General features: G+C 41.7%; 3 protein-coding genes across 14 annotated transcripts; 2 read left to right on the top strand and 1 right to left on the bottom strand.

Moving 5' to 3' along the window:
* The first annotated feature begins 7,781 nt into the window (after positions 1-7,781).
* Positions 7,782-53,430, top strand: LOC125457466 (transferrin receptor protein 1-like). 4 transcript variants are annotated; one of them, XM_048541664.2, is made up of 19 exons: positions 7,782-8,012; positions 12,995-13,054; positions 15,855-16,068; positions 17,138-17,345; positions 18,206-18,349; positions 24,272-24,383; positions 25,221-25,343; positions 27,349-27,444; positions 30,345-30,484; positions 31,503-31,669; positions 32,179-32,295; positions 33,107-33,192; positions 35,809-35,872; positions 37,631-37,698; positions 41,056-41,132; positions 43,251-43,335; positions 45,275-45,496; positions 46,625-46,765; positions 48,203-53,430. In XM_048541664.2, the coding sequence occupies exons 2-19, from the start codon at positions 13,022-13,024 to the stop codon at positions 48,443-48,445; spliced, it is 2,340 nt and encodes a 779-aa protein (XP_048397621.1). In that variant the 5' UTR covers positions 7,782-8,012; positions 12,995-13,021; the 3' UTR covers positions 48,446-53,430. The 4 variants fall into 4 exon arrangements, with proteins under 4 accessions (XP_048397621.1, XP_048397623.1, XP_048397622.1 ...); XM_048541666.2 differs by lacking the exon at positions 7,782-8,012 and adding an exon at positions 8,968-8,991; XM_048541665.2 differs by lacking the exon at positions 7,782-8,012 and adding an exon at positions 9,012-9,246.
* Positions 53,431-162,244: 108,814 nt separating this feature from the next.
* Positions 162,245-341,076, top strand: tnk2b (tyrosine kinase, non-receptor, 2b). 4 transcript variants are annotated; one of them, XM_048542024.2, is made up of 16 exons: positions 162,245-162,559; positions 230,237-230,414; positions 239,441-239,511; positions 254,589-254,798; positions 258,647-258,799; positions 259,769-260,046; positions 266,992-267,118; positions 270,516-270,662; positions 277,658-277,752; positions 300,386-300,580; positions 304,215-304,306; positions 305,972-306,016; positions 313,712-315,165; positions 331,457-331,552; positions 334,088-334,215; positions 336,978-341,076. In XM_048542024.2, exons 1-16 carry the CDS (start codon positions 162,497-162,499, stop codon positions 336,982-336,984), a joined length of 3,339 nt encoding a protein of 1,112 aa, XP_048397981.2. In that variant the 5' UTR covers positions 162,245-162,496; the 3' UTR covers positions 336,985-341,076. The 4 variants fall into 4 exon arrangements, with proteins under 4 accessions (XP_048397981.2, XP_048397982.2, XP_048397984.2 ...); XM_048542025.2 differs by lacking the exon at positions 305,972-306,016; XM_048542027.2 differs by lacking the exon at positions 331,457-331,552.
* Positions 341,077-343,328: 2,252 nt separating this feature from the next.
* LOC125457487 (mucin-4-like) lies at positions 343,329-509,310 on the bottom strand. 6 transcript variants are annotated; one of them, XM_059651135.1, is made up of 47 exons: positions 509,202-509,310; positions 497,856-497,957; positions 494,483-494,584; positions 489,413-489,517; positions 480,573-480,677; positions 471,733-471,837; positions 462,893-462,997; positions 454,053-454,157; positions 445,215-445,319; positions 434,402-434,506; positions 430,944-431,048; positions 425,224-425,328; positions 419,722-419,880; positions 416,517-416,771; positions 414,086-414,223; positions 412,018-412,140; positions 410,137-410,250; positions 409,793-409,906; positions 406,963-407,088; positions 402,450-402,583; positions 401,169-401,342; positions 398,596-398,781; positions 397,594-397,730; positions 397,226-397,347; positions 394,982-395,200; positions 393,229-393,459; positions 390,411-390,530; positions 388,338-388,549; positions 384,379-384,448; positions 383,626-383,793; positions 382,195-382,311; positions 381,596-381,859; positions 379,855-380,001; positions 378,590-378,774; positions 378,016-378,196; positions 376,366-376,491; positions 375,328-375,450; positions 373,979-374,095; positions 369,772-369,861; positions 367,998-368,192; positions 365,636-365,751; positions 359,670-359,728; positions 357,255-357,460; positions 355,359-355,527; positions 352,651-352,833; positions 348,733-348,788; positions 343,329-343,598 (listed from the first exon to the last, which is right to left on the bottom strand). In XM_059651135.1, the coding sequence occupies exons 1-46, from the start codon at positions 509,257-509,259 to the stop codon at positions 348,734-348,736; spliced, it is 6,342 nt and encodes a 2,113-aa protein (XP_059507118.1). In that variant the 5' UTR covers positions 509,260-509,310; the 3' UTR covers positions 343,329-343,598; position 348,733. The 6 variants fall into 6 exon arrangements, with proteins under 6 accessions (XP_059507118.1, XP_059507117.1, XP_059507122.1 ...); XM_059651134.1 differs by lacking the exon at positions 343,329-343,598 and adding an exon at positions 344,083-346,257; XM_059651139.1 differs by lacking the exons at positions 343,329-343,598; positions 509,202-509,310 and adding exons at positions 344,083-346,257; positions 509,078-509,136.
* Between the last annotated feature and the right edge of the window lie 22,990 nt (positions 509,311-532,300).

Here is a 532,300-nt window from a genome sequence, read left to right as displayed (position 1 = left end):
TAGCATACATACAAAGAACACACATACAGACCAAGTACTCAATTACACTAGCAATCACCCCAGCGCCTGCAGACAGAGCTGCATCACGACACTATTTAAATGATCCACAAAACACTGCAGCAACCCAGAACTATGCAAAGCAGAACAGGAGCACCTATACAGAGTCTTTAAAAGGAAAGGATACCCGAAAAGCACAATTTGCCATTACTTCCAAGACAGACCACAACTGGAGGGCACAACACAACCAGAATGACTTACCACCCTACCATGTCTGCTAGATCTACTGTTAGGATTACTCATAGATTACCCGATAATGAAAACAATCCAACTTTATAGCATTTCTGAGTTGCTACAGTAATACAGCAGTCCAAACAGTACCAGAGGAGCAGGAAAGTTGCTGTTTCAGCTTGGGACCCATCCTCATTTGCACCATTTCAAATGGTTATAAAAATCAAGATATGCTGCATCAAGAACTTTTACTTGGAGAAGTACAAAACAGGAACTGAAGCATTGAGCAAACACAAAATGATGAAATGCATAATAATAATGATGTGAAAACTGGCTCAATTTTGATGTCGATTGCATGATTATGAATTAATGCTTAGGGTATATTTACCCTCCCATAAATGCGGAAATTCACAGAAAACTGGGGTGGGGGAGGGGTGTGAGGAAGGGGGAGGGAATGCAGCGGGGTGAGGAGGGTGAAGATCGGGGGGCAGAAAAGGAGGGGAGAGGGAGGGAGGGCAGGGGGGGAGGGAGCGGGGGGAAAGGAGGGAGACACGGGGTGGGCGGGGGAAGACGAAGTGGGGGAGGAGATGGGGGGAGGACGGGGAGACGGAGTGGGTGGGGGGGCTGAGGGGGGGGTGAGTGGGGGGGAGAAGTGGGGGGAAGAGGGGGCGGGGGGAAGAGGGGGCGGGGGGGAAGAAGGTAGAGGAGAGCGAGGAGCGTGGTGGCAGTAAAGGAGGAGGATGAAGGGGGCGGGGGGGGAGGGGCGGGGGGGGGAGGGGAGGGGCGGGGGGGGAGGGGAGGGGCGGGGGGGGAGGGGCGCGGGGGGGAGGGGCGCGGGGGGGAGGGGCGCGGGGGGGAGGGGCGCGGGGGGGGAGGGGCGCGGGGGGGAGGGGCGGAGGGGGGCGGGAGGGGGGCGGGGCGGAGGGGGGAGTGACGGGGGGGAGTGACGGGGGGGGGAGTGACGGGGGGAGTAGTGACGGGGGGGGAGTGACGGGGGGGGGGAGTGACGGGGGGGAGTGACGGGGGGGGAGTGACGGGGGGGGGAGAAGAGCGGGGTGGGGGGGGAGAAGCGCGGGGTGGGGGGGGAGAAGCGCGGGGGGGGGGGAGAAGCGCGGGGTGGGGGGGGGAGAAGCGCGGGGTGGCGGGGGAGAAGCGCGGGGTGGCGGGGGGAGAAGCGCGGGGTGGCGGGGGAGAAGCGCGGGGGTGGCGGGGGAGGGGAGGGGAGGGGTGGAGGGGAGGGGAGGGGTGGAGGGGAGGGGTGGAGGGGAGGGGTGGGGGGGGAGGGGAGGGGGGGGGAGGGGAGGGGAGGGGAGGGGAGGGGGGGGAGGGGAGGGGGGGGAGGGGGGGGGAGGAGCGGGGTTGGGGGGCGGGGCAAGCGGGGTTGGGGGGGCGGGGCAGCCGGGGTTGGGGGTGGGAGAGAGCCGGGGTGGGGGGGTGGGAGAGAGCCGGGGTGGGGCGGGGGGGGAAGAGAGCCGGGGTGGGGGGGGGGGGAAGAGAGCCGGGGTGGGGGGGGGGGGAAGAGAGCCGGGGTGGGGGGGGGGGGGAGGGAGAGAGCCGGGGTGGGGGGGGGGGGGAGGGAGAGAGCGGGGTTGGGGGGGGGGGAGGGGAAGAGAGAGCCGGGGTTGGGGGAGGGGGGGGGAGAGAGAGAGCCGGGGTTGGGGGGGGGGGGAGAGAGAGAGCCGGGGTTGGGGGGGGGGAGAGAGAGAGCGGGGTTGCGGGGGGTGGGGAGAGAGAGAGAGAGCCGGGGTTGGGGGGGGGGGGAGAGAGAGAGCCGGGGTTGGGGGGGGGGGGGGAGAGAGAGAGAGAGAGAGCCGGGGTTGGGGGGGAGAGAGAGAGAGAGCCGGGGTTGGGGGGGGGGGAGAGAGAGAGCCGGGGTTGGGGGGGGGGGGAGAGAGAGAGCCGGGGTTGGGGGGGGGGGGGGGAGAGAGCCGGGGTTGGGGGGGGGAGAGAGAGAGCCGGGGTTGGGGGGGGGGGGGGGAGAGAGCCGGGGTTGGGGGGGGGGGGGGAGAGAGAGCCGGGGTTGGGGGGGGGAGAGAGAGAGCCGGGGTTGGGGGGGGGGGGGAGAGAGAGAGAGAGCCGGGGGTTGGGGGGGGAGAGAGAGAGCCGGGGTTGGGGGGGAGAGAGAGCCGGGGTTGGGGGGGGGGGGGGGGGGGGGGGGGGAGAGAGAGAGAGCCGGGGTTGGGGGGGGGAGAGAGAGAGCCGGGGTTGGGGGGGGGGGGGGGAGAGAGAGCCGGGGTTGGGGGGGGGGGGGGGAGAGAGAGCCGGGGTTGGGGGGGGGGGGGGGAGAGAGAGCCGGGGTTGGGGGGGGGGGGGGGAGAGAGAGCCGGGGTTGGGGGGGGGGGGGGGAGAGAGAGAGAGAGAGAGCCGGGGTTGGGGGGGGGGGAAGAGAGAGAGAGAGCCGGGGTTGGGGGGGGGAGAGAGAGAGCCGGGGTTGGGGGGGGGGGGGGGGGAAGAGAGAGCCGGGGTTGGGGGGGGGGGGGAAGAGAGAGCCGGGGTTGGGGGGGGGTGGAAGAGAGAGCCGGGGTTGGGGGGGGGGGGGGAGAGAGCCGGGGTTGGGGGGGGGGGGGGAGAGAGAGAGAGAGCCGGGGTTGGGGGGGGGAGAGAGAGAGCCGGGGTTGGGGGGGGGGGGGAGAGAGAGCCGGGGTTGGGGGGGGGGGGGGAGAGAGAGCCGGGGTTGGGGGGGGGGGAGAGAGAGAGCCGGGGTTGGGGGGGGGGGGGGGGAGAGAGAGAGAGAGAGAGCCGGGGTTGGGGGGGGGGAGAGAGAGAGCCGGGGTTGGGGGGGGGGGGGGGGGAGAGCCGGGGTTGGGGGGGGGGGAGAGAGAGCCGGGGTTGGGGGGGGGAGAGAGAGAGCCGGGGTTGGGGGGGGGGGGGGAGAGAGAGAGAGAGCCGGGGTTGGGGGGGGGAGAGAGAGAGCCGGGGTTGGGGGGGAGAGAGAGCCGGGGTTGGGGAGGGGGGGGGGGGAGAGAGAGAGCCGGGGTTGGGGGGGGGGGGGGGAAGAGAGAGCCGGGGTTGGGGGGGGGGGAAGAGAGAGCCGGGGTTGGGGGGGGGGGGGGGTGGGGGGGGGGGGGGGGGGGGGGGGGGGGGGGGGGGGGAAGAGAGAGCTGGGGTTGGGGGGGGGGGGAGAGAGCCGGGGTTGGGGGGGGGGGGGGGAGAGAGCCGGGGTTGGGGGGGGGGGGGGAGAGAGAGAGAGCCGGGGTTGGGGGGGGGGAGAGAGAGAGCCGGGGTGGGGGGGGGGGGGGGGGGAGAGAGGCCGGGGTTGGGGGGGGGGGGAGAGAGAGCCGGGGTTGGGGGGGGGGGGGGAGAGAGAGAGAGCCGGGGTTGGGGGGGGGAGAGAGAGCCGGGGTTGGGGGGGGAGAGAGAGAGCCGGGGTTGGGGGGGGGGGGGAGAGAGAGCGGGGTTGGGGGGGGGGGGGGGGGGGGGGGAGAGAGAGCCGGGGTTGGGGGGGGGGGGGGGGAGAGAGAGCCGGGGTTGGGGGGGGGGGGGGGGAGAGAGAGCCGGGGTTGGGGGGGGGGGGGGAGAGAGCCGGGGGGGGGGGGGAGAGAGCCGGGGTTGGGGGGGGGGGGGGGGGGGAGAGAGAGCCGGGGTTGGGGGGGGGAGAGAGAGCCGGGGTTGGGGGGGGGGAGAGAGAGAGCCGGGGGTTGGGGGGGGGGGGGAGAGAGAGCCGGGGTTGGGGGGGGGGGGGGGGGAGAGAGAGCGGGGTTGGGGGGGGGGGGGAGAGAGAGAGAGAGCCGGGGTTGGGGGGGGGGAGAGAGAGAGCCGGGGTTGGGGGGGGGGAGAGAGAGAGCCGGGTTGGGGGGGGAGAGAGAGCCGGGGTTGGGGGGGGGGGGGGGGAGAGAGAGAGAGAGCCGGGGTTGGGGGGGGGGGGAGAGAGAGAGCCGGGGTTGGGGGGGGGGGAGAGAGAGAGCCGGGGGTTGGGGGGGGGAGAGAGAGAGCCGGGGTTGGGGGGGGGGGGGGGAAGAGAGAGAGAGAGCCGGGGTTGGGGGGGGGGAGAGAGAGAGCCGGGGTTGGGGGGGGGGGGGGGAAGAGAGAGCCGGGGTTGGGGGGGGGGGGGGAGAGAGCGGGGTTGGGGGGGGGGGGGGGAGAGCCGTGGTTGGGGGGGGGGGGGAGCCGTGGTTGGGGGGGGGGGGAGAGAGAGCCGGGGTTGGGGGGGGGGGGGGGGAGAGAGAGAGCCGGGGTTGGGGGGGGGAGAGAGAGCCGCGGTTGGGGGGGGGGGAAAGAGAGAGCCGGGGTTGGGGGGGGGGGGGAAAGAGAGAGCCGGGGTTGGGGGGGGGGGGGGGGAAGAGAGAGCCGGGGTTGGGGGGGGGGGGAAGAGAGAGCCGGGGTTGGGGGGGGGGGGGGGGAGAGAGCCGGGGTTGGGGGGGGGGGGAGAGAGAGAGAGAGCCGGGGTTGGGGGGGGGGAGAGAGAGAGCCGGGGTTGGGGGGGGGGGGGGAGAGAGAGCCGGGGTTGGGGGGGGGGGAGAGAGAGCCGGGGTTGGGGGGGGGGGGGGAGAGAGAGCCGGGGTTGGGGGGGGGGAGAGAGAGCCGGGGTTGGGGGGGGGGGGGGGGAAGAGAGCCGGGGTTGGGGGGGGGGGGAGAGAGAGCCGGGGTTGGGGGGGGGGGGGGAGAGAGAGCCGGGGTTGGGGGGGGGGGGGGAAGAGAGAGCCGGGGTTGGGGGGGGGGGGAGAGAGAGAGCCGGGGTTGGGGGGGGGGCGGGGAGAGAGAGCCGGGGTTGGGGGGGGGGGGGAGAGAGAGAGAGAGCCGGGGTTGGGGGGGGGAGAGAGAGAGCCGGGGTTGGGGGGGGGGGGGGGAGAGAGAGCCGGGGTTGGGGGGGGGGCGGGGGAAGAGAGAGCCGGGGTTGGGGGGGGGGAGAGAGAGAGCCGGGGTTGGGGGGGGGGGGGGGAGAGAGAGCCGGGGGTTGGGGGGGGGAGAGAGAGCCGGGGTTGGGGGGGGGGGGAGAGAGCCGGGGTTGGGGGGGGGGGGGGAGAGAGAGAGAGCCGGGGGTTGGGGGGGGGAGAGAGAGAGAGCCGGGGTTGGGGGGGGGGGGGGGGAAGAGAGAGCCGGGGTTGGGGGGGGAGAGAGAGAGAGAGCCGGGGTTGGGGGGGGAGAGAGAGAGAGAGCCGGGGTTGGGGGGGGGGAGAGAGAGCCGGGGTTGGGGGGGGGGAGAGAGAGAGAGAGCCGGGGTTGGGGGGGGGAGAGAGCCGGGGTTGGGGGGGGGAGAGAGAGCCGGGGTTGGGGGGGGGGGGGGGGAGAGAGCCGGGGTTGGGGGGGGGGGGGGGGAGAGAGCCGGGGTTGGGGGGGGGGGGAGAGAGAGCCGGGGTTGGGGGGGGGGGGGAGAGAGAGCCGGGGGTGGGGGGGGGGGGGAGAGAGAGCCGGGGTTGGGGGGGGGGGGGGAGAGAGAGAGCCGGGGTTGGGGGGGGGGGGGGAGAGAGAGCCGGGGTTGGGGGGGGGGGGGGGGGAGAGAGCCGGGGTTGGGGGGGGGGGGGAAGAGAGAGCCGGGGTTGGGGGGGGGGGGGAGAGAGAGAGAGAGCCGGGGTTGGGGGGGGGGGGAGAGAGAGAGCGGGGTTGGGGGGGGGGGGGGGAGAGAGAGAGCCGGGGTTGGGGGGGGGAGAGAGAGCCGGGGTTGGGGGGGGAGAGAGAGAGCCGGGGTTGGGGGGGGGGGGGGGAGAGAGAGAGCCGGGGTTGGGGGGGGGAGAGAGAGCCGGGGTTGGGGGGGGGAGAGAGAGAGCCGGGGTTGGGGGGGGGGGGGGGGGGAAGAGAGAGCCGGGGTTGGGGGGGGGGGTGGAGAGAGCCGGGGTTGGGGGGGGGGGGGGAGAGAGAGCCGGGGTTGGGGGGGGGGGGCGGGAGAGAGAGAGAGCCGGGGTTGGGGGGGGGAGAGAGAGAGCCGGGGTTGGGGGGGGGGGGGGGGGAGAGAGAGCCGGGGTTGGGGGGGGGGGGGGGGGGGGAGAGAGAGCCGGGGTTGGGGGGGGGAGAGAGAGCCGGGGTTGGGGGGGGAGAGAGAGAGCCGGGGTTGGGGGGGGGAAGAGAGAGCCGGGGTTGGGGGGGGGGGGGGGAGAGAGAGAGCCGGGGTTGGGGGGGGGGAGAGAGAGCCGGGGTTGGGGGGGGGAGAGAGAGAGCCGGGGTTGGGGGGGGGGGGGGGGGGAAGAGAGAGCCGGGGTTGGGGGGGGGGGGTGGAGAGAGCCGGGGTTGGGGGGGGGGGGGGGAGAGAGAGCCGGGGTTGGGGGGGGGGGGCGGGAGAGAGAGAGAGCCGGGGTTGGGGGGGGGAGAGAGAGAGCCGGGGTTGGGGGGGGGGGGGGGGGAGAGAGAGCCGGGGTTGGGGGGGGGGGGGGGGGGGGAGAGAGAGCCGGGGTTGGGGGGGGGAGAGAGAGCCGGGGTTGGGGGGGGAGAGAGAGAGCCGGGGTTGGGGGGGGGAAGAGAGAGCCGGGTTGGGGGGGGGGGGTGGAGAGAGGCCGGGGTTGGGGGGGGGGGGGGGGGAAGAGAGAGCCGGGGTTGGGGGGGGGGGCGGGAGAGAGAGAGAGCCGGGGTTGGGGGGGGGGAGAGAGAGAGCCGGGGTTGGGGGGGGGGGGGGAGAGAGAGCCGGGGTTGGGGGGGGGGGGGGGAAGAGAGAGAGAGAGCCGGGGTTGGGGGGGGGGAGAGAGAGAGCGGGTTGGGGGGGAGGCGGGGGGGGAGAGAGAGAGCCGGGGTTGGGGGGGGGGGAGAGAGAGCCGGGGTTGGGGGGGGGGGGGAAGAGAGCCGGGGTTGGGGGGGGGGGGAAAGAGAGAGCCGGGGTTGGGGGGGGGGGGGGGAGAGAGAGAGAGCCGGGGTTGGGGGGGGGGGGGAAGAGAGAGCCGGGGTTGGGGGGGGGGGGGGAGAGAGAGAGCCGGGGTGGGGAGCGGGTGGGGGGGGGAGAGAGAGCCGGGGTTGGGGGGGGGGAAGAGAGAGAGAGAGAGAGAGCCGGGGTTGGGGGGGGGGGGGGAGAGAGAGCCGGGGTTGGGGGGGGGGGGAGAGAGCCGGGGTTGGGGGGGGGGGGGAGAGAGAGAGCCGGGGTTGGGGGGGGGGGGGGAAGAGCCGGGGTTGGGGGGGGGGGTGAGCCGGGTTTCGGGGGGGGGGGGGGGAGAGCCGGGGTGGGGTGGGGGGGGAGCCGGGGGTGGGGGGGAGAGCCGGGGGTGGGGGGGGGGAGAGCCGGGGGTGGGGGGGGGGGAGCCGGGGGTGGGGGGGGGGGGGAGCCGGGGGTGGGGGAAGTTGGGGCGGGGGAAGTTGGGGAAGTGGGGGCGGTGGTGAAGAAGCGGAAGGGAGGCGATGAACTTGGAACCCAGTCCTCATACCCGTGAGCGAGAACCTAAAGAAGTTGCCCTCCTCCCTCCCGAACAACCTCAGGGAATCTCTCTCCCACCTACACCCTCCCCACCTATCTTCTTTACTCTCCATCTTCGGTCCGCCTCCCCCTCTCTCCCTATTTATTCCAGTTCCCTCTCCCCATCCCCCTTTTCTGATGAAGGTTCTAGGCCCGAAACGTCAGCTTTTGTGCTCCTGAGATGCTGCTGGGCCTGCTGTGTTCATCCAGCTTCACACTTTGTATCTAGCAAGAACTGGTGCTGATAGTTTCCGAGATAACACGGTGTAGAGCTGGATAAACACAGCAGACCGAGCAGGAAGACTGACGTTTCGGGTCTGGACCCTTCTTCAGAAATTCTTCACACCTACAGCTCGTTACCTCAGTTCCGACTGTCCGACGAGTTTTCCGGTTTTCCCCGGAAGTGGTGTAGTGGGCCCGCTGCCGCTGCCGTGCTTGTTCATCCCCATTCGGAAAGATCGGCGGAGCGGGCAAGGTAAGGAGGTGGGGGCCGGTACGGATTGAGGGCAGGGAATGGTAGCTCAGCCCGGGTTTTGGGCGGGTGGGTTTTACCCCGTCAACAGTTTGAAACCGTCAGGCAGAGGGTCCCATCACATTTCTGGGTTCGCCCTGTCCCCTGAAGCACATGGGGTTTCGCTGTAGCGGGAAGGTCAACAGGACTAACGGTCACATTGGAGACGGTAATGCAGCCACTTAGAGTCCATTCCCTAACTCTGATGCCTAGACTCCCTAATTTTTACAGCCCCTTGAATCGGATAAGTTAACGTGAAGATATGATTCTGGGGTTTTGCTTTCTTGAACAAACGTGGGCAACTTTTTATTACACGCCATGTTGGGTTACAACTGTGTGTGGGTGGTAGGAAATTCGGTTAAACCAGTTCTTCAGAAATTGGGACGGATTTAACTATTAACTGGAACGTACTTTCTTTTTGAATTGCAAACTTTCTGGTATATTTACGCCCAGTTGCGGGGGTGGGAAGTAAATTTCAGGAGTACATGGTTATTGTTTTACTCGAAGGGACATGTGCATCAAACTTGCACAAAGAATTCTGCCTTTATTGTCCACCGTCTTCCATCATTTTACTAAGGCAATGTTTGCGATCCTGGATTTTCTGTCCTCGTTTGAATTTTATAATTAGGTTTTTTGTGTTGAAATATTCAACGCACTTTTGATGCAGCTTTAATAATGCAAAGATGACTGAATACAAAAATACTGACCCGCGCATCAGGTCAGGCAGCATTCATGGGTGGAGAGCGAGCTAAACCTATCGAGTCTACCTGGCTCTTCCTTCATTTGGATAAATGCAGGAATAGGAAAAGTTTGGGAGTAGATTATTGGTCAGGTGCAGGTAGGTGGGAGTAGTTTAGCCTGGCATTATGTTCGGAATGGATTGGCTGTTTCCGTGCTGTCTGACTCTAGAAGAACATTTGAGTAATATGCAAAGAAGGCATAGGTGAATTTCAGAACGACGTGATGTCTTGAGCACATTTTAGAAGTGTAGCAGCTAATATGCAGGCGGTGAACTTCCGCAATCAACTGTGCCATAGCTAATTAAATAACGTGGTTTGTGGTGTGTCTGAGAAGTATACAGGGGCCAGTGTTTCTTACTCTTCAAGTAGTTTTTTGAAAAAACAAATTTCACGAGCAGGGTTTGAACCTGCGGGTTTTTCTTTCTCGGGAGCGCAGCCATTACGTCGTGATCAAAGAAGTAAATGAGATGTTTTCATTAGAGCATTTTTATTTGAGAATCTTTTTTAATAGTTCGTATGTTAAAATGTCGATCGTTCATAAATTGCTCTGGATCTTTCCGATCAAGACGAAAGTCTGAGTCTTCCGGTGCCAAGCACGTTGGAAATGGGATCAAAATAAGAAAATGCTGAAAACACTCAGCCATTATTGAACAACTGGGTGTGGGGGGGGGGAAGAACTGCCGCAATTTACAGTTCATAAGTGTATCGAGAGCAAAATCGCGGAGGGAAGGAGTTGTGATTCTGATACAAACACTGTTTAGGAGTTCATTTTAAAGCAGTCCGCTGGCTCTTATGGTGAGGCCTAGGTTTGGTTATTCAGTAAGCAGAAAACCTAGGCAAGTATTCCCCCCCCCCCGCCTTCTCTTTACCTTTCACCGTGTTGAATGTCAGCAACATTCTTTAGGTCAGTAAAATTGACCATATTTCCTGGGGTGAATCATTGTTCAAATTAATTCTGTAGATGTAATGAATTTCCTTTGTATACCGTCTGTCGCTTTGCCATTCTTCCTCTGTAAGTTCAGACGTTAGCAACAGCCTATTTGCAGTCTAGTCAGTGTTACGTACAGATGTATCAATGGCTTTGCAATTGACAGTCTGTATTTGTTTATGCAACTCATGATTTTTATTTGTCGTTTATGAACTTGTCTTCTGCTTTAAGGTTTACTAAGTTCATTGCTCTTCTCGTCTTTTAACGATTCACTATCTACTATTCAGTCTGTTTTCCGCGTCACGTGAATTATTTACCCACATTTCTGATCTTAGTCTATGCGCGGTGGGTCGGGGGCGGTGGGAGCAGCGATTCACTGTCCCAAAATTGAATTTATAACGGGTGGTGTCCGGTAAATGCGAATATTATCAATAGAATTCTCGGCATTTTATCGACTTGTATGGAATTACTAAAATGGAGGACTTTATGAACCACGTGAGCTTGTGCATTTATGAAAACGTGGGTTTTCGTAAATTTTCCTTTTAAAGCTAAAAGCTATAATCATAAAGCTTAATATGCTTAAAGCGTCTTAGTCTGGAAAACGGAGTGTAGGCGTGGGCTTCCAGAGCTGGTCTCAGTTCTTCGAGAGTCTCGACACTCTTTTCAGACCTTGTCTTCTAATTTACATCAGCGCCAGATCGTGCGGCGGGCGGGTTAAAGTCAGGGCTGCTCCGTGAGGAGAGCTTACTGTCGGCACTAAAATTAAACAGTTTATCATTATTGTCAATTAATCAAATATTTGAGAAATATTTCAATTTCCTTCCGAATAGAAAGATGGAATTTGTTACCCATTTATCAATGGATTGATTGTTAAATGCTTCCAGAAAGGAGTTCTCCCTCTGCTGTAAAATCTCAATTGGAAAACCTCTGATTATGAAGAACATTGTTAGTGCCGACTGGACATCAGGTTGATTGGTTATTTCTAATGTTAATAATTGTGTTCTAACTGCCAAATGATATCGTCAAATCAGACTTTTTCTCTTTAGGTTTGGGGCTTTCTATAGGCTCATGTCAATCAATGTCTAGATATTAGCCCCGTATTCATTAACATTTTCCTGTTGTGTAGATTTTGACTTAGATCTTTTCTGAAATACTTGATTTGTTGTCCAGCTGCTGAACTTAATTTTGAACACTTACTATTCTTTATATGAACTTCCTATTATAAAGGACAATTTGAACTAATGCAGTTTTCTTACAGACTCAATACTCCTACCTCAATGTGTACCTTCTTGTATATGTCTAATGTGCTCAGACATTACAAACAGGATGCTTGTTGCAAACTTTGAGAATTTGTACTGGGGTTGAGTTTATCCAAACATGCAGTTCTGTTATTGTTTTCCCTCTTAAAAATGGGTGGCATGGTGGCTCGGTGGCTAGCACTGCTGCCTCACAGTGCCAGAGACCCTAGTTTGATTTCACCTTTGTGGAGTTTGCACAGTTACTCAATCTCTGGGTTTGGTTTCTTCCCACAATCCAAGATGTGCAGGGAACGGCGATTGGCCAAGCTAAATTGCCTGTAGTTTCCACGGATGTGTAGCCTAGGGAAATGCATGGCTGGTGGAGGGGGTGCTGTTCAAAGGGTTGGTGCAGACCCGATAGGTCGAACGGCCTGCCTCCACACTAGTGATTCTATGTTCAATGTCAAACGTTTGTCTAATTGTCTTTTAAGTACACTGGATTCTTTCACCACTGCCAAGTAATTTTGTCCTAGTATGCATATTAACATTCTGCTAATCTCTTAGGAGGGATGTGATTGCATTGCAGAAGGTGAAGTGTTGTCTGGACTGGAGAATCCTGGTTATGAAGAAAGATTAGACTGGGGTTGTTTTCCTTAGAGCAGAGGAGACTTGTGGAAACGCGATTGAGATGTATATTTTACTTAAGTGTCATATAGTAGACTGGAAGGAACTTTTCTCTTTGAAAAATTCAGTGACTTGGATCTAAGGTAAGGGGTAAAAGGTTTATGGCCTTTTTCAGTGCTGTTGACCTCAGCGATTTTCATTGTGTTCCTTTTTGAGATCTTAAGTTCATTGCCTTTTAATGTGTGGTATAATTTTGTTGCCACATTATTGGAATACCAGTGATGAAAATATTCTAGCAGCTTTGTTAACGCAAGATCAGCTGTTTCATTTTACTTGGCTTGAATCCAAGGGCAGTCAGAACACTAAGGAAATACAATATCGATGTTGTGAACAAGATTATTTGATAGCTAAGTAGAAGTTCTCATAATGGGGATGAAACCATTCCAAAATTTGCATACCATGCAACAACAAAAGATGAAAACTTAATTTTAGTATTGACTAACGTTTAGTTCTTATTGCTGTCTTCTAAACTTCTGTACAATTTCTGACACTATCTGCTCTGAGCTCTGTTTTAATAATTCTGCTCAATGATACTGGCTTTTTCTATGCCAGTTGAAGGTCAAGTAACTTATCAGAGAAAATGACGTTAATAAATGATATAACAATTGCTAACCGGTTTATACGCTTATTTCCTTATTGTGTTTTCAACCTTTTGCCAATTGAAGCATTGTGGAATTAGTAATTTAGTCACAATGAGCCTTCAACTTTACAGCTTTTTTTTGTACACTACACTACACTACATTATGTAGAAGAAAAGCATGGTGAGAATATGAAATGATCCCAAGTGACTTGCTGTGACATTCATGAGTCAGCAGTGTAATAGATCACACGTGAAGGTTTGCTCTGAGCAGAAGGCCTCTTGCTTGACAATTATATTTCTACAGTGGAATATTTGTAGCAGAATTAGTGGGAAGAAATTTTAAATTCTTGACTTGAGCATAATTTCAAAATGTTAATTTGACAACTAATTCAAAGACCTTTGATTAGCAATTAGATCTTGTTTATCTCGAAGAGAAGTCTTAATGAACTGGGCTTGGCTCCGAAAACAGCATCTACTTGTTATGTTCATCTGGGCTTCAACAAAATTATTTGAACACCTCTAGCAATACCTGAAGCCTGAGTTGTTCCTGATTATTGCAGTGCCATCAGATCATTTAAGACTTCTTGGATTTATGAACTGGAGGTCAACTATGCAGCATTTTGAGAATAAAACCTTTTTAAACAAATCACTTATCGAAATCATTTAAATGAATTGAAATGATAAAATGAGTGGCGAATATTGAACTTCATGATTGTAGAATGGTGCATATTTACGAAGCTGTTACTAACATCGCTGATCTTGTTTCTTTCTTTCAGCTATCCACATTTTATTACAATTTCAAAATGGATCATGCGAGAACAGCTATTTCTAGTTTGGTAAGAATGTGCTTTCTTAATGCCCTATTTTGCATATTCTTTCAGTTGGAATTGTATTTCAGTGACCTAGTAACGCAATTTCAATGATTCAGATCAGACACTTGAGGTTTTGTTTGAATTTGGAACTTTACGGTTGCAATTTGTAATATATGTAAACCTTAAGCCTTGCGTGATTTGCTTTGATCCCTTTACAGTGGTGAAAGTGGGGTCATAAATAATGAACTGGTCGAAGATTTTAATGTAATGTGTCCCAAGGCACAACACAAGAATGCAAAGCAAAATATCGCACTTAGAGAAAAGAGTTGTAAAATCAGATGATCAAAAGTTTGGTTAAATAAGTATCTGCAAAGTACAAATGAGGCCATAAGGCAGAGATATAAAGAGGGAATTCTGGGCCTTGGGGTCTAAGTAACAAGTTAATGAGCATGCATGGTGGAGCAGTGAAATTGAGCTTGTTTGAAATTGAATGTTTGTAGGTATGAGAGTTGAGTAGCTAAAGGAGATTAGAGTCAGAAAGTTAGGCTGCGGAATAAATCTGAAAATGTGTGAGAATTTTAAAATCCAAACATGGGTTCCAGACAAGCAATGTTGAGCAACAATCAGTGACAATAGACATGAGCAGCAGAGTTTTAAATAGTTGCACATTTGCAGAGGGTAGTATATGAGAATGATCCTGGGGTGAATTGGAACAGTTGAACCCAGAGCTAAAAAAGGAACAGATGAAGTTTTTTTTTGCAGAAAATGAGTTAAACCAGGAATATTTTTCCATTGCATTTCACTGTTCCCGTGACAATCTTAATGGTGCCACAAGTATGGTCGTAAGCTTATCTCTGGGTCAGATGTGACATCAGGGTTGCAAATTGACTGGACTGGTGTTTGATTATAGTCATGAGAATGCAGTGCAGTGGTTAGTGATGGAACACCTTGGAGTGTGAACTGAAAACTTTACTCAAGTCTTCCTAATAATTTGAAGAAACTGTTGATCCAGTGCTGGATGCAGTCGGCAGTCTGTCTGAGAATTTAGTAACAGTGGAAGGGTTGAGAAGTGATGAGCAAATGAACCTGGTTACCTTTTTTAAAAACCAAGGCACTGCTTTTGGACGACATCACTGAGGGGTAGAATGAACATAAGGCTAGATCATTGACTACTGCAGGAATGATGTGTGACTGAATCCGAAAATGATGGTAATTGTAACATGGACACAAGTATTTCAGCCCATTCTCCTCATACTGACTGAAAAGAGAAGTCATTGCAAGTGATTCCATAGCATTGAGTAAGAACGGAATGACATAAGTAGCTGTACTCAGCCAGAGGGCAGTGGACAACTGTTGGAGGAGGATGGTACGATCCATCATGTCAGAGGCATTAGACTGGGTGAGAAGGGAATGTCTACCTTATCTCAATCACACAGGGTGGGAACCTGTTTGGAAGAATTCAAATGTTGAGGCAGATTAAGTATATGACAACTTGTTTAAGTCCTTTGGAAAGGAAAGGGTTGTTAAAAAAAACGGTTTATTGATTGCAAGGATGATGAGGTCAAGGCCGATGTGAGGTGTGGTGATGCTGAACTTAAAGGGGAGAGAAAAGAGGAGGAACTTGTGGACAAGTTGAACTTGGAGAGGATATGGGGAGGAACTAGGGAACATACAAGTTCAAGGTTAGGTAAGAAAGTCTGGATTTGTGATCTAATGAAAAAGAGATACATGATGTCAGCAGGTGATTGGATGGTCTGAGTTTTGGTGACGTAGAAGTTTGTGTGCATGCTGCACATTGCTGAAGGTGACAATGAAGGAAAAGAGGAAGAGTAGATGTTAAGAAGATGGTCTCCAGTTGAGGATGTAAACACTTTGCATTCCAGGATGATCCTTGAATTATGTATGGTTTTAGCAGTAAGGAACAAAACCTAATAGTGTTTGGATGGCAGAATATCTTGTCTACAGAGACCTTGCAGTCTGCATCACTTGGACTTGAGGGATTGGAAATGAGGGCCATACTAAGGGGAATCACCAGGAAGACTGAGACTAAGGGCTTTGGTGGTGGTGGGGGGGGCGCGCTAAGGAATGAAAGGTGGAGATGAGTGGGGCTGAGCAAATCAGCTACAGATAGGTGGTGAATAGAAGATGGAAGGCCAGATACTTGGGATTTTGAAAATGCAGTTAAGTGAATTAAGGTAGTTTCTAACCAGTATGAATATAGAAGGAAGCATGGAAGGATGGCTTGGATGGAGAGTAGTACAAATGAATGGACCTTATTGTTTTAATATGATGGGGCTAGTACAACCACATGAGATGACACACTAAAGAAATCATTATGGTCTTGAAGATTTACAGTGTGTGTGTGTGCGCATGCGTGTCAGTACGTTTGTAATTAATTTTACGTGGACAGTAACGATGGGTGCTTTTGAATGAAACGTGAGCAAGGTGAGATCCTTCGGAAGGAAGCCAGGGCACTTGGGGATCAGGTTATGTGATCTGGTGATTGCCCTACTGTCATGGTGAAGTAAGTGGAATATATAGCCAGGCAGGGAAGATGTCATTATCCTCTAAGCAGGTTTCTATCAAACTCGTTGATACGGTCATCCAAAATGACTCCTAGCCAGCGCTCTTGTTCACAAGTTAATTGAGGTTCTGGTGAAGTTGAAGCACCTTGCACTTACATGCTGTTCTTGTTATGCTTTTTAGCCTTAATTGACCAAAACTTTAAGTTGTGCATGCAAGTATATTTTAAAATCACCTTTATTGTTGCAAGTAACGGTTATTTACAAACTAATAATTGTGTAAAAAAAATTTCTGGCTTTAGCTTGGATTTGAGCCAAAGTCATATACACGTTTCAGTCTAACGCGGCGAACTGATGGGGATGGCAGCAGAGTCGAAATGAAATTAGCAGAAAATGAGAATGATGAGGAGATGGGAGATGTGATGGCAGATGGTATGGAGAGTCATGTCGAGAAACCTCACAATAACTGTAAGCCCTTGTGCTGTTTGATGACTGCTGTGTTGCTTGTTCTAATAGGTAAGAAAGATCCTCTCTTGTCTGACTTTAATATCAAGGGTTCCTTCTTTATTATTGATCAAAAAAAGACTAGATGTAGGGAAACCAATTGTGCTTTGGTATTGTAATGGTAAATGGAGTTTTATGCCTATGTTGAGGTTTGTAATTTTTGGTATTGTCTTAGCAAGTTAAATTGATGGCAACTCTTATAGTTAAGGTTTTTGAATTTGCCTACACTTTCTTGGTTTTTAGTACAGTCGGTTCGGTTATAATGCGATAGTTACATTCCTGTGCGACTTTGCATTCAAGAAAATTGTGCTTATAGAAATAACGGGACCTATGGGAAAAGTAGGTTTGGGGCAAACCATCCAAAAGAAATACTCTATCTGATTACAAAGTTAATTTAACACTTTACCTTAACTGTCAAGATGACTCAATGTGGGAGGAGGGTGTACTGTACCCCCCCCCTCAAAAACTAGTTTGCGGCACTGGTAGCATTATAGCCAATTCGCGTTGTCAGAACAGATGTAATAGCAGAACTGACAGTAGCCCAGTTATATTGCATTGACATGACTGTGGTCGGAAAGATTCTGACTTCAACAGCAGAAGCAATTCTGGGCTGTGTTAGATCTTTGATAAGCAAGAGATTTTAGTGTTATGGAAGGTAGACAGGTAAAGGGAATTGAACACTCTTCCTATTTTGAGCTTGTCATGTAGCTGGTTTGGTGATTCATGAATTATTGATACACAAGGCTTTATTCACCTTTTTTATCCCATTTGTGACATTAGTGAGCTTGGCACAGTTTTTGGATAATGCTTGTGGTCAATATGCCTTTTGAATCCCTTTATCACTAGCCATTGAACATCAGATTTAATAGTACAGTTCAGTCCTACACATGTCTCTCAACTATTCATTTGGTCCACACCAGCAAGAGAAGGCCTTAAAATTAAAATGCGGTTGTCTTTGTGGAGGGAAAATAGGGAAGCGAAAGGGCAAATTTTAAACTCGTGGGATAAGAATCCAAGTTTATGTTGTTGTATTGTATTGCTGTAGCATTGACTGCCTAATTATAATTCCTTTTGCTTTTAGGATTTCTAGTTGGTTATCTGGCATTTCGTGGTCAAACACCAGGGAAGTCTGCTTCTTTGCCAGAACAAACCACAGAAGCAAGTTACACAGAGGAGGATGAGGACGATTTTGATGCTGCAAGTGAGGCAAAAACATCACTCACTTTCTCTGATATCAAGAAAATGCTGAAGGAAAACTTGGACTCTTCACAGTTTCTGCCTGATGTTAAGTAAGCAAATTATGATTGTATCCCGTCCTTACAGGAGTGTTAAACTCGTTACTGAAGTCTAATATAAAAACATTGCTGCCAAAATGTAGCAGGTCTGGCAGCATCTGTAGAGAGAAGTAGTTAACGTTTTGAATCCATGGTAACTGTTCTGAATGTCTGGTTAGTGTCTGGCATTCCACAAATTAAATAATATAAACAAATGCTACATAGTCACTGCAAATGAGTATATGGTTCCAGATATTCTGGCGATAATTGACCTCAAGTGTTAACGTTTTTGTCTGTACAAATGCTCCCTGATCTTGAGTATTCCAGTATTTTCTGGTCTTTTGACCTCCATCAGCAATGTACTTTTGAATCCATTTATTATCTAGGAGTTCTGATGAGTAGCTTACCTTTTTGCTTCTAGAGTTTCCATGTCATACATGTTAGAAGCAGGCGTGTGCCATTTGTCCCTTGACCATAGCCTGGATATTCAGTAAGATCATGGCTGATCGGATTGAAACTTCAGTGACCCTTTCTTGCCTTTCATCTTGACAATCAGGATTCTGTCTGAATCTGAGTTCTGCAATCCCTTGCCATTCAGTTACCTCTTAGTAATTTTTGGCATTGTGGCATCAGATGATGTGACTAGTTGTATTTAAGAAAGCTCAATTTTCTTTTCTTTTGCTTCTTCAGTATTGCATTTGTACACATCACTCTACACACTCCCACTTCAGGATAACTCGCTGCTTGTTTGTTACTGCCAACCTTGGCTTTGTTTCCAACTTTGGACTTTACTTTTACATAAGCATTGTTAACATGAAAGACATTTGTGTAAAATGGGGGCTGCCGCGCACCAATCTGTCTCTTGTTTTTGTCAGCAAAGTTTCTGAGATGAACAGCCGTGAAACTGGATCTGTTGGGGATCTGACTGTCACTCGGTACATCCGTCAAGAGTTTCTGAAGAACTTGGACAAGCGCGATGTCTGGTCCGACACTCATTACGTAACGCTGCAGGTTAACGGGTAATGAAAATGCTAAATGACAAACACATTATCACAGTGGCAGATGATGCTTCATAATTATGAGCTTGTGTAAGTTTAGGATTGTGCTGTACTTTCAGCAAGGATTGTACAATCATTCTCAACAATCTTTACCATTCTGATTCCACCTGCATTGAAATATAAATATTTGATGACATTTGAACTTGAAATGAAGTTTGAATTATGAGAAAGCCTCCTTTGAAGAAGTGTCAATCTGGGTTTGGGATGTTAGCAGTTCCTTTCTCCACATACCCATTGAGTTACTCCTGTATTGTTCCTTTCAGATTTTCAGCATCTGCAGTATTTTGTTGCCTTTTTCATCTATGGTTAGCATGGGAAAATATCTTTTGAAATGCAGAACCATGTTTCAAATCATTTGCAGTGATAGGAGTGTGTAGGCGTTATATCTGATCGAAATGTTGCTGGTCTGGCGCAAGTTAGTTAGTAGAATATTGGTAATACCAATTGACTATTAATCCAGTCTTGGTGAGGGGAGTTCAGACCTCCTCACAGATTACTCAGGGAGGCAGTAGTCTTGCGATACTGTTGCTTGACATTTTTTGTACTTTTTCACCAGACATGGCTGTTGCTGGCCAGGCCATTATTTATTGGCCATTCCTAATTGCCCTTTGACAGCTAAGATTCAACCACATTGTGGACCTGGAGTCATATGTTGGCCCAACCAAGTAAGGATGGCAGATTTCTTTCCCTAAAGGACATTAATGAACCAAATAGGTTTTTCTGAAAATTGACTGGTTTTATTGTTATCATTAGACTCTTAACCCCATATTTTTATTAAATTTCAATTCCATCAGGATTTGAACCTTGGTTCCTGGATTGATAGTCTAATGATAATACCACAAGGCCATCACCTCCCCTCTAGAGAGTCAGGTAATATTCTGGGGACCTGAATTTTGAATTTCACCATGACAGGTTGTTGGAGTCTTCACAACCCCAGACATCTTTACAGGAATTCCATGGGGTAATGTTCTGGTCCCAACCATCTCCAGCTGCTTCATCAATGACCTTGCCTCCACTATATGGTCAGCAGTAGGTATGTTTGCTGACTGCTCAATGTTCAGTACCATTCACAACTCCTCAGGTACTGAAGCAGCCCTGGATAAAATGCAACGAGACCTGGACAATATTCAGACTTGGGCTTGACAAATGACAAGTCACACTTGTGCCACACTTGCCATACAGATGACCACTTCCAATCAGAGACAATTTAACCCTTGACGTTCAGTCATGTCATTACTGACTGCCTTACTATCAACCTCCTTTGGGTTACCATTGACCAGAAACAACTGGACTCACCACAAACACAGGCCCAGAAAAAACTGGACTCGTCACATAAACACAGGCTACAAGAACAGGTCAGAGGCTAAGAATACTGTGGCGAGTAATTTGTCCATAGACTCCCCAAAGCATGTTCACCATCTACAAGGCACAAGTCAGAAGTGTAATGGAATACTCTCCGCTGGCCTGGATGAGTACCGTACAAGAGCACCTGAGAAACTTGAAATCATCCAGAACAAAGTAGCAGTTCGGCACTACATCCACAAGTATCTACTCCCTCATCTGCCAACGCGCAGCAGGAGTGTGAACTGTCTACAGGGTGCACTGCAGAGATTCACCAAAAATTCTCGGATAGCACCCTCCAGACCCACAGCCACTTTCATCGAGAAGTACAAGGGCAGCAGGTAAATGGGGGCATTGCCACCTGCAAATTCCCTCCAACCACTCAACATCTTGACTTGGAAATACGTCGCCATTCCTTCACTGCTGGGTCAAGATCTTGGAATTCCCTCACTAAGGACATTGTGGGTCTACTTATAGCACACGATATGCAACGTTTCAAGAAGGTAGCTCACTACTACTTTCTTGTGGGCATCTAGGGTTTGACAATAAATGCAGGCCAGCTGGAGACCCCTAAGTCCCATAAGTGATTTTAAAAGCAGAGGCGAAATTTAAAATAAATAAAAAGTCTTGACCATGAAACTACTGCCAACTGTTCTAACAATCCATCTAATTCACTAATGACCTTTTAATGAAGGAAACTGTTGTCCTTACTTTATCTGGCCAAAGTGAGATTCCAGACCCCCCCACAAACGTGGTTAATTCTTAGCTGCCCTCCAAAGTGGCCTAGAAAGCACTGTTGACTAAACTGCTACAAAGTCTACAGAAAGCTATGAATAAGATGGACCACCTAACATCAATTAAGGCACCAGAAACCCTATAAATCTTGCAGAGTTCTTGTTCCTGCACTTTTTCTGGGGGGTGGCGGGGGGAAGCCATTAACACTGAGTGGGAGACTTCAATGTGCATCGCAATAAGTGACTCTCAGCACCACTGCTGACTGAGTTGGTCGAATCAAAAAGGTATTGCTGTCAATTGCCTGTGATAGGTTATGAGGGAATCAAGAGAGGAAAACAGATGCCCTTATACTCACCAGTCTGCCTGCTGCAGATGCATTCTTTGTTGTTGATAAATATATCAAATGCACGGGCCTTAGAGGTGAAGTCATGTCCTCATAATGAGAACATGGTGGCTTGTGGTGCTTTCACTGTGCTAAATAGGATTGACTGAACAGATTTAGGAACTCTGAGATGGCAGGATCTGCCAGTGCTAGAGTCTGAGATGACGAGGTGTGGAGCTGGATGAACATTGCAGGCCAGGCAGCATCAGGGCAGGAGGAAAACTGATGTTTTGGGTCTGGACCCTTCTAGGAACTCAATTTTCTATATCCATGACATGCTGAGAGCTGCCATCAACAGCAGAATTGTACTAATGATAATCTACAACTTTGTGATCTGATGTATCCTCAAATTTACCTTTTTATCAGGTCAAAGAATTAACTCCATTTAAATGACAAATGCAGGAAGCTATGCCAGACACAACAGTAGACATATCTAAAAATGAGATGTCAACTTTTTGAAGATTCAAAATGAGAGTACATGCCAACCAGTATGAGCCAAAATGATGGACAGAGCTAAGTGATTTTGCAATTAGGAGATCAGACCTGCCACATCCAGTTGTGAATTGTGGACAATTAGACTTCTAACTGCATCTCAGATACCAGTCTTCAGTTAACTTGACTCACTACCCAAAAAAATCAGCAGTTGGAGGCATTGAATATTGCAATGGCAGTGGGCCCTGGCAACATAGTACTGAAGATTTGTGTACCAGAACTTGCAGTGCCTCGGCCAAGCTGTTCCAGTATAGCCCTTTCTTGATGATCCATAAAATGCTGAAAGGTGTCATCAATCGTGCTACCAAGCAGGACTTGTTCAGTAACAACCTGCTCGCTCATAGTCTAAGTTTGGGTTTTGCCAGGGCCGCTCAGTTCCTGACCTCATCACAGCCTTAATTCAAAGCTGGACTAAAGAACCAATTTCCAAAAATGAAGTATGAAAAATCTTCTATACGTACAAGCTGCATTTGACCATTTTGTGAATTTGATTCTTAACAAAACGGGAGTCACTGGGAATTGTGGAACTGAGTCGGACCCAGCCCAAATCTGGTCGTGGTTGTTAGAGGTCAGTTACCTAAGATTTATGTAATCTCTGTAGGAGTTCCTTAGGTAAGTGTCATAGGGCAAACAATGTTCAGCTGCTCCAACAATGACCTTATCTATACCATAAGGTCAGAAGTGGCGAATGAGCAAGGAATCCTGGTCCGGACAGTGTCAGCATCCCGTGGGTGAATGCAGATCAGAGACATATCCCTATGTTAGTTAGGGTTAGTCGACATTTCAATTTGCTTTGAATAGGTTAATGCTTTGAAATCTAGCAAAGTTGCATATTTATATTTGTTTGCACTTAAGCTTTTAAGTTTTGAGAGAAAAGAAAGAATTGCACTAGAGTTGTTATCCAGCAACAGCAGATTTATTGTATACAATAGTTCAGTTCTCTTAACCATTCACACATTACACTGTGAAGAGATTTGAGTTTGTTTCTCTATTTCATAAAATATGCATGAAGTTGGAACAGTTTTGGAAAGGAAAAAGGAGTTTAGTGTTTTGAGATGATGGTTCAGAAGAGAGAAATTGGATGGAACGATTATTTGTTGCGCAAAAGCTGAAGGAATGTCGGACAAACACAACATTGTGTTTTAGTTCGAAGTTGATTTTTGAATAGGGCCTGATTTTAATACCCATGATACTTGGTAAATAACGTGTGTATAGTGTTGGTGTTGTCTGATTTGAGATTCACCAATGACTTTTGCTCGATACCTGTAACTGAAGTTTGGGAAGACTAAACTCTAGGTATGCATCCATTGACCTACAGTACTAATTTCCAAAGTGTTTTCTAGTATAACTGCAGTTCTCTACTCATTAAAATTGAATGACTTCAGATGTCCTCAAAAATAAGAGCAACAAGATGGCATCAGAAGAACGTCCACTTCTGCCATGCTGTATTAATTCATCCTTATTACAATTGAATAATTCTTCCTTGAGCTATTGCCTGCTTGCTGGCAGTATTGCTAAGCCACTTGGGGAAAACTAGAAATCTTGCATCCCGCTGAGGAGTCTTCAAGCCAATGCCCATGCAACAATCTGCTCTGTGGATGTGAGTTTGCTCGCTGGGCTGGAAGGTTAGTTTTCAGACGTTTCGTCACCATTCCAGGTAACATCATCAGTGAGCCTCCGAAGCGCTGGTGTTATGTCCCGCTTTCTATTTATCTGGTTAGGTTTCCTTGGGTTGGTGATGTCATTTCCTGTTCTTTTTCTCAGGGGATGGTAGATTGGCTCCAAATCAATGTGTTTGTTGATGGAGTTCCAGTTGGAATGCCATGCTTCTAGGAATTCTCGTGCGTGTCTCTGTTTGGCTTGTCCTAGGATGGATGTGTTGTCCCAATCAAAGTGGTGTCCTTCCTCATCTGTATGTAAGAATACGAGTGATAGTGGGTCATGTCGTTTTGTGGCTAGTTGATGTTCATGTATCCTGGCGTAACACTGATTGATGTTACCTAGAATGGTGACGAAACGTCTGAAAACTAACCTTCCAGCAGCGAGCAAACTCACATCCAGAACCTCAACCTGAGCTGCTAATCTGCTCTGTAGTGAATCACTTGCTAAAGCTGTATTTGCATCTGCAATCCTCCATATTTTCCCGTTGATCTATCCTCAGCCCCTTCCTTTATTTATTTCATAACCTGCTCCCTCAGCAACACATGGTAACTGCAATGTATCATCTCACAATCGCTTACCATCACTGCTCTTGACTTACCTACAAATTTCTTAAAAAGCTTGTGCGAACAGCTGTTAGCTCCAATTTAAATATTGGGAGGACAGGATCCATTTTCTTCACAGACACTGTTGAATCCACCCTCCCTCTTGGCCATGGTGAGGCTGAACTGGTATGTTCTCAATCTTGGCATATAAATCCCTTTATAGTGTTCCTTTAAATCTAATTTTTGCCAAAGTATTTAGTCATGACCTCTCATATTTTGGAGCATAGTGCACCAACAAACACAATTCAACAGTGCAACACTTGCAAATATTTTACTCTGCTAAAGTACTGTCTCAATGGGTTGCTGAATCAGTAATGAATTATTTCAGGCTTTGCGGGCAATTGTTTTACCCGACAGAACAGCTAAAGCTTTAATAGCCTCTACAATCCTCCATGTTCTCCCAATGATCTATCCTATGCCCCTTCCTATATTTATTCCATAAGATGCCCCCTCAACAACACATGGTAACTGTGTATATAATATCTGAATGCTTTTTAGTGCCTTTTAACAAAATCTTTCATTTTGAGTTTGGTTTTCCAAGAAACTCTGATGAAACTTAGAACATATCACCTCACCTGTTAATCAAATGTAATCACTCTGCAACACTCTTGTTCTGCTCTGAAACATGTTAAAATTAACTATAGACTTTTAAATTGTGTTTTCGTCCAGTAAATCTCCAAATAGAGTCTGGATCGTTGGTAGTGGAAATGCTGAAGAGGTACAGTTAGGACAGCGAAACTCAAAGGTCTTCTGCCCATACAGTGCAACTGGTAACTTCACGGTAAGGATCACTGGTATAAGTTAATCTGTGTACTCCAGTCAATTTGAAGCTCATTCAGAAGTTTTATTGACTTGCTAAATAGGTTAACTGGCTTGTAGTGACAACTCCAATTCTATGCACAGAATTTCAACCCAGGACATTAATACTGGTTAATATGGTGCATACTCGCACTGAACCTGAAACGCACCTAGTGCTCTGTATGTAGTTTAAAATATAGTGAATTATATCATACATAAGATCTCTAGGTACATAACACACAAGTGCCCCATTCTCTTGCTGTTGTGCCTCTGCCCCTGCCCTCCTTCGCTGTCTCTCTTCAGTGTATTAAATTGTAATCTAAAAGTCAGTTGGAATATTTTTGTCCCTAAGATGGGATTTCAGGAGTTGAACTTTAACATATTTAGACTTAATTACATTTTTGTGTAGATTCTACATTGTATTGGAAACTTAGGCAGTTGTTTGCTCAAAATTACATTGTCCAAAATTATTGCATCTATTGAAATGCTCCCCAGCCAGGTGCTGATTTCTAAATTGGCCAGGAGATGATCATTTACATTCCCCTCAAGATTATTTTTGAATATCTGCAGAAAACATGCCTATGTTTTGCATAGGTTTAAACTTTGAGAGAGTTGTGTTGTAAAATTCAGTGCTTTGAGCCATTTTTTGAATAAATCATTTTTGATATGGCTTTTGTTGATTCTTTGCTACTAATTCTGACATGAAGAAGCCTGATGCTTTCTTCCTGCTATTTCCCCTTGCCAACAGTAAAGGTTTTTTGCCAGTAAGGATGAGTGCAAGTTGTAGTTCTCACCCAAAGCATTTTGTGCTCTCTTTCAGGGAAAACTAGTTTACGCCAACTATGGAACTGAAGATGATTTTAACCTTTTGACCAGCATGAGTGTGACCGTCAATGGTAGTGTTGTTATTGTTCGTGCAGGAAAGATCAATTTTGCTGAGAAGGTATGATGAATGATCATTAAATGTGGTACACTTAACCTTTTATGCTCTTTTTATTGGACTGTATGTGCTGTATTTAGTAACCATTTGAATGGTGCGCCAAGTCGTTCGATATTGATATTTCCTAATCAACCTGCTCGGATGTTATGAGACCCCTCTGGAGCAGCTGGGCCTTGAATACGGGTCTTTTGCCTTTGAGGTAGGGACACTATCACTGCCACAGGAGGCCCTAATAAGTGTCATATCTATGTTGCTGATAAAACACAGGTGGCTTCACTAGCAGCATATTGACCAGAGCAATTTGATTTCAATGTGGTCATTTCACTTTTGACCTTGAAAGGTAAGTGCTTTTAATGATGGAGAAACCAGAAGCTGTAAAGGTCCAAGACAATTTAGAATTTCGGATTCAAGAGTTAGTAAAATTTTATGAACGGGTACAGCAAATAATTAAAACCCCCTACTCAAAAGCTGACCATTGTATTCATCTGAACAACAAGCAGAGTATCTGTAATGCTTCAGCTGTGCAAAGTGTTGCTTGTAGCACACCATGAATCATGTGAATAGTTGTGAAAAATAGTTGGATTTGGAAAAAGCGGTAGCATCAGTATACCACAATGTTCTTATAGTTTATTTATGAGAGAATTCAGTATTTGTACAAGATCATTAGAAAGTTGAAAGTGAGAACTTAATGTCAAAATGAATGGGAAGATTATAAAGTCCATCTTATTTGTGTTTTTCATGCATTTGGTTACATCCCATAAGATTCACGAACATGACTGTAAAGATCTCATCTCCTAGGTGTAATTTTCCTTTCACTATCCTATACATCGGCCATGTTTATACATGAGAAAATTACAACAGCAATTGGTGTTGGATCAATTAGTCTTTTGTTTTTTGGATTTATATTATCCAACGATAGGCTTGTTGTCACACATACCTGTATATGAGTAGAGTTAAGTCAAGTCATGCTGGAATAGGCTTCAGGTAAATGGCCCTTTTTTTTCGTATACACGATTTATTTTCAATAATCACACTGAGCTGATTCTAGCCTTGATGGCTTTTCAATTGCCAGGAATATTTTTAAAGAACTTGAAAGATTTTTGCTGTGACATTGCCTCAGTCAATTAACCTGTGATGCTTTCTATTCTTTTCCGAGTTGAATTCTATATCAGGTCAAAATGTGATCTGGAATGTCCAATTTTATTCACTGACCATACTCTCTCGATTAATAATTGAAACAATTCAGTTGAAGCCTTCCCACATATCTTGCCAGCTGCATTATTTTGAATGAGATTTCTGTGAAGTCTTAAGTGGCTTTGTGTTTCTATTCTAAATGCTTCACATTGTTTTTAGACACAATTTAAGTTTGATTTCCCATGAGATATAAATGCTGTGCTTGTAAGGAATAGTGTTGCTTAAAAGAAAAGAGTAGTTTTGTGGCCAGCCTTCATATGATTGGGAGAGGAAGAAACAACTATGGCTATGCAATATGGGATCTTAATATCATCCTCCCTGTTGATGATTCATGAGAGAGTTTTTATCCAAATAACTTTAAATAGCAAATGGACTAATGGACTTTGCGTAAAACATTCTACAGCACTTACCTTTTAATTTCTAACTTCCTTTTGATCGTGTTTTATGGGTTAACTTTAGATACAACTCAAACTTAAAAAGTGGAAGAACTTGAAATGCAATCTCCTTAAAAGAAAATAGACAAGAACTTGCTCAGAACCTAAACAGTTGTTTGAAATGTGATATTCTTTTGGCAAATAAGTTGGATGATGCAGAGCACCGTTAGCTCTGGTCATCAGGTGCAAAAATAATGCGACTTCACGTGCAGTTCCCATTACAATTGGTTGCAGGAGTTGAAACAGAAAAGGCTGATGTGTTAAGATGACTACAGATTTTATATTTATAATATGGATATGAATGTTAACTGCAGTTGGCAAAATGATGATTGAAGTTTGAAAATTGCATGGGGTGATTAAGCTTTCTTTTCTCTCTTTAGGTTGTTAATGCTGAGAACATGAAAGCTGGAGGTGTTCTAATCTATCCTGATCCTGAAGATTATAAACTGGATCCTGATGTAGCTATGTTTGGACATGTATGTATTCGGAAAGTTGCGTGGTGATGTTACTGGAGTAGTAATCTTGAAATAATGCTGCAGAGAATTCAACTAAATAAAAATGTCAGGAATATAAGCCTGGTATCAGTAAATTTGACCATGAAACTTCTGAATAGTCATGTTAAAAATAATGTTAGTTTTGTTATACTTTTTAAGAGAAGAAAATCTGAACTGCTTGTCACTCCAGACCGTAGCAATTTTGAAATGCCAGGAAAGTCACTCGGTTGTACCAACTCACTGCAGAAAACGTAAAATAAAGTGTAAACCAAAATGACGACTGACGGTACATGGACACAGTGTACTCTGGATGGGGACTTCGTTTGGTGGTATGACTACTGATCAAACTGGCTATTTCTTGAAGACTTGTCTAAAAGAGTAGCATGCAGCAAGTGGTGGAAGAAACTAAGAAGAACTAAAAAGAAAGGGGGCAAAGCATACTTTGTTAATCTTCTATCAGGTGTAGACAGCAGAGATTGAGTAAATCCCTAGAGTATAAAGGCAGTAGGTGTATGCTTAAGGGGAAATCAGGAGGGCAAAAGGTGGACATAAGATAGCTTCGGCAAACAGGGTTAGGGAGAGTCCAAAGGGATTCTATAAATACATAAAGGACAAAAGTAACTTGGGAGAGAAGAGGGTCCTTAAAGATCAGCAAGGCTGCCTAAGTGTGGAGCTGCAGGCAATACTCTGAGTATTTTTACATCAGTGTTTACTGTGGAGAAGGATATGGAAGATGTAAAGTAAATAGCTACATCTTCAAAAAAGTACATATTACAGAGGAGGTGGTGTTGGATGCCTGAAAATGCATAAAAGTGGATAAAGCCCCAGGACCTGATCAAGTGTACCCTAGAACTCTGTTGGAAACTCGGGAAGAGTTTGTTGGGCCCCTTGCTGAGGTATTTGTATTATCGATGATCACAACTGAAGCGTCTGAAGACTGAAGGCAGGCTAACGTGGTGCAACCATTTTAAGAAAGGTGGTGAGGAAACTATAGACCAGCGAGCCTGACATCAGTGATGGTCAAGTTGTTGGATGGAATTTTGACGGATGGGATTTACTTGTATTTGGAAAGGCAAGGACTGATTAGGGACAGTCAACATGGCTTTTTTGCTTGAATTTTTTGAAGAATTGATGAAGAGGATTGAGATGTCATGGATGTGATCTATATGGATTTCAATAAGGCATTCGACAAAGTTCCTCAGAGTTAACCAGTTAGCAAGGCAACATGGACTACAGCAAGGACTAGCCATTTCGATATCGACCTGGCTCGAAAATAGAAGACTGAGTGGTGGTGGAGGGCTGCTTTCAGACTGGAGGGCTGTGACCAGTAGTGTGCCACAAGGATTGGTGCTGGGTCCACGGCATTTCATCACTTGTATGAATGTTTCCATCCAAAACATAGGAAATATGGTTGATAAGTTTGCAGACAACACCAAAATTGGAGGTGTAGTTGGCAGCGAAGGTGGTTATCTTGGAGCACAATGGACCATTGATCACGTGGGCTGAGCAGTGACATTTGGATAAATGAGTCACTGCATTTTGGAAAGGCAAATCAGGGCAGGACTTATACATTTGAAAGTAAGGTCTTGGGGAAGTATCGCTGAGCAGAGAGACCTTTGAGTTCAAGTCATTGTTCCTTGTAAGTAGAGTCGCAGGTAGATAGGATAGTGAATAAGACATTTGGTGTACTTGCCATATTAGTCAGTTCATTGAGTGCAGGAGTTGGAGGTCATGTTGTAGCTGAACAGAACATTGGTTCAGTCACCTTTGGAATACTGCATGCAATTCTGGTCTTGCTGCTATAGGAAGAATGTTGTGAAACTTCTAAATCTTTTCTGAACCCTTTAGTAGATGTTGCCATGGTTGGAGGGTTTGAGCCTTAGGGAGAGGCTGAATAGGCTATGGCTATTTTCCCTCTAGCATCAGAGGCTTGGAACACCTCAAAATCATGAGGACCATGGATAGGACGAATATTGAAGGCCTTTTCATGGGGTGGTTGAGTCCAAAACTAGAGGGCATAGGGCTAAGGTGAGAGGGGAAAGATTTTAGAGACTTAAGGGGCAACTCTTTTATGCAGAGTGTATGGAATGAATTGTCAGTGGAAGTGGTGGAGCCTGGTAGTTACAACATTTAAAAGGCATCTAGATGGGTATACGAACAGGAAGAGTTTGGAGAGATATGGGCCAAATGCTGGCAAATGAGACTAGATTAATTTAGGATATCTGGTCAGCATAACACCAAAATTGGAGGAGTAGTGGGCAGCGAAGAAGAATTGGAGCACAGTGGGCCACTGATCAGATGGGCTGAGCAGTGGCACATAAATTTTCATTTAGGATATCTGGTCGTACAAGTTGGACCAAATGGTCTGTTTCCATCTGTACAATTCTGTGATGCTGACGTTACCTGTCGCTAGTGTCTCTGCCCATGGTTTATATATAAGTGATCACTGCACAGTCATTGTAGGGAGCAAATCCTGTTACGTAATGTGGCATCATCACTTTGCTTAAATGGGATAAATTCTGAATACCTCCAATAGAATAGCACTCGGCACTGAGCATCCAAAAGGGCTCGTGGACCACCAATGTCAACTAAATTCAACCACAATCTCTAACCTCATGGCTTGCCATTTCCCTCACTGTGGCATAGGTCAACTCATTAAATGAGGCCGGAACAGAGTATGCTGGCAGCAGTACTAGGCATATCTGCAAATAGGGTGTTTTAAAGTAATTTGAAATGAAGGAAATTAAAACGATCCTAGGTTCATGTTGTCCTCAGTGCACCGTCTAACATACATTCCTCAATGTTTATTCTTACTGTATTGCCTACTCTCTTTGCTTACTGCATAAAGTTAACAGTTGCATTTTTTTTTTCATTTTCAAAAGGTTCATATGGGCTTGGGTGATCCACGGTCTCCTGGATTTCCATCCTTCAATCACACACAGTTCCCCCCAACTAAATCATCAGGACTTCCTGGAATCTTAGTTCACTCAATTAGTGGAAATGCAGCTGCTTCTCTTCTCCGGTAAATATACATTCCAGAAGCATGGTGAACCAGTTAGTTCAAGAACTTGAAATAACAAGGTGTAGAACTGGGTGAACACAGCAGGCTGAGTGGGAAGGCTGACGTTTTTGGCCTAGGTCCTCCGTCAGAAAAAAGTCCAGCAACTAGGTTGCTTTCAGAAACATTGGAAATTGTAGTTCCGATGACGTGTGTCATGTGTTTTGTTTTCCGGTAGTGCTCTGATCTCCAATAGCATCCTCAATGAAGTGTTGGAATTCTCTACCCCACTCGCTTGATTTTCTTTTGTTTTTGCAACTCTGACTGGGGCCTTTACTCTTGTCTTGACTGTGATCAGGTAACTTGGCGTAGAACGTGGTTCAAAGTTTCTGGTCTGCGTGGTTCAGCCCCTGAGCAGTCGGACCATTCTTACACTCATTCACAGCTTCAACTCCATTTACTCCTCTTTCTTTAACTCCTTCACAGGTTGAGGGCATCGCTGGCTAGGCAGCATTTATTGCGCACCCCTAATTGCCCAGAGAGCAGCTCACAGTCAACCACATTGCTGTGGGTCTGGAGTCACACGTAGGCCAGACCAGATAAGGATGGCAGTTTCCTTCCCTGAAGGACACTGGTGAACCAGATGGGTTTTTCCAACAATCAACAATAGATTCATTGTCACCACTAGACTTTTTAATTCCAGATATTTATTGAATTCAAATTCCACCGTTTGCCATAGCAGGATTCAAAACCAGGTCCCTAGAATGTAATCTGGGTCTCTGGATTAACAATACAGCGATCATATTATTCAGCCATTGCCTCCCTCGTTTCATTGCAGTTCAGCAGTTTATTAACCTGTTTGTATTGTTTCCTACTTAGGAAATATAAACATAGCATAATATACTTATCACTAAGTTAACATTGTACTTCAAAAATGGTAGTTCTGTAGGTATCTGCACCTAATCAGCCCACTTAGAATGATAGAATGCAAAATCATTATAATTTGAAGTCTATTTTTAATAATCTATGATTTTCCTTTTAGTAAATTGGGTGGTGTACCAGTTCCAACCAGTTGGAAGAGCAAGGCAACCAAAGTTGGGCCTGGATTTGCCAATGATAAAGAACAAGTAATGATGGAAGTGAATAATGTTGAAGAAGTGAGAGAAATGCATAATGTCTTTGGTGTTGTTAAGGGTTTCGAAGAATCAGGTGAGGTATATCAATTTAAATTCATTCGCTGCTGATAACTAGCAACAATATAATTGTCAACTGGTGATGCAGATGCAGTCGTGAGCAGGAAAGCAAAGATCTTTGTCTCAAACCTCCTTTCCCTGAGTTCAGAACTGCAGAAGTGTAACAAAATTGTGCTGAATGTTTGTTTGAAATTTTACTGACCTTGGACAGCATTATATTGGTAGAATGCAGGTAGGAATGAAGATCTAAATGCTGTGGAAAATGTAGATCTGACCTGTTCTACTCAAAATAATTTGAGTCACGTACAAAGCGGCCTCTGTAGAGCTAACCTTTGAGGGTAAGAAAGTGAAGGTTGGAAAGATGATGATACAATACCTTCAAAGTGCATCAGACCTTGTATCTATCTTTGCAATTTTCCAATGTGCAGCTATAGATATGACTGATCTGATGCCAGCTTTACTTCTAGAATAGGTAGATTGTCCAATGTAATTCACCTCACTTTTTAATTTTTTTCCCTACATTAGATCATTATGTTGTAATTGGCGCTCAGCGTGATGCCTATGGCCCTGGTGCAGCAGAGTCTGGAGTGGGAACTGCTTTGCTATTGGAGCTGTCTAGAATCTTTCCGAGGATGGTTGAAGGTGAAAATATAAGTCATATTGGATGTGTGAAAAAAGTTGATAGGTGCTTATTAAAATTTTACAGGTCCAAGAATGAAATATCCTGCCTGCATAAAACTGTTTATATAGTAACAAAAAAAGTGTTCTATTGCTAAGTACCAAATGGTGAAAATATGCTCTGGAGAAACAATTGTTTTTTTTGTTTGGAAATATTTGGCATCCTGTTTGAAAATGTTGCTACCTTAAGCCCAGATTTTTGGAATAGATTATTTTGAGTGGATAGGAGAAAGAACATCCAACTTCCCTTGGATCAGAAATGATTTTCCCTTTTGGAAAATAAGTTAAACCTAACAACTTGTTTCTTTCGGCAGAGTATACTTCACTCCACGGGTACTGCTAGATCTGCTGGATTTCTCCAGCATTTTGTTTTGTTTCACGTGACTGTGTTTTGGTGGGGAGAAGTCTACAAGTCTCGATTACTTGATTCTATGTGCATGCCCTGTCCATTATAAGACTTGGTACAGTATCTGGCATTGTAGCCTGATTTTGGTGTCCAAACGGATCTTTCTGTAACAATCACCTGAATTGATTTGGGTGTGGAAACAAATTTCACTGTTCCCACTTTAAATGATCTATTTGCCTGTCTCACCTGCAAATTTGATTAGAATCTGTTTGTTCTGCTCATATGGAAGCTAGTGTTGTGTGTTAAAGTATCATGCACTGGGAATTTGTTCACTATACTGAGAGCTAAGTTATGAGTTCATGATTAGATATTTCAAACTTTTTTAATATTAACAGAGAATTTTTAAATTCTACCTGTCTTGCTGCATAGATGGTTTCAGACCCAGAAGAAGTATTATCTTTGCAAGCTGGAGTGGTGGCAGTTTTGGAGCAATTGGAGCAACAGAATGGCTGGAGGTGAGACTTCAACACCTGAATTTTAAAGATCTGCTTAACTATGCAGAGTGTTTTTAATTTTTGTGAATAGGATACTTAAAATTCACTTTCTCTTGATGGGCATTGACTCACTCAAAGAACTTTGTTTAATGTAAAAGATGTATTTTGAAATATGCTTAGTCCATAAAGAATTTTAAGAGGGCATCATTTCAAGTCAGTCACGCTCCATTGAAACAATTGCTTTAAGACAGTTGATGACCACTTTTTCAGGACCAAGACTCTATGAATAAAAGTGGATCTATTAATGAACCATTTTAAAATAAATAAAAACTAAATTTTCATTTAGAAAATGTTACCTTATTAAAAACATTACAGAATGACATTAAAGATTTTCTTTCTCCAGCCCAATTTCCTCCATGTTAAGAGACATACTAAGGGGAGAAAGTTCATGGTGTTAGGGCAATGTACTAGCATGGATAGAGGATTGGCCGACTGGCAGAGGCAGAGAATGGGGATTAAGGTGTCTTTTTCAGAATGGCATTTGATGACAACTGGAGTCCCACAGGGGTCTTAGGGCCACAGCTATTCGTGTTATTTGTTAATTATCTGGACTAAGGAACTGACAGCATTGTCAAACTTATAGATGACGCAAAGATAGATGAAGGGGCAAGTTATGGTGAGGAACCAGAAGGACTTGGACTGCGCTAGGAGAGTGGGCAAAGAAGTGGCAAATGGAATACAATGTGGGAAATTGTGAAAAATAGAAATTGCTATAAAAGCTCAGCAGGTCTGGCAGCATCTGTGGGGACAAATCAGTTAAAGTTTCAGGTTGAATGATTTTCAGCACTTGACCTGAAACCTTAACTGTGATTTCTGCCCACAGATACGGCCAGACCTGCTGAACTTTTCCAGCAACTTCTGTTTTTATCTCTGATTTACAGCATCTATAATTTCAGATTTTATTGGAAAAGTATGAAGTTAAGCACTTTGGAAGAATAGAGGCATAGAATATTTTCTAAATAGGGAAAGGTTTTAGAAATCTGAAGTTCAAAGACACTTGGGTGTCCTAGTTCAGGATTCGCTTCATATTAATATTTAGCTTTGGTTGGTAGTTAGGAAGACAAATGCAAGGTTACATTCATTTTTGAGAGTGCAAGAATATGAGAGCAGCATATACTGCTGAGTCTGTATAAGGTTCTGGTCAGACTGTATTTGGAATATTGTGAACATTTTTCTGCCCTCTATCTAAGGAATGATCTGTCTTGGGAGAGGGTCCAGAGGAGGTTCACAAGAATTGTCACAGGGCTGAAGGGCTTGTCATGTGAGAAGCAGTTGAGTACTCTGAGTTTAGAATGATAATAGAGTGCGGGGGTCTCTTTGAAATTCACAGAATACTGAAAAGCCTGGATTGAGTGAACGTGGAAAAGATGTTTCTGCTAGTAGGAGAGACTAGGATCCGAGGGCGCAGCCTGAGGGTGAAGTGATGACCGTTTTAGAACTGAGAAGGAATTTCTTCAGTCTTGTTATTTAAATCAAAGGATCTTGATTAGGAAGGGGATTAAAGATTGCAGGAAGAAGGCAAGAGAATGCAATTAAGAAACATTAGCTACGATTTGGTGGCACAGCAGACTCGATGGATAGAATGGCCTAATTCTTCTGCTATATCTCTTGGTCTTATGGTTAAACACCTCCATGTGTACTTGTCTGTTTACCTGATAAACACCAAATATTATAATATAAATAACAAACACCTATTTGTGCAGTACTTTTGTGAAATAGGAATAAAAAATTACTGTAGCAATACCAGAAATTTTACAGACACGTTAACCCACCACTACCCAGGTATGTGCTGTTTCTTTTGTTGAGACAGTTGGTTTCGAGTCTTTATTGCTTTTGGGAATTGTAATGTAACACAGCCTAATATTTATTACAATCTTTTGTGCTGACTTCATCAGGCATAAACGTATCTAACTAAAATAAAACAAATCTGGAGATCTGAAACAAAAACAAATTGCTGGTAGCACATCTGTGGAAAGAAAACAGTTAACGTTTTGAGTCCAGTGACTCCTGTTCATAACTAATGTGCCCTGTAATCAGTACAATCCAGAATCTTGTTATTTCATTCTAGTTCCACTTTTTTCCAAGACTCCAAATGGGAGGCTGATTTTTAAACCATCACTAGTCACTGGAAAGTACGAGTTGCTGGAGGTGACTGACTTTTTAATTAGCAGGATAGTTGGTCACACAAAGACAAATCCCAAACATCACTTGTGTTCTAAAGTAATTTAACCTTTGGACCTCAACTAGCATTACTGAAATGAAGCCACTGTTCTACAAGCTGATGATTGCTTGCTACATGTACTAATAGGTAGGGATTGGGGAACACACAGCATCTAGAAGAATGAAGAGGTTAGTTATGCTTGCAAGATTTCTTGCTGTCCTAAATGTTAGCTGAGATCTATGTCCTTTGTCAAATTTGAGTTTAATTTTGGATAGGGATGCAAGAATAGGCCTTACTCAGATCATATAAAATTAGCGAAAAGCCATTATCCATGCATTTCTAACTTAGCATATTGCAGTATAATTTAGTGTTAGTATTTTCATAAATTGGATTAGTCACGTCTGTTTCTTTTCCAGGGATACATGTCTGTGTTGCATTTGAAAGTGTGTGCCTACTTTAGTCTTGACAGAGCTATATTGGGTAAGTGAACAATGATTTCTTTTTTTGAGTAAATAGGTAAGCTTTTTTCTTTTTAAAAGGCTGCATTTGCTGACATGATCACGTGTACTATGCTGCTTTTGAAACACATGCCCAGGCTTCAAGGGGTATGTAGCCCAGTAATGGAGGAAAATTGGGAGGACCTGGGCAGATGGAATGGGTGAGGAAATTTGGACCCAGGAGAGCACCAGGGGAGGGAATGGAGGAAATTGGGAGTGGGTGAGAGAGCCAAGGGTACCATGGACAAAGTTGGAGGGGAGGGTTAGATTTTCTTCACTTATCCCTCCAGGGAGCCCTCCTGTCTACTGTCCTCACCACCAAGTTTCAAGTTCAAAATTACATATGCTTCCTTGCGCGTATAAAGTACTACATTTTCACATGACATCACATGTAAGATCTACGTAATAATTTTGTTTGAAACTGTGCATGTGCATGTTCCTGAATGAGTTGCCCACTGTTACTGGAGCAAAATGGGTTTTCTAGCACTTCAATCTGCCCTGAATGATAAGCTAGATTTTGAATGGAATAAGGAGAAAAAAGGCTGAAGTAACTTGCATTATTTTGCTCATTTACTATTGCTATTTCCACAGTACAGGGGCAGATATCCAGGGGACACAGTTTTCAAGCAAGGAGCATGATTTGGTAGAAGTTTATAAAGTAATGAGAGATACAAATAGAGTTAATGGTAGTTGTCTTTTTCCCTAGGATGTGGGATTTCAAGACTAGGGGGCATATTTTTAAGGTGAGAGGCAAGGGATTTTTAAAAGGAGATATGAGAATTTTTTTTACACAGATGGTGGTTTGCATGTAGCGTGAACTTAGTGAGAAAGTGGAGGATGTGTGTACAGTTACAACATTTAAAAGACATTTGGATAAGTCCATGAATAGGAAAGGTTTTGCTGGATATTGGCCAGGAGCAGACAGGTGGGACTAGTTGCGTTTGGAGTTATGCTCAATATGAACTAGTTGGACCAAAGGATCTGTTTCCATGCTGTATGACTCTATGATGTATTTTTTTCTAATGTTCAGCGCAGTTATCATCTTTGATTTTACTCCTAGTATGGCAACTGTTTAAAAATGAAACTGTTTGCATTGAATTTGAATATTGAAATGTTAATTAATCACCCTGTAAACACCAACCAATATTACTACTCCATGATATGACAAGTTGACAATCATCCTTTATTATTTGGCTAATTTCATATCTATGTATGGCATATGCTGTTTGTATCTATGTGCACCCAAATATTGACTAAGTCTTACATTTTTGAACTTTCATTATCTTTCACAGCCCTGCAAGCTTTGTGGGATTTTTATTTTTTTGATTTTAATGTTTAAGGGAATAAAATCTCCTGAATGTTTGAATTCAGTATGCAAGATGTAGAATTCTATCAGGTGTTATTTGTCATACTGCTTCCTTGAGATATGAGATTCGCAATGTCTGAGGTCCTCATAGTAGATCTGAGCCTTTCTGTGATCAAAGTGCAAAGTTCTATTGTTCTAAAGTTTGTTGACTAGGATAGTTCCTCAGTTGATTCAGGCAAATACTGCAAGGGTAAAGGGATTTTTTTTATTTTGGAACAATAGCTAGGAATTTTTAACAGCAAGAAACTGCATTTAGGAAGATTCCTGTTTGAATATCTTGCCAGTGGCTCTGAACTGATTTTAAAATCTTATAATAGATTTCAACATGAACTGAGTGTTTTCTGAAATAAGTCAATTGTCTTTGTTCTGTTCCAGGAGGTGCAAGTTTTAAAATGTTTGGCAGTTCCATGTTGCATAATCTAATTCGAGAAACAGTTTCACTGGTAAGATTTTAATTTGCTGCTGATTTAATGTGTACTTATCTTCACTGCATCAATAAACTTACAAGGAGCCTGAACTGAGATAATGTGAACTGCAGATGCTGGAGAATCCAAGATAACAAAGTGTGAAGCTGGATGAACACAGCAGGTCAAGCAGCATCTCGGGAGCACAAAAGCTGACGTTTCGGGCCTAGACCCTTCTTCAGAGAGGGGGATGGGGAGAGCGTTCTGAAATAAATAGGTGGTGGGGGGGGGGGTGGGGGGGGAGAGTGGACAGAAGATTGATAGAGGAGAAGATGGGTGGAGAGGAGAGTATAGGTGGGGACGGGGTAGGTCAGTCGGGGAGGATGGACAGGTCAAGGAGACGGGATGAGGTTGGTAGGTGGGAAATGGAGGTGCGGCTTGAGGTGGGAGGAGGGGATAGGTGAGAGGAGGAACAAGTTAGGGAGGCGGGGATGAGCTGGGCTGGTTTCGTGATGCAGTTGCGGGGGGGGAGATTTTGAAGCTTGTGAAGTCCACATTGATACCATTGGGCTGCAGGGTTCCCAAGCGGAATATGAGTTGCTGTTCCTGCAACCTTCGGGTGGCATCACTGTGGCACTGTAGGAGGCCCATGATGGAAATGTCATCTAAGGAATGGGAGGGGGAGTTAAAGTGGTTTGCGACTGGGAGGTGCAGTTGTTTATTGTGAACCGAACGGAGGTGTTCCGCAAAGTGGTCCCTGAGCCTCCGCTTGGTTTCCCCAATGTAGAGGAAGCCACACCGGGTATCTGCTCCCAGGATGAGGCATTCCACTCCCACACATCCCAGATGGCTGTGTTCTTGAAGGACCGCAACTCTTTTTTTTTCTCTGCCCCCACAGCAGTGGGGGGAATCTCCCCACTGCATCACAAAACCAGCCCAGCTTGTCCCTGCCTCCCTAACCTGTTCCTCCTCTCACCTATCCTGTTCTCCCACCTCAAGCCGCACTTCCATTTCCCACCTACCAACCTCATCCCACCTCCGTGACCTGTTCATCCTCCCCTGACTGACCTATCCCCTCCCCACCTATACTCTCCTCTCCACCTATCTTCTCCTCTATCCATCTTCGGTCCGCCTCCCCCTCTCTCCCTATTTATTCCAGAACCCTCACCCCATCCCCCTCTCTGAAGAAGGGTCTAGGCCCGAAACATCAGCTTTTGTGCTCCTGAGATGCTGCTTGGCCTGCTGTGTTCATCCAGCCTCACACTTTGTTATCAAGGAGCCTGAACTGTCAACTAAACACTTCGTGAAAGATCTGTCTGTTACTGGCTGAATAATTTTTTGAAACCTTGGTTTTTGAGTTTATTGTTTTTCTTTTAATAAATGCTAATATTGATGGTCACAGTGGGAACTGCAGATGCTGGAGAATCCAAGATAATGAAATGTGAGGCTGGATGAACATAGCAGGCCCAGCAGCATAAAAACTGACGTTTCGGGCCTAGACTCTGATGAAGGGTCTAGGCCCGAAACGTCAGCTTTTGTGCTCCTGAGATGCTGCTGGGCCTGCTGTGTTCATCCAGCCTCACATTTCATTATCTTGGTTAAAGATGACCCTGTTTAAGTCGGCTTTGCTGGTCTGACACCTTTTTAAGTGTACTACTCGTAGAGCACTACAAACAGTAGAGAGATGTTATTACCACTTAACATTTCAGTGTCATTGTTAAATAAAGCTACCCACTTCATTTCCTAAACGTGTTTTTGAGTTTTGTTAAATCATACAAAATAGCATCAGGAGTAAGCCACTTGGCCCATCTTGTCTGATGAGCTCATGCCTGATCTGACCGAGGCCTTAATTCTACTTCCCTGTTGTCTGTATGCGCTTAACTCTTGTACTGATCAAAAATCTTCGTGGGACTGTATCAAGTACATCTTCAGAGTCCAAATTCAGAACATCTTATGGTATCCATTATCTGCAGTTTGTTGGATAACAAACAAATCGGGAGTTTTTCCTTTCCAAAAGGTGTTTGTTTATTTTGTCTAATTTTATTAATTTTTTTTCTGAATGTCCTGCTACTGTTCTGCCAATAATAGACTGCCCTCTATTTTCCAGCTTTCGTTTTTCCTTTTTCTTCAATAGTACGCTGTATTTTAAAAGCTTTTGCATCTACTGAGTCTTTTCCAGAATCTGGAATTCTGCAGAAGCATTGATATTAACCTTTTCAATCTTTATAGCTACTTTCTTCAGACCTGAAAATACAGGCCATCAGATCCTAACAACTTGTCTACCTGGAGTGCTGTTAGCTTGCCTGGTACTTTTTCTCTGTCGACAGCTTTGCCTCTCCCCTTTGGCTTTGAGTTTCCCACTTGTAATGCTTTGTCTGTCCCTTTATCATGCTTTTAGGTAGAAAACACCTGTTCAAAATCTTCCCCAAAAGTTGTTGTCTAAGGGGCCAGCATTTACTTTATTCCTGTCTCTCTGACTTTTTAGTTGAAGGTCAGCCATCTTAGTCCGAGGATGTCAGGGCAGTGTTATTGGTCCGGTTATTTTCAGCTGTATCACCAGCAGCCTTCATTAAAAGTCATTAACGTTTGCACTTTTGCAAATCCTGAAAGTCTGTGCAACAAGACTTGAGCACGTTTAGGCTTTGGCTGAAAGTGGTAAATAAGTTTCGTGCCACCCAAGTGGCAATCTCTATTTCAATCACGAGAGAAAAGCTATTACTGCTTAGTATTTGATGGCCTTACAATTGCATTTAAGTGTAAGATGGGGCTTTCAGGTCTAAGTTTCTTGCCTTCAAAAAAAGCAAGGAATTCTTTATGATTGTTCTTACCTAAAGAACAATTCACAATGAAGTCATTCAGTAATCCTGTTTCATTGTATGTCACAGTGTGTAAAATAGCCTGTCCCTGTGTTGGTTCCAGAAATTGTACCAAGTAGCTTTTGAATGCAAAGTTGAACCCAAACTTCCGTCCACGCTACTTTGGTAATTTGATTTGTTCAGTGTATATGAAGATTAAAATCTTCCATGATGGCATTCTTATAAGATTCCCTTTTTTTTTCATTGACCCTATCCTACAGGGTCACTATTGTGTGGGGCCTATTATCAGTTCACCACTAAACTTTTTCTCCCCCTCGTTCCTTATCTCCAATTTGATTCTCTGAACTCGATCATTGTACACTGTTAAATGGGAGTCTAACAATGTTTTATGGTCTGTGTTTTAATGATACAATTCTTTTTAAAAGAAAATTGGCAAGGGTGAGTCTGAATTGGTTGTGGTGTTTCATTAGTCTTGAGGCTATTTTTATAAAATCAGATGCTGATATTTTTGAAATTGAGTTGATGTTTTTTGTTAAATTATCCTCTGCCACTATGTTTTTATGTAAATCTTTCCTAACAGGTAAAAAGTCCTTTATCGCCAGATAAATCTATCTACAAAGTGGCTGAAGCAGGTGCTGGTGACTGGCTGAAGGCAGTGTAAGTTTTTAGATACCATATTGTTTGCTTGTGTTTTCTCCCCAACCCACTCCTTGACTGATCTTGACTTTTCAGATCTTTAGCCATCTATCCAACACTGTTCAAAAACATGTGTACAACAGCACATTAGGCAAATCTTAAAAATTGCTTTGAGGTTTCCAGTTTAGGGCATTGATTGAATAATGTTCAGGGTTGCTGTTAAGGTTACATAACTTTTTCATGTAACAACAGCTCCACACCGTCAGAATTTCCTTTGAGTCCTAAGTATCTTTACATCTTGACATCCCTGAATGTTCTCTTCAAACAAGAGATATTGAGAGAGCAATTTCCAGAAGATGTCCTAGGTTGCCGCAGGAAATTTATCCTAGGTTGCTCTGGGAAGCGAGAAAGGAGGTTGCTGAGCCGCTGGCGAAGATCTTTGCTTCCTCACTCTCCATGGGAGTCGTACCAGAAGATTGGAGGGAGGCAAATGTTGTTCCTCTTTTCAAGAAGGGGAATAGGGAAATCCCTGGAAATTACAGACCAGTCAGTCTTACGTCTGTGGTCAGCAAGGTTTTGGAAAGAATTCTGACGGATCGGATTTATGACTATTTGGAAAAGCATAGTGTGATTAAAGAGAGTCAGCATGGCTTTGTGAGGGGCAGGTCATGACTCACCAATCTTACTGAGTTCTTTGAGGAGGTCACGAGACAGGTTGACGAGGGTCGAGCAGTGGATGTGGTGTACGTGGACTTCAGCAAGGCATTTGATAAGGTTCCCCATGGCAGGCTCATTCATAAAGTCAGGAGGTGTGGGATACAGGATGATTTGGCTGACTGGACTCAGAATTGGTTGGCTGACAGGAGGCAGAGAGTGCTTGTAGATGGTAAGTATTCTGCCTGGAGGTCAGTGCTGAGTGGTGTCCCGCAGGCCTCTGTTCTTGGGCCTCTGCTCTTTGTAGTTTTTATAAATGACTTGGATGAGGATGTTGAGGGGTGGGTTAGTATTTTTGATGACCCAAAGCTTGGAGGTGCCGTTGATAGTATTGAGGGCTATTGCAGGCTTCAGCGAGACATTGACAGTATGCAGAGCTGGTCTGAGAAATGGCAGATGGAGTTCAACCTGGATAAATGCGAAGTGATGCACTTTGGAAGGTCGAACTTAAATGCTGAATATAGGATTAAAGGCAGGATTCTCGGCAGTGTGGAGGAACAGCGGGATCTTGGTGTTCAAGTGCATAGCTCCCTCAAAGTTGCCACCCAAGTGGATAAGGTTGTTAAGAAAGCATGTGGTGTTTTGGCTTTCATTAACAGGGGGATCGAATTTAAGAGCCGCGAGGTTATGCTGCAGCTCGACAAAACCCTGGTGAGACCACACTTGGAATATTATGTCCAGTTCTGGTTGCCCTATTATAGGAAAGAGGTGTGGAGGCTTTGGAGAGGGTGCAAAGGAGGTTTACCAGGATGCTGCCTGGACTGGAGGGCTTGTCTTACGAGGAGAGGTTGACTGAGCTTGGACTTTTCTCTCTGGAGAGAAGGAGGAAGAGAGGTGACCTGATCGAGGTGTACAAGGTAATGAGAGGCATGGATAGGATTGATAGCCAGAGACTTTTCCCCAGGGCAGGATTGACTGCCACGAGGGGTCATAGTTTTAAGGTGTTAGGAGGAAGGTATAGAGGAGACATCAGAGGGAGGTTCTTCACCCAGAGAGTTGTGAGCGCATGGAATAGTTTACCAGTGGTAGTCGTGGAAGCGGAGTCATTAGTGACATTTAAGTGACTGCTGGACATGCACATGGACAGCAGTGAATTGAGGGGAACGTAGGTTGGGTTATTTTATTTTTGGATTAGGATTATTCCACGGCACAACATCGTGGGCTGAAGGGCCTGTACTGTACTGTACTTTTCTATGTTCTCTGTTCTATGAAATCAGGGCTAGAGGAAAAAAACTGCAGAAGGTTTGAACTTGCTGTGAGCTTGGAGATTCATTAATAAACAAAATTGTTCAAAAACTATTTGAGTTTCAGATGTCATATGCAAAATGGGTAAAATTTGATCAGAAATTCAACTCTACCGTGAAAGTAACTAAATTATCAATTCCAATAACAAACCTGTACAAATTAATTATTGCCCCCTTCTAGTTTGCAACCAATTCCGATGGATACCAGTGTTTATGCGTTCTTGGCAATTGGTGGGATTCCGGCTATTGGACTCAGTTTTACCAAGGTAAGTGGATCATGAAATTGCTGGCAAGCCTTGGAGTTAGACCTGGAATGAGCACAACTTTCACTTCTCTTTTGTAACTTACTGCACTGGAGTTAGCTTAAGTATTTTGGGTGGATCCTTACTAGCATCAGTCTTAGAGATGGGAGTAAATTGTGCTGCAGCATTTTGCTGCAGTCGTAAGACAGATTTGGGAGGCAGTAAAATTATCAAGTAGGACTTCTGTCAATATTAGCAGTAATGTCTAATTCTGCAAAAAGTAGCATAGCCAAAGCTGCTGAGTTTTTAAATGTGTAATTCAACCTGACCCACAGTTTTAGCAAGGTCAATAAGGTACAGGTCCATCTGGTATCCACTACGTAGTGCATTGCAACTGTATTGTATATGATGGATCTCCCCCTAGTTGTTGTTATATAGTAGCTGATTATTTGAGAATGGGATATGTTGTGCATCCACCCCTGCAAGTGGTTGACTTAAGCTGAACCCTACAAATATGAGACTGTGCTCCAAGTTTTGACTCCCTTTTGCCTGGGTGTTAATCACTGTTTAATATGTGTATTTCAGATCTGGAACGCGTTGTGAGAATGTGGATCTGGAATCATTCAATTTTCAGAAAGTAATTGGATAGTAGCTCCTTAATTTTATGTGTCAAAATTTTGTTATTTTGTGCTTGGGAATTCGAGCACACCAGGGCCTGTCAGGGTTCAAAAAGGTGTTTCACCTCTAGCTTCTCAAGGGCAAATTAAGAATGTTAGCGTAACCAGTAATGCCCAAACCAAAGGATGAATGGGGGGAGAAAAGTCATCTAAAGAGAACATTTGCAGGGCTGCAGTGAAAAGACAAGGAATGGCACTGACTGAGTTGCTCCATAGAGCTTGCATGGATGTGATGAACTCCCTGCTCACTACTTATACTTTACCCAGTTGATGATTTTAGGTTTGTGAACCTATTGCACTGTTCACTGTTTCATAAAGTTACAAAGTACATGGACTATGACCTAAATAATGGCTTTAAGCGTTCGATCAGTTGCCTGCTAAATGGTTTCAGTGGGAAAGTTAAGACTATAAGGCAGGAACAGAGTAGGACATTCAGCCCGTCAAATCTGTCTGCCACTCTGACGTTGTGGCTGATCTGAAATTTCCCAATTCTACTTTCCTGCCTTTTCCCTATAAATCTTGATTCCCTTACTGATTAAAGATCTGTTTTAGCCTTGACTATACTTAATGACCCACCCTCAACTGCCCTCTTTGTTACGGAAGTCTACAGATTCACAATCCTCTTGAGAGGAAATTGTTCCTCACCATGTCTTAAATGCTAGTTCTCTTGTTCTGAGATTATGCTTTCTAGTCCTGGACACTCCCTCAAGGGAAAACACATTTTCTGCACCTCCCCTGTCAAGGCTTGTCAATCTCTCATCTCCAAATTCTATTCTGCTGACCAAGTTTTTGCCCCGTCAGTTGACGTGTCTATAGCCCTCTGCAGACTATGTTCCATTCTCACCATTTGCCTTCCCACTAATTTTGTCCTCCACAAACTTTTGTCTATTGCATGTTCACTTTATTCGTCCACATCTTCAGTGCACATCATAAATAATTGTAGCCCCTTCCTGATCCCTGTGGCACACTACTGGTTACAAGTTGCTGTCCTGAAAATGCCTCCTATATCCCACCTCTCTTCTATTAGTTAACCAATCTTCACTTGATGCTCATATACAACCACAAGTCTGGTACCATATAAAACACCTTCTGAAAATTGCGGTAATTTGGATATACCTGATCGGATATCATTTTGAGACCACATGACCAGCTGTGAAATCAGATGTCGAGTATTTTCAGAAATTGTATAGGATGTGTAATTCTAATTTCCATTAACTGTAACTAGAGCCACAACATTAGGAGTCTGGTGTGTGTTCAGAATTCCTCACTGGTCTTTTCATTTGCAGGATGAAAATTACCCATACAACACAGAAGAGGACACCATGAATACTCTCTCCAAGTTTACTGATGATAAGTCAGAGCCTGTAGCCCGTGCCATGGCAGAAGTCATTGGGATTGCTGTGATTAAGATAGTCTATCACCACCAACTTCCTCTCGATTACCAGAAGTATGCTAGTGATTTGTCTGAGTATATTATTAACATTCAAAGCTATGCATCAGAATTGCAGGTAAACAAAAATTATGTAAAATCTTTGTCTGTTAGGATCTGACTGGTAGAAGTATGAACTATGGAGCTATACCATTGCCACAATTGAAGCAAAGATTGAGGTGTTAGATAACTATATCGTTAATGTTAATTGCACACCTATCAAGGATTTCTACAGCAAAGAAGACTATCTTTTTAAAAAAAAAGCTACTGTTGGGCTCATGTGACACAGTAGTAGTGACCTTGCTTCTGAGCCAGGATACCTGGGTTTAAGACCCACCTGCACTAAAGGAGTGTAGTGGCATCTCTAAAAAGGTTGATTAGAAAATCAGGGTACAGACCCTATTATGAATGAATGTGTAATTTATGCTGGAACTTTAGCCCAGGAGCTTAGGGTGCTACATCTTCAGGAATGCAGCCCCCCTGTGGCACTAATCAAAATGTGCACGGGGATCTTGTATTTTTATTAATTAAGGCTTTTTAGTTCTGTTGGTTATCTGGTAATTCATTGATACGTTTGAAAGCCATAAGACACTTATTATTTCTTGTAACTGTCATGTTTGCCTGTGGTTAAGTGTAATTAACTGGAAATCATTTGGGCCTGAAGCTGGCATATAAATTCAAATAGTTAATTTCCTCTTCCTATACATTGTGGTAATGGGAGCATTTAGTTGCAATCAATTTGAATCCTATTCTCAGCACTGCCTTGTTAGATGTCACCCACCAAATTCAATTATTTTGAAACCTTGTCTCACCTTCACTTTCTTGTCACTTTTTAAATTTTGTATAGTTTGTACATCTGATGTCAAGCCACATGATAGACTAATAAACACTGATATCTTCTTGATTCCATAAAAGACCAAATATGGTGCTTTCTGGGAACATGGCTGACGAATCATTAAACATGTGTAACAAATGATTACGTCAATGGTCAACAAACTCTGACCCGCATGTTGCATTTTTGTTTTTGGCTTGTCTGTGCCACCTGATCATGCGCACGCCATTTTTACATGAAAAACAGATATTGCTATATATGCCGCCTATCCATCAAAATCATGCTGCACCTAAAATTATTTGAAAATTGGCTTCACTATTCGGGTGATGCAACATAAATTAGCCTTGAAGCTAAAGTAAAAATTTCTTTCTGCAGGAGCGTGGACTGACTATGAAATGGCTGTTTTCAGCTCGTGGTGACTTCTACAGAGCTGCCAATACTCTACGTTCTCAGATTGAAAGTTCTGATATGAATGATGTGTTGCTCTGTCGGACCTACAACAATCGAATTATGAGGGTAAATTTCCATGCTTTGCTGTCTTGCTTTGTGTGAACTGCAAAAGTAAATGTAATTTTGATGTGTTCCACCTTTGATTTGCTAAGCATTGAGTTGATAAACAATGAGCACGCTTTTGCTCAGCAAGTTGTTGATCAGATCCCTACAAACATTCTCACATTTGAGTTTCCAAATAACAATAGTGAGAAATCTGCATTAGTAGAGATCTGTACCCCTATGAATGTAGATATATTGTTTGTTGGACGTAGAGCACCATTAGATAACCACTTACCTGTTTTCCTCCTCGTCGTTGTGATTTTCATTGGGAAGCATACTTGTCCATAATATCAAAACCAAACACCAAAATGGCAGATTGCGTGAACTTCGCTGGTAAAGCCAGCAGAAATAATAACTAATAAAAAGGTGTTGAATGTTACTGAAAGAAATAGATTCTGAGAGCTTGATTGGTTAGATTCTGGAAGGATATTTCTCCTGGTTGAGCCTAGAACTGTTGATAATTGCTTCAGAATAAGCATTTGTCATTCAGGTGAGGAAAATTACTTCACGGTAAGTATGGATTTTTGGAATTCTCTGCCCCTCATGCTTGGTCATCAACCTAACGGCTAGCACTGCTGCCTGTCAGCGCCAGGGACCCAGGTTCGATTCCAGCCTCGGGTGACTGTCTGGAGTTTGCACATTCTCCCTGTGTCTGCGTGGGTTTCCTCTCACAGTCCAAAGATGTGCAGGTTAGGTGGATTGGCTATGCCAAATTTCCCATAGTGCCTAGGGATTTTTGGGTGAGGTGGGTTAGACATGGGGAAATCAGGGGTAAGGGAAATGGGTCTGGGTGGGATGCTCTTCGGAGAGGCGATGTGGACTTATTGAGCCAAATGGCCTGTTTCCACTCTGAAGGGATTCTGTGATCTATGATCAAATCAGACTGGCGATAGGTTTTTGGATTCTGTGTGCGTTGAGCAATATGGTGTACAACAGGGAAATGGAGTTGAGGTAGAAGTTCAGTCATTGTTATGTTGTGCTAGAGCATGCTTTTTGGATAGAATAACTGTCAGTTTCTATTGTATTATGTTGCTTTAAAAAACCCATGCATTTGGCATTTATTGGCATTCGATGCCTAGCCACCATTTAAGTTGGAAGTTTGGAGACAGGTATGGCCTCAACATAAATGTGAGCCAGTGAGGAAGACGTTGCCACGCCTGTGTCTATGGGCAACATAAGCTGCTGTTCACTTCAGACTGATGTTACAGCTTTCAACAAAAGGAATGGAATTGATCTCGGCATACTTTGCTGTGTAAACCTCCTTTTACATTAGTTTGCACATGCAGACAAAATGATTGGTTTGCCAGATTAGACAATCTTGCAGTATTGAGTTGTACTTGTCAAATAGCTTGTTCTGTTCTTAATTGCAGAATAAATTAAAATCTTTATTTATTCTAACAGGTGGAGTACAATTTCCTTTCACCATATGTGTCTATAAATAATTGTCCATATAGACACCTGCTGTACGGCCAAGGAAACCACACCCTTGCTGGTATTGTCGAGCAGCTGAAACTTTTGAGGGTGAATCCTGAACTCGTTGATTTCAATACGACTCGTAATGACTTGGCTTATGCGACTTGGACCATCCAGGGAGCAGCCAATGCACTAAGTGGAGAAGTGTGGACCAGCAGCAATAACTTCTGATCGTGTCTGTTATGCAACCCTTCACCTGGTTTGTCGACAAGCATCACTTTTAGTTTCAAAATGCTGAGATATATTAACCTTCACACTTGTCACTTAGGTTCTGCTATTCAGATATGGGATTAATTTATATTGCCTCTAAATCATGTACGGCATCTGTTTTGTAAAGTGCAAACCTTTTTCTGTTGTACAAAATCGGAAACACAAAATTGCTTACCAGCATGAACTTGCAGATGTGTATTCAGATGCCTTAAAAGAACAGACACTCTACTCCAATAGTGCAAGTGTGGAGGAAGTGGTGATATCTCAGCAGTATTTGTTATCTATAATCTTTTGCATTCTGTGATGCTGCCACTTAAGCTGTTTATACATTAGCCTTAGTGTACTTGGTTTGCTTGTTCGCAGTGAACAGAACTTGTGCGTCTGGCGGCAGTCCCCTTGTCAACAAAAACTACAGTCCAGGTTTGTGCTTTGTTTTAAAACAGCAATGGGGGAGGACTGGTTTTCACCAGGTCTTCCTGGCAGCTAGTCTCAGCAAATTAACTAATTTGTTTGGATTTAGCACTTGTTGAAGTTAACTGCACATTGTAAATCTATTTCAAGTACCACATTAGACCAATGTAGAAGCAGCTGTGAAACATGCTTTTATAGATGACTGATCTGTTGTTCTTGCATTGTTTCATGGTGAGCAAAGGAGTATTTTAAAACTCTGGAACATTTTAAATTGAACTGAATGTGTGTGGGGAAGCAGGTGATGTTAAGTAAGTAGTCACCGTAGTCCCAGAGCACCCATACGACTGCTGTCTGATTAAAGAAACAGCTTGTGGTGAGTTTAACCTGAGAGTCAACAGGGCTGAGTTTGAAAATTTAGGACCTTCATGGTGACACAGCCAGTATGAGAATTGAACCCATGCTGTTAGTGTCATTCTGCATCACAAACCAGCTGTCTAGCCACTAATTGATCATAGCGTTTATTTTTGATTTCACATCATTTAACATAAAATATGTGCATCTTGGATATGAAAAGTACTGTAATGAGACAAACTGAGTTGAGAGATTATGGCTTTTTGAACGCTATATTGCAATTTAATAAGCCTGTTTATCTTTCCCTTCCCCCAATGCCTCTCAACATCCCCCCCAAAAAAAAAGTAATTGCACCTAAAGTCATTAAGTGCAAGATGCTGATGAAGCTGTTGAGGTTCCACTAAGCTTTTCCTCCTAAGACATTTTGTGATGGTTTAAGCTCCTCGGGCATTCTGTGGGGAGCAAGGACCTTTATATCTTCAAACCTCTCTGCATTTTGAAATATAACAATAACACTCCTTGGAGTAGCAGAGCATAGAAGCTGCTGGAAATATATAAGGAAACAAACAGTGTGGTAGATTCAGCCTAGTAAAAAGAAAAGGCAAAGTTTCTGTATTTATGCTGGTTTCTAAATGGAGAGTTTTTCAAAATTAAATTTAATTAAGCCAAATCATTTGAAATGATCTGGGAAGTAGAGTGAGCAATGGGCTGATTTAAACTTTTTGCTATTGCAAATTATTCAGTGGCATCAGTGACAATCTTAATATAAAGTAAACCTTGTTAACTTGTAGCAACAGTCCTTCCATCACACTAAATACTAGTGATTACACTTGAGAAAATTAACAGGCATAAAGCAAAGTTAGTGTAGCTGAAAGGATGTAACTTTAAGTTTGGTAGACAAATTAGTCTTTGTGCCTTGAGACAGCAAAATTTTGTTTTGAAACAAAATGCATACAATTAATCTCCAATTTACTCACTGGGCTTGAAGAGGTCTTTAACTTGGTTTAATGAACTATAGTGTCAGTGCTAGTCTGAAGTGAAGGAAGATAGATAATTTTAAAGAATTCATTGCATTTCTTTCTGAATCACGGCATTACTATGTCGCCTCTCTACAAACTGGAAACAAAAATGAAGGCAATGATCAATTGTTCAATTGCCTTCTCTTACTTTGAACTTCTATTCCTTGAAGAGACAGGAGTTTTACAAAATCTATGTAATAGTAGATTCTTGTTTTCTGAATCCATTGTATTTTTAAAGTAGGGTGTCTGTATTTTTGCCATTTCTCACTCCACATTAGGTTGTTTGAGTCGGATAATTATGTTGTGTCAAAACATGTCCCACAGACCCAAGTATTTTAACTCTGTCTTTAAACTATGATCAAAAATAGATGGTACAGGAATTGTATAGCTTGCGTTTGTTTTGGAAACTTTCTTTTTTCACACTTCAGTTTTATTCAGTTGTTTGGAAATTGTTTGATGTACTTAGCAGCAATGCACTAGCAGCCCTTCTAAGTAAGTCATTACGATTATCTAAACTTCAGTTTATAAGAGAATCCTTTGCTCATCATCTTTTTGTGTTAACTGAATTTAAAACATGCTTGTGCTCTGAAAGATGGCTTGTTGAATGGCATGTCCCTTGATAAAATGGAGACTGTTTTGTTATTCTCAAAATAATTTGGGTCACTTATTGTGCAAAGAACAAAACTCTACTTTTGAGTAGGGGATAATTTGTCAAATCACAAGCTGCCTTAAAGAGCTTAAAATTTAATCAAAACAGTTTATCACTTGATAATCTTTTGAACTTTACTGTGTAGGGGCTCGCGAATACATTCACAGCCCATAACTAGTGCACAAACAGAAACGTCATACTTGGCTTAGTCGTCTTAAACCATTTAACACCCAGGTCAAGTACTTTACTGCTGCCTGCCTATTAATCTAGAATATTGGCTAAAGTGACAGGGCTAGGTGCTTACAATTGATCATTTTGCTTTAAAAATGAAGCATCTAAATTATCTGGTAAGAAACTTCTGGGCATGGTGAAATTGCAATTGAATTTGCTATATTTAACCACCAATGGTTTCGTTTTACACTTACTATATATGCTTGTCACTTAAGATAAGCGTCTGTCAAGCCCAGTTATCACGTCACTACTGTTTTCACCAATCAACACTGAAATATTTATTTTTTTTTATTTATCAGTGACAGAGTTCACTATAAATAGTTTTATCTTTTTAAAATAAGATAATTATCGGAAGCAGTGCCTTCCATAATTATGACGGTTATACTGTCGACAATCAGAAAGCAGCATCTGCTACTAAGAAATGAAAGCCTATGACATTTCTACAAGAATACAACCTCATTATCGGGAGCAGTGTCTTCCATAATGCCATGAAATAAGGTAGTTTTTGCCTACCAAGGTGTATATCGGAAGCAGTGCCTTCCATATGTTTCACCCAAGGTGTATAAAAATTATCGGGAACAGGGATTCCCATAATTTAACTGTTATATCTGCTTATCGGTGGGGCTAATTGTGTGCTTATGATCAACTGCTATCATGTTTTATTTGCTTATGTGTATTGTAGCTTAATTAGTTTGTGATTTTTTTTTTGTAAGGACCTTGTGTGCCTTGTGTTGATATGTATTCACAGATGCTTTAAAACTTTGTGTTCCTTTTTAATTGTTACTTGGGTATATGGAGCAGGAAGGTGAAATCCGGGGGGCAGTAGTAGTCAAAGCAGATAGTAAGTTGCATGTCCTTTTCATCCAGTGTGGAATTGTATTTTTTAATAGAAATTGCTGTTGAGACTTGCTGATCCTTTTCTGAAGCTTTTCACTTTTAATTGGTAGATATTGGCCAATGATGTGTACTGTTCCTACCAAAGCTTCTCATTGTAAGGAGCTCCTGGTGCCTACGTGGAGTAATGGCTCAGTTCCATGCTTTTCTAGTTAACACATTAACGTTTTTGGAGTGAAGTAACTGGAGTTTCTTATTCACTTAGTTCCAAACTTTCAATGGAAGTTTTGGACTGAACCTCCATGCTCTAGAAGGCTTTTGAAACCAGATGACCTGAAATTCAGTTAACAGACCTAATTCAGCTTGCAGTTGGAACTTTGAAGTGCATCTGTCTCTGGGATTCTTCTGACTGCTCCTACTTAGCCCATGATCAGGGCCCCAATAGGTCAATCCTAAAAGTTTTTACATTGAATCTGTGTGCTGGTAGACAACAGCATGACTTTAGAGGCTTAAAATTCATTATCATCATCCCTTATATGTGGATTCTGTAGTGTTTGGCTTTGATAATCCGCTCCTAAGCACTTTGGCTTTAGTAAGTAGGTTTTGTTCCTATGTGTGGCATCGTAATCTGATAGTGTGTGCACTCCATCATTGAGTGGCAGCACTATTGCACTTTCCTCAGGGCAAAGAGAGCAAAAAAGCCTAGAGCCAGTGTGTCTCAAATTCTCATGGAAGAACAGCAGTCTGTTCACTGAAAAGAATAAAGTTCTTCATGTTAATATGTCTTTAATCAATATTCATTGCTTTCCCAGTTAGTGCTACAATTACTCAAATTTTGTTCTGAATATATTCTGAGCATGAACTGGGCTATTGTAAAATACTGTTCTGGGTTACCAGGATGAGAATGACAGCATTCAGTTTGTACAGATCTATTTAAGCCCAGGTTCAATGGAAAAGATGTGATGCTTCAGTTCTTAAAATTTACTGTAATTGTTTTTTGAAAGAAAAATTGATCAAGCTGACCAGAATATGGTGTGAACAATTCCAGGAAATGTACTGTAATTTCATCGATTATAGAGAAAATCTTTATCTGTAATATCTGTGGCAGTTCTCTGGTTTTCATTTATCTTTGTGTTCTCACTGCTCCCCCAAAAATTCAGATCATCCCGGGTTATTTCAGGGATTATTTCCCAGGCACTCGGTGCTTTTGGTTATTCTGTTTGGGCTGCTTTTCCACTGAATCACTTGTTGCCATTTGTACAGGGCTTTAATTATTTTGCTCTTTTTGCTGCTGCAAAATATTCTGCAAACTGTCAGTTGTCTTGTTCTTTTGTTAAGTATGGCACTTGTCTATAGTTTCAGGCAGTAATAATTGTATTATTTCGTAAATTGTTCTAAAACTTTAGTTACAAAAAATTGATTTGTTTGGCTGTCTTGCATATGTGCTTCAAATAAATGTTTTACAATATTATTTTTGATTGCTTGATGTTTGCAGCATAGAACTATGCTGTTTGACTCCATACAAAGCACTCATTAATTTTTTAAGAGAAGTATGATCTCACATCTACATGTAATTGACAACTGAATTCAAAATATGACCATTCTCTAAGTATATTAATGTTTCCCTATATTTTGTAACAGATTTAAAGTGAACTGCAAACTTTGGTCAGTATTTGTGACAAATTTTGGGTCCTGCAGAATTGTCCTTTTTTAAATTAGCCTTTTAAATACTCAAATTGTAGTGAGTTATTAATTGCTAGCCCTTTTTTTCAGTCATGATTTCTAGAAGAGATATGAAAGGGGTTGGAATGTCTTCACTGCTGACCAGTGAGAAGTGTTTGAAGACAAGAAAATGGGCAGAAATGAAACATTATTTGGAATCACTAAGGACTAACCTAGAGATAATTGATTATGTGCAGAAATAAACCAAAAGAACTGTGGATGCTGTAAATCGGGAACAAAAATAGAAGTTTCTGGAAAAGCTCAGCAGGTCTGGCAGCATCTGTAAAGGGAAAAAAAGAGTTAATGTTTCGGGTCCAGTTCTGAGGAAGGGTCACCGGACCAGAAATAATCACTGACTTTTTTTCTTCACAGATTCTGCCAGACATCATAATGTTATACATGCTAAAATATGGGAAGTGGAGAAGTAGATCATTTGGCTCTTCAAGCTGTTTTGTAATTCAGCAAAATTGGGGCTCGTTGTTGTCCTCAAACAACATTGCCATCTAATCTCTGATATCCCTTGATTGCCTTCATCCAAAATTCCATTGACCTCAGTCTTAACTGTACTGTCAACAGATTTTTTATAAACCTACAATAATTCCAAACAAATACACTCAACTGTTTTTGAGTGAACAAATTTTTTTAAACCCTCAACTGTGAAGATCACACCTTTGTTCTGCGACTACTATCTCTAAATGTAAATACATGAGCAGCTTGTCAATCATGTGGAAAAGTTATGGCTGTTTGAAATAGCATACAATATGCTGATTGTCCTCTTGCATTAAAAAAATTCTTAACTTTTATGAATTCAAGTTGAAGGTGGATGACAAAATTTCTGTCAATGACATTGACAAAATAGATGTCCTGTACGTACACTTAGGATTTGACTCAAATCTCCCATCAGAATGAACAGACTTGCAATGCTGTGAAGGTCTTGTCCCACATTAGAACTCCAGATTTGAGATAAAATTTCCTACTGTAAGCATTCAACTGCCACTCTATTCTGCATGCAGAATTGATATCTGAAAATTTGCCTTTTTTGTGTTGTCTTGGCTAAACATTACCAAAACCTGACTTGACCATTAAATCCACAACCAGATCTTTCAACGTGTCTTCTCGAGTTGTTCCAGACAGTCTGATTTCCCTGTGTAGTTTATACTTATCATTTTTTCCTTATTTAGTGCAGTTCCTGGTAAAAGTACTTCCATCCCATCTGATTGACAGCATTTAGCTTTCAATGGAGTGACTGTGTATTTGCTCTTAGTGTAATACTTGAATCCACGAGCCAGAGAATCATTACAGCAAAGGACAAAAAGCCATTTGGCACATTGAGCCAATGCCTTTCCTCTTTTGTGGAGTAATCCAGTTTGTTCTTCTCCCTCCACATTCCTGTAACCTTGGAAGTTTACTTTCTTCAAGTGCCAATCCAACTTCCAAGCAATTCCTATCGCTGCTCCTACTCATCATGTAGGGACAATGTTCCAGGGTTGTTACCACTTATATACAAAAGGTCTTCTTCTTGCCTGTTCTCCGAAGCCATAAAACTATGTTTCTCAGATGTTATGCCAGCTAATGGAAAAAAGGTTTATTTTGTGTACCATTACCTTTACTAAATGTGCACTTCTATCCAATTTCCCTGTAATATTCAAGGAGAACAATCCCTGTTGCTTCAATTTTAAATTTATAATTAACATTTAATCCTTGGAATTCTTGTAGTAAACCGCTCATGAACCCCTGCATCCACATAAGAAATGATGATTGATCTGAAGAGAATACTCCAGTTGTGGCAAATCAGACCTTTAAACAAGTTTAGAATAACATCGGTTTTGTTACTATTGGTGAAACTCAAGTTCTCAAATGATCTCAATTTTGTCAGCCAAGTTCAAAGGCACATGACCCCCAATATCTCTTAGTCCCTGTCATGTTCTCTGGAACTGTGCCATTTTGACTCAGTTGCTGCTTGTCTTTCCAAAATGCATCACCCCTTGTTTTTCACTTAAATTCCATCTGCTACTTATCTGCATTGGTAACCTATCTGTAACCTGTAAATTTGTATCATCCTAACTTTTGTGCCAAGCTTGGGTACGTGATCTCATCACTGAACCATGGGGAATATTGCTTATCATTCTCTAGTCTGAAAAATAACCATTTACTACAACCCAACTGTTTTCTGTCTTTAGGGCAGTTTTTGTTTTTAGCCGCTGACCCTCCTGTTCTGGTAGCCTCTTCTTAATCAGGTCTTGTATGTGGTGATTTGTTAAATGTTTTATTAAAATCCTTTGGACCATGTTCAATACTTAGCCTACATTTAAAAATTACAATTAAAGTTCAGATTGCCTTTTATAAGTTTATGCTGGCCATCCATAATTAACTCCTACAAGGTACATGTCAGGAGTGAGATCGATTGCTTATGCAAGCAAGTGAAGAATCTCGTTCCAACAATATTTGAGAAGCTTGGCAGCAAGACAAAGCAGCTGCTGTAGCAGTACCCCATTCTTATCTTAAACATTCACTCCCTCCTCGACGATACGCAGCGGCACCCATACATACCATATATGGGATGTAATTTAAATAACATCAATGTTTCTTAAAGTCTGTTATTGGTAAAATGTTAGTCCTTTCATAAAGAATGTAATAGCAGACCTTTTTAGAAATATCTAATCTAGCAGAGTCTGCCTGTCTTCATGAATGGGTAAGTCATGCCCAGCAAATTTATTAGAACTAGTTGAGGAAGTAACAAACAGGACCGAGAAAGGGGAAGGAAAGAATGTAATATTTTGATAAGGCTCAACACATTAAGGTACTTAATATATTAAGATGATGCCCAGTCTGAGTTTCACCAGGGCCATTCAACTCCTGATCTTATTACAGCTTTATCTCGCCTCATGATTGGCTAGTAAATGTGCAATGCCACTTTCACGTTTTTCCCTATAACCCTTGATTCCTAATTCACAACTCTCTTGTCTTCTTTTTTCAGACCCCTATAAAATACTTGTCTGTCTTATCTTTGAATAATCTTAACAACCCAGCCTTAACAGCCTACTGTAATAAAGAATGCCACAGATTCACAAATATCTGAGAATAAGTTCCTGCTCCTGTCTTATGTACAAAGAAAATTACAGCACTATGTAAACCTGTCACCTATTTTCGAAGAATCTGTATCCCTCTGCTCCCTGCCCATTCATATTTTCTGTCTAGATACATCTTAAATGACACTCTCGTGCCCTCTACCACCTCCGCTGGTAATGCATTCCAGGCACCCACCACCCTCTGCGTAAAGAACTTTCCACGCATATCTCCCTTAAACTTTCCCCCCTCACCTTGAAATCGTGACTCCTAGTAATTGAGTCCCCCACTCTTGGGGGGGGGGGGGGGGGGGGGGACTTATTGCTATCCACCCTGTCTATACCTCTCATGGTTTTGTAGACCTCAATCAGGTTCCCCCTCAACCTCCATCTTTCTAATGTAAATAATCTTAACCTAGTCAACCTTTCTTCATAGCTAGCACCCTCCATACCAGGCAACATCCTGGTGAACTTCCTCTGCACCTTCTCCAAAGCATCCACATCCTTTTGATAATGTGGCGACCAGAACTATACGCGGTTTTCCAAATGTGGTCAAACCAAAGTCCTATACAACTGCAACATGACCTGCCAACTCTTGTTCTCAATACGCCGTCCAATGAATGAAAGCATAGCGTATGCCTTCTTAACCACTCTATCCACCCGCATTGCCACCTTCAGGGTACAATACACCTGAACACCCAGATCTCTGTGCATCAATTTTGCCCAGGGCTTTTCCATTTACTGTAGAGTTCACTCTTGAATTGGATCTTCCAAAATACATCACCCAATATTTGCCTGGGCTGAATGCCATCTGCCATTTCTCCGCCCAACTCTCTAAACTATCTATATTCTGCTGCATTCTCAGACAGTCCCCTTATTCTGAGATTCTGCCCCACTGTCCTAGACACACTCAGAAGGAGAAACAACATTCCTAAATCTAACGTCAAGTTCCCCCAAGATTTTACTATGTTTTAATAAGGCCCCCTCTCTGTTTTCAAGACTGCATTGAGTACAGGGTCAACTAACTCAACCTCTCCTTTTAAGATAATCCCTCCATACTCTGAATCGGCCTAGTGAGCCTTTGCTGGACTGCCTCCAAGAAGAGCCAATCGATGTTATCTACCTGGACTTCAAGAAGGCCTTTGACAAGGCACTGCACAGGAGGCTGAGTAAGATGAGGGCCCATGATGTTAGAGGCAAGGTGTTAGCATGGGTAGAACATTGGCTAGTTGGCAGACAGTAGGGATAAAAGGGTCTTTCTCAGGATGGCAGCTGGTGACAAGTGGTGTTCTGTAAGGGTCAGTGTTGGGACCACAACTTTTCACATTATACATGAATGATCTAGCTGAAGGAACTGTGGGCATTCTGGCTAAGTTTGCAGATGACACAAAGATAGGTGGAGGGACAGGTAGTATTAAGGAGGTGGCGAGGCTGCAGAAGGATTTGGACAGGTTAGGAGAGTGGGCAAAAGAAGTGGCAGATGGAGTATAATGTGGGAAAGTGTGAGGCCATGCACTTTAGTAAGAAGAACAAAAGCATAGGCTATTTTCTAAATGGGGAGAAAATTTAGAAATCTGAATCCCAAAGACACTTGGGAGTTCTAGTCTAGGATTCTCTCAGGTTAAGCTTGCAGATTGAATCAGTAGACAGGAAGGCAAATGCAGTGTTGGTGTTTATTTTGAGAGGAATATAAAAGCAGGGATGTACTACCTAGGATCTATAAGGCTCTGGTCAGGCCACATTTGGAGTATAGTGTACAGTTTTGGGCCCCATATCTTGGGAATGATGTACTGGCCCTGGAGCAGGTTTAGAGGATGTTCATGAGAATGGTCCTAGGAATGAAAAACTTAACATATATGAGGAATGTTTGAGAACTCTAGGATTATACTCATCGGAGTTTAGAAGGATGGGGGAAGATCTAGTTGAAACTTAGACTACTATATAGCCTGGACAAAGTGGATGTTGGGAAGATACTTCCATTGGTAGAAGAGACTAGGACCCGAGGGCACGGCCTTTGAGTAAAGTGAAGACCTTTTATAATGGAGATAAGGAGAAACTACTTCAGCCAGAGAGTGGTGAATTGATGGAATTCACTGCCGCGGAAGGCTGTGCAGGCCAGGTCATTGAGTACGTTTAAGGCTGAGTTTGATAGGTGCTTGATTATCAAGGGGATCCAGGGTTATGGGGAGAAAGCGGGAGAATGGATTTGAGGAACTTATCAGCCTAATTTATGCTCCTACGTCTTATGATCTTTTAGTGTTTGAAAGTACTGTCCAAGGATCTTCAGTGGGGGTGTCCAGACTGGAGGGGCTGGGAAACAGAAACATTTGTGAAGATGAGAATAAGATTTGGAACAGCTTGGGCTATTCAGTCCCTCAGGCCTTTTCCATCATCCAATTGGATCATGGTTGACCTGACACCCCCTCACATCCTATTTCTTGTTCTTTTCCCATAGCCCTTGACATCCCTGCTGATCAAGAATCTATCTATTTCAGCCTTAAATATGTAAGGGAAATCATGGGGGTTGGTGGAATCTCAATGTGTACGGGATATAGGCAGAACAGCTTTGGAGGGCATGGTATGTGCAGGAGGACCATAGAGGAGCTGGAAGGTCATCATTAAGGTGTAATGCTGGTGTTCTGGGGACAGGAAGGACAGTTGGAGATGAACTTCAATGCGATGAGACTCCACATTTGGGGAAAATGGTTGGAAAAAGGGCATGCAAAGTAAAAGTAGATATTGGGGTGGTCGGGGGGGGGGGGGGGGGTACCTGGTGACCAGGATGGTGCTGACAGTGCACACTGTAAACTGTGTTCCCTCCCATTACTTGCTGTTCTCTAGTTGCAAAATGCAACTGGAAAATGTTTCGGAAAACGTGCAAAATTAGAACTATTTGACGAGCAAAAACACAGGATTCATGTCTGCTGGATGTCAGGCATTCAAGGTGCAAATACAGGTAGCATGGGGTAACAGACACCAGTTACATTGCACTTGCCTTTATTGTTGAGGAATTAAGTACAAGAGTTAGGAAATCATGTTGCAGTTTTATAAACCCTTGGTTAAGCCACACCGAGTATTGTGTTCACTTCCGGTCACCAATTTACGGGAAGGATATCGAGGATTTGGAGACGATGCAGAAGAGGGTTTACCAGGTTGCTGCCTGGATTAGAGAGTAAGAGCTATAAGGAGAGGCTAGAAAAACATACATTGTTTTTGCTGTATCAACGGAGGCTGAGGAGAGACACAAAGTCTATAAAATTAAGATGCATTGATAGGGTTGATAGTCAGAACCTTTTTCCCAGGGTTGAAATGTCTAAAACTAGGGGCATGCTCTTAAGGTGAGAGGGGGAAAGTTCAAGAGGATCTGTGAAGGGTGGGCAGCAAGGATTAGTTAAATTTGACATCATGTTCGGCACAACATCTTGGGCCAAAGGGCCCATTCCTATTCTGTATTGTTCTATGCTCTACGTTCTATCTGCTAACATTTCTTCACCTACTTACAAATTTCATGCAAAGTGAATGAACAAAGGTATCAAATGTGAGTCAAAGTTGGATTGTGTCATGCCACTGGTATTAACAAAACTAACGCCCATTATCTTGGTGATGCAAGAGCTAATGGCAATAACTTTAAACAAGGCAAATGCTGGGCATGAGTCCCCCCATTGTTTGTGGAATTTCTAAAGATGCTGTGGGATAAGGGGAGCACCACTGTGTCATATGTCTTGTCAGAATGATGAACACAATGGCAAATGGAATGTTTGTGGTGTGTCTTGGATGGCAAGGGGGGTCGAAACAGCAGGGACTGTCTTTTGGATGCTTTACGTTGGTCAGTCAGCTGATGTGGCACCTTCACCAAGTCGATGCATGTCCTGTTGCCAGGGCAGTCTGAGCTTAGAGTGACCTGAGGGGGCTCTCCAGTATAGTCCAGAGTGTGCTGCACCACCTTGGTGTGCTGTGTTCTGCAAAATAGGAGTAGCCAACATGGTGATGTAATTAGGTGCTGAGGAACCAGAGGAATGGGAACGTTATCCAAAGGGAAGAATGGGATCAGTGAGTTGCATGAAGCTGTCTATGTGGATGACAGATCTTAGCTGCATTGGACCCTACAAGACAAACAGGACCCGAGTGACACAGTTCCAGCAGATGTGAGCTGAGTGCAAAAGATCATTGTGGTCTGTAAAAGTCAAGATGCCAGTATTTGGTTGGCATTGTGGGGACAATCTACAGCCTGCATTCAGTTCCGTTGTATTCCCTTTTGCAGGCTGTCAAAGTTTTGTGGTTGGTCTTGTCCACATGCTTATCGGTCAGTGATATTTGCTAACTAGACAATGGCAGGATGTGGGTGACCACTGACGATTGGGGAAAGCATACTGTGGAATCAAAAAGGTCCTCAGATGAGAAGTAGCTAAGGACAGGTAAAGTGTGTGGCCTGGTGATTAACTGGCAGGTAGGGCAGGAAAATATGGTGGTTTGTATATACAAGGGAATACTAGCCATTGCTCATTACATACCCTGAGCACCATGGTTTTGTGCATGCTGTACCACAATGTGTGCGCTGGTGAGGAGCAATGCTAGATTTTAACAGTTATCCAGGTGGCTCTTAGAGACCCTAATCTTTCACCGGCTATCTGCCGAGTAGCAAATTGTTCTGGAAAAGATACAAGTCCAGAATTGGATATAATCAATGCAATGGATGCCTTGTTATCAGAGTAGTTAGTTAAAGAGGTGTGTTTGATAAGATGCAACAAAAAACTCATTGGGCCTTGCAGCAAGAGTCCTTCAAAAATGCCTCTGTAGGTCCCCTGGCCTCAGAATATGGTCTTTCCAACTGCTGGTCTTTTCTGTCAATGCACGCTCACGATCCTAACCCCCCCACGATGCTGCGGGTTTCTTCATCGCTTGTGTCTCTTCTCCAGTTGACCCACTCCCACTTTTCCCAGAAACCACCTTGTGTCTTTTGGTTGTATATCCTGCTTTTCTCAACCTTTATTTTTTGGTCCAAACTACATTTTTTTTCCTATTTTCTCATTTATTTTTTCTCTCTTCCTTTTACCTACATCTCATTGAGGAGCTTGGCCACAGTGACATCATCGGTGACGATGGCATGTGGAAGGTGAGCCCGGCGTGGACTTGTGGCGGAGGCGTCAGAGGTGAGTTTGGGTTCCTGGTGGCTTCTGCGTCAGCAAGGTGGGCCCAGCGCCGACTCGCGGCTGCAGCAGAGACAAGTTTGGGTTGTCCGTGGCATTTGGGCCTGGTTCAGACTCGTGGCATGGGTGAGTTTGGGCCCAATACAAGACCAGTATCTGCGAGGTGGGCCCAGAGCGGGCTCTTGGTAGTCACAGTAGCAGTCAAGTTTGGACTGGTAAGGGCCCAGCAGCTTGGCGAGGTCCAAGTGAGGACTCATGGTGGCACCAGCATTGCTGAGGGTGAGATGGCGCCAGAGAGTGGTGACACTTATTCCAAAGATACAGCGAAGGGACTCATGGCTGACTGCTCCAGGCCCATGGCCAAGCACTTAACAAAGGCTGTAAAGTTGAACTTTATTTCTTCATTCTTCTGCCTTCATATTCTGCGTTTCAATTTATTTTTCTTTGTTTTAAGGTAGCACTAGAGAGCAGCGACTCCATACAACACTTTTCCTTGTATGTTGTAACAAATAAATCAAAAGCCTCAGCACAATACACTTAGCTAATCAAAGTACAATGCAGGCTTTTGTGTTTACATGTGTGCACTCTAAGCCTTGTAGTCCTCAATAGTCTCTTCCAACGTATTGTCTAACCTATCCAACACGTCATTCTTTTATTAATTTTTTTCCTCTTTCATTCACTCCAACAAGCTGGTCCCCATCATCTGACAAATTGAGTTCAAACTCTTCCCAAGCGCAGTACTGAAATTCTCCGCAAGTAGTCCAGTTATTGAGTCAGAGTTACACAACACGGAAACAGACCCCTCAGTCCAACCAGTCCATGCCGACCATGTTTCCACAATAAACTAGTCTCACTTGCCCATGTTTCACCCATATCCCTCCAAAGCTTTCCTGCTCATGTTCTTATCAAAACGTCTTTTAAAAAAGTTGTGACTGTATCTGCATCCACCACTTCCTCATGCCACACACAACCACTCCCCTTAAAAACAGTCGCCCCTCATGTCCTTTGTAAAACATCCTCCTATCACCTTTAAAAATATGCCCCCTAGTCTTGAATGCCCCACCTAAGGAAAAGACCCTTGCTATTCAGCTTATCTGCCCCTCATGATTTTATAATGGTCTATAAGCTCACTCCTCAACATCTTATGCTCCAGTTTAAAAAAAACTCCCAGACAATCCAGCCTATTGTAATATCTCAAATGTTCCATTCCTGGCAACATGCTGGTAAATCTTCTCTGAATCCGCTTCAATTTAATAATAACCTTCCTTTTGCAGACGATTAGAACCGTACATAATATTCCAGAATATGCCTCATCAACACCCTATACAATCTCAACATGATGTCCCAATTCCTGCACTCAAAGGGTCTGAGCAATAAAGGCAATCGAGCTAAATGCCATCTTAGCCACCATGTCTATCTGTGACACAAATTTCAAAGAAGTGTGAAATTTTATATACCTGAACCTCAAGTGTCTCTGTTCTACAACACAACCTGTGCAACAGTGGTCTTCCAGTCCCAAGAATCTGAAGCTCAGCATTTTCATGCCATGCCTGAAACCATGTATTGACACTTTCTTTTGGATTGTTTACACTTGGTAGCATATGGTCTTGTGAGTAAATCAGAGGTTAGAGTTTTCAAGGTCGAGTTTTAGACACCCCCAACCCAGTCCACCCCCACAGCCACCACACCACCTGCAAGTCGAATTGTAGGAACTCAACAAGTGTTCTATGCTCATAGGTGTTGTAATTACCATTCTCCTCGCTTCATTTTCCCTGCAGGATTTCCTGAACTCTGTGCCTGATGTTTTCCAAACTGGCACCAGAGAGTTAATACATCATCATCGTGAATTCCATGTAAGTGCTGAAAAGCCTGTTCCCGTAACACTGGAATCTTCTGTAAAGTCCGTGTTTCTGTCATTTGTTTTGTAATTTCTGTGCAATTCCTTGTCCCTCAGTGTCAAAGTCTGGACTGCATTTTTTTTCAATATATCATGCTTGCAGCTGTGACACAGACCCTGCAGACTCCTGCAGCTCCTACTCGTTCAGATGGCTAAGCATATATTATCTTGAACTCCCACTGTCTATGGAGTGACCTCCTCATGAACAATCCAAAAAAAACTCACTCTTCCTGATGCTCTGTAGTGAATCCCAATGGCCCCTCAAGTTTGGAAATCCTGACCTTGAACTCAAGCATCTGGCAACACTTGCTAGATACGTGTTCCCCTTATTAAAGTTCATGTGTGGGACAGGAATTGCAAACAATTGGTCTGAGTTACCCATTCCTGATCCAAGAAAAAAATCTCCTATCGCCTCTTCCAGAATCTAGTTAGTACCCTTTGTTAACCATTTGTCTTAATTCGTTTTGCTTATCTTTATAGTTACCCTCATTGATTTAGGAAATTATAGGAACAGAAGTAGGCCATTCAGCCCCTTGAGCCTGAGCTTTAACTAGCTAAGATGTAAGGTCATACAATACTTTATTGTTTCCTGGATTAAACTCATGCCCTAAAAATACCTTTACAAATCACCAGCTACCTGCTACCCTTTGAGTTAATATCTCTGCATTTTGTTTAAAGAATGCCTTGGAAGATCCATGTAACTATTACAGGACATGTGTAAAGGGCACCTAACAAAAAGGAGGAGGAGTGTGGATGTGGTAAAAGCATCAATGCCAAGATTCTTGAATCCTAGATATTTCCTATCAAAATTATTTATTTGCAGCACAGAAAGTACAAATATTCTATTACAACTTTGGAATCTCTGCTGCTTCTCATTATATTATCGCGTCATTATCATTATATTATTATGACATTTTATCCATTGTCATAGTTATATATTCTGTTGATTTCTCATACTCAACAAAGAAAAAGGCATACATCCTTAGGCAGCACCTTTGAAACCAATGACTGCTATCATCTAAAAAGACAAAGACTGCAGATACGTGAGAAAACCACCACTTGCATGTTCCGCTCCAAGACACTCGCCCTCCTGACTTGGAAAGGTGTCACAGTTCCTTCGATGTCACTGGGTCAAAATCCTGAACTCCCTTTCCTAACATCATTGTGAAAGAAGCGAAGGTGAGTGGGAGAAGAGGTGAGGGTGGCTGTCGGTGAGTCAGGTGGTAAGATGGCAGGTGAGTGGATAAAGGAGTAAGGCAGAATATCAGGTTGTGAGATGGTAAGGTGCCAGGTGTCATGGATGTAGAGTGGCATGATGTTAAGAGGTGAGGCATGAGGTGGACGATGATGTGGAGATACTGGTGTTGGACTGGGGTGGACAAAGTCAGAAGTCACACAACACCAGGTCATAGTCCAACAGACTTGACCTGATGTAAGAGCAAAGCTCCGAAAGCTTGTTATTTCAAATAAACCTGTTGGCCTTAACCTGGTGTTGTATGACTTCTGACTAAGGATGAGATGGCAGAGGATCAGATGGGTGGGTGAGAGGTCAAAGTGGAGAGTAATTAAGGGGATATGATAGTGGGTGTGAAGGGATACAGTGGCAGGTAGTTGAGAAATAGGGTGCCAGACTGGTGGAGGAGGGACACAGGTTGGATGGATGGTGGATGAGGCCGTACAGATGATAAGCAAGTGGGTGAATGGGTAGTGTGTGTCAGGTGTAGGCACGGATCAGGCATTCGGTGACAGGTCAAAATGTGGAGGTTTGAGAGAATGATGAATGCATCAGTTTTGCAGTTAGCCAGGAGTTTTAGCAGGTTTCACTCCTTTTTCATTTCCTGGTTAACTAGTCAGGTTAGGAAGTGGAAACCTTCCAAAGACTCTGAGAGTTTGGGACTTTATTACAGGATTCCAGTCACGACGCTCAGTCTCCAACTTTCCAGAGATTGGAAGATTTGAGCCAATGAATTTGCTTTGTTTGCCTGAGTGTATAATTATGTTTGACCACAAGGTGGGGGTAGAAGCTACAAACTTTTGGCTGTGAGTGTCCCTGTTGTACTGCATTAAAACGGTTTTTTTTGCTCTCAACACTGGTTTTTAAACACGGTTTAGATTACACAGTATATCTGAAGTAACTCCACCCATCCGGGTGACCTCTGAAACATCAGTCCCACCCTATATTTGAATAATAAGATGTTGGAAGTGTGTTAAAAGATATGGTTACTTTATATTATTTTCTGAGTGAGCTTCCTCACATCAAAGATAGTTACACCCTTTGGCTTTATTAAACCTTGAGATAAATATGCTTTCTTTTAGCAGTAAAATATTGAGAGGCTTTCTTATGCTTGAAATAGTAAGTGAGCTTGAGCCAAAAATCATATGATCTAAAATTAACTCTTTGAAACCCTGAGATTTATCATTTAATTACGTGTTGTGTTGGCAAAGGATTCCAGAAATATTTTTGCTTCATTCTCTCAATTAATTCCTTCCCATAATTTAAAAAGGTTCTGGTTAGATTTTCTTTCACCCCTTAGTAAGTTAGGAATCTCATTTACCAATTGCATGTATGAAATAAATTAATTTATCCGTGAGTAGAGATACAGATGGTCATCCAAATGTAAATGAACAGAAGATACAAAATGGAAACAGGCTATTCCTCACAACTATTTCAGTTTGAGTCCAGTTTATTTTTCTTCAAACAAAACATTATTCCAATCATATTCACATAATCCATCAAATCTATGGTGTTTTCAAAAAATAAGTTTATATCCATGTGGCTTTAATTTAATGCATTGATTCCAACTTCATGAGTCTTGTTACACTTCCAAATGCATGTAAACAAATAAAAACATAAAAGGGTCTAGGCCTGAAACATCACCTTTCCTGCTCCTCTGATGCTACTCGGCCCGCTGTGTTCTTTCAGCTCTACACCTTGTTTTCTAAAAACATAAAAGACCCATGGGCGTGCGTTTGCTCGCTGAGCTGGAAGGTTAGTTTTTCAGATGTTTCGTCACCATTCTAGGTAACATTAGCAGTGAGCCTCTATCACTCGTATCCTTACATACAGATGAGGAAGGACACCACTTTGATTGGGACAACACATCCATCCTAGGACAAGCCAAACAGAGACACGCACGAGAATTCCTAGAAGCATGGCATTCCAGCCGGAACTCCATCAACAAACACATTGATTTGGAGCCAATCTACCATCCCTGAGAAAAAGAACAGGAAATGACATCACCAACCCAAGGAAACCTAAACAGATAAATAGAAAGCGGGACATAACACCAGCTCTTCATCGGAGGCTCACTGATGATGTTACCTAGAATGGTGACGAAACGTCTGAAAATTAACCTTCCAGCTCAGCGAGCAAACTCACACCCAGAAACTCAACCTGAGCTACACATCTTCCCAAAACTCGATAAAAGACCCATTCTGAATGAGGTTAATCCAATCACAAGAGAGCTTAGCCTGCCCATTAAACAGGGCTAATTTTTCTTTGTTTCTCCAGGGGTGGACCAAAACATTCTGTAATTCACACAATTACAACATTTTATTATTTTTAAAAATTTTCTTGAAAAAAATAGAGAGCAACCTCTATTTCAAACTCTGCCTTTAAAAAAAAATTACCATCTTTCACTTTACGGATTAACTGTAGAACAGAATCTTTTCCTCCTTTCTTTTATCTATCCTTTTTCTCCTTGAAATATCTGTCAGGTTCTGAGTTCAAATTGGATTTCTATCAACATTTCAAAGACTTTTGGTTTGTCTTTACATTTTAGGAAATAAACTGTAGGTTTTGCAAATTCATTAATTTTCCTTGGCACAGATATTCTACAGAATTTTAATTTCATGTCGGTCCTTCAAAAGAAAAAGCTTTCTTTTCAAGCTGTTTTTTCTCAAATTTTCTTCATTTTAACATTGTGTGCCCAGTGTCAGACATATATTGTTCGTTTTCACATTCCAATTAGCAATATTCAAATTTAACAAAATCATTTTCCCATTTGACAACTGTATCAGGGAACACAGTCCTTAAACCGGTCAACATTGCAAAGTTTCTAACCCAAAATTAATCCAATTCAGGATCAATAATAATCATGCCAAATACCCCAATTTACAATATCAAATATTTAAAAGAAAACATTGTACAAATGTGTGAATTTTATATCCAGAATTAAAATCCCAATGTTTTACAAAATATTCTGGCATCATAATTCTATGCAGTAACCAGATTGAGGCTTGCAGAATTTGTTCCTTGCAAACGTTATTTACTTGCCTTCCAACAAGTTGCATTCCTTGTCTTCAGTTCTTAACCTTGCTGTATTTCAAAAGTTTAAATTCTCAAAAAGAAACTTGATGTCCTTAGCCCAAACCCGTAAACTTTCACACAAAGGCTTAAACTGAGCCAGGCATGCCTAATCACACCCATTTGTCACTATTGGAACGGAGTGCCAGTGTTCTTGTTGATAGACATCTCATTTTCTGTACCTCTTGAGTGTTTCGCACCCCAGACGGATCACTTTATTCCCATTCCAGAGGGATCCTCCTGGATTCTATTTGCACCAAACAAAACAATTGCTTTCAAATAACTGAAACATGAATTTTATCCCAAATTATTCTTGGCTCAATTTTACTACTATTTTGTACAGTTACTTTTTGAAATAATTCGCTATGTTTAAAACATACTGATCCAGACTATAAAAGGTCAATGAATCGCATTTTTGGCTTCAATAGGGCAAGTCTATAAAATACACAGACGAAGACATAGAGATGAGGCTAACAACAAATATTCCTTTTTTTCCAACAGCATTCTAGGTTTCCTGCAGTTTTTCCGACCTAATGAACTCTACTTTCTGAGTTTAATTTCTCTACAATCCTTACTGGGATTAAATTACAAGCAGACCATCCTGTCAATTGCTTCCCCTCAACTACTGGATTATCCACTTCTGAGATAACTCCTCCAATAACTGGAACCCATCACTCCTTAAGAAGTAGATAATAAAATGTGAGGCTGGATGAACACAGCAGGCCAAGCAGCATCTCAGGAGCACAAAAGCTGACGTTTCGGGCCTAGACCCTTCATCAGAGGCATGTGCTCCTGAGATGCTGCTTGGCCTGCTGTGTTCATCCAGCCTCACATTTTATTATCTTGGAATCTCCAGCATCTGCAGTCCCCATTATCTCTGATACTCCTTAAGAAGTAGTTTGCCTGCAATGTCTTTCAATGATTAGCCCATCCACAAAATATTCTGCCATTTCTTTATCATCAAGGACATTAGCTAAACTCATCATACTGTAAAATTAACTATATACAATCTTGTAAGACCCTCTCATTTGAGTCTAAATGTTCTGGCCCAGAGATCACTTGCATCCAGCAATTTGGATACCATTCCATTAGACTGATACACCTTTATTAACCCGCTAATGAATAGTACTTACTCACAATTACACTGGTTACTTAGATATCCTGTGAGATTGGCCCCCTGAGATGGGCCCGATCTGTTGAAAAATTTCCAAGCTTATCTTTGAAGCAGCTGACCAGACTGCTGTAGCCATGCAGCTTCCTTGCTATCCCTTTCTTTCCCTTGATGTGCTCCTTTATAAGCCCTTACTAATTTTTAACTTACCTATCTCTGGTTAGCCAAGAGGGCAGACGTTAAGAGTCAATCTCATTTCTGGTGGTCTGGAGTCACATGTGGACTGGATCAAATAAAAAGAGACAGATTTCCTTTCCATTAGTGAACCAGATGGTTTTTACATGGTAGCCATTAAAGCAACACTTTTTAAAAAAATTCCAGATTTACTTAATCGAACAGAAATTTCACCATCAATGTGGTGTGTCTCCTAAATATTAGACTGCAGTTCTGGATGGGTGATGTTACCCTTATGCCACTGCTTGCCCAATTTGATTGGGTTTTAATTACAATCATGCAATTTGGGGACGGTCTCCAGCTCAACAGCAACTGTATTGCTATTTTTCAGATTTAAAAGCTTTTAAAGCGAGGAAAATAAATAATCACATTAGGAAGACGTGACAGTCAAAATAATAATGTCAGGAATATTTCAGTTCAGAGATAGACTAAATAGAACATAGAATTTACATCTGAGAAAAATAGTTTTTGAGAAGTAAACATGTTTCCCAACAAATGCCAAATTAGAAAATGAGCGAGTAAATACAGGATAATAAAATGTGAGGCTGGATGAACACAGCAGGCCAAGCAGCATCTCAGGAGCACAAAAGCTGACGTTTCGGGCCTAGACCCTTCATCAGAGAGGGGGATGGGGTGAGGGTTCTGGAATAAATAGGGAGAGAGGGGGAGGCGGACCGAAAATACAGGTTCATCTTTGGGACTGCAGCTGATAATGTTGTAGCTTGCCAAGAGGTAAACGTGCAACAGATACTTTTGATCAAATTCTGCCTTTGACAAATACTTATCTCAGAACAAATAAAACTCTTGCAAAAGCAAGATATAATAGGACAGTTCGGCATCAAGTTGAATCCATTGATAATTTCATTAATGACCTCTTCGGACTATTTGACAAATGTGACTTTGAAGATTAAAAGTCAGAATTCCAAAGAAACAGAATTATTTTTGGAATTGCTGAAAAGTCTATGTCAGATCTGGGGAGGTGGTGGCATAGTGTTAATTTCTAATCTCTAGACTCTAATCTATAGCCCCAGGCTGTTGTTCTGACGTACCCACCGTAGCAGATGGTGCAATTTGGATTGAATAAATATCTGGAATTAAAAGCTATCATAATGATGACCACATAGCCTCTATCAATTGTTGTAAAAACCTTTTAGTTTATAATGCCTTTTTGGGAAGGCAATCTCCCGTCCTTACCTAGTCTTGCCTGCAAATGGTTCCACAGCCACAACAATTTGGCTGATGTTACAATTAGGAATGGGAATAAGTACTGGCCCAGGTAGAGACAGCTGCATTCCCATGAAAGAATAAACTATATTATTACAGTTTAAAGAAGATTTGACCTAATAGAGAGTCAACCAGATGGTGCAAGAAGCAGAAGTCTGGAAATAACACAGATCTATCTCAGAGGAGAGTACAATACAGAGAGTTGGAGAGACATAAAATACTCATTCATTGTCAGTGCTGTGGATCAAAGAAATCCCACAGGCAGAATTAATAAAAAAAATGCTTTATGAGTAAAACAATTTTCAGAAAACGTACCAAAGTAGAACACACTTGCAGGGCAACAACAAATCAAACACAAAAAATGTAATCGGGTAAAGAAGACTAAAGGAGAAGAAAAGCCTGACGTGCTCCTGTGAGAAATAGATAAACCAGATCTCGTTTTTGGCAAGAAGGTATTAATGTCAATGGTCATCTCACCATTTTTAAGCTTGATGCAGAGGTGACACTCTTATCACATGGTCACTGACTTATTTTTCCCAATGGATTAAGGTTAGGATGCTACATACTAACACTATGGATCATCATTAACAATCACTCGAAACATTATGGATCCAGTTATCTGAGCTTTATATTAAATATTCGCAGTACAGAGTATCCTTGATATGGTCATATTGGACAACAAGCCAAAGTTTGTTAATGCGTGCTTCAGCTAGTTTGCAGCCAGTTCAAGATTTGAACATCTCCCAAGTTCACCAAGATATCTACAATTGATTAGGGAAGCTGAGTGTGTTGTCAGAACAGTTAAACCCCTGTTGGAAAGAATACAGCTCTACTTGTCACCATTAAATTATATATCTACTCCGCCCAATGTGATCTAGCAAAGAGATATTGAAAGATAGGAAACTAAACACTCAGTTCCTCAATCTACCAAAGTGGTTGACCCAAGATTTATACCTACCTGACTTTCAAAAGAAATATATCAGTGACTAACTCCATGATGCACAGCAGGGCACACAATACAATAGATGCTACCGTACAAGATAGTTGCCACACTAAGGACAGGAGCAACAGATGTAGGTTAAAGATCTAAACAGAAAAGAGTCACCCAAGAGCTAGCAGACAAGCAGAGTCATAAGTTGTCTGTACTTCTGAAAGATTTATATAAAGGAGTTACAGGAAATGTATCTAAATCTGGGTTAAGCATCCACCACTCTGCATTTGGAATGAACTCACTGAGGAACTTGATAATACAAGAGATCGACAGGTATCAACTTGTCAAGAAGACAATCAAATTTAGTCAGCTACCATTCCTCCAGGTCTGAAGCAAACATATTCCAGGAAACTAATGAAGCCTCCAGATCATCTGAATTTGTAAAACCAGTGAGATGTGGGGCAATGTGTGGGGTATTGGTAAATGTAATTCCACACACAACGGTAGTACATTAATAGTGGGAGAAAGGTTGAGGGGAGATGTATGATGTGAATCTGAAACAGTCCGCACACATTCATACTGAAGAGTGCCATCAGTACCACCCAATCATGTTGACATATAGGCTTGTGGACAGAACAACTTAGGATCTCGAAGGAGTGGTTAGGTTAAAACTGTTTTTTTTCAAAGTCTCGACTATATCAATGTGACCTGTAACTAGTAGCTAAAATACAATAAACTTTTTTTTTATTAACAATAAAAGACTTTTCTAGTTAGATGAGGAAATAGTTTTCTTTGATCATATTAATACTGTAGCATCCTACAATTAAAGAGAATGGTGGCAGTAACTCTCATCATGAGCAGCAGCTGATAAAGTGCAGAGAGCTGGCCATACCCAAATAACAGGTACAAGTTGTATGGTGTGTGGCTTGGAAGAAAACCTGCAGGTGAATGTCTTCCTATGTAGCTGCTGCCCTTGGTCTTCTAGTTGCAGGTTTTTAAGTCCTGGTAAGGAAGCTTGAAAGTAGCTTCAGTCTCTGAGGAGTTGTGAATGGGTACTGAACGTTGTGCAACCATCAATGAAATCCCTGCCTCTGACCATATGATGAAAGAAAAGTCACTGGCATGGTAGTTGAAGATAGTTTGGCCAAGGACACTACCATGAGGAACTCCTCCAGAGATGCCCTTGAGCTGAGATGACTGAGCTCCAACGATCATAGCCATCTTCCTATGTGCTAGGTATGAATCTAACCAGTGGAGTTTTCCCCTTATTCCTATACATTCCAGTTTGGCTAGGGCTCTTTGATTCCACAAGGTCAAATGCAGCCTTGATATTAAAGATAGTCACTCTTACCTCACCTCTTCAATTCAGCTCTTTTGTCCATATTTGAACCAATGCTGTAATGAGATTAGGAGTTGGGTGGTCCATGTGGAACACAAATTGAGTGTCTGTGAGCAGCTTATTGCTAAACAAGAGCTGCTTGATGGCACTGTTGATAACATCTTCCATCACCTTACTGATGATTGAGGTTTAATTGATGGGTGGTAATTGGCCAAGTTGAATTTGTTCTGCTTTTTGAGTACACATTTCCAAATTTCCTTATTATCAGGTGGATGACAGTGGTGTAGCTGTACTGGAACAGTTTGGTTTGGGGTGTGGCAAATTCTGGAGCACCCATCTTTAGTACCTTTGCCGAAGAGTTATCAGGGCCCATAGCCTCTGCAGTATCCAGTGCTTCCAGCCACTTCTTGACATCATATTCAAAGAATTGGGTTGGCTCAACATTGGCATCTGTCAGCAGAATCACCCATTATTTCATAATTACCCTCGATGTCAAGGTCTACACTGAGGCACTGGGTGGGCAATACATTTGGAGGCTCATCTCAGCAAGGGCATTCGACACCACTGCCAATGTGCTCGCACAGTCTTTGGCCATCGGAAAAACAGGGTGTTTGGTGCCAAAGACATCAAACACATTACCAGGCTCATGTTACTACAGGAGTAGTGTAACCAGCCCCAACAAATGCTTTGGAGACAATGTATAGCAGACACTTTAAATTTCTTGAGGAAGATCAGAAGTCACACAACAGCAGGTTACAGTCCAACTGGTTTATTTGATGAAAGAGCAGCCCTCTGAAAGCTTGTGATTTCAAATAAACTTGTTGGGCTATATGTCAGTGTATTGTGACTTCTGACTTTGTCCACCCCAGTCTAACACCAGCACCTCCACATCTTGCGAGAGATCACCAGCAAAGCATCTGTAAAATCCAGTGGCAGGATAGGCACTTCAATATCAGTGTCCTCTCTTAGACCAACATCCCCAGTACTGACACATTGGTTATGATTAATCAGTTGCACTGGGTGGGCAATAGCCGAACACAAGACTACCACAGCATGCTCTATGCTCTGGGATTTGTCACAAGTGGTTATCAGGAGGGCAGGCGAAATACTTCAAGGATAGCTTTAATTTTCTATGAAAATATGCATTGGAATTTCTAGCCCACGACTGCCCAATTTGGAAAAAAAGCATCCATGATGAAGCCAACCAAATTGAGCGCTTTTGGCAGGCCCAGATGAAGAGAAACTCAAACAGCAGAAAGAACATGTGAAAAACGAGCGTACCACCCATCTGCTTCAGCAAACACTTTCTGCCCAACCTGGGGCTGCATTTGTGGATACAGCATTGGATCTCAGGACTCCTAACACTTCAGTAGAAGAAAGTCAATCTTGATCCTACAGTACTAATAAGAAGTAAAGCTGAATTATTACATCCTTGACATTTGTTCAATTCCTTTCATAATAAAGCATAGCACTCCACTCGTGTTCTTAATTACTTATTGTATCTGCATTGTAACATTTTGCACCCCAAGCACCTGAACACCTAGATCCCACTGCAGTTCAGAATTTTGCAGTTGTTTTGTATTTAAATAACACTCTACATTTTATTCTTCCTGCCAAAGTGAACAACTTCACATTTTCCTACATCACTCCCCATCTGCCAGATTTTTCCTTACTCATTCAGCCTATATCTGTCTGCAAATTCCTTACTCCTTCCCAAAATGCTTTCTTACTTATCTTTGTTTCATGTACAAATTTACCTCCATGGCTTTATTCCATCCTCTAAGTAATTGATAATATATTGAAAAAGACTGAGGCCCCAGTCTGTGAAGCTCCACTCATCACATCCTGGCTAAAGAGGTAAAAAAGATCTATTTATGCATATTCTCTGCATTTTGTCAGTCAGCCAATCTTCCACCCATTCTAATATGTCACCCTTGGCCCGTGAGCTTCTACATTTCACAATAATCTTTTATACGGCACCTCATGAAATGCCTTATGGAAATTCAAGAATGGTATATCCGTAGCACTCCTACAAAGAATTCCAATAAATTGGTCAAACATGATTTTCCTTTTCACAAGGTGGTATGGCCTCTTCCTGACTTCCTTGAGCTTTTCTAAGTACCCAGCTATAACCTTCCAAATGAACATGTTTGAGGTGGCCAATAGTTTTCTGCCTCTCAGCCTTCTTGAATAGAATATTTTACAATGTGATGGAATCTTTTTCCAATCTAGTGAATTGCAAAAAGTTAAAATTATTTCACCATCTACCTCATTATCCACTTCTTACTACCTTGGGAATGATGCCTACGTGGACCTGGAGACTTGTCAGTATGTGGCTCCATCAGTTTGATCAGTATATTTTTTTGAGTGATTGTAAGAGCAAATTTAACTTGGTTTGCTCCTGTTTACTGCACATACCAAGTGATTCACAATCAGCTATCTCAAGTACCAAATATGAGACAAAGATGATAATTAATTGCTGCTTTTAATTTTTGCCAAATTTAGTTGCTAAAATCCTCAAATAAACTTACGTCTTTCTACTATTTAAAAAGAACCTGTAAAAAACTCTTTTTGAGACAGTCTTTTACATGTTTTCCTCATACTCATCCACTTTTGTAATTAGCACTCTCTTGACCTAGAAATGTGCACATTAGTCGGTCCATTTGTCTTACTTCTGCTCATTGTGTGAAAAGAACCAAAGAAATGCAAGTTGTTAGCAAAGTGTGAAGCTGGATGAACACAGCAGGCCAAGCAGCATCTCAGGAGCACAAAAGCTGACGTTTTGGAACTAGACCCTTCATCAGAGAGGGGGATGGGGAGAGGATTCTGGAGTAAATAGGGAGAGAGGGGGAGGCAGACCGAAGATGGAGAGAAAAGAAGATAGGTGGAGAGGAGAGATAGGTGGGGAGATAGGGAGGGGGTAGGTCAGTCCAGAGAAGACGGACAGGTCAAGGAGGTGGGATGAGGTTAGTAGGTACGAAATGGAGGGGCAGCTTGATGTGGGAGGAAGAGATGGGTGAGAGGAAGAACAGGTTAGGGAGGCGGAGACAGGTTGGGCTGGTTTTGGGATGCAGTGGGGGGAGGGGATGAACTGGGCTGGTTTTGGGATGCGGTGGGGGAAGGGGAGATTTTGAAGCTGGTGAAGTCCACACTGATACCATTGGGCTGCAGGGTTCCCAAGTGGAATATGAGTTGCTGTTTCTGCAACCTTCGGGTGGCATCATTGTGGCACTGTAGGAGGCCCATGATGGACATGTCGTCTAAAGAATGGGAGGGGGAGTTAAAATGGTTTGCGACTGGGAGGTGCAGTTGTTTATTATGAACCGAGCGGAAGTGTTCTGCAAAGCGGTCCCCAAGCCTCTGCTTGGTTTCCCCAATGTAGAGGAAGCCACACTGGGTACAATGGATACAGGAGCCCACATTGGCAGATGTTCAGGTGAACGGGGATAAGAGATAATGGGAACTGCAGATGCTGGAGATTCCAAGATAATAAAATGTGAGGCTGGATGAACACAGCAGGCCAAGCAGCATCTCAGGAGCATAAAAGCTGTCGTTTCGGGCCTAGACCCTTCATCAGAGAGGGGGATGGGGGGAGGGAACTGGAATAAATAGGGAGAGAGGGGGAGGCGGACTGAAGATGGAGAGTAAAGAAGATAGGTGTAGAGAGTGTAGGTGGGGAGGTAGGGAGGGGATAGGTCAGTCCAGGGAAGACGGACAGGTCAAGGAGGTGGGATGAGGTTAGTAGGTAGCTGGGGGTGCGGCTTGGGGTGGGAGGAAGGGATGGGTGAGAGGAAGGACCGGTTAGGGAGGCAGAGACAGGTTGGACTGGTTTTGGGATGCAGTGGGCGGGGGGGAAGAGCTGGGCTGGTTGTGTGGTGCAGTGGGGGGAGGGGATGAACTGGGCTGGTGAACCTCTGCTTAATATGGAAAGTCATCTTGGGTCCTGGGGTGGGGGTGAGGGAGGAGTTTGGGGGCAAGTGTAGCACTTTCTGCGGTTGCAGGGGAAGATGCCGGGTGTTGTGGGAGTGTGGAGCCAAGAAGGGAGTCACGGAGAGAGTGGTCTCTCTGGAAGGCAGACAAGGGTGGGGATAGAAAAATGTCTTGGGTGGTGGGGTCGGATTGTAGATGGCGGAAGTCTAGAGAGGAGCACTAGACCTCACATTGATTCTAATTGCTATAGAGAAACACTAGAGCTCACACTGAGTCTAATTGCTATCGAGGAACACTAGTGCTCATACTGAGTCTAATTGCTATTGAGGAACACTAGTGCTCACACTGAGTCTAATTGCTATCGAGGAACACTAGTGCTCACACTGAGTCTAATTGCTACAGAGGAACACTATCTGTCGGAGGATGATGCGTTTTATCCGGAGGTTGGTGGGGTGGTGTGTGAGAATGAGGGGGATCTTCTTGGGGCGGTTGTGGCGGGGGCGGAGTGTGAGGGGTGTGTTGTGGGAAATGCGGGAGACGCGGTCAAGGGCGTTCTCGACCACTGCGGGGGGAAAGTTGCGGTCCTTGAAGAACTTGGACATCTGGGATGTGCGGGAGTGGAATGCCTCATCCTGGGAGCAGATGCAGCGGAGGTGGAGGAATTTGGAACGGGGATGGAATTTTTGCAGGAGGGTGGGTGGGAGGAGCCTGTCTCCGCCTCCCTAACCTGTTCTTCCTCTCACCCATCCCTTCCTCCCACCTCAAGCTGCACCTCCATTTCCTACCTACTAACCTCATCCCACCTCCTTGACCTGTCCGTCTTCCCTGGACTGATCTATCCCCTCCCTACCTCCCCACCTATCTCTCCTCTCCACCTATCTTCTTTTCTCTCCATCTTCGGTCTGCCTCCCCCTCTCTCCCTATTTATTCCAGAACCCTCACCCCATCCCCCTCTCTGATGAAGAGTCTAGGCCTGAAACGTCAGCTTTTGTGCTCCTGAGATGCTGCTTGGCCTGTTCTGTTTATCCAGCTTCACACTTTGTTATCTTGGATTCTCCAGCATCTGCAGTTCCCATTATCTCAAACGCAAGTTGTTAGTAGTCTTTTTCAGCCGTAGCGGCAGAAAATTCATTATACGTCATAGATATGGTTAGTTTAATATATGGCAGGTTTAGTGGCATTTATGTGACGATCAAGTGCTCATTGCGAAGGGTCACTGGCCTCAAAACATTAACCCTTTTTTTTACCACAAATGCTGTCAGACCTGTTGAGTTTCTCCAACGATTTCCGTTTTATGATCATTACATTGTGTTCCCTGGAAATGTAAAACTGTTTGTGGAAGGTTCATGCTTCTGATGGAAACTTTCAGCAGCACAATTTCAACAACTGAAAACTGGAAAAATTAACTTATTTTCCACCTTCGAAGTCTGGTGGCCTTGGTGGCAAATAAGGACCACAGATACTGGAAGCCAGAGTCGAGAGGTGTGAGGCTGGAAAAGCAGATAAGGTCAGACAGCATCCGACGAAAAGGAAAGACAACGTGAGATGACAAAGTGTGGAGCTGGATGAACACAGCAGTCCAAGCAACAGTCGGGCTGAAACTCTTTATCAGAATAGCCTTCTAGCGACGAGACCACTGCGCCAAGGAGACAGTGTACATGCGCAGTACGCAGAACCCGGCGCCAGGTAGCCGGCAGTCCGCATGCGTACCACATGCTAGTGAGCCGGAGCCCCTACCGGAAATCTGGTTGTGCGTGATGTCACGCTGCCAAAAAAACTGGATGGGGAGTCGGTAGGTCGCATGCGCACCAACGCCCCCGCTCTCCGGCACCTGTGCGCGGGGACTGGACGTCCGCATGCGCATTGCCGCCATCGCCGGAGCTGGTGAGCGGCTGTCCGCATGCGCGTTCTGGCTCCGGTACCGGAGAGTCAGACCAGCCAGCAGTGAGTGTTCGGTGTGGGAGTTTAGCTGCAGTAGGAGCAACAATAAATTGCTGGGGTTTGACTCCCGCTGGAGAGAATGAACCTGAGGACCAGGTGAGTATGGTGATTTTCCTTTTTTACGGTGCAGGCACACCTTGACCGGGGTCTATCATCTGTCACCGTAGGTCCCTGGGTCGGGCATCGAAGGATTTTTAAAGTTGGCAGCACCAACCTCAGGGCCTGCCCAAGGGGGTAACTTCTCCTGGCAGTGGAGTTCTTTGTTGGCCAGATACCTGGAAAGTTCTAATACTTCTACACTTCAATAAGAATGGAAATGATCGTTTTGATGCTTTATAGATTTTCAATTCATTGAAAGATTCTCCAGATTCGTAAGAGGACAAACCCAGTTTAATGAATGTTTTTGGTCAAGGGTTGATGTGATTTCTGAGCTGAGGCTAGTGATTGTTTTACACAAGTGGTACTGTTATTCTACGGCCGTGTAGCAGTTCTAGATTCTAAACATGTTATCTAATCATTTATAGAGCATTTTGTTTAATTGTATATGCTAGTCCTGATTTTGGTTTCACTGATAAGTGGTAAATTGGAAGAGATGGTACCTTTGCTCAGTCTACCTTTTGTGAATCTAGCATCTTCCTTAGGAACAAACCAAGGTCTTCCGAAATTCTCCTTTTAATTGCAGGTCCACTGATAGAGTACCAGGTTTGAATCAAAATTTACGTTTAATGGGTGATGACATATTTGTGTCCCTGAAGTGACTATTTCGCGATGTTTTAACTCTGTAATTATACACCAGCAATAAGCAATCTAAGATGCAATCAAAAGGGTGGAGTGTGATTTTTGTTATGAACGGAGTTGTTTGTATCTGGAACGCACTGACCGTAGAATAGTCAAAGTAGGTTAAATACTGTATGATACCGATGCAATTTTGGAGTAATACGGTTTTAAAGCAATAACAAATAAAAGTGAGAGAAGCGAAAACTCGGGTCAAACAGCACCTGTGGAGAGAAGCAATTCATGTTTCAGTTTGTGATCTTTACTTTTTAACAAATAAAAGTATCTATCTTTTATGAGAATTCTGTCATTTTATTAAGAGCAGACAATGGTTGGATATGGATAAACCTGAGTTGTTTCTGAAACTGTTTTGTTTAGTGCACTGCGGTATATTTGATGATTTGAATGTCTTGGCATTAGTCAAAAGCTCTGCGAGTCTCTAGAATCAATATTTTTTTCTTTCTCGTTCAGCATTGATGGTAAGAGCTGACCAGTTAACATTTTGAATGCATATTCACTAAAACCGATCTTTCAGCATATGCTGTCTGACCTATTAAACGTTTCCAACTTTTGTTTTGTTTTAAGCTTGCAAACATGTTTTCATTTCCATACAATGTTTTATGTGGTAGTAGGTAGAATATTTGAGGCATATTCCATCGTGTATAAGGCTGTCTCTAACATCCCATACTGTGTCGGCACACCTGATAAATTATTCCGCATTCGTTCCTCTTAGTCGGACGGATAAGGTCAAATCTCCCTGTACACATGTCAGGGCAAATTTCAAGCTGTTTTACATAATGCCTAAGCATGAACGCATAACTTGTAAAATCATTATGCGCCTGCTGTAATCTCAAAATCATTCTAATGTGACAGAATGTTTCAGTTTGGCTGTAATTTGGTAAAGTGAACTGCTAATACCCATTGACAATGTGATTTTAAAAAAAGAAACCTTGACCATCCAGTACAAGGAGTTTTTTTTAATCTTCAGTCCAGAATATTATTTGGGGTGGGATGGCGCCTCTTGATTACAGTGGGACAAATTTGACTTGATTTTCACTGTTGATTATCATCGACTGTTTCTGTTGGCTCTGCGTTGGGCTGTTGGATCTAATTGCCTGCCATCTGCAGAAGAACAGGTGAGATTCCCAATAGTTACTTATGAGATCTTGCTAGTAAGGACTGCTCAGGTCCATTTTGATATTATGATGAGCTTAAGATATGTATGACGGTCTGAATCGCTGCCTTCAGAAGAAGAGAGAGGATGGTAAAATGGTGGTAAATGTGTACTTAAAACTGACATGTATTCAAGGATTCTGCCAATCAAGCATCCGAAGCGAAACTCCTGTAAACTGGAACAAAAACAAAGTTGCTGGAAAAGCTGAGCAGGTCCAGCAGCATCTGTGAAGAAAAAAACAGAGTTAACGTTTCGGGTCCAGTGATGCTTCCTCAGAACTCAATGTTACATCTCACTGGACCTGAAACATTAACTCTGTTCTTTCCTTCACAGATGCTGCCGGACCTGCTGAGCTTTTCCAGCAACTTTGTTTTTGATCCTGATTTACAGCATCTGCCATTCTTTCGATTTTTTATCCTGTACACTGCTTCCTGGACTGAGGTTTTTTTTGTCGTCTAAGACTTGTTTTGAATTTGTTTCTAAGCATTCTGTAAGTTTGCTACACTAATAATTGCAGTTATATCTATTAGCTTGTTTGATACAGGACATTACTGTGTGATCGTGAGAAGCGTGGAGAGTTTACAACTATTCCCTGCTTGCCATCTGACAAAAAAGAGGATTTCACAAAATGTAACAATTTATTTGCTGCTCCTGAATTCTGTACTTAAATGGAAGTGAATTGACTACAACGTCAAGGCTGTTGATACCTAATGGAACACATTCACAGTTTTCTCATTTTTTCTGATTCATTTTTCTTGGGTATTTCATAACAAACAAAACTGGCAGCCTTATGACTGGATGGGAACAGTACAGAGACTCCAATACATGTTGTAATTTGCCTGCCACTATTTTTATGTTCAGCTTAGACTTTGTGTATGAGTGTTAGATAAAATCCTTCATTTGGTGAGTGCAGATACACATGCAAAGAGACTGAACCTGAAAGATTAGTTAATGGTGGTGTTCTCAGTCATTGACTTAGCCAAACAATTTGTGGTCATTTTTGTTTTGTGTTGATGCTATGATGATGTATTCTTATATTTTGAAGAAATGACATTAATTCTAACTGGCAAGAAGTGTAGAGTAGTTATCCTTAACCTTTGCAACCAACTGAAGATTGCAGTTCACTCATTGTGGCATTAGAACAGCAGGCACACAGGAAGACCACTCCCTTTAATGTTCCCTTCCAAGCCACATCATCTTGACGTGGAAATATATTGTTGCTCCTTTACTGTTGCTGTATGATATCCTGTAATGCCTTACTTAACAAAACTGTGTTTACTTACACCACAGTTGTTGTGCCTGTTCACAAAGGTGACTTTACAACACTTGAAGAGCAATTATGAATGAGCAATCAATGCTGGTCATGCCACTGATGCACACATAGAGTCATAGAGCCATACATCATTGAAACAGATGCTTCGGTCCAGCGAGTCCATTGCCAAACAAACTTCCAAACTAAACTAGTCTCACCTGCCTGAGCTTGGCCCATATCACTCAAAACATTTCTTATTCATGTAGCTTTAAAGGTTGCAACTGTACCCACATCCACCATATTGGGTGTAAAATAAAATTGCCCCCATGGCTTTTTTTCAATCTTTTCTCACCTTAAAAATTTGCCTCCTGGTCTTAGAAATCCCTACCCTAGGGAAAAGATCCCTTCATTCGCCTTAACCTCTATCAGGTCACCTCTGAACCTTCTACACCCCAGTGAGAAAAGTCACAAACTACCCAGCCTCTCCTTTATACCCCAAACCTTCCATTCCCGACAATATTCTGGTAAATCACTTCTGAACTTGCTCCAGCTTAACGTTCTTTCTATAACAGGGAGACCAGAACTGGACACAGGATTCCAGAAGAGGCCTCACCAATATCCTGCACAACCTCAACATAACATCTCAACATCTATAGTCTAGTATCTGGGCAATGAAGGCAAGCATGCTAAACACTTTCTTAAACACCCTATCAATATGTGATGCAAACTTCAAAGAATTGTGTACCTGAACCTCTGGGTCTCGCTGTTGTACAAAATTACCCAAGTTTTAATTGTTTAAGTCTTGTCTTTGTTTTACTAAAATGCAATACCTTGTGTTTGTCTAATTTAAACTCCATCTGCCAATCTTCAGCCGATTGACACTGCTGATCGAGGACTCTTTGTAATCTTACATAATTTTCTTCTTTGTCCACTATATTACCAATCTTGGTGTCATCAATTAACCATGCTTTCTATATTTCTCATCTAAAGCACTTATAAAAAATGACAAACAAAAATGGACCCTGCACCAATCCCTAATGAACACTATTGGTCACAGGTCTCCAGTCCAAAAAACAACCTTCACCATCATGCTCTTTCTCCTGCACTTAAGCCAATTTTGTATCCAGTTGGCAAGCTCACTTTGAATCCCATGTGATTTGATATTACTAATTAGTCTACCATTTAAAACCTTGTCAAAGACTTTAGTAAAGTCCATGTAAGCAACATTCACAAGCTTCAAAATCTCCCCTCCCCCTACTGCATCCCAAAACCAGCCCAGCTCCTCCCCGTCTCCCGAACCTGTTCTTCCTCTCACCTGTCCCCACCTCCCACCTCAAGCCGCACCTCCATTTCCTACCTACTAACCTCATCCCGCCCTCTTGACCTGTCTCTTCCCTATCTCCCCACCTACACACACCTTTACAGGCTACATCCCCGCCCCTTTGACTTGTCGGTCTCCTCTAAACCTATCTTCTCTTCTATCCATCTTCGATCTGCCTCCCCCTCTCTCCCTATTTATTTCAGAACCGTCTCCCCATCCCCCTTTTCTAGGCCCGAAACACCAGCTTTTGTGCTCCTAAGATGCTGCTTGGCCTGCTGTGTTCATCCAGTTCTACACTTTGTTATCTCGGATTCTCCAGCATCTGCAGTTCCTATTATCTCTGATACTGTTCTGCCTGCCGTCATCAATTTTCTTGGTTACTTCCTCAAAAAACTCAATTGTGAGTACATAATTTTTCTTGCACAAAACTGTGCTGACTATCCCTCTTTATTCTTTGCTTCTCCAAATGCATGTAACTCCGTTTTTTCGGAATCACTTCTAACAACTTACCCACAATGAAAGTCAGATTCACAGGTCCATGGTTCCCAGGCTTCTCCTTACGTCTCTTCTTAAACAAGGCATAATGTTAGCCACTCTCCAGTCATTCGACACCACACCCATATTTATAGATGGTACACATATTTCTGCAAGAGGGCCTGCAATTTCCTCTCTAACTTCCCACAAAGTCCTGAGAGACACTAGATCAGGTCCCAGAGATTTAACCACTTCTAAATTTTCTAAGACCTCCAGCACTTCCTGTTCTGTAATGTAAACTGTTTTCAAAACATCAGTATTTATTTTCCTGAGTTCTCATGCATCCGTTATTTTCTTCACAATAACAACCAATGAAAAATATTCATTTAATATCACTTCTGTCTCTTGAGGTTCAATACAAAGGCGACCTTGAATTTGAAGGGGCCCACACTGTCTAGTTGTTGTCTTGCTCTTAATATACTAGTAGATTTTCTTTGGATAATCCTTCAACTTTTATTTGCCAAGACGACCTCATCCTTTCTTTGCCTTTCTGAGCTGCCTCTTACAAATGCCCTTACACCGTTTATACTGTTCAAGAGATTTATTTGAACACAGCTGTTTAAATCTAACGCGAATCTTTTTTATCCTGGAATCAAACCTCAATATCTTTATTCATGCATTGTTATCTAATCCTGCCAGCCTTACCTTTCACTCTAACAGGAACATAATGACTCTCAACTCTCGTTATCACACTTCTTGAAAGCCTCCCAGTTATCGGATGTTCATTAACCTGCGAACAGTCAGCTCTAAGTTTTTTCTTTAAGTTCTTGACTCATACCATTAAAATTTGTCCTACTCCAATTAAACACTTCAGTTTTTATGGAAGGCTTATTCTTTTCCACAACTATTTTAAAATAAATAACATTATGATACTAGACCCAAAATGTTCCTCTACTGTCATGTCAGTCACTTGCCCTGTGTTGTTATTACAAGAGAAGGTCAAGTTTTATTCCTTCTGTAGTAGGAACATTAACATACTGATAAAGAAAATTTTCTTGAATACATCTAACACGTTCTTCACTATCCAAACATGTAACACTATGTAGACCCAGCCAATGTTTGGAAAATTAAAATCACCCACTATTACAACTTTATTATTCTTACATGTATCTGGGGTCTCTCTGTATCTTTGTTCCTCAATTTCCCTCTGACTATCGGGAGAATGAAAGAATTAACAAGGAGAAATTGTGATGGTTGTAGAGTTGCAAATAAATAACAGAGATGATCAAAAGTCACTTGCACTTGTATAGAATCTTTTCCATAATAAGAATGACCAAAATTGCTTCATCTGTAGACACTATTCAACCACTTCATCTTCATTACTAGAAGGCCCCTTGATTAAATGATTTTGTTTGCAGGCTGTCCATACTCTATGCTTGTGAATCTATATTAATTGGATTATGATAGATCTTGGGTTTTCAATATCTCTAATTCATAGAGTTTTATTCCATTGTACATCGGCTGTGCAGTTAACAGTTTGTACTTTGTCTTGCATGTGCAAGACAGTCAGGCCATGAGGGGCTCTAAAACACTAGTTGGTGCCTAGATTTTCATGCAGGACCAGTGCTGAGGAAACTGAGAGAAACTCCAGTTCGCTGCACAGTTCTTGCCTGTTTTGTTTTTAAATTCATTCATGGGATGTGGGTGTCACTGGTTAAGATGTACTTATCCCTGTTTTCCCAGATGGAAGTAAGGATAGTTAGAAACTAGAGAGTGTGGAATCACGTGTATGCCAGACCAGGAAAGTGGTAGCCTCTCCTTCCCAAGGTGAATTACTGGGGTTTTTTTAACAATGTAGAGAGCCTATTGCTGAAGGATCTTGGGCATTTTTATTATTGTAAAGATCCTGCACAAATGCAGGGGCTGCTGCTCATCTTCTTGAATTTGCACATTTTTAAATATCATGAACCCTTTTTTTTAATCACTTCCATTTCATCATTTGCCATGATGGGATTCAAGCTAATGTTCCTTCAATATTAGCCTGGGGTCCTAGATTACTAGTCTGGTGACATTACCAGTACACCACTGCCTCCCCAATTCCTTTGAGTCACTCCAGAGAAAATGGAAAACGTTGTAAATTGTCTCAGGAACTTTGGCTCAAATTCAGCACCTTGCCAGAATCAAGAACAACAATAATGTAAATTGTTCATTCTAAATATATATCTCGTTCGGCAGTTTTGTTTTTCAGAGCTGCTGTTTCTGCCCGAGCAATATGTCATTTTTTAAAATTCTACTTAATGGAAATCAAGCACTGGGAGCAGTTGCTGATTGATAATTGCTTTAAAGTATAATTACTATCAGTGTTCACGTTTCAGTTCAGTGTAGGTTTTCTGATTAATACAATAAAGAACTGGGAACAGATTGAGTTTTTTATTTTATTATTAGTCATTAGGGTAGGTACTAATTTTGTAATGAGCATTCTTATCATATAAATGGTACTTTGGAGCTATTGCAGGCAGAATTTTGATCAATAAAGTTAGAGGATGCCATAAAATGTTGGAATAAGTGATTTTAAACTTACTTGTGAACCATAGTGACTGAACTGATCTTTACTTTCAGTTTTCAGATTACAGTTACAAATTCTGTTTGTCTGTTATTGCTTCTGATTAACTCCTTCATGTAAGGGTAAAAACGTAACAAAAACAGAAATTACTAGAAAATCTTAGCATGTGTGGCAGCATCTGTGGTGAGAAACCAGAGTTAATGTTTTGGGTCCGGTGATGCTTCTTCAGAACAGAAGGGTAACAATATGTTTATTTGTGACCACAGTGCTGCACACCCTTCTTATGTTGGATTCGTACTTTAGAGAAATTAGATTACTCCACATATAAATGGTAATATCTCAGATATTTGCAGTTGATAAAATTTGTATTCAGCATAGTTACAAGTGGTCAGAACTGAGATATTTCCCTGTCTTAAATCTCAGTATAGTTGAATAGTTGTGGAAATCTTTCAGTGATCACTATCCATCTTCTGTCATGATAAATTCCTGTTTGTTTGTTTGCGTTTTGCGTTTGTTTGTGATAAATTGCTAAGTACTCGAATAAAATATGTTGGGATTGAACTAGAAAGCATGTTTAGCTTTGTAAGATTCCCTAGCCCCCACTCAACTTGTCAATGCATTACTGTCATGTAGTTTGATACTCCAAGCTCTGTAATCGAAAAGACTTTTCCAGAAGTAATTGTAAAGTTTTTTTTTAAAAAAATAATTGTTTGCACTACTTTGCAAAATTCAAGCATCAAATTAGAGCTGCTGTTGCAAATTAAAGATAGAGGAGAAACATGAAAATATACCTGATTAAAGAGTTGTAGAATAATGTGTATTTTTGTAGTTATTATTATCTTTGCATCATAATTAAACCAACCACACAATTATTTGATATCTATGAATATCAGAAGAAAGGATTAGTCAAGGTTAAAACTTGTGCTCGTCTTAATTTCCCGCTTTATTGAAGTAAACAAATAAAAACAGTATGATGGGAATTTTCAGGATTCAAAGGTTATGTTGAAACAGCACTGATTTGATGTTGGGAATCCTATAAAGGAATGGGAAAATTAGCTAAAGTCCTTGTTCCTTCTTACTGCCATGTTCTAAGAACTGTGTTTGTGTTGGATCAGAGAATGAGATACATTTGGGCCTGACCATAATTTCATTAAAGATGAATATCTTATGCACTTCTCAGAACACCTGTGAGGAACATCTTGGTTGTACATTTGTATTCATTTTGCTGGAAGAAAGCTTGAGCTAATCGCTCAATATTGATCAGAAACACGGGTGATCATGTGGCACATTGCTATTTGTAAACTGGTCTTGGCCATTGTCAGTTTAAGAGGAAAAAGATACTTAAAATTAAATGAAAATTTGAGTGTAAATATTCATGTGACTAATCGGCTCCTCCCCAACTGATCTGAGATTAGGGAGTTGGGAGAGTTTGTGGCTGGGAGGCGGGAGCAGAGGAAGTGCCAGCTGGCTCTCTCAGGACACGATATTTAAGTGACGCTCAATGAGATTACAGGCGCTGATGACTTAAACCAAGATGAAGACAAAACAACATTAAATGGGGCAACTTTAAGCAAGGACTTGGGATACTTATTTACATACATACATTCTGATGCTTGCTGCATCTTTTCTTGTACAGCTATCTTCTGAAATGAACACACAAATCAACACTTAAAATAAAAAGAAAAACTACATATTGCATATAATATCTAATTGTAAAATAGGAACCCTAATGGTAAATGGCCATTTGCTGAAAATTTGTAAGCCATAATGGCTTGCCAGAATTTGTTGTGAAACTTCTGGGCCGTATTGCACTTCTCATGAGTTTGCAGGATTGCTCTGAAACTTTGGATTTCCATACACACGCTTGCTGAAAGGTCAGGTGAGGTTGGAAGCAGAGGAACTTTGGTGGTAGTCTCCAGTAGTTTTCAGAAATGTGCTACCAGTGGTTTGAGATACTTTGGCAATGACTCTTGAAGTGAGCATGGTTGGGGGTGAGATTCAAGGGAAAGATGTGAATCTCGGCTGGCTTCTGTGTTTCACTCAATATTGTCTTGTCCAAAGTGTGTTCTCATCTTTTGATGGTAGTTCACATTCGATGATGTGGTTCCATGTGTGCAACCAGCCTTTTGGCAACTTGCCCAAGATTATATTTTTCTTGTATTGATTACAAATTGAAGGTGACTGGCTAGTTGACATATAACATTCTTCACACCTGGCTGGATTTTATCAATCAATTACATTTATGTTCTCCGTTTCAAGGAGATATTATTGGATAGTGAGCAGGAGCAGGAATCCTGTGTTTTGTTTTAATCCTTCTCTCTTGATAACCCAAGGATGTTGCTTGGCCCATGTGACATAACGGCTCAAGTTTGGGAACTTCCTAATTTGCATTTGTCAGCACTTCACCATGTAAGGAATTTATAGTAATGTCAATTTGAATTCATATGGGGCCTTTTAATGTAACAAAGGTATTGGACAGTTCGGAGATGTCAGCTAAATAAAAGCCTAATCAAATGAATACGTAAATTTCAAGTTATTATGGGAGTTAGGTAATGAGTGAAAAGTTTGGTTGAAAAAATTAGGGCTCAGGTTTTTAAACATGAGGAAATAAGATTTGTGGAGGAAGCACCAGAAAATAGTACACAAATTTTATCAAAATGAGTGTTGTTTCAGTAAAGGTAGAGGCTATGACATATTGGGAGTGGGATAGGAGGACTTCACGTGTGGCTCTGTATTGCCATACAGCAGTAAGTCATTAACAGATTATTCAACAATATAGGACACGGTGGCCTTCGATCCTGCTCTTCCATCTGTTCTTTTCTGAAAAGAATTTTAACAGGTTAAACATTTCCTGGTGAGGCGTTTAACAGAAAGAAAAACCAAACAATTAACAGAAATTTGTTCCCCTGTCTATTGACTCTAATAAGGCAGTCCAAGGGGTCTTGATTAATAACAAGAGTCACAGGCAGGCATAGAGGCAGGTCAAAAGGTAGGGAAAGGTGGTTCACCTCCCTGCAGTTGGCTCTGGAATGAGTTGGGGTCTAAGTTCCTGGAGTGCCAGGACAGGAACTTGAGGATGGAAGTGGTCTGGGAGAGGTGTAGTTGGTAAGTATGGGGTTTGTTTTATAGTTATTCAGGAGTTAGACTATATATTTAATACTGTAAATTTTCCCAGCTAATTATCCTGGAGTTTCTTTGCATTCTTTGATTTAAAATGGACACTTTTGGAGTTCCAGGTATAGGGGGAATTGCTCACTGGAATCTTCAGTTTCCAATTCGTTGAGCATTTGCATTTTTGGGAATTCTGCAGAGCTTCCATCCACAAATGCCATTGACAACGGAATAATGACTGTCTGGCTGTCAGAAAATCCAGGCCAATATTTCTTGTATATGGCAACATTTTGTTTTAATTTGAAAGATTGTTTCTGTATTCAGAAGGTTGTCAGCATTGACAGTGCTATTTCTGTACAGGTGATTATTTGGGATTTTTGAGAGGGAGAGTATTGATTGTACAATACATTGCTATATTTGATTTATGACAAATGTAAGTGGGGACAATTAACTTGTTTTGACTTTAGTGAACATCTTATTCAGACAATTCTGTCCTCTTGCTTCCTGTAATTTGGATTCAGATGTAGTACAGATTAAAAGGATTAAACTTTTGGTCTCCACTGATAGCTTTTCATATAGCAATCTTCACCTTAGCAAACTGTTAGAAGGGAGAATGTAAGTCCGGGCATTCTGAGTGACTCCTTTCCACCATGTGCATTTGAAGGGAAATGACTAGCTAGTAATCTAGACGCAAAAACAGAAACTGCTGGGGGGGAAAATAAATTTAGCAAGTCTGGCAGCATCTCTGGAGAGAAATCAGAGTTAATATTTCGGGTTCAGTGACCCTACTTCAGAATAGAAGTTCGTGTAGCCATTCTGATTGTCGTAAAAACCTACCCGATTTTAGACGAGGAAATCTGTCATCCTTATTTGGCCTGACCTGGCCTATAAGTGACTTCACATCCGCTACAATGTGCTTGACTCTGAACTGCCCAGCAAGCCACTCTGTTTTAAGTTTCTAGTGGGATGATGCAACTAAGGAATGAAACCTGATGGGCCACCAGGTATTGATCTAGACATTGGAAATAACAATGGTAAACTTAGCTAAATTGTCCCCACAAAGTCCTATTTACCAGTATCTGGGGGCTTGTGCCAAAATTAGGAGACCTGTCCCACAGACTAATCAAGCAATATCCTGACAGAGTTACACACACAGTCATACCTTACAATGACCCAGATGCTGTCCCTAGGTATGTTTTGACTCACTGGCAGGATAGATGCTGAGTGGTACACAGTCAGGGAAGAGTTGCCTTGGGAATCCTTAAAATTGTCTCTTTACCCCTGAAGTCTCATGGTGTCAAGGTAAATGTGACTAAGGAACCTATTGCTGAAGTTCCCAACTGCTTCAAAAAGACCACCATCATCCCCGTACCTAAGAAAGCACATACAATATGTATGTTAACAATACTTGAAAGATGCACAGAGATTAGCTAGGACACAAATTTTACTCGGGATGTGTGCCTTCAGTGTCCATCACCAAGAATCTCTCAGTAGCACCACTGCTGATTGAGTAGACCAAGTCCTGCAGGATGTAGCTGCAAGTCTGTGGCAGTTAGTGAGGGAATCAATGAGGGAAAGCTATATCTGACATTATGCTCACCAATCTATCTGGTCACAGTACTAGTAAGAGTGACTATTTCATAGATGGACTTGTGGACTTTGCTAAATTGGATAGACTTTATACAGTTCTAGCAACTCAAACTGTGTATCCATGAGGCACTGTGAGCAGTCAACAGCAGACCTGCACTCAACTACTAATATGCGACCTCATGGGTTCATGTGCCCCTCACTATGCCATAACCATCAAGCTAGGAAATGCTAGCAAATACATAAGGCATAACTAAAAATAAGCTGTCAGACCAATAAAGTGGCAACATAGGTATGCCAGACATTTGAAGCAGTATGAACTAGGCAGGCTGAGTGATTCCCACAATGAGTGGTTGTGTGAATGATGGAGGAGCTCAGCACATCAATACAAAAGATAAAACTTAAGCATTTACATTTATCTTCAACCAGTAATACCAAGTTAACCATAAGATGTAGGAGCAGAATTAGGCCATTTCTCCCATCAAGTCTGCTCTGTCGTTCAGTCATGGATGAATGTTTCTCAACTGTATTCTCTTGCCTTTTTCCAGTAATCCTTGATCCCCTTACTAATCAAAGACCTTTCTATCTTTGTCTTAATGGCAGTCAATGATTTTGGTTTCCACAGTCCTCTGCGACATTGAATTCCACAGATTAACCTCGCTTGAGCTGAAGAAACTCCTCCCCATCTCTGTTCTAAAGAGTCATCCGTTTTCTCTGAGACTGCGCCCTCTGATCCTAGTCTCTCCTATCTGTGGAAACTACGCCTACATCCACTGTAATCAGGCCTCTCAGTATTCTGTAAAGTTTCAATTAAATACCTCCTCATCTGTCTAAACTTCATTGACTACAGATCTAGAGTCCTGAACTGTTCCTCATATGACAAGCCCTTCATCCCTAGCATAATTCCTGTAAATCACCTTTGGACCCCCTCCAATGCCAGCACATTGTCTTTAGAAATGGGACCCAAAACTGCTAACGGTATTCTAAATGCAGTTTGACCAGGGCCTTTTATAGCTTCAGCAGTACATCTTTGCTCTTGTATTCCAGCCATCTTGAAATTAATGCTCACATTGTATTTGCCTTTGTAACTCCCAACTGAACTTCTTGTTAACTTTAAGAGAATCCTATACCCGAACACTCAGACCACTTCAGATTTCTGAAGTCTTGCCCCATTCAGAAAATAATCCAGGCCAAAGTGCATAACCTCACACTTTCCCATCTTCCACCTCTTTGCTCACACTCTCCTAGCCTATCCAAGTCCTTCTACAGCCTTCCCGCTTCCTCAACACTACCTGTCCCTCCACCTATCTTTGTGTCATCTATAAACTTTGCAACAATGCCTTCAGTTCCATCATCCAAATCGCTAATGTATTATGTGAACAGTTGTGGTCCCAAAATGGAATCCTGTAGAACTCCACTAGTCACAGGCTGCCATTCTGAAAAAGATCCCTTTATATCTCCTTTCTGGCTTCTGCCAGTCAGCCATCATTTATCCATGCCAGTACCTTGCCCCATGGGCTCTTGTCTTATTTAGCAACCTCCTTTATGTCAAAGGCCTTCTGGATCATGCCAACTGGTTATCTTTTGTCTGTTACCGCCTTAAAGAATTCTAACAGATTTGTCAGGCATGACCTCTCCTTGACAAAGCCATCCTGACTGTGCCCTATTTTACCATGCACTTCCAACTAATGCAGTTTCATCCTTAATAATGGACTCTAAAATCTTACCAACGGCTAAGTTCAAGCTTAACTGGCCTATAGTTTCCTGTCTTCTGCCTCCCTCCCTTCTTAAACAGGGGTGTTACATTAGCCATTTTTCAGCCCTTTGGGACATTCCCTAACTGGAGGGATTCGTGACAGATCACCACCAATGCTTTTCAATTTCCATATCTATGTCCTACATAACTCTGGGATGTAGTTCATCTGGTCTGGGTGACTTATCCACCATCAAACTTTTTAATTTACCCAGCACCACCTTAGTGATGGCCACTACATTCACCTCTGCCCCAACTCTCTTGAAGTTATGGTTTGTTGCTGGCGTATTCCACTTTGAAATCAGATGCCTCTGCCATTTCTTTGTTCCCCATTACTACGACTCCAGCCTCATCTTCCAATGTCCACATTGACTCTCTCTTAGCTTACACTTATCTTAAAAATCAATTTTCCTTTATATTACAAGCTAGCTTACTCTTTATATCTTGTTTTCGTGCGCACTTCTCCTCCACCCCCACCCCTCATTGCTATTTTAGTTATTTTTTGGTTTTTAAAGGCGTCTCAATTCTTTGGCTTCCTACTAATCTTCCCCCATTGTATGTTTCCTCTTTTGCTTTAATGCATCCCTTGTCAGCCTTGATTTGGCTCATCCTCCCCTTAGTATGTTTCTTCTTTCTTGGAATGAATAACTCCCAGAAACTCCTGCCAGCGTTGCTCCAATGTTTTCCCTGCTGGGCTCACCTTCCAACCAACTCTGACCAGCTCCCACATCATTTCTTTCTTGTCACCTTTACTCAATTGTAATACCTTAAGTTTGTTGTCCAGCTTCTCCCCCTTAAACTGCAGGATGAATGCCATCATATTATGGTCACTGCCCATACAGATTCCTTCACCTTAAGCTCCCTAATGAAATCTGCCTCATTACATATCACCAAATCCAGATTTTATTTTATTCTGTAGTGGGCTTTTTGGACCAGAAACTGGTCCAAAAAAAGCATCTTGTTGATATTCCACAATTGAGATTTGTGACCAACCTAATTTTCCCAGTCCACTTACATATTGAAGTCCCCCATGATTACTATAATAGTGTCTTTCTTACATGCCTTTCTATCTCTTAACTTATTTAATTTCCCATGTCCTGACTGCTGCTAGTAGCTTGTACACAATTCCCAACAGGGTCTTTTTTTCTTTCGCAGTTCTTCAATTCTACCCACACAGATTCTGTGCCTGCCGACTCTATATCACTTCTTGCTATGGATTTAATTTCAGTTCTTACTAATAACTCAACCCTGTCCCTCCTGCCATCTGTCTGCCCTTTCAATGGGACGAGTGTCCTTGAATATTTAGTTCCCAGCCCTGATCCCTTTGCAGCCATGTCTGTGATACTCTGAAGAGCATACCTGCTCATTTCAGTCTGTGCTACAAGCTCATTGCTTTGTTTTGTATGCTGCATGCATTTAAATACAACTTGCTCAGTCTTGCATTGACTGCCTCCCTTTTCATTAGTTGCCTCCTAATCTTAGAATTCATCTTAGACTCTTCCTGAGGTCTCCAGCAACTCAATTCTAGTTGAGCAATCCCTTTGTTATCAAGAAATAACAGGAGACACTGGGCATTGTGAAAGTTATAGGCCCTGACAACATTCTGACAATAGTATTGAATACTTATGCACCAGAACTGACCAAGCTTTTCTACTTCAGCTACAACACTTGTATCTACATGACAATGCAGAAAACTGTCCAGTTACGTCCTGTACACATAGTGGGACACATCCATCCCAGCCAATAACTGATCTATTAGTCTACTGTCGACCATTATAAAAGTGATGGAAGGGTTCTTTGATTTATGTGGCTCTTGCATATGATAAATCTGGTGGCTAACACTCACTTTGGTTTGTGCAGGATTACTCATTTGCTGTGTGAATTATAGCATTGGTCCAACCATAGACAAAAGACCTGAACTCCATAGGTGAGGTGAGAGTGACGGCCCTTGAGATGGAAGGAGAATTTAACCGACTATGGTATCAGGGATTCTGAGCAAAACTGAAGTTTCAGTTGATCAAAGCCACACAAAGATGGATGGTTGTAGTTGTTAGAGGTTAATCATCTCAGCTTCGGGACATCATTGCAGGAGTTCCTTAGGGTGGTGTCCTTGGCCTAACCATGTTCAGCTGCTTCATTAATGACCTTCTCACCATCATAAGGTTGGAAGTCGAAGAGACGTTTGATGATTACATAATGTTCAGCACTGTTAACAACTCCTCAGATACTACAGCAGTCTGTGTGCAAATGCAGTACACATGGAGAACATTCAAATTTGGGCTGAAAAGTGGCAAGTAACATTTATGCCACACAAGTATGGGCAATGACCAATACCAGCATGAGAGAATCTAAACAATGCCTCTTGATGTGCAGTAGGATTACCAGTCCAGAATCTCCTATCTGAACATTCTGGGGTTTACAATAGAACAGAAACTAGCTGGACTAGCTATATGAATATTGTGGCTGTGAGAGGAGTTAAAGGGTAGGAATTAATGGGCAAGTAACTTACCTGATTTTTTTTCCTAAAACTGTCCACCGTCTACCAGTGAGGAATGTGATGAAATACTCTCCATTTGCCTGGATGAGTGCAACTCCAGCAATATTCATGAAGTTTGACATCATCCAGGACAAAGCAACCTGATTGACTGACTGGTACCTCATCCACTATCTTCACGGTTTATTTCTTTCATCAGTTTTGTACAGGGGGCAGCAGTGTGTACCATCTGCAAGCTGAACTGCAGGAATTTATCTAGCTCCATCGACATCGCCTTCCAACCCAGAGAGCTCTAGCTTTTAATAGAATAAGGGCAGCTGGTACATGGGAATACGGCATGTCCCCTCTAAGTTGTACATCAGCCTGACTTGGTACGATATTGATACTTCTTTGTCACTGGGTTAATATTCTGGAATTTCCTTCTTAACAGCACTTGGTGTCCTTGCAACCACTCAAGAAGTTAAACCACCACCACCTTCTCCAGGGCAATTAGCAGTGTGTAATAAATGCTAACCTAGCCATTGAGTCTGACATTGTAGATAAATGATACAAACCTTTGGAGACTGAAAATTCTGCATTTGTACTTCTATCCATTTATCTCAAATTCAGAGTATCATACATTGTTTGATGAGACTGGGGAGCAGTTTCTTCAACTACAAGAACTGGAAGGAGAACGTAATTCCTCCTTGCCTGTTGTTTTGCTGTTGATTGCAAAACAAACATAGGAAAAGTAAATCAAAGCCAATAAACAGTCTTTTCATATTTTAAGAGCTGGAGCAATACCAAGACCTCTTGAAACAGGATGCCAACTGGTTTGGTTTATTTAAGTGCATACTGCACATACTGATGTACTGTGTAACTGAAGAACTGTAGACAATAGACAATACGTGCTGGAGTAGGCCATTCAGCCCTTCGAGCCAGCACCACTTATGTCTGATATTGATTTTTTTTAAAATGGGTGATGGAACCATGGCAAAAGATCTTAATTTTAATATTTATGCTCCAAATTAATGCATAATATTACACTGATTTAATTCTATCTTGTATGAGGTGGCCTACGACAGCAAAATTGTGCGTAGCAACTCTGTTAGGGATGGTGTCTGAGTAAGAGACATCATTCAACTTTCTTATGTTTGCCTCATTTCCAGCATTGGCATCTCCATTTAAAATTATTAGAATAGACAATCTACTTCTTGCAACACACTTTACGCAGACAGCAGAGCGTGTGATGTCAGCAATTTTAACTTGTATTTGTATAGTGTCCTTATCAATAAAGAAAACTGCTTGGAGCTTGAGTGATGAGGAAGAAATGATGGCATTAAGCCAAAGGAGGACACCTTGGTAGCAAGTTAACAGAGATTTAATCGAAGAGTCTTGTTTTACAGAAGATCTTGTAAGAAGAAAGGAAGCTGACGAGGAGGAGGAGGAGGGGTTATTGGATTAGTTCCAGGATGTGGAGACTCCAGTTAATGGGGCAGTCTTCACTCTTGATTTTGGGCTACTTCCTTTTTCTAGGCTATATCCTACTCAATTTTGTTGGTTTTCCCTTGTTAGATTTCAATTCTGCCTGAATTCCATGATGTTCATCCAATTATACTCCCATTCTCTCCCACGTATCTTTAAGTACTTTTGCAGTGCATCTTTCCATTGTATCGGTGTGACTCAGTTGGTATCTCACGGAGCCAGAACACTCTGGGATCAAGTTCCACATTACACATTTGGGCACAGAAATCTAGGCCGACAGTTCAGTGCAGTACCAAAGGGGCTTGATGGCATATGTTTTGTACCATTGCTTGAATGTTAATGGACAATGAAAAACTAAAAGGGCTTAAAAATATAAAGAAATAGCACAGATCCTGTAGAATGGGAATGAAAATGCAAAGACCAGCAAAGAGCCATAAAGCTGCTTATAAAGGCTACTAAAAGGGATTATGAAAGGAAACTTGCAAGGGACATCATTTAGAATAAATTTCATAGTTATGTAAGGAGAAAGTGGTGGCCAGAAGGAGTATTGGCTCACTAAAGACTGAAAATTATTGTCAATAATTATGGGGAAATGGCAGATGTTGAATAATTATTTCCTTCAGTATTTACAGTAGAAAAAGGAGGATAGCTTGCTGGAAGTCCTGAGGAAATTAATAGTAGATTAGGGACAGCGACTGAATAAATCTGACTATAAATAATGAGGAAATTAATGGGACTAACGAGTGACAAAACCCCAGGATCTGTCAGTTTCCATCTAAAGGAAGTAGAGGATTATTTAGTAGACACCCTAACTGTAATCTTTCAGAGGTTCTAGATACAGGAGTTGTGCAATTTTTCAATCCACAGGGACATGTCCCTCTGCTTTTTAAGAAGGGTGAAAGAGGTAAACCGGGAAATTATAGACCAGTTAGTCTAACATCTGTGCTGAGAAAATTGTTGGGGCATATAATCAAGGATGGGGTAACGGAACACTGAAAATTTCAGTTAACCAGGAAGACAACAAAGTCCCACATAAGAGATTATTAATTAAGATAAAAGCCAACAGAATTGAGGGCAAATTACTGGCATGACTTGTTTGATTAGTTGAATGGTTGAAATTGACATTCGATGAAAAGTAAGAATAATGGGTGGGTATTCAGGATGTGACCAGTAGTGTCTCACAAAGATCTGTGTTTGGGGCTCATTTATTCACTTTGATTATTAATGACCTGAATAATGCCGTAGAAAGTCAGATCCCAATTTGCTGATGATGTAAATTTAGTTGGCGCTGTAGGACAGTTTAGATAAACTGTACATACCTGTTTGTAATTTAATGCTAAGTGAATGGGCTAAACTGTGGCAGCTGGAGTTCAGTGTAAGCAAATATGAGATTTCCATTTTGGACCCACTTTCTAGCTAGTATGAAGTTAAATATGTTGGATGTCCAAAGGGCCTTGGGTGTTCAGATGCATAGATCTTTAAAATGCCTCAAACAGGTGCAGAAAATAATCAAGGTGACTAAAGGATTGTTGGCCTTTCTGTCTAGAGTACTGGAGTTTAAGACTGCAGAAGTTACGCTGCAGCTATACGAAATCCTGGTTAGACACCACCTGGAGTATACTGAGCAGACCTTGGAGGGAATACAACATAGGTTTATAAGAATAAGTCCGTAAGACATAGGAGCAGAAATTAGGCTATTTGGCCCATCGAGTCTGCTCCACCATTCAATCATGGCTGATAAATTCCTCAACACCATTCTCCTGGTTTCTCCCCATAACCCTTGATCCCCTTGATAGTCAAGAACCTATCTAACTCCGTCTTTAATGTACTAAATGACATGGCCTCCACAGCCTTCTGTGGCAGTGAATTCCATAGATTCACCGCTCTCTGGCTGAAGCACTTCCCCCTTATCTCCATTCTAAAACATCTTCTCTTTGCTCTAAGGCTGTGCCCTCGGGTCCTAGTCTCTCCTACCAATGGAAGCATCTTCCCAACATGCACTTTGTCCAGGCCATTCACTGTTCTGAAAGTTTCAATTAGATCCTCCCTCATCTACCAAAACATCCCATGAGTATAGGCCCAGAGTCCTCAAAAGTTCCTCATATGTTAAGCTTTCCATTCCTGGGACCATTCTCGTGAAGCTCAGAATGGTCCCTGACTTCAGGAGTTAAGTTATGATGAGAGATTAGACAAATCTTGCCTGTTTCTGTAGCATTTAGGTTAAGTGGTGATCTGATTTGAAGCTTTCAAAATACTAATAGGAAAAGAGAAGGTAAGTAATGACAACTCTGATGAAGAGTCATCTAGACTCGAAATGTTAGCTTGCTTTCTCTCCATGGATGCTGCCTGACCTGCAGTGATTTCCAGCATTTTTTGTTTTCACTATTCAAGAGATATGTTAGGAAGTACTTCTACACATAAAGGGTGGTAGAAATTTAGAACTTTCTTCCACAATTATCAGTTGATGCTACATCTGTTGTCAGTTTTAAACTTGAGATAAATTTTTATTAAGGGGGAAAGGCCAAAGGGAAGTATTACAAGTTAGGCCACATATCAGCCATGATTTCTTGAGGGCTGAATGACCTGCTCCTGTTTCTATTTTAAGTTGAATGCAGGTCCTTCCTGCTCCTTTTAGATGTTTTTGTTTTGTATTCATTCATGCATTGTGGACATTACTGGCTGACCCAATATTTATTGTCCGTCCCAGTTGCCCTTGAGAAGGTGGTGTCAGCTACTTTCATGAACTGCTATATGCCATTTGTCATAGACATGCCTTTCAGAGAGAGAATTTCAGGATTTTGACGCAGTGACACTGAAATAATGGAATTATATTTCCAAGCCTGGAAAGTGAGTGGCTTGGAGGGGAATTTACAGTTGGTGGTATTCCTATGTATCTGCTGTCCTTGTTATTCTTTATGGCAGTGGTTGAGTTTAGAAGGTGCTATCTCAGCAGCCCTGGTGAATTTCTGCATTACATCTTAAGAATGGTGAATACTGTGCCAGTATTGAAAGAAATGGATGTTTATGGGTGTGCTAGTCAAGTGAGTAGCTTCATCCTAGGTGATCAAGCTTTGTGTTGGAGCTGCATTTAACAAGGCAATTGGAGAGGACCTCCTGACTTGTGCTCATAGATGGTGACCAAACATTAGGGAGAAATGAGGTGAGTTGGTCGTTGACGTGCTCTTGTAGCCACAGCAGTTGCATTGGTGTTTCGGTTCAGTTTCTAGTGTGTGATAGTTCTAGGCAATATAGCCAGTTTGAGGTTCGGCACACGCCGATGGGCATACTGACGCATTGAGTTTTGCTTTCGGAAGTCGATGTAATGCACACTTTGAGGACTGCACGCTGTAAAGAACTTGGAGGGTGTACTGGTCCCAGGATGTTGATGGTTACAGCATTCAGCAATGATAATGTTGAATATCAAGGTGAGGTGGTTCCATTGTTCCGTGTTTGGCAGTGATCATTGCTGTTAGCTATGTTTTTCTGCCGAAGGGTGCAACCTGACCCGCTGAATGTTTTTCAGCATTTTTTAAAATTTCACACAACTGCCTCCTTACTTAGAGACCTTACTTGTATGACAGTGGGCTCTAAACAGTTAATTATCAGCTGAAATGAAATGGCACCAACCCGTACCCTGAAGTAATTCCAGTTAAAACCGATTTGCTATGAATTAAATTTGTTCCCCACTGAATTTCCAGACGACGCCCACGGTTGTATATTTTTGTGGTGGGTGGGGTGGGCGCGTTACAGAAATGCGTGTGAGAACAGGTAGTGTAGGAAAGGAATTGGAGACTGAATGTTTACAGTGCGCTTGGGCTATGCCGGATGAGAATCATTATCAACTCTGACACTCGCGTGGTTATGTAATCGACGTGGGTGGATTGTGGATGCAATTTAATTTCAATGCTTTGGTGATTCATTTTATTAACAAGGGGCATCTGTTCCAGTCAGGGAGGCGGAGCTAGGAATGCTGATAAAGCTGCTCCTGTTTAATCACGCACCTCGAGAACAGTCATGGAACGGAACGTAAAGAGGTGCCAGAAGTTGATTCATTCACTAAAGCAAAAAAAACAGCTTTTGTGACTTGAATATTTGTTTTGCGTATAGATGGTTTCTTATAAAATAGAGCTTGAAAGTATTTGTGAAAGAAAAATGTTAATTTTTATGTAATTCGTGTTTTAAGAAATTGCTCAAATTAATATCGCTTTATTCCTTTACTCTTTTCTCTTACTCTGCCCATCCTCCTCTTCCTCCATATATTTGTGACTTTGCTAACTTGGGATTAATACGTTGTCCTGTGGTCAAAAAATTTGATTACTGCTGAAAACCAATCAGAAAATAACCAGTTGTCTAAGCGAAATGTTGGGTCTTGTTTGCAAGTTGGGCTGTAATTAATATTTAAACCATACTTGCGTAATTGCTTCATTTTGTTAAGTTTAGAACTTGAACTAGCAGCAACAAACACTGAATATGCAGCAAAGACTGCGAATGAACGTGTATTTTGCAAAAGTTTACCGGGCATATCTAATTAAAATGATTCATCAAAAAGGAATGAAGGCTGTGGGTGTTGATTGAATTGTTCACAAGTCAGATGATTCCCTGGAAGTGAAATTTGTTATATTTTTCTCTCTGCTAAACACAGACACAATGCAGGTTGACTGTACCTAGATTATTTCTCCCTTTCCCCCACCCATTTACCCATTTTCTTGAAACTGTTTAGTAGATTGTCAAGCTTTCTCCTAATGAATTGTTAAAATGGACAGACTGTGTTTCTGGTTTAGATGAGCCTTGAGTGCATGAAACTAAGCGAAAGTGAGAGCTTTCGCATGGTGTTGGAATCAGGCAGTACATCTATAATGGATGGCACTTTCGCACCTTGGTTTTGAAGTTGTACCACCCAAGGAGTTGGTGCTTCATGGCTGGGAGATTTGAAAACTAATGTATTTCAGAGTGATGAGTGTGTGAATTAATGTTGGCACCAGCACCCACCACTCACCAGTGCCACAATTCCTTTTTTTTCAGGATCTCATAATTTGACTTTGTTAACATTGCTACTAGTCCTATTCAGAATTGTAGTGTTCTGCTCAATAGTAGAGCATTCATTTCAACTTTGTACAACCTTGATGCAGAGGTAGTCATTTTATGTGCCAGCTAGGAAGTGACTGTCAGTCATAGAATATAGAACTGTAGAATCTGTACAACAGAAAGAGGCCATTCAGCCCATCATTAACTATGACCTGAAATAAGCAGTTTTAAATCCTGCTGCCTAATGACTGTAGTCAGTTTTACTTGACTGAAACTATAGACAATAGGAACTATTGCAAAGGATGACAAGCCATCATCTGTCTTGGCAACTATTCTACCAGTAGTAGCATTCAACAACAAAGGAGAAATTTCGGATGATGCTGGTGTCTGTTTAGTGACTGGTGTGATCCTACCAGTGGGATACATTGTCTAAGAGAACAGCAGCTTTTTTTTTTAGTGCATCATGACACATGAGCATATGTCAACAGCGCAAATCATTCTCCATTTTACCTGGGTGAAATTAAGTACATAGTTTTAAACTTGATAAATGAAAATGCCCCATAATTTTTCTTTTTTATTTTGAATGTACAGTACGCTCATAATGTTTGTGCTGCAAAATTATTTATGCTGCAAAATGTCATCTTATACTGGTAATGACTGTAAACGTCACTGCCATAGTAGAAAATGACTAGTTTCTTCCAAAATTTAAACTGGAGATAAATGTCGGCTGTGGGTTTACTCCTGTGACCTATGGGAATTGAATGGTTCATTCCAGGCAGGCACCTTATTGATGTTATTATCTTTTTGGATTGGACATTAAACTTGGCCTATGTCTGTTCATTGTAGGAGATCATATGGGACTATGTGACGGCAAGCAGGAGTGCGTTACACTATCGTACTGCTGTAACCACCAAGACTGATTAGCAGTCGTTTATCTCACCGCAGTTTGACATTGAATGAAAATTGTCTGTAATAAATAATTAAGTGAATGCATTTCAAAAATAATGAATTAGCTAAAAAACATTTCGGGGGAATCAAGACTGAAGGAAGCCATGAAAACTGTAAGGAAAGCAGTAACTGCTTAAAATACTCTGAAGTCTGGGACCATCTATTGAGAGATACCCGATTAGTGTTTCGAGTTAACGATTACTTATAGGAAAATATAGCGATGGAAAGATTTGTGAAGAATAAGAGGGAATGTCTGTGATAGTGCAGGAGACGTCGAATGATAGTGTATGATAAGTCTCAAAATAGTTTTTAAGATGACAATATCATTCACAAGAGCTGGTGTAACTTTCTGGTTATGTGCGTACCCTCACTATCTGTTCACCCTTGCCCTCTCCCTCTCGTGCTGCCCCTGCCCCTGCCGCCACCGCCATGTACACTAATTATTTCTGAGGAGAGGTTATTCTAGTCTCATGATATTTCATATGAAGCTGTTCAGATAAGCTTGTATGTAACATTAAAGTGGTGTAAGCTGGTTGGTGTCTTGTTTACCATATGATAAAATATCAAATCAACTTTGCAGTAAGTGCCTTGTTGATAATGTAAGCAAACTTAGCTGTCTTTATTGTTATTTGTAAATTCTACATTTCAACAACAATGTTCTACTTAAAGTTCTCTTTGACTTTAGAGAATTACAGTTCTAATTTGCATTATAGAATGCGTATTAATGTAGTTAATTATCCTAAGGCATTTCATGGAGTGTAAGGAAACAAAACTTGATATGTAGTGACAAAAATCCAAGTCAAAGATTGAGATTTCAAGGAGTGCTTTAAAGAAGGATGAAGAGCAGAAAAGGTTTGGCAGGGGTGTATCAGAGTTTAGGGCCTTGGCAGCTGAAGGCAGTGTCAGCAATAATGAAAATCAAAGATTTGCAAGAATTTTGGGAAGTATTGGGTATTTCTGAATCATTAGTTTATGAGCTAAGACACAAGCTTCAGGAAGGATTTTTTAAAAATGAGAATTTTAAAATTACAGCAATCTGTAAAGTAAACTCTTTATCCATATGGACATTGCCATATATTTCCAATATTTTAATGACTAAAGAAAGTAAGTGTTAATATTTAAGGTTGATGGCCTTTTTAACATAACTGGGGAAAGTACAAGGTGGAGTAAGTTCTGAGCGAGGCACTGGGTAGGTTGAATGAGGAAAACATGGAGTTTATTGTTGAATTCAGACAGTAGTGTTAGGTCTAATCAAATGATATAATGTTGCTCCTCAAACTTAAGTTCAGCTTCATAGAGCAGTGCAGAAGCTGAAATCTGAAACAGTATGAAAGTAAGATGCAGAATTAAAAGTTCAGGCCACGAGAAGCTTTGGGACATACTTGTGGACTGACTGGAGATGTTCTGCAAAGCAACTACCTGATCTGCATTTACTTTTTCTCTAGTGTAGAGGAGATTAGCATTTTGATCAGCAAATACAGTAGACGAAATTGAAAGAAGCACATGGTAGTCACTGTGGTCTATAAAGTGTTTGCTGTTTTACTCTATAATTTGCTGACTAGGACAAGTAAACGGATGAAGTAGAATTAAAATAAGATTTGTCTAGTTTGGTGTTTGTTATTTGGAATAAACATGCCAGCTCGGAAGGGCCAAAGTATAACTGTGTGGTGCTTTGCTGCAGACCATTATACATTGGTGCAGCAGAACTTGGGTGCCATGGAGTTTCCAGGCTTCATTCCAATGTACTGAAATGATGGTATATTTCGCATAATTGCAACTCAAACCTGTGGTGAGATAAGAATATAATACCCGAATGAAAATAAAGAGCAGTTCCTGAGAGAACAATGTAGTCTTGCACTCACAAATGCATTGTGCTCATAGTTACTAAGTCATCCATTTGCTGTTGACTCAAGTACGTGCGCAGCACACATGTTAGTGCAGGTGCTTAAATCCTTTATTTCTGTGAAGCACACTGGTGACTGTCTACCGGAAGCAAAGTGAAAGTGCGTTTTGCAATCAATCTTATTGAAGCTAACCACAGATCTCAACCACATTAAGTTTGGAATATGACTAAAGTAAGTTCAATATTTCAAGAACTTTATTGTCCTGAAAATTCCTGTATTTTAGTGGAAGCTGTAACATTTGTATTTTTAAATGATGCCTTTATTTTGTTAACTTTTGTTAATTTTCCAGAGACATTTTTTTAACAAATCTGATCCTGCAAAGTCACTGACCATGGGAAGCGCTTAATCCCACCGGTAATTGGTTAAAAATTTAAGCAGGAGTAGGGAAGTGAGGTTAGCATTGTGTGAAATATATTTTCTGTTGAATAAACTATTGGACAGGTGGAAGAGGCAATTCAGTATATTCCTCTAAGGCCATAAGATAAAGCAGAATTAGGCCATTTGGCCCATTGAGTCTGCTCAACTGGTCAATTATGACCTATCTGGTTCTTAGGCTCATTATCCTGCCTTCTCCCCATAGCCATTGATTCCCTTACTAATCAAGAACCTCTATTTCTGTCGTAAATACATTCAATAACTTGGCCTCCACAGCCCTCTATGGCAATGAGTTCCACAGATTACAACTCTCTGGCTAAAGAAATTCCTCCTCATGTCTGTCGTAAAGGCTGGGCTCCCCTTCCAATCTGCTCTGGCCAGCTCCTCCCTCATGTCTTTGCAGTAGCCTTTTATGCAACTGTAATACTGTTACATCTGATACAAGCTTTACTCTTCCTCAAACTGCAGGGTAACTGCTTTTGTATTATGGCCACTGTCCCCTGGTGTTCCTTCACCACAAGCTCCCTAATCAAGTAGGCCTCATTACACATCACCAAACCTAGAATTGCTGTTCTGTAGTAGGCTCTACCTTGAGTTGCTCCAAATAAACTCTCTTATAGACTTCTCATGAGTTCCTTTTTCTTGATCTGATTTGATTTTCCCTGTCCACCTGTGTATTGAAGTCCCCCACGATTACTGTATTTGTGCCTTTTTCTTACTTGCGTTTTCTACGGTTTATTTAATTCTCTACATCCTGACTACTGCTAGGAGGCCTGTACATAACTCACTGCAGGATTTGTTTACCTTTTGCAGTTTTTCAGTCCTAAGTGAATTCTATGCCTGCCAACTCTCACTTCTTGCTATAGATTTAATTTCATTTGTTAGTAACGAGGCAGTCCTGCACCCTCTGCCCATCTACTTGTCCTTTCAATAGGACACACGTTCTTCGATGTTTGTTTAGTTCCCAGTTGTGATGCCGGCAGCACCCTTCTGTGATGCCCACAATACCACTCCTGCCAGTTTGAATCTGCACTTCAAGCTCATTACTTTGTTTCTTATACTGAATGACAATGTCCTCAGTCCTGCATTGACTGTTCCCCACCACCACACACCCTCCCTCATAGTTGTCCCTTTCTAGCACTGAATCCTTGCTGTCACTGGTATTGCTGAGATCTCTGTCATTCTGCATTGGGAATGATCAGTGAATTTGCACCCAATGTTTTTGATACAAATCTTTTGGAGAGGCAGCACACTGGTTCAGTATCTTCTCAAGTTTATTTGTAGTCACTGCAGAATTCTATTTGATACAAGCTATCACCTAGAAAAGCAAGGACTTTAATGTCAACTGTCTATAATTTTAACTGTCTGCGAGAGTGGAAAATTATACCTGAAAACTTTGGGAGTGCATTTGAGATCCATGAATTGTTCACATTAATTTTGCCTTTAGTCAGAGTTATATGAGACTATGCTGCCGGAGTTAATTCTGTCATCTCAAAGGCTCAAATAACTGTACACTAATCAAATTAAACGCAGAAAGTAAATGAAAATGTCCTTAATGGCTTGTCATCAATGCAAGCTTTGTGTGCATTGCCTACTTGAAATTGCTGACTGCGGTGTTGTGCCTGTGAATTCAGGATTTGAGATATTATTTGCATTCCTCCTGGTTGTAGCTTTTCTTGAGTTTATGGTGCCAGTATGGCTGGATGTATTCATCTGATTTTAAAAAGGAAAGTCTATTTATTCGAACCGCGCAGACAGTCTTTAAGGTGTTGCAGTATCTCCATGGACTTGCATCATTTTGAATTCACACGTTTTAACAATCCTGAGGTAAGGCATTTTTCTCAGTGCATTGACTGAGTGCTGATTAAATGTGACTCAAAACTAAAATAGAATCATTCAAGTGACAAATGGTCTTTGGTTTGGACCATCCAGTGACCATCTGTCAAGGCAGTCAGCCTGTTGTCTGATTTCTACTGACCATTCTGCTTTCAGAATCCAGCTTTGAATGTTGGTGTTATGGTGAAAGAAAGTCTGCAAAGAAATACATTTTTGCTTTTTCCCATCAGAGCCTGCCATTTTACAGAGGAGGCTGTACTCAGTCTACACATAAATCCAATCACAAGTGCTGTCTTTGCCATTTAGGATCTGGTGCACAATCTGGAAAATGCTGATACGTTGCAATTCTTTTCAGTCCATTTTATATAAATTCTTCATTTAAACACCTTGCTGATACTGTTAGTTGAAATTAATTCAGAACTATTCTGTGTGAATGCTGTATCCTGGAGGCTACTAGAAAATTGTCAGTGAACGAGAATGAGAAAATAACAAGGTGACTGGGAATGAGAAAATGCAGATGTTTATGAAGAATTACTTGATATCACAGAAGTTATCGTGATTAACAAAATATTTTATGCTGATCGATATTTTGTTATTGTGGTTGAAGAGTTTGTAATCTACCGTAGTACCTGTTCACATGCTATCAGATAGTCATCTGAAAAGGAAGACCTGCATCTAAATAGCGCCTTTCATGATGTGTGGTAGTCTTGAAGTGTTTTACAATTAATGAATTGTTTTGAAGTGTACACTGTTGTAATATTGTAAACATGGCAGCTGCATTACAAACAAAGTGATCCTACAATGAGATAATCAACATCATTTTAAAATAAAAACTACTGCGAGAGAAATATCAACCAGGGCAAAGAGTGCCAGGGGATCTTGCGCACTCTCACCTGACAGGTGACAGTGCAGCCCTTCTTCATGCGGTGGAGTATCAGGTTGGATTAAGTGCTATAAACTCTGGAGCAGCATTTGAATCACAACTTTCTGACTTGAAGGGCAGAATACTACAAGCCGAGCTTTGTTGTACTACCTAAGGACACTACTACCTACTTTCCCAGCATTTACAGTTGTAGAGTCATAAGGCACAGAAACAGACCCTTTAGTCATTGTTCAGGTTCGCTGTGCATTTGAATACAAAATTATTAAATAGTCCTTACAACATATTTATCCTCCTGAAATACATATTTTAAAAAATGCAAGAAAATTTGAGTGGCTAATAGGAAATGTTGCAATTCAGATGGTCACGATGAATGTGAGGTTTTTGACATAAGCAAGAGATTTCTTCCCATGCTAACAAAGTGTGGAGCTGGATGAACACAGCAGGCCAAACAGCATCTCAGGAGCACAAAAGCTGACGTTTCGGGCCTAGACCCTTCATCAGAGAGACCTCTCTCTGATGAAGGGTCTAGGCCCGAAACATCAGCTTTTGTGCTCCTGAGATGCTGCTTGGCCTGCTGTGTTCATCCAGCTCCACACTTTGTTATCTTGGATTCTCCAGCATCTGCAGTTCCCATTATCACTGATACAATTTCTTCCCATGCTGTTCTGTAACATCAGCGTTACCATGTCTTTATTTTAAATAAAAACATTGCTGCAAGTTTTTAAAGTTGGAACAATTATATCTAAGTAAAAATGATTGGATATGAACTTACCAGATGGTTACAAGGGTTTAACATCTTTGTACACTTGTTCATACAAAGGAGTGTTCAAAAAAAATTTTTTTCTTTAGGTTATTCATTTTCAATCTATTATTTTGAGTAATCCAGAATAATCTAGAGTAGACATTCTGTAACTGTGCAGCAAGCATAAGGTAATAGTCAACAACTATGCTATCGCTGAGTGCAATGCAGTACAGTACAAACCACAGTTTTATAACAGATTGTTCTGTCAGTACTGCCCCTTTCTTTCCTGAAGATATAAATTTGTGTTGAGGAATGGTCCCATGGACACAGGCTGCTGCCCCAAGACTCAAGTGGCTTTAATAATATATCAAAGATAATGGGAACTGCAGATGCTGGAGAATCTGAGATAACAAAGTGTGGAGCTGGATGAACACAGCAGTCCAAGCAGCATGTTAGGAGCACAAAAGCTGTCGTTTGGTGCCTTGACCCTATGTTGCTTGCTACACAACGGAAGGCATCAGATCAAAGCAGGATATTGTTTTACGTGGGCATCCGCACTTTCCATTTGCAGCTAATAAATAAGGAAGCAGGAGCCCCGGCTGATTTTTCTCTGCCTTCTTCATTCCATTAACCCATTTATGTTGAGCACTACATTGTGCGCGGCAATACATATGAAGTGAAATTAAGATATCGTGCTAGTTTGTCTTAGTGTTAGAACCTTCGCCTCTGATTCAGAAGTTCTGAGCCTATCCAAAAGAATTGAACAATGATCTAAGTTGACACTGGAGTCTAGTGCTAAGTGGGCGCTACATTGTAAGTGGAGATGTCGCTGCCAGGTTTTTGGATACCCACACTGGGCAAATTACTGATGTTTGGGAAATTGGTTGAATGGCAGGTGACAAAGTAAGGATAACAGGTAGTCAGGATGTGACCTGAGGTGTCCCACAAGGATTTCCATTAGGCCCTCAATTATCCAGAGATAATGGGAACTGCAGATGCTGGAGATTCCAAGATAATAAAATGTGAGGCTGGATGAACACAGCAGGCCAAGCAGCATCTCAGGAGCACAAAAGCTGACGTTTCGGGCCTAGACCCTTCATCAGAGAGGGGGATGGGGGGAGGGAACTGGAATAAATAGGGAGAGAGGGGGAGGCGGACCGAAGATGGAGAGTAAAGAAGATAGGTGGAGAGGGTGTAGGTGGGGAGGTAGGGAGGGGATAGGTCAGTCCAGGGAAGACGGACAGGTCAAGGAGGTGGGATGAGGTTAGTAGGTAGCTGGGGGTGCGGCTTGGGGTGGGAGGAAGGGATGGGTGAGAGGAAGAACCGGTTAGGGAGGCAGAGACAGGTTGGACTGGTTTTGGGATGCAGTGGGTGGGGGGGAAGAGCTGGGCTGGTTGTGTGGTGCAGTGGGGGGAGGGGATGAACTGGGCTGGTTTAGGGATGCAGTGGGGGAAGGGGAGATTTTGAAACTGGTGAAGTCCACATTGATACCATATGGCTGCAGGGTTCCCAGGCGGAATATGAGTTGCTGTTCCTGCAACCTTCGGGTGGCATCATTGTGGCAGTGCAGGAGGCCCATGATGGACATGTCATCAAGAGAATGGGAGGGGGAGTGGAAATGGTTTGCGACTGGGAGGTGCAGTTGTTTGTTGCGAACTGAGCGGAGGTGTTCTGCAAAGCTTTGCCACAATGATGCCACCCGAAGGTTGCAGGAACAGCAACTCATATTCCGCCTGGGAACCCTGCAGCCATATGGTATCAATGTGGACTTCACCAGTTTCAAAATCTCCCCTTCCCCCACTGCATCCCTAAACCAGCCCAGTTCATCCCCTCCCCCCACTGCACCACACAACCAGCCCAGCTCTTCCCCCCCACCCACTGCATCCCAAAACCAGTCCAACCTGTCTCTGCCTCCCTAACCGGTTCTTCCTCTCACCCATCCCTTCCTCCCACCCCAAGCCGCACCCCCAGCTACCTACTAACCTCATCCCACCTCCTTGACCTGTCCGTCTTCCCTGGACTGACCTATCCCCTCCCTACCTCCCCACCTACACCCTCTCCACCTATCTTCTTTACTCTCCATCTTCGGTCCGCCTCCCCCTCTCTCCCTATTTATTCCAGTTCCCTCCCCCCATCCCCCTCTCTGATGAAGGGTCTAGGCCCGAAACGTCAGCTTTTGTGCTCCTGAGATGCTGCTTGGCCTGCTGTGTTCATCCAGCCTCACATTTTATTACCTCAATTATCCACGTTATTTATCAATTATTTGGATAATTGATTCAAAGTTGGATGGTTGTAGATTGTTTTATAGTGTAAAATTACAAAGGAATATTTAATGGTGATAGACTTTAAATTATTATTATTATTATTATTATTATTATTATTAACTTAGTGAATGGGCAGAACTGTGAGAGATGAAGTTCAATATGAACAGGTGTAAGGTTATCCATTTTGGCCCGAGAAAGGATAGATCAGGATACTTTTAGATTGTATGAAGTTAAAAACGGCGGATGTCCAAAGGGACTTGTGGGTTCAGATGCATAGATCTTTAAAATGGCACATTTAGTTGCAGAAAATAACCAAGGTGGCTAATGGAAACTGGCCTTTCTATCTCAAAGACTGGAGTATAAAGACACAGACATGCTGCAGCTATACCAAATCCTCGTTTGATCCAGGCATCACACATTAGGAAGGATATATTGGCCTTTGAGGGAGTGCAATCTCAGTTTGCAAGAATGATAACCTAACCCCTGTTGTCCAGGTATGAGGAAAGATTAGACAAATTTGGCCTGTTTTTCCTTGAATTTAGAATGTTAAAGCATGATTTCATCAAGGTCTTCAAAATAATAAGGAGGAAAGATTGGGTAGGTAAAGATAAATTATTTTTCATCTGGTCAGTGATTCCAGAATGAGGGGATGTCATCTGAGAATTAGGGCTAGATCATTCAAGAGAGCTGTTAGGAAACACTTTATACATTTTGGATATTTGGAACTCTGCACATATGTCAGTGTATGCTGGATTAGTTAATTTTAAATTTGATTATAGACAAATTTTTGGTAAGCAAAGGTATTGAAAAATGTGGGTCAAGACGACATGTATGGAGTTAGGTCACAGATCAGCCATGATGCTGTTGAATGGTGGAATGGACCTGGTGGGATGAATGGCCTGTTCCTATGTTTGCTTGTAACCCCCACACAAACACTAACGGACAGATATAGTTAAAGGATAATTTAGAAAAAAAAGTCTTCATGGACAATGATTTGTTCCCAGTAATATAAAGTCACTGATTAGTGCAACCAATTTCAGTAGACTGTTAGGTAAATATTTCATACAGATGGAGATTCTTTTCTCAGAACATTCAATAATTCAATAACTGGAGAGAAAACTAGAGAGCAAAGCGGAATAGCTAGCCTGGAAGCTTCTCAAAATTATTCTGCCTCCATCAAAAAACACAGTTGGAACCAGTTCTCTCCCTTTTTGTTTTAACCAATATTCCCTGTGGTTGGCTGGTTAGCACTGGCTCTCCTTTGACCAATCAGCTGCCAACCCTGAGCAGAGCAACCACTTAATGCTGATGCATCTACATTGTTCTTGGGTTGGTAATAAAGTTGCATTATGTTCCAGGCCAGTTCCCAACAGATAACATCTGTCTTTGTTCTTTCTTTTTAAACAAGCAGCTGTTCAACATTTAACTCTCTTAATCTCAGCTCACAGTTCCCAATCCAAAATAAAGAGGAGTAAAAGAAAATTAGTGATGTGCTCAACAGGAAGTGCATTCTTCCACAAAAGTATATTTCTAAGGAAGTTGATGAAGGTATCAAATTTCATGATACCTTTGGTTTTGTAATGCAAAACCTGGTGTTTCCATTAATCCGTTATTACTCTACTGCACCCTGATCTTCAAGTTTGAACCAAAAGGCCTGCTGTAATTCAGGAACAAAAACAGAAGTCGCTGGAAACGTTCAGCAGGACTAGCAGCATTTTTGAAGAGAAATCAGTGTTAACGTTTCAGGTTTGGTAACCTTTCCTCAGAACTGAACTGAGTCCTGAGGAAACCGGAAACATTAACTCTAATTTTTCTCCACAGATGCTGCCAGACCTGCTGAGCTGATCTTCACTGTATGTTTTAAAATGATCCTAAATGAGCCTCAATCTCTCATCATGACCTAATGTGGCAAAGTACATTGATTCTTGAGCACCATTACTCCTGGGTCATCACAAAAGTTCAAGATTTAATTAAATTAAACACATTCCCCCATATAAGATAACAAAGTGTGGAGCTGGATGAACACAGCAGGCCAAGCAGCATCTTAGGAGCACGCAAGCTGACATTTTGGGCCTCGACCCTTTATCAGAAAAAGGGGATGGGGAGAGGGTTCCGAAATAAATAGGGAGAGAGGGGGAGGCAGATTGAAGATGGCTAGAGGGGAAGATAGGTGCCGAGGAAAGATCCCCTGAGGTTTGCCTGGAGGGAGGAGAGTAACTACTTCAGGTTAGGCATCCCTGGAAGAGGTTTCGGAATGTGGTTAAAATTGTATCAGAGATAATGGGAATTACAGTTGCTGGAGAATCCGAGATAACAAAGTGTGGAGCTGTGTTCATCCAGCTCCACACTTTGTTATCTCGGATTCTCCAGCATCTGCAGTTCCCATTATTGGGGAATGTATCAGAAATATACCTGTTCAGTGGAATCAGATTAATGGGAAACACTGACCAAATTTCTGTACTTGAAATGAACTGTTATTACAAAAAGATTAATTCTAACCATGGACTTAAATAAATATAGGTTGGCAACATATACGTCTACGAGCTGAGTCTCTAACCTTCCTACACTCATGCAGATAAACCAACAACTAACTTGAAAGTAATTGTGTGGAGGATGAAGTATTGGGGAAATACAGATCCATAGTACCAGTTCACTGGATTTGATGAAGTATTTTTGCTGTTTCTATGTCCTTCTGATATCCAGTTTCCTTATTTGCAGATTCTTTTAATTCTTCTATACAGGATGGTTGACACATTAATTGTTCAGACTTTATATCACTGTTTAAAGTTACAGTTTATAGCAAATTGTTAAAGAGATAGCTATTTTTCAGTTCTTGATTACTCCTCTTTAGGGAGACAAAATGAGAAATGGTATCTCTTGCAGTCTGGAGATCTGCCTCTGTATCGGTCATATGTACGCACCAGGAGCCATTCAGAGAGTTGTTGCCAGGCTAATGACTCCTGATGCACACCCTGTCCCTAAGTAAAAATCCAAACAACAGTCTGTCACCAGGCAAAGCTTGCCCTGAACACTTATCTAGGATGCCTTTGGGTCTCAAATATCTATCTCTTTCCCCCTTCTCCTCTGCACCCCCCCCCCCACCCCACCCAATTGCTTGAACAAATCAACAATGTCAACACAACTCAAACTTGTTTTAAAAGTGCAGCTACTCCTTCCACAGTCCTCTGTTTACAGCACTTCTTTTTCCATTTTAGTCTACAATCCAAAATAAAATGATGTGGTCTTTACAGTGGACATAAATGGACCATATTTGTATTGGCAACATGTAATGAATGGAGTGTTTGGGGATCTGGTGTGGAATGTTAATTTATTTTCAACATGTATTAATGACTTTGCTGAAAGGAATGAATGTATGTACAGTTATTTTTTAAACAAAGATTGATAAAGTAAGTTGTGAGGAGGATGTAAGGAATCTACAACAGTATATTGTAGGAAAGTGTGGACTTGTTCACATGAATTGAAGATCCTGCAGTTGATACAGTGTCGCTCAGATTAGCTTTGCCTGTTATCTGTGCTAGAAATTTGGCTGACCCTCTCAGTTGTACTAGACCTTCCATGCCACGTGCTGCACAATGCAATACTGTTGGCGATAGATATTGTGTTGCCAAAAAAGGAGAGTCCAGATTCAGTGTGAGCCGCAAATATAAAACAATGTTCAAAGGCTAGACAGGACAGATGTAGAAAGAATGTCTCCTGAATTGGAGTTCCAGAATAGTTCAGATCAAACATTTTCCCACCGTGACTCCCACTTCAAGTTTGGATGATTACCTTTTATGGTGAAAGCTGAGAGCAGGGTTTCAGGAGGTGGTGAGGCAGAAGATCTGAGAGAGTCGGAAGGGAGAAATGGAGCTTCCCAGCGACTATTTCTTCCTGTGTGCATGTGACCACATAATTTCAGTTCACTTCATTTCCCATCCCTACTTTTGCCAGCCCTGATGTGGAGCAAGGTGTACAGTCTCAGAATAAAGAAACTGAAGTGAGAAAGTAGTTCTTTAGTCAGTGGGTAGTGACTCTTTGTATTTCCCACCCTGGAAAGGTCTGTCTTTGAGTATGTTCAAAACAGAGATTTCTAGATCCTAATGGAATCAAAATAGCATGAACAATGGTTCTAAGGTAGATGATCAGTCATGATCTAGAATGGCAGACCAGGCTCAAGTGGCTAAATGTCCTACACCTTCTATGTCTAACATATGCATTTGGATGGGTAGGATGGTAGGTTTGGATTTATTGGCTTAGACCTTCAAAGTATCAAATTTTTTTTATGTTTACCAGTAGATGTATGTGTCACACTCCAGGACAATAAATGCTGAAAATTTTCAGTATATCTAGAGCAATAGGCGTTGGATAATTTGCTTTTTTAATTCTGAAAGCCATGAAATATTCTGAGTTCATTCTTATTTATGGTGGTGAGACTATATTTGTTGAAAAATATTTGTATTTTCATTTTCGTTTTGTCCTGCTGGGTGCCTAATAGCCTTTTTGCATAATTTGCAACAATTTATTTTAGGAGAGTAAATTGAATTCCGTAGTTTTAATAGGAACAATGGAATATAGGTTCTGGAGCACGTCATTTGTCATGTTAAATGTGTTCTTCTCAACCCTAAAGATTACAGGCCCAGTTTCCTCAATTTCTCCTCAAGATTATCCTGCCATTCACAAATTAGTCTGGTGAGCCTCTGCTGCACATCAGCTTCCCTGTATGTAGAGGGATCAAAACTCCATATATTGTACCTAGGTGTAATGATGTTTTTAAAAGGCAAGAAACACATCCCCGATTATCTCCTATTAAACGACCTATATTTATTAAAAGGTGACATTCTGCTTGTATGCGTGTGTAAATGGGTAATAGAACATGGCCAAATCCTGGCCTTGTTCTATTTTGGGCGGCGCGGTGGCTCTCTGGTTAGCACTGCAGCCTCACAGCGCCAGGGACCCTGGTTCGATTCCAGCCTGTGCAGAGTTTGCACATTCTCCCCGTGTCTGCGTGGGTTTCCTCCGGGTGCTCCAGTTTCCTCCCACAGTCCAAAGATGTGTAGGCTAGGTGGCTTGGCCATGCTAAATTGTCTGTAGTGTTCAGGGGTGTGTGGGTTATAGGGGGATGGGTCTGAGTAGAATGCTCCAAGGAGCGTTGTGGACTTGTTGGGCTGAAGGGCCTGTTTCCACACTGTAGGGAATCTAATCTAATCTAAATAACCAGTTCCCTGTGGTTTTTATGTATATCTTAATGCTAAACTGTTCAACATCAAAAGCATTAATTTTTCCAATGCTTGATTAATGCAAATTTGTTTTTTCTTAATATATTCTATGTCTTACCCCTGTTCCTGAGAACAATAACTTCAATTGTAACCAGATAGTAAGAGCCACTGTTTTTGTTCTGATCAAAAGGAGCGGGTGCATTACAGTTTAGTTCAATGTGCGTGTGTACAGAGTTTTTAGTAGCAATTTCGTAAACCATATTTCAGGAATACAGCTTTTAATTTGGGAATTGGCAGTGAGTTTGCATCCAACAAGCTGTTAACAGGTAAACTGTACTTGTTCAATGATATCAGACTTGGGATTCAAAACTTTAGACAATAGATGATCCATCTTGGAGCTAGTAGGAACTGCCAGTACTAGAGATTCTGAGATAAGAGGTGTAGAGCTGGATGAACACAGCAGGCCAGGCATCATCAGAGGAGCAGGAAAGCTGACGTTTCAGGCCTGGACCCTTCAGAAATTATTTCTTTTCTTCATTTCAGGTTTGGACCCTTCTACAGAAATGTCAGCTTTCCTGCTCCTCTGCTGCCCAGCCTGCTGTGTTCATCCAGCGCTACACCTTGTTATCTCAGATGATCCATTTTTGTGTTTTTGGAAGAGTTGAGATGTCCACACTGAGGAAAAGATTTTATCAAATCATGTTGACCCCAGATGAACAGCCTGTAACTAAGGGGAATGATGGAACAAAAGTCTTGAAAGAGGAAATTATATCCATTAGAGAGAGAAATTCTTCATTTGGATCACAGGACTGAAGGATAATTTTGAAGATAAAAGTTATTTAGTTTACACTTCTGTTTGGAGTATCCCCCGGTACGTAAGATTTCCATCAAGATGGATCAGATTAGGATGGTTTCTTTTTTAAGTTATTTATATTAATTTATCTCAATGTCGTCAATCAGTCGCTGTTCCAAACATCTCTCAGGAGCTATGTGAGTCAGTTAAGCAAAAAACAGTGTATTCAGTTCCAAAGAGAACAAAGAGAGCATGGAGACCATTAGGGGCCAAGGGTGTTCCTGTTTTTGTTTTAAATTACTAAGCAGGAATGTGGTTAAACCCCAAGCATGAGCTGGGGAGTCTACGGCCATGACATTTCAAAGGAAAAGCGGAGGTTGTTTAGCCAATATCCACATTAAATCTTTTACTGCTGGCGATAGCTGGAATTCTGAGGAAAAATCAAAGTGAATCCTAGAGAGCTGTGGCTTTCCTACTTTATGGTTTGGCCTGAGAAGGAGAAATGAATTGAAATGAGGAGTGAATTCAAGATCTTGTGAAGGAGAGGGAAATCAAGAGGGGCAAAATGTAAGCAGAGCTTGAACATATCCTTATGTAAGTACTAACTATTGTGCTAAGTTATTGGCAATTGTTTAATTTCTTTTCTTATAAAGGAAAGACTATTTTAAAATATGGAATCTGGAGGTTTGGTTAACTGCTCCTATTTGACTTTCATTTTAAATATTAACAACAGGAGTCATAACACCAAGACCCTTTGGTGATAAGTGAGTAGGGTTGTGAACTCTGGCTGAGTAACTTCCTTTTTGCCCTTGGCTCAGATCAGCTAACTTGCAGCCTCTGGTTCAGTGCCACACTATGATATAATTACCTAGCTCATTTGTGGAAAGCATGATAATGTCTTGTTTGATACTGGCAGATTCTGTATGAATGAGTGAAATTGATTTTGCCGTAAAGTTTGCCATGTTTATTTAGATCTATTTTTATAAGAAGTTTAGGCTGCTTTCAGTGTCCGTGGCCTTGTGACTGAAAATTTTTAGTTGATTACTCTGTATTTGTTATTACTGATTCAGCTGTGCAGAATTCCCTGCACTGGGTGACAAAGAATGCAGTGTTAATTTTAAGTATCAAGTTTGGTATTCTTTTAAAGAAAACTATGTTTGGCATTTTAAAGTAACAACCTTTACATAAATGTCTCCACTTGTGATTTATGTTGATGCTTGTGATCTTACCACTTTAAAATTCATTGATTATTAGTCACTTCTTACAGATCCAGCTGTACATTTATAAGAAAAGTGCGTTTAAATATAGTTTCTTTTAAGATATCTGAAGATGCTTTACAACCAATAAAGTATTTTTTAAAATGTACTCACCACTGTCATGTAGGAAATGTGAGAGTCAGTTTGTACATTTAAGCTTTCACAAATAACACTGATTATGATCAGAACACTGATTATGGTCATGTTGATTGAGCCTAAATATTGGTGAAGGCACAGAACTCCCATGCCCTTTTAAATAATGCCATGGGATTTTATACTTCAAACTATCAGGGAGCGTAACGTTTACACCTGAAATCCTGTGTGCTGAAACATCAGCTTGATTTTTAATTTCAAGTCTCTGCAGTGTAACTTGAGCATTAAACTTCTAATTCAGAGGTGAGAGTGCTTCCAACTGAGTCACAGGTGACTGTGTGTAGCAAATTTCCACGTAAGCAGAAGGTAAGTCTCATCCTTCAACAGTAAAGCATTGTGTTTGTCTTTGTACGGAAAATATATATGCAGCTCCTCGGCAAAATGCTAATGCCTTTGTCTTTCTTATATAATTATCAGCTCTAAAAATTCCTGGCGTTTAGTTGCTTTTCAGTTAGTATTATAAGATTGAAATGATTTGTTTGACTTACCATTGGGGATTATTCTAAAACAACAATGTTTGGAGAGTAATTGCATGGTAGCAGAAAGACAAGGTATGAATGTTTAAACTCCAGGTTAAAGTGAGGAACTTGGAGAAAAGTATAGGACACAGCCTTCAATTTGGCTGTGTAGATGGTTTTAGAGACAACAAAATTCTTTCGCATTTTGCAGTTGTGTAGTGAGGATGGAGTAAAAGGTTTGTAGGAGTCATTTATGACAGCGAAAAGCTGTTCTAGGTTGCCCTTTCTTTCTAAGATACAGGAGATGGGATCAAATTTGAGAGCAATATAATAGTAATTGATATGTTGAGGCAAATATTTGTCAGCTGTGTTTGTGGTTCTGTGACTTGAGCGATGTTGATAGTTGTGCCGATGGGGAACATAGCCTTTGCAAGTTAAAGCTAAGGTGATTGTTATGCTGGTCCCCAACAGCATTGATAGCTTGCTGAACCAAAGTAGAAGGACTTGTGATGGGAAATGATTGAGTTTGGTAAGATTCTGAGGATGGTGGATTTGCAAGGAGTGTATAAGGTAGGTGATAAGGGAGACAAAATCAGTACGCAGTAACCATATCGGTGACAAAATCAGTACACAACCTTGTTGGTAACAAAATTTTAGGGAAGAGAAATCAAAGTTGTAGAGAAGTACAGCATGGAAACAGACCGTCAGTCCAACTCGTTCATCCTGACCAGATATCATAAATTAACTTAGGCCCTTTTGCCGACATTTGGTCCACTTCCCTTGAAACCCCTCCTATTCATAAACCCATCTGAATGCACTTTAATTGTTGTAATTGTACCAATCTCCACATCTTCCTTTGGCAGTTCATTCCATGTGCACATCACCTCTGTGTGAAAAAGTTGCCCTTTCAGACTCTCTCAAATCTTTCCCCTCTTGCCTCAAAACAACTGACATAGTCAAGTTAATTGGGGTGCCTTTGGGTATGAGATGGAATTTACACTAAAGGACTGACATGAAACAGATCTTATAGAAAAGGGATTTATTAGTATGCTTGATGTGAAAAATTTAAACCAAATTTTAAACTTAAACTGTATTTCTCTCTCTACTGATGCCACCAGAACTGCTGAGTTTATCAAGTATTCTGTTTTTCAGATTTCCAGCATCTGTAACATTTTGCCTTTTGTCAATCATACTTGACTGGCCTTGGTAACAAAAATGTAACCTGTGAATCCACTTAACGAGTGGTCAGTAATTCAAATCACTCATTTTCACTTCTGATAATGGATAGCTGTCCAGATGCTGCTTTTTTAAAAAAAGTTAAACCAAATATCTTGATAATAAACAAGAACTATAAGATTTGAAATGGATTCCTAAAATTTTAGGAGCTAGGTTTAACAAAGTGGAGCATCAAACTTTTGAATTTAGAGAGCTGCGGTGTTTTGAAATATGTATGACTAGAGAATAAAAAAATGTTAAAAATAACACTAGATTGTTATACTCCTGTATGCCATGTAACTTCAGTGTGTTTTTGTTTCTGTAGTGACTCTTTTTAGACATTTACTGTACTTAGAATGCACAAATGGTGTGGTAATCAGGCAAGTAGTTTGATTTTTAAAAGACATTTTGCAAATGTCTGATGGAAATAGAAATGACTAAAGATTTGTTTCCACTTTTTAAGGCTTTCTTTGGATTTTACTTTTACTTCAGTTCCTGTATTAACAGTGAACAAACATGTCCTTCATGTCATATCTTGACTTTGAAGTGAAACATTTTGTTATTTATCACCATCTTCACTTGCTGTATTTGAGGAATATTGACACAATATTTCAATCTGAAATCAATATATATCCACAATTAACGATTAAATGCACTTTACAGTGGTTAATTTACAAATTTAGTACTTACAAAATCAAGGTTTGCCTTAACTTTTATATATTTTAGTGCTGCTGACATTGGAAATGAATCCAGACGTTGTGAAAAGTTATTTCCTGCACTTTTTTGTAACAGGTTTTTACAGGCCATCTTCGATTTGAAGTGTGTCTTTTAGCATGTTTTTACGTTAATGGAGTAACAATAAAATTTCCTGATGCAATGTACCTGTATTGTAAGATATACATCATACTGAGGGGCAAGGTTGAGCGTTTAATAGCTTCTCAAGTAGCTATAAAAGAAAGTCACTTTGCTTTAGTGAAAAACCATGATGAATCTGACATTGATAGCGAGTTAAATACCAAAGAAAAACTGAAAGAACTGTGGATGCTGGAAATCGGAAACAGAAACAGAAATTGCTGGAAAAGCTTGGTAGGTCTGGCAGCATCTGTGGAGCGAAATCAGAGTTAATGCTTCAGGTCCAGTGACCCTTCCTCAGAACTGATTAGTGAAGGTTGTGCCATGGGGAATATTCTTTAAATTATTGTATATTTTTGAGGAAGGTTTTTAAACATGCACAACATGGACTTGGTTCATTCTAAAATCTCCCATGCTCAGTTATTTGCAAGCCCATTGATATCTCATAAATAATTAGAATATGTTATTGTATAGTTGTAGAAAGAGTACTCCTGTATTTTTAGAAGTTGCTTTTAATGTTCATTTGAGCATATTTTGTAACAGCTATAGAGTCATACAGCATGGAAACGAACCATTTGGCCCAATTCATCCACGCCAACCAGATATCTTAAACTGACCTACTCTCATTTGCCAGCATTTGGCCCTGATCCTTTTTAAACACTTCCCAGGTATATACCCATCCAGATGGCTTCTAAATATTGTAATTGTACTCTGGCCCTCTGACAGCTTGTGGCATATATGCATTACCCTTTGCATGAAAATATGCCCCCTCGGGTTCCTTTTTAAATCTTTTCCCCTCTTCCCTTTTTAAACCTTTTGAGCATCCTCACTTTAGATGTCTACTCCAAGTGTCAGTTGATTATTTCAGGGGGAAATTATTAGTGCATTGTGTAATCCTTGTCGACTAAGTATGATTCCTAAAAATATTTTGAGTAGAAGTCCATAACTTGAATAGCCAGAATAGCTACTTTGAGATGGTAAGAACTGCAGATGCTGGAGTTAGAGGCAACACAGTGTGGAGCTGGTGGAACACAGCAAGCCAGGCAGCATCAGAGGAGCAGGGAAGTTGACGTTTCAGGTCAGGACCCTTCTTCAGAACTGGGGAGGGGAAATAAAGCTCAGAAATAAACTGTGGGGGGATGGGGCTGGGGCTGAGGAGTTACAAGGGACGTGATATGTGAGTGCAGGTAGGGGATGGTGGGAATTAGTGAGATGGGAGGGGTGGATAGGTTGGAGAGAAGAAAGACAGGTTATGTCAGGCCCAGGAAGCGGGGATGAGGGGGGAGTTGGACATGGGATGTGGCTAGGGTAGGGAGATTTTGAAACTGGTAAAATCCACATTTGGGTGGTCGATTCCTGAGGCGGAATATGAGGTGCTGCTCCACCAGTTTGAGGGTGGCATCATTGTGACACTGATGGAGGCCCAGAATGGACATGTCACCCAAGGAGTGGGAGGGGAGTTAAAATGGTTCACGACCAGAAGGTGGTGGTGTTTATAGTGTTCAGAGCACAGGTGCTCTACAGAATGGCCTCCGAGCTTGCACTTGGCCTCCTGTACATTGGAACCACATCGGGAACAGTGGATACAGTAGACCAAGTTAATGGATATGCAGGAGATCCCCTGTCTAATGTGGACGGTTTGTTTTATGCCTTGGTTGGAGGTGAGGGGGGAGGCGTGCTGCACTTGCCAGTACTACTTGCGGTTGCAGGGAAAGGTGTCGGGGGTTGTGGGGTTAGTGTGGAGCGGATAAGGGATTCACGGAGTGAGCAGTCCCTACGAAAAGTAGATAGGGATGGGGAGGGAAATATATCTTTGGTTGTGGGGTCATGTTGTATGTAGTGGATGCGGAAGAGAATGATGGATACAGAGTTTGGTGGGGTGATATGTGAGGGAAAGGGCAATTCTGTCTTTATTTTTAGGGGGAGGGAATGTGAGGGCAGAGGTGTGGGAAACACGAGAGATGTGGTTGAGCGCATTTTCAATCAACGAAGGGCGGATGTTGCAGTCTTTGAAATAGGAGGACATCTGGGTCTTCTGCTTAAATCTAAGTTATTTCAAATTCGGAGTCCACCTTTTCTTTGAAGTAAACTATACAGACAGGCTGCTTTTCTATTTTAAAAAAAAATTTCCAAAGACTACTTGTAGCATAAATACAAGGTATTCCTGAATGAAAATACAAGTTTAAAACATAAAAGGCAGTTGTATACACGAACAAAGGTTACGTACGATCAGAGATCAGTTGATTCCATGACACTCTTGCTGCTATGCATTCTGAAAGCTATATACCTCAGCAAGTGGCAGCTTGTGGTATAACTTGAGAGACTGTCTCTCAGTATTTAGTGCACCACCAGTCCATGCATTGGCAGAATTTCAGTGCAGTGCCAATATGCAAGCTTCCCGAAATCTTCAGTCTGGTTGGTATTAGTGTTCCAGCAGTAGCAGGACTACTGGTGTATTCTCATTTCGGTGTGTTCGCAGTTCATAAGATTGAAACCACGCCCACTAGTGGAATAGAGCGGGCATGATGCAAACCAATTAGTCACTGATTTCTTTTACTACCCAGATTGCTGCAAGAAAAGTAGCAATTTTAAATGTGGTGCAATATTGCACCTTTGGGATGATGTTGGCCCATTTTATTAATTCTCCAAGGAAATGCAGTATGCACACTTTGGAGATACTTTGAGTGGAACTGCTCAAGATGGAGCAAAATGGTATCATTTGAAAGATCCTTCACAGCACAGATTGATGTAGCTCCTCTACATGTGTCTTGAAGAAGGATGCCATCATAAGAATATGTCTGGATCCAAGACACTTCAATTTTTCTTTTAAAAGGTATCCACATAAAATACTGCCTCTAAAAAGGTAAATTCTAAATTTTACAAAACTAAATACAAACAAGGCAGAGGATCTGAGGAGCTTGTGGAAGTTAGGACACTGGATGGATGATACTGTTTTTGATACCATTTGAGCTGTCAGTCACCTAAGAACTGTTCCCATGAATAGGATTGTAGTGAAATGCATCTTGCACAGATGTGGGATTGCTGAAAATGTACATTATGTTTACCTTGCTGGCAATATCATGGCCGTAGATTTGCATTTAATAACACTAAGTGCCAGGTCAGACTGAGCCAAATAAATTTGTGGGCTCATTTACTCCACCTGTAGAGAATGCCCCAGTCCAGGCAAGATAAAGGCTGTTAACTAAATACCAATTGACAAGATAAGGAGGATCTATAATGTTGCCTTGAATTTTCAACTTCCCCAACTATATGTTCCCAACTTTACAGAAAAGATATCACACTAAGAAATTATTTGGGAAAGATGTCCCATAATGTGGCAAGATGACCACCATTACACTTAAGATTCTCAAGTACATTCTGCCAACAAAATCTCTCTATTGCCAAACCTATGACTTTAGGAAAGGTGAGTGCATCCCAAAAAGGCCAGGTGCATATCTTTTGCAAAGCAAGCTATAGCTTTTCCATTGAAAGCCCTGTCTTCTGTGCAAAGCAGCCATCCATATTGCATGTGAGACTGTTTCATAGTATGAGTTTACAACTCATGTACTTGGCAAGAAATTCACTGCTGAAAACAGACGATAAGCCATAAGAAATGGTTTTCTGCAGTATGCTGCTAACAAGTTTGCTGTTAGCCAAATTTAGATACAAAATTATTATTTGGAAGTTTGATAAAGCCAGATACAAATACGCACATACATAACATAGGAGCAGATGTAGGTCGTTTGCCCAGAGTAATAAGAGCCTGGCTAAACTGTATTCATTGTTCCCATCTATCCCTGACAGCTTTTGATTCTCTTGCCTGATGAAAATCTATCAACCTTTGTCTTAAAAATGTTCAATTATCTCACTTCTCCTTTCTGAGGGAGAGAGCACCGAAGTTGCAGTCTTCAGAAAAGAATGTGCCTCATTTCTGTGCTAGAAAAATGATCCCTAATTAGAAAACTCTGTCCTCTGTTTCTGGACTCACTCACAAGAGGAACCCTCCTTTTTTTTTTCGTTTTTACCTTGTCAAGACCATTCAGGATCTTATATACTTCAATCACTCCTCTTCTACGTTTCAGGTGAAATAGGCTGGGCTTATCCTCCTTGGATAACTCACTTTATCCAGATAACAGTCTAGTAAATTGTTCCCTAATAGCTTCAACACATTTACATCCATCCTTTATTCATGGAGACCAAAACTGCTCACAGCATTTGAGATGTGGTTTTGCCAATGTCCATGTTTCTGAAATTTAACATCCTTACTTGTATGTTTAATTCCTTGTATAATAAAGGATAGCATCATATTAACCTTGTGTGTGTGCTGGACCTGCGTACTAACTTTGATTCATGTACTAGAATACCTAAATGCTTATACTTTGATTTCTGCAGTTATTCTCCTTTTTTAAGTAATATTCCACTTTTCAATTCTATCACTGTTAGTGACTTTATACTCTTTTCACTTTATGCTCCACCTACTAAATACCCATGGTCCATTCACTCAACCTATTGATATTTATTCTTAACCTCCTAATGTTTTCTTCACAACTTGTTTTTTGACTATCTTGATGTCTGCATATTTAGTTACAATGCCTTCATTCTTCTCATTTAATTCATTGATATAAGTTGTTAAAGTTGAGGTTGTAGCGCAAATCCCTGTGGCAATCCATTCATCACATCCTTACCAAGGGCCCATTTAATTGAGGCTCTGAAAGCGTGTTTTTTTTTTTTCAAATAAACCTGTTGGATTATAACCTGGTGTTGTGATTTCTGACTTTCAGGACCCATTTATGCAGGGATAATGGGAACTGCAGATGCTGGAGAATCTAAGATAACAAAGTGTGGAGCTGGATGAACACAACAGGCTAAGCAGCATCTTAGGAGCACAAAAGCTGAGGTTCAAGTGTCTAGGCGCCAAAATGTCAGCTTTTGCGCTCCTAAGATGCTGTTTGGCCTGCTGTGTTCATCCAGCTCCACACTTTGTTAACTCGGACCCATTTATGCATACTGTTTTCTATCAGTCAACCAGCACTTATCCCTGCTGACATGTTACTCTTGCATCATGAGCTTTTATTTCCCACAATTACCTTTGCAGCATCTTTTATCAAAAATATCTTGGAAGTTTAAGTGGAGTACATCAACTGGCTTTCTCTTAATCGCAGCTGGTGGTATTCCCTCAAAGAATCCCAATAAATTGGTTTAGTAGGATTTCCTCACGAAACCATGCTGACTCTTTTTGATGACCTTGTTTTCCTAAACAGTTGAGTAAAACATTTTATAACCTCTGATCAACTATAACACCTTACTCATTACAGACAGGTTTACAGTTTTTTGTTTTCTATCTCCCATCTTGAATAGAGGATTTACATTTGCTACTTTTCAGTCTGATAGAACCTTTCTGAATCTCAAATTTTGGAAAATTAACACCAACACATAGATCATATTAGCAAATCCTTTTGAAAATGAAGTCGGTCTGGGTCTGATGACTTGCATGCAGCGCCTCTATTTAACCTCCCTGATGATTGCAATTTCACGAAGTGCCTCACTCCCTTCCACTTTCTGATGTACAGCTATCTGCGAAATGATATAATTTGCCTCTGTGATGAAGTTAGAAGCAAAATAGTTGTCCCGTTCATGCCCTTTTTAAAAAATTACCTAATATTAACCACATTTTCGGTCTTGAGGACTAGTGCACTCTACATTTTTTTAGGTACTTATGGAAACCTTTGCTATCCGTTTTTACCTTTTGTAGCTAGCTTCTTTGGTTACTTTAATTGTTTTCAATCTGATTAATTTTTAAACATTCTTAGTTTTGACCAATCATCTGACCTGCCACTCACCTTTACAAACTGTATGCTTTTTCCTTAAGTTTATTGCATTCCCGAATCATGATGGTAGGCCCACTCTCTCATTTTTCTTGTAATAGTGAGAGTATGTTTATTATAAGTTTTCTGAAATAGCCCTTTAAATATTTCCCACTGTATCTCTGATTTATCTTGTAGCCTAGTAGAGCCAGATGAGGTGAACTGACTTCCTTTCATGTCCACACAATTGCCTGTATTTGGGTTTAAGACTAACATTTAAAACTTAATGTTTTCTTCTTTAGACTGGATGGGTACCAGAATGCTCATGTGTTACATACTGGATATATTACCCAATAAAGACCAAATTATTCCCCCTGATGTAGACTTAATTGCTGTGGACTGCAAAGTCAAGGATTGTCTCAAAGTTAGCGGGAGCCAGCGTGAACCGTTGCAATCAGTAACTGACAGGGTGAAAGAAGTTCCTAAGCATGTTTATTCATTTTGACCATACAGAGATGAACTTGATACATTATGCCTGCTAATTTTCAAGAGCAAGTGCATCCTAACAGTAAAATATGCCAGGGTATCATGACCATGTTACACTGGGTGCGCGGGCTATTAAATGTACACAGCGTAATCTTAACATTGTTGCATTTTTGTGCAACACCATTGGAGAAGGGATTGTCACCTTCAGCACAACTTAAGTTTGAAAGGCAAGAATGAATGATCTTGCCCAGCAACCAGTTGACTAACCATTCTTACACACACATATTGTTTTTTGAAGACAGCACAGTCAAAGGGATACATAAGCAGCAAGCAAATAGTTAGCTACTGCAACTCTGTACTGAGCAAAGAATGAGCGTTAAAAATCCAAATGCTGAGATACCATCAAAGATTTGTGGAATATGCAATCAGTTCAGATCCTATGAAATCATTAAGTGAGCTGGCTTCTGTTTCTTGGCAATCCATTTTCCTTATTAATAATGTGCAACATGCCAATCATGCACACAGTGAGGAAGAAAGCTCTGATGACAATTGTGCATGATGTTGATTGATGACAGTGAGTCAGTCTAGTTGTCATCAAGAGCAATTATGGACGACACTTCTACAGGCACCAGTGACCATCAGAGTTGCTAATACAGTGTGAAATCCTTTTGTCCAAAAACCAGTTGGTCCTGGGGATATTTTTCAGTTTTTGGGCTCCCTGTAGCCCGTTTTGGTCTGTTTAAGCTCTTTGGAAAAAACTTTGTTAACCCTAAAATGACCAAAAAGTGAAAATTTTCTCAGGGCCTGAACAAACCTGTGTATACGCTGAGGAAGGGCCACCGGACCCGAAACGTTAACTCTGTTTTCTCCTTTACAGATGCTGCCAGATCTACTGAGCTTTTCCACAACTTTGTTTTTGTTCCTGTCGATATGCTGAGTTTGGCCCCTTAAGGGGAAAGGAGTTTTTTATTCATCTGGGCCAAGCAAAAGTTTATTTTTCTTTCCCTAAAGGGCCCTAACTCAGCAAGCCTACACGTCTGCTCAGGCCTGTTTCCAAAAAGACTTTCAGTCTTTAGGTCTCTTTGTTTTTCTGGATGTGCAGATATGGATGCCCAATTGTAATATGAGCTCTGTTTTACCTTTTTTGTACAATTATTCATTTAACAACATATGCTTATGTCCAGCCATGTGTGTAAATTTGGGGTAATTTATCTTTGGAAAAATCTTTGTTGTGTTATGTCTCATAGTTGGAATGTAAGTGTACTTTTTTTGATAAATGTGCTTGGGATATCATTATGATATCATAGTATGTACCTAAAGTGTACAAAGGTCTCTGATTCCATCTTAACTGGGGCCCCCTGAAGCATGACATTTTGGTGAAAGTGTGCTATTCTTTGTAACTGAATAGCTTTATATCATCCCAAATGTTGAAGTGTCTGTGTCTGTCTGTTGAATTTTTCAATTCCACTTTTATCTGTGTTGAGTCCTTTCTTAAGAGTTTGATGAATCCCAGCAATTTAACACTTTGCAAACATCTGAATGAGATTCTGCTTTGAAACTTTGTGGAATAGTGTAGTGTAAAAAGCGCATAAATAAAAATATTGGAGCTGCTGAATTAGTGTGCGCTTTGAAACCCCATTTGCAACGGAAAAGCACTGTTTCCATTTCTGCCTCCTGGATCTGAGTTAACAGTTAATAAGATAATCTGAGCATTCAGTGCTTATTTGTTTTTTGTTTATTTGCAATGGTAAGTTTTATTCTAGTATTTATCACAATAATTGTAAGATGTTCATATGTATTCGAGAGATCATTGATAAAAAAACTTAACTCATAAAGATAATCATTTCAGTATTAAGAGGATTTTTAAAATGCCAATAAACTTATTAAAAATACTAAATTTCACTAGGCACCTCTCCATTTATAATATAGTTTTCCACTATTGGAAATGTCAAGGGTGAAAGTTTCATTGCAATTCACGTAACAAGAGACAAGGCTTCATTTGAACTCGATTGGGACTGTTGTGGTAAAGTTCTTCTGTACTGTTTGATCAGAAAATATCTTCAGAGATGTTATTAGACCCCTCCTGGAGCAGGTGTGACTTGAACCCATGCTTCCTGGCTCTCAGGTAGGGACTCCACCACTGTGCCATAACAGTCCTAAAACATCTCTGGACAGGTTGATTAGAAAATATCTCCCGTGCCTGTTGTATTGAGCAGAGAAGGAACTTTGTTTTGTGCAGCACTCTCGATCAGACTCTTCAAACCTTGCTGTGTAGTGACAGGGATAGACTAATTATTTCCATCAAACATGTGAAGTTTCTAGGAAAAAGATGTTGACTTTTGTTCAAATTACTTATCCATGAGAATTTTGATTTCTTATGGTGCTATGGAGGTTTGTCGTTTCAGGGAGAAGGATATTACATTAAAATGCTCTCACAGAAAGTCTGTGCAAGACTTTGTTTGGATCAAGATTCTTCAAATCTTTGTTGAACTTGTTGATTTTGTTCATGTGATTTCACTTGGTTGCCAATGTCATGTATTGTTAATCTTTGCACTGAATTCTCTTTTGTAGCTTTTTAGTGTTCCCAGTTACATGCATGTAAATTGGATAAAAATACTTGCATTTTTCATGTGATGTATTTTTAGGAATGAATATCTTGTAAAAATTTCATTAAATTATTATTTGGGGGGAGTTTCAACATTTAGTGCACATTTTCAGAAAGCTCAAATATTTTTAAGCATTGTAACAAACTTTAACTTTCCTTTTGACTTTTTTGATAACTTCAGGTATATTTTTAATTTCTTAGTGAATGCTAACCTTGCATGGTTACATAGTCTGATCAAGGGAGAGAACTGAATGAACATTACAACTTGATGGACCTTGTTAACAACTATATATCTTTGTGTCAGCTACACGTACACAAGTAGTGTCTGCCCAGCAACTGATTTTCTCAATATTTTATGAAAGCCCACTGCATCAATCAATGTGATGCTATGCTGTCGAACGTTCAAAAAGGGATTTTTGCCTTATTCCTGTGTGAAAAGTATCCCTTCAGATAATAAAACCTCCAATGCATAGCTCAAAGCATCTTTTTGCAGCATTAAATCCTCTGGATATCTCATGTGTTCCATTGGTTGGATGGGCAAGAGTAACTGTGACCTATGCTGTTCAAAAGCAGTTTTAAAATGTGCTAATTTTCTATCTGCTGAATGGAAATAATGATAAAAATAACAAAGACAGCAGGGCTATTGAATGAAATCACTGAATGCAGACTTCTTACTTAGTAAATCAATGTCATTGAAACTGATAGGAAATTAATTCTGAAAGCAGAAGGTTCTTACTTTGAACAGGATTTCTTTTCTCTAGAAAGCATTATTGTTAGGATTAAAGAAAAAACATATATCAGCCAATTTTAAATTAATCGTAACTGCGTGTTAAGACTGGCTTATCAAATGTTTCAAAAATATTTTCCAGATTATGCTTTACCGAGCTGACAAATGTTGGAATTTCATCTATATTTGATGTGACCAGTGTATTCATTTACTTTATTTAATTTCACTTACATTGATGTTTGTCCATGTTTTGTATGTAATAATCTTACCATTTTATCAGTATCTTGCTAATGTTGATGTAAATATGCGGAGACCAAGAATTATTCCAAGTGTTAATAGGTGTTTATAACATTCGATCGTCTGAGCTGCAGCGATGCATTTGAAACTGAAAGCAATAACTATATTTACTTCCATTATCTTGCTCAATAATCTCCCATACAAGATAAAATCACCACGCTCCTACCAGACCATGGGGCCACTCTCTCTCATTTGAGAGTGACAACTGGTGGTGGATTTAACGTGAGGGTCACCACATCTCACTTAGCTGGTGTGGGAATTGAATCCACACTATTGACATCACTCTCCATCGTAAACTGGCTGTGTAGCCAACTGAGCTAACCAACCCCCTGTATACTCTACTCCACTTGCCTGTCCTAGTGAGCTTAGCAGTTGACCCATTTATACCCAGGAAAACAAGTATTGTTGCATTGCTGACAACAGCTGCTTTTCTCTGCTGGATCTGTTGCCACTGACAACATTAACAAAAGCACCTTGTGTTGGTACTTCACTTTGGAATTAGTAATGCTAATTACCTTAGAACACTGAAAGCAGGACCATTGATAAGTGCACATTGTGTGCCTTTGAAAACCTGCATTCGATTACATGATAATCACATGACCTGACATTACTTGGTAGATATGATTCTAACCCTATAATCTTTCTTACATATTGTAGCTGTGTTATTACTATGGCATTGATTCATCCTTTAAGTTTATCTCTGAAATATAGTATGCATCAGGCAACCATGATACTGACATGCCAGCATAGATTTTGTCAGCATAGACTGATGTTATTCTTTAATCAGGATTGCAAGCTGCAAATAAATTTGTTTTCTGATATGGGACTTTATATAAAGGTTGCATTGCAGAAGTACATTGCATGCTCATTGGTCTGCACTAAGTAAGTCACATCTACTTCACAAAAATCTCACCGTTGTGTCTTGAGATAGTGAAAAAGCAGCTGGAGCGGAGAAGCAGTCTGGGTATGATATTCTCCCATTTATTCTTCTAATTCCTTTGTAAGTACACTGAATGTTTACTGTGTTTTTGAACAAGCGGGTGGGAACACAGGAGCTCAGTTGTTCTGTGCAGAATTACAAATCTAAGATAATGTCCTTCATCTTTTACGACACACTATAAGTTTGTGCAACACCCTGACACTCTTAGACATTTCTAAAATTGTCATTCTCTTGGGTATGCTTAAATTTGATAGTGCCAGTTGTTGAATCTGAATTCTATGTGTGGACACCAAACATTAATTTTGCCAAACCTGACTTCTTCATCCAGACAGAAAAGTTGTCAGTCAACATTTCTTTAAATCAACAATTCTGCTTTTGGGAATATAAATAAATGAAACAGTTATATGGACAATGAACCTTTGGGACTCTGGAATCACCTTACGTAAAAGTGCTGATTAACTCTTGTACGTCTTTTTTTTGAGCTCTTCTTAAGAGCCTATTTTCTCTCAAAACCTTCAACATTTTAAATTAAAATGGACGAATATTTTTGAAAAATATTGTTGTATGACTGTAGGCTATCCCAAATGCCTTTATAGCTGCTCAAGTAGTTTTAAAATGTAGCCACTGTTCTAATATAAGAAACTCCACAGCCAACTTTCACACAATGAAGTCTCTCAGACGACAGTGTGGTAATTGCCAGGTAATGTAACCTTTTGAAAAAGTTATTTGGAGGTAAATATAGGCCAGGTCACTGGCGATGACTTGTCTTCTCTTGTAAGGAGTTCTGTCTGAACTTTGCATCCACCTGAAGGACTAATGGGGTTTAATGTCTCATTCAAAAGGCAGTATCTCTGACTGTGCAACACTCACTCGGTTCTCCAGTATCATGTTAGCCTATATTTTTATAGCTTCTAATCAACCTGTTCAGAGATGTTAATACATACCTAGGAGCAGGTGGGATTTGAAACTGGTTTGGAGGTAGGGACACTACCATTGCACCACAAGAACCTGTTACTTAGATTTCTGGATAACAAAGTGTGAAGCTGGATGAATACAGCAGGCCAAGCAGCATCTTGGGAACACAAAAGCTGACGTTTTGGGCCTGGACCCTTCTTCAGAGAGGGGGATGGGGAGAGGGAACTGGAATAAATAGGGAGAGAGTGGGAGGCGGACCGAAGATGGATAGAGGAGAAGATAGGTGGAGAGGAGAGTATAGGTGGGGAGGGGATAGGTCAGCCCAGGGAGGACGGACAGGTCAAGGAGGCGGGATGAGGTTGGCAGGTGGGAAATGGAGGTGGGAGGAGGGGATAGGTGAGAGGAAGAACAGGTTAGGGAGGCGGGGACGAGCTGGGCTGGTTTTGGGATGCAGTGGGGGGAGGGGACGAGCGGGGCTAGTTTTGGGATGCAGTGGGGGAGGGGGAGATTTTGAAGCTTGTGAAGTCCACTTAGATTTCTGGAATGGGATTTGAATCCGTGCCCCAAGTTCAAGTGATAGTGCCTCGAACTGAGCCACAGCTAGCTTATTGATTTTTTTTTTTTGTTTTTTTTTCTATTTCCTTTCATCTGTGTGGTCTCTGGTATAATTGACATTGGCCCCTCTTTTATAAGTTTCTCAGTTTAAAAGAAAATTTGCAGTCCTCTAGTATTGAAATTTCATGACTAAAGTGGAATCTTTGTGGCTTACAAAGGTTTCACTTGGAATTTCAAGCTCTGCAAAGTAATTTGCTTGGGCCATCCTTCAAAAGAACGATGTCAGAGGTCACAAAGGGAGTAAATGTCAGTGGGCAAATGGCACTAGGCCATTGATGGAAACATTCAAAGTCAGGCCACTTGCCCTAGATGGAGAATGGTTTGTACTTGGGAAGTGCAGAAACGGTCAATGAAACCGAGCATGAGGGCAGTTGTTAAAAGAAATTGTTAAAATAATGTCTGTCTGTCCAATATCTGTAGTGTTTTGTTACTTTTGAGCTAGCAACAACAACAATTTTATATTGTGCCTTTACTAGAGTAAAAAGTCTCAAGGTCATTCACAAATGTGATTACTAAATAAAATTTGATACAGTCATAGGGGAAAAAAAAGGCAGAAACTTGGTCAAAATAATAAGTTTAAAGAGTAGCATATGGGAGAAAAACCATGGCCTGGATGTGCAAACATTGAGGGAGGGAATTTCAGTGCTATGGCCAATGCAGTTAAAGGCAAGGCTACCAGTAGTAGAATGAAAAGAATAAGGAATGCATTAGAGGCCAGGAGTGGAGGAATGAAGAGATATCTGAGGAATGTAGGATGAAGATCAACTGAAATATGGAGAGGTGAGTCGAAGAGAAATTTGAAAACAAGGATGAGGGTTTAAAGTCTATACCTCATAATACTGGGAGTTAAGGTAGACTAGTGAGCACAGGTGTGATGACTATAAAGTATAGGTTCACCATATTCCCTACAGTGGTAGCTACAATAAATTGTGTTAAAAATGAAATAAAATCTAACGGACTTGATGTTGCAGGGCAACTAATTGTGTCTGCCGTTGGACTTACTACACTCATTTAATTTGTAAGTTTTTTTTGTGTGGAAAGTTTAGTATTTGGGTGATAACAAAGGTTTGATGGTTCAGGGACCAGAGCGATACTGTTTATCTTGACTGGTGCGATTGAAATATTGTGAAATTGATTGAAAGCGAAGTGTGGAATTGGTGGAAAAAATGCCCAAATAAGCCTGGAAGCACAGGATTATGGAGAGGAAAGAAAATAAATTGAAAAATTTCTCTTAAAAAAAGTTTTAAACTGTATATCCTTAAGATCTCTAACAAAGTTTAATACCCAAAGCATTGACACTTTGCCCTTGTAATCATTCATTTCCAGCACCAGAGAACTTGAGTAGCAGCAGTTAGCATAACACTTTTTAACATCAACAGAAAGGTGAATTTGATAAATAGATAACTTTGTGATAAGTTTTCTTCATACCTTGTGCCCAAAGACTTTCCATGATTTGGCGCATTTCAGTGGGAAGCTATATGAGGAGATGTATATTTTGAGAAACTAAGCAGGGAAACTGTGCACATCAGCTGGTATCTTTTGATATTTGAGATTAACCGTTCATATGACCCTTGTCTGAATTTGCTGTAATATTTACACATAAATAAAGGCAAAGACCTTTGGCCTCACTGTTAATTTGACAGGAAAATCGAGCCACCAAAACACTACTGAAGCTGGAGATCTGAAGTGAAAAACAGGAAGAAACTCAACACGTTTAACGGCATTTGTGGAGAGAGCAGCACCGTTAGTATTTGACTAAATACAACTTCTGCAGAACAAAAACTAGGAAAATGATGGATTTAATGCTATGGAAAAAGATGTGGAACAAGTTGTTCAACAGGAAGGGCCTGGCAAGGACATAATGGAACAAAAGACAACAGGAATGGTATAAATAGTTGTAGAAAAATGACATGGATTGAGAGTGGGTGTGAATACTAAGTTTTTTTTTAATAGCAGAATTTGGGTCAGTTTTGCTGGAAGTAAAACTGTACAAAAAAGGCATTAGAAATGAAGATGTAACAAAATAGAGGACACATTTCTTGATATGAAATTACTTATTTCAGTTTTGAGTCTAGAGATATAGTACTGGTCCTCTGGGAGCAAATTACTGCAAATGGTGGAAATTACCGCAGGTCAAGCAGCATGCATGGAGAAGGGGCAAACTAACATTTTGAGTCTAGGTAACTCTTCTTCAGAGGTGATGTGAAATGTAGAGGGGTCAGCATTTATGTAATAGTAGACGGGTGGAGTGCTGAGGGAGAGAAGCTGCTTACGGTGCAGATTGAATGATTGAAATGTGAAAATAGCAGAACAGTCAGTCATACAGCTTCAGTGGAGCAGAAAAGTCGAGATTTCGGGTGTGGACCCTTCTTCAAGACTGGGGAGGGGTAAGGAAGCTCAGAAGTACGTAGAGGGAGGGATGTGGGGCTGGGGTAAGGTAGGTGGGATGGTGATAAGTGGATACAGATAGGGGGTTCCAGAGATTGGTCAGTGGGAAGGGTGGAGCGGATAGGTGAGAAGGAAGATGGACAGGATGTATCAGATCAAGGATACGGATATCAGGAGGAGGGCTGGATATGGGATCAGTCTGGGTGGGGGGTAGATTTTGAAGCTGGTGAACTTTTTATATTGAGGCTTTTTGGTTGTAAACTTCCAAAGCGGAATATAAAGTGTTGTACCTCCAGTTTACGTGTGGTCTCATTTTGACAGTGGAGGAGGCCAAGGATGGTCATGTCACCAAGGGAGTGGGAATGGCAGGGGGAATTGAAATGCAACCGGAAGATGGTGTTGATTAGAGCATACAGAGTGCAGATGCTCTGTGAATTGGTCACTGAATCTGTGCTTAGGCTGGCTGATTATAGCGGAGACCACATTGGAAGCAATGGATGGAATAGACCAGGTTAGAAGACGTACAGGTGAATCTCTGCTGGATTTGGAATGATTGTTGCGGCATTGGCTGGAGGTGAGGGGGGCCATGTAGGGAAGGTGTGGCACTTCTTGCAGTTGCAGGGAAACGTGCTGGGGATGTCGGAAAGGCTGGTGAGGAGTGTAGAGCTGACCGTGGACTCGTGGAGTAGTGATGGAAATATCTTTTTGATGGTGGGACCTGTTGGCAGGTGGCAAAAATAGCAGAAGAGTATGCATTGCATTTGGAGATTGGTGGAGTGGTATGTGAGCACCAGAGGGACTGTCTCCTTGGGGTTTGAGGGCAGAAGTGTGGGAAATGTGGTTGAGGGCATTATGAACAACAGGAGAGGTGGAGGAATTGGGACTATGTGTTCACAATTTTGCAGGAGGGTGGGTAAGTGCAAGTGTAGCTGAGGAAGAGAGATCTGATTCATATATCCTATGAAGAAGCAGGCATATCTCAGGACGTGAACCAGTGATAGTCTGCAGTTTTCTATTGTTATGATGACTTTTACTAGGGGCCCCATATTTGTTTTGGACCTTTGGACATCATTCTCTCTGGCCCTTACACTAAGCTGTAAATACGAATGTGCATATGTTGTGACAACAAATGCATAACTGAAGCCAATTTCTCCTTCTGTTTGACTTGCCCATACTTAAAGTATAGCTAGATGAAGTTAATGTAAAACACCAAGGTAGCATGAACTATCAGACATCTTTTTGCTTTTGGTGAAAATAGAAAGAAAATAAAAGGTTAATATAATGCATTTCATGATGACGAGATGCCCCAAATTATTTTACCACCAATTACAGTTTTATTGAAGTATAGTTACTGCTGTCATGTAGGCCACGTGGCAGCCAATTTGTACTTAGCATATTCTCAGGTGTGGCAAAGTCACAGCGACCAGATCATCTGTTGTTTCTGAGAATTTTATTGCACCTGTCAACACACGCTAGTGGGGCTTTAGTTTTACTATCTCATCTGAAAAGCAGTACCTTTGTCAATGCAGTGCTCTCTCACTACTGCACAGGAGTGATCAGCTGATTTTCATGCCCAAGCCTTGGAGTGATACTTGAACCCAAATCTTGTGATCTGATTACAGCGCATTACGAACTGAATGATGACTAGAAATAAGAGAGTAGTGGGGAAGATGAAAGTCAGTGCATCTGCTTATTTTGCAAATATTCCATTTGGGTACAAGAAATGTGACCAAATGCACAAACTGATAACTACACCATCCTCTTGGGAGTTCAAGAATTATGCACAATTGTTCGCCTTTTACCAGGACATATGTGAAGAGTGCACACTTCCTTTGCTCACAATTCCAGCTTGAAATGCTGTTCTGTTTCTGCAACAGCAGCAGTTATACATGTAGTCCCAGTTTCCTAATCCTTCCCATGATTAATACTTTTTATTCCATGGGGAAGTTGGTGTTGCTCATTGCAAATACTGTTTCAGTCAACTCAATAGTAAATGTTCAGTAGATTTGACCTTATTATCCTTGGTGGCATAGAAAGATCTGAGAGCTAAAAATGCTTTATACTATGGTAACCTTTACTACAGGAAGATCTAGCCCTGTGCTTTTTGCTGTCCAAGTCCATTTGTAATGTCAGAGGTTTTGTACTGTTGCTTGAGAAATACAAGTAGCAAGGGCAGGTCTTTATTGTAACATCTAGGTATGTGTGGAATGATATACAAATGCACAGCTCTGTGATATTGATGGTTGCATACAATTCCAACTTTTTTGATGCACTTGTATTTGCTGGTCCTTTTATAAACCTAACTTCATGGTGTAAACCTCATGAAGCTATGGGAGCCCCATAGAAATCCTTGTCTTCATCCCTTTATGTGGCTGTACTTAAGTAACGACGCAGAAAGCAATGGTCAAAAATAATAGATTTATCCAGCAAAGTGAGATAACACATGAAGCAAAAAATGCAGTTATAAGTTTTAGGGGAAATACTTTTCATGACAATTATAAAATGTTAATCTTGCTTTAAGAAGTTTACTTCAGCACACCAGGTCTCAGGATTATCAGGGCTCCTATTTTATAGTTTGAATTCAGAGGTTTCTTAAATCATGTCATATCCACTTGATTCCTCATTTGATTAATTTTTAAATTTCTAGAAAGGCAGGTAATTTATTTTCTGTTTTCAGTGTTCAGTGCTTCCACCTGTTTCCCCATTTTTCTCTATTTGGCCCATGCATCCTGACTAGCATATTGCATTGTGGAGATGCTTCCTGCCTTATCCCATTCACAGCTGCTGATAATTAAAATGATCACAAGACCATAAACTTCAGTTTAATATAATATTTAAATCAACTGTCAATATGGGCAATGGATCCATGTTGATGTATCTTAAATTGAGACTCAGAAGATGGGTTGTGTTTGGAATTAAAATGGTAATCACCAAAAAATGGTTGTCTTTGCCAAAATAAATGGAGTATCAAACCACATAATTGTCTCAAGATCTTACCTCTGTTAGTTGTAGTTTTGAAAAATAACACATCTGTTCAAACTCCACTGTACCTTGAACTAGACCACTAAATACTTACGAGATGAAGTTAAAAACAGAGACCAGAAAAGTGAAACGAATGAGAACATTTAAAATTCAAAAGTTGTGCCTTTACAGTAGAACAGGCTAGATGGGTCGAATGGTCAACTTCTTCTATTTCTCATGTTCTCTTGATAAACTAAAGGCTAAAGATTTTAGGCCCATAAAATGGAATGATTTTATTAGCTTTTTGTATGTTTTAAACTAAAGAACAAAGCATTGGAATATTTTTATTTCTGGAAATTTGGAGACAGCGTGCTAAATACCAATTGTCTTCCAGAAATTACTGTTTCTATCAGTTTCTATATTTTGACAAATTGGCTTTCCTTCCATCAAAACAAAAAGAAATAAAGTACTTTGTGACAGGTATAAGTAGTTCTAAGATGGCCCTTTAGTGGCGTAGTGAGATCTGACCGAAGCCATGTTTTTGAAATTCCCTTCTATTTACTGTACAACTAATAGACAATGATTTTAATTGTCTCTGTTGAACTGAGTCAGTTCCTTTTTATAATTCTATTCTCGATTAGCAAATGATAAGAGGCGGTGGAATTTGCAGGCAGGAAGTTGGCAGAATGTATGATCTGTATTTGGATGTTCTGTTTAGACTACAGAGGCAGATAGTATAACATTTCTTGCCCAGTTCATTTTTGCAGGGTATTGGATTTTTCATTTAGTTTCAGTTCCTGGGATTTTGAACCTGTATTGGCTGTTGGTGAAAGTTTAGATTGTTAGAAATATTGGATAGACTGAACATGAATTTCTAAAATGTGATTTTTCTATTTTTTAATTTATTTTTGTTCAACCTATAAACATGTTTATTGATATGACAGAACAGCAGTTCATAAAATGGATTGAAAATCAGAAACTAAGCTAAATACAAACTTAGACAATAGCGTTTTCAGGTAATTAGTATAAAAATAAATGAGCAAATGTCATTAATAAGCTCCTTGTTTATAATAGGATGCTGTCCTTGGACTTAATATACACTTCATATTGAGTACTGTGTCAAAATAATAGTGAGTGGTATCTACCATACACACACACTGAAAATATTGTAGAGCCATTATTATAACTGATGCAGTTGGTTCAGGATTCCTCTGGACAGTATTTGTGGCTCAGCAATCCTCAGTTGCTTCATCAATGACTATCTCTGTGGGAGTGTTCACTGTGCATAGTTCTGTTAGCAGTTCTTCCAGTTATGAGGCATTCCCGGTTGGGACACCTAGATTGTGACTACTATGTAGTAACTAATGTTTGCACCACAAATGCCATAAAATAACAACCCAACAAGAAAATGGCCAGATATCAACTCCTTACTAATTCTTTTTTCCATTGTCAACATCTTTCACGTTACTAATGCTCAAAAACTTAGCTGTTCTAGCTATATGAGCACAGTGACCCCAACCAGAACAATACCAGTATGGTGAAAACACAAGGCCATTTGATACATCATGCCTGTGCCATGCAAAAGCAATTCAGTAAAATCCTCTAATTTTGCCAATATTTCAGTGTACCTTGTTAGCTGTGAAATGAGCACTTTGAGATGTGGGGTAATTAAAGAGCTACATAAGTGCTATACTTTCACTCCCACATCTTTGCGCATCCTTGTGGCTCTTTATTTTTGGTTAATTGTCCAATTTTATTTGGAAAGCCTCAATTAGATCTGCTTCCATTGTACTTAGCGGCAGTGCACACCCGATCCTAAGCACTTTTTTTTAAAAAAAATTTCTCGTGTTGCTTTTACTGCTTTTGCAAAAGCTCAGGCCAATGTTCTGGGGTTATAAGGATCCAATGATGACCATGAATCCATTGTCAATTGTCTGAAAAACCCATCTGATTCACTAATGTCCTTTTAGGGAAGGAAACTGCTGTCCTTGCCTCTTTTGGCCGATGTGTGATTCCAGACCCACAGCCTGGTGGTTGACTCTGAACTGCCCTCTGGGTAATTAGGGATGGGCAATAAATGCTGCCTAGCCGGCGACGCCCTCATCCCGTGCATGAATAAAATAATTAACAGGCAGTCTTCTGAGTTATACATGATTCAGTCAATATTACACTTAGTGAACATTGATCATCTTCATGTGCAGGATTAATAATCCAGTCTGTTACAAACCTTCCAGTGGGAAAGTATTAGGTATTTATTGATATGAACTCCATTAATCAATTTAGGCATAAACTATAAGTCTTTATTTGACCATGGTTGCTTAACCCACTTGATTTGTGATCTGTAGTTGATGTGAGTCATTGAGACATTTGGCATCATATTGAGTCTGGTGCCATTTTAAATTACTGACTGGGGAACACACTGATTCTTGCTGGCAACCAGTCAATCTGATTCATATGATTCGGACCCATCTTTCATAGGCCACCAATTAACCTGGAATTTTTCTGAGATACTAGTCTTCCATTGATTAATCAAAAACATACTCCCCTTGTAGGTCAGTTTATCCAGGGCCACATCTGGCTCATCATCTACTGTTTGTCTTGTCACATGCTTTGCTTCCAGACACACTTCTACCTCCCTATGTTGAGACTGCTGAACTTCCAGTTACGTTGTAATTTTACCTACATATGTGAAAGACTGGTGCTTACCATAAAAGCAAATCCAAAGTTTTCCATAAGTGTATAAGTAGTACAGGGATATTAAGAGGTGACAAAACAAAGTTGCTGGAAAAGCTCAGCAGATCTGGCAGCATCTGTGGGGGAGAAAACAGAGTTAACGTTTTGGGTCCGGTGACCCTTCCTTGGAACTGATTGTGGCTTGGAAATCGTCAGTTTATATGCAGAAAATAGTGAGGTGGTGGGGTAGGGAGTAAACGATAGGATAGAGTCCAAAGAGAGGAAGATAGTTGGACAGACAAAGGAGTTGCTAACTATCCAGCTGGGAGGGTGAGTAGTTGTTAATGGGGACTGTTAGTGACTAACAACAGGGGGTGTGTAATGGCATGCTGTGTGGTGTCAAGGCCTGGTGTATGGGGTAGGGGGTTGGGACATGGGAGAGTTTAGGCCATAAAATCACTGAACTCGATATTGAGTCCAGTGGGTACTAGGGTCTCCAAGCAGAAAATGAGGTGTTGTTCCTCCAGCTTGTGTTGGGCTTCGCTGGAACACTGTAGCAAACCGGAGACAGATGTTGGCCAGGGAGCAAAGTGGTACATTGAATTGGCAGGCAACAGGTAGTTCAGAGTCTTCTTTGCAAGCAGAATGTAGATGTCCTACAAAGCGGTCACCAAGTCTACGCTTCGTTTCCCCAAGGTAGAGGAGACCACATTGTGAGCAGTGAATGCAGTAGACTAGATTCTTGAAAGTGCAGGTGAAGTGTTGTCACCTGGAAGGTATGTTTGGGCCCTTGAATACTGGGGAGGGAGGAGGTAAATGGGCAGGTGTTGCACCTTTGGTTACAGGGGAAGGTGCTGTAGGGCTGTGGGGAGGTGTTGGCGGAGAAGGCAGTATGGACTAGGGTGTCCTGAAGGGAATGGTCCCTGGGGAAGGTGGACAAGGGAGGGGAGGGGAATGTGACTGGAGGTGGTGGAAATGGTGTCTGATGATCAGATGTATTAAGAGGTGTGTTTGCCAATACAGGACCAAAAATGATCTATACGTGGAATTTTAGGGCATCTCAGGAACGTTCATCTCTCCTTACCAATGAATGATACACTTCCAGCATCATGGTGAAAGAAGAGGTATGGAGATGCTGGATGATTTAAAAATTGGTAGAGGAGGTGTTGAAAGAAAGGCTTTTGCTATATTTAAAGTTGATAAGTCACTAGGTCTGGATGGAATGCTGAGGGAAGTAACAATTAAAATTGTAGAGGCCATTATATCCGAGAGGATTGGAAGACAAAGATAATTATATTCTAACTCAATGGCATTTTCCCAAACTATCTCCATACCTTTTGACACCTTTAGTATCAAAGAATTATTTGATCTCTGCCTTGAACATGCTCAGCAACAGATTCCACTACCCTTTTGGGTGAGACTTCCAAAGGTTTACCACCCTGAGTAGTCCAACCAGTCCATGCTTAACGTAATCCCAAACTAAACTAGTCCCATTTACCTTTCCTTAGAAATCAAATCTTTCATACCTGACAACATCCTGGTAAATCTCTGAATCATCTCCAGCATGATAATATCCTTCCTGTAACTGGGTGACCAGAATAGCAACTGTTCAAAAAACAGTGTCTTGAATTGTTTTTATGACTGGAGTAAGGATGTTCACTATGCTTTTGTCAGGATGACTGCCCTACTTGATTTCTTTTTTTAACTTATTCATGGGATGTGACCAACCCATGAAAGTGCAAAAGTTGTCCATCTCTAATTACTCTTAAGAAGACGTTGAGTTATTGACTTAAATACCTGCAGCTATTGATACACCTAGTGTCCAAATATGTTAATCATCCAGATTTGGTGTACCAGGCACAATTTCAAAATTTGCAGGTGAAACAGGACTTGAAAGTATTGTGAACTGTGAGGAGAATAGTGATACAAATCAAGCAGATGTATTTAAACTGCTGGAATAGGTGGACAAGTGGTGGATTAATGTGCAGAAGTGTATAAATGTATGTTTTGGTAACAAATGCAAGGTGAGGCAATGTAAAATGAAGGGTATAATTCTAAGAGTACAGTTACGTGTTTATGTATAGACATCGTGAAGATAGCAGGATACGTTGTGAAAGTGGTTAGAGTGCAAATGTAAGGTAATTATTAGAAACCTGAATTAAACATTGGTTTGGCCTCAACTGTGATCAGATATGGGCACTGCACTTTAGGAAGAATATGAAGGCTTTAAAGAGGATGCAGAAAAATGTTATGCAAGTAGTTCAGTTAGGTGGATGATTTGGAGAAATTGGTTTATGTGCTATTGAGAAGAGGTTTCATAGAAATATTAAAAATCACCGAGTGTTCAATGGAGGGAAACTTTCTTTGAAGGAAAGATCAGGAGTCAGAGGACATGGATTTAAGCCATTGGCAAAAGAATCAAGAGTGATGTGACAAACTTTTGTACAGAAGCAGTGATTTGGATCTAAAATACACACTGCCTGAGACTGATGGAGGTCGATTCAGTTAAAACTTTCTAAAAGGAATTTGATCATCTGGAGAGAAATTTTGCAGTGCTGAGGAAAAAGGAGGGGTGTGGGTTTAGATTTATTATTTTTGTGGTTAGTTGACATGAATATGATGGGCCCAATAGTCTCGTTTTATGATTCTCTCCAATCAGTCAGACATCTATTGAGGTTTGGTGCTGAGCTATGCAACTCCCACTTGGAGTCACTACTGCTGTGTTGCTTTTATTGCAATACCTTGGGTGTACTCCAGATTGCTGTGCATTTATGCATCTAGCCACCATACAAAGAACATTGATTCCTTCTAAAAATTAGTGAACCATTTTTTTCTGGTATTCATTTGTTGAGGACTGTTTTGTTGTGTTGAAAGATTTTAACAAAATATTGATTTTTCTCTTGAATGTTTCATTGCCACAGATTTTCTTTACATGAAATAGAATTAACTGCTGTGACCCTGATTTTTTTTTTATTGGAATGGTTCAGTATAAACTTCGAGACCCTGATTTTTTTTTTATTGGAATGGTTCAGTATAAACCAGAGATCCAGTATGTAAATCGCACTGTTTGGGAGTGAGTTACAATTATTAAAATGGCAAAATATGCACTCAGGATGCAAAGGAAATTTACAAAATACTGGCAATAGTAACGTGGTGAAATTCCTTACTCAATGGACGGGTATAAGGTTTTAATTGAAAACCCTTTCCAGAAAATGTATGGTATGGAATAAAGATGAATCTGGTCTGTGCAACTGAAATATGTAACATGAGACACTGAAAAAATATCTGTTGAAAGATCAGTATTCCACACCAGAGTTGTATATAAAACTGAGGAAAGATTCACTTCATTGAAAAGTTTATGTTCTGTCCATGGTTTGAAGGATATTTCAGACAATTTCCACCTCTTGCATTCTAAATTTTATGTTTTGGCAACATCCTGGCACATGGTTGTACAAGGTCAAAATGAAGAAAATGACCTAACAGCTAAGTCGGTATTGTGCAGTGAAGGAGAAAAATGTTGGAGTCACATTTATGCATGTTCATTGAAATCTTCAGAAATGTGTTGCAGGGTGGGGCCTGTATAGATATTTGACATTGAGTAAATTCTAGAGGTCAAAATAGAAGTGTGTTTCTCTGGGATTGGCGTTTCTGACAGTAAATTGGCTAAGTTGTTTAAAAACAAAGATTTCTCATTTAATTGATCCTTTCTGAGAGTGGGACACTCAACATGTAATGATCAAGCTAGGTTGGCCACATGGGTATTTTCCTGGTGGTGGAAAAATATACATAATAAAATCCTTTTGTGAAAACAATGATAAAGCTAGGTGGAGAGAGATAATGGGAACTGCAGATGCTGGAGAATTTCAAGATAATAAAATGTGAGGCTGGATGAACACAGCAGGCCAAGCAGCATCTCAGGAGCACAAAAGCTGACGTTTCGGGCCTGGACCCTTCATCAGAGAGGGGGATGGGGAGTGGGAACTGGAATAAATAGGGAGAGAGGGGGAGGCGGACCGAAGATGGAGAGTAAAGAAGATAGGTGGAGAGAGTATAGGTGGGGAGGTAGGGAGGGGATAGGTCAGTCCAGGGAAGACGGACAGGTCAAGGAGGTGGGATGAGGTTAGTAGGTAGCTGGGGGTGCGGCTTGGGGTGGGAGGAAGCTAGGTGCTTGTGGTTCAGTGGTGGTGCCCCTGCCTCTGAGCTAGGAGGTGTGGGTTTAAGTCCTACTCTTGTCGAGTTGTGTCATAATATCTCTGACTGGGTTGATTTTAGGAAAATATCTATGATAGTTAAGCCTGCAGGTTTTCAGAAAACCAGAAGTAGCAGCTGAAGATTGATAATTTTGCTCATACAGAAACAGTTGGATTGAACAGAAAAATGTTAGATATAATTTAATGTAGATCATGATATCACATGGAGGAAGAATAGCCAAAATGTACTCCTTGAGTCCTTTTAAAATAGGTGAAGATGAAGCTAAAACTTACGAGCTGGTGTCGAGCAGAAATATAAACTCTGACTGTAGTGCCAATATAGACCTTTGGGGAATGCCACTTTTTCTACTTTCCTTCAATCTTGGGTATATTTTACCTGTTCTTCCTGCTTTCCTTGTTTTTTATTTTAGACAATTTGCTGTCCATTCAGTTACTTCACTTAGTCAAATTCGAAGTAGCAATCAAATAAGTGAATAGATGCAGTTGTACAATATAAACTAGATTACGTCCTGACCGAAGTATAAATTGGTCCAACTACATCTCGAGCCTTGTGTTCAGTTCTGGTCCCCAGGAGTTCAGATAATGTGGGCCAATAAGGAAATACTGGATAAATAAATGTGCATTTGATCTTTTGATAGAGATTGATAAAGTAGTTAAGGAAATTGAAAGATCAGGTCACGTTTCACTCCACATTAATTTTCAATAGTAGGGCAAAGAAGAATGTATTCAATCTAATAAAACAGAAATTTAGGACTGATGTCGGGACAATCCTTGCACAGGAAAGGTCAATCTAATGAATATGGTGCTTGATATAATACAGTCTGATACATACACTCCAGTGCAACACATTTTGCAAATACTGCCTGCAGGCGCGCACAGTTACCTTTCTACGATTTTCTCCTTTGTCTTTTGTTAGTCTTTCCCCTTGTAGCATGCCTCAAATCATTAATGTGCTCAGTGAAATTTTGGATGCAGCATTATTTTATTTCTTCCAATTCCATGGTTTTGGTTGAAATGCAAACATGTACAAATGTCCTGAGATAGTGGGAACTGCAGATGCTGGAGAATCCAAGATGATACAATGTGAGGCTGGATGAACACAGCAGGCCAAGCAGCATCTCGGGAGCACAAAAGCTGACATCTCTGATGAAGGGCCTAGGCCCGAAACGTCAGCTTTTGTGCTCCTGAGATGCTGCTTGGCCTGCTGTGTTCATCCAGCCTCACATTGTATCATCATGTACAAATGTCCTTCTTGGTCTGCAATAGTCATGTGACCTGCACCATGGGAAAAACACACACAAAGTTATAGACCATAAGACATAGGGGTGGAAGTAAGGCCATTCGGCCCATCAAGTCCACTCCACCATTTAAATCATGGGCACATTATGTAGGCACTTTCCAGACACTGGTTAGCCCGGAACATGACATCAGGTTGTGTTAAAGAACTGTATGAAAAGCACAGCTATCACTAAAGACCCAGAATGGTCAGATCTGTGAATGCTGCTACAAGCAACTGACTGAAACTGGGGGAAACAATAATGAAAAGGCCACAGTTGAAACAGGTGAGGAAGAGACCACTTTTCATCTTTCAGCGCCATTGAAATTAAAGGTGATATAAAGCAAAGCTGGCTGCTTTGTGCAATGGCAAAATTATGAAATGCCAACAGATCCGTTTAACAAACTTAAGCATGATAAGACTTGGAGCAACCCTAATGCAGCAAAGACCAGCTGATTGCATTTGCACCCCAGGTGTTAGCACAAATGGAATAATGTTACGCACAGATTAAGAGTGAGTGCCTGGTCATTGTCTTTGTCTTTGCTTGTGAGTGTTTCCATCAGTACCTACTTTTAAGAGACCAAGTGACTGTTGAATCTGATCACAAGCCACTCTAAAGCATTTTCCTCAAGCCTCTACTGTCTGTTCCAAAATTTCTTCTTTAATCTGGTTATATAGATAACACCCAGATATGATGTGCAAGCAAAGGACATACATGTTGTCAAGAGCAGCATTGCCAATGAAGAAAGAGGATGTAATGATGACTGTCATCTAGGTTCAGCATGAAGCAACAGCTTGCCATACTCTGGAAGTCATCAAAACATTGGGTATAACAGATAAACACTTTGCACAAATCCGGTGAACTACCACTGGGTCACAAGAGATGGTTGTGAAATCGTGGTCCATAAGTTCACCTGGCTCAAACGTAAGCAATAAAATCAAAGACCACGTGGACCAGTATAGTTCTTGTAAGGAATACCAGGCTTAACAAGCTAGAGAGCCACTGATGAGATGCATCCAAGCATCCCAGACAGATCACAAATGAAATTGGGAGTGGACCTCTTCATTTTTGCTGGAACTGATTTATCTTTTCACTGGACACTACAATTCTGACTACTGGTAGGCAGACCAGATGAGTAAATCAATGACTACAGCTGTGATTCTAGAATGCCTAAAAATACACTGGCAGTTACAGCATTTCCAATGTTGTGATCCATGGTAGTGGCCTTCAGTTCATGTGTGAGACGTTCAGTCACTTCAAACGATGAAAGTATTTAACACTGTGCATCATACCCCCTCAATCCCCAATTAAGTGGAGATGGCAACGAAAATCACTAAAGGAGTCAATAAGTTTAACAAATCCAATAGCGATGCATGTAAGGAGATCCTTAAGTGAATAAACACAGCTATTGGACATGCTCAGCAATCCACTACAAAGACCAATGTTACACTGTACCCAAACCATACTTTCAGTTGAGGGTGGGGGAGTCTATTAAAGCCACATGTAATTAGAGAAATAAATTATAAAATCAAGGTAAAACAGTACAAAGCCAAATTCCACTTTGACAATTCTGGCAAGCTATGCAATCTTAAGCATTAGACTATAAAACCATAAGATGTAGGAGCAGAATTAGGCCATTCGACCCTGCGTTGAATCTGCTCTACCATTCAATCACGGCTGAACTCTTTCTCAACCCTATTCTCCTGCCGTCTTCCTGTAACCCTTGATCCGTTTACCAATCAAGCACATTGCTATCTCTGTCTTAAATATGCCCAATGACTTGGCCTTCTGCAGCAATGAGTACCACAGATTAATCACCACCTGGCTGAAGAAATTCCTCCTCATCTCAGTTCTAAAGAATCATTCCTTTAGTCTGAGGCTGTGCCCTCATGTCCTAGTCTCCTACTAATAAAAACATTTTATTTGGTGAGCTAGAGAGAGAACAAAACTTCAAAGCTGTCAACGTGAAAAGAGAACAACAGGTATAATAACATGCATGACTATCATTAAGAGGTCAGCACAATTTTTACAGACTGGGTGTGCAATTTTTATGCAGACAATCAATACAATACTGATGGCTACTTTCTGTAACAAATGGTGTATGCAAATTTGTTTTCTTTTTGTTTTTATGAAAAGCGAGTGGGAAGCTTAGATTGAAATGTGATTAAGTACTAATGCTCTTCCTGATTTGCTGTAGTCATATGACCTCTACCATGAGGCACACAGCAGTTGGAGCAATTTTACTGGCACTCGTAAAAGACGTTCCTACCCCCTGGGGTAGGAGGCCCTGGTTCAAGTCCCACCTACTCCAGAAGTGTGTAGCAACATCTCTGAATAGATTGATTGGAAAAAAGTACTGACAAGGGCGTCTGGTGAGCACGCAGTGCCTGCCACTTGCAGTCACTGTACACATGTTGCAGCTTAAAAATTGAAATTCTCTCAAGTCTTGTAATTTCTGATTCAATGGTGCAGAGCTTCAGTGATCTCCTAATATTCTGAGGCTTTGCTTTCTAACTGAAATGAAAACGCAGTGCAAGTTGCAAGTCTCAGTTACTTCGCGACATGCTGAATGTTATCTTTTTATGAAAAATGTCACCCCCCACTCCTGTACAGCTAATTATAAATAATTAGATCAACTGTAGTTTGTCATTTCAGTAAATTTATCAATTATGGAGGTGTTTTTGTCATTCTCACTTTTTCCTGAGGCTTTTTTAATTCATTCACAGGATGAGGGCATTGCTGGTCAGGCTAGCATTTATTGCCCGTCCCTAATTGCCCAGAGGGCAGTTACGAGTCAGCCACATTGCTGTGGCTCTGGGACACATGTAGGCCAGACCAGGTAAGGATGGCAGGTTCCTTCTCTAAAGGACATTAGTGAACCAGGTGTGTTTTTCATGACAGTCACAACGGATTTATGGTCATCATTAGATTCTAACTTTCAGATATTCATTGAATTCAAATTCCACCATCTGTCATGGTGGGATTCGAACCCAGGGCCCCAGAACATTTTCTAGGCCGCTGGATTAACAGTCCAGCCATTAATACCACTAGGCTATCGCCTCACTAGATGTTGATTCTGGTGACAGTAACATGAAAATATTAAATCTAACGTGTTGTAAGATTTCATTGAATATTTAGTGCTTGCCACTGAAGTTCCAGCAGGAACAGATGTTGCTTATTTCAGTGTAGTTTCTGTTTTTATCTGATTTTTATCCATCATGGAGTGATTATCAATTGCTTGTTAGGTTTGGGAATAATGGGGAGCCTTAGGAGACTTAATAGGTTAACTATCAACCTATTGAACAATTTCATAAATGCTCCTTCCATTTTCAGCAGATTCTGGAAAGTTGCTTGAACTCCATCAGTTTCTAGTGCAGTGGCAGAGATGTGAACTGTTGAGTTATAAGACCTCACCGGTTCAAAATTGGGAATCGTCAAATGGTAATGAAATAATGTAAAGCAAAAAAAGTTAAGGCTATAGTTTAGTCTTCTAATCCCTCATGAGAATGTGGATGTTGTTGACCATGTCAATTTTTTTCTACTCATATTTTAACTTTTTTGAGAGTGTAGCGATGCATCACCTTTTCCAACTTCTGCAGTCTTTGTGGCATAGACACACTTAGAGCTATAGAGTCATACTGTTTGGAAACAGACCCTTTGGTCCTACTCATCTGTGCCTAACTTGCAGTGTTGTGAGGTATTCCCAGGATTTTGACCCAGCAACATTGAAGGAAATGTCATCTATTACAAGTTGCAATAATGTTTGATTTGGAGAGGAACTTGCAGGCAGAGGTGGGTGGCCTAGTAGACAGTAAAGAAGGTTTTCTAAGGTGACAATGGAATCTTGATCAGATGCGTCAATGGGCTGAAAAATGGCAGATGGAGTAAAATTTGAAGCAACGCATTTTGGTATAACAAATATGGGTAGGGTTTATACAATTAATGGTATGGCCTTGGATAGTGTTGTAGAGCAGAAGGACTTAAGATGCAGGTTTGTGACTCCATGAAATTTGTATCACACATTGACAGAATTGTTAAAAAGGCATTTGGCACGCTTTCCGTCATTGCTCAGCCCTTTGAATGTAGGAGTTGAGAAGTCATGTTGAGGTTGTACAGGACATTGGTGAGACCTCTTCTGAAATACGATGTCCATTTCTGGTTGCCCAGTCATAAAAAGGATATTAAGCTGGAGAGGGTTCAGAAGAGATTCACCAGGTATAAAAGTTTGAGTTGTAAAGAGAGGCTGGATAGATGGGGACATTATTCACTGGAGGGTAGGAGATTGAGAGGCAACCTTCTAGAAGTTGAAAAGAAATAAGAGGTACAGATGGAATTAATGGGAGTTATCTTTCCCTAGGATGGGGAGATATCAAAACTCAGGGGCACATTTTTAAAGTGAGAGGAAAGAGATTTAAAAAAGACAAGGGGCAATTTTGTACAATGCTGTATGACATTAAGCCTTTTCCCATTCTTTCATAGAGACAATGTAAAATAGGTAATCTGATACTAGAGGGATTACAGGAGCAGAGTGATATGATGTTAGATATACCAATCATTTGAGGGTGAGGATGGCAGGGCAAGTTGATAAAATGCTAAATAAAGTGTGCAGGATGCTGAACTTGATATATTATTTGAAGACAAAAATTAGTTTCAATCCTGACTGCATCGTGTCCAGTTCTGGACCCCACACTTTAATACCTATTCATCGTTCCTAGAGAAGGTGTAGAAAAGATTTACAAGATTTCTGGGATAACATTTCTATGAGATAGATTGGCTGCTCTCTTTAGAGAGTAGAATTTCAGAAAAGTTGATACAAGTTTTCAAAATGGTGAGAGCTGAAGACAGTGTAAATGGAAGAAACATTAAGTTGGTAGAAAGAGGGCACAAATTTTAAAATGAATGGGGAGCAAAGCAAAGGTCTTGTGACTTACAATATGAATTGAAGAATTTTCTGGAGGAAGGTTTTGTACAGTGGGGGAAACAGGCAGGCAGGAGCAGTGGGACTAATGGAGTTGCTCTTGCAAAGAATTGGCTGGACTCAACAGGCCTAGTAGTCGCCTCCTGTAGTGGAACCAGTATACTGGGCTTGTCTGTACACCCCAAGTCACGTAGGGCGTATATAAAGGATATATATATATATAGGGCTCAGTAAAGGAGGTCATGAAACTTTTAACAATAGACCTTTGCTTCTAATCTGCACCATTTCCCTGCCCACTGCTTCCACTGTCTTTTGTGAAAAAGACTGGTTGGAGACTTCTGTGTCCTGACCATTTCTCCACTGGACAGTTTGTGTCTGGTTCAGTGATAAAACTGTCAGCTCTGAGCTAGAAGATTGAGGGTTCAATTCCTATTGCATGACTTGGCATGTGATCTAAACTAATACTTAACTACACTTTTTGAAGGTGTTTATTATTTGACTGAGACATTAAATCAAGGCAACTGTCTGCATTTTCAGATGAATATAAAAGAATTCTTGGCTCAAGTTGTGGAAGACTGGGGTCAGAATTTACGTCCAGTGATGTCCAAAAGCTGAATTTTAGACATTCTTGCCTTCGATGCAAACCTTTGCAGTTGTTTTTTTTTGATTTCACATGCAAGATTGTTAAACCTGAAGCAGATTACCTGGTCTTTTATCTCATTACTGTTGTGGAAATTTGATCTGCACAATTTCGTCTGCTGTACCTAGTGTGAAATGTTTTGCAAACCAGGATGTGAAAGGTGCAGCATAAATTCAACTTTTTCTACTGAACATGGTCTCTTTACAAATCATTCTGGCAGATACTATAAAACGGTACCAGCATAGACTAACAATGCCAGAGTGAAGCAGGTGTAGTTGTACCCTGCTCTCTGTGCTAGGGCATACAGCCCCACTCTCTCATGCTGTAGCAGGTAAAACTGCCAAAATTGAATAAATGGTAAAGAACTACTTTGAATGTGAATATGGATAGGGACTCAAGGATGCAACTTTCTGGATTTGGAGTTTTACTGATCAACATCAAAAAACATTGCTCAGCATGATTTGTGAGTTACTGTATTGAGGAACATTCTCTCAATTGCATTTTGTCTCCGATCTTATTTGGAGTTGAAACAAAATTGGAGTAATTTTGCTGTTGTGTAGGCTATATTTGATAGTGCTAGTAGTATGTAGGTTTCCCTGCAATATTCTGGATTCCATGGGAATTTTGGCAAAGACTATTTTCTTTCTTTGGTATGTTGTCTGTCAAGATGATATAAGGGGTGGAATGAGATGAGCTGCTGTGCTATTTCCTTAGAGCAAAGCCAGAGGATCACTGATTTTGGATTAAATAGCAAATGCTTAAAGTTTTTCTAACAATAAAAGGCACTATGCTTCTGTTATTCTGATTACTCTGCCTTGGCATATTTCACTAGCATTAGTAGCGTTCCATTTGGCACCAATCACTGTGAATCTGTGTTTTTTAAATGCAGATAACTACCTGTAAGTAATTTTAAAGGATTCAATTAGGTATAGGTCTTTAAATCTAAGTGGGATATACCCTTTTCAGAATATGCCGTAGTTGTTATTAATCTATCCATCCTAGTTAGTGGCACTGGATACCTGAGAAATGGGTAAAAAGTAATCAAGTTTGAGTTTGGGTTTGAAGTGCATCGTAAAGTGAAATGTACTTGATCTGTACTTCTCCAACCTTTTTAATGTCAATTTCTTGAGTGCAGAATTTGCAGAAAATTATTTTCAATTAACACAATAAGAAGAGTTGTCTTCGATTTTAAAAATATCAAAAATCTGCATGTAATACGACACGCTATGAACATTGGGTGAAAGGCTACTTTGCTAGTTCACAACATTTGGTAATTCTGAGGGGACATGGTGGCCCTTAGCTCTGTTTGGAGCTGAGGCTATTGAAGTGTTTTCTGTTTGCACTCTGAATTGGCAGCATCAATCCAGTTTCTAATATGCATGGACCCAGTACCAAACTCCAAAGATTCAGGAAAAGTTAACAAACTGCAAAGTTTTGGGTGAGGTGTGGCATTTGGAATTTGTCCCTTTTTAAGACTGACTTTTCCGAAACTCTACTGCCTGTTCTGGTGATGACCAAAAGCTGAAACTGTATAGCCATATGACAAAGTGTGGAGCTGGATGAACACAGCAGGCCAAGCGCATCTCAGGAGCACAAAAGCTGACGTTTCGGGCCTAGACCCTTCATCAAAGAGGTAGCCATATGACATTGTTTTGTCCCCAGTACAAACCTTTGCAGTTCTTTATTTGCATAATGAAAAACTGGGTAAAATTTAAATGCTGAGGTCAGATGTGATAACATTATATCATTATAGATATGTCTACTTACTGACATGGTTAAACTATCTCTTGGAGTTTTCTTGTGGATGTTGTGACTTCAAGTGGACTGTACACACCAAACCACACTTTTGGTTGTGATTCATCATTAACAAGTTGAATACATGATTGGACTGAAGCTGCAAATGACAGGAAATTAGTCAAAAGTAACAATGACTGCACACTTCCTCACTGAAGATTTAGAACATGGCTGCGTCTGGCTGGAGAGTATTGTTCAACTTCGTATGTTTTTACTACAACTAGGAAGGTACAGTGTTTAAAATAAATTATACTTCCCATGTATTTCTTGAAGATCTTTCATTATTTCTCTGGTGTGTAACTTAAAACTGGTGATAGCATTTGTTTTACTCTGATCTTTTCAAAAAATAAGGCCTCCAAATGCTAGAAGCAGAGTCAGATTTCTTATACGATACGGAGACTCATGTATTGAATGAAACACTGAAGTGGAGGGTTTTTTTGCACAAGTGGAGAGTGTTTGCTTTCTTCATCTTAAGTGGAGAAAAACATACAACAAAGAAAACTTTGCTGCTTGAGTTTTCTAATAAATCTTAAGAAAAATGTTAATAATGTTACACATATGAAGCTAGTAAGTATTGGGTAATTGGAGGCCGCATCTCATTTAACTGATTAAGTATTTATGAGGAGGTGAAAACCCTGGAGGATTTGGTGTGTTGAAAAGCCTTTGAAGGCTCTGAGCATCATTTATGTCTTGTGGAATTGGCAGGCTAATCTTAGTTTGGATTAAATTGATTGCGTAATGTAAATGGGAAAACGAGAAGTAGTTACTCGAAGTGGCAGGTTTATGTGGCAGCTGTTCAGGTGAGTACTTGTCAAAATTGTTAATGAGGTTATTGTTCATATCCATCTTTAGCAATGACTTAGATGAAGTTTTCAAGTGACATGAAGATATACATTGGTCTGAAGACCTTAAATGAGCAAAGTAATTTGTAGGCTGTTGTAGGGAAATGTGTCCGTGACTGTTTTATAGTTTTCAGTACAGACAATGCAAAATGATGCATTTGGACAGGGGCATTTCTCAGCATCAATTTCCTATTCACGGTTTTGTGGTAAAAGTTGCTGAATGGGAGATGAATCTTGGTTTGTAGTTAAAAAGGCATTGAATGCTCATAATGACCATTGTTAAGGTTGCTGTAAAAGGCAGTAGGATGTTAGCATTTTATTTAGCAATAAAACTAATGAGTACAATTCTTTCATTTGAACAGCACATTGTTTGGCCTCACGTGACGTTTATTGAGCCCTGGGATAGATGCCTGTAGCTGGACAATGATTGGTACTTAGTCAGACAACCTCTTTGTTGCTGAGAAAGTCTAGGTGATCTGTAATTTTTTTAAGATGGAAAAAGGAAACAGAAAATAGGTGCAGGAGTGGATTATTTGGCCCATCGAGCCTGCACCACCATTCAATATGTCCATGACTGATCATGTAATCTCAGTAACACGTTCCCACTTTCTGTCCATACCCCAGGTCCTTTTAGCCACGAGATCATGTCCAGCTCCCTCTTGAATACACCTAACAAACTGGCCCCAACAGTTTTCTGTGGTAGACAATTCCACAGGTTCACAACTAAATGGAGAAATTTCCTGAATGGCTTACCCCTTTCTTGAAGTCTTGAAGGGGTACAAAGAGGCTTTTAAAATAACAGAGGGGTTAAATTACATCCAGACAAACTGATTTTAAATCTTCTACCTCCTCTATCTGACTTATTGTTTGTAATTTCTGGGCTTTTAACACTGTCTGCTCCTTCCAGTCTTCCCTTCAGGAGATATACCTCCCATTGTTTAGGATTGTAAGAATATTAATGGGAGAAAACAAGTTTGCTGATTTCCCTGTCTAGTAGAGCCACTTCAATTTCCAACCAGAAGATGCATGTTGGCAGAGTTACAAATCTGAGATGAAATATCTTTCTTTTATTTTTACGCATACATAATAAAAACCAAAAGAACTGTGGATGCTGAAAATCAGGAACAAAAACAAAGTTGCTGGAGAAGCTTAGCAGGTCTGGCAACATTTGTGAAGGAGAATACCAAGTTAACGTTTTGGGTCTCGTGACCCTTCCTCAGAACTCAATGTTCCATTTTTTAAAAAATTTGTTTGTGGGACATGGATGTCACTGGCTGGCCAGCATTTATTGCCCATCCCAAGTTGCCCTTGAGAAGGTAGTCGTAAACTGCCTTCATGAACCACAGTGCCGTGAGGGAGGGATTTCCAGGATTTCCAGGATTTCCAGGATTTTGACCTAGCGACGGTGATGGTTGGCCGATATATTTACAAACCAAGCTTGAGTGGCTTGGAGGGCAATTCGAGGTGCTGGTGTTTCCATGAATCTGCTGCTCTTGTCCTTCCAGAAGGAAGTGATCATGGGTTTGGAAAATGCTGTCTTAGGATCAGGTGAATTTCGGTAGTGCATCTTGTAAACAATGCATGCTGTTGCTACTGAGCATCGATGGTTGAGGGAGTGGATGCTTGTGGATGTGTTGCCAGTCAAATAGGCCGCTTTGCCCTGGATGGTGTCTCTGTCTTGAGTATTTTTGGGGTTGCACTCATCCAGACAAGTGGGGAGTATTCCATCACATTCCCGACTTGCGCGTTGTAGATGGTTGGGGAGTCAGGAGGTGAGTTAGTCACTGCAGTATTCTAGCCTCAGACCTGCTCTGTAGCCGCTGTATTGATATGGTAGGTCAAGTTGAGTTTCTGGTTGGTGATAACCCCCAAGGTGTTGATGATGGGCTTCTCAATGATGTAACACCTTTGTAACTCAAGGGGTGATTGGCTGTTATTGGAGATGGTCATTACCTGGCACTTGTGTGGCATGAATGTTACTTGCCACTTGCCAACCAGGCCTTGTTGCATTTGGATGTGGATTGCTTCAGTATCTGAACAGTCATGAATGGTGGTGAACATTGTGCAATCACTTTTATTGTTGATTTGAGAGTGGTAATTGGAGTGGTAATTGGGCTGATCCTTTCTTTTGAATACAGGACATACCTGGGCATTTTTCCAAATTGTCAGGTAGATGCTAGTGCTGCATCTTTACAGGACCGGCAAGTTCTGCTGCACAAATCTTTGGTACTGTTGCTAGACTGTTGTGAGGCAGAACCTTTGCATTGCTCAGTGCCTCCAGTCGTTTCTTGATACCGAGTGGAGTGAATCAAATTGACTAAAGACTGGCATCTGTGATGCTCGGAATCATTGCATCATCAGTTCGGCACTTCTGGCTGAAGCTTGGTGCATAATGATGTGCTGGACTCTTCCATCACTGAGGATGTGTGTATGTGTGGAGCCTTCTCCACTTGCAAGTTGTTTACGTGTCTGCGGGCACGCTGAACAGCAATGTATGTTTTACAAGGTGTGGTCCTCAACATTGAAAACAGCTATTGTGACATCACCTACAGGAGAAACCAATACTGAAAATACTTAAAATTGGCTGTCAATGTAATTCATATCCCACATACCAGGTTTAATTATCACATATTTTGTGCTGTTGCTTATTGTTTTATTCTCTTAGTAGCTATATATTATATTATCCTTATCTCCGTCACGTTATGAATGTTCAACACATTTTTTCTGCAAAACCTATTCGAGCTTGCAATTTGAGTTTATAACTTCCATGAAATAGAAGAATTAGCAAGATCTGCTGTTTTGCACTTTATAAGTGGCTGCCTTCTGTTTGTGTGGAAACTGAAAGATAGCACATTACCAAACCATGCAGAACTATATAGGGCATGTCTTTCAAGACAGTGCTAATTGATTATTCTGTATTTTGAGCCAACTGTCATCTAAGCAAACTGGCTATGTAGTGGCAAAAAAAATTGGCAATGTGAGCCATTCATGTTATTTACTATGTCTTGAATTAAACCTCTTTGTATTGCGTAGAAAAAGATGCATATAGTAGTTGAAATTTCAAAAAGTAGAGAGGGCTAATATGAGTGTGTACAAAGAGCAGATATTTTCCTAGCAATGTGTGGTTTGTTAAAGTTTTTAACACGCTAATTATACTGGAAACTGCAAGATATATTTGTGACTTTAATATGTTGAGCATTGCAGAGGAAAAAAAAGTTTGGTATTGATTCCTGGAGATAAACTATTTATAGTTTTTTTAAAACCATACCATGTAGCTGTTATAGACCTAAATATAGATTTGAAATGCACTCAAATATGCCACATGGGAATTACTAACACATCTTCATTAGCATTACCTCATTAGGCTAATGAAGTAAATATCTGTGTGTTTGCATATATATGAAATGACAAAATAAAAACTATCCATCCATAGTTCTCAGAACAGGGTCCTCGAGGCTGATTGGAATGTTTGGTTTAATGTGCTCTTCCATGAGTTCAGCAGGTCTATGTACATTGATTTTTCTCCGCTCTGAGCCTTTTTTAAAATTGTTGCGTTTGACTGTTGACTCTGTCACTCTATTAACCTCCAGAAGCCCCCTTGCAGATTCATTTCAGTGCTGGCTGTCTTTAGGGACTCTGTTTGTTTTTGTTGGCACACAACCCAGAATTTAAACGTTGATGTTCAGGGTTACTAAAAGCCCTCTTTACAGTGCAGCTGTGGGCACTTTTAGATATTTGGTTTGAAGTTCTGATGGGGAAGGAAGAATTTGAGAATTTGTTAAAACCTTGTGATTATGGTTAATCTTTGTTTACTAATGGAAGGTGAGATTTAGGTTGGAGCAGGAATTTTCTAGTGTTGCAGAACTATTTATTACAGTCTGGATGCTTTTGTTTTGTCAAATGAACATTTTACTCTATTGATAATGCAGCATATTTAAATTAGACATTTTAAAAAGGTATATGCATCCATAGCCTATGCCACCAGAGATTAACTCTATCATAGACATACTTCTGACAGCAACAGGCTGAGTAAAATCTTCAGAAGAGCGAAGTTAGCCTAATAGGACTATGAGCTTTTGTGCACAGTACCACTGAACAAATTTCCTCCACTTTATTAAGTTCTGCATATTAATTGTGCAACATTGATCAAAAACTAGGCATCTTCTTGCAAATCGTATCAAGGACCTACAGGAGCATCCTCACTTGACTGTTGTGTGTGTTTGCTGCTTGAAGCTTCATTGACCTTGTTTGGGAGCAAGTGATTGATTTGCATTTTGAGTTGCAGGCAGCTGCAAAATTATCAAGTATGAAAACAAGGCAGTGTTTCAAGAAAGCTTCCCCACAAGCAGTTTTAATTCAAATTAGGTCATTTCAGGAACATGGAAAGGTTAACTAAAATCTTCTATGCACTAAACAACTTTGAATGAAAAATAGTCTTTGGGGTATATGTGTGGATTTGATTGATTTCTGCATTTCCCAAATTCCTTACTCACAGTGGGCATTTATGTATCATTGCAATACTGATATTGGACGTGCTCAGCTTGACTCCTGAAGTGTGCTCTCTGATTAAACTAGTAATACCTAAGTATAAGATATTAACTTTAATGGATATAACGACGCAGTATGCTCTCTTGGGTTTCCATAATTAAACCGTTCTCAAGCCTTCGTTTTTTAAAAAACGCTTTTTTCAGATGTGTATTTAACACGCAGGATTATGTTCAATGTGACGTTGGTAGTTGGCCAGGATTTTTGCTCTATTCCATCTGGCTGTTAATCCCAAAGGTTGATGGGAAGAGAGTAAGCTGATCACCTGAATAAAACCAAGAACTGCAGATGCTAGAAATTTAAAAGGAATGTAGAAATTTTCGGAGAAACAGCACCTCAGATAGCATCTGTGGAGAGAAAGCCGAGTTAACGTTTCAGATGCAATGACCATTCGTCAGAACTAGTCATAGCTAGAAGAGGGTGATATATGTGCTGAAGACAGGGTGGGGAGAGGAAAGGAGTAAGAGGATAGTTGGAAATGGAGCCCAGAGGGAGATAGACAGTTAGGCAAGCAAAATGATGGATAATGGTAAACCAGAGAAAAAGAAAAGCTGATAATGGAGATTGACTGTGCTGAAATCATTCCGTGTGATAAGGCCTGGGTGGCGGGGTGGGTAAAGGATGTGTAAGGTCGTGTTTGAACCCCAAACCTACAGCAAACTTGGTTTAAGCCAACACCTTATGAACCTGCACACTCTATAAAGCAGCAAAAAATGATATATCTGAAATTTACTGTGTTATTGCAATGTCCAAGCCATCAGTTGAGGGTGGAGTTCATCGAATGCCCACAGTGGGGAAACAAGCCATTCTGCGCAACAAGTCCATACCGACTTTCAAAAGAACATCCTACCCGTCTCCATCTTCTTTTCCTCTCTTCCCCCCAAGTCTTACCTCCGCCCCAACCATTCTGTCCCTAGAACCCTGCATTTCCCACAGCTAATCTATCTAACTCACACATCCTTCGACACCATGGGCGATTTAGTGTGGCCAATCCCCCTAACTTGCACATTTTAGGATTGTGGGAGGAAGCTGCAACATCTGGAGGAAACCCACACAGACGTGGAGAATGTGTAAACCTTGACACGTAGTTGCCTGAGGCTGGAATTGAACCCAAGTCCCTAGCACTATGAGGCAGCTGTGCCAAACGCTGAGACACCATGCCGCTCCTAAGTGAAAAGATTCTCTGTGGGTAAGTTTGATTTAAGGCAAAGTTACATTATTATATAAGTGAGTTATGGTGCAAATAATGTTCAAGTGATGTGTACACCCCTGCATTACATTTCTATTACTTAGTGTATTGTACCTTGATTATATGGGCACTTGATCAACCGGAATATTTGATCAGCTGGCACACTCCTGGTTCTGGTGATGCAGATTAATAAAAGGTTTGAATTCAATATTGACTGAAGCTTGCAGGATCCCTTTGCAGAAAATGAAATGTTCTTTCAGCTTGTGCTGAGCTTTGCTGGAACACTTCAGCAAGCCTGAGACCAAACTTTTGGCTAGGGAACGTGGTCATGGGTTGAAGTGGCTGGTAACTGGAAGCTTGGGTTTGTTTTTGTGGACAGAATGTAGATGTTCCGCAAAGCAGTCACCCTGTTTTGTGTTTCGTCTTCCCAATGTAGAGGTGATCATATTGTGAGCAGCGAATACAGTAGACTACATTTGAAGTGCATGTAAATTGCTGCTTCCCCAGGAAGCTGTCTGGAGCCTTGGATGTTGGTGGGGTGCGGATGTGGAAGTAAACTGGCAGATCTTACACATTCTGAGTTTGCATGGGAAGGTGCTGTGAGGGTGTGGGTAGCTGTTGGGAGTGGAGGAGGAGTGGACAATATGTCTTGGAGGAAACAACAGTGCATGTGGAATGCTGCCAAAAGAGGGGATTGAAATATGTGCTTGGTGGCATCCCACTTGAAGTGGTGGATGCCCAATCTGTTTTTGGTTGAAGCTGTTCATGTTTTAGTTTTTTTTTAACAATGTCATTTCCTTAAAATAATTGCAAAGAACGAGTCCAAGTTTCAAAATCAGGTGCACAATAGGTCTCATTGCAAAAGTAATTGTCATAATAATCCCAGCAATGTTACTTCTTCCTCTGTGCAACTCAAGTTCAAAAATGTAGTTTTGAAGTGATGATGTTGCAAGAGAATTAAGTTTTGAGCTCATTTGCATGTCGCCAGGCCAAGATAAATAGGCAAATGAAATGTTTAAACTGCCAGGGAATTTACATATCCCGTATTGTTCCAGGATAGTATTCACAGTTTTCTTGTGTCAATAGTTTCGTTACTATGTTAAAAGGCACTACAAACATTGGGAGCCAATTTTCAGTTCCTAACTTCTGGGATTGCAAGCTAAACAGTCGCAAGTGTCAGTATGTCATTGAAAAAATTCTGTTTTATAGAAGAATGGCTGATTTAGAGATTGTGATGGTAAATAGCATCCTCTGTTTGACTTGATGTTACTGCTGTGCACAGTGAAATGGTCCCTTCCTTCCTATCTTACTACATGACCCTCCACCCTCTAACCCAATCAAGTAATTAATGAAGCATAGTTATTTTCAGTGAGCTAGGCAGTACTCTGCACCGAGTGACACTGCTGCCTGTCTCCATCTGTGTCCTTTGTATGGCATGCAGTCACACAACATTTTTGCAAAAGACAGCAAATCTCAGAAATGCATTCGAGCTGAAAAGATGGCAAAGAATCGGAGTGATAGGCCATTAATACGTATTGAATGATCACAAAAAAAAGCAGATCAATTGAAGGATTGACAAAAGAGAGACTGTGACAGAAGAATAAGTAGTGAGAATAGCTATATTGTTGTGAGAATGCTAAAAGATAGAGGGCGTGATCATGTGTTTTTAATGCAGCATCTCTAAACCAGTAAAGCAGAAGCTGAATGGTTTAAAAGCAGCCATGTAGCCAGTAAGGTTATGTGTGTAGGAGAGAGAGGGATGCATATATATTCAGTGTGTGTTTATGTCGCTGTGTCTGTAGGTTGTGCAAAACATTTGGGGACCAGCAGTTATAGCACAGAGGAAAGCGACTCAAAAGGGAGAGGAAGCTGGAGGAAAGCAAAAAGTGAGCAAAGTATTTTTTATGCAGCACCTTTGAAAGCAGCTATATTGTCTCGTGATTGTGGAGAACTGACATGAATCACCTCGATATGAACGACCAGTCAGAATATCAGCGGCTGTCGAGTGAGGAAGAGGAGGTATAACTGTATATTATAAATATATCTTGCATCTTGCAAAAATTATGGTATTAAAAATTATGTAATAATGTGGAACTGCAGAGATTAATAGTCTTTATTGCTTTGGAAATATTCTAGACACAGCTCATTGATTCAGCTTGATAAAGGCTAAATTTTTTTATCTTTTGTTGTGGAAAGAAATGTGTTTGCACTAGAATGCGTTTGCATATTTACGGGATGTGTCACTGGAAAGATCAGCATTTATTTCTTATCAGAGATAACCCTTGAAAAGGTGTTGATATTGGCTTTCTTGAATATAACTGATATGACCTCCTCAACTATTTCAGAGGACATTTAAGAGGCAAACAAGTGGCTATGGGCCTAGAGTCTCAAACAAGCCAAGCTGAATAATGGCTGGTATCACAAACAGGTTTACTGGTTTAGTAACATGAGAGGTGTGTCAGTATATCACCAAATAATTAAAAAATGTGCAGGTTAGGTGGTTTAGCCATGGGAAATGGGGAGTTACAGGGATAGGGTAAGGACGGGGTGGGTCTAGTTAGGATGCTTTTTGGAGAGGGGTCAATGTGGAACCAATGGGCCAAATGGCCTCCTTCAACACTGTAGGGATTCTACGAAGTAAAGAAGTAATACATTTCTTTAAAAATTAAAGGACTATTGCATTTAAATACATTTTTGTTTCATTCTTTGATGGTCATTCATGGAATGTGGACTTTGGCTGGGTCAGCATTTAGTGCCCATCATTTGTTGCCCTTGAGAAGGTGGTATGAGCTGCCTTCCTGAACTGCCACGATTCATGTGCTGCAGGTAGACCCACGATGCCATTTGGGATGGAATTCCAGGAATTTGACTCCATGACACTGAAGGGACGGGAATATATTTCCAAGTCATGATGGTGAGTGGATTGGAGGGGAACTTCCAATTGGTGAGGTTCCCAAACTCATCTGAAAGGCCCTTGGCCTTTTTGAGTTTATAGCAGTTGTGGATTTGTAAGGTGCTGTCTAGAGGGTTGTGGTGTCCTTCTATAGTACATCTTGTAGGTGGTACATAGCTGCCAACCTTGGCAGCATGGGGATGAATGTTTGTGGATGTGGTACCAATCAAGGGGCGTGCTTTGTTCTAGATTGTGTAGATCTTCTTGGGTGTTGTTGGACCATCATTCCTTCAGGCGAGTGTGGAATATTCCAACGTGGCTGATTTGTGTTTTGTTGAAGGTGGGCAAGCTTTGGAGGATCAGGATATGAGTTACCTGCTGCAGGATTCTGAGTCACCAACCTGTTTTGCAGCCACAATACTTGTAAGGCGAGTCCAGTTCAGTTTTTGGCCAATGTAATAACAAGGTGTTGATAATGGGGGGGATTAAATGATGGTAGTAGCATTAAATGGTGATGGTTAGATTCTCTCTTGTTGGAGGCGGTCATTTCTTCGCACTTGTGTAGAACATTTATTACTTGCCACAAATTGGCCCAAATCTGACTATTATCCAAGTCTTGCTGCATTTGGACATGGACTGCCTCAATATCTGATGGGTCACAAATGCTGCTGAACATTGTGTAACCATCAACCAACAACCATCAGACTTTATGGTGGCAAGAAGATCATTCACGAAGCAGCTGAAGATGGTTGAGCCTAGAACATTACCCTGAGGAATTCGTGCAGAGATGTCATGAGCCTGAGATGATAGATCTCAACAAACGTAACCATGTTTCTTTGTGCTAGGTATGAGTTCAACCAGTAGAGAATTTTTCTCCTCGTTCCTTTAGACTGGTCCTTGATGCTACACTCTTTCAATTCTGACCTCGATATTGAGGGCAATCACACTCACCTTGAGTTCAGTCATCTGGCTGTTTTTGAACCAAGGCTGTAATTAGTCCAGGAGCTGAGTGGCCCTGGCAGAACTCAAACTGAGGCTCAGTCAGTAGGTTATTTCTAAGCAAATGCTGCTTGATAGCACTGTTGATGACACCTTTACACAATGTTGAGAATCAGCCAAGGGTGTGGTAATCGGCTGAATTGGATTAGGAACAAAAACAAGGTTGCTGGAAAAGCTCAGCAGGTCTGGCAGCATCTGTGAAGGAGAAAACAGTGTTAATGTTTTGGATCCGGTGACCCTCAGAATTGGATTAGATTAGCACTGTTTTTTTGAGTAGGGTGTTGTAGTACTGGGCCAACTTGGCATGGCTTGATCAAGAACATAAGTCTTCAGTGCTGTGCTAAGGAATATTGCCTTTGCTGTACTCTGCCTTCAGCGTGATGTCATGTTGGAGTGGATTGACTTGGCTGAAGACTGGCATCTGGGGCAGCTAGGATATGCATTAAAGACTGAAATGGGTCATCCGTGTGCAACTTCTGGCTGGAGGTTGTTTCAAAGATTTTTAAGATTTTTTTGTACTGAAGTGTTGAGCACCACCTCCATTTGAGGATAGAGCCATCCCTTCCAGTGAATTGTTTAATTGTCCACCACCAATGACTGAATGTGGCCTGACTGCAGAGCTTAGATTTGTTTCGTTGGTGAAATTGCTTAATCTGGCCTGTGACTTCTATTTGCGTGCCAGACTGTGTTGAAGATTTTTATAGCTCTACCTCTACCAGGTGGACACCTAATTTTTAGGATTGCCTGATGCTGCTTCTGGCATGCCCTTCTTCACTCTTGAGCCACTTTTGATCCTCGGGTTGATGGTAATGGGAGATTGGGGAATATGTCATACCATGAGGCTCCAGAATGTTTGTTCGAAGACAACTGTCCTGATGCTGATGGCCATACCTCCTTTTGGTTACCTAATGTTATGTTTCTGCATCTTTGAGAAATCACTTAGAATGGTAGTAGTGCCACAGAATATGATAGAGGATATCCTAAATGCGACGATGGGACTTGGTCTGTGTGGTGGTCCACCTGCCAATACTCGAGGATGTTTGTATCTGCGGCAGGCTGATTGATGGTCAAGTAGGTTTTTTATCCCTCTGTTTATTCCTTCATTTCCTGTGTGGTCCCAATCTAGAAGCTACGTCTTTTGGGATTTGACTAGTCGAATAGATAGTGGTTCTGCCAAGCTGATCATGGTGGATGATATTGAATACGTTCTGTAACCTTGTCACGCTCTGTTTCAACCAAGTGATATTTAACGTTATGATTGATCAGGTGAAGGGTGGAGCATGCTGAGGAGTAGTAATTAGTGGTAATCAGCAAGTGGTTTCCATGGCTATACGTAAAGTGATGCCATGACACTGACTGGAATCTGGAGTCAAGTTTGGGGGCTCCCAGGGCAACTCATTGCCAACTGTGTATCACTTTGCAATCTCCACTGCTGGGCCTGTCTTGCTGGTATGACAAGCCTAGGGGTGGTGATGGTGTGTTCTGTATGAGTCTGAGAGTATGACTATGTTGAGCTGTTGCTTGAATCGGATGTAACATAGCTCTCCCACTTTTGGCTGTAGCTCCCAGATGTTGGTAAGGAGCATGTAGTAAGGTTGGAAGGGCTGAGTCAGTTAAATGTCTAGATTGATGCCAGTTATTCTGACTGGTTTCATTCCCTTTTTTTTTGAGACTGTGTGTGTTTAGCGGTTTCCTAACTGGCTTGCTAAGAGACATCCACATTGCTGTGGGTCTGATGTCATTTGTAAGCAGGACCAGGTGAGGACAGCATATGCCCTAAGCTAAAGGACATTAGTGAACAATATGGCCTTTTGCACAATCAACAATGTTGTGTTGATTATCTTTAAATCCCAGAGTTTTATTGAATTCAGATTCAACCATCTGGCATGGTCGGAGTCTAATCTGGGTCTCCAGAACATTGGATTAATCCACCAACAACAATACCATTGGGCCTCCATCGCTTCCCTTTTTATTCTTTCATGGCATGAGGATGCCACTGGCAAGGCTGGCATTTGTCATGCATCCTTATTTGCCCTTGAACTGAGTAGCTTCATAGACCATTTCAGAGGGCAGCTTTCAGAGTCAATCACATTGCATTTGCACACTATAGCATTTTGCAGTAGCAAATTGAAAAAGTGCTTGTATTGTGATGTGATAACAAGGTGTAGAACTGGATGAACACGAGACCGAGCAGGAAAGCTGATGTTTCGGGCCTTGACCCTTGTTCAGAAATTTCTGAAGAAGGGCCTAGGCCTGAAACATCAGCTTTGCTGTTTGGCCTGCTGTGTGCATCCAGCTCTACACCTTGTTATTTCAGATTTTCCAGCATCTGCAGTTCCTACTATCTCATTATTGTGTTGTGGCTGGTTTGTGGCAATGTTACACTTGTATGCTGGATTAGGAGCTTGAATTTTGATTATCTTTTTCAGGTGTATTTACTTGACAACCTTACACCTCCAAAGGGTTACTGAATTTTGCAGCTGTTTCCTGAGGTGTGCTGAGGGGCAGATCACAAGAATCAACTTGCATTGAATTTTTTTGCGGCTAAGAAATAAATCACCTGCTCCTATTTTGCACTGATTTTTTTAAATTAAAGTAAGCATGAAATTCCGTTCAGAGCTAACAAGCACTATGATTTGTTTCAACGAACTTGTTTCCTGCTCCATTTCGCTGTTGCAGTGAAAAACATGCTTGTTTAATGACGATGATATTCTGAGTAAAAATATTTGTTTCCATCAAAAAAATTAGATGAGTAAGGTGTTGGTAGAAAATCATTGGAAAATACGTTCTCTTCCTTTTATATTGCAGTTGGAAGGCCTATGAAATCATTTGTCATGAAACAATTACATTTCTCCAACCACCTCCGCACTCTGGTTTCAATTTTAATGATTCCTGCAGGGCGGCAGTAAGCCTGTTGCCATAGTAATTGTCGCTGAAAATCCTGTTTAAGTACCCTGAAATCTATTCATTTCTATTATATATGTTCTAATAGTATTCAGATTTGCCCCAGTCTCTCTTCCAGGACAGGTTGAATAAAAACATTCAAAGTATTACATTTCTTTATTCAATATTACAGCAGAAAGTGATTACCAAGATTTATTAATGATAGTTGGCTTGATTAGAAGAAACCAGTTTGTTGTGAAATCGTCTTGTTTAGCATTAGATTTAATCGCCTAGGGATGAATGAAATTGAATCGGAGCAGTAATTGCTCAATGCAATGGTTGCAGAGTACACTCACCTTGAGATTGATCAAAGTGAAGGTGTAATCACTTGTTGCTGGCGATGACCTATTTAAAGATTGCACAGTTTTTTTCCCTGTTAACACATTGCCGAGCTGGTTCGCTACTCCTGCAAGTGCTTTGTGTAAGAACTGTGGTGGCCATCATGCTTTGCAACATTGATTACGATTACACAGAAAGTAATACACTCAACCTAGAAAACCATCCCGATGTTTGTTATTTAAATGTTTTCACACATTTTGTGATAGAGTGCTGTCAGCCTTCTCTACGCAGACATTTAAGGTAACTACGAATTTGAGCAATTTTTCTACTGAGTCTCAATGCCAGAGAAGCATGTCATTAAAGGAAATAATTTTATATTGGACAGTACTTAATCAGTGACAAAGGATTTCAAGGATCATCTAAAGTTCAAATGCACATTAGAATGGATAGCTGAGATAACAAGGTGTACAGCTGGATGGATACAGCAGGCCGAGCAGGTACAGAGGAACAGGAAAGCTGACGTTTCTGGTCTGGACCCTTCTTCAGAAAGCTTGTTCTTTTTTTTTAATTTAATGTTATGAACGTTGTCGGCAAGGCCAGTATTTATTGGCCACCCTGAATTACTTTTGAGAAGGTGGTGGTAAACTTACCCCTTGAACAAGCATGGTCCATACAGTTCAGATACTCCCATAGGGTGTTTCCTGCAGCGGTTTTATGCAACTGAGCGGTCTGCTGCTTCATTGTAGAGGGCAGTTAGATGGCCCTGGTATCTCGCACAAACCAGACTGTGTATCGATGCTCCCAGGATGAGGCATTCCACTCCTGTACATCTCAGATGTCCTCATTTTTCAAGGACCGCAATCTCCTCATCCTCCAACTCCCGGTGGTCGAGAATGCCCTCAACCGTATTTCCCGCATATCGTCCCTAACATCCCCTCCCCGCAATAACAGTAAAAACAGAATCACCCTCGTCCTCATGTACCACCCCACAAACCTCCGGATCCAGTGCATCATCCTCTGACACTTCCGCCATCTACAATTCGACCCCACCACCAAAGACATTTTTCCTTCCCCACCCTTATCCGTTTTCTGGAGGGACCACTCTCGCTGTGACTCCTTTGACCGCTCCACACTCCCCTCCTGCCCCGCACCACCTGGCACTTTTCCCTGCAACCACAGAAAGTACTACACCTGCCCCTATACCTCCCCCCTCACCCCCATCCCAGGCCCCAAGAAGACTTTCCACATCAAGCAGGTGTTCACCTGCACATCTGCTTATGTGGTATACTGCATCGGCTGTTCCCGTTGTGGCCCCCTCTACATCGGGGACACCAAGCAGAGGCTTGGGGCCCACTTTGCAGAACACCCATGCTCGGTTCACGCTAAATAATTGCACCTCCCAGTTGTGAACCATTTCAATTCCCCCTCCCATTTCGTGGACGACATGTCCATCCTGGGCCTCCTGCAGTGCCACAACGATGCTACTCGAAGGTTGCAGGAACAGCAACTCCAATTCCATTTGGGAACCCTGCAGCCCAATGGTATCATTGTGGACTTCACAAGCTTCATAATCTCCCCTCCCCTTACTGCATCCCAAAACCAGCCCAGCCCGTCTCCCTAACCTGTCCTTCCTCCCACCCATCTCCCCCCTCCTACCTCAAGCCCCAACCTCATCTCCTACTTGCTAACCTTATCCCACCCCCTTGACCTGTCTGTCCTCCCTGGACTACCTGTCACCTCCCTACCTCCCCAGACTCCAACCCCGCATCTTTGACCTGTCTGTCTCCTCTCCACCTATCTTTTCCTCTATCCATCTTCTATCCACCTTACCCCCCAACATTTATTTCAGAACCCCCTTCCCCTCCTCCATTTCTGAAGAAGGGCCTAGGCCTGAAATGTCAGTTTTCCTGCTCCTCAGATGCTGCTTGACTTGTTGTATTCATCCAGCTCTACACCTTGCTATCTCAGATTCTCCAGCATCTGCAGTTCCTACTATCACTGTGTATAGATGGCATATATCCTCCCTTGAGCAGTAATGAACCAGAATAGGTTTTTAATGACAGTTTAGTAGTTTCATGATTATTATTAATAAGGCTGGTATTTTATTCCATAGTAGTTAATTAATTGAATTTAAATTACTTCACCTACTGTGAGGTATTTGGATTTGCATCTGAAACATTAGCCCAGAGGTCTTTAGATTACTGCAGTAACATTACTACAAGAAAGTAAGGTACTGAAGCAGATGGATACGACTTGGCTCATTTGCCTATTCCACCACTCAGCTGCACTTTCCTGCCTTTTTTCCATACTCCTTGGTACTTTTACTGATGAAAAATCTGTCTGTCTCAGTCTTGAATATTTTTAATCTCACCTCCAATAGCTCCCTGCAGTAAAAATCTACAGATTTACTTCCCTCAAAGAGAATAAGTTCCTACTTATCCTTGTCTTCAATGGGCAACTCCCTTCCTCCTGAAATTATGTTCACTGGTTACATTGGCCAATTTTCCAAAGTCTGGGATTTTTCCAGAATCAATACATTTTTAGAAGATTTCTATTGCAAACACTGTAGTTACTTCCTACAATTTTATGGATGTATCCCATCAGGTCCAGGGCTAAGGGCTGATATGAGATTGTTATTTCCTCAACTCATTTTCTCAGGGATCTATGTTCACTGCAGCCTCTATCCTTATACATTTAAAGAAGCTTTTATGATCCATTTTGATGTTATCCATTGATGTCCCCTCAAGGTTTATTTTCTCTGTCCTCTTTTGTTAATCTTTTGGTTTTTAAACCTTTGCCTGTCCTCTGATCTACTATTATTTTTTTGCCACATTGTATGTTTTGTATTTCAGTTTGATGCTGTCCTCAATTTGGTTAACCAAAGTTTATTTCCTTCCTGGAATCTTTCTGTTGTCACTTGAGAGTCAGGACGTATTTTCTTAAATGTCTGCCACTGTTCCTCAAGTATTCTTTCTGCTGAACTCATTTCCCTGTTCACTCCAGATAACTCTGCCCTCATTCCTTTGTAAATGCTCTTTTTAAGTTCAGTGCAGTTGCTTCTGACCCAGGCTTCTCACTCTGAAACTGAATGCTAAAGTTTACATGTTATGGTCACAGTTTCCTCAGATCTTTTGCACTAAGGCCTATTAAACCTGACCCCTTACACATTACCAGATTCAAAATAACATGATTCCAAATTGGATCCACAAGATGTCATTCTAGGAAACTGTTCCAAGTACTCTTCATTATTTGTTCCTTGTTCCATAAAGCCGTAGGATATAGAAGCAGAATAAGGCCATTCTTTTATCAAGTCTGCTGTGCCAAACAATCAAGCTGATGTATTTTTCAATTCATTCTACTGCCTTCTCCCCACAAGCCTTGATTCCCTTACTAATCAAGAACCTATCTATCTCTGTCTTAAATATACTAAATGACTTGGCCTTCACAACATTCTGTCAGCCAGTTATCATATTCATCACCCACTAGCTGAAGAAATTCCTCCTTATCTCATTTCTAAAGGGCCGTTGCTTCATTCTGAGGCTGTGTCTGTAGGTGCCATTCCCTCCTACTAAGGGAAACATCTTCTCCATGCCCATTGTATCCAGGTCTCTCAATATGCTGTAAGTTTCAATGAGATCCCCCTTTACCTTTCTAAACTTCACTGAGCACAGACCCAGATCCTCAACCACCCCTCAGATGACCAGCCCTTCAACCCAGAGATCATAGCTGTAAAACCTCCTGTGGACCCTGGTATCCTCCCTCGCCCCCCCCCCCAAAAAAAAATTGCACACCTTGCTTACATGTTTCCCAAAGCCACTCTCAATATTCCAAATATGGTGTGACCAGAGCTTTATACAGCCTCTGCAGTATATCCCTTCTCTTGTATTCTAGCCATCTCAAAATGAATACTGACGATGTGTTTGTCTTCTTAACTGTCAACTGAATTATTGTCAGGGCCCAAAGCCTTTGTAGTGTCCTGTGTCTTCAGCTATGTCTTGATATTTTATGAATGATTTAAATTGTTTGAGGACCGACATCTGTGATGTTGGCAACCTCAAGACAAGGCAGCAATAGATCATTCACTTGGGCATTAATGGCCGAAGGTAGTTGCAGATGCTTCAGCATTACCTTTTGCACAGATGTTCTGGGTTCCGCCAGTGTTGCCGATGGGGATATTTGTACAGCCATCTCCTCCAGTGAATGATTTAATTGTCCTCTACCATTTGTGTTTGGATGTGGCAGGGCTGCAGAGTTTTGACCCGATTTATTCATTGTAGAATCAGTTCGTCCTATACTGCATGCTATTTCTTTTATTTGGCACACAAGTAGTCCTGTGTTGTAGCTTCATTTGCAACCACCACTGGCATATACCCTCTTGTATCTCTCTTTTTAAATAGTATACTGCTGACCCATTCTTCCTGCCAAAGTATGCAAGCTAACATTTTTCATTTTGTGGTTCATCTGCCAATTTTTACAAACTCTCTTAACTATATGCCTTTGCTGACTCCTTATGTCTTTTTTGCAGCTTACTTTGCTATTTACCTTTTGTGTTATCAGCATATTTAACAGACGGACAGACATTTGATTCTTTAATCCAATAGAATAGAAATTACAAGTTGTTGCAACCCCAGCATCAATCCTGGTGACACTCCATTCGTCACAAATTTCCAACCCCAAAATGAGCTACTTTGCGTTTCCTGTCAGCTAACTGACCTTCTTTCAATGCTGTTATGTTACTGACTACACCATGATCTCTTGTCTGGTGCAGCAACCTTTGTGATGTAGCATCTTGCCAGAAACCACTTAATCCTTTATCCACATTACATGTTAGTTCCTATAAAAAATACTCATTTCTGAAGAAGGGTATCGACCTGAAATGTCAGATTTGCTGCTATTCTGATACTGCTTGGCCTGCTGTGTTCATCCAGCTCTATACCTTGTTATCTCAGATTCTCCGGCATTGTCAGTTCCTACTATCTCTAGTTCGTAAAACATGTTTTTGTTAACACAAAATATGCTGACTGTGTGACGTTGAGATTTTCTAAATGTCTTGCTGTATCTAACCTAATAAAGTAGTCCATTATTCTCCGTACAACGAGCTTGTAGTTCCCTGCTTTCAAATATTCCTCCTTTTCTTGAATGAACAAGTTATGTTCACTCTTTTGTAATCTGTTGGGACCTTTCCTCATTCTAGGGAAATTTGAAAATTAAAGCCAATACATGAACTATATAAACAGCAGCTTGTTCTAAGACTCCAGGATGAGGGTCCTTAGCTTCTGGAAACCTGTCAGCTTTTATTTTGAGTGATGGTTTTCAGTACCCTTTCCCTGGTGAATCTAATTGTTTTAAGTTTCTCCCTCCTTTTCACCCACTGATTCATAATTATTTCCGGAATGTTATTAGTAATCTGTACTATATAGACAGACATATGATATTTGTTCGATTTATCTGCCATTTCCTTATTTTCCATCATTAATTCCCCAGACACTGTTTCCGGAGAACCAGTGTCAACTTCACTTTTGTTTAAGTTTTTTTATTGGCTTGTGTGATTGCATTATGATGAACTTACATTCAATGAGCATGGCCCTGAGTTTCTAGTAGCGTGCACTTTTGATTCTCTACCTTACTGCTGTGTTGACATCTTTCTCCTGCAGTGTTCTAGAGAAACTGAGTGTAACTTTGAGGAACAGCACCTCATCATCATTCACTGAAGTACTTTACAGACATTTGCAGTTAATATTAACTCACCAGTACCAGCAACTCATGAGATTCAAACCACTGTGGAAGTCCAGACCACTTGTCTCACAGTTGAATCACCTGAGGTTTAATATGTTCTTAAGACAGATCGGTTACACTTTGTTTAGAACCAAAGCAAATAGTTTGCAGTGGGTAACTGCCAAAGATGTTCATTGCTCAGCCCATTGAGTGTAGGAGTTGGGAAGTCATTCTGCAATTGTACAGGACGCTGGTGAGGCCACTTTTTGGAATACTGTGTACAGTCCTGGTCGCCCTGCTACAAGAAGGATATTAAATTCCACAAAAGTTTTTTTTACAAGGACATTGCCAGGACCGGAATGTTTGAGTTTTATAAGGAGATGCTTGATAGGCTAGGACATTTTTCACTGGAATGTAGGAGGTGGAGGGTGTCCTTTCGCGAGGGCCATAGGGTGAAGAGCAAAGGTTTCTGTAGGGTAGGAGAGTTCAAAACTACAGGGCACATTTTTAAGGTGAGAGGACAAAGACTTGAAGGTGACCTGAGAGGCTTTTTTGTTCCACACGTGATGGTTCTTGCGTGGAATGAAATGCTTGAGGAAATGGTAGCTGGAGGCACAGTTACAATATTTAAGATATTTTTGGACAGATACATAAGTAGAAATGTTTTAGAGGAATATGGGCCAAGCACAGGCAAATGAGACTAATTTAATTTGAAAAACTTATTTGGCATAGATGATTTGTACTGTAGGATCTGTTTTTTGTGCTGCTTGACTCTGTGCAACCATAAGAGTTGCAAAAGACCATTATCCAGTCCTGACAGTATTAAAGACGTTCTTGAGAACGTTTGTTTATTTTGGTTGTACAGAACAAACTTAGTACATTATGGCCAGTCATTTCTAGGGGAGGACAAGTCGTAATACCAAAAGCATTATCCCACGATATCATGACTATGTTACACTGGGAATTGGATGCACAAGAAGGATAGGGCGTAATCTGTGTGCTGGCCGGGGTGAATCAGGTTAGTCAATGACTCATGAATGTGAAGCATGCCAACTTATTGACCCCAACTACAACAATACATCCACATGATGTTCTAACAGTTAGTTGGACAAAAATAGCAACAAACCTATTCAAAGTGTATGGAGAACGTTATGTATTTGTGACAGATTCCTTCTCCAAATTTCCCATTGTCGCAGCATAGCAACAAGAGACCAACTATTGCTGACACAATGACCCTGTTTTCAGTTTATTCAGTGACCTGGAATGACTGGTGCCTGACAACAGACTGCGGATCACTGGCAAATCATTTCAAGATGTTGCTCAATTTGTAGTTGTATCAGATTGTTGCCCCACTATCCTCATTCAGATCATCCTGTAGAGTCTGTGGTATGTTTTATCATATTAATGGCCAACAAATGTCAAGTACTGCAAAAACAATTTTTTACGTTGCATTGCTGCATTTTTATATGTCCCAATCAAGAAGGGATTACCATGTTCACCATAATGTACGACGGGAAGGAAAGTGCAAATTACCTTGCCCAGCAACCAATTATCTAACGATTCTGAGACACAAGACCTTCTTTGTCAGAGACGAAAGAGAATGAGAGAGAGAGATGACCAGTAAACTTGCAGAATTTGTTTGACTGGGCAGCGAGAGTTCCAAATACAAATACATAGATACTAGCAAAGATTTCTAGGTTTTTACATCTAGCCTAGATAGTACAAATTCATTGGTATGCTGCTGACGGAAGCCAGCTCACCTGATGTGCGACGTTCCAATCATGCATCAAGACAGTGAGGAAGAAAGCTTTAATAATGGTGATTGTGCCATGATGCAAGACCAAGTAAAAATTAGAAAGACTTATCCGTTGGATGATGCTTTTGGTCACTTGTCCTCATATCGAGTGAAGTGACTTCAGCTGTTGTTACATAAAGGTTCTTTATATTTGAAATCTGTCATAAGCACAGCTTTGTTTTGCAAAGTCAAGTTGAATGTCACTGAAATATCTTGGTACCAAACTAATCGGCCTCTACTTCTCTGGATGTGGCTTACTGCCTTTTTGCATATCTAAATAACACGAGTACCTTTCAAATCTGAGGGGAAAATCTTGAGTGAGCTGTTAATGTTGTAGGTGCACTTCCCATCCATGGGTGAATTTAATCAGGAGCAACAATCTAACATTAAAAATATTCTCTATAGAATAATATCCCCAGCTGTTTCAATTATTTCTACTCTCCTATCTCAAGTAGAATCCATAGCTGGCTGCGTAGCATTGTCCACTGGCATGGTAACATATATAAAGTCGCCATTTAACAATATGGCCAAACTTGGGAATTGATTTAAATCTGTATTTGGGTTTCTTTCAGTGGTGTGAACATTTTTTTTGCCCCAGGTATTTCCTTCCTTCTCTTGCCCGTTGAATGCTATACCGAGATCCTGCAAAAGAGAAGTGGGTTGGAAAGGTCATGTGGCCACTGACCAGAATAGATGAAGAGGGAACACTGACAGCAGAATTACTTGAATTCATAATCTGATTCAGAAAATGTTAAAACAAACTTTGCTGTAACAACAAAAGACTTGCAGCTTTTGAGAGGCCGTGGAAATTTGTGAAAATTTAGAAAGCCCTATTCATGTGCTGCACTGAAAAGAGGAACTTGCTGTAATAGAACGCATAGTATGTTCAGGAGAAAGGAAGTCTTTAGTGGGGGCCCAATATTGGTGCTAGTGGACATTTACAGCACTACTGAAGTTATTTTACAGCTACAAAGCCACCATAGCAATTCTTAATCTGAGGAGATTGACAGCAAATAAGTAACGTAGTTTAATAAAATCAGAATGCTCTTTAAAAAAAAACACAAAGTACTCTAGTTGAACAATCCAATTTGTGACTTTCACAAGTACATTAAAGAACTAGGTAGTGATTGACATTGTTGCTAAATATCTCATTCTGTCTAATTCTTGACTTGCTATGTCAAAAGATAATATTTTAATGCAAACAGTCAAGTTATATGATTTAAAAGAATCCTAGAGTAACTCGACGGGTCTGGTTGCAACACAGAAACAGAGTTATTGCAGTGTTAGTGTTTTGAGTTTAATATGATTTTTCTTTGGAACTGAAGAGTTCTGGAAAAATTCATGCTTTGTATGCTGTGGATCAGAGGTGGGGGGAGCAGCGAAGAGCAAAGATAGATGCCCCAGAACAAAAGGCAAGGGGAGTGCTAACTGTACTACTGTAAAGATATAGATAAAGATGGTGTTAATGGTAGGTGGTAACATTAAAAATGGGTCAGCTCTGCTGAGAGGAAGTCCATGCAAATGAAACACTGATTATCCCCCACCCTTAATCAAACGGAGGATACAGCTTCTAGCGTGAAGTTATTGAATTTTTGTGAGTCGTGAAGGCCAAAAAGTTTCTAAGCGGAAAATAAGGTGCTGCTTACATTAGGCTTTGCTTGAACACTGCCTCTGACCTTGGCCAGGCATGATGATATGAGTCCAAGAAGGTGATTTGAAATAGCAAGCGACTGGAACGTTGGAGTCATATTTGTGGAGAGAGCAGTTCTGTTTTGTTGGGGTCCAACTGATCCTTGTGGTACCCCACTAGCCATTGGCTGGCAGTCAGAAAACGACTCACTTATTTGTGCTCTTTGTTTCCTGTTTGTCAACCAGTTCTCTAGCCATGATAGATACCATCCCTAATCCCCCACACTTCAATATTATATGCTACTGTCTGTTGTGGGATCTTATTAAAAGCCTTCTGAAGGTCCAAGTAAACCACATCCTCTGTCAGCAGCACCCACCCAGCAACCCCGACCAAAATATCAGCTCTACTCATTGCATCCTCTCAAAGTTATGGTATTTTTGTCAAGCAGGATTTCCCTTTTGAAATCCATGCTGACTATTCCTGGATCTGACATTGTTTTCCAAGTGCTTTGCTATTAAATCATTTCTAATCAATTCTTGCAATATCCCTGCTTCCTGTGTCTGGCTAACTGGTCTATAATTTCTGTTTTCTCCGTATCTCAATTTTTAAAAATAGTGCGGTTACATTAACTGTATTCCAATACATAGGATCTGTTCCAGATCCTATAGTATCTTGAAAGATGGCCTTCAACGCATTCAGTATTTCTAGGCTCACTTTCTTAAATACTCAAGGGTGGAGATGATCCATGATTTGGAGTTTTATTTTAATGGCCTTTAATCCCATTAATTTCCCCACAGAATTTCCTTACTACTACTGAGTTCCTTCAGCTCCTCCCCCTCACTGGATCCTGTGTTTCCAAACTTTTGTTTTGGGAACATTATTTGTGTCATCCTTTGTGGAGACAGAACCAAAACATGTCCTTAATTGGTCTGCCAGTTCTTCATTCTCCATTAAAACTTCCCTTGTTTGTGATAGTATGGGACTTATGTTTATCTTCACTAATCTTTTTCTCCTCAATTAACGAGGGGGGAAAAATAGCCAAGGTAGGAAGAAATAAGTTCAGTGGGGCACAAACTGGATGAAATGATGATCCTACTGGGGCAGTGCCGTTTATGGATTTTGAGAAGTGGGCGGTGCAGAGTTTGGAGACTGGTGGGTAGATGAGGTCAGTGTATAATTTTCTGTGTTAAAGTAATCTGGACTGCGTGTTACCCCAGTGGTGTTCTATTTTTTAATACCTCAACAACTGAACTATCACTTTCAACCGAAATCGTGTTCATCTTAAAAGTTGGGAAAAAGTGGTGACCTGCTTGCCTTATGGAATCCTGCCATCTACTGGATAATCATAAAATGAATTGCAAGTAACTGGAATCTGACCAGGCCAGTGTATTCTGTCTTCCAAGGCAGGTGAGAAATAGCCAGTGGCTTGTGGAGAGTTATAACAAGGTGGAACCTGTCAACTACAAAAGAGGAGAAGCTGATAGAAGTCAAGGGGCTTTTTTGTTTTAGAGCTGCTGTGTCCTAAGTATACCTGTGCTCTTTAAAGCTATTGCCACATTCCTGTTGAGTGGTTGAGTGACAACAAGGGTGACTGAAATAATAACCTAAGATAATGAAATGTGAGGCTGGATGAACACAGCAGGCCCAGCAGCATCTCAGGAGCACAAAAGCTGACGTTTCGGGCCTAGACCCTTCATCAGAGAGGGGAATGGGGAGAGGGTTCTGGAATAAATAGGGAGAGAGGCAGACCGAAGATGGAGAAAAAAGAAGATAGGTGGAGAGGAGAGTATAGGTGGGGAGGTAGGGAGGGGATAGGTCAGTCCAGGGAAGATGGACAGGTCAAGGAGGTGGGATGAGGTTAGTCGGTAGGAGATGGAGGTGCGGCTTGGGGTGGGAGGAAGGGATGGGTGAGAGGAAGAACAGGTTAGGGAGGCAGACACAGGTTGGACTGGTTTTGGGATGCAGTGGGTGGAGGGGAAGAGCTGGGCTGGTTTTGGAATGTGGTGGGGGAAGGGGAGATTTTGAAGCTGGTGAAGTCCACATTGATACCATTGGGCTGCAGGGTTCCCAAGCGGAATATGAGTTGCTGTTCCTGCAACCTTCAGGTGGCATCATTGTGGCACTGCAGGAGGCCCATGATGGACATGTCATCTAAAGAATGGGAGGGGGAGTGGAGATGGTTAGCGACTGGGAGGTGCAGTTGTTTATTGTGAACGGAGCGGAGGTGTTCTGCAAAGTGGCCCCCAAGCCTCCGCTTGGTTTCCCCAATGTAGAGGAAGCCACACTGGGTGCAGTATACCACATTGGCAGATGTTCAGGTGAACCTCTGCTTAATGTGGAAAGGTATCTTGGGGCCTGGGATAGGGGTGAGGGAGGTGGTGTGGGGGCAAGTGTAGCATTTCCTGCGGTTGCAGGGGAAGGTGCCGGGTGTGGTGGGGTTGGAGGGCAGTGTGGAGCGAACAAGGGAGTCACACAGAGAGTGGTCTCTGCAGAAAGTAGACAGGGGTGGGGATGGAAAAATGTCTTGGGTGGTGGGGTCGGATTGTAAATGGCGGAAGTGTCGGAGGATGATGCGTTGTAACCGGAGGTTGGTGGGGTGGTGTGTGAGAACGAGGGGGATCCTCTTTGGGCGGTTGTGGCGGGGGCGGGGTGTGAGGGATGGGTTGCGGGAAATGCGGGAGATGCAGTCAAGGGCGTTCTCAACCACTGTGGGGGGGAAAGTTGCGGTCCTTGAAGAACTTCGACATCTCCGATGTGTGGGAGTGGAATGCCTCATCCTGGGAGCGGATGCGGAGGAATTGGGAATAGGGGATGGAATTTTTGCAGGAGGGTGGGTGGGAGGAGGTGTAATCTAGGTAGTTGTGGGAGTCGGTGGGCTTGGAATGGACATCAGTTACAAGCTGGTTGCCTGAGATGGAGACTGAGAGATCCAGGAAGGTGAGGGATGTGCTGGAGATAGCCCAGGTGAACTGAAGTTTGGGGTGGAAGGTGTTGGTGAAGTGGATGAACTGTTTGAGCTCCCCTGGGGAGCAAGAGGCGGCGCCAATACAGTCATCAATGTAACAGAGGAAGAGGTGGGGTTTGGGGCCTGTGTAGGTGCGGAAGAGGGACTGTTTCACGTTAACTACAAAGAGGCAGGCATAGCTGGGGCCCATGCGGGTGCCCATGGCCACCCCCTTAGTCTGTAGGAAGTGGGAGGAATCGAAAGAGAAGTTGTTGAGGGTGAGGATGAGTTCGGCTAGGCGGATGAGGGTGTCGGTGGAGGGGGACTGGTCGGGCCTGCGGGACAGGAAGAAGCGTAGGGCCTTGAGGCCATCTGCATGCGGAATACAGGTGTATAGGGTCTGGACGTCCATGGTGAAAATGAGGTGTTGGGGGCCAGGGAATTGGAAGTCCTGGAGGAGGTGGAGGACGTGGGTGGTGTCACGGACGTAAGTAGGGAGTTCCTGGACCGAAGGGGAGAAAATGGAGTCCAGATAGATGGAGATGAGTTCGGTGGGGCAGGAGCAGGCTGAGAAATAATAACCTGATAGCTATGTTGTGCCCGTCTTCTTGCAGGTCTATTTCCTTCTTGAAGGCCGATATTCCTTCTGAAAGTTCACAAGGAACTGTCAATTGGCATGTAAATGCTAAAGCGAACATTTCAGAATTTAGCATAACTGTATACAACTATTAAATATTGTAGACCAAAAAGCAACTTTGGAGTTATTTTGTTTAATGTATTTGCTATAGTATTTAATTTTATTCATAAGATGAGATGCATAACAATGTTTAGGAATGATCAAGTTTACTGTAATTTTGTAACATTTAGCTCTCCACCAAAAATAGTTCAGAAATATTTAAAAATTGGATCTTCCTTGACGTTACTTCCAGCGAGTTGTGAATATGCAAAAACATTTATTGCTTTCCCACCTGTGCAGCCTTTGCACCACCAATTGTCACTAACTCCGGGGTGTTCTCTGAGTTGATGTTCTATGGTATTGCACTGGGATACAGGTAGTTTCAGCCCTTTTACTGTTCAGTTCTCCCTGTCTTTTTTCCTTTGTCTCTACTATCATTTTCATATCAGTTATTCTAATACCTATAATTGGGAAATTAAGAGCCTATGATGAGAGGATGGCTGATCTCTTTGAAAATTATGAACTGCTCAGAGAGAGACAGTGTGGATTTATAAAGAATTGTTCATGCATAAGGAATGTGATTTAGCCACCTGGTCAAAAATTTTCTGGACAGGGATAGGTCAATGAATGTTGTTTATTTGAATAAAGACCCTTAAAAAACTGTTAGTTAAAGTTGAAGCTTCTGAGATTGGAGACAGATTTTCATTTTATATACTGGAGACAGATAATTGATCTAATTAAGAAATTGACAGGAGAAGAATAGGGATAAGAGGCAGGTGCTTGACTTAATAACTAATACTGTCGTGAAAGTTTCACTGCTGATCTTAACTATTTCTTGAATTTATTAACAACTTTGATAGAATCGAGAGCCAAAGGTATAAATTTGCTTGTGACACAAAATAAAGATTGCAGGCAGTGTGGGTGGAAACATAAAGGTATTTATAGAATAAGTGAATGGCTTACAAAAAACAAATGGATTTCAGTTCAGGCAAGTGTGAAGTCATCCTACCGAGGACACTTGCATCCCGATGCACAGCTCATTAAAAAATCTCACGATTAAACACAGAAAAATGATCAGAAAGTCAAATGGGAAACTTTTTTATATCTAGAGGACTAGAATCCAAGGAATTGGAAATCATGCTTCATTTGTGGCTAAACTACACCCACAAGCAGTTCTAGACACTTAACATAAAGAAAACAAATTGGCCTTTGAGAAAGTGAATGTGGACCGCCAGGATTAAGTTCCAAAACAGATTGTACAGGTTAAGATTGCATTCCTTGGAGTTTAGAAGGTTAAGTGTTTTATCAAGGGTTTCAACAGTTGATAGACCTGTGGGTTTCATCTGGAGGATAGTGCAAGAAGGATCTGCAAGGGAAAGTCACGTCAGCTCTGAAGAATCACCCAGAATCAACATTAACTTGCTGTCCCTCCACAGATGTTACCTGACCCACTGTGATTTCCGGCATTTCTTTTTTGAGAACTGCAAGGGAATACTGGGTTAGATTGGGTGGATTAGACATATGGTGTTGAGCTGAAGTGTGGAAGGGAAGATTATTTACGAGCTGGGAGAGCAAACTAGTAAAAATTGGGATAAATGAAGGGAATAGAGAGGAAAAAAGCACCTGGGAAAAGGGAGGAAAGGGTCCCACAATGGTGTGAAGCAACAGTCAACAAGTTACCTTAAACTTTGTATTATATTTTAAAAAACTGGGCGTAGTCAAAGTACTTATTCTGTTTTGGATTTATTCCGCTAAAATATCATATGCTTCACAATACTGAGTGGGCGTTCACCAGGTGCATATGGTTTATACAGTAAGCACTTTATGAATGGTGTACTGTTTCACTTTAATACTAGATTAGTTGCCTGGCTTTCAAAGAAAAATGCCTTCTGTGAGGCATCTTCACTCAATGTACAGATTGGAAAGCACCTTGAAGCCTGGTTCTCTTACTTTCTCCTTCCACCATAAATATAGACTGATTTAAAATGCTGTACCCTACCAATCTTGCCTTAATTGTCTAATTTCTTCTGCAAGTTGAATGGAGCAAAAGAGGTAGGTTGCAGATAAAAGGCCACGCTTTTAGATTGTACTATTGCTCCATGTCTAGTTTTGCATAAGAGCTCCAGGGTTGATCTGTCCTTTAAAATCCCAGCATTCTTGTCCCTCTCCTCCCTGCCACATCCCATCAACCCAACCCATATCTGGCTGTATGCCTAAGCAGTTTGGATTTAAGGCGTGAAGCTAGATTGACTTGAAGTTAGTGTTGAAACCAATCACTTTGTAACATGGTATTAAGTGTGATTGTCGTAGTGAAGAATTCTAGGCTTTTCAAAACTGTTGGTCTCATTGTTGACTTTGGTGCTGCTCAATTAAGTTTCTTCTTAGACTACCCTACGGAGTCAGTAAATCACAGAATTCCTTCTGCCACCTGCATAGTATGTACAAGTGTCCTTTTCTGTATTCCACTCAGCAATTGGATTCCTGAGAATGTTCCCTCTACCTCTATATTGCCCCCTTTCCCCCTGCTTGTTGATGTTTTTCTCACAAACTCTATTCTTCCCTACAATGATACTGAAAATAATTACCTCCTTGGCTTGGTCTCTCATCATTGTGTAGCTTTCCTTTGCTCTTGCCCTTGCCTCTCGTGCAACTTATTTCCATTCCTTTTCAGTTTCTCTTTATCGTTTTCTGTAAAATTGTTGAAGAATATTTTATACAGTGATCAGGAGAAAGTTGGTAAGAACAAAATGTTTTCGTACGGTGGGTAGAATATGGTTCTATACAAGCTTTTTAGTGGGAAGCAACGGAGGACAGGAGTTTTGCACAATGTCTTTTGAGAAATAGTGAAAATAGTTAAAATGTGAATCAGAAAAGTGGGGGGTGGCGTGGTGCAGAAAGGCAAACTGAACCAAGAAGAAATAAGGAAATTTCATTTGTTGACACACAGATGTAAACATGACTACCAAAATGTTTGCTATATTTCACGGTATGTGAAATGTATTTTGCATTATAATATTTCTGCAAGCTGAATTGTAAAATTGTATCAGTTTTTAAGTACAGAAAATCCTTGTCCTAATAAACTTGTTGGGTGGTGTAATATGCCATCAAGGAAGCTTTTTAAACTGCTAACTTAGTTGCTTCTTTGTTAATGCTTTTTTGGTGACTCCTTCTGCCACATCCTGCTGCCAACTGCTTAAAGCACTGGAATTATCAAAGTCAGGCCTTTCCCTAGTGGTCTACCAGCTGCTTGTCTGTTTTTTTTTAAAAGTCTTGGCTTCAGGTTATAATGTGATCACAGTATTTTGGCTGATTATTCTTATTCAGAATTGTCTGAGAAATTATCTTCCGTCAAGTACACCATACAACGTGGATATTACTTAGAAAAATTAAAGGAAGAGCTGCAAATGGCTTCTGGAAAAAAATACACCAAAGTGCAAACTATACTCCAATCTCTTGGCATCTGGAAGAGCAGACAGGACTGGGATGGAGAAAGTAAGGAGGGTTGAAAGGGAGGCGAAAAGGACGAAAAGGAAAAAATGGAACAAGAGTGATGAAAGAAGTGGAGCAATATACAAGGAGGAGGTGGAAAAAGAAGAAATGGAGGGCAAGAGGAGGGAGAAAGGAAAATTAGTGATGGGGTCAAAGATGGACAGTGTGGAGAAAATAAAAGAATTTGGGGGGAAATGGGGAGGAGAAGAGGGGATGGCAAACCGGAGAAAAGAGAATCGGGCAGAGCACAGTGGTGAAGGAAGCAAAGATCTGGGGGAATAGGAAGAGGATATGGGGAAATGGGAAGACTGGGCTGGAAAAAGGGAGAAACACAGGGAAGGTGTGGAACAAAGGCAAAGAGATGTGGATGGTAGAGGGGAGGAAAAGGTGTTACTAGAGTGAGGAGGAATAGAAGATGGGGCAAGTAGAGAAGTGGAATAATCAATGAATGGGAAATGATACCAAAGCTCAGGGAGAAAGGGTGAGAAGATCGAAAGGGGAAAGGAATATGCTGGCCAAAGGACAATCAGGAGGAAGTGAGGGCTAGAGAAGTGCTGCATAAAGGAAAAATAGACAGTAGGAGAGAGGAGCAGAGATGAGATAGAAGGGAGGGCAAAAGGATGTGTATGGATTAATGAAGATGGAGTGCATGGAGGCAGTAAAAAGACGATGGATGGGGAAAATTGAAATGGTGAAAAGTGAACACAAGAAATGGAAAAGGAAGGCAGCAGAGGAAAGAGTTGGTAGGATAAGGAGAGGAAATCAAATCATAGCAATGGTGCAGATGAGGCTATTCGTCCAGTTGTGTTTGCGTCTGCTTTGAGCATTTTAACTTAGTCTCAGCCTCCTGTTGTTTCCCTTCGGCCCTGAACCTTGTTTTTATTTAAACAATCATCCAATATCCTCTCAAATGCTTCATTGAACAAGACTCCACCACACTTCTAATTAGGACGTTCCAGATTCTGTCCTGCCATCTTTAGTAACTTATGAATATATGCACCCAGGTCTGTTTGCTCTGGCACAACATCTACAGTAGCACCCCTTTATTTTATACTGCCCATCCATGTCTTTTGTACCAGAGTGCACCACCTCAAACTTCATGTTGAACTTCACCTATCTACCCATTTGACCAGCTTGCCAATGTTCTTTTGAAATCCTAAAATATCCTGCTTGCAGTTTATAATTCTGTATAGTTTTGTATTGTTTATAAAGTCTTGGAATTGCCCCGTTGCCACCAAGATCTGGATCATTCCATATATATTTATATCTCAGGAAAAACAAGGATCACGATATCAGCCTCCTAGGGAGCTCCAGTACAAACCTCCTTCCAGCCTGAAAAATACCTATTAATCATTACTTTGCTTCCTATCTCTAAACCAATTTTGTATTTTTTTTTAAAAAGTTCCATAACCTGTAATTTTCCTCAAGTCTGTCATGTGGGCCTGTAGCTTCTGGAAGTCCATGTATATCACATCAAGAGCCTTGCCCTCAAAAGCCCTATGCTACTTGTTCAAAAAATTCAATCGTATTGGTTTGACATGACTCTTTCTGAGCAAATGTATGTTTACTGTTCAGAATCAACCTGTGTTCCCATGTAATTTAATTTGGCCCTGAATAATCCATTTTAGAAATTTATGCACCGCTATATTAAACTGACTGGTCTATAATCACTGGGTCTGTTTTTATTTGAACTACCTATCTGTTTACCACCCTTTTAATATCAAAGTGCTTATTGGAGATGTTGGAATTTCCTTTAATATTTGCTGACAGTCTTTTCTCATAATCCCACTTTACTTCATTGATTTCCTTTTTCAACTCCTTTCTGAACCTTCTGTATTCTACGTGGCTCTCCGTTTTATTTACTACCTGACATATTCCATTAGCACCCATTTTCTTCTTTATCTTAATTTCTGTCTGCTTTATCATCAAGGGAGCTATAGATATGTTTGTCCTGGCTTTCACTTGAGGTAAGAAAGAAAATGAAGTCAAAATCAGGGTTACACTGCACATATGCAAAATGTATGAGTATGGTTAATAAGTTTGGAGAGTTACGGGCAGAGATTGCCTTGTGGAATTACGATGTTGCATTGGTAGCGGAAACCTGGCTGAAGGAAAGTTAGGTCTTGGTATTAAATATCCCTGACTACCAGATGCTCAGAAAATATAGGAAATGAAAAAAAGAGAGGGATTAGGAGTGAAGCTTTTTGTTCAGAAGTGAAAGAAAGGGGATGATTCAATGTCAGAAACAATTTAGTTAGACCTAAGAAATAATTAGTGCACGGTTACAATGTGTAACCCATAGGCTATCAACCAGTGACAAAGATGAGGAGCAAATCTGCAGGTCATTTTGTCGTTGAAGGTAGCCCATTATTCAGCTACTGTTTTTGTTTTTTCCACTGATCTTTGGTTCCATTCTCTTTGACTGAGCTTTGTACTTGCCCTTCGAAGTCAGCTCTCTACCAGTTGATTATTCTTTCCTTGGATTGACCAATACTATTTTCCATTGACATTCTAAACCTAACGATACAATGACCACTGTCTACTAGGCCACTGATCTTCTTGACTGTCCTCTCAAACCATCATGAAAGCCAACCTTCCATTCATGGACTGTATTCACACGGCTTGCTGCCGCGGAAAGGTGGCCAACACCATCAAAGACCTATCGCACCCTGGTAATGATCTCCCACAACCTCTTCCGTCAGGCAGAAGACGTAGAAGCCTAAACACACAGGCAAGCAAGTTCAGGACCAGCTTCTTTCTGGCTGCTATCAGACTGTTGAATGGACTCTAGCCTTAAATACTGTAACCTGCAATGTAACCTGTATACCTCTAAGTCTTTTTGACCTGTACATCCTTTGCATGCTATGATCTGCCTGTACTGCTTGTAAACAAAACTTTTCACCGTATTTTGGTACACGTGACAATAAAATTGATCATTCAATTGATTGATCAATTGATCCTTGTCTGGCAGTGCCTCAATTTTTTGTGCTCGACACACATCATTGTAGGAAAGTCTCCTGAACACAAGGTCGGACTGTTTGTCCTTTGCTTCACCTCATATTATCACTTTTCCAGTCTATATAGTTAACTAAATTAGCAATCAATTAAATAGCTAATTAAAGTTCCCCAATATAATTAATTTGATATTTATACCTACTTTGTAATTCACCTGCAAATTTGCTCCTCATCTTTCTCACTGGTTGATAGCCTATACATTACACATTGTAACCGCACACTACTTATTTCTTAGCTCTAACTAAATTGTATCTGACATTGAATCATCCTCTTTCTTTCACTCCTGAACCAAAAGCTTCACTCCTAATCCCCCTCTTTTTTTTTCATTTCCTATATTTTCTGAGCATCTGGTAGTCAGGGATGTTTAATACGGAGACCTAAATTTCCTTCAGCCAGGTTTCCGCTATCAATGCAACATCATAATTCCACAAGGCAATCTCTGCCGTAACACTCCAAACTTACTAACCATACTCGTATATTTTGCATATGTGCAGTGTAACCCTGATTTTGATGACTTCGTTTTCTTTCTTTCTTCAGTTTTACCCATTGCCTTACTATTCTTTATTTTATTGCCAGATGCCTCTCCCAGAATTTTACGTATCCTGGCATTCTTCTCTGACAGCATCTGCTGGCTCCCTAGGCCTTCTGAGTTTAAACTCTCCACAACCGCAGTAGCAAAATGACTTGCAAGGACCTCCGTTCTGGCTCTGATCAGATGCAATTAGTCTAGCTTGTACCAATACCATCTAATTGAGAGCACTCTAGGTGCACCAGGAATCTAGTCAATTTTCTACAGTACTTTTCCAGTAATGTGTTCACTTGCCTTGGCCTCCACTTTTCTGAATTTGCTCACATGTGGCACTGGGAGCAATCTGGAGACAAGTCATACAGCACGGAAACAGACCATTTGGTCCAACCAGTCCATGCTGATGATAATCCCAAACTAAACTAGTCCCACCTGCCTGTAGCTGGCCCATTTCCCTCCAGACATTTCCTATTCGTGTATTTATCTAAATGTCTTTTAAATGTTTCAACTGTGGCTGCATCCACCACCTTCTCTGGAAATTCATTCCACACACTAACCACACTCTGTTTTAAAAAATGCCTCTCAAAAAATGCCTTTCCAAATCTTCTTTCTTCCTTTAAAAATATGCTGCCCAGTTTTGAAATCCCCCACCCTTGGGAAAAGACTTCTGCCATTCACTTTATCTATACCCTCATTATTTTATTAAACTTTTTATAAGGTCACCTCTCAACCTACCACGCTCCAGTGGGGTGGGGTAGGGGGTAGAGGGGAGAGAGAGAGAGAGAGAGAGAGAGAGAGAGAGAGCCCCAGCTTTTCCTTTATAACTCAAATTCTCCATTCGCAGCAATATCTTGGTAAGTCTGTTCTGACCCCTTTCCAGCTTATTAATATCCTTTCCATAACAGGTTGACTAGCACAGGACACGACTTCAGAAGGGGCCTCAACAACTTCCTGTACAACCTCAACGTAACACCCTAACTCCTGTATTCAAAGGTCTGAGCAATGAAGGCCAGCATACAAAATGCCGCCTTAACCATTTTTATCTATATGTGATGCTCGCTTTAAAGAATTAGGTACCTGAGGTCCTGCTTGTTAAATTTCTACCTAATTTCCTAAATTCCAATTGAGACATGACATCCTCCTACCTATCTGTCGTTCGTGCCAATGTGGACCATGACACTGTGCTGTCTTTCATATGTTCTCTATTGATTTGCTTCATTTTCATGTGTACTAAAGTACAGTGAAAAGCTTTGTTTACGAACAGTACAGCCAGATCAAAGTAACAAGAACAATGTACATCGCCTGTAGGTCTCTAAGGTTTTAGAGTAGATTTGAAGCTTGGGTTGTGGATGTTGTGGCTGGTTCGCTCACCGAGCTGGTTCATTGTTTTTCTGCAGACGTTTCATTAGCCTGCTGGGTAACATCATCAGCGCAGCCTCGGATGAATCGCCATTGTGTTTTCCCGACCTGTTTGTGTACATCAGGGGCACATCTGAACTGACCACAAGACTCCTGCAACCACTGGGCATCACAGTAGCACACAAGCTCACATCAACCCTACGACAACTGCTCACCTAAACCAAAGACCCACTACCGGCTATGGACAGGACCAATATCACATACAAGATTCCCTGCAGAGACGGTGACAAACACTACATTGGACTAATAGGAAGGAAATTTACAACAAGGGTTCGCTATCATTAATTGGTTCCAAAAAGACACAACCAATACTCACTCATCTCTATCCACATGGATAAGGAGAACCACCAATTCGACTGGGACAACACCAACATCCTGAGACAATCAAAGCAGAGATAAGCACGGGAATTCCTAGAAGCCTGGTACTCCATGAAGAGAGCCATCAGCAAACACATAGAGCTCGACCCCATATCACTCCACTGCGAAGGAAAACTGGACGTGAGGTACTCCAGCTCAATGGACTTCAGAATTTAAATAACAGGTGGGAAAATGCAGTGGTGCTTCATCTGATGCTTCACTGATGATGTTACCCAGCACGGTAATGAAACATCTGCGGATAAGCAGCGAGCTAGCCAACCACAACAATGTACAGATCAAAAAGACTTAGACACTGTATGCAGGTTACATTGCACAGGGCATGAGCATTCAGGATCAACATTAGGGCTCTCTCACGCTCTTTCTTGCTCCCTCGCATGCATTCTTTCTGTCTCTTCCTGCCCACCCTCAAACTCTTCCCCTCCCCCACACTGCCTTTCTCAATATTTCTCTCTCACATACTTTCCCCTGTATCTGTAATTCTCTTTTTTCTGTCTTTGTCTCTTTCTTTCTCTCGTGCTCTCTCTCGCGCGCGCGCGCTCTCTCTCTCGCGTGCGCACGCTCTGTGTCTCTCTTTACCTCTATCTCCCCATTTCTTTGTCTGTCTCTCTCTGTCTACATGTCTATCTTGTGCTCTCTATATTGCTCCCCGCCCATAAAAGAGCATGTCCTGCAGCTGTTCTGACACAGCTTTGACCCTAGTACCAAAGAACCAGCACACCATTGTGGGGACAAGTTTACAGCTGTAGAAGCACCTGTCAATTACTCACATTAAGAAATGTCCTTTCACTACTGCCCTTGCACTCTTCATTCTCCCTTCTTGTACAGCTGGATCATATATGGTGCCATGGGCCTGGCTGTTGCTGCAATTTTTACAATGTTAGAATGTGAACCAGGCAGTACCCATATCCAATAACAACAGAAACTTTATCCACCGCATCTTTTGAATGTTGTCCCAAGTGCATATACAGGCAATAAAAATATAAAGATCTGATAATTTAGTAAAATCTTAAGATATCAAAACTAAAACTCCCTCTCAAACTATTGGTAAACAAATATATGCTAAATTCAACCTTGGAGCACAGCCAAACATTCATAATGAGATTGTTTTGGCATGTATCACCAACAGAAGGAGATGATCAAACATTTGCTTCTGCAGTTGAGGTAGAGCATAGAAGCATAATAGCCGATAACACAACTGGGGCATACATACTAAACAGCTCACCTCAAGACTTACCCATCTTTATTGTTGCATTCAAATTGCTCAGGCTCGATTTTCATCCCAAACCCCCAACCCCAAAAGTGAAAACAGTGCACCTGGGACCACTGGTATGGTGACGAATCTGCTATAGATTTTTAATGTTTAACATAACCAACCCTGAATTCTAATGGTATCACCTTTGCTGTTCATAAAAGTTTTGAATCATGAAAGCTGTATTTTCAGAATGATGTTTCCGCCCCCAAACCCTACCTGTTTATAAGTGTGCATCTTAATGTTTATTGGATTGAAGCAATAGCATTTGAATGTGATAACACTTTGAAAATTGTCTACTTGACAGAGATCTTTAAGGAATAAAAGATAATTATCAGGTTAATGCTGTTTTTAAAAGTGTCCCTTCAGATGCGAGATGGATGCTAGACAGTGTGCAGCTGGGAATTTCTCTGTTTCAGACTGTTTCACTGGGGATTTATATGAGAAACTGTAGGTTAGCTTTTTCCAGCTTTAAATTCAGGATTGAGTACAGCACTGCTTTAGTATACTACTTTGCTGGTTGGAGTGTGTGTGTGTGTGTGTGTGTGTGTAGTGGTGGGGGGTGCAGAGAGAGAGCGCGGATGGTAGGTTGGCGGTATGTGAGGAGGCGTGGAGAATTGCCTTGTTAAACCATCAGCTGAGGGGCCCACAGGAAATGAACTCTCCATCCTCCAGTTAATATTGACCTCCTGGCTTGTGTCCAAGTTGTGCTGCAGTTGAATAGCAAAGCAGCACAGTTTTGCCATTCAGTACTCGGTCGATTCCTACAGCGTATGGCAACTTTGAGACGAATGTTATTGGAGAAAACTGCCGTTCCTTCCATCGTCGAGAAATCATTTGAGTCATAACAGTGAACATGCAAAACAAGTTCTACTTTTATAATTCCAAGTAAACAGAAAATGTTGGGATGTAGAATTGTGCCCCTGAAAAAAGTGGCAGTTTTCCCATGTCATGGGAAGTTGAAAAAGTTTTACTCGAGGGAGAGTGGAATGGATAATTTGAAATTCTGGACTTGCTTAAAGGAAGAACATTATAAATTTGATAACTGAGAAAGTAAGGGGAACAGAACAAGGCTCAAGCATGCGTCGCTTTGACAGGCTGAAGAAATCCTTTCCGTTTTTGGCACGGTTTCATGTTTATAAAGTAAGTTGGGTGGTTTGATTTTTTTTATTTTTAAAATGCCATTGCTTGTTAAAGAACAGCAGTTGATGACCGGCCTGGATCAGAAGGAATGGAAACGTGCTTTTTTTTTCTGAGAATGAGTATCAAAGAATTCACCTATGCTAAACATGCGCCTGATGTGAATAGATATGAGTGTACAGACAGTGTGAAGCTCTTCAGTATCCCATATCTAGACATGAACTAATTTATTGTATATTGTTATAACGATGTCATAGTTAAGACATCACTGCAATGTGTGTATGCCCCTTTTTGCCTGGTAAGGAGCTTTGCACATTTAGCAATGCAGTTCTGTCTAATCGCCAATACAAGTAGAAGATGGTTTTCTCCGTTTTACAGTTACACTGATATTTTTATTTATGTTAGCAGTTAGAGGGCACTTTATCCCTTAGTGTCCTAGAAGTTCTTTTAAGCAGTAACATTCTATGCGTTAGTTCAGTAGTTAAGAAAAATAATAACCAAAAACGTACGTGACTTTTCAAATATATTTTTCTAAAGTGGTTTCCTAGTTGGCCCAGAATTGATTTTTTCCTTGGTTGAAGATAATTTCTTTAAAAGCCTTTTGAAACTTTTACAATGTGAACTTCCCTTGTAAGGATGATCAACTAGAGAAGAACTGCTCTCATGGGTCCTGGAGTACAGATTAGATACGAAAACATTCTGCAACCAAAGAATTGGTCTGATCATGTTTCGATTGTTATCTCTTGGGATGACCTTGTTCCGGATGAAATGAGAAAAAGCTGTAAATGCTGGAACCTGAAAAAACTGACACAAAAGGCAGGAAATGTATAAGGCTGTCTTTGAAAACAAAAAGACCGCTAAATATTTTGTTTGCACCATTTATCCAGACATACGCACACCTGAAGCATTTGCTTGTCTTCCCCCTTTCTGATGCTGATTGACCTTTTAGGACTTTGCAGTTTTACTTATGAGCCCCAGATTTATTTATCTCCCCTGCTCAATTTTATTGCCCGTCCACCAGCATGTTGGCCATGAGGGGGTTGCTCTATCCTGTCCTCACCCAACCTCCACACATACTTTGTAACAGTAGTCATTGTATAATCGGAAGTAGGACCCCTGCCTAATTTTAATCTTTCTGTCACTAATACTAACGTAAATTGTTAGCAAACTACCGCACATGCCCCCTGTAAATATTACAAAGTTGCGAGAATTATCTTTCCTATTATCCAACCCTGGATAGGAAATCTCTTGCAAGTGGGCCACGTGATTCCAGTGCACGAAGCCCAAAGAAGTATTAATCTTCCAAAAAGTAAGTCCTAATTTAACTTGAGCTGTGGAAGTCAAAGTAGAAGGATAGTACGGAAGACAAATGTATTTTGTTTGAAATATTCTCCCACCTTTCTTTATTGGATTACAACAGTTATGTACTAATTGATTTTAAAAAGCAAATTCTGTGTGCTCCGCCAGGAAAATGTACAGTGAATGAGACTAAAAACAAATGTATGTGTATCTGTCAATTAAAATGTTGTGTTTTCATTCCTCCTAGCAGTGCAGTCTAGCAGGCCTAAAGGAGATCTACTTGATGAGGACTTCCCACTCTGAAAATATGACTGATTTGAATGTGCTGTAGAATAACTTTCATTGCAATGGTGGTTATTGCTATCTCTGTAATCTCATCTGGCACCTTCAGAGCATTACTAATTTTAACTGTTCTGCCATTAATGACTACCTTCAACTGCCAATGCCTTAAAGCTCAGGAATTTTCATACTAAATGTTTCCATCTGTCTTTTCTCGTTTAAGGTGTTCTTGAGCATACATCAATGACCAAGGCTTCAGTAATTTGCTTTAATATCTCTTTATGATGCTATGTAGCATATTGTTTGATTAATGCTCCTGTGGAGCATCTGATACTAAGTTAAAGGTGTTATAATGCACTCAAGATATTGTTGCTTTGAACCATCTTCTGAACCAATCTGAAGTTAGCTTGCACTGGATTCAGATATGTTAGTTATCTTCCTAATAGTTTATGGGGTTAGCTAAATCATTGGCAGATGAATACATCAGTAAGATCATATGATATAACTGCACTAACATCTGGGATGCAGATGGTGTGGGTGGTGATTTAGCATAATAAATTGAAAGGAAAGTAAGACAGCAAGGAAAAGATTTGGAGGAAATCCTACTGTAAAACACAGGTGTGGAGCAGATGGGAGAAAATGTGTATGGAGAAGAACAGCTCTGAGGCAACCAGTGAGCTGGAAGGGCATAAGGATAGGAAGAAATAGAAAAGTTTATAAGCTGTTTAATCTGCTTGAATTTAAGAGGGGTTTTTCGTTGTTTTTATGTTGTTAGTTTCATTATGAGGAATAGGACACCTGATGGCTTCTCCTTCACATAAGCCTGTGAAAGTATTACAGTAAAAATTAAAAACCCAGGAACACAACTTAACATGACCAGTATTGAAGCCTCAATCAAGTTTGTAGATGGAGTCCCAAAATATGCACATGGTTGCCCGCTATTCTTAATTGCACTAAATTTTGATAAACTTAGGTGTGGCTTGGATTTAATTCTATTGTCATGCTTATGGTGTGTTGCATCTGGACAGCTGTTTAAGCAGAAAGCTACTTCAAACATGACAATCTAAGCTGAATATTGAAAAGTGGAAGATTAGGAAATGGTGTCAATTTAAGACCTCATCTGTTTAAATCAATATCTATAAAATACCCCTTAGAATTGATCATTTTTATTGAAAATGGTATCGCATTATGTCAGAATATTAACATTTTGTTTGGTCTATTTTGATGCAAAAACTCTACTGGCTTTCTCTGGATGTCCTGTCTTTTGTTGAGGCTGCGCTATTGTTTTTCAAATTGTGTTGATGAAATTCTTGTATCTTGCCAAACTGGTATGATGGAACTCCAAATTCCTGTGGAGAGAGTCGGTGGTGCTGTATAGCTTACAGCCAAGCACTTTCACATCACACACCTTAATTAATTACTGAAAATATTGCTTTCTGTGTACAGTTTTGAGCTGTCAAACTCTTAAACGTGAAGGAGATAGATCCCTTTATTCTGAACTTTCTGCCCTATATGATTTTTCCCTTGCAACCTCACCCTTCAAATACATGTCCACCATAATGTGACATTTCATTTCCTGTATATTGTATGCTCAGGATCTGCCCAGGCAAAATTGTCAAACTTATACTATTTGCACTACACTTATGAGTTTTGTGCAGTGGAATGCTCACTTTGGAATGGTAGCAAACCTACAAACTATGGCCAGGTTTGTAACTATGTCTTGCGTGAATGACAGATATATTTGAAACTCTGCTGTTTCTGTTTTTCTGCTAGACTGCACTGCTAGGAGGAATGAAACACAATGTTTTAATTGACACATGTATGTATGTGTTTTTAGTCTCATTCACTGTGCGTTTTCCTGGCTGAATACAGAGGCCTTTCCTACAGCGTTGATGTTACACATGTTTTCTTCAATCAGCAAAATTGTGGCTTCGCAACAGGTAACACCAAATACAATGAGCTTTCAAGCAGCATGGGTTGGGGTGCATTGGTTTGGGGACACAGGAGATGTGTGACATAAGAGATCAGCTGATCCAGCTAGCCTATCCCATACTCGAGATGGCTTTAGCGTCATGACTGGCCAATTTCTCCCTGTGAACATGTAATCTTCTGCCGGAAAAGAAGTATAATAAAGATTAAAAAAAACTCTTAAATTCTCCCTGATCCTTTCATGTGAACATGTGATGCAATCTCTAGATTTGCCTTTTATTTCAGAACAGAAGAATGATAGATATCTGTTCTGAGCGTTTAAAACACAGTTAAAAATTGTGGTTGAGTGCACCAGTAGCCAATGATGTTGTATTTTGTTAACCGGCTGCATAATCAAAAATATTTAGGTAGAGGAGGCGTTGAATCATTTACTTCAAGAGATGATTGCTTGTGACCACTCTGTTTCCTGCTCAGTGGACTGTAATTGGCACAGTTTTTTTGTGTACGTTGTTTGTGTGGAATCTGACGTTTGCAAATAAAAAAAATTGCTTTCCTAACTCAAAATCAAATTCATTTGTCTGGTGTGAAATGTGCCACATAGAACACAGCTTCTGAAAGCCATTTACAGAACAGTGATAGCTCTGTGCTGTTGGAGAGAAAACACTCAACTCCCAGCTGCTTCATTCATACTTCAAGATGGCCTGTACAAAAGTGGATTATGTTATGCAAATTCAGTCGTTGTATAAACTGAATTGTAGAGAAAGCTGCAATCCTGTTGCTTGGACGTCTTGCAAACTAATTTTGTTTAGAGGTCTATGTTGAGCTGTTTTCTGTGACTAAAGCTAGTGCTATATTGTTCAAGTGGAACCCTTAATTAATTAGTGTATATGGGTTTTAGTAGCCGTTTTGAATCACTATTGTGTTGTAAGTAATTGTTTTATTTAATGTACAATTGCTAACTGTATTTAAACCCTGCATTGGAAGTTATTGCTTCAAAGATTACAGCTGACTGTATTATCGGGTACGGAAATCGCACATTTGACTTTTGACTGGTTTGGATAGGCTATTTGTTACAGTTTCAAAAGTGCTGTCAGTCTTGCTGAACATGTCCCTTGTACACCATTAATTTGAATTATAGAAAACTTTTCTGAGGGCTTAAATCCATAACCTCTTATGTTATCGGATGATTTCAAACATTGTATTTTCAATTTTCTCAGGTTTGCCTTTTGTAATTGGGTGAGATAGCAGCAAAAAATACAGTGAAAATTGACTGCGGTGGTTACTGCTGGCTTCAGCATTGAACTTCATTTCTCTTCTGCACTGCAACACCCGAAAGCTCTGCTGCTAGCTTCCTGTTTCCCACCTACTAAATATAAATATTGGTGGGGAGAAGCAAGGCTCAGATTGCTGTCATACTTTGCTCTCATTTTCCCTATAGCCAACCTGGCCAAGAATTTCTAATGTTAATGAGTGTCTTAAAATGCTTCGGTGAAGTAACTGTGTATTGGCATTTTGCATTACTTTTTTGGTATTGTACAAGCAGTTATGTGCATTTGTCATGCAATGAGTGTAAGACATTTTATTGGACTTTGGTCAATTCTGCTGTCAGTCAATATCAAATTTATAGTCAACTGCTAAAATCACATCTTCCTGTCAAAATAATATCAGATTGTTAGTCCAGCTGAGTTTTTGCAGTGATGTTTTGGGTCACGAAAGAACAGCATCTGGAAGTGGAATGTTTGGGGGGGGGAAAAATAGCTGCTGTTTTTCACACCACTCAAATGAAGTTCACTGCTGGCTAACTATAAGTAGTGATTGTGCAGAAATCCATCGTCCCAAAGGAGCTAGTGTTGCACGACATATCAAACTCTTTTCTCTGTTATCTATAATATTCAGTAGTATGGTTCTGTGAGGATCTGTATTACACAAATATGTAATCATTCTGTTCTCATGCTTTTAAATTTTAATCTTTTTGTAAAGTTTGATACATGGTTTCGTCATTCTTGTTAGCTTGACTTCGGGTTTCGTTTTGCTGGAAAGACTGTTCCTTTCATACCCTGTTATTGTATCAAACATGTAAAAGGCTTTCTTATGACTAAAAGGATTGCTTGTTATTTTTCAGCAGTGCCTTGCATGAGATTCTCTATGCATTTTGGAGAGCTGGAATTTAAAATGATTAAGAAATGCCATCTTTTTGGCAAAGATCAAGAGGAATATTGCGATCTGAATTATCCTCAAATGATTTAAAGGATTCCACCTGCTATATTGCATTGACCAAAATACCAATGCAATGTCCCACTGGAGGAACACAAATGGGTTTCAATGAGACAGTCCATCTAACTTTTTTAAAATCTTGGCTTGCTGGCAGCATTTTTGCCTTTGGGTCACATTGTTGTTTGTTCAAGACCCACTCTAGAGACTTACACTTATGTGTCACCAAAGATGATATGTGCAATACTGAGGGAGTGTTGCGTACTGAAGGTGCTATATTTCTAACAAAATGTTAAGCTGAGGCTCTGTCTGTCCCCTCTAATGCACATAAAATATCTTCCAGCATTATTTAAAGAAGACAGTACTACCCCTGATATCTTGGCAATATTTATTCCTAAATTAACACTTAAAACAATTCTATGCTTTTTGTGGTAAGTAATGATATACATAACAACAAGGACTGCACATCAAATTACCTCATTGGCTTGTAAAATGCTTTGAGATATCCTGAATGCGTATAAGATACTACAGAGTCATAGATGGTCAGAATTTTACAACATGGCAGGAGGCTGTTCAGCCCATCATACCTGTGCTTGTCACCAAACATCAAACTTCTAATCCTAAATTCCAACTATTGTCTTATAGCCTTATTTGCTATGGTGTCTTAAGTAGTAGTCAGCTGAATTAGTTTTTAAATGTCTTGAGGATTCGTATCTCTACCACTTCTTTTCGGCAGTGAATTTCAGCTATTCACAATCTTGAGTAAAAAAAAAACTCCAAGCCCCCTCTAAACCTCCTGTTCCTTACCGTAAAACTGTGCCACCTGGATATTGATCCTCTATTAAGGGGAAAATATTCTCCCTGTCTGCCCTATTCATGTCCCTCAGACCCTGCATCCCCCACCCTCCCCCCTGCCCCAGCCGCCTTTGTTCGAAGAAAAGCAACTCCAGCCTATCTAGACATTCACATAAAAGCAAACTACTACAATGCTGAAAAATCTGAAATGAACACAAGACGCTGGAGAAACTCAGCAGGCCTAGCGACAGCTATAGAGAGAGACAGACAGTTAACATTTTGAGCCTGGTATGACTCTTCTCCAGAACCAGTGTTCAATTCTAAAGAAGATTATTATTGAACTCAAAATTTTAACTCTGTTTCTCCCTCCACAGCAGCTGATAGACCTGCTGAGCTTCTCCAGTATCCTTTGTGTTTGTTCCAGCCTATGTAGTCTCTCTTCATTGCTGAACTGTTTCAGCCCACGCAACATCCTGGTGTTCAGAGCAAGGGTCACTCAACTCGAAACGTTAACTGATTTCTCTCCACAGATGCTGTCAGACCTCAGCTTTTCTGGCAATTTCTGTTTAGTTTCCGATTTACAGTATCTCCAGTTTTTTAGGTTTGTATTTCATATCCTAGTCATTCTCTTCTGCACCCTCCCTAGTGCAATCACATCCTCCCTATAGTGGGTGGCAACCAGAACTGTACACAGCACTCCACCTGTAACCTAACTAATGTATATAAAACAGAGAACTCCAGATGCTGTAAATCAGAAATTGCTGGAAAAGCTTAGCAAGTCTGGCAACATCTGTGGAGAGAAATCAGCGTTACCATTTTCGGTCCAGTGACTCTCCTTTAGAAGAGAGAGTCAACGGACTTGAAACGTTAACCCTGATTACCAGCAATGTATGTTTTGTAATGTTATATATAGCTCCACCATAACCACCTTGCTTTTGAATTCAATGCCTTGACTAATAAAGGCATAATAATCCCATATATAGAGTTTACGCAGTGTGGAGGTTGAGGAACATAGCAGGCCAGGTAGCATCAGAGGAACAGGAAAGTTGACGCTGAAAGGTCTGAAGAAGGGTCCCGACCCAAAGCAACAACTTTCCTGTTCCTCTGATGCTGCCTGCCCTACTGTGTCATCTCTGACTCCAGAATCAGTATTTCTTACTATCTCTGATAATAATCCCATGTGCCTCCTTAACCATCTGATCCTCTGAATGGTAGGATTCCAGGAAGTACAATGTTTACTGGCTTGCCATATTAGTCCTCTCCAAATACATCACATCACAAACTTAAGCCTTTCAGATTTAAATTCTTTTTGCCATCTGACCAGTCTGTGTCTGTCATCCCGTACTCTAAGGCTTTCCTACGCACTATTTATCACACCATGAATTTTAGTGCATACCAACTGACAATACCTCCTATATTCCTGGGTCATTAATGTACACAACAAACAGCAAGGGACCTAGCACTGAACTCTGTGGTATGCCACTGCCTTGCAGCTACAGGAATACACTTTGACTGTCACCCTCACTTCCTGCCACCAAGCCAGTTTTGTTTCCCATTTGCCAAATTGCCTAGGATCCCATGGGCTCATCATGTATATTTATCGTAAACTTATTTTACAAGCTTTTACTCTTTAATTTATTCACCCTTTAAAGGAGCAGATTTCAAGCTTTTCTCCTGTACTCCATAAATTGGTTAACACATGCGAAGTGCACTTATGCTGCATATTCTTAATAAAACAATATTAAAATTTGTAAAATTAAATGAAAACGTCAGGTTCTATTCCTTGCAGTTTCTCTCCTTATTTCACATTTAAAAATGAAAATATGCTAATGAAATGATTAGTTATTTATGTAGTTGGTAATGAAAGCCTGAGTTGAATTAACCTCTCTGATATGGTGAAATGTGATAGCCTTTAAATGTCATAATTTTTTATCACTTTCTCATCGGATGATAGTTGACTTCTCATTTTTTGAATACATCCAGGGAGCAAACGACTGCATCTTCTGGCCGGCCACTCATATTTGAAGGATCTCATATGAGATTGACTTAAATGACAAATGTTCATGTTGCAGGTGCCTCGACGAACTTCTACAGCAGGACTATGTCTGGCATTCCTGTGTTTGCATAGATGGTGCACTGTTTTTCCCACTTATTGGTAGGTCTCAAGTGATGTTGGCAGTATATACTACACTGAAGCGTTCACAAAACCTTCTTCCAGAAGTGCTGAGTAGGTGATTCATCTTGGCCTTCTCTACTGGTTCCCAGCATCACAAATGCCAGTTTCAGCAAATTCGATTCACTTCACGTGATATCAAGAAATGATTGGAGGCACAGGATACTGCAAAGACTATGGGCTCTGACAACATTCCGGCAATAATACTGATATATAATAGATAAGGCTTGTGCTCCAGAACCTGCTGCTCCCCTAGTCATGTTGTTCAGTACAGATGCAACATTGGTATCTACCTGACGACAAAGTGGAAAATTACATAAATATGGGCTATACAAATAGCAGGGCAAATCTAACCTGGCCAATTTGCACTTGATATTGAACGTAGAACATAGAACATTACAGCACAGTACAGGCCCTTCGGCCCTCGATGTTGTGCTGACCTGTCATACCGATCTGAAGCCCATCTAACCTACACTATTCCATGTATGTCCATATGCTTATCCAATGACGCCTTAAATGTACCTAAAGTTGGCGAATCTATTACCGTTGCAGGCAAAGCGTTCCATTCCCTTACTACTCTTTAGTAAAGAAACTACCTCTGACATCTGTCCTATATCTTTCACCCCTCAATTTAAAGCTATGCCCCCTCGTGCTCGCTGTCACCATCCTAGGAAAAAGGCTCTCCCTATCCACCCTATCTAACCCTCTGATTATTTTATATGTTTCAATTAAGTCACCTCTCAACCTTCTTCTCTCTAATGAAAACAGCCTCAAGTCCCTGAGCCTTTCCTCGTAAGACCTTCCCTCCATACCAGGCAACATCCTAGTACATCTCCTCTGCACCCTTTCCAAAGCTTCCACATCCTCCTTATAATGCGGTGACCAGAACTGTACACAATACTCCAAGTGCGGCTGCATATATTCTTGATCATCAGCAAAGTGATTACGTGTGTCAACAACAGTGCTACCAAGTAGCATCTGCTCAGCAATAACCTGCTGAGTGATGTTTAGTTTGGGTTCCATCAGGGTCACTCCACTCCTGACTTCAGTCTTGGTTCAAACAAAACGCTGAATTCCAGAGGTGACGTGAGAGTGACAGCCCATGACATCAAGGTTGCATTCCACCGAGTGTGGCATCAAAGAGCCCTAGCCAAACTAGAACTGGTTGGAATTGGCCAGGAAAACTCTCACCTGGTTAGAGACGTGCTTGGCACATAGGAAGATGGTTGTGGCTGTTGGAGGCCAGTCATCTCAGCTGCAGGATATCTCTGCCGGAGTTCGTCATAGTGCTGTAGGCCCAATCTCCTTTAGTTACTTCTTCATTGACCTTCCCTCCATCATAAGGTCAGAAGTGGGGATGTTTGATTGCACAATATTCAGCACTATTCACAACTCCGGAGATACTGAAGCAGTCCATGCCCAAATGCAGCAAGATCTGGACAATATCCAGGCTGGGGCTGACTAGTAACATTCACGTCACATATGCTAGAGAATGACCATCTCTAATAAGAGATAATCTAACCATCATTCCTTGATATTCAGTGATATTACTGATTTCTCCTACCTGCAACATCCTGGGCCAAAAACAAATTGCTGGAAAAGCTCAGCAGGTCTGGCAGCATCAGTGAAGCAAAAAAAAGAGTTAATGCTTTCTGTCCGGTGACTATTCCTCAGGCCCCAGAGTTCTGAGGAAGGATCACCGGAATGGAAACGTTAACTTTGTTCTTTTCCTTCACAGATGTTGCCAGACCTGCTGAGCTTTTCCAGCATCCACCGTTCTCTTGAGTTTTTGTTTTAAACAATATCCTGAGGCTTGCCATTGACCAGAAACTGAACAGGCCTTACCACATAAATACAGTAGCTACAAGAGCAGGTCAGAAGCTAAGAATACTGCAGCATTTAACTCACCACCTGACTCCCAAAACTTTTAAACCGTCAACAAGGCACAAATCAGGAGTTGACGGAATACTTCCCACTTGCCTGGATGAATGCAGCTGCAGCAACACTCAAGAAACTTGACACCAGTCAGGACAAAGTACCTGCTTGATTCCCACCACATCCATAAACATCCACTTCCTCCTCTACAGATGTTCAGTAGTTGTAGTGTATACTGTCGACAGGATGCACTGCCACTGTTTGTGAAAGATACTGAGACAACATCTTCCAAATCCATGATCACTTCCATCTAGAAGGACAAGGGCAGCAGATACGTGGGGACATTACACCTGCATATTCCCCTCCAAGACAGTCACCAACCTGGCTTGTAAATATATTGACTTTACTGTTGCTTAGTCAAAATCCTGGAACTCCCTCCCTGAGGGTATTGTGGGTCTTCCTGCAGCACATGGATTCCAGCAACTCCTACTGACCCAGTCAGTGATGTGCACATCCCACAAATGAATAAAAGTAATGTTGTCATTGAGATTCCGGATGCATGGGTGGCACAGTGGCACCTCACATCACCCAAGGACCCAGGTTCGATTCCATCCTTAGGCAATTGTTGGTATTGAGCTTGCACATTCCCCCCGTGTCTGTGTGGGTTTCCGCTGGTTGCTGTAGTTTTCTCCAAGAGTCCAAAGATGTGCAGATTAGGTCGATTGGCCATGCTAAATTGCCTGTAGTGTCCAGGGTTATGTAAATTAGGTGGATTAGCCATGGCATGTGCAGGGTTACAGGGAAAGGGGTAGGGGCTGTGTCTAGGCCCCTCTTCAGAGGAGCAGTGTTGAATCAATTGGCCTGTTTCCACACTGTGGGTATGATATCATTCTCTCCCTGATTGGACTCCAATGCTGTATGTGTCATTCCATAAACTTGAGGTAATTCAGAATTCTGCTGGCAATGTCTAAACCTGTACCAAGTCCTGTTCACTCATCACCTTTGTGTTGTTGATATACATTGGTTCTTGGTCATACAATGCTTTGATTTTTGAAATTCTTATCCTTGATTTCAGATTACTTCATGGTCACACCCTTCCATACTTCCTTCATTCTCTGACTCCCTTAGACCTCTGTGTTCTGATTCTGGCCTATTAAATCAATCCCTTGAGTGTTGACACCAGTGCTATCAACTGCCTATACTGAAGCTCTGGAAATCCAACCTCCTGGCATGCACCCCATTTCTCCATATCTCTCAGCTTGTATTCTTCTCGTTTCCTCTTAGAGTAGGTTTCAGAGAGTGCCCTAGAAACAAGATACTTTACTCTGTCAGGGAGCCTGTATAAATGCAAGATGCCTATTAGACACAAAAACAAAGACAGGATTTGCTGGAAGAGCTCAGCAGTCTAGCAGCATCTGTGGAAAGAAATCAGAGTTAACATGTTGGGTGAAGTGACCCTTCCTCAGAATTGGATTTATGGCAATCACAGTTCTTTCAGGTTTTATACTTAGACGTACTGGTAAAGGAAGGGCGGTGTTAGTGTTAGGTATTAGTGTGTACAATTCCAAATTCATGATCCTTTGCTTCCCCTTCATCCACGTGTCGAATCTGCTGCCTTTTTGGCTAAAAAAGAAGCAGTCCTGCAAATCCATTTGTCGGCGCCAATAGGTAAAACTACAGGGCTTAGTTGATTCAGTGTTGTGCAACCTTGTTTCGGGTCTTACAGAAGATGGTCTTTTATGGAAAGTTAGCTGGCAATCAGGACCTCACATTCCTGCACTCTATATGTGGGCTCTGTTTGTCTGCAGAGAATCAATGGCAATTAGAATGTTCTTTGACGGAGTGGCATCCTGAAAATAAAGTGAATTTGTGATTTTTATGCTGAACCATACATATTCTTCTGTGTTAACTTGAATTTATTTGATCGGAATTGATTCATTCTGTAGCACTGTAAGGGGGTATATGTATTTACTGGCAGATGTTGAAAATACTTGTAAAACTGGTTCAGGGAGTGAAATATTTAGGCAACAAGTAGAAATGGGAATGTGGATCAGAATCAATTCAATGTACAGTCAGTTGTGGATATCATTCCACTTTCACCATCACTCCAGGGGAAATTTGTGTAAAGTATTTTTGTATAGAAAATGCCCAGATGCTGTTTTCCATCAAGTAGTGAATTTAGAACACCAGCCACACTTGCAATTATGTACATGTGATATGTTTTGGGGATTTTAAAGAACAATGCTCATTATTGATTTTGCCTTTTTATTTGAATGATGGCAGAGATAGACTTGAGGAAGAGGGCGAGCACAATTATGAAATTAGCACAAATCTCAAAGGTCTATAGACTCTTATTGTTTATGTTGTATATTCTGAACTTCAACACATTGCCTTATTTTTGTAAACAAAGTGTGAAGCTGGATGAACACAGCAGGCCAAGCAGCATCTCAGGAGCACAAAAGCTGATGTTTTGGGCCTAGACCCTTCATCAGAAAATGATCAGAGAATCGTCATCGTCTGATGAAGCATCTAGGCCCGAAACGTCAGCTTTTGTGCTCCTGAGATGCTGCTTGGCCTGCTGTGTTCATCCAGCTTCACACTTTGTTATCTTGGATTCTCCGGCATCTGCAGTTCCCATTATTTCTGATACAGCCTTATTTTTGTTTTGTTTTAAATTGAGTGTTTCTGCTGTCAATGCTATAGTTGTAGTGATTTTTCTATGTTTTGACATTGACTTTTAAAATAAATGACTCGTATTAAATAACAGATTTTTAAGATGGATTGTATATAGGATCTAATAGGAATCCGCACTATAGGGAATCTAATCTTTAAAAAAAGTGTCATTGTTGGAAAAACAATTAAAGAATTTCCTGCGTCAGTGTAAAATCTTCGGTTTTCATGCTGTGATCAGGTGTCACTTTTTTTTAATACTTTTTACAGGGGTCCCATGGTAATATCAAACTTGGCAACATTTTAGACAGGAGATTTTGTGAATATGATAGTTTTTAAGGTACTTTCTAATCAACCTGTTTAGAAATGCAGTTATACACTTCTGGGGCAGGTGGGACTTGAACCCAGGTCTCTTGGCTCAGAAGTAGGAATGCTACCGCTGTACCACAAGAGTATTAAAATGTAATGGGTCAAAGCATCTAGTCTTTGGAGATTTCATGTACAAAACTCAGTGGAAGTCCTGAAATACAAACCTACATGAGACGTACAGGAGTGAAGAGTCTTAGATATATATGTACATAACTCTGTAAACTTGGCAGGTTGGTAGAATAAGCTATTATTAAAAATACAGAATCCTAAACTTACCTAATTAGGACAGAGCACAGCAGCTGTACATTTATGCTGAGACAACACAGTGTGGAGCTGGAGGAACACAGCAGGCCAGGCAGCATCAGAGGAACTGGAAACTTGACACATCAGGTTGGGACTCTTCTTCAGAAATCGGGAGGGAAAAGGGAACTGGGAAATAAATAGAGGAGTGGGGCTGGGGAAGGATAACGGGCTGGTGGGATTGGTTAGTGGAATGGGTAGGGCAGATAGGTGGGAGAGAAGATGGACAGTTTGTGCAGAGGTGGGGATGAGAGGGAGGCTTGGACCTGCGATGAGGCCAGGGGCGTGGAGATTTTATAAATGGTGAATTCTATGTTTAAGCCATTGCGCTGTAGGCTCCTGAGATGGAATATAAGGCGTTGCTGTTCCACCTTGCGTATGCTGTCATTGTGGCACTGGAGGAGGCCCAGAATGGGCATGCCACTCAGAGTGGGAGGGGGAGTTAAAATGGTTGGCAACCAGAAGATGATGTCGTTTGTCACGTATGGAATGTAGATATTCTATGAAATGGTCCTGACATGAAATGTGACTTTCCTGCTCCTCTGATGCTGCCTGGCCTGCTATGTTCCTTCAGCTCCATGCTGTGTTATTTCTGACTCCAGCATCTGCCATTCTTGCTATCTACATTTATGCTGAACTTGTACGACATACTAGTTGGACCTCAGCTGTAATATTGTGTACAATTCTGGGCCCTACACTTTAGGAAAGATGTGAACGTGTGTGAGTGAGTGTAGAAGAGGTTTACACTGATGATTCCAGGAATGATAAACCCCAATTATGATGATATGTTAGAGAGGAGAATTGTTAGAGATTTTTCACATCATGAGGGGGCTAGACAGCGTAGATAGGGAGCAAAAAAGTTGCCCCAACATAAAAGGAATAAAGCAATTTGCCCAAGGAACAAATGTGATGTGAGAAAAATATTTTTTTCTGAGTAAATGGGTCTAGAACCCAGTCCCTGTGTAGCGAAAACAGGTACAAGTTCAGTGTAGCATTCAAGGTGGCATTAAATTATTTAAATAGAGACAAATATAGAGGGTATAGGAGAAAAGGCAAGAGATAGGCACAGAATCATAATGCTCATTCAGAGAGCTCTTGCAGACACATTGGACATGAAGACCACCACCTGTGATGTAACAGTTCTATGATTGCACAAGTTTCAACTTCCAATCAAAATTCCCTTCAGTGGTATTTACTGAGATATTACTCAGAACTGTTAGATAGTTTAAAAATTATTCTAACATCTGGGTAACTGCACAGCTGACCACACAAACCCCACCCAAGAGCTTTCAAATACCTGATTGCTTCCCTGACATCATTAGCCTTCCCAACACACTCTGACCAACCCCCTTTTGACTGTCCTACTTACCTATCTAATTAAGTGCTTCATGTTGTTTTAACTTTTCAGTTATTTTGTGATATTTTTATCAAAAAGTGAGATGTGTCAGAAACTAAAGGCCAGAAATTAATCTGTTACAGAATGAAAAGCTTTTTGTTTCTTAAAACTGTGATGATAAAACAGGGGTGTGTGCATTGTTTCTGTTTTGTAAAGAGTCTGGGCTTCCAGCAGCTGTGAAATTGCACAAAGGCCACAACTAAATACGAGTTGTTTTTGCCTGGAGTGATCCACAACTCTGGGCTGATTCCAGAGGTTCATTAACAAGCAGAACTGCTTTCTTGACCCCTGGGCACCAATAACAATTAACACGTGAAAGAGGAAGAAAGGAATTCAAGATTGCCTTCATCTCATAAAATGAGCTGAGGCTGGGTTAACAGTATTTGAGAAGGGCCTCACTGTTACTTTTGTTCCTATGCAGAATGTTTCCATAGAATGATTCCTATGGGGACAGAGGATAAGAAGGAAGTAATTTATTTGAAGTCAAGGGCAAATATTCTTCCTTAAGTAATATTGGCAGAGTTTTCTGGTCCAGCATTTTGTTTTCTCATTTTGGTTGCCTGACATGCACTAAATGAAGTTTTAGTAGGAACACCATTTCTATTGACCTACTCCATATTGAGGTGTTTGCAGAATTTGAGATGAAGATTAGTCTGAACTTGAGAAACATAGGAACAGAGGAGGCCATTCAACTCCTTGAGACTACACCATTCACTTGGATCATGGTGGAATTGTAGCTCTATCTACCGTAACTCAAGATCCCTTAATGTGCTAGCCTCTTCTGAATTTATCGTGTTAATTGCCCAGGAATTGATAGCCCTACTTCAAGTTGACGAGTTTTCAATTTCTGGAATACCCTCCGTAGCTTCTCTGTCTTGATGACATTTCTTGCAACCTAGTTCTTTACCCAAGCTTTTGATCATCTGAGCTAATATCTCCTTATATGGTTCAGTGTCATACAGTTTTATAATGCTCTTATGATATGAATTGTCTTGGAACATTTCATTACACTATGTGCACTATATGACTATAAATTGTTGGGCTCAGTTTGAATGAATTCTCAAAATTTAATGTACTTTAGGTCTCTGAATTGTTAGATTGTGTCTGATTGGGATGGTGGAGTATACTGTAGTCCTAAGTCTGAGTAAGCTGCTCATGGAATCTGCACCAAAGAACATTAGACCTGTAGATTAATGTTTACAAATCACTGTGTGGTTAATGAAAAAAAGGCTTTAAAAAAGTAGCTTTCATATTGTACTGTATTTTGTTTTACCTTCTGTACAATTAATTTCATAAATTCCTCTTTTCTGAAAAATGATGCCAGCAATCAGAAAATCCCTTGTGATGTCACTGTTGCAAAGAATTATCCTCTGAAATTCCTTCAGTGGTACTGCACCAGAAGCTTAGTCACTCCACGTGGAGATCGGTAAATAAATTTTTATCCAAATTTTCAGTTGCCGTGTAGACAAAAACCCAGAAAATGACACAAAATTTCCAGCCCTCATACACGTTCTGACAACAAAGTAACACGTCAGTAAATCAAAAATTAGGGTAATCTGATAATGACTTTTGAATTCAGGAGGATTCCCTTTACACAAGAATTTGGAGACCTCAGTTCGAAAACCTGTTGTGTAAAATTGATCATTACGGACTGCCCATGTGATACTTTTGTTACTGTGCTGGCTCACTTTCCCACTTAACACAGTTTACCAATTGCCTCCCCACCTACACCCTCTCCACCTAAGATAATAAAATGTGAGGCTGGATGAACACAGCAGGCCAAGCAGCATCTCAGGAGCACAAAAGTTGACGTTTCGGGCCTAGACCCTTCATCAGAGAGCTGTAGGTGGGGAGGTAGGGAGGGGATAGGTCAGTCCAGGGAAGACGGACAGGTCAAGGAGGTGGGATGAGGTTAGTAGGTAGCTGGGGGTGCGGCTTGGGGTGGGAGGAAGGGATGGGTGAGAGGAAGAACCGGTTAGGGAGGCAGAGACAGGTTGGACTGGTTTTGGGATGCAGTGGGTGGGGGGGAAGAGCTGGGCTGGTTGTGTGGTGCAGTGGGGGGAGGGGATGAACTGGGCTGGTTGAGGGATGCAGTGGGGGAAGGGGAGATTTAGAAACTGGTGAAGTCCACATTGATACCATATGGCTGCAGGGTTCCCAGGCGGAATATGAGTTGCTGTTCCTGCAACCTTCGGGTGGCATCATGGTGGCAGTGCAGGAGACCCATGATGGACATGTCATCAAGAGAATGGGAGGGGGAGTGGAAATGGTTTGCGACTGGGAGGTGCAGTTGTTTGTTGCGAACTGAGCGGAGGTGTTCTGCAAAGCGGTCCCCAAGCCTCCGCTTGGTTTCCCCAATGTAGAGAAAGCCGCACCGGGTACAGTGGATGCAGTATACCACATTGGCAGATGTGCAGGTGAACCTCTGCTTAATGTGGAATGTCATCTTGGGGCCTGGGATGGGGGTGAGGGAGGAGGTGTGGGGACAAGTGTAGCATTTCCTGCGGTTGCAGGGGAAGGTGCCAGGTGTGGTGGGGTTGGAGGGCAGTGTGGAGCGAACAAGGGAGTCACGGAGAGAGTGGTCTCTCCGGAAAGCAGACAGGGGTGGGGATGGAAAAATGTCTTGGGTGGTGGGGTCGGATTGTAAATGGCGGAAGTGTCGGAGGATAATGCGTTGTATCCGGAGGTTGGTAGGGTGGTGTGTGAGAACGAGGGGGATCCTCTTGGGGCGGTTGTGGCGGGGGCGGGGTGTGAGGGATGTGTCGCGGGAAATGCGGGAGACGCGGTCAAGGGCGTTCTCAATCACCGTGGGGGGGAAGTTGCGGTCCTTAAAGAACTTGGACATCTGGGATGTGCGGGAGTGGAATGTCTTATCGTGGGAGCAGATGCGGCGGAGGCGGAGGAATTGGGAATAGGGGATGGAATTTTTGCAGGAGGGTGGGTGGGAGGAGGTGTATTCTAGGTAGCTGTGGGAGTCGGTGGGCTTGTAATGGACATCAGTTACAAGCTGGTTGCCTGAGATGGAGACTGAGAGGTCCAGGAAGGTGAGGGATGTGCTGGAGATGGCCCAGGTGAACTGAAGGTTGGGGTGGAAGGTGTTGGTGAAGTGGATGAACTGTTCGAGCTCCTCTGGGGAGCAAGAGGCGGCGCCGATACAGTCATCAATGTACCGGAGGAAGAGGTGGGGTTTGGGGCCTGTGTAGGTGCGGAAGATGGACTGTTCCACGTAACCTACAAAGAGGCAGGCATAGCTGGGGCCCATGCGGGTGCCCATGGCCACCCCCTTAGTCTGTAGGAAGTGGGAGGAGTCAAAAGAGAAGTTGTTGAGTGTGAGGACGAGTTCCGCTAGGCGGATGAGAGTGTCGGTGGAGGGGGCCTGGTCGGGCCTGCGGGACAGGAAGAAGCGGAGGGCCTTGAGGCCATCTCCATGCGGAATGCAGGTGTACAGGGACTGGACGTCCATGGTGAATATGAGGTGTTGGGGGCCAGGGAATTGGAAGTCCTGGAGGAGGTGGAGGGCGTGGGTGGTGTCACGGACATAGGTGGGGAGTTCCTGGACCAAAGGGGAGAAAATGGAGTCCAGATAGGTGGAGATGAGTTCGGTGGGGCAGGAGCAGGCTGAGACGATGGGTCGACCAGGGCAGGCAGGTTTGTGGATTTTGGGAAGGAGATAGAAACGGGCCGTGCGGGGTTGGGGAACAATGAGGTTGGAGGCTGTGGGTGGGAGGTCCCCTGAGGTGATGAGGTCATGAATGGTGTTGGAGATGATGGTTTGGTGCTCGGGTGTGGGGTCATGATCGAGGAGGCGGTAGGAGGTGGTGTCGGAGAGTTGGCGTCTGGCCTCGGCGATGTAGAGGTCAGTACGCCATACTACCACTGCGCCACCCTTGTCTGCGGGTTTGATGGTGAGGTTGGGGTTGGAGCGGAGGGAGCGGAGGGCTGCCCGTTCTGCGGGGGAGAGGTTGGAGTGGGTGAGAGGGGTGGAGAGGTTGAGGCGGTTGATGTCTCGACGGCAGTTGGAGATGAAGAGGTCGAGGGAGGGTAGGAGGCCTGGGGGTGGTGTCCAGGAGGAGGACTTGTGTTGGAAGCGGGTGAAGGGGTCAGTGGAAGGAGGGTTGGGTTCCCGGTTGAAGAAGTAGGCATGCAGGCGAAGACGGCGGAAAAACTGCTCTATGTCCGACCGTGACTGGTATTCGTTGATGTGTGGTTGTAGGGGGACAAAGGTGAGCCCCTTGCTCAGGACTGACCGTTCGTCCTCAGTCAGTGGGAGGTCTGGGGGGATGGTGAAGATTCGGCAGGGCTCAGGGTGGCTGTCTCCTCTGGGGTACAGGCTCTCTGATGACCCTCTACAGACCCTCTCTGATGAAGGGTCTAGGCCCGAAACGTCAGCTTTTGTGCTCCTGAGATGCTGCTTGGCCTGCTGTGTTCATCCAGCCTCACATTTTATTATCTTGGAATCTCCAGCATCTGCAGTTCCCATTATCTCTGATACTATTTTACCCTCTCCACCTATCTTCTTTACTCTCCATCTTCGGTCCGCCTCCCCCTCTCTCCCTATTTATTCCAGTTCCCTCCCCCCATCCCCCTCTCTGATGAAGGGTCTAGGCCCGAAACGTCAGCTTTTGTGCTCCTGAGATGCTGCTTGGCCTGCTGTGTTCATCCAGCCTCACATTTTATTATCTTGGGATCTCCAGCATCTGCAGTTCCCATTATCTCTCTCTTACCAATTGCCTAAATTTTTTTGCCTTCAGGTGCTTGTATGATTCGTCTGTTGAAAGACATGAATGAATCTGCCTTCACCACCTTGTCAGGCTATGTATTCCAAATCCTAACTACGTGCTATGCATTAAAGATTTTGCTCATATTGCTTATTATTTTCCCCAGCTGTGTCCTTTGATTTACAGTTCCTCTTAGTTAAATGCCCTTTCAGTTTTCCTTTTTATCATTGTTTTCTGAGAAGAATTTACTCAACTTGTCCAAACTGTCCATGTAATTGAAGTTTCTGATCCCTGGAACCATGCTCTTAAATGTTTTTCACTCACACTATTAATGCCTTTGCATTGTTCCTAGAATATAGTACCCTAAATTGGACAGCATTGTCCAATTGAATTTGGCCCAGAGTTTGATGAAGGTTCACTGCAACTTTCTGCAGTTCTTGCTATCTCTGAGATGATGGTGATAGATGAGTGCAGGTAGGCAGTGATGGGGAGTGGCCACATCTGGAGTATTGTGTCCAGTTCTGGTTGCCTCATTACTGGAAAGATGTGGAAGTGTTAGAAAACGTGCAGAGGAGATTTGCCAGAATGTTGCCTGGAATGGAGGGAAGGCCTTATGAGGAAAAGTTAAAATAGTTAGGGCTTTTCTCTTTAGAATGACGAAGGATGAGAGGTGACTTGGTAGAGGTGTACAAAATGATCAGAGGTATAGATAGAGTAGACAGCCAGAGACTTTTTCCTAGGGTGGAGGTTGCTTTTACGAGGGGACATAGTTTTAAAGTGAAAGGGGGTAGCTATCGGGGAGACGTCAGAGGTAGGTTCTTTACTCGGAGAGTGGTAGGGGTGTGGAATACATTGCCAGAGAGGGTAGTGGCGTTGGCCTCATTAGGGGCATTTAAGTGGCTATGAGATAGACATATGGATGATAGAACAAGGTAGCGGTGGCGGTTAGATAGACTTTATGTTTAGGGTAAAGGTTCGGCACAGCATCATGGGCTGAATGGCCTGTACAGTGCTGTTCTATGTTCTAGAGATGTGGTTGAGGGCATTTTCGATCACCGGAGAGGAGAAGTGACATCTACCACAAGGAATTAGGTTAGCTCAGTTGGCTGGATAGCTAGTTTGCATCGCAGAGTTGTACTAACAGCGTAGTTCAGTTCCAGTTCTGCTGAGATCTCCATGGAGGCCCTGCACCCCTTGACTGAGGCTTGGCGACCATCACTTTAAACCACCAGTCGTCTCTAAAACGAGAGAGCAGCCCGATGTTCATTTGGATTTTGGTGACTTTATCTTTACATCTCTTTATGATTCAGTATAGCCTCTTTTCTTCTTTTCTGTCATCCAGGACAACTCTGGCTTTGTTTATAGTACTTTTCTCCTCTGTTATACCCAAAACATTTCTTTAAAGGCAACCTGCTGTTTGTTTACAATTTTATCCACCAATTTTATTTTGATTGTAATTTTATCTGCATAGTTCTGTTCTTAAATCACTTAAGCTTAGACCTCCTCCAGTTAACTGTTCTTACTCTCAATTGCTCCTTATGAATTTTTAAAAACCTAACTAAAATCTTAGAAAATAATGATTACTGTTTCTTAAGTATTTGCTTCCTGATGATTGATCCATTTGACCCATCTTGATATACAGGAAAAACATCCAGCAGTGGTCATCGTAGTGGTAGAATGTACTGATCAAGAAAATTTTCCTGAACACACTTGAGAAATGCTTAACCCTTCTGTAGTAATATACCTATAATACTAACCAAATAGATTTTGCCCTTGAACCCCCAAGGACCTTCCCTCTTCAGCACCGTATTACTTCCTCCTTAATCAATGCTGTTGCCCTTCCTGTTTATTTCCGAGTCATTTCCTACATTCAGGATTGTTAGTACCCAGTCCTGCCATCTTTGAGTCAGGTTTCCATTATTCCTGCACTATCAGATTTCCATGTAATTATTTGCATCTGGAGCTCGTCAACCTTATTTACCATGCTAAGTGCATTTACGTGCATGCACTATAATCCTGAAATCGATCTCACTATATTTCCTCTTAGCCTATCCTTTATGACCCTGTGGTATATTTACTATTTATTACTTTTAAAGCTGTCCATCTCTCCCAGTCTTTTGAGTACCTCGTTTCTGCTTTATAACCTTGTTCTATCCTTCTAACAAATTATTTTAAGATAACACAGTGTGAAGCTGGATGAACACAGCAGGCCAAGCAGCATCTCAGGTGCTCCTGTGTTCATCCAGCTTCACACTTTGTTATCTTGGATTCTCCAGCATCTGCAGTTCCCATTATCACTGATACAACAAATTATTTTAAACCTTCTTTCGTAATACTAGAACAGTACCTGACCAGAGCTTTGGCTCCAGCATTGCTGAAGTGCAAACTGGTTTTGTCTGTGTAAGCCCGGCTCCTCCCAGATCCAGTCTCATTATTCCAGGAAAGTAAAGCTCTTCCTCCTGCATCATCTCACCAGCCACACATTCAAATATATTATCTACTTACTGGCACTGACGCCAACCTTGAGAGTACTACCTTCGTGTTCCTGCTTATTAATCTTCTTCCTAACTTCTAAAAATTTGCCTGCAGGCCCTTATCCCTTTCTTTTGTTTACTCATAACCAATACAGATATGGACCACACTTTGCAACTGTTCACACTCTGCAATAGTTTCCAGTTATTCAACATCTTGGATCCTAATGCTAGGACGGTGTCTACCTTTCTAGAATCACATCTATTGCTACATAAATATCTGTTAGCTTGAAGACTTAAGGCCACATAGATTTCACAGACTTGCCTCAATCTTACTCAGTTCATCTTCCCTATTTGGTTTTAAAATTGGGTCACAAAACTGCTAAAACTTTGTATTGTTGTACTAATCAGTGATTTCAGTGAATGCATAGACAAGTTCAGCAAGAGCTTTGGATCTGTTTTGACTGGTTTTACTAATGAATTCTAGGAGAGTTGAAGTATCTTTCATTTTCACTGTGGCAAATTGTCTTCTTTCGAGGTTCTCATTAGTTGGTAAATGTGGGTTTTGTACATTTACTCATGAAAAACAAAACTAGCAAAAGTATTAGAGTTCTTTTGACTGTCAGTCTTGGTTTTACTTCAATCTTCCTGCTTAATGCTGATAACTATTTTGCAGCAAACTAGAGGTATGAACACTTGCATAAAAATAGCAGCTTTATGACATTCTGTTTTCCAAGTCAGTGAATTGAACTGCTGCTCACTGTGAGAATGCTTGATAAATAGTGCTGTCAGTCCCTCTGATTACAAGTTACCTCATTGACCCTTAAGCAAAAATTGTAATTCCAAAATATTCCATTATAACAATGGAGACCCCATGTTACCAGACATAACCAGGTATGATCAGCCAGTATTAATGAAGTAAGATGTCAAATATACTGAACACAAGAGGTAGAGAAAGCATGGATGTTTCTTATTCCTCTAGATCCCAGGGTTCAAGTAATAGCCCTCCAAAAATTTAAGTAGCACTATCAAAATCATAGATTTCATTCATCTCAGCTTTTTTCTGCTCATTTTGAATGTTATTTGTTATCTTTACCATGAATTTCAGACTTTATATTTAATGTTATTCTTGGATACAGTATTTCAAATATAATGAGTCAATGGGCTGAAAAGTGGTGGATGGAGTTCAATCGGGATATTTGAATTTTAATACAACAAACAAGGGTAGGGCTTATACAATTAATGGTAAAGCCTTGGATAGTGTTGTAGAACAGAAAGGCTGAGGAGTGCAGGTACGCAATTCTTTAATGTTTGCGTCACATGTAGACAGGATGGTTTAAAAAGTTGTTTGGCATGCTTGCCTTCATTGCTCAATCCTTTGACTATAGGAGTTCGGAAGTTAGGTTGAGATTGTGCAGGAGATTGGTGAGGCCTATTCTGCAATACTGCGTCCAGTTCTGGCCGTCTGGTTATCGGAAGGATGTTATTGAGCTGGGCAGGGGTTCTAAAGACATTTATCAGGATGTTGCTGGGTATGGAAGGTTTGAGTTATAAGTAAGGCCTGAATAGGCTGGGACATTTTTTCACTGGAGCATAGGAGATTGAGAGGTGACCTGATAGATGTTTATAAAATAATGAGAGGTATAGATAGAGTGGATCGTAGTTGTCCTTTTCCTAAGATAGGGAATTTCAAACCTTGAGGGCACATTTTTATTGCAAGAGGAGAGAGATTTGAAAAGACACGAAGCAATTTTTTTCACACAGTCGTTCATGTGTGGAATGAACGTCCTGATGAAGTGGTGGATGTGGGTGCAGTTACAACATTTTAAAAGACATTTGGATGGATATATCAATAGGTAGGATTTGGTGGGATATGGGCCAGGAGCAGGCAGGTGGGTCTAGTTTAGTTTGGGAATATGTTTGACACGGATTTGTTGGACCGAAGTGTCTGTTTCCAAGCTGTATGCCTCTATATTTTCTAACATTGGTCAGGCTAGCTACATTTTCCTTGTTCATGTGCTTGAAAGCACTGCTCTGCATCATAATTCTAAACAGTTTGAAATTTAATTCAAATACATCCTAAGCAGTCTGTAGACTATTTTATTGCTCTGAAGGATGCTTATTTTGTCCAGTACTTGTTTTCCATGTTGTTGGTGATCAAATATGTGTGCATTTCAAATATAATGGAAAAAGGACTGTTTTAACTAGAAATTCTGGGATAGATTGTTGCACCAGGATGTTAGACACATTCAAAGCACGTTAGATTGTATTAAAGCTACTGAATTCCTGAAGGCTGGGTGCGGTGCACGTGGCTTTTAAGCCAAATGTAAAACCACCAAGATTAACTAAGACTGATGATCCAGAAGTCTAGTTTAGAATGGATCATCACAGCCACTGACCTTGGTGTGACTTGTAGTTTGAAACTTGATTTGCTGCCAAGTGGTGTAGTATATTGCACCCGGTGTGGCTTCTGGTACATTGGGGAAACCAAGCGGAGGCTTGGGGACTGTTTTGCAGAGCATCTACGCTTGGTCCACAGTAAACAACTGCACCTCCCCAGTTGCGAACCATTTTAACTCCCCCTTCCATTCCTTAGACAACATGTCCAGCCTAGGCCTCCTGCAGTGCCACAATGATGCCACCTGTAGGTTGCAGGAACAGCAACTCACATTCCGCTTGGGAACCCTGCAGCCTAATGGTATCAATGTGGATTTCACCAGCTTCAAAATCTCCCCTCCCCCCTACTGCACCCCAAAACCAGCCTAGCTCGTCCCTGCCTGCCTAACACCTGTTCTTCCTCCCACCCATCCCCTCCTCCCGTCTCAAGCCGCACCTCCATTTCCTACCTACTAACCTCATCCCGCCCCCTTGACCTGCCCGTCCTCCCCGGACTGACCTATCTCCTCCCTACCTCCCCACCCATACTGTCCTCTCCACCTATCTCCTCCTCTATCCATAGTCCGCCTCCCCCTCTCTCCCTATTTATTTCAGAATCCTCTCCCTATCCCTCTTTTCTGATGAAAGGCCTACGCCCGAAACGTCAGCTTTTGTGCTCCTAAGATGCTGCTTGGCCTGCTGTGTTCATCCAGCCCCACACTTTGTTATCTTGCTGGCTGTACATTATTGTTTCTTTGGGAATTAACAAGTGATATTAACATCAGTGATAATGGGAACTGCAGATGCTGGAGATTCCAAGATAATAAAATGTGAGGCTGGATGAACACAGCAGGCCAAGCAGCATCTCAGGAGCACAAAAGCTGACGTTTCGGGCCTAGACCCTTCTTCAGAGAGGGGGATGGGGGGAGGGAACTGGAATAAATAGGGAGAGAGGGGGAGGCGGACCGAAGATGGAGAGTAAAGAAGATAGGTGGAGAGGGTGTAGGTGGGGAGGTAGGGAGGGGATAGGTCAGTCCAGGGAAGACGGACAGGTCAAGGAGGTGGGATGAGGTTAGTAGGTAGCTGGGGGTGCGGCTTGGGGTGGGAGGAAGGGATGGGTGAGAGGAAGAACCGGTTAGGGAGGCAGAGACAGGTTGTCTGTCTCTGCCTCCCTAACCGGTTCTTCCTCTCACCCATCCCTTCCTCCCACCCCAAGCCGCACCCCCAGCTACCTACTAACCTCATCCCACCTCCTTGACCTGTCCGTCTTCCCTGGACTGACCTATCCCCTCCCTACCTCCCCACCTACACCCTCTCCACCTATCTTCTTTACTCTCCATCTTCGGTCCGCCTCCCCCTCTCTCCCTATTTATTCCAGTTCCCTCCCCCCATCCCCCTCTCTGATGAAGGGTCTAGGCCCGAAACGTCAGCTTTTGTGCTCCTGAGATGCTGCTTGGCCTGCTGTGTTCATCCAGCCTCACATTTTATTATATTAACATCAGTGCTGTGTGAATATAGAAATTCCTTAAAAAATGGATCCTCGAATGGGAAAGACAGAGGTCTCTCTCCAAGGCCTTCCCTAACTTTATTGTTTTATCTCAGTTTTATTTGAATTGTCTGGACAATGGACCCAAAGATCTTGTTTGCTTTAGGTGCAGTCATCCATCATGAAGTGGAACCATTAATCGTAGTTAGTGACTCCCTAAAGTGTCTGTCACATTTAAACCATCCATGTTGCATTATCCAAATTCTGTTTATAATTCCCCAATTATAGGCATTAAAGGACCTTAACTAGTTTGCACCTATTGCTACAATCTATCCGAATCCATCTGTGTTATATATCTTCATTTTAAAGTGATCAACATACTCTGGTTCACCCAATATATTGTATGTTGTAACTTTGACAACTGTACTATCTACACTCTGCTCCACATTACTGAAAAATATTGCACACACAACTGTGTGGGACCATCACTCATGCTAAATCCCATTGAAGGGCAGCTCCATTTAAAATCCCTACTGTTTGTCTACTTCCTTTTGCAGTTTGACAGAACGTATTGTTTGCTGGCTTTTAAACAACACACCTTTCACCAGTCAGCCCTCTGCTTTGTTTCTGATAGCCTAGTACATCAATCTTCCTCTCTCACATTTTGAGATTTATGAATATTAGTTCATAGCGTAGTAATTAGCATTAGAAGTTGATATCCCACTGTGTTAAGCTAATTTGGATATATAAGCCATATAAGCAAATGATTGTGGATACTGCAAATCTGAATTAAAATGAAAAATGCAAGAAAAACTCAGGAAGTTTGGAAGCGTCTGTGGACCGATTTACAAAGTGTTCGAATCTAAATAACTACTTCAGAACTCAGTGTTAACTTTTTTTCTGTGCTGCCAAGCATGCTGAGTTTTTCCCTATTGGATATTCTGTTTAATTTGCATAATTTTAAAAAACATGTCAGGAGTTTAATGTTCAGTTCTGGTGTTATACCTGTTAGAGGATGATTGTTTAAAACAAATAACTTTTTAAAGCAGAATGCTGTTTCTGACCTATTCTTAGAAACCTTTAAGCTGGTCCCTGGATTGACCTTTACTGTGACTGTTGTGTGTTCAGTTTTTGGGTTGCTGACGACGATGATCTAATGGACCCTTTCCATAGCTTGTCTGAAACTTAAATCCTGCATCCTGCTGTATGTCAGCTTGTGTAGATTTCAAGGTCTGTAAATTTACAGAAGCAGGTGATTTATTTCAGGGTCTGGTTACAGGATTGCATTTGCTCCAGCTGTACTATCATGTCAGACTGTTAACTTCCTCACAGCTTTTCTTTTCCTTCTTTCGTCCCTACCCCCTCTCTTTCCATTTTGTCCAGTTTCGGTACAGAATGCATATTAATGTGTTCTATCGTGGCGAAATGTAAAATGACGTTAATACCACCTGGTTTATTCAGTACATATGGTGCTGGAGGAGTGCACTGCAGTTTTAATCCAACTACTCCACAGATTGCGACATAAAACAAAAATACTTTTCCAGTTACCAAGGTGACTTGATGCCTTATCAATACCAAGTTTCAAACAAAGATATCTATCAACTGTATTTTGTAATAAACACAATAATGGATTTACAATCGAAACAGAACTTAATTCAAATAAAGATGCAATAATAGGTTAACGTGTGGTAATGTACAATTATAAATGCTTATCCCTATGTATATCTGTAAAATACATATGTAAACATATATGGTGTTTTCCAAGTGAAAATAAAAACATGGGATTCTGAAGAAGTCATTACCAGACTCAAAATGTTGACTTTCTTTCTCCATGTATGCTGCCAGACCTGTTGATTTTCTCCAAGATTCTGTTTGTTTCAGATTTCTAGTATCTACAGTTCTTTGCCTTTACTTTTTTAAAAGAATCTCTGTAGATTTTAGCTGTCTGAAAAGAGAACACTTTACCCAACTGGGGAATGTTCCAGAGTTTATTGCTATAATGCTCTGAAAACCATGTGATCGAGTCACTTATCATGTCTGTGTGGTTTTGAAGGCACAAATTTCCCAGGAAGTACAATATTGAGATGTTCTTTCAGATGGATCTTCAAAAGAACAAATGGGTTTCATCCTGAACTGATATAGAAAAACTTTTATTCTGAAATGGGAGAGATTGGCCGGGTAACTTGTTTTTTGGTAAGCTTCCCTCCAACTCGGCTTGTTCTTAGCAGGCTTCCCTCCAACTAAACCAAATAAAACACTGACTTCTCCAAGTCAGCCAATGTTCAAAACAGCCTCCAACAGATTTACAGCAGAACAGCCAGTCATCATTAGTCATGAGATTTCTAGGAAGTCTTGTTTTTACAAAAAAATTCTCCAATGTCCACACTGAGCTCTCAATGACCATTGTATAAACAAAATATTAATCTTTCCACAATTATACAAAGCTTAAGTTCCCTAAACAGTATTAAACCTAAATAGGTAGGAGGGTCAAAAGTGCTACATTGATTTTTACTCTCAATGCCTTATCCTCTTGCTGAATGAGTAGTCAGATACTGATTGGTTCTAAGTCACTTTTTTTGTTTCAGTACAATGTTTAGATATTGAGAATAACATTATATCTGAAAAAATTGAACCTAAAGCCCAGATGTGTGTTGTACACTAATAGCTTTACAAAAGTGAATATCGAAAGCTGTATCACCTGCTAAGTTTGACTTTGAAAGAAGTTGTGCAATTTAATCAAAGCGAAAAAACAAAATCCTGGAAATACAAAAATGAATTATTCTGCTAATTCTGGAACTGCAGAAAATGTATTTACTTTAGTTTTGACTTTGTCCTGCAAACCAGTTTGTTTCAAGGAATTGAAATGTTATCGGAGATAGTTGGAAATGTGGAGTTGACAGTATTCAGAGTAGCCTACTCCTAGTCCTAAATTGTGTGTACTCCTAAATTAGTAATCATTTCCCAGGCATTGTTTTAAGAAGGTGTTTGTTGAATACAAATGAATGCTTATTATTTTGGACCACCTGACTCGGTCAGTAGTTGCAGTGAGAGAGACAGCAATCTCCTTTATTCAGTTACTCAGACATGCTGTTATTTCCAGTAACCTGTAGTGTATTGAAGGTGCACATTCCTGTATGTAGAAAGTTATTATATTACTGTTAGTAAATCACAGTTTTAGGAAGGACAGCTTTATCATGCAGTGTGCAACATTTTGTCATGTAAAGTACTGTATTTTATAAACACTAATTAGTTGTGTTGTCTGGCTCTTACCATCTGAATTGTAGCAATTGACCAGAGCACTTCTGACAAATCAATAGAAAATAGATAGGAAGAATAAATTAAACTTTTGGTTTGGAACAACGATAGCATACTTATTATAATTCAACAGCTTGGAACTTACTATTAGATTTGAAGTTGAAAGAAATCAGTGACTGATCCACCACAGCACAGGATAACAGTGTGGAGCTGGATGAACACAGCAGGCCAAGCAGCATCTTAGGAGCACAAAAGCTGACGTTTCAGACCAAAGCGCTTCATCAGGGAGGGGGATGGGGAGAGGGTCCTGATAAAAATAGGGAGAGAGGGGAGATGGACCGAAGATGGAGAGAGGAGAATATAGGTAGGGAGTGGGTAGACCAGTCTTGGGAGGATGGACAGGTCAAGGAGGCGGGATGAGGGTACTAGGTGGAAAATGGAGGTGCGACTTTAGGTGGGAGGAGGGGATAGGTGAGAGGAAGAACAGATTAGGGAGGTTGGGATGAGCTGGGTTGGTTTTGGGATGCACTTGGGGGAGGGGAGATTTTGAAGCTTGCGAAGTCCACGTTGATACCATTGGCTGCAGGGTTCCCAAGCAGACCCACACCCCCATCCCAGGCCCCAAGATGACTTTCCATGTCAAGCAGATGTTTACCTGCACATCTGCCAATGTGATATACCGTATCCACTGTACCCATTGTGGTTTCCTCTACATTGGGGAAACCAAGTGGAGGCTTGGGGACCGCTTTGCAGAACACCTCCGCTCAGTTCACAATAAACAACTGCACCTCCCAGTCGCGAGCCATTTTAACTCCCCCTCCCATTCCTTAGATGACATGTCCATCCTGGGCCTCCTGCAGTGCCACAATGACGCTACCCGAAGGTTGCAGGAACAGCAACTCATATTCCACTTTGATACCATTGGGCTGCAGGGTTCCCATGTGGACTTCACAAGCTTCAAAATCTCCCCTTCCCCCACTGCATCCCAAAACTAGCCCAGCTCGTCCCCTCCCCCCACTGCATCCCAAAATCAGCCCAGCTCATCCCTGCCTCCCTAACCTGTTCTTCCTCTCACCTATCCCTTCCTTCTATCTCAAGCCGCACCTCCATTTTCCACCTACTAATCTCATCCCGCCTCCTTGACCTGTCCGTCCTCACCAGACTGACCTATCCCCTCCCTACCTCTCCAGCTCTCCTCTCCTCTCCACCTATCTTTTCTCCTCTGTCCATCTTCAGTCTGCCTCCCCCTGTCTCCCTATTTATTCCAGAACCCTCTACCCATCCCCTCTCTGATGAAGGGTCTAGGCCCGAAACATCAGCTTTTGTGTTCCTAAGATGCTGCTTGGCCTCCTGTGTTCATCCAGCCCCATACTTTGTTATCTTGTATTCTCCAGCATCTGCAGTTCGCATTATCTACAGCACATAGTGGAAGTGTGTTTAGTGTATGCTGCTGTAGCATGTCTGTGGCAGAAGGCTTGAAAGAAAAACCTTGCATGTGAGAGGTCTGCTCTAAAAACTTATTAACAAAAACAGAAGTTGCTGGAAAAGCTCAGCAGGTCTGGCAGCATCTATGAAGAAAAATCAATTAACGTTTCGAGCCCGGTGACCCTTCCTTAGAACTCACTACTCTTAAAAACGTAGTCTTGTGTTGGAATGTGACAGGTTATTCACACAGTCATGTTTATGCTGCTAATCATGCTTGCATTAGTCTTGCAGTATTGATTGATGTGAACAGTGATCAATTTTCTATCTTTTTTTGGATATTCTTTTGTATTGCAAAATTGCGCCAACTCCATTGGGCTGCAGATTCACTATATATGTTCGCTATATTGCTCTACCTCTCTTCTGAACTCGCATAGAGTTCATGGTTGGATCTGTTTGAACCTTTAGTAATGAATGCTTCCATTGTAACCTTACCTTTCTGTCATCGGTAAATTTAGCAACCATGCATTGGTTTTTTAATAAGAGTAGTTGTTATGGATTGTAAGTAGTTGAATCCCCAGCACTGATCTCCGTGGCACTTTGTTCATTATATGGCACCAACTTGAAAAAGACTAATTCGTGCTTCTTCTTTATTTCCCGTGAGCTGACCAATCCTGTCCATGCTATTATGTTACACTTGACGGCATAAGCTCCAATTTGTGTCATCATGTTGATGTGTTATCTTGTCAAATGCCTTCTGGAAGTCCTGGTATGCTGCATCTGCAGGTTCTGCTTTATCCTTACAACTTCCTCCAAGAACTCCAATAAATTAGCTGAACATGATTTCCCTTTCACAAAACCATATTGATTCTGCCTGATTGAATAAGTTTATTTTTAAGTACTACACAAAGACATCCTTAATATTCAATTCTAGCATCTTCCTTCTTACAAGTGCGAGGCCACTTTTCCTGGAGTTTCCTGCTTTATGTTGTCCCCACTCTCCTGCAGTACTTGAGTAGAATGTATTTGCTATTTTCCAAACTGCTGGGATCTTTCCAAAATTGATTAGATTCTATATATAAAGACAAATGAATTTACTACCTCAGCAGCTATTTCTCTTATCACTGTTGGATGAATTCCATCAGGACCGGGGGACTTAACAGCCTTTAGTTCCAATAATTTTCTCTGAATGCTTGTTGTGGTAGTCATAGTGAGTACGTCCCTGCCTTTTACAACTTGTTTTACTACTATTTCTGGGATGCCGTTTGTGTCTTCTGTAAGAATTTAACAAAATGTCATCACTGGCACTTGTTTTTGCTACTGTTTTCAGTTTTGAATGGTTAGAAACTCTTGTTATCTTAGTTTTATATTTCCAGCTAGCTCACTTAGTTTCTCCCTCATTATTTTTGTCCATTCTTTACTACACAAGTCGACTATTCTTGGTCCTTTTGTATAAAACCAGTTGAATCTGAAATGTCATTATTAACACAGCTACTTCTGACTATTGCAGGTATAGCCTGTACGCCTGCTATTTTTGGCAGTATTATTGCTGAGTATTTATATTTGCAAAATGAGCTGCATGGTGTTGCACACAGTGGTTTATCAGTTCTTAATGGATTGGTAGGTTATTACAATGTTGAATCACATTTGACAATATGAATAAAGGTGGTGATGGGATAAGGTGCACAGTTCGACCAATGAATCAACCCACTCTAATATGTAATGTGATTTTTGCAAAGATTTGCATAATTTCAACACAAATCTGTCCAAATCATTGAGTAATGTGGTGATGGGGACGTTTTGCAATTGATAGCTGTTCTTATAGATTTCATTCAATACTTGTTTACACATGACTGTCAAATGAGTAATTGCATCAGGATAGAAAATTCAAATGGATTGAAGAGAGAATTAAGTAAGAATGCTGATCAGAGATAATGGGGACTGCAGATGCTGGAGAATCCGGGATAACAAAGTGTGAAGCTGGATGAACACAGCAGGTCCAGCAGCATCTCAGGAGCACAAAAGCTGACGTGGATGAAGGGTCTCGGCCCGAAACATCAGCTTTTGTGCTCCTGAGATGCTGCTTGGCCTGCTGTGTTCATCCAGCTTCACGCTTTGTTATCTTAGGTAAGAATGCTGTTTTTTTTTAAAATTCAGTATTCACCTGACTTGCTGCAGGTGGTGGCATGCCCATGGCAAATGGATTTGAGACATTGGACTGCCTTGACAGATTTATCACATTTGGGAGTAATACTTTCCGTCATTTGCTAGAACAATAATTAGAACAATGTGAGATGGGACAGTCAGTTCTATTAAGGAAAGGAAGCAGAAATATAAGGCATCTCAATGCCCTGTTGCCCTATTGCAGTCAGTCGTAGAATGCAAGTAATATGGAGAGGTCAAGCAAGGTTCCTTAGAGATATGAGATAATTTCAGGAGAAATTAATATAAATTTCAGGTGAGAATAATCTGAAAATTAATTTCCTAAAGTCAAATTTGAATTGCCAATCATTTTATTTACCTTGACCATAAGGTTCACTTACTCATTCTGGGAGAGAAGAGCTTATCCTGGGGGGGAAAAAAAAAATTAGAAGGTGGGATTTTAACCATTAGAGTTTAGAAAAACGAGAGTGGTATAATTGAAACATTTAAAATTCTGAGAGGACTTGACAAAGTGATTTCCAGGAGGATGTTTGCTCATGAAGTGGAGACTTGCACTCGGGCCACAGTGTGAAAATAAGAGGTAACCTGTTTGAGACAGATGAGGACAAATGTTCTCCCTCAGATGGTAGTTAGTTTGAAATTCTCTTCCATGTAGGCTGATTCATTACATTTATTTGAGGCTGAGTTAGACTTTTCATAGTCAGCAGTTGAGGGTAATTTTAAATATGTTCACTTTCATTGGTGTTATAATATCAAACTTCTTGGGAGTGAGAACCCTGAGCAGGTGGCCTTAAATAGTTTGAAGATGACAAACTACCAAAAATTATAGTCAAGGTTAGTGGTAAATTTGACACAGTGTACATTAGTTGAGTTTAACGGATAAGATACTCTGCAACAGTGTGATTCTGACAGTTTCAGGTCAGAGAAATTGAACTTAAACTCAAAAACAAAGCGGTGAAAATACTTGGTAGACCTCTCAGCATCTGCACAACTTTATTTTGAGTTCGACACTAACTTAGCTATCACATCTTTCCCCCTCACTTATTTTCCTAATCATTTATAAGCCTGATTGATTATCAAACATTTCATTTAGTTAATCGACTGGTATAGATGAATACGTTTTTCTCCCTCAGGATTGTATTTTTAAGGAAACAAATTTCTCAAATTATTATGAGTGAGTCAGAATATTACAACTTGTGGCCCTGTCTGTGGCCCAAACAGTGAGTCCTTTCTGGTGAAAGCAGGATGTCTGGTAATTAGTGCTCTTTATATGGAGAAAAGAAAACAGCTTTTCCAAAATATTGAAAGATAAAGAATCACTCTGCAAAATGGCAGAAAATATGCGGCTTATGTAATTTGTGCCAACACCAACAAATGGAAAAATGTGTTAGTCATAACTTTGGCTTATTTTCCATAATGGAACAGTTCTAACTGCAATAGCCAAAAGAAGTGTGGATCCAAGCTTCTGGGCTGCATTTTCTCTGAGTAGTGGGAGGTTAGAAGCAAGTTGTGATTTGGAATGGTGTTCAATTAAAATTTTTGACCTCCTTTTGAGTTCAGCTAATTAACTTTAGGCTCTATATGGCAAGGTACAAGACTTGTTTAATACGTTGAATTCTTGGTCAATTTCACGTTATTTGCTAATGACAAATTAGAATAAGGCCTCTGTTACGCTTTCCCTAGGGGCGGCACGGTAGCACAGTGGTTAGCACCACTGTCTCACAGCACCAGGGACCTGGGTTCGATTCCAGCCTCAGGCAACTGTCTGTGTGGAGTTTGCACATTCTCCCTGTGTCAGCATGAGTTTCCTCCAGGTGCTCTGGTTTCCTCCCACAATCCAAGAGTTTGCAGGGTAGGTGGATTGGCCATGCTAAATTGCCCGTAGTATTCGGGGAAGTGTAGTTTAGGTCAGTTATAGTGGGATGGACCTGGGTGGGATGCTGTGAGGTTCGGTGTGGACTTGTTGGGCCAAAGGGCCTGTTCCCACACTATGGGGATTCTATGGAAAAAAAAGTGATGATAGATGATTGGATAGACAGACTTTGGAACTGGCTATGTTCCTTTTGAGTTGCTTGTTTTATATATGCAAGAAGTTTGAAGCTGTGATTACTACATTACAATATAACTTTAAGCAAGATTTTGATAGGTTTTTTGCTCATTTGGGATGTGGGCATCACTGGCTAGGCCAGCAATTATTGCCCATCCCTATTTATTGAGAGGGCAGCTAAAGAGCTAACCACATTGTTGTGGCTATGGCGTTACATCTAGGCTAAACCATGTAGAACAGCAGTTTCCTTTCCTAAAGGACATTAGTGAACCAGGAAGGTTTTTCCAACAATTGACAATGATTTCGTGGCCATCATTAGATCCTTAATCTGAGATTTTTATTGAATTCAAATTACAGCATCTGTCATGGCAGAATTTGAACCTGGGTCCCCACAGCATTGCCTTGGTCTCGGAATTAACCACGTACATATAATATCACTAGGCTCCCCTTAGTAAGTTTGGATATGATGATGTGAACACACAAAGAAGGGCATTTAACCCTCTATCATGCTCCACCCTTTGAAATAGCCGTTGTGATCTGATTGTGCTCTCAACTCCATTTACCAGTCTATTTGTAATACCTTAGATTATTCACGATCAAGGGACCCTTTCTACTTCTAGCCTTTGCTGCTGGCTGGCGAAAACAGCTTCGGAGATTTCCTCTGCGAGGGGGGGAAAAAAAGTCCTTATTTCTATCTTCATTGGAAGAAGTCCTTATTTTTAAACTGACTCCCTTAGATGCTGAACCGAGAGACAAGGGCTATCTTATTACCTCCCCCACCTCACATTCCTTCTCAACTTTGGGGAATACAGGCCTAACTTTGGAATTTTTCCATATATGATAACTCTTTCATCCCAGGATTCAGTGTGATACTTCTCTGCGCTGTTTTGAATACAGTTATGTGCTTTTTAAATAAGGACACAAAAACTGCAACAGTACTCTAGATTTTGTCTCTCCCATGCCCTGCACAGCTGTACCAAAACTTACCTACTTGTATATTCTCTTCTTGCAATACACCACATTTCATTTAAATTCAAATAAAAGCTATGAACTCCGAATTTATGTTCTATTTTTTCAGGTTGTCATTTAATTAAAAATGAGTCTAAAAACAGCTTTAGTGGAGATAGTAGGAACTGTTGATGCTGGCGAATCTGAGATAACAGTGTGAAGCTGGATGAACGCAACAGGCCAAGCAGCATCAGAGGAGCAGGAAAGTTGATGTTTCGGGTCAAGACCCTTCATCAGAACTGGGGGTGGGGAAGGGGATTCTGAAATAAATGGGGAGAGAGGGGAAGGCAGATAGAAGATGGATAGAGAAGGTAGTTGGAGAGGAGACAGACAGGTCAAAGAGGCTGGGGTTAGAGCCAGAGAAGGTGAACATAGATGGGGCGTTAGGTAGGGAAGAGGTCAACCCAGAGAGGACAGACAGGTCAAGGAGGCGGGATGAGGTTAGTGGGTAGGAGGTTGGGGTGGGGCTTGAGGTGGGAGGAATGATTAGGGAGGTGGAGATGATCTGAGCTGGCTTTGGGATGCGGTCAGGTGAGGGGAGATTTTGAAGCTTGTGAAGTCCACATTGATACCCTTGGGCTGGAGGGTTCCCAAGCGAAATACAAGATTCAGGAACAGCATCTTTCAGGTGGCGTCATTGTGGCCAAGCAGGAGGCCCAGTATGGACATGCCCTTCCTGGACCCCTCTGTCTCCATCTCTGGCATCCACCTGGAAACCGATATACATTTTAAGTCTGCTGACTCCCACAACTACCTATAATTCTCCTGTTGTTACCCACCTTTCTGTAAAAAGGCCATCCCCTATTCCCAATTCCTTTGCCTCCGCTGCATCTGCTTCCGAGATGAGGCATTCCACTCCTGAGCATCCCAGATATCCTCTCTTTTCAGGGACTGCAACTTCCCCTCCACAGTGATCGAAAATGCCCTTGACCATGTCGCCCACATTTCCCGCAACTCATCCCTCATGCCCGCTACCCGCAATAATAACCAAAACAGAACCCCCCTCGTCCTCATGTACCACCCGACCAACCTCCAAACCCAACTCCCTTCTCTCCCTATTTATTTCAGAATCCCCTTCCCCTCCCCCATTTCTGAAGGCCAGTCTTGACCCAAAACGTCAAATTCCCTGCTCCTCTGCTGCTTGGCCTGCTCTGTTCATTCAGCTGCACGCCGTGTTATCTAAAAGCAGCTTCAGGATGATCAGAATTTTAATTGAAGGAATTATTATGGTTCTGTTTTTATTTTTCTGCTGAGCTGAGGGGGGAGCATGCTGATTACATTTGTTCAGATTCAAAATCATTATCATGGAGGGGCTGAGTAAGCAGCAAGGCTAGGAAACAAATTTAGTTAAATTTCCTGTACTGCCTTGTTATCCAGTGACTCCTGTTGGGAATCTAGTGGTCAGATATTGGCAAGATTGGATATAGTTGTTGATGGGCTGCACTGTTCAGCGTTTATTTATAGGTTCGCACAAGAAAATAGACTCATGATCAAAGTGCTGGTAGACTTCTGGTTCTGTCTTACATGAGCCATTAAATTAAAATAAGGATGAAAATCAGAAAAACTGACACATTTGTATAGCAGGTTGTCGTGACTGTGCATGAATCAGCACTCTGGAATGTTTCAGTTCCAGTTCCACACTGCATTGATTTACAACCTTAGACATACAAGAAACCCATCTATAACTGTAGTCATAGCTTATATACAAGTAGTGAAAAGTGACGTCAATATAATAAATATAAAGGGGTGTTTATCAATACCTCAAAATTAATGATATAACTTGAAGTACTTAATGATCTGTTGTTGAACGTGGGTTCAAACATGAACAGCTCAGTTTAATACGACAACTTTCTGAAATCTTAAGTCCCCGGTGAAATGGTCTAGGATGATCTTCTGTTTGTTTTATTGAGCAAACTGACTACAGAAAACTCTCCAATATTTGAAACTGTTAGTAATTTATCTTTGGCATTGACCTAGGAATAGAAATGTCACACTGGTTCTAATAGTTCTATCCACTCACTCATAGGTACCGCAAGCATAAGAGGGTTCTATTCCCCTCACTGATGTACTGCATGAAAATTGCAAGAAGTCCAAACTTAGATCAAATGCAGTAACAGGGAAAGCATAATGTCTTCCACATGAAGGCATTTCCTTGCAGCATTCAAATTGCACTCTGGTGCATAATGCACCTTTTGTTAAATCCATAATTCTGATTTTATAAATGTTTTCTGTTCCCCATTTTCACTAAGTAGTGAATTATTTCTCTGATATTTTGGTGTTGTATCATTTCTGCATTCTCTAGTGTTTCTTGCCACGTGCTGAATAGGGTTCTAATGCCGTTTTTGTGCACCTTTTATCTTCTAGAAGCTCAGTGGGAGCATGCAGTCAGATGAGGGAACAGAGTGGCTTCTTGAACTCCTCACTGAGGTACAGTTGCAGCAGTATTTCCTCCGCATCCGTGATGATCTCAATGTTACCCGGCTCTCTCACTTTGACTATGTGAAAAATGAGGATCTTGAAAAAATAGGAATGGGCCGTCCTGGTAAGTGCTTTTCTTTGCAGAAGAACATATTTTGTTTCTTTCTATGTAGAATTTCATAGTACAAAAAAAAATTCACTCAAAGGCACATAGAAATCGTTTTTAAAGAAAATGCTGCATATATTTTAGTTCCAACGGAGTAGTCTTGATCAATATATGTGTGTAAGCAAACTTAACAAAAACTATAATAAAGTAGCAAAATACACCTGTTTGGCCTCGCAATGCACTTCTAACTATAATTGTTTCCGGTGGCCTTCACAATTCCAATTTTCTCTTGGATTATCTTTAACTTTCTACATTTCCATTAAGTTGAACTCTTCCAGTTCTCTGTTTTCCCTAACCTAACATCAAGTCCCCTTCACCTAGCAATTCTGTGCTCAGTGACCTATCTTTGCTTGCAGTTTGACAAAGCCTCAGGTGTAAAATTTTCCTTGTTTATAATCCTTAATGTCCTCATCTCTGGAACCTCCCCCAGCCCTACAACTTTTCACATTCTGTGTGACCTTATAATTCTAGCCTTTTATACCTCCCCAGTTTTTCTTCCCCACCATTGGTGGCCTTCAGCACCTTGTGCCCTATGCTCCGGAATTCTTTCTCTGCCTCACTCCCTATTCCTTTAAAGTGCACTTTCAAACTGAAAACTTTGACCAAATATTTGATCATCTGTCCTAATATGTATCTGAGTTTTGAATTTTGGTTGATGTTCTTGTGAAGTGCCTAGGATGTCCTATACAGGGGGTCCCTGATTTATGAGCACCTGACTTAGAAAAATCCATACTAATGAATGCAGTTTCATACTGGAGTGTAATTTTAAAGATCTGATTTACAAACATGTTCTTATGAACTGCTACTTTTAAACTGTCCTGCATGTGTTCCAGCCTGCACACAAATTGACTTGAGAATGGGCTCAAGAATGGAACCTGTTTACAACCTGAATACCACCTATAATCTTTAGACAGTATACAAAGACAAGGTGTTGTTGGATTCTGAAATGAAGCACAGAACATCAATTTCTAGTTGATCCAGTGAAATCCAGGTTGATGTTCAGACAATCTTACCATCAAACATGCTTTGGTAATTAGTTGTTTTGAAACAAATGAATTAAAATTAGAACAGCTTTCTTGCCTTCAATTTCAAAATGAACACATGGAGATTAGAGAAACAGTAAAGACAAACTGTGCACACCTGACTACATGTCCAGATTTCCAGATCAATGTTTTTATTCAGTGTTATTTGGCCAAGGCAGGGACAGTTCTTTGGAAATTTGATGGAATGAGAGCACTGGTTCATTCGCATTTTGTGGGAAAAAAAATTTTCTTCTTTAACTGTGGATTTTCATAAACCTCTATCTTTGAAGTCTTTTGATGACTTAAGTGCTAGGAATTATTCTGTAGCATTTAGTTCTGGCTGGAGAAGCAAGTTCCATGAATTGACTGATTGTCCAACTATAACTTTACATGAAAGTGTATAAAAGACTGTGTTTATGCAGGAGTTCTGTTCCTCCAACCAGTAGTATGAGAAATATTCTTTGAAAAGCATTTTAGTGATTCCTTATGGTCAGATTTCAGCTTTATTTGCACCTGGATCTATGAAGAGGCATATACAAATAGCTGAAAGTGCAAAAAAAAAAGCTTTGATTGCTCCTCTGCCACTGAAAAAATAATGAAACTGGAAGGCCTCTGATGGTCTTTTGTTAGCTTTAAAGCCTGCAAGATGCTATCGACCATTTGCAATGTTGAAAGTCATATGAAGCTTGCAAGAGGTTTCCTCACCAACAAGTTCTCTTCCAGGGCCTCTTATGTCATTAGAATGTCAGGATATTAAAATGGCCTACCCCAACATGTGGATTCTCGGGTTCCGTTTAGTGACGTGCAAGACAAGTATGTGCTGTGATGTTTTAGCTCGGGTTGTGTGGGATTTGGGCTGAGAATTGCTTCTCTTGATTTAAGCCCCAGCTGAGAGTTACTTTTCCATTCCATAATTATTGTCACTTTAATGTGTAATTTAAACTGTTCAAATCTACTTAGCAGGATATCATGGCAAAGTGTCTCTCTGGCTGCCTTTTGGCATTTAATGCAGTATTAATTTGTGACTTGAAGTGGATGACTATTTGCATGCTATCCAATTAATTTTCTAACCGATGGCTTTTCTAATTAGAAAGAAAAGCTTCAGCTATTTAAATGGCTGCCTGCCACTTCTTTAGGACATCCAGAAGTATATTGTAGCAATTACTTTTGAAGTGCTTATAGTTTTAATGTAGGCTATGATCTAAGATGGAAATGGCTAGTGTGGGTTGGTAAGTGAAATACAAATCACTAAACTTGCCAGCTTGTGCTAGAATTTGGAAATGGAGCCTTTGAAAATGATAACTCCCCACTTGAAATATTAGATTAGATTCCCTATAGTGTGGAAACAAGTCCACATCGCCCCTTGAAGCATCCAACCTAGACCCACCGCCCTATAACCCACACACCCCTGAACACTACAGGCAATTTAGCATGGCCAATCCACCTAGCCTGCACATCTTTGGACTGTGGGAGGAAACCGGAGCACTCGGAGGCAACCCACGCAGACACGGGGAGAAGTTGCAAACTCCACGCAGACAGTCACCCGTGACTGGAATTGAACCCGGGTCCCTGGCACTGTGAGGCTAAAGTGTTAACCACTGAGCCACCATGCCGCCCCATGTATTGCGAATGCAAGGCTTTGAGAGATGATAGTTTTGGTCTGCCCCTTTTAACTTCAGTTAAAATGGAGAAATTAAGACTGTCCCATGATAGAACATAGAACACTACAGCACAGAACAGGCCCTTCAGCCCACAATGTTGTGCCGACCATTGATCCTCATGTATGCACCCTCAAATTTCTGTGACCATATGCATGTCCAGCAGTCTCTTAAATGACCCCAATGACCTTGCTTCCACAACTGCTGCTGGCAACGCATTCCATGCTCTCACAACTCTCTGTGTAAATACCCGCCTCTGACATCCCCTCTATACTTTCCTCCAACCAGCTTAAAACTATGACCCCTCGTGCTAGCCATTTCTGCCCTGGGAAATAGTCTCTGGCTATCAACTCTATCTATGCCTCTCATTATCTTGTATACCTCAATTAGGTCCCCTCTCCTCCTCCTTTTTCTCCAATGAAAAGAGACCGAGCTCAGTCAACCTCTCTTCATAAGACAAGCCCTCCAGTCCAGGCAGCATCCTGGTAAACCTCCTCTGAACCCTCTCCAAAGCATCCACATCTTTCCTAGAATAGGGCGACCAGAACTGGACGCAGTATTCCAAGTGCGGTCTAACCAAAGTTTTATAGAGCTGCAACAAGATCTCACGACTCTTGAACTCAATCCCCCTGTTAATGAAAGCCAAAACACCATATGCTTTCTTAACAACCCTGTCCACTTGGGTGGCCATTTTAAGGGATCTATGTATCTGCACACCAAGATCCCTCTGTTCCTCCACACTGCCAAGAATCCTATCCTTAATCCTGTACTCAGCTTTCAAATTCGACCTTCCAAAATGCATCACCTCGCACTTATCCAGGTTGAACTCCATCTGCCACCTCTCAGCCCATCTCTGCATCATGTCAGTGTCCCGCTGCAGCCTACAACAGCCCTCTATACTGTCAACGACACCTCCGACCTTTGTATCGTCTGCAAACTTGCTGACCCATCCTTCAATCTCCTCATCCAAGTCATTAATAAAAATTACAAACAGTAGAGGCCCAAGGACAGAGCCCTGTGGAACCCCACTCACCACTGACTTCCAGGCAGAATATTTTCCTTCTACTACCACTCACTGTCTTCTGTTGGCCAGCCAATTCTGTATCCAGGCAGCTAAGTTCCCCTGTATCCCATTCCTCCTGACCTTCTGAATGAGCCTACCATGGGGAACCTTATCAAATCCCTTACTGAAGTCCATATACACCACATCCACAGCTCGACCCTCATCAACTTTTCTAGTCACATTCTCAAAAAACTCGATAAGGTTTGTGAGGCATGACCTACCCCTCTCAAAGCCGTGTTGACTGTGTTTGATCAAGCCATGCTCTTCCAGATGGTCATAAATCCAATCCCTCAGAATCCTTTCCAACACCTTGCAGACGACAGACGTGAGACTTACTGGTCTGTAATTGCCGGGGATTTCCCTATTTCCTTTCTTGTAGAGCGGAATTACATTTGCCTCTCTCCAGTCCTCAGGTACGACTCCAGTGGAGAGCGAGGATGCAAAGATCTTCGCAAGTGGCGAAGCAATTGCATTTCTCACTTCCCAAAGCAGCCGAGGACAAATATGATCCGGGCCTGGCGACTTGTCAATCTTAATGTTGGACAAAATTTTCAGCACATCAGCTTCCTCTATCTCTATCCATTCCTGCATGCACACCTGCTCTTCAAAGGTTTCATTCACTACAAAGTTCGTTTCTTTCGTAAAGACAGAGGCAAAAAACTCATTTAGGACTTCCCCTACCTCCTCAGACTCCACACACAAGTTCCCTATGCTATCCCTGATCGGCCCTACTCTTTCTTTGACCATTCTCTTATTCCTCACGTACGTGTAAAATGCCTTTGTGTTTTCCCTGATTCCTTCTGCCAAGCCTTTCTCGTGCCCCCTCCTGGCTCTCCTCAGACCATTTTTGAGCTCCTTCCTTGCCTGCCTGTAATCCTCTCTAGCTGAACTTGACCCTAGCTTCCTCCACCTTATGTAAGCTACCTGCTTCCTTTTCACAAGAAGCTCCACCGCTCTCGTCATCCAAGGTTCCTTTATCTTACCCCTTCTTGCCTGTCTCAGAGGGACATATTTACTCATCACTCGCAACAACTGTTCCTTAAACAGTCTCCACATGTCTATAGTTCCCTTACCATGGAACAATTGCTCCCAGTCCATGCTTCCTAACTCCTGTCTAATCGCATCATAGTTTCCTCTTCCCCAATTAAATATCCTCCCATTTTGCCTAATCCTCTCCTTCTCCATAGCTATGTAGAATGTGAGGCAGTTATGGTCACTATCACCAAAATGCTCTCCCACCACAAGATCTGATAGCTGCCCCGGCTCGTTTCCGAGCACCAAGTCTAGAATGGCCTCTCCCCTCGTCGGCCTGTCAACGTACTGCGTTAGGAAACCCTCCTGAACACACCTTACAAAAATAGCTCCATTCAAATCTTCTGCTTGAAGGAGGTTCCAATCAATATTAGGAAAGTTAAAGTCACCCATTACAACAACCCTACTACGTCCACACTTTTCCAAAATCTGTCGACCTATGCTTTCTTCAATCTTCCTGCTGCTATTGGGGGGCCTGTAGTAAACCCCTAACGCGGTGACTACTCCCTTGCTGTTCCTAATTTCTACCCATACTGACTCAGTAGGCAGATCTTCCTCGACAATGGAAGCTTCTGTAGCTGTGATACCCTCTCTGATTAGTAGTGCTACACCCCCTCCTCTCTTTCCCCCCTTCCTATTCTTTTTAAATGTTGTGCTGTGTTCTTTCTGACAACCAGCATGTGAGGCTTGGTTGCCATAGAGATAGTAAGGCCCTGGTTGAGCCTTAGAGGGAGTAAGGTTCAAAATATTTGCATCTGGAAAATAAGTCACGAACATTTGGGTAGACTTGTTGGCATACTTTTGTCTCCTGAGTTTTTTCAATGAAAAAAGATTTAGGAGGATGTTGCCAGGGTTGCAGGGTTTGAGCTAATGGGAGAGGCTGCATAGGCTGGGGCTGTTTTTCCCTAGAGTGTCAGAGGCTGAGGGGATGACCTTTATAGGAGCTTATAAAATTATGAGGGGCATAGACAGGGTGAATAGCCAAGGCCATTTCCCCAGGATAGCAGAATCCAAAACTACAGGGCACATGTTTAAGATGAGGGGGGGAAAAGAATCTGAAAGAGACCAAAGAGGCAACATTATCATGCAGAGGATGTTGTATGTGTGGACTGAGCTGCCAGAGGAAGTGATGGTGGCTGGTATGATTATAATATTTAAAAGGTATCTGATAGGAAATGTTGAGGAATATGAACCAAATTCTGGCAAATGGGGCTAGATTAATTGAGGATATCTGGTGGCTATGGATGAGCTGTACCGAAGTGTCTACTTCCATGGTTAAAACAGAAATGGAGGAATTTATAATAGGGGACTTAGGAACAGCTGTGCAACTGAACATACAGTTCTGTCCTCGCAAAAGAGGGCACAAATCAGATACCAGAAATATTGAAGAATACACGATTTAGTGAGAGGGAAGAATTGAGGGAGATCACTATTAGTGGAGAAATGTTGCTAGGAAACTTGATGGGATTGAAGACAGATAAATCCCCAGGGCCTGGTAACCTACATCCCACAGTGCCTAAGGAAGTGGGTCCAGAAATAGTAGATGTGTTGGTGGTCATCTTACAGGATTCTACAGACTCTGGAACAGTTCCTGCGAATTGGAGGGTAGCTAATGTCATTCCAATATTCAAAAGGGAAGTAGAGAGAAAACAGGGAATTATAGACCAGTAAGCCTAACATGGGTAGTGAGGAAAATTCTCAAATCTGTATCAAGGACTTTATAGCAGAACGTTTAGAAAACATTAGCAGCATCAGACAGAGTCAGCATGGACTTACGAAGGGGAAATCATGCTTGACAAATCTGTTGTAATTCCATGAGGATGTAACTAATAGAGTTGACAAGGGGGTGCCAGTAGATGTGGTATATTTGGACTTTCAGAAAGCATTTGACAAAGTCCTGCATAAGAGAATATATGCAGGATTAGAGTGCATGGGATTGGGGGAAGTGTGTTGAGATAGATGGAAAACTGGTTGGCAGAGAGGAAACAAAGAGTAAGAATTGAAGGGTCCTTTTCAAACTGGCAGACCCTAACTAGTGGGGTGCCACAGGGATTGGTGCTGGCACCCCAGCTATTCACGATATATATTAACGATTTGGATGAAGGGACAAAATGTAACATCTCAAAGTTTGCAGATGATACCAAGTTGGATGGGAGGATGAACTATGACGAGGATGCAGAGATCCTTCATGATCTGAACAGGTTGGATAAGTGGGCAAATCAATGGCAGATGCAGTATAATTTGGATAAATGTGAAGTTATTCACTTTGGAAGCAAGAACAACGCAGATTACCATCTGCATGGATGTAAATTGAGAGGGGGGAGTGTGCAGCAGGACCTGGGTGTCCTTGTGCACTCATTGCTGAAGGTAAGCATGCAGGTTCAGCAAGTGATAAAGAAGGCAAATGGTATGCTGGCCTTCATTGTGAGAAATTTTAGTACAGGAGCAGGGATATGTTGTTGCAGTTATATGGGGCCTTAGTGAGGCCACACCTAGAATATTGTGTGTCGTTTTGGTCGTCTTTTCTGCAGAAGGAAGCTCTTGCTCTTGAGGGAGTGCAACAAAGGTTGACCAGGCTGATTCCAGGGATGGCGGGATTGGCGTGTGAGGATGGATTGACTAGGTTAGGATCGTTTTCGCTGGAGTTCAGACAAATGAGGGATCTCCTAGAGACTTACAAAATTCTAACAGGACTGGACAGGATATATGCAGGAAGGGTGTTCCCTGGGGTCGGTGTGTCCAGAACCAAGTGTCACAGGATGAGGATTTGGTGTTGACCATTTAGGACAGAGATGAGGAGACATTTCTTCACCCAAAGAGTGGTGAGCCTGTGGAATTCATTACCACAGAAAGTAGGTGATGCCAAAACATTGATCCCGTTCACCTGAGGTCTGTATCTAGCCACCTCTTGAATATATTCAAAGATTGTGGAGAGAAAGCAGGATTAGGCTATTGAGTTGTATGATCAGCCATGATCAAGGTGAATGGCAGAGCAGGCTAGGAGGGCCAAATGGCCGTCTCCTCCTCCTATTTTCTATGTTTTGGTGGTCACTTAAAATTATGACATGGCAAATTCGGAAGATGTGAACCCATTGAAAGCTGGGTGTGACTGTGGACTCTATCCTGTATAGATTCTAATCCTTTTCAGAGTGTGCTGTAAACTTTGTATGCAGTCTCATTGTTTCTTTCGTTTAAAGTATAGGTTTCTTTCTAGCCAACATGTAATGGATCTTGCTTACTGAGGTACAGAGAAAGTCCTTAAACTTTACATCTTGTCATACAACTTCTTTAAATCATTGACTGACAGTTCAAACAAAAATAGAAATTTCTGTAGAACTTCAGGTCTGGCAACATCTGCAGACAGAAAGCAGAGTTACCCTTCTGGGTAAGGGTCACTGGACTCAATGTTAAATTTGCTTTTTCACCATAGATCCTGCCAGACCTGAGTTTCTCCAGTTTCTGTTTTTGTTTCAGATCTTTAGCATCCACAATCCTTTCTGCATTTTACTGGCAATTCAAATAGCTTTTTAAAAAATTACTGGTCTCCAGGGAAGGTAACAAACAAGAACCTAATTCACACACTTATCTCAAGGCATCATGGCTCATTCAGCATCTCAGTACAGGTTTGGTCTCCTACAGGGCAGGGCTCAGGCTGCGTGCATTGCAACCTGTGAAATTGAACATAAAGTTGTCGGACTGAGGAGCCTTTAAAGGTGCCAGAGTAGGCTGCTCAGAAATCTTTACAGGTGAGCATATAAACTGACATTTTTTTTCCCCCCATACTGGCACCAATTGAAATGTTTGGCTGCCATGACTGGAAAGATCCATGCAGGTGTCTTTTGTGTTATTCATGTATAGCATATATTTTGGGGAGAGTTCGCACATGTTCAGCTGGCTCATTTAATATTGTCTGATTAATCATTTTCTGTGAATTATTAATTTGTAGGAGTTTTAGTTAATAGTTCAGGGCTGGCAGTTACACAGTTATACAAAGGAAGAGGACAGTATATGAGGAAATGTTAGGGAGGAGTGCATCATTTGCAATAATCAATTGATTACTGACTATATTATTGCTAGGTAAAGATATGTCCCCTATCATTACCACTGCACATCTAACCAGGTGAAACTGCAACCTTTCGCTAGTTAGTACTTCCTACTGGAAGTAGAGCTATTCATGAGAAAATAACAACTTCCATCGTGTGTTCACAGGCCAGCGGAGGTTATGGGAAGCTGTAAAACGAAGGAGAGCTGTGTGCAAGCGTAAATCGTGGATGAGTAAGGTATGCTGGTGGCTGTTGTCTATTTTATTATTGTGTATGTGGAAAGGAATTTCTGATTCTGTCCTCTGTGGAAAAGCAGTTATCTCTTATAGAGATAGTAAGAACTGCCGATGCTGGAGTCAGAGACAACAGTGTGGAGCTGGAGGAACACTGCAGGCCAGGCAGCATCAGAGGAGCAGGAAAGTTGATGTTTTTGGTCGGGATCCTTCTTCAGAAATGGTGAGCGGGAAGGGAGCTCAGAAATAAATAGAGGAAAGAGGACAGGTGGGTCTGGGAAAGGTAGGTGGGATGGTAATAGATGAGTGCAGGTAGGGAGTGGTGACTGTTGGTCAGTAGGACGGGTGGGGTGGATAGGTGGGAGAGAAAATGGGCAGGTTGTGTCAAGTCAAGGAGGCAGGCATGACAGGGAAGATTGGACATGGGCTGACGTTTGGGGTGGGGAGATTTTAAAACGGTAAATTCCATGTTTAGGCCATTGGCTGTCAGCTCCCGAGGCGGAATACAAGGTGTTGCACCTCCAGTTTGCAGGCGGTGTCATTGTGACACCGCAGGAGGCCTCCGATGGACATGTCACTCAGGGTGGCTAGGCAGGGAGTTAAAATGGTTGGTGACTGGAAGGTGTTATCGCAAACAGAGCGCAGATGCTTTACAAGGTGGTCTCTGAGTCTACGCTTGGCCTCACCAATGTAGAGGAGGCCACATCGGGAGCAGTGGATGCATTATACCTAGTTGGCTGATGTACAGGTGAATCCCTGTCTGATATGAAAGGTTTGTTAAGGGCCTTGAGTGGAGGTGAGGGGGAGGAGGACTGGGGGCAGGGGAGGCACTTGCTGCGGTTGCAGGAAAAGGTGCTGAGTGTGGTAAGGTTAGTGGGAGTGTGGAGCAGACGAGGGAGTCGCAGAGTTGAATGGTTCCTATGAAAGACAGATTTCCCTCTGCACCCCTATCTTTGGTTGTGGGGTTGGATTGTAGGTGGCGGAAAATGACGTGCTCATTGCGGAGGTTGGTGGGATGATACATGAGGACAAGGGGGATACTGTCTTTAGTTTAGTTGGGGGAGCAGGAGTTTGAGGGCAGAAGTGTGGGAAACGCAAAAGATGCAGTTGAGGGCATTTTTGATTATTGGAGAGGGCATGTTACCGTCCTTTAAATAGGAGGACATCTGGGATGTCTGGTAGTGGAACACTCCATCTTAAGAGCAGACGTGGTGCAGGCAGATGAATTGGGAGTAAGGGATCGTATTCTTGCAGGAGGGTGGGTGAGAGGAGGTAGGTTTGAATAAGATGTCAGTTTTGAGGTGGTTACAAGGGATGGAGATGGAAAGGTCCATAAAGGAGAGGGAGGTATCAGAGATGGTCCAGATGAATTTGAGGTTGGGGTTACCTTAGCCTCCTGCTGACGCCACCAACCTCTTCATTTCTGCCAACGCTGTTCATGTCACTTGCACTCCCGAGACAGTCTCCACACCCACACCCAGCTCTACACCTAGCCCCAGCCCCAAACCCTGCCGTATCTTCACCATTCCCTAAGACATCCCCCTCACTGAGGGCGATCAGTCCTTAGCAAAGAACTCTCCATTAATCGCCCTACCCACATACCAATGAATTCTGTTCATGTTTGAATGTCGAACTCCTTCTGCTGGCTCTGCCTCCGCACCTATTTCTTTAACAGGGAGTCTAACCCACCCTCTATAGACCCCTTCTCCCACCTCCAACAATCCTCATCCTCCTGGACACAGCCTTCTACCCTCCCTCAACCTCTTCATTTCCAACTGCCATTGTGACATGGATTGCCCCAATCTCTCCTCCCCCCCCACCCCCCTCACTCACTCCAATCTCTCCTCCACGGAGCTCGCAGCCCTCTGTTCTCTCTGCTTCAACCATAATCTCACCATCAAACTCTCAAATAAGGTGTGGGTGCAGTGATGGTATGGTGCACTGGCCTTTTATATAACTGAAGGCAGGCACCAACTCTGACACCACCACCTCCTACTGCCCCCTCAATTATGACCCCACCCCTGATAACCAAACTATCGTGTCTCAGACCATTTATAACCTCAACATCTCAGGTGATGTCCCACCTACAGCCTCCAGCCTCATCGCGGTCTAACCCCACACCACCTGTTTCTGTCTCCTTCCCAAAATCCTCCACGAACCTGACTGCCCTGGTCGACCCATTGTCTCTGCCTGCTCCTGCCGCTCTGAACTCCTCTCTGCTTAGCTTGATGCCTCATCTTCACTATGGACATCCAGTCCTCTCACACTTGTATCCCCCATGCAGGTGGCCTTAAACCCCTCTGCTTCTTCCTCTCCCACAGGTCCATTCAGTCCCCCTCCACCGACACCCTTATCAGCTTAACACAACTTGCCCTTACCCTGAACAACTTCTCTTTTAACTCCCCCAACTCCCTGCAAACTAAGGGGATGGTCATGGGCCCAAGCTATGCCTCTCTCTTTGTGGCACACATGGAACAGTCCCTTTACCACAGTTACACTGGTACTGTTCTCCATCTCTTCCTCTGCTACATTGATGACTGTATTGGGCTGCTTCGTGCTCCCATGAGGAGCTTGAACAGTTCATTAACTTTACTAACACCTTTCACCCCAACTTCAAATTCACCTGGTCCACCTCCGATACCCCCTTCTCCTTCCTGGACCTGTTTGTCTCTATCTCGCCCTTAAAACCGACATCTGCTTCAAACCCACCAACTCCCACAGCTACCTGGACTCCACCTTATCTCACCCACCTTCCTGAAATAATGCAATCCCCTACTCCCGATTCCTCTGCCTCTGCCGCATCTGCTCCCAAGATGGAGCATTTCACTCCTGGACATCACACATGCCATTCTATTTCAAGGACCGCAACTTACCCCCTTTGGTGATCAAGAATGCCCTCAACTGCATCTCTTGCATTTCCCCCACTTCTACCCTCATACCCCCTCCCCCCAACAAAAACAATGACAGAACCCCTCCTTGTCCTCACATATCACCCCATCAACCTCCTTCTCCAATGTATAAATCTCTGCCACTTCTGACACCTACAATCCGACCCTACAACCGAAGAGTTATTTCCCTACCCATCCCTATCTGCCTTTTGTAGGGACCGCTCACTCTGTGACTCCCTTGTCTGCTCCACATTCCCCACTAACCCCACCACACCCGGCACCTTTCCCTGCAACCGCAGGAAGTGTTACACCTGCCCCCTCACCTCCATTTCAAGGCCCTCAACAAACCTTTCATATCAGACAAGGGTTCACCTGTACATCCATCAACTTGGTCTACTGTACCTACTGCTTCCGATGTGGCCTCCTCTGCATCAGTGAACCAAGCATAGACTCGGAAATCATTTTGTAGACCATCTACACTCACTCTGCGACAAGTGACAAACCTTCTGGTTGTCACCAATTTTAGCCCCCCCCCCCCCCCCCCCCCCCCTCACCCCCACTCCTGTTACAGTGACACCACCTGCAAATTGGAGGAGCAACACCTCATAGTCTGCATCGGGAGCCTACAGCCCAATGGCCTAAACATGGAATTAACCAATTTTAAAATCTCCCCACACCCAGCCTCATCCCAAGTCCAATCGTCCCTCTCATCCCTGCCTCCTTGACCTGATACAACCTGTCCATCATCTCTCCCACCCATTCACCCCACCACTCCCTACCTGCACTCACCTATCACCATCCTACTACCTTCCCCAGCCCCACCCCTTCACTCTCTATTTATCCCCTACCTCTGTCTTTCTCCCCATTTCTGAAGAGGGCTTCTGACCCAAAACATCAACTTTCCTACTCCTCTTATGCTGCCTGGCCTGCTGTGTTCTTCCAGCTCCACATTGTTTTATCGTCAGTTATCTCTATAAATTGACTTTTGCTTGTTTTACATATCTTAAACAAATAAGCTAAATTTGTAATGCATCAGCTCACAAATTTACTTCAGGTCTTTGTAAGGAACCGCATATTTTTATTTTATTTGGACTATCAACTGAAATGAGATTTAGACTGCCATATGGCTAAAATACCAGGTGAGTTTTGCAAATTGGAGTAAAAAGCAGTAAAGTGGTGCAAACTTCTGGCTATGCAAGGCTATGTGTGGTTTTGAAGCAACGAGCAGTATACTTTGAGACAGAGTGGCACCAAGAGTCTTTGAGTTCAGGAAAGTCTGTTTGCTGTGACAGCCTGTTGATCGGTTGAGTTGCAAAGTTGCATGTATTGGGTAGCCAGAGACATCCTGAAACTGCAACTGAAGATATTCGTTCCTATCCCTTTTAGACAGACAAACTTAAAAAGCTTAGAAGAAAGAATTCTGACAGGAAAAGACTTGGATCCACTAGATCAGCTATTATAGTCAATTACGGCCATCACTGCACAGCAAGTAATCATTATTGAAATTAAAAGAAACTGAGAGAGACACCCTCAGATCTGGATTTTTCATCTTCAGAATTTAGTTCTCATCAATATTTTTTACAACTCATAATATCTGTCAAAACATCTGCCTTAATCACGAATGAGTGTGAATGCATTGTTTGAGTCAGAAAGTAGTAGATTAGAATTTCTTTCTTTTCTTTGATATTTGTTAAAGTTAAGTATGTGATGATAAATAGTTTATTCTGTTAATAACAGAATTTGATCTGAATTGCTTTCATCCAGAATAGCAGTCATTCAAGCAAAATGGTCATCTTGTTCATGGAATTTGGACATTGTGGGCAAGGTCAACATTTGTTGCCCATTTTAAAAGGCCCTTGGAACTTCCTGTTCCACTCTTGGGACAGGCACAGTATAGTTAAAATTCCACACAGTATTAGTTCTCATGTACTCAGGGAAAGTTGGTGATATAGTGATTATGTCATGAGACTAGTAACCAAAAATCCCAGTCTAATGCTCTGGAGATCTGTATGTAAATAAATTCAGTTAATAAATTTGAAAAAACAAAGCTGGTCATTGTAATGTTGGAACTGTATTACATTGTTCTGAAAACCTATCTGTTTCACTGATATTCTTTAGGAAAGGGAGTCAGATGCCCCTATCTGATCTACCCTACATGTGATTCCAGCAACAGCTATGTGAAATGGCCCTAGAAGCCTCTCATTTCAAGGGCCATTCGAAATGGGCAACAAGTGCTGACTTTGGCCGTGATGTGCTCGTTCCATGACAGAGTTCAAAATAAAAGTAGTTGTACCTTATCACCATCTCCGTCAACTTGAAGGTGTTGCTAACTGATCCAAAAGCTTATTCAACATCCAAAATTGGATGAGTAGAATCTTCCTTCAATTAAGTTTTTCTTTTCATGCACTTGACATACTTTGTGCCCCGATCACTAACTCCTTCCCTTACCCTGGGGAATGTCTGAAGCCAAATGCCCACCCTGCCAAACCTTTGTACCATACTTGACCCCAAGGTCATCTTTTGACCAGCTATATCCACACTGTTTTTAAAACTCTGCATTTCTACCTTCTGTAACATCCCCCAACTCTGACCTAGTTTCATCTCATCTGCTGAAAACCATATTCATGTCTGTGCCTATAGACCGGACTATTCAAAAGCATTCCTAGCTGCATCTTCCCCATTCTACCTTCAATAAGCTTGAGTTCATCCAAAACTTTGATTCCAAAACTTTGATTCCTATGGCCTTAGTCTCACAAATATTCATCAATCATTCCGGTTCCCCCTGACCTACTCGCAGTTGGATTAGCAGTGTTTTGATTTTAAAATTCTCATCCTTGTTCTTGGAACCCTTCATGGTCTATCCCTCCCTCTCGTTCTAATTTCACTTCTCACAGCCATCAGAGATATCTATGTTCATTTATTTCTGGCCTTCTGGGGAAGATAAAATTGATAGTTTTAGAAAGCAACATTATAGGATGGATTTTTGTGAGTGAATTGTTCACAATTTGAAACATATCTTGGGGGGGGGATGCAGTAGGAAATGATAATGCAGTCAGAATGCTACAGCATTATCTCGTACAGTTTCCAACTTCATGTCAGAGTTTTTGGAATTCCCACAGCATGTCCTTGGTAATATAAACAGCCTATTGATTAGGTTATGTTGGTTGACTAACCTGGTGCCATTGCACTAAATCTTTAATTGAATTGTGTTAAGTATCAGTGATTTTCATAGATCTGTCTGAGTTCCTTTTGAGAAGGGAATGCTCATTGCCATGGCAGCTGTGATTTCTGAAGACCTGTAACAATTAACAATGAGGATCTGATTTGAATTGGAAGTACCAGAGCATGTTTAATGGGACTCCTATGTCTGAATACCGAGTCCCACTTCTGTGTCTGGAAGTCTTCACAAGTAGTCTTTAACTTTTTCTGAGTTTCAAGTGTCAGTGATACTTCAGTCTCAAAGTAGTATTTGCTTGGTAGCTGATTTACATTGGTAGTGATTCACAAATCTCCTTATTGTCATCGGGGATTATACCATATAGAATTTACAAATTTAGCAGAAAGACATGGGTGAACAGAACTTTGTGACAAGCTATTAATTAAACTCCTTAATGAAATCAGGTGATAATGTCAAACATTTGTCAATTGATCAATAATGAGATACTCACTTAGTTAAAAGAGATGGCCTTTTATTTTTAATGTTCTTCACGAAATGTTGCCAGTGAAGTAGTCCAAGATGGAAAGCAGTTCCTAACCAGAGAGAAACATTAGCTGTAAATGAGTTCCAACCCCAGCCTATATGTCATACTGCTGAATGTTCTGAAGGGGTGCTACTTCATAGTCTGACTAGATGCTGACAACTACAGAATATAACATACCCAATTTGGATCAGTATTGAAAGATCTGCTAGTATTAGCTAAACAAATGTAAGATGCGGAGAAAATCTGGTTGTCATCTTTGTGAGGCTTCTGCTTTTCTCCTAAACTTTCGTTGAGAGCAGTCTGATGTTGCACAAAGAGTTCCTTGTATGCCTGTGAATGCAGGCACTTGGACTAGACATTCAAGTTTGAGGAGGAAAACAGGAACCAGTTCAGCTTTTGTGAATGAAACCCCACTTGGTAGAATAGTAACTCAAGTTTGAATTTTCCCTTCGTTGAAATGAAGATAGGTTTTCTCTCTAATTAACATTACAGGTGGCAAGATTTCGAATTAGGTCTCAGACACCTAAGGCAGTCAACACGGGTTTCCTCATGAACAGAGTTTGTCAAGCCTGCAACTGCATTACAGAGTAGCAAGGTGTCCCAGGGCAATGGAATGCCTAACACCCATGAGGGCGAGGAAGTAGTCTCCTTGTGCAGGGCTGGCAACTTTTTGTTCAGTTGCATCTCTGCCTTTAATTCATCCTATTTTGTCTGTTGCTCCTCCTTCTCCCCAATAAGCTATTCCTATCCAGGCCCTCATTATACTCAAGTTTCACGAGGCTGGAGGGTCAGGTTTTGAAGAGTGCAGTAGACCATCACATTGATAAAGAACCTTGCAGGAACATATTCAGAGCACCAAGCACTGCCCAGGGACATCTCAGCCTGCAGTGGCCATCAGTAGTGAAGTTGGAAGCAAAAGCAGTAATTGATGGACAGTCTCAGCAGGTCTGGCAGCATCTGTGAAGAGAAATTGGAGTTGATGTTTCGAGTCCAGTGATCTTTCCTCAGAATGGTCGAAGAACCTTTTGGCACGTGTGTTTAAGCTTTTGTATCTTCTGCCCAACAGAAGAGGTTGGAAGAGATTATAAACCAGGATGGGCGGGGTCTTTGATTGTGTCAGCTGCCATTCCAAGGTCATGACAAGTATAGACGGAGTCAATGAACAGAAGGTTGGCTTGCGTGACGGACTGCGATGTGATCACAACTCTCTAGTTTCTTACGGTCCTGGATAGAGTGGCTGCCTTAACCAAGCCGTGATTCATCCAGATAGAATGCTTTCTATGGTGCATCTATAAAAATTGGTAAGAATCTTGATTTCTGCAGAGTGATCTGTAGTTTTAGATTCTTCCACAAGCGGAAACATGTTTTCCAGATGCACCGTGCCAAAACCCCTCAGGATCTTGTATGTCTGAATCAAGACACCTCCTTTTCTTCTAAGCTCCAGCAGATACAAGCCTTCCAAACTTTTCTTTGTTTGACAATCTACCCATTCCTGGTTGTAGGCTAGTATAAGCCTTTTCTGAACTTTGTCCAATGCATTTACATCTGGTTAGGTGATATATCAAAGCTTATTGAGAAAAATAAAGACTTATGTTGTGTTGCCGTGGAAAGCAGATTGGGTAGGTAACAGTAAACGGAATTGGCATAAATGGGTCATTTTATTTTAGCAAGATAAGGAGATGAATACTTCACACAGTAATCCCGATGTGGACTCATCAAAGCCCTGCATAATTGAGGCATAATTTGCTGACTTGTATATTCAATTCTTTTCACATTGTAAAAAAAAAGTTCTGTCACCTTTCCAAATTACTGGTGTACTAACTTTTTCCTTGTCCGTACATGAGGATACCCAGCCTCCTCTGCACCTTAGAGTTCTGTGATTTCTCACCATTTAGATAATGTGCTTGTACTAATTACTGACAAATGAACAATTTCACATTTTCACACATTATACTCCATTTGCAAAATCCTTGCCCACTTGTTTAATCTATCTATCGTTTTGTAGCTTCCTTACTTCCTCTTGACAACTTACATATCTTTGTCATTAGCAAATTTACCAATCATAATGTTAGTCCCTTCATTCAAGTCATTTATATAAATTGTGAAAAGGTGAACCCCAGCTCTGATCCCCTCTCGCATCACATCTTGCCAATCATAAAAAGACCCATTTATGCCAATTCTGTTTGCTGTTGGCTATCCAATCTTCTTTCCATGCCAACACAGCATAAGCCTTTATTTTCCTCAATAAGCTTTGATATATCACCTAATCAGATGCTTTCTGGAAATCCAAGTACAGTACATACATCAATTTTCCTTTGTACCTAGCATGTTACTACTTCAAAAAAACTTCAAGTTTGTGAAACGCGCTTTTACTTTCACAAAACTATGCTGACTCTGTCTGATTACCTTGAACTTTTCTATAATCAGGCGTTAAACTAATTGGCTTTCTATCTCCCTTTTAGAATACAGGAATTACATTCATTATTTACCACTCTACTGTCATTAGCCATTCCATTTAAGATCCAAGAACGAAGTCAATCAGGTTCTGGGACTTGTCAGCCCACAGCTCCAGTAATTAGCTCAGAACCATTTCCCTGGTAATTAATTTTCTTCAGATACCTCCCACCCTTCACTTTCCTGATTTACAGCTATTTCTGGGATGTTATTTGTATTCTCTATCCCTTTGTATAATACCAGTTTTTTTATTTCAAAATATACTCGATTCATAAAGAATATCTTTATATACGTACATAGTCACTAAAGCAGTTTGGTTCTGTACAATGGAATTTAAAGAAACAAACAAACCATTGCAATTTGACTCTATACAATAAACAAGGCAAAGACATTTCTTTCTTGCACACCACAGGTTTGTTAGGGGGTGAATTATTGATTCCAGAGCAGATCTGACCCAGTTGGTGATGACCAACTGGGATTTTGAAATTCACAGTCAACAGTGAAATTGGTCACCAATTTCTGAATTTTCCCTCTCACCCTTCTGCTTGTAGGTGAGGGTGATAACGCCTTTCCTCATAAATGCTCACGTGCTACTTGCCAGAAGCATTCTGTCATACACCACTAGCACGTCCTGACCAATAAAGTCCCACAGAGCTGAATACAACTCAGCTGGTAAGCTGTTGTTTCTGGGAGTTTTGTTCTTTTCTGAGGACTCGAGGGCCTTGTTTATCTCATTCAGGGTCCATCCTCTCCCGTGTGCACAACTGAGAGATCATGCTGTCTGGGAGCTTTGTGTCATACAGTCTGGCATCTTCAGGATGTCAGACTGAGATGACATTACCAAGCCATCTTTTTCCCTTCAGGTTGCTGAGCACAGAGCTTTGCTTGTGCACCTTCTGGAAGAAGAAATGAGAGCATGTCTCGTCCAGCTGTGCTGTATATTGCGGACTCCTAACCATTTGGAGGACTCCGAGACAAAGAGTGAGGTTTGCTGGTTCTTCACCTCCTGGAGATACTTTGTGACAGCTCTCATTGTCGCTCTTGCGCTCTCTCTCTCTCCCGCTTTTGAACACCTTTGAGAATCAAGAACCTCTTGATTTTCCCCTTGACTGTTACCCACCAGTCTGCTGGTGACTCAGAGGGGCTTCATGGTTCTCCAACCTGTCTAATCCCTTTTGAGCTCCTTTTGTGTTCTGGGGTCAAGTTTTACATTCAACTTCAATGTTCCCTTGCTGGCCTGCTGGTCATCCTGTAGGTGACCGCTGCCTTTTGCCGGCTAACAGTCAGCAAAGAATGTTGGCAGGTCTGACATAGAGCATGTGGGGCACAAACAGGAAATCTATCCCTAACAGGCCTGTCTCACTGTGACCAGATGTATCTATACTGCACTCTGTCTGTAGGTGTGCTGATGATGTTGTGCATCTTGGCAATTTTAACAGTTTCCATCAGCAATCTGGATGTGGAATCCAGTTTGCTGTCAGCTCCTCTGGATTGTCTAGCCGCATTGATGATGCAGTTGAAATCTCCAGCCAGAATGACTGGCCTGAATGGCACCAGCAGAGTGGGAGCCGTTACAGGACATGCAGTCACTTACTCTTTACCATCAGGGAATATGTGTTAATTAATCTCAGATGACCATTTCAATACATAACGTCTGCTATGAGAATGTATTTGCCCACCACCCCCTTAACCTTGGAGACAATGAAGTTGCCTCCTCACAGCAAAATACCCAGGCTAGAGGAATGGTAATTGTTTCCTCCTGACCAAACTGATGGCACATAGGCCTATAAGCTCGATTGCTCCCTGTAGCTGATGAGGCGTGGGACCCTGCACTCCTGCAGAAATAGGTGGTCTGCTTTGACATTGGCCTGGTATGCCAGTATGGAAACAGGTTGCATACTGGACTTAACTCTACACAGTGGCAATTTTAAAACCTATTTTATACTGGCAATTTTAAAATTCATTTTATGTTAGCAACTTTAAAACTCATTTTTAAGATTAGATAAAATTACCCATATAGCCAGTGACCCATGGGTTTCATCACTGGTGGAGTCCCTTCATCCTCTGAGTGTGGCCAAACTGTTGGACACTCTCAATGCTGTGCTGTTCCTCTCTGGGGACACTGTTGTGATTTGGTATCATCAGGGTAAAGACAAAGCCAGGAAGGTCCAGTTCTGAGTCTGACAGAGGGGCTGTCATGCTTTAATCAAACACTGTTGCTTCCGGTTTTCCAGAGCTGTGATATGGTGGGTATGACTGGTATTTCTAGATTGGGAGTTGCACCTCTCCTTCCCCCTCTGTGGAGCTATGCTTCATTTCTTTTGTTGGTGGCTGTCCCTCCACACAACTTCATTGTCCGAGGAGCTGCTGATGTGTCCGTTATTCAGCTGTCTCTTTCCAGTTCTCTGTTTAGCTCTAGGGAGATACTATTCTAACAATACAACCTGAAAGCATTCTATGAACTCATCATTTGGCTAGCTTTACTTTTTTGTTGTCGAAATTGTTTATGCTTGGTACCAAAGTCTCATTAGCTGATACGATGTGAACTGTAATCACATCTGTGACAATGATTTTATGATAATGTGCTTGATCCAGAATTTCTGTCACATCTTGAGTTAAAATCTCTCTTTGTCTTTCCTTACTCTCCCCATCCCCCATTTTCTGTCTCTTGCTGTGTGTGCCAGAAGTGCAAACAAACAGGAAATCCAGGATTAAGTAGCTTCTAAAATTACATGTGTACATTGCCGTTTTTGGCAGCAGTGGCTGATAGTGTAATCAGCAGCTCAAGGTCCTGGTACCAATCAGTCAACACATCGCAGCTTCTCTGTGACAAAACACACACCCGCTTTTATCATTCAGGGTGGATACAAGTCTCAGGAAATTCTTTGGCACAGAACAGATTTAAATAAAGTACTCCTGCTCACTGCATTATTTTTAGCCAGTTGTCTTTTGATCCCCCTTTCTAGAGTTAGAATTAGCTAATAGACAAGTTGCTCTTAGTATATTGGAAATGTAATCCTTTTGTCTGCTACCTGGTTTGAGTAGATACCCAGTTATGGAAAAATAACATTAAGGATGAGTTCTAGTTTTAACCATTTTCTTTGAAAGAAAATTGATGCTCATTCTTTTTTATTCTTTCATGGAGTGAGTTTTAAGAAGATTTGTAGCTCAGGTCGAGGTTCTGGATGTGAGTTTGCTCGCTGAGCTGGAAGGTTCGTTTTCAGATGTTTCGTCACCATTCTAGGTAACATCATCAGTGAGCCTCCGATGAAGCGCTGGTGTTTATGTCCCGCTTTCTATTGAAACCTAACCAGATAAATAGAAAGCGGGACATAACACCAGCGCTTCGTCGAGGCTCACTGATGATGTTACCTAGAATGGTGACGAAACGTCTGAAAACGAACCTTCCAGCACAGCGAGCAAACTCACATCCATATTCTTTCATGGAATCTGAGAATCACTAGCAATGTCTGCATTTGTTGCTTATAGGTAATTATTCCTTGCAAGGTAGTGGTGAGTTGCTTTCTTGAATGCCACAGTTTACATGAATAACAGCAAAATATGGCAGTGCTAGAAATCTGAAATAAACTCTCCGAATGCTGGAGAAACTCAGTGGATCTAGAGAGAAACAGAGACGATGTTTTGATTCTGATATGATGTTATTCAGATAATTGCCAGACTGCTGAGTTTCTCCAGGATTGTTGGTTCCAGACCAAATGGTGTGGGTACTCCAATCAGGTTATTCGCAAGGGAGTTCCAGGATTTTGACCCAGCGACATTGAAGATACAGTTTACAACGGTTGTTGTTTTTCCAACAATCAATAATGGTTTCATGGTCATCATTTGATTCTTATTCCAGTTTCTTTTATTAAATTCAGATTCCACCATCAGTCATGGCAGGATTTGAATCCGGTTTGTCAGAATGACTGTCTGGGTCTCTGGATTAACAGTGCAGTGATGACACCACTAGGCCATCCCCTTCCCATAAAGGTCATACTTATGAAATATTTAAACCTTATATATCGCATTTATTCCACGTCTCCTCACCCTGCCCCTTCACGGGTAGAGACATTTCTGAAACCTCATTCTCCTGATGCCTGCCATCATGTACACCTGGATGTGGCAGGACTGCAGAGTGTAGATCACGTTAGTTTTTGGTTTGCTTATTTCTGTCTATTGCATTCAGTTTCCACCGATGCCATACAAGTAGTCCCGTGTTATAGCTCCACCAAATTGACAGCTCATTTTTAAATATGTCTGATGCTATTCCTGGCATGTGCACCTGAACTGTTCCTTGAATAAATGTTGATATCCTGATTTGATGGTAATGGTAAAATAGGGGATATTCTAGGTACTGATATTGATTGAGATTGTGGTTGAGTATGATTCTGTGACCTCAGGCCCACAGTGCCCAATGGATCCCAATCTGAGTTACTAAATCTATTTGAAGTCCGTTCCATTTAGCACAGTGGCAGTGCCCTACTGCACATTGAAGAGCATCCTGGATGTGAAGACAGAGAGAAATTTTTCTTTTCACAGCCAACATTTTGGAAGTCTTTCCTTCAATTGATACACCTGGGTGTACAAACTGAAACAGTAACTTTGTTTCAGAGGCTGTTCCTAGGCAACCTTTACTACATGGCTCAATCTCTTTTAAACTATGGTTGTCAAACAATTAAAGCCATAAAACCATTTTTAATGTCTCAAAAGCTTTGCCTTGCACTCTTTTCAAACATCAGTTTGACTGTCGAAAACAGTTGATGTATCACAGTGTACTAAATGTTTGGATCGCCAGTTCCAAGACATTTCACAACAAACTTTCCAAAATCGAGAAATTGTCCAAATCCAGCCATTTTTTCCAACTCTCCCTGTCAGATATTTTTAAGGACTATTTATTCCCAACAAACCTAAAGTGGGAAAGAAATGAGTCTGGAGCATCACAGTGTACAAGAACCCAATGCTTCTCAAAATTAGAACGTGGAAATAATGCAGTGTCCAGCTATTCTGTGTTGACTTTTTAATTTTTTTGAAAGAAATTAGTTTGAATTGTACTGCCTACTATCTCCTGTCAAAGATTATGTCATTGTCCATCTGCCTACTCTTGAAGTTTGATATGGTGGCTGAGGCAGAAACTAACCTTGTAAGTGAATTATACAGTCTGAATTCTTCGTGAAGAAGTTCCTTCCATGGTTATTTCTAATTCTTTGACAGTGGAAACCCATTGTGCTTCTCTGTTAATTTACAGAGGTGCTTTCCATTTTTGAAAATCCCACAGATGAAAAAGAAGGCCATCTTGCATTTTCTGACCAATAAAAAAAACTGTAATTAACAAGAAACTGAAAAATAAAATTGAGGGGAAAATAAATCAATTCATCATCATTTGTTATTGACCATATATTTATACCAGGATCTAATCAATGCAACCTTCTGTTGAAAAGGCCCTACTAGATCTCTCTGCTATGGGGGAAAAGCAAGTAAGAGAGCAGAGATTTAAAGTAATGTGCAAACACAGCAATAGCCATGATAGAAAATGCTTTTTCAAGCAGCGAGTTGCGAGGAAATGGAATGTCCTGCTTGGAAATGTGATGGAAACGGGTTTGGTCGAGACATTCAAGAGGGCATTGGATGATTATTTGGACAGAAACAGTAGGCATGGATTTGGGTAAAAAGTCAGGAGATTGGCATTAGGTAATAAGACCAGTGCAGGCACGATAGACCGAATGGCAGCCTCCTGTTGAAACAATTCTGAGAGTCTGTGGTATGTTGTGTTGGCACAGTTAAGATAACTTTGCTATCTTTGCTTGAATTTACTGAGAGCTTCAGTTCAGCAAGACATTGACATATTTTTCTGATCAACCTGTTCAGATGTTATTACATCTCTCTGGAGCAGGTGGGACTTCAACCGAGGCTTCCAAGCCTAATGGTAGGGACGCTACCACTGCACCACAAGAAGTTGCCTTCAATTTACTAAGGGCACTCTGATGTAAATTTGTATAAGGTGGAGTCTGTCTCTTCACAGTTGTTAATATATTTTTCAGGTGTTCAGTGGAAAACGTCCAGAATCTGAATTGCAGACTCAGGCAGGAGCAACATTTCGCAAGCTACCAACTCCTCCACCGCCAGCTGAAGGAAACCAGACACTGACATGTTTGATCACTGAGAAGGATCTAACCCTTCATGAGAAATTAGGTGATGGGTCCTTTGGAGTTGTGAGACGGGGTGAATGGCTGTCACCTTCTGGAAAAATTGTAAGTACTGGTTCATAGGGTGATGAGTCTTAAAACCTAGATTTAATAGAAAAATGAACATTACTAATTGAAGCTAATATGGTGTAAATGATTGCCTCCCTTTCATTGTGAAGATATACCTTCATTATATGCTTTTGGGTTTTTTTTAAACTCATGGGATGTCATTAATTTATTTGTGGACAAGGCCTCTTCCATTCTCACCAATGGAAGTTAAATAATTGCATTGGTATTATCGACCGATTGGAAGCAGGATAATTGATTGCAATTTGCCGTTTATCGAAGTTTTGACACCTGGTGTACTTTCTACATTGGCCCATTCAAACTGCATAGTGGAATTGTGATCAAAGATAATGAGAACTGCAGATGCTGGAGAATCCAAGATAATAAAGTGTGAGGCTGGATGAACACAGCAGGCCAAGCAGCATCTCAGGAGCACAAAAGCTGACGTTTCAGGCCTAGACCCTTCATCAGAGAGAGGGATGGGGAGAGGGCTCTGGAATAAATAGGGAGAGAGGGGGAGGCGGACCAAAGATGGAGAGAAAAGAAGATAGGTGGCGAGGACAGTATAGGTGGGGAGGGGATAGGTCAGTTCAGGGAAGACTGACAGGTCAAGGATGCGGGATAAGGTTAGTAGTTAGGAAATGGTGGTGCGGATTGAGGTGGGAGGAGGGGATAGGTGAGGAAGAACAGGTTAGGGAGGCGGGGACAAGCTGGTCTGGTTTTGGGATGCAGTGGGGTGACGGGGCGAGCTGGGCTGGTTTTGGGATGCAGTGGGGGAAGGGGAGATTTTGAAGCTTGTGATGTCCACATTGATACCATTGGGCTGCAGGGTTCCCAAGCAGAATATGAGTTGCAGAGGAATTTGGGAATAGGGGATGGAATTTTTGCAGAAGGGTGGGTGGGAGGAGGTGTATTCTAGGTAGCTGTGGGAGTTGGTGGGCTTGAAATGGACATCAGTTTCGAGCTGGTTACCTGAGATGGAGACTGAGCGATCCAGGAAGGTGAGCGATGTGTTGGAGATGGCCCAGGTGAACTTGAGGTTGGGGTGAAAGGTGTTGGTGAAGTGGATGAACTGTTCGAGCTCCTCTGGGGCGCAAGAGGCAGCGCCGAAACAGTCATCAATGTAACGGTGGAAGAGGTGGGGCACATCCCACATGTCCATGTTCTTCATGGACTGCAACTTTCCCCCCGCAGTGGTCGAGAATGCCCTTGACCGTGTCTCCCGTATTTTCCGCAACACATCCCTCACTCCCCGCCCCCATTACAACGGTCCGAAGAGGATCCCCCTCGTTCTTACATACTACCCCACCAACCTCCGGATACAACGCATCCTCCTCCGACACTTCCGCCACCTACGGTCCGACCCCACCACCCAAGACATTTTTCCATCAGAACCCTTGTCTGCCTTCCGGAGAGACCACTCTCTCTGTGACTCCCTTGTTCGCTCCACACTCCCCTCCAACCACACCACACCCGGCACCTTCCCCTGCAACCACAGGAAGTGCTACACTTGCCCCCACACCTCCTCCCTCACCCCCATCCCAGGCCCCAAGATCACTTTCCATATTAAGCAGATGTTCCCCTGCACATCTGCCAATGTGGTATACTGTATCCACTGTGCCCGCTGTGGCTTCCTCGCTTTGCAGAACACCTACGCTTGGTTCACAATGAATAACTGCACCTCCCAGTCGCGAACCATTTTAACTTCTCCTCCCATTCCTTAGACAACATGTCCATCATGGGCCTCCTGCAGTGCCACAATGATGCCACCCGAAAGTTGCAGGAACAGCAACTCATATTCCGCTTGGGAACCCTGCAGCCCAATGGTATCAATGTGGACATCACAAGCTTCAAAATCTCCCCTTCCCCGACTGCATCCCAAAACCAGCCCGGCTTGTCCCTGCCTCCCTAACCTGTTCTTCCTCTCACCTATCCCCTCCTCCCACCTCAAGCCGCACCACCATTTCCTAACTACTAACCTTATCCCGCCTCCTTGACCTGTCTGTCTTCCCTGAACTGACCTATCCCCTCCCTACCTCCCCACCTATACTCTCCTCTCCACCTATCTTCTTTTCTCTCCATCTTCGGTCTGTCTCCCCCTCTGCCCCTATTTATTCCAGAGCCCTCTCCCTATCCCCCTCTCTGATGAAGCGTCTAGGCCTGAAACGCCAGCTTTTGTGCTCCTGAGATGCTGCTTGGCCTGCTGTGTTCATCCAGCGTCACACTTTGTTATCTGGCAATGTGGAATTGCATACCTACTCATCCAATTCTGAATGTCGTTAAATAAATCTGGAGTTAGTATGGTTAACAATATGCATGAAGATTTTCCCAGTTGCACAGAGTAGAGCTAGTCGCCGTTGCCCTGTATTATACAACACGGTAGCTGATAAAACTAATAGGGAATGCAGGGGTAACTTCTTCACTTGGTAAGTATATGAGATAAAAAGCATTGGATTTAAAGGAAAATGAGGCAAGTATACAAGTGAAAATGAAAAATAGGGGTACAAATTAGAGTGGATAGAAACTCATGTGAACCACAGACACCAATAGGAACCAGCTTAGGAATCAGCTCTGAATTTCATTTGAACACCTGCAATTGTCAGTACATTCTTTTTTAAACACTAGGACCCCAACTGGACACAGTAGCTCCCAGTGTGGCTCACATTGTGACTTCACAATACTGCGATTGAGCAGCAATAAATGCTGGCTAAACCAGTGATGCCGACATCACATGATTAAAAACTCGCATTACAGGTTAGTAAGGCTATAAAAAGCAACCGAAGTACAGGGCATAATCACTAGAAGGATAGATTTGAAAAGTAGGGAAATTGTGCTAAACCTGTATTAAAGTTAGCCTTCACTGAAGAGCACTGCATGTGATCCTAGTTCCAATGTGATAAAAAGGACATGGAGGCACTGGAAAGGATGCAGCAGGTTTTCAATGATGTCAGAAATATATGGGTATTTATATCAAGACAGATAAAAACAGGCTGAGGGATGACCTAATGGAGGTATTTAACATGCATGACAGATGGCCATCAATATTATAATGATCAAGAAATGTAAAAGGAATGAGAATGCTGTTCGTCCTCAGTGATTAGCACTGCTGCCTCACAGCGCCAGGGACCTGGGTTCGATTCAGCCTTCTGGCAACTGTCTGTGGAGTTTGCGCATTCTCCCCACGTCTGCGAGGGTTTCCTCCCCGTGCTCCCGTTTCTTCCCACAGCCCAAAGATGTGCAGGCTATATGGATTAGCAATGGAAAATGCAGAGTTACAGGGATAGGTAGATGGGGAGGGGCAGTGTACAGGTGTTATGCTGAATGGCCTGTATCCAAACTTTAGGGATTCTGTCAGACGTAATGAGAACTGCAGATGCTGGAGAATCCGAGATAACAAAGTGTGGAGCTGGATGAACACAGCTGGCGAAGCAGCATCTTAGGACCACAAAAGCCAACATTCCACGCCTTGGATCTAGGCCTGAAACATCAACTTTTGTGCTCCTAAGATGCTGCTTGGTGTGCTGTGTTCATCCAGCTTCACACTTTTTGTTATTTAGGGATTCTATGATTCGTCCTATGGAACTTGGTATCCATATGAAATGGTTATAGATACATTGAAGGGAAAACTGGATGAGCACATTAGGGTGAAGGAAATAAAAGATTATGATAGATTTAGATGAGAAAAGATGAGAGGAGGTTCAACTGGAGCACAAACATTGCCTTGGGCTGAATAGCCTTTTCTGTACTGCATGTATGACATACAGTAATCCTAGGAGAGATATAGACTGGATTACATTTCATAACGGTAAGTGGTATTTGAAATTAATCTTTCGTTATTTTTTAACCAGATAAATGTGGCTGTGAAGTGCTTGAAAACTGATGTATTAAACCAACCTGAAGCTCTTGATGATTTTATACGGGAAGTCAACGCTATGCATTCTCTTGACCATCTCAACCTGATTCGCTTGTATGGTGTTGTACTAACCCATCCTATGAAAATGGTAAGGAAAAATTTCTCATAAATCACAGAAAACTGTCAAAATTATTTAGGTTTCATTTCTTCTACTTGTCCTCCATCCTGCAAGTACTTTTGTTTCAACTTGCTGCTGGACTGTGTGTTGGATACTGCCCTGTTATAAAATGTCTGTAATTTTGCACGATACATAAATTGACAGCAACAGTGCTATATCTGTAATGACATGGAGCAGCTGCAATTTGTGCTCCCACTGGTGCTTCCTGACATGTCTTAACTGCAAGTTCAGCTATGTAAGATTTCCATTTTCAACTTTTACGGTTTTGCTGAGTGGAGCTGCCAAATTAATGCCTGTTTCATTTAATTTGAAGTGGTCTTATGCTGGGGATTTGGGAACTGGATGCAGACTGACAAAACTTGTTCATTTAATAGTCAGTGTAAGATGGGAGCACTGATCCTTACTGTTAGTATTAGAATAAAAATCATGGGAAGGTTTTAATCTCGGCTATTCCCAAGTACTTCAGTTCCCTTATCAAGTCAGGAAACAACTTTTTTCAAAATGTTGGCTCTGCTTTCTTCCCACAGACCCTGCCAGACTTGAGTTTTGCCAGCAAATTCTATTTTTCTTTCAGATATCCGGCATTCACAATTTTTTGTTCTAATATCTTTCGTCCAGCCTGATTTTAAGCTAGATTACTCATTGCCATGACACTGCATCACAAATTTCTGTTCATGAATATCAAGATGGCAATATTTCATTTCATTAAGCCATGATGTGAAAGTGTCAGTGCAAGTAAAGAAAGAGCAAGACTCCAAAAGCTTATGTCTCCAAATAAACCTGTTGGACTATAACTTGGTGTCATCTGATTTTTGACCATTTATAACCTAATGTTGTATGTTTTTTGACCATATTCCATTAAGAATGCAAATAGTGTCAGGCTGATGTCATGTTTTGCATTAATACATGAATTCTTTAACATTTTCTTTCTTTCTTCAGGTTACTGAACTGGCTCCACTTGGTTCATTATTGGATCGTTTGAGAAAAAACCAAGGTTACTTCCTCATTTCTACATTGTGCCAGTATGCAATACAGATAGCAAATGGCATGGCTTACCTTGAGTCCAAGCGCTTCATTCACCGTGACCTGGCAGCTAGAAATATCTTGCTGGCCTCAAACGAGTTAGTGAAAATTGGAGATTTTGGACTCATGAGAGCTCTTCCACAGAATGATGATCATTATGTCATGCAGGAACATCGCAAGGTCCCTTTTGCTTGGTACGTCTGGGAAGTTGCTTGCAATAACTCATATCATCCATGCAGATCTGGAACCTGCACAATTCGAACATGCTGAGAAATGTGTAGGTTCCCCAAAAATCATGGAAGAACGTACAGCAGCATTTATTTCGTAAATTTTGTTTACAGAAGATTTATATAAATATATTTCATTTACATACATACATAAAAATGTCAGTGTGATAAAATCGATGTAAAAAATTTATGATTTAAATGACCTTTATGTGCTTGTATGCTCACAAGGAAAGGAAAAGCATTCATTTTTAATGGAACTGTGGACCTTATAACCTCACAAAACCTTGTAACCTCACAAAACTGGCTGGAAACATTTAGCCAACCTTGAAATACTCTTAGCATGGTGATTCCATAAGCTCAGGTTGTCCTAAGACAGATTTGTGCCACTAAAGCTAATGTACAGCCTTGTTGGGCTCCCAGAATGCCTGTCTGTTATCAGGCCAAGCCCTTAGATTGGTTCCTGAGTAGTTTCTGCCTGTCAGAATGTGGCAGTGCAATGGGCAGTTAGAATATAGTCTGTAAAGCATGTACAGGACTGCCGCCGGAGCCCCTACCACCTCACTGTGGCTCAGCTAGAGGATCTTAACAGAGAACAAACACTACCAGTGTGAGTGGGTGGAGTCTCTGGGCCAAAAGCTGAAGGTCCAGAACAAGCTATTAACAAGATAAGAGCTGATTGTGGTGAACGTAGTGATTGAAGAGGGGAGATGGGAGAAGCATGTGTTGATGATTAAACAGATAAAGGCTAGGAGGGAGTACCTGCTGTCTGATATCAGGGAATGTCTTTGCTGCAACATGAACAAACACAGCTCCACATTTCAGGAGATGTACAGTGATTGCAGCAGCATTTACAGTGCTGATTTATTTCTAAGCAAAACTACTTTACTATCAAGTGGATGATTTGTAGTGGGTTATTTCTATTGGTATAATTTTAATGTGAATGACATTGAGAAGGAGTAGCTCTTATGAAATACAGTCACATCCACCACGAGTGTTAATTTGGCTGTTCCAAAATGCTTCTGCAAAGTTTTTTTCTAACCAACTTATTCAGAGATGTCATCACACACTTCTAGTGCGGGGATTTGTTTGTATCCCAGCCTCCTGGCTGAGAGCAAGGGCCACCACCACTGTGCTACAAGAGCCCTAACAGTTCTGCAATGTACTAGGTTAATGACAGCCTTGTAATTTATGTGCTTTCAATACCCGTATTAAAGAAGTATTGAACTTGTTACTGTACACTTGTTGATTAAATTTTCACCAATTTCCATTAAATGCAATAAAAGTACTGCGTTGGGAACGTTCCTGAGGAAGTGTCAACAGAACCGAAACATTAACTCATATTTTGTTCTCAGATGCTGCCAGACCTGCTGAGCTTTTCCAGCAACTTCTGTTTTTGTTCCTGGTTTACAGCATCCACAGCCCTTTTGGTTTTTATTTGGTGTGAATTAGGACTTGGGCAGCTTGGTAGAATGTGGCCAGCCTAGATTGCTTTGGAATAGTCAACTGTAAACGTAACAAATGCGTGCATTAGGGTTTCCGCAACATCAGCTGAGACAATGCAGGAGTCACACAATGTTATGGAAATGGAAATGGGTAGTTTTCATGGTGACATGGATATGTGTCTTAAAGAGATCTTAAAGATAGTGGAATCAAGGGTTATGGGGATAAGGCAGGAACAGGATACTGATTGTGGATGATCAGCCATGATCATAATGAACGGTGGTGCTGGCTCGAAGGGCCGAATGGCCTACTCCAGCACTATTATCTGTTGTCATATGATCAGAAGTTCATCTTGGGATCAAATATTCCATTGACATTGCAAATAGTCTATTGACCTTAAGACAGTTACCTGCAGGAGGGATGGAGTCATTGACAAGAGAGCAGAGTTTATTGTAGGAACTGTAGACATGATGGCTTCAGTCTTCACAACATTTAATTGTAAGAAATTTCTGCATGTCAAGTCTGAATAGCAATGTGATAACAGTGGTGAAGTTGTGCGAGATGGTGGTGAGCTGGGTACAATCAGCATGTATGTGAAAACTGATGATGTGGTTTTTGTTGATGTCACCAAAGGAAAGGGCCAAGGATAGATCTATAGGGTTATCAGGAATAACATTGCAAGTGATACTGTTATTACAATGAGATGAGAAGCAAGTGCAACCCATCCAAATGGCGAACAGTGGTTGCAGAGGGATGATGTAATCAACTGTATTAGAGGCTGCAGATTCATCTAGAAAAATGAGATGGAGCTATTTCACCTTTGTCGTAGTCACTCAGAAAGTCATTTGCTACTTTGGCAAAGGCAATTTTGTTTCTTTGCGAGAGCGAGAAATCTGACCACAGGGACCCGAGTGTGGAATTCCAGGAAGAAGAATTGAACGAGGGCAGCTGTACCTGAAGAGAGAAAATTGTTAACCATAACAATTAGAATGGGAGTGTGGAAGGAAAGTTACATCATCAGCAGTTCAGTGAAAATTAAGTCTTAGAACATAGAACATAGAACAGTACAGCTCAGAACAGGCCCTTCAGCCCACGATGTTGTGCCGAACATTGATCCTCATGTATGCACCCTCAAATTTCTGTGACCATATGCATGTCCGGCAGTCTCTTAAATGTCCCCAATGACCTTGCTTCCACAACTGCTGCTGGCAACGCATTCCATGCTCTCACAACTCTCTGTGTAAAGAACCCGTCTCTGACATTCCCTCTATACTTTCCTCCAACCAGCTTAAAACTATGGCCCCTCGTGTTAGCCATTTCTGCTCTGGGAAATAGTCTCTGGCTATCAACTCTATCTATGCCTCTCATTATCTTGTATACCTCAATTAGGTTCCCTCGCCTCCTCCTTTTCTCCAATGAAAAGAGACCGAGCTCAGTCAACCTCTCTTCATAAGACAAGCCCTCCAGTCCAGGCAGCATCCTGGTAAACCTCCTCTGAACCCTCTCCAAAGCATCCACATCTTTCCTATAATAGGGCGACCAGAACTGGACGCAGTATTCCAAGTGCGGTCTAACCAAAGTTTTATAGAGCTGCAACAAGATCTCACGACTCTTAAACTCAATCCCCCTGTTAATGAAAGCCAAAACGCCATATGCTTTCTTAACAACCCTGTCCACTTGGGTGGCCATTTTAAGGGATCTATGTATCTGCACACCAAGATCCCTCTGTTCCTCCACACTGCCAAGAATCCTATCCTTAATCCTGTACTCAGCTTTCAAATTCGACCTTCCAAAGTGCATCACCTCGCATTTGTCCAGGTTGAACTCCATCTGCCACCTCTCAACCCATCTCTGCATCCTGTCAATGTCTCGCTGCAGCCTACAACAGCCCTCTATACTGTCAACGACACCTCCAACCTTCGTGTCGCCTGCAAACTTGCTGACCCATCCTTCAATCCCCTCATCCAAGTCATTAATAAAAATTACAAACAGTAGAGGCCCAAGGTCAGAGCCCTGTGAAACCCCACTCACCACTGACTTCCAGGCAGAATATTTTCCTTCTACTACCACTCACTGCCTTTTGTTGGCCAGCCAATTCTGTATCCAGACAGCTTAGTTCCCCTGTATCCCATTCCTCCTGACCTTCTGAATGAGCCTACCATGGGGAACCTTATCAAATGCCTTGCTGAAGTCCATATACACCACATCCACAGCTCGACCCTCGTCAACCTTTCTAGTCACATCCTCAAAGAACTCGATAAGGTTTGTGAGGCATGACCTACCCCTCACAAAGCCGTGTTGACTGTGTTTGATCAAGCCATGCTCTTCCAGATGGTCATAAATCCTATCCCTCAGAATCCTTTCTAACACCTTGCAGACGACAGACGTGAGACTTACCGGTCTGTAATTGCCGGAGATTTCCCTATTTACTTTCTTGTAGAGAGGAATTACATTTGCCTCTCTCCAGTCCTCAGGTACGACTCCAGTGAAGAGCGAGAATGCGAAGACCTTCGCAAGTGGCGAAGCAATTGCATTTCTCACTTCCCAAAGCAGCCGAGGACAAATATGATCCGGGCCTGGCGACTTGTCAATCTTAATGTTGGACAAAATTTTCAGCACATCAGCTTCCTCTATCTCTATCCATTCCAGCATGCACACCTGCTCTTCAAAGGTTTCATTCACTACAAAGTTTGTTTCTTTCGTAAAGACAGAAGCAAAAAACTCATTTAGGGCTTCCCCTACCACCTCATTCTCCACACACAAGTTCCCTATGCTATCCCTGATCAGCCCTACTCTTTCTTTGACCATTCTCTTATTCCTCACATAAGTGTAAAATGCCTTTGTGTTCTTCCTAATCCGTTCTGCCAAGCCTTTCTCGTACCCCCTCCTGGCTCTCCTCAGACCATTTTTGAGCTCCTTCCTTGCCTGCCTGTAATCCTCTAGAGCTGAGCTTGACCCTAGCTTCCTCCACCTTATGTAAGCTACCTGCTTCCTTTTGACGAGAAGCTCCACCGCTCTTGTCATCCAAGGTTCCTTTATCTTACCCCTTCTTGCCTGTCTGAGAGGGACATATTTATTCATCACTCGCAACAACTGTTCCTTAAACAGTCTCCACATGTCTATAGTGCCTTTAACATGGAACAATTGCTCCCAGTCCATGCTTCCTAACTCCTGTCTAATCGCATCATAGTTTCCTCTTCCCCAATTAAATGTCCTCCCATTTTGCCTAATCCTCTCCTTCTCCATAGCTATGTAGAATGTGAGGCAGTTATGGTCACTATCAGCAAAATGCTCTCCCACCACAAGATCTGATAGCTGCCCCAGCTCGTTTCTGAGCACCAAGTCTAGAATGGCCTCTCCCCTCGTCGGCCTGTCAACGTACTGCGTTAGGAAACCCTCCTGAACACACCTTACAAAAACAGCTCCATTCAAATCTTCTGCTCGAAGGAGGTTCCAATCAATATTAGGAAAGTTAAAGTCACCCATTACAACAACCCTACTACGTCCACACTTTTCCAAAATCTGTCGACCTATGCTTTCTTCAATCTCCCTGCTGCAATTGGGGGGCCTGTAGTAAGCTTTGTGTATTGTGAAGAAGATAACCTGTGAGAAGGCAGAAGGGAGTTGAATGAGAAACGAGAAAACAAGGAATTCAGGGCTAGGGTGAGGGAAATAACCTTTTAAGTTTCACCCAATGAGCTGACATTAAGACAGCAGAGGCAGCTATCAGTCATACAGCCTGGAAACAGATTTGCCTGCGCCTCCTAATGTCCCAATCTGACCCAATCCCAGATGCGAGCCTATATCTATCCAAACCCTTCCTATTCATGTACCCATCCAGATGCCTAGAATGATATCAATTGTTACACCTCAGTGAGGTCGTGGTGGAAATCGTGTCCCAGTACTTCCAGGATTGTCACAAAAATAAACGATTTAATAAAAGTACGCAAATCCCCCAATTTGCCTATCTCTTAGACCCAGGTTGATAGATAACATGCACCAGGTTTCTGTACTTAACAAGAATTATGATTAATTAAAGATAAATGGATTATAGCTACAGGTATTTAATTGTGAATGATTGACATAGAACTCTACTAGTTAAAACTTTAACTTCCTTACAAAACTCTCCCTACACAGAAACAGGCACTAAAAGAAATTTGGAAAGATTGGGAGGCAGTTCAATGGTCCCTGACAACAGAATTCACCAAGATGATACTTTTGGCTCATCAGAACGTGCTGTTTCTTAACTTTCCATCCCAGTTGCTTGTAGGGGTCATAGGTGACTGCTTCACAATTACAGTCCCTGACTTTTGATTAAAAGCTACAGTGTACAGTAACTGATTAGGGGCCATAAGCTGACTTTGTTCAGGCTGGAGGTGTCCTTTACTGCAGAAGAAAGAATTGCACCTTCCATTCTGGATGTCCAGCTGTTCTGACCAAACATCTACACCTGTGAGCTGTTCACCTACTTAGGATCCAAAAAACATGATTGGCAGGCAGAAAGCCTTTGTCATCTTTATTACCATTCCACAGACTAATTAATTGTTGCTGGTCAAATCTCATTTTTGAACACATTCCCTCGTTCCAACTTGTGTACAATCTTTTCTCACACTATTTGAAGAAGCAACGGTATAAACAGCACTTACAGTGAGTTTCAGATAACTTGCTAAAAAGGTATGATCTTTACAAAATATCTTTTTCTTGATTTTAATTATGATAAGACAAAAATCCATGGACCGTTATTCTGGCTGACTCACAGGAATCAAGCGTATGTCAATGCCCTAGAACACTGAATCAAGCAGTGTATATAGGGATGAGTGGGAGGCTGTATTCATGAAACTGAGCAAGGCTTTTGACAATTCTTTTTGAATTCTTGCCCTATAATGCTGGGCACTGGTGTTCATTCACTCTTGGGTGAGTAAGGTGTTCATGTAAAAATTCAGCCCCTGAATATTTGTTCATCTAATACCACTTTGGATCTCTGGCTTTTGGGTGATGCCACTGCACTTTGTAAAATGATCGCAGAAAAGCTTACATAATTTAAAAATTTTCTGAAGAAGGGTCCTGACCCAAAACGTCAAGCTTTCCTGCTCCACTGATGCTGCTTGGCCCGCTGTGTTCATCCAGCTTCACACCGTGTTATCTCAGATTCTCCAGCATTGGCAGTTCCTACTATCTCTGTGATAATTTTAAAAGCATTTGGTATTCCACGTAGTAGTATTAGTTATGTGCATTGTCCTATGGTTCTTTGTTTTAATTATTTATCCCAATTGTGGTATTCAACCTTCAGTTATTCCTTTCCAGGAATTTTCATACCACCTTGATTTCATCGCTGGGAATCTAAATGCTGCTCTAGCTGTATTATTCATTTATTGTGTTCCATTAATTTTAAATAAACACACCACTGGATTGTATGTTTAGAAACCTATTCTTCATACCGATATCAAATATCTTGGTGTCTTTATTTGACAGGTGTGCCCCTGAAAGTTTGAAGACCCGAACATTTTCACATGCCAGTGATACATGGATGTTTGGTGTTACTCTGTGGGAGATGTATACCTATGGCCAGGAGCCTTGGATAGGCCTCAATGGAAGTCAGGTAGTGGATGTATCCTTTTGTTTTTGTGTGTGTTTGAAGTTCTGAATTTATGCCCATATCTGACTCAAAATTGCCTGCACCTGTATGCCTCTGGTTATCTTCCTGCTATTTCCTCTTGTTGCCGTTCATCTATTTAAGTTTATCTATATGTATGTTTCTGTACAGATAGGAGATTTAAAAATATTCATGGGATATGGGTATCACTGGCTAGCCCAGCATGTATTGCCCATGAAAAGGTGATGGTAATCCAGCCTTCTTGAACCATTGCAGTCCATATGATGTCAATGTATGCAATGCTATTAAGCAGCAAACCTTCAAGGTTTTGTCCCAGTGAAAAGGAGCAATGACATATCTCCAAATCAGTTGTGTGGCTTGGATGGAAACTTGCAGGATGTTGGTATTCCTTTGCATTGGCTGTCCCAGTTTTTCCAAGTGGTAGGTAATGTCAAAGGAGCTTTAATGAGTTGTTGCAGTGCATTCTATGAATGATACACAGTGCTGATACTGTGCATCAACGGTGAAAGAAGTGATTGTTGCAGGTGTTGAACGTGGTGTCATTAAAGCAGATTGCTTTACCGTGCATTGAGCTTCTTGAATGTGGCTGGAGCTGCATTCATCCAGGAAAGTGAGAAGTATTCCATGACACACCTAACATGTGACTTGTAGGTGGTGGTCAGACTTTAAGGAGTTTTGAGGTGAGTTGCTGCAGAATTCACAGCTTTCAATCCTGAGTCATAGCCACTGTATTTATTTGATATGTTGAGTTCAGTTTCTGGCCAGTAATAACACCAGTGATGTTGATAGTGAGGGATTCGGCAATGATAATGCAATTGAACATCAAGGGACAATAGTTGGATTCTCACTTATCAAGATGGCCATTACCTGCACTTCTATAGCACAGATGTTGCTTGCCAGTTACCAGCCTAAGCATGAATATTGTGCAGGCCTTGCTGCATTTGGATACAGACTTCTCCAGTACCTAGCAGCTGTTACTGCTGCTGGAAGTTACGCAGTTGTCAACATTCTGATCTCTGACCTTGGTGTATAGCAACACCTGAAAGTTGTTGGGTTTAGAACATTACCCTGCGTATTCTTTTAATGATGTTCTTTGACTGAAGTAACTGAACCCCATTAACCACAATCGTCATCTCTTGAGCTAGGTATGACGCTAACCAATGAGTTTTCCTGTTTCCCATTGACTCTAGATTTGCTAGAGTTTCTTTGATGACACACTTGATCCAATACTGCTTCAGTGTCGAGAGCTTCACCCTCGTTTCCTCTTTTGAGCTCAGTGGTTTTGAATACCAGTGAACATACTGTTGTGAAGTGCTGCTTGACAGAACTCTCAACACATTATGTCACTTTGCTACTAATTGACTGTTGACTGTGGTGGTAATTGATTAGGTTGGATCTGCATTACTTTTTGTTTTCAGGACGAATCTGGGTAATTTTTCATATCGCTGGGTACGCTGTATAGTTTCCAGTTTTATAGCTGGCCTGAAATAGCTTTGCTAGGTATGCAGCTAGTTTTAAGGTGCAGATCTTCGGTATTAATACCAGAATGTTGTCAGGGCCAACAGCCTTTACAGTATCCAGTACATTTTGCTGTTTCTGTACCAGGTGGAGTGAATTGAATTTGTGAAGACTGACATCTGTGATGCTTGGGACCTAAGGAGCATGCTGAGATGCACTGCTCATTTCTGGCTGATGATTGATTCAAACTCTTTAGTCTTGCCTCTTGCAATGATGTGCTGAGTGACCCATTGTTGGGGATGGGGTATTTGTTGAACCTCTTCCTGCTGTTCATTGATTAATTGTCTGGCACTATTCATAACTGTATGTGGAAGGACTGCAGAGAGTAGATCTGATCCTTTGGTTGTGAATTTCTTAGCTCTGTCTATTCCATGCTCCATCCATTGTTTGGCATACAAGTTGTCTTATGTTATAGATTCCAAATAGATTCCTATATGTTGACATATGTTTTATATATATCTGGTGTTATACCTGGTTTGTCCTTCTACACTCTTTGAATCAGGGGGGATATCCTGGCTAATTTTGATTAGTAGTGGAAGTAATGGGGAATATGAATCACCAAAGTATTACAGAACGTGGTTGAGTGCCAATCTATGACTGTTTAGGCCTTATAGATACTAGATCTCTTTGAAATCATCATGTCCAACATGGAATAGTGATGGAGTGCATCCTTGATTTGAGGATGGGACATTGTCTCCAAAAGGATTGTGTGGTAGACCCTCATACTGACATTGTCACGGATGCATCTGTTACAAGTCGGTTGGTGAGGGTGAGGTTTAGTACGTTCTTCCCTCTTGGGCCCTTAACACCTGCTACAGGCACAATCTAGCAGCTTTGTCCTTAAGGACTTGACCAGCTTGACCAGTAGTGGTGCTTTGAGCCACACTTGATGATAGTTATTGAAGTTCTCCTCCTAGAGTGTGTTTTGTGCCCTTCCCCTTTCACTGCTTCAGAGAGTGTTATTTGACATGGAAGAGACCTAATTCGTCAGCTGAGGAAGTCAATATGTTGTGAACAACAGAAGGTCTTTCCTTGCTCATTCTGCAACTGTGTCATGAGACTTCATGGGATCTCGTCCATAATCCCACCCGACTGGATATAACTGTGCACCAAAGAACAAAGAAAGTTACAGCACAGGGACAGGCCCTTCGGCCCTCCAAATTTGCGCCGATCGAGATCCTCTGTCTAACCTGTCATCTATTTTCTAAGGGTCTGTGTCCATTTGCTCCCCACCCATCCATGTACCTGTCCTGATATATCTTAAAAGACGCTAACGTGTCTGCGTCTACCACCTCCGCTGGCAACGCGTTCCAGGCACCCACCACCCTCTGCGTAAAGAACTTTCCACGCATATCTCCCTTAAGTTTTCCTCCGCTCACTTTGAACTCATGACCCCTAGTAATTGAGCCCCCCACTCTGGGGGAAACGAGCTTTTGGCTATTCACCCTGTCTATCCCCCTCGTGATTTTGTAGACCTCAATCAGGTCCCCCCTCAATCTCTGTATTTCTAATGCAAATAATCCTAATCTGCTCAACCTCTCTTCATAGCTAGCACCCTCAATGCCAGACAACATCCTGGTGAACCTCCTCTGCACGCTCTCCAAAGCATCCACATCCTTTCGGTAATGTGGCGACCAGGATTGTTTTATGGTTTGTGTAGGATTTTACCGAACACACTAATTCAGCAAAAGTTGCTATTTTACATAATGCCCACCAGATTTAGCAATGATTAATCTGTATGTAGATGTGTGTGTATCTGTGGATACCTTTGCACGTTCACGGTAATGTTTGTGGGGCTATTTATTCATTCACCTGGCCCACTGTTTTGGTGGTTATAATGTTGTTATATCTTTCTACTTTACAGATCTTGCACAAGATTGATAAGGAGGGTGAGAGATTGCAAAGGCCTGAAGACTGTCCTCAGGATATTTACAATGTGCTGCTGCAGTGCTGGGCACATAAACCTGAAGATCGACCCACATTCATGGCACTCCGAGATTTTCTGATTGAGGCAAGTGAACATAAAGTAATGTAAAGTTGCATTTATGTAGTTCCTTCATTGTTGTAAAATTTCCAGAGGTAAATTACAGGACTACAGCAGCAATATATTTGGAAACAATGCACAAGGGAGAAAATGATGCCAGTTATCGCTGGATTCCTACCAGTGCCACATAATAATGAGGTAAGAAATAGGGAGCGTGCAGCTAAACGTGACTACAGGGCTGGTGTAGGAGGGCGGGGTCTATTATGTGGATAATTGGAGCATGTCTATGGAAGGTGGGACCTTGTACAGTAAGGACGGGTTGCACCTGAACTGGAAGGGCTCAAAAATCATGGGAGGGAGGTTTGCTAGAGGTGTACGTGATGGTTTAAACTAGTTTGGCAGGAGCTGGAGAACCAGATTTATAATTCAGAAAATGAAGTATTCGGCCTTCCATCAGACGCAACAGGCAATGAAGTGATTTATAAAGAAATGCGGTCGATGGAGCGTAATTACGGACATTCAGATGGTTTGAGGATTGTGTACCTCAGTGCTAGAAGTATCAGGAATAAGGTGGATGAACTTAGAGCATGGGTCGGCACTTGGAACTACGATGTCATGGCCATTACAGAAACTTGAGTAACTCAGGGAGAGGAATGGTTGTTGGAAGTTCCGGGATTTAGATGTTTTAAAAGAAGTAAGGAGGGTGGAAAAAGAGGTGGGGGAGTGGCGTTGCTTGTCAGGGCGAGTATAGCAGCTACTGAAAGGCAGTTTGAGAATGATATGTCTGCAGAGTCAGTTTGGGGTGAGGTCAGGAACAAGAAAGGAGCAGTCACTTTGGGATTTTTTTCCTACCCCATAATAGTTGCAGAGAAGTGGAGGAGTGGATTGGGAGGCAGATACTGGAAAGGTGCAGAAATCACAGGGTAGTTGTCATGGGTGACTTAAACTTTCCAAATATCGATTGGAAGCATTTTAGTTGTAGTAGCTTAGATGGAGCAGATTTTGTCCAGTGCATTCAGGAAGGATTCCTGATACGGTATGTAGATAGACCAACACGAGGAGAGGCCACTTTGGATTTGGTGCTTGGTGATGAACCGGGCCAAGCGTTAGACCTGTTGGTAGGAGAACGTTTTGGCGGTAGCGATCATAATTCTGTTTCTTTCACGATATTCATAGATAAGGATAGGTACGTATGGCAGGGGTAAAGTTTATAATTGGGGGAAGGGTAATTACAATTCAGCTAGGCAAGAACTGGGTAACATAAGTTGGGAACAGATGTGTCAGAGAAGAGCACCACAGAAATGTGGAGATTGTTTAAGGAATGCAGACTGCATGTGCTCGATATGTTTGTCCCTAGCAGGCAGAGAAGATACGGTTGAGTGAGGGAGCCATGGTTCTCGAGAGAGGCTGAACGACTAGTTAAGAGGAAGAACGAAGCTTATGTAAGACTTAGGAAAAGAGGAGCGGAAAAGCCTCTAGAGGGATACAAGTTAACCAGGAAGGAGCTAAAGATAGGGCTCAGGGGAGCTGTAAGGTGGCATGAGAAAACCTTAGTGGATAGGATCAAGGAAAACTCCAAGGCTTTTTACACATATGTGCAGAACAAGAGAATGACCAGAGAAAGGGTAGGGCTGATCAAGGATTGTAAAGGGAATTTGTCATAGAGCCTAAAGAGATAGGAGAATTCCTTGATGAATACTTTACTTCAGTATTCACAACTGAGAGGGACCTAGTTGTAGAGGAGGACGTTGTGAAACAGGCAGGTAGGCTAGAGGAGGTTGATGTTAGTAAAGAAGTTGTGGTAGGAATTCTGAGGAAGTTGAAGATAGATAAGGCCCCTGGGCATGATGGGATTTACCCAAAGATTCTATGGGAAGCGAGGGACGTGATCGCAGGGCCTTGGGCGATGATTTTTTTCGTCCTCACAGTCCACGGATATGGTGCCGGAAGATTAGAAGGAGGCAAATGTCATTCCCTTGTTCAAAAAAGGGAACAAGGATAATGCTGAAAATTACAGGCCAGTTAGTCTTACGTCAGTGATGGGCAAATGATTGGAAAAGGCTCTGAGAGACAGGATTTATAATCACTTGGAAAGGCACAGTTTGATTTGTGATATCATGCCTCACAAATCTTACTGAATTCTTTGAAGAGGTGACCAAACAAGTGGATGAAGGTGGAGCAGTGGATGTGGTATACATGGATTTAAGTAAGGTGTTTGATAAGGTTCCCCATGGTAGCCTCATGCAGAAGGTAAGGAGGCTTGGGATGGGGGAAATATGACAGATTGGATTCAGAATTGGCTCACCTTTAGACAAAGGGTGGTAGTGGACGGAAAATATTTAATATGGGGTGCTCAGTTATGAATGGTGTACCACAAGGATCTGTCCTGGGTCCCCTTCTGTTTGTGGTTTTTGTAAATGATTTGGAAGAAGGACTGGAAGGGTGGATTAGCAAGTTCGCGGACGCTACGAAAGTGGGCCACGTTGTGGACACTGTCGGGTGGGCTGTTCTAGGTTACAAAGGGACGTTGATAGAATGCAGAGCTGGGCTGAGAAGTGGCAGATGGAGTCTAACCCTGAAAAATGTGAGGTGATTAATTTTGGAAAGACAAACTTGAAAGCAAAATACTGGGTTAATGGAAAGAATCTTGGCAATGTGGAGGAACAGAGCGATCTTGGGGTTCATATTCACAGTTCCCTGAGAGTTGTCACCTAGGTGGATAGAGTTGTTAAGGCGTATGGTGTGTTAGCTTTCATTAATAGAGGGATTCAGTTCAAGCGCTGTGAAGTTATGCTCCACCTATACAAAACCCTGGTTCAGCCACATCTGGAGTATTGTGTCCAGTTCTGGTTGCCTCATTACAGGAAAGATGTAGAAGCATTAGAAAAGGTGCAGAGGAGATTTACCAGGATGTTGCCTGGAATGGAGGGAAGGTCATATGAGGAAAGGTTGAGAGAGCTAAGGCTTTTCTCTTTAGAATGACAAAGGATGAGAGGGGACTTGGTAGAGGTGTACAAAACGATCAGAGGTATAGATAGAGTAGACAGCCAGAGACTTTTTCCTCGGGTGGAGGTAGCTTTTACGAGGGGACATAGTTTTAAAGTGAAAGGAGGTAGATATGTGGGAGATGTCAGAGGTAGGATCTTTACTCGGAGAGTGGTAGGGGCGTGGAATGCATTGCCAGAGAGGGTAGTGGAGTTGGCCTCATTAGGGGCATTTAAGTGGCTATTAGATAGGCATGTGGATGATAGTATAAAGTAGTGTTGGAGCTTAGATAGTCCTTAGGTTTAGGGTAAAAGTTCGGCACAACATGGTGGGCCAAAGGGCCTACACAGTGCTCTTCTGTTCTATGTTCTATGACAAAAAGCTATGTCAAAGAGCCAGTTTTTTAAAGTGCTTCAGAAGAGGAAAGAGAGAGGTGGAGAGATTTTAGGATGCAGTTCCAGAATTTGGAACCCTGACAATTGAGAGTGTGGCAATAGTGACATAGCAATGAAATCGGGCAGGCCAGAACTGGAAGAGTGCAAAGACCTCAGTGGATTGTGGGACTGGAGGATATTGCAGAGATGTTGGAATAGTTTGGGAAATTGGGGGCATGATGGTGATGGTTGTCACAAGGCTGTGAAAGGATTTGAAAATGAGAATTCAAAATTTTAAATAATTTCTTGCCTGGGAACCAGTGTAGATAGAGGAAGATGTGGTGGCCCAGTCACAGTGCTCTGTTATGGTGCGTGCACAAACTGTAAAATTGCCCAGCTAAATACAATGTGTGCGCCAGAGTAAGAAGCACAGGTTGCATACAAGAATGATAAAGAATTAGAGGGAACATTTGAGAGTGGGAGTTCATGTGTGTTAGCACATGGGTGGTAGTTTGCAATTGACAAAACATCTGTGGGTTTGTCAGGAGTGTGCTGAAATAATTAAACAAAGAGGTAATAAATGCCTGGATGAGGATTTCAGCAGTGAATAAGTTAAGGCAAGGGAAGAGTTGCAGGTGAAAATAAGCATTCTTTTAGTAGGTATATGATATACTTGGGTCTAATATGATATCAAGATTGTGGACAGTTTGATTCAGTCTCAAGACTTGCCACAGAGATGTGGTGTTAGTGACAATTGAATTGAGTTTGTGATCGAGACCAAAGACAATGGCTTCTGTAATCCCACAATCTCCTGATTTGTCTGCTCATCCAGTATTGAATTTTGGAGAAGGAGTCTGAACATAGATTTAGGAAGGACATGAAGAGGGGGCAATGAAAGCTTAACTAAAGGCACAGTTTCGTCATCTGAGGTGGGGCAGTAAGAAGAATGGAACTGACATTAGTGAAATTATCCTCTGGCTGTTGCACAGCTTGGAAAGGGCTGAGAGAGAATAGGATGAAGTACTAGAAGTTGCTGCTGATTAAAGCCAACTAATGTGCACCTCCAGAGATGTTTATAATATGTAATCGTCGAACCTCTTCTATATGCTTATAATTACATGCAGGCAAACCAATCCTGAGAAGGGGGCGCAACGACCTAGTGGTATTGCAGCTAGACTATTAATCCAGAGACCCAGATAACATTCTGGGGTCCTGGGTTCGAATCCCACCACGGCAAATAGTGGAATTTGAATTCAATAAAATATCTGGAATTAAGAATCTAATGATAACCATGAATCCATTGTTGATTGTCAGGGGAAAAACCCATCTGGTTTGCTAATGTCCTTTAGGGAAGGAAACTGCCATCCTTACCTGGTCTGGCTTACATGTGACTCCAGACCCACAGGAATGCAGTTGACTCTCACCTAGGGATGGGCAATAAATGCTTCCTAGTCAGCGATGCTGTTGTCCCATTAATAAATAAAGCAAAAAAAATGACTGCTGGAAAGATGATAACTGTTGAAGAATTGAAGTTTGTGAAGTTGAATGATCTGAAGGCAAAGAAAAGAAAGGAGACACGATAGTTGGAGGTGGGGTAGGGAGAAAAGGGGAGAAAGTAGACAAGGGGTAAAATAGAATTGATGAGTTTATTTTCAGAGTGCGGTTCAAATGTACATGATTGCACATAGGGAAATATTAAGCAAGGTTGCTAATTAAGTCAGGGGAGCTTAGCTTTAGAATACATGGATAAAGAGAGGAGTTATTAAGTGATTAAAAATTAAATTTAGAGTTGAAGTTGATTTAGAGAACCTAGCTTTGAATTGTTCTGTGGATAATTTGACAGACCACTAGGAGACTCAGGCACAGGTTACAATTGTTTATTCAAGCACACACAAGGGAAAGTCAGACTTAAGCAGGCTTTTATAAGATGTTCACTTCTTCATGTATTCCCGTAGTCAAGTAAAGAATCAATCACTGAATTTTGCAACTTAAGATCTTGGGCTAAAGAGACTTCAGTTCCCATGTATGTATTCATTGGGCAATGTTCTTATCTACGCAAGGTTTCTCACACCTCACTGATTCTATAGTCTAGGCTGCCTCCTTGTTTCAATCACATACACCGTGGTCTGGCCCTTTTCCGGTCTTTTCTGTTTGTCTTACTTTACTAAAAGGTGCTTCTAACTGAAAGTGTATACCTCATTGAATTGAAAACCAGATTTGGAGATGCGTGAGTAGAAATGGGCAGTTCAATGTGCTGGCCAACAAGGCAAGTTTGACTAAAAGAAAACTTGAACTTTTTTCCATATCATTTTTAAAATTGCTGCTGCTGGAGCCAAGTGTTCAACCGGTGCCTTTGGATGACTCCCTTTTGAAATCACTTCAGATATATCTGAATAGCTGGAAATAATGAGGCACCATAAAACTATTGATCAAATTGTTGTTGACTGAGTATTTGGATTTGAAAGACAGCAGCCAGAGATAATTAGGTTGTCCTAAAATTATTATTTTGGATGCTTAACTTCAATGAGAAAAATGAAAATAGTTTTTTGAAATTAACCATAACTGTATTGTAGATTGGTGGCTCTGTCAGCACCAATGTTGTCAATTTGTTTATTCATCTGTTCAGGTGATTAATTGACAGCACATTTAAACCTGAAAGAACAAGTAGAATTAATAGTAATTGTGCTAAATTAAAGATGTCACAATTCCTAGTAATATGGAAAGTTGAAACAGACAAAATGCAGACATGCTACAGGTAGTAAGGATTGAAAGATGAATTATAATTTAGGAAATTTTGGAACTAGGTTTTATTGTCATGTGTACTCAAGTACAAGTGGAAAGTGTACAAAGTCTCTCTTCACTGACGCTATCTTAGGTACAATACCAGAATTTTAAAAAAACAACCATTTTAAATACAAAAACAAAAACAATAATCGAAGATACAAAAACCAGAATTAAAAAAAACAAAATCAGAAATACAAAAATAAACCAAGAAGAGAGGGAATGGCTTATCTCCATTCAAACAGTGTCAAGAAAAGGCTGAAAAGTTTAATTAAAAATAGTTTGTTCTCTGAACTCAAAATTAAATTTCAGAACAGTCCTTAGCAGAGTAAGCAGTTTAGGTCCATAAAAAACTTGTACAGTGCTCTAGCAGTGATTTCAAAGGCTACAGGTGAGCATAAATGGCTCTAATGTGGGCTATTTGTACAGAATCTATACTTAGTTTTCAGCTTAAATATAGAATTTTCTACAAAGATCCCAAATGTTCAGAACATTTTTCGTTCTCCCTGTTCTGTTTATATGTTTATATATTGAAATAGGTTCTCTCTTTTGATGTTAACTTGTCCTGGTTCTCATTTTTTATTTAAATGATTTATCAATCCAGTGCAAAGCAATACATTGTCTGAGCAAAGATAATAAAATGTGAGGCTGGATGAACACAGCAGGCCAAGCAGCATCTCAGGAGCACAAAAGCTGACGTTTCGGGCCAACGTCAGCTTTTGTGCTCCTGAGATGCTGCTTGGCCTGCTGTGTTCATCCAGCCTCACATTTTATTATCTTGGAATCTCCAGCATCTGCAGTTCCCATTATCTCTGATACATTGTCTGAGCAATTGAGTTTTTCTAAATCTGCAGTGCTTTAAAAATAATGTATTTATCACAGGCCCAGCCCACGGACATGCGAGCACTGCAAGACTTCAGTGAATTGGACAAACTGCAGATTCAGATGAATGACGTTATCACAGTCATCGAGGGCAGGTATGTGTCTACAAATTACACTTGCAACAGTATTTCATTGTCTGTAAAACAATGGCATACTGCTGATTTCACCCAGCAATGTAGATTGTTTATCCTGTTTTGCCTTTAGTGCCCGGGGTTAGATGAGGAAAAGCTTCTGCCGCTTTGTCCGCTAATTAAGAAAGCTTGTGAGGAGTGCACACATGGAGTGTAGTGATTGTAACAAGGTCAGCGAAGTAGATCTCATAAAATATGAATTCCTTGATAGGGACTGTTAATCTAATCCAATCAGGGGCCCTGGCCGACAGGTAAGAACAGGAATATCAGACATCCTGTTGACACTGAAAGCTGGGTCTGAGAGAGCTGGCTCAGTGTTAAGGATGTTTCATGTGTAAATAAAGGTTCAGTGGTGATGGGACACCAGCCTCTGTGGAATTATTTCAGTGGTGACGAGAGTGGGATTAATGATGTAACCATACATAAGACCTACTAGTTGAAGTCTGAATGAAGCTCAAACAGACACTACAACTGGCTTTATTGTTTGCAAATGCAAAACGTGGAGCATTTGAGTTGCAGAACATTCCAATGGAAGTGGGCATCCTCGCCAGTCTGACTGAGCTTGGGAACACCACTGAGTGAAGTCAATTGCACAGCCTCATTCAGGACATATCCCAAACAGAGGGACTCCAGGCTAGCACACAGCAAAACAAAGCTAAGTCTTGGCCAAATGGTTAAAATTTTCTTCAGGTTTGGGGCCAGCAAGCCATTGTGGTTGCTGCCAGTATGCAGATTCAAGATGGCAAAACAGTCCCACTGGACCTAGATTGAGTAAGATTGGCTAATATCCAGGAGAATGCACACACTAGAAAGCCCACTTACATCTAATTTGGTGCAATTAAATTGCTTAGCAACATCCAAATCAGAACCAATCAAAATAAACGTCTGGTTCAACGGTCACCCAGGTCTAATGAAGTTTGAAACTATCTCGGCTGTCTCAGTCATCACAGAACCAGTCTTTAATAAAATTTTCTCTGGACTCCAACGCTTAAGTTTTGCACAAGACCTCAGCTAGGCTGAGAGCCTATAGTGGGGGATCTTTGCAGATTAAAGGGACAGTTTCGATTCCAGTCTCTTAACGGAAGCAGTTGATTCAGATACCACGGATTGTGGAAAACGCTCGGAGCCAAGCTTGATGGTGCGAAATTAGGAAAGAAAAGGTCACCTATATTGGCTCAATATTTTTCACTTAGAAAGTGGCTGCCTGATTGAAGTCATAAATGAATACCTGGAAGTTTTTTCAGGAAGGTGTAGGGACTATCAAAGGAGCCAAAGCCACCTTGCACATTGACCAGGAAGCAATTCGATTATGCAAGGCCTGTCCAGTACCATTTGCCTTACGGGCAAAAATACAGGCAGAAATCTGAAGGCTGGAAAGTGATGGAATTAACAAGCCACTACAGTTTGTGGAACAGGCAGTACTGGTCTTACCAATTGTGAAGCCTGATGGGCTGGTTCGCGTTTGTGGAATGTCAAACAAATGGTAAACTGTTTTTTGCAGCCGGATAAATACCCAGTCACTCTCATAAAGGATTTTTATGCAAAGCTGGCAGGGGGTGCTGTCCTTCATAAAGCTGGACATGAGCCATGTGTACTTGCAGTTGTGGTTAGATGAGAATTCCCAGGCATATGCTAGAATTAATATGCATAAGAGTTTGTACCAATATACGTGACTGATATTTGGGGTATAGCCAGCCTGTGCTATTTTTCAGCGGACAATGGGGAGCATTTTGTATAAGGCCTACCCCAGGTCACCATTTCGTATGGATGATGTGACTCCGATGTCTATATAGAGCTTAGATTTTTCCTCGAACTGATGGGCTAGTATGGCAAGTTCATACATAACCTGGCATCTATCCTGGTACCTTTGCATTAACTCTCAAAAAAGGATCAGCTTGGGCGATGGTTTCACAGCCGAGCTGTAGTTTTCAGGGGAGAGAAGAAACGGCTATCATCCTGTGAGGTGTTGGCACACTGTGATCTGAAGCGTAATCTGGTATTGACATGAGATGTCTCCCTATATGCCATTGGGGTAATATGAACTCCTACGTGGGCCAATGAAGAAGAATGGCCAACAGCGTATGCATTAAGGACTTCGGCTAACACTGAGCATAGATACGCCCAGAGAGAGAAGGAAGGTTTGGCAGTCATATTTGTACTCGGAAAGTTCCACCAATACTTTTACAGACATTAATTTGTAATAATAAAGGACCACAAAGTCCTGCTAGTTCTAATTAAAGAGGACAAGACAGTACCACCCTTAGTTTCAGATTGAATTCAGTGGTGGGCTGTAATATAAGTACTAGTGTTATTATGTGTTAGAACACTGTCTGGGAGACCAAATAGCAAATGGAGCTGCATTGAGCAGATACACTACCGGTTGTACCACCACTGGAAGAGTCCATAATTGTTTTAAATTTTCTGGACACAGTTCCAGTCACAGCCTGACAATATCAGACTTTGAACGCAAAGATCTGGTCCTGGCAAAACTGAAACAGCTGGTGGTGCTGGGGGAAAGCAAAGGGACTTCACAACCAGAATTGGACCCAAAGAGACTAGATCCCAGAAGAGGATGGTATATCGTTATGGGAAGCAAGAGTGATTGTTCCAAGCAAAGGTTGCTGCCAGAGACTGGCTGAACTGCACCAGGGTCATCCAGGGGCTTCCAAAATGAAGATATTTTTGACAAGTTACTTTTTTTGTTTCTTTATTCATTCACAGGATGAGGGCGTCACTGGCTAGATGGCCGTTTATTGCCCATCCCTAATTGCCCAGAGGACAGTAAAGAATCAACCACATTACTGTGGGTCTGGAGTCACATATAGGCCAGACCAGGTAGGGATAGCAGCTTCCTTCCCTAAAAGACATTGATGAACCAGATGGCTTTTTTCCCCCCTGACAATGAGCAATGGATTTATCGTCATCATTAGGCTTGGAATTCCAGATATTTATTGAATTTCCTCATCTGCCATATGAGATTCAAACGAGGATCCCCAAAATATTATCTGAGTCTCTGGGTTAACAGTCCAGCAATAATACCACTCGGCCATCACCTTCCCTCTTGGTAGCCAGGATTGGATGCAGACATAGCTGCATTGATGGGCCAGTGCCCAGAATACCAGCGAGGACAAAAATTACCACCAGCAGCTCCCCCATGTTCATGGAATGGCCCGGTAAACCCTGCACCCCACTACAGGTCGGCCATGCAGATTCTTTCACAGCCTCAATATTCTTGGTTATTGTGGACGCCCACTAAGAGTAGCTGGATGCGCATAGAGTTCATTTGTCAAACATGGGGACAACATTAGAAAAACTGCACACATCTGTTGCAATAAATGGACTCCTGGAAGTGTTGGTCACAGGTAATGGGCCATCATTTACCAGCAGGGAATTTGAATATTTCCTAAATTTGAATGGTATTCGACATATAAGGACAGCTACATACCATCCATTATCCAATGGTCTGTCAGAAGGAGCAGTGCAAACTTTGAAGACAGGCTTAAAGGAACAGCCCATGTCTTCACAAGATACCAAACTGTCCTGGTTCCTATTTGATTATAGGACCAACCCTCCTGCAACGACACGGATAACTCCAGCGAAGTTGCTAATAGGGAGAAGACTCCACACCAGGTTAAACCTGGTCTTCCTGGACCTGTCGGGAGGGTGAAACAGCATCAGGAATGCCAATGTCAGACTCAAGACTCTGCTAAGCAAGAGAGACACTTTACTTCAGGGGACTACGTTTGGTGTAGGAACCATGAGAATGGCCCTGCATGGATAAGCAGGATGCTCGAGGCAAAGTCAGGTCCAGTGACACATAAAGTTTGGGTAGTTGCAATGATCCTGAAGAACTATATGAAAGCTACAGCTCACAAGCAATGCAGGAGCAAAATGTGCCCAGCTCCTCGACAGCTTTTCCAAGTGTTGCGGAACAAATTGGTTCACTACCTCCATCGATTATTGAAGATGCCTCAGAATCTACATGGACACGGATGTCATTGCCTTTACCACCTGAAGAAGAGGATGAATTTCTTCTGTGATACTTCTGGTGCAAGAGGTGAGCTACACTGGCCATTTCAGTGGCAGATTTGGAGGAACTTGCTAAGATGCTGCAGGAGGAGCTCCATAAAACAAGAACTGGCCTACACCCTTGGATTCAGAGGGGGAGCATTTAGTGATTGTAATGAGGTCAGCCAGGTGGACCTCATAGAATGAGTTCCTTGATTGGACCAGGTTAACAGTCTCAGTCAGGGAGCCCTGGCTGGCAGATAAGAACAGGAATGTCAGACATCCTGTTAATGCTGAAAGCTGGCTCTGAGGGAGCTGGATCACTGTTGAGGACTCTCCACGTAAAAACGTAGGGTGACTTGGTGATGTGATACTGCCCTGTATAGAGTTATTTCAATCAACATTATGTGAAGAAAAGATTGACTTGCTAAAAATCTCATACATATTCGATGTAAAATTGAGCACAAAGCACTGATGGGCATATGTAAAATTATCTTGGTAAGGAATTGACAACTTTAGGAAAAGAAAGAACAAACTTACTTGAGTAAGAATCAGAGGAGTTTTTTTATCTTAAGGTAAAAACAAATACAATAACAACCCAGAGATCAGCAGATCTTTGTGGTTTTTCTCCTTTTAAAAGGAACAAGTTCTTGGATTATTTTCTTTGCTTTTCGGCTCTGATGCCAAAATCTAAACAATGAGGTAGTGCTGTAGTTATTTACAGATATCTGTGTAAAGAAGGTAATACTATTATTTTAACCAACAAACTAACAAGGACAGAAGTTAACAAATTCTGGCAAAAGTACCTCTTTGGAAAATTGAAATTTTTGCTGAATGAGATAAATGAGTTCCAGGTGGATTTAACTGGAAGGCTCACATTGAGCATAAATAGAAGTTTTTAGGCCCCCATCTTATGTTAAAGTATTCCTTATTTGCTGAAGAAACAATGACAAAGGGAAAAAACAATCCCTGTATATCTAATTTGATAAAGACATCAACCAGTTGCTGTTAAACGAGGCAGATCTGCCATGTCATAAGTTCAATCCTTGCTCTATGTTAAAAATCTCATACATATCTGATGTAAAATTGAGCATAAAGCACTGATGGACGTATGGACAATGATGTCCAATTGATCTCAGTCTGAAATGCAGTGAGGGTTTGTTCACAAAGTGATAACATACCAAGAACACTATACCTGATTATAGTGACTCCTGGAGAAAATTGCAAGTATTTGAAACTCCAATGTAGATAAGAATTAACATGACTGAAGATGCTCAGATCAATTGAATAGCCTGGCAACCTACATTGTTCAGGCTCAGACATGAAGAATGGGCATGTGTGCAGTGCACCAAAGGGCCCTCAACGCTTGGATTCTGAATTATGGTTGGGATTTGCTGCTTAAGGAAAGGACATTGGAAGTAATGAAAGGTAAGTTGCAAGGAAGAGGTTTTTATGCTTTTGCTTGATTTCATATGGGAGCAAACAAGAACCATTTTGGAACTGAAGTTTTTGACACAGCACAATCCTGGAAGGCTGCTAAAGATTGGATGTGGGTTGGAGAAATCACTTCTGATAAAGAGGGTTTTTATGTAAACTAATTATATTCTTATAGCTCCATCAGACACCATCCAGCTCTCAATATAGACTGGCACCAGCAGTTTTTTTGCCATACGTTTGTAGAGTGAAACTTGGCAACAGTCGCTACCCACCCACTCATGAGTAATTTTCCATTTGTGTGGCTCTGGCATGTTGCAAACTGATTCTGGAAACAAGTCGAGGAGTAGAGTTTCTGAACAGTGTGCCGATGTTTGCTGATCACTGCAAGGGCCTTGAATGATCTTTCTCTGCATCGCCTATCACTGAAGTTATTCTGTGTGCATGACATGTTTTGGCCAGTAGATCCGGGCACAAACATGTGGCTGCAGGACACCAATTGCACGAGGCATATTATTTAGATAATAAGGATAAAATACAGTCCATGATGACTGCATATATAAATAGAAACTATCAGGCTCTGTCTGTGAGTCTGAGAGTCCAGTAATTTACGTCGGTAGAGTCAAGTGGCTCAGTGTTGGAGCAATATTTTTCATTAGCTCCGGTAAGACCAAAGTGGATTTTTCCTCCAGCTGTCCTTGAGGAATGATAGTGGTAATGACTGTTCATTATTTCATACTTATGTTGCATTAATGTAGTGCCTTTCTCAGCCCATAAGAACAAGAACATTAAATACTCATTCTACAGCAGATTCCTTGAAAGCATTTACTTTGCCAACCAAGCAGTGGAGTTCAGGTTTTATATGGTGACATTTTAAACTGGAATTTAATTGATCTGTATCCAAATTTGGTGTTAGTTTAAAAAGTCTAATACAGTGCAAAGTGAGAGCAGAACAAATACGTTAATCAACTTTGATTATGAACATCCAGGCTATCACATTGTTCATTCAGTATCGGAAAATCAAATACAGTGGTCAACAAAATACTGTAGCCCATAAAATTCACAAGGTAGCTTTATGCCTTTGATCCCAGTCTGTTCCTCCTTGCCACATCCTGTGGTAATTTTTTAGATAGGGCACATACATTAATGGACTTTTTTTCAGGACTTGTGTATTTTAACAATGAGCAAATGTAGGAATAGAGAAGTGTAGAAAATATGAGCACGAGTAAGTCATTCAGCCCTTACACCCTGCTCCATCATTCATTATGATTGTGGCTGATCATCCTGTTCAATGGTCTGTTCCCACTTTTCCATGATATCCTTTGACCCCTTTAGCTCAAAAGTGCTATATCCAACTTCTCCTTGTAATCACACAATGTTTTGGCCACTCTTTTCAGTGAATTCCACAAGCCCAGCAGTCTCTGTGTGAAAAAGATTTTCCTCATCTAGACTGTGTCCCTCCTGGCCTTGGAATTCTGATCATCGGGAACATCTTTCCTGTGTTCACCATGTCTAGTCCTGTTAGAATTTTACAGGTTACTTTGAAATTGGCACTAATTTGTTTAAACTCCAGTGAATATAATCCTGATTCAACCTCTTCTCGTATGTCAGTTCTGCCATCAGGAATCAGTCTGATAAACCCTCACTGCACTCCCTCGATAGCAGGAACATCCTTCCTCAGATAAGGAAACCAAAACTGTACACAGTATTCCAGGTGTAGTCTCACTAAGGCCTCCTGTAATTGCAGCATGGCATCCCTGCTCCTGGAATGAAATCCAGTCACTTTGAAGGTTAACGTACAGTGTCATCTTGATTGCATGTTATCTTCAGTGACTGTTGTGTGAGGACACCCAGGTCTTGTTGCACATTCTCTTCTCTCAATTTGTAGCCATTCAGATAATAATCTGCCTTCCTGTTATCACTCCTCACATTTATCTATATTATGTTAAATCTGTCATTCATTTACCCATAAAGTCAGCTTGACCAAAACCCACTGAAGCATCTCTGCATTCTTCTCCGTTTACCTTCCCACCCAGATTTGTGTCACCTGCAAATTTGGAGAGATTGCATTTAGTTCCCTCCTCTGAACCAGTTCCTCATCTAAAGTATACTGTTAATAGCTGGGGTCTGAGCACTGACCCCTGAGGTGCCTCACAAGTTATTGCCTGCCATTCTGAAAAAGACCCATTTATTCCTATTGCATCCTTTCTGCCTATTTCAATAAACATCTTCATGCCATGTGTTTTAATTTTGCTTGATAATCTCTTATGTGAGACTGTCAAAAGCCTTCTGAAAGTCCACATCTATGGGCTCCCTCAGATCAAAACTACAAGTTATATCCTCAGAGACTTCCGGTAGATCCAGAGTGTATCATCTGCCCTTCGTATATCCATGTTTATCTGTCGTCCTCCTCGTTTCCAAGCGCTTAGCTATTAAATCTCATTATATTAGACAAAAATTCTTCTCTCGAATGGAATTGTTGCTTTGAAGCTTTATCAGCATCTACTATATGATGTGTTCCATCTAGTGGCTATATGTAAAATGAACATTGAAACCATGCAGTGATAATGGGAACTGCAGATGCTGGAGAATCCAAGATAATGAAATGTGAGGCTGGATGAACACAGCAGGCCAAGCAGCATCTCAGGAGCACAAAAGCTGACGTTTCGGGCCAAGACCCTTCATCAGAGAGGGGGATGGGGAGAGGGAACTGGAATAAATAGGGAGAGAGGGGGAGGCGGACCGAAGATGCAGAGAAAAGAAGATAGGTGGAGAGGACAGTATAGGTGGGGAGGTAGGGAGGTAGGGAGGGGATAGGTCAGTCCAGGGAAGACGGACAGGTCAAGGAGGTGGGATGAGGTTAGTAGGTAGGAGATGGAGGTGCGGCTTGGGGTGGGAGGAAGGGATGGGTGAGAGGAAGAACAGGTTAGGGAGGCAGAGGCAGGTTGGACTGGTTTTGGGATGCAGTGAGTGGAGGGGAAGAGCTGGGCTGGTTGTGTGGTGCAGTGGGGGTAGGGGACGAACTGGGCTGGTTTTGGGATGCAGTGGGGGAAGGGGAGATTTTGAAGCTGGTGAAGTCCACATTGATACCATTGGACTGCATGGTTCCCAAGCAGAATATGAGTTGCTGTTCCTGCAACCTTCGGGTGGCATCATTGTGGCACTGCAGGAGGCCCATGATGGACATGTCATCTAAAGAATGGGAGGGGGAGTGGAAATGGTTTGTGACTGGGAGGTGCAGTTGTTTATTGCGAACCGAGCGGAGGTGTTCTGCAAAGCGGTCCCCAAGCCTCCGCTTGGTTTCCCCAATGTAGAGGAAGCCACACCGGGTATAGTGGATGCAGTATACCACATTGGCAGATGTTCAGGTGAACCTCTGCTTAATGTGGAAAGTCATCTTGGGGCCTGGGATGGGGTGAGGGAGGAGGTGTGGGGGTAAGTGTAGCATTTCCTGCGGTTGCAGGGGAAGCTGCTGGGTGTGGTGGGGTTGGAGGGCAGTGTGGAGCGAACAAGGGAGTCACGGAGAGAGTGGTCTCTCCGGAAAGCAGACAGGGGTGGGGATGGAAAAATGTCTTGGGTGGTGGGGTTGGATTGTAGATGGCAGAAGTGTCGGAGGATGATGCGTTGTATCCGGAGGTTGGTGGGGTGGTGTGCGAGAACGAGGGGGCTCCTCTTTGGGTGGTTGTGGCGGGGGCGGAGTGTGAGGGATGTGTTGCGGGAGACGCGGTCAAGGGCGTTCTTGACCACTGTGGGGGGGAAAGTTGTGGTCCTCGAAGAACTTGGACATTTGGAATGTGAGGGAGTGGAATGCCTCATCGTGGGAGCAGATGCGGCGGAGGCGGAGGAATTGGGAATAGGGGATGGAATTTTTGCAGGAGGGTGGGTGGGAGGAGGTGTATTCTAGGTAGCTGTGGGAGCCGGTGGGCTTGAACTGGACATCAGTTACAAGCTGGTTGCCTGAGATGGAGACTGAGAGGTCCAGGAAGGTGAGGGATGTGCTGGAGATGGCCCAGGTGAACTGAAGGTTGGGGTGGAAGGTGTTGGTGAAGTGGATGAACTGTTTGAGCTCCTCTGGGGAGCAAGAGGCAATGCTGATACAGCCATCGATGTAACGGAGGAAGAGGTGGGGTTTGGGGCCTGTGTAGGTGTGGAAGAGGGACCCGGCACCTTCCTCTGCAACCGCAGGAAATGCTACACTTGCCCCCACACCTCCTCCCTCACCCCTATCCCAGGCCCCAAGATGACTTTCCACATTAAGCAGAGGTTCACCTGCACATCTGCCAATGTGGTATACTGCATCCACTCTACCCGGTGTGGCTTCCACTACATTGGGGAAACCAAGCGGAGGCTTGGGGACCGCTTTGCAGAACACCTCCGCTCGGTTCGCAATAAACAACTGCACCTCCCAGTCACAAACCATTTCCACTCCCCCTCCCATTCTTTAGATGACATGTCCATCATGGGCCTCCTGCAGTGCCACAATGATGCCACCTGAAGGTTGCAGGAACAGCAACTCATATTCTGCTTGGGAACCATGCAGTCCAATGGTATCAATGTGGACTTCACCAGCTTCAAAATCTCCCCTTCCCCCACTGCATCCCAAAACCAGCCCAGTTCGTCCCCTCCCCCCACTGCACCACACAACCAGCCCAGCTCTTCCCCTCCACCCACTGCATCCCAAAACCAGTCCAACCTGCCTCTGCCTCCCTAACCTGTTCTTCCTCTCACCCATCCCTTCCTCCCACCCCAAGCCGCACCTCCATCTCCTACCTACTAACCTCATCCCACCTCCTTGACCTGTCCGTCTTCCCTGGACTGACCTATCCCCTCCCTACCTCCCCACCTATACTGTCCTCTCTACCTATCTTCTTTTCTCCGCATCTTCGGTCCGCCTCCTCCTCTCTCCCTATTTATTCCAGTTCCCTCTCCCCATCCCCCTCTCTGATGAAGGGTCTAGGCCCAAAACGTCAGCTTTTGTGCTCCTGAGATGCTGCTTGGCCTGCTGTGTTCATCCAGCCTCACATTTCATTATCTTGAAACCATGCAGATGCTGGAGAATCTGAGATAACAAGGTGGAGAGCTGGATGAACACTGCTGGCCAAGCAGCATCAGAGGAGCAGGAAAGCTGACGTTTCGGACCTAGACCCTCCATCAGGAATAGGGGTGGGGAAGGGCGTTCTGAAATAAAAAGGGAGAGAATGGAGAGGTGGATAGAGGAGAAGATACATGGCCTGGAGACGCAGGTCAAAGATGCAGGGATGGAGCCAGTAAAGGTGAGTGTAGGTGGGGAGTTAGGGAGGGGATGTCAGTTTAGGGAGGACGGACAGGTGAAGGGGGCCGAATGAGGTTAGTAGGTAGGAGATGGGAGGAGGGGATAGGTGGGAGGAAGGACAGGTTAGGGTGGCGGGGGCGAGCTGGGCTGGTTTTGGGATGATGTAAGGGGAGGGGAGATTTTGAGGCTTGTGAAGCCCACATTGATACCATTTGGGCTGTGGGGTTCCCAAGCGAAATATGAGGTGCGGTTCCTTCAACTTCCAGATGGCATCGTTGTTCCAGGATAGATATATCGTCTGAGGAATGTGAAGGGGAGTTGAAATGGTTCACGACTGGGGAGTGTAGTTGTTTAGTGCGAACCGAGCGTGGGTGTTCAGCAAAGCGGTCCCCAAGCCTCCGCTTGGTTTCCCTGATGTAGAGGAGGCCACAACAGGAACATCAGATACAGTATACCGTATTAGCAGATGTGCAGGTGAATATCTGCTTGATGTGGAAAGTCTTGGGGCCTGGGATGGGGGTAAGGCAGGCAGGTGTAGCACTTGGGTGGGGCTGGAGGGGAATGTGGAGCGGAGGGGAGTCCTAGAGAGTGTGGTCTCTCCGGAAAGCAGATAAGGGTGGAGAGGGAAAAATGTTTTTGATGGTGGGGTTGGACTGCAGATAGCAGAAGTGTTGGAGGATGTTGCGTTGGATCCAGAGGCTGGCGGGGTGGTATGTGAGGACGAGGGGGATTCTGTTTTTCTTATTTCAGGGAGGGGGTGTTCGGGATGAGTTGCGGGAAATGCGGGAGACACAGTCGAGGATGTTTTTGCTACTGACGGGGGGGGAGGTTGCAGTCCTTGGAAAACAAGGACATCTGAGATGTACGGGAGTGGAATCCCTCATCTTGGGAGCAGATGCAGCGGAGGCAAACGAGTTGGGAATAGGAGATGGCATTTTTGCAGGTTGGTGGGTGGGAGGAGGTGTATTCTAGGTAGTAGCGGGAGTCGGTGGGCTTGAAATGGATGTCGGTTTCCAGGTGGTTGCCAGAGATAGAAACAGAGGTCCAGGAAGGAGAGAGAGAGGTATCAGAGATGTTCGAGGTGAACTTAAGGTTGGGGTGTAAGGTGTTGGTGAAGTGGATGAACTGTTCGAGCTCCTCATGCTAGAGGGCGGAAACCATGTAGAATTCTTGGAAATCTAACCATCCGTACGGCAGTTCAACATTTCATTGATATTCGGGTCTACTTACTACTCTTCCCAAGGATGACCTTAAACAAAATCTCAATGTTTTCAAACAATTTGTATTATTCATTAACATGTCAAGAAAATGTTACATTTTGGACTAATTTATTTTGATGAAAATTAGATGCAATTCTTCTGGCTTCTTCCTTGCTTAAATAATATTACACATTTAGACAAAGATTGCCCATGTAGATTGAAATAACAGATCTCTGATCCTTTTAACATCATTGGTTCTCCAAAGAAATGAAATAGGCCATTTGTTTTTTCCAATCCTACCTGTTACTTTTATACTGTGTTAAATTCACTAATCAGTTTGGTGTGGTGGCGATTTATTATTACTTAATCTTTATAAGCATTCACAGCAATATGGCATTCAATGTTTCTTTCCTTTATTCATAACGGGATGAGGATGTCGCTGACTAGGCAACATATATTGTCCATCCCTAATTGTCCAAAGAGCAATTCAGAGTCAACTCCATTGCTGTGGGTCTGGAGTCATATGTAGGACTGACCAGGTAAGGATGGCACTTTCCTTCCATAAAGGAGACTAGTGAACCAGGTGGGTTTTTCTGACAATCAACAATGGATTCATGGTCATTTTTAGATTCTTAATTCCAGATATTTTATTGAATTAAAATTCCACCATCTGCCATGGCAGCATTAGAACCCAGAATTGGTGTGCCCCTAGTGAAAAATAAATCCATTTACTCATGACATATAGTTAAAATAAGGCAGATTTTCTCCACATTTTTCTTGTAACGAAATCTGGCTTGATAAATCATATTTTGAATTTTCTTTTGATTTTTACAAAACCAAAGTTTACAAAAAGTAGTTATAATCGAAGAACCCAAATTATTTAAATATATCACGTCTTAAGATTTTGAAATCTGTGATAAAAACACGAGCCTATTCTTCTGAACAGTATCCTATTGTGTTTCTCAGGCACCAGGCAGAATTACCTTTTCTTTCCCACTTAGAATTCGACTGAGCTTCAATTCCAGTTCTGAGAATCTGATCACCTGCTAATTAATTCATCATATAACTGAGCTTAGACTTGGTCACCTTCACATTATGCATTCAATGTTTTAACCAAACACTTCTGATTTAGAACTTTTTAAAATACATTCCTTATTTCTAGGTTCATCTCTTTCTTACATGTCCTAAACTGCTACATTTCTCAGGTACAGTTGTTTTACAAATCCAGCTTCAGTCAAGACTTTTGCAACCTGCCACCCTGAAGCTCCATAGCTTTTTCTCCAAGTTATAAGTGTTTCTCCTAACGAAAAGAAAAATTATCAACACCTGAGCTTCCAAACTAAAAAGAAAATCTACTATTTTGACTGTCAAAAACTTCCCCAATGTGATCACGTTTCCATTAACCATGAATCTCACTGCTTTAAAAAAGGTCTGCATGGCTACAGTAAAATATATTAGCTAAATATTAAACCCCTTCAGTCACACAGGAAGCCCACTATGCCACTAATTCAAAGTTCAATAATCCAAAATAAAACTATACTAAAATATATAAACGTCACACTTTATGTCTCACTACTCTTAGGAATGTTCTTGAACTTTCACTGTTCACATTTCGAAATCTAGCAACGTATTAAATGATATTCCTGGTCACTTTTTCTGGCACAGCATTGGGGTTTCTTCATCTTTAATTGTATAAACCTTAAATTCTTTTTTAATAAAAAGTGCTTCATGAATCTGTATTATAAAATTGACAGACTACGACTATGTGTTGGGTTTATTAAGAGAGGTAAATAAACAAATATACCAGGAGTAAGGATTTAAACAACAAAACAAGTCCCTTTGAAGCCATTCACCATCCTGAACTGCGAATATATATTCATTTCTTCAGTGTCACTGGGTCAGAATCGTTGAACTCCCACCCTAACAGCATTATGGATATGCTTACAACAAATGAATTTTAGCAGTTCAAGAAAGCACCTCACCTGTTCCTTTTTAAGCACAGCTATTGATGAGCAATAAATATGTTGTTGAGCTGGCCTATTCGGTGGAAGTGCACATCCCATGAATATATATTTTTTAAAAATTCAGGAGGTGTATATAACATTGCATAAAATCTGTCTTGAACCAAGAAAGGCCAGCTCCACCACAATATGGTCGTGGCTGATCGTGCAATTTCAGTATCCCACTCCCGCCCTCTTTTCAAACCCCTTAATCCCTTTATCTGCAAGGGCCATGTTCAGCTCTGTCTTGAATATATTTGATGATCTGGTCCCAACAGCTTCCTGTGGGAGAGAATGCCACATGCTCACAACTGAGTGAAGAAATTCTTCCTCCTCTTAGTACTGAATGGTTGAGCCCTTATTCTTAGCCCGAGATCCCTAGTTCTGGACTTTCCCAACATGGAACACTCTTCCGGCATCTAACCTATCCAGTCCCATCAGGATTTTTGTTTCTGAGATCCCCCTCATTGTTATATATTCCAGGAATTAGAAGCCCAGTTGATCCAGCCTTAACTCCTATGCCATCCCAGGAATCAGTCTGGTGAACCTTAGCTGAGCTCCCTCAATAGCACGAATGTCCTTCCTCACACTAGGAGAACCAACTGCATACAATACTCAAGGTGTGGACTCACCAAGGCCCTGCATAACTGCAGCAAGATGTCCTTACTCTGATTCTCATATCCTGTAATATCTGTGGCAAGATCCCACATCGAATAATCAGAAAATGAAAACTCATGGAATATTAGAGCAATTGGCAAATTGGTTCCAAATTGGCTCAGTGGCAAGAAATAAAAAGTAATTGTTTTTTTTTCATGACCGGAAATATATTTCCATGGAGGCTGTGTTTGGATAAATGTGACTTGTCATGTTGATGTGACCTCTAAGGCAGTCTGTAAGAAGAGACTTTATTGTAGTAAGTGTTTTGCACAGCATATGGAACTTTTTAAAAATTTATTCATTTGTGGGATATGGGTGTTGCTGGCTGGGGCCAGCATTTATTGCCAGTCTGTATTACCCTTGAGAAGGTGACAGTGAGCTGTCTTTCTGAATGGCTGCAGCCCATCTGCTGTGGGTTGACTCACAATGCCCTCAAGGAGAGAATTCCAGGATCTTGGCCCAGTGACAGTGAAGGAATGGCAATATATTTTCAAGTCAGGATGGTGAGTGGCTTGGAGGGGAACTTGAAGGTGGTGGTATTCCCTTCTATCTGCTCTTCCTGTCCTTCTAGATGGAAGTGATCGTGGGTTTGAAAGGTGCTATCCGAGGATTGTTGGTGAATATCTGCAGTGCATCTTGCAGACAGTATACTCTGCTGTTACTGAGCGTCGATGGTGGAGGGAGTGAATGCTTGTGGATGCAGTGCCAATTCACTGGGTTGCTTTGTTCTGGATGGTGTCCAGCTTCTTGAGTGTTGTTGGGGCTGCACTCATCCAGGCAAGTGAGGAGTATCCCGTCACACTTCTGACTTCTGCCTTGTAAATGGTGGACAGGCTATGGGGAGTCAGGACGTGAGTTACTCTCTGCAGTATTCCTAACCCCTGTCCTCGTCTTGTAGGTTTCGGAAGTGAGTAGCTAGGATTGAGCGGACTTTTGTTAGCTGCAAAGCAGATGTTTTTTTTAAAATCAGGGAATCACAGAACCTTAAGTCTGCATCTTTGTATAAGTTGTCAGCAGGTAGGTAAGTGTAGTAATTGTAAGAGTTCAGCCAGGTGGACCTCATAGAATGAGTTCTCTGATTTGGACCATGTTAACAGCCGCAATCAGGCTGCCCTGGCTGAAGGATATAAACAGGAGTGTCAGAGGTTCTGTTTATTCTGACAGCTGACTCTAAAGAAGCCAGACAACTGTCGAGTACTACTGGAGCTTTAAAAATACATTTCTTACTTCTAAGATGATCTCTTTTTCACATGTCTTAAATTACATCAGCTCCTATGGACATGTCTCCTGCCATCAAACCAATTTTGTATCCAGTTGGCAAGTTCTCCCTGAATCCCATGTGATCTAATTAGTTAGCCTATCATGTGGAACTTCGTCAAAGGCTTCACTTAAGTCCATGTAGGCAACGTCTACTGCTCTGCCCTCATCAATCTTATTGGTTACATCCTCAAAAAAATCAGTCAAGTTTGTGAGACACCATTTCCCACATACGAAGCCATGCTGACTATCTCTAATTAATCCTTGCCTCTTCAAATGCATGTGAATCCTATCTTTCAGAATCCCCTCCAACAAATTATCCCCCAGTGATGTCACACTCTCAGGTCTATAAATTCCCAGGCTTCTCCTTAGAGCCTTGCTTAAATAAAGGCACAACATTAGCTACCCTCACCCATGGCTGTAGATACGAATATCTCTGCTACGGACCGTGCCGTTTTTTCCCTATCTTCCCACAGCATCTGGGAATACACTTGATTAGGTCCCAGAGATTTATCCACTTCCTGCATGTCCTCTTCTGTAAGGTGGGCTGTTTTTAAAACATGTGTTCATTTCCCTGAGTTTCCTAGCCTCTTTTCTTTCTCCACAATAAAAATTGATGCAAAATATTAGCTTAGTATCTCTTTCATCTCCTGTGTTGTTTCACATAGATGACCTCATTGATCTTATAGGGTCCCTATTGTCTCCCTAATTGTTCTCTTGCTCTTAATATACTTATAGATCTCTTTAGATTAGCCTTTGCAGGCTAACATCAAGGATATCTTATATCCCCTTTTGCCCTCCAGATTTGCCTCTTAAGAGTGCCCATACACCCTTTATAACCATAGAATCAGTACAGTGTGGAAACAGACCATTCGGCCCAACAAGTTCACACCTGACCCTCCAAAAAGAGCATCCCACCCAGGCCCGTTCCCCTACATTTCGCACAGCTGACATACACATACTTGAACCCTCTGGGCAATTTAGCATGCTGAATCCACCGAATTTGCACATCATTTGTGCGAGGAAACCAGAGCACCTGGCAGAAACACATGCAGACATGGGGAAAAATGTGCAAATCCCACACAGTCACCCAAGGGTAGAATCGAACCCAGGTCCCTGGTGTTGTGAAGCGACAGTGCTAACTCATGCTCCTCATCTCTTCACTCGATTTACTTGATCCTAGTTGATGTACCTAATATATAACTCCTTATTTTTGACCATTTGAAAGACAATATAGCCATATTCAGGAATAAACAAATAAACTATAATTTATTTAGCTAGCTCCTACACAGAGGGTGAAAATAAAGTTAGATTGGTAACAACAAGGAATGCAAGATTCTTCTCTTTTTACCTGTTTTAAGCACCCACGTGTTCTCGCTCAGTCACTCACCTCATTCAATCACATTCACCTCACTCTCCCTCAACTCACTCTCTGCGTGCCCTCGCCCCCCTCTCTGAGCGCGCGAGCACCCTCACCCTCGATCTCTGCGCATGCATGTGCCTTCGCACTCCCCCCCCCCCCCCCCGCCGCACGCACACATGCCCTCGACCCCTCGCCCCACCCTCCGCGCATGCGCGTGCCCTCGCCCCCCCCCCACCCTCTCATCATGCCCGCCCCCCCCGCGCACATGCTGTCTCTACAACCCCTGCCCTCCCCACCATCCCTCTTCTCCATAACTCTTCCTCACCATCTTTCCTTTCCAATTTCTTGACAGCTAGCACCTGTTATGATCCCAGCTGATGTTAATAGAGGACAGGTCTTAAAAAAGACCTTTCTTTCACGGAAACATGCACACGACGCTGTAGCTCTGGTTTAAAATATAGTAAAAGCAATATAAAAAAGCTTAAAAAATGATCTGGAGGAAGGTATAGATGATCTGATTAGCAGATTTGCAGATGAACACTAAGATTGGAGGAGTAGCAGGTAGTGAAGGCGACTATTGGAGAACACAGCAGAATATAGATAGATTGGAGAGTTGGGCGGCAAAATGGAAAACAGACTTCATTCCAGGCAAATGCAAGGTGATGCATTTTAGAATTCAATTCCATGCAATTCAAGAGTGAACTATTCAGTAAATGGAAAAGTCCTGGGGAATATTGATACACAGAGACATCTGGGTATTCAGGTCTGTTGTACCCTGAATGTGGCAATGCAGGTGGATAGATTGATCAAGAAGGCATACAGCATGCTTTCATTCATCGGATGGGTTTTGAGTATGAGTTGGCAAGCCGTGTTACAGTTGTATAGGTCTTTGGTTTGACCACATTTGGAAAACTGTGTACAGTCCTGGTTGCCACATGACCAAAAAGATGTGGATGCTTTGGAGAGGGTGCAGAGGAGGTTCACCAGGATGTTGCCTGGTATGGAGGCCGCTAGCTATGAAGAAAGGTTGAGTAGTTTAGGATTATTTACATTAGAAAGATGGAGGTTAAGGGGGAGACCGGATTGAGGTCTCCGAAATCATGAGAGGTACAGACAGGGAGGATTGCAAGAAGCTTTTTCCTAGAGTGGGGAACTCAATTATTAGGGGTCATGATTTCAAGGTGAGAGGGGAAAAGTTTAAGGGAGATATGCGTGGAAAGTTCTTTATGCAGAGGGTGGTGGGTGCCTGCGTTGCCAGCAGAGGTGGTAGAGAGGGGCACGATAGCATCATTTAATATGTATCTAGACAGGTACATGAATCGGCAGAGAGCAGAGGGGTACAGATCCTTGGAAAATAGGCAACAGGTTTAGATAGAGGATTTGGATCAGCACAGGCTTGAAGGGCCGAAAGACCTGTTCCTCTGCTGTAATTTTCTTTGTTCTTTATTACACAAATTCAAGGAAAATAAAAAGAATAAATGAAGCTATTTACAAAATAAAATTTGGAAGACTTGAAATAAAATCTCATCTATTCCCAACACCATCACTTTACAGTCCTTAATCCTAGACAGACATCACTTCTCTGCCATATCAATTGGCATGATTTGACAGTTTCTTCCAATTCCTTGTGTTGACAGTTTGATAGTTCTTTCCTTCATTATGCACATAACTAAGCTTAAGCTTTCTTGCTTCAAATAACTAATTTGGGCTTATGACTAAACATTTTGATTTGGAATTTTGAAACAGTAGAGGTAAATTATTTCATAAATTTTTTTAAAAAAATTCATTCACAAGATGTAGGCTGTGTTTATTGCCCACACCTAATTAGTAAAGTATCAACCATATTGCTGTGGATCTGGAGTCACATGTAGGCCAGACCGACTGAAGATGGCAGATTTCCTTCCCTAAATGACACTAGTGAACGAGATGGGTTTTTCCCTACAAGGGTTTCATGGCCATCAGTAGATTCCAGATTTTGTTTTACTTAAGCTCAAATTGCATCATCTGCAGTTATGGGATTCGAATGCTGGTCCTCAGTACTTGAGCTGGCTTTCAGGATTAATGGTCTTGTATTAACTAGATCATTGCCTCCCGTTCTGAACTAGCTGATCTTGCATCTAACCTGAACCAGATTTCTGCAAGCTTCCACCAAAGCCTTCCCAATCAGTGCTTTAGTTTCTCGTTCTTCTAAACCAAATGCATTTTCAGTGTTTACTCTTTTTGACAGTTAATCTCTGTGTGGGGGGGGGGGGGGGGGGGGGGGGGGGGGGGGGGGGGGGGGGGGGGGGGGGGGGGGGGGGGGGGGGGGGGGGAAAGTCTTATCACCCCAGAAGAGTTACTCTCTCACACATACTGATATAAAAATCATGATTCAGCGAGAGAGACAGGTTAATTATTAATCCCCAACATGCACATAGGCCAAAACCCATGTGCCACTAATTCAAAATCCAAACTCTAAATGCCATATAATCAGACATTACATCACTGTGATGATGATGAAATTGGAGAAATATCCACAGACTAAGAAGTCAGGAATATACAGGTTTTGCTGCAGTTGAGTGTACACAATATCAATTAAATAGGCATGGCCTCATGTTCAACTACCTCAAAGCAAGAACACTAAGAGCTTTTAGCCTGTATATACCGCCGCCTTTTTTTGGTAGCTGCTGCTGACTTATTGTCAATTCTTAAACGTGTTTGTGTGTATTTGATGTTTTATTATTTTTCTCTGGGTTAGTTGATAATTGAGTTCCTCTTTGCAAGAAAATCTTTTTTGGCTATTTAAAGTGACTATGTTTTATTTCGAGAGTGACCTAGCTGCATTCTTTAAAAAACTATCTTTTAGCTAACAATGCGGGTTGGAGAGGAGCCAGTAGACCCTACTTTATATGACCAGAACAACATCAGAGATACAAGAGCATTTGGCACACAGATCATCCAAGATGACATCTAAAACAAGAAGATTAGAGTCATTATCCAAAAAGAGATGATTAAAGGGGTGCTGTAGCTCATTCATGAAAGCTGTCAGGAATTGAATCTAGTCTGAGGAAGGCAAGGATAACCAAACATGAATAACTGAGATTTATGGTTATCCTTGCACATGAGATGTAAGGAGATTTAAATGAGGTAGGCTGAGACACAGTGAATAAGAAGGTTCCAAGATAATAAAATGTGAGGCTGGATGAACACAGGCCAAGCAGCATCTCAGGAGCACAAAAGCTGACGTTTCAGGCCTAGACCCGTCATCAGAGAGGGGGATGGGGAGAGGGAACTGGAATAAATAGGGAGAGAGGGGGAGGCGGACCGAAGATGGAGAGTAAAGAAGATAGGTGGAGAGAGTATAGGTAGGGAGGGGATAGGTCAGTCCAGGGAAGACGGACAGGTCAAGGAGGTGGGATGAGGTTAGTAGGTAGATGGGGGTGCGGCTTGGGGTGGGAGGAAGGGATGGGTGAGAGGAAGAACCGGTTAGGGAGGCAGAGACAGGTTGGACTGGTTTTGGGATGCAGTGGGTGGGGGGGAAGAGCTGGGCTGGTTGTGTGGTGCAGTGGGGGGGAGGGGACGAACTGGGCTGGTTTAGGGATGCAGTTGGGGAAGGGGAGATTTTGAAACTGGTGAAGTCCACACTGACACCACTAGGCCGCAGGAGACCACTCTCTCCGTGACTCCCTTGTTCGCTCCACACTGCCCTCCAACCCCACCACACCCGGCACCTTCCCCTGCAACCGCAGGAAATGCTACACTTGCCCCCACACCTCCTCCCTCACCCCTATCCCAGGCCCCAAGATGACATTCCACATTAAGCAGAGGTTCACCTGCACATCTGCCAATGTGGTATACTGCATCCACTCTACCCGGTGTGGCATCCTCTACATTGGGGAAACCAAGCGGAGGCTTGGAGACCGCTTTGCAGAACACCTCCGCTCAGTTCGCAACAAACAACTGCACCTCCCAGTCGCAAACCATTTCCACTCCCCCTCCCATTCTTTAGATGACATGTCCATCATGGGCCTCCTGCAGTGCCACAATGATGCCACCCGAAGGTTGCGGGAACAGCGGCTCATGTTCTGCCTGGGAGCCCTGCGGCCTAGTGGTGTCAGTGTGGACTTCACCAGTTTCAAAATCTCCCCTTCCCCAACTGCATCCCTAAACCAGCCCAGTTCGTCCCCTACCCCCACTGCACCACACAACCAGCCCAGCTCTCCTCTCTTCCCCCCCCCCCCCCACCCACTGCATCCCAAAACCAGTCCAACCTGTCTCTGCCTCCCTAACCGGTTCTTCCTCTCACCCATCCCTTCCTCCCACCCCCAGCCGCACCCCCATCTACCTACTAACCTCATCCCACCTCCTTGACTTGTCCATCTTCCCTGGACTGACCTATCCCCTCCCTACCTCGCCACCTATACTCTCTCCACCTATCTTCTTTACTCTCCATCTTCGGTCCGCCTCCCCCTCTCTCCCTATTTATTCCAGTTCCCTCTCCCCATCCCCCTCTCTGATGAAGGGTCTAGGCCCAAAACGTCAGCTTTTGTGCTCCTGAGATGCTGCTTGGCCTGCTGTGTTCATCCAGCCTCACATTTTATTATCTTGGAATTCTCCAGCATCTGCAGTTCCCATTATCTCGAATAAGAAGGTTCTATTTCTTTAGTGGAGAGATTAACAACCAGTCAACTTGGATGTAAAGTAATTCCAGAAGAATTAGAGAGTGAGGTTTTTTTTTATTTCTCCCAAGAGCATAGAACTTGAACTCGGTGAATGCAGAAATGGTGGATATAGGAACTGTCCTCGTATATACAAAAGCAATGGAATGTATTCTTGAGGTTCTGTAAGCTGCAAGGCTTCAGCCAAGAGCGAGAAGATGGGATTGAGTGGCCAACGCAAGGGTACATGGCCATATTATCTTTGTGCCACAGATTTTTTTCTGTTTTGATGAAGATCTCTCAATTTCAGTACCTGACCCCCAAGTCAACCAACTACATATCAAGGGAAAAGAGACTTTAACAAAATTTCAGTTCCTATTACAATAATTTGTAAGTCGCATTTAAATTTCTCAATATAAAATCTGATCGAGTATGAAATGTGCATTCATCAAATAAACATTTCTATATTTATCAATATCTCAAAACCCATCACCTCAATTAGTCTATTGAAGTGCACTTTTTTTTACATCATTTAGTGTATGTTAGTTCAGTATCAAAGACCCCACTAATTATGGCACACACGAGCACAAATGAAATGTGGGAATATGTTTGCTATTGTTTACAAATAGAACATATTAACATTTATGTTAGTTAGCCTGATTTTATAAATATATGACTACTAATAAAGAAGGCTATTCGCTGCCTGCCTAAATAGTCGCCATTTCCAAGACTTAGAATTTTAATCAACGTTTTTACTTCCCTTTTTGCAGGGCTGAAAATTATTGGTGGAGAGGCCAGAACAAGCGCACACTGAAGGTGGGACAGTTCCCACGAAACACAGTGACATCCGTCGCAGGCCTTTCAGCCCATGACATCAGCCATCCGCTCAAGAACAGCTTTATTCACACGGGGCATGGAGACACCAAACTTGAGCACTGCTGGGGCTTCCCTGACAAAATAGATGAGTACGTAGGAGTTTGCCGATATGTGGGGAAATAGCTTACTCCTTGGGACCAAAGAGCAATTTAAGCATTACTGTGCATAAAAGCCACGATTTTATTTCTACTTTAATATACACTAAGAAAGGCTGTCTCTATAGGCATGGCAAGCATTTGCCATGTTTGTAGGTTAATTGTATTGTTGTAGTCAGTCCATATTTGTTCATTAAATTACAGACTTCCATAATTGTTGATAACAACTTCCATTTCTATCCTTTTTCTTCCTGTCCTTGATTCTTCCTCCCATTCTTACTTTGTCTGAGTCAGTAACTACGGCCAATTTATGGTGTTGACAGCATCTCATATTTTGCTGATTTCCAAGTTCATAAATGAATAATCAATAAGTTTCAGCGAGCACTTGACCAAAGGTAATTAATAATCAAATGACATCCTGTCTGCACAAAAATGTACCTGCGTGTTTTAATTTTATTGATGATCAAAAGGAGCAACTTTATTGTTGAACTTTTTGCTTTTCCATGTTCAGAGGCTAATTGTGGGTACTATCTCTCCTTGCAGATCAATGACAAAACTATCAATTCTTTTCCTATTGACAATAATTAAGCAATATCACGCCTCATTGTTATACTCCAAACTGAAGTCACAAAGCACTGAAATCTGTCATGATAACTATCTAGAATTTTAACTTTTCTTACATGATTAATATGTTTGTGAGATAACTGAATCCTTGTGTGTCAGGGGCAGGAGAGAAGAAGTGTTGTCAGATTAATTGATTGCAATGCAAACATACACAGAGTGGGATTAGGCTGACTGGAAAATTACTAGATTCATATTCAGAAATGAGATTCTTGTGCTCTGAATGAAAGTCAGTATGTTTTTTCTTCTTTTACTGTTTTTTTTTCTGGAGTTTCTCTGACCTTGGAGTTAATGTTTGACTTGCATATCCTACTGGTAAAACTGCATGGAGAAAAATGAATAATACTGATGGTTACGTAAGGTGAACAACTTTACCGCAATGTTAACAAAATGCATTACAAAGGAACGCTATAAAATTGAAGAATGGCCTTAAGCCATACAATGCAATATTAGGGTGAATAACCAAAACCTTGGTCAAAGAAACACATTTTAAGATATCTTGAAGGAGGAAAGCGAAATAAAGGATCAGAGAGCTGCAGAAAGAGAATTCTAGAGCTGAAGGCCTATGTAGCAGAGAGTATAGTCTTCAATGGTGAAGCAATAATACTCAGGGATAGCAGAATTACATAAACGTAGATCTCAATTGGAGGAGGCTATGGGGTGGGAGGCTTGATATGAAGCCACTGTAGCTCAGTGAGCACAGTGGTGAAAGGGTTACATGACGATGACATTTCGTAAGGCATGAGCAGCAGAATTATCTATGACCTCAAGTATGCAGAGGCAAGCTTGCAAACAGATTGGTTTAATGTCAGTGTTGTCAGGGAGAGGGATAGAGTTAATTGCAAGGGGACAGGAGTTTGGAATTGCAACTGGAAGCAGTGGTGTAAGTTTATCCAATATTTAATGGAGGATATTTTTGCTCATCCAGTATTGGAATCTGATAATCCAACTAAAGCAGTGGCAGTTGAACATGGTAATAGTGTGGTAGAAATGGATATCGTCAATATACATAATGCTGTTTTTCCAAATGATGTCGATGAGAAATAGGAGTGATTGAAGGATATATTATTAGGGAGTACCAAGGGTAGCCGCATGGGTACAGGAAGAGAAACCATTGCGGTAATGCAGTAAAGCAAAATACCATGAATGCTGGATATTTGAGTTCCGAAGAGTCGTCATTGGACTTGAAACATGAACTCTGCTTCTTTCTGCACAGATGCTGTCAAACCTGATAAATTTCTCCAGCACACTCTGTTTTCATCTCCAGTTTCCAGTGTATGCGGTATTTTGCTTTTAATAGATAATAATCAAATCAGGCGAGTATACCAACCCAGCTGGATGACAGTGGATATAACAGTGTGGAGCTGGAGGAACACATCAGGCCCGGCAACACCAGAGGAGTAGGAAATTTGACATTTCGGGTCGGGACCCTTTTCTGGATGACAGTGGAAATGCTTTGGAAGAGAATGATGTTATCAACCATGTCAAAGGCTACAAACAGATTGAGAAGGAAGTTAAAGGAATGTTGACCTTTGTTTCAGTCTCTTTGGATGCAATTGTGACTTTGGTAGAATCTGTTTCACTGTTGTAGCAGAGGCAGAAAGCTAATTGGAAGAATACAAACATGGAATTCTGGAAAAGATGAGAATGATTTCAGAGGCCAAAATAAATTCAAGGCCTGGAGAAAACCCACTGTGGAGCTGGAGGAACACAGCAGGTCAGGCAGCATCAGAGGAGCAGGAGACCTGATGACCAAAACATCAGATTTCCTGCTCCTCTGATGCTACCTAATCTGCTGTGTTGCTCCAGCTGCACACTGGCTTATCTCTGACTCCAACATCGGCAGTTCCTACTTTCTCAGAGGGCGGTTGGAGTTGGGTCTGAAATTTACAAGGATGCTTGGGTCAAGAATTAACTTTTGAGGCTAGAGAGTGGTTAATAGCAGACTTAAAGGACAGGACCACCTTGAGGAAAGAGAATCATTAACAAAGTTGGCCAACATGGGCATCAAGAGAGGAAGTTGGATGGTTAACAGTTCAATGGCAATACTGCTAAAGGAGCAGAAGATAAATCTAATGAACATGATGAGGTTAGATACAGCATGAAGGGAACTTCGGAGGAAATTTGGCCAGATGGGCAAGTAAAAAGAAGGATCATGGTAGAATTAGCTGATTGGATGGCCCCAATCTTAGTGACAAAGAAATCAAACAATTCTTAATGTTGCAAATGAGAGTGGAGGAGGCAGGAAAGAGTTGTTTTTAGAAGATAATTTGCAGTACAGAAAGAAAGCTTTGTATTCCAATATGATATTGGAGTATATAATGATTTTAACAGATTAGAGCAGGACCTATTGCCGAAGTGGATGGCTGAATAAGTTCTGTGCCATTTTCTTCCGGATCTGCAAGGTATGTGACTCAGGGAGCTGAATAGCACAGTTAGCTCGCCACCCGGTTTGCAGTGGCAAATATTATGATCAGCGTGGGTTCAATTCCAGCATCAGCTGAGATTATCTTGAAGGACTCTTCTTCTCAACCTCTTCTCTCCACTGAGTTGTGATTCCCTTCAATTTTTCCCTTGATTTCAGTAATAAAACAAACTTTAAATAGAAATGCCCCTAAGTCTCTAATGCTGCATATCATATTTTCTGCGTACTTGGAGCGACAAGTTGGATGACGATGGTCTGTTTCAGTGCTGCATATGTATGTGTTTCCTCTTTGTACCACTGTGCTGTATTACATTGTCAGGATAATTTTCTATTATGATTCTTTTTGTGTGGCAGCAATCTTAGATGAGCACTTACAAAAGTCTCAAGCTATGCCGAAATACTGTGAAAACCTTCCAGCAATTGGTTATTAATAACAAAATTACTAATTGCTGATTTAATCAACGCCATGATAGTATTGGACTTTGACAAGAATTACGTCATGAGAAATTGCACAGCAGTTTTGATTCCCAAGGGTTTTATCAATTATCTTCATTTTATTATGACTGTTTTGTCTTGTCACAGATTGTACCTTGGTAATCCCATGGATCCTCCAGATATCCTTGGACTTGACATAAAACCGACCAGGCCGACCCAGCTACCAGGAAGATCTAAAAGTAAGAAGCACAAGTCAAAAAAAAACCAATCCCATGCTCTGTAGGAATTTTGCGTTTTCAGCTTTATCTGGCTCTGTTGCATTTTCAGTATTTCAATTTACAACAGCACTTTTGCTCAATATAAAGTTTTATCTGCATCTAATACAGATTATGGAAAAATGGCAATCTGCTCCTAAACTCAGTAAAATTAAGGTTGCAGTTTAGTAAATGCTGTCTTAGCAACATTACGTTAAAGTATAAGCCCTCTCATCAGCCCTTCTGTTTCAGATCTTTTTATGGTACCATTCTTTCACATTAGAGATCACACAACAGAGCCTGTTGAGTTATAGTCTGAAATGCCAGTCCTTGCTGTATGTGCAAATAATAGAATCTATTTAAACTTCGATGCGCACTAGGATTAGAAAGATTTTTTAAAGTTATATTATTGAGAAACTTGGAATGAAGAGCTGTGATTAATATTGTTGGAAATTTCAGATCAAGAAAATTGCTGAGTTGCTGACGAATAGGATCATATTTAGCTTCAGTACACAGTATCCCTTGTATGTTTGTTGAGCTAAGGTGGTATTGATATTGAAGAAATAGATATATAAATTTTCCATGATCTACAAACAATATTTGAACTTGTTTACTTAAACAATTAGAGAGGTAAAATGTAAAAATTACTTGTAGATTAGTCTTCAAAAATAATTTTATCCACTAACAATACTTGAGAATACATTAAGTACCACTATGGATGTAGTGACATTATATTATTTTTGTTCTTTCAAACTTGGGTGTAGGCTGTTGAAATATAATGTTGCCTGATTTTTGTTTGTAATTTTCTGTGCTTTATTTTAAATCTCTCTAAATTAGATTTGTTTGCTTTTTGAGCTAAGAATAGTCATTAACCCTTAAAAGTGTAGTAAATTTGAGTGAAATCTCAGTCTTCTCAATATGGTGTGACCAATGGACAGATGACATAGTGCCTGTAATTAATGAGACACAAAACTTTTCCGTAAACAATTAAGAGAGAACATTGCTTCTTAAAAATCGGTGTGAGATGAAAAGGTCAGACTCCCATTCTCAATCACAAGAGATTACTTGTTTATATATATCATTCTCTGTGATCTGCCTATAAGATGATTGTGCTCACAAAAGTAGTTGTTGGCTGTGGAAGGGGGACAGACAGAGTTCCAATGTGAGGCCCGCAGTCTGTTTCAAAGTCTGTCTCTTTATTAATCCATTACTGTCACTATTTGCCATGCGTGAGTGATTTTTAGGTTTGTGGAATTTTGAATCACATAGCCAATAGAGATCTGAGTCATGTATTGCTACGACTTGTGAATGTGTCTCTGCTACAGAAGTAGAGTTGGATTGTTGAACAGTGTGTGCACAAGACAACTTAACCAAAAACTGGCATTTGATTGGAATAAGCATGTTAGGTAAAAGTAAGAATGCTGATATGGTTAATTAAATATGAGTTTGCAACCATCAGCTAGGAAGCTTGTCTTGAAAAGGATTACACTCTGCAGGTTACTGTCAGTTCTTTCTCAGTAAATGCACAGCAGATGGCTGTTTGGTGATTAAATGACATGTGCTCTACATGTTGTCTATTGATGTCTATGGTGTGATTGAGCTAATGACTTTGGCCTTTTCTTCCTGTGCTGCCTGTTTTAACATTTGCAGAGGAGCCTCCTCCACGTCCTCCTCAACCAACCATCTTTGGCAAGAGTAAGTTACGACAATTTCTCCAGTATAAAAGGTGTTCCTGCCCACTCTGTTCCATTTTCGCCCCAATTTTCAAAGGTATTTTGTGGTGTATCACCACTCATCAGGCATGGATTTGCTGTGTCGTAGGAGATTTGCACAGAACTGAGATTGAGACACTCTGTTTTGAACAGTCAATACTGTTGAGTTCATTTATCACTAAATTACATATTAAATCAGTCTGCCTATTTCATTGTGTTGTAAATTTAAACTTAATGCAACACTTGTAATCGCGTAGCAATTATTTTATTTCATATGCAGCCTGCTATATTCCATTGATATTTAAACTTAACTACAAAGTACTTTAGTAATCGTTTGGCAGTCACTACTGACAAACTAATTTCTCCATTGTGGAACATATTACTACTTTGTTGAGATAATGTAACCCTTAAATCCTTGCATACTTATAATTATTTCTCATTTCTATTTTCCCTAACACCTCATACTCTTGAACAAAAACAGACATTGCGAGAAAAGTTCAGCAGGTCTTGAGGCAGCATCTGTGAAGAGAAATCAGAATTAACGTTTTGGCTTCCTCAAAACTGAGCTTTTCAAGCAACTTCTGCTTTGATCAGATTTACAGCATCCACCGTTCTTCTCATTTCTACCTCATGTTCTTAATTGTTGTTACTGTCTTATGATAGAGATTTCTTAATCTGGTACTTTCATGATAAGGGAATGTGTAGAAATGTATGTGTCCCTGTAACTGGAAAATACACACCAGTACTTTTTGTGGATATTGACTTTCCAAACTTAGGTTGCATCTGCAGAGATCAGTTTAATGTATTCAACAATTTAGAGAAGTGCTGCTAGATACAGCTCTACCACTAGTAATAATGAATGGGGCCTGTAATCATGACCATAGTACAAGAACCATATCATTTATTACTAAAGTCACTGAGATAAGTACAGTTTTCCTTTTCAGTACATTAATTATGTTTGCTTTGGCCTGTAGCTCATGCCAGGATTTATCATCTACTTTACAGCAACACATATAGGGAGTGCTACATTGCTTGAACAATAATTTGAAAGGAAGCAGACAAAGTATTATTAGTTAGGTAGACTAGAGATCCTACTGAAGAATCAAAGAGTCGAGCAGAGTTTGAAGAATAGTGAGTATTTCTGGACGTTTCCCTTGAGGGATGTGGTGACATAATGGTGTTATCACTGGACTAGTAAATCAGAGTCCCAGTCTAGTGTTCTGGAGGTGTGTGATCCGCACGTAGCAGATGGTGAAATTTGAATGCAATAAAATCTGAAATTAAAACCTACTTTATTAGAGACTGTGTAATCAGTTTTGATCAAAATGCTGGCATTCCTTTCCTCACTGTTCTGTGGGTTCAGGAACTGCAACCCTTCAAGAAGCCAACTCACTATCACTTTCTCCAAGGCAATTAGGGATAGGCTAGGAATTCTGGCTTAGCCAGCAGTGCCCTCATCCCATGAATGAATTTTGAAAACAAAAGCCCACCTTTATCACCAAAACAGAATAATTTTCATTTTTAGTACCTTATGTGCACAAGTTCACTAGCCTATTTACTTACATTACACCAATGTCTACACTTAAAATTGCGCCATGAAGAAATGGCTTGGGACTTCTAGAATATGGAAAAGGCAAAATATAAATACAGATTCTTTTCTCATTTTGGAACGTTCAGGGGGAGGTGGGCGGAGACCATCCAATTCCAAGAATTCCTTTCTATTGATATATGGTGCAACAGCATTCATAGTGCATCCATCAACCTAATCATGCACTTCTGTAATAGAGGCAAAATAAAGATGAACTTGATAGACATTCTGGAAGCATTCCTATCAGACATGCTGTGGTCATGAAATATACTTTCCCCATACCTTGTGAACAAAACTGCAATCCCAATTAACAGGAAATATGTTATGCAGTTATTGTACTGAAGGTATTGTAAGAGAGTGGATTAAGCACTAACCTTTCATCTGATCAAACTAGTAGATCTGTCTGCTAACTGCAAAGGCTCTACATGAAATAAATTTGATGAGTTTTAACCAACTAGACAGGCTCAATATAAGACTACACCCTGATTTAGCAGTCTTATTCAGAAATAGCCTGTGCTTCTGAGATTGGAATTTGCTCAGGGGTGAATGTTCCTGACTTTAAGTTGTTTGATGTTATAGCCTAAATCCAAATGTTTCTGACAAGAGCATATTGCTTCCTTCGGAACCAAAAACCTTTTTACACGGAAACAAGAATAGGTAATTTGGCACTTCGAGCCTGCTCTGTCATTCAGCAAGATCTTGACTGTTCTGCTTGTGATCTCAACTCCTGTCTGAGCCTTTTCTTTTAACAATTTCACTACAGCACTTCTCATCAACAAGTTTTAGTTAGTCTTTGGACATTCTTGACTGGCCTTTGGACATTCTTGGTTGGGAGAGTGAAAAGTGACTTAATCAGTTTGAAATCAAAAATGCCTCAAATCTGATTTTGCTCATTCCTATGTACGACCACTCATCACAAATTGAACTTTGTTTGTCACCTCCAGTATTGAAGAACCTGGCTTTCATTTTATTTGTGCCACTGTTTGTAATCCCAATTTGTAATAGCAAATGGTTCCTGAGTGTCTCAATTGTAGGATGTATCTGTGCAGACTTTGTTTTTTCTCCTCCAACTGTACTAACCATCTCGGTGTTATTTCCTGTGTGCTGAGTGCATGTTTTATCTTGTATCTTAAAGAAAACTGACATAATTAACTGACCATTTAATTTGCAGTCAACAAAGTATCTATGTTCATATCACTTTGTTTAACGGAAACTGCACTCTACAGTGACGACCAATGCAGTTTCTTTAGCAAGCTTTCCTGTGACAGCCAGCAGTATTTAGTATTTGCACTAAGAAACAGGCAAGAAGGACTAAATAAAGATACTGACTCGTTAATAGTTTAATTTTTTTTATAAGAAGGAAAACAAATGTTTTCGGCTTTATTTCCCCAATGGATTGACTGTTTGAATCTTTTATTTTTAATATAAAGTTTAACATTTGATGAGGTGTTATATTTAGAATTGTTTAAATTTTTGCATTTTTCTTCAAATTCATTGGTTCCGACTTATTTAAAGAATCTACTCTTTAGACATACATTCTCATTTATTTCTGCCTCTGAATATCAACATTTTCTGACTGTGGAATGAATTTTATGTGGTGCCTTGTTCTTCTCACCTCCAGTGACTGAAAATTGATTCCAAACCCAGGCAGAAATAGTCAGCTGCAGTGTTGCCACTTTATAATCAGTGGGTTACTAATTGTCTCAAGCCAAGACTTCTATTTCCAGCTGGGGAGGAAGTTACTGCCCAGAAAGTTGACATCTAATCCTACAGCCAGAAACTCTGCTGTCTTAACAGTGCCAGGTTCAAGTGTGGCCACTGCTGGGACTACAAGTAGGCAGTCCCCAAAGAAGAGAAGCAAATGGAGGTCAGACTCTGTTTAGTCCAGGATGTTACTGAGGGCTTGCTGGTAGGCTGAACCTTAGGGTGTTTCGGGCTGTTTGAGAGGCTGGAAGGCTAAGAGGTTTCAGGGCCTCTAGTGGTTTTGGGGGTTAGCCTTTGAAAAGTGAAAGGGTCTCCCAAAGGATTTCCTGATATTAGCCCAGACTGTTCAAGCTGTCAGTCCACCTGTTTTGTTTGGGCCTCACCTCGCCACATTTAATAGCATAATGAAGCACTTTAGTATCCAAGAGTGGTACTCCTAAGGGCTCAGTTTGTCCGAGCCACCTGCTGCACCTCACAAGCTTGATAGCTCCTCCCCATATTTTGAAATATGCTGATGTGGGAGCATAAAACCAAATGGTCTGTGGGTGTCATATAATTGTGAATAAGTTCCCAAATAGTTCTTCTGTTAACAGCATGTACAGACATGTTAAATACATTAGACATTGTGTTTTGGAGAAAATAATTTCTGGTGTTGTGGTATCTTCCCTTATATTTCAGTTTGTTAACTGGCACCCAATGTCCACCAGCTGTAAAATCAAGTTAAATGAGCTGAGGCTTCACGTGATTCATTATACATAACAGTGATGTATGCTAAGTACAGATTTAATTGGGAAGATTCATTATTTTCATTATTCACCGGAATGCAACCTGACAAATCCATGAACAGACTACATTCTAGAAATATTATTTATGATTTATATCAGTCATGGGGCAAGATTTTCATTTTTATTGCTCAATGCTGCTAACCCATGAGATCTTGCCATGAAGTTAATTATCTGTTTGTATTCATTCAAAAGTGATTTCTCATCGGTACATTCCATCGCCCATCGGAAAATGGTTCTGCTGGATGCTGGAAAATATAATTTCACTGGGCTGAAGGTTACCTTTTCAAAAGTGTGCTAATTCAAAAACCAAGAAACTTAATCTAAAAATGTTAATAATCAAGTGAGCTTAATACCATCTTGGCATCAAATGATTCTGACTTCAGTCTGAATTTCAGGACTGGAATATATAATAAAGACTGATATCTCAGTATGGTGCTGTGAGAATGCCAAATTGTTGGAAGTATGGTCTTAGCTTTCAGATAAACGGTTGAAGCATAGTCTTCTCTGCCCATTTGGGCGGATCTGTTGAGGTGGGTAGACAAAATCCTCTGATAATACAGCCAATATTCATCCTTCAACCAATCTGATAAGAAACTCAGGATATGTCCATTACCTTCTGTTTGTGGGACCTTGTTCATGAAAATTGATTGCTGTGTTGCCAGCATAATGATACTGGTTGTTGTTATTTGGCTATGAAATACATTAGAATGTTTTGAGGGCATAAAAGAACAAGGATGCTAGCTCGTTCTTTTTATAAAAAAACGCAGAAAAACAACTACTAACTCAGTTCAATTATGAACAAGACAAATACTATTCTCAAACTTCTACTTATATTTCTAAATGTGACCGTAAGTGTACAACAAATTTCTGAAGTTAATAATGTATTTGATTTGTGGAACATGTAGATAATTTATTGGATGGGATTGCATGTTCAGTAGAAAGATGCTGAGATTTGAATGGCACAGCGTGCCAGGGCACATATCCATAATTATTTGCTAGTGCAGGTGGATAAAGGATTTAAAAAAGGCCATAAAAATGTGGATTTCATAAATAGGGGTTGCACAGTACAGGCATAATAAATGTTATTTCAGAGAAAAGCTATGCAAGACATTGTTAGACCACAGAAACTGATGTAATTTTTGGCACACCATTACCGGAATGTCGTTAACAACTCTAGAGTATACGAATGGTAGATTTGCCAGGAGGAGAAAGCAGTAACTTTAGAGTTATATCAATTTGCCAGCTCTCCCTGCATCTAAGCAATCTAATCTTCCAGAACAGCCTACCATTTGGAACCTTACCAAAGGCCTTACTGAATCCATGTAGACCACATCTACCACCTTTCCCTCATTAACCTTCCTGGTCACTTCATCAAAGAACTCTTAACAAATTTGTGAGGCCTGATCTCCCACACATGAAGCCATGCTGACTACTCCTAAACAAACCCTGTCTTTGTAAATGTGTGTATGTCCATCGACACTAATCCCATTTCCCTGCACTTGACCCACATACTTCTAAACTTTTTCGTGAGGAGAGATTTGAGATACTGGGACTATTGCCTCAAACAGAAAGAGCAGAGATAAAATTTCATGGAGTTTTGTAAAATTGGGCGTAATGGTATTAAGAAAAGAGCTAAGGACAACATAGCACAGCAATAGGCCCTTCAGCCATGCAAGCCTGCGCTGACACATTTTGTCCTTCTGTACTAAAATTGTGTCCACTTCCAGACTCTCTTTCTTTCCTGTTCATGTATTCATCCAGGTGCTTCTTGAATGCTGCTATAGTGCCTGCTTCCTGCACCACCTCTGGCAATGCATTCAGGGACTTAACACCCTTTGTGAAAAACACACCTCACGTCACTTTTAACGTTGCCCCCACCCACCTTGAGCCTGTGTCTCCGAGTTATTGAACCTACCACCCTGGGAAAAAGCCTCATACTTCCCACTCTATCAATGCAGTTCACAATCTGAGAAACCTATGCTAGGTTGCCTCTCAACTTCCTGCATTCCAGTGTAAACAAATCCATTCTATCCAATCTTCATAGCTAAAATCTCCCATACTAAGCTACATTCCAGTAAACCTCTTCTGTACCCTCTCCAAAGCATCTACATCCTTCTGGTAGTGTTGTGACCAGATCTATATGCAAAATTCTAAGTATCGCCTAACTGCAGTTCTATAAAGCTGCAGCATAACTTGTCTACCCTTCTATGTAATGCCCCTGCCAAAGAAGGCAAGCATGCCATAAGCCATTTTTACTACCTTCTCTGTCTGCGCTACCACCTTCAGTGATCTGCGGACTTGCATATCACTACTCCTAGGGATTCACCGTATAATTTCCACCTGCACTTGACCTTCCAAAATGCATTACTTCACACTTGCCCAAATTAAATTCCATCCGCCATTTTTCTGCCCATGCCTCAAACTGATCTATATTGAGGAACATCTCTCAACGCATAGAACACAGAACATAGAGCAGTACAGCACAGTACAGGCCCTTCAGCCTACGATGTGTGCTGAACTTTTACCCTAATCCTAAGGTGTATCTAACCTCAACCCTACCTTACACTATCATAACAGATGATATATTATCATATCAAATGCAGTGGATTGTTGAAGCAAGGATGTTTTGTCAAAGTGGTTGAAGCAGAGGATATTGCACCTTTTCGAGAGAAATTTGTTTAATATTTGAAGGAGAGGATATTACAGGGCCACGGGAAGAGAACTGGACAGTTAAATTGTTTTGGACCACGCCAACAAAGAACTAGCATTTAAAGCATGGTCTATTTGACCTCCTACAGTACTGTAAATTTTCTTAGTGAAAGGAAGAAGGTTCACCAGACTTATTACTGGGATGGCAGTAATGCTGTTTGTAGAGAAGACTGTGAAAATTAAGCCTGTATTCTCTGGTTTTCTGACAAATAAGATGTGATCATGTTAAGGTCTACAAAATACTTAGTGAGATAAAGAGGGTAGATGCAGGTATGTTGATTCTTCTGGTTAGAAAGTTCAGAAATGGCAGCTTTTTCTTTGCTCGTGGTTATGGCTCTTTGGAATTCTCAAACTTCTGGATCTATGGAAGCTCAGTCATTGAGTATCTTTAAAGTAGCGTTTAACAGATTTCTAAATACCAAATGAAGGGAAAGGATATGGGTCTAGTCTGGGAAAAAGTGACATTGAAGTAGATGATCAGCCATGATCATACTGGATGGTGACAAACCAGATTTGATTAGTTGAATAGTGATAATGGGAACTGCAGATGCTGGAGAATCCAAGATAACGAAGTGTGGAGCTGGATGAACACAGCAGGCCAAACATCTCTGATGAAGGGTCTAGACCCAAAACGTCAGCTTTTGTGCTCCTGAGATGCTGCTTGGCCTGCTGTGTTCATCCAGCCCCGCACTTTGTTATCCTTGATTAGTTGAATAGTTTTCTCCTGCTTCTGTGTTCAAATGCATATTTAATAGGCCAAAATGTTGCACAAGTAGTAGCAGAGTAGAAGCTTCAAACAAATAGACTGTTTTGACCTTCCTAAAATAGCTATATTTCTGAGTTATATTTCTGAACTCTGTATTAAGTAATTCTGTTATTGCGTATATTTCAGAGCCTGTTTATGACCCTGTGATTGAAGAGGAAGCTTCAGTCTCATTACCTCCAAAAAAGCTCAGCCTGAAGAAACAGGGCCCAATGAAAACTTTAAAGCTCAATAAACCAGCTGCCCGAGTTTTTGCCACAAAGTTGGGGGAGAGGCCATCAGATGGGAGTAAATCCTGTGGTCATATAGCTAACGAGGTGGCTCTGATTGACTTTGGAGATGAACAGACAAGCCCAACTCCATCTCCTGTACTGGACAACACTATTCCTACACTGGCCAAGCTAGTTTTGGATTCTTATTCATTACTGGACAAGACACCGCCACTGAGTCCAACCAGAACTTTGCCCAGACCTTTGCACCCTGTCCCTATTGTTGACTGGGATTCCAAACCCCTGCCTCCACCTCCAGCCTATGATGATGTTGCTCAGGATGAAGATGATTTTGAGGTTTCATCCATTAATAGCCTAGATACAGGGTTAATTGGCAAAGCGTCAAAATATGGAACTGTTCAGTTACCAAGACATAGAGAAGTGGGGGAAACTAATTATGCATTTGTGCATGATACAGATGGCAAAGAAACGCTCAAAGTGGAGGATAATTTATTTTTACCACCCAAGCGCACAAAACAGACCAGCTTCTCTCAGTCAGCTGAGATATTTGAGGAACTTCAACAAGAATGCATGAAAAAACTTAATGTCCCTGTCATTTCAACACCAGCCTCCACACCAAGTCCCATCTTGTCAGCAAGTGTGTCCCCAACTATTTCTGATGATAGACCTCAGATTCCACCACGGATTCCCATTCCTCCTCGGCCTTTAAGGAAAAATGAGCTAGGCCGCTGGTCTGGTGAGTTGTCACCTGCATCTGGCGGTGAAGAGGACAAGCCTCCACAGATTCCTCCCAGAGATCCAATGTCCCAGCCATCCTCAAGAACTCCAAGTCCGAAGGCAATCCCTGTCAGTTTTCCCCAACAAAGGCCAACAGCATCTTCAATGACAACATTAACTGTAGGTGCATACCTCTCAACATCTCCTAGTAAGTTAATGCCGACTACTCAGAGTTTTGCCTCTGACCCAAAATATGCCTCACCAAAAGTCATTCAAGCACCAGGAAAGGACAACACAAAAGGACCTTGCATCCTGCCAATAGTAAAAGATGGAAAGAAGGTTAGCAATACCCATTATTATTTGCTTCCAGAGAGACCTCCTTATCTGGACAAATATGAAAAATTTTTCAAAGAAGCTGAGAGTATGGATGAACACTGCTCCAGAAAACCTGTGACCACAGCAACAGTGAGGCCAATGATGCAACATCCGGAGTATAAAACCAATTTTTCATCCAACAACAGTAATCCTGGGTCTTGTGTTCCAACAATGAAAAGTTCTCATAGTCTGCAAAAAATGTCTTATGAGATTTCAAGTGGCAAGACAGACAGTATTACACCTTCAGACAAAATTAAAATAGTAAGTAAATTTAATACAAATTTACTGGTGAAATTCTGAACAGGATACATACTTAAAGCAGATCAGTACTGTTTTAATAAAAGACAATTCCAGAGTGACAGGAGCATCTAAACTTAAAATGAAACCATATATTTTATTTATTTTAGTCAGTTTAAATTCCTCAGTCTGAATGACAAGGGCTTGTTGGCTGGATTCAAGAATGGATGTCCTTACAGCTTGTTTCATAGATGATGTAAATACACTCTTCAAGTTTGTGTTTCCTTGTCTAGTGCCTAAACTTAAAACCCAGCAACCGTAATGGTTTGTAACAGTGTGTGATGCATAGGACTGGAATGTATGCTCCTTCACCAACAGAGAACCTGATTGCCGCGTACCCGCCCAGTCCTGCCCACACCATAATTTTACAGCAACGATGGTCATACTATATGATCCAACCACCAATGAGCAATTTGAGTCCTTTAAGTAGGTGATTAATGCCTGCTTAATATTAATCCCTTGGTGGTTAGGAGTTTATCAACAACAGGGGAGCTTTTGCTGCTGGTTTCTCTGTGTGGACTGGCAACAGATGGGATTTAGGGCCTCTTTAAGGACCACATTGGAGCTCAGAAGAGGGACTGTACCAAGATGTGACCCTCACTCATAGCCTGTAAACTTTAACCTCACCAAACCTCTCACTGGAACCTGCTAACAAGGCACCATTTGAGAGCCCAAAATACCCGAGTCATAATATGGTGCTACCAGTACTGCACAGCTGCCAGCCTCCGGCCAGCAACTGTCTGACATGGGAATTCTTCTACCTGAACACCAGATGACTCTTGATTAGTCTGTTAACATCCAATTGATTGTTAAATGGCTACATTGCCTGGGACTATCTCCCCTACATTTTAAGCAGAGTGGATGGGTGTAGGTGGGGCTTAAGGCATGGGAATCCTGCAAAGTCTGGTCCATGCCTTGTGTCATCCATTGTGCTGCAAACAAACTATCAGCATGGCAGTACAGCTCTGTATTTCTGAAGGATCTCTGATGGGAAGCCCCTGTCATAAGTGTGGAGCTCCCTGCTTTTGTTTTTAAAAAAGACAATGTAGAATGCCATCCTTGGGAAAATCCAGTTCACTATGTCAATTGTTAAATTTTGAATTCAGATTTAAATCTAAGATGCAGACAAATCTATTGTTATTATCTGTTTAAATCTTCCAGGTTGGTTCATATACAATGAAAACACATTTGCTGTGACTTCACCAGTCTGTGGAATGTGCACTTGGGATGATTGCTTTTTTTATACTGGAATGTGTATCTGTTTGGGGCGGAAAAAAGAAATTGCTGTTAACTTAAGCCTGTCAACTTTGTCAATTTAAGTAATATAGTGTCTGAGAAACATGTGGCTTTACGTTTAATGAAGGGTTCATAAATTGCTAAGGGTATTAATGAATGCTCCTAATTCTGCTGAGCCAAATACCAATTTATGAACACTAATACAGAAGGTATTATTATTACACAACTGCATCACCTAATAATTGAGCTAGTGAGAATGGTAAAAGTACCCCTTGAAACCCAAAATATTGCCACTAAATTGAGTAGTCCTTGAGAAATTCTAAGGAAAAGCCTTTTTGTGGGTTGTGGTGTGAAGTGGGGTGAGAGGGTTGGATGGTGCAGGGAATAGAAAAGACTTGTTTGTGTGTTGGCTACCACTGTCACTGGCCTTCACGCTACTATCCCCAGCATTTCAAAATGTTGTCCTTCAGTCCTCTTAAAACATTTGACTCATTGGCCTCCTAGCAGCAGAACACAGAAAAGCGGCAGAGAACAGGAGGTAGCCCTCCAGACACTGCTATATTGACATATGCAGAGGAGGATGCACTCAATAAACTGGATCTCGGAATGCAGGTCTCCAAGTTACCTGGTAGAAAAATTTAATATCCACGTGACATACAACACTCACTCTTGTTGACTTGATATCAGCAGGTTATGAAGAATGATGATCTGCACAATAATGACTTAGAATCTATCCTTCTTGTCAGTTCCATTTTACATCTTTTATCTCACGTTAAGTGTCTTTCCACAGCTGTTAACTGGAGGATGAAGATTTTTCGGAGGAGGTGCTACTCTGACAATGCACGATCGCATGATTTTCATGCACACCTTCCATCAGCACAAATGCATATATCTCAGTCGTCCACCAACATGGCTACTTGTGTTGTCACTTAATGAAACACTGTCCACAAGTGAGCAGGATCATACGTTGGAGACAGGAACAACATTGGAGACCCTCATTGGAAGGACACTTTGTGCAAGATAGAGCTACTGAACCACCAGATCACAAATTGGAAGGGGATTGGAAGAATCCATCCCTCATGATTTACATGTCAGTCTTATCTGCTAAATTCACACTCAAGCACTGAGTGACCACCTAAAACCTAATATGCAGCTGAATGCATGCTTGTCTTCTGTAATTCTCCACACAATTAGTCAGCCACTTAAACTGCATTTAACCAACACCTCACTGCAGCAAGATTTTTGCAGCTTTTGCTTAGGGTAGAGGTACAGATGGGCAGTGAGTGTAAAATGGAGACAGGGTACAGAAGAAGACTCTGCTCAATGCATTTGCATTTGCCTTCCCAGGCTTCCATCCCAAATGCTCCCTGAATCTCTGTGCCCTCGGTCAAAGCCTCTGGCTGCCATCACTGTGGTACAGTCTGTCCTTAAAGGTACACACAAAGCTGTCGGTAACGGTAATATAAGGCTTCCAAATACCCAGAAGACATTAAAAATTGCATCTCGGCTATCAGCTAGGGATTGGGCAGCCTGTCTCTTGCTCTGCTGAAGCCACTGCAATTGCCTCAAGTAGGAGTAATAGAAAAAGGAAGGCTGATGGTTTGTATAGGCTGTTCACTTAGATGTTTAACACTGAGCATGAGAAATTCTCATTTTTCTGTTAAACATTGATTAACCATAAACTTCATTTTGAAACTCCCCATGGTTTCCTATCAAATGATCTTCAGTATTGTTAAGGAAAAGAATGTTCAAAGTATAAGATGAGCATTGGGTGTTGGTGAAATGAGTAGTTTGTTTATTGTGTGACTCCTTTCTGCTTGGGTGGTGTGAGGACCGTAGTCGATTCTGACATTGTTGTGCCAGATGGTTACACTGCTGCCAGTTGGCTGAATCAGGCCATCATGGGCATCGCTGGTAGTTATGTGCTGTTGTAGGATCACATCACTATCGTTCTGGAAACCGCTGTTAGTGCATATTGATAAGTGTCCCCAGATCTGTCTAGGGACCTGAATCTCACCTTACTCAAGAAAAACTTTTGTGCTAATGTCTCCTGGGTTTTGTTTTCATTTTCTGTGTCTCAATGTATGGCCCTATCACAATGTCTCTTCAACCATTCCCTGACAGAATAGACCTTGTCTCTTAAGGAGCTATCTGGCATAGCTCCGAGGCACATATATCCAGGGATATTTGACTGGTCCAGGGTGTAAGTATCATGGCTGGTCCCTGGATATCTTGCACAACCATATCAAATGATCTTTCAGCAGTTGCTGGACATTGTAGGACTGCTGCATAATTAATTGCCATTTGTGTAAGCTATGTCTCCTCCCCCCGTCCCCCCCTGCTAATAATTGGAAATTCATTCAGAGCACTAAATCGCAAAGCCCTGTCATTCAATCTGCCTTCATAGATGGTAGAGTGCAAGCATGTTGTCCATGTTTGGCATGCTGCAGATTGTGAAATTCTGCACGTTTCCTGTGGCTCCCTAGAAGGAGCTGGAGGTGAAAAAATTCAGAATATGTTAACCACAAGAGGCAGTGAGCTTCTTGGGACATTTTTGTTCAAACGGGTTTGGAAATGAATTACTTACTGTTAGGATGACCGTATTGACTTGAATACTGATCTTGTTTTCTGTGCCGTGTGGAGCGGCAGATGGATTATGAAAGCAGACAAACAGCAGGCCAGGCAGCATCTGGAGGAAAGCAGCAGTCAACCTTTTGGGTTTTACCCTTCAGGACTGAATGTGGGGGTAGGGGGAGCTGCAGATAAAGGGAGGGGTTAGGTGGGGGTGGAATAGTGGTGATAGGTGGACACTGATGGTAGGTATGACCTGGTTTGTCAATGGGAAGGATAAATCTGGTGGGTGGGTGGAAGGGAGGGTCAGAAGGTGGGGCTGGAAAGGGAGCATCTACGTTTGGTCTCTCTGAAGTAGAAAAGACCTCATTGGGAGTTCTAGATGCAATAGACTACGTTGGAGGAAATGCAGGTGAAGCTCTGTCTCACTTGGAAAGCTGTTTAGGGGCTTGAATGGACGTGAGGGAGGTGGTGTGTGGGCAAAGTGTTACATCTTTTAGGGGAAGGTACCCTAGACCAAGTGGATCTGAGGACAGGGTGGAAGTTGTTAATGAAGTTGATGAACTGTTCAGTTCAGCCTGGGTGCAGGTTGCAGCATTTGTGGAGTCATCTGGAGCAGAGACGGAGGCTGACTGCATCGGTGCTCCAAGCTGCACCCCAGCTGGACCGGAGGAGTTGATCAACTTCACTAACAACTTCCACCCTGCACTCCAAATTCACTTGGTCTGTCTCAGACACCTCCCTCCCCTTTCTTGACCTCTCTGTTTCCATTTCTGGCGACAGCTTACGTACCAAAGTTTTCGGCAAACTCTCAGACTCTCATAGCTACCTAGACTACACCTCCTCCCACCTGGTATCCTGCAAAAACTCCTTTCAGTTTTCCCATTTCCTGCGTCTCTGTTGCATCTGCTCTGATGAGGAGACATTCCACACCCAAGCATCCCGGATGTCCACCTTTTTCCAAACAAAGCTGTTTTGCCCCCACCTCTGTCATCTAGACAGCCCTCCACTGTGCCTCCTTCATTCCCCGCTCCACAGTTCTTCACCACCACCACCACCCCATCCTCCAAACATAACAAAGATAGGGTCCCCCTTGTCCTCACTTTCCACCCCATCAGCCTCCTCATCAAATATATCATCCCTAAACACTTCAGCCAACTCCAATTAGGCCCCACCACCCAGAATATTGCTCCCCATCCCTCTGTGCCTTCCACAAGGACCATTCCCTTTGCCACTCCTTAGCTTGTGCCACACTCCCCACCAACCACTCCAACCCACCTTGTAACCATAAAAGATCCAACACCTGCCCACACACCACGTTCCTCATCTCCATCAGGGCACTAAACAGTCCTTCCAAGTGAGACAGAGCTTTACCTGCATCTCCTGCAACTTAGTCTATTGCATCTGGTGCTCCCGATGTGGTCTTCTGTATCTTGAGATCAAAGGTAGACGAAGTGACCGTTTCGCTAAGCATCTCTGCCTGGCCTGTAACAGCCAACCTAACCTCCCGATCACAGCCCATTTCAACTCCCCACCCCACTCCGCTTCTGACATGTCTGCTTTTGGCCTCCTTCAGTGCTGTAGCGACTCAGAACACACAAATTTGTAGAACAATACCTTATTTTCTGCCTGAGCACCCTACATCAGAGGACTCAACATTACATTCTCCAATTTCAAATAACCTTGCTTCCCTTCCAGCCACCCACCAACCAGGTCGTACTTACTACCAGTGTCCACCTATTACCGCCATTCCACCTCCACCCCTTTCCCCTCCCCCCTCTATATCTGCAGCTCCCCCTACTCCCACATCCACTCCTGAAGAAGAGTAATAACCGAAACATTGACTCCTCCAGATGCTGCCTGGCCTGCTGTGTTCTTGCAGCCTCCTGTTTGTCTCCCTTGGATTCTAGCATCTGCAGTTTTTTTTGGTCTGTTAAGAGTTGAAGCTGGAAACAATTTGCAGAGACATGGAGAGACAGCAATACAGAGCGTGCTGTCATTCACCCCAATAAGGCTGCCTCTTCTCTGCAGTTATAAAATGCTCAGTTTAAATTTGAAGAAAACCAGTTATCTTTCCTGCAGCAGTTGCAGATAGCTGTGATTTTTGAATTGGTAAATCAGAGACATTTTCCAAATGAATCAGTCACATTATGATTGTTACAAATGAATGGAAGCTTCCAGAAAGAATACATTTGAACACTAAGATCCAAACTAGCTGAAGAAGGATTACCTCAACGTCGGAATTGGGAAGAAAAGACCACTGAATTAACTTCCAGTTTTCTCTACCTCTGCCAGTAATCTATTTTCTCTACTTGTTTGCTCACATGTATGTAAGGGGAAGTTTTAGTTTGTAACATTATATATCAGTTTACTTGCAGCTGTAATCTAGTTGCTTAAAATAAACATTAATTCTTGTTTAGTACAGAAACTTGCTCCATGCTTTCTGTCAACATCAGCCTGAAAGCAAGTCAATTGGGGTTTGGTTCATTACGTGACAAAAAAAATTTGTAGCAAGCCTAAGTGTGCTGTAACCTGTCTCAGTGTTTAAAAGCTTTCCTGTCTATAATTTGTTCAACCCTGTCAATTCCTACTAACCTCTGAAACAAGAACAGAAATTGCTGGCAAAACTCAGATCTAGCCTATCTGGAAAGAAAGCAAAGTTAATGTTTGAAGTCCAGTGATCCTTCTCCAGAACTGGCTACCTGGAAGCAATGTAGCGGTGAGTTAAAATACTAAAATTAAACAAACTACTGTGGGTGACAGATATCAGAAACAAAACCAGAAACTGCTGGAGAAATTCAGCTGGTCTGGCAGCATCTGTGGAGAGAAAGCAGAATTACCGCTTCAAGTCCAGTCACATTTCTTCAGAATGGGTAACTGCTGATTTCTGGTCTTGTTCAATTTGATTAATTCCAGAAATCCTGGGAAACCAGTGTGCTCGAAGCTGAAGAACTAAAGCTCCACATAATTGCCTTTTGTAAATGTTAAATCCATCTGTCCGTTGGTGATTTTTGATACTTTCTGATCTTTTAACCTATTTTTCACATAGAAAGCAACCTGCTGTGTTTAAAATTTGGCCTGTTATGTACAAAATGTTCAAAATTATTGACTACAATGGGGTAAGGCCAGTCCTTAAATTTCACACTTGACATACTTTGCAGATCAAATGTAGTAGTGAGAAATTCAGGGATTAACTGGAGGGAGATCACTGGGAATTGACACAGGTAGATGTCACATGTCTTGGAATTGGTATTGTTGCTACCAAGTGTTGGCTCCTATGTGAACACTGTTGTTTGGTGAAGACCTGGAAATGAAAATGTAGTGGAACTGTATTCCATAACTGAGGAATACTGATTACGATTCAGTTCATTAAGAGACCAGAAGGATCATTGTGTAGATGAAGCAGTATAAGAAGGTTGTGTTCACTACATGGATATATTATTACACAAAACATGCCTAAATTATATAATTATCCATCATCCAAAATCATAGTTTCTGAGACAACAACCAAATGATGACAGTTTTGTGATGTGTAAACAGCAATGTAATGGTTTGATGTTTTGAAATAATTTACTATTTAACGAAGGTTTTTTAAAAAAAACTATAAATCATATAATATGTGAAGACTTTATGAATCAGTTTAATTGGACAAACTGAGCAGATGGATCAAGACAGAGCCGAGAGAGAGAGATATGAAAGGATTAGGTAAATGAGAAGATAATGGATAACAGGCCAGGACAGAAGTAAAGCTGAATGTGATAATGAAGAACTAAGAGAAAGTGGGTTAGCTATCCTGAATGCAACCAGCATTATGCGATAATGGACCTGGGAGTGTATGAGAATGGGTGACTATGCTAAAAGCAATCTATGCCATAACAGGACCAGGCATGGGGTAGGTAAAAAACATAGAAGATTGGAATCAGACTGTAAAGTTATTGAACCCAATGTTGAATCCTGGGGGCTCTGGGTCCTCAATTAGAAAATGAGATGTTTCGCTTTGAACTTATGTTGAGGCTTACTGGAATGCTGCAGGACAGAAACATAGGCACGGAAACATGGTGATATGTTGCATGAATAGGCAGCTGGAAGCTCGGGGTCATTTTTGGGTACAGAACATAGATGTTCTACAAAGTTGTTGCCCAGACTGCATTTTGCCTCCCCAATGAAATGTAAAACCACATTGCTCAAGTGAATACAGTAGACTAGATTGAATGAAGTGAACCCATTGTTGATTGTTGGAAAAACCCATCTGGTTCACTAATGTCCTTCAGGGAAGGAAGCTGCTATATGTACCTGGTCTGCCTGCATATGACTCTTAACTTCCCTCTGGGCAATTAGGAATGGGCAATAAATACTGCCTAGCCCTCAGCTTGTTAATGAATAAAGAAAAATAATCACCAGCAATGGAATCTGAGATGTTATTGGAAGGGACTGATTGGCTGATTTAATTTATTGTCACGTGTCCCTTGGTACAGTGAAAAACTTTGTTTGCAAGCAGTACAGGCATATCATAGTAAGCAAGGACATTTGGATCATAGGTGAAAAAAATCTTGGACAGACGCATACAGGTGCACTGCACCGGATGTATGCGAGGCAAGGTCAGTATTAACAAGATCAACATTAATTGAAGTTAGGAGAGTCAATTCAGCCAAATGGCAGGAAAGAAGCTGTTCTTGAACTTGCTGGTGAATGTGTTCAAGCTTCCGTATCTTCTGCCTGACAAAAGAGTTGTAGGACAGTTTTGCCGTGGTGGGATGGGCCTCTGGTGATGTTGGCAGCCTCTCCATGGCAATGAGAAGTGTAAATGGAGCCCATGTATGCGAGTTTGTCTTCTGTGGTAGTCTGGGCTGTGGACACCACCTTCTGTAGTCTCTTGTGGCCCTGGGCAGAACAGTTGCCGTATCAGGCCGTTATGTACCCAGACAGTGTGCTTTCTATGGTGCATCTGTAAACGTTGGTCACCGTTCTTGTGGACATACCACATTTCCTGAGCTGCCTGAGGAAGAGGCGCTGTTGTGCCTTCATGACCATCGCATCTATGTAGGAAGTCCAGGACAGATTGTTGGTATCATCACACCTAGGAGCTTGATGCTCTCAACTTCCACTCCATTGATGTATTGGGAGGTGTGCTCTCTTTTCTTTCTGAAGTCAATTATCAGCTCTTTAGTTTCGCCAACAGTGAGAGAGAGGCTTTTTTCATTGTACCACATCACCAAGCTCTCTCCCTCCTTTCTGTATCCTGACTCATTGTTGCTTGATATCCATCCAGCCATGGTGGTATTGTCAGCAAACTTGTCAGATGACATTCATTCGGAATTTAGCAACACTTCTATTAGTGTACAGGGAGTAGAGTGGGGGCTGAGAGCACATGCTTGGGGGATCTTCAATGTTGAGTGTTATCATGGAGGTGGTGCAGTTATTTATCTTCACTGATTGTGGTTTATGGGTCAGGAGGCTGAGGATCCAGTTGTTGATTTGTTCGCCGAGCTGGTAAGTTTGTTTGTAAACATTTCATCACCATGCTAAGTAACATCCATCAGTGCGCCTCTGGTGAGGAGCCAGTGTTCTGTCAAACCTGCTCTGTGTGTGTCTTGGTTTGTTGGGATCGGTTTGAGTTCCAGGACTCCAGGAATTCTTGTGCACGTCTTTGCTTGGCTTGTCCTAGGTTGGCTTTGTCCCAGTTGAATTGGTGTCCCTCTTTGTCCGTGTGTGTTGAAATGACTGCTAGTTGGTCAGGTGTCTTGGTAGCTAGTTGGTGTTCATGAATGCTGATGGCTGGTTTCCTTCCGGTTTGCCCTATGTAATGTTTTTGGTAGTCTTCGCATGGTATCTTGTAAATTAATGTTAGTTCTGCCAGTTGTGGTTGTTGGATCCTTTATTCTCATCAGTAGCTATCGTATTGTAACTGTCAGTTTGAGGGCTACCATGATTCCTATCATAATCTGATGGTCATTTCAGATACATCCTTAATGTATGGAAGGGTGATTAGTGTCTCTGGATGTGTTATGTCTTCCTGTTGTGGTCTGTTGTGTAGGTATCGACGGACTATGCTTTTCAGGTAACCGTTGTTTCTAATGATGCTGTGTAGGTGTTCTTCCTCGGCTTTGCATAGCTCTGGGGTGTTGCACAGTGTTGCAGCTCGCTTGAACAGCTCTGTTTGTGACAGTTGGGATGATTGCTATTTTATTTGAGTAGCTGATCTGTATGGATCCGTTATGTGGCTTGACACTTTGATTATCAAATGCTCTAAACTGGAAGACGTCCATCTACTCATAAACAATATCCTCATTAGCATAAAATTCACCAGCGAAAAGGAGAACAATAACAGACTTCTCTTACTGGATGTAATGGTCAAATGTATTACCACCAGTGAGCTCCAGACCAGCATACACAGGAAGACCACCCATACGGATGAGGTTCTCAACTACAATAGCAATCATCCCAATGCCCACAAACGGAGCTGCATCAAAACACTGTTCAAGCAAGCTGCCACACATTGTAGCTTGCCTAGTTAACAAAGCATGGAGCTGGATGAATACAGCAGGCCATGTTGGGTAGTTCTGGAACACAGCTTCAGCATTAGATCTTAGATATTGCCTGGGGCCAGAGCCTTTGCTGTATCCAGAATGCTCAGCTGTTTCTTGATATGTCATTCATTAAATTAGCTGGAGGCCAGCATCTCTGATGACAAGGGCTTAAGACAAAGGCTGAAATAATGTATCCATCAACCTTTTCCGGCTGAAAATGGTTTCAAACATTTCAATGTTTTCTGTAATCCTACATGCTAGACTGCATCCTTGAGGATGTTCATGTAGCATCCTCTTTCCAATAGTTATTTAATTGTCCAACACCATGGATATGGTAGGACTGCAAACTTTAATATGTTGATCAGGGTTCACTAAGCTTTGGCTATGGTAAGCCACTTTTCTGTTTTTAACATGCATGCAGTCCTGTATTGTAACTTCATCAAGTTGACACCTCATTTTCAGTGCATTTACTGGTGATGTGCTCTTCATTCCTCATTGAACGAAGGATGATCTTGCAACTTGAGTAATGGTAGAATCATAATCATATAGCTGGCTACTAGACCGTAGACCAGTCAGCTACTTGTTGCCAGCCAAAGCTTGCTTTATGTGCTATATAGACCCTGTGACTCTAGTTCATCTGCTTTCTAGAATTCCACCACTGCTTGAACAAGCAACTGTTCAATAGTGGCTACAGAGAGAGTCAGGTTACTTGCTTTTAAAATGTACAGCAATCTTTCACCAATGCTTGTTTTCTTTAAAAACCATTCTTTCCACAATCATAATTACAGCGGAGACAAACAGTCTTTATAGGAAGTTCCAAATTGTTTTCAATCTCAGGTTCAAAATTTGTTGGAAACAACAATCTTCTGAATCAGAAGGTTGTTGATTCCAAACTCACCCAAGAGACAAGAGCACACAGTCTAGACTTTATCTAGTTTAATGCATTACTGGAGGAGTGCTGCACTGAAAGAGATGTCTTAGTTGAAACTCCACCCAGTGTCCCAGATATCGGAACAGGATTCCATAGTACTATTTGAAATAAATGCAGAAGAGTTTGTTCAGGTGTCTTAGCCGATGTTTATCCCTTTGCCCAACACAAAATGAATAGATTACCTGGTGTTTTATTGGCAAATTTGCCACCAAATTTCCTGAATTGCATCAGTAACAATGTTTCAAAAGAACTTAATTGATTAGGAATTTTGGACATTTAGCAGTAATGCAAAACTCTATATAAATACAAGATCTTCCAGAGTTTGTGAAAAGTTCTTTCTTCCACTTTAAAAAAAAATTTGTGGAATGTGTGGTGTCAATGCCTGTGTGCATATTTATTGTCCACCCTTATTTATCCTTGTGAAGGTGGTAGTGAGCTACAGTCCAATCAAAACAAAAATCATTCAATAAAGATGGAATAGTTGGTTAACAAACACAATCAGTAATATCGTAAGTAGTTTAGTAATGTAATTATGCATCTATATCTAAAATATGCTTTGTAAATACATACCCTGTCTTCAGCAAAAGTGAAAAAGAAAACCGATCTCTCTCCAGAGATTGGCTTTCTAAAAAAACACACTTTAGAAATGAGTTATTCTTAAAGAATAAAGCACACAATGTGCTAGAGTTTTATGTTCTGCTATTCTGGCACATGCTGTCAAGTCTCTAATTAAGCCTGGAAGACTTGTAGACACAGCTTGCTCAGGAAATAAGATCTTAAGGCGTTTTTTCAATCTCTCTTTCAAAAGAACAACTAGATTTCACTCCGAAATGAAATCGAAGGTTTTATTTCGGACAAAGAAGAAACCCTTAGCATGTTTCCCTTTAACTCAGCTGGTTCTTAGAAAGCTTCCCTCTGTCCTGATTTTTAATCAATAATGGAATCGAAGATTATGGGGAAAAGGCAGAAAAACCCAGAGGTGAGGAAGATCATATCAGCTATTATCTAATTGAAGCTGGAACAGATTCAATGAGCTAAATGCTTACTTCTGCTCCTACCTCCTATCTAAACTTTGTTAGCTAAACCAAGAACTTCTTCAAGTCAATCACTCTTCTAAAGACCCCCAGCAGAGATGTAATAAAAGCAAGCAATTATCGCCAGTGCTGTTTCATCTAAGCTGCATGACTGCATAGCCGTACGCAAGCTCTGCCCACATTGATTGGAGTTTTGACACATGGCTTCTGCTTCTGGAATCTGGAGCTGTGCATGGACCTTCAAGTTCTGTTCAGCAGCAAGATAAAGGAGAGAAAGATTGTTCGCCCTTCATGTGATTCGCAGAAAGCTATGTTGAAAAAAATTCAAATGTCTACAGGAATCTTTTAATGACCACTTTTGAAGAAACCATTTCAAGTATGTCCAGAAAACTAATAAATTCCCTTTTCTACAGTCATTCAAACTTAGCACTTCCAAAGATATTAAAATAAAGCATCATTTTAACACTTAACAAATCAATTTATTGTATACATGGACTTGTTTTTTGGAAATTTATCTGGAAGAAATTCTTATAACTGTGTTCTCTTACAACTTATCGTTGGAGGTAAAAATGATTCTGATATGATAGGAATGAAGGCAGTTTAGGACTATTTATCTTCCCTGAATTCCTGTGCTGAAAGAGATCAGCTAATTTAGTGCAGCCCAGGGAATTATATCTTGAGATGTTTACAAGTTTCTTTTATAAATTAAGCATGATGAATTTTCAGAGATTTTACGATTTAGAACCTTATGGCTCGTGCACTTTGCATACATTTTCCATACAGTTCACCCTACCCACTGAGACAATAATTAGGTTGAGTGGCTAGTTTATAGCAGGAGCAGAGAGTTACATTTTAGGAATCTGCAGCTATCTGAGGTAGTTGAGAGAGCTTAGAGTGGCTATTTTAGTAAATAATGCAGTGAACGTAAACTTTTCTGAAATTGAATTTAGACCCACAGCAATAAGAAGAACTACATTTACAGCACATAATGGGTGGAAGCTTATAATGATGACAGCAGCAAATATTCAGACATCCACAGTTGCTGCATGTCAGGACCCTTTGGAAGTTTCAACCTGTGTGCATGTATCTACCCACAAAGTTTTAACAAGTGGTGATTAGAATTGCACTGTCAGTGCCACTCCTAAAATGTCTCTGTCTCTGACACTGATCTTAGAATTTGCAACTTGGGCTTTGCTCCATATTTCTTCCTGCCATGAACTTTTGGTATAAGGCAATATTTATGACCGGGTGGTATAGAAAAGCCTTAAAAACATCCATGCTGCACCTTACCATCTCCCCCACCCCTGAAGCATAAACAATGCACACTTCCCTTCCCTCACTCTTCAGTAATGTATAACATGCCCCTGCACCCTCTTCACATTCCAGATAATGCTTACCAGCTCCCTTCTACCCACAAGCTCCATTGAGGAAGCCAAAGGTTCTGATCTGGCTGATGTGGGAAGAGGCCAAGGTGTTGGAGGATTGGGAGTCGGAATTGAGCATTTTTGGAATGGGCAGTAAGCAGTGTTGGAGGGTGAGGGTAAATGTCAGAGTGTGGGCAAATGTGCCAATTGTGGGAGATTGTTGGTAATGGAGCAGGGGTTGTGCATTGTAGGAGGTGACATGCCAATTGAAAAATACAGCAGGGCACTGAACCGAAGACAGTTTAAGCATGTCATTATTTTTTAATGAAAAGGTGAGGTTTGTTTTACTTTGATTACATTTCACCATGGCGCAGGCCTTCCCAGACTGTACATGAATAGATCAAAGCTTGAGCCAGGATTGTAAAGTCCAAAGGCCTGTGTATAAAAATAAGATAAACTGGCAGCTTTGAGTACGGCCATCTGCGGGAATTCCATCCTGCCATTATTTGAAAGATCTGGGCCATCGTAATTGCCTTGGAACTGGTGCAGTTCGACTGCAAGGTAGCTTTCCATTACTTGGGATTCTCCAATGACTGTAATTTGGTGTGACAGTACCAAAAGAACAAATTTACTTCATTCTGTACTGTCACCTTGGAACTCGTATCATTTTTCATCTAATAATTCTGTAATTTGGAGAGCAGATAATTGAGAGCAGTAAAACAGCTAATTGCCTTGCACAGGACAAATAAGTCTATTATAATCAGAAATGGGCAGTATGTCTTCTAAACCTTCTGGCAATAGATGAAAATTATGACAGAAACATTACAAGTGTTGGGTGCCAGCAGAACTGATGGGTTTTGATTTTCTCTTTACTCACAATGAACAGTTTAACATGATTTGCAGTTTCCTTAAAATATCCAAAAGTCAGGATCTGAATGGACTGAAGTTACAGGTGGAATCCTTTGACTAGATTACAGTAATTTTTTTTCAAGTCTGTACTGTAATTTTCATGTTATATTTATATGAGTAATATGCAAAAGTGACCAATTTACTATGATTCAGATGCATGTACTAAATTTATAAAAGATGCACATAGTGTCATAGTATTGTCCAAAAGGGAAACAAACTGTTCAGTCCAAATCATCCATGCTGACCAGGTATCCTAAATTAATCTATCTCATTTGTTAGCATTTGGCCCATATCCCTCTAAACTGTTCCTAATCATATACCCAATCGGATGCTTTTTAAATGTTGTAATTGTACCAGCCTCCAACACATCCTCTGGCGGCTTATTCCATACGTGCACCACCCTCTGTGTGAAATAGTTGCCCCTTTGATCCCTTTTAAATCTTTCCCCTGTCATCTTAAACCTATGTCCTTTAGTTTTGGACTCCTCCCCGGGGAAAAAACCTTGGCTATTCACCCTATCCATCATGATTTTGTAAATGTCTATAAGTAACCCCTCAGGTTCCAAGACTGCAGCAAAAATACCCCAATTCTATTCAGCCTCTCCTTATAACTCCAATCCTCCAATCCTAACAACAATCTTGTAAACCTTTTCTGAACTCTTTCAAGTATAATAATATCTATCCTGTAGCAGGGACACCAGAATTGGATGCACTATTCCAAAACTGACCTCACTAATGTCCTCTATCACCGCAACATGACATCCGAACCGCCATACTCAATGCACTGATCAATAAAGGCAAGCATACCAGACATCATCTTCACTACCCTGTCTACCTACCTGCAACTCCATTTTTAATGAACTATGAAGCCGTACACAAAGGTCTCTGTTCAGCAACAGTCCCCAGGACCTTCCTATTATATATATGATTCCTGCCCTGATTTGACTTACCTCACATTTATCTCAGTTAAACTCCATCTGCTACTCCTCAGCCCATCTGATCAATGTTCTGTTGAGCTCTGAGGTAACATCCTTCACTGACACTGCATCACCGATTTTGGTGTCATCTGCAAACTTACTAACCATTCTTCCTGTATTCACATCTAAATCATTTTTATCAATGACAAAAAGTAGTGCACCCAGCATCGATCCTTAAGGCGTATTCCTGGTCACAGGCCTCCAGTCCACCTCTCCACTACCACCCTCTGTCTCTTACCTTCAAGCTAATTTTATACCCAAATGGCTAGCTCTCCCTGGATTCCATGTGATCTAACCTTGTTAACCAATCCAGTATGTGGCATCTCCCAGCATGACTTATAGTATTTATAATTTTCTCGAGCAATACGAACAATTTAGGGTGCTTAATAAACCAATGGTAGAAGTTTTGAACATTAAAATTGATGTTATTTGTAATATGCAAGTCGCTAAAAAGGTAGAAGAGAATATAAATAATATGCTTAAGAATATGGCACTTTCAAAGCAGGTGGAGTAGGTCCCAATACTGTGAGCAATTAAAACTGATATGGTACCACCCATGTAGGTACTCCACACTTGGTGTAAACAGTAACTTTTTCTGTCAGACTGCTTCACAAGAAACATCATGGTTTTTATGGAGGTAGTCGCACTTTACTCCAGCAAGGTGGTGTGCTAATAAATCAGAAGTTCAGAAATGTTTCTATGTTCAGGTTCAGGAGAATGTTCATGGCGTTACGATGGAGGAATGTCAGACTGCACTTCAGAACCACAACTGGAACGTTCAAAAAGCCATACAGTACCTCAAGGTAACAGTGAGCTCGGATCCATCCTTAACCTAATTGCACCGACTCTAAATGAGAACAGTGTTGTGGTGGCTCTGAAAAATAAAGGTAGTGTTAGCTGTTAATTGTTAAAAGTTACTGCACTGAAAGCCCATCGCCTGAAGGCCTTCAGCAAGCGGTTCCACCTTGCATAGTTCTCATTGGGTTGAGTAGTGATCACATTGATTCCTGTCTCTGCATGTTGACCCATGTACCGGTACTGTTAACAAGTCAAGTGGTTAGTGGGCCTGAACTGTTTAATGGCATTGAACCCCCAGAGAAAAGATGATATTCCCCTTAACGTAGATAGTCCTATTTTCAATTGTAGTATGGCAGGTTCCAGCAGTCGTCTTCCTCACTGAGAAGATAAGACTTCATCCTCTTGGATACAGAATCTAACTTGGCTTTAGCAAAGCACGCAATGTAGAATATTGTAAACTGAAACTACTTCATATCATTCTTCTCCAATAATGCTATTCCTCTTTAGTTCTTCATAGAGTGAGTTGCTATTTTTGGTTACTTAACATTCTGTACTTCAGTTCATTGATCAATTTTCTTATATCAGTTATCGGTGTCAGGAAACAAGTACAGATTTGGAAAGCTGCAAACATTTTGCAGTAGTTGAGTTAATGACACTAGGTGTAGGGCCTGGTTGTCCCTGCTCACCTGGGAATAGTTTGCAACCACTTGAGGAGTTTGTGCTAAGTAGGCCACAAAGACTCTTGTACAAACTGTTGTGGTGTCAGGACTATTGGTGCTGCAGATCAAGGATTCTGCACTTCAGAAAAGATTATGGAAAAGAGGAAATGAATTTGTTAAACTTACTGTGTGCTTTTATTTTAAAATCCAATTTGATCCATGCCAGACCCATGTTAATTCAGTTTTGGAGATACACAGATGTATATAAGCTGAGCTAACCATGTGGGATGCAATTTTTCATCTATTGACAAAGGCTTGACAGCAGTTAAAGTGTCTGCACTTCTTTATAGTGAATTGTGCAGGTAACTTGTATTCGGGTTACATAAATTATAAATAACAGCAAAATTTTAGATAAAGACAAGTATGACTCACCTCAATTGCTTAGTATAGCTACTTGCTTTAGAAAAGGATGAAACTGACTCATCTGGAAGATTGAGATCCATCATCACACAATTCAGCAAAGTAGTTTTACACAATTTCACATGGCTTCTTGATTTAACTTGTTTTGTGGACTCAAGGGCAACTGGTCAAGCTGGTGGCATCCACATCCCGTGAATGAATAAGAAAAAAAGATCTCTAAGTTGAGCCATGATTGACTTTGGTTTTGAAAATTAGTGCATTGGATTTAAAAGTAAACTCAATTGTTTGGTTTCAGTTATGTTATCAGGTTTGCTCCTAATGTTTCTTTGTGAACGGGTATGCTGTTATGAAACTATTCCAATGTCTAATTTTCATAAACCTCTTAGTGGAGGAAATTTTACTTTATAGAGTTTTGATACAAAGCAGCATGGAGAATAATGTGTAATGTAGTAGCCAGGGAAATTGAATTGGAAACAACTGTTTACATCAAGCTTCTCAGCATCTTTTCTATTGTTTCATCTTCCCACTATATTCTCCTCTGACTGACAAGATATTTTGTTTCTACTAGAAGATTTATGACAACTATAGTACTGGTAAAGTTTTATTCACTGATTCTAGAGAGCCTTGTGATGGCCGCTGTCTATAAAGCGCTGCTGGAGTTCTACAGACAACAAATGCAAAAATATGGTGGAATTAATGGATGGTGACAGACACATAACCAAGGATGTGCAACCCACATTTAAATCTTAGGGGCAAACTTGAACAGTGTATTTCTACTAGCTCAACTATCAATTTCAGTGTGATATTTTTTCAAAGACCCTTCTTGAGATTTTCTCGTGGGCTGTTTTTATGTTCAGTGGCTCCTTTTTAATTCCTACTAGCTAATTCATTAGGTGGTGCAGCCACGTATAACAATACCCTCTGTATTTGTGTTAGCATATGGGCATTTATATTCAAGTAGAAACAGAATTTAAGAAATCCATCAATTTCCTCAATAATCAACTCTCAGTCACAAGGAAAGCATTAATTCCTTAGATACCATGATATTTAAATCAGCGCATAACAACTGCCATAAGCTAACAGCAAAGGTATGGTGAAAGTAACTGACATTCCTACACACACAAAAATGTCGCTAAATAAACCTTCCACAGAATTTGAGTAAACAAAGTATTAATTATCATAATATCTCCATATCCTGAACGTATGCAACCTTAAGTTAGAGATTCTTCATTAATTTGCAAGGAATTTATTACCTCAATGATTTCATTTTTCCCTGTTTGCTAGTCGCTGAGTATTTCTTTGACAGGTTTGAAATTGTTATTTTTATGTAGGTTTTTGTTTCCCCCTGCAGCTTACCTTTCTTTTGCAGCTGAACCTCTTGATCCTGTTACAGCTGCTCTTGTCCCTACACCCTGCAACCTGCACCCTCTAATTGCTGCATCCATAATATTTTCCTATTAGGTTGAACAATTATTCTGTCTGGGGTTGAAGACAAGAAGTGAATGTCAAAAAATTCTGGAAATGTTTGACTGGAATCTGGAATTAGCCAGTTGCCATCTGCTAGACACTTACAGTACAGCTCGGCACAGGTATGTGAAATTGACATACGCCTTCTTTGAATTTAACATGTTCAAGTTATTGAAATGAAGAGATGAGGAAGTATATGCTCCAATCCTTACAGTTGAAAAGAGGAACAACTGTAATACATTAAAAATCTATCCTCGTCCCTGTTGCTTCAGTCTAGTTTCCTAAGGTGAACTTCCAAATTATGTCAAGGGATAGGTCAATAGAGATGCAGATGCAAAGGTTTAAAACATAATTTAAGTACACACAGAAAAGATATATTCCAAAAAGAGAAAATTCCAGAAGTAGGATCCATCATTTGCAGTTAACTAATAAAATTAAAGATAGTATCAAACTTAAAAAGAAATATACAATGATAGATGGCAAGTCAGAAGGTGACAGAATATAAAAATCAGTAAAGGTTGACTAAAAATTTAAGAGGGGGAAGAATAAAGTACAAGGGAAAACTAGCTAGAAATATTAAAAAAAGTAAAAGTTTATGTAGACACTTAAAAGGGATAGTTAAGAATGTTAAAATTTCTCCTTTTAAAAAGTGAGCCTGGGGGTTTAAAAATTGAAAATAAGGAGACGACCAATGAATCTAACAGATTTTTTGCATTAGTCTTCATGTAAAGGATACAGTGACATCTCAGAAATAATTGTAAATTGAGAAATGGAGGAAGGAAGTCAAGAAAATTACAATAGTGAGGCATTACTGAGTGATTTACTGGAGTAGGGAGGCAACATGCCTTCATGGAGTCATGTTGATGGCCACAGAAATGCCTGTCAAATCTTTTAATTTATAATCCCCTATCATTCAGTGTCCCCTTTCTTCTTTGTCCTCTTTTGTATGGCCAAGCCACTTACAATGCCACAAACATGACTGTGAATGCACTCCCTTGAGGAACCCACACCCACATCAGCTTCTAAAACAGACAAGCAATTTGTGAGTGGGACTTCTGGGATTCTTGCAAGGTTTGCTTGAACTTCTTTTGGTTTGCCTGGCAGCCAGGGCCACCCATTCCTTACTATTCTCAATGTCCTCAAGCAGCATAACCATTTCTCTGAACTTGCTAACTCTCCCTGATATACCATAGTGCCTGCAGCTTCCACTTGTGGCCCAAAACGTCGAGTTCAACTGTCTGCAGCTGAAAGGACTTCCTGCACATGCGGTCATCTCAGACACTGATCGAATCTGTAACTCACCACGTATTCAAGCCACACATTCCACTCAACCAACTCATGCTACTATGTCTTGGACTTATTTAGTGTTTCTTACTCATTTATCTTACATTAACTTTACTCGCCTCCCCCTACTACACTTACTTATATTACTTTATGTTGACCCAGATTTTCACTTATTCCTGTTGTTTCTCAGTTAATCCCTCTTTTCTGCCAAAGGTATTTAAAAATGGCATTTTCAAATGCCTTTCAGTTCTGAAGAAGAGTCAGACTGGACTCAAAGCATTAACCCTGTTTCCTTCTCCACAGATGCTGCTTGACCCTCAGTGTTTCTCCAGCGTTCTCTGTATTTGTTTCAGATTTCCAGCACCCACAGTTGTTTTGTTTTCACCTTGCAAGTCAGGTATCTGTTATCTGTATATCTGAAAACTGAAAAATTCTAAAAACTGAAGGTCTTTCGATAGCCAACCCAAGCAAACTTGTAGATGTACAGAGTTCAGGGGCTTTAGGAAGAAACTTTGCTTGGCCTAAAATGGACCTAAAAACAAAGCTTTCTCCAGAGGGTCGAATTCATTGTGTCTGCAAATCTGTTTGGACCCTTTGGTTTAAAAATAAACTTTGCTTTTATGTCCATTCAGGCCAAGCAAAACTTCATCCTAAAGGGCCTGAACTCCGCATGTCTGTACGTCTGCTTGGGTTCACTCTCGGAAAGACCTTCTATTTTGGGTCCTTTCTGTTTATACGGTGGACCTCAAAAAAACTATAGTGGACACAAAAATCAAAAATACCCTTTACCCAAAATCCCATTGGTCCTGAGATTTTCAGATAAGGATTTCGGATCACCTGGAATATAGGGCCACCTAGAATACAGTCTTGGAGGATAATATTGGACAAGCCATGCTTTTATCTGCTGGAGTTTGGAAAAGTAACATATGGCCTAATTGAAGCATGTCGGACCCTGAAAGGCCTTGATAGGGTGGATGGGGAAAAGATGTTTCCTCCTGTAGGACACTCTAGAACTAAGGACTTAATTTTACAAATAATGTACATTTCTAAATTCTCTTCCACAAAAAGTGGTGGAAGCACTGCATTTGAATATTTTAAAGACAAAGGTAGATAGTTTCTCAATCATTAATGGGGTGAAAATTCATAAAACCTAGGTAGGAATGTGGAATAATCAGATCAACCATAATCTTACCAAGTAGTGGAGCAGGCTTGAGGGCCGAGTGGCCTACTTTTGCACCTAATTCATTATTTCTCATATGTGTACTTTCTAATCTATTGTGACCTATCAAAGATGTGTTGTAATAAACTTTGCATTATGTAATATTAATATGAAAACATGAACCAGCCCAACCTGATACACCAACTTAGACTGTATGCCACTGAGCCATTTTCAGGACACAGAGATGTAACACTACAATTACCATACAAGGTTATTATTGCTGCCCAAGGTTGTTATTTCCCACACTACAGATACATAGACTATTTCAGCATATTTAGCTACATTTTCTGTCATTAAGTCATCTTGTCAGCTATTTCAATAGATGCCAGAATCTTTAATTGGAACAATGATTTTTTTTGTCAATTTTTTCTTAATTTACAGGCGATGATTAGCTCTTAATGGAGAAAATAAACTCAAGACAGCAATGGTTTATTGCCCCAGTACCTTTATTATCTTGCTGGGTTGACAAAATATTGACCTGCAAATGCCAGAAAGAAGGGGTATCAAACATCCATCACTCAACTGAACTCTCACACTAGCTGTGAAGTCTGGTGGTACTGGGAGACGGAAGTCAAGTTCTGAAATGGCAGTATTCTTCAAAAGCAAAGGTTATTTGTTTTGTTTTGGTGAAAATATTTGTAATGTTATGGCATACTGTAACCCAACAGCCTGCTGTGTGTGTATGTGTGTGTATATAAAAATATATATAAATATATAATATAAATTTTATTTGAAAACTTGTTGACAGTAGATTACAGTTGTGTTTATGTTTTGAATTTCTCGCATTGGATGTTTTAATAATAATTTAATTTGCTTTCCTAAAAGACAGTTGAATGGTTCAGTTTAATGTTCTGGATTTCCTATTAAGGTAAAATTTATCCATTTTGGATACATTAAGAAGTTTCAGTCTTTTAAAAGCCATCAACTCTAGTTTACTGAAACAAAGTTTGTATTAAACTAGTTATTCTAAACGTGTTAATGTATTTTCTTCTTCACTATGTTTAATTGCTTTTTCTTCCTTGCTGCTGTTCTGAAATAACCTGTAAATTGGCATAATAGATTTAAGACCTCACATTATTACAGTAAAGTTTTGGGTTTGTTCCCTATTCCCATTCATAGGAGGGTAACATCCTGAATGTCGTAATTTCAAGTCCTGGAGTTCCCTGATAACAGTAAGTTTAACTTTTTATCAGTTCACCAGGTACAGCACTGGTGTTTCCAGTGGCATGGTGAGTAATGATGAGTCAAGATATGAGTAAAACTTGGCAGCAATTGTGGAAAAATCTAATACTACATTTTGCTAACCCATACCATTACCTCAAGTTGTAGCAACATTGTCTTGGAGAAAATTACAGATCATAGATTAAACTTTGGAGGTGGTTGATTTTATCTGTACTGTAAATAGTGAGGAAAATTATTCATTCAGTTTAGTTACAAAAATCAGAATAATTTGGGTGAGGTGGCAACTAGCTCAAGTTGACATACATTTATTTTGTGGTGTTACGTAGGCAGTCTAATATATGACAGATCAAATCTGCAAAATGCTGGGCAAAACTTCTGGTTTTAATAGTGTTGATCAGATATTCCCCATTCCATACAGATCAAATGGTTTATTGCAATCAATTTATAATTACATCACTTATTAAAAAGTGACATTCTCATTTTCTCATTTCAGTTTGATTTTGAAGTGAGTTTTTGGCTCCTTATTCTATCCCTCAACATCTGGCTTTGTCACATCTGCTACTTTAAGCCTTCAAGACACTGAGAAACATATCCATGCTTTTATCACTTGCAGATTCACTACTTCATTGCTCTCCTGTTAGATGTTTAGCCTCCAAAAAAAATTCCAAATTTTGCTGCCTGTGTTACATCCTGAGCCAAGTCTCATGCATCCATTACACCTATTCTTGATTTTCTACATTCAGCTTCAGTCCCTTTTTCCTGTACACTAGCCTTTCAAAGGATTCCTATGATTAATAGGTTTGCAATCCCTCCTCACACTTATTGGTTTAAATTCAGTCCAAAACTGAAAAAGTGGTATTGCAATTAGTTTCTTGAACATCGGTCTTGGCAGCCTGTATAAATGTCAAAATACTATTCTTCCAGTAGCAAAGGATATTGTGAAATTTCCCTCATGTTTAAATTTATTATCCATCCAGTATTACAAAGGTGCATGTTGCAGGTGCAGCATTACTATAGGCTAGAAATGCATCCTTCTGAAACTGTTAAGATCAGGCAATTTAGTTTGTAGGTATGAACATCGGTTCCTCTTTTTCAAACACTGTTCAAACAGAAACCAGGATTTTTCAAGTTTGTAGTTTTTGAGGTCTTCTGTTATCTAGCTGAGAGATTGTGTGGACTAGTGCAAAATTTTACTATGGTTCTACTCCAAACCTGGCTTCATCTTTAAGTAGAGGATTGAGGAAGTGATTTTCCAATCTCACCGTAGTTTGACCTTTCGCTGGAAGAGCTTATCAAGTAGCTGCAGATTTCTACCCATATTCTGAAATCAATCTAACTTGCAGTTTCAGCAGGTATGAATAAACCTGTATCATAGTTTATGTGGCAAAAGTAAAACTAACTATCTGGGCATCACCTCAGTCTGAAGAAAGCTGTATGTGATTCAAGGTTCCAATTTTATTTTGAGTATTGTTAATTTGATCTGTTAGATTCAAGCTGAGAGCTGTGTGGCATCCTAAGAATGGCAGTGACATTTGTGCTAGAATCAAAACCAAAACAAGCTTCCTAGCCTTTAATAGATTCTAAAATAATATCAGTTAAATGTTCTCTGCAGCTTGGCATATGCTGTTAATTCTATTTTGTAAATTATCTGATATTACTTATCACCATTAAGAGCTTGCAGCAGGTCACTCTTTGAATTCTTACGTGAAAGGAAAACTTTAGAAGACGGAAAAGGTCTTGCCCTGTTCAAACGATAACTACACCAGAACAAAGGATATGTGAGGAGCACAATATTTGCTTCCCCCTACTAAATAATGTTCAATTGCATAGGTGCGATTTCACAGTCCTGTTATGATGCAGTGACCAACTGCAGAGTGGATCAGAGAGATGAGACAAAATGTCAAACTTTATAATGTTTCTCTGACCTTTCCTGCTAGACATCTACTTGTTGACACATGTTGTTTCATCCAAGTGACTGGAACAGGACAGTCTTGATCATCAAATCTTTTCATCACAGTTACAAGTGTTATAGCATAATCAACAATCCAGCCCCGACTAAACGTGTACTTTTAAGTTCAAAGCCTCTCTGTAAACACTACATTACAGAAGCCTGGTCAATTTGATTCATTTTCATACTGAATTTCAAGTTATTGACAGATAGCACAATAATGCCAGAGTTGCTAAAATGATCCCCTCTAAAACCAGAACTCTGTAACTTGTTAATCAATGGGCTAGATAGTATGAATAATAAGCACTTCATTGCATCTTACTTAACCTCCCTCCATTAGAATTATACCTGATAATATCCAAAATAAGTGGGTGCTGGAGAATGACTGCTTTGGTCAGCTCTGGACCTAAAAACTGACAGCAAGTGTCATTATTAGAAAAGTACTGAACAGAATCATTTGGCAAAAGGCCCATGTTAAGTCACTTAAAAATAAAATGGTGTTATGAACAACTCTGGGATTTAAAGCAGAGAAACTAGCAAAGATGAGATTTAATACCATTATGTATGGACGTTGTGTTGGTGCTGGGGATTTCTGAGAAACTGAACACTGCACATTTGTATAATGTTTATTTTTCAGTCGTTTTGGTGGGAGTTTGCTTGTTGCTTGTCTTGTACTCAGCATTGCTTGGATTGCAACATTGTAATAATGCTACATTTGAGAAAAAAATGTTAGTGTTAACTCAGGTCTGGTTGAATCCTTGCAAAAGAAATGAAATGTGTGTGCTGAAACCTGAGGTAGTTCCCTCTGTAATATAAGAACCCTTTTGATGTTTTCCTTTGAATATTTGTAAAGACTGTACTATTCGTGGTCGACTAGGTCTGTACAATTTCACTGTAGCATCTGTCAAAATGAAACTAAGGCTCACTGTTTTTTTTAAAGAAAAGGGCATTAGTACATTGCTGCTATGTTTCTCCTGTTCCACCTTTTCTTTGGATTGCTGTTTCACAAGCCCATGTCTGTGAGGAGCATTCACATAAAAAGGGTACAGTTGGCTGTTTTGAACCTGAATACTGATGCCCCTGACAGTAATAAATAAAATCCCATTTCAATACCTATAACAATGGTATTAAGAACTTAACTTATATGTCAATACTTCCAAAATAAAATTACAGGATCAGCATGGTTTTCTCCCTGCCCAGTGCTGGTAATGGAATATTGGCTCCATCAAAAACCATCAGAGAAAATATGTGAGCAGGGAAGGAGAGAAAATAATTTAGTGCTTCATTGCGAAACCATTAGTTTGCTTTAACCAATCCAAAGAAAGTATATAATATGGTGAGAAACACAATAGCATGTTCAAAGCATTGTATACATTGTGTTGTTTTCATAAAATAAAGTTTATTTCTGAAATAAATGAATATATGGATTCTGTTTTATTCACATTATATTCATCAAACCTAGTTTCTGCTCAAGTCTGAGAGGAGGGAAATATCATTTGTAAATGCATATGCACAAATATAAGTGTTAGAACAACTGGGTATTAGTTCATATTGTGTTTCAAATGATTTTATACAGACTATATGATCCAGAAATTTAAAGTTAATACTTGTCTTACAGATGTGCTTTGGGTGAGATGTTAGAAAAACACAATGATCTTGTTCATCTTATTTTGATATGTTCAGTTTTGTAAGCTAATCTACCTGTTTTAGAATACAAATCTGCCAACCATTTTTCTTTACAACAATAGTTTTGTTTATTATCAAACCAGACATATTCAATACATGTTAGTACGGCTTGTAATATGACAGTATAAACATACACATATCTAAATAACCTAAAAGACAAAAATTCAAGAAAAGAAGTTCCCTGTACTTAATGCAGAAAAATTGTTTACAATATTAAATTTCCAATTGGTGTTTGGTATGGTGTCCTGGCACATGTAGATGGGTGCCACTAGAAACATGCAGTGGTCACAAGAATCTTTTCAGAATCAATTCATTTACGAGAGGTCAAGAAGAAGTCTTCCAGAAACTTCTCGGTAAAATAGCCACATTAGCTTTCACCTCTCACTGGATTCTCAGAAGATATTTCAGACGAGGGGAAAGAAGATAAGTTGAGTGACTTCTTTCAGCAGGCAATGCATCAACTGAACTCTAAACATTATCAAACAGTCACAACTCATGACAGCTATAAACTTAGAAATGTGACTTCCAGTAAACAAATCCAGTCGGTTTAAAACATTTGATTCTAGTAGGGGTCTTGAGGAAGGACTATGTTACAAGGAGCGGTTAAGTAGGTTGGACATGGACTCATTGGTATTTAAAGTAATAAGAGGCAGCCAAATTAAAATATGGAAGATTCTTAAAGAACTTGATAGGGTAGATGCTGAGTGGTTGTTTCCCCTTGTGGGAGAGTCTAGGACTAGAGGGCATAATCTGAGTAAGTGGTCGTCTCATTAGGACAGAAATGAGAAGGAATTTCTTCTCACAGGGCGGTGAATCTGTAGAATTATTTATTGCAGAGGACTGTACAGGCTGGGTTGTTAGGTACTTTCAAGGCTGAGTAAGACAGATTTTTAATTAGTAAGGGGACCAAGGCTTATAGGAAAAAGGTAGGAAAATGGAGTTGAGGAATGTCAGATCAGCAACAGTCTCATTGAATGGCAGAGCATGCTTAATGGATGAATGGCCTACTTCTGTTCCTGTATCTTGTCTTGGAATGGTCTTGGCTGCCTTCTGCCTCATACACACTATTACTGTCTTGGTGGGATGCTCTTGAGAGTGTCAGTGTGGACTGAATGGGCCAAATGGCCTACATTCACAATGTAGGGAATCTGTGATCTCCAGAAACTTCTTAGTAACAACCAAAGCTATTTTGATTTAATAATGCACTTGAACCTGGTGTTGTTCTTTCTATTCTTTTCCACTTACTGTTACCCCATTTCCAACTAAACATTATTGGTGTTGGGTATCTTGAGAGAGCATGTACTTTTATGTTTTGACCAAGTTGGGAGGAGTGCACAGTATTTCTCCATGGGCCACTATTTAAAATAATTGTTTTACTTGGTTCTAATATGACCAATCATATGCTTTTCCTACATTAGACAAAATAAAAAGATCCATCAAACATATTTCTTCATAAATTAGTATCAGAGATAATGGGAACTGCAGATGCTGGAGATTCCAAGATAATAAAATGTGAGGCTGGATGAACACAGCAGGCCAAGCAGCATCTCAGGAGCACAAAAGCTTTTGTGCTCCTGAGATGCTGCTTGGCCTGCTGTGTTCATCCAGCCTCACATTTTATTATCTTCATAAATTAGTTTTTGTTTTACAATAAATTAATCTGTTTTATAATAAATATCCACCTACCGGGTTTCTTTAACTTTTTTTAAAATTATGTAACAAAATTTATCCAACGAATATGTTAAACTATTTGACACACCTAGTTTATAACATGGAAATGTGTATATATTGAGATAACAAGGTGTAGAGCTGGATGAACCCAGCTGGGCAAGCAGCATCAGAGGAGCAGGAAAGCTGATGTTTCGGGTCAAGACCTTTCTTCAGAAAATCTGCTCCTCTGCTGCTGCTTGGCCTGCTGCGTTCATCCAGCTCTACACCTTGTTATCTCAGATTCTCCAGCGTTGGCAGTTCCTACTATCTCTGTGTATATATTTGCTATTCCTAATAGCTCAAACAGCACACAAACCACAATGGTATCCTGGACAAAGAGGACAAATAAAGTATTTTTATCTACAGAGATTTGTTATGAAAAAGTCTTTGGCCAATGAGCTTTAGGTGTTGAAGGGAAGATCTTCAAGGATAAGATTTGAGGTGTTCACGTGGTCGTCAGTCTGCCATTCTGTCGTCTGTAAATAATAATAAAGTTTGTTGATGACAGAAATGATAATAGTTCTAGAAGATTTCAAAAGGAGATTGATAGTGGGGAAAATTGGAGTTCAGTGTTGTCAAGTGCAAGCAATGGCTTTTGAACCCAAGAAAAAGACATTTTTGATTGGTAACAAGTGAAAACTTGAGGTGCAGAAAAATGTGCCAAATCTGTTAATGTTGATACAGACTAAGTTTTTAAAATGATTTTGGTCAGCACCAGCTTTCCTTTTATTTGCTGGAACTTTCTTTGTGTCAGTGAACAACTTAACTTTTGCATCATTGATAATGGGAACTGCAGATGCTGGAGAATCCAAGATAATAAAATGTGAGGCTGGATGAACACAGCAGGTCCAGCAGCATCTCAGGAGCACAAAAGCTGACGTTTCGGGCCTAGACCCTTCAAAAGAGAGCATTAGCTTTTGTGCTCCTGAGATGCTGCTGGGCCTGTTGTGTTCATCCAGCCTCACATTTTATTAACTTTTGCATCTGCTTTTCTGTTTTCCTCCTTGTAGTCACAGAAAGCGTGGAGTCATCAATTCCTCCACTTCTCTAACAAGGAGGTATGTAGTAGACCTGTAAATTAAGCCAGAGTTCACCAATCTAGAGTATCCCATCTGAACAATGGTTTGTGTTGTCTTGAAATTGATGGGCTTATCCGAATATCATCAGTTTTTTAAAAAATTGTGCATTTAAACGCTATATGCTAGTGCACCAATGTCTGCGTCGTGAGATTCCATTTCATACCACTGGTATCGGCATTTTAAGGAGATGCATTGCTGTTTGTTCCTAACTCAATAATCTGTCAGTGGTGGAGTATCCAATCGTGCAGTTGGTTTTCTCAACATGATTTTGCCATCATGTCCTGGAAAGAAATGTAATTTGTGTTTCCTGTATGATTGCTGTCTCTTTTCCAACATTGGTTAAGATTTCAGGAGATTAAGGGAGAAATGTACTAAACAGTAGTTGATGCATTAAAACAAGCTAGTCCCATCAAAAGTGCCTTAACCTTGGATTGGAAGGCTGTCAGCTAATTAAGGAGAGTGAACCAAAGGACAGTAAGTTAGTCAGCTGGCATAATCTTTGTGAATATGTTATTATTGCTTTATTGTTTCACTTCAATCCATAGTTAATAATTAACAATTGTTCTTGACAAACAAAATTATATTATTCTTCTAGATTTAAAGATACAGTTTTAATCAAGGTAAAGTGCTTTAGTGGACATATTAATTTAATGGTGGATCAGTGGTTAGCACTGCTGCCTCACAGTGCCAGGGACCCGAGTTCAATTCCAGCCTCAGGCGACTATCTATGTGGAGTTTGCACATTCTCCCCGTGTCTGCATGGGTTTCCTTTGGGTGCTGTGGTTTCCTCCCACAGTCCAAAGATGTGCAGGTTAGGTGTATTGACCATGCCACATTGCCCATAGTCTTCAGGGATGCAGAGATTAGGTGAGTTATAGGCGCATGGGTCTGGGTGGGATGCTGTGAGGGTTGGTCTGGATGTGTTGGGCAAAAGGGCCTGTTTCCACACTGTAAGGATTCTATTCTATTCTTAATACTGGATTTGAGCACAACTATTAATGAGTATATTAATTAGTTTCATATCAGTCAGTGTTGTTGGTACATAAGATATGAGAGTGGTGCAGTTATATCAGTCACTGATGTTGGGTATATAAGATAAGAGAGTAATGCAGTAAAATCCAGATTTTGAGTAGATTTACTCAAAGTATATACTTCTGCATTTGGATTTTGTAATGAGTCAATGTAAGCTCAAGAGTACAGGCAATAAAAGACAAAAAGTAGTATAGAAAGACTGTACAGTCCCAACAATATCTGACAATTCATTCTCGCCTGCAACTTGGAACGGTCATATCGCTTTGCAATTGGGCTCCAATGCTGCATTAGGACTTGTAAGGGATGCTTCTACAGAAGAAATAGCTATCTTTGATATAAAAAAGGGAAACTGATAAAGAGAAGTAATTTGATCAAAATCTTTTGATTAGACTTATTTATTTGTAAGTTGCTGTATAGCATATCTTTGTAATTGAACTTCTTATATAAAAATTTGCATAATATTTAAATGATTCGATTCCAAGCATATCAAAAGAACTCTAAACCCCTTCATAAATATAAATTCCATTTTGCTGTGTTAAAGAAAGTATTCTTGAGCATTAGATTGATCCTTTCTTAACAAGAATTGCATGTAAATATATTTACATTTAATTTGATTACATATTCATATTAGCAATTTTATACAAACAAGAAAAATTGTAAAATATCTTTGATTTTAAACACAAAATAATGGAAAAATTAGCAATTATACAAATGTGAATTTTTTTGTTCTCGTATGATTTTAGCTAAATGCTGTCAGTTGAATTCTTCATTGCTATTTTGATAGTTTAAGAATATCCATTTTCAATTTCCTTTTGTTTGCTTTCTAAACAAGAGAATATCTAATTTAAGTAAAATTCATACAGTCTTAGTAATTTCAGTGTTTCATTAGAGGAAACCCTGTGCTCCGAAGAATTAGTCATAGAAGCAGAGTGAATTGTAATCATAACTTTCAACAGTGTTCCATTGTGTGTAGGATCATGGAATTACAGAGTACAGTACTGGGTGTCGAATTTTCTGTTGTTTGCTACAAAGAAAAATTGAGTTGATTACACAAATATACAGTAGCTGTGTCATGTCATTATAATGAAGTTAGTAAACACATTTTCATTTTATTTTAGCAGAACAGCCAAAGACAGCACAATTTGACAGTGAGTCAGGAAGAGTGGAGTTAAAGTTACATAGAACAGAATGATTTATAAAAAAACCTGAAATTTTTAATTACTTTATTGTAGCATTCGAAGTGTTTTGATTTGATAAAACCCAGTATCTACTTGCCAATATCTGTGGAAAGCATTAGTTGATTTCCCACATTTTTGCACATGTGGAAGCTGTACTAATTCTTTTAATGTGTGAAAAAAACAAGACACCTGATAGACAGATCTCATGATGGAGTGTGAAAATTATATCTTAATAATCCACAGGACTTAATACCACCTCAGAAACATTCTCTCCTTGCTAATTTCTGTTTCTTCCTGGAGTCTGGTTGATACTGACAAGGTTGCATTTATTGCCTATCGCTATTTAGTCTGAGGTGATGAATATTATTCTTAAGCTTCTGGAATCCTTGTGTTGACTGTAAATGCTTAATTTAGATGTGGTCTTGGCAGGAATGGTTTCATCCTCTATCATCATAAAGCTGCAGGTATTCAGAAACTATAGTGACCAAAGGTATGTACGTAGGAAAGGAACCATGAGCCATGGAATTGTGGCAAAAACCATTAGAGAGCAGGAAGTCCAAAGACAATGGCAGAACTACTGTACAGTTTAGAAACATTAGCCCTGAGGGGAATGTGGATAAGCAGTTGAGTAAAAGGGATCAAAGTAATATTGGTGGACTTAATGATTGCAGATAAACACAAATAATTTTTTTCTTTTAAACAATATGACCTAATCAACTTAAAGGTATGACGGAACTCTAATGACATTCAGAAAAATTAATGAAAAGTTTCTCTATATCTGTTATTGAAAAACTAAAAGAAATAAATCTGTATAATGGTACACATTTAACAGGTCATCCTGAATGTAAGCTGGAAAGAATGGAACAATGTTGAAGAAAGTGTGGGTTGAGAGGTAAGAAGTACTCTACAGCAATGGCTAGTGATTAGAGGTTGGATTATCACCAGATATGGTGCTCAGTGAATCAATGTAAGTTGGTTGAGCAGCGTACTCTCTCGGTGCTCTGCCCAAAGACAGGTCTGATGACAGCATGGCAACCTTCATCATGGGTAAGGCAAGGAGGCAGGTTTTGAATCCATTACAGCTGGAATAGGGCTCCCACCGCATGTTAGTTGCACCAATCTATAATGCACTCAATATTCTTTGCATCATGCTTTGGAAACATGTTACACTTTTCCACATACATTGTAGCCAGGAGATATAATAATGATAGTAGAGCTTTAGTTTTTTGCAGTCACATGATTGACCAGGAATCTAACCTGCTGTAAGTGCCTGCCGTTGCTGTGTGTTGGAAAGACTTTCACATTAATGCTTAAGTTGTTTGATCGCACCCCCTTTTGTCATCAAGTTCTAGGACATGACTTAACCTGTAACTTTTGGCAGAGAAGCAGGGATGTTACTACACTCCAGAAAGCTACTCAGATGCAAGACATGGTCTGTTTCAGTTCACTGAGGGCATCCATATCACTGTAGTACGTACATTTTTATACAGATGTTGTAATTTGCAGTAATGCATAATGATAAATGCTCCAATTTCTTCCATCATATAGCTGACAACGAATCTTTCCTGTTTTCATACCTGTCATTGTGTTAGAGGATTTGCAACATCATATACATGCATCCTGGCTGAATTAAGAATTCAGAGATAGCAGGAACTGCAGATGCTGGAGAATCTGAGATAACAAGGTGTACAGCTGGATGAACACAGCAGGCCAAGCAGCATCAGAGGAGCAGGAAGGCTGACGTTTTGGGCCTAGACCCTTCTTCGGAAAATCTTTTTCTGAAGAAGGGTCTAGGCCTGAAACGTCAGCTTTCCTACTCAGACTGCTGTGTTCATCCAGCTCTACACTTTGTCATCTTGAATTAAGAATTCCTTGGCCATCCAGTTCTGGGGACAGACCCAAACTTGGATCTTCTAGCTCAGAGACAGGAATGCTACCCACTGTACTTTGCTGGGCAATGATTTTAAAATCTAACAATGGGCAAAAGAAAGTGGTTTCAGGGCAGGAGTTATTTGAAATTGAGAAAATTTCAAAGGTGAGAGAGAGGTCTTAGAGATGGCAACATTTTTAATGATCATTAACCAATAAATGGATAGTTTAAAATATGAAGGTACAGGTAAATGCCATTGGCAAAGACAATCTCAAAAATTGAAAAAGAAATGAAAAATAATAAGTTGTTACAGAATCACAGAAGGTGTTGGCATACCATTTAAGCTACAATTATAGTGAATATATAGTCCAATTTTGGGACTGGAGCAAAGTCAATTCATTCTTAGGTCTTGGGGCAGTCATAGTTGCAAGGTTGTGACTATAATACTTACTTTACCATACATTCGGTTGTGAATAGTATCTTCCATAATTTTCACCACTTGCAGTGCTATAAGAAAAGAAATTCTGTGTAATTTCCAAATATCTTTGAACAGTATTACATTTCGGACCATACTTATTTGCCGTTGTGTATTTTTCCTAGGAGCTACAAACAGAAATGCTAATTTATTCCACCACGTGGCTAGCTGAAGATGTATCCAGCAACGTACTGGAAAACAATACCTCATGACGCTGTCCCTGTACAACTAATTACTCATCAAAATAAATAGTGTGCAGTTAGAGGATGCAAGACCATCATTTATCTTTATACAGCTTCGAGCAATGTTTGCAAAAATTTTAATTCCCGAAGGATTTAAGAAGAATATGAGAAATAGGACCACAAGTTGATCATTTAATGTGATTTTCTAGTTCAATTGCATCTTCTGTCACAAATCCCAGGCCCTTGATTGCCTGATGTTCAGAAGTCTATTGACCCCTGTCTTGAACACACTCACTGACCAGGCATACACGTTCTGACGGGATAAACCATACCAAAGATTCACAACCTTTCAGATAAGAACTTTCTCATCTTGGTCCTAATTGTCCAATCTGCTATTGAGACTGTGACCCCACATGTTAGATCCTAAAGCCAGGAAAAACAACCTTCTAACTTGGGGATGCAAATCAAGTCTACTCAATTTGTCCACTGGGACTCAATGTAATGATTCTTCATTGCACTCTTCAGAGATACGATATCCTTTTTTAACTCAGGAGACCAAAATCATATAAAATACGCTGCATGTGTCTTACCAAGGCTGTACATATTTCCAGTAGTGATTTCTTTATTTTTCTATTCTAATCATTCTATAATAAACACTAACATGCCATTTGCCTTCTGTAGTGATTGGAGTCAGGTTGACTTCATTGACTGTAAGGCTATTAATTGGGGTCTTGACCCAAATCAGGAAAGGCCTGGCTGACCAATATAGCCAGGAGATTATAATCTCCTCAATTTAGGTGACTGACTCAGAGCTGGCTGGCCAAAGCCAGAGTACTGTGCACAAGTAAATAATGGGTGAATTGGTGATGTAATTTCTCTTTCCCAACTGCTTGCTTTCCTATGTGTGATTTTTATACCAAGATACTGGGCCCAGAATGCCAGTATTTCCCTGTTTATGATAATATAAAGTTCTTTGCATTCTCCTCAACTTACTTTCCACGTCACTTTCTCTTATCTACTGGCTTGGATACATTACATATGGCTCTATATCAAAGTCATTTTGATATAGAGCCATATGGTGTTGCTGACTAGGCAGCATTGTTTGCCCATCGAGCAGTTGAGCATCAACCACATTACTGTGGGTCCAGAATCACGTGTAGACCAGATCTGGTAAGGATCACAGTTTCCTAAAGGTTATTGGTGAACCAGATGGGTTTTCCCGACAATTGACAATAATCCCAGATATTTTACTGAATTAAAAATCCACCATCTGCCATGGTGGGATTCGAACCCGGGTCTCGAGAATGCTATCTGGGTCTCTGAATCAACAGTCCGTCGATAATACCACAAAGCCGTCACCTCCCTGACTATTTAAAACCTGCCAACTTAAAAACAACTGTTCAAATACAACTCACTGCTTTGTGTGCATTAATCAATCCCCAATCCCCCATGAGCTGTGCTATTATGGAATGACTTGTGTGGCACTGCATTGAATTTTGTTTTTGAAAATTTGAATATATGACTTCTACTGACACCCCCCCTCCCCCAACAAACACACACACCGCCAGCCCTGGCCTATTAATGTGACCCTAAAAAGTAAATTCCGCATTCTTTTATCTACTCCATATATACTAAATAATTTTCTCTATTGCTTGTATGGGTCTTATAATTCCATGTTTTCTCTCTTCCTGTTCTCTTGAACAATAGATTAAGTTTACGACCATTTTATCCATAGGAATCATTTTAAAATCTAGGGTATTGGGGAAGATTAAAACCAGTTGCATCACCTCATCACCTCATTTAAAACCAGGTATAAGGGTCGAGGCCCAAAATGTCAGCTTCCCTGCTCCTCTGATGCTGCTTGGCCTGCTGTGTTCATCCAGCTCTACACCTTGTTACCTCCGATTGTCCAGCATCTGCAGTTCCTACTATCTCTGTAACAGGTCCTGGGAATTTGTGGTGGTGTAGTATCATGAATTTCTTCAATATTGCTTCTGGATTAATTCTAATTTGTTTCAGTTTCTTATTCTCACTGTACTCTTGATTCTTATTTGTTTGTGTGCTTTGTTGTTTGTGTTGTACTAGGAAGACATTAAAAAGTGCTTGTTGAAGTACCTACCTTTTTCTTATCTTTCATTTCTCCTGTCTCTGCCTGTAATGGATCCCTGTTTGCTAATCTCTTTTACATTCCTGTAGAAATTTTTACAATGTGCTTTTATACCTCATGTTAATTTATTGTCCTATTATATTTCTGTCTGTATCAATTTCTTGGTCACCCTTTGCTTAATTCTAAAATCTTCTGAAAGCTAATTTTCAAATGTTCTTGTGTGCAGATAGCATATTCATTAATGTGTGTGTCAAATTCCAAAATGCATTATTTTAAAGAAATTAACCTGTCAATTTTCTGCAAGGCGCAATCCAGAAGTGTGATAGAATAGTCTCCACTTGAAATGAAGAGCGCAATTGCAATAACACTAAGGAGGTACAATGCCATTCAGGTCAAAGCAGCCTGCTTGATAAACACCCACATTGCAATATCAACATTCAATCCTTCCATCACTGATGCGCTGTGGCAACTGTGTGTACCATCCACAAAAAGCCCTGCAGCAGTGTGGGTTTCCTCCAGGTGCTCCAGTTTCCTCCCACCGTCTAAAGATGTGCAGGTTAGGTGGATTGCCCACGTTAAATTGCCCATTGTGTTCAGGGATGTGTAGATTAGGTGGGTTATAAAGGAATGGGTCAGGGTAGGATGATCTGAGTTTCGGTGTGGACTTGTTGGGCCGAAGGGTCTGTTTCCGCCCTGTAGAGATTGTATGATGATCTTGCCAATGTTCCTTGAAATCACCTTCCAAACCATCAACCTCTACACAAATGATGAACAAAGGCAGCAGAACACACAGGAGCACAACTACCTGTAAATTCCTCTCCAACTCTCTCACCATCTTGACTTGGAACAATATTGCTGTTCCTTCACTGCTGTATGTCCCCTTCTTAAAAAATACCTTGGGTGTGGATGCACCAAGTGAACTGTGATGATGTCGAAAGATGAGTCACAGCATATCTTCTCAAGGGCAGTTACAGGCAGCAACAAATACAGGCCTTGCCAGAACCAATTAACATTGCAAAAGGTCAAAAGATTCCCTTTCTTCCCTTGCACCTAATGTTATGTGGTCTGCAGGACTACTTACAAGTAACACTTCTGAGCTTAATGTACTAAATTTTAAAAAGGATTCATTCTCCTCCATCACTTAAGGAAGACATTTCAGTGGGGACCACAATTTAGCTAAAAAAAATGCTGCATGAGCATGAAAGACACGCGGCGCTGAAGATTAATTCCTTCTGAGACAGAACATATCCACCATGTGTCTGAAATAGACAAATCTTGTTTTTGCCTTCTTCAATTGATACATTTCACCAAGTTGCATGATTCCACATGAATGCAGATTATTGCAGAAGGTCTTGATTTATTGATTCCCTTGGTAGCAGCGGAATTTAATTTAATAATGAGTAATTTAAATTGTAATTATGATTGACTGAAATACTTCAATTTAGAACACAGATTTATGACCCAGGATTTCATGATTAATTGCAGGCACAACATGCTAGAGTTTTACAAACTGTACCACCTAATGAACCAGAAAAAAAAATGAAAGCAGTAATCATTTGTTTTTTTCCTCCAATATCTTTAAAAACACAAAGCAATATAACACACCTGTCATTCTCATTTATGAGTCTTTCCTTGTTAGATGATTTGTGTTTCCACATAACAACAGGCAAGGATATTATCAGCAAGAGCCCCAAAGCTCCAAACAGAATGCCAAAAAATGCTCCAAGCGTCAGAGATAGGTGTTCACAGCGATCGCCATGACTGGAATATATTGCCCGTGAAACACATCTGGAAAAAAGCACAAGTGTCATTAAGAGCTGAAGTCACCCGGTTACAACATGTCTACATGTCTGATTAACTTAAATGTTTTTCTGCTGACCAAGGGCTCACTTATGGAATTTAAATTATACTGATTAAATCTTGTTTTTGTTCATTTCTAATTCTTATATTTTCCTATTTTTTAAAAACATATACATATTGTTCTATTGCTCTTCTAATGAAGCGTGAGAGACTCACCATTGTGCTGTCATATATTTCACCCCTATCTATGGGCAAATATGTGATCACACAATCACATTACTGACGGCACAGCAGAAACAGGCAACTCACTTTCAGAAAATCCCCATGGACGTGGATCTCAATTTATGCTTGATATCGTATTAACTCTTCCCTATTTTATGTTGCTTACTTGGTATTTTCTCCCTCTGAATGAACACCTGACATTTTTTTTCCTGCCAGTCTTTTTTTATTCTCTCTCTCAATGCTGATTCTCACAACAATACTGTAGTTGTTATCCTCTGTGAGAATATTGGCAATTTATTTTAGTGAGCACGGTTCACTTGTCACCTTACTCCAGTAGGATCATCAAATATATGTGTGTATATAATAAATATATTTGTCTCTATCTATCCTAATTCTGATGCTGTATGGTCAACACAGATGTTCCAGCAGTTGCTGCAGCTGAAATCAACCATCCTACTAATAAACCAGTATTGGAAACTGAGGCTTGCACTAATACCTTTAGTTGCAAGTCTGACAGACATTCTAAATGTTCTACCACATTAAGAAGACAATGAAGTAGTTCAAGAGATGGGTAAAGAAATAAACAAGGTGATAGTGGAACAAATGAAATAAAAAGTTTCAGTTACTGCAACAGGTTATCATGATTAGATTAGATTAGATTCCCTACAGTGTGGAAACAGGCCCTTCGGCCCAGCAAGCCCACCCCGCCCCTTGAAGCGTCCCACCCAGACCCATCCCGCTGTAACCCACACGCCCCTGAACACTACAGGCAATTTAGCCGATCGGCCAATTTTGGCCGATCCACCTAGCCTGCACATCTTTGGACTGTGGGAGGAAACTGGCGCACCCAGAGGAAACCCACGCAGACCCGGGGACAATGTGCAAACTCCACACAGGCGGTTGTCTGAGGCTGGAATTGAACCCGGGTCCCTGGCGCTGTGAGGCTGCAGTGCTAACCACTGAGCCACCATGCAGACGTGAAGGAAGAATAATTTTTTTTATAAAAAGAGAATGTCCTGACTTCATGTATATATAGAATGAGTATGAAGATATTTTGAGATTTCTGTGCAAATCATTTTCTACTGTTAGTTTTTTTTTAAACATTCACTCATGGGATGTAGGCTTCCATAGCTGGCCTGTAATTGCCAATGGGTAGGTGGTAACGAGCAGCCATCATTGACCACTGCGCTCAAAGTACCATAGGTAGACACACAATGCCACGAGGGAAGGGATTTCCAGGATTTTGGCCCTAGTGACACTGAAGGAAGGTGATGTATTTCCAAGTCAGAATGTCTGGCTTGGAGTGGAACTTGCAGTGGTGTGTCTGCTATTCTTGTCCTTCTGGATGGATGTGGTTGTGCGTTTCGAAGGCAATCTGTAAGGAACCTTGATGAATTTCTGCAGTACGTTGTGTGGATGATATGCATTGTTACTACTGAATGTCAGTGGTGGAGCGAGTGAATGTTTGTGAATGTGGTGCCAATTAAGTAGGCTGCTTTGTCCTGGATGGTGTTAAACTTCATGAGATGTTGGAGCTGCATCCATCCGGGCAAAAGAAGAATTTTCCATCACACTCCTGACTTGTGTCTTGCTGACACTGGACAGGTTTTGGAGAGTCAGGAGGCAAGTCACTTGCTGCAGTATTCCTGTACTCTCAACTGCTCTTGTTGCTATTGCATTTATACGGCTAGTCCAGTTCAATTTCTAGCGAATAGTAACCCGAAGATGTCGATAATAGGAGATTCAGTGATGGTACCACCATTGAATGTCATGGAGCAATGCTTAGATTGTCTCTTATTGGAGATGATAATTGCTGGGCATTTGTGTGGCACAAAAGTTACTTGCTGCATGTCAGGCCAAAACTGGATATTGCCCAGATTTTGGTGCATTTGAACATGGACTGCTTCGGTATCTGAGGAGTCACAATTGGTGCTGAACATTGTGTAACCATTGGCAAACATCCACATTTCTGACGTTATGATGGAGGGAAGTAGCTGAAGACAGTTGGGCCCAGGATGTTACCCTGAAGAACTCTTGTGGAAATGTCCTGATGTTGAGATGATTGACTTCCAACAACTACAACTATCTAACTATGTGCCAGGTATGACTCAAACCAATGGAGAGTTTTTGTCCTGACCTCCATTGACTCCAAGTTTCCTTGAAACCACATTCCATCAAATGCAGCATTGATGTCGAGTATAGTTGCACTGACCTATAATTGCATGTAAGTGAAGATTCATTTCATTTTAACTGGTGACTATTGAAGTAATACGAACTGGTATATTTCTTACTTGCACATTGGTCCAGTTGTCAGATGCTGACACTCCGCCTCATTCAGGCAATAATTCAAATCACAGGGGGATCTGCAAATCACTCCACTTTCATCGTTCCATTCAAGCACATACCCAGCAAATTCAGTGTTATTGCAGCTTGAATGATTCAACACATCATCGTATGATACTGTAAGGAATAAATTGAGTACTTAAAGCCAAGTTTTCCTTAAACAAAAAGGTATTTGAGAGTCTAAGATTATGCAATGTTGTCGGCGTATTCATACACTTGCCAAAAACAGACTACACCACACCAATTTCAAAGAAAAGTTGAAGTTTGCTTTTTGAGCGTTTTAAAGATCGTTAATGAGTAAATGGAGTCAGTTTCTGAAACCTGTTTACTCAAATCAAAAAGGTATTTAGAGCCGATCTTAAACCCTTTGGATGCTCACAGCGACCTGAAAATGTAACTCATAGAATCCCTACAGTGTGGAAACAGGTCCTTTGGCCCAACAAATCCAAACCGATCCTTAGAGCATCCCACCCAGACCCATTGCCAATAACCTACCAAACCTACACATCCCTGAACACCACAGGCAATTCAACGTGGCCAATCCACCTAGCCTGCACATCTTTGGAATTCTCTGTGCTCCAGTTGGGATGTCATATTAAAGTGCAAAGTTGTGTAGACAGACTGCTGACTACAGTGAAAGCAGTAAAAGCAGGTCATAAGCAAAGCTAATGAGAGAATTTGTTTTTGTCATAATTTATGATGTCCAAATTAACGATCATATTTCTAAAAGAATATAGCAGTGGCAATAGATTTGGTAAATGGATCTATTCTTAGATTGTAACAAAGTGTGAAGCTGGATGAACACAGCAGGCCAAGCAGCATCTCAGGAGCACAAAAACTGACGTTTTGGGCCTCGACCCTTCATCAGAGAGGGTCTCGGCATGAAACGTCAGCTTTTGTGCTCCTGAGATGCTGCTTGGCCTGCTGTGTTCATCCAGCTTCACACTTTGTTATCTTGGATTCTCCAGCATCTGCAGTTCTCCTTATAACATCTATTCTTAAATTGTGTTGCTTTGGGAATCACGCACTACTCTGATCACAAATTTACTAAAGCTTGGTATAAGCATGTTGAAGCCTTAGAGTACTAAGGAGATTTACTAGAATGAAACTAGGAATGAGATATTTTAGATGCAAGGAAAGATTACAGAAATTGGGCTTATTCTCCTTGAAGCAGAGAAGATTTAAAATGTAACTTTATTTAGTATGGTTGTGACCCCTAGTTAGTGTTTTCAAGGTTGTCGGCAAGAGAGGTAGGAGTGAGATGAGGAGAAATGTTTTTGCTCATGAAGAGTTATTAGGATTTGGAATGTGCTGCCTGGGAAAGTGGTGGAAGTGGATTCCATAGGCGGTTTCAAATGAGAGTGAATGTATTCAAATAATTTGTAATAAATTTATAGAGGTCAATGTAATAAATGCATTATTTAATTCTTGCATATATGTTCAGAATAAGACAAAGTCATCCACCTGCTTTCTGCTTGTGCTTTTAAATAACAAAGCTGCAGGTTAAAATTTTAAATAGGTAGCTCTAATAATCGATGAAGTTATTTAGATTTGAATACTCAAAAAAATTCTGTACTTCACATTGAACTGTTGCTGAGCATATTTGACAACATGAACTTAGTGAGCTATGCATAAATGGTTTTATGACATGAGCCTTGTGATTAGACAGATAGCAGAAGATCTGTTTTTAAATATATCTGAAGATTTTGAAACATACGAGTAAATCAAGCACTATGTCACATGGTATCATCCAACACCACCTTAGTGCTGTCTGAGTAGAAAACCTTCTGTTACATTTTGTTGCTTTTGTTTATACAATATTATGTTAAAACATTATAACTTACATTTACTGATATCTGTAATGTCGATCCTATTTAGATGTTCAAAAGAAATAGCATCCGGGGTCAGGGCACGAGCAAACCGCTGTAAATTGTTAAAAGTGTTCTGAACTGCAGCATATAATCCATCATTCAGGAAATCAATCACCACCTTGTTTCCATTATAATTGAATAATGCCACAACAGCAGCAGTTACTGTTTCTCCATCTGACCTGTGACAGGTAACCCACAGAATAAATTAGCAATGTTTATTTGTAGTGTGTTAACTTTGTTAATTCACTTATTGATGTTTTATTTCTACATTGTACTTTGTGTTAATACTTTGGGAGCCATGACCTCAGCAGTGGAAGAAACCGGAGAACTAGTCAAGTTTTGGGGTTCTTTCAGAGCAACAAGAACATTTTACCAATTAGTACAAATGATGTAGAAACATTGGAACACCATATGTTGTTTTCTTGTGATTTCAGACCTTTTTCCCGTATAAAGGTCTATAGGGCAATGTAAAACACAAAGCTAAAGGCTGAGCTGAATGTGTTCATCACTACATTATATTACCAGGTTTACAAACTAAAAGGTAGTGACACACATTAACAGCCTGATGTTTGACCTCTGGGATTAGATAAGATTATCTCTGTTGTGCATAACAAGAGAACTCTGTATCCTTCCACAAAGTTGTTGAGGTCTTAAATACAGTCATGGCATGAACTCCACACCCACTCAACTGCAAATTTCTTAGGACATGGGACAAAATCAGATTTTTCCAAATTTGATATAACCAAGGTCAGTGAATTTCATTCTACCAGGAATGCTAAAATGTAAGGTACCTGGTGCAAGTTATTCTGTGACAAAATAGGACAACACTAATTCCATTCCCAAGATAAGAGATATTCCAGGAAAAAAAAGACAACTGCACCTCCCAGTCACGAACCAGTTCAACTCCCCCTCCCTTTCCTCAGACGACATGTCTATCCTGGGCCTCCTGCAGTGCCACAATGATGCCACCCAAAGGTTGCAGGAACAGCGACTCATATTCCGCTTGGGAACCCTGCAGCCCAATGGTATCAATGTGATTTCACAAGCTTCAAAATCTTCCCTCCCCCATTGCATCTCAAAACCAGCCCATCTTGTCCCCGGCTCCCTAACCTGTTCTTCCTCTCACGTATCCCCTCCTCTCATCTCAAGCCGCACCCCCATTTCCTACCTCCTAGCCTTGTCCTGCCCCTTTGTTCTGTCCGTCCTCCCTGGACTGACCTATCTCCTCCCTATCTCCCCACCTACACTCACCTTTATTGGCTCCATCCCCGCCTCTTTGACTTGTCTGTCTTCTCTCCACCTATTTTCTCCTCTATCCATCTTCGATCCACCTCCCCTTCTCTCCCTATTTATTTCAGCACCCCCTTCCCCTCCCCCATTTCTGATGAAGGGTCTAGGCCCAAAACATCAGCTTTCCTGCTCCTCTGATGCTGCTTGGCCTGCTGTGTTCATCCAGCTCTACACCTTGTTATTCTCAGATTCTCCAGCATCTGCAGTTCCTATTCTCTCAAGTGTAAGAAGAACCCAGTCTGCTTTCTTGTTCAATGTGATATGCGAGTGTACAAACCTGCAGTGCAGTTTGCAGTGAAAAAGCACAGCAAAAAAGTCATTTCACCATGCTTGTTATGGCCTTCTGAGCTGAACATTGATCTCAAAAACATTGACTGTTTTTCTCATTATTTTTGAACAATGCTCATAATGATTCTGAAATGGTTATTTACATCTTGTTTAGATCTACCCTTTTTTTCTTCTATTTGTCTGATTAGCATTTCAATTTGTCTTGCACCATTGTTTCTTTTGTAGCTTGATCATTCCAGCCTTCAACCCGATTCCAAAATTTTCCCTTTGTTCTTTCCCTTTTCTAAACTGTTACACATTGAACTCCAATAAAACAAGGTTTAGACCTGGATGAATACGCAGGCCAAGCAGCATCAGAGGAGCAGGAAAGCTGACGTTTTGGGCCTAGACCCTTCTTCAGAACGTCAGCGTTCCTGCTCCTCTGATGCTGCTTGGCCTGCTGTGTTCATCCAGCTGCACACCTTGTTATCTCAGATTCTCCAGCATCTGCAGCTCTTACTATCTCTGACACATTGAACTCCTCTCTTTTCTCTTGAAAGATTGTCAAACCAAAATGCTCATTCTGTTTCTCTGTCCACAGATAATGCCTGAATTGCTGAGTTCTGGTACGTTCTATTTTTAATTCACGTTTCCAAGATGTACAGTATTTTGGCTTTTATCTTACTATTTAATGCATATCAATCCATTGTTTCAGAACTCGAATGTGAAAACAACAGATTTTTTTTTAAAAAAAGAATTGTCTTGAGTCTACCATATGGTTTTAAAAATAAGCAAGCAAATCTATTTAGTAAAATTTGTAAAGTTACTAACCAGAAAATGGGCTTTGAATTGTCAGCAAATCTTTGCAATCTGGACAAAATTTCAAAAACCTAAGAAATTCGAAAGAACTGTTAAACTTTAAAACACTATCGATTGAAATTATAAAATGTGATATTAGTTCAAATTTTACAAATATCCTAATGTGTCGATAGAGACATATAGATATGAAAGTATGATGACTATCGATTTAAATATCTTAATTCAATCAATAAAATAGTTAAAAACAAATAAAATGCATTAGTCTTTCTATTCCTAAATACTAAACTTATTTTCTTTGTATGATAGGTCGTTAAGCTTTTTCAGAAATTCTGTGATTATAAAATATTCCCTAATCTCAATTTTATTTGAAAAGCAGGAAATCATTAATAATGATGCTTGTTTAAATATGTATAACATTTATGTGTTTAATTTTATTACTGTGCAGGTATTGATATAGGGTGTTGGAAGTCCCCTCTTTGGGATGTTATTTGTCTATGGAATGCGATGGAACTTCTACTTCTACCTCTGTTTTTACCAGTATCAAGACTCACTATGACTACATGCATATCCAATCCCAATCAGATTGCCACAATAACAAGGGAACCTACCAATGTAAGGGAGGAATTATAGAATCCCTACAATGTGGAAACAGGCCTTTTGCCGCAATGTATCCACACCAACCCTCTGAAGAGCATAACATGCCCCTACTTTATCTCTGCAACCCTACATTTCCCCATGGTTAATCCACCCAGCCTGCACATCATTGAACTATGGGAGGAAACTGGAGCACCTGGAGGAAACCCAGGCAGACACAGGGATGATGTGCACCGCAGTGTGGAATTGGACCCAGGACCCTGATGCTGTGAGGCCGCTGCATGAACCACTGAGCCACTGTGTTGTCCCAGGAAAGGTCTAGTCCTACAATACTCGAAGAAATGGTGAGGGTCTTTAAAGAGATAAGAAACTGTCAAGATTAGGAACTTAAGATACATGCACATTGATAGAAAATGGATTTAACCTTTATACAGGGCAGTAGATGCTGCATTGCGTACATTCTGGTGCTTAAATATAATGGCTTGGAGATTTGTCAGATATTATTTTAATGCCAGAAACAAAGGAGCTCTAGCATTTTTTGTATAAAAATCTGACTTAACCAGATACTTAAAAAATGCATAGCTACTACAAGTCACCTGAATTTACAACTGCAAGTGCAAACTGAATTACAAAGAGAAATGCCCAGTCATGAAGACACTCTTGAAATACCAGGAGTTTGCAAACAGATAGCAGAGGTGAGAGAATTTAAGCTTCAAGGAGATAGAAAGAAAAATTTACAGAGGGATTTAGCATAATTGACCACTTTTCTTTCTGGAAACCTAAGGTTCCTCAAAATGTACATACCACCATTTTAAGCCTTGATCTGAATCAAGAAACCTGCCTAAGAACAACCAAGGTGTAAAGCTGCAAGAGGAGTACTACCTTCAGAGAGAAATATTAAACGGAGAACAAAGCCAATGGTCAGGATTTTCAATTACCATCAGAACAGATCAGACCAAAGATGATAATGCGAAAATATTCCCAGCTCTTGTGTTTTTTTTGTGTGTGGACAAACTTTAGATCTGGCTACTTCAGGATGTGTGCTCCATAGCATGCCGTTTAGACTTTGCAGCATGAGCCAGGCATATCCACAAATCCACCCCCCACCCCCCCCAACCCCAACCTCTGACACCTGAGGATGTGAAAGCCTGAATTGGTTCTTTCGTAGAGATGGTAAGAACTGCCGATGCTGGAGTCAGAGATAACACAGTGTGGAGCTGGAGGAGCACAGCAGGCCAGGCAGCATCAGAGGAGCAGGAAAGTTGACATGTCAGGTTGGGACCCTTCTTCAGAAATGGGGAGGGGAAAGGGAGCTGGGAAATAAATAGAAGAAGAGTGGGGCTGGGGAAGGTAGGTGGGATGGCGATAGGTGAGTGCAGGCAGGTAGTGGTGGGGATTGGTGAGTGAAGTGGGAGGAGCGGATAGGTGGGAGAGACAGTGGACAGGTTGTATCGAGTCAAGGAGGCGGAGATGAGAGGGAGGATTGGTCATGGGATGAGGCCGGAGTGGGGAGATTTTGAAACTGGTAAAATCCACATTTAGGCCATCGGACTGTAGGTTCCTGAGATGGAATATGAGGTGCTGCTCCTCCAGTTTGCAGGTGGCAATTGAGACACTGGAGGAGGCCCAGGATGGACATGTCGCCCAGGGAGTGGGAGGGGGAGTCGAAATGATCTGCGACTGGAAGGTGTTCTTATGTTGATTTTGTTTTTTTGCACCCTTAAATAATTGAATGTAAGCTACATCAGGTTTTCTTGAGGGTATTTCATGGAGAGGCCAAACATACCTCATTAACTGAAAGGAACAAATGCTGGCATCCGTAGAGAGACCACAAGCTAACGTTTCAAGCCCGGATGACACTTTCTCTGGGCTGATGTGAAGCATGGAGAGGGCAGCATTTATGCAATTTTGAGGAGATGGAGTGCAGTGGGACAGTGCAGATTAAGTGATTGGAATGTAACAATGACAGAACAATGGTGTGTCTAACTGCCAGACAGGAAAGAGCCGACAGACAGCACATAGTAACAGAGAATGTAACAAGTAGAGCTAAAAGAAAAGGAATGACAAGAGTGGGTTCACAATCTGAAGGTGCTAAACTCAATATTAAATCCAGAAGGTTGTAAAGTGTCTAGTCTAAAGATGAGATGTTGTTCCTCCAGTTTACGCTGTGGTTCACTGGGTGCAGTCCATCCAGACAGAGTGCGCAGTTGAACTGGCCAAGCAGAGAAGACTCATAATAGATACTGAAGAGCAGTGCGGACAGCAGGAGTCTTCAAAGGAGGAAGATGAGGATATTGAACAGGGGTAACATCTCCTTCTGCCTGGTAGAGTGGTGCAACATTGTGTGCTAAAAGCCAGACAGGAATTAATTGACAACAGATTCCAACAGATTTGAACAGGTAATCATTAATTGCCTGTAGATTCTTTTATTGCTTGAAAGGCAAACAGTACCTGTTTTAGGTTTTGAAACTCCTTCTGTCTTACGTGCGTACATAATAAGCTAAGTAAATGGAACCGGAAACACAATACAGTGTTTTTGTTTATCCATCTTCTGTTTTGCCATTGCTTAATACAGGTTAACCTTGTTTATCCTGTATTTGATGCTCCCAAATTGAACAGTGGCAAGATGTTGTGTAACACTTAATGTAATCTTTATCAATTGCAAGTATAACAATTATCAAAATTTATTTTTAAAATATTGTATCTCTTGTTATCTAATAATTGTATGTAATTTGTTTGGCTGCATTTGTGGTCAATGCCACCACTAGGTGGAGCACAGTGCACACATTCAACAAAACACACCAGCACTGTTCACGGTCTTTGCACCAAAAATGGCCTGACTCATTAAAGCAATCTAAAATAGAAAGCCCATATCTTGTACCTATTCTTCATTAAAAATAACAAGAGAATTGTTTGAGGCAAACAAGATTTATCCAAGTCTCCCTCTCATTTAATTGGGATGGGGCAGCAGTTGTAGTAAAAACAGCACAAGTGCATTTTTGTGTATCTGTAAAAACACTGCACCTGGAAAAGTGAACCACATTCAAACGGATTCAGTCTGGTTTGAATTGGAGCACAGAACTCCTCCATCAATTCTCACCAGTAGACAGATTGAGATGAGCACAGAGTTAGAGAAATCCTTTGCACATTTACAGGTGGCTGTCAGCACCAACTCAGATGCATTGGGAATATAAACTACAAATTTGTTTCTTTATTTAATTTAATTATTCAATAATTTCAAGTGAATGAGTGTGGGTGAATTCGGTAAGGGAATAATTTAGGGAGGGTGACCAGTTGTAGCCAAGTGGATAAGGGCTTGGGGTGGTTTGGCGAGAACCAGATCAGCAAGGAGCCAGGCTGTGAGTTGTGGGAAGTTGGAAGTCATTTGGGGTGGGATGGTGTTTGCAGGGTGCTTAGAAGGTACACATGATGGTGTAGCATCAGGACGAATTGGTGGGGGATGTACAGAGTCATACAGCACAGAAACACATCCTTCATCCCAACTAGTCCATGCTGACCTTAATCCCAAACTAAACGAGTCCCATCTGCGCGCATTTGGCTCATATCCCTCCAAACATTTCTTAATAATGAACTTATCCAAATGTATTTTAAACATTGTAACTGTACCTGTACCCAAAATTTTCCCTAGAAATTCTTTCCACACAATGAAGCACTCTGTGTAGAAAAGTTGCCCGTCATATCTTTTCTTAAATCTTTCTCCTCTCACTGTAAAAATATGCTACCTAGTCTTGAAATCCCCAACCCTAAAGAAAACCTGCCATTCACTTCATCTATACCCCACATGATTTTGTAAACTTCTACAAGGTGACTCCTCAACCTCCTGGACTCCAGTTAAAAATCTTAGGGGCATATCAGATTCAGAAGTTGGTGTGAAAGAGAGCCAGGTCAGGTCAGGAATTCAGGGGGCATGGGATCCATCCTGAGGTTTGATGGGCGAGGTTGGTGTATTAGTTACCCAGGAGTTAGAATAGGCTTTAATTCCTTTCAACTTACATGTGTTTCTATTAAGGTAAATAAGTGGAACTATCCATAGTCTCCAGCTGTAACTCAGAGCTGGGGACAGGTTCAGAGGATTCCAGATGCTGGCTAATTGACCATTGGAAGTTTCAACTTATCTCAATGGCTTTGATGAAGCCAAATGTATGATTGCTAAATTTGCTATTTAAACAGTATCAGGAAGAAATGTGAGATAGCCAAGCGTGGAGCTGGATGAACACAGCAGGCCAAGCAGCGTCTTAGGAGCACAAAAGCTGATATTTCGGGCCTAGACGCTTCATCAGAAAAAGCATTTTCCTGATGGGTCTAGGCCCGAAACGTCAGCTTTTGTGCTCCTGAGATGCTGCTTGGCCTGCTGTGTTCATCCAGCTCCACACTTTTTTATCCCGGATTCTCCAGCATCTGCAGTTCCAGATATCTCAGGAAGAAGTGTGAATTGTGAATGGGACAGAGAAATCTGCAAAGTGATGTAGGTAAGTTAGGACAGTGGGCAAAAAAAAAATGGCAAATGGACCGTAATTTAGGAAATTATGAACTTGTCCACTTTGGTTGGAAGATTTTAGAAATACAGAGGGCTTCAGATGTCCTGGTACATGAATTTCAGAAGTTTAAAGTGCAGCTACAGCAAGTGATTAAGACAGCAAGTGGAATGTTAGCATTTAATGCAAAGTGAATGGGAAAGAAGGGTAAGGATGTTTTGGTGCATTTGTACAGGGCATTGGTGAGACTAAATCTGGAGCATTGTGTAAAATTTAATTTTTATTTAAGCAAGGATAGAAATGCGTCAGAAGCTGTTCAAAGAAGATTCACTCGATGATTCATGGGATGGTTAGTTATCTGAAAAAAGTTGGATCGTTTGGGCCAGTATTCTTTGGAGTTTAGAAGAATGAGAGCAATCTTGATTAATCCTGAGGGAACTTGGCAGGATAGATGCTGAAAGAAATTTCCCCTTGTAGGCAGGATTAGAACTGGGGACACTCATTTAAGATGGAGAGAAGGAGAATTTCACTTTTGTCAGAGTTGAGCGTTTTTGAAACTCTGTTCCAAGATGTGGTGGAGACAGTCATAGAATATATTTAAGGCAGAAATAGATAACTTTTGACTGACTTGAAGTCAAGAACCCAACTAGGGTAGTCTGGATATGGAGTTGACTTCCCTGCAGATCAGTCATAAGATCATCAAATGGCAAGGCAGGCATGAGGTACTGACAACTTGTCTTGCTCTCAGTTTGTACATTGATAAACATTTACTAATTAATTTTTCAACTTTCAGTACAATCAAGTTATCAATCATTGATAACCTGAAGATTTAAACTTATAAATACCATTACAAAACACTAAATCTACCATTGACGTATCAAGACATACCTTTACTGCAGTGCTATTAGTCAGGGAGATGTAATTTGCACTGCTTCTGTTACTTAAAACAGTCACATTGATTCCCTGCAGCCTCAATGTAATATTGACTGATCTCTTTGGCATGGCTGAAAATCAAGAAAAAATATACATTTTACCGTAATTAGATTTATTTTTAATTCAAGTGTAATCGTTCATTAATATATATAATGACAGTCCTTAACTAATGCAAACAAGACCTGTATAAAATGCTGGTTTGACTGCAACTGGTGTATTGCATTTAATTTTGCTAATTTAGAGCCCCTATGGCGCAGAAAGAGGCTATTTGACTCATCGAGCCTGCACGGACCCTCTGAAGACCATTGCACCCAGACCCAGCCCCAGTCCCCCCCACATTTACCATGGCCTGTTTACTTAACCTGCATACTTTTAGACTACGGGAAGAAACCAGAGGAAACACACACAGATGCAGGGAAAATGTGCAAATTCGCACAGGCAGTCACGTGAGGCTAGGATCAAACACAGGTCCTTGCCTCTGTGGGGCAGCAGTACTAAACACTAAGCCACTTTGGGAACAATATGAATACATTTGGCATGGTTAAAACAAGATTCTTGAAATTGGTTTTAGGGATGAGAAGCCTCCCCTACATGGATAAATTGCAAAAGTTGGGATGGTCAAACAGGAGGCTGGAAGAACACAGGAAGCCAGGTAGAATGTGCAGGAAAGGAGAAGTCAATGTTTCAGGTATGACCCTTCTTCAGGAGTGGTTTTGGGGTTGGGGGGGCCTGCAGATAAAGGGGAGGTGGGGAGGATAACAGAGTGATGGTGATAGGTGATCACCAGTAGTAGATATGACCTGGTTGGTCAATGGGAGGGATGAATCTCATTGGTAGCTGGAAGGGACAGTCAGTGGGTGGAATGAATGTGGGGAGTCAGGGTTGGAAAGGGAGCTGGGGGATGGGTGGGAGTTTTTTTAAAACTAGAGAACATAATGTTGAGCCCTCCAGGCCGTGAGGTGCTCGGGTGGAAGATAAGGTGTTTGTTCCTCAAATTTGCTTTCAGAATCACTGTGATGCTGGAGGAGGCTGAGGACGGACATGTCAGAGGGGAAGTTGAGGCGAAGAGTTGAAATGGGCAGTGACCGGGAGGTTAGGCTGATCGTTATGAGCCAGGCAAAGATGCTCAGTGAAATGGTCACCTGGTCCACCTTTAGTCTTACCGATGTAGAGAAGACCGCAAGAGGAGCAGCAGATGCTATAGACTAGGTTGGAGCAGATCTAGGTGAAGCTCTGCCTCATCTGAAAGGACTATTTAGGGCCCTGAATGAAGGTGAAGGAGGTGGTATTTGGGCAGGTGTTGCATCTTTTACGGCTACAGGGGAAGGTACTGAGGGAGTGGGTGGGTTGGAGTGGTTGGTGGGGAGTGTGGTGCAAACTAAGGAGGGGTGAAGGGAATGGTCCTTGCGGAAGGCAGAGAGGGTTGGGGAGTGGAAGATGTTCTGGGTCGCAGGGTCTAACTGGAGTTGGCGGATGTGTTTGTGGATTATACATTGAATGCGGAGTCTCTTGTAAAAGTTAGAAGTTATTTTCCTTCAGGACGAGAATTTTGAAAGGCAATTTCACAGAGCCATTCAAATCATGAGTGGATTTGTAGAAACTTCCCCCTAGAGAAATGATCAAAACCAGTAAGCCCAGGCTTTTAGGTAATTTGCAAACGAAACAATTGAGACATGCAGCCTACTTTATTATGCAGTAAGTAGTTAGGATCTGAAATGCATTGACTGAGAGATCTTGCAGGCAAGTTACATTTCGAACAGGAAATTTGATCATTGTCTGAAAAGGACACTTTGGGGTGCTATGGGAGAAAGGATCCTTCAGAGGGCAAGGACAAAGTCATCAGGCTGAAGGGCCCCCTTCCAAGTTGTAAGTATTTCATGATTCTCCAGAGGTGACTCTGAATGAAAATCAAGTGTGTGATTGACAAATAAGGACAGCAATAAACACATTGAAGGAGTTATCAAAAACAGGTCAGCTGTGTAATTCAACACCCAAAATTATAGACTGGTAAATATTTATTGCAGATTAATTGAAAACAGTAAATTAAGTTGGATTGTATTAACAGTCCGAGACTTGAAAAGCAACTAGGAATTAATTAATTTCAGTGCAATAGAAGCTAAGCAAACTATATACATTATGAAAAAAATGCAAGGATACATAGCCAGAATATTAAAGTACTAGAATTAGAAATTGATCTAATTATTTGATGAAAGCAATTTTGTCTATAATCACGATCAATTACTAGTAACACAATTGAAAAAGAAATTTGCCACAAGCATGCTTTTAAAGTTACAGCATTTTGAGTATACTACCGTACTTGGCAATGGTTCTGCAACAAACTGCAAACTTGCAAGTGTGCACTGCTCCCCTCTGTACTGACGTGGACACTCGCAGAAAGGTTTGCAGCCGTCATCAGGGTTGGGTACACAGGTTCCTCCATTTTTGCAGAATGATGGTGAACATTGGGAAGAGTCACATGGTCTTGTCAATGGAATGCAGGTGGTACCATTCCCTAAGTTAGGGCGATTCAATTACACAAATTGTTATGCACCAAAGCATATTAATGGTTTCTTTTCATTAATCCTCCTAACATTTATCATTGTGCAAATTGTCAATGAATTACACAAAGATAGCAGGCGATTGAAATGCATTTATGTTCATTTTATAGTATGAAGCATATTACATGATATAGCAATGCTGTTCTACACTTAAAAAAAGCTTGGAAATGAATGTTATGGGTATCTCACTGCATGAAGATATGAAGAATGTACTCTGTGGGGTGAAAGTCCCAAAATCTTTACTTCTTTGCATAACATTATTGGGAGTTATGAGGTAGGATTTCCAAAGAGTTTTACCAATTACTTGCTTTCACTTTGGAGAAGAAGGGATAGTTAGCATTTTAGGATAATATGTTATTTAGATTTGAATGTTGATGTTGATGTAGTTTCCATTGTGTTAATGATCCTGGTTTTAGAAAAAAAGGGAGTTGCTAATGTCAAACTAACCTTGATGAGTTACTTTAGGTTAGATTTGGCTGTGTTTTTTTATTGAAAGGACTTACCTCCTGTGATCTTCTTCATTGTTGTCTAGATGCCAGTATCATTGCTGTGCCAGAATACTTTGACCAGGGCAGCAGTTAGCTCTGCTGCACCAGTATTCAGCGCTACCAGCAAATTTTTTTCTGTTCCTGCGCATTCACAATTATTTGGCTCATGGAGTGATTAGCATTACTTGAACACTGGTATCAATTATACTGGCATCTTTGGGAGGACACTTTTGGCTGAAGACATTTGCAAACACTCTCGTCTCACTTCTTACACTTATAGTGTTGGTTGCAAAGTGGATGAAGATTAAAAAAAGAGCAAATGCTGTAGAAACTCAGCAGCTCTTTCCATCACTCATCATTTCTCCATAGATTCTGCAAAAGTGTCGCTAGCACTTTTTTGTTTGTTTCAGATTGTCACCATCCACAGTATTTTGCTTTTATCTGGATGGAGATGAAGCTGTTTAAGGAGTTATGTCCTCCTGTTAATTGCTTATTCATCCACCATCATTCTGATTGACAATAGAAATCACATAAAGAACTATTCCTTTCTTAACACAAAGCCAGTTCTGTCGTCTGTGTACCAAAAACCATTGAGCAGCAGGTTTCAAATGGAAGAACAGTGCAGTAATTACATTTTGTGAGTTTAAGTGTATATACCTAGTTGTAGCCCTATTGTAGCAACACAATAATCTGCATTTTTAGACACGATATACATAAAACCTAGAACACACTATTCAGTAAGATGGAACTATGAACAATCATGGCCACCATATGCTTAATTATTTAGCTGAGCCGTACAGGCATTTTTATAGCTACAGGTAGTTCTGTTATAACACGTGTTTCATTTCAGAATTGGCTGTAATGTGATTAATGAACAGTGGATGCTGTTTGGATAACGCCAACTTTCTGCTGTACAGGTGTAGCGATTTCCGTATAACATGACTTTTCTATAGCACGATTTTTTTATAGTAGAAGGTCACACAAGAATGAAACTATCACGCTATTGGAGAACTACCTGTATACATAACTTTTGTGATTTATTTACCTGAAAATCCTGGTTTGCAAGTACAGTAATAACTTTGGCCATCAAATGTACATTGTGAATTTGGCGAGCATGAGACACACCCATTGATAACTGTTGGGAAAAGTGGAACACTTTGAAACTAACCCATAGCTGTTTGTCCATCAGAATTATCAAGAATTAAAAGGTAAAGACTAAACTTGGCATTGAAACAATTCAGTTTTTCATAAACCCCATTCTCAATCATGGCTACAGTCTTGTTCCCTTTGTTGGTCTGACCAATGTAGAAAGCTATATAAACCTCAGGGTAATTGTGTGCACCAGGATGTTTGTCACTGTTGCTGCGCTTATCTATTATAATGAGAGCAAAACCTACTCCTTGATTCAGAGAACTGATTTCTGAAGAAGGGTCCTCAACCTGAAACGTCAACTCCCCTGCTCCTCTAATACTGCTTGGCCTGCTGTGCTTCTCCAGCTGCATACTGAATTATCTCTACTATTTGATCGGGCATGACCTGTTACAAACCTGTTCTTTTGAGCAAGTGAGCAGGACAACCACCAGAGGTCAGATCAGTCTTGTTTAGTCTGTGACAGATTCCTGATCAGGATGTGTATTGTAAGCCAGAAGAACCAAGAAAAGTAGATTTTTAAAGCTTTTCCAGTTGCCTGTTGTCAGTGAGAGAAAGCAGGGCTGCCTCTCCAGAGCCGAGAAGGAAGCCAACAGCTTCCCTCGCTGCTCGTCACATTTGTGGCCCTGCACCAATGTTTGAAGCTGGGGACTGATCCTGCAGTGGTCCCAAATGTAGTCTCCTGCAAGTGGAATCGTGTATCCTCCTCTCTTGAGGGCTGGAGGTGGAAGCATTTATGGAAATAAAATTTGACTGTTTAAATCAGATAAATCTGAACATTCCATATTTCCATTATTTGTTGTCATGTGTACTTGTTACATGTATTTGTCTGGACTCACCAGGTTTCCTGCCTGTTTCATGTACCTCATACTTGCTCCAGCTTTCAAATCAGAATCAGTAAAGCTGGAATAATCAATCTGTCCATTCATTTTTGGTAATTTGGAACGAGTGTTCACTTTTGGATGTCCTACCATCAGAATGGTGAATCAAAGCAATTTTAGGAAAGAGTAATTAAAGAAGGATGTGAAAGGATTGTGACTTTTGGGGTGCTACTTACAAAAACATAATGATGAAACATTCACTTCACCTGACGAAGAAGTAGCACTCCAAAAGCTTGTGATTTCAAATAAACCAGTTGGACTATAACGTGGTGTCGTGTGATGTCTGACTCCGTCCACCCTAGTCCAGCACTGGTAGCTCCATATCATTGGCTTGCGATGACTGGCATATGGACCATCCAGATTAGATACCTTGAGCTTTAGAGCAGTTATTTCATTCTGGATTGATTTGGTTTGATTTGCTTTGATAGATTTGATTCAGCTATATCTAGAGAGTACATTTTCAGCTCTTACTAAGTAAATGTTTACCAGATCAATCACATGACAAGGTCAGTGGCTGGGAAGTTCACAGTGAATAAAATATTTTCTGATTCCCCAAAGCCTTTCCACTCCCTACAAGGTGCACGTCAGGAGTGTAATGAAATATTCTTCACTTTTCTGAATGAGCGGAGGTCCTGCAACACTCAAAAAAGTTGGCACCATCCAGGACAAAGCAACTTGCTTGATTAGAGCCCCACCTTAAAATTTTCACTCCCTCTACCACAGATGCACAGGACAGCAGTTTGTACCATCTACAAGATACCTTGCAGCAATTTTATTACTTATTCTTTCATAAAATGTGAATGTCTTCTGAGAGACCTATCCCCAAATTGCCATTAATGGCCATTTAAGAAATCAGATAAGAGTTAACCACATTGCAAAGTGTGAGGCTGGATGAACACAGCAGGCCAAGCAGCATCTCAGGAGCACAAAAGCTGATGTTTCGGGCCTAGACCCTTCATCAGAGAGGGGGATGGGGTGAGGGTTCTGGAATAAATAGGGAGAGAGGGGGAGGTGGACTGAAGATGGAGAGAAAACAAGATAGGTGGAGAGGAGAGTATAGGTGGTGAGGTAGGGAGGGAATAGGTCAGTCCAGGGAAGACGGACAGGTCAAGGAGGTGGGATGAGGTTAGTAGGTAGGAAATGGAGGTGCGGCTTGAGGTGGGAGGAAGGGATGGGTGACAGGAAGAACGGGTTAGGGAGGCAGAGACAGGCTGGGCTGGTTTTGGGATGCAGTGGGGGGAGGGGAAGAACCCCAGCCTCCAACCCCACCACACCCAGCACCTTCCCCTGCAACTGCAGGAAGTGCTACACTTGCCCCCACACCACCTCCCTCACCCCCATCCCAGGCCCCAAGATGACCTTCCATATCAAGCAGATGTTCACCTGCACATCTGCCAATGTGGTATATTGTATCCACTGTACCCGGTGTGGCTTCCTGTACATTGGAGAAACCAAGTGGAGGCTTGGGGACCGCTTTGCAGAACACCTCCGCTTGGTTCGCAACAAACAACTGCACCTCCCAGTCGCAAACCATTTCAACTCCCCCTCCCATTCCTCAGACGACATGTCCATCATGGGCCTCCTGCAGTGCCACAATGATGCCACCCGAAGGTTGTAGGAACAGCAACTCATATTCCGCTTGGGAATCCTGCAGCCCAATGGTATCAATGTGGACTTCACAAGCTTCAAAATCTCCTCCTCCCCCATTGCATCCCAAAACCAGCCCAGTTCGTCCCCTCCCCCCACTGCATCACAAAACCAGCCCAGCTCGTCCCCTCCCCGCCACTGCATCCCAAAACCAGCCCAGCCTGTCTCTGCTTCCCTAACCTGTTCTTCCTCTCACCCATCCCTTCCTCCCACCTCAAGCCACACCTCCATTTCCTACCTACCACCTCATCCCACCCCCTTGACCTGTCCATCTTCCCTGGACTGACCTATTCCCTCCCTACCTCCTCACCTATACTCTCCTCTCCACCTATCTTGTTTTCTCTCCATCTTCGGTCCGCCTCCCCCTCTCTCCCTATTTATTCCAGTCCCTCTCCCCAGCCCCCTCTCTGATGAAGGGTCTAGACCCGAAACGTCAGCTTTTGTGCTCCTGAGATGCTGCTTGGCCTGCTGTGTTCATCCAGCCCCACACTTTGTTATCTTGGATTCTCCAGCATCTGCAGTTCCCATTATCATTTAACCACATTGCGGTGGGTCTGGAGTCACATATAAGGCAGCCCAGATAACGATGGCAGATCTTGTTCCTTAAAGGACAGGACTGAATCAGAAGGACTTATAATAATTAGTGGTAGTTTTATAATCACCATTATTAAGATTTTTCAAGTCCAGATTTTTCAATTGAATTTAAATTCTACCAGCTGCCATGGTGGGATTTGAACCGATGGCCAATAAATTCTGGCCTAGCTGGTGACACTCATATCTCACAAAAAAATCTCCACCCTATAACTCTGCTCTGTCTTCCTTTTTACCTACCTGCTTGTTCTATTTTATTCTCATTCTATTTCCCTGCTTTGGCTTATTCTTGTCCCTGACATCACCTAGGAACCAATTATTTTCCAATCGTTATATTTCCAACTGGAAAAGATATTTAGTTTTGACTAAAACAAACCTCTGTGGAGATGAATTAGTGCCTGTGTATGCATGTCTTTATGAAAATATCTTTGCCCTAACTTGTAACTCTTGATTAGTATACTAACATTTCCTGGGGGTTTACACCTCAAATTATCAAAGTACCAACATTTTTGGACATGTACATAAAGCTAACTACTATTGTATAGAAAAATGCACAATGCAGATGGTGCAACTCTTTTCACTCAAAAAATGTTGCATTGAGTTTCAATTATCTGATAGTTCTATATGTATTTTTCCTAAATATATGCATGGGTAAGATTATGGAGTTGCTCAAACCATTGAATGTAAACGTTTAAGTGATGCTTGTTTTTTCTCACCATCTTCCTTGCTGCTTTCAGGAGGGAGAAATTGCAACCACTGAATGGAAAATGGTGGCTCATTTAACTCTGTGTATATTCAAAGTTGTTCTCTCAGATCTGCATTTCACCAGTTTATGAAACTCTCAATTCATCTGTTACATCTTCTTAACATTTGGTGAGTAACTGACTAAGCTCACAATATGATATAGTCACAGGGCACCAGTTATTAACTGTGACAAGATCATTTCTTCCAAGGACTAATATTTAGGATGTGTATATTTCTCACCTGAGCAATTGGATCCTTCATATCCTAGTGAACAATTACAGATGTAAGAACCCTCAGTATTGGTACAAATCGAATTGCGACTTGAACAAGCATTGTAGTCAAGACATTCATTTATATCTGGAAGATTAAAATAGGACATCAGTTGTCACTAAGGGTTTAGTCTTATGGTTATGATCATTTGGTCTGTGTTAAATTGTTGATGAAAATATGACGGATTATTGAAATCTTCCATTAAAATGAGAAAAATTGAAAACTGAGATTGTGTGGAAAAGATTCAGAAATTGAAAATTAAAATATACATTCGTTGATGTATTGTTTCAGGGGATAGGATTGGAAAAACACAAACTTTGAGATAAAACGTAAGGATTTGAGTAAATTTGAAGAGTGCCCTCAGCTTCTAGGATTTGGAATGGTTCAGCTCAGGATGAAAATAAAACATTACCTCTTTGGAATAGGCTTATACATGGGTATGTTCAAACTACTTTAGAAATATAAAATGAGGTGAAATTTGTGCAACGTGACATTAATTTGAGAATCTTATCAAATAAAAGTAAAGAATATCTAAAATAGGAACTGATACACTACTTGTACACTGCTACATTGGTATACTAAGGACTGCAGGACTGAGGTGAGTTGAGTCACTTTTTTGGGATATTGAAGGAAGTTCTTTAATATGTTTATGACTTTTGGGATACCTGTCCTGGGATAATGACATAGTCACAGGATGCACATAATCCTCCAGTATTGAAATACTTTCCATTACAAGTGCATCACATCAGTCTCCATATGAAATAATCTAGAAGGTATAACTTTTGTGGTTTAACATCACAACAGAATATTACACCTGGAATGTTGTATGCTGGATAGAGTAATATGTTGATTCAGTTTGACATTACGGAAGCCTAGTACCTCACTCAACCGGTTTCTCGTGTAAAATAAAACACTAGGATGTGTGGGGGGTGGAGGGTGAGGATGGTTTTCGGTAAGCAAAATGAGAAGAAGACTCAACCTGTACGTAGGTTTGTAGATGCTTACTATGTATTCACCAAAATTCAATTAACAGCATTCTTAGAATCATCAGCATAATGTCTCAAACTAGATTATTTACAAAGGTCACAAAAAAGGAAATGGATAAAGAAAAGGCAGAGACATTGATAGAGTAAAATCTGAAACAAAAGAAAATTAGATCCACAGAATAGGAGGGTGACAGGAGGAGTGGAAGGTAAACTGAATGACAATAAACTAAATTAAAACAAGTGAGTGTTCTGCAACAGAGACAATTTTAATATCATTTTAATTCTAATTAGATTAACTGGTGATGATGTTTTAAAGTAACAAAGATACTGTACCGATGCAGAATTTGTGTGGGTCCCCTTCATATCCAGACTTGCACACACATGTGTAGTTTCCTATTGTATTTTGACAGTCAGCATTTTTTGGACATGCAGAAGTACTACTGCACTCATCAATGTCTGAAAGAGAAGATTAGAAAATTCGCTCTGATGTCCATTTCAGTTTTAATATAGTTGAAATTCTTTCCAGATTGTCAAGGATAAATAATAGCCCATGGGCTAAAAAAAGTGCTGTGTAATGGATACATTTACTTCAAAGAATAGTCCTTTATGAAATTTGTCCTCAAGCTTTTTGCAAGGTTTATAGCTTTTTTCCCTCTGATAGCCATCATCTTTACTACTTCTTTAATCACATTGTGTATTTGATATCCTCATTTTGGCTAGACCATTGGTTATCCCTTATAATTAGACAATGTTGTGGCTTCTACCATGAACACAAAAGCAAAATCTTGTCTCTGTCTCTGCTTGAGTGCAGGCCATGTTTATTGTTGCTAACTGTTCTTTTTTACGTGAATGCTGAAGCTTTTACAATATATTTAAAGTCTCAAGTTAGATATAGAAGGAGAAAAAGAAATCTAATTCTTCGCCATTCTTTAAATTTAAAGTGTCCACATTTACTACACTTTTTGGTAATAACCTAAGCATCATTTTTAATCAAATACTGTATTTTCTCATCTCTCTAACATTACATCTGTTAATCTAGTTTTCCAGTTTGTCCAATCACCTACATAATTTGTTTCTATGTGTTTGTTTATTTTAAAACCTTAGTCTCAGACTTAGCTAAATCACTCTTTTACACTTAATGTAGAATTGTACCATATTATAATCATTCTTTCCCAGAGCTCATTTACTAAAAAGTCATTTGCTAATCATGTCCTTGCACAAAAATAGGCCAAAATTAACGTTTTTAAAAATCCACTTGTCTTAAACCATCTTAAATGCATTCTGTGAAATTGACATCTACAGCAAACCTGCCATCCGTCTAAATTCAGACAGACATTGCTGATAATCCGACAATAAATATTGGCACCTTACCAGTACACAAGGAGCTGTTGAGTGTGCTTACTGCGTAACCCTCATTGCAGCTGCAGTTGTATCCTCCAAACACATTTGTGCAAATCTGTTCACAGGAAGATACATTTTCCAGGCACTCATCTAAGTCTAGAATATCAAACAAATATAGATAAATTAATTAAGATACTTTGATAATACCAACTTAAAATTCATCATCTGTGATGGTACTTCTGATCTGCTTCAATTGGATTATATATTACAATCTATTTCATTGAAAGTCCTACAATGCCACGTAATGAGGTTAATGTTGTTTTTCTAGTAATGTTTCCTAAAATTAATACAATTTGGTCAATTGTTTTATGTTCGCAAGAAAAACTTCTGAAATAATTTTCCTGTTCTTTTCAGAAGAGGTTCCTATTTTGACAATTAAAATGTAAACAGAAAATGTTGGTCTACATGTCTCGCAGCATTAGGTTTCTTCATTCATAGGGTGTGCGCGCCACTGACTAGGCTAGCATTTATTGCCCAAACCCTCATTGCCCTTGAGAAGGTGGATATGAGCTGCCTGCTTGAACCACTGCAGCTCATCTGGCGTAGGTACACTCAATGTTATTAAGGACTGAGTTTCAGGATTTAGACTCAGTGACACTGAAGGAACGGCAATATATTTCTAAGTCAGGACTGTGGATGAGATAGTAAAAACTGTTGATGCTGGAGTCTGATATGATTGACCGTAGAGCTGGATGAACACAGCAGGCCAGGCAGCACGAGAGGAGCAGGAAAGTTGATGTTTCAGGTTGGGACCCTTCTTCAGAAATGGGAGAGGGGAATGGGGCTCTGAAATAAATAGGGAGAGAGGGTGGGGGATGGTAGATTGTAGGTAGATAGTGGAGCTGATAGGTGGGAGAGAAGATGGGACAGGTCAAGGAGGCCGGGGATGAGAGGGAACGCTGGTCTTGGGATGAGGTCAAGTGATGGGGAGATTTTGAAGCTAGTAAAGTCCACATTGAGACCATTAGTTTGTAGGCTTCCAAGGTGGAATATGACGTGTTGTTCCTCCAGTTTCCGGGTGGCATCATTGTGACACTGGAGGTGGCCCAGGATGGACATGTCTTCCAGGGTGTGGGAGGAGGAGTTGAAGTGGTTTGCGACTGGGAGACGTTGTTGTTTGTCATGAACCAAGTGTAGGTACTCTACAAAGTGATGTCTGAGACTCTGCTTGGTCTCCCCGATATAGAGGAGGCCACATTGGGAACAGCGGATACAATAGACCACTTTAGCGGATGTGCAGGTGGACATCTGTTTGATGTGGAAGGTCTGTGGAGGGCATGGACGGGAATTCGCAAGTTGATTTGTTCCATGTATCTGCTGCCTTTGCCCTTTTGGATGGAAATATAGGCCTTTTAATGATATCCATGCTTACCAGTTGCACCATCATCTCTCCTACCTTCTACACTATCAAAGACCTTATTTGTTCTTTTCTTTCTCTGTACACCCCTTTGCACTTCTTGTCTATGCTTGATTAAACCCTTTAGCTTTACCTTTAGCTTATTTTTCACTTTTGACCTGTAATATTAATTCTGTTTCTTTCTTCACAGATGTGACCAGAAAAGCTGGGGATTTCTATTTTGATGGTGAACTACAGCAAATATAAGTTAAGATGTTCCTTACCAAAACATTTAATCCCATCTCCTTTTAAATTATCTGGACAGGGATCACAGGTGTAACCCTCCAATGGTGCAGGTTGGTCTTTGCAAGTGTCATTCAAGAAACATTGGTTATCTTGACAAGCATCAAAATCCTCAGTGCAGTAATCACCCGTGTAGGCAGGGTTACAGTGACATCCTGCAACCTAAATATTGTGTAGACAGGAATTAGATTTCTATGACTCACTTGGACAAAAATTCTACCTGCCTCTTGTGCACCTCGCCAACACAACATATTGTTACATCAGAACATTAAACCTGTCAAAAAGATCTCTCTTTTTTTGACTATCTTGCAGCATTTCATGTTAAACATTCAACAGCATGATCTACATTAATTGGACTTCTCAAATCTTAAGTAGGGTTTGAACCCCCAATATATTTGATTAAATTGAAGTCTTATTTTCCAACTAAAAATATATTCAGAAATATTACTTAAACTTCAGGTTGTTGAGAATACGTACAGCCCTGCTCAATATAGCAATACAATCATAAAGGTTTTGTGTTGATAAAGTTTTTGAACATGCTAAAATTTGTTATACCTTAAAGACAGTATTGTTTATTGCTGTGCTTAAAATTGATCTGGAATAATCACAAGTTGAATTGATACTGCAGTTGCACAACACAAGCGTCAATCCTAACACAGAAACAGCTTTAGAATCACTTGCTTGTATTATGGCAAACACTGGGATGGAGCTAGTTGGATTCCAAGAAAAGTTTCCATTTTCTGTAAGGATTAAAAAAATGCATTATTTTTAGAAATGCTGTGCATTTATATTCAGATCTATTCATTTGAGTGGTATGCATAACAGCAAACAATTTCAACAATGACATATCAACTTTCAAAGAATGGTGGCATTGATGTACTTTTGAAAGAAATATAGTTCTTTTGTGATTTAACTGAAGGTTAGTCATGCATAAGTCATACAGTGTACATTTATAACTAAGTGAAGCTATTAAGTAAAACTGAAAGAACTGCAGATGCTGGAAATTAGAAACAAAAACAGAAATTGCTGGAATAGCTCAACAGGTCATGAGCATCTGTGGAGAGGAATTAGAGTTAACTGAGAATGAGTTGGTTATCATTTAGTACTGATTTCTTTCCACAGGTGCTGCCAAACCTACCAAACGTTTCCAGAAATATCTGTTTGTGTTGCTGTTAAATTAATTATTTTATGATTAAGATTCATAGCTAAATGTATAAAAAGGAATTTGGAAAAAATGCATGAGAACAATAAGCATAAAAGGCACTTTTTCCATAACTAAAATACGCTTTTGATTAAAATAGAATAATAATTAACAATTAGGTGGTACTTCTTAGACATGGACTTTATCTTGTGCACAGCAATCAAACAAGACGCACATCTTACTACTTGGCTGCTATAGCCTTCAATATTGCTCGTTTCAAAGCAATGGTCTGAACTCTGTACTCGAAGTATCCATGACTCTGCTTAAATGTATGTCATGGATAATTTCAAATTCTAATCATACAAGAATTTAGTTGTCTACTTTATACTTTAATTGGCAATTATCTTAAATTGGGGTGTTTTGTTACAGTCTGCTTATTGAGCCTGTGAGCTATTCCTCAGTTCAGTCTGAAAGGCAAGATAATAAATTGTGTTTTGACCACAGCTCTATTTAAATCCAAATGCTCCAGTAGTTCACTGGAATATGACATATTCAAAATTAAAACAAAATAGCTCATACAAATTCAAAATATTATTTTTTGGTTCAGATCGGATGTTAAAATAGTAATTAGCTAGAGCTGTAAACGATATGGGAAAACCGATGGTTAGTCCAGCTTTACCTGTAATTGTGATATCTGGAGAGTCAGTCTCCACTGAAAGTGTCACCTCATCATCATTGCTATCAGTTGCAGTAAAAAGAACAAACACTGGCTCGTTGAGGCGAGTTTGAATGGTTGAACTTCCAGAGATGTTAGGTGGGAAATTATCTGTAAATATTGCATCAATATTGTTGGAAGCCTTCAGACTGAATTTATTTTTAGTTTGCAACAAATTTAAACTACAGCACGCAGCGTAAACATGATATATTCTTGTTTAGATATGAGAAATTCAAAGACTTTTAATTATGGCATTTTAATGTAATTTTTGAGTTAGAAACAACATAGGTAAAGTTCATACAGTAAAAGTTGAGATCAATACTTTAAAGCCATATTTCATGCATTTCATTAGCAATTGACATTAAAAAGGTTCTTAATATAGAACCAACATCTTCCATTCTAATTCTTCCAGTTCCCTTTGCATTTCATCATTTCTCATCCCACATTGGGCAAATTGCAAAACAACCTTTGGAAATACCATGGTCAGCTGGGAAATTCCACTCATAGAAGTGCCAGATAGAGAAAAGATGTAATTTTAAATATCAGGTAATGGTGAGGAGCTGCCCCTCCATCCGGGTCTCTATTACATGTATTGCTGGTAGACTTATTAATGCATTTAGCAGCCAAAATATGGAAGAGAAGCAGGCTGTGAATGGACAAGCAACAAGCAACAGGGAAAGTCAGTGAAAGCCGAGACATAGTCACATAGAGCTAGAAATCGTTGAAGTCGAAATCCAGAGCTTTTTGCTGGATCTAGGAGTTCTGTGGGCCAGGATGGGATGTCTGCAGGTATGGGTGTATTTGAGGAATGGTGAGGGGTGTGCTGCCAAAGGGTTCCAGGCAGAGAACAAAGTTGTACAATGGCTGTATGTGGAAGAAAAGGTTTGCAAGAGGGTTGCATGGAGTGAAATAGGCAGCACAATGTGTTGTTGTGGGTAGGGGTGGGCAATGGAGCTACGGGGGGTACAAGAGGGAGGATACAATGGAAAGAGAAGAGTTTGAAACCTGTCAACAAAGTAATACCTGGTTAACTGGGATCGATGATGACTTTAAACCTCTGAGGAGATGAATTTCTTGTATGTGGAATTTTTAGTTTTAAAGCTGCATAGGCACAGGAGCTACCCCATTTGGATCTTACTTTAACAAACACTATCTTAGATCCCAGGTGTAGTAACAAGGGTAGTGATACTCGTGATTATTTCAGCTTTTTGTGTATGTAATAGAAGTGTATTACCCATGACCTCATCAGTCTGTTTAGGGTGATGGCTTTTTATGTCGAGGGTCAGTTATTTGAGCATAACCTTTTGTTGATAACTTATACATGTTCTCTTATGTCAGTTTAAAATACTATGGTACCGAGGAAATTAATGTTTTCCTTCTGTGTTAACGAAAATTTGATTGTTATTGGCGATTTTGATAAATTCAAATTTTATTTCTGTACGGGTCCAAATGTCTCGTGTCAACACAATATAGAAGTAATTGTTGTTACATGGCTGCGTCACTGAATAAATTATTTTGTGAAACTGGATAAATAGACACCGAAAACCAAAAGGCTGCCCCTGAAGCTCAAAACATAGATCTAGAAAAAATCTAGAGGTGCCCTTAAAAAATATTTGACCTTGTTCTCATCAACATTCTGTATCCAACACTAGGAATAACAATGTGTCAATAATAATTTTACTACTTATCATATGTGCATACGTACTCATTGTGCTATTCTGTGCTGTAAATGCCGTCACACTTTGTAATGTTGCTGCTCCAAAAGATAAATCATCTGTGCTTAAAACATCAAAAATGCAGTCATCGTTTCCTTGACAAGTTTCATTAGCTTTGTCAATTTTCTCTTTTTCAGTAGTTCGCAAGAGCTCATCATAAAACAAAGGTACAAAACTGTTGTTGTTATATGTGTACCAAGACTCTCCAGCAGTCGTGTTGTATGTGAATATGCAGTTGTTCAGTGATGTTTTCCCTGTAAAAAGAACAATCATATTGGCATTGTTCCATTTGCATGAAATTACAAAACTGAATAAATAAAACAAAGACCTGTGCATGCTAAAGAGCAGACACAAAATCAGAAATTGTTGGAGAAACTCAGTGGGCAACATGTGTAGAGAGAAAGCAGAGTTAATGTTTTTGAGTCCAATGGCCCTCCTTCAACAAACTGAAAAATTGATTAGGCATGAAAAGATCAGCTGGTCTTTTAAACTTGCCTCCAAAGTAGTTAGATCTGAGTAAGTTATGCAGCTTCATCATTAATTATTTCTCTAGCAATAAGAAATTGAAATATGTGAAATTTGTACTTACATGTCATGCCAAATTGAAAGAATATCTGAGTGTCATTGGGCAGATTTGTTCCATCAAAGTCAAGATATTTTCCATCAGCAGCTTTGAAGTCATCCGTTTTATCATCATTCCAGACACCTAGACATATGAAGTGGATAATATTATTCTATTATGTGGAAAATAAAAAGCAATTCTGTGTTTATGCTTCTGTTTTTTGACACATTACCATTTACTCTGAAATTATTCAAAATTAAAATAAATGCACAGGATAAATGAAGTCAATGGTTTTTCAAATTTTCAGAAGTGCCTCATCAGCTGTAAAGTAGTTTCTAGATCAAAGCAAAGCCTTGATTAGGCAATGTCTTCCCTCAGTGTTGACAATTCTCCATTGTTCAGTTCTGTTTGAAACTTGTCCCATAATTAAGCAAAGTGACTAACAAATGAAAGGAGAATTTTGAGAAAAAATTAGATTAATAAATATTTGCAAATGTACTTAAAACTAATGTTACAATTGGATATGTGACTTGAATTTTTTTTCACGTATTATCTACTGAATAATGGTAAAGTCTGAGACTAAAATTTAGGGTGTTCAATGCAGCAATTTAAACTGTACATTTGAACTTGGCTGTTTTAGTTTAGCCGTGAGAATCTATAGCAAATTGACTGTACCTAGCCCTGGAGTGTGTCCAGCGGAGATTCACATGCATGGTCCCTGGAATGATAGGTTTAATGTATGATGAACAGCTAAGGATCCTGGGATTGTACTCATTAGAGTTTAGAAGGTTGAGGGGAGATCTAATAGAAACTTACAAAATAATGTATGGCTTAGAAGGGGTGGACGCTGGGAAGTTGTTTCCGTTAGGCGGGGAGACTAGGACCCGTGGGCACAGCCTTAAAATTAGAGGGCGTAAATTTAAAACTGAAATGAGATGACATTTCTTCAGCCAGAGAGTGGTGCGCTTATGGAATTCATTGCCACGGAGTGCAGTGGAAGCCAGGACGTTAGATGCCTTCAAGGCAGAGATCGACAAATTCTTGATCTCACAAGGAATCAGGGGCTATGGGGAGAGTGCACGGAAGTGGAGTTGAAATACCTGTCAGCCATGATTTAAATGGCGGAGTGGACTTGATGGGCCGAATGGCCTTACTTCCACTCCTATGTCTTATGGTCTTATGGTACCCAACAATCTACAATCTACAGTCATACATAAAGTGCTGGAATTAGCTGTTAACATTGGCCTTGTTTCTGTTGGTAGGTGCTTAGATGTATGCTGCTGGAACAGTCACTGTACTTGTGTTTGTATTTCCTATTTGCAAGCAATGCTGGAATGCGTGACTTCTCCTGGCTAATCACTGACAAATCAAGTAATTTATGTTTAATGTGATAAACAAATCATCGAACTAACAATCTGACTGTTCATTATTTAACTTAAAAGTGGAGTCATCACTCACCCAAGAGTCCTTCTGTTTTATTTTTTAAAGAATTATCTAATGATGTAGTGAAAGCCAAAGCCCCCTTCAATCCTGAAACAGTAATGGAGGTTCCACCTTCAAAAGTAGCCACTGTTTCATTGTCGCTTGTCTTTTGTAAGGTAACTTGTTTTACAAAAGTAGAATTTTCTGGGAAGAAGAATGATCACAAAAATCTAATTTAACAATGTTTTATCTTGTCATAAGTTTGAGTTACAAAATATTTACAGTTTTGAAATGGATTTTTAAAAGCAAAACCTTAAGGAACAGATTGCGTATTTGTGATTAAATTTCATTTAATATCGAAGTATTGAATGTACATTGTTTTGAAAAAAGGTACAATGCTTGATATCAATTGATACTGCTACATTATTGCTTACAATTCTGATACAAATTCTGGTATAAAATTTCATCTTGTTTTCGATCAGTTATCTGTTTTACTGATAAATCATGATCACATTGCTTTATAAAAATTAACAATCTGTGCTTATAAATTGAGCTGTAAATACTTTACACACATCTAACAATTTGTTGCAGCTACCAGAATGAAGTTGTCTTCGTGAGAATTGTGAATAGGCTGAATTTTATGCTTTTTCTGGAAGTATCTGCAGTTGGTATTGAAAACAAGTTCAATATCTTCCAAATTGAAATGCACATCGCAGTGTCTCTAATGTTTACTTGTAGACTTCACAATAAGGGAATGGTGGATTTTAAAGTTAAATAAGTTGTTCTAACCTGTAACTTCGAAAATGCTCCCATCAATCATCACACTTATTTCATCATCATCATTGAGATTCCATTGAACCTGCAACAGAAAATAATCTCCTAAATTTGTAATTGCCATTAATCAAACAAGGTTCTTGATGCCATTTATGGATACAGTGTGGAGGCATTTCACTGTTTGCAGAGGCTAATTGATAGGTTTTTCTTAGAATTTAAGTGATTATCACAAGTTTGACAAGATCGAAATAACTGCGAGAAATAGGGTTGGTAACTGCTCACGATTAAACTGGAATCTTTGGGAATTTAAGCTTAACTTCAGGCCCAGCCTGCCTTTTGCAGTTGGCAGTCAGTAAAAACAAAGAACAAGACATTATCGTGCAGGGAGCTTTCAAGGAGCTACAAGAAAGTACAAGCCAGTTGAAGATTTAATTTTAAAATCAGAAATCTGACCCTCCTACTCCACTAGCCCACTCCCTGTTTTAACAGGGTCAGGATGTGATGGGGGGAGATTTAATGCGGTCAACCCTCTTGCAGAAGATGTCTTGATGACTTAATTACATTCAGGCCTTGAGCCTCATTTTTATGATCCGTTTTAAAATTGTATCTGGACTTCTGGTTTTGCCAAGCCATCTAGAAATCCAACAGCTTAAGACAGATGAGAACCGTTGGAACCAGCTACCTATAACCCTTGTATTATTTTCCCCCCACCGCAACTTGGCTCCCTCCTGCTGGCGTTAGCAGCAGACTGAAGGTCTCCCCTAATGTGTGCTTGGCTTCATCCTTTGGGCTTGGATTGTCACCCCCCACCCCAATCCCTCAACTGACACCAATCAGATCACCTCCCTGCGTTGCCCCCCACCCCACTCCCAGTCCATGTTTGAACTAAGCTTATCTGCGCCACCTCCGCCACTGCAAAAGCAGAATTGGGGCATGCTGTTAGGAGACTCTTAGGAGGGGCCAGTCAGACTCAAAGTTTGGGAGTCTACTTAATAAGAACACCAGGAGAAAAGCCCGCTAGAGATGCGTGAAGAGTGGGAAGCACCATTTTGGCCATTTTTAAATGATGTGGTACCAAGAAACTGCATCACAGAACAGAACGTTTTCAGCAGGAGATGCTGAGATCTTTTCTCTGGAAAGATGGAATGCTTTAAACAATTCAGTAGAATCATATGACCTTTCAAAGAAAGAAGGTTGGAACAAATTTCCAATTATTACAAAGTGTAGGAAATCAAAAATTTATTTGGACATGTCCAAACAGGTAAAATAAAAGATCCCAGTAAGTTCTGGCTGGTAGAAATAGAAGTCCAGACAGTTTAAGCATGACATGCACCAACTCTCAGTCTTGGTGGATAACTTGGACTGGCTCACAGAAGTCAAAATTCAGCCATCTAAATTAAAATCACAGACAGGGAAGCTCAGATCTCAAAGTCAGATTCACCTCAAATGTTAGACACAAAAAAAAACAAATCACGAAACTGTCTAACTTGCAAACCAGTCCCTTTGTAAACTTTCATCATGTGAAACAGTTCATCACACTATCCTAAAGCTACTGGAGAAGATACAGGCATCAAGATGTATATGAAAAAGCACAACAACACAGACTTGGCCTCATATAATTACACAGTGATCCCATTAAGCAATGGAGTTTTACCAGCAGAACAGTTAGTGAAAAGGAGGAGGCTAAAGCCTCAACTTCCTTCATTGCAGTATAAGTTCAGGCCTAACATCAGCTCAACAGATCACAGTCATTTAAAGTGGGAAAAGGAAACTCAGAGGCCAACAATCAAAATGGTACGTTTGCTAGCGTTAGGCAGAAGCCCTACCTGCTTTAATATCTGGACAAGACGTGTGGACAAGAGATTGCCAGGCACAAGATGCAGTCATGGTCCAGATATGTCATCCAGATACCATGTAGATCCACAGGAGAAACAGAAAGGCTCTGATGTCATTAGAGCCCACAAGGAAAGACTCAATCTGGTATTACCAAGAGTAAGATGACAAGACAGACTGTACAGCAATCAATCATTTCCAGGAGTGACAATCAAGTTCAAGCACTGAGTATTGACCAGGAAGAATTGTAAAGGTATCAGACAGGATCTGTTGCCAAAACTTTAGGTGGAAGCGGTGTGAGTGTAAATAGTTTAATAATAATTTTGAGTTTATATTTATGGATTTGTGTTTGTTAATTGAGAATGGTGTAATTGATGAGTTAAGCATAGAGGCTGAACAAAAGCAGAGGCACAGTCAGAGAGAATGGACTAGATGTGTTGGTTTCCATGCAGTGTTGGTCGACAGTGAACTAGTACAACCAATGTGAGTATCCCTCCATCAAGTTGTGTCTGCTAGTCTCAAATTGCTGCTCGTGAAGAACCAACTCCAAAAATGTGCCATTGTTTTCAGGTTCCTAAGAGCTGCTTCCATTGGCAGGTTCCTTTTTCTCTCAGCTCTCTGTTGACCAATGGAGAAAGCTGGCAACCACTCAGCACATCCCTTCCTAATCTATCAAGGCAAAAAACATATCAAGGCTCAGCAATTTGACCATGGGATGGAACTGCAGCAGCCAAGGAAGGAGAAAGAAGCCAAACCAGGGCTGTGAATCCCATTTCCCAACACATCACGCCCCCACTGTGCAAAAACTTGTGGATCCAAGGTAGGGCTTCTCAGTCATCTAAGAACCCGTACAGTCTGACAAACATGAACCTCAGTTCTGAGGGGCTGCTGGTGTCAGAATAGGATCACAGAATAAGAGGGATCGCACAACTCATATTATACAGGAGGACAAAGATCTATAAAGCACGGACAGTATTGGAAAATGTTAGTGTTTCCTATCTGTCACTGCATTGACCAAATGCAAAGCAAATTTTCATGTGTGATACTGTAAACTTCAATACTGTAAATAACTGAAGAGATTGAAAAAAATTAGCAACATCTCTTTCTGGAATAATTGTTTCCCAAGCTGAAAGGTATAAGAAGAAACTGTTATAAAAGAATTAAAAGCAATATTTTAATTAACCATCTCTTGGAAGAAAGAGTGAAAACAACAGGGAGAGAACAGACAATTAACACCAAACACAAGAGAACAGAGTAATTAGTACTGACAATAAGGCAAACTACAGACTCGATGATTTCAGTTCTGGGGTCAATGTTGTGGATGAACAGATGCATAGGATCATCAATAATGTCAAACCAGAAACTTCACAAGACAGAAAATCCTATAAGAATTCAATTTCCAGATTCTTCAGTGACAGAATTCTAGAGAACCACACTGTACAAGGATTGGAACTCAGACATCCCGAAACAGATGCTGTTGGTTGGAATTGTAGCTCAATTCCACAATTAATTGGGTAATAGCGAAGTTAAGTGAGATTAGCTTGCTTACTTGAGGGATCTTAATTTTGTTTACAATGAAGTTTAAATAATTGTTTCAGTATTTGATTGTCTATGAGACTTCTTACTAAGTAGCCGAATTAAAGGTATCTTGTGGTAATTTACACACAACTGATGTCATTATGTTTCAGCACTATTCACCAAACCAGGATTTAATTTGAAAACAAGTGCAACATGCAATATAGTGCACACAATCATTATTGCATTCTGTAAGACCAGCTTTTAAAAATTACAATTGAATATTAAGTCTACATTTACTTTTACATTTAGATATCACTCATGTGCGAGTACTTGAAAAATTAATGAGTTAATTCTCCTGGGTGTCTGACACATGGCAGCCTATTACTCCTGTGCCAGGGAAATACACATAGGTTGAAATTCTGTTTGACTGGAATTGATTGCATGCTGCCTCCTCATGAGAGGGTACCAAACATATGTGAATTCTCAAAACACATTGGTAAAGTCAAGTATTAGAGGTTTTTAGGTGTGAACTGATTTATTGCTGGTATTAACCCAGCTGAAGTCATGCAGCCTAACCAATGTCTAATTTTCTGTAAATCTCTTTTATAACAATATTTAATCACCTTTGTTCCACTTGGTCCTTGTGCTGCCAATGCTACAAAGCTTGTTGCCTGTGATGTTCTATTCACTCCAGCTCTGAGGGTTCGTCCATGTAACGTGAATGTCAGGGCATCATTATCATCCATCACATTTAATAGAATAAACTCTCCCATACCATTAAAGGTATATTTTACACTATCCAGGGTCACCACATGAGGATCTCCAAAGAAGAAACCTGTTACGTAAAAGAAAATGTATTTCTGACAAGTAATTTATTTAAAATTAGGCATGTTCTGATAATACGTAGTGCCAATCCTACAGCTGTTGACTTTAAGATGCCTTTGAAATGTTCTAACATGCTGCCTAGTATATCTAATTGTAGATAAAGAATAAAAATGAATGGAGGGCTACGGGAGTTGTGCTCAAGCCCTACCTGCTCCAGAGGTGTGTTATAGAATATCTGAACAGGTTGATTTAAAAAGAAAAGAAAACAATAAAATGGAATAGAAAGGGCTCTTGTGCAGTGGTAGGGTCCTTACCTGTGAACCAGGAGGCTTGGGGGTTTGTCCCACCTGCTCCAGAGTTGTTTAATAACGTCAGTCTGAAGGTTGATTAGAAAATATGTAAAACTGAATGCAATTGCCTAGCTTTGGCTGAAGTATCAAATTAGTAGATGACAAAGGTACACTCAACTCTTCAGTAACACCTGGGAATTTGTGCAAAACAGCTGTCCCACAGACCAGTTCAACAACAACACAACACTCCAACAGAACCATACCTTTCATTCAACATTCTAGATTTCACTATTACAACTTCTGGGTATTGTGTAAATAACTACATACAATTCAGTGATTGGAGAAGGTCCACCACGACCTTTCAAAGGAGTCTTTAGAGATTGTCAAGAATATTGGTCTCGTTAGGAAAGGTCAGGTCCTTGGAATTAATATAAAAAATTCTCACCTATGCTACATGCTATAACATTTCATCAACCCACTGCCTATGACACCTCAGGGATATGATGTTCCCTAGAACTGACATTCAACAGCTTCTTCACACTATCAAGTCATCCTGTGATACCCTTCTTCGTTATCACCGCAATCTCTCTCGACACTTTGTCACTGCATACCTAATCTACTTCTCTAAAAGTGACATATTTCTTATTCCCACTTCTTCCACTCCACCATTTCGTGCAATCCCATCAGCTTTGAGTCATTGTCATATCCTGCCTTCAGTTGTATATTACAACAAGGGGAGGTGATGGCCTAGTGGCATTATTGTTGAACTGTTAATCCAGAGACCCAGATAACATTCTGGGGACCCATGTTCAAATCCTGCCATATTTATTGAATTCAATAAATATCTTGAATTAACCATCTAATGATTAGCATGAATCCATTGTCAATTGTTGAGAAAACCCATCTGATTCACTAATGTCCTTTAGGGAAGGAAACTGCTATCCCTACCTGGTCTGGACTACATGTGACTCCTGACCCACAGCAATGTGGTTGACTGTTAACTTCCCCCTGGGCAATTAGAGATGGGCAATAAATGCTGTGTAGCCCCCATCCCATGAATGAATAAAGGAAGAAAAAAATTAGATAGGACTGCAGAGCTTAGAACAGATTAATTCATAATGGGATCGTAGAGCCATTACAATGTATGCTGATTCTGTTGTTTAGTATTTGAGTAGTCCTGTGTTTTAGCTTCGCTAAGGTGACGCTTCATTTTTGGATATGCCTGGCACTGTTCCTGGCTTAATACCTGCAGAGCTCATTGAACCACAACAGTCCCCTGGTTTGATGGTAATAGTAGATTGGAGGATGTGAAATGTATTTAATCATATTAAATTTGTTCGTCACTGATTAATATTAAATAATCTTGTTCTAAGACCCCCTCTGATTTATTAATCTGCAGTAATCGTGCATTTTCACACTAAAAAGCAAGGCCAGGAAATTGTGATCTACCATTTGACATTAATGATAAATTTAATCTTCCATTTTAATCCATTTATTTCAAAGATACTAAGCAATTTTCCCTGTGTCCCCATGTTTGTAATTATGCTGAAAATAATGCTTTAAAATGTACAAATAAAATACCTATCCGTGGAGGAATATATCCAATGCAGTGGTCCTCAGGTCTTTTTGTCTGATAAAGATTACAGAAATAATCATCACCAGAGTCTCTGCAACAGTCGTGGTAAGGGTCTACTTCCATTTCTAAAGAGAGACAGAAAAAATAAAACTAAACTTATGAACATAAGCCAACAGGATCATCAACAAACTTATTTGCATTTGAACATGTTCTGTTCTTCTTTAAAAACTGGATTTCCACCTGTCTCTTCCAATTAAGTGCCATTGACTTAAAATATTAAATATCCTTGTCCACAGATGTTTCCTGGCCTGCTGTGTATCCCCAGCATTTGTTTTCAGTTCTTCTACACTAACATCATGACAGGAAAATGATCCTGACATTTCCTGATGAGATGCATTTTTTCAGTTTGTGCCACTAGGTAAGAAAGTGATGAACACAAAAAAAAACTGCACTGGGAATATAAGAATAGAATGCAACGTTTACAGTAAGTGTTTGGAATTGCAAAATTTGATTTCTAAAGGAGATACTTCTACATGGAATGACGTGCAGGTAGCATGCTGAGAAACTGAAGACCTGGAGCTCTTAGCTGCTAATGCCTCTGCCCCTACAGTTACTCAATAATCACTGACCATGTGTGATTGATCACTTCTGTACACAGTATGCTGAAGAAGAAACCAAGCTCTGAAGTGTTCTGTTTCGATTGATGACCTTCATCATTTTTGTTCTTACTGCATGTAATTTGTGTTTTGAGGGAAACGAAGGATGCACATTCCTTTTCTGTAGTCTCAGTGCTGGAGTGTCTGCAATGGACACTGCTTGTTCCTGGTAGACTGAATCAACTTTGGTGATTCCAGTGTCTACTCGCTGAAGAATATTCAAAGCTATACATGCAGCCCAATTTAATAAAGAACCATCATGATTGGCTATGATTAGGTTTCTATGACCCCTCTTCTGTTGTGGTAAAGTGAGCATGCATCTGTCCTTGGAGGATAGTTTAAGAATTTTTACTCTAAAACTGCTTTCCTGAGCATAGCAGAATTTGTCTTGTGGGTCTCTGCAATCAGGGGGCCTGAAGTATTTCAATGGATCTGCTAAATCCTTTGCATTCCCAGGAAACATTTATCCTGCTTCTCTGTGTTCTGTCGGGCTGGAACATATGCAGACTGCTGCAGTCTGTGTTTAATCTTCCATGTTGTTGCTGCTGCCGCTGCTGCTGTGACACCATCTCTTTCCCTCTCTCAGCATTCCTGTCTCTCAATAAAACTTGCTGGGCTGAGTTCTTGCTGGTGTGGTTCCTTACTAGGATCCCCTTTTTTCACATGCTTGCCACTGGTGAATATTTTGTGTACTCATTTCTTACCCATCTCTGGAAGTCCTCTGATCTATGATATTATTTTACTCACTGTGGCCTATGGCTTTTGCCGGAAGCTTGCCGCATGCTCTGCTGTAGACTTCCTCCATTACCTTTTCTGCTTTGGCACCGGATTTCCCTCTCTTTGATTTAATACCTGAAGTCTGTTGCTCACTTCTTCCTGGTGCTGCTGAATTTTTCTTCAGTTTTCCTCCACTTCTAGGGTCCGATGATGGAGTGGTCTCATTTGGAGCACAATGCTATTCCTGGGCTTCATTTCAGATCACTTTTTGATGCCATCCTTTGGTTCCACGGTCACTGTCTATCACCATGGAGTAAAATGATACCTACACCTAGCAAGCTTTGTTTGGCCTAACTATTTGCAATGCCTAATAAGAAATGACTTTTTTTTAGAAGCCTACTGATTTCATTCAGATACATCTGATCTGAAGTCATTACAACAGAGCTCCTTTTGCACATTCTTAGTTGCTACTCATAAAGATATAATTAATCCTTTTCTCCATGGACGATATATCATACTCCTGACATGTATTTTGTGGTGGTGAGTCTTTAAGGTGTCAGCAAGGGAATGACTTGCTACAAAGTACCCAATCTCTGCTGTGTTCTTGTAGCCATGGCATCTATGTGGCTGGTCTAGTTGACTTCATGATCCAAGATAATCCTAACATGTTTGCCAATTGTGGAAAATTTTGTGACATTAATGTGACTGACAATCAAGGAAGATGATTAGATTCTTTCTTTTTGGAGACTGTCACTGCCTGGTGCTTATCCTACATAAGCCATTTGTAAGAAAGTGCTATTTGATGCCAGTGTTGATAACACTATATATAATAATTTTGAAGACAGGAGTGAAAAATTGGTCAGGAACTAGATTAGGATTGGGTTTGTTCCTGGTTTGTTGGGGACAGGACAACTTGTGTACAATTTTCTATCTTATTGGGTGGATGTCCATACTGTAACTCTGCTGGAATAGTTCATCTACCAGAACAGCTCATTCTGGAGCACCTACCTTCAGCACTACAGCTGGAATGCTGTTGGGTCTACACACTGAGCTGGTTTTTGAGATTAAAGTGAGTAAATTAATTTGGTTTAAAAAAAAGCATCTGTAATGATGCAATCTTCCGTAATAGGCTAATCTTCCATAATAGGCTTAGAAGAATCATTTACTTAGCACTTTTACCTGAAGTTGGTTGTTTTTGGAATGTGCATGCTGGGATTAGCTATTGTTGATGACACATGTTCAAGTGTCCATCACCCTTCATGATTAAATGTGGTTGGATTGATCTTGTACAATTTGTTTATAACAAAATTCCTTTGCTCTGTCTATAACCTGAATTGCTATTAAATTTTGCACAAACATTAATATTAAAAGGATTGCAAAGTACAATACCCTTCTTTGTCTGGTTTTGGATTTAAAAGTATTACCGAAAGCATCAAATCTTTTTTTTTACCTCTGTATTGCTTTCTCAATGGTGGTAAGACATTGTACCAAAAATCATTCCATTTCTCCATATAATATGTGTATCCCTTCTGCCACCAAGTCCACCAGTCAAAGTAAATCCATGGTGTTGGCAGAAAAGTTTCTTTTTCACCGTGGATTAAAGCACCATTCCATGAATAGTAGCATCGCATTCCAGAACCTTGCTGGTTAGGGAATCTACTTTGCATTGTGAGGTATGACGCTGCAAAAACATTTTTAAAATGCCTTTTATGTTTAAATTAATTTAAGCCTGCAATTCAGTATCTTTATTGAGGTTTCTAACATAAGTTTGAGTATAGTGAAATAATTTCTTTAAACAGATGGCAAGTGGCAAGCTACAGTTAAAAGATTCAACATATTTACCAAACTCTCTTTTGTTACAATGTTCATTGTGTTTGATTCAGAAAAGATGCTCTTTTAGCACTCCCGTTTTTCAGATTCTGATCTTTGAAGTCCAGTGGACTTGATTGTTCACAAGGTGGGATGAGTATAGGGTTGGCATTTTATTCAGGGCTGTGTTAAATATCAGCCCTTTTCCATTTTGTACTTTTCAACCCTCAATTCGAAGGAAGGAAAATACAGGTCATACTCTTGCCAAACACCATGTCAATCTGTCGATTAAATAATAAACTGGAAGAACTGCGGATGCTGTAAATCAGGAACAAAAACAAAATTGCTGGAAAGGCTCAGCCGGCCTGGCAGCATCTGTGAAGGAAAAAACAGAGTTAATGTTTCGGGTCTGGTGGCCCTTCCTCAGAACAGGTCACCGGACCCGAAATATTAATTCTGTTTTCCCCTTCACAGATGCTGCCAGACCTGCTGAGCCTCTCCAGCAATTTTGTTTTAATGGTCAATTAAATAATGTGTGCCTATCAAGTAATCTAGCTGATCATTATCCACTATCATGTACTGGAAATGCAAGTGTGAGTTACAGTAAATTTTGGGTACATATTAAAGGTGTTGTATGCAGTTTGCTAATCTTTCCTGTGTAACATACTGTAATTTTCAACAATACAGGAAAAGCCCTCGTGTTTGACAGTTTTTCATCCTGTCCATGAGCAGACAGGCTAAGGCTTTTGAATTCACCTTCCAGGAAATGGAGGACTACCTATAAAAATATAGGTTTGATGTGCTGTGATCCAGATTCTCCCTTAATTTCACATAAGTTTCTTCCTAGGAATCACATTGCACAAAGGAACAAATTGTCATAAAAGGTCAGTCACTCGAAACATTAATTGCTTTTTGTTTATTTCCCAAGATGCTGCCTGGCTGCATTTTCAGAAGTTTCTGCTTATGTCAGCATCTACAATATTCTTCTTTACAATAAATGAAAAGTAAAAGCCAGACATATCACCAAATGCACAGAAGTGTATACTGATTATGTTAGATGGAAGTACTCCGCTTGAAGCCTGAACAATGGCTTGGAACTACCTGTTCTGCAAATTTAGTGTAATCTGTGATCATTGATTTGAAAACTCAGCAACCTGGTTTGGGATATGAAAGCTATCTACGATTTCATATAGAGATTCAAATTCATAAACCTTGTTGAAATCTACTGCAAAATATGGTTATCACGTTACTTGCAATAATCTATTCTTCACTGACAATAATTGATTATGAAGAATGCCTTGCAGTTTTCATTGAGTGAAGAGAAAGAAACAGTTAATTCTCTGATGTCATCATTTCTGATTATATAATTACAAAATAGCAAATTTAACCATTACCTTGGAGATCTTTAACACTAAACCCATAATAATATATGATGTTTCCCCATATAAAAGCACGATCAAAGATAGCTTGCCAAAATGTACAGGGACAAGGGGAAGTGTCGTTGCTCCAGTAAGCTTCAGGTTCTCTTAAATACCAGTCCATGCATTTTTGTCTTGGGTTTATTGTTGAAATATTATTTCTTTCAAGACGGTAAGCCCAATGTCCGTTTTTACCTGTAAATATTATATAGATACAGATATTAAAATATGGATCCTGCAATGCATGAAAGACACATTTAACTACTCAAGGCTGATTATTACAGATAAGGATTGGAAATTATTGTCCATGTTTTACTTTTATTTTCTCATGGCTCATGTTGCAAATGTGTGAATTTCTTTTCTTGTACCAACAAAAGATGTTTTGGGACATTAACCAAGGCATATCAAATTGCTTAGCTCTAACACTTACTGCTGATTGTGTTTGGTATTCAAGTAATCCTTATTTGTAGCTTCACCAGTTTGAGACCTTATTTTTAGGTATGCCTGGTGCGATACTAGCATGCTGTCCTGTACTATTCACTTAACCAGGGTTAATCCTGTCTTGATGGTAACAGAAACATAGAAGATAAGGGCAGGCGGAGGCCATTCAGCCCTTTGAGCCTGCTCCACCACTCTTCATGATCATGGCTGATTATCCAACTCAAAAACCTAATCCTGCTTTCTCCACATAACCTTTGATCCTGTTCACCCCAAATGCTATATCTAGTCACCTCTTGAATCCATTCAATGTTTTGGCATCAACTACTTCCTGGCTCACCACTCTTTGGGTGAGGAATGCCTCCTCATCTCCGCCCTAAGTCGTCTACCCTGAACCTCATTTAGTGACCCTGGATCTGGACACACCCACCATTGGGAACATCCTCCCTGCATTTACTCTGTCCAGTCCTGTTAGAATCTTATAGGTGTCTATGTGAACACCCCTCATTCATCTGAACTCCAGCAATAACAATCCTAACCTAGTCAACTCCTCCTCATATATCACACCCGCCACCCTTGGAATCAGCCTGGTCAACCTTCGCTGCACTCCTCGTGAGCAAGTGCAACCGTCCTCAATAAAGGAGACCACAACTACTCACAATATTCTAGGTGTGGCCTCACCAAAGCCCTGTACAACTGCAACAACATATCCCTGCTCCTGTATTCAAAACCTGTCACAATGAAGGCCAACATATCATTTGCCTTCTTTACCACCTGCTGCACCTACATGCTTACATTCAGCAACTGGTGCACAAGGACACCCACTGCACACTCCCCTCTCCTAACTTATAGCCATTCAGGTAGTAATCTGCCTTCTTGTTTTTGCTTAACGGTAGGGTCACCCGTATGTTGCGCCATGTGGTTACAGATTGCATTGGGAGTACAATTCTACTACAGCGGATACCCACAGGGGTTCATGGACGCCCAATCTGGAGCTTCTAGATTTGTTGTAATTCTATCATCATCTAGCATGATGATAGTATCGTATAGCATAGAGGGTATTCTCAATTTGAAAACAGGACATTGTCTCCATAACGAGGCTTTCAAGGCCATATCAGGAGGCAGTTAGGACTCAATCATATTGTTATGGTTCTGGAGTCACGTACACATCAAACCAAGTAAGGACAGCAGTTTTCTTCTTCAAGAATTTTAGTGAAGGAGATGGGCTTTTATGACAATCAATAATTAGATAATTAGACTTCTATTTCCAGATCTTTATTGAATTCAAATTTTACTCTCTGCTGTGGTAAGATTTGAACCCAGAACATTACCTGGGTTTCTGAGTTACTAATTCAGCATTGCCTCTCCTGTATAGATGGATATAGGCGAGGACAGTTTTGGGATTATACATTTCAGGTAGCTTGCTAATACTTATTGTCCAGCATTACACTTGAAAAATCAATGATGAGAAAAATTCTGTGAAGTTGACTGTGGTGTGGAACTGGCATTGACACGAATCAATCCTTTCAGCGAAGGGAAAGTTGAGATTTTATTTCTTTAATCAAGCAACCAGTTTAACCATGCAAACTATATTAAATAAAAGTTTATTCAATACATTTTTTAAAAAATGGGAATTTGAAAACCTTCCTGAGACATTTGAAATGTAGTGACTATTTTAAAGGTATTTCTGGATTTTAATTTACTTTGTTTTATTAAGATAAGATCGCTTGAATGTAACCTTTAAATCAAAACTATACTTAAAAAGAGTTAAAGAAGGCCAACCTGTTTTAAACCCAGGGTACATATCTGGGTGATAGATCTTTTCAGGTGGTACGTTAAATCTGGTGTGAGGGTCATTGAAGACTAGATTCATGTCTGAATTAAGGTAAGATCGCAGCGATCCACTACAATTGGAAAGAATGGAAGTGCATTAATTTATAATACAGTCAATTAAAGTGTAATTCAAGAATGGCGCATTAAATAAATATAGGAGAGGAACAGAAAAGCGAAAGTTGCTTAAGTAAAACTGAAATGACCTCTTCAATACAAGTTAAGATCATTTGTTTGTGGATGGTAATAACAATATTTACAATAATCCAACTATTGGAAGTCTGTTTTAACGTACAGCGCAGCCTATAAGTTATAAATACCTGTAATAGCCCATGAGAGCATAGTTTCTGTAGTAAGGCCTTATGTCATATTTCCAGTTCATTCCACCATCTTTGAATTGAATTAAACAGAAGGAAAAGATGCCATCAGTTGTTAGGACTGCCTGGTAAGTATTGGTCTGAAAAACAAAATGGCCATGTTTGTTGTTCCATTAAAGTAATGAAGGGAATCACAAAGAAACAAAAAACTGAGGAGTCCTTGAGAAATAAGTTTTCATTTGTCTTTGGTCAGACTGTATACAAACACTTTGAATTGTGGATCTAAATCATACCATTATAAGGTGGGGAGGATGTGGTGAGTGGTTTGGAGGAGCGGTAGGAATGATGATCAATGAGGGTGCACAGTAGTTCAGCTTTATTGTGGAGTTGGGCATTTGCTGCTGTCTATAGTGTTGGGAACTAATTGCACAGACGGGCGAACTGATACAGAAATTATCCCCTCACCCTTAATTTCCCTGCTAAGCTTCCTTACTAATATGTTGAATGGTACATTTCCAGTGCAGACTGAGTGTGTACCCACTATATTGATCACTCCAAAAAGTGTCAGTAGATTACAAAGCTTTTTGCCCATGCCAGTCTTGAATACCTAATATAACAGGGCTTGCATGAAGGTAATAAACACATCATGTCTCTAACTGCTACCCCGTACCAACCATGGAGTTTTGGGAATTATTTATTGTGTACACAAAACTGATTGCATCATGAAAAAGATGAATGAATGATACAGTTTTAAACCACAAACCTACGACTTTAGCTTACAATGACCAAAATATATTGCATCTAATTATGCATGCTCAATTTTTCAAAAAAAAACTAAATTTATAATTAATTAGAAAATTAATTTTTCCTTTGGCATTGAAAATATACTCTCTACGGGATATTTTCAGAATTATTTGAATACTGTAAACAACGGTAAGTGGTAGCCAGATTAAATATGTTGGAATTGTGGACATGGCATAATATCTAACGTTAATCGATACATACACCATCAGGGTCTGTGTTTTGATAGCCATTGTATGGAAGAACATTTTCCCAGGTGACCTTGAGTGCCCATTTAGGTGAGAAGCTTGTCATGTTCAGTTCTGACCCATAGTACTCGTTGACATGTTCCTGAAGCTGACTCTGAAAAGTTTGACTGTAAACATCAGTTTCGTTTTTGAAATCATACACCTGAAATGAATGAAAAGAAAACTCATTTTTAAAAGATTCTGATTTTGGTTCATCTTTTGCATTAGCTCAAACTATGCTGTGTGGTTAGCTTTGTAAAACCGGATTTTTTAAAATATACTCTGTCATGGAATGTGGGCACCTCTGGCTGTGCCGGCATTTATTGCCCATCCCTGGTTGACCTTGAGAAGGTGGTAGCGGGTTGCCTTCCTGAAGCCTTACTTGGAGGAGGTGTACCCATAATACAGATCAGGAGGGAGTTCCAGATCTTAACCCAGTGACAGTGAACAAACTGTGATATATTTCCAAGTCAAGAGAGTGAGTGGCTTGGAGGGGAATTTGCGGGTTGTGGGAATTCATGTGTCTGCTGTCTGTTTCCTTCCAGACAGTAGTGGAGGCGAGTTCAAAAGATACTGTTGAAGAAATCTTGGTGAGATTCTTCAGTGCATCTTCTGGATGGTACACTTGACTGCTATTGAGTGTTAATGGTTGAATCCTTGAATATTATTGGAGCTGCACTCATCCAGGCAAGTGGAGAGATTTCCATCACATTCTTTACTTGTGTGTTGTACATGTTGGATAGGCTTTGGGTGTCAGGAGTCAAGTTACCTACTACAGGACTCTGAGCATCTGACATGCTCTTATAGCCATAGACTTTATATAGCCAGTATAGTTCAATTTCTGATCAATGGCAATCCTCCTAGTGGAGGGTTTGGTGATGGTAATACCACTGAATGTCACAGAGGGGGGATGGTTAGATTCTCTCTTTTTGGAGTTGGTCATTGCCTACCCTTGATAACCTTACATCCCCTTGCTTATCAATAACCCATACACCAATGCCTTAAAAATTATTCAAAAATTATTTTCCACTGATTAGTCAGGAAGACAGTTCAAAAGACTCATCACTTCTGAAAGGAAAGTTTTTGCCACAGCCGTTTTAAATTAGTGACAACTTATTTTTAAACAGTGACGCATGTTTCTAGATTCTTTCAGAAGAGGAAACCTCCTAGAACCTGTCAACAGTTCTTAGGACTGTACACGTTTTAATCAAGCCACTGTTTTTACTCTTTGGCACTCGAGGATACAAGTCTTTCCTTAGAGAATAACCTGGCCATTCCAGGTATTAGTCTGGTAAATGTCCTCTGACTTACTTCTAAAGCATTTACTTCCTTCCTTAAATAAAGTGCCAACATTATATACAGTACTCCAGACGTTGCCCCAGCAGTGCTGTGTAAGACTAACCCGTAACCTCCCCACTTCTGCCTCCAGTGTCCCTTGTGATAAATGGTAACATTTTGTTAGCTTTCCTAATTACTTGCTGTATCTGCATACTTTGCAATATGTGCATGAGGGCACACAAATCCTTTTGCATCTCAGAGCTCTGCAATCTTTCATCAATGAGATAATACATTTCTTTTTTATTTTTCCTGACAAAATGGAGAATTTTACATTTTGCAACTTTATATTCCATTTTTCCCAATTTTTGTCTACTCACTTAACCTATTTATATCCCTTTGTCTCCTCCTTGTGTCATCTTCACAATTTCCTTTCCTGTCTATCTCTGTGTCATTGGCAAATTGACAACTATACCTTCTTGTCCCTTCATCCAAGTCATTGATATACATTGTAATGAATTGAGATCCCAGCACTGATTCTTGTGTCACACAGCTGTTTACATCTCACCAACTAAACACTCTGTCCTTTCTATTGGCCAGTCAACCTTCTACCATGCCACTACATAAACCTATACTATGAACTTTTATTTTTCACTATAAGCTTGCACCGGCAAGACCAGCACTTGTTGCCCATTTTAATTGCATTGAACTGAGTGACATGCTTGGTCATTTCAGAAGCTCAGATGGACTGTTATCAGATTCAATGATGATAGTCAAGGGCCACCTTAAATGAGACTAACCTAATAGGCCAGATTTATTAATTTTGAATTTAATCTTGTTGCTGTGGTGGGATTTGAACCTGCGTGCATTCACCTGGACCTCTGAAAGACTAGCCCAGTAAATTATTACCATACCACAAACAGAAACAGGAGTCAGCTGTACGGCCCCTCGAGTCTGCCTTCCATTCAACAGGATCATGCTTGATCTGATCTTCCTAATGTCCACTTTCCTGTGTTTTTCTTATAATCTTGATTTCCAACTGAGCAGGAATCTATCTCAACATTTAATACACACAAGGATTCTGTCCTACCTGTTCTCTGTGGCAAAGAGTTCTAAAGACTCAATCATCTGAGGGAAGAAATTCCTCCTCATCTTAGCCTTGAACTAACACCCCGTGATTCTGAGACTATGGTCCCTGGTCTTAGACTCTCACACAAGGGGAAAATCCTCTCAGAATACATGACTGATTAAAAGATGACATCTGATCCTCAGTACCTGATAGTAAATGGACCCTAATCCTCTTGTCAGGTCAGCATCATCCCAAAAAACAGCAATCATTGGTGGAGTTTGCAAATAAGAGTACTTGCTGAATGCCCAGAATGGAGTTGAGTACATATACTGCAGATAATCGTTGTTTCTTTGAAATGTAATCAGTCCATTATCTGAAAACTGTATAAAGGTATTTTATTACATTGGTTATTACAATTAATTGTTAATCGATAGGATAACATTATACGACTGCGTTAAATAAATGGTATTTCTAATGTGAATTATTGTGCTATTTACATTCATTCTCAGAGCTCTACTAATGTTATTATCAATGAAATGGCATACCCAAAGCAAGAAAAAATATTCTGTATTTTTATTATATTTCCTAACTGCATATATCCTTTATGGAATAATGTGCGCTAACCGTGGTTCAGTTCAAACAATGAGTGCTAGTGGGTTAAATTCCCATTAAGTAAAAATGTGGGGACCAATCCACATTTCATTTGTGCCTATTTAGATTATCAGCTTAGATGATTGGCAAACCCCTTAAATAGGAGCATTTGCTGATATTTTCATCCTCCTAACTTGAGAAAAGTAACAAACAACAAAAAGTACCACCTGGATTTCAAACACCCAAGTGACTGTAACAGATTGAAACTGGCTCTTCCTCATCTGTTTCACTCAATTCATATTAAGAAATGCTGTTATGGGAAGGTCATGCTTATTTCATATTTTAGCTCTGAAATAAATCATTAAAATATATTCCATAGGAAATAGCAATTATACTGTGGTGAACTTCTTGAATTTTTTCTTTATTCTTTCACGGAATGTGGGCATTTCTGGCTAGGCCAGTATTTATTTCCCATCCCTTGCACTGAAGGAAGTTAAGAATTAACCACATTGCTATAGATCTGGGGTCATAAGTAGGCCAGAGCCAGTAAATGAAGGCAGATTTCCCTCATAAAGGACATGAGTGAACCAGCTGTCTTTTTATGACAATCGTCATATGCCCGTCATTAGGCAATTTTTAATTCCAGATTTGGAATTGAATTCAAACTTCACCAGGACTACAGGGCATAATCAGAAAGCCTGCCCACCCATAAGATGGGGAAAAGGTAAGGGTTTATACAGGGAGATGGTGCGCTGACAGCTGCATTGATTTTATGCACTCCTCTGCCTTCAACGATGCTGCTGGGGGCTAAGATTTAAGGAACAGTTTGTGCTGAAATGAACTAAGGAAGGCTTTATACTAAGACAAATTTTGAGAAAGGAGAATATTTGACATACATATAATTTGTAGTAAAATGCATCATCAAAGGGAAAACCCTGTGGAATGTTAATAACTGGAGAGTTGAAATCTTGACTTTCCCCGACAAGTTTCACATCTCCAAAATCTAGTCCATAGTTAAATAGTCGTTTCTCTAAGGAAAGAAAAACATAATTAGCACACTTGCATCATTTGTAATCCAACAGAGTTAATGTTTATTTCCAAAGAATAAGCTGATGACTTGACCGTATTTTTAGTTTGTACCCATGTAACTACTGATGTTAAAGTATGTGGAGTGAATGCTACATAATAGCTAAAAACCTATATGTCAAAAAATAATTCAAAGGCTCACACCAGTATATAAAGTGTTATTTAAGGGTATTTCCTGGGTAAATCTGGAGTAAAAGCTACACCACCTGGCATTCCTTTTCTATCTTTTTAACACCGATTTGAACCCTTCATGATTAATATTAATGAATTGTAAAAACAGGAAAAAAGAACATATGATACTTGTGTGTAAAATCAGGAGAATGTGGCATTTAGTTAAAAGGCCAAGGCTAATTATTGATTTCAATGCATCAAAATTCAAGTACATTTTACAACGGGCAACTACCCATTCTGTCACATCTATCCTTCAATTTTGTTTTTTTTAAACTTTTCCCTGTAAGCAAGCCAGCTAGTTTTGTTTAAAACACAGTAAATTTTATTTGCAAAATATGTGTGTACTGGAATTAAATACAAAAATTGCTACAAGAGAATAATGCAGCATTTGGAGAGTGGCTGGGCAACAAAGAAATTGCTTCGTAACCACCCGAGCAGAGCAGAAAGAACTTGCTACAAAGAAAATGACTCCACAGAAGCTGGTGTCCCAACAGCAAGCCATCCCTTCTTTAAATATTGAAAAGTCCTTGACACTGATTCAGCTCCCTCAGAGCCAGCTCTCAGAGTGAACAGAATATGTGGCACTCCTGCTTATTATCAGTCAGGCTGGGCTCCCTGATTGGACAAAATTAACAGTCCCAATCAGGGAACTCATATCCTGTGAGGTCCACCTGGCTGACCACATTACAATCATTACAGATATAAGAGGGATAGTGGAGCAAGCCAAAGAGATTAAAAAGTTAAAAAGCTTATCATCTGACATGAATATTTTTAATGTTCAGCGGATCATGCGTGTTTCTTTCCTGCACAGCTTCTCACATGTTCTTGGTGCCAATGAGAAATGTCCCTGATGGACAGGCAAGATATCAATGAAAGCAGTCCGTCCACTGCAAGTGGGCAGCTATAGACATGCATCTAGCCTGCCACAAATGTGAAAACCTGAACAGCAAACTCCATTTTGAAGATTTTAACAAGTCACCATATCCTGAATCTCAAGGAAAGCTGTAGGCTTAGATGAGATTCCAGGAGAAGCTTATACATCTGAGGGCACCAACTAAGCAACTAGCTGACAACTATACCCCAGAATGTGAGATTCCTATGGGGATCAAGTGTGGCACAATTGTTCGCTTGTCCAAAGGGAAAGGACAACAAATAGTGTGTGATAACCAGAAGAATTTTGCTGCTTCATAGCTGGTAAGCCTCTAGCAAAAGTTTCATTCAACAAGTTGAGCTACATGACAATATAACCGCCAGAAAGCTAAAAAGGGTTCAGGTAATGCGGAAGAACTTGTAAAGTTATCATTTAGCAATTACACGAGAAATGCCAAACCACAGCTAGAATCCTATTGCACAATTGTTGAACTGACACAGGTTTTGATAAAGTCAGTTGAGACCTTGTGGATGCCTTGATAGAGCCTCAAATCTGATATGGTATTTTTGCGATGGAGTTATAGCCAGAGCCACTGACTGTGGTGAATACTCTGACAATCTTGGATGTAAAAATTGGTGTGAAACAAAGGTCTGTCGTGGCCTCTGTGCTGTTCAGCATACTCTTGGCTACCATGTTTTCCAAGCCATTAGATGGAAATGTTGATGGAAGATACATCCTTCATAGGCAAGCTCCTCAACCTGAAGTGACTGAAATTCTCAACTGAGAAATGATGAAACAAACTGTTGTTTGTCAATAATTGTGCTCTTGTGTCACACTGTGAGGTTGGCCTTAAAAGGTTCATGAACTGTTTTTAAAAAGTGATTGGTTGTCATGGCTAATTATCAACATAAGGCGATTTTCCTCCAATCACCAACAAATCCTGACCATAACGAGATGCTGGAACTGTTAATGGCACACCTTGTAGATAACTTCACCTATCTCAGAATTATAACATCTAGAAGAGTTTGCATTGACAATGAAATGGGCGATAAAACTGCCCAAGCAAGGTCAGTATTTATTCATTTACACAACTGATAGTTTTCATAGCAGCTTTATACATTACATAATCTCTCTTATTTCTGTAAGAAATAGACGACATTCTCCAAACACACTAAGCAGTTGGACCAATTCCACATGAAAATCCTTTGGAACGTCATGGGCATCAAATAGAAGGTAACAATGCCCAACACTGAGGTACTTCAAAAAAATCAGAACTGTCTGGAATTGAAGCACTGTTGAGAGCCCAGCTTGGTTACTGTGGACATGAAGTATCCAATATTGAAGATAAAATTACCAATGCAATCAAGTACTCACAATGTAATCTTGGATGCCACCTGAACGGCAGGACAGAATTTAGGTTTGATGGCTTTTTCAAAGTGAATCTCAAGAAATGTGGCTTGCACAATATAAACTTGAGCAAAAATACACAAGAAAGAACTACCTGAGGAACAATGTGAAGTACTGGTACTCTTACCTTTGTGCAGCAAACGTATGCGGCAGTGAAGGACAAAGGACAAAGAGCAATGTTTTAAATGGTTGACTCCTTACTCAGATTATTCCCTCTGGTCCTGGATTCTCCAACAATGGGAAACAACCTTTCAACCTCCACTCTATTAAAGCCCCTAAGTACCTGATCTATTTCAATAAGGCCTCTTCACATTCTTCTAGACTACAATGAATATTAGACCAACTTATTCAGGTATTTTTATCAGCAATCTATTCAGCGATGTTATGACCCACCACGGAAGTAGGTGGGACTTTAATCTTGGTCCGGAAGTACGGTGGCTCAGTGATTAGCAAGCACGGTGGCTCAGTGGTTAGCAAGCACAGTGGCTCAGTGGTTAGCACTGCAGCCTCACGGCATCAGGGATCCGGGTTTGATTCCCGCCTTGGGCAACTGTGTGGAGTTTGCACATTCTCCCCGTGTCTGCGTGGGTTTCCTCCGGGTGCTCCGGTTTCCTCCCACAGTCCAAAGATGTGCAGGTTAGGTGGATTGGCCGTGCTAAATTGCCCGTAGTGTTTAGGGGTGTGTGGATTATAGGGGGACGGATCTGGGTCGGATGCTTCAAGGGGCGGTGTGGACTTGTTGGGCCGAAGGGCCTGTTTCCACACTGTAGGGAATCTAATCTAATGAGTAGGGACGCTATCACTGTGCCACAAGAACTCTCCCAACCTACTCAATCTTCCCTCATTTGAAATCCCTCCATAACCAGAATTAACATAGTAAACCTTCTCTGTTCTGCCTCTAATGCTAGCATATCTTTTCAAAGATGAGTGAACCAAAACGGTTCACATTATTCCAGCTATGGTCTGGTGGGTGCCTTGCATAGTTTTAGCAAAATCACTCTACTTCTATTCTCCATTCCCTTTGAAATAAAAGCCAGTATTCCATGTGCTTTCTCAATTTCCCAATGAATTTTCAAAGCCAGCTTTTGTGGTTCATGCATAAGAGTCCCAAAATCCTTTTGTTCTGTGGCTTTCTGCATACTTTCCTCATTCAAATGACATTTGTCTTTCTATCCTTCCTGCTGAAATGCATAGTCTTGAATTTTCCCATCTTATATTCCATCTGGCAAGTTTTTGTCCACTGACTCCACCTATCTACAGCCCTCTGACTTTATTAATTTCACCATTTGCCTTTACATTTTTGTGTCGTGTGCAAACTGGGCAATTGTAGATTCACTTCCATCATCATTAATATATTTTATAAAGAATTGTGGCCCAGCACAGATCTCTATGACACTCACTAGTTACAGGTTGCCACCCAAAAAATAGCTCTTTATCCCAATTCTGTCTTCTGTCAGTTAGCCAATCCTCTATTCACAATAACACCATTCCTGACTCTAGAGGCTGTTAATTTATTAAGTACCCTTATGTCCAGTAATTTGTGAAACATCTTCTGAAAATCCAAATATAATAGATTTATTGGTTCTGCATTATCTATCCCACTTGTTACCTTTTCAAATAACTCAAATAAATTTGTCAGACATGATTTCTCCTTTATAGGCTGAGCTGATTCTGCTTGATATTATGTATTTCTTAATGTTCTGTTATTACGACTTCTGTGATAGACCCAAACATTTTCCCAATGATAGATATTAAGGAACTGGCCAGAGTTGTCGCTTGACTGTTTCTTTGTGTTTCTGAATATCGGTATTATTTCAACAGTTTTCCACATTGATGTTTAATAAAATCATTTTAGTCAGCATGTATTTCTGTACCTTTACAAATGAAGCCATCACCTTCATATCCTTCTTTGCAAGAACATGTGTAGGATCCAAATACATTGTTACATATTCCAGCACTCTGATCACATCTGTGTAAGCCATGTGAACACTCATCAACATCTGGTCAATAGAAAAAAAAATATGTTTGCAATATATCAAACTAATTCTCTATGTATCAATCTATTTAATAACGACAGTCAATATAATATTTTATTTGTATTTTGTAATAATTCATATGTATTGTTAGATTTTTAATAGCAATTGATAATTTACGGAATAAGGATGCCAACACGTCAATGCAATGAGGAATAATTAATATTTTTGACAAGGTGTTTTAGCTTTGAAGTGACCTATTTCTCAATGTACTATTTCCTTCTGATCTTTAGATCGCTCCAAACAACACATTAGTTTGTGCCAATTTTTTTTATTTTAGAAGTACCATTTACAGTATATGGGTGTTGTTGACTAGATCAGTATTTACTGTTCGAAGTACAATTAATCAATCACATTGCTCTGGGTCTGGATGCACATTTAGATCAGACCAGGCAAGGGGAGCTGTTACCTTCCCTAAAGGACATTAGTGAGCCAGATGGGTTTTTCCTAACAATGGTTTTATATTGAATTCAAATTCCACCATGGCAAGATTTGAACATGGGTCCCTCAGAACATTACTTGAGCTTTTAGATTAGTAGCCCAGTGATAATTCCAACAGGTCATCATTTCCTCAGCCAATATTACTTTTCGTTTCTCATCGGTTCTTTGGAATGAAATCCAATTCCCTTTTCTCGCTTCCCACAGTAAAAATGTGAGGTTTAAAATTCTACGTGTCTATTATATTGGCTACAATGACTGAAACTTATTTTGACTACATGCCAGTTAAATTGAGTGTTTTGGGGGTTTTATTGTTGTTAAGTCTAGTGTGTTTTCTCATCAAATCTTACCAAATTTATCTCATTAATTATCTACCCCATCCCATTGCAAACATCTCATCTGATTCCAGCCCACCTGACCATGCACTACTAGCAGAACAATTCACCATTGCTGATATTTCCTGGAAATGCCCAGTGATCTTGAGACCTATGCCATGTTTAAAAGCCTATTGTAAGCAGTCCAGAGCCAATCTGCATAATTCATGATATTTTCCACAGTCTTCATAGACAAGAAAAATGTGGTGCCCCAAAGGGGCCTTAGTCACCACGGTGCAGTCCTGGGCTAGGAGAAAGTCCACATTGGCATCAGACCATGTCAGTGTAGTCTAAAGTTGCCATAGGGTTAAAGTAGTTTAAACTAACTGCAAGCATATCCAGGAATGTAGAAAGAAGGTCAATGACCACCTTCACTCTGCCAGGATAAGTGCAACAATACCATCTCCAGTACCTCACCTCCATCTCTCTCTGCTACTAAACCCACTTCTTACCAAGTTCCATGCTCTGCATCTGAAACATCTTCCCTCTATCACTGTCAACCACCCCAACTTCAATACCACTAACTCTACTTGCCCTCTGTGCTACCATCTCACCCTCTTGGGACACCTACCCATCTGCACCAAAAGTAACAGCTCTGCCACCCACTTTCATCTCCCTTAATACCTGCTTTTCTCTCATTACTAAAGAAAAACTGCTTACAAAAGGATAGGAAATGTCAAGAAGGGTGGTGGGATGACCAACTTGCTCCTTACTCCTCATGTGGGGAACATCCCAACTCTGACCATGTCTAAGCCCCTAGACTGATATCAAAAGCTGTCCTTGATTCCCTGGGCTTGGCTGAGTCCCATGATGAGCTTTCTCAGAGACTTAGAGCTTTCTGAGCATTCTTAGAGGCTGGGAACAAATTGATTGCCAATGGTTCTCAAAATGGTGTGCATGTGGCTGATACGCATGGAGCGTGCTCTTAGATGTTGATGCCCAGCATCCAACCTGAAGGCCGTTCAGAGAAAATAATGAGCTGAAGTCAGCAGGTATCCATTTTGATTTTAATGATGAAAATTGATGCCTAGCTTGTTTGGCACATTTGGTAAAAGAGGAAGCTAAAAATTAATAGATAGAATTATTGAGGTTTAATTCCCCTAACTGGCAGCTCACGCTTGTGAGCAAGAAACCAGCTTGCCACTTGGTGAAATCATAAAAGATCCAGTGAGCTTCTCCTGACATCGAGCACTGCCTCACTGGAATCTCATCTGATTCTGCCATATGCCTCAACATAGCACTTGTCACCGAGAGCGTCAAAAGATTCTGTCATAAATATCCTTTCTAACATACTTTGTCATCATGCAAGATATTACACAGTCATACCAACTTATTCTGTTTTCTTCTTGTACATAATTATTTGACTAACATAAGATGTAATCCCTTTTAACTATGGAAAATTTTCCTGGAAAAAGTTCTAAATGTAATACGAAAAATTAATTTTCGGGCTAGAAAAATCATTCAACCATTATGCCTAGTAATGTGATAACAGCTCAGTATCTCATAAAAATCAATTTTTCAGTGCCTTTTAAAGTAGCATTAAGACTGAAGATAATGTGCAAAAAGTTGAAGTTCATTGACATTCAGTAGATCTGTGATAATGACAGCAGCTCCCTATGCAGAGACAAGGCATCATTGACTGGAACTTATGTTTTCAGCATTTAGCTGTGGACATGTGGATGCCTGTTGTTACTGCCATTTTGCATTGTAAGCACAGTGAGAGCAGAAAATTCTTCTGTCATTGTTATCGGAAGTTTAGGTCCACACATTTATTCAATTGGATTATGTATTTATCATATTTTATTTACTTAAATTATTAAACAAGATGCAAATTAAACCAACTATTTCCCACACTGTACCTGTGTTGCAGTTTTTGCCTTCCCAATTATCAAGACACCAGCAACGGTAATCATTAATACGGTTCTGGCAGAATCCATTATTTTGGCATGGCTTGCTGGCACAGTTGTTAATCACTGTATTTAGAAGAGAAAGTAAATTAGAGTAATTTTTAAATTATGTCAAATTCGTAGTAGATTTGCCAGAGAGAGGTTTTTTCTGTGAAAAAAAATCAGATCCTGTTTAAGACTACTTTATTTAAATTGCTCTTCACATGATGTGATAATTAAATCTCCTTCTTCCCTCATTAGTAATGTGATATCCTATATATCTATTGTAATGTACTGAAATTACATATATAAATCACCTTGTTCACAGAGTTGGCCAGTATAGCCAGGCAAACAGTTACAGGAAAAGGCATTTATAGAATCTTCACAGGTGGCTTCATTCCAACATGGTAGGCTTAAGCATTCATCAATATCTGGAAGAAACAAAGTAATTAAAACATTGAAACAACCAATTGGTAAAATGTGATTACAGAATTCACTTGCAAACAGAATATCCACAGTGCCCACAACTTACACCATACTTGCTTACCAAGTCCAGTTGAATTGATTGGACAAATGATCCAAACAAATCTCAGCTCCATAAAGGTCAATTGAAAAGATTCTGCTTATAACATAATGGCCCAAAATTTGCTTTTAACATAATGACGACACATACCAGGCTTGCTATCACTTATATGACTAAACAACGAAGTTTAATAGTTATAGACCATCATTTACATGCACTAACAGCAGCTTATTGAAATCCATTAAATGTTGTGAACAACAAAAACAGAAGTTGCTGGAAAAGCTCAGCAGGTCTGGCAGCATCTGTGAAGAAAAAAATCAGAGTTAATGCTTCGGGTCCAGTGACCCTTCCTTAGAATAATGCATTGTGAAGATACTGTGCTTGAATTATAAACACAAAGTAAACTCACCACAGAAAGTTAAATCAAGCCAGTTCAAGTGTTAAATACTGTCTACCAACCTCCCAGGTACTGAAAATGAACTATTGTAGGTGTGGATTCTATTCCTTATACCTACTTAATCTTTTATCTTCCTGCATTTATCATGTATTTCTCTTTTTTAGCTAGCTTTTGATTTTGAATTTACCCATTTTAATTTGTGCTTCTTTCTCGATCATTACGCTGTTAATCATACAAACCAGAGCTACTTGCCCTGTTCAGTCACCATCCAGCTGCTTTGTGAAGAGTGTCACATCATTTCTATTTCCGATTTTAAGCATGAAATAGACTGGAGCATATGTAGCTAACAGTAGACTCTTTATTTGCCATACCACAGCAAGATTTGAATCAAAGGTGACCATGTTTGCTACTTTGAACAGTTCATTTAGATCTTTTCACTGCTTAACCACTGTATTTGCTGATTTACAAACTGGACTACAACAGCTTTCTACCTGTGTGTTTGCTATCGATTAGAGATTTCTGTACCAAGCTATTCTAGGTTAAAGTAGAATTCTATGGTTGCAAAAGTATTGATATCAGAGATTAAAGCATCTCAGAATTATGCATGGATTGCATGTTTTAAAGCTAGATCATGCTTGTGGAAGGAAATGCATGTTCTGAAGTTGCTTGATTTGGTCTCAGTGGGATAAATGGTCATGAATTAAAGTACATTTAATGTTTTGGGTCTATTTAGTAAAGTTTAGTTAAGCTATACATTTTATTGTTAGTTTTAAACACAAGGCATGAGTTGTTTCTAATGTAATTAGAGATTATTTTTACCATCCATCATGAGTAAGTCATGTTAACACATAATATTCATAAAATGTATGTTCAATTTGTTTAACTTGTGACTCTCACTATTCCTAAACAGTTCCTGCATTTCAAGATATATGATGTACATGTATTTGTAATATGGCAGAACTCTAGACAGTTCTTCATATATCTTTTAAAGCATTTCTTTTAAACCACATAAAGCACAACAAAATTCCAAACATATTGAATACCGATTTCATATCATCATCCCAAGAAATCTCCCTAACGTTTGCATTGATGTTTCCAACAGTCTACCCCACAGTATGGTGTTGGGCCACATTAACAGCTGAACGTCCTGAATGGAATGTGGCACAGCCAGAGGTGGAGTGGAGTTCCAAGGAATTTGAACTTTCTAACGCAAATTGCATGTGAATTACCAAATTATCATCACATATAAAATAATTAAACTGAATAATATCTTCTCACCATTGCAGATTCTGCCTGTTTCATCTAAAAAGTATCCAACGTCACAGTAACATGTAGGCTGTTCGGAGTCTGGGTCAATGAAACATTTTCCATTCGTACAATTTAGTGTGCAGGAATCAAGAGCTACAATAACAAAGACAGAATAAATTGATGAAAGTGTTTTTACATTAGAGATCTTTTAAACTTTCCTGAGACATATCCAACACAATGTATAATATCTCAGAATCACTAAGAATCATTCCATTGTTTTACTGTGCGACTGATAGCTTGTCTTTAAACAGCAATTTATCTTGACAAGCCGTGTAAATTTCCTTTCTTTTCAGTAATTATCAAAGGCATTTCTGTTGAACACTTTTCAATATCATGTGGGAACTGAGCAGAATCATTAACTTCATTTGCTCATTCAATGTTGTCCCTTATTTTATCAAAATACAGGGATGGAATAATTTGCTGGTGGGCCCACAGTTATGACTCCATTCATGACTCCATGAGTAAAGGGTTAGTTTTTGCTAAACAATGAAGATTAGATTAAACTAGATTATGTCTACATGAACATCCATGAAACCTTTGATAAAGTTCTGCTTGGTAGACTGGTTAGAAAAGTTAGATCACATGGGAGTCAGGGACAGCTTGCCAACTGGATACAAAATTGACTTGATGGCTGGAGACCTTTGGTGGCGGTGGAGGTACAGTATGATTTTTCCAACTGGAGGCCTGTGATCAGCGGAATTCCGCACAGATTGGAGCTGGGTTCACTGCTTTTCGTCAGTTATATAAATAATTTGGATGAGAATATAGGAGGCATGTTTAGTAAGTTTGCAGATGGCACCAAAATTGGTTGTACAATGGACAATGATGTAAGTTATCTAAAATTACAAAGGGATCTTGATCAACTGGCCCAATGGGTTGAGGAGAGGCAGGTGGAGTTTAATTTGGATAAATGTGAGGTATTGCATTTTGGTAAAACGAACAAAGGTAGGACTTATACAGTTAATGGTAAGGCTTTGGGTGGTGCTGTTGAACAGAGAGACCCAGCAGTTCAGATACATTGTTCTTTGAAAGTTGTGTTTCAGGTAGACAGGGCAGTTAAGAAGATATTTAGCATGCTTGGCATTATTGCTCAGACCATTGAGTATAGGAGTTGGGATGTCATGTTGAGATTGTACAGGATGTTGGTGAGGCCACTTTTGGAGTACTGTGTTTAGTTCTGGTTGCTATGCTGTAAGAAGTATATTATTAAATTGGAGAGGGTCCAGAAATGATTTAAAAGAATATTGCTGGGACTGGAAGGTTTGCGTGAGAAGGAGAGTCTGAATAGGCTGGAACTTTTTTACTGGAGCATAAGAGGTTGGGGGTGACCTTTAGAGGTTTAAAAAATTATGACGGGCAGAGATAAAGTGAATCACAAATGTCATTTCCCTAGGGTTGGGAAGTTTAAAACTAGAAGATACATTTTTAAGGCAAGAGGCGAAAGATTTAAAAGGGACCTGAGGGGCTACTTTTTCACACAGTCGGTGGCTCATATGTGGAAGAACTGCTTCAGGCACTGGTGGGGGCAGGTACAGTTACAATATTTAAAAGACATTTGGATAGGTATGTGAATAGGAAAGGTTTAGAGGGATATGGACCAAATGCAGGCAAGTGGGACTAGTGTAATTTGGGAAACTTGGTCAGAATGGCAGTTCATTTGACAGGTGTCCCTTCCGTTGGACTTGATACCAACTACTTAATCACCTCTGAATACTTTCTATGCCCTCTGACTGTATTAAAGTCTGGTCAGATTTGAGGCCACTTTTGAGATATGTGAAGTAGTCCCTTGATTGATTGCACCAAGTATATATCATCATTTGAACCTGAATTTTTTTGTGAAGGCCTCATTTCAATTTAATGTGTCAATGAAGGCTCCTGCTAATTTAACCATGTCGCAAATGTAGAAATGTAATCATTGATGTATTAGTAGTAAATTTAATATGTGGTACCAGTAAAAGCATGCAACCTTTCATTTGTCTACTGTATTGAAACACTAATAAGGAGAAAGAGGATATTTCTTGCTGTTTCTTCCTCTTACCTGTACAAGTTTCATTGTCTGAACTTAATATGAAGCCTCTTTCACAACTGCATTCATAGCCTCGACTATCTTCGAACTTACAACGTTCAATGCAGATCTGTTCACATCGATTTTCTCCATTGCTACATTCATCTGCATCTAAGTTTAATATTACAATTTTTAAACGCATTAGTAACTGAGTTTTTACCTCCATAAATTTTCTTTTGTTATTCTCCCCTCCTGAAGGCATGAATCATTGTGTATGTGAATCATAGATTCTGACCACATTCTGGATGCTCTGAATTTCCTTCCTCTTACTAGCACAACCACAGCTATTCTGCCAACTGCTTGTAAATACCAGCAGGTAAAAATCAAACGACGATCCCATTTCCCTCCTGGCTGCTCCTGTCTCCTCCACTTGTCAGGAGCACCATGTGAACCAAAGCATTATGTGAAATGACCCTGTATGTGACACATGGAGAAGGAGGATCTAATAGAAGCTGTCTTTCTGCCTAACTGCTAACCTGACAAATGTTTCTGACACAGAATCCTGAAGACAACACGCTGTTGTAGAATTTGAAAATTGCTGGAAAAACTCAGCAGTTGTGGCACATCTGTGAAGAAAAACCAGAGTTAACATTTCCGATCCACTGACTCTTCATCAGAACTTGGTATTCCAAAGATGTGTCACTGGACCTGAAACATTAACTCTAATTTCGCTCCGCAGATACTGTCAGAGCTTGGTGAAAGAGGTAGGCTCTAAGGAGCAGCTTAATAAAGAAAGAGAAAGATTTATGGAGGTCATTATCCTAGTTAGGCTGAGGCAGCTGAAGTATGGCCACTGACACTGGAGCAATTACAATGTGAGATGTACAAACTGAAGAACCCGCACAAGCTGAAGGACAACATTAACAATGTTAGATTGGTTGAATGAAACAAAGGTGCTAAAATGTAAATGCAAGTATATAGTCAGTAATTCTAGACATTTGATTTTACCTTATTTAATGTGATGCCGTGCAAGTTTTCCTCAGTTAATATCTAAACTCGGGCTTGGACACTGAACAATTACATCTGTTTGGATTTAAATTAAATTGCAGGAGTAGTGCAGAGACCCCATGTTCAAATGATTAAATGAGAAATAATGTAAGAGTGATTTTCACAAACAGAGCAATCAATGCTGCAGAGTGATGCTACTGCAAACCACAATGAATTAGAGAAAAATCAAGATGCAGTAACGGAATTATTGTCTGTAGCCACTGAAAAGCCAAATTGTCTAACTGGTTTCTGATGCATTTTGTAATGAAAAGTCAATTTTGACATTTTAATTTGGAGGCAGTTGCCCACATACCTTCATGAATTTTTAATTGTTCTTGCAGTATATATTGCTCATAAACTGAAAGGTTAACAAAGCATTCAGAAAATGTCTTACTGTGCTTTTTTTATAGCCTGTAGCTATCAATGTTTCTGTACAGCAGTACAGAATGACTCATAACTTTTTCAAGAGGGTTCAACAGAGCTTAATTATTTACAGCATAAGAATGCGTAGCTTCAGGATATTGTTTGAACTACATGTCTCCCGCTCTTAAATGTCTTGTGGTGAACATGAGCAATGACTTTTCACCACTAGCTAATTTTCATTTGACACTCTAAAATATTATATCAATATTTTAATTGATTAAAGAACATGGTTAGTGATTTTGATTCTTGGATTCAATAAAAATTTGACTATTTAAAAGATTAAGTGACAATTAATTCTAGAATTTTCAATTTTGATGCAATTTTAATGATTGCTTATGGAGCTATAGTAGTATCCTTAGTCATGTCTTATTGCAGAATCAATATAATTAGCCTTTGCTACATGTTTGAGAGTTGATTTGGATTTCAGTTGGTAGGAATGGGATTGTTGTTACAACAACTGGAGCCAGATGAAGCAAAATAGGTCATACATTAAAGGCTAACAGCATGGCACTTATAATTTTATACTCAAATTACCAAATATATAATTATTTCCAAAACAAACTCAAGCTCAAGTGCAACCTCTCAAGACTTTGGATTTGCAGTAAGCACTGCAGTTACTTTTCACTAAGTAGTGTTTTAGTTTCTCAGGTATTATTTCCTAAATTAGAGGAATATAAAGTGGTTCTTAAAAGTGGTGTAAAAACTGAATTTTCATGACCAACAATTATTGCTTTACTTCATTGATGCTGTCATGCTGGTGCTTTACTAAAAGAGATCCATATCATGGTTATGGAAAGCCACCTTAAGACCACATATGTGCATTTGGTTTTCACATTAACTCACTGATTTGTTCTTGGATTTTTCCCTGGGTAACTGAGGTCACCTTATTTCTTGACATCATAGCCCCAAATTCCACATTATATGGCAATTGGGGCTCCAAACCCTTAGGTCAGAAAATATTAAACTTGCATTACATCAATTTTGACAATTTTACCTGTAGTAACATTCAAAGTTCTTGTCAGAATTGCACTGGTTTTGCTGATGAGGTGAACATTGACTGTGTAGGTTTGACCTGGGCTGAGACCGAATAAGCTGCACGTGTTGTTGTGGAAGTTGAGAATGCAGAGCAAACCTCCAATTTCAGATGATTTCTCAATGTTGTAGCCTCCACATATTTCAGAGGTATTGTCTGACCACTTCAAGGTGAAACTTGTGTTTTTGATGCTTTCTGCTGAGATGACTCCAAGGTCTAAAGCAAAATGTAAGGTAAGCAACAAAGATTATGATATAAAATTGAAGAACCATCCCATAATTAGAAATAATGTATTGTGAAGATCTGTGCATTTAATATCTGTATTTTCCCTGTGACAGATCTAACTTTACAAGGCATCACTTCTTCAGAAGTATAAAATTTATTTAAAAGAACAAATAAAAATACCAGGCTTTCCTATTAACTTTCTGCCTAGTTGAATTATTAAATTGCTTTCTTCTCAAGGATTAGAGTTACCAACAACTCTTAACTGTGCATTCTTTCATTTAAATTCATCAACATCAATCATGGCTCTCATAATTGTAGTTCCCCTCTTGGATCCATTGTGGTGCGAAATTTATGTTTGTTTTAAGTTGTGCATGGGAAATTGTGTCTCACTAACTTCACTGAGGTTTTAGAAGACGTGATAAAGAAGATTGATGAAGGCAGGCAGCAGGCATTGTCCACATGGACTTCAGTAAAGTGTTTGACAAGTTTCCACACAGTAAACTTGTTAGTAAGATTAGATCACATAGGATCTAGGGGATCTAGCCAATTAGATACAAAATTGGCTTAAAGGTAGGAGACAGGGGGGTTGTGGTAGAGGGTTTCTTTTCAGACTGGTGGCCTGTGACCAGCAATGTGCCACAAGCATTGTTTCTGGGTCCACTGTTTTTCATCATTTATATAAATGGTTTGGATATTAACATAGGAAGTATGGCCAGTAAAATTGTAGAAGGTGCCAAACTACATGGTGTAATCGACAGGGAAGAGGAAGATCTCGGAGAACAGCAGGACCTTGATCAGATGGGCCAATGGGCCAAGCAGTGGCAGATGGAGTTTAGTTTAGACAAATGAGAGATGTTGTATTTTGGTAAGGCAAACCAGGGCAGGATTTATATTATTAATGACAGGGGCTTGGAGAATGTTGCTGAACAAAAGACCTAGGGTGAAGATGCATAATTCCTTGAAAGTAGAGTTGCAGGTAGATAGGATAGTGAGGAAGGCATGGGGTATGCTGCTTGCCTTCATTGGTTTAGAGCATTAAGTATAGGAGTTGGGTGTCATGTTGTGGCTGTACAGAACATAGCTCAGGGCACTTTTGGAATACTATGTACAATTCTGGCCTTCTTTAGGAAGGATGTTTAGAGGGTGCAGAAAAGATTTACAAAGATATTGCCAGGGTTGGAGAGTTGAAGCTATAGGGAGAGGCTGAATAGCCTGGGGCTGTTTTTCCTGGAGCACTGGAGAATGACCCTATTGGAGGTTTATAAAGTCTTGACGGGCATGGATAGGGTGAATAGTTAAGGTTTATTTTCCCATGGTGGGGAAATTCAAAACTAAGGGGCATAGGTTTAAGGTGAAAGGGGAAAGATTTATAAAGAACCTGAGGGATGATGTTTTTATGCAGATGGTTGGGTGTATATGGAATGAGCTGCCAGAGGAAGTGGTGTAGGCTAGTACAATTACTACATTTACAAGGTATTTGGATGAGTATATGAATAGGAAGGGTTTAGAGAGATATGGGCCAAATATTGGCAAATGGAAGTAGATCAGATTGGCATGGATGAGTTGGACTGAAGGGTTTGTTTTGTTCTGTATGATTCTATGACTCTTTAAGTTGATAGAAGTCAATCATTATAAACTTAGAGCATTGCTACAGAGTTCCTAAAGGAAATGTTTTCATTCTACCTATCTATAACTGTTATATTCTTTATCCATCAGCAAATTAATGGAAATGCTGTCAATGTGGATGTCAGTTTTCAAAAGATGGCCAGCTCAGATTTGACCAGGGCTACTGTCTCCTGTCCTCATTACCACGTTGGTCCAGACATGAACTAAAGATCTGAAATCCAAAGGTGAGGTGAGAACGACTGCCATTGACATCAAGGCAGTATTTAACTCTGTGTGTCATCTAGCAAAACTGGAGTCAATAGGGATCTGGAAGTAATTTTTCCAGTGGGTGGAGTCAATGCTAGCATAAAGAAAGATGATTGAGGTTGTTGGATGTCAATCAGCTCAGTGCAAAAATACCTCTGTCAGCATTCGTCAGGGTGGTCCCCAAAGCCTAACCACCTTCAGATGCTTCATCAATGACTTTCTCTCCCTCAGTCACTGATGATTACACAATGTCCAGTACCATGCTTGACTGAAGCAGTCAATTTCCATATGGAGCAAGATCTAGACAACATCCAGAACAACCACACTTTGACTGATAAGTGCTAAGTAACATTTGTGCCACATTAGTGTCAGGCAAAGACCATCTCCAACAAGAGAGAATCTAATCGTTGACCTTTAACATTTAATGGTGTCACCATCATTGAATCCTCCATGATTAACATGCTGGGCTTTACCATTGACCCAAAACTGAATTGGATCGGACATAAAAATTCTACTCTTGGAAGGAGTGAATCAAAGGCTAGGAATTCTGTGACAATTAATTCACTCCTGTCTTTCCAAAGACTGTCCACCAAACAAGGCACAGGTCAGGATTGGGATGGAACACACTGCACTTGCCTGGATCATTAAAGCTTCCACAACATTCAAGATGCTCAGCACTCTACAGGATAAAGCATCCTCCTTGAGAGGCACTGGTGCAGAGTGAGATGGATCTTGCCAGACCACTCATCTCATTCCTGCCACAAGCAACAATATAATGCAAGTCACTCATACCCATTTGTAATTTCCCTATGAAATTGAACATTATCTCAGGGTTTTACATTGAGGTTCTTGCATCATTTTTGGAACAAGACTTAACAGCTTTGCAGAAATGACATCACCAAGAGAATGGTGGTATCCACTTTCTTCAGGAACAAGGGTTCGGTTAATTGATGTGGCCTTGCCAAGTTTGGTCATGTAACAGAACAAATATTATCAAAATTATCAGAATAGCTTGATCAATTAATCTCTGAAATAATATACGGTTATAAAATTCTATGTAAAACAATACCTTGTAAAGTGACTATAGGGCATCTGGTTGTGGTAACTTTTGTTGTTTGGCTGGTATTCAATATGTCGCTGGTCTGGATCATGGTTGATGATGTTGTGTTAAACTTCCAAGGTTTCGTTGTGAAAAATGTTGTCTTGGAATGGGTCGTATTTTGCACAACTGTACGGGAGAAAAGACAATCAGTGAACTCAGTTGTTGCAAAAACAGATGCGCTGGATGTGGTAATCATTTTACTGTGCTTCTGGTTGTCTGATATCAAGTTTAGTCCATATTGAGGCACCATTGAAGCGTGAGTTAAGTCTTTGGTGATTAGACGTGTGAACCCTATCGCAGCAGTATTAGAGCTGCAAGGTAGCCATTGCTGCTTGGTGCCGTTTACGGGACATGGGTTGGAATAGCCACAACGGAATTTGAATTTATCATTGAATCAGAAACTGGAAGTATTCCCTCCAAACTCAAATTCATGTTTGAAACAGGGTACTCTAATGAGCTTCTTTTTCTCAATACACAAATGAGAACTCCACTAATGACTTCTCAAATACTGTCTACCACAAGCCTACATTAGTTTTTCAATGTACATGTTGGGATTCCTACATCTCTACTCTCTGCACATTGGCCTTATTCACAACATTGTAAATACTCAGAGTTAGCGTTGCGTCGAAATGCAGTGCTTAAAGCTACCCTGTACAATCATGATTACGCCAATTAGACCACTTTTTTACTGTGCATAATGCATGCTCATGATGGAGCTGAAAAATGCCTAGTCAACTCTAAGGTACCTTGGAAGGCATTATCTTCAACTGCTAGCAAGACAAAAAAAATTCTGTCCTCCACACACATTGGTGATATGTTATCATGCTGGTGTGATGTCTCATACCTGGGCCACGTCAGTATGGGGGTTTTATTGACACAGCTTTATATGGCTGGTAAAGTTGTGTTTAATACTGCAATAATTTTTAAAAAATCTCCAAATGTAACTTATGATGGAAGGAAGGCAATTGATCAACTGTTGAAGATGGTTGGTCCTGGACACCATCCTCAAGAGGTCCTGCAGTAACGTTGTATGGCTGAGATTTTTTTCAACAGACCAACCTTGTGTGTTTTCCTCTTGCTTCCTGATGTAAAGTTTAATGATTTTCATCTTGTTTCTGCTCTTAAGTTCATGCTTGAAAAAGACCATAATGGGGTTTAGGACTTAACTAGTCCTGTGGAACATCAATTGCCATGAATGAGCAGGCAGTTATTGATCATTAATAATCTTGGCTGCTTTTGATGGCACTAAATGCCCATTCACCCATGCTCTGTTTTGATAAATATAACAGTAATGCTAATATTAGCATGGTAAGGGCAATGTAAAAATTGATACATTCAATGGAATTTGTGTCAACTGTCTGATTCCAAAGACCCTTTTATTTGATGTAATCAATGGAAATCCAGATACAGTGAAAAGTACTACAGAGTGATGCCACTCTCTGGCATCATCTTAAAACATGGATAAATAGACCAAAACATAGGATGTAAAGGTAGAAAAATAAAGGAAATGTGTTGAAATTTACACTCCTTTTTAAGTGCTCTGTCATGGGACACAGGTCCAGTGTTCAGGCATGAGTCCCCAAAGTTGCCCCTCTTGGGTGCCATCTCAGCTGTACATCCTCGCCATTATGAACCCTCGATGAACCTTGTCAATGCTGATGCCACTAGGTACAGCACCATCCCAGACACAACTCTGCTTCATTCCCAACTCACCAATGCAGCCACTGCCCATGCTGCCGGGTCATGTACAGGGCTCACACCTGTCTCTGCCACTGACCCCATGAATCTGCACCAGGTGCAGATGGTGCCAAACTTGGGTATTGAATCCCACAGATTCACGACCTTTTGAGAGAAGTTTTTTCTCCTCATTGCTGTTTTAAATTTGCCATGTCTTAGCATTAATCTCAAATCTTTCGTTCTAGATTGTCCCGGAAGTGGAAACATCGCTTCTATGTTTACTTAGTTAATCCCTTTAGCATCTTCTTTCCCTGAAACTGATCTTCTCTCATTCGAAAGAAAGTGCATACCTATAGTGCTCAATGAACCAATACTAGAAAAATCCCTCACCTCCAGTATCAATTAAGTGAACCTTCTTGGAACTACCTCCAATGCAACTAAATCTATGCTCGAATAAAGTGACCAAAGCCACATGTATTAGCCCAGGTATTGGTGAAAGAATGTATTACTGTTGGGAAGGGAGGAGATACCAAATGAAATGTGTCGTATCACTTAAACTCAGAAACAAATATGGGATTCGCACATTGCTAGACAGGCATAATTGACCATCATGTAGTGGGTGAGAATGAGACGTTTAAATATATGGACAAATTACTTTGCCCAGAAAACATAGTGCGATAATATGTGGGGATGCAACCACCCAAATATTATTTGGTATGCCTCCAGCATGAAAGGGGCAGAAGGCAGAAAATTCCTGAAAAGCAGCCAAGTGAAATTTATTAGGTAGCAAGTACCAAGTCCAACAAGAGAGGGACAACCCTAGATTTAGTTTCAGGAAATGAAGCTGAGCAGGGGATGAGAAAGTAATTGGTGAACATAATAGAGACAGTCATTAAAATACAAATAGATAACACACCATCCTTCTAGACCAGAAGTGAAATTTATAATTGATAGAAGGTAAATTTTCTAAAGCTGAGCACTGTTCATCTTTCAACACAAAAGCAGTTTTCAGAAGAACGGGAGCATATTTTGAAAATCATACACTTTTCATCTCATGAATGCATGGAGACAAAAATTGCAAGTGATTACACTATCACTTTACTTTCTAAGGATATTGTCTAAAAGTGAGTTGTCAAGTGAATTTAGGAAACTGACTTTCATTTATACAAGGCAATTGTTAACAGTATGTTATCTTAAAGGAAATTATGTAGCTTGAAGGATATTGTTTAGTACATGTGCTCATGACGTTCTGTTTGGTTCAGCTCTTCCAGTGATATAAATATTGAAATTACACAAGGAATGTTCAGAAACACTGGATTCACTCCTGCGTATGTCATGGTGACAGTACTGCTGCTGCATTGTATCAGAATGAGTTGAATCCCAATTCAAAGTAAAACTGTCCTGCTAATATCTGTAATGTAAGCTTTGCTGAGCTGAGGTGAAAGCTAGTTTAAATGTTGAAAGCTTTTCATTGTAATTCTGCATCATTTTAGTGAGCTTAGTTTCTCTTTTAGAATCAAGATTACACTTTAATCACCTTGGATGATGAATTTTGTGATTCATGTTCCATCAAAAGACTATCAGATATATAGTTCTAAATAATTGTTGTATATTTTTGAAAATAGCTAGTTTCATAGACTATTGTGTCTAAGCTTGAGGACATTCAGTGTACAGGGACAATGATGTGGACAGCTGACCAGACCCCTCAATATCTGAGATTCAGTAATCGAGTTAAAACCTGTTCAAGGGCTGTCACATCGACAGGGAGCATCTCAGTTGCACTATAGGGACTACCAGGTCAAATCTTCAGACACATACAAACATTAGTTAGTTTTGAGATAGTAGGAACTGCAGATGCTGGAGAATCTGAGATAACAAGGTGTGGCACTGGATGAACACAGCAGGCCAAGCTGCATCAGAGGAGCAGGAAAGCTGACGTTTTGGGCCTAGACCCTTCTTCAGAAATGGGGGAGGGGAAGGAGGTTCTGAAAAAAATAGGGAGAGAGAGGGAGGCAGAAAGAAGTTGGATAGAGGAGAAGATAAGTGGAGAGGAGACAGACAGGTCAAAGAGATGGGGATAGAGCTAGTAAAGGTGAATGTACGTGGGGAATTAGGGAGGAGATAGGTCAGTCCAGGGAGGAGGGACAGGTCAAGGGGGTGGGATGAAGCTAGTAGGTAGGAGATGGGGGTGCAGCTTGAGGTGGGAGGAGGGGATAGGTGTGAGAAAGGACAGGTTAGGGAGGCCAGGACAAGCTGGGTTGGTTTTTGGATGTGGTCAGGGGAGGGGAGATTTTGAAGCTTTTGAAGTCCACATTGATACCATTGGGCTGCTGGGTTCCCAAGCGAAATATGAGTTGCAGTTCCTGCAACCTTCGGGTGGCATCGTTGTGGCACTGCAGGAGGTCCAGGATGGACATGTTGTCTGAGGAAAGGGAGTGGGAATTGAAATGGTTTGCGACTGGGAGCTGCAGTTGTTTAGTGCGAACTGAGCGTAGGTGTTCTGCAAAGCGGTCCCCAGGCTTCCGCTTGGTTTCCCGGATGTAGAGGAGGCCACAACGGGAACAGTATACCATATTAGCAGATGTGTAGGTGAACATCTGCTTGACGTGGAAAGTCTTCTTGGGGCCTGGGATGGGAGTGAGGGGGGAGGTGTGCGGTTGCAAGGAAAAGTGCCGTGTGTGGTGGGGCTGGAGGGGTGTGTGGAGCAAATGTTGTTTGGTTCTATTTTGCACAAATCATCAGGAGAAGGATCATTTGAAGATTATGTACAATCCAGAATAGTCCCAAAATTAGGTGAGAATTACATTGGTGTGAAAGAATATAAATTACAATCAAATTGACACGGCCACTGACAACCACCACAGCTCTTGATGTTCACTTAGGCCATAGAACGTAGAACAGTGCAGCACAGGAATGGAGTCTGGCCCACAAGATTATGCTAAACATGATGCCAAATTAAACTAACTCCTTTTGCCTGCCCTTGGTCCATATCCCTTCCTTCCTTGCATATTCATGCACTCCAGACTTCTACCGCTTTCTGTGCAAATAACTTGCCCCTCATGTCTCATTTGAAATTTCCACCTCTCATCTCATGCCCCCTACTATCATACATTTCAACTCTGGGGAGAAAAAGATTCTAACAGTCAACATTGTCTATGTATCTCATAATTTAATAGACTTCTACCAAGGGTCCCCTCAGCCTCTGCCACTCAAGAGAAAACTAAGCAGTTTTTCTGGCCTTTCCTTTTGGCTCTTCCCCTCTAATCCAGGCAGCAACCTGGTAACCTGCTTCTGTACCTTCTCCTAAGCCTCCACATCACTCCTGTAATGTGGTGATCAGAACTCTAAGTGTGATCTAACCAAAGTTTTATAAAGCTGCAACATGACGTCAAAACACTTGTGCTCAATTCCCTGACCAATAAAGGCAAGCATGCTTATATGCCTTCTGTACCACTCTATCTACTTATGGGGCCATTTTCAGAGAGCAACAGATTTGAAGCCGAACAGCCTCTGAATATCAATACTGCTTAGAGTCCTGCCATGAACTGTATATTTTCTCTTAACATTTGATCTCCCAGTACCTCACACTTACCCAGATTAAACCCTACCTGCCATTTCTCCGTAATTGGAAGAATTATTGACCATTTGCTAATTGTTCTCTCTTTATGGTGTATTTTCTTTTTTTAACTGGTATTAACCACTATCAAGGCCAGGTTAACAACATGATGTTCTTAATTCTGGTATCAACAGCCACATTTTGAACTATAGTCACTGGAGTGGAATTGTAGATACCTGTCGGTAGTGGAAGAACTGTCGATTGATTATTTTCTAAATTTGATGATGTGGTCCTTGTACTGTCATCTATATCAAAATTTTGATGATCACCTGTGACATAATCTGAAATGAAAACAGGAAATAGCGTAAAGACTCATAAGATTAGGCAGCATTTGTGGAAGGAGGTGAAAAGTGATCACTTCAAATGGATAAATAAAAACAAACTTGGACCTGGATTCTACATTGTCAGTTGAGTTGGTGTGTTAAAGGGGATTATAATGTTGATAGTTGAAATAAATACAGTCAGGTGTCAGATACTATCAAACACTTCATTGGCAGGCAAGGGCAGATATTCACTTCTCTCTTCTGGAATTCAACACATTTATCCTGGATTACTTTATTTCACATTACTTTCCAACGGTATCGTCCAAAGGTCAGTTGTCAAGTCAATGTGGGAATCTGAATATGAATTATAATATGCAATTGTTTGACAAAGAAGTCACCATCATCTGCATCTCTCAGCATCGTGTACGTCAAAGGAGACTGAGTGTCTCGAAGGATGCTGCTGAGTACATATGCTCATTCCCAATTAAGGCAAAGCTGTTCTCCTACAATCTGCAATATACAATTTACTGAGTTAAGGGATAAGCTCGTTTCAATGCTGAAAGCTTTTCATAGTGATGCTTCATCATTTCATGAACTTGGACTCACTACTGGAAACAACTTTGCATTTGATTTCCCTTGAAGTATTAACTTTGTGATTCACTTCCTGATTCACTTCCCATCAAAAGTGCATTGCATGTAGTAGCTTTAAATAAATTTTATACAATTTTGAAAATAATGAGTCTCGTTGTCTTCTGTAACCAATCCTGCGGTCTTCAGTGAAGAGGGACAATGATGAGGGCAGCTGACCGGACCCTTATAAAGTCTGAAATTAGGTAATCTGTCCACAACTTGTTAAAATGTTTATCCTGTGGATGGTAAAACTCTCAGCTGCTGCCTATATTACACGGAGAGCCAGGTCCACTCATACAGGAGGGACAGCATCATCTGAGGATCATGTCTGATCCAGAGAAAGAGTTGAGGATTATTTCTAATTTATTTTATTTCACAGCAATCAGATTGGCACCATCGCAGACTGTTGCCACAGCTCCTGACGTGAATTTATTTGAAGAATTACTGATCATTTGTGAATTATCCTGTTTCTTTGAGTTACACTGATGTTCTAACCAATGTTGTCATAGAATCATAGAATTCCTAGTGTGGAAACAGGCCGTTTGACCCAACAAGTCCACACCAACCCTCAGGGAATCACATGCAGACCCATCCCCCTATAAGCTACCTAATCCATATCCCTGCACACTACAGGCAATTTAGTATGGCCAATCCACCTAGCCTGCACATCTTTGGACTGTGGGAGGAAACTGGAGCACCCAGGAGAAACTAATGCAGACCCGGGGAGAATGTGCAAACTCAGCACAAAAGCTTTTCACCATTTCACATTTTCACCATGGATGTCCAGTCCCTATACACCTGCAGCTTTTGTGCTCCTGAGATGCTGCTCGGCCTGCTGTGTTCATCCAGCTCCACACTTTGTTATCTTGGATTCTCCAGCATCTGCAGTTCCCATTATCGCTTTAAAATGCTGTATTGTTTTCAAGGACAGATATTTTCATCTCACCTCTATAATTCAACTCATTTATCCCTATTTAGAGCAATGCTGTCAGCAGGTTTATTGTTGAATGTTACAGCAAACCATAACAATGAGAGTGGGAACACATAGTATCAAAGATAGCAAGAACTGTCAATGTTGGAGTTGGAGATGACAGTGTGGTGCTGGAGGAACACAGCAGGCCAAGCAGCATCAGAGGAGCAGGAAAGTTGATGTTTCGGGTCTGAATCTTTTTTCAGAAATGGGGGAAGGGGAAGGGAGCTGGGAAATAAATAGAGCGGAGGGGTGGGGCAAGGTTAGATAGGTGGGATGGTGATAGGTGAGTGCCAGTGGGGAGTGGTGGGGATTAATCAAAGAGGTTGGAGGAGCGGATAAATGGGAGAGAAGATAGATAGGTTGTGGCACGTCAAGGAGGCAGGAATGAGAGGGAGGGTTGGTCATGGGATGAGGCCAGGGAATAGGAAGATTTTGAAACTGGTAAAGTCCACATCCAGGCCATTGGGTGGCCGGTTCCTGAGGCAGAACATGAGGTACTGCACGCCCAGTTTGCGGGTGGTGTCATTGTGACACTGGAGGAGGCCCAGTTTGGACACGTTGTCCAGGGTGTGCGAGGGGGAGTTAAAATGGTTTGCAACCAGAAATTGTTTGCCACGAACAGAGGGCAGATGCACTACAAAGCAGTCTCTGAGCCGCCGCTTGGGCTCACTGACGTCGAGGAGGCCACATCGGGAGCAACAGAGGCAATAGCCCACATTGACAGATGTGCAAGTGAGCATCTGTCTGATGTGGAAGGTTTGTTTGGTGCCTTGAATGGAGGTGAGGGGGGGAGGTATAGAAGCAGGTGTAGCACTTCCTGCAGTTGCAAGGAAAGGTGCCAAGCGTGGTGGGGCTGTAGGGGATTGTGGAGTGGACAAGAGAGTCACAGAGAGAGCACGGTCTCTACGAAAGGCAGACAGGGGTTGGGGAGAATATATCTTTGATTGCGGGGTCAGATTACAGATGGCAAAAGTGGTGGAGAATGATACGTTAAATATGGAGGTTAGTGGGGTGATATGTGAGGACAAGGGGGATTCTGTCTTTGCTTTTGTTGCGGGGGGAGAACATGAGAGCAGAGATGCAGCAAATGCAAGAGATGTGGTCAGGGGAATTTTTGACCAGAGAAGGGGGGGGATATTGTGGTCCTTGAAGAAGGAGGACATCTGGGGTATTCGGGAATGGAATGTCCCATCTTGTGAGCAGACATGGCAGAGGCAGAGGAATTTGGAGAAGAGATCACATTCTTGCAGGAAGAAGGGTGAGAGAAGGTGTAGTCTAGGTAGCTGTGGGAGTTGGTGGGCTTGAAATAGATGTTGGTGATGAATGGTCACTAGAGATGGAAACAGAGATCCAGGAAGGAGAGAGAGGTATCAGAGATGGTCCAGGTGAACTGGAGGTTGGGGTGAAAGGTGTTGGTAAAGTTGATTAACTGTTCAAGCTCCTCATGGGAGCACAAGGCAGCGCCAATATGGTCACTGATGTAGTGGAGGAACAGGTTGGCAATAGTGCCAGCGTAGCTGTGGAAGAGGGGCTGTTCCACGTATCCTTCGAAGAGGCAGGCATAGCGTGGGTCCATGTGGGTTCTCATAGCCATCCCCTTAATCTGTAGGAAGTGGGAGGAGTTGAAGGAGAAATTATTAAGGGTAAGGACGAGTTCGATTAAAAATTAAACGTATGCTTTTATTCACTTCAATTTATGAGACATTTTCTAGGCGAGAACCCAGATTTTGTTCCAAGCATTGAGTATATATATTTGAGTAGCAGGTGGATAAGATATTGGCAGGTCACCCATCGATCTGAACTTCACGTTCTTTGCTTCATAACCCTTAAAACCATGACTTATGAAAAAAATCTGTCTGTCTCTCCCTTAAGTTAAATGTCCCAATATCCATTAGGTGTATTGAATTTAACAGGTTTGCAACACTTGGACATAATTTTTTTTCTCCTTACTTTGAAATTTACATAAATCTAGGATGTCTCATTCTAGATTGTCCCACAACAGGAAACATGCATTCTACATTGACTTTGTCAGTCCCTTTAGTATTGTATTGACCTCAAATTGCTCTCCTCTCATTCTTTGAACTTGAGAAGGTGAAGGTCTAAACAGCTCAATGAACCTTTACTAGAAAAATCCCTCACCTCTAGAATCAGTGAACCTCCATGGAACTACCTCGAATGCATCCAAATCCATGCATAAGTAAATGGGCCAAGAACATATCTAATATTCCAGGTATTGTTGAAAGAATGATCTGCTGCTGGGAGTCGGAAATTATTTAATAAATGAAATACCAATATGGTTATGCGATCAGGTGTAGAGCTGAATGAACACAGCAGGCAAAGCAGCATCAGAGGAGCAGGAAAGCTGGACAGTTCTTCAGAAATGGTTATATATAGTTATTTCACTTGAACTCAGAAACAAATATGGGATGCACACATTACTAGGAATGTACTATTGGCCATTACGTTGTGGGCGAGAATGAGAGATTCAAACATATGGACAAATTATTGATATCTGAAACCACAGTGCTGTAACATCTGGGAATCAACTGCCCCAATATTAACTGAGATAGCCACAGTGCGAAAGGGGCTGAAGACAGAAAATTCCTGAAATATGGTCAAGTGAAATTTATTATCAATCATTCAACAAGTCCAACAGGAGAGATACAGTTCTGGGCTTAGTTTCAGGAAATGAAGTTGGCAGGTGGATGAGTAAGTAGTAAATGTCCATTGTGGAGATGGTAATCAAAATACCAATAGATTTCACACCATCCTGATGTGGAAGGCAAATTTCCTAAAGCTGTGCAATGTTCACCTTTCAGCACAGAAGTAGTTTACAGAATAACAAGAATGATGTTTGTGCAAACAATGTACATATCAACACATGAATTCACTTGACAAAAATTGCAAGTGGGACTTAGACTATCACAAGGGCATCTTTACTTTGTAAGATGTTGTCCAAATTTAGTTGACAAATGAATCTGGGAAACTGAGTTTGAATTACAAGAGGCATTTGTCTGACAAGGAAGTCACCACCTTCTGCATCTCTCCGCATCGTGTGGCCTTAAGGATATAGTGAAGCCTGAAGGATGTTGTTCTGTACATTTGCCCATGAAGCCCCTTCGTTCAGTTCTTCTAATGTTACAAATATTAGAATTATGTAAGGAATATTCAGGTTCATTGGTTTCATTCCTCTGTGACGGTACTGGTAAGCACTGCTTACGTCGGAGAGAATTGAATCCTAATTAGGGGAAAAACTGTCCTGCTAAAATCTGCAACATACACTTTGCAGAGTTATGGAATGAGTGAGTTTAAATTTTAAGAGGTTTTCATAGTGGTGCTGCATCATTTACTGATCTTGGATTCACTATAGGAAAAAGATTATATTTTATAGTCCTTGAACTATTAATTTTATAATTGAATTCCTATCGAATGTGTATTGCATGTATTGTTTTCATTTTTTCACTAATTTTGAAAAGAGCTTGACCCCTAATCATCTCTATGCTAGCTTGAAATCCTGCCACTGAGAGGGGCATTGATCAGAACGCCTAATCGGACCCTTGAAGTAGCTGAGATTTAGTAATCTGTCTACAACTTGTTTAAAAAAACTGTCCTGTGGATGGTAAAATTCTCAGCTGCTTCCTGCATTCCAGGAATAGTCAGGTCAACTCTTCAGACCCATTCAGTTATTGGTTAGTTCTGCCTTCCTGACGTAGTAGGGAGAGCTTCAACTGCACATCATGTCTGTTCCAGAACAGCATGTGAAAGTGTCGAGGATTATTTCTAATTTATTTTGTTCAACAACAATCTGATTGACAGTTGCTGACTGTTGTCACAGTTCCTGAGGTTAACTTATTTGGAGAATTACTGACCATTTGTTAATTATCCTCCTTTTGTGATGTACTCTGATCTTTTGATATTGTTGTGTTTGCTATTACAGTTATCAAGGCCTGTTTAAAAAATATGATGTCCTTCATTTTGGTATTAGCAGCCACAATTTGAAGTATGTTCTTCAGCGTGGATTTATAAATACCTGTTGGTGGTGGAAAAATTGTTGATTGATTGTTTTCTGCGTTTGATGATGCGGTCCCTGCACTATCATCCATATCAAAATTTGGATAATCATCGGTAACATAATCTGAAATGAAAACAGAAAATGTAAGGTCAGGCAACTGTGGAGGGGGAAGGAAAATGATCACTTCAAGTTGAGAAGTTAAAAACCATTTGGACATGCTTTATGCATTCTGAGTTGATTTCGTGTCTTCAAACAGACGAAAATGTCGATAAAGTTGGAATAAATAGAACCAAATGCATGTTATTTTGCCAAATGAAACTGAGATATACTCAGTGTGGAGAATCTGTTGTCATAGTTGAATATTCTTATTTGACAGTATGATATGAATGTAGAATTACTGATTTGGAACAGCTTGATGAATAATGCCAATGTATTGACCACTCTGAATTCATGAGCTGACAACTCCACTTCTGACCTTGTGATTGCAAAAAGGCCATCGATGTTGTTGAATATGGATGTACTGATGACCCATCCTGAGAAGCTCCTGCAGTGAGGTACAGGAACTGACATGATTGATATGCAGTAATATAATAAATATCTGTCAGGACATGTACAAATTCAGCTGGTGGAGTTTAATCCTTAATGTTTTTAAGACTAATTTTGCTCTGACCCATTTGATCCAGGTGCTTTGAAAAGCTGTATTGTTTTCAAGGGCAGGTATTTTCATCTCACCTCTGGAATACAACTCATTTGTCTCTGGAGCAATGCTGAGTGTTCCAGGAAATGAGAACAATGAAAGCGGAGGAACATAGAATCAAAGGTGTGTTTTTATTCACATGAAGTTGTGAGACATTTTGGAGGCAAAAAAATCCAGATTTTGTTCCAAGTGTTGAATATATATAGGCAAACAGCAGGTGAATAAGATATTGGCAGATCACCCACAGACTTCAATTTCACTTTCTTTCCTCCAGAATCCTTCAAACCATGATTAATGAAATCTGTCTAACTCTTCCTTAAATTAAATGTCCCAACATCTACCGCTCTCTGGTGTATTGAATTCCACAGATGTGCAACACTTTGACAGATTTTATTTTCTCCTCACTTCTTTGACATTTGCATAATGGGCGGCACAATGTCTCAGTGGTTAGCACTGCAGCCTCACAGCGCCAGGGGCCCGGGTTCACTTCCCGCCTCAGGTAACTGTGTGTGGAGTTTGCACATTCTCCCCGTGTCTGCGTGGGCTTCCTTCGGGTGCTCCGGTTTTCTCCCACAGTCCAAAGATGTGCAGGTTAGGTGGATTGGCCGAGCTAAATTGCCCGTAGCGTTCAGTGATGTGTGGGTCTGGGTGGGATGCTTCAAGGGGCGGTGTGGAATTGTTGGGCCAAAGGTCCTGTTTCCATGCTGTGGAGAAACTAATCTAAATCTAGGACCTCTCATTCTAGTTTGTCCCACAATAGGAAACATGCATTCTAAGTTGACTTTATCAGTCCCTTTAATATTGTACTAAATATGCTCACAGTGGGACAATATTAATCAATGAAAAACCTATACAGTCATATCACTTGAACTCAGGCACAAACATGGGATGCACACATTACTCGGAATGCACTATTGACCACCATGTAGTGGGTGAGAATGAGAGATTCAAATATGTGGGAAAATAGCTGAATATGGAAACCACAGTGCTGTAATATCTGTGGATTCAACTGCCTCAATATTAAATCAGATACCCACAGTGTGAAAGGAGCTGAAGACAGAAAATTCTTGAAATGTAATGAAGTGAAATTTATTTGCAATCATTTGACCAGCCCAACAAGAGAGATACAGTTCTCGATAGATTTGATGCAGCCTGGCCTGCTGTGTTCCTCCAACTCCACACTGTGTTATCTCTGACTCCACCATCAGCAGTTCTTTCTACCTCTGAGCTACAGTTCTAGGTTTAGTTTCAGAACTCAGGTTGGCCAGGTGGCTTAACAAATACTGAGTGACCATAATAGAAATGGTCAAAATACAATTAGATTACACACCATTCTGATAGACTGAGGTAAAATTTACAATTTCTGGAAGGCAAATTTTCTAAAGCTGTGCAATGTTCACCTTTCAGCACAGAAGTAGTTTACAGAATAACAGGAACGGTGTTTTTGCAGACAATGTACTTACCATCCCATGAATGCACGAAGACAAAAATTGCAAGTGGGACTTAGACTATCACAAGGGCATCTTTACTTTGTAAGATGTTGTCCAAATTCAGTTGACACATGAATCTGGGAAACTGAGTTTGAATTACAAGAGGCATTTGTCTGACAAAGAAGTCACCACCTTCTGCATCTCTCAGCATCGTGTAACCTGAAGGATGGTGTTCAGTACATTTTCCCAAGAAGTCCCTTTGTTCAGCTCTTCTAATAATATAAATATTAGAATTACGTAAGGAATATTCAGGTTCATTGGTTTCATTCCTCCGTCCGTCAGAGTGACGGTACTGCTCAGCACTGCTTATATCAGAGAGAATTGAATCCTAATTAAGGGGAAAGTAGTCCTGCTAAAATCTGCAATATGCACTTTGCTGAGTTGTGGAATGAGCGAGTTTAAATACTGAATGTTTCTCGTGGTGGTACTGCATCATTTAGCAAATTTGGATTTACTATTGGAAACAAATTTATCCTTTCCAGCACAACAGAAACAGAAGTTGCTGGAAAAGTTCAGCATGTCTGGCAGCATCTGCGAAGAAAAAAAATCAAAGTTAATGTTTACCCTTCCAAAGCTTACTGGAATTTTCCAGCAACTTCTGCTTTTGGTTCTGATTCACAGCATCCACTGGTCTTTCGGTTTTTTAAAAAAACTTTCTAGCCCTTGAACTATTAATTTAGTGATGTAATTCCCATTCAATGCATGGTTCTAAAATTTTTGAATAATTTTGAGAATAGCCAGACCCCTAATTTAGACCCCCAATATCCAATCTTGAACTCCTGCAGTAGAGACTGGCAATGAAGAAGACTGCTAATCAGACCCTTGAATTGGCTGAGATTTAGTAAACTGTTTACAACTGGTTAAGAAGTCTGTCCTGTGGATGGTAGAATTCTCAGCTGCTTCCTGTACTACAGAGAGAGCCAGGTCAACTGTTCAGACCTGTTCAGTTTTTCTTTATCTCTGTCTTCGTCATCCAGTAGGGAGAGCATCATCTGAGGATCATGTCAGATCCAGAGAAAGAGTTGAGAATTATTGCTCATTTATTTTATTCTAAACCAATTAGATAGACACTGTTGCTGACTGTCGCAGAGCTCGTGATGTCAACTTATTTGGAGAATTACTGGCCATTTGTTAATTGTCCTGTTTCTGGGATGTACTCTGATCTTTTAACTGATGTTGTGGTGTTGTTATTACAGTTATCAAGGCCCATTTAAAAACTATGATGTCCTTCATTTTGGTATTAGCAGCCACAATTTGAAGTATGTTCTTTAGCATGGATATGTAAATACCTGTTGGTGGTGGAAAAATTGTTGATTGATTGTTTTCTGCGTTTGATGATGTGGTCCCTGCATTATCATCCATATCAAAATTTGGATAATCATCGGTAACATAATCTGAAATGAAAACAGAAAAGGTAAGGTCAGGCAACTGTGCAGGGAGAAGGAAAATGATCATAGAACATAGAACAGTACAGCACAGAACAGGCCCTTCAGCCCACAATGTTGTGCCGACCATTGATCCTCATGTATGCACCCTCAAATTTCTGTGACCATATACATGTCCAGCAGTCTCTTAAATGACCCCAATGACCTTGCTTCCACAACTGCTGCTGGCAATGCATTCCATGCTCTCACAACTCTCTGCGTAAAGAACCTGCCTCTGACATCCCCTCTATACTTTCCACCAACCAGCTTAAAACTATGACCCCTCGTGCTAGCTATTTCTGCCCTGGGAAATAGTCTCTGGCTATCAACTCTATCTATGCCTCTCATTATCTTGTATACCTCAAGTTGAGAACTTGTATACTTCAAGTTGTATACTTCAAGTTGAGAAGTTAAAAACCATTTGGACATGCTTTATGCATTCTGAGTTGATTTGACGGCTTCAAAACGGATGTAAATGTTGACAGTTGGAATAAATAGAACCAAATGCATGTTATTTTGCCAAATGAAACTGAGATATACTCAATGTGGAGAATCTATTGTCACAGTTGAATATTCTTATTTGACAGTATGATATGAATGTAGAATTACTGATTTGGAACAGCTTGATGAATAATGCCAATGTATTGACCACTCTGAATTCATGAGCTGACAACTCCACTTCTGACCTTGTGATTGCAAAAAGGCCATCGATGTTGTTGAATATGGATGTACTGATGACCCATCCTGAGAAGCTCCGGCAGTGAGGTACAGGAACTGACATGATTGATATGCAGTAATATAATAAATATCCGTCAGGACATATACAAATTCAGCTGGTGGAGTTTAATCCTTAATGCTTTTGAGACTAATTTTGCTCTGACTCATTTGATCCAGGTGCTTTGAAATGCTGTATTGTTTTCAAGGGCAGGTATTTTCATCTCGCCTCTGGAATTCAACTCATTTGCCTCTGTTTGGAGCAATGCTGAGTGTTCCAGGAAATGAGAACAATGAAAGTGGAAGAACATAGAATCAAAGGTGTGTTTTTATTCACATGAAGTTGTGAGACATTTTGGAGGCAAAAAAATCCAGATTTTGTTCCAAGTGTAGAATATATATAGTCGAACAGCAGGTGAATAAAATATTGGCAGATCGCCCGCCGTATCACTATCTCTTCCTTAAATTAATGTCCCAACATCTACCACTATCTGGTGTATTGAAGTCCACAGATTTGCAACACTTTGACAGAATTTTAATTTCTCCTCACTTCTTTGACATTTGCATTAATCTAGGACCTCTCATGCTAGCTGGAACCACAATAGGAAACATGCATTCTAAGACGACTTTATCAGTCCCTTTAATACTGTATTTACATCAAATAGCTCTCCTCTCATTCCTTGACCTTGAGAAGGTGAAGGCCTAAACAGTTCAATGAACCCTTACTAGAAAAATCCCTCACCCCTAAAATCAGTCTCGTGAACGTCCTTGGAACTGCCTCAAATGCATCCAAATCCATGCACAAGTAAATGGTCCAAGAACATGACTAATAGTCCAGGTATTGTTCAAAGAATGTTTTGGCTCCTCACAGTGGGACAATATTAATAAATGAAAAACCAATACGTCATATCACTTGAACTCAGGGACAAACATGGGATGCACACATTACTAGGAATGCACTATTGACCACCATGTAGTGTGTGAGAATGAGAGATTCAAATATGTGGGAAAATAGCTGAATACAGAAACCATAGTGCTGTAATATCTGTGGATTCAACTGCCTCAATATTAAATCAGATACCCACAGTGTGAAAGGAGCTGAAGACAGAAAATTCCTGAAATGTAATCAAGTGAAATTTATTAGCAATCATTTGACCAGCCCAACAAGAGAGATACAGTTCTCGATAGATTTGATGCTGCCTGGCCTGCTGTGTTCCTCCACCTCCACACGGTGTTATCTCTCACACCACCATCAGCAGTTCTTTCTACCTCTAAGCGACAGTTCCAGAGTTTCAGAACTCAGGTTGGCCAGGTGGCTTAACAAATACTGAGTGACCAGAATAGAAACGGTCAAAATACAATTAGATTACACACCATTCTGATAGACTGATATAAAATTTACAATTTCTGGAAGGCAAATTTTCTAAAGCTGTGCAATGTTCACCTTTCAGCACAGAAGTAGTTTACAGAATAACAGGAACAGTGTTTTTGCAAACAATTTACTTACCATCCCATGAATGCACGAAGACAAAAATTGCAAGTGGGACTTAGACTATCACAAGGGCATCTTTACTTTGTAAGATGTTGTTCAAATTCAGTTGACAAATGAATCTGGGAAACTGAGTCTGAATTACAAGAGGCATTTATCTGACAAAGAAGTCACCACCTTCTGCATCTCTCAGCATTATGTAACCTGAAGGATGGTGTTCAGTACATTTGCCCACAAAGCCCCTTCGTTCAGTTCTTCTAATGATATAAATATTAGAATTACGTAAGGAATATTCAGGTTCATTGGTTTCATTCCTGTCCATCAGAGTGATGGTACTGCTAAGCACTGCTTATGTCACAGAGAGATGAATCCTAATTAGGGGTAAGCTGCCCTGCTAAAATCTGCAACATACACTTTGCAGAGTTATGGGATGAGCGAGTTTAAATTTTAAGAGCTTTTCATAGGGATGCTGCATCATTTAAGAAAGTTGGATTCACTATGGGAAAAAGATTATATTTTCTAGTCCTTGAACTATTAATTTTGTAATTGAATTCCTATCAAATGTATATTGAATGTATAGTTATCATTTTTTCACGAATTTTGAAAAATGTTCAGCCCTTATCATCTCTATCCTAGCTTGAAATCCTCCCATTGAGGGGGGCACTGATCAGAGCTCCTAGTCGGACCCTTGAAGTAGCTGAGATTTGGTAACCTGTCTACAACTTGTCAAAAAAAATCTGTCCTGTGGATTGTAAAATTCTCAGCTGCTTCCTGCCCTCCAGGAATAGTCAGGTCAACTCTTCAGAACCATTCAGTTATTGGTTCGTTCTGCCTTCCTCACGTAGCAGGGAGAGCTTCAATTGCGCAGCATGTCTGTTTCAGAATCGCGTGTGAAAGTGTCGAGGATTATTTCTAATTTATTTTGTTCAACACCAATCTGATTGACAGTTGCCGACTGTTGTCACAGCTCCTGAGGTTAATGTTTTTGGAGAATTAGTGACCAGCGAGTTTTGAGAAGATTTGTAGCTCAGGTTGAGGTTCTGGGTGTGAGTTTGCTCGCCGAGCTTGAAGGTTCGTTTTCAGACGTTTTGTCACTTTTTTTTATTTGAAAAAATATACTTTATTTGTAAGATGTACAAAAATAAACATATTTACACACCTACCCAGTCATGCAAGCTGCTCCGGGTTACCCAGGGGGTACATACACCAACTAAAGGAAAAAAAACAAAGAAGGGAAAAAAAAACAAAGCAAAGAAAATACCCAGGCAGTCGTCTCCCCGCACAGTCCCCGTTGGCCCCCTGACCAGTTGGGGAAGGCGCCAGCTGGGCCCAGTTACCAGATAGGGCCCTCTTTCCTATTCTGGATGAGGGGTTTCACAGGGTGGTCTTTCCCCACCGCGCCTTGGCGGCGGCTGCCCTAAGCTTTAGCACGTCCCTCAGCACGTAGCCCTGGACCTTGGAGTGCACCAGTCTGCAACACTCGGTCGGGGTCAGTTCTTTCAGCTGGCAGACCAGCAAGTTGCGGGCAGACCAAAGAGCGTCTTTCACCGCATTGATGGTCCTCCAGGCGCAGTTGATGTTGGTTTCGGTGTGTGTCCCCGGAAACAGCCCGTAGAGCACGGAGTCCCGCGTCACGGAGCTGCTTGGGACGAACCTCGACAAATACCACTGCATCCCCCTCCAGACCTCCTGCGCATAGGCACACTCCAGAAGGAGGTGATCAACAGTCTCGTCCCCCCCGCAGCCACCTCGAGGGCAGCGTGCGGTGGCACAGAGATCCCGGACGTGCATAAAGGATCTCACTGGCAGAGCCCATCTCACCGCCAGCCAAGAATGTCCTTGTGCTTGTTTGAAAGTTCTGGCGATGAGGCATTCTGCCAAATGACTTTGGCAGTCTGCGTGGGGAACCACACGACGGGATCCACCCTCTCCTTTTCCCGAAGGGTCCCGAGGATACTACGTGCTGACCACTGCCTGACGGCCTCGTGGTCAAAGGTGTTTCCTTTCAAAAATTTCTCCACGAGGGACAGGTGGTACGGAACGGTCCAACTACTCGGAGCGTTCCACGGCAACGAGGCCAGGCCCATCCTTCACAACACCGGGGACAGGTAGAACCTCAGTAAGTAGTGACACTTGGTGTTTGCGTACTGAGGATCTATGCACAGCTTGATGCAGCCGCACACAAAGGGAGCCGTCAGGGCGAGGGTGGCGTTTGGTACGCCCTTTCCCCCATTTCCCAGGTCTTTGTACATGGTGTCCCTGTGGACCCGGTCCATCCTTGACCCCCAAATGAAGTGGAAGATGGCCCGGGTGACTGCAGCGGCTCAGGTCCAGGGAATAGGCCAGGCCTGCGCCACATACAACAGTACCGAAAGCCCCTCGCACCTGACAACCAGGTTCTTACCCGCGATGGAGAGGGGCCGAAGCGTCCACCTGCCCAGCTTCTGCTTCAATTTGGTGATACGCTCCTCCCAAGTCTTAGTACACGCCCCAGCTCCACCAAACCAAACACCCAGCACCTTCAGGTAGTCTGTCCTGACGGTGAAGGGGATGAAGGAGCGGTCGTCCCAGCTCCCGAAGAACATGACCTTGCTCTTACCCCTATTGACTTTGGCACCCGAGGCCAGTTCAAACTGGCCGCAGATGTCCAATAGTCTACTCACCGACCGACGATCGGTGCAGAAGATGGCGACATCGTCCATGTACAGGGAGGTCTTGACCTGAAGGCCTCCGCTGCCTGGGATAGTCACGCCCTTCAGGCTCACGTCCTTCCTGATGGATGCGGCGAAGGGCTCCACACAGCACACGAACAAGGCAGGAGAGAGCGAGCAGCCCTGCCTGACTCCAGATCTAACAGGAAAACTGTTTGATTCCCACCCGTTGATCGAGACTGCGCTAACGATGTTGGCGTAGAGCAGCCGGATCCAATTGCGGATGCCCTCCCCGAACCCCAATTTGGAGAGGACGTCCCTCAGGTAAGCATGAGAGACCCTGTCGAAGGCCTTCTCCTGGTCCAGGCTGACGAGGCAGGTGTCCACCCGCCTGTCCTGTACGTAGGCGATCGTATCCCTGATGAGCGTGAGGCTCTCAGCGATCTTCCTGCCCGGCACAGCACAGGTTTGGTCAGGGTGAATCACTGACTCCAGGACAGACCTGACCCGGTTGGCTATGACCTTGGCCAGGATTTTGTAGTCCACGTTCAAAAGTGAAATGGGACGCCAATTCTTAATTTCTTCCCTCTCACCCTTCCTCTTGTAAACGAGGGTGATGATGCCCTTCCTCATGGACTTGCACATTTCCCCTGCCCGAAGCGCACTATCGTACACCTCCAACAGGTCCTGGCCGACCAGGCCCCACAGCAGAATACAGCTCGACCGGTAAGCCGTCGCTTCCGGGAGTCCTATTCCTCTCCAAGGACTTGAGGGCTCTGGTCAGCTCGTCCAGGGATATCGGCCGGTCCAGCCACTCCCTCGTGCCGTCGTCTAAGACCTCCGTGATAGACGACAGGAACGACTCGGAGGCCGTGCTGTTCGTGGGCTTCGTGTCGTACAGTCCAGCATAGAAGGATCTGCTGATCCTCAAAATGTCGGGCCGAGACGACATCACCGAGCCGTTGTCCTCCTTCAGCCGGCTAAGCACAGAACTCTCTTTGTGCACCTTCTGAAAGAAGAAACGCGAGCACGTCTCATCCTGCTCCATCGAGCGGACCCTGGACCGGAAGATTATCCAGGAGGCCTCCGCGGCGAAGAGCGAGGCTTGCTGGCCCCTCACCTCGCGGAGGTCCTCCGTGACATCGACCCCCATCAACTGCAGAAGGAGCAGGTTCTGCACCCTTTTCTGGAGTCGTGACAGCTTTCCCCGCCTCTCTCTTGCCTTCCGCACACCCTTGAGGACAAAGAACCTCTTGATGTTCTCCTTCACCGTCTCCCACCAGTGCCTGGAGACTCAAAGAGGGGTTTCACGGTTCTCCAACCGGCGTACTCCCTCTTAAGCTCCTCGACGTTCTCTGAGGTCAACAGAGTCGTGTTGAGCTTCCACGTCCCCTTGCTGGCCGGCTGGTCGTCCTGTAAGTGACAGTCGGCCAGCAGGAGGCAGTGGTCAGAGAAGAACACCGGCTCGACGCCGGTGGACCTGACCGAGAACGCCCGTGACACAAACAGGAAGTCTATCCTTGAGCAGATAGACCCGTCTGGCCGCGACCAGGTGTACCTCCGCTGCGCTCCGTCTGCAGGGGTGCTGAAGACGTCGAGCAGCTTGGCGTCCTTCACTGTGCCCATCAGGAATCTGGATGTGACGTCCAGTTGACTCCCCCCACCCGCTGTCGCCACGCCGGATCTTCCATCTTCCATCTGCATCAATGATGCAGTTGAAGTCTCCGTCTAGGATGACCAGCCTGGACGTAGCCAGCAGGGTTGGAAGCTGCTGCAGGATGGCCAACCGCTCATTCCGTACCGCTGGGGCGTACACGTTGATCAGCCTCAGGGGAGCGTTCCTGTAGGTGATGTCAGCCACCAGGAGGCGCCCCCCCCACCACCTCCTGAACTTGAGAGATGGTGAAGTTGCGCCCCCACAGCAGAATAGCCAGGCCCGAGGAGCGACAGTCGTTACCCCCCGACCAGATCGAAGGCCCACAGGTCCAGGCGTCGGACCATTTCCCGTACCCGCCGAGGTGCGGTATCCCGCACTCCTGCAGAAACAGGAGGTCCGCCTTGATGGTGGTCAGGTAGGCCAACGTGGACACACATCTTGCGGTGGACTTGACGCTGCGCACATTAATGCTCGCAACTCGTACCCCCATTGTGGGCAGTGACCGCAGTACCCTCCCCAAGTCCAAGGTCCAGCCCCTCCATCTGTCCCTTCATGCCCATTGCCCGGGCTAACTGCTGGACGCTCTCCGGGCTCAGGAAACCGTCCGTGCTGCCTTCCGGGTGGCATTCCCCCCGTCAGGGGTGCGGAGGCAGGAGGGTCCGGCTCCGGGTCAGGCTGGGGACGCGCTGTTTCCTCGTTCCCGCCTGGAAGTTCCGGGGGCCCCTCCAGTGCCCCTGCGGCACTTGACTGGGTGTCGGAGGGAGCCTCAGGACGCCTCCCATCACCTGGAAGCGGGGTGCTGCTTTCCTTCTCCCTCGAGATCTTTAACTTCTGCTTCGGGTGGGCCCTCTCCGAATCACCCTCGTCAGAGGAGGTCTTATAGCCCCCCTGTAGCTGCCTCTTCTCGCCTGATGGTTGCTGTTCCTGGGCCCGTCGACACACCTTCTCCCTCGCTTTCCGGACTGTTGTCCACTCCCCTGGGTCGCCTGTCGTCGCCTCCATCGACTCCGGGTTGTCCGGGGGGAGCGGAGCCTGCAGGGATGCTTTGCTGGCCTCGGGCCCATCCTGCGGGGCTGGGCCCTCCTGTGCGGCCTGGCCCTCCTGCTCATTAGTGGGGTCCTTGCTGGGCCCTGGTGCCTTCCTCTTCTCCGGGGGGGCTGGCCCCGTATTGCCCCTGCCGGCGACCTGGGCGTAGGTGGTCCCCCGCTGCGGGCATGCCCTATAGAGGTGGCCCGCTTCCCCACAAAGGTTGCAGCTTTTCTCTTGTGGGCAATCCTTTGCAAGGTGTCCCTCCTCCCTGCAGTTCCTGCAGATGGTGGCTTTGCAGTCGGCCGCCACATGACCTGACCTACCACAGACATGGCCAGACTTTAGGTTGCCCTGCATAGGTCAGGTAGCCGTTGCTCCCGCTGATCGCGAAGCTGGACGGTGGGTGTATGACATTCCCGTCCACGCCCATCCTCAGCGTCACCTTGACCTGCCTCTTACTCGTCCAGATGCCAAAGGGGTCCATGATGTCAGTTAGGCCCCCTTCCACCTTCACGTACCTTCCGAGGAAGGTCAGGACATCAACTGCTGGCACATGCATGTTGTACATATGTACAGTCACCATACAGCTCCTCTGCGCTGGCATCACAAACAGCGGGACAGCGGTCAATACAGAGAGGGGGCCCTAACCTCCTTTCTCCTTGAAAACCTCCAGGAAGCGCTCGCAAAGCTTGGCACTCCTGAAGGTCTCGTCGTAAAAACCTCCTCCGGGGAAATCCTGCAGGCAGTAAATGTCCGCAGCAGCGAACCCACAACAGTCCACAGGACCCTCTTCATGAAGAAGGTGTGGTCCACAGGTGCACCTTCATCCACCTTCTTTACGGAAACACGAATGGTGTTCCGGACCCCCTGACCTGGGGCACGAGCACTTGCCGCAGCCATCGTTGCAGGTTGGCTGCTCCCGTGAACCAGCGTTAGGCCGAAGCCAGCATTAAGATCCACCGGTTGCAAGGGTGCACAGCCAACCCGACGTCCTCCTTCCACCTCCAAGACAGCACTCTCCTCCTCTCGGTCCACAAGAGAGTGGGTCTTCATTCTGTTCTGGATGTAAGCTGGTTCACTGAGCTGGAAGGTTTGTTCCAAGACATTTCGTCACCATTCTAGGTAACATCATCAGTGAGCCTCTGACGAAGCACTGGTGTTATGTCCCGCTTTCTATATATCTGGTTAGGTTTCCTTGGGTTGGTGATGTCATTTCCTGCGTTGGTGATGTCATTTCCTGTTCTTTTTCTCAGGGGGTGGTAGATTGGCTCCAATCTGCTTGCAGATACCGACACTTACCAACAGGTGGCGATAGACCGGACCCCACAACTGGAGAACCGAATCACAGCTTTACTCAAAAAACTTCAAAAATCTGGAGAATTAAACAAGAGAGACTTCCAAAAAATGAAACCAGCTGGATCTAACACACCACGTTTCTATGGACTACCAAAACTTCACAAACCAGGAGCCCCCCTCAGACCCATAGTGTTGCTACCTGGAACACCAACCTACAGACTAGCCAAGGAACTACACCAAAGACTAAAACACCTAGTAAAAGACTCCCACCACTCCATTCGCTCCACCCAAGAATTCCTGAACACCAAACACACCAAGATAGAAGAGGATGAAATAATGGTCTCCTTTGACGTAACAGCCGTGTTCACATCCATCAACATCAACCTGGCCAAAGAAACACTGATGACACTATTAGAAGAACCGAAGACACATACACCAGACACCACCAACCTCATCAGCAAGGACAACATCATCAAGCTAGTGGACCTATGCCTCACCACCCACTTCACTTTCAATAACAAAACCTACAGACAAACCAACGGTACACCCATGGGATCTCCGATATCAGGGTTCTTAGCAGAGGCAGTAATGCAGAGACTCGAACAAACAGCTCTGCCAATCATCCAACCCAAACTTTGGGTCCACTATGTGGATGACACCTTTGTCATCACTAAACAAAACAAATTAGAGGAAACCTTCAAGACCATCAATAACACCCTTTACTGGCATAACATTCACAAAAGAGGAGGAAAACAACAACAAACTGCCATTCCTAGATGTCACAGTAGAGCGAACAGCCAATGGGGAACTTCAAACCAGCGTCTACAGGAAAACAACACACACGGACCAAATACTGAACTACAGGAGCAACCATCCCAACACCCACAAACGAAGCTGCATTAGAACATTATTCCAACGAGCCACCACACACTGCAGCACAGAGGAACTACGCAGAGCAGAGGAAAATCACCTATACAGCGTATTCAAAAAGAATGGGTACCCTATGAACACAGTCCGCCGATTCCTCAGCAATAAACCCAAACAAACAGACAAAACGGGCTCAGAAACCATAACCACTCTCCCCTACATCAAAGACATTTCCAAAATGACTGCCAGACTACTCGGACCTCTTGGCATCAGGGTAGCCCACAAACCCACCAACACACTAAAACAGCAGCTAATGAACTTAAATACGGACAACAAACAAAACGAACGTCATCTACAAAATACCTTGCAAGAACTGTGACAAACACTACATTGGGCAAACTGGCAGAAAGCTAGCCACCAGGATACATGAACATCAACTAGCCACAAAAAGACATGACCCACTATCACTCGTATCCTCACATACAGATGAGGAAGGACACCACTTTGATTGGGACAACACATCCATCCTAGAACAAGCCAAACAGAGACACGCACGAGAATTCCTAGAAGCATGGCATTCCAGCCGGAACTCCATCAACAAACACTTTGATTTGGAGCCAATCTACCATCCCTGAGAAAAAGAACAGGAAATGACATCACCAACCCAAGGAAACCTAACCAGATAAATAGAAAGCAGGACATAACACCAGCACTTCGTCAGAGGCTCACTGATGATGTTACCTGGATTGGTGACGATACGTCTGAAAAATAACCTTCCAGCTCAGCGAGCAAACTCTCACCCACAATTAGTGACCATTTGTTAATTATCCTCCTTTTGTGATGTACTCTGATCTTTTGATATTGTTGTGTTTGCTATTACAGTTATCAAGGCCTGTTTAAAAAATATGATGTCCTTCATTTTGGTATTAGCAGCCACAATTTGAAGTATGTTCTTTAGCGTGGATTTGTAAATACCTGTTGGTGGTGGAAAAATTGTTGATTGATTGTTTTCTGCGTTTGATGATGTGGTCCCTGCACTATCATCCATATCAAAATTTGGATAATCATCGGTAACATAATCTGAAATGAAAACGGAAAATGTAAGGTCAGGCAACTGTGCAGGGAGAAGGAAAATGATCACTTCAAGTTGAGAAGTTAAAAACCATTTGGACATGCTTTATGCATTCTGAGTTGATTTCGTGTCTTCAAACAGATGAAAATGTCGATAAAGTTGGAATCAATAGAACCAAATGCATGTTATTTTGCCAAATGAAACTGAGATATACTCAATGTGGAGAATCTATTGTCACAGTTGAATATTCTTATTTGACAGTATGATATGAATGTAGAATTACTGATTTGGAACAGCTTGATGAATAATGCCAATGTATTGACCACTCTGACTTCATGAGCTGACAACTCCACTTCTGACCTTGTGATTGCAAAAAGGCCATCGATGTTGTTGAATATGGATGTACTGATGACCCATCCTGAGAAGCTCCTGCAGTGAGGTACAGGAACTGACATGATTGCTTTGCAGTAATATAATAAATATCTGTCAGGACATGTACAAATTCAGCTGGTGGAGTTTAATCCTTAATGCTTTTGAGACTAATTTTGCTCTGACTCATTTGATCCAGATGCTTTGAAAAGCTGTATGGTTTTCAAGGGCAGGTATTTTCATCTCACCTCTGGAATACAACTCATTTGTCTCTGTTTGGAGCAATGCTGAGTGTTCCAGGAAATGAGAACAATGAAAGTGGAAGAACATAGAATCAAAGGTGTGTTTTTATTCACATGAAGTTGTGAGACATTCTGGAGGCAAAAAAATCCAGATTTTGTTCCAAGTGTTGAAGAAATATAGTCAAACAGCAGGTGAATAAGATATTGGCAGATCACCCACCGACCTCAATTTCACTTTCTTTGCTCCAGAATCCCTCAGACCATGGTTAATGAAATCTGTCTATCTCTTCCTTAAATTACATGTCCCAACATCTACCGCTCTCTGGTGTATTGAATTCCACAGATTTGCAACACTTTGACAGGTTTTATTTTCTCCTCACTTCTTTGACATTTGCATAATGGGCAGCACAATGGCTCAGTGGTTAGCACTGCAGCCTCACAGCGCCAGGGGCCTGGGTTCAATTCCTGCCTCGGGTAACTGTCTGTGTGGAGTCTGCACATTCTCCCCGTGTCTGCGTGGGTTTCCTTCGGGTGCTCTGGTTTCCTCCCACAGTCCAAAGAGGTGCAGGTTAGGTGGATTGGCCGTGCTAAATTGCCCGTAGCGTTCAGTGATGTGTGGGTCTGGGTGGGATGCTTCAAGGGGCAGTGTGGAGTTGTTGGGCCAAAGGCCCTGTTTCCACACTGGAGGGAATCTAATCTAAATCTAGGACCTCTCATTCTAGCTTGTACTACATCAGGAAACATGCATTCTAAGATGACTTTATCAGTCTCTTTAATATTGTATTTACATCAAATAGCTCTCCTCTCATTCCTTGACCTTGAGAAGGTGAAGGTTGAGAACGTTCAATGAACCTTCACTGGAAAAATCCCTTGCCTTTAGAATCAGTCTCGTGAACCTCATTGGAACTGCCTCGAATGCATCCAAATCCATACACAAGTAAATGGTCCAAGAACATATCTAATAGTCCAGGTAGTGTTAGAACATAGAACAGTACAGCACAGAATAGGACCTCCAGCCCACGATGTTGTGCCGACCATTGATCCTGATGTATGCACCCTCAAATTTCTGTGACCATATGCATGTCCAGCAATCTCTTAAATGACCCCAATGACCTTGCTTCCACAACTGCTGCTGGCAACGCATTGCATGCTCTCACAACTCTGTGTAAAGAACCCGCCTCTGACATCCCCTCTATACTTTCCTCCAACCAGCTTAAAACTATGGCCCCTCGTGTTAGCCATTTCTCCCCTGGGAAATAGTCTCTGGCTATCAACTCTATCTATGCCTCTCATTATCTTGTATATCTCAATTAGGTCCCCTCTCCTCCTCCTTTTCTCCAATGAAAAAAGTCCGAGCTCAGTCAACCTCTCTTCATAAGATAAGCCCTCCAGTCCAGGCAGCATCCTGGTAAACCTCCTCTGAACCCTCTCCAAAGCAACCACATCTTTCCTATAATAGGGCGACCAGAACTGGACGCAGTATTCCAAGTGCGGTCTAACCAAAATTTTATAGAGCTGCAACAAGATCTCACGACTCTTAAACTCAATCCCCCTGTTAATGAAAGCCAAAACACCATATGCTTTCTTAACAACCCTGTCCACTTGGGTGGCCATTTTAAGGGATCTATGTATCTGCACACCAAGATCCCTCTGTTCCTCCACACTGCCAAGAATCCTATCCTTAATCCTGTACTCAGCTTTCAAATTCGACCTTCCAAAATGCATCACCTCGCATTTATCCAGGCTGAACTCCATCTGCCACCTCCCAGCCCATCTCTGCATCCTGTCAATGTCTCGCTGCAGCCTACCACAGCCCTCTATACTGTCAACGACACCTCCAACCTTCGTGTCGTCTGCAAACTTGCTGACCCATCCTTCAATCCCCTCATCCAAGTCATTAATAAAAATTACAAACAGTCGAGGCCCAAGGACAGAGCCCTGTGGAACCCCACTCACCACTGACTTCCAGGCAGAATATTTTCCTTCTACTACCACTCGCTGCCTTCTGTTGGCCAGCCAATTCTGTATCCAGACAGCTTAGTTCCCCTGCATCCCATTCCTCCTGACCTTCTGAATGAGCTTACCATGGGGAACTTTATCAAATGCCTTGCTGAAGTCCATATACACCACATCCACAGCTCGACCCTCATCAACTTTTCTAGTCACATCCTCAAAGAACTCGATAAGGTTTGTGAGGCATGATCTGCCCCTCACAAAGCCGTGTTGACTGCATTTAATCAAGCCATGCTCTTCCAAATGGTCATAAATCCTATCCCTCAGAATCCTTTCCAACACCTTGCAGACAACAGACGTGAAACTTAGTGGTCTGTAATTGCCCGGGATTTCCCTATTTCCTTTCTTGAAGAGAGGAATTACATTTGCCTCTCTCCAGTCCTCAGGTACGACTCCAGTGGAGAGCAAGGATGCAAAGATGCTCGCAAGTGGCGAAGCAATTGCATTTCTCACTTCCCAAAGCAGCCGAGGACAAATCTGGTCCGGGCCTGGTGACTTGTCATCTTAATGTTTGACAAAATTTTCAGCACATCAGCTTCCTCTATCTCTATCCATTCCAGCATGCACACCTGCTCTTCAAAGGTTTCATTCACTACAAAGTTCGTTTCTTTCGTAAAGACAGAAGCAAAAAACTCATTTAGGGCTTCCCCTACCTCCTCAGACTCCACACACAAGTTCCCTATGCTATCCCTGATCGGCTCTACTCTTTCTTTGACCATTCTCTTATTCCTCACATAAGTGTAAAATGCCTTTGTGTTTTCCCTGATTCCTTCTGCCAAGCCTTTCTCGTGACCCCTCCTGGCTCTCCTCAGACCATTTTTGAGCTCCTTCCTTGCCTGCGTGTAATCCTCTCTAGCTGAACTTGACCCTAGCTTCCGCCACCTTATGTAAGCTGCCTTCTTCCCTTTCACAAGAAGCTCCACCGCTCTCGTCATCCAAGGTTCCTTTATCTTACCCCTTCTTGCCTGTTTCAGAGGGACATATTTATTCATCACTCGCAACAACTGTTCCTTAAACAGTCTCCATATGTCTATAGTGCCCTTACCATGGAACAATTGCTCCCAGTCCATGCTTCCTAACTCATGTCTAATCGCATCATAGTTTCCTCTTCCCCAATTAAATATCCTCCCATTTTGCCTAATCCTCTCCTTCTCCATAGCTATGTAGAATGTGAGGCAGTTATGGTCACTATCACCAAAATGCTCTCCCACCACAAGATCTGATAGCTGCCCCGGCTCATTTCCGAGCACCAAGTCTAGAATGGCCTCTCCCCTCGTCGGCCTGTCAACGTACTGCGTTAGGAAACCCTCCTGAACACACCTTACAAAAACAGCTCCATTCAAATCTTCTGCTCGAAGGAGGTTCCAATCAATATTAGGAAAGTTAAAGTCACCCATTACAACAACCCTACTACATCCACACTTTTCCAAAATCTGCCGACCTATGCTTTCTTCAATCTCCCTGCTGCTATTGGGGGGGGCCTGTAGTAAACCCCTAACGAGGTGACTACTCCCTTGCTGTTCCTAATTTCCACCCATACTGACTCGGTAGGCAGATCTTCCTCGACAACGGAAGCTTCTGTAGCTGTGATACCCTCTCTGATTAGTAGTGCTACACCCCCTCCTCTTTGTCCCCCCCTCCCTATTCTTTTTAAATGCTCTAAACCCTGGAACATCCAGCAACCATTCCTGCCCATGAGAAACCCATGTCTCTGTTATGGCCACAACATCTTAGCACCCGGTACTGATCCATGCTCTAAGTTCATCACTTTTATTCCTGATACTCCTTGCGTTAAAGCAAACACACTTTAACTGATCCCTTGGTTCCTTCCCAGGAAAATCTTTCCCACTAGCTGGTCTACCTCTTGCTACTGCCTCACCTGCAACAACTCTCACCTCCGGCATACAGCTCAGGTTCCCACCCCCCTGCCATACTAGTTTAAATCCTCTCGAACTACTCGAGCAAACCTTCCACCCAGGACATCGGTCCCCTTCCAGTTCAGATGCAATCCGTCCTTCTTGTACAGGTCCCACCTTCCCCAGAAGGCATCCTAATTATCTACATATCTGAAGCCCTCCCTCCTACACCAGCTGCGCAGCCACATGTTAAGCTGCGCCCGCTCCCTGTTCCTCGCCTCGCTATCTCGTGGCACCGGTAGTAAACTAGAGAACACTACTCTGTTCGTCCTGCTTTGCAGCTTCCATCCTAACTCCCTGAAATCACTTTTTATATCCTCAATCCTATTTCTGACTATATCATTAGTGCCAATATGTAACACGATTTCTGGCTGTTCGCCCTCCCCTTTTAGAACCTTCTCCACCCGATCGGTGTTGTTGAAAGAATGTTTTGGCTGCTCACAGTGGGGTAATATTAATAAATGAATACTGTCATATCACTTGAACTCAGGGATAAACCACGGGATGCACACATTACTAGGAATGCACTATTGACTACCATGTAGTGGGTGAGAATGAGAGATTCAAATATGTGGGAAAATAGCTGAATACAGAAACCATAGTGCTGTAATATCTGTGGATTCAATTGCCTCGATATTAAGTGAGATATCCACAGTGCAAAAGGAGCTGATGACTGAAAATTCCTAAAATGTAATCAAGTGAAATTTATTAGCAATCATTTGACCAGCCCAACAAGAGAGATACAGTTTTCGATAGATTTGATGCAGCCTGGCCTGCTGTGTTCCTCCACCTCCACACTGTGTTATCTCTCACACCACCATCAGCAGTTCTTTCTACCTCTGAGCTACAGTTCTAGGTTTAGTTTCAGAACTCAGGTTGGCCAGGTGGCTTAACAAATACTGAGTGACCATAACAGAAACGGTCAAAATACAATTAGATTACACACAATTCTGATAGACTGATGTCAAATTTACAATTTCTGGAAGGCAAATTTTCTAAAGCTATGCAATGTTCACCTTTCAGCACAGAAGTAGTTTACAGAATAACAGGAACGGTGTTTTTGCAAACAATTTACTTATCATTCCATGAATGCACGAAGACAAAAATTGTGAGTGGGACTTAGACTATCACAAGGGCATCTTTACTTTGTAAGATGTTGTCCAAATTCAGTTCACAAATGAATCTGGGAAACTGAGTTTGAATTACAAGAGGCATTTGTCTGACAAAGAAGTCACCACCTTCTGCATCTCTCAGCATCGTGTGGCCTCAAGAATATAGTGTAGCCTGAGGGATGTTGTTCAGTACATTTGCACACAAAGCCCCTTCGTTCAGTTCTTCTAATGATATAAATATGAGAATTACGTAAGGAATATTCAGATTCATTGGTTTCATTCCCTGTCCATCAAAGTGATGGTACTGCTAAGCACTGCTTATGTCACAGAGAGATGAATCCTAATTAGGGGGAAAGCTGCCCTGTTAAAATCTGCAACATACACTTTGCAGAGTTATAGAATGAGCGAGTTTAAATTTTAAGAGCTTTTCATAGGGATGCTGCATCATTTACCGAAGTTGAATTCACTATGGGAAAAAGATTATACTTTCTAGTCCTTGAACTATTAATTTTGTAATTGAATTCCTATCAAATGTATATTGAATGTATAGTTATCATTTTTTCACAAATTTTGAAAAATGTTCAGCCCTTATCATCTCTATCCTAGCTTGAAATCCTCCCATTGAGGGGGGCACTGATCAGAGCTCCGAGTCGGACCCTTGAAGTAGCTGAGATTTGGTAACCTGTCTACAACTTGTCAAAAAAAATCTGTCCTGTGGATTGTAAAATTCTCAGCTGCTCCCTGCCCTCCAGGAATAGTCAGGTCAACTCTTCAGAACCATTCAGTTATTGGTTCGTTCTGTCTTCCTCATGTAGCAGGGAGAGCTTCAATTGCGGAGCATGTCTGTTTCAGAATAGCATGTGAAAGTGTCGAGGATTATTTCTAATTTATTTTGTTCAACACCAATCTGATTGACAGTTGCCGACTGTTGTCACAGCTCCTGAGGTTAACGTTTTTGGAGAATTAGTGACCAGCGAGTTTTGAGAAGATTTGTAGCTCAGGCTGAGGTTCTGGGTGTGAGTTTGCTTGCTGAGCTGGAAGGTTTGTTTTCAGACGTTTCGTCACCATTTTAGGTAACATCATCAGTGAGCCTCCGACGAAGCGCTGGTGTTATGTCCCGCTTTCTATATATCTGGTTAGGTTTCCTTGGGTTGGTGATGTCATTTCCTGCGTTGGTGATGTCATTTCCTGTTCTTTTTCTCAGGGGTGGTAGATTGGCTCCAATCTGCTTGCAGATACCAACACTTACCAACAGGTGGCGATAGACCGGACCCCACAACTGGAGAACCGAATTACAGCTTTACTCAAAAAACTTCAAAAATCTGGAGAATTAAACAAGAGAGACTTCCAAAAAATGAAACCAGCTGGATCTAACACACCACGTTTCTATGGACTACCAAAACTACACAAACCAGGAGCCCCCCTCAGACCCATAGTGTTGCTACCTGGAACACCAACCTACAGACTAGCCAAGGAACTACACCAAAGACTAAAACACCTAGTAAAAGACTCCCACCACTCCATTCGCTCCACCCAAGAATTCCTGAACACCAAACACACCAAGATAGAAGAGGATGAAATAATGGTCTCCTTTGACGTAACAGCCGTGTTCACATCCATCAACATCAACCTGGCCAAAGAAACACTGATGACACTATTAGAAGAACAGAAGACACATACACCAGACACCACCAACCTCATCAGCAAGGACAACATCATCAAGCTAGTGGACCTATGCCTCACCACCCACTTCACTTTCAATAACAAAACCTACACACAAACCAACGGTACACCCATGGGATCTCCGATATCAGGGTTCTTAGCAGAGGCAGTAATGCAGAGACTCGAACAAACAGCTCTGCCAATCATCCAACCCAAACTTTGGGTCCACTATGTGGATGACACCTTTGTCATCACTAAACAAAACAAATTAGAGGAAACATTCAAGACCATCAAATAATACCCTTTACTGGCATAACATTCACAAAAGAGGAGGAAAACAACTACAAACTGCCATTCCTAGATGTCACAGTAGAGCGAACAGCCAATGGGGAACTTCAAACCAGCGTCTACAGGAAAACAACACACACGGACCAAATACCGAACTACAGGAGCAACCATCCCAACATCCACAAACGAAGCTGCATTAGAACATTATTCCAACGAGCCACCACACACTGCAGCACAAAGGAACTACGCAGAGCAGAGAAAAATCATCTATACAGCGTATTCAAAAAGAATGGGTACCCTATGAACACAGTCCGCCGATTCCTCAGCAATAAACCCAAACAAACAGACAAAACGGGCTCAGAAACCATAACCACTCTCCCCTACATCAAAGACATTTCCAAAATGACTGCCAGACTACTCGGACCTCTTGGCATCAGGGTAGTCCACAAACCCACCAACACACTAAAACAGCAGCTAGTGAACTGAAATACGGACAACAAACAAAACGAACGTCATCTACAAAATACCTTGCAAGAACTGTGACAAACACTACATTGGGCAAACTGGCAGAAAGCTAGCCACCAGGATACATGAACATCAACTAGCCACAAAACGACATGACCCACTATCACTCGTATCCTCACATACAGATGAGGAAGGACACCACTTTGATTGGGACAACACATCCATCCTAGGACAAGCCAAACAGAGACACGCACGAGAATTCCTAGAAGCATGGCATTCCAGCCGGAACTCCATCAACAAACACTTTGATTTGGAGCCAATCTACCATCCCTGAGAAAAAGAACAGGAAATGACATCACCAACCCAAGGAAACCTAACCAGATAAATAGAAAGCAGGACATAACACCAGCGCTTCGTCAGAGGCTCACTGATGATGTTACCTGGAATGGTGACGAAACGTCTGAAAAATAACCTTCCAGCTCAGCGAGCAAACTCTCACCCACAATTAGTGACCATTTGTTAATTATCCTCCTTTTGTGATGTACTCTGATCTTTTGATATTGTTGTGTTTGCTATTACAGTTATCAAGGCCTGTTTAAAAAATATGATGTCCTTCATTTTGGTATTAGCAGCCACAATTTGAAGTATGTTCTTTAGCGTGGATTTGTAAATACCTGTTGGTGGTGGAAAAATTGTTGATTGATTGTTTTCTGCGTTTGATGATGTGGTCCCTGCACTATCATCCATATCAAAATTTGGATAATCATCGGTAACATAATCTGAAATGAAAACGGAAAATGTAAGGTCAGGCAACTGTGCAGGGAGAAGGAAAATGATCACTTCAAGTTGAGAAGTTAAAAACCATTTGGACATGCTTTATGCATTCTGAGTTGATTTCGTGTCTTCAAACAGATGAAAATGTCGATAAAGTTGGAATCAATAGAACCAAATGCATGTTATTTTGCCAAATGAAACTGAGATATACTCAATGTGGAGAATCTATTGTCACAGTTGAATATTCTTATTTGACAGTATGATATGAATGTAGAATTACTGATTTGGAACAGCTTGATGAATAATGCCAATGTATTGACCACTCTGACTTCATGAGCTGACAACTCCACTTCTGGCCTTGTGATTGCAAAAAGGCCATCGATGTTGTTGAATATGGATGTACTGATGACCCATCCTGAGAAGCTCCTGCAGTGAGGTACAGGAACTGACATGATTGCTTTGCAGTAATATAATAAATATCTGTCAGGACATGTACACAAATTCAGCTGGTGGAGTTTAATCCTTAATGCTTTTGAGACTAATTTTGCTCTGACTCATTTGATCCAGATGCTTTGAAAAGCTGTATGGTTTTCAAGGGCAGGTATTTTCATCTCACCTCTGGAATACAACTCATTTGTCTCTGTTTGGAGCAATGCTGAGTGTTCCAGGAAATGAGAACAATGAAAGTGGAAGAACATAGAATCAAAGGTGTGTTTTTATTCACATGAAGTTGTGAGACATTCTGGAGGCAAAAAAATCCAGATTTTGTTCCAAGTGTTGAAGAAATATAGTCAAACAGCAGGTGAATAAGATATTGGCAGATCACCCACCGACCTCAATTTCACTTTCTTTGCTCCAGAATCCCTCAGACCATGGTTAATGAAATCTGTCTATCTCTTCCTTAAATTACATGTCCCAACATCTACCGCTCTCTGGTGTATTGAATTCCACAGATTTGCAACACTTTGACAGGTTTTATTTTCTCCTCACTTCTTTGACATTTGCATAATGGGCAGCACAATGGCTCAGTGGTTAGCACTGCAGCCTCACAGCGCCAGGGGCCTGGGTTCAATTCCTGCCTCGGGTAACTGTCTGTGTGGAGTCTGCACATTCTCCCCGTGTCTGCGTGGGTTTCCTTCGGGTGCTCTGGTTTCCTCCCACAGTCCAAAGAGGTGCAGGTTAGGTGGATTGGCCGTGCTAAATTGCCCGTAGCGTTCAGTGATGTGTGGGTCTGGGTGGGATGCTTCAAGGGGCAGTGTGGAGTTGTTGGGCCAAAGGCCCTGTTTCCACACTGGAGGGAATCTAATCTAAATCTAGGACCTCTCATTCTAGCTTGTACTACATCAGGAAACATGCATTCTAAGATGACTTTATCAGTCTCTTTAATATTGTATTTACATCAAATAGCTCTCCTCTCATTCCTTGACCTTGAGAAGGTGAAGGTTGAGAACGTTCAATGAACCTTCACTGGAAAAATCCCTTGCCTTTAGAATCAGTCTCGTGAACCTCATTGGAACTGCCTCGAATGCATCCAAATCCATGCACAAGTAAATGGTCCAAGAACATATCTAATAGTCCAGGTAGTGTTAGAACATAGAACAGTACAGCACAGAATAGGACCTTCAGCCCACGATGTTGTGCCGACCATTGATCCTGATGTATGCACCCTCAAATTTCTGTGACCATATGCATGTCCAGCAATCTCTTAAATGACCCCAATGACCTTGCTTCCACAACTGCTGCTGGCAACGCATTGCATGCTCTCACAACTCTGTGTAAAGAACCCGCCTCTGACATCCCCTCTATACTTTCCTCCAACCAGCTTAAAACTATGGCCCCTCGTGTTAGCCATTTCTCCCCTGGGAAATAGTCTCTGGCTATCAACTCTATCTATGCCTCTCATTATCTTGTATATCTCAATTAGGTCCCCTCTCCTCCTCCTTTTCTCCAATGAAAAAAGTCCGAGCTCAGTCAACCTCTCTTCATAAGATAAGCCCTCCAGTCCAGGCAGCATCCTGGTAAACCTCCTCTGAACCCTCTCCAAAGCAACCACATCTTTCCTATAATAGGGCGACCAGAACTGGACGCAGTATTCCAAGTGCGGTCTAACCAAAGTTTTATAGAGCTGCAACAAGATCTCACGACTCTTAAACTCAATCCCCCTGTTAATGAAAGCCAAAACACCATATGCTTTCTTAACAACCCTGTCCACTTGGGTGGCCATTTTAAGGGATCTATGTATCTGCACACCAAGATCCCTCTGTTCCTCCACACTGCCAAGAATCCTATCCTTAATCCTGTACTCAGCTTTCAAATTCGACCTTCCAAAATGCATCACCTCGCATTTATCCAGGTTGAACTCCATCTGCCACCTCCCAGCCCATCTCTGCATCCTGTCAATGTCTCGCTGCAGCCTACCACAGCCCTCTATACTGTCAACGACACCTCCAACCTTCGTGTCGTCTGCAAACTTGCTGACCCATCCTTCAATCCCCTCATCCAAGTCATTAATAAAAATTACAAACAGTAGAGGCCCAAGGACAGAGCCCTGTGGAACCCCACTCACCACTGACTTCCAGGCAGAATATTTTCCTTCTACTACCACTCGCTGCCTTCTGTTGGCCAGCCAATTCTGTATCCAGACAGCTTAGTTCCCCTGCATCCCATTCCTCCTGACCTTCTGAATGAGCTTACCATGGGGAACTTTATCAAATGCCTTGCTGAAGTCCATATACACCACATCCACAGCTCGACCCTCATCAACTTTTCTAGTCACATCCTCAAAGAACTCGATAAGGTTTGTGAGGCATGATCTGCCCCTCACAAAGCCGTGTTGACTGCATTTAATCAAGCCATGCTCTTCCAAATGGTCATAAATCCTATCCCTCAGAATCCTTTCCAACACCTTGCAGACAACAGACGTGAAACTTAGTGGTCTGTAATTGCCCGGGATTTCCCTATTTCCTTTCTTGAAGAGAGGAATTACATTTGCCTCTCTCCAGTCCTCAGGTACGACTCCAGTGGAGAGCAAGGATGCAAAGATGCTCGCAAGTGGCGAAGCAATTGCATTTCTCACTTCCCAAAGCAGCCGAGGACAAATCTGGTCCGGGCCTGGTGACTTGTCATCTTAATGTTTGACAAAATTTTCAGCACATCAGCTTCCTCTATCTCTATCCATTCCAGCATGCACACCTGCTCTTCAAAGGTTTCATTCACTACAAAGTTCGTTTCTTTCGTAAAGACAGAAGCAAAAAACTCATTTAGGGCTTCCCCTACCTCCTCAGACTCCACACACAAGTTCCCTATGCTATCCCTGATCGGCTCTACTCTTTCTTTGACCATTCTCTTATTCCTCACATAAGTGTAAAATGCCTTTGTGTTTTCCCTGATTCCTTCTGCCAAGCCTTTCTCGTGACCCCTCCTGGCTCTCCTCAGACCATTTTTGAGCTCCTTCCTTGCCTGCGTGTAATCCTCTCTAGCTGAACTTGACCCTAGCTTCCTCCACCTTATGCAAGCTGCCTTCTTCCCTTTCACAAGAAGCTCCACCGCTCTCGTCATCCAAGGTTCCTTTATCTTACCCCTTCTTGCCTGTTTCAGAGGGACATATTTATTCATCACTCGCAACAATTGTTCCTTAAACAGTCTCCATATGTCTATAGTGCCCTTACCATGGAACAATTGCTCCCAGTCCATGCTTCCTAACTCATGTCTAATCGCATCATAGTTTCCTCTTCCCCAATTAAATATCCTCCCATTTTGCCTAATCCTCTCCTTCTCCATAGCTATGTAGAATGTGAGGCAGTTATGGTCACTATCACCAAAATGCTCTCCCACCACAAGATCTGATAGCTGCCCCGGCTCGTTTCCGAGCACCAAGTCTAGAATGGCCTCTCCCCTCGTCGGCCTGTCAACGTACTGCATTAGGAAACCCTCCTGAACACACCTTACAAAAACAGCTCCATTCAAATCTTCTGCTCGAAGGAGGTTCCAATCAATATTAGGAAAGTTAAAGTCACCCATTACAACAACCCTACTACGTCCACACTTTTCCAAAATCTGCCGACCTATGCTTTCTTCAATCTCCCTGCTGCTATTGGGGGGGGCCTGTAGTAAACCCCTAACGAGGTGACTACTCCCTTGCTGTTCCTAATTTCCACCCATACTGACTCGGTAGGCAGATCTTCCTCGACAATGGAAGCTTCTGTAGCTGTGATACCCTCTCTGATTAGTAGTGCTACACCCCCTCCTCTTTGTCCCCCCCTCCCTATTCTTTTTAAATGCTCTCAACCCTGGAACATCCAGCAACCATTCCTGCCCATGAGAAACCCATGTCTCTGTTATGGCCACAACATCATAGCACCAGGTACTGATCCATGCTCTAAGTTCATCACTTTTATTCCTGATACTCCTTGCGTTAAAGCAAACACACTTTAACTGATCCCTTGGTTCCTTCCCAGGAAAATCTTTCCCACTAGCTGGTCTACCTCTTGCTACTGCCTCACCTGCATCAACGCTCACCTCCGGCATACAGCTCAGGTTCCCACGCCCCTGCCATACTAGTTTAAATCCTCTCGAACTACTCGAGCAAACCTTCCACCCAGGACATCGGTCCCCTTCCAGTTCAGATGCAATCCGTCCTTCTTGTACAGGTCCCACCTTCCCCAGAAGGCATCCTAATTATCTACATATCTGAAGCCCTCCCTCCTACACCAGCTGCGCAGCCACATGTTAAGCTGCGCCCGCTCCCTGTTCCTCGCCTCGCTATCTCGTGGCACCGGTAGTAAACTAGAGAACACTACTCTGTTCGTCCTGCTTTGCAGCTTCCATCCTAACTCCCTGAAATCACTTTTTATATCCTCAATCCTATTTCTGACTATATCATTAGTGCCAATATGTAACACGATTTCTGGCTGTTCGCCCTCCCCTTTTAGAACCTTATACACCCGATCGGTGTTGTTGAAAGAATGTTTTGGCTGCTCACAGTGGGGTAATATTAATAAATGAATACTGTCATATCACTTGAACTCAGGGATAAACCACGGGATGCACACATTACTAGGAATGCACTATTGACTACCATGTAGTGGGTGAGAATGAGAGATTCAAATATGTGGGAAAATAGCTGAATACAGAAACCATAGTGCTGTAATATCTGTGGATTCAATTGCCTCGATATTAAGTGAGATACCCACAGTGCAAAAGGAGCTGATGACTGAAAATTCCTAAAATGTAATCAAGTGAAATTTATTAGCAATCATTTGACCAGCCCAACAAGAGAGATACAGTTCTCGATAGATTTGATGCAGCCTGGCCTGCTGTGTTCCTCCACCTCCACACTGTGTTATCTCTCACACCACCATCAGCAGTTCTTTCTACCTCTGAGCTACAGTTCTAGGTTTAGTTTCAGAACTCAGGTTGGCCAGGTGGCTTAACAAATACTGAGTGACCATAACAGAAACGGTCAAAATACAATTAGATTACACACAATTCTGATAGACTGATGTCAAATTTACAATTTCTGGAAGGCAAATTTTCTAAAGCTATGCAATGTTCACCTTTCAGCACAGAAGTAGTTTACAGAATAACAGGAACGGTGTTTTTGCAAACAATTTACTTATCATTCCATGAATGCACGAAGACAAAAATTGTGAGTGGGACTTAGACTATCACAAGGGCATCTTTACTTTGTAAGATGTTGTCCAAATTCAGTTCACAAATGAATCTGGGAAACTGAGTTTGAATTACAAGAGGCATTTGTCTGACAAAGAAGTCACCACCTTCTGCATCTCTCAGCATCGTGTGGCCTCAAGAATATAGTGTAGCCTGAGGGATGTTGTTCAGTACATTTGCACACAAAGCCCCTTCGTTCAGTTCTTCTAATGATATAAATATGAGAATTACGTAAGGAATATTCAGATTCATTGGTTTCATTCCCTGTCCATCAAAGTGATGGTACTGCTAAGCACTGCTTATGTCACAGAGAGATGAATCCTAATTAGGGGGAAAGCTGCCCTGTTAAAATCTGCAACATACACTTTGCAGAGTTATAGAATGAGCGAGTTTAAATTTTAAGAGCTTTTCATAGGGATGCTGCATCATTTACCGAAGTTGAATTCACTATGGGAAAAAGATTATACTTTCTAGTCCTTGAACTATTAATTTTGTAATTGAATTCCTATCAAATGTATATTGAATGTATAGTTATCATTTTTTCACAAATTTTGAAAAATGTTCAGCCCTTATCATCTCTATCCTAGCTTGAAATCCTCCCATTGAGGGGGGCACTGATCAGAGCTCCTAGTCGGACCCTTGAAGTAGCTGAGATTTGGTAACCTGTCTACAACTTGTCAAAAAAAATCTGTCCTGTGGATTGTAAAATTCTCAGCTGCTCCCTGCCCTCCAGGAATAGTCAGGTCAACTCTTCAGAACCATTCAGTTATTGGTTCGTTCTGTCTTCCTCATGTAGCAGGGAGAGCTTCAATTGCGGAGCATGTCTGTTTCAGAATAGCATGTGAAAGTGTCGAGGATTATTTCTAATTTATTTTGTTCAACACCAATCTGATTGACAGTTGCTGACTGTTGTCACAGCTCCTGAGGTTAACGTTTTTGGAGAATTAGTGACCAGCGAGTTTTGAGAAGATTTGTAGCTCAGGTTGAGGTTCTGGGTGTGAGTTTGCTTGCTGAGCTGGAAGGTTTGTTTTCAGACGTTTCGTCACCATTTTAGGTAACATCATCAGTGAGCCTCCGACGAAGCGCTGGTGTTATGTCCCGCTTTCTATATATCTGGTTAGGTTTCCTTGGGTTGGTGATGTCATTTCCTGCGTTGGTGATGTCATTTCCTGTTCTTTTTCTCAGGGGTGGTAGATTGGCTCCAATCTGCTTGCAGATACCAACACTTACCAACAGGTGGCGATAGACCGGACCCCACAACTGGAGAACCGAATTACAGCTTTACTCAAAAAACTTCAAAAATCTGGAGAATTAAACAAGAGAGACTTCCAAAAAATGAAACCAGCTGGATCTAACACACCACGTTTCTATGGACTACCAAAACTTCACAAACCAGGAGCCCCCCTCAGACCCATAGTGTCGCTACCTGGAACACCAACCTACAGACTAGCCAAGGAACTACACCAAAGACTAAAACACCTAGTAAAAGACTCCCACCACTCCATTCGCTCCACCCAAGAATTCCTGAACACCAAACACACCAAGATAGAAGAGGATGAAATAATGGTCTCCTTTGACGTAACAGCCGTGTTCACATCCATCAACATCAACCTGGCCAAAGAAACACTGATGACACTATTAGAAGAACAGAAGACACATACACCAGACACCACCAACCTCATCAGCAAGGACAACATCATCAAGCTAGTGGACCTATGCCTCACCACCCACTTCACTTTCAATAACAAAACCTACAGACAAACCAACGGTACACCCATGGGATCTCCGATATCAGGGTTCTTAGCAGAGGCAGTAATGCAGAGACTCGAACAAACAGCTCTGCCAATCATCCAGCCCAAACTTTGGGTCAGCTATGTGGATGACACCTTTGTCATCACTAAACAAAACAAATTAGAGGAAACATTCAAGACCATCAAATAATACCCTTTACTGGCATAACATTCACAAAAGAGGAGGAAAACAACAACAAACTGCCATTCCTAGATGTCACAGTAGAGCGAACAGCCAATGGGGAACTTCAAACCAGCGTCTACAGGAAAACAACATACACGGACCAAATACCGAACTACAGGAGCAACCATCCCAACACCCACAAACGAAGCTGCATTAGAACATTATTCCAATGAGCCACCACACACTGCAGCACAAAGGAACTACGCAGAGCAGAGGAAAATCACCTATACAGCGTATTAAAAAAGAATGGGTACCCTATGAACACAGTCCGCCGATTCCTCAGCAATAAACCCAAACAAACAGACAAAACGGGCTCAGAAACCATAACCACTCTCCCCTACATCAAAGACATTTCCAAAATGACTGCCAGACTACTCGGACCTCTTGGCATCAGGGTAGTCCACAAACCCACCAACACACTAAAACAGCAGCTAGTGAACTGAAATACGGACAACAAACAAAACGAACGTCATCTACAAAATACCTTGCAAGAACTGTGACAAACACTACATTGGGCAAACTGGCAGAAAGCTAGCCACCAGGATACATGAACATCAACTAGCCACAAAACGACATGACCCACTATCACTCGTATCCTCACATACAGATGAGAAAGGACACCACTTTGATTGGGACAACACATCCATCCTAGGACAAGCCAAACAGAGACACGCACGAGAATTCCTAGAAGCATGGCATTCCAGCCGGAACTCCATCAACAAACACTTTGATTTGGAGCCAATCTACCATCCCTGAGAAAAAGAACAGGAAATGACATCACCAACCCAAGGAAACCTAACCAGATAAATAGAAAGCAGGACATAACACCAGCGCTTCGTCAGAGGCTCACTGATGATGTTACCTGGAATGGTGACGAAACGTCTGAAAAATAACCTTCCAGCTCAGCGAGCAAACTCTCACCCACAATTAGTGACCATTTGTTAATTATCCTCCTTTTGTGATGTACTCTGATCTTTTGATATTGTTGTGTTTGCTATTACAGTTATCAAGGCCTGTTTAAAAAATATGATGTCCTTCATTTTGGTATTAGCAGCCACAATTTGAAGTATGTTCTTTAGCGTGGATTTGTAAATACCTGTTGGTGGTGGAAAAATTGTTGATTGATTGTTTTCTGCGTTTGATGATGTGGTCCCTGCACTATCATCCATATCAAAATTTGGATAATCATCGGTAACATAATCTGAAATGAAAACGGAAAATGTAAGGTCAGGCAACTGTGCAGGGAGAAGGAAAATGATCACTTCAAGTTGAGAAGTTAAAAACCATTTGGACATGCTTTATGCATTCTGAGTTGATTTCGTGTCTTCAAACAGATGAAAATGTCGATAAAGTTGGAATCAATAGAACCAAATGCATGTTATTTTGCCAAATGAAACTGAGATATACTCAATGTGGAGAATCTATTGTCACAGTTGAATATTCTTATTTGACAGTATGATATGAATGTAGAATTACTGATTTGGAACAGCTTGATGAATAATGCCAATGTATTGACCACTCTGACTTCATGAGCTGACAACTCCACTTCTGGCCTTGTGATTGCAAAAAGGCCATCGATGTTGTTGAATATGGATGTACTGATGACCCATCCTGAGAAGCTCCTGCAGTGAGGTACAGGAACTGACATGATTGCTTTGCAGTAATATAATAAATATCTGTCAGGACATGTACACAAATTCAGCTGGTGGAGTTTAATCCTTAATGCTTTTGAGACTAATTTTGCTCTGACTCATTTGATCCAGATGCTTTGAAAAGCTGTATGGTTTTCAAGGGCAGGTATTTTCATCTCACCTCTGGAATACAACTCATTTGTCTCTGTTTGGAGCAATGCTGAGTGTTCCAGGAAATGAGAACAATGAAAGTGGAAGAACATAGAATCAAAGGTGTGTTTTTATTCACATGAAGTTGTGAGACATTCTGGAGGCAAAAAAATCCAGATTTTGTTCCAAGTGTTGAAGAAATATAGTCAAACAGCAGGTGAATAAGATATTGGCAGATCACCCACCGACCTCAATTTCACTTTCTTTGCTCCAGAATCCCTCAGACCATGGTTAATGAAATCTGTCTATCTCTTCCTTAAATTACATGTCCCAACATCTACCGCTCTCTGGTGTATTGAATTCCACAGATTTGCAACACTTTGACAGGTTTTATTTTCTCCTCACTTCTTTGACATTTGCATAATGGGCAGCACAATGGCTCAGTGGTTAGCACTGCAGCCTCACAGCGCCAGGGGCCTGGGTTCAATTCCTGCCTCGGGTAACTGTCTGTGTGGAGTCTGCACATTCTCCCCGTGTCTGCGTGGGTTTCCTTCGGGTGCTCTGGTTTCCTCCCACAGTCCAAAGAGGTGCAGGTTAGGTGGATTGGCCGTGCTAAATTGCCCGTAGCGTTCAGTGATGTGTGGGTCTGGGTGGGATGCTTCAAGGGGCAGTGTGGAGTTGTTGGGCCAAAGGCCCTGTTTCCACACTGGAGGGAATCTAATCTAAATCTAGGACCTCTCATTCTAGCTTGTACTACATCAGGAAACATGCATTCTAAGATGACTTTATCAGTCTCTTTAATATTGTATTTACATCAAATAGCTCTCCTCTCATTCCTTGACCTTGAGAAGGTGAAGGTTGAGAACGTTCAATGAACCTTCACTGGAAAAATCCCTTGCCTTTAGAATCAGTCTCGTGAACCTCATTGGAACTGCCTCGAATGCATCCAAATCCATGCACAAGTAAATGGTCCAAGAACATATCTAATAGTCCAGGTAGTGTTAGAACATAGAACAGTACAGCACAGAATAGGACCTTCAGCCCACGATGTTGTGCCGACCATTGATCCTGATGTATGCACCCTCAAATTTCTGTGACCATATGCATGTCCAGCAATCTCTTAAATGACCCCAATGACCTTGCTTCCACAACTGCTGCTGGCAACGCATTGCATGCTCTCACAACTCTGTGTAAAGAACCCGCCTCTGACATCCCCTCTATACTTTCCTCCAACCAGCTTAAAACTATGGCCCCTCGTGTTAGCCATTTCTCCCCTGGGAAATAGTCTCTGGCTATCAACTCTATCTATGCCTCTCATTATCTTGTATATCTCAATTAGGTCCCCTCTCCTCCTCCTTTTCTCCAATGAAAAAAGTCCGAGCTCAGTCAACCTCTCTTCATAAGATAAGCCCTCCAGTCCAGGCAGCATCCTGGTAAACCTCCTCTGAACCCTCTCCAAAGCAACCACATCTTTCCTATAATAGGGCGACCAGAACTGGACGCAGTATTCCAAGTGCGGTCTAACCAAAGTTTTATAGAGCTGCAACAAGATCTCACGACTCTTAAACTCAATCCCCCTGTTAATGAAAGCCAAAACACCATATGCTTTCTTAACAACCCTGTCCACTTGGGTGGCCATTTTAAGGGATCTATGTATCTGCACACCAAGATCCCTCTGTTCCTCCACACTGCCAAGAATCCTATCCTTAATCCTGTACTCAGCTTTCAAATTCGACCTTCCAAAATGCATCACCTCGCATTTATCCAGGTTGAACTCCATCTGCCACCTCCCAGCCCATCTCTGCATCCTGTCAATGTCTCGCTGCAGCCTACCACAGCCCTCTATACTGTCAACGACACCTCCAACCTTCGTGTCGTCTGCAAACTTGCTGACCCATCCTTCAATCCCCTCATCCAAGTCATTAATAAAAATTACAAACAGTAGAGGCCCAAGGACAGAGCCCTGTGGAACCCCACTCACCACTGACTTCCAGGCAGAATATTTTCCTTCTACTACCACTCGCTGCCTTCTGTTGGCCAGCCAATTCTGTATCCAGACAGCTTAGTTCCCCTGCATCCCATTCCTCCTGACCTTCTGAATGAGCTTACCATGGGGAACTTTATCAAATGCCTTGCTGAAGTCCATATACACCACATCCACAGCTCGACCCTCATCAACTTTTCTAGTCACATCCTCAAAGAACTCGATAAGGTTTGTGAGGCATGATCTGCCCCTCACAAAGCCGTGTTGACTGCATTTAATCAAGCCATGCTCTTCCAAATGGTCATAAATCCTATCCCTCAGAATCCTTTCCAACACCTTGCAGACAACAGACGTGAAACTTAGTGGTCTGTAATTGCCCGGGATTTCCCTATTTCCTTTCTTGAAGAGAGGAATTACATTTGCCTCTCTCCAGTCCTCAGGTACGACTCCAGTGGAGAGCAAGGATGCAAAGATGCTCGCAAGTGGCGAAGCAATTGCATTTCTCACTTCCCAAAGCAGCCGAGGACAAATCTGGTCCGGGCCTGGTGACTTGTCATCTTAATGTTTGACAAAATTTTCAGCACATCAGCTTCCTCTATCTCTATCCATTCCAGCATGCACACCTGCTCTTCAAAGGTTTCATTCACTACAAAGTTCGTTTCTTTCGTAAAGACAGAAGCAAAAAACTCATTTAGGGCTTCCCCTACCTCCTCAGACTCCACACACAAGTTCCCTATGCTATCCCTGATCGGCTCTACTCTTTCTTTGACCATTCTCTTATTCCTCACATAAGTGTAAAATGCCTTTGTGTTTTCCCTGATTCCTTCTGCCAAGCCTTTCTCGTGACCCCTCCTGGCTCTCCTCAGACCATTTTTGAGCTCCTTCCTTGCCTGCGTGTAATCCTCTCTAGCTGAACTTGACCCTAGCTTCCTCCACCTTATGCAAGCTGCCTTCTTCCCTTTCACAAGAAGCTCCACCGCTCTCGTCATCCAAGGTTCCTTTATCTTACCCCTTCTTGCCTGTTTCAGAGGGACATATTTATTCATCACTCGCAACAATTGTTCCTTAAACAGTCTCCATATGTCTATAGTGCCCTTACCATGGAACAATTGCTCCCAGTCCATGCTTCCTAACTCATGTCTAATCGCATCATAGTTTCCTCTTCCCCAATTAAATATCCTCCCATTTTGCCTAATCCTCTCCTTCTCCATAGCTATGTAGAATGTGAGGCAGTTATGGTCACTATCACCAAAATGCTCTCCCACCACAAGATCTGATAGCTGCCCCGGCTCGTTTCCGAGCACCAAGTCTAGAATGGCCTCTCCCCTCGTCGGCCTGTCAACGTACTGCATTAGGAAACCCTCCTGAACACACCTTACAAAAACAGCTCCATTCAAATCTTCTGCTCGAAGGAGGTTCCAATCAATATTAGGAAAGTTAAAGTCACCCATTACAACAACCCTACTACGTCCACACTTTTCCAAAATCTGCCGACCTATGCTTTCTTCAATCTCCCTGCTGCTATTGGGGGGGGCCTGTAGTAAACCCCTAACGAGGTGACTACTCCCTTGCTGTTCCTAATTTCCACCCATACTGACTCGGTAGGCAGATCTTCCTCGACAATGGAAGCTTCTGTAGCTGTGATACCCTCTCTGATTAGTAGTGCTACACCCCCTCCTCTTTGTCCCCCCCTCCCTATTCTTTTTAAATGCTCTCAACCCTGGAACATCCAGCAACCATTCCTGCCCATGAGAAACCCATGTCTCTGTTATGGCCACAACATCATAGCACCAGGTACTGATCCATGCTCTAAGTTCATCACTTTTATTCCTGATACTCCTTGCGTTAAAGCAAACACACTTTAACTGATCCCTTGGTTCCTTCCCAGGAAAATCTTTCCCACTAGCTGGTCTACCTCTTGCTACTGCCTCACCTGCATCAACGCTCACCTCCGGCATACAGCTCAGGTTCCCACGCCCCTGCCATACTAGTTTAAATCCTCTCGAACTACTCGAGCAAACCTTCCACCCAGGACATCGGTCCCCTTCCAGTTCAGATGCAATCCGTCCTTCTTGTACAGGTCCCACCTTCCCCAGAAGGCATCCTAATTATCTACATATCTGAAGCCCTCCCTCCTACACCAGCTGCGCAGCCACATGTTAAGCTGCGCCCGCTCCCTGTTCCTCGCCTCGCTATCTCGTGGCACCGGTAGTAAACTAGAGAACACTACTCTGTTCGTCCTGCTTTGCAGCTTCCATCCTAACTCCCTGAAATCACTTTTTATATCCTCAATCCTATTTCTGACTATATCATTAGTGCCAATATGTAACACGATTTCTGGCTGTTCGCCCTCCCCTTTTAGAACCTTATACACCCGATCGGTGTTGTTGAAAGAATGTTTTGGCTGCTCACAGTGGGGTAATATTAATAAATGAATACTGTCATATCACTTGAACTCAGGGATAAACCACGGGATGCACACATTACTAGGAATGCACTATTGACTACCATGTAGTGGGTGAGAATGAGAGATTCAAATATGTGGGAAAATAGCTGAATACAGAAACCATAGTGCTGTAATATCTGTGGATTCAATTGCCTCGATATTAAGTGAGATACCCACAGTGCAAAAGGAGCTGATGACTGAAAATTCCTAAAATGTAATCAAGTGAAATTTATTAGCAATCATTTGACCAGCCCAACAAGAGAGATACAGTTCTCGATAGATTTGATGCAGCCTGGCCTGCTGTGTTCCTCCACCTCCACACTGTGTTATCTCTCACACCACCATCAGCAGTTCTTTCTACCTCTGAGCTACAGTTCTAGGTTTAGTTTCAGAACTCAGGTTGGCCAGGTGGCTTAACAAATACTGAGTGACCATAACAGAAACGGTCAAAATACAATTAGATTACACACAATTCTGATAGACTGATGTCAAATTTACAATTTCTGGAAGGCAAATTTTCTAAAGCTATGCAATGTTCACCTTTCAGCACAGAAGTAGTTTACAGAATAACAGGAACGGTGTTTTTGCAAACAATTTACTTATCATTCCATGAATGCACGAAGACAAAAATTGTGAGTGGGACTTAGACTATCACAAGGGCATCTTTACTTTGTAAGATGTTGTCCAAATTCAGTTCACAAATGAATCTGGGAAACTGAGTTTGAATTACAAGAGGCATTTGTCTGACAAAGAAGTCACCACCTTCTGCATCTCTCAGCATCGTGTGGCCTCAAGAATATAGTGTAGCCTGAGGGATGTTGTTCAGTACATTTGCACACAAAGCCCCTTCGTTCAGTTCTTCTAATGATATAAATATGAGAATTACGTAAGGAATATTCAGATTCATTGGTTTCATTCCCTGTCCATCAAAGTGATGGTACTGCTAAGCACTGCTTATGTCACAGAGAGATGAATCCTAATTAGGGGGAAAGCTGCCCTGTTAAAATCTGCAACATACACTTTGCAGAGTTATAGAATGAGCGAGTTTAAATTTTAAGAGCTTTTCATAGGGATGCTGCATCATTTACCGAAGTTGAATTCACTATGGGAAAAAGATTATACTTTCTAGTCCTTGAACTATTAATTTTGTAATTGAATTCCTATCAAATGTATATTGAATGTATAGTTATCATTTTTTCACAAATTTTGAAAAATGTTCAGCCCTTATCATCTCTATCCTAGCTTGAAATCCTCCCATTGAGGGGGGCACTGATCAGAGCTCCTAGTCGGACCCTTGAAGTAGCTGAGATTTGGTAACCTGTCTACAACTTGTCAAAAAAAATCTGTCCTGTGGATTGTAAAATTCTCAGCTGCTCCCTGCCCTCCAGGAATAGTCAGGTCAACTCTTCAGAACCATTCAGTTATTGGTTCGTTCTGTCTTCCTCATGTAGCAGGGAGAGCTTCAATTGCGGAGCATGTCTGTTTCAGAATAGCATGTGAAAGTGTCGAGGATTATTTCTAATTTATTTTGTTCAACACCAATCTGATTGACAGTTGCTGACTGTTGTCACAGCTCCTGAGGTTAACGTTTTTGGAGAATTAGTGACCAGCGAGTTTTGAGAAGATTTGTAGCTCAGGTTGAGGTTCTGGGTGTGAGTTTGCTTGCTGAGCTGGAAGGTTTGTTTTCAGACGTTTCGTCACCATTTTAGGTAACATCATCAGTGAGCCTCCGACGAAGCGCTGGTGTTATGTCCCGCTTTCTATATATCTGGTTAGGTTTCCTTGGGTTGGTGATGTCATTTCCTGCGTTGGTGATGTCATTTCCTGTTCTTTTTCTCAGGGGTGGTAGATTGGCTCCAATCTGCTTGCAGATACCAACACTTACCAACAGGTGGCGATAGACCGGACCCCACAACTGGAGAACCGAATTACAGCTTTACTCAAAAAACTTCAAAAATCTGGAGAATTAAACAAGAGAGACTTCCAAAAAATGAAACCAGCTGGATCTAACACACCACGTTTCTATGGACTACCAAAACTTCACAAACCAGGAGCCCCCCTCAGACCCATAGTGTCGCTACCTGGAACACCAACCTACAGACTAGCCAAGGAACTACACCAAAGACTAAAACACCTAGTAAAAGACTCCCACCACTCCATTCGCTCCACCCAAGAATTCCTGAACACCAAACACACCAAGATAGAAGAGGATGAAATAATGGTCTCCTTTGACGTAACAGCCGTGTTCACATCCATCAACATCAACCTGGCCAAAGAAACACTGATGACACTATTAGAAGAACAGAAGACACATACACCAGACACCACCAACCTCATCAGCAAGGACAACATCATCAAGCTAGTGGACCTATGCCTCACCACCCACTTCACTTTCAATAACAAAACCTACAGACAAACCAACGGTACACCCATGGGATCTCCGATATCAGGGTTCTTAGCAGAGGCAGTAATGCAGAGACTCGAACAAACAGCTCTGCCAATCATCCAGCCCAAACTTTGGGTCAGCTATGTGGATGACACCTTTGTCATCACTAAACAAAACAAATTAGAGGAAACATTCAAGACCATCAAATAATACCCTTTACTGGCATAACATTCACAAAAGAGGAGGAAAACAACAACAAACTGCCATTCCTAGATGTCACAGTAGAGCGAACAGCCAATGGGGAACTTCAAACCAGCGTCTACAGGAAAACAACATACACGGACCAAATACCGAACTACAGGAGCAACCATCCCAACACCCACAAACGAAGCTGCATTAGAACATTATTCCAATGAGCCACCACACACTGCAGCACAAAGGAACTACGCAGAGCAGAGGAAAATCACCTATACAGCGTATTAAAAAAGAATGGGTACCCTATGAACACAGTCCGCCGATTCCTCAGCAACAAACCCAAACAAACAGACAAAACGGGCTCAGAAACCATAACCACTCTCCCCTACATCAAAGACATTTCCAAAATGACTGCCAGACTACTCGGACCTCTTGGCATCAGGGTAGTCCACAAACCCACCAACACACTAAAACAGCAGCTAGTGAACTGAAATACGGACAACAAACAAAACGAACGTCATCTACAAAATACCTTGCAAGAACTGTGACAAACACTACATTGGGCAAACTGGCAGAAAGCTAGCCACCAGGATACATGAACATCAACTAGCCACAAAACGACATGACCCACTATCACTCGTATCCTCACATACAGATGAGAAAGGACACCACTTTGATTGGGACAACACATCCATCCTAGGACAAGCCAAACAGAGACACGCACGAGAATTCCTAGAAGCATGGCATTCCAGCCGGAACTCCATCAACAAACACTTTGATTTGGAGCCAATCTACCATCCCTGAGAAAAAGAACAGGAAATGACATCACCAACCCAAGGAAACCTAACCAGATAAATAGAAAGCAGGACATAACACCAGCGCTTCGTCAGAGGCTCACTGATGATGTTACCTGGAATGGTGACGAAACGTCTGAAAAATAACCTTCCAGCTCAGCGAGCAAACTCTCACCCACAATTAGTGACCATTTGTTAATTATCCTCCTTTTGTGATGTACTCTGATCTTTTGATATTGTTGTGTTTGCTATTACAGTTATCAAGGCCTGTTTAAAAAATATGATGTCCTTCATTTTGGTATTAGCAGCCACAATTTGAAGTATGTTCTTTAGCGTGGATTTGTAAATACCTGTTGGTGGTGGAAAAATTGTTGATTGATTGTTTTCTGCGTTTGATGATGTGGTCCCTGCACTATCATCCATATCAAAATTTGGATAATCATCGGTAACATAATCTGAAATGAAAACGGAAAATGTAAGGTCAGGCAACTGTGCAGGGAGAAGGAAAATGATCACTTCAAGTTGAGAAGTTAAAAACCATTTGGACATGCTTTATGCATTCTGAGTTGATTTCGTGTCTTCAAACAGATGAAAATGTCGATAAAGTTGGAATCAATAGAACCAAATGCATGTTATTTTGCCAAATGAAACTGAGATATACTCAATGTGGAGAATCTATTGTCACAGTTGAATATTCTTATTTGACAGTATGATATGAATGTAGAATTACTGATTTGGAACAGCTTGATGAATAATGCCAATGTATTGACCACTCTGACTTCATGAGCTGACAACTCCACTTCTGGCCTTGTGATTGCAAAAAGGCCATCGATGTTGTTGAATATGGATGTACTGATGACCCATCCTGAGAAGCTCCTGCAGTGAGGTACAGGAACTGACATGATTGCTTTGCAGTAATATAATAAATATCTGTCAGGACATGTACACAAATTCAGCTGGTGGAGTTTAATCCTTAATGCTTTTGAGACTAATTTTGCTCTGACTCATTTGATCCAGATGCTTTGAAAAGCTGTATGGTTTTCAAGGGCAGGTATTTTCATCTCACCTCTGGAATACAACTCATTTGTCTCTGTTTGGAGCAATGCTGAGTGTTCCAGGAAATGAGAACAATGAAAGTGGAAGAACATAGAATCAAAGGTGTGTTTTTATTCACATGAAGTTGTGAGACATTCTGGAGGCAAAAAAATCCAGATTTTGTTCCAAGTGTTGAAGAAATATAGTCAAACAGCAGGTGAATAAGATATTGGCAGATCACCCACCGACCTCAATTTCACTTTCTTTGCTCCAGAATCCCTCAGACCATGGTTAATGAAATCTGTCTATCTCTTCCTTAAATTACATGTCCCAACATCTACCGCTCTCTGGTGTATTGAATTCCACAGATTTGCAACACTTTGACAGGTTTTATTTTCTCCTCACTTCTTTGACATTTGCATAATGGGCAGCACAATGGCTCAGTGGTTAGCACTGCAGCCTCACAGCGCCAGGGGCCTGGGTTCAATTCCTGCCTCGGGTAACTGTCTGTGTGGAGTCTGCACATTCTCCCCGTGTCTGCGTGGGTTTCCTTCGGGTGCTCTGGTTTCCTCCCACAGTCCAAAGAGGTGCAGGTTAGGTGGATTGGCCGTGCTAAATTGCCCGTAGCGTTCAGTGATGTGTGGGTCTGGGTGGGATGCTTCAAGGGGCAGTGTGGAGTTGTTGGGCCAAAGGCCCTGTTTCCACACTGGAGGGAATCTAATCTAAATCTAGGACCTCTCATTCTAGCTTGTACTACATCAGGAAACATGCATTCTAAGATGACTTTATCAGTCTCTTTAATATTGTATTTACATCAAATAGCTCTCCTCTCATTCCTTGACCTTGAGAAGGTGAAGGTTGAGAACGTTCAATGAACCTTCACTGGAAAAATCCCTTGCCTTTAGAATCAGTCTCGTGAACCTCATTGGAACTGCCTCGAATGCATCCAAATCCATGCACAAGTAAATGGTCCAAGAACATATCTAATAGTCCAGGTAGTGTTAGAACATAGAACAGTACAGCACAGAATAGGACCTTCAGCCCACGATGTTGTGCCGACCATTGATCCTGATGTATGCACCCTCAAATTTCTGTGACCATATGCATGTCCAGCAATCTCTTAAATGACCCCAATGACCTTGCTTCCACAACTGCTGCTGGCAACGCATTGCATGCTCTCACAACTCTGTGTAAAGAACCCGCCTCTGACATCCCCTCTATACTTTCCTCCAACCAGCTTAAAACTATGGCCCCTCGTGTTAGCCATTTCTCCCCTGGGAAATAGTCTCTGGCTATCAACTCTATCTATGCCTCTCATTATCTTGTATATCTCAATTAGGTCCCCTCTCCTCCTCCTTTTCTCCAATGAAAAAAGTCCGAGCTCAGTCAACCTCTCTTCATAAGATAAGCCCTCCAGTCCAGGCAGCATCCTGGTAAACCTCCTCTGAACCCTCTCCAAAGCAACCACATCTTTCCTATAATAGGGCGACCAGAACTGGACGCAGTATTCCAAGTGCGGTCTAACCAAAGTTTTATAGAGCTGCAACAAGATCTCACGACTCTTAAACTCAATCCCCCTGTTAATGAAAGCCAAAACACCATATGCTTTCTTAACAACCCTGTCCACTTGGGTGGCCATTTTAAGGGATCTATGTATCTGCACACCAAGATCCCTCTGTTCCTCCACACTGCCAAGAATCCTATCCTTAATCCTGTACTCAGCTTTCAAATTCGACCTTCCAAAATGCATCACCTCGCATTTATCCAGGTTGAACTCCATCTGCCACCTCCCAGCCCATCTCTGCATCCTGTCAATGTCTCGCTGCAGCCTACCACAGCCCTCTATACTGTCAACGACACCTCCAACCTTCGTGTCGTCTGCAAACTTGCTGACCCATCCTTCAATCCCCTCATCCAAGTCATTAATAAAAATTACAAACAGTAGAGGCCCAAGGACAGAGCCCTGTGGAACCCCACTCACCACTGACTTCCAGGCAGAATATTTTCCTTCTACTACCACTCGCTGCCTTCTGTTGGCCAGCCAATTCTGTATCCAGACAGCTTAGTTCCCCTGCATCCCATTCCTCCTGACCTTCTGAATGAGCTTACCATGGGGAACTTTATCAAATGCCTTGCTGAAGTCCATATACACCACATCCACAGCTCGACCCTCATCAACTTTTCTAGTCACATCCTCAAAGAACTCGATAAGGTTTGTGAGGCATGATCTGCCCCTCACAAAGCCGTGTTGACTGCATTTAATCAAGCCATGCTCTTCCAAATGGTCATAAATCCTATCCCTCAGAATCCTTTCCAACACCTTGCAGACAACAGACGTGAAACTTAGTGGTCTGTAATTGCCCGGGATTTCCCTATTTCCTTTCTTGAAGAGAGGAATTACATTTGCCTCTCTCCAGTCCTCAGGTACGACTCCAGTGGAGAGCAAGGATGCAAAGATGCTCGCAAGTGGCGAAGCAATTGCATTTCTCACTTCCCAAAGCAGCCGAGGACAAATCTGGTCCGGGCCTGGTGACTTGTCATCTTAATGTTTGACAAAATTTTCAGCACATCAGCTTCCTCTATCTCTATCCATTCCAGCATGCACACCTGCTCTTCAAAGGTTTCATTCACTACAAAGTTCGTTTCTTTCGTAAAGACAGAAGCAAAAAACTCATTTAGGGCTTCCCCTACCTCCTCAGACTCCACACACAAGTTCCCTATGCTATCCCTGATCGGCTCTACTCTTTCTTTGACCATTCTCTTATTCCTCACATAAGTGTAAAATGCCTTTGTGTTTTCCCTGATTCCTTCTGCCAAGCCTTTCTCGTGACCCCTCCTGGCTCTCCTCAGACCATTTTTGAGCTCCTTCCTTGCCTGCGTGTAATCCTCTCTAGCTGAACTTGACCCTAGCTTCCTCCACCTTATGCAAGCTGCCTTCTTCCCTTTCACAAGAAGCTCCACCGCTCTCGTCATCCAAGGTTCCTTTATCTTACCCCTTCTTGCCTGTTTCAGAGGGACATATTTATTCATCACTCGCAACAATTGTTCCTTAAACAGTCTCCATATGTCTATAGTGCCCTTACCATGGAACAATTGCTCCCAGTCCATGCTTCCTAACTCATGTCTAATCGCATCATAGTTTCCTCTTCCCCAATTAAATATCCTCCCATTTTGCCTAATCCTCTCCTTCTCCATAGCTATGTAGAATGTGAGGCAGTTATGGTCACTATCACCAAAATGCTCTCCCACCACAAGATCTGATAGCTGCCCCGGCTCGTTTCCGAGCACCAAGTCTAGAATGGCCTCTCCCCTCGTCGGCCTGTCAACGTACTGCATTAGGAAACCCTCCTGAACACACCTTACAAAAACAGCTCCATTCAAATCTTCTGCTCGAAGGAGGTTCCAATCAATATTAGGAAAGTTAAAGTCACCCATTACAACAACCCTACTACGTCCACACTTTTCCAAAATCTGCCGACCTATGCTTTCTTCAATCTCCCTGCTGCTATTGGGGGGGGCCTGTAGTAAACCCCTAACGAGGTGACTACTCCCTTGCTGTTCCTAATTTCCACCCATACTGACTCGGTAGGCAGATCTTCCTCGACAATGGAAGCTTCTGTAGCTGTGATACCCTCTCTGATTAGTAGTGCTACACCCCCTCCTCTTTGTCCCCCCCTCCCTATTCTTTTTAAATGCTCTCAACCCTGGAACATCCAGCAACCATTCCTGCCCATGAGAAACCCATGTCTCTGTTATGGCCACAACATCATAGCACCAGGTACTGATCCATGCTCTAAGTTCATCACTTTTATTCCTGATACTCCTTGCGTTAAAGCAAACACACTTTAACTGATCCCTTGGTTCCTTCCCAGGAAAATCTTTCCCACTAGCTGGTCTACCTCTTGCTACTGCCTCACCTGCATCAACGCTCACCTCCGGCATACAGCTCAGGTTCCCACGCCCCTGCCATACTAGTTTAAATCCTCTCGAACTACTCGAGCAAACCTTCCACCCAGGACATCGGTCCCCTTCCAGTTCAGATGCAATCCGTCCTTCTTGTACAGGTCCCACCTTCCCCAGAAGGCATCCTAATTATCTACATATCTGAAGCCCTCCCTCCTACACCAGCTGCGCAGCCACATGTTAAGCTGCGCCCGCTCCCTGTTCCTCGCCTCGCTATCTCGTGGCACCGGTAGTAAACTAGAGAACACTACTCTGTTCGTCCTGCTTTGCAGCTTCCATCCTAACTCCCTGAAATCACTTTTTATATCCTCAATCCTATTTCTGACTATATCATTAGTGCCAATATGTAACACGATTTCTGGCTGTTCGCCCTCCCCTTTTAGAACCTTATACACCCGATCGGTGTTGTTGAAAGAATGTTTTGGCTGCTCACAGTGGGGTAATATTAATAAATGAATACTGTCATATCACTTGAACTCAGGGATAAACCACGGGATGCACACATTACTAGGAATGCACTATTGACTACCATGTAGTGGGTGAGAATGAGAGATTCAAATATGTGGGAAAATAGCTGAATACAGAAACCATAGTGCTGTAATATCTGTGGATTCAATTGCCTCGATATTAAGTGAGATACCCACAGTGCAAAAGGAGCTGATGACTGAAAATTCCTAAAATGTAATCAAGTGAAATTTATTAGCAATCATTTGACCAGCCCAACAAGAGAGATACAGTTCTCGATAGATTTGATGCAGCCTGGCCTGCTGTGTTCCTCCACCTCCACACTGTGTTATCTCTCACACCACCATCAGCAGTTCTTTCTACCTCTGAGCTACAGTTCTAGGTTTAGTTTCAGAACTCAGGTTGGCCAGGTGGCTTAACAAATACTGAGTGACCATAACAGAAACGGTCAAAATACAATTAGATTACACACAATTCTGATAGACTGATGTCAAATTTACAATTTCTGGAAGGCAAATTTTCTAAAGCTATGCAATGTTCACCTTTCAGCACAGAAGTAGTTTACAGAATAACAGGAACGGTGTTTTTGCAAACAATTTACTTATCATTCCATGAATGCACGAAGACAAAAATTGTGAGTGGGACTTAGACTATCACAAGGGCATCTTTACTTTGTAAGATGTTGTCCAAATTCAGTTCACAAATGAATCTGGGAAACTGAGTTTGAATTACAAGAGGCATTTGTCTGACAAAGAAGTCACCACCTTCTGCATCTCTCAGCATCGTGTGGCCTCAAGAATATAGTGTAGCCTGAGGGATGTTGTTCAGTACATTTGCACACAAAGCCCCTTCGTTCAGTTCTTCTAATGATATAAATATGAGAATTACGTAAGGAATATTCAGATTCATTGGTTTCATTCCCTGTCCATCAAAGTGATGGTACTGCTAAGCACTGCTTATGTCACAGAGAGATGAATCCTAATTAGGGGGAAAGCTGCCCTGTTAAAATCTGCAACATACACTTTGCAGAGTTATAGAATGAGCGAGTTTAAATTTTAAGAGCTTTTCATAGGGATGCTGCATCATTTACCGAAGTTGAATTCACTATGGGAAAAAGATTATACTTTCTAGTCCTTGAACTATTAATTTTGTAATTGAATTCCTATCAAATGTATATTGAATGTATAGTTATCATTTTTTCACAAATTTTGAAAAATGTTCAGCCCTTATCATCTCTATCCTAGCTTGAAATCCTCCCATTGAGGGGGGCACTGATCAGAGCTCCTAGTCGGACCCTTGAAGTAGCTGAGATTTGGTAACCCGTCTACAACTTGTCAAAAAAAATCTGTCCTGTGGATTGTAAAATTCTCAGCTGCTCCCTGCCCTCCAGGAATAGTCAGGTCAACTCTTCAGAACCATTCAGTTATTGGTTCGTTCTGTCTTCCTCATGTAGCAGGGAGAGCTTCAATTGCGGAGCATGTCTGTTTCAGAATAGCATGTGAAAGTGTCGAGGATTATTTCTAATTTATTTTGTTCAACACCAATCTGATTGACAGTTGCCGACTGTTGTCACAGCTCCTGAGGTTAACGTTTTTGGAGAATTAGTGACCAGCGAGTTTTGAGAAGATTTGTAGCTCAGGTTGAGGTTCTGGGTGTGAGTTTGCTTGCTGAGCTGGAAGGTTTGTTTTCAGACGTTTCGTCACCATTTTAGGTAACATCATCAGTGAGCCTCCGACGAAGCGCTGGTGTTATGTCCCGCTTTCTATATATCTGGTTAGGTTTCCTTGGGTTGGTGATGTCATTTCCTGCGTTGGTGATGTCATTTCCTGTTCTTTTTCTCAGGGGTGGTAGATTGGCTCCAATCTGCTTGCAGATACCAACACTTACCAACAGGTGGCGATAGACCGGACCCCACAACTGGAGAACCGAATTACAGCTTTACTCAAAAAACTTCAAAAATCTGGAGAATTAAACAAGAGAGACTTCCAAAAAATGAAACCAGCTGGATCTAACACACCACGTTTCTATGGACTACCAAAACTTCACAAACCAGGAGCCCCCCTCAGACCCATAGTGTCGCTACCTGGAACACCAACCTACAGACTAGCCAAGGAACTACACCAAAGACTAAAACACCTAGTAAAAGACTCCCACCACTCCATTCGCTCCACCCAAGAATTCCTGAACACCAAACACACCAAGATAGAAGAGGATGAAATAATGGTCTCCTTTGACGTAACAGCCGTGTTCACATCCACCAACATCAACCTGGCCAAAGAAACACTGATGACACTATTAGAAGAACAGAAGACACATACACCAGACACCACCAACCTCATCAGCAAGGACAACATCATCAAGCTAGTGGACCTATGCCTCACCACCCACTTCACTTTCAATAACAAAACCTACAGACAAACCAACGGTACACCCATGGGATCTCCGATATCAGGGTTCTTAGCAGAGGCAGTAATGCAGAGACTCGAACAAACAGCTCTGCCAATCATCCAACCCAAACTTTGGGTCCACTATGTGGATGACACCTTTGTCATCACTAAACAAAACAAATTAGAGGAAACATTCAAGACCATCAAATAATACCCTTTACTGGCATAACATTCACAAAAGAGGAGGAAAACAACAACAAACTGCCATTCCTAGATGTCACAGTAGAGCGAACAGCCAATGGGGAACTTCAAACCAGCGTCTACAGGAAAACAACACACACGGACCAAATACCGAACTACAGGAGCAACCATCCCAACACCCACAAACGAAGCTGCATTAGAACATTATTCCAACGAGCCACCACACACTGCAGCACAAAGGAACTACGCAGAGCAGAGAAAAATCATCTATACAGCGTATTCAAAAAGAATGGGTACCCTATGAACACAGTCCGCCGATTCCTCAGCAACAAACCCAAACAAACAGACAAAACGGGCTCAGAAACCATAACCACTCTCCCCTACATCAAAGACATTTCCAAAATGACTGCCAGACTACTCGGACCTCTTGGCATCAGGGTAGTCCACAAACCCACCAACACACTAAAACAGCAGCTAGTGAACTGAAATACGGACAACAAACAAAACGAACGTCATCTACAAAATACCTTGCAAGAACTGTGACAAACACTACATTGGGCAAACTGGCAGAAAGCTAGCCACCAGGATACATGAACATCAACTAGCCACAAAACGACATGACCCACTATCACTCGTATCCTCACATACAGATGAGAAAGGACACCACTTTGATTGGGACAACACATCCATCCTAGGACAAGCCAAACAGAGACACGCACGAGAATTCCTAGAAGCATGGCATTCCAGCCGGAACTCCATCAACAAACACTTTGATTTGGAGCCAATCTACCATCCCTGAGAAAAAGAACAGGAAATGACATCACCAACCCAAGGAAACCTAACCAGATAAATAGAAAGCAGGACATAACACCAGCGCTTCGTCAGAGGCTCACTGATGATGTTACCTGGAATGGTGACGAAACGTCTGAAAAATAACCTTCCAGCTCAGCGAGCAAACTCTCACCCACAATTAGTGACCATTTGTTAATTATCCTCCTTTTGTGATGTACTCTGATCTTTTGATATTGTTGTGTTTGCTATTACAGTTATCAAGGCCTGTTTAAAAAATATGATGTCCTTCATTTTGGTATTAGCAGCCACAATTTGAAGTATGTTCTTTAGCGTGGATTTGTAAATACCTGTTGGTGGTGGAAAAATTGTTGATTGATTGTTTTCTGCGTTTGATGATGTGGTCCCTGCACTATCATCCATATCAAAATTTGGATAATCATCGGTAACATAATCTGAAATGAAAACGGAAAATGTAAGGTCAGGCAACTGTGCAGGGAGAAGGAAAATGATCACTTCAAGTTGAGAAGTTAAAAACCATTTGGACATGCTTTATGCATTCTGAGTTGATTTCGTGTCTTCAAACAGATGAAAATGTCGATAAAGTTGGAATCAATAGAACCAAATGCATGTTATTTTGCCAAATGAAACTGAGATATACTCAATGTGGAGAATCTATTGTCACAGTTGAATATTCTTATTTGACAGTATGATATGAATGTAGAATTACTGATTTGGAACAGCTTGATGAATAATGCCAATGTATTGACCACTCTGACTTCATGAGCTGACAACTCCACTTCTGGCCTTGTGATTGCAAAAAGGCCATCGATGTTGTTGAATATGGATGTACTGATGACCCATCCTGAGAAGCTCCTGCAGTGAGGTACAGGAACTGACATGATTGCTTTGCAGTAATATAATAAATATCTGTCAGGACATGTACACAAATTCAGCTGGTGGAGTTTAATCCTTAATGCTTTTGAGACTAATTTTGCTCTGACTCATTTGATCCAGATGCTTTGAAAAGCTGTATGGTTTTCAAGGGCAGGTATTTTCATCTCACCTCTGGAATACAACTCATTTGTCTCTGTTTGGAGCAATGCTGAGTGTTCCAGGAAATGAGAACAATGAAAGTGGAAGAACATAGAATCAAAGGTGTGTTTTTATTCACATGAAGTTGTGAGACATTCTGGAGGCAAAAAAATCCAGATTTTGTTCCAAGTGTTGAAGAAATATAGTCAAACAGCAGGTGAATAAGATATTGGCAGATCACCCACCGACCTCAATTTCACTTTCTTTGCTCCAGAATCCCTCAGACCATGGTTAATGAAATCTGTCTATCTCTTCCTTAAATTACATGTCCCAACATCTACCGCTCTCTGGTGTATTGAATTCCACAGATTTGCAACACTTTGACAGGTTTTATTTTCTCCTCACTTCTTTGACATTTGCATAATGGGCAGCACAATGGCTCAGTGGTTAGCACTGCAGCCTCACAGCGCCAGGGGCCTGGGTTCAATTCCTGCCTCGGGTAACTGTCTGTGTGGAGTCTGCACATTCTCCCCGTGTCTGCGTGGGTTTCCTTCGGGTGCTCTGGTTTCCTCCCACAGTCCAAAGAGGTGCAGGTTAGGTGGATTGGCCGTGCTAAATTGCCCGTAGCGTTCAGTGATGTGTGGGTCTGGGTGGGATGCTTCAAGGGGCAGTGTGGAGTTGTTGGGCCAAAGGCCCTGTTTCCACACTGTAGGGAATCTAATCTAAATCTAGGACCTCTCATTCTAGCTTGTACTACATCAGGAAACATGCATTCTAAGATGACTTTATCAGTCTCTTTAATATTGTATTTACATCAAATAGCTCTCCTCTCATTCCTTGACCTTGAGAAGGTGAAGGTTGAGAACGTTCAATGAACCTTCACTGGAAAAATCCCTTGCCTTTAGAATCAGTCTCGTGAACCTCATTGGAACTGCCTCGAATGCATCCAAATCCATGCACAAGTAAATGGTCCAAGAACATATCTAATAGTCCAGGTAGTGTTAGAACATAGAACAGTACAGCACAGAATAGGACCTTCAGCCCACGATGTTGTGCCGACCATTGATCCTGATGTATGCACCCTCAAATTTCTGTGACCATATGCATGTCCAGCAATCTCTTAAATGACCCCAATGACCTTGCTTCCACAACTGCTGCTGGCAACGCATTGCATGCTCTCACAACTCTGTGTAAAGAACCCGCCTCTGACATCCCCTCTATACTTTCCTCCAACCAGCTTAAAACTATGGCCCCTCGTGTTAGCCATTTCTCCCCTGGGAAATAGTCTCTGGCTATCAACTCTATCTATGCCTCTCATTATCTTGTATATCTCAATTAGGTCCCCTCTCCTCCTCCTTTTCTCCAATGAAAAAAGTCCGAGCTCAGTCAACCTCTCTTCATAAGATAAGCCCTCCAGTCCAGGCAGCATCCTGGTAAACCTCCTCTGAACCCTCTCCAAAGCAACCACATCTTTCCTATAATAGGGCGACCAGAACTGGACGCAGTATTCCAAGTGCGGTCTAACCAAAGTTTTATAGAGCTGCAACAAGATCTCACGACTCTTAAACTCAATCCCCCTGTTAATGAAAGCCAAAACACCATATGCTTTCTTAACAACCCTGTCCACTTGGGTGGCCATTTTAAGGGATCTATGTATCTGCACACCAAGATCCCTCTGTTCCTCCACACTGCCAAGAATCCTATCCTTAATCCTGTACTCAGCTTTCAAATTCGACCTTCCAAAATGCATCACCTCGCATTTATCCAGGTTGAACTCCATCTGCCACCTCCCAGCCCATCTCTGCATCCTGTCAATGTCTCGCTGCAGCCTACCACAGCCCTCTATACTGTCAACGACACCTCCAACCTTCGTGTCGTCTGCAAACTTGCTGACCCATCCTTCAATCCCCTCATCCAAGTCATTAATAAAAATTACAAACAGTAGAGGCCCAAGGACAGAGCCCTGTGGAACCCCACTCACCACTGACTTCCAGGCAGAATATTTTCCTTCTACTACCACTCGCTGCCTTCTGTTGGCCAGCCAATTCTGTATCCAGACAGCTTAGTTCCCCTGCATCCCATTCCTCCTGACCTTCTGAATGAGCTTACCATGGGGAACTTTATCAAATGCCTTGCTGAAGTCCATATACACCACATCCACAGCTCGACCCTCATCAACTTTTCTAGTCACATCCTCAAAGAACTCGATAAGGTTTGTGAGGCATGATCTGCCCCTCACAAAGCCGTGTTGACTGCATTTAATCAAGCCATGCTCTTCCAAATGGTCATAAATCCTATCCCTCAGAATCCTTTCCAACACCTTGCAGACAACAGACGTGAAACTTAGTGGTCTGTAATTGCCCGGGATTTCCCTATTTCCTTTCTTGAAGAGAGGAATTACATTTGCCTCTCTCCAGTCCTCAGGTACGACTCCAGTGGAGAGCAAGGATGCAAAGATGCTCGCAAGTGGCGAAGCAATTGCATTTCTCACTTCCCAAAGCAGCCGAGGACAAATCTGGTCCGGGCCTGGTGACTTGTCATCTTAATGTTTGACAAAATTTTCAGCACATCAGCTTCCTCTATCTCTATCCATTCCAGCATGCACACCTGCTCTTCAAAGGTTTCATTCACTACAAAGTTCGTTTCTTTCGTAAAGACAGAAGCAAAAAACTCATTTAGGGCTTCCCCTACCTCCTCAGACTCCACACACAAGTTCCCTATGCTATCCCTGATCGGCTCTACTCTTTCTTTGACCATTCTCTTATTCCTCACATAAGTGTAAAATGCCTTTGTGTTTTCCCTGATTCCTTCTGCCAAGCCTTTCTCGTGACCCCTCCTGGCTCTCCTCAGACCATTTTTGAGCTCCTTCCTTGCCTGCGTGTAATCCTCTCTAGCTGAACTTGACCCTAGCTTCCTCCACCTTATGCAAGCTGCCTTCTTCCCTTTCACAAGAAGCTCCACCGCTCTCGTCATCCAAGGTTCCTTTATCTTACCCCTTCTTGCCTGTTTCAGAGGGACATATTTATTCATCACTCGCAACAATTGTTCCTTAAACAGTCTCCATATGTCTATAGTGCCCTTACCATGGAACAATTGCTCCCAGTCCATGCTTCCTAACTCATGTCTAATCGCATCATAGTTTCCTCTTCCCCAATTAAATATCCTCCCATTTTGCCTAATCCTCTCCTTCTCCATAGCTATGTAGAATGTGAGGCAGTTATGGTCACTATCACCAAAATGCTCTCCCACCACAAGATCTGATAGCTGCCCCGGCTCGTTTCCGAGCACCAAGTCTAGAATGGCCTCTCCCCTCGTCGGCCTGTCAACGTACTGCATTAGGAAACCCTCCTGAACACACCTTACAAAAACAGCTCCATTCAAATCTTCTGCTCGAAGGAGGTTCCAATCAATATTAGGAAAGTTAAAGTCACCCATTACAACAACCCTACTACGTCCACACTTTTCCAAAATCTGCCGACCTATGCTTTCTTCAATCTCCCTGCTGCTATTGGGGGGGGCCTGTAGTAAACCCCTAACGAGGTGACTACTCCCTTGCTGTTCCTAATTTCCACCCATACTGACTCGGTAGGCAAATCTTCCTCGACAATGGAAGCTTCTGTAGCTGTGATACCCTCTCTGATTAGTAGTGCTACACCCCCTCCTCTTTGTCCCCCCCTCCCTATTCTTTTTAAATGCTCTCAACCCTGGAACATCCAGCAACCATTCCTGCCCATGAGAAACCCATGTCTCTGTTATGGCCACAACATCATAGCACCCGGTACTGATCCATGCTCTAAGTTCATCACTTTTATTCCTGATACTCCTTGCGTTAAAGCAAACACACTTTAACTGATCCCTTGGTTCCTTCCCAGGAAAATCTTTCCCACTAGCTGGTCTACCTCTTGCTACTGCCTCACCTGCATCAACGCTCACCTCCGGCATACAGCTCAGGTTCCCACGCCCCTGCCATACTAGTTTAAATCCTCTCGAACTACTCGAGCAAACCTTCCACCCAGGACATCGGTCCCCTTCCAGTTCAGATGCAATCCGTCCTTCTTGTACAGGTCCCACCTTCCCCAGAAGGCATCCTAATTATCTACATATCTGAAGCCCTCCCTCCTACACCAGCTGCGCAGCCACATGTTAAGCTGCGCCCGCTCCCTGTTCCTCGCCTCGCTATCTCGTGGCACCGGTAGTAAACTAGAGAACACTACTCTGTTCGTCCTGCTTTGCAGCTTCCATCCTAACTCCCTGAAATCACTTTTTATATCCTCAATCCTATTTCTGACTATATCATTAGTGCCAATATGTAACACGATTTCTGGCTGTTCGCCCTCCCCTTTTAGAACCTTATACACCCGATCGGTGTTGTTGAAAGAATGTTTTGGCTGCTCACAGTGGGGTAATATTAATAAATGAATACTGTCATATCACTTGAACTCAGGGATAAACCACGGGATGCACACATTACTAGGAATGCACTATTGACTACCATGTAGTGGGTGAGAATGAGAGATTCAAATATGTGGGAAAATAGCTGAATACAGAAACCATAGTGCTGTAATATCTGTGGATTCAATTGCCTCGATATTAAGTGAGATACCCACAGTGCAAAAGGAGCTGATGACTGAAAATTCCTAAAATGTAATCAAGTGAAATTTATTAGCAATCATTTGACCAGCCCAACAAGAGAGATACAGTTCTCGATAGATTTGATGCAGCCTGGCCTGCTGTGTTCCTCCACCTCCACACTGTGTTATCTCTCACACCACCATCAGCAGTTCTTTCTACCTCTGAGCTACAGTTCTAGGTTTAGTTTCAGAACTCAGGTTGGCCAGGTGGCTTAACAAATACTGAGTGACCATAACAGAAACGGTCAAAATACAATTAGATTACACACAATTCTGATAGACTGATGTCAAATTTACAATTTCTGGAAGGCAAATTTTCTAAAGCTATGCAATGTTCACCTTTCAGCACAGAAGTAGTTTACAGAATAACAGGAACGGTGTTTTTGCAAACAATTTACTTATCATTCCATGAATGCACGAAGACAAAAATTGTGAGTGGGACTTAGACTATCACAAGGGCATCTTTACTTTGTAAGATGTTGTCCAAATTCAGTTCACAAATGAATCTGGGAAACTGAGTTTGAATTACAAGAGGCATTTGTCTGACAAAGAAGTCACCACCTTCTGCATCTCTCAGCATCGTGTGGCCTCAAGAATATAGTGTAGCCTGAGGGATGTTGTTCAGTACATTTGCACACAAAGCCCCTTCGTTCAGTTCTTCTAATGATATAAATATGAGAATTACGTAAGGAATATTCAGATTCATTGGTTTCATTCCCTGTCCATCAAAGTGATGGTACTGCTAAGCACTGCTTATGTCACAGAGAGATGAATCCTAATTAGGGGGAAAGCTGCCCTGTTAAAATCTGCAACATACACTTTGCAGAGTTATAGAATGAGCGAGTTTAAATTTTAAGAGCTTTTCATAGGGATGCTGCATCATTTACCGAAGTTGAATTCACTATGGGAAAAAGATTATACTTTCTAGTCCTTGAACTATTAATTTTGTAATTGAATTCCTATCAAATGTATATTGAATGTATAGTTATCATTTTTTCACAAATTTTGAAAAATGTTCAGCCCTTATCATCTCTATCCTAGCTTGAAATCCTCCCATTGAGGGGGGCACTGATCAGAGCTCCTAGTCGGACCCTTGAAGTAGCTGAGATTTGGTAACCTGTCTACAACTTGTCAAAAAAAATCTGTCCTGTGGATTGTAAAATTCTCAGCTGCTCCCTGCCCTCCAGGAATAGTCAGGTCAACTCTTCAGAACCATTCAGTTATTGGTTCGTTCTGTCTTCCTCATGTAGCAGGGAGAGCTTCAATTGCGGAGCATGTCTGTTTCAGAATAGCATGTGAAAGTGTCGAGGATTATTTCTAATTTATTTTGTTCAACACCAATCTGATTGACAGTTGCCGACTGTTGTCACAGCTCCTGAGGTTAACGTTTTTGGAGAATTAGTGACCAGCGAGTTTTGAGAAGATTTGTAGCTCAGGTTGAGGTTCTGGGTGTGAGTTTGCTTGCTGAGCTGGAAGGTTTGTTTTCAGACGTTTCGTCACCATTTTAGGTAACATCATCAGTGAGCCTCCGACGAAGCGCTGGTGTTATGTCCCGCTTTCTATATATCTGGTTAGGTTTCCTTGGGTTGGTGATGTCATTTCCTGCGTTGGTGATGTCATTTCCTGTTCTTTTTCTCAGGGGTGGTAGATTGGCTCCAATCTGCTTGCAGATACCAACACTTACCAACAGGTGGCGATAGACCGGACCCCACAACTGGAGAACCGAATTACAGCTTTACTCAAAAAACTTCAAAAATCTGGAGAATTAAACAAGAGAGACTTCCAAAAAATGAAACCAGCTGGATCTAACACACCACGTTTCTATGGACTACCAAAACTTCACAAACCAGGAGCCCCCCTCAGACCCATAGTGTCGCTACCTGGAACACCAACCTACAGACTAGCCAAGGAACTACACCAAAGACTAAAACACCTAGTAAAAGACTCCCACCACTCCATTCGCTCCACCCAAGAATTCCTGAACACCAAACACACCAAGATAGAAGAGGATGAAATAATGGTCTCCTTTGACGTAACAGCCGTGTTCACATCCATCAACATCAACCTGGCCAAAGAAACACTGATGACACTATTAGAAGAACAGAAGACACATACACCAGACACCACCAACCTCATCAGCAAGGACAACATCATCAAGCTAGTGGACCTATGCCTCACCACCCACTTCACTTTCAATAACAAAACCTACAGACAAACCAACGGTACACCCATGGGATCTCCGATATCAGGGTTCTTAGCAGAGGCAGTAATGCAGAGACTCGAACAAACAGCTCTGCCAATCATCCAGCCCAAACTTTGGGTCAGCTATGTGGATGACACCTTTGTCATCACTAAACAAAACAAATTAGAGGAAACATTCAAGACCATCAAATAATACCCTTTACTGGCATAACATTCACAAAAGAGGAGGAAAACAACAACAAACTGCCATTCCTAGATGTCACAGTAGAGCGAACAGCCAATGGGGAACTTCAAACCAGCGTCTACAGGAAAACAACATACACGGACCAAATACCGAACTACAGGAGCAACCATCCCAACACCCACAAACGAAGCTGCATTAGAACATTATTCCAATGAGCCACCACACACTGCAGCACAAAGGAACTACGCAGAGCAGAGGAAAATCACCTATACAGCGTATTAAAAAAGAATGGGTACCCTATGAACACAGTCCGCCGATTCCTCAGCAATAAACCCAAACAAACAGACAAAACGGGCTCAGAAACCATAACCACTCTCCCCTACATCAAAGACATTTCCAAAATGACTGCCAGACTACTCGGACCTCTTGGCATCAGGGTAGTCCACAAACCCACCAACACACTAAAACAGCAGCTAGTGAACTGAAATACGGACAACAAACAAAACGAACGTCATCTACAAAATACCTTGCAAGAACTGTGACAAACACTACATTGGGCAAACTGGCAGAAAGCTAGCCACCAGGATACATGAACATCAACTAGCCACAAAACGACATGACCCACTATCACTCGTATCCTCACATACAGATGAGGAAGGACACCACTTTGATTGGGACAACACATCCATCCTAGGACAAGCCAAACAGAGACACGCACGAGAATTCCTAGAAGCATGGCATTCCAGCCGGAACTCCATCAACAAACACTTTGATTTGGAGCCAATCTACCATCCCTGAGAAAAAGAACAGGAAATGACATCACCAACCCAAGGAAACCTAACCAGATAAATAGAAAGCAGGACATAACACCAGCGCTTCGTCAGAGGCTCACTGATGATGTTACCTGGAATGGTGACGAAACGTCTGAAAAATAACCTTCCAGCTCAGCGAGCAAACTCTCACCCACAATTAGTGACGATTTGTTAATTATCTTCCTTTTGTGATGTACTCTGATCTTTTGATATTGTTGTGTTTGCTATTACAGTTATCAAGGCCTGTTTAAAAAATATGATGTCCTTCATTTTGGTATTAGCAGCCACAATTTGAAGTATGTTCTTTAGCGTGGATTTGTAAATACCTGTTGGTGGTGGAAAAATTGTTGATTGATTGTTTTCTGCGTTTGATGATGTGGTCCCTGCACTATCATCCATATCAAAATTTGGATAATCATCGGTAACATAATCTGAAATGAAAACAGAAAATGTAAGGTCAGGCAACTGTGGAGGGAGAAGGAAAATGATCACTTCAAGTTGAGAAGTTAAAAACTATTTGGACATGCTTTATGCATTCCGAGTTGATTTCGTGTCTTCAAACAGATGAAAATGTCGATAAAGTTGGAATAAATAGAATCAAATGCATTTCATTTTGCCAAATGAAAGTGCAATATACTTCAAGTACAGATTCTATTGTAATAGTTGAATATGCTTATTTGACAGTTTGATGTGCATGTATAATTACTATTATGGAACCGCTTGATTAACTTAATAGTGCCAGTGTAATGATCATGCTGAATTAATGAGCAGACATCTCTCTTCTGACATTATGCTTCCGAAAAGTCCAGTGGATATACTGAGGAGCCCCTGCAATGACATCCAGGAACTGACATGATTGATGTGCAGTAATGTAATAAAGATTTGTCATGACATGTACAAGTTTAGATGGTGGAGAGTTTAGTCCTTAATGCTTTTGAATATAAATTATGCTTTGTCTCATTCAAGCCAGATGCTTTGAAATGCTGTATTGTTTTCAAGGGCAGATATTTTCTTCTCACCTCTGGAATACAACTCAATCGTCTCTGTTTGGAGCAATGCTATCATGAGTTTTACCGTTGAATATTCCAAAAAAACAACAATGAGAGTGGAAGTACTTAGATTCAAGATTGTTTTTATTCTCTTGAACTTCGGTGACATTCTCTGGACAAGAATCCAGCATTTGGTGTTGAATATATGTCTTTGAATGATGGCTTCATCTGACCGGAGCAGATTCCCACCTTAGCCTCAACTTCACTTTCTTTGCTGCTCTCCCTAGCCATTCAAACCATGACTAATGAAAAACAAATCTGTCCTGGTCTTCCGTAAATTTAATGTCCCATTATCCACCACTCCCTGGGGTATTGAGTTCCACAGATGCATGACTATTTTTGAACATTTTTTCTATTAATCATCATGGAGTGGGTGAAATGAAAGGATCAAATATTTGGGCAATTACTTTAACTTTGGACAAAATTTCTCCTCTGTTTGGAATTCAATGTATTTGTCCCTGTTTGGGGCAATGCTATCACGAGTTTTAAAGATTGTACAGTCCAAAAATGACAAAAAATGAAATCAGTGAGCAGGCAATTAATTATGTTCCCCATTCGTTGCTACTTTTGTTTCTGTCATCACCGTGAGGAACTTAGTTTAAAAGTATGTGAAAAAATTAACAAATCTTTGTATTCCACAGGCAGTTTGCAAAGTTGAAAAGCCAACTTTCCTCTTCATACTCTCCTCTCCACCTATCTTCTTTTCTCTCCATCTTCGGTCCGCCTCCCCCTCTCTCCCTATTTATTCCAGTTCCCTCTCCCCATCCCCCTCTCTGATGAAGGGTCTAGGCCCGGAACATCAGCTTTTATGCTCCTGAGATGCTGCTTGGCCTGCTGTGTTCATCCAGCTCCACACTTTGTTATCTTGGATTCTCCAGCATCTGCACTTCCCATTATCACTTTCCTCTTAATTTGCCATTTTGAACAAAATTCAAAATAGTACAAACAGTGTCATAAAGCCATAGCCTTGCACAGCATGGAAATAGTACCTTCAGTCCAACTTGTCCATGCCAACCAGATGTCCTAATTTAATGTGGTCCCATTTGTCAACAATTGGCCCATATCTCTTCCAATTATTCCTCTTCATCTAGATGCTGATTCAATGTTGTTATTGTACCAGTCTCCATCATGTCCTCTGGCAGCTCAGTCCATAAATGCACCACTCTGAGTGAAAAAAATTGCCCCTTAGGTCCCTTTTAAATCTTCCCCACTTCACCTTCTGCTTTCTAATTTCGGTGCCCTCTACCCTTGGAAACAGAAGTTGGCTATTCACCCTATCTATGCCTTCCATGATTTTATAAATTTTGTAAACAATTGAATACTAAGGCATACATCCTTAATGAGATAGCCTGATCTTTACTGATTCTTCCAGCCCGACCAAATAGTCACTGACCCCATCTATCTCTACCGCCACATTAGGTGACATTAATTCTTTTCTTTTGGTCAATTTTGGGCTTGTTAGTGTCACCTCACCTTCAGCAATCACTTTGACATAATTTGTAACAGTTGCCACAGCTCCTGAAGTTAATCTGGTTGAAGGATTTCTGCTTTTTATTCATGGTCCAGTTGTTGTGCTCTATTCAGCTTTTTCAGACAAGGTTGTCATGTTTGCTTTTGCAATGATTAGGACCAGGTTAAAATAGGTTCTGTTATTTTTGAATTTATGACCAAAGATGGACCTGTGACAACTAGATAGTAGATAGAGATAATGGGAACTGCAGATGCTGGAGAATTCCAAGATAATAAAATGTGAGGCTGGATGAACACAGCAGGCCAAGCAGCATCTCAGGAGCACATTTGTGCTCCTGAGATGCTGCTTGGCCTGCTGTGTTCATCCAGCCTCACGTTTTATTATCTTAGATAGTAGATACTTGTACATGGTGGAAATGTTGATGGATGATTTTCTGTTTTTGATTTATTTTCTTCAATATCAATGTGAGGATAATCCTCACTGATAATCTGACATAAAATAGAAAATTCCCTAAGACTTCAGAGGCTGAATTCTCATCTACGGTGAGAGAAAAATGATCATCTATTTGAAATTGGATACAGGTTTTTCTTCTCTCTCCACAATTTCTGCTGGACCTGGATTATTTACCATCTGCTCTGTTTGGTGTCACTGAAAGAAATGATAATGATGATATTGGGAATAAATGGTATAAAACTTGTGTTTTTATTCTATTGAGTTTGAGTTATTGTCTGGACAAGAATCCAGATTTTGTTACCAGTGTTGACTATATGTCTTTCACTGTTCGGTAAAATAATTGAAACGTATATTGAAACTGCTTCAGGAGCTTAGGGATTTCAAATCGTGCTGAACACTGTGCAATAATTAGCATACATCGTGACTTCTGATCTACATTTGTGTAAAGTTCATTGGTGACGCAGTTAAAATTATTGATGTGAAACCGTCCCTAACAGACTCCTGCAGCAATGTATAGGCACATGCAGATGGGAGCAGCATTATTTGTTATTATTGGTTAAAAACAATCACCTAAAGCTGTGAAAAGGGTTTATATACAATACAAAATATCAAATTTGCGCATATTACTTGAACCCAGAAATAAAGAAAAGTTCATTGCTAGGCATGTACTCCTGACGCCAATGTTGTAGCAGAGTTAGTGGCACAGTTTGTAGGCACATTTCTGACTGTAAAATCCATAGGGCAATAATAGTTAAGTATTCAATTACCCAAATAGTCACTAGGATACCTGTAGTGTGAATGGAACAGAGGATAGAAAATTCTTGAATTGCATTCAACGCAGGTTTATTAGCCAGATTGTAATGAGACAGAGGTACAATCCTAGATTTAGTTTCAGGCAATGAATTTGTGCAGGTGGATGAAGTAGCAGAGGATGACCATAATGGAATTGGTCATCAAAATACAACTAGAGATTTAAGACAATTTTGGAAAGTGACAGAGAAAGAACAGGAATAAAAGTTGTAATTGGTGGAAGGCAGAGTCGATAAAGCTGATCTATGTTCGTCCTTGAACACAAAAAGTAGTCTTTTTTAAAAGTGACAAACTTGCTTTTGGAAATCATGGATGTGTCGCATCACTAATGCACTGAAAATAATATTTTGTGGTCAAAAATTCTAAGTGATTGTACTATCACAATGGGCAATTTTACTTTCTAAGGATGGCAGGGTGGCACGGTGGCTCCGTGGTTAGCACTGCAGCCTCACAGCGCCAGGGACTCAGGTTCAATTCCAGCCTCGGGCGACTGTCTGTGTGGAGTTTGCACATTCTCCCCATGTCTGCATGGGTTTCCTCCCACAGTCCAAAGATGTGCAGGTTAGGTGGATCGGCCATGCTAAATTGCCCGTAGTGTTCAGGGCTGTGTGGGTTATAGGGGGATGGGTCTGGGTGAGATGCTTCAAGGGCAGTGTGGACTTGTTGGGCTGAAGAGCTTGTTTCCACACTGTAGGGAATCAAAGGATGTTGCCCAAAAATCAGTTGTTGACTGAATCTGAATAATAAGTGACAATTGTCTGACAAGGAAGTCACCACCATCTGCATCCCTCTGCATTGTGTTGCCTCATGGAACAGTGAATAGTTCAAAAGATGTTGTTTAGCACATGTGCTTATGTGTTTCCTGTTTTGTCAGGCCTTAGTATTTTTTAAAATCTGTCAGTTCAGAAATGTGATGATACGTCTCTGGAGCAAATGCACTTGATCTAGGCCTCCTAGCTCAGAAGTACTGCCATTATCACTGCACCACAGAAACCTCCTGATTCAGGTCTCTTAATATATAAATATTTGAATCACACACAGGCAATTCTCAGATTAATTAGATTCATTCCAGTATGTTTCCCAATAAACATACTCCCACTGGATTATAGATGAGGTCATTCTTCCCTAAATTGGGATTAACTATAATCACTAGATTTTGTAGTATAACACTTGATAAGGGAAAGTATAAGCTAGTTTAAATATTGAAAGCTTTTGGTAATAAGTCTCCACAACATTTAGTGATCTTGGGTTTTTCATTGGAAACCAGAAGAAACTTTGTTTTCCTTGAATTATTAGTGCTGTAATTAATTTTGTATCATACATAAATTGGAAGTTCACTTCAAATAAAATTTAAAATACATTGTTTCACATACTCTTCTATATCTGCGTTTGAGGGCCTATTTTCATCCACTCTTCAGGGAGAGGAACACTCTTGAGGACAGCTGCTGGGATGCTTATAAAGTGTGAGGTCAGGTAACTTGTTGAAGAAACTACCAGGAGGTTCTCATTTTTGTTATTATATTGATCAAAGCCAGTTTAGTAAATGGATGCCTGTAACATTTGTTTTACAACTATCGTCTGATTTGTGAAGACAAGTGTGAAATCGTAATTACCGGTTGATGTTGGAAATGTTGATGGTGGGATTTCTGATCCTGGTGATTCTCTTCCTGTACTGTTTTTGATATCAATATCAAGATAATCCTCGCTGTTATAATCTGAAATAATAACGGAAAACACTATGAAGATTCCAAAGCTCAGTTAGCATCTATGGTAGGAAATGTGAAATTATCAATTCTGTTTGAAATCAGATGAAATGTCATGAATGTTTAAAAAAAATCTCTCTGCACACCTGAATTATTTATTATCAACCATCTTTGGTGTCACTGAAAGAAACAGTAATGATGATCATGGGAAAAAATGGAATCAAAACTGTGCTTTTATTTTATTGAATTGGAGAGACATTCTCGGAACAAGAATCCAGATTTTGCTCTATATCTGAAACATATTTGACTGCTGGGTAAGAAATTAGAAACACTCATTGAAACAGCTTCAGATTCTTTTCAAATTAGAACCAGGTAGAGGGTACGCTCATTGTCAGGCATCCTATCATATGTAAGGAGAAAGGTGACACTATATATGGCAAATTTGAGTGCAAAAATTGCAGCACAATATAGTTAGGAATTCAGCTAGACAAATGTTAACTGGAATACATGCAGTGATACAGGAACAGAGGACAGAAAATTCTTGTATTCCATTTGTGTAGAATTTATCAACTAGCATGTAACAAGTCCAATAACAGGTGTAATTCAACATCTTGTTTCAGGAAATGAAGCAGGGCAGGTGAATGAGGTAGCAGTGGGTGATGATCAAAACACCATTGGATATAACACCGTTATGGAAAGGGGCAAAGACAGAACAGGTTAAAAATTTGTAATGGGTAGAAGGCATATTTTATAAAGCTGATTAAAAGCACATCTTCAAATAAAAATACATTTATCTGAAGAACAGATAACAGTGAGTGTCGTTGACATCAAAACTATTTTTGATCAAATGTGACAACAAGTTGACCAAGCAAAGCTTGAGTCAATAGGAATTAGGAGAAACACTCTGCTGTTTGTGACTATACTGGTTGTTCTTCAAGGTCAGTCATCTCAGTTTCTGGATATCGTGGTAGGGGTGACTCCCCTTATTCAGGGGATTATCATAGGTACAAACATTTCCAGCTGCTACATCAATGATCTTCCCTCGATCATTCGGACAGAAGTAAGCTGCTCGCCAATAATTACACAATGTTCAGCCCCTTCCCAAATCCTCAGATACTGAAGCAGCCTGGGTCCAAAAGTAACAAAACCTGGACAATTTCCAAGTCTGGACCGACAAGTGGCAAGTAACTTCCATACCACACAAATGTCAGGCAATCAGCATCTTCAATAAGACTGAGTCTAACCATTGTCCCTTTACATTCAGTGGTATAACAGTCACTGAATCTCCTACTATCAAGCTCCTGGCAGTTTCCAGTCACCAGAAACTAAACTGGGCCAGCCATATAAATACTGTGGTCCCAAGAGTGGCTCAGAGGCTAAGAATCCTGTAGTAAGTAACTCCCTTCCTGAGTCCACAAAGTCTACCTACCATCTACAAGGCACAAGTCAGGAGTGTGATGGAATAATCCCCACATGCTTACGTGAGTGCAGTTTCAATAACACTCAAGAAACTTGTCACGATCCAGGACAAAACAGTCCACTTGATTGACCCATATCCATAAGAATTCACTCCCTCCACCACCAATGGTCAGTAGCAGCATTGTGCACCACCTACAAGATGCACTGCAGAAATTTATCAAGGCTTCTTAGATAGCACCCTCCAAATTCATATCGAGTATAGGAAAAAGGCAGCACATAGATATCGGAACACCACCACCTGCAAGTTCCCCTTCAAATCACTCACCATTCTGACTTGGAAATATATCACTGTTCCTTTGTTGTCACTGGGTCAAAATCCTGAAACCCCTCCTTAGTAGAATTACAAATTTACCTGCATCAAGTGGGCTGCAACAGTTCCAGAAGGCAGCTCATGGTCACCTTCTTAAGGAAAATTAGACATGGTAATAAATTCTGACTCAGCCAGCAATGTCAAAAAACTCATTTTTAAAGAAGCTTCTTACATTTTAGCCCTTGACCACAACGTCGTCTTGCTTGTATCTTGCACTGACCAGCCAAATGACCACTGCCCCCGCAAAGAAAAGGGCAGTTCTGCCAGAAGACACCTCCTCAATTTCCAAGAAACAGAACTTAGAGGCCTCTGAGAAAGCTTTGGCAAAGTTACCTTCTAAACCTCTGCCCGTTCAGGTACTGACACGTTGGTGTAAGAAGTCCGGTGTTTGAGAGTGCAATCTGCCTGTTACGTGGCTGTGCTGACAGACACATCAAGGCTAGGCACGGATTCTGTGTACCTAGGCAGGATTTCGTGACCAAGCACTAAGAAAGCAAGTAGACATCCCTGAGAGGCAACACAATCCAACATATAGCTAGGATAGGAGTGGTGCCATAGGGATCCTGAGGGCTTGTTAAGTCTCAATGCCAATGTCTGTGTACAAAACGCATGTGCGGCTGATCCCTGCAGATTGTACCCTAAAATGCTGCTGTGTGATGACCAACATGGAAACTCTTTATAGCCAGCTGTGAGCTGAAGCCACCAGGTACTTGCCCTGATATGTGTGTTGAAAATTCTTGGCATCTAGTTTCCTCACAGTAGTGAGGCAAAAGAGACAGTTAATAAAACCATTAACAAGCACAAATTCCCCTTAATAAGAAACCTGCCACTCCCTGGAAAGATTCTTAACTAAGTTATAGACACGAGACAAGAGAAACAGTGAACTCTTCTTGAAGTCGAGAAAGGCCTTGCTGGACTTTTAGTGTGATTCTGCCACATTTAGCATCAAAGCTCACATCATTCAGGCCCTTATAAAATTCTGTGCTACATAATCTTTTTAGAATATAAACTGTTAAAGGATAAGTTTGTTTATAATCAAGAAGTTTGTTTTGTTTTGTTCTCATTGATGAAACATGCAGTGAATTTGGTAACCCTAGATACTGCCAAAAATCAGGCAAATTAACTACTTAAGCGACTCAATCAGCCATTTACACATTTGTGATGGCTTATGCCATTGTACAGCTTGATTACCGACGCATTCTTCCCAAAGGGGCGTGACAATTTCAGTATACACAACTGAGGGTGAGTTGGGAAAATAGAAATGCTGATTTAAATCACTACATTTTAGAAATTGCAAATGGAACTGCACACTGTGCAATCATCTGCAGACATCCCAACTACTCATCTTCAGTGTTGATGGGAGGTCAATTTATCAGGTGATACTGCATTGTTAGCTGTTGCAAAGATCACAGCCACTTTCAAAAAGGATGTTTCTGCTTCTTGAATTTACAGCCTTGTTTTAACCTGTGATGATTAGAGTGGAATTGTAGATACCTGTTGATGGTGGAAATGTTGACAGGGAGATTTCTGCTCTTGATGATTCCATTACTGTATCATTTTTAATATCAATGTCGAAATAATCCTTAGTTGGGTAATCTGTAAAGAATACAAAAGATGGAAGCTTTCAGCAGATCAGGCAGCCTGTGTGAAGAGGAAGCAGAATTAATTTGTCAGGCTGATAGCCTGACAGTGTCACTGGTAATGATAACTTTTCAATTCTGTTTCTCTCTCCAGAACTGATGCAAGTTCTCAATTCTGTATAGAGTTTTTGCTGGTGCCAGGGAACAAAATATCAATTGAGTTAAATTGAAATTAAATATGAAATACCTGTTATTATTTATTTGCATTTGAGTCAACCCAACACAGAGATCATGCTTTTGTTGCAAACAATGAATGTAAGTATGTGACTGTTCATTAAGTGTTCAGAATGGCTGCTTTGATATGTTTATTATCTGAGGAATTGCCCGTAGAAGTGCCATCGTTAATAAACACACCCAGTTCTCACCTTATTGTCAGGGAATGTGATTTATGAATCTGCTGAAAACAGTGGGCCTAAGAGCAGCGGGCCAAGAACAAGATATCTTGAGCAGAAATGCTTGACTTGCAACAATTTTTATCATCTTCCTGTGTTCATTATGACTCCAACTACTGAATATTACATGCCCAATGTTACTGGGACTCCTTGGTGTCAAATGTGGTCAAATGCAGCCACGAGGTCAAGAGCAGTTATTCTCACCTCACCTCTGGAGTTTAGCTTGTTTAATCCACATTTGGAGCCAAGGCTCAATGAGGTTAAAATTGACCAGAAACAGCATAAAAAGGGCAGATTATTTGATTGATTTCTAGTTCTCCTGCACCTTTTTTTGATAATATTGACAATATTGTTTAGAATAGTGGAGAAAAAAGCTTTGTTCAGTTGAACAACGTGAATTTTCAGTTAGTGTTTTTTTTTAATTGTTATGATGAACAAAATGTTCTTTTACTTTTCAATTGTTTGCAGTTATATCTATTGTAAAATTAGTACAATAGAAACCTTCATATGCCAGTTTAGCTTCCCTCAAAATGCATCTGAGCTGTTTTCGGAAGAATCTCTTACCGAAAGTTCCATCTTCCCATCACTCTTTCGGTAAGAGATTCTTCTGAAATTCCTTTCTTGATGACTATGTCTTATTGACACCTATAGGTAAGGTCTATCCATGAAAGGAAAATTCTCCCTGTATCTACCCTATCAAAGCTTTTCAAAATTTTAAAGATCTCTATAGAATCATAGTATTTTACAGTACAGAAAGGGGCTATTCAACTCATCACGTCTGTACCAGCTCCTGAAACAGCTACCCAGCTAGTACAGTCCTCCAGCCCTGTCTTTGTAGCCTTCTAAATTCATCACTTTCAAATATATCTAGCTCTCTCATGTGACTTCCTGTGGAATCCACCTCTACCACTGCCTCAGCCAGTACTTTCCAAATCCAAACAAAGTTGCACCATTGAGCCTGTATTGTCTCTGTTTCTTCTTTCAAAATGTATTACCTCTCATTTCCCAGCATTGAATTTCCCAGCATTGAATTTCATCTACCAAATGTCTGCTCATTTGGCCAACTTGTCAATGTCCCTCGAAAGTCGCTAAGCATCATCTTAAACACCACTTCCAACTCATTTCCAATCTGAGAAATGCTAGGCCCAGAACATCAGCTTTTGTGCTCCGAAGATGCTGCTTGGCCTGCTGTGTTCATCCAGCTCCACACTTTGTTATCTTGGATTCTCCAGCATCTGCAGTTCCCATTATCTCTCGCCCACCTAAACCTTTTCTCTGTTTCCCATGTTTTAGCTAACTTCCAATCCATGCTGCGAAGGACCCATCAATTTCCAACCATTTCTAATTTGCTCACCAACCTGCCATGTGGCACTGTATCAAAAGCTTTCTGAAAGTCCAAGTATACAACATCTGCAGAACTACCCTCATCCACGCCCTTAATGGCTTGTCAAAGAACTCAACTAAATTTGTCAGGCACAGGCTGCCCTTGGCAAAGCCATGATTACTGTCCTGTGTTAACATTTTTTTTTCTAAGTGCATGCTTACTTTCTCCCATATAATTGCCTCTCTCAGAGATGTGACTTGATTCCAATGTCCAAGTTATTGATATGAATGATGAACAGCAATCACCCCAGCATTGATCTTTTTGGAACAGCACTTCCCTCCCACAATCAGTGACTTGCTATTCATCATTCCCTCTCTATTTCTGTCTTGAAGACAGCTAACAATATATTCTGTCACTTGACTGCTGATTGCAAATTATCTGTCCTTATTCTTTTAATTAGTTCAGTTAATCAACATGTCTACTTTCTCCTTAGAAAAAGTCAGTCATGTTTGGCAAGCAAAGTCCATAATGACTATTCTTTTAAAGTTTTTTACACATTCTTCTGATGTCTCTTTTAGTGGGTATTCAGCTACTTTTCCAATCAGTAACACTAGCCCTTTACTGGTAAATAATTTTATGGACATGCTCTGTTCACCATTCTTAAAGGTAACAATTTCATTAGATTTTCATTCATAAGGTCAGGAGGTATGGGGTACAGGGTGATTTGGCTGCCTGGATTCAGAATTGGTTGGCTGACAGGAGGCAGAGAGTGGTTGTAGATGGTAAGTATTCTGCCTGGAGGTCAGTGCTGAGTGGTGTCCTGCAGGGCTCTGTTCTTGGGCCTCTGCTCTTTGTAGTTTTTATAAATGACTTGGATGAGGAGGTTGAGGGGTGGGTTAGTATGTTTGCTGACGACACAAAGGTTGGAGGTGCCGTTGATAGTATCGAGGGCTATTGCAGGCTTCAGCAAGACATTGACGGAATGCAGAGCTGGGCTGAGAAATGGCAGATGGAGGTCAACCTGGATAAATGCAAAGTGATGCATTTTGGAAGGTCGAACTTAAATGCTGAATATAGGATTAAAGGCAGGATTCTCGGCAGTGTGGAGGAACAGCGGGATCTTGGTGTTCAAGTGCATAGTTCCCTCAAAGTTGCCACCCAGGTGGATAAGGTTGATAAGAAAGCATATGGTGTTTTGGCTTTCATTAACAGGGGGATTGAGTTTAAGAGCCGCGAGGTTATGCTGCAGCTCTACAAAACCCTGGTGAGACCACACTTGGAATATTGTGTCCAGATCTGGTTGCCCTATTATAGGAAAGAGGTGGAGGCTTTGGAGAGGGTGCAAAGGAGGTTTACCAGGATGCTGCCTGGACTGGAGGGCTTGTCTTACGAGGAGAGGTTGACTGAGCTTGGACTTTTCTCTCTGGAGAGAAGGAGGAAGAGAGGTGACCTGATTGAGGTGTACAAAGTAATGAGAGGCATGGATAGTCAATAGCCAGAGACTTTTCCCCAGGGCAGGATTGACTGCCACGAGGGGTCATAGTTTTAAGGTGTTAGGAGGAAGGTATAGAGGAGACGTCAGAGGGAGGTTCTTCACCCAGCGCATGGAATAGTTTACCAGTGGTAGTCGTGGAAGCGGAGTCATTAGTGACATTTATGCGACTGCTGGACATGCACATGGACAGCAGTGAATTGAGGGGAATGTAGGTTGGGTTATTTTATTTTTGGATTATGATTATTCCACGACACAACATCGTGGGCCGAAGGGCCTGTACTGTGTTGTACTTTTCTATGTTCTATGTATCTGTCAGCTTTTTGACACCTGACATATTTCTATCTGATTTATCTCTCAATGCTCGTAATTCAATCACAGATTTAAAATAAAATGTGATGATGTTCCTATAAAATATTTTACTTTCTTCTTTCATAAATTAATGTCTTATTCCTCTTATTTTCAATTCTTTATAGTTTCCTCCTAATAGTTTCATAATTTCTCTTACTGGCTCTCCATTTTGTTTATGTACGCCTTTTTCTCTCATTGTTAGTTGTTCCCTTGTGTCTTTAGTCATCATCAGGGCCTCAGGGCATTTCAGATTTTTTTTCCTTTTAGAGGAATGCACTTTTCCTTTCCAATTTTCTGTCTTTTTTTCCCCTCAATTATTCTTTTTAAAAACATATCCACCACTCATTAAACTGTAGTTACTAGGATTCTTCTTAAACCCTTCCGTTGAGCAAGGGTGTCACATTTGCCACTTTCCAATCTTGTAGCATTGCCTTGTATCTAGGGAAGATTGGTAAATTCTGGCAAACCCTTCTTCTGTCTTCACTGCCACTTCCCTTCACAAGATGACATGCAAACCAATTGGTGATGTATCCACTCTCAATGTGACCAATCTTTTTAGAACATCCTTTCTATCAATTTTCACCCCATGCATTATGTCTATCATCTCTGTTTCTACCAATATTTTGTCATCACCCTCATTAGTAAAATCAGATAAAAAGTACTCAAAGTATCTTACTCTAGTTCTATGTTGACATTTATTACCTCTGTGTCCACAGTCAGCCTCGCCTCACATTTTAGGAACTATTTACATATCAGGAGAAGGTTTTGGGTTACTTATATGCTTTCTGTTATTCTAATCTCAATTGTATCTTTGTCAGTCCTGTTTTCTTCTTCACTTCTTCCCTCAAATTATTATATTTGGCTTGGTTCCTGCATGAAAAATTGACCTAAAGTGCATTATGTTTCTTCCCTTTTGATTCATCTTGTACTCTATTTCTCATCCCCTTTTCAGGTTCCCTGGTTTTGACCCTCTACTCTGATTGGAATTTTCTTAGCCTGTATCTGAAAAGCAGCTTCTTTAAAGATTACAATTATTCCATTATAGTTTTTCATAGCAAACTTTAATTCCATTTTATTAATTTTCCCATTGTTTGATCGACTTTCTTTATTTTATGAAGTTTTTCAGTATGTTTCACTCTGAGATATCTCTTCTTAAGAGCAGCTGTCTCAAATTATTCCTTGCAGTTCTTCTTTATCTAAGTGTTAGACTCCCTACTCTGTTGTACATGCTTTCTGGTGCTTGCATTGTTCTCTTGCTTTATAGTGTGCCAAATGTTCTGCAGGACTCTATATGTAACCTAACCAAGATACTGCACAACTGCAGGAGTAGGACAGGTAAGGCAGATGAACTTAGAGCTTGGGTTGATGCGTATAACTGCAATGTTATAGCTATAACAGAGACTTGTGACAGGAACAAAACTAGCAGCTTAATGTTTCATGATTTGGGAGTTTCAGGTGAGATAGAGAGTTGGGAGAGTTGTATTACTGATAAAGAAGAATATCACAGCTGTACTAAGGGAGGAAACATTGGAGGGCTCATCTAACACAACAATATGGGTAGAGCTTGGCAATAGGAAAAGTTGTACTACAGACATCCCAACAGCATTTTGGAGATAGAGGAACAAGTATGTGGACAGATTATGGTAAAATGTGAAAGTAGGGCGGCTGTGGTGAGTGATTTTAATTTTCCCTATCTTAAGTGGCACTCCCTTAGCATGAGGGTCTTGGGTAGGGTAGAATTTGTTAGGTGCATCCGTCCAGGAGGGTTTCTTGAAGGAATATATAAAATGTCTAAATAGGGAATGGGCCAGACTAGATCTGGAATTGAGGAATGAGCCCAGCCAGGTGATCGAAGTTGCAGTGGGGGAGCATTTTGGGAACAATGACCATAATTTCATAAGTTTTAAGTTACTAATGGATAATGATAAGAGTTGCCCTTGGGTGAAAGTACTCAACTGCAGGATGAGTAACCATGACAATATTAGGCAGGAACGAGGGCATGTATATTGGTGGCAGCTGTTTGAGAGTAAATCCCCATCTGGCTTGAGGGAATCTTTTAAAGGCCAGTTAGAATTCAAGACCAGCATGTTCTTGTGAAAGTGAAAGATAAGGATGGCAAATTGAGGAAACGGAAATTGTGAGATCATTTTGGAAGGTCAACTAGAGGAGGGAAATGCACAATAAATAGCAGAACTCTTAGAAACATCGATATACAGTGGCAATTCAGACATACAGGTCCACAGTTCCCTGAAAGTGCAACACAAGTGGAGAAGGCAGTCAAGAAGGCAAATGGCACACTTGTCTCATCAGTCAGGGCATAGAAAATAAAAATTAGCTAGCCATGTTGCACCTGTATAAGACTTTAGTTAGGCCACATTTGGAATATTACATGCAGCTCTAGTTGCCACAGTAGCAAAAGGATGTGGAGGCTTTGGTGAGAGTACAGAAAAGTTTTACCAGGATGTTGCCTGTTTTCGAAGGTACGAACTATGAGGGGAGAGTTGGTTAAACTCAATTTGTTTTCACTTTATCATCAGCTGGTGAGGGGCAACTTGATAGAGATTTCTAAAATTATGACAGGCATAGATTGAATGTACAGTCAGAGTCTTTTTCTCAGGTTAGAAATGCCACTTACAAGGGGATATAAGTTCAAGGTAAAAGGGATTAAGTTTTTTATGCAGAGGGTGGTATTTGAAAAGCAGGATTTTTTTTAACAGAAGGTGGTAAGTGTCTGGAATATACTGCCAGTGGAGATGGCAGAAGCAGATACAATATCAATGTTTAAGTAGTGTCTCGACAGATACATGAATAGGCAAGAAATAGAGCGATACGGGCCGCATTGAAGCGGAAAAGTTTTAATTTAGAAAGGTGCTATGCATTGGTGCAGGCTTGGTGGGCTGAAGAGGTTGTTCCTGTGGTGCACTGTTCTTTGCTTTTTGCTCAGAATGACCTTGAGAATTTAAAATCAAATGATTTCAAAACTTAATCAAATAACCACGAGACAAGCTTGATGCCTGAGTAAGGTGTTTAGCATAAATGTTGGTGAGTTTACAAATATCACAGGATATTTGGAGATAATAAAATGTGAGGCTGGATGAACACAGCCTCCTTGACCTGTCCGTCTTCCCTGGACTGACCTATCCCCTCCCTACCTCCCCACCTATCTTCTTTTCTCTCCATCTTCGGTCCGCCTCCCCCTCTCTCCCTATTTATTCCAGTTCCCTCTCCCCATCCCCCTCTCTGATGAAGGGTCTAGGCCCGAAACGTCAGCCTTTGTGCTCCTGAGATGCTGCTTGGCCTGCTGTGTTCATCCAGCCTCACATTTTATTATCTTGGAATCTCCAGCATCTGCAGTTCCCATTATCTCTCACAGGATATTTGGATATGTGTTTTTCTGACATGCAATCTGTGACCAGTGCTGTTCCACAAGCATCAGTGCTGGCACCCCCGTTATTTGGAATATATATCAATGATTTGGAAGAGAATGTAGGTGGTCTGATCAGTTAGTTAGTGGGTGACAAAGTTTGGAGGCTCAACATTCCTTCAGATAAGTTTATTCTGTGCATGCACTAAGTTACTTCTTTATGTTGTATTTTAATTCCTCCTTGATCCAAATTACACTTTTATTAAGTTCCTGCTAGGTTAAGGTCACAAGCCCCTCACCTGATATCATCTGAAAACTTAGCTACCTTGCTTTGTGATTGTGATTCTTGTGTGACCAAGAACAACACACTGAATGCTGAACATTTCTGGAACATGTTTAATAATCAGGTGAAATACAAGTCAGTCATTGCAATTTTAAAAAAAACCACAACATCAACTTTATTACTCTAATGCCTAGCAATTTCACCAGATACCAATTTGGAAGACAAGAATGATCCATTTTAAATTTAACCCATGAACATATCTACTGTCTTCATTATTTAATACAAAGCCATTTTTTTCAAGTATGCAGGGTATTTGATCTTTGTTATGTGACCATGTGTGTGGATGAATGTAAATTGATCTATATGTCCATTGTTTGGCACAGGAACTTTCAGATTCCCGCACAATGTGGCTTGTAGCCTAGTGCACTGCCTCCTAAACTTTACCCATATTGTGATGAACAACTCCTCCCCCCCGCAACCCCTTCACTTTCTTAGGAGGCTTGAAAATATTTGTGAACCTTCAGTGAGAACTGTAAAAGCAGGGACAGGGAAGAGAAGATGGCTGTGAGGGTAGGAACATGTTAGAATGGGAGCAGAGATGCTGCAACTCAGTTGGCACTCTACTGTAATATTTGCTGCCTCCTAGCATGTAGGGCTTGGGGTTAGCTCAGTTGGCTGGATGGCTAGTTTGCAGTGCAGAATGATGCCAATAGTGGAGATTCAGTTTCTGCACTGTGTGAGATTACCCTGAAGAGCTTTGCTTCTTGACATCTCCCCTTGCCTGAGATGTGGTGATCCTCAGGTTGAGCCAACACCAGCTGTCTCACTTTTCTAATGAGAAAACAGCCCTAAGAACTTGAAAGACTATTGGGGTTTAGCTTTTTTTAAAATTTTGCATAGCCCAGAACCCTTCTGGGATCCTGACCTGCACTTGGAAAATGCTAGTTTAGAGAAAACCTTGCATGGGGACAACCTAATTATTTTAATTCCCTTCAGTGATAATGGAACTGCAGATGCTGGAGAATCCAAGATAATAAAGTGTGAAGCTGGATGAACACAGCAGGCCAAGCAGCATCTCAGGAGCACAAAGGCTGACGTTTCGGGCCTAGACCCTTCATCAGAGAGGGGGATGGGATGAGGGTTCTGGAATAAATAGGGAGAGAGGGGGAGGCGGACCGAAGATGGAGAGAAAAGAAGATAGGTGGAGAGGAGAGCATAGGTGGGGATGTGGGGAGGGGATAGGTCAGTCCAGGGAAGATGGACAGGTCAAGGAGGTGGGATGAGGTTAGTAGGTAGGAAATGGAGGTGCAGCTTGGGGTGGGAGGAAGGGATAGGTGAGAGGAAGAACAGGTTAGGGAGGCAGAGACAGGATGGGCTGGTTTTGGGATGTAGCGGGGGAAGGGGAAGAGCTGGGCTGGTTGTGTGGTGCGGTGGGGGGAGGGGACGAACTGGGCTCGTTTGGGATGCGGTGGGGGAAGGGGAGATTTTGAAGCTGGTGAAGTCCACATTGATAACATTGGGCTGCAGGGTTCCCAAGCGGAATATGAGTTGCTGTTCCTGCAACCTTCAGGTGGCATCATTGTGGCACTGCAGGAGGCCCATAGTGGACATGTCATCTAAAGAATGGGAGGGGGAGTGGAAATGGTTCGCGACTGGGAGGTGCAATTGTTTATTGCGAACCGAGCAGAGGTGTTCTGCAAAGCGGTCCCCAAGCCTCTGCTTGGTTTCCCCAATGTAGAGGAAGCCACACCGGGTACAATGGATACCACCCCAAGAGGATCCCCCTCGTTCTCACATACCACCCCACCAAACTTCGGAGACAACACATCATCCTCCGACACTTCCGCCATCTCCAATCCGACCCCAACACCCAAGACATTTTTCCATTCCCACCCTTGTCTGCTTTCCAGAGAGACCACTCTCTCCGTGACTCCCTTGTTCGCTCCACACTGCCCTCCAACCCCACCACACCCGGCACCTCCACCTGCAACCGCAGGAAATGCTACACTTGCCCCCACACCTCCTCCCTCACCCCTATCCCAGGCCCCAAGACGACATTCCACATTAAGCAGAGGTTCACCTGCACATCTGCCAATGTGGTATACTGCATCCACTGTACCCGGTGCGGCTTCCTCTACATTGGGGAAACCAAGCGGAGGCTTGGGGACCGCTTTGCAGAACACCTCCGCTCGGTTCGCAATAAACAACTGCACCTCCTAGTTGCGAACCATTTCCACTCCCCCTCCCATTCTTTAGATGACATGTCCATTATGGGCCTCCTGCAGGGCCACAATGATGCCATCCAAAGGTTGCAGGAACAGCAACTCATATTCTGCTTGGGAACCCTGCAGCCCAATGGTATCAATGTGGATAATAAAATGTGAGCTGGATGAACACAGCAGGCCCAGCAGCATCTCAGGAACACAAAAGCTGACGTTTTGGGCCTAGATCCTTCATCAGAGAGGGGGATGGGGTGAGGGTTCTGGAATAAATAGGGAGAGAGGGGGAGGCGGACCGAAGATGGAGAGAAAAGAAGACATGGTCGAGCAGTTTCAAGGCTGAAGAGATCACAAGAGAGTTGCACTGGGAGAGAGATTCCCTGAGGTTTGTCCGGAGGGAGGAGGGTAACTTCTTCAGGTTAGGCATCCCTGGAAGAGGCTTCACAGTGAGGTTAAAATTGTATCAGTGATAATGGGAACTGCAGATGCTGGAGAATCCAAGATAATAAAATGTGAGGCTGGATGAACACAGCAGGCCCAGCAACATCTCAGGAGCACAAAAGCTCCATCTTCGGTCTGCCTCCCCCTCTCTCCCTATTTATTCCAGAACCCTCACCCCATCCCCCTCTCTGATGAAGGGTCTAGGCCCGAAACGTCAGCTTTTGCGCTCCTGAGATGCTGCTGGGCCTGCTGTGTTCATCCAGCCTCACATTTTATTATCTTGGATTCTCCAGCATCTGCAAATCCCATTATCACTGGTATCAATATGGACTTCACCAGCTTCAAAATCTCCCCTTCGCCCACTGCATCCCAAAACCAGCCCAGTTCGTCCCCTCCCCCCACTGCACCACACAACCAGCCCAGCTCTTCCCCTCCCCCCATTACATCCCAAAACCAGCCCATCCTGTCTCTGCCTTCCTAACCTGTTCTTCCTCTCACCCATCCCTTCCTCCCCCCCCCCCCCAAGCTGCACCTCCATTTCCTACCTACTAACCTCATCCCACCTCCTTGACCTGTCCGTCTTCCCTGGACTGACCTATCCCCTCCCTACCTCCTCACCTATACTCACCTCTCCACCTATCTTGTTTTCTCTCCATCTTTGGTTCGCCTCCCCCTCTCTCCCTGTTTATTCCAGAACCCTCTCCCCATCCCCCTCACTGATGAAGGGTCTAGGCCCGAAACGTCAGCTTTTGTGCTCCTGAGATGCTGCTTGGCCTGCTGTGTTCATCCAGCTTCACACTTTATTATTTTAATTCCCTTACTTGTCATCTAGTTCGAGGTTGGCCAATTGAGTAGCAAGCAAGGCACAAGTTATTTGATCCCAAGATGATTCCGGTTTAGTGTTAAGATGGCTCGATTCTACACGGACTAAGAAAAGGGATTAGCTAGCTTTCTGTTTCTTGGTCATCAATGAATGTTGAAAAAAAGCGTAGTTTCAGATAGAAAAACGTGAGCAGGCTTTAGCATATCTCGGTGACCAGTCCGTTAACACTGACAACTTCCGATCATATATATACCTCAGCTGCTGGAGCTGAGTGAAGAACTAAATAACATTGGTGAGCCTAGCAGCCATTAGGATCTCTCCACTAAAGGATGGAATTGGAAGGCGCTGCGTGGATGGAGAGACTTTAGATTTGAATATTTACCTTACCTTTTATAACTTTCTTTTAAATGTTTGTAATGTTCTTACATTTTCTCTTTTTCCAGACTCCAGCTAAAAGCCTGAAAGGAGAAAGGAGAACAATACTGAAGAGATTTATGCATCGCTTTCTTACCTGTAAGCTCTTGGCCTTGAGCGAACGCGATTAAGAGAGTGCAGCAGATCCACAACATGTTGCTTTTGAACAGCTTTCCCCTAAACTGAATTATAATCGCACCTGCATACCGCCTTTACAATGGCTTTAATGATTCATTCCAATGAGAGTGGGAATAGTTTTCGAGACTGGTTGAACAGACGTAATGAGCAGGTGATATTCAATTGCACGTATTTCAATAGAAAACAATACTTTGTTTTCAATACTTGTAAACTTGGTTATTTGTGTTGTCAGCACTGAATAGGTGCTAATTATGTTTCAATGCATTCCTACCAGGGTTCTCAAGGGAGCTATAATTTGTTGTTAGGGTTTCATTGAAAAAAATGTGAGAAGTATCTTTAACATTCCAAGCCTGAGAGAGAGAGGTTTAAATACAAGATACGTGGTATCTCTAAAGATAAAAATCACGGCAATGTTTTGGACAGCACTCAACTGGAAGTAAGGTAACCATTTTACTACTGAGACAGAGGTGAGGTTGGGCACTTCCAAGCATAGATATGGAGTTAACAGTTAAACCTGCATAACAGAAAATAATCCCCCCTTTCTTCTTCAGCTTTAAATAGTGAATTCAGAATCACATTTTTTGAGTGGCCACTATACTATGTTTGCATCTTATTATTATCCTGAGTTGATTCAATTTTACATTACTTCCAATTCTCCTCCACTTTCCCAGCAATTAGAAGCTGTCAATTCTGGACACGAAGGTCAGAGAATTTGTCTGGTGACTGAAGCTTGTTACTTGCTTGAACTTCCCTTGAACCAACTCTGTCCTCACCACAAATTTTTCTACATGCTCTGTGGACACCAGCCCACCTACACCATCAAGTCAGCACCAGCAAATCACCACCTCACCAATTCATCACATTCTCTTGCTCTAACTCTAATACTATCTCATCCCTTCAGGATTGGTATTGGAGCTCAGGGACATCTTGTGCTTCTGCCAAATTGCTTTGTATGCAGCGACGGATGTACATTTCATACATTTATACAGGATGCATCTTATGGCTGTCAGCTTCATTTCTTTTTGCTCATTCACTTTGAATGCATACAGTTCTGAAGAAGACTCACATTGGACTTGAAATGTTAAATCTGTTTCTATCTCTGCAGGCACTGCCAAATCAGCTGAGTTTCTCTACTATTTCTTTTAGTTCAGATTTTCACTATCCACAGTACTTTGTTTCAGATGTTTTGATAATATTAGATATTTCAGTACTTCTCATTGAAGCTTTCTAGTAATTGATGTGAAGCTTCAGGAGTATCATCAAAGAAGTAGTGTTTTTTCCTGACATTCCTGACAGATTATCTGGTTGTTCATCAGACATGGACATTGGAAAGGCTACAGTTCTTGAGGCATTGCTTCTAATAAGAAGATGATGTTGAAGAGAAGCAATTACAATGTTGTCAGCATGCTCAACAACAACAGGAACCTCCAGCAGATGTCATACAGCCTCCAAAGAGGGGGCTGAGGGATGATGTTGAATGATTTTAGAGGGGCATTGACAAGTTGGCCAAATGGGCAGATACCTGGTAGATGAAATTCAGTGCAGACGAATGTGAGGTAATGCATTTTTGTGAAAGAAACACAGCGAGACAATACAGGCTCAATGGTACAGCTTTGAAGGGTTGTGGCCAGGCAAGTTAAAACAGTTGTTAAGAAGACTTATAGAATCCTTGGGTTGTGGATAGATGCATAGAGTATAAAGACAAGGAAGTGAAGCTACTCCTCTACAAATCATTGGTCAGACCACATTTGGAATATTGTATTCAGTTCTGGGCACTTTATTTAAGGAAGGATGTTCAAGCCCTGGAGGAAATACGAAGAAGATTTATTAGAATGATACCAGGAATGGAGTTAACATACTAAATCCCTCCCCCCAATTATCAATATCCTTTGGTGACCACTAAGTATAAACTCAACTGTACTTGCCACATAAACATAGTGACTACAAGAGCAGGTCAGAGGCTGGGTACACTGTAGCGTGTAACTCAATACCTGACTCCCTAATGCTTGTTCACCATCTACAAAGCACAAGTCGAGTGTGATGGAACAATCCTCACTTGCCTGAATAGGTGCAACTCCAACAACGCACAAGAAGCTTGACACTATCCACGATAAAGCAGCCCACTCAATTGGTACCACATCCACAAGTGTTTATTTGTTCAACCACCGATGATCAGCAGCAGCAGTTGTACAATCTGTAAAGTACATTGCAGAAATTCATCAAAGATCCCTAGACAGCACATTCCAAATCCATGTCCACTTCCATCTGGAAGGGCGAGGGCAGCAGATGCGTGGGAACACCATCGACTGCAAATTCCCCTCCAACCGACTCATCGTCTTCACTTGGAAATATGTCACAGCAGCTCCTTTGCTGTGACTGTTTTGAAATCCTGGAATTCCCTCCCTAAGATCATTATGAGTCAACTTTACAGCGTGCGGACTGTAGCAGCTCCAAAAGGCAATTCACTACCACCATCTCAAGGGAAACTAGGGATGGGCAATAAATACTGGCCCAGGAGGGATGCCCATGTCCCATAAATGAATAAGAAAAATGAGGGATTTTAGATACAAGGCAAGATTAGAGAAATTGGACTTATACTCTTTGGAACAGAGAAGAGATGACCTTATTGAGATGTTTAAACTTATAAATCACTTGACAGGATAAAGAAAACTATTCTTTTTCAACTAGGTTGGTATGGCGCTGACTAGGGGTCACAATTTCAAAGTTGTCAGCAACAGTGAGTTGAAGAGAAAATCTTTACTTAGAGAGATATTGGGATTTGGAATACGCTGCTTAGGACAGTGTGGAGACAGATTCCACAGGAAATTTCAAAAAGAGAGCATGGATATACACTTGAAAGTGCTGAATTTGGAGGGCTACAGAGACAGGGTGGAGAATGGTGCTAGCTGGCGCAGACATGATGGGTCAAATGGCCCCTTTCTGTGCTGTAAAATTTCATGATTCAAAAGGAGACAAGCTTACTTTAAATGTCTGGTCCAGCTACAGGATTACTGTCCTTGCTTGAACATGTCCAGGCTTTCACATTACAGGTAGTTTCAGGGTGGTGGCGGAGTATACTGAGAGGAACATTCTGGAGGACCTATGTGTAGCTCCTCCACCCTAGGGTTTCTAGGCGGCACCATCTCGTCTGCATGAGAGGAAGTGGGATCTAGAGTGAGGTCAAGCAACCTCATCCCCTTCTCCCCATACCCCCTTGGTTTTAAATTGATTCTGAGCACTCCTGGCTAGAATCATGGAATGCAGGTACATGCATGCTGGACCTAGATATACCTGGCTGTTGCAAACATGTCCAGATACATACATGCTGGAGTCTGCAAGATACTCATGACTGGTGGGTTCCTTCTAGCTAGATTGCAGAATCCCTTTCATCAATCTGCTTCCTATTTCTTGGTTAACCATGATGTGGAAGTTCCAATGTTGGACTGGAATGGACAAGATCAGAAGGCACACGACACTAGGTCATAGGCAAACAAGTTTATTTGAAATCACAAGGTTTCGGAGCACTGTTGCTTCATCAGGTGAAGCTGACAAAGGAGCAGCACTCCGAAAGCTTGTGATTTCAAATAAAACTGTTGGACTATGAGCTGGTGTCATGTGACTTTGAACCTATTCTGGGTTGTTAGTGCATGTTTATGAAGTTGTTAATGACCATGAGCTGGCCTTCTGCCTGGGGCTGAGCTGGTGCTAGTTTCCGGCAGTCCTCCAAGTGTCAGAGACCCTGGGCTCTCCCTCAATCAACTGCAGAGATGGCTGTGATGTGCTCACTAGATTGTGCTCTCAAGTCTAAACTAGTCAGAGAATTCACTGAGGTGAAAGTCTTTGAACTCGTGGAGGATGCAGGTGAAACCTTTGCTTCTGCATGCTTTGAGAGGTCAGTGGCTTCCTCCTCAGAGCTGAGGTCTCTTTGGAGCAGAGTGTTGCTAGTACCTTTTTAAATTCATTCATAGAATGTAGGTATCACTGCCCATGTCGTTAATTATCTAGAGGGCAGTGAGGACTCAACCTTGCCGTGGGACTGGAATCACATGCAGCAGCTTCCTTCCCTGAGGGCATTAGTGATCCAAATAAGATTTTATGATATCATTAGAATTGTAGTTCCAGATTTTTAGGGTGGGACTTGAACCCAGATACCCAGACGTTACCTGGTTCTCTTGGTGAAGAGTCCGCTAGTGATAATACATCATCACCCCCATTCTGCCTACATAAGAGAAAAGAGGGACTTAGTTGAGGAAGAAAGATAATAGCTTGTGCAGGTGAAGAAAGAGTTAGTACTGGTGATAACGGGACAGCAGCACTATACAGGACAATGAACATTACTGGCTTTGTTGGACATTGAGGTCTCTAGACTCTCACTTAGGTTACCCTTGCAGAGTGCAGAATATCACTGGCTTTCTTTCTGAACTGCTGTGTTCTCCATTTTACCCAGACATAGTACTGACCCAGGTGACCGTCTGTGTCCAGGTTGGTTTTTGCCAGTGGTGTGTCCTCGTTTGCCAGTCTGAAGGATAAAGGACTGCCCTCCTCTTTAATTTGAGGGACAGTTCCTTGTCTTGCAGCATTTGAAGTGGCATGCAGCTGGGTCTTAAACATGGTACAAACAGTGCGAATGCCAGAAGCTCTCATCAGTGGTGTGGCCTTCAAACTTCCCTGCTGCACAGTACCATGATTTGCATACCACTGGGTACATAACTCCGAGGGTGAAAAGCAATAGCTTGCATGGAGTGAGTTACAAGGAAGTAGTTGAATTGAGAGGACTAAAGAATTCCAGAAACAGAAGAGTGAAATTTGAGTAATTGAAATACCTGACACATTGTCTGGATTGAATTACTTTCAAGAAGTCATAAGCCATTACTAACTGGGCACCATGGTTTTCACTAAAAAAAACACGTTCACTCAAAATGTGAATCAAAACTAATGCATAATTCGGAGCTGAGGTGTTGCATTGTTGGAGATGCCATCTTTCAGAGGTGACATTAAGCTCAAACCTCAGTCAGATGCAGAAAATTTATTGCAAAACTTGAAGCAGGGCAGAGAAGTTTTTCTACAATCAAACCCTGTTTTTATCCTTTATTGAGCTTTGCTAATGTAACAGCTTTATCAATTATTTCATCACTGTAAGTAACTAAATTTCCCCATATTCCCAGTTTGGTTAGATTCCTGATGCACTTCATTGGCTGTGAAATGGTTTGCTGTGTTCCAAATATGTGAAAGATACAATATAAATTTATATTGTTTCTGTCTCTAACTTGTATCGTGTGTACTTATGCAATAAGTTCTTAAAACCCTTTCAATGTATGAATAAATGTGGGTGTTTGAGACATAACATTAGAGAGAATGGAGTGAAGCATGAAGTAGCAATTAAATTAAATTGAATAGATTAGAGGATTGCAGAGAAACAAAAGTGAAATTTGTGGACCCGGAATATGAGAGACATGTCCAGATTGAATTGCTGCTTTAATCCCTCAATTTTTATCCAATAGCATTTTGTTTTGCCTCTGTCTCTGTTAACCAAGACTTAGCACTGCTGTCCATATCCAATATGGTACAAAGTCCTGCATCATCATTTATCCATGTACTTACTTGTTTACATTGTAAAGGTAACAGCACCAGGGGCCCAGGTTCAATTCCAGCCTTGGGCGACTGTCTGTATGGAGTTTGCACACTACCCACATGTCTGCATGGGTTTCCTTTGGGTGCTCCAGTTTCATCCCACAGTCCAAAGATGTGCAGGCCAGGTGGATTGGCCATGCTAAACTGCCCATAATGTTTGGGGATGTGTAGATTTGTGGGTTACAGGGGAATGGGTCTGGGTGGTATGCTCTGAGTGTTAGTGTGGATTTGATGGGCCGAAGGGCTGCTTTCCACACTGTAGGGATTCAATGATTGTCTTTTGAATTTAAATTCTTGAAATTTAAAATTATTTTTCCTTGTATTTAAACATTTTCACTACTTTGTTTATATTCCTTCCTACTTCCACTATTTCCTACTACAGTATCACAACACCCCTCTCCTGAATGTTTTTATTCTGCTTACTGGTGTTTTCTCTTTATTAGTGCCTTCCAAACTATTTCCATCACCAATTACTATTTAGATCTACCAATGTTTTTTTCCATTCCTACAGGCTGTTACTTTTTAGACAGCCTCTCCAATGACCATACATTTTATAAAATCACTGTAATTACACAATTTTGATAAAACAAAATATATCTATGGTAATTTATTTTTAAATTTAACCGGTACTGTGAACTACTTGTTAGGGTGAAAGTACATGAATTGGGGAAAAATGGGTGATAATCTCAATTGCCAGCTTCTTTCAACACAAATGAAGAAGACATTTTGATCTAACTCTAGTGAATGAACTACTTAATTAGTTAACCTCATTATATATTTATGTATGTGTTTATATCTTAATCTCGCCTTCAGTTTCCATCAGTTATTTTAAACCTCAGGACTAGAATAAAGCTTAGTCACTTTACTGATACTTCTAAAATATCTAGCTTCTTCTCAGAATCAAAAAGAGTCATCCAACATGGAAATAAACCCTTTGGTCCAACTTCCCTATGCCAACCAGACATCCCATTCGGACCTGGTCCCATTAGGCCCACATCCTTCTAAAACTTTCCTATTCATATACCTTTCCAGATACCTTTCAAATGTTATAACTGTACAAGCCTTCACTAGTTCCTCTGGCAGCTCATTCCATATATGATCTACCCTCTGTGTGAAAAAGTTGCCCCTTTTATGTCTTTCCCCGCTCACCTTAAACCTATGCCTTCTAGTTGTGGACTCCCCTACCCTAGGAAAAATACCTTGGCTATTCACCCTATCCATGCTCCTCATAATTTTATAAACATCTATAAGGTCACAGCTCAGCCTCTGACATTCAAAGCCCAAGACTATTCAACCTCTCCCTATAGCTCAAACCTGCCAATCCCGGAAACATCCTTGTAAATCTTTTCTGCACCCTCTCAGGTTTAACATCTTTCCAATAGAAAAGGTGACCAGAATTGTATACAGTACTCTAAAAGTGGCCTCACTGATGTCCTGTATAGCCATAAAATGACCTCCCAACTCCTATACTCAATGCATTGACCAATAAAGTTAAGTGTAGCAAACCACTTCTTCACCATCCTGCCTACTTGTGACTCCACTTTCAGGGAACTACCTACCTGCACCCCTAAGTCACTTTGTTTGGCAGTACTTCCTGGTGTTCTACTATTAACTATATAAGCCCTGCCCTGATTTGCCTAACCTAAACGCAACACCTTATATTTATCTACATCTGCCATTCCTTTGCCTATCAGCCCATCTGATCAAGGTCCCATTGTACTCTGAAATAATCTTCTTCAGTGTCAACTAAATCACCAATCATCTGCAAACTAACTGACTGTAGTGATTGGAACCAGGTGGACCTCGCTTACAATGAGATTCTTGATTGGGGTTGTTAACCTGCGCCAATCAGGAAACCAATGTAACCAGGAGATTAGAAGCTCTTTGGCCCAACAGGCTGCCTGTGAGCTGGCCTTTTTCCCCTTTCTGAGAATTGATTTCCAGGCTGGCTGGGTCACAGCCAATGTTACTGCTGGATTTTAATTCCCAGTAGGAAACTGCTTTTTACAACCAGCTAATTACAGCCAGTATCTTGTTATTTTTGGAACCAAAACAAAGATGACTTGGTAGCAAGGTTTGTTCCTTGAACACATTTTTAAGTTTAGCACTTTACTTTTGCATGCATTTTCACTCTTTTTGTTTCTGGTCTGAGCAAATATGAGTCAGCTGTACCTTTGAGAATGGACTGTGTTTCCATGAATGGGTTATACCTCTGTGGGTGGACCAGGGATCCTTGGTGGACAGGTCCTCTGTGGGTGGGCCATATCTTCAAATGTAGGCCTGGCCTCAGGGGATCTGCTGTGCTTCTGCAAGTGGACCAGCCTCAAGGATGAACTGAGTGTCAGTATGTATGCTGAAAGGTGTGTGCTTGCTGCTTTTGAGCATGGACTCAGCCCTTTACGTTTGGATTGTTTTATGTGTCCCTGGGCCTAGCAGGCCTTACTGAGAGCTGGATGGTCAATAGGTTGTTCCGGAAGATGGATGGTGCATAAGTCTCCCTGAAAGCTGTTACCCCCAGAGTCTGGACGATGGATAGGTTGCCCTGAGAGCTTGAAGGTTGGTAGGTTACCCCGAAAACTGTTGTCATGAGAAGACACAGGGATGGGCTGTCTTAGAGGTGGTCAGAAGGTGAATAAGTACAGGCTGATTGCAGGTTTTCCAGGGGTGTCAGTGTTGCATGTATTCCTTTTTTGTTGTTGGTTTTTATGGATTTATCTTGTATGTACTTCTGTCTAAAGTTTTATCTTTATAGTGGTTACGGTGTGACTTGGGATTTGGTTACCATCCCCATTTCCCTGTAAATTGTTGTTGCTTTGTTGACTGTTACCTTGATTTGTTTTGCATTTCTGTACACTTTTTAATAAAAAGAGTATAACCAAGAAAAAAAATACATAAAACAGAAGATTAGAATCTCTTCGGTTGAGGACTGACTCTGAGTTGACTGGTCACAGCTAGTATACTGTGCACTAGTAAATAAAGGGAGACTTGGTGATGGGGCATTGGTCTCTGTGCAGATGTGTTACTAAATATACTTCCTATAATCACATCAAAATCATTTATACAAATGACAAAAAGCAGTATGTAGTACAATAAAAAAAATCCTGAAAACTGAAAAAGTTAGAAAGAGCAAAACGGAAGAATCATCTCCCTTTTCCCTCAACTGTCTTAATCATTCAACCTGCCAACCTTTAATTGCAAGTTACATTAAGTTGTCTAGTTTTATATGCTCCTAACATAAAAAGCCTATCTGATCTCCCACTGCATCCCAAAACTAGCCCAGCTCCTCCCCTCCCCCGACTGCATCCCAAAAACAGCCCAGCTCATCCCCGCCTCCCTAACCTGTTCTTCCTCTCAACTATCCCCTCCTCCCAACTCAAACCGCACCTCCATTTCCCACCTACTAACCTCATCTCGCCTCCTTGACCTATCCCCTCCCCACCTATACTCTCCTCTCCACCTTTCTTCTCCTCTATCCATCTTCGGTCTGCCTTCCCCCTCTCTCCCTATTTATTTCAGAGCCCTCACTCCATCCCCCTCTCTGATGAAGGGTCTAGGCCCGAAACGTCAGCTTTTTGTGCTCCTGAGATGCTGCTTGGCCTGCTGTGTTCATCGAGCTTCAAACTTTGTTATCTTGGATTATTCAGCATCTGCAGTTCCCATTATCTCTCTCCAACCACAGAGGAACTGGTTTCAGCAGCTTCTTTAATTAATTAAGCCCAACTATTCTTCCAGTGGGCACCTTGTTAATTCTCTGCTTAAGGCACAGAGCTTTAGAAATTAACCTGTAGATTTCAGTTACATGCCAAGTAATTCAAACGGCAAACTAAATTAGATTTGTACAAAAAGATTTAAACTCTATTACCCACCAAGTGCCAGAATTTAGTACGTGTGAAATGCTTGAACAAATAATCAGAAATATCAGAAAGGAAATGTAATTTTATTGAAGGGATTCCTGAATGCCCATATCCATCACAATGAAATCTTATGTGATGTAGGGCATGAAGGTCTCACAAGGTTAAGTCATGCCTCCATAAGGATCTCTGAGGTACGCCACCTTATCCAAATGTATGACACACTGCTTCTAAGTCTCTGATTGTATTTGATTTGCTAACATGACAAAGAGGCAATTTAGTACACCTTGCAGGGTTTCAGATTTCAATAGTTTCCACCCCAAATACAAAAAAATACAATATCTCAGATTGTTTAATTTGCTCATACCAACAACTGTTTTGTTTAGCTATTGCACAGTTGACTACCAATCTAACAGGCCAAGATTCCAACTTTGTTTCAGTGTTAGTCACTCGCAGACTCCATTAGAATGCACAAAGCTACCCACACCCATTTCCTCCACACCATCTCCTGAACTGATAACCCTCCAAACTTCATATTTCACTTTGTGTTGCTGTCTCTGTAGCCCCAATGATCTTAAAGCTTTCCCTCATTTTGGTTGATTACTTCAACTTAAAATGTCCTCACTTCACCACCAAGCCCATGATTTTGTCAGTTCCTATTCCCTTGTTGAGCCTACATCCTTCCCTTGTAAAGGCAAGAGTTACTGCAACTTGTGTAAATGACCATAAGTGGAACTCACAGGACACTCCTCTTATGAGATCCCATCCTTTAGTCTCCAGTCTCCCCTTTCACTGACACTATTTCTTTAGCAACCCAGGACAATGAAGACCATCCCCAGACATATGTTTCCCTCTTTCTCCAGGACTTCGCTTCCCAATCCCCAATAAGTTCCCCGACTATTAGTGAACCGACACCCCAGGATTGACTAAGGCCCACCCCTAGACAGTCTTGGCATCAGAATGAATGCATCAGAAATGAAATTCAATATTGCCTCCAGAATATCTGCAACCTTTGGCTGCCTGAGGAATAGAGTGTTTGACAACAAGAACTCAAACCCATGCACGTGGTCTACAGGGCAGTAATATTACCCACGCATCTCTATGCACCGCATCATGGACAACGTACAGAAGTCAATGTAATTTCGTTGTTTAATCACTAGCAATGCCTCGTGCAAATCCAGTAGCAAGCTAGACATTCCAGTCGCACTGGATCAATGTCCCCAGCATTGTGTCTGCTGCATGAGATGAGCCACATTATCTGTATGCTTGATGCAAAGCTTTTAAAACAAACCCTCTACTCCAGCTTCGTCATGGCAAACGGTTACCAGGATGGCAGAGAAAGCACTTCAAAGATGTCCTCGAAACCTCCCTGCAATAATACAGTTGCCCCACCAACTCATTGAAATCTCATGCACAAGAAGCCTTAAACTGGAGGAGCATTCGCAAAGAAATCATCCAAATTGAGCATCTGTGACAGGCCTAGGTAGTTACAAAGTGTAAACATCAGAAAGAGCATGGAAAAACCACAGCACCCCATCCACTTGCCTTTTCATACACCACCTCCCTCCACCTATGGCAGAGTGTGTGGACCCAGCATTGAACTATTGAGTCACTCCAATGCTCTCAAATCTGGAACAGAAGAAAGTAATCTCTATCTCATAGGGCAGCCAGAGAAGAAGGATTTCTTACCTACTCTCCCTTTACTTTTTTATTGCAGCATACCAGTGAAATTGAGAAGGAACATTGTTTCGTAACCACTTTTTCACATTCCTGTTCTACAATTCCATTTAAATCCTAGCCCTCAGTAAGTCCCCTGGCCTTTTGTGACTAAATCCCTAGGCCTGACTATGGCCCACCTCCAGATAGACTTGGCATCAAAGCGAATACATTGGAAATGAAATTCAATTTTGCCTCTGGGAGCTTGGAATTAAATAGAGTTGTAGAAAAGAAGTGTGAATAAGTGGTTACAAAATAACATTCCCTCTAAATTGCACTGGTATTCAGGTGCTCAGAGGTTCTGTGCACGCCAATTGGCATGACAAAGGCTTTCAGCCTGAAATGTTGACTTGCCTGCTCCTCAGATGCTGTCTGACCTGCTGTGCTTCTCCAGTCTCACATATTGGCTTTCACTTCTGAAAACCATTGCAGCACACAGACCTCAGATATTAGTGCTGCAGAAAAAGTAATTAGAGAGTGTGTAGGTTACAAAACCTCCTACAAATTTTAGTCAATAAATGTAGAGGTAGAAAGCACAGGAGGCCAGACAACATCCGAACCTGACCTCAAAACCTGATGGACGGTTTCAGCCCGAAACTTTGACTTCCCTGCTTCGGGGATGCTGTCTGACCTGCTGTGCTTTTCCAGCTTCACATTTATTGACTCTGACTTTCAGCATCTGCCGTCCTTAGTATCTCCACTTACAAATTTAGCCTGGACTTTCTTTATCAGTTTTATTTCTGTTGAGGCTAATTTGATTTCTTGTATTTCCTTTCCCATCTTATGAGTTCAAAGGTTTTGCCACCTCTATAATTATACCATAATCACTGGGACACTCGTCTTATTAATACAATGTTTGCATGACAAAGTTAATTTCTCTCCCCTTGAGTATTGAATTATATTGGAATGATATTAGTTGCCAGGCTTCATGATCGCAAACATCAATTTTATTCTCGCTTGATGTGGAACACAGGATTGTGATCTGAGCATTTCTGATAATCCAACGCTAGTCATTGTGAGTTCCCAATAAAATCTAATCAATGTACAATATGACTGTTTGAATCCAACTGTTATGGTGATGTAATGTTTTTGTCAACATGTGGGATTTGGAACTGATTTATTAGTACTTCTCAATGTAAGATTATATCTAAATTACCATTTTAAATACTACCTCTACGATACAAGGCTACTTCATTTCCCATTCATTGCTGACCAAAGACTATTCAAAAGCAACCATGTGTTGGGGGATTGAATCAGACTAAATTGGGTAGAAATTTTGCATGAACTTCATGTGTTTTTTTCATATGGGCTAGTTTTTTACGTGTCTTGGGTTAGTAGGTTGTGGGTTAGACATGGGAAATACAGGGGTGGGGGAATGGGTCTGGGTGGGATGCTCTTCAGAAGGTCGGTGGAACTTATTGGGCCGAATGGCTGTTTCCACACTATAAAGATTCTATATATTAAAAAGACATGCATTTAACCTAATCTGACATGTCAGAGTCATACCAAAGGAACATTGAACCATCAGCAGTTTTACATGAGATGTTAAATCTATATATTCAACTATTCTGTGGCTGAGCAATCCCATAAAGCCTCGATACTGCATTGTACAATATTGTGTCTTACATATCACTTAAAGATTCACGGGGAAGAAAATAAGGATTATTTCACCTATTTTTGAATATGAAAAGTCCTGATATAATGAATATGTCACATGCATGTATTCCAGTGTCTTGTGATAGTGGGAACTGCAGATGCTGGAGAATCCAAGATAATAAAGTGTGAAGCTGGATGAACACAGCAGGCCAAGCAGCATCTCAGGAGCACAAAGGCTGACGTTTCGGGCCTAGACCCTTCATCAGAGAGGGGGATGGGGTGAGGGTTCTGGAATAAATAGGGAGAGAGGGGGAGGCGGACCGAAGATGGAGAGAAAAGAAGATAGGTGGGGAGGTAGGGAGGGGATAGGTCAGTCCAGGGAAGACGGACAGGTCAAGGAGGTGGGATGAGGTTAGTAGGTAGGAAATGGAGGTGCGGCTTGGGGTGGGAGGAAGGGATGGGTGAGAGGAAGAACAGGTTAGGGAGGCAGAGACAGGCTGGGCTGGTTTTGGGATGCAGTGGGTGGAAGGGAAGAGCTGGGCTGGTTGTGTGATGCAGTGGGGGGAGGGGACGAACTGGGCTGGTTTTGGGATGTGGTGGGGGAAGGGGAGATTTTGAAGCTGGTGAAGTCCACATTTGTACCATTGGGCTGCAGGGTTCCCAAGCGGAATATGAGTTGCTGTTCCTGCAACCTTCGGGTGGCATCATTGTGGTACTGCAGGAGGCCCATGATGGACATGTCATCTAAAGAATGGGAGGGGGAGTTGAAATGGTTCGCGACTGGGAGGTGCAGTTGTTTATTGCGAACCGAGCGGAGGTGTTCTGCAAAGCGGTCCCCAAGCCTCCGCTTGGTTTCTCCAATGTAGAGGTAGCCACACCGGGTACAATGGAAGGTGTGGCTTCCTCTACATTGGGGAAACCAAGCAGAGGCTTCGCTTTGCAGAACACCTCCGCTCGGTTCGCAATAAACAACTGCACCTCCCAGTTGCGAACCATTTCAACTCCCCCTCCCATTCCTCAGACGACATATCCATCATGGGCCTCCTGCAGTGCCACAATGATGCCACCCGAAGGTTGCAGGAACAGCAATTCATATCCCGCTTGGGAACCCTGCAGCCCAATGGTATCAATGTGGACTTCACCAGCTTCAAAATCTCCCCTTCCCCCGCCGCATCCCAAAACCAGCCCAGTTCGTCCCCTCTCCCCACTGCACCTCACAACCAGCCCAGCTCTTCCCCTCCACCCACCGCATCCCAAAACCAGCCCAGCCTGTCTCTGCCTCCCTAACCTGTTCTTCCTCTCACCCATCCCTTCCTCCCACCCCAAGCCGCACCTCCATCTCCTACCTACTAACCTCATCCCACCTCCTTGACCTATCCATCTTCCCTGGACTGACCTATCCCCTCCCCACCTCCCCACCTATACTCTCCTCTCCACCTATCTTCTTTTCTCTCCATCTTCAGTCTGCCTCCCCCCTCTCCCTATTTATTCCAGAACCCTCTCCCCATCCCCCTCTCTGATGAGAGGTCTAGGCCCGAAACGTCAGCTTTTGTGCTCCTGAGATGCTGCTTGGCCTGCTGTGTTCATCCAGCTTCACACTTTATTATCTTGGATATTCCAGTGTCTTGAGCAGTTTAACAATCTCCCACGGGACTGCTGATAGCCAGTCAAAATTAGTTAGAAAATTAGATACATTTTTGTAGAATTGGGAGAGATAATGCCAATTTAAGAGAAATACTACTGGTTGGGACTGACCTAGATTCATATTCCTCCAACTTCATACTTTCTCTTTCTCTCTCTCTCTGAATATTCATGTTCATCAACTTGGATTGGAGAAGGATGGGATTGATCAGGCAATTGACGGTGCACAATTGGATAACTAATAAAATCTACAGATATCCCCACCCTCAGTAATGCAGAAGCCCAACACATCAATGCAATAGATAAAGCTGAAGCAATTCTTTTGCAAGAGGTACTGAGTGGACCTTGGCCTTCTCAGGGATTCCCCCTCACCACAGAAGCTAGCCTTCAGTCATTTTGGTCTACCCTACAGGATATCAAGAAATAGCCAATGTTAAAAAAGTATTTGGCAACATTTCCATAACAGCTCTGAGCATTATTACTCCAGGACAAGTCATACCCTAGCCAGATTGCTCCTGTACAATTAGAATTACAAGGCATTTACCGAGCAATGTAGAACATGTGCCCTCAAAACACAGGATTTATCTATACTAATTGTTGCTCCATTGACTTATTCTCACCCATGAGCAAAGGGATGGATGGAGTCAGTGCCAATAAGTGTCACCTATTCAGTCAGAACTTGCTCACTGATTCTCAGTTTGGCTGACACAAGCCCAAGCAGCTCCTGACCTTAGTGCAGTTTTGTTCCAAACATGGACTTGGGAGCTGATTTCAAGTGGAGAGGTGAGGGTGATTGCACTTAACAAGAAGGCAGAATTGACCAAATATGGCCTCAAGGAGCCCTGGCATTTCTAAAGTCAATAGGAAGTGGACGGAAAGCTCTCCAGTTGTTGGAGCCTTGTGCACCTCAAAGGATAATGTTTGTGGCTGTTAGAGGTCAATTGTCTTGAACACAGACACTATTGTAGGAGTTCTTCAGGGTAGTGTCTTAAGGCAAACATCTTTATCTGCTATATCAATGAAATTCCTTCCATCATAAAGTGGGGATGTTTGCTGATGATTGAACAATGTTCAGCACTATTTGTGTCTCCTCACATGATGAAGCAAACCATATCCATATGCAACAAGATCTGGACAACACATTCAAGTTTGGGATGATGAATGGCAAGCAACATCTGTGTCAACAAAATTCCAGGCAATAACCATCTCCAACAAGGTAGGATCTAACCATCACCCTTGACATTCCATGGATTCCATTGCTGAATGCCCCTGTCAGCCTCTGTGAGGTGGCCGTTGCACAGAACCTGAACTGGATCAGTCATGCAATTATTGTGGCTATAGAGCAAGTCAGAGGCCGAGCATTTTGTAGCGAGTAACTCACCTGCTGTCTCCCCAAAGCCTGTCCACCATTACAAGATGAAATTCAGGAATGTGATCAAATACTCCCCACATTCCTGGATGACTGCAGCTCTAACAACAGTTAAGAAGTTCAACAACGTCCAGACAAAGCAGCCCACTTCATCTTTCACTCCCCCTACTATTGACACACAGTGACAGCAGTATGTATCATTAAAAGATGCAGTGCAACAATTACCAAGGCTCCTTTGACAGCACCTTCCAAATCAGTCACCTCTACCATCTAGAAGGGCAGGAACAGCAGATGCACGGAAACTCTGTGACCTGCAAGTTCTGCTCCTAACCCTACATCATCCAAACTTTGAACTCTGTTGATATTTCTTCAATGTCATTGGATCAAAATGCTGGAACTTCTAACCTAAAGGTCTTATGAGTGTACCTTTATCCCAAGGGATGCAATGGTTCTACATTTTCAAGGGCAACAAGGAATGGGTAACAAATGTTAGCCCAGCTATGATGTCTACATTCCCATCAATGAATTAAATGAAAGCCTTTAACTGGGTAATACTCTTCTTAATTTGTGTCTGCATCACTTTTTTATGCAAACTAGGTCAACGCTGAATTTTAGGCCCTGGAGGAATAGTGCTTAATTCTATATAGGCTCCTATCCTGAGATGGTCAATTCAGCCCAAAATATCAAGGACAAAGTTCATGTAGCATCTGCCATCTCATTCTCTGACTTTGATGACTAGCTGCCATTTTGGACACAAAAATCCAATATTGTGGCTGTATTCTGTGGCTATGGTGAGATTGTGTGACAATGTTAAAAGATGTGTACAGTTGTAACTAAATGAAGTACATTAATTTGTAGTTTTAGATTTATTAAATGTTGAAGTTGCCATTGTCCTAGAAGACAATAGGGCTGTTGTCTTCTTGGAAAGAGAGCGCGAGAGGCAGTCTAACCTGAGGGTCACCACACCTCAGGCAAGGGATAAGATTAAAAAGGGAGCACATTCCTGATAATCTAGCCAGCATAGGAATTGAACCCTTGCTGTTAGTATACTCTGAATCATGGATCAGCCAGCCAACCAACCAACTGAGCTAACCAAGCTCTAGGAATGAATGTGATATTTGCACCTTCAATGTCACAAAAATGTAATATTAATAATGCTCAATCTACAGTGTGCTGCGTTACTGCTAAATAATTTATTTGTAAGCATAAAACAAAGTGAAAACTAACCTAAAAGATTTTGATATAATTGCTGTGAAAGAAATGGGTTTGAATTTTTCACCCAGCCTGAATGTTCTTGCTAGCATGTCCTATCCAAGCTACTAAGTCATTAATCGTCTTGAGGCTGGCTTTCTGGAGGATGTCATCCTTTCCGGTGCTTACAGCCATTTAAGTAAGCTGTTGGCCAATCAGGTGACCAGCAGCTCTGCTACTGAAGCAGCTCCACTGTTGGGGATGCCTGCAGCTGGAACTTCTGAAGACGGGGTGTCGCAAAGGGGCCCAGGCTTTAAGGTAATTCCAGGGACTTGACAGGATGAGGCTGGCAGGTCTTGGCAAAGGCGGGAGTAGAATGTTTATGGTAAGGGGAAAGGCAGAAGTGGGAAGATTTGGCAGCACAGGTAACTTCTGATGGACAAAAGGGGTCAGTGAAGGAAGCCCTCACCCCTGATGTTGACCAGTCTACCATCCTACCCAGTAATATCTGCAGGACTGCACCCTTATCATGGAAATCTTCTGCCAGAGATAAAATCCAAGCATGGCAGTCTTTAACTGGCCATTGTTTAGTCACAATAACTTTTGTTGTCCCATGACTGGATGGGTTTCCTGCAATTTTGGCAGGGTGGCGAGGCAGCAGTAACGGTGCCCATGGTGTGGAGTTCAATTCAAGCACGCTGCCTGCAAATCCATCCCCAATGGACTGTATCATCCAGCCTGTGGTATGTAAAAGACAGTGAACTTTAGAACTTATTCTATACAAAAGGTGAAGTATATAGTGTCCACATTCATCCCTGTAACCGACAATAATGAATTTATGTTCTGTCATTGTGTTCTTCACATCTCTGAACTTAAAACTCTACATTCCTCCGGCTCTGGTCTCTTCTCCATGTCCAATATTCTTCAACTAAAGCCCACATTAAACCTTCAACATTTAAGCCCAACATTTAACATCAGATATTCCCTCTCCACTTCTCCTCACTCCTTTCAGATACTACTTAAAAATCTAAACCCTCTCCTTTGGCTCAGTGTCAATATTTGTCTCATTATGCTCCTCAGAGCACCTTGTGAAATTTTGTTGTTGTTGTTAAATTGTTCTTTGATAATCCAACATAACTCCATGCATAATATATTTATCCAAAGAGATAGCAAGAACTGCAGATGCTGGAGTGAGAGTCAATACAGTGTTGAGCTGGAGGACCACAACAGGTTACGCAGCATCAGAGGAGGAGGAGAGTCGATGTTTCAGGTCAGGATACTTAATCAGGAATAGGGAGGGGGAAGGGAGCTGGGAAATTACAGAGGAGAGAGGTGTGGGGCTAAGGGGATGGTAGGCAAGATGGCGATAGGTAGATGCAGGTAGGGTAGTGGGGATTGGTCAATAGGAAGGGTGGCACGTTTAGGTGGGAGAGAAGATGGATATGGGATGAGTCTAGGGGTGAGGAGATTCTGAAACTGGTGAATTCTACATTCAGGCCATCGGGTTGTAGGCTCCCAAGGCAGAATGTGAGGTGTTGTTCCTCCAGTTTGCATATGGCATCATTGTGGCACTAGACGAGGGCCAGGATGGACATGTCACACAGAGAGTGGGAGAGGAGAGCTAAAATGGTTGGCAACTGGAAGGTGTTGTTGATTGCAGCGTACAGAGTACAGATGCTCCGCAAATCAGTCACCGAGTGTGCGTTTGGCCTCACTAATGTAGAGGAGAGCACATCAGGAGCAATGGATACGATAGATCAAGTTGGAATATGCACAGGCGAACCTTGGTTGGATATGGAAAATTTGGCCCAAGACACATTTTTCATATCCAACAGGGGTTCACCTGTGTATCCTTCAACCAGGTCTCCTGTATCCAATGCTCCCGATGTGGCCTCCTCTACATCAGTGAGACCAAACACACAGAAGATGACAGATTTGTGGAGCATCTGCACTCTGCATGCTATAATCAAAAACACCTTCCAGCTGCTAACCATTTTAACTCTCCCTCCCACTCGCTGGGTGACCTGGACCTCTTCCAGTGCCACAGTGATGTCACACACAAAGTGGAGGAGCAACACCTCATATTCCACCTCGGGAGCTTACAGCCTGATGGCCTGAACATTATATTCACCAGTTTCAATATCTCCCTACCCCTGGCCTCATCCCATGTCCAACCCTCCCTCTCATGCCTGCCTCGTTGGCTTGACACAACTTGTCTATTTTCTCTCTCACCTATCTGTCCCTCCCACCTCACTGACCAATTCCCACTGCTCCCAATCTGCATTCACCTATCATTATCTCACCTACCTTCCCAACCCCACCCCTCCTCTCTATTTATTTCAGAGCTCCCTTCCCCTTCCCTATTTCTGAGCAAGGGTCCCAAACCGAAATGTCAACTTTCCTGCTCCTCTGATGCTACCTGACCTGCTGTGTTCCTCCAGCTCCACGCTGTGTTGATGTTAATCCACATACCCCTTCAATTCATGAATGTTGTGATAACAGCTAGAAAAAGTGATGAAAGACAGAATTTTGCTTCTTAGCTTTTACCATGTCACATACATGGCAAAATGTTGTGAATTAAAGTGTGTTTTGGAGCAGCTTCACACATTAAGGACAGAAAACAAATTGTGCAGAATTTTGATTGTCACCAAATAGCTAATTTGGGAACGATTTGCAATTGCTTTTTGATTGGAATTTCTGTTGGCGTTGCTACGTAGCACTATTATCTGATATTGCCAAGCAAATTATTTGGATCTTGACTATTGGTGAAAAGAAAAGAATGTTGTCGGAACATATTCTGTGATCTTCAATGCAGGATAAGCAGGATAAGTTTTGACAACACGCTTTTCTTTTCATCAATAAATTAATTGTTTCCGCATATCTGTCTGACAAGTTGATTGTTCATTTGTGTATTGTTGTGGTAGAATTAGAGAAGTGTCCATAGAAACACCGTGAAGCTGAGGTGCGGTAAGGTATGAAAAATGGCATGGGTGTGCAACATCTATTATTGTGAGAACTAAATTTCATGCTTGGGATAGGAAATAGTTTTTGGATGGGGCATTGGGTTTCTACAAAGTGTAAACAAATCAAATGGTAAAAGCATTGTGTTGGCAGTATAGTGATTTTTCACAGTCAAATAAAAACAAAATGTGATTAAAACGAAGCCTATTGGAATAAATGATAGAAAGAAGTTATTTTGAATCATGAACTTCTGTAGAACATGCTGAGAAAATGTTTAGAACTGGCAATGCAGTACCTCAGTAAATTTTAAAAGTTTGTGAATAGTACAGAAATGACTGAGTAATACTTTTAGACATTAAGACACAGCACATACAGTAGTAATGTAGCACAAAAGGGAGTAATTTAATGTAAGTGACTGGATCTCTGCAATTTAATGGAGAAGTATGGGCCCTTTCCCAGGATCAAGGAAGGGGGGAAGAATTTCTATCTGCTTAAAGTAATGGCCAATTCGAGGTTGAGAGCTCCTCGTTGCTTAACAGTGCCACCAGCAAAGTGAGCATCCTGATCACCAAAGAATTCTAGTCACAAGTAAGTGATGGTGAGAAGGTGTCAATGGATGAGGACATTGGAGAAGGATTGCTAACAGTAAAGGTAAAAGGATGGGTTTTGCAGAGAGGTATCCTCACCCCCGCTATTATGTGGCAGTACCTTTAGTCAGGCACTGATCACCTTTGTATGAGGGACCCCTGTCCTCCACTTACAGAATCACAGAGAACCAAAAAATTGTTATGGTGCAGACAGAAGCCATTCAGTCCATCATGCCTGCATTCGTGTTATTGCATTGTGTCAATCCCCTGCCATCTTCCCATATCCTGAACACCATTTCTATCCGAATAATCATTCTTGAATGCCTCAACTGAATCTGCCTCAGATTTCCAGGCAGTGCAATTTGTATCCTAACTATTTGCTATGTAGAAAAGGTTTCTCCCCTCACATCACCTGTTGTTTCATTTGCACACCACTTTAAATCTATCTCCTATCTTTCTTTTATTCTTTAATGAGCAGGAACAACTTCTCCCATCTACTCTATCCATCCTACTCACATTTGTAAAGGTCTATCAGCATTCCCAGAAAAGTTCTTGTAGGCTGCCTCTATACTGTCTCCAATGCATTCATGACTTTTCTGTAGTAAAATCACTATTGTCTTATGAGATCACAAGGAAACTGTCATTACAGAGACTACTCATAATGATTTAACCTGAGGGTAACCAGGCCGCAGGCAAGGGAAGGGGTTAAGAAAGTCCTTTATGGTAACCTCAGCTGGATTTGGACTCATGTTGTTGCCATCGCTTTGCAAACCAGAAGTCCAGTCAGCTGAACTAATTGACCCTCATATCTTTCACATTTCTTCTAGTGTGGTGACCACAGTTGTGCACATAACTCCAAGGTGAACATTGCCTCCTTGCTCTTGTACTCTATGCCCCTGTTAATAAATCTGAGGACACTGAATGCTTTATTACTGCTTTATCTATTTGTCCTGCCAATTTCAACAACTATGAATACATACATCCAGGTCCCTGTGCTCATGCATCCCCTTGAGAAACATATCCCTTAGATTCTCCAGCAGCTTGGAAGGATCCTGAAAGGTTTGCTCTCTAGGCTTCTTACATGCCAAGCATTCTGTGTTCATGTCTGCATGAGAGGACGAGGTTCATAGGTGAGGTCAGTGGTTGTCATCATTCTGCTCAATTAAATGATCCTAATCAAATTTGCCAAAGGAGAGGAATTAAATCCTATCTTATGAGTTGCATTTCACTCATGAACAATGATCAGAGATAATGGGAACTGCAGATGCTGGAGAATCCAAGATAACAAAGTGTGAAGCTGGAAGAACACAGCAGGCCAAGCAGCATCTCAGGAGCACAAAAGCTGACGTTTCGGGCCTAGACCCTTTATCAGAGAGGGGGATGGGGTCGGGTTCTTAAATAAACAGGGAGAGAGGGGGAGGCAGACCGAGGATGGATAGAGGAGAAGATAGATGGAGAGGAGAGTATGGGTGGGGAAGTGGGGAGGGGATAGGTCAGTCCGGGGAGGACGGACAGGTCAAGGAGGCGGGATGAGGTTAGTAGATGGGAAATGGAGGTGCGGCTTGAGGTGGGAGGAGGGGATAGTTGAGAGGAAGAACAGGTTAGGGAGGCGGGGACGAGCTGGGCTGGTTTTGGGATGCAGTGGCGGAGGGGGAGATTTTGAAGCTTGTGAAGTCCACATTGATACCATTGGGCTGCAGGGTTCCCAAGCGGAATATGAGTTTCTGTTCCTGCAACTTTCGGGTGGCATCATTGTGGCGCTGTGGGAGGCCCATGATGGACATGTCGTCTAAGGAATGGGAGGGGGAAGTTGAAATGGTTCGCAACTGGGAGGTGCAGTTGTTTATTGCGAACTGAGCGGAGGTGTTCTGCAAAGCGGTCCCCAAGCCTCCACTTGGTTTCCCCAATGTAGGGGAAGCCACACCAGGTACAGTCCCTCTGTCTCCATCTCAGGCAACCAGCTAGAAACTAATGACCATTTCCAGCCCACCGACTTCCACCCAGTTCTCTGCAAAAATTCCATCCCCTTTTCTCAATTCCTTCGCCTCTGCCGCATCTGCTCCCAGGATGAGGCATTCCACTCCCGCACATTCCAGATGGCCACTTTCTTCAAGGATCACAACTGCCCCCCCCCATAGTGGTCGAGACCGTGTCTCCCGCATTTCCCGCAACACAGCCCTCACACCCCGCCCCTGCAATAACCGCCCCCTCGTCCTCACATACCACCCCACCAACCTCCAGATACAACGCATCATCCTCCGATTCTCCTCTCCATCTTCGGTCCGCCTCCCCCTCTCTCCCTATTTATTTCAGAATCCTCTCCCCATCCCCCTTTTCTGATGAAGGGTCTAGGCCCGAAACGTCAGCTTTTGTGCTCCTGAGATGCTGCTGGGCCTGCTGTGTTCATCCAGCCTCACACTTTGTACTCGTGAACAATAGCAGTGATTTGTATTTTCCCTGATCTGACTGTTGACTCTTACTCCACTTCTTCACACACTTGTGAACCCACTTTGTG

The sequence above is a fragment of the Stegostoma tigrinum genome, chromosome 14, assembly GCF_030684315.1.
Source record: "Stegostoma tigrinum isolate sSteTig4 chromosome 14, sSteTig4.hap1, whole genome shotgun sequence".
Lineage (NCBI taxonomy): Eukaryota > Metazoa > Chordata > Chondrichthyes > Orectolobiformes > Stegostomatidae > Stegostoma > Stegostoma tigrinum.
This window is presented reverse-complemented; position numbering and strand designations above follow the sequence as displayed.

Excerpts from the sequence above, each read along its gene's own strand:
- LOC125457466 (XM_048541662.2), top strand. The coding sequence starts at position 10,191 with ATGGAGGACTTTATGAACCACGTGAGCTTGTGCATTTATGAAAAC. Across the intron at positions 27,445-30,344 it reads ATGTAGCTATGTTTGGACAT|GTTCATATGGGCTTGGGTGA; the intron begins GTATGTATTCGG and ends CATTTTCAAAAG. Across the intron at positions 45,497-46,624 it reads GCTATGCATCAGAATTGCAG|GAGCGTGGACTGACTATGAA; the intron begins GTAAACAAAAAT and ends TTCTTTCTGCAG.
- tnk2b (XM_048542024.2), top strand. The coding sequence starts at position 162,497 with ATGAATCACCTCGATATGAACGACCAGTCAGAATATCAGCGGCTGTCG. Across the intron at positions 239,512-254,588 it reads GTAAATCGTGGATGAGTAAG|GTGTTCAGTGGAAAACGTCC; the intron begins GTATGCTGGTGG and ends TATATTTTTCAG. Across the intron at positions 306,017-313,711 it reads ACCAACCATCTTTGGCAAGA|AGCCTGTTTATGACCCTGTG; the intron begins GTAAGTTACGAC and ends CGTATATTTCAG.
- LOC125457487 (XM_059651135.1), bottom strand. The coding sequence starts at position 509,259 with ATGTTGTGGATCTGCTGCACTCTCTTAATCGCGTTCGCTCAAGGCCAA. Across the intron at positions 445,320-454,052 it reads AATTTTTCCACCACCAACAG|ATTATGTTACCGATGATTAT; the intron begins GTATTTACAAAT and ends TTTTCATTTCAG. Across the intron at positions 382,312-383,625 it reads TAAAACAGAAGGACTCTTGG|GTGTCTGGAATGATGATAAA; the intron begins GTGAGTGATGAC and ends TCATATGTCTAG.